The sequence below is a fragment of the Heloderma suspectum genome, chromosome 4 (assembly GCF_057233095.1).
Source record: "Heloderma suspectum isolate Gila_16-S chromosome 4, 16-S_ref, whole genome shotgun sequence".
NCBI classification, from domain to species: domain Eukaryota; kingdom Metazoa; phylum Chordata; class Lepidosauria; order Squamata; family Helodermatidae; genus Heloderma; species Heloderma suspectum.
In genome coordinates, this window is record NC_139461.1 from 260634314 (window position 1) to 261177627 (window position 543314).

The 543314-nt window shown below is 42.9% G+C and overlaps 3 protein-coding genes across 15 annotated transcripts; 1 reads left to right on the forward strand and 2 right to left on the reverse strand.

Moving 5' to 3' along the window:
- The first annotated feature begins 129868 nt into the window (after window positions 1–129868).
- On the forward strand, window positions 129869–434278 carry MAGI3 (membrane associated guanylate kinase, WW and PDZ domain containing 3). Of its 3 annotated transcripts, none has more exons than XM_084853476.1 (22): window positions 129869–130271; window positions 261857–261973; window positions 273152–273271; window positions 280065–280274; window positions 287144–287318; window positions 288679–288758; window positions 297578–297635; window positions 313892–313986; window positions 319631–319819; window positions 334278–334886; window positions 336113–336159; window positions 344509–344665; window positions 366428–366519; window positions 367848–368040; window positions 382776–382964; window positions 390961–391146; window positions 400470–400572; window positions 402718–402820; window positions 403906–404049; window positions 416812–416950; window positions 428809–431654; window positions 431917–434278. In XM_084853476.1, exons 1-21 carry the CDS (start codon window positions 129944–129946, stop codon window positions 429909–429911), a joined length of 4437 nt encoding a protein of 1478 aa, XP_084709602.1. In that variant the 5' UTR covers window positions 129869–129943; the 3' UTR covers window positions 429912–431654; window positions 431917–434278. The 3 variants fall into 3 exon arrangements, with proteins under 3 accessions (XP_084709602.1, XP_084709603.1, XP_084709604.1); XM_084853477.1 differs by having other exon boundaries at window positions 428809–429888; window positions 433510–434278; XM_084853478.1 differs by lacking the exon at window positions 431917–434278 and adding an exon at window positions 423205–423293 and having other exon boundaries at window positions 428809–431353.
- Window positions 411169–486965, reverse strand: PHTF1 (putative homeodomain transcription factor 1). Of its 11 annotated transcripts, none has more exons than XM_084853488.1 (20): window positions 486816–486965; window positions 485918–486010; window positions 484945–485020; window positions 484237–484293; window positions 480906–480975; window positions 478996–479154; window positions 475115–475280; window positions 473911–474059; window positions 470771–470912; window positions 469698–469883; window positions 458349–458426; window positions 456365–456583; window positions 450990–451118; window positions 449572–449844; window positions 448932–449063; window positions 448659–448745; window positions 440253–440408; window positions 438931–439026; window positions 438664–438789; window positions 411169–411530 (listed from the first exon to the last, which is right to left on the reverse strand). In XM_084853488.1, the coding sequence occupies exons 9-20, from the start codon at window positions 470909–470911 to the stop codon at window positions 411237–411239; spliced, it is 1917 nt and encodes a 638-aa protein (XP_084709614.1). In that variant the 5' UTR covers window position 470912; window positions 473911–474059; window positions 475115–475280; window positions 478996–479154; window positions 480906–480975; window positions 484237–484293; window positions 484945–485020; window positions 485918–486010; window positions 486816–486965; the 3' UTR covers window positions 411169–411236. The 11 variants fall into 11 exon arrangements, 10 of the variants coding, with proteins under 10 accessions (XP_084709614.1, XP_084709609.1, XP_084709606.1 ...); XM_084853480.1 differs by having other exon boundaries at window positions 411170–411530; window positions 473916–474059; XM_084853486.1 differs by lacking the exon at window positions 411169–411530 and adding an exon at window positions 436313–437885 and having other exon boundaries at window positions 473916–474059.
- A 2044-nt stretch (window positions 486966–489009) lies between these two features.
- RSBN1 (round spermatid basic protein 1) lies at window positions 489010–529076 on the reverse strand. Its single transcript, XM_084853502.1, has 7 exons — window positions 528588–529076; window positions 510659–511329; window positions 499088–499225; window positions 498641–498783; window positions 496616–496783; window positions 495757–495865; window positions 489010–494415 (listed from the first exon to the last, which is right to left on the reverse strand). Exons 1-7 carry the CDS (start codon window positions 529033–529035, stop codon window positions 494053–494055), a joined length of 2040 nt encoding a protein of 679 aa, XP_084709628.1. The 5' UTR covers window positions 529036–529076; the 3' UTR covers window positions 489010–494052.
- Between the last annotated feature and the right edge of the window lie 14238 nt (window positions 529077–543314).

Genomic DNA, 543314 nt, shown 5'->3' on the forward strand with positions numbered 1-543314 from the left:
CCTGTTTGAGTGGAGGCATGCCCGCTGGCACTCCTAGGCACAGCCCATGCCATACTGCACCCTTGTTATTGTTGTTGTTCAGTTGTTCAGTCATGTCCGACTCTTCTTGACCCCATGGACCATAGCACACCAGGCCCTCCTGTCCTGCCCTCTCTCCCGGAGTGTGCTCAAGTTCATATTCATTGCATCGGTGATGCTATCTAGCCATCTCATCCTCTGCTGTCCCCTTCTCCTTTTGCCTTCAGTCTTTCCCAGCATCAGGGTCTTTTCCAGAGAGTTTTCTCTTCGCATTAGGTGGCCAAAATATTTCAGCTTCAGCTTCAGTATCTGTCCTTCCAATGAGCACTCAGGGTTGATTTCCTTTAGGATTGACTGATTGGACCTCCTTGCAGTCCAGGGGACTCGAAAGAGTCTTCTCCAGCACCACAGTTCGAAAGCATCAATTCTTCGGCGCTCAGCCTTCCTTATAGTCCAGCTCTCACAACTATACATTACTACTGGGAAAACCATAGCTTTGATTAGACGGACCTTTGTCGGCAAGGTGATGTCTCTGCTTCTTACTATGCTGTCTAGGTTTGCCATAGCTTTCTTCCCAATGAGCAAGCGTCTTTTAATTTCATGGCTACAGTCACTGTCTGCGGTGATCTTGGAGCCCAAGAAAGTAAAATCTGTCACTGCTTCCATTTCTTCCCCTTCTATATGCCAGGAAGTGATGGGGCCAGATGCCATGATCTTCGTTTTTTTAATGTTGTGTTTCAAACCAGCTTTTGCACTCTCCTCTTTCACCCTCAACAAGAGGCTCTTGAGATCCTCTTCGCTTTCTGCCATTAGGGTGGTATTGTCTGCATATCGGAGGTTGTTGATAATTCTCCCGGCAATCTTAATTCCGACCTGTGATTCATCCAACCCGGCGTTCTCATGATGTACTCTGCATATAAGTTAAATAAGCAGGGTGACAATATGCAGCCTTGTCGTACTCCTTTCCCAATTTTGAACCAATCGGTTGTTCCATGTCTGGTTCTTACTGTTGCTTCTTGACCCTCGTACAGGTTTCTCAGGAGACAGGTAAGGTGGTCTGGTACTCCCATCTCTTTCAGAATTTGCCACAGTTTGTTGTGATCCACACAATCAAAGGCTTTAGCATAGTCAATGAAGCAGAAATAGACATTTTTCTGGAATTCTCTTGCTTTCTCCATGATCCAGCGAATGTTGGCGATTTGATCTCTAGTTCCTCTGCCTCTTCGAAACCCAGCTTGTACTTCCGGTAGTTCTCGGTTCGCATACTGCTGAAGCCTAGCTTGTAGGATTTTGAGCATCACCTTGCTGGCATGTGAAATGAGCGCAATTGTGTGGTAGTTTGAACACTCTTTGGCGTTGCCCTTCTTTGCAATTGGAATGTAAACTGACCTTTTCCAGTCTTGCGGCCATTGTTGAGTGTTCCAAATTGGTTGGCATATTGAGTGCAGCACTTTAACAGCATCATCTTTTAGGATTTTAAATAGCTCAGCTGGAATACTGTCATCTCCGCTAGCTTTGTTGTTACTAATGCTTCCTAAGGCACACTTGACTTCACTCTTGAGGATGTCCGGCTCAAGTTCAGTGACCGCACTATCATGGCTATCAGGGACATTAAGATCTTTCCTTTATAGTTCTTCTGTGTATTCTTTCCACCTCTTCTTAATCTCCTCTGCTTCTGTTAGGTCCCTGCCTTCTTTGTCCTTTATCATGCCCGTCTTTGCACAGAACGTTCCCTTGAGATCTCCAATTTTCTTGAAGAGATCTCTAGTCTTTCCCATTCTATTGTTTTCCTCGATTTCTTTGCATTGTTCATTTAAGAAGGCCTTCTTGTCTCTCCTTGCTGTTCTCTGGAGCTCTGCATTCAGTTGGATATATCTTCCCCTTTCTCCCTTGCTTTTCGCTTCCCTTCTTTCTTCAGCTACTTGTCAAGCCTCATCATCAGACAGCCACTTTGCTTTCTTGCATTTCTTTTTCTTTGGGATGGATTTCCGAAAGGATGGATTTCCGAAAGGACACTCAGCTGTGGATGTGTCTGGTGGTGAAAAGAAAATCCGATGATTTAAAGAACAATATTGTTTCGGAGCCTGGAATGTAAGATCAATGAATCAAGGTAAGCTGGAGGTGGTCAAACATGAGATGGCAAGATTGAACATCGACATCTTGGGAATCAGCAAACTAAAATGGACAGGCATGGGCAAATTTAATTCAGGTGACCATCATATCTACTACTGTGGGCAAGAATCCCTTAGAAGAAATGGAGTAGCACTCATAGTCAACAAAAGGGTGGGAAAAGCAGTACTGGGGTACAATCTTAAAAATGATAGAATGATCTCAGTACAAATCCAAGGCAAACCATTCAACATCACAGTAATTCAAGTCTATGCCCCAACCACTGAGGCCGAAAAAGCTGAGGTTGATCAGTTCTATGAAGACCTACAACACCTTCTAGAACTAACACCAAAAAAAGATGTCCTCTTCATCATAGGGGATTGGAATGCTAAAGTAGGAAGTCAAGAAATCACCGGGATAACAGGCTAGCATGGCCTTGGTGTACAAAATGAAGCAGGACAAAAGCTAATAGAGTTTTGCCAAGAGAACACGCTGATCATAGCAAACACTCTTTTCCAACAGCACAAGAGACGACTCTACACATGGACATCACCAGATGGTCAATATCGAAATCAGATTGATTATGTCCTTTGCAGGCAAAGATGGAGAAGCTCTATACAGTCAGTAAAAACAAGACCTGGAGCTGACTGTGGCTCAGATCATGAGCTGCTTCTTGCAAAATTTCAGCTTAAATTGAAGAATGTAGGGAAACCCACTAAACCATTCAGGTATGACCTAAATCATATCCCATATACAGTGGAGGTGAGGAATAGATTTCAGGGATTAGACCTGATAGACAGAGTGCCTGAGGAACTATGGACGGAGGTCCGTAACATTGTTCAGGAGGCAGCAATGAAATCCATCCCAAAGAAAAAGAACTGCACCCTTACACCCCCCTAAGAAAATGCCCACTCCATTCTCCTGAGGGGGGCTGCCCCACAGCTGGGGACAAATGTGTAATGGTGACCCTCAACCGGCTAATCTCCTGAAGCTTCAAACTGGATGGACTGCAAAGTTATGTGCTGATTAGGGAAGTCTTCTCCTACCTGCTGAAGATGTCACTGCAGGCTTCCACCACATGGACACCTTTAAATTAATACAAATTAATTAATGCATTTAAAAAACAAACTAACATTGAGGTGCACAGCCTAACGTTCCATTTAGTATATATGCCAAAATTCAGGCATCTAGGTTTCACTGGCTTAGCACAATGGTGCTGAGGGATGGAGACACACACACACTTTTATTATTATAGATAGCAATCGTCGTTGTAGTAATATATCCTCTCAAGATACATAGGGGAGGAATGGGATTTAGAAATCTTTTATCTAAAATAATCAACACATGCAGCAGCAGCAGGAGAGGAATGGGATTTAGAAATCTTTTATCCAATACAGCCAGCACAGCCAGCAATCCTTAAACAGCATGAATTTTGTTTTTCAGCTGCCCACAGATGATGGTCTGACTTTATGTATTTTAGTATGTATGTATGTATGTATGTATGTATTTATTCATTTATTTAACCACATGTGTTGTTGTTGTTTTAATTACCATGACACCATAAGACAAGCTACGGAATACTTATCAAACTGCTTTATTTGTTTACAACGCTCTTTTTTGGAATCTATTCTTAGATGCCAGTTAGTTAAGAATTCAAAGCAAGACAGTTTATTTTCTCCCCCCACTCCACAACAAGAGTTCCAAACATCACTCAAACTGATGTGCTGAAATAAAGGGCTGTGGGGAGGGGAACACTTTCCCATCTATGCATGGCAATATCTGCTCAGCTCCTAGCATTATTTATTAATTTACCCTGTGGAGTTTATTCAAAAATTAGAAACCCTTAGGGTTAGTTTTAAGGGCAATGAGGTATCATGACAGAGCCTGATTAAGAAGACGGGTTCTGCCTGCCTGAATGCTCACTTACAGATTGTCATTGTTCTGTCTGCTGGGGGAGAAAAAGTGATTGTTTTGCTACCCAAATGAACCAGACTGCTAGGGCTGCTAATAAATTTCTAGACTCTTGTGCTAATGAGTTGCTGGCTTTAAAAATATATATATACTCCTCGTGATGATCACTTGCCATCATAGCTTATTTCGTTTTCACCCCAACATTATATTTTAAAATAATAAGTATATAATCTTAAACACTTGTCAGGTTTCTGAAGACAGAGTTTGGCAGTGTCAAACAATTTTTTAAAAAATAAATTATACACACACACACACACACACACACACACCAAAAAGTGTGTGTCCAGGTTGTACTGGACACAGGTGTACTTTACCAAGTGTCCAATTAACTGATGACAGCAGCTGGAGCTTTCATAGCATCTTGTACACCAAAAGAAGAAGGGCAAGATGTGCAAACACAAGGCAACTAGTGACCTAGGATGCTTCCAGATGGAGGGTTCCTAGTGTTACCAGCAAGATGGCATTATGTAGCTATTCCATCTTTTCTTTCTTAACAGTTTATCTGCAGTAAGAAAAAAGATGGAAGAAATGGTGGGAAAACATGGGACAGTTAAAATAGAATTCGACAATGTCTGGACCCCCTGTAAAATTCAACGAAAGAGGCTGGGAGACTGCATGATAGAAATCTCCTATGGAAGCACCCTTAATACTGGACACTCCAGCAACCTAAGGGCCTCAGCTTTCAACTACAGGCAGGACAAAGCATTTCAGGATGCAAAGGTGAGGCTTTAAAAGGTGTTGGCAAAACCTGGAGCAAACAGAAGGGGGTGGGACATGTTGTGCCCATCATAGATCTCTGTTCCTCTCATTGCAAAAAATAACAATTTAAGCAAAATAAACAAATATATGCAGATTTGCTTAACTGCAGAATTTATATAGGCCATGGAATCTGGGTTACTAACCTGGAACATGACTTTGATGTTTGCCTCTAAGATATCTGTGATGCAGGGCTCAAGCATGAGAGGGACGATGAGTGCCCTTGACTGGGATCCAAGGAGGGCCAGCCTTAGCTGCATGAGGCTAAACTGTAAATCGTGCTTGAAGATCTTTGTGCAAACATAGTTCCCTGTCTCAGTGTATCCATTTGGGGTGTCCAGATCTTGCTGGGAGCCAGGCAGTAGCAGTGTTAGAACAGGGCAGGCAACATAACACTGAACTCTGAAGTCCAAAAACTTGTACAAATTTAGACTTACACACACTGGCTAGATTGGAATTTTCATGTTATGATTTGTTAGGGGCAAAAGTGCAAGGCATCTGCCCCCAAGTCAATGGAGCACCAGACTTCTGCATGCAACTGAGTGCTGGATTTGGGCTAGGAGGAGGCAATTGAATGAGATTGACGTTTGCTGTAACCTGGGGTGTGTTTTGTATGGGGGATTGAGGCTGGAAGTCCAAACCAGCCTCTTATAGAAATAGACCAGATGTGGAACAAGGGTTGGACATTTTTAAAAAACTTCTGCTACAACGTTTGAAAACATGATTTAACACTTCCGATGTTTAAAGCCCATGTATGAGTCAATTTAGGGAACAGAGTTGGGGGGACAGTAAAGCCGATTGCTGCAATTCAAACAAATTACATTTTCTTACATGAAAAAAGACATAAAATATAAACAGCAGGAAATCCTCTTCATTGCTATTTGTTATTGGAAGCTATGGGATCTCATATGCTGCTGCCCTATCAAAAGCTATACTAAAAATTTGGATTTCTCCATTGTTTTCTATGAGTAGCTGTCACTTCTGCCATGGGAGAGACCAAAAATAATGGTGTCAAAAGGAACCAGGAAGTTCCATTTCCATACAACAGAATTGTTACTCTAATCCTCCAGAGTTTTTAGGACTGACTAGGTTCTTCTCTAGAACAGAGAGAGCGAGAGAGCATGAACATGTAGGAAACGTAAGGATTTGTAGTTTGAAGGAGGAGGGAGGGAAGGATGTGAACTTATTGTCTCCAAAATAGGCAAGAAGACATTTTGCTGTGACTCAGTAAGAGCAACTCATGCAAAATTTTCTGTCACTATAATGGATAGGGAAACTTGAAAATCACAGACGATGTGCAACCAAACATCTGGAGCATTGCACTTGATTATGGGATCAAGGACCACCATATGCCCATTTTTCAGCATGACTTTGAATCTAGTTAGGCAGAGACCGAAAGCAGTGTTCTTTTCCAAATGTGAATATTAATAATCATTATTGTGATTAAATGACCAGGCATTGCAAAAAAATTATGCATGTTTGTTTTTTTTAATTCAGGGCAAAACCTCAGACATATCTGCACTTGAGGTCCTACAACAAGGATGGCAGGAATACCCTCCTCTCCCCTGCCCCCGGTCCCAGAACTGGTGGTGCTGTCCAACTACCCCCTTGTATTATTTCATTAGATCACCACTGTGCACAGCTGTTTGTGACAAGTGTCTCTAGATCTCTTGCTCTGAGGCATTTCCCCCCTAAACTGCAAGGCATTTTGTTATATACGTTGTTTGGCAAAAGATACTTCTGTGCTAAGCCTCTCTTGCTTTTCTAACGGCTTCAAGAGGTCAAGCTACACCCAGTCATGTCTGAGTCAACTAAATATTCTGCGGCTGAATTTGCTCAAATCCACTTCCACTACACAATGGAAACAGGATATTTAATAGCTCCAGGCAGCTCTGGGCCAAGGTCTTGTTGCTACACACACGTGATTCTGCTGCAGGCATCAGCCACTGAGCAGCTGGAGGGATGTTCTTTTCCTCAGCATGACGTTGATAAATGACCTGCAGGAATGCTTAACAAGAGTTAGAATATTTGTCTTGTGCTCTGGCCCCCATGCACAGCAATTCGTCTTCTAGAAAAGGCCTAAAAAAAAACCCCACCAGAGACTTTAAAGTATTGATCCAGCATGGTTTTCTCGATTACTAGAACAGAAATATTAAAATCTGTGACACAGAACTTGCAAAGTCAAATGATTTGCTTTGTTAAATGTGGCATTATTATTATTTGCCACCGGTCTTTAAAGCCATATCAGTTCTCCCCCTCCCTGAAGTAAACAGCATGCCCTTGGAGCACCTCCCTGGGCTCTATCTGGTTGGTCAGCTACAAAAACATAACTTCTGTTGCCTTCACTGGCTACATTCCAAGTGCCAATCTCCAGGTCCCGCAAAAGCAGATGGAAGGGTGTTCAATAGCTAGTAGCCATTTGCATCAAACCTTATTAACCAAGCTGTCACGCTGGTCTGTTTAGAGACCCTGCCTTTCACTTTAAAAATATTTCCCTGGAGCTATGGCTCCATTTCCTCCAGACCAGTCCAGCATGTACATCCTGTGCATCCCCTGAATCCACAAGATGTGGCTCAAATGCTGAAACTTCTCTGCCTCCAGCAGAAGGGAATTTTACCTCGCCTCTCTGCCTGCCCACAATAAGCACCCTGATTGCCAATGCCTGCCCAATGGCACCACTGTACCCCCAGACTCTTTTCTTGGTGCCCACCAAGGTGCCCTACCCTTCCCACTTTAAAACACACACACACACACACACACACACACACACACACCATTTTCTTACTGCAGCTGGGATTGCTGTAAAATAGCTCTCTGTTGATGCTGAAAATGGTGGGTTCAAAGCTCAGATCCTACTTCTGCCTTGTCCTCAGTCTTTTGGACAGGTTACTTGTCCTTTGACATGACTCCTATGGCAGCCATTTTGTGGTGGTGCCCAAGACAGTTTCTCAAATTGCCAAATGTGGTCACAGCCCAAAAGTTTGCCTACCCCTGCCCTATCCATTCAGGCATACATGACACTCAGAACTGCAGCCCCATCTCCCCTTCCCATTGGTTGGGTTCCCTTGAGCTGTCACTCATCCATCCTCCCATCACCACCCAAAAAATGGGGTGCTTCACACTAGTTTTGTGCTCTTCTGAACATCACAAGGATCTATGCAGTACAGCATGTAAGTGGGAATTTAGCTTGCACAATATTTTGTGTTTGTTTTACCCTATATTCTACTTATTTCTCTCTTACCTCCCTCTCTTCCTCATTTTTTAAAATAAAAAACTTCTACTTTGCACCCTGGAGGTTGGCTGATTATTTTTAGAACACCCTAAGGCAAGGCTGGGGATCATCAAGCTGGAGGGGAGGGGGAATCCAGTCCTCCTAGAATCCCAGTTCAGCCCTTCGAGGTTCCCAGATGGCCAAGGTCCTTTCTCCTGGTCACCAGTCATTTGGTGGCTTACTAGCTTTTGTGCAGTCCCCCCCCCAACCCAATTCCATTCTAAAAGGTTGTAATGCCTCTCCGAATGGGCTTTCATGTTCCTTTCTCAATCAACACACTCCAGGAACAAGGCTTCGGGCTACACTACTTTATTAGTTAAGGACTAGCTTCTTTACAAATGCAGGTTCTAGGAAACTCTCAGACTGCAATGAACCAGCTAATCCGCACATCTGCGAATATCAGTACAGGAGACAAAGTGGAAGTTAGGGGAGTTGCCAGTTGCTGGGCATGAACTTCTCAGCCAGACTTGCTTGGCAGGGATGCCCCCTCCCTTAGGGTGGCTGCCTCTTATGTTGGCTTCCACGAGTGCCCAACCTGGCAGAGCGTCTGAGCTCTGCCCCTAACTTTTCCCACTTTGCTCTGCGACGGACCCTAGCATCCCTCAACTTATGCCCCTCGCCCTCCTCCTCCTCCGAAACTTGGGTTCTCATGGGGGAGCCATTCAGACTGGGCCATCTGTGTGTCAAGGTCTTGGGAAGAAGGCCTCGCTGTATCTGAGCTCACTGAGGGTGCCTTCCTCTGTTCTGGCTGTTCCCATTCAGATTCTAAAATGGCCAGACATCTCCACACACTCAGATTCATTCCTGACGCCGTTAGTTACTGGCAGGAACAGCTTTAAACTACAGTATGCTGGCATTTTTTGCATTCTGGCCCTGCCCCTTTGCCTTTGGTCCTGCCCCCTTTGCCTTTGGTTCCACCCACCACTGGAATGCAGCCCCGGAGAGCTTCTCCAAAATTGAATGCGGCGCTCTGGCTGAGAGAAGTTCCCCACCCATGCCCTAAGGAAAACATACCAGGAGCCAAGCTGCTCAGGTTGTACCCTCAAGGTTTTGGCAAACAGGGAACCAGGGGAGGATGGGCTTAATTGTTCTCCCTGCCATGGTTGGAGCATCAGCTGGCTTCCTGAACTTTTACAGCCAAGGGGCTTCTACGCAGGGTGCTGGCCAAAATCTCTAATGGTCAGAGCCGGATTTGGCAGTTCTTCACCCACCTCACAGGGTTAGTATGCACAGTGGGCTCCATTACACAAGCAGCAGCCAGCCATCAATGCCTACTGAGGAAAAAAACCCTAGGTATTAATAAAAGTCTAGAGAAAAGCACTCTCACTTGTCAGTCAGAACTAATATACTCAGCGCATTTAGCACAAGTTCAGCTTAGCAGCACTAGTAGCACACAGGGCTGAGATCAAGGACAGGCATGTTCAGGCACCTACCAGAGCCCCGCACCCCAGCAGGGGCTTACTGACAGCAGTTTCCTGGACTTGCTCTGGCACTGGCACTGCCGATGTACTCGCTGGCTCTCTGCCTGTCAAGCAAGCAATGATGAGAGAGAGGATGAGGAGCAATAGCAGTGGGGGACAATGGTGGTGAGAAGACAGACTCACTGAGAGGGGGCTGATTTAGAGGGTCTTGCCTCAAAAACATGGAACAGACACTGGTAGCATGGCCTCAGTCTCTGCTGCCAACTTTAAAGGGTTTCGGAAAGGATATACAGGGCCCGCTGCTGAACTGTATTACTCAAGCCAATCAAAAATGCCCACATTTTGGACAACCATTTCCCACCCCTGCCAGTCTGGTCAAATTTGAGTCTGGTCTAAGAGTCCTCCCATACCTGTGCAGAATACAGGTGTGTGTTGGGGCAAGAGGAAGAGAGAAAGAGTGGGGGGAGAGAAAGAGTGTTTGGGATGTATATTGTCCCTTATATGAGTAGGGAAATTTGTTTATCCATACTGCAGGTGTTTTCCGTTCCCATATATCAGGGATGGGGAATCTCTTTCAGCCTGAGGGCCGAATTCAATTTTTGAGGCATTCTCGGGGGCTGCATTCCAGTGGTGGCCATGGCCAGAATACCAAAAATATCGGCATATTTTAGCTTGAAGTCCTTAGTGCCAGGAACTACGCCTTAGGAGAGGCATTTCAGCCTTTTAGAATGCAATGGGAGGAAAAACATGCAAAAGCTGGAAAACCACCAAATGACCAGCGGTCAGAGGGAAGGGGTGGGTGGCCGTCTGAGGAACTTCGGAGGGCTGGAGTGGGACCCCAGGAGGTCCGGTTTTGGCCTATGGGCCTTAGGTTCCCCACCCCTGCCATATATGGCACTGTCACCTTCACAGGGGTGGGCAGAAGGTAGAGCAGGATCCACTGGTAGATCCGGTGGAGGCCAGTGGCTCTGATGTCAGTAGGATAGTGAATCTGCTCCAGGTTTGTCAGAACCAGTCAGAACTCTAAAGGAGCTATCCAAGGTGCTATCAGAACTCCAAAGGAGCTTCTGTACCTTGGATAGCTCTGTAGAGTTCTGCCGTGTTCTGACTGGAACCCAGAGTGGATTCACTGCCCCACTGACATCAGAGCCACCAGCCTCTACTGGGGAGATCTCTGGTTGATTTGCACGGGTCAGCAAGTTTTTTTACTCCCAATTGTTTGACAATAGAAACAACAAAATGACTCCCTCCACCCCCTGCTCTAAATCATACTACTAAAATTCAGAAAGTGTGTTGGGGGTGGAGTAACCACGAGTAGATTTTGTGTGGAAGGAGTGTGAGCTTTGCTCTGTTGTCATACTCAGAACAAATTCTTGGGCTTGGAATTCTTCTGCACCAAGTTCTGGTTGGTGGATCTCAGGGTTCTAATGAAAAACAAAATGGCTCCCTCAAGCCCGAGGTCTGCCCACCCCTTGCATGCATTTACATTATTAGTTTACTTGTGTTTCGAGAGAAATAGTAATGTGAGAAGCAGGCCTTTCAAAGGAGGCAGTCAGTTGCTAAGGGAAACATAAGCTACTCCACACTGATTTGTCAAGGAGATGGAAGCTGTACGATTCCCTCCAGCTGTTGCAGTGCTGATTTATGCTGCTGAGAGCCAGTGCAACACCTCCATGCCTTCCTTCCTTCCTGGACTTTGGTCACTGTGCAGTTCATGTAGACTTCTCCCTCTTCTAAGGTTTCTATCTACCTTCCTAGAATGAGCCTGGCCAGCTGAGGTGCAAGCTCTTAATTTGTGTTTTCCATTGATCTTACAGTACACTCACCCTTCCCACTACCCTTGATTTAGGATTTCTTTCTAAAGAGATTCACTTGGACAGAATTTGGTGGAGGTCAATTATAGACTGATGATTTAGAAGGCATGAAATTAGAATGACTGTCTGTGTCAACAGATGCTATTGATGCCCTGGGACACAGATTCTTAAATGCAAGTTCATATGACTGTTTTAAAAGATATCTACAAAAGGATTGCATCACAAATTCTTTTGACATTAGAGCTGCTTGAATGCAGATGAATGTTTCTTCCCAGCATATCCCACATAATGGATAGCATGTGTGCAAAGCTTTTCATACCTTCCTTTCTCCAGGGTAAAAAAACAACCGCAAAGAGAGACATAACATAAAAGAATTACCCTTTTATTTATGTTCTGCAGAGTCTGCATCAGCACTGTTGCTATCGGCTCCTCTGAATGGACAAATGTATTATTTTCCTGAAAAGGGGATTGCTTGAAACCTTTCTTTTACCGGAGTGTTTATCTTTTGTGCAAACTGGAAATAGCTAGCATTAGCAAAGACAGCATTAGCTAAAATGGGCAAATTGTGACGGTTCCCTTTCCTGAAGTCTTCTGTAGGATACTTCAACACAGGCATTGGCAAGACAGTGGGGAGGGGGAAAGGGGGAGATACAGTGCTGCTGTTCAGCTGAAGGAGCATGTGTGGGTGATCTGCAGAGAACATAAGAACACAAGAAGAGCCCAGCTGATTCAGACCCATTTAGTCCAGCATCCTGACTTCCACAGTGGCCAACCATATTTATTTTATTGATTTGTTACATTTATATCCTGCCTTTTCCTCCAAGGAGCCCAAGGTGGTATACACGATCCTCCTCCTCTCCATTTCATCCTCACAACAACCCTGTGAGGTAGGTTAGGCTGAGAGTCAGTGACTGGCCGAAAGTCATCTGGTGAACTTCAGGGCCCACTGGGGACTTGAACCTGGGTCTCCTGTAACCACTACACTCTGTACACTTTTTGGCAACACTAAACACTACACTTCCAGGAAGCCCACACGCAGGACATGAGGGCAATAGCCCTGTCCTACTGTTGTTCCTCAGAACCGGGTATCCAAAGGCACGCTGCCTCCAAAACCTAGAGGTTGCTGCATGTTGCCATCATGGCTAGCACCCACTGAGGCATAGACTTATCCACCATGAATTTGTCTAATCCCCTTTTAAAGCCATCTATTGTGGTGGCAATCAGTACTAGCTGGGACAGCCTAAAGTAGGCTATGAGGACAATGTGTAGCTGTACACAAGACTGGCTCAGCTGCACAAACAATCCGAGTGATAATTTTAGTTACAGTATGGGGGCAGGGTGTCTGCCAGTGTAGCAGCAGGCCATCCAAAGGGAAGTTGCATCCAAGCATCCTCTGAAACACTGCAAGACACTGGGGTACAGAGATGAAAACATACCATCTTTTGCAGAGTGTATGTTTGTTAGATTGGCAACTTTGGCAAAAAGCTGCATTTGAGCCTAAACTGCAGATGAAGCATCTGATATGAAAACCATCTCAGCCCAAAATGTTCTTCAATAGGTCAGTTTCTGCTGGGTGGCCCTACTCCTGGATTCATGCCCCATGCTGGAAAGACTATCCATTGGATCAAGGTTGGATTTCATGAATGATCTCACTTACAATGATCACCTTTGGCCAAATGGCATATATGATGCATTGTGAAAGCTTTATCCGATAATAGGCAAATGACCAAGTGCTTTTAACTAGGGCTGTGCACTGCTTCAGCCTGAGGCCTGAACCCCAAGTCAAAGCGGGTTGGGGGCTCTCTGAAGCACTTCAGAATGCTTCAGAGTGCTTCGGCGCCCTGGCCCAGCTGCGCTGGTGCCTCCAGCTCCTGACCTGAGCCATCACAGGAGGAGTCACAGTCGTCATTGCTGCCACTGCCATCGCCGCCATCACCTCTGCTGCCACCGCTGCTGCTATCACAGCCAAATCAGCCCGAAGGAAATTAGGCCCGCCTTGGATGCCCTGAAGTGGCTTCCAAGTCGGTTCAGGAGGTCCCTGCACAGCCCTACTTTTAACAGAAGCTCATGTTTAATGACAGCACACTGTAAATTATGCAGTCAGAATTAAGGAAGCTGGTATGTTTTAATTTTATATCATGAAGTACGGCCATCCCCAACCTGGTGGCTGCGGATGATGGGAGTTATATTCTAACACATCTGGGGGGAACCCAGTTGCGAAAGGCTGGCATAGTATGGTTCAGAATTGAGATAGTCAAACACAGCTTTTTGACAAGGACTATATGCGTGAAAAGAAAAGGGGGCATAAGATGGGGACGTCATCACCAGCGGTCAGACTCTTTGGAAGATGAGGCCATGGACTTGAAGGAAGAATTGGACAGTGAAAGGGCGTTGCCCTCAGAGTTGGCCACAATGTCCCACTGCTCCAGAAGCTCTGGCATGAGAGAAGGCTGTTCTGTCATCACACTTCTGGTCTGGGGAGGTTTCATTGCTGTCTTCTGACTCATAGGGCCCCAGCCCAGAAGCTCTAATGGAACCACCATCTCCCATACGCTGGAGGGGTCGACGGCTGCTGAAACAGGGAAAGCTAAATTTTGATACATAATACATAAGATAAAATAATATGCACAAGCTGCTTTATTTAGGTTGTGGAATTTGTCTCCTTGCCGCAGAACACAGACATCACATTGTTGTGAAAAAGTGTGGATTTTAGGTGGCATGTCCAAGTCCTGCTTACATTCAGGAACTTCTCTTTCTACCTGTCATATTCATCAGAAGTCTGTATGATAGCTTTTTCAAACTTTGTTCTTTGAACATTTTGCTGCGATCTTTTTGGCAACTTAAATTTTTCTTCTTGTGATGTGGTTGCTAAAAGATATATAAGGAAGTATGTCAGTGTGAATACAATTGGTAAAAAAAGAAAAGAAAAAGAACTTCATTGTCAGGAAGTGCCAGTCATAATATTTTGGATACCATTCAGAAATTCTCCCTTTCACAAAGTAGAAAGTCTCTGCCAGCATGGCCATTTGAAAACCCTCTTCTAGTTTAAGAAACACATTGAAATATTAAGAGCTTGTAGTCTCATTGTGAATTACTCTTTCAGTCTAAAACTACATTGTTCTGCTTATAATGGAAGAACAAAGGAAAGGGTTTTTTTTAAAAAAATCTACCTTGATGCTTGTAGAATGTAATCAAAGTTTAAATATCTACATTGTTACTTTGACAGAAGTATAAGATTTGGCCAGAAAGGTTTGGGGAGATCCCATTACCAGCCAGAAAATACGTCTGTGAATGATGGCCACAAAGCAGAAGCGATGAAATCACAATAGTGTTACTTGGAGCAGAATGCAGAACTCAGTGTGTGGGGATCAGAATTCAAGCACACTAAAATTTGTGGGGTGCAGGGAGTGCACAAACATGCAAACATCTTGCCAAAGAAGCCCCATCAAAATCCTTCAACAATGCTGCTTTAAGTGAAGATTTGTAGTGGTTGGTTGGGGGTCTCTTTTTCCCAGACCTTGCATCCATCCACATCATATCCTTTCCTCCAATGCTTTCACAACCTAAGCCCACCTTCCTAAACCCTGTGCCCTCCAGATGTGTTAGGACTACAACCACCAATGATGGGGTGATGATGGCGAAGTTGTAGTCCAACACATCTGGAGGGCACCAGGTTGAAGAAGGCTGGCTTAAAATATATATGGGAGGAGATTATTCTTCAGATAGCCTGGCCCAAAGCTATTTGGGACTTTAAAGGATAAGCCTTTTGAATAGGTCCCAGAAACATACCAGAAGCCACTACAGATCATGAAGCAATGGCATAATTAGGGATGTGCGAAAATCACTTACCTGTTCGCGGATTATGCTGATGGTGGGGGGGAGGTGCTCCATCCCTCCCCCCGGAATCCTGGTCGGGGGGGAGGCGCTCCATCCCTCCCCCCAGAATCCTGGATGGGGGGGGAGGCGCTCCGTTACTCCCCCCCCCCCGGAATCCTCCTTGGCCGGCTGTGCTCTGCGGCGGCTCCGCAGAGCAGCCGGCCAGGCCCAGCCAGGCCAGAGCCGTCCACAGCCGGATTTCTGGCCGCGGAGGGCTCTGGGGGAAAAAAAACCGCGTACGCAAATGGCGGCTATGGCTGCCACCATTTGCGTTCCTTATTTTTTTCGTCTTAATCTACATAAATATTTACGTAGACTAAGACGGCAAAAATAAGAGGAACGCAAATAGCGTAGTGGACGCTATTTGCGTTCCCCTTATTTTCACTGTCTTAGTCTACATAATTATTTACGTAGACTAAGACGGTCCAAAATGAGGAACACAAATGGCAGTGGCCGTAGCCGCCGCCATTTGTGTACACCTTTTTTTTTTTTTTTACCCAGTCGTTTTAGGCTACATAAGTTTTTACGTAGCCTAAAACGTCTGGGTTAAAAAAAACAAAAACAAACCTGCAAATGGCGGCAGTGGCAGCCGGTCGGAAGACCAGCTGCCACAGCCGCCGCCACCACCCGGAAGATCCGCCCCAGGTAAGTCTCGTCCTGGGGGGATCCGCGGGGGGGGGGCAGGCTGTTCCGCCACAGATTTCGGGGGGCCGAATGCACTGGCATTCGGCCTCCCCGAGATCCGTGGCGGAATTCTCTGCCATCCCTAGGCATAATAAGATCATATAATACCTGTTAACAATCTTGCTTCCCTGTTTTGAATCAGGTGAAGTATCTGGACTGTTTTCAAAAGCACCCCCATATATAATGCATTGCAATAATCCAAATGAAAAGTTACTGTGGATAACTCTGCATAGATAGGGTCATAGCTGGTATATCACCCTAAGCTGATAAAAGGTACTCTATGCCACCAAGACTGCTTTTGCCTCCAGTGACAATTTTGGATCCAAGAGCACCTCCAAATTATGAATTTGATCCTTCAGAGGGAGTGCTACCCCTTCCAGAACAGGTTGAACATTACTCAGCTAGACAGAGAAATGACCCACTAACAGTACCTCCATCTTGTCCAGATTGAGACTCTTTATTGGCCTCATCCAGAACACCCACTGCCTCAAAAGGCTTAGATAAAAGGAGAGATAGAGATGGGTGTCAAATGCATATTCATGACACATCCGTTCACATCTCCACATAACCTCTCCCAGCTATTTCATGTAGATATTGAACAGCATGGGGAATAAAATAGAGCCCTGTGGAACCCCATAGGATAACTTCCAAGGGACAGAGCAATAATCTCCCAGCACCACCTTCTGGAATCGGCCATTCAAGTAGGAGCAGAACCACTGCAACGCAATGCCTCCAACACTCAACCCAGATAGCCTATCCAGAAGGATACCATGTCCCATAGCATTCAAAAGCCACTGAGAGGTCCAAGAGAATCAATAGGGTCAAACTCTCCTGTCCCTCTCTCAGCAAAGGTCATCCCACAGGGCGACCAAGGTAGTTTCTGTTTCAAAAACCAGGCCTGAAGCCCTGTTCCATTTCATTTTATGGCTTTTAAACTCCACAGTATCTAAAAGACACAAGCATGCTGATGTTCGGCTGTGCAAGAGTCATTTCTCAAATGTAGGCTTGGTATTACATGTCTGTCATATAAAAAGCTGTAAGTTACATATTTTTATGCCCTCATACCCCAATTATCTGAGCAGTGAGAACTCGAGGGGTGTGATCCTTATCTAAGGGTTTGTTCCTTTGACTGAGGTACTGGAGACTTAAGTCATTTTTGTGATATATGGTTTATTTGCACATATATACAGATTGTGCATAGGTGGACAGTCACAGCATTAACACTCCAATAGATACTCATGTCCCGTTTCTGGGAGAACCACCAATGCCATAAGATTCTTGCAAAGAGCAACTCAGCTCTCTCTTTCTGTCTCTTCCAGGCTCACTTCAAAAACTGCACGCTTGTCCTTTGGTTCCCTATTTACACTAGGGATGTACAAGAATTTTGTTTCTGTTCATTTAAGTTCAGAACTTGCCCTGTTTGCATCCCCGACCGCAAATGCAGCTGTATTTTGTGGGGAAAGCTCACACATTCCTGAGCTTGCAATGCTCGTTCACAAAATGCATACTTAAGAAATGGCACACTTTAAGAATGTGCATTTTGGGGAGGGGATCACATATTTACACTTTAGTCAATGGGGGGAAAGTATGCATTTGGGTTCGTGCTTTTTTAAAAAAATGCACACCCAAATGCCATTTGAATAGGGGGAAGGAAGCTCGAATAGGGGGAAGGGAGCTGGCAATGAGGTGGACCAAGCTTTGAGATGGAATTCAGAGAACCTCATCAAACTCCAGCCTCCATGATTCTCCCATCCCTACTTTACAGTTAAACCTGTGTTGCTCCTTCCCCTTGTCTAGTAGGACAAATAATGATGAGTCACCTCTGCCCATCACCAATGCCTTCTTGGGCCATCTTAGCTCTCATTGACCAAATCATCTCGATATTATGGGCTGTCTGTTGGATATCACAGGCCACAAACCAAGGAGCAATGGGGGGCAAGCTCCCTCCCCAACCTGGAAATGAGGATGTAAAGCTCTCATTCTGGGAATTGGAGCGCTTTTACCAAAGATGGCATGCAGTCATAAAGGTCTATAAGAGAGCTCTGTGCAGCATCAGAGTCTCCTCCTTTTTCCAGTTACAGAAATAGAAGGGTGATCACACTTCCTCAGAATACGCTATTATTTTCTTTAAAATATACACCTGAGTGGCCCTTATAAAACTTGCTACCAAGGCTTTATGCAAGCATCTGGACCTGTCATTTGATCCCCAAAATATTCTTTCAATCTTCCCTTTGTGTGTCCAGAAAACTGGCCTAAAGGCAAACCAAACTGTGTCTCTTAAGTAACTGCTTTGACTAGTTAAATTTGTGCCTGCCTGAAGACTTGAGGGACTGTACTGTGCCTATAATAATTTTGTTTTATTGGGTTTTTCAAATGAGAATAAGTAATTGATGTAGGTAAATATTAGAACCTCAGCATTTCTGTAACTGTATGCTATGTCATTCCCATATTTTAGGAACCACATACTTTTATGTACATTTATTTGTAGCCTGATAATAGCCATGCTACCTTTGTCATTCATGTTGTTGTTCAGTCGTTAAGTCGTGTCCGACTCTTCGTGACCCCATGGATCATAGCACGCCAGGCCTTCCTGTCCTCCACTCTCTCCTGGAGTGTGCTCAAGTTCATTTGTCATTCATACCCTTGATTAAGTAAGTATTTATCAAACTCTAAACACATTTTTTTAGCTTACTGGCTATAAGAAGCAAAGCTGTGTAGATCCCTCTATGTAAATAGCATCAGGGCATACATCTGGCTTTCCCAAATCTGGTTAGCTGATTTAAGTTTATAAAATTAACCAGCGATCCAGACAAATGTAGTTCTTATATAATTGGCACCTTGACATATTTCACCTGCAACTCATTCCTTTCATGATTTCAAAGGAGGACAAAACTTTTCAAGGGGCCTAACCTTGCTTGTTCTATGAATGACTGACTTATTTTGTTAGTTGTGGCTGCTATACCATTGTTAGCTATGCAAACAACACGATAGTGACACCCTGAGACAAATTATAAGCATTACAACAGACCACATTTTAAAACACCAGCCAAAGGAGATCAAAGCATCCACATGTTCCAGTACAAAGAGGATGCACATTTAAACAAATGTCTGTACTCTTAACTCAGACAACTACCAAAACACTCTCTCTCTCTCTCTCTCTCTCTCTCGATCGTATCAACTCAATTTGAATTCCTGTATATAGAAGAAGTGCTTGCATCTATTATTTTGAGTTTCCATTGTCTGTACAACATTCTTTATGCAGGCTCTTGCAGAGTGAGACATCACGTAGCTTATTTCAAATTTCATACAAATACATATTTGCTCTGCAGTTTTTGCCAAATACTTGATAAAACTTTTGTTCTGCTTTTTCTCCAATAGTAAAACTTATTTTTATAGGTTAAGATGTTATCTAAGTCCCAAGACATTACAAATGTTAAACACATACACACTAAGAAAGGCAACTCCTCCCTGCCTTTCCTGGGGTTATAATCCATCTAATAAAATCCAGTGAAGAGACACAGTGGACTGGCTTTATGAAATGAAGAGCATATTGGAACAATTAATAATGACAATTTGGGACCCAACATGCAAAAAACTTTGACTGGTGTGGAGACATGGCAAAACACAATTTTAACTCATTTTTTGTGGCTCCCTCTCCACATATCTGAATAATCACAAAACTAGTCATCTCTACCCCCAAACATATGAAACCACAATAAAACAAGTGGTTGTGTGAATCAGCTTTTATTTGGGTACTAGCTGCAGTAAAGCTGAGAGCACACAAATAGAGTTTGTTAAAGAGAAATAAGACATGTATTCAGTACACTCCAGTTACTTCATTGCCTCAGCTTTCCATACACTGTGTGGTGCAAATTTATCTCTGATTGACTAGGTGACCTTGGCACCGAAGAGCAAGGACCTTTCTTCGATGCAACTTGCCGTGTGGAAGGATAATGTCTTTAGATCCGGGACAAAGAAAATACAAACACATTTGTTGATAGAAGCTATCACAGCAAACTGATATGTTCTCTGTATTTGCTAGCACTTCTGTTGTTCTGTTAGTAGGTCAAGCCTCACCTTTATGAAAAAGCATTTCCTAGCACAAGAACATGCTGGAAGCATAATAAATGTGGAAAACTGAGGCAATTTAACCAAACGTAAGGGAGCAAAAGACCACACCAGTTGTGCAGCTTGCATTCAGTTCTGTGGAATACAATATATTCTACTTGTAAGAGGTCCCAGACTCAACAGCATGCTGCTATCTCAAAGGCCAAAGCAGTGCTGGCTGTAGACATTTTGCTGCCTGAAGCAGAGCACCAAACTGTGCTCCCCCTGGCGAGGGCCGACGCTTTAAAACTTCTTGCTGCACCATTCAGACATCAGTTCCTACCTTCACCTATCTACCCAGTGAATACCTAGTGAATACCCCCACCAAACAGGCCCCATCAAAACTTTCTCTGGGGCTCCTATATAGAGGGTAGTCTGAGATGCCATGAGTTAAATTCTCCCTTTGTAGCATGCATATCCACAGCATTTGGTCTATCTCAGGGGTGGGCAACCATTTTGGCCCTGATGGCCACATACATACATATATACATTGGATGGGGTCGCTGGGGTAGGCTAAAGCCTCTCCCCCCACCCTGCTAGCAATCCTGGCTGCATTGGGAGCAGTTGTGCCAGGGAAGAGAGTTTCGGCTATTGGGCAGTATAGTAATGTAACAAACAAACAAACAGGGCATGCAGGGATGACACTGTTTGGTGGGCTGTCAGAAGTGCAGCTGAACTGAGGAAGAGGGTGCATAGGCAGAGTAATCCCCAAACACACCCTCTTTCCCAGCACTATTGCAATGCCTCAGTGCAGGAGGGGGAATTGGGGGAGGCACCTATCTCAACCCCTTCATGGATCACTGCCTAGTTGTGGTGAAGGGGCTTGCGTAACTCAGTGAAGCCATAAGCTATACCGTGCAGGGCCACCCAAGACGGACAGGTCATGGTGGAGAGTTCTGACAAAATGTGGTCCACTGGAGAAGGAAATGGCAACCCACTCCAGTATTCTTGCCAAGAAAACCCCATGGAATGTATCACAAGGCTAAAAGAGATGACGCTGGAAGATGAGCCCCTCAGGTCGGAAGGTGTCCAATATATTACTGGGGAAGAGAGAGGGAATTTCCAAGTAGTGCCAGAAAGAGTGAAGCGGCTGGGCCAAAGCCGAAAGGACACTCAGCTGTGGACGTGTCTGGTGGTGAAAAGAAAGTCCAATGCTGTAAAGAACAATATTGTTTAGGAACCTGGAATGTCAGATCAATGAATGAAGGTAAGCTGGAGGTGGTCAGACATGAGATGACAAGATTGAACATCAACATCTTGGGAATCAGCAAACTAAAATGGACAGGCATGGACGAATTTAATTCAGGTGACCATTATATCTACTACTGTGGGCAAGAATCCCTTAGAAGAAATGGAGTAGCACTCATAGTCAACAAAAAGGTGGGAAAAGCAGTACTGGGGTACAATCTCAAAAACGATAGAATGATCCCAGTACGAATCCAAGGCAAACCATTCAACATCACAGTAATTCAAGTCTATGCCCCAACCACTGAGGCTGAAGAAGCTGAGGTTGATCAGTTCTATGAAGACCTACACCTTCTAGAACTAACACCAAAAAAAGATGTCCTCTTCATCATAGGCGATTGGAATGCTGAAGTAGGAAGTCAAGAAATCACCGGGATAACAGGCAACCATGGCCTTGGTGTACAAAATGAAGCAGGACAAAGGCTAATAGAGTTTTGCTAAGAGAACACGCTGATCATAGCAAACACTCTTTTCCAACAGCACAAGAGGCGACTCTACACATGGACATCACCAGATGATCTATATCGAAATCAGATTGATTATGTCCTTTGCAGCCAAAGATGGAGAAGCTCTATACAGTCAGTAAAAACAAGACCTGGAGCTGACTGTGGCTCAGATCATGAGCGTCTTATCGCAAAATTTCGGCTTAAATTGAAGAATGTAGGGAAAACCACTAAACCATTCAGCTATGACCTAAATCATATCCCTTATGAATATACAGTGGAGGTGAGGAATAGATTTCAGGGATTAGACCTGATAGACAGAGTGCCTGAGGAACTATGGACGGAGGTCCGTAACATTGTTCAGGAGGCAGCAACTCAATCCATCCCAAAGAAAAAGCAATGCAAGAAAGCAAAGTGGCTGTCTGATGATGAGGCTTTACAAGTAGCTGAGGAAAGAAGGGAAACGAAAAGCAAGGGAGAAAGGGGAAGATATATCCAACTGAATGCAGAGTTCCAGAGAATAGCAAGGAGAGAGAAGAAGGCCTTCTTAAATGAACAATGCAAAGAAATCGAGGAAAACAATAGAATGGGAAAGACTAGAGATCTTTTCAAGAAAACCGGAGATCTCAAGGGAATGTTTTGTGCAAAGACGGGCATGATAAAGGACAAAGAAGGCAGGGACCTAACAGAAGCAAATGAGATTAAGAAGAGGTGGAAAGAATACACAGAAGAACTATACAGGAAAGATCTGAATGTCCCTGATAGCCATGACAGTGTGCTCACTGAACTTGAGCCGGACATCCTAGAGAGTGAAGTCAAGTGGGCCTTAGGAAGCATTACTAACAACAAAGCTAGCGGAGATGACAGTATTCCAGCTGAGCTATTTAAGATCCTAAAAGATGATGCTGTTAAAGTGCTGCGCTCAATATGCCAACCAATTTGGAACACTCAACAGTGGCCACAAGACTGGAAAAGGTCAGTTTACATTCCAATTGCAAAGAAGGGCAATGCCAAAGAGTGTTCAAACTACCGCACAATTGCGCTCATTTCACATGCCAGCAAGGTGATGCTCAAAATCCTACAAGCTAGGCTTCAGCAGCATGTGAACCGAGAACTATCAGAAGTACAAGCTGGGTTTCGAAGAGGCAGAGGAACTAGAGGTCAAATCGCCAACATTCGCTGGATCATGGAGAAAGCAAGAGAATTCCAGAAAAACATCTATTTCTGCTTCAATGACTATGCTAAAGCCTTTGATTGTGTGGATCACAACAAACTGTGGCAAATTCTTAAAGAGATGGGAGTACCAGACCACCTTACCTGTCTCCTGAGAAACCTGTACGAGGGTCAAGAAGCAACAGTAAGAACCGGACATGGAACAATCGATTGGTTCAAAATTGGGAAAGGAGTACGACATGGCTGTATATTGTCACCCTGCTTATTTAATTTATATGCAGAGTACATCATGAGAAACGCCAGGTTGGATGAATCACAGGTCGGAATTAAGCTTGCTGGGAGAATTATCAACAACCTCAGATACGCAGACAATACCACCCTAATGGCAGAAAGCGAAGAGGATCTAAAGAGCCTCTTGTTGAGGGTGAAAGAGGAGAGTGCAAAAGCTGGTTTGAAACCCAACATTAAAAAAATTAAGATCATGGCATCAGGCCCCATCGCTTCCTGGCATATAGAAGGGGAAGAAATGGAAGCAGTGACAGATTTTACTTTCTTGGGCTCCAAGATCACCGCAGACAGTGACTGTAGCCATGAAATTAAAAGACACTTGCTCCTTGGGAGGAAAGCTATGGCACACCTAGACAGCATAGTAAGAAGTAGAGACATCACCTTGCCGACAAAGGTTCATATAATCAAAGCTATGGTTTTCCCAGTAGTAATGTATGGCTGTGAGAGCTGGACTATAAGGAAGGCTGAGCGCCAAAGAATTGATGCTTTCGAACTGTGGTGCTGGAGAAGACTCTTACGAGTCCCCTGGACTGCAAGGAGGTCAAATCAGTCAATCCTAAAGGAAATTAACCCTGACCGCTTATTGGAAGGACAGATACTGAAGCTGAAGCTCAAATATTTTGGCCACCTAATGCGAAGAGAAAACTCCCTGGAAAAGACCCTGATGCTGGGAAAGATTGAAGGGAAAAGGAGAAGGGGATGGCAGAGGATGAGATTGCTAGACAGCATCACCGATGCAATGAATATGAACTTGAGCACACTCCGGGAGAGAGCGGAGGACAGGAAGGCCTGGCGTGCTGTGGTCCATGGGGTCACGAAGAGTTGGACACTGCTTAGTGACTGAACAACAACAACAACAACCTATGTCAGGCAGTGGAGGTGGCCTCTGAAGGCCACATGTGGCCTGCAGGCCACAAATTGCTCACCTTTGGCCTATCAGAATTTTATTCTATTTGCCATTCATATCTTTTCTGGCATTTTCTGAATGAACAAGTAAGTGAAAAATGTAGCCAAAATAGCACCATTCATGTACAAATGGGCATATCAGCAAGCTTCAGGGAACCTCAAGATTTGCAGAAATACAAAATATATTTAGGAGGGTGGTGACGCCAAAATTAGCCCAATGAGGACTGAGCATGCCCAGTGAACATGGAATGCTGACTGCTGGGGAGGAGGCCAAGCCAAGTGGGATACAGAATGGAGTATTCTAGAAAAAGACATGGCTGGCTGTAGTCCTGGGCAGAAGCACTTCACACTTGTTGCAGGTCCCACTTAAAGCCTTCTAATGTTTCACAAATTTACCTTACTCTGACAGTGCATTCCTATGCAAGTCTACTGAGATGTAAGCCCCATAGAATTCATTGGTACATTTTTTGTTGTTTATTCGGTCAGTCGCTTCCGACTCCTCGTGACTTCATGGACCAGCCCATGCCAGAGCTTCCTGTCGGCCGTCGCCACCCCCAGCTCCCCCAAGCTCGAGTCCGTCACCTCCAGAATATCATCCATCCATCTTGCCCTTGGTCGGCCCGTCTTCCTTTTGCCTTCCACTTTCCCTAGCATCAGCATCTTCTCCAGGGTCTCCTGTCTTCTCATTATGTGGCCAAAGTACTTCAGGCCTTTAATACAATTCCCTCAAGTGAGCAGTCTGGCTTTATTTCCTGGCGTACGGACTGGTTTGATCTTCTGGCAGTCCAAGGCACTCTCAGAATTTTCCTCCAGCACCACAGTTCGAAAGCATCTATCTTCCTTCGCTCAGCCTTCCTTATGGTCCAGCTCTCGCAGCCATAGGTTACTACGGGGAATACCATTGCTTTCACTATGCGGACCTGTGTTGTCAGTGTGATGTCTCTGCTCTTAACTATTTTATTAAGATTTATCATTGCTCTCCTCCCAAGAAGTAAACGTCTTCTTATTTCCTGGCTGCAGTCAGCGTCTGCAGTAATCTTTGCGCCTAGAAATACAAAGTCTGTCACTGCCTTCACGTTTTCTCCCTCTATTTGCCAGTTATCAATCAAGCTGGTTGTCATAATCTTGGTTTTTTTGAGGTTTAACTGCAACCCAGCTTTTGCACTTTCTTCTTTCACCTTCATCATGAGGTTCCTCAGCTCCTCCTCGCTTTCAGCCATCAAAGTGGTATCATCTGCATATCTGAGATTGTTAATGTTTCTTCCAGCGATTTTAACTCCAGCCTCGGCTTCATCAAGCCCAGCACGTCGCATGATGTGTTCTGCGTACAGGTTGAATAGGTAGGGTGAGAGTATACAACCCTGCTGTACTCTTTTCCCAATCTTAAACCAGTCCGTTGTTCCGTGGTCTGTTCTTACCGTTGCTACTTGGTCGTTATACAGATTGTCTGCCTCAGGAGGCAGACAAGATGACTTGGTATCCCCATCCCACCGAGAACTTGCCACAATTTGTTATGATCCACACAGTCAAAGGCTTTAGAATAGTCAATAAAACAGAAATAGATGTTTTTCTGAAACTCCCTGGCTTTCTCCATTATCCAGCAGATATTGGCAGTTTGGTCTCTAGTTCCTCTGCCTTTTCGAAACCCAGCTTGTACATTGGGCAATTCTCGTTCCATGAATTGCTGGAGTCTACCTTGCACGATCTTGAGCATTACCTTACTGCCATGTGAAATAAGTGCCACTGTTCGATAGTTTAAATGTTCTTTGGTGCTTCCCTTTTTTGGTATGGGGATATAAGTTGATTTTTTCCAATCTGGTGGCCATTCTTGTGTTTTCCAAATTTTCTGGCATATGGCATGCATCACCTTGACAGCATCATCTTGCAAGATTTTAAACAGTTCAGCTGGGATACCATCATCTTCTGCTGCCTTGTTATTAGCAATGCTTCTTAAGGCCCATTCAACCTCACTCTTCAGGATGTCTGGCTCTAGCTCACTGACCACACCGTCAAATCTATCCCCGATATTATTATCCTTCCTATACAGATCTTCCGTATATTCTTGCCACCTTTTCTTGATCTCTTCTGCTACTGTTAGGTCCTTGCCATCTTTGTTTTTGATCATACCCATTTTTGCCTGGAATTTACCTCCGATGTTTCTAATTTTCTGGAAGAGGTCTCTTGTCCTTCCTATTCTATTATCTTCTTCCACTTCCGCGCATTGCTTGTTTCAAAATAATTCCTGATCTCTTCTGGCTAACCTCTGGAATTTTGCATTTAATTGGGCATATCTCCCCCGATCACTGTTGCCTTTTGCTTTCCTTCTTTCTTGGGCTGCTTCCAGTGTCTCAGCAGACAGCTATCTTGCCTTCTTGGTTTTCTTTTTCTTTGGGATGTTTTTTGTTGCCGCCTCCTGAACAATGTTGCGAACTTCTGTCCATAGTTCTTCCGGAACCCTATCTACTAAATCTAGTCCCTTAAATCTATTCTTCACCTCCACTGCATATTCATGAGGAATATTAGTGAGCTCATATCTAACTGATCTATGGGTCTTCCCTATTCTCTTTAGTCTGATTCTAAATTGTGCAATAAGAAGTTCATGATCTGAACTACAATGAGCTCCAGGTCTTGATTTTACTAACTGCATAGATGTCCGCCACCTTTGACTACAAAGGATGTAGTCGATCTGATTTCGGTGTCGACCATCTGGTGAAGTCTATGTATAAAGTCGTCTCTTAGGTTGTTGGAAGAGAGTGTTTGTTATGCACACTGAGTTGTCTTGGCAAAATTCTATCAGCCTATGTCCCGCTTCATTTTGTTCTCCCAGACCATGCTTGCCTGTAATTCCAGGTGTCATTTGACTACCCACCTTAGCATTCCATTCTCCTGTAATGAAAATAACATCTTTTTTTGGCGTACTATCCATTAGGTGCTGCAGATCCTCATAGAACTGATCTACTTCTGCTTCTTCAGCATCTGTGGTTGGGGCGTATATTTGGATCACTGTTGCGAATGGCTTACCCTGAATTTGAATTGAGATCATTCTGTCATTGTTTGGATTGTATCCAAGCACTGCTTTAGCCACTTTATTATTAATTATGAAGGCTACTCCATTTCTTCTGTGGTCCTCTTGTCCACAGTAGTAGATCTGGTGGTCATTTGATGTGAAGTGGACCATTCCAGTCCATTTCAGTTCACTGACACCCAACACGTCTATATTTAATCTTGACATCTCCCCAATAACCACATCCAATTTGCCCTGGCTCATAGATCTTACATTCCAGGTTCCTATGGTGTGTTGATCTTTAGAACATCGGATTCGTCGTTCACCACCAGCAGCATCGGCTGCTAGCCGTCCTTTCAGCTTTGAGCTAGCTGCGTCATCACATCTGGGGCTACTTGAACTTATCCTCTGTTCCTCCCCAGTAGCATTTTGACCATCTTCTGACCTGGGAGTCCCATCTTCCAGTGGTATACCGACATATCTCTGGTTGTACTGATCCATTTAGTTTTCATTGCAAGAATACTGGGGTGGGTTGCCGTTTTCTTCCTCAGGGATCGTATTTAGTCTGACCTCTCTGCCATGACCTTCCCGTCTTGGGTGTCCCTTCACGGTTTAGCTCATGGCGTCATTGAGGTGCTCAATCTCCAGCACCACAACAAGGTAACGATCTCCTTTGCTGGAGTCAATGGTACATACTCACAGGTAAGTATGTATAGGATTGCAGCCTTAGTCTTCTAGATCTCCCATGATGATGTTTCTTGTCTATAAACCACTCCCACATCTTTTTTATTCCCTGTCTGCCACTCTTTCTTGACAGAGCCTGCTAGTTTTTTGGACTCCAGGCCAGAAAATCCCTTACCCGCCAAAATAAACTAAGCCTTGAATTGTCAAACAGCTAGAGAGCTCCAGCTCCCAGAGTGATGTCGATTGCCATGAGAATTGCAGTCCCCTTTGAGATGCTCTGACAGAGCTGTGTGAGGGAAATGTGTAAAGAGCTGTTGAAGCCAGTGCCCTTGGCTCCACACATGATTTCTATGAGCAGGATGATGTGTGCGTGTTTTAACTATCATCCAGTAGCTATTTGAAAAGAAAACCTAGTTCTGTCTGTCTGAAGGCACCCAGCGCCGTACAGTAATAGGCCAAAGTGGGTGATTACTTTTTGTACATCCTTTTCCAAAGATAAGGGGGAAGTTTGCAATAAGCTCTGTATTTTGGTTTGGCAGAATTCTGAAGCTGTCTGTAGATTGTGGCTAAGTGACTGTGAAGGAAGATAAGGAGCTAAACCAGAGAATGAACTGCAAGAAGCACAGACAAAGTCCAGCATATGTGAAGCACGAAAGGTGGAGGGGCCAGATTGCAAGAGATTTCTTACAAGAAGGTGATGTTCCTTACTGAGTGGAACTGGATTTGTCATGCTTTATAGTACGGCATGTGTACACTGTGGGTAAAAGACACTGATAAGCACTAATACAAAGATCCTGCCAGAAGCTCTTCCTGAACATAGGCCCTAACACTAGACAGAGTGAGGCTACTACCTCAGGCGACAGATGTTGGGGGGCAGCTTCATGGCTGTTCTTCATGAACTCACCAGCTGCTCCCCTCTGTTGGAAGACAGAGCTGTTTATGCCACACAACCTTTCCTGAGCCCCCTAAACTAGTCTCCCTCCTCAGGTATGGTGGAGGACGCTATATCACCATCAGTGTTGAAGTAAGATTCATCTGCCAATACAGGCAGCTTCTGTACATGACCTGCAGAGGAGACACCATCTTGTCCTTTGCCTAAGGCAGCAAATGTCTTGGGCCAGCCCTGCTGGGGTGACTGTAGATTAGGTGGTCTTCTGCTGGCACACCAGGTTGGCAACTCTGTCCAAAACGTAACCAGCACTCCTCAGTCAACTGGAAATAGAGCACTTCTCTCTTATGAATTATCAGCACATCACTGAACTCCATAATGATTCAAAAAGGAGTGAGCAATGGAGTAATTTCATGGATACTGCATAATATTCCACTCCTTTCTTTGCCAATTCCCAGAATGATAGCTGGCATCACAGGGGGCAAAGGTGGACAAATGCTCACCCAGAGATGAAGTGGAGGGAAGTGTTAGCTTCTGCCAAAGTGGTAATATGCCAAACTGAGATTCCTGGAACTGTCTCTCCTGTTGCAGCTGCAGACCTCCCTCACATCTTGTACTTACATCTTTTCTCCTGCAGCTATTCTTGCTTCCTTTTATATCTTACTGCCTTAGTTGGTAAGTTAAGACTTGCAGGTCTTCAAGAAGTTTGGGTGGGTTTGTTTCAGGGCTTTTCTAATGTGCAACCAGACATGAAATGTGCAATTGTTTAAAAAAAAAACGTGGTTGTAAAAGACCATTTCTGCAGTTCAGAAGTTCAAGTCATGGAAATGTATTGTGCTAGCTTATATAAAAAGTGACTGATAATAATATGAAAAATCAAGGGAATAGTCTAGGCAGCTTTAAAACCCAAGATCTTAAGCATACCCATTTTTGCACACCATACCCAACACTTCATAGAGTGTTTCAAAGATGAAGGAAATCATTCTAGAACATGGAGACTCTTTTTCCTGGTAAGTCATATAAAGTTGTTAATATTATGATAAGGGCAGTATGATGCCAAAAAATATCAAATACAAGATTCTTAACAGAGACCTGACCTTTGCGTTTAACCTCAAAGAAGCTCTTGGGAGGTATGAGTTCTAGCCATCATGGCCAATGGTTAGGGATGATGGGAGTTGGAGTCCATCTCCTTATACATATATAACGAGTCAAAAGTCAGCCCTGCCCTAGACCACAGATATGCACACACCTCTTTTATTCCCAACTTACACAGATCTCCAATCAACAGAGAAGATCACACCAAAAGCTCCCAGAGAGGTCCCATTATCATAAAAGGTAAAGTTGCCCCCAACCAGTCATGTCCGACTCTAGGGTGTGGTGCTCATCTCCATTTCTAAGCTGAAGAGCCAGCGCTGTCCAAAGACGCTTCCGTGGTCATGTGGCTGGCATGACTGTATACCAAGGTACACGGAACGCTGTTGCCTTTCCCGCCGAAGCGGTACCTATTTATCTACTTGCAATTTCTTGCTTTCGAACTGCTAGGTTTGCAGGAGCTGAGAGTGAAGACGGGAGCTCACTCCGTCACGCGGCACTCGGGTCTCGAACTGCTGTCCTGCTGACCCTCTGGTCTGCAGTTCAGCATCTTAACCACTAAGCCAACGTGGCCCCCCCATTATCATAGAAAGCCATTATATCCTTCTCAAGACAAGAGAAGGACAGTCTGCCTTCAGGAAGAAAAGCGTTTAGCTATGGGCTCCCGCCAGCTGACTTCTCCAGTCCAGTTGCTTCCAGAAGCAGAAAGAGACAAGTTAAAATCATTAATAACCCTCCACATGCTTAAGGCACTACTACGTTCTTCTGTTTGTGGTATATGGAATATGTGGTAGAAGGATTACTATTTGTTTAAAAGTTGTTGTTCTGGGAACTGATACAATTTGTATTAAGAGTGTGAGCTGAGGTCTGCAGCCCTCCTATACCGTGTTTGCGCATCTGGGTTTTTCCCTCGTGTTCTTAGGTGTTTTTTATATTCCCTCACTCTAAATCAAGTGTTGTGGGAGTTCATGATGCTTGTTGTGTGAAGCCTGAATATAACACCCTTCTGCATTAGTGCTGTCAGATTCCCAGTTCTGAGGTTTTTCTCCCACTTTATGTCGGCTTCTAAATGTCACGGAATGTGATTCTAAACAACAAAGCATGTGTCCCCACAGAAGGAAAATACACAGGTGTCTTGTAGCAGCAGATGCGCTGCTCATGAATTACAATCACATACCAACGTGCTGTTCCCGATTTTCCTTTTTAAAAGCCCTGATTTGTTTGCTTGTTTAGATATTTTTATGTCACCAACCAACACACACTATTTAATTAGAAAAGGTGCGAACCAACACTCTTCAGGAGTCACAGGAGCTGGCCCAAAATGGCTCCTGCACTTTCACGAGCTGTGTAACTGGTAGAAATTCAGTAGGCGAAGCTTTCCATTGCTTTTTCTCTATGCAGAGAAAAGCCCTTGTTGAATTTCTGTCAAGCAGCGATTAAAGGCAAACTTTTCCTCTTGCACAAGACCGATTTTTCCAAAACAGATCAGAAAGGCTTCCCATTATTGCTCTCCATCTAAAAAGAAAAAAAAAAAGTCTGCCACTCTAACAGCACCCAAAGACAACTAATATAAAAAGATAGAATTGTAAATTGGAATTTTAATGCTTGGATGTAAATCTTGTTGAAATCCATTTAATGTCTGAAAAATGTGTTTTGGATCAGAGCATTAATGTGAAAAATAGAAATGTTTCTACCTGGGAAGGTTTAATGTGTGGGACAGAGATCCTTCTCCCTAACCCCAGATATTTTTCCCCCTGGTGCTGCTACTGCCATAACAAGGATTAGCCTTCATCTGCTCCATGTAGCCTAAGGGCATGTTTTGCCATACTGTATTATGCTGTTGTTATCCTTTAGAATATCCTGTATTTAAAAGTGAGGTAGAGGTTTCTTCATTTCAAAGTTGCACCCCACACACTCTGTCTCCCAAACAAACCTAAGTTTTATTTAAACAAACCCTTTCCATTGGGCTCTCTCAGGCAGTGGCCTCTCTCTCCTCAGGCCAGAAGCAGTGGGTATTGCCCTCAGTCACTTCCTGGTTCCTTCCAGGCCACACAAACCACCAGGCCGAATCCAGTACTTCTTTCAAATTGTTACAAGTAGATTCTGATTTAGTGCTCCCTGGAATCACCCCATATTGAATTTTTAGCACACAAAAATCTTCCATTCCTCAGTTTTGGCTATACTGGCTGAAATATGAGTAACATGCTTTTAAAAATCAAGTCTTCATGCTCCTTTTGATGGATGCTCATCCTGTTCTTGTTTCCTTTATATCAGCGGTGGCGAATCTCCGAACCGGGAGCCTGTTCTGACCGACGAGGCCTCACCATCTGGCCTGCCTAGACACCAGACACAGCCCTGCTCCTTTTCAGAAGCTCCAGCTCCTACGTTCCACCGCCTCAGAGTGCCTGGAGCATCCTGAAGTGGGATTTCCCTAAGGCTTCCCTCACCTTTCCCTCATCAGAGCCAAGGGGAACCAGATCCATCAGGAACCACCAGCACAAGGTTCCTGGAGCGCCATGAAGTGGTGGCTTCCAAAGGCTCTCCTCGCCTTTATATCTGATTTCCTTGGCAAGTTGTTAAGATCTGCAGGTCGTCTAGAATTCTGAGTTTGTTTGTTAGCTTACAATTTGTATGTCACCTTTTCCATTTAAATTCAAAACAACAACAAAAAACAACAACCAGTGAAGCAAAAATAATAAGAAAACAAAAAGCGAAAAATAAAAAGCTCCCAAACACCAGAACAGCCATTTCAAAAGCAGCACAGCATTCCGGAATACTTTGTCGATGCCCACCACCTGCTCAAGGAAAGGCTTTATGAAATAAAAAATGTCTTTCCTGCTAGTGGAGGATATCCAGAATTGGAGCAAGATGAGCCTTGCTACGGACGAAAAGTGCCACAATAAGGACACCTCTACTGAAAAGGAACACAGTGGAAGACAGCAGCAGTAGAAGAATGTTGGGCTTGGACCCAAGAAACCCGGCTTGAAATCCCCACTCAGCTCTGAAGCTTCCCAGGAAATCTTGCATAAGGCACTATTTCTTGGCTCATCTACCCCGCAGGGGGCTTACGCACCGTCTGCCGCATGCCTTCGCAACTTTAGTTCATCGTGGGCTCCCACTGGTCTACCATGCAGGTGGCAATGATAGCAGAACTGGTGCAAGTTATTTATTTATTTATTTATTTATTTATTTATCTATCGTCCATCTGGCTGGTCACCCAGCCACTCTGGGCGATGTACAGCATATAATGAAACAGTTTAAAACAATAAAATTCTACAATAAAAACGTTTTCTAAAATACCCTAACCCACCCCAAATGCCTGCCTGAACAACCATGTTTTTAATGCACGGCGGAAGCTCATTAAAGAGGGGGCATGGTGGAGTTCCACAGAGTGGGGGCCACCACAGAAAAGGCCCTCTCCCTCGTCCCCACCAGTCTAGCTGTCCTGGCTGATGGGACAGAGAGAAGGACATCCGAGGCTGATCTTGTTAAGCGGCCTGTCTGGTGCTGCTGGAGGCGCTCCTTAAGATAGGCTGGGCCAGAACCATATAGGGTTTTAAAGGTCAAAACCAACACCTTGAATTTGGCCCGGAAAACAACTGGTAACCAGTGCAACTCCTTCAGCACTGGAGTGATGTGATCTCGCCGGTGGCCGCCTTTAATCAGGTGAGCCGCCGTGTTCTGTACCAGCTGCAGCTTCCAAACTGTCTTCAAGGGTAACCCTATGTAGAGTGCATTACAGTAGTCTAAATGAGAGGAGACCAGGAAATGTGCTACCTATGGGAGCAGATGGTCGGGAAGGAAGGGGCGCAGCCGCCATATCAGATGGAGTTGATACAGCGCTGTCCGGCTCACAGCTGACACCTGAGCCTCCATGGACAGCTGGGAGTCCAAAATGACCCCCAGGCTGCGGACCTGGTCTTTCAAGGGTAGCTGTACCCCATTCAACACCAGGTCAACTTCCCCCAAACTCCTCTTGTCTCCCATCAAAAGTACCTCGGTCTTGTCAGGGCTCAGCTTCAGCTTATTCCTCCCCATCCAGCCACTCACCGTCTCCAGACATTTGGACAGGGATTCTACGGCCAACCTTGGTGAAGATTTGAATGAGAGGTAGAGCTGCGTGTCATCCGCATATTGATGACACTGCACCCCAAACCTCCTGATGATAGCCCCCAGCGGCTTCACATAGATGTTAAATAGCATCGGGGAGAGGACGGAACCCTGTGGCGCCCCACAAGTGAGTGACCACGGGTCCAAAACCTCCTCTCCCAGTGCTACCCTCTGGTACCTGCCAGAGAGAAAGGACAGGAACCACTGCAATACGGTGTCTCCAATGCCCAACCCCTCCAGATGGTCCAGGAGGATACCATGGTCAACGGTATCAAAAGCTGCTGAGAGGTCGAGGAGAACAAGGAAGGAGCATTCACCCCTATCCAGAGCCCTCCTCATATCATCCACCAAGGTGACCAAGGCCGTTTCTGTTCCATGCCCAAGCCTGAAGCCTGACTAAAATGGGTCTAGATAATCAGTTTCTTCCAAGTGTGCCTTCAACTGCATCGCCACCACCCGCTCAATCACCTTGCCCAAAAATGGTAGATTCGAGGCTGGGCGAAAGTTGTTCAGAACTTGAGGATCCAAGGAGAGCTTCTTTAAGAGCGGACTTATCACTGCCTCCTTGAGGGCTGATGGCATCACTCCCTCCTCAAGGAAGGCATTCACCACCGCCCTGATCCCCTCACCCAGTCTCTCTCTGCAGCCCATAATGAGCCAAGATGGGCAAGGATCAAGTAAGCAGGTGGTCGGCCTTACAGATGAAAGCACCTTGTCCACTTCATCAGGAGGAAGAAGCTGGAACCGATCCCACAAAACCGGTTTGCCACAGGCCGCCTCTTGCTCACTAACTGTATCCACAGCGTGCGGAGTAACACTCCTAATCTGATCAATTTTATCTGCAAAGTGCCTTGCCAAAGCCTCACAGGAGGCCTTAGAATGCTCCAGTGGTTCAGGAGCCACAGGACCGACCAAGCTCCGGACCACTTGGAACAGCCTCCTGGGACAGCACTCTACAGACGGGATAGAGGCAGCATAATATTCCTTTTTTGCTGCCCTCACTGCCACGAGATAGGCTGAAGATATAGCTCTAGCCTGTGTCTGATCGTCTTTGGAGCGAGACTTCTGCCACCGGCGCTCTAGCCATCTCACCTCCTGTTTCAGAGCTCGTAACCGCAGATTAAACCATGGTGCAGTCCGAGCCCTGTTCAGGGGGAGAGGACATTTCGGAGCCACCTGATCTAATGCCCCAGTGATTGCAGCATTCCAGCCACCCACCAGGGTCTCCACCGAGTGGCCGCTGGCGTGCTCCAGAGAATCCCCAAGCGCGTTCAGGAATCCATTCGGATCCATAAGACGCCTGGGACGTCATTTTAATGGGTCCTCCACCCCTGCGGAGGGATTGTGGAACCGAGAAGTTTAACGTGACCAGATAGTGATCTGACCATGACAAGGGGGTGGTGGATATACCCCCGACTTCCAGATCACTCCCCGCTTCTCCAGAAACAAACACAAGGTCTAGTGCATGACCGGCTACATGGGTGGGCCCAGTTAAAATATGGTGCAGCTCCCAGGAAGCCATGGTCTCCATGAAGTCCCAAGGTGCTCCTGTGAGGATGGCCTCGGAATGTACGTTGAAGTCCCCCAACACCAATAAGTTAGGGGACTGTACACGCACATCAGAGACCACCTCAAGCACCTCGGCCAGGGGGTCAGTTGTGCAGCGGGGTGGACAGTACACGAGCAGAATCCCCAGACTGCCCTTCAGGCCCAACCTCCAATACATGCATTCAGCAAACTTGGCCTCCCGGAGAGGGGGTCTGGTGAAGACCAAGGACTCTCTGTAGATAACAGCCACTCCCCCTCCCCGATACCCAGCCCTTGGCTGCTGTGCATACAAAAATCCAGCTGCAAGGGTTGGAGCAGCAGCCTCGGCCAGCCAGGTCTCCATAATACATGCCAGGTCTGCACCCTCATCCAGGATCATGTCATGGATGAGGGAGGTTTTCTGGGTAACAGACCTGGCATTGCAGAGCAGCAAACGAAGGCCAGAAGATGGGGTCACGCCTCCCCCAGCCATCCTTTGGCTCTGGACAGGCCCGGAGCAGGGGACAGATACTACACTTCTCTCCCTTGTTCCCCTTACCAGGCATGGCCTGCCCCTAGCGCTCCGCCAGCGCCTGCCGCCCAGCCTCGGTATGTTCTGGCCCCCAAGAGTCCCCCCACTGCCTCCATCAGGTGGACACATGCCCCCTCGCTCCCACCTATCAGGCAGGCTACCCACCCCTAAAAACACAACAAAATCCCACGGAAATTAAAAACAACAACAACAAAAGAATTAAAAATCCCCTTAAAAATAATGCCAGGCAGGAGACCACAGTAGTGATAGTGGTGGTGGCAGTGGCGCAGCAGCAGCAGGCACACCTCTTCCCCGATGGTGGCAGCTCCTCCTGCAGGCCCTGGCTCTCCCAGGCCACCTCAGCCAGCCAGCTTATGTAGCCCCTCCAGGAAGGGGCAGGTGGAAGCAGCACAGCTGGCTCGGTACCTGGGGGCCTGGTCCTGCAGGGGCTGGCGGTCTGCCAAGCAGAGGTCCGTAGGGAAGGCCTGGTGTTGGTGGCGGCGGCGGCGGCGGCAGCAGGCCCAGCAACAGCAGGCATGCCTCTTCCCCAATGGTGGCAGCTTCTCCTGCAGGCCCTGGCTCAGTTATGCGGAAGGCTGCCCACGACAGAAAGGTGCTTTTTTTGTTTTTTCAAGGCACCTCCTACTCTGATGACTTCTGGGTATGAGCTCAAAAAATAGAATAAGGGTGTGCGGAAATTGTTGCTTTAGCGAGCCCAATGTGACGAAAGTGGCGCAAATTTAGAGGCCATTAAGAAATTCTCTTTCCTTGTTCTCTCACACCCCCTATCAGGGCTGAGGCACTGAGCCAGGAACATAAGCTGAGCCATGGCAGCAGACAGCAGACAGGACCAAACAGCAAGTCAGAATCACAGGGCAGGCGAGGTGTCAGTACCAAAGAGCAAGTCAGGACTGAAGGACAAAGTAGGGGTCTGGAGCAAGTAGCAAGCCAGAGAACAGGACTGAAGAATAATTAGGTCTACAGGGAACACACCAGAGCTCACAAAGTCCTTGTTGTTTAAGCAAAGGTCAGTTTATATCCTTTTATGCTCCTTCCTGTCCAGGAGGATCCACTGGCCAGCCTAGGTGGGCGGAATCAGTCCAGGGCCTGAAGGCGCTTCAAGGAGAAGCTGCCACTTGCAGTTCAAAGGTTTACCACATGGGGGAGCTGCACACACCTGTTTCCTGAGAGATCAGTGGTGGGCTGGAATCATGCAGAAGAAGGAGGTGGTAGAGGCTTAAAATGAGAGTGGACTGTATCATTCCAGAGAGGTAGGGATGGGGGAGAATTTCTCCCCGAAACTTTGGGGGGCCGAGTGCCAACGCAATAGCGTTGCCCTTATTTTCGCCGTAGTCTACGTAAATCTTTACGTAGACTACAGGGACCAAATAAGGAACGCGAATGGCGGCTCCCTATGGGGGCTGCCATTTGCGTATGCGCTTTTTTTTTTTTTCAAAGTCACCCGTGATAGGCTACGTGACGATTAACGTAGCCTATCACGGCTGACTTTGCAGATCTAGCCGTGATAGGCTACGTAAATCGTTACGTAGCCTATCATGGGGCTTTTTTTTTTTTTTTTTACTTTTCTTTTGAAGTTCGCGGCCAGGGAGACGGGGCGCTTCTCCCCGGCCTGAATTTCGGCCAGGCGAGGCGGGAAGCCTCCCCCCCGGCCTGAATTTCGGCTGGGCGAGGCAGGAAGACACCCCCCCCTCGCATGAACTTCGGGGGGAGAAGCGAAGCGCCTCCCCCGCACCGCGAAAAAAGCTGCGGGACAAGGTAAGTCCCCTTCGTACATCCCTAGGTAGAGGATAGTTTTTGAAAGCTTCCCCAAAGAAAACAAACTCAGAGCATTCTCCATGCAAACAGAAAACTAGCACCTCAGGGAGCAACTTTCTAGCCCAGTCTTCCCTGTTATGTTCTGTGCAAAAAACAGGTTACATGCAAATATATATCCCAACAGCTGCTCTTTGTAAATAAAAGCAGCTTTCGGAGGGGTGGAGAAGTGGTCAGTGCAAGGAGGGTTGATTAAAGCTTTCCTTAATGGATGTTCCTCCACTCCAAATTGCCCTCAGATCCTACTCCAACAACCTTCTAAATGCAAGTTTTTCATTTGCAAAAATAACTCTGGTACCCCGGGGGGAAAAGCACCTGGGGGTTTGTGGGATTAGAAAAATAGCCAGGGGAGAAAGATTTAAGCTTTCTCTCTCCTGCCATTTCTCCACTCATTCAATATACAACTTGTATATTGTTCTGTTCATGTTTTTTCTTTTTTATGGAATTGGCTTTTAAAATCTGTATACTGTGTTTTTAAATGTAAACTGCCCAGAGAGCTTTGGCTACTGGGCGGTATAGAAATGTAATAAATAAATAAACCCCCTCCTAATGCTACTTAAAAAAAAACAAAATGTGACCACAGAGCTTTGAGTAGTCAGGCCCTTAGTTTTCTACTGGTGGGGTCTGTGTTTTTTAAAGGAGGAAGCACTAAAAATGTGTTCCCCCACCTGCAGTCCAAAGTAGTACAGTCTACTGTCCATGTCAGGGCTCTGTCACTTAAACTCTGCTGCATGTGTAGTGCCAGTGTGGCTAAAGAATTTGAAGGACAAAGACAGAGCAAAATAGGTTTCGAAGAAGCAACCTCTGTCTCATATATACAGATTAGGGATGGGCAATTCAGTAAAATTCTGGAGCAGATGATAAAGCAATCCACCTGGAAGCACCTTGAAAACAATGCAGTGATTACTTGAAGACAACATGGATTTGTCAAGAACAAATCCTGCCAGATGAATCTGATCTCATTTTTGGATCAGGTCACCTCCCTTGTGGACTGTGGGAATGCTGTGGACATAATATACCTCAACTTCAGCAAAGCTTTCGACAAAGTGCCCCATGATATCCTGATGAGCAAACTAGCTCAAAGTGGGCTAGATGAAACAGGTGGATCCACAGTTGGCTACAGAATCGGACTCAAAGAGTGCTTATCGATGGGATCTTCTCAAACTCGGGAGAGGTAACGAGCGGGGTACCACAAGGCTCAGTTCTGGGCCCAGTGCTCTTCAACATTTGTATTAATGACTTGGAGGAGGAGATGCAGGGAATGCTGATCACATTTGCAGATGACACAAAATTGGGTGGGATAGCTAATTCTTTGGAAGACAAAAACAAAATTCAAAGTGATCTTGATAGACTGCAGCGCTGGGCAGAAAACAACAGAATGATATTTAATAGGGATAAATGCCAAGTTCTGCACCTAGGAAAAAGAAACCAAATGCACAGTTACAAGATGGGGGATACGTGGCTCAACCACACTACAAGCAAGAAGGATCTTGCAATTGTTGTAGATCACAAGCTGAATATGAGCCAGCAATGTGATGTGGCTGCAAAAAAGGCAAATGCTCTTTTGGGCTGCATTAATAGGAGCATAGCTTCCAAAACCCATGAAGTACTAGATCCCCTCTACTCAGCACTGGTTAGGCCTCATCTAGAGTACTGTGTCCAGTTCTGGGCACTGCACTTTAAGAAGGATGCAGACAAACTGGAGAGGGTTCAGAGGAGGGCAACAAAGATGATCCGGGGACTGGAAACAAAGCCCTGTGAAGACAGACTGAAAGAACTGGGCATGTTTAGCCTTGAAAAGAGAAGACTGAGGGGAGATAGGATAGCACTCTTCAAGTACTTGAAAGGTTGTCACAGAGAGGAAGGCCAGCATCTCTTCTCGATCATCCCAGAATGCAGGACACGGAATAATGGGCTCAAGTTACAGGAAGCCAGATTCCGGCTGAACATCAGGAAAAACTTCCTGACTATTAGAGCAGTATGACAATGGAGCCAATTACCTAGGGAGGCTCTCCCACACTGGAGGCGTTCAAGATGAGGCTGGACAGCCATCTGTCAGGCATGCTCTGAGTTGGATTCCTGCATTGAGCAGGGGGTTGGACTCGATGGTCTTGTAGGCCCCTTCCAACCCTACTATTCTATGATTCTATGAGTCTATGAAAACTCGAACTTGTTGAGGTGGTCTGATTTCCACCTCAAAGCTCATTCCACCTTGTGTCTGTATCTGACTGCAAGCTTCTTTTTTTTTGCACAAAAATTCATGAATATTTTTGTGCTCATTTTCCCAAATGTATGCATAAGTTGTGTGCATTTCTCTCCCACCGACTGAAGCATGTTTTTCTAATGTACTCATTTTTAATTTACATTTTTCAAATGTACACATTTATCGTATGCATTTTTGTTGCACAACTCACATAGCAACTTCAGACCACAGATTGCATTCGAATCCACTTTCAGTTCCAGAAGATGCGAATTGACTAAATTCTGGTCAAAAATGAAGTAAAATAAATATCTCACTGATCCCTAACATTGACTCTTTTTCAAGGGTGGTCACTTCAAGGGAGGAAGAGTGATCACTGACCACTCTTCCTCCCTCTCTCCCCATTCCAACCCTGCAATACCATCAATATGAGACTCGGAAGTAGATTTTCAGCAAATATCGACAAGCAAATATGTTAAAATAGCACACTCCACGCTGGAAAGTACTGCTGAGGAATGAATTAATGTAACTGCAGCTCACTATATACTTCCTATTCTTTGTCCTCCAAGGGGGCTCTGCCAGTAACTGGTAGTGCCCTCTATGGGTTTGGCCACCTTTGGTGTGAACAAGGTGGAAGCAGTATTACACACTATGTAATGTTCAAAAATGAGAATATATGCAGGATGCCTTATGTACTGCGCAATCAATTACAGGGTCCCAGGCAAGGAAACAAGCTACAGCTGCATTTCTTGAACTTGAAGAATGTTGTTTGGGTAACACCTGATGGGTTTTAACAGTAGTGTCTAATCTGTTGTTTAGCCGTCAGGCTTTTCAGGGAGCAGGGAGAAAAAGAGAAAACTGCCAGAAGAACAGCTGATGAACCACTGAAAATGCTAAGATCTCTAAATATGATTTACACATGTAAATAGGCAGTATATCCATCCCCTTTTGCTCTTCCAAGACAACTGGCAGGTCTACTGCAGCCTTTTCCAACCTGGTGCCCTCCAGATGTGTTGGACTACAACTCCCAACATCCTCCAGCCAGCATGGTAGCTTGAATTCTAAAAGTGCTCCGTTCTGTTTTAACCAGTGTGCTAAGTTTTTGTAGACCAGTGATGGGCAGAAAATAGATCTCCAGTTGTTTTGGACTTAAACTCCCAGCATTCCTGACCATTGGCCATGCTGACACAGCCTTCTGGGTATCTACCTACTGCCCACCTCTGTTGTAGATAAACACATTTCTTGGGCACGTTTCATGTGTTGGTGGCCTGCTTGCTACTCTTACTAAACAAAGGTAACAAGCTAGGAAATATTCAGGCAGCAACAAAGCTATGTTAATCAGATATGAGTATTCAGACATCACAAGGAGATGCACCAGAATCATGGGATTCAATTTAAAATCCTGTCTAGCATTTTGTAATTTGGATTTTTCATGTCAAATTTTCCAACTTATCTTCACAACTGTCAAGTCTAAAAAAAATGTAACCTGGAAAATTGGAGGCAAAGTTGGCAATATATAATAGCCTTCCCCAACCTGGCACCCTCCAGATGTGTTGGACTGCAACTCCCATCAACCCATGGAATGTGTAGTCCAACACATCCGGAGGCCACCCTGTTGAGGAAGGCTGATATAATATGACTTGAGCTGCCCATAGTTGGCTGGTTTAAAAAAAAAAACTGTGAAAGGTGAATGGATATCTTTATTTTATTGTAACCTTCGCATTTATACTGAAATGCCACCACATTATCTAGACTGCATGCTAAAGCCAAACACATCTCATCCATACCACAGCTCATTTGAATCTTCCTACATCCATATACAGTACATCCAGTTCCTCAGATTTTCTCATTAATGTTCCCATTAAGTATGCACAAGTACTACCAGGTGCGGTTATCATTATAAGTTTCCATTTACATATGTTTTTATTTCAGCAGTGACTTGCCATTAAAAAGCCTATAATTAAGATAATTAGTACAAAAAGATTTGTCTTGTAATCAGCCTACATTTCAATTAGGGCTTTTTTAAATTTACAGATGGAAATTTTTAACTTGCGCTACAATTGGTATGTGCAATGACACTATGTTACTCGTGCCAACCAAGTGTTTAGCTATCCAATTAATTTAAGGGATTTGCAAGAGGGTCTCCCCCCACCCCCCACCCATATTAATCCACTCAATTGGTGATCCTTCCTGCTGAAGCCTTCTAAAGCAGCAGTATAAATTCCCCAGCTGTGGAAGCTCACAGCTGTTCGGCCCTCCGGAGAGTATGTTGGACTCTGCGCAAGCCAGGACCCTTCAGGTTACTGAGCAAACAGAAAGGATGAGCCATGTTGCTGTAGCAACAACAGGATTGCCAAGTGCTAAATCTCACTTGTCTGGACCTTCCTGATAAAACCAGCGAGAAGATTCATTGCAAGGCTGTAACTCAGTCATACTATCTATCTTGTTGAGATCATTCAAACTGTTCCAAGGATTTGTAGAAGACACTTACAGTTTCAGGAATCTATTTCGTACTGCATCCAATAGGGTCAGCACACATGGACTCTTTGTTAAAGTTGTAAATGTGGGCTTGTGGGTTTTTAGTAGACATTGTTTTGCATGCACAATTATTAGTATTATTTCTTTTTCTTCCCTGAGTCTCAACAGGCATTATTTATTTATTTATTTATTAAATTTATTAATCGCCCATCTGACTGGTCACCCAGCCACTCTGGGCGATGTATAACCCACCATAACCAATTTAAAACAATAAAATTTTACCATAAATTTTTTTTAAAAAATACCCTAACCCACCCCAAATGCCTGCCTGAACAACCACGTTTTTAATGCACGACGGAAGCTCATTAAAGAGGGGGCATGACGGAGTTCCCTAGGGAGGGAGTTCCACAGAGTGGGGGCCACCACAGAGAAGGCCCTCTCCCTCGTCCCCACCAGTCTAGCTGTCCTGGCTGATGGGACAGAGAGAAGGCCATCCGAGGCTGATCTTGTTAAGCGGCCTGTCTGGTGTTGTTGGAGGCGCTCCTTAAGATAGGCTGGGCCGGAACCATATAGGGTTTTAAAGGTCAAAACCAACACCTTGAATTTGGCCCGGAAAACAACTGGTAACCAGTGCAACTCCTTCAGCACTGGAGTGATGTGATCTCGCCGGCGGCTGCCTTTAATCAGGCGAGCCGCCGCGTTCTGTACCAGCTGCAGTTTCCGAACCGTCTTCAAGGGTAACCCCACGTAGAGCGCATTACAGTAGTCTAAACGAGAGGAGACCAGGGCATGTACTACCGATGGGAGCAGATGGTCGGGAAGGTAGGGGCGCAGCCGCCGTATCAGATGGAGTTGATACAGCGCTGTCCGGCTCACAGCTGACACCTGAGCCTCCATGGACAGCTGGGAGTCCAAAATGACCCCCAGGCTGCGGACCTGGTCTTTCAAGGGTAGCTGTACCCCATTCAACACCAGGTCAACATCCCCCAGCCTCCTCTTGTCTCCCACCAAAAGTACCTCGGTCTTGTCAGGGCTGAGCTTCAGCTTATTCCTCCCCATCCAGCCACTCACCGTCTGCAGACATTTGGACAGGGATTCTACGGCCAACCTTGGTGAAGATTTGAATGAGAGGTAGAGCTGCGTGTCATCCGCATATTGATGACACTGCACCCCAAACCTCCTGATGATAGCCCCCAGTGGCTTCACATAGATGTTAAATAGCATCGGGGAGAGGATGGAACCCTGTGGCACCCCACAAGTAAGTGGCCACGGGTCCGAAACCTCCTCTCCCAGTGCTACCCTCTGGTACCTGCCAGAGAGGAAGGACCGGAACCACCGCAATACAGTGTTTCCAATGCCCAACCCCTCCAGGCGGTCCAGGAGGATACCGTGGTCAACGGTATCAAAAGCCGCTGAGAGGTCGAGGAGAACAAGGAAGGAGCATTCACCCCTATCCAGAGCCCTCCTCATATCATCCACCAAGGTGACCAAGGCCGTTTCTGTCCCATGCCCAGACCTGAAGCCCGACTGAAATGGGTCTAGATAATCAGTTTCTTCCAAGTGTGCCTTCAACTGCACCGCCACCACCCGCTCAATCACCTTGCCCAAAAATGGCAGATTTGAGACTGGGCGAAAGTTGTTCAGAACTTGAGGATCCAAGGAGGGCTTCTTTAAGAGCGGTCTTATCACTGCCTCCTTGAGGGCTGATGGCATCGCTCCCTCCTCAAGGGAGGCGTTCACCACCGCCTTGATCCCCTCACCCAGTCTCTCTCTGCAGCCCATAACGAGCCAACATGGGCAAGGATCAAGTAAGCAGGTGGTTGGCCTTACAGATGAAAGCACCTTGTCCACTTCATCAAGAGGAAGAAGCTGGAACCGATCCCACAAAACCGGTTTGCCATAGGCCGCCTCTTGCTCACTAACTGTATCCACAGTGTGCAGAGTAACACACCTAATCTGATCAATTTTATCTGCAAAGTGCCTTGCCAAAGCCTCACAGGAGGCCTTAGAATGCTCCAGTGGTTCCGGAGCCACAGGACTGACCAGGCTCCGGACCACTTGGAACAGCCTCCTGGGGCAGCACTCTGCAGACGTGATGGAGGCAGCATAATATTCCTTTTTTGCTGCCTTCACCGCCACGTGATAGGCTGAAGATATAGCTCTAGCCCGTGTCTGATCGTCTTTGGAGCGAGACTTCCGCCACCGGCGCTCTAGCCGTCTCACCTCCTGTTTCAGAGCTCGTAACCGCGGATTGAACCATGGTGCAGTCCGAGCCCTGTTCAGGGGGAGAGGGCGTTTCGGAGCCACCCGATCTAATGCCCCAGTGATTGCGGCATTCCAGCCACCCACCAGGGTCTCCACCGAGTGGCCGTTGGCATGCCCCAGAGAATCCCCAAGCGCGTTCAGGAATCCATTTGGATCCATAAGACGCCTGGGGCGGACCATTTTAATGGGTCCTCCACCCCTGCGGAGGGGTTGTGGAACCGAGAAGTCCAACATCACCAGATAGTGATCTGACCATGACAAGGGGGTGGTGGATATACCCCCGACTTCCAGATCACTCCCCGCTTCTCCAGAAACAAACACAAGGTCTAGTGCATGACCGGCTACATGGGTGGGCCCAGTTAGAATATGGTGCAGCTCCCAGGAGGCCATGGTCTCCATGAAGTCCCGAGGCGCTCCTGTGAGGATGACCTCCGAATGTACGTTGAAGTCCCCCAACACCAGTAAGTTAGGGGACTGTACACGCACATCAGAGACCACCTCAAGCACCTCGGCCAGGGAGTCAGTCATGCAGCGGGGTGGACGGTACACGAGCAGAATCCCCAGACTGCCCTTCGGGCCCAACCTCCAGTACATGCACTCAACAACCTTGGTCTCCCGGAGAGGGGGTCTGGTGAAAACCAAGGACTCTCAGTGGATAACAGCCACTCCCCCTCCCCGATCCCCAGCCCTCGGCTGCTGTGCATACGAAAATCCAGCTGGACACATGGCTGCAAGGGTTGGAGCAGCAGCCTCGGCCAGCCAGGTCTCCGTAATACATGCCAGGTCTGCACCCTCATCCAGGATCATGTCATGGATGAGGGAGGTTTTCTGGGTAACAGACCTGGCATTGCAGAGCAGCAAACAAAGGCCAGAAGATGGGGTCACGCCTCCCCCAGCCATCCTTTGGCTCTGGACAGGCCCGGAGCAGGGGACAGATACTACACATCTCTCCCTTGTTCCCCTTACCTGGCATGGCCTGCCCCTAGCGCTCCGCCAGCGCCTGCCGCCCAGCCTCGGTATGTTCTGGCCCCCAACACTCCCCCCACTGCCTCCATCAGGTGGACACATGCCCCCTCGCTCCCGCCTATCAGGCAGGCTACCCACCCCTAAAAACACAACAAAATCCCCCCCAACAAAATAAAACAAACAAACAAAACAATTAAAATCCCCTTAAAAATGCCAGGCAGGAGTCCACAGGGAAGGCCTGGTGGCAGTGGTAGCGGCGACGGCGACGGCGGCAGCAGGCCCAGCTGCAGCAAGCACGCCTCTTCTCCGGTGGTGGTGGTGGTGGCTTCTCCTGCAGGCCCTGGCTCTCTCAATTATTTGTTGTGAGCCTGCTATGAGTGAGGCCTGGGAGTCGGATCACGAATTTGGGAGGATGCTGAGTTTGGATCATCAGCATGGCATTCAGCTGGGTTAGACACTACTTTATACCAGCCTTCCCTAACCTGGCACCCTCCAGAGGCATTGAACTACAACTCCCATCATCCCCACTTGGCTATGCCCATGCATCTGGAGGGCACCAGGTTGGGGAAGGGTGCTTTATACCTAAGGGAGAAAGGACAGAGAAGTGTGCAAGGTGGAGGGAAAATGTATACAATGCTCCCTCTCTCATATGGGTTCACAGAGCAATATCTGACTTGGCCTACAGTATCAGTCCCTGGAGCTGGGAGGACAAAGCGTAACTACATTTATTTATTTAGTACATTTCTAATTCGCCCAATAACTAATGCTCTCTGGGTGGATTACAACCAATTAAAAAACTAAAATGCCATTATAGAACACTGTTAAAAATATAAAATACAATATAAATATTTAAAAGAATAAAATACAATGTAATAAGACAAGAATCGATAAAACAGTCATAATAACCCAGAACCAGGTCTCTAAAATGCCTGGGAGAAAGAAAGGTCTTTGCCTGGCGCCAAAAAGATAACGTAGGTGCCAGGAGAACCTCTTTGGGGAGTTTATTCCATAAGTGGGGTGCCACCACTGAAAAGGCTCTCTTGTAGCCACCCACCTAGCTTCCTTTAGTGGGGCACCTGGAGGAGGGCCCCTGAAGATGACCTAAGGTTCTGACCAGGTACATGTGGGAGGAGACGTGCCTTCAGATTCTCTGGTCCCAAGCCACTTTAAAGGTCAACACCAACACTTTGAATTGGGCTCAGAAATGGACCAGAAGCCAGTACAGCTGACCAAGCACTGGCATCACATGGTCAAATTGGCCAGTCATATAAATGCCCTATATTTGAAGGGGCTGACTTCTATAAAACTGTGATACCCTGAATCCCCATGGTACAAACCTCCTGATCTAAAGACCAGCAGAATGCCCCTTCTTCATCATGCTCTGAATGATCTTAACCAAGAGGCAGCACCCCTAAAACACAAAGATGTTTGCTGTTATCCACACGTTTCATCATCACCATGACATTTATATATCTAGAAAGATGAGAGGTTATCCTGAATTGTGGTGCTCGCAGTTTGTTAGTTCTAGAGACACAGGTTTATAAGAAAATGAGTTCTTAAGATCTTGGCACAAGGAAAAATTTCATGGTTTTCTTTTCAGCATTCTTCATTTGTACATCTAGATTCCAAGTGTGGCAAATCCATTTTCCGGGCTCCACACACTTTGATGGGCTGCAGGCAATTTGCAAGAAGCTGTCTTCTATTTAATGCTTTGGAAGCCCATTTAGTTAATTTTACAACACATTGGGGAAGGCTGCTAGCTCAGCTGTGGGGATGCAACACATTTCACAGGGCTATTGGACCAGAAAGAAGGAAGCAAGCCAAGGTGCTTCCTGGAATGATCTTTCATTCCATCCCTAAACCTCCAGTGTTGTTTCTTCAAATCTCTTGTTTGTCCTAGCCAGAAACTTTCAAGAAAAAGTTAGTGCAGAAGTTTCCTATCAAGGTGGGTCAAACTCAGACAAACATTTTTAAATCATAATTGGTGACCTGTGACAGAAGCAATTTGCTCCAAAGAGTAAATCAGAACCAGTCCCTGAAGACAATCCAGGTAAAGTGCTAGAATGCTGTGACAGGCCTTGATTTGACTACTTCCTGCAGGTTGCAAAAGCTTTATGTCTATTCATATTTCTCCACCTTTGAGGGTAGCAGCCCTCCAGAGCTCTTGGGGATGAGTTGCCCTTTAAGTCCCAGATTTTAAAATATCCATAGGATGCTTAAAGAGTCTTGCATTCCCGAAGACCAAAGTAGAAATTTAAATTATGACTACAGCCAACCATTTCCAGAAGCATCTTGTGTAACTCTGGCCTAAAACCAGGGGTCTACAATTTATGACTTGGCTTGGAAGCCAAGCATTAGTTTCTTCTGAAGCGAAGTCCAGTCCCACCATGGTAGTGCAATCATATTAGATACATTTATCAACCCTGTATTGCCTGATGAATTTATGTAACTCAGGCTTTAAGTATGTTGATGAACGTATGTGTTTTGTTTTGTTTTTACTTCTAACCTGTAATTAATTCAACAGCTTATTAAAGATTTTTTTTAATTCAAATTTTTAAGACTGTTATTCCCCCACATACAGAAATATATGTAAGTCAAAGCATCCCTGACAGATGGCTGTCCAGATTCATCTTGAATGTCTCCAGTGTGGGAGAGCCCACTATGCTACCTCCCTAGGTAATTGGTTCCATTGTCGTATTGCTCTAACAGTCAGGAAGTTTTTCCTGATGTTCAGCTGGAATCTGGCTTCCTGTAACTTGAGCCCATTATTCCGTGTCCTGCATTCTGGGATGATCGAGAAGAGATGCTGGCCTTCCTCTCTGTGACAACCTTTCAAGTACTTCTCCCCTCAGTCTTCTCTTCTCAAGGCTAAACATGCCCAGTTCTTTCAGGCTCTCCTCATAGGGCTTTGTTTCCAGTGCCCTGATCATCTTCATTGCTGTCCTCTGAACCCTCTCCAGTTTGTCTGCATCCTTCTTAAAGTGCAGGGCCCAGAACTGGACACAGTACTCCAGATGAGGCCTAACCAGTGCTGAGTAGAGGGGAACTAGTACTTCCAGGATTTGGAAGCTGTGCTTCTATTAATGCAGCCCTATAAGCTAAAATGTTAAACACTTACATGGTTGTCTTTTTGGTGCAAATCCTCAAATGTGGGACAAGTGTGAATTTTGTAACAATATGAAAGAAGTAGGGGGTTCAGCCTGAGTGGGTTTTGCTTCCTGGTAGGAACCGGGAAGTGGTTGAGGACAACATTCACTGCTTCTGGCCTGAGGAGAGAGAGGCCGCTGCCTGAGAAAGCTCAGTGGAAAGCTTTGTTTAAATAAACCTACGTTTGTTTAAACTTAGCCCTTTTTCTGTTTTTAAATAGATTGCAGATAATGAGCCATCAAATTACCCTGTTGTGTTCCACTTTGGTTCCCTCCGTGAAAAGAAGAAAAGCAGCAAGAAGAGGAGCAAAATCAATGAAAGATAATGGAAGACTCAGGTACGGGGAGAAGGAGGGGGAAGAGGGGAGGGAAAAGGAAGCAGGTGAAAAAGGGAGTCGTGATCCTGCATTTAAAATGGAAGCAGAATTTAATTTTAAATGCAGGATTTTAGGCTGGTGTAGATATGCCCCTGAAGTACCTGGAGAAAGATTAACCACTCACCTCTCTGACTCCCCACTTCTCTCCTCCCTTCTCTCTCTCTCTCCTGAAGGAAACTCACCCAAACCCCATGCAGTTAAGCTTAGGAAAAGAAGCTTTCATTGGCATCAATGGAGGGTGTGCGTTTTTCTAAACCTGATGGCTATGCGGAGGGGGATTTTGAACAGCCACAGTGTGCAGGGAGGGGAGGGTTAACCCTTCCCTCCTCAGGTGCAACTCCCCTAGAAAATTGCCTCCTGTGTGGCTGTTAAGCTGAGAGGGGAAAAAATCCATTGGCATCAATGGACACTTTGGAGTCCTAGAAATAGATTTGAGGCTGGGGTCCAGGCCTAACACTGCCCCTGCCAGTAGAGAGGGGAGTAGAGAACTGAAAATGAAGGCAGTAGCAGCCGTTTTGAGTTCAGTTACAGAAAGAATTACACAGTGTTATATAAGCATTGTAACTTCCACACTTCAGTTCCCTGTGGCATGCTTTGGCAGCAGCAAACATTGCATGCTGACAGAAGAGGAAGGAGCAAAATAAAATAATGAAGCAAAATAAAACCATTTACAGTCCTCCATGAAAGCTGGTGTTTGAAGGAAATGGACAGAACTGGGAATGGAGGAAACAAGGATTTGAGTTTCAACTGGTGCAGATAAGAAAAAAATGAGGGACTTGAGTCAGGACTGTTTCTCCATATGGCAGATGAAGACGCAAGGTTGTGGTTGGCCATTCATCCTATCTTACAGAGGTCAGTCCTCTATTTGAAGGGCTGTCCAGTTCAAGTCTGGTTTAAAGATAAAGAACTATAAGAATGGAGAGGAAGGGCCTTAGAGTTACCCATCTACAGCGAGCACCTGGGGGGAGTCTCCATAAGCGATTTGCTCCGAGCTGGCTGCGTGTTGAGGTCATTAGGGATACATGATGTCATGGCCATCCAGCAGCCACCCTGAAGCTTATCTCAGAAAAACCGGATTTCCTGAGACTGCTTAAAGTCCGATTCTTTTCCTTAAGTTGGGTTCTCCCCGATACAGTTTCTGGGTGCCCCAATCCCCACATTGACCTCGGGTATGCTAGCCCTGCCCAGGGGTGTGCCTTTCACCCTGACCCTGGTCAAGGAGTGTTTCCTGTGTGTTTCCTGTCCCTGCACAAACCAGTTAGTGTCTACTCAGAAGTAACTCCCATTGTGCTCAATGAGGTTTGTTCCCTGAATGCCCACATCAGAATTTACAGAGATCCCCCTCAATTGAAATGGCACCATTGAAAGCACGAATGCCCCAAATGCTCTAAAGTGCGATCTCGAGGCTCTGATTCTCCATTGTCTGGTTTATTGCCTTAGGAAGTAACTACTTCACAGCTTCATTACAGAGATCCTGTTTAGCATCGGGTTAGAAAAGGGGCTAGTTTCCCATCCCTGTGTTCTCTCCCCCGTCTTTCCCAGCACAAGCATATGTGTGTCTACTCGGAAGTAACCCCATTGTGCGAAATGGGACTTGCTCCTGAAATGCAGGTGCATCTGGAGCTTCAAGGGAATCATAGAATAGTAGGGTTGGAAGGGGCCTATAAGACCATTGAGTCCAAACCCCTGCTCAATGCAGGGAAAGGAGAAAGGGGGGGAGGGGGGTAAGCCTCTCTTATTGGTTGAACATCCCCTGCCAGTCAGATGATGTTCACTCCCACCCCCACCCACAAGTATGTTCTGTGAAGTGATTTTTACTGGTGCAGAGCGCTCGCTCGTAGAGCCCTGCATGGACCAAAGCGCAACAAAGCTGATTATTTTTTTAAAATCCGGTACTCCTCCATTCGCTTCTCCTTCCATTGTCATGGAAACACCCCCTTGGACAGTAGACTGGGTAGATACACAGGTCACCTGGTCACAGTCTTCCACACTGTATTTCTATTTGCTGTATTTCTATTGAAATTATTATAATCATTTCAAAATATGTATCTGCATATACAAGTGTTATGCAACTCTGCACCCTCTTTTATCCTCTTTTTGCAATGCATATGTAGTGTCCCTAAGCAGGGAGCTAGTTAATGTTTTTCAGTTTGGTGGCACAGCAGATAAGGAAGATCCACAATAGGAGCAGTGCTGCATAACTAGGAATTTCTGCACCTTGGTGAGCTCCCAGTTCCTCTAGAAACAGCAGCAGGAGAGGTGCTTGGGTTAAGAATGTCTGGGGACAAGGCTTAATTTCTAGAAAAATAAATGCCTGGGCTCAAGTTTGTCTAGAAACAACCCACTCAGCCTGTCCCCCCTTATCCTTGATATGTTGGGACTCTCTGTAGTTACTCAGTTGTTTGAGAAAAGCACGCTGCATGTATTCGCATGTTGCAGTGTTCAGACATGGCACTGAAAATATGGGTCTGACTCCTGGCAGAGATTAAGTGATCGTCGTAGACCTGTAAGGGTGTGCCTGCTGAGACTCCCACAGGTCAGACAAACTGCTGCCACTCAGGAAGCCCTGTTCAGAAGCTGTCGTCTTTAATGAAACAAACCTGCCGGGTACTGCTGACTAATGTCATGAGGTCGATTTCTCTCTGGTATTTACAGTGGCTGAAGGGGCTTTACTGTGTTAGGCTGTAGACCAATGAGAAGCTGCAGTGCTGCCAGTCTGCCTGGGCCTGCTGGCCATACTAAGCCCCTGAGCAACCTGATATCTGGTTTTTTGTCTGCCTCCTTGAAAGCCTACTGAATTATTACATACCGGACAGAAAACATTACATGATTGCTAATGTATGACATGACCTTTGACAAAAAAATTTTGCCCCAGTCTCAGCTGCTCCAGGGCAAAAGCCTCTGCTGTCCCACCATAGTTGCACTGTTGAACCTCAGGCTGTTAATCTAACCCTAATTTGTACAGTTAATTCAATAATCTTAAACCTCATGCCAAGCATAGTCTTGCAAATCCATCCCAAACTGGAGAAGCCCTCGCAGGTCTCTCCAGAAGGCTTGGGATGGTATTTATTTGAGGGTAGTTTTGTACAAGTAGTTTTTTACCACTCCAGTAAAAACTTGTTTTTAAGCCCATTTTCCCCAGCTTGAGGCATTAATATTTTCTGACTAAAAACTGTTTCATTAGTTCATGACATATTGCAGTATTTACATATTCAAACTGTGATTACATAAGGCAATAGGTTCTGATGTTTAGTTTATGATTACACAAACAAAAAAGCAATCTTAATAGATTATTAACTGAATTTCTGATCACCCAATTTGCTTTGCCATTAACAAGTTGGGAGATGTGCCTCCAGAAACCACAGCGACATTGCAAAGCTTGGTGGGGCTCTGTGCCCTGTGGTGGTTTGTTCTGTTCCAGACAGATTGGAAGGGGGCAGGAGGCCAATGAAGTGTAGGGAAGGTGCAAGGGTAGAACAAAGTAATCTGGAAGACAGGCCAGAAGTACTGTAAGATTTCTGTCATGGAGCATTACTCTCAGTTAATGAGGAGGAATTAGAGCCCTGTCCATTGGATAACTCCAGCTTTAGGTCATTCATTCATGCTATCAGATAGGCAATTAATATACCTATTTCACAGACTGAGATCAAGACTGGGTGATGTGCCCAACAGGAAAGCCACCAAGTCCGTGCCTGAAAAGGTTAAGAACATAAGAAGGGCCATGCTGGATCAGACCAAGGGTCCATGCAGTCCAGCATTCTGTTCACACAGTAGCCAACCAGCTGTCCAGAGGAAACCCGCAAACAGGACATGAGTGTAACTGCACCCTCCCGCCCATCTTCCCCAGCAACTGGTGTACACAGGCATCCTGCCTCTGATGCTGGAGGTAGCATGGTTCTGGACATATGAAGTTAAAGGGAAAGAATTTACATCAAAAATTGGTTACTCAAGTTATGAGAACCCCCCGTCTTTTCTTCAACCTGTTCCCAGGCATCTATATGTACCAAAAATGTATTATGACACATTTGAGGGTGATTCTCTCCCTTCACCACCACCACCAACTCATCCCTTACAAGGTACATGCAGGAATCACCTGCATGATCAGAGCATCTCAAGTTATTGATTGGTTGGTGTGAATTTCTAACCTCTCTATGGGAGCTCCCACCCTCCATAAATATACCTTTGAGTGTGCAATGTTCCTTTGTCTTTGAGTGGCTGGCAAAGAGTCAAGACTAAATCATGCTGTGCAGTCCCGAGCCTTCTCCTTGCCCACCACTCCAAGCTGCTTTGGTGAGTTATTCTTAGATATAGGTTCCTGATAAGCAAAGTCTTAACTAGTTAATTCTATGCTCTGTTTTGTTTTAAAAGCACCTGACCATTTCTGAACATCTCTGCTTGGTTTTTTGAAAAAAAAAAAAAACTCAACTGGAAACAGGAGCTGGTTTAGTACTTTTGCCTAGCCAGAAGTTGGTCTTTATGTGCTAAAGTAGACCATTCAAGGAAAGGGTCTGTCCTTGTCAAGAGGTACAAGCCATAAGCCTGGATTCTCACATGTGCAAACTAAGAGTTATTATTAATCACATGACTGGTGGTGGCTCTGCCTCTGAAATATACAACAAAAGGTGTCTTGCAGCCTGTTCTACCTCACAGGGTTGAAAGTACAGACTCCAAGTTTGTCATAAGTACACATAAGCGCACTCCAGCTGCCTGCAATGTGAGATGCATAACGTAAGTTGTGTGGTAAGTGGCAGAGTCTTCAAGTGACCCTTGGTTGTGCATAACTGTTATGCTTTTCTACATGTTTAGCTTGAATTCACCAAGCCTTGGAACTGGTTTTTTTTATGCCAGCCAGAGTTTAGCCTGGGAGTATGTGAAGTAATAATTGAGATGAGTATCTCTAAACATGTACAGAGCACATTTTCCTTCACTATGTAATGATAACATGTTTCCACACATTTGGGATTGGGAAGAAACTATTCCAAACTGGACTAATTTCTAGCATCTTTCATTTGGAAAAGAAACACTTCTGGAGAAGCTCTGCTTCCATCCATAGTAGCAAATGAACAATTTAATTTCTTGATCTATAAAAATACAGACATCCAAAGCTTTGCTTCCCCAAGAAAAATGTAGGGATGCTGTTCCAGAATGGGAAAGTACAGTTTCCCACACTTCACTTCCCCAACACCATTCTCTATCAACTTTCCTCGGATTCTCTAATTAGCACATCTGCTTTGAGAGAGTAACCTAGGCTATTAGCTACTATGTGCCAAGAGCATCCAGTTAAATGAGAGTGAGAGAGAAAAAGAGACTTTTTAATCTGCTTCGAGAAGGGAGGCTTGGACTTGGCGCTTTCACAGTAGAGCTTGCCAGCCAAATCCAAGGTTTTTCTGACTGCCTCTGCCTTTAATAAACACTCACACATTAGTGATTGCAATGCTTTTATCCACTGCTAAAAGAGCATGAATTATGCAGCAGCAAGATACATTAGTGAGCAGTGTGTCGATTCTCCAGGAACACTGGTATTGCTTAGGCTCAAGGGGTATCATTCTGAAAACTGAAATCTTGCTTTCAATGCTCCTCAGTTCCAGTGCTCCGAACAAGGCTGGCTGGTAACAGATGGGCACCAAACAGCTTGTGTAACTCTCCTTGTGAGGAGGTACATAGGGCTGTGATCCCGATGTCGCTGAGGGTCAGTTTTCTTGGGTAGTTCATTGTTCCGCCTTTTCCCCACTGTGGTGCTTCAAATTACAGAGGGTAAAAGGCTCCCTACAGTGTCCTGAATGTCCAAAGGTGCAAGTGGAATTTTCTTTACAGTGGAATAGGATGAGAAATTTCTACAGCCCATTTCTAACAATCTTTTATAAGGTTGTTTGTATCCTCTTTTTTGCATTTGCTTTTGTTCTGCAAAACAGTTGATAACTTTTTTTTTTAAGACTAGCTGATTTTTACATTGTCTTTTTTCTACAAATAGGATTGGGGGAATCAAAGTTCCTCTGTGTGTGTGTGTGTGTGTGTGTGAGAGAGAGAGAGAGAGAGAGAGAGAAAGAGAGAGAGAGATGGGGTGGGGTGAGGTGGGGTGGGGAAGAGACCATAGACTTCACTTTTGTTCTTACAGTGGTTGTCTAATGTTGTTTTTCTTAATCCCTAATTATAGTTCATAAAACTGCTCCCTCTGCCAACATTTCACAAAACTAGACTGGTGGAACAGTTTCAACCTCACAATGACGTTTTATATCTCTTATTTTAAGGGATGTTCTGCATTCCAAATCACTCTAGCCTCATAGAAGACATTATTTTATTTATTTGTTTGTATATTTGTCTCAGAATCTCTTCCCATGGGTTTATTCTTTCTGGCTTACAAATGGTGGGATTTGTCTACCCAGTGTTGCCAGATCTGCCATAAATAGGAGGTACTCGCTGTTGCTGAACCATGCCATGTTTTCTGTGATGGCATCTACCCTTCTAGCTTCACATTTTTATGGTCCATGCATTTCATTTCATACGCAGGAGAATACAATACAAATGCATAGCGTCATCTCTGCTATAGGTTGTTTGCTCTGTGGCAAATTTTACCTGGAAGGTGGCATCCCAACCTCTAGTGCCCAGAAGTTGTTGGACTACAACTCCCATCATCCATGCCCAGCATGACCAATGTCAGGGGTGATGGGTGATGTAGCATCTGGGGGGCCAGGATTGGACCGTGTGATGTTCCTCCTCAAATCTGATTTGCTACTTCCTTTGCATGGAGCTTACACTGAAAATTCTAGGATGGTGCTCTTTCTCTCTCTCTCTCTTCCTTTAAATCAGGGGTGCAGAACCTCAGGCCTGGGGTCCCAACTGAGCCCTCCTGGGATCCCAATCCAGCCCTCTAGGGTTTCCCATATAGTCATACCCCCTTTCTCCCGACCACCAGTTTGGTGGCTTCCTGGCTTTTGTGCAGTCCCCCCTCCCCATTTTAAGAGGCTGAAAGGCCTGTTCTAAAGCTGAATTACTGGCTGTAATAGCTTTAAGCTACAATATGCTTTTATTTTGGCCCTGCCTCTTTTGCTTTAAGCCCTACCCACTACTAGAATGTGGATGAAAAGTGGCTCCACCCGCTACTGGAGTGTGCCCCCCAAAACCTTATCTGAAATGAAATTTGGCCCTTGGGCTGAAAGAAGTTCAACACCCCTGCTTTAAACGTCTCCTCAAAATTTGCTCCAAAACCCACCTTTTTCATAAAGCCCAATTATCGTTTCCTGGTTTATGGATGTATGTATTTTTTTATACTTATGTGTACTATTTATAAATGACACTACATATGTATGTTTTATACGCAAGAATTGCAGGCTCACAACTAGTTCACAATGATGCAGGAATTTTGTCTAGGTGTCCTGATTGCTTTCCCAGTGCACTGGCATTTTGGGTATCCTTTGTGTATATTTCCTGTGGAATGGTTTCCCTTAAATTATTGTTGAAATACATAAGAATAGTTCACTGAAAATTGCTTCCCAGATGATTACCATTCTGTAGGATTTTTGAATACTCTTAATAATAGATATCCTAGTAGCTCCAACAGGAGGTGATAACTGATGTGTGGAAGCTAAGTTTCCTATTAAGAGCATCTTACTTGGAAGATCATTTAACATGTTAAGGAAAGGAAAGGAAACAAGAAGGTTCCATCACCGTTGCTCCCTTCTGGTTTCTATAAGCTGTAGAAGCAGGTTATAAATGAGCAGCTGGGAAAGAATTTTACATAGTTTTATTTTCTTTTAGTACTATCCTGATCTATGAGCCGTCACAAGCAAAGCCCTTCCCAAGGAGCTATAATAAATCATAAATATTTATGGCATTTAATCACAAAGCAGCAATGGTGCATGAGAAATAATATTCAATCCTGTTATGATGCAGTCGGCATACAGCCCACAAACAGCTAGATTGGTGCCATTTAAAAAAAAAATCTCAGCTTTCAATAGGCATTCCATAGTCCCTGCTTTCAAGACATCTAATCCTTCTTTGCAAGTAAGGAATATGAAGTGGGAGATGTCAAAACAGGGAGAATGAATATGCACTCCAGTGTGAAAAGGGAGGGTCCTTGAAGTTGTTACGAGTGGTAGACAAAACTAGAAACATGAGCAGCTAATTAATTCAGAAATCAATCTCTCCATTTTAAAAAAGGAAGACATAATTAACATTACAGCATCCAGCAAGTATTCCAACAAGTATTTTTCTCCTTGTTTCTCAGAGTAAGTAAAAATGATACCCTTCTTTATAGATGAAAAGCTCCCAGGTTTTAGGTACAGTTAGTGACCTCCTAAGTCAGGTGGTTTTTGATCCCATCAAAAGCATTTCAGTTGCATCTCAAATTGGGCAAAGCCTGAGTCAAAGTGACAAAGGAAGGAGGTCAGTAAGGGATTATTGAAACTTACAGGGAGTATCTGGAGGGAACTTCTGTGTTATGAGGGAGATGAAGGCATGTGGAGCATATACTATACATGTGGGAGGTGTGGAAATATTCAAGCCTGGCAAGTAGAAATCTTAATGTTTGGCTCTAGTGGACCTGATACTATCCATGGTCAAAAGAAATACCGATATATACTGATCAGCATATAACACATCATTGGCACCAGCCCCAATTTGGGAGATGCAAGCACAAGTGACAACGGTGGGCCAGCTGAGCTCTCTATAGGACAGCACCTGTCCCCTCTTTGGGATGCCAAGAGAAACAGAGCAAACCAGCTGTTAGGAAGCAGAAGAGAAAGTAAATGCCCAGATGGAGTCTACTAGTTTCCACCCTTCTTACCCAGCCTGATAACTGATAAGTGCTTTAAGAGGCCGATAGCGCAAATTATTTGTTAGTTGGTGTATGTGCAGTACAAGAGTACAAAGTCCATTCATTTGTCTAGTATGTCATTATGATAAGACACTTGGATTTAGGGATGTATGGGTTTTGTTAAATCCATTCTGTCTGTGTTTCGTGGATTGGCAGGTGTCTTTCATTCCGTCGTCTGCTCATTGACAAATCGGGTTTGCTTTAGGGATGTACAAGAATTTCCTGAACTTGTGTTTGCATTTGAAAGTGTGCACTTGCACAAATGTGCACTTCCAAAAATGTGCATTTGTGCAAATCTTCCCCGAAGAAACAACAACAACAACAAAACCTGGTCTGCAAATCCATGGAATTCGTGTGATGCGGAAAAAGCTGGTCCACAGCAGAATCTTCAGGTCAGATTCATAGAAATCCAAACTCATTTGAATCCATTGTGGATTTCTCTGACATCCCTACTTGAATTCTTGACTGCAAAGTCCTACTGTGATAAAATCTGAGCACCTCCATATCTCAATTTCCCACCTAATACTATGGGAGTAATAGCTCCACTTTTGTATTATGGGAGCGACTTGGGAGGTGGGCAGATGAATGCATTTCAGTCTGAGAAGTGCTAGAATGCTGTGCTAATAGGAGCAACAGGAGATGCCTTGGAGCCACCCAGAATGCGGGAAAGGGACAAGTTTTAAATGCTTGTTAGACAATAAAAAGTCAGGCTGCACCAGGGAACCTGTCAGCCATGAAACAGGTGTCTGAAAAATCAGCTGTTGCAATATCACAGCTAGATTCAATTTGATGTTTGTGCATTTTCAGGAAGCACAATGTGAAACTTGAGGCACTTCATTCATCTCATGTAAACAGCAATTCATCAGATTAAAATACCTGTGGGAAAAGGTTTTTGAAAGCTAAAGTAGATTTTTGCTACAATGCAAGAACAGAATTCTTAATCCCATTTTTCTCTCTTGACGATGCATCCCTGGTAGTGATTCAGCACAGGATACAAGATCACAGTCAACATGTCCATTAAGGCTTTCATCTTTCCATCTTTGGGAGCAGGGTCATGCTTTAAGAATACCCACCCATTATGAAGATATCATCAAGGATTCTTATAAACATATGTGTAATGGGCAGGATGACCCTGTAGTCCAAGTACACCAGCTACCCAAGGGTTAATTCTGGTATAATGTAGTCATAATTCTATGCTCAAAGAGTGTTGTTGTTTTTCTGTATAGCTAATGTAGAAACACCACCAAACACTTCTACAGCATCCTTGACCACTCTGCTACCTCTCCCACCAATCACAGTCTTGCACAGTCTTGCATTTTCCACTGAATGGAAGACACTAATCAATTCACAGTGATGGTCAGAAAACCCCATGACATCATCCAACCCAGTAACAAGATAACCTCCACACACAACATGCAGCCAGGCAGAAAGAGACCAGAGTCCTTTCCTCTGCACAAGTTGCCATGCACAGTGGGTAGCCATGTTGCCATGCACATGCTCCACAAAGCCACATACAGCCACAAAAGCAGACAGGAGGCCCATGATGGAGCTCCCAAAACTATGACATGCTCTCCCTCTGCCCCACATTCCACACATGGGGAGAGCTGTCAGGTCACAGAGCCCCATACCCAAAGGGCTTCATAGGGATCTGTAGCTTGGTTGTGATAGCCAATCAGAGTGACTAGAATATGGAATGATAGGCTACTTGTGTGACTGCATGACCTGTTCATGGCCCAGGATGCCTTTTGTTTAGCTCAGCCTCTTTCATCCCAAGTGCATGGATAGAGTGTCACTACTAGGCAAGCAAGAGGGAACAAGGAGGGAGGTGCAGAACTTCCACAAGTGGGGACAAAGTAATAGTGAGCACTGTGGCAGCATGTCCACAGAGGGGGACCAGCAAGGGCAGCCTGCCCAGCCCCTCCCCAGTCAAAAAGTCTGGAGGTGGGCCTGCATCCAAGAATGGATCCTGGGCCAATCAGAACCCCCCCCCCCTTGCATGGAGGCACTGTACACATGCAGGGCCACTTGACACACTGGCCAAATATGTGGTGTGAGACAGGGATCCTGGGCGTGTCATCGTCGTCCCCATCAATATGTGAGCGGCTTTCATATAAACATCCCTATTGTTGGGTGTAGGACCAACCCTTGAGTGAGCAAACATTTTGACTAAGGCCTGCTCTTCCCCTGAGTGCACAATTCCCCCTTGTGCTAGCAGAATGTTTGCTGGCATAAGATTTGCACCAGCAGTAGCATTTCACAAGCATCATGTACCCAATTCCACCATCACTACCTTGCCGTATCCCCACCCCACCCCAGTTTTCCCCTTGTACCAGCAAGACAGCATTTAGGAGCTATCCTATCTTGCCAGTGGGCATAACTGTCTTGAGGATAGGACCATTCTCTTGGTGGCCAAACAGTTGAAAATGTTGTATGTCACAGTCACCCGTGATGTTGTGACTTTAAAAGGGGATTAGATGCTTTTAAAGGCATCTTCCCTAGATAAATCCAGGGAAGATGGGTCCATCAATGGCTATTAGTCATGATGATTATATAGCACCTCTAGATTCACAGGCAGTATTTCACAATACCAGAGGACAGTCCTCCATTTTGGAGAGTTGGCAGAGGGCAGCCCACTGTTTGAAGAGGTGCCCAGTCCATATCTGGTTTAAAATCAAAGAACAATAAGGAGGGAGAGCAGGAACCTTGAAGCTGCCCATCAACAGTTAGCCCCTGGACAGCAAACTGAGCAAACTCACAGGTCCACTGTGGTGAAATGTATTGTATTTTTATTTAAATTATAGTTATTGTTTCTAAATTTGAACCTATACATAGGTTTTCATATGCAAATTGGTGTCCCCCCCCTTTTTTTTTTTTGGTGATGCAGTTCCTCTTTGGGGGCAATGTGAAAGTGGCGACCCTACTGGAGGCAGGGAAGAGGAGGAAGGCAATAGGGGGAAGAGGGCTATTGCCTATATGTCCTGCTCACGGGCTTCCCTCAGGCATCTGGTTGGCCACTGCAGGGAACAGAATGCTGGACTTGATAGATCTTTTGCCTGGTACAGCAGGGCTCTGCTTCTGCTTTTTATCAGGTGAGAGATCAGAGTGACTGCATCATATTGAAATAGATTTCTGCTCCATTCCAGCCCTGGGGAACTCCCCACCAAGTACCCTTCCTATTAGAGCTCTTCTCCCTCTAGCTTTGAAATATTTTGCTAAAGTCAAGTGTAAACTAGAGACTCTAGCAAGTGAGCATGAGCCACTAGCAGAGGATGGTGATCTGAGGCTAAAAGTAGAGCAGCTTCTCTCAGATGTCTGTTGCCCAAAGACATTTCTAAGCGGCATGATTGCTGCCAATTTGGGGACGCCAGCCTCACTCTAGAAAGCAATTTGCTTTTAAATTTATGATGCATTGCATGATGATGCCAAGTAATGGAATGTGAAATAAGTTTCTTAAAAACCTTTTGTTTTGCATGCACATGTGTGCGAGAATGCAGGAAGGGAAAATACAATGCTTTGGAGTAATTATCAGAGTCAGAATGTTCTCGTCGTTGGCAGGTCTGAGGGAAGCAGGGCTCGTGGCTCCTTTCCAAAATATTTGGCTCCGTTATGTGTTTGGAGGAGGTGGAAGGGAACGAGAAAAGACACTTTCCAGGCACGGCAAAACCAGCCAAATCCCCTTGCCACCCCGAGCCAAGTGACTACAGTCTGCCTAGTCTGAGCCTCCAGGACAGGAGCATGGCAACCAAAATAATCTATTATCAAACATAAGTGTGTGTGTGCGTGCACACACCTGTAAACTGCACAAACCCAAAATGCATGAAATAGTAGTAAGTTAACATGCAGCGCAGATGTGCCTTAGGACAACCAGAAGGGCTTCTTCTGTATTTTTCCAAATAGGGCTCTTGAGGATTCTCATTCTAGGAAGCCACTGCTGATTATTTTGCTGTCAAATCTCAGCTCATTCAAAGCAGCCCTGGCAGAGTTTGGCAGGAGTGCTGCTGACTGTAGCAGGACTCACTTAGTAGTGTTCCCTGGGGCACAGTGATCACTCAGTTTGATCCATTTCTGGTAGCTGAGATTAATGAGCTTCCTTTTGCCAGCTTTATTTAATGGTTGGAATTAAACAGCCTGGCTAATGTGGCATCTTCTGAAATGAGGTTTAGGGCACCAAATCCATGAGGAGTCTTGGGAGCATTCTAGTATGAAGTGGTATGGAGAGGGGAGAAATGCATGGAGAGATCCTGGTGTTGTTTTTAAAAAGCCTCTCTCCCCAGCTGAACATGATTATTCAGTGCTGCCGGAACCAAGTTTCCTAAAAAGGCTGGGTTGCACAGCTGAATCACAAAATCTTATTTTCTTCTCTGCAGCTGAAACTGGAATCCACCAATTCAAATCTAAGGTGCTTTATTGACATGAGTCTTTTACAAGTGCTACCAAAAACCAATAGCAACCAAGTTGACACAGTAACCCAGGAAGTTCCTTTGGTCTTCTTTTTTAAAGGTATCTCCACATATATCCATTTTGACCAGTGGTTTTCAAATGGTGTCCCAAGGAAACCTGGGATTCTTTAGAAGCTTATCTGGGGCCCCTCAACGGGCAGATCAGTGATGGTGGACAACCATCTCCAAAAGACATCTTGCTCACCACAGCTGGACTTGTCCTGCAGTGTGCAACCATAGTGGATTGTTGGGTGGATTTTAGGGTGTACATCCAGCATGACTGCAAGGCCCAAGAGGTCTGGGCCACTATCCAGTTCGAACTGAGTGCACATTTCAGTTCAATGCCCCAGAATCCTCTACAATGGGCAGGTGTCCCTTGGCTTACTACTTGAAAAGGAAAATGTTCCCTGAAGGTAGACAGTTCGAGAACCACTGATCTTGGCTGTGGCTTACAGAAGGTGGGTCAGGAGTGACATTTTAGCCTAGAGGTGGGTCTCAAGTAAGCCGAGTTTAGGAACCATGGCATGTTAAGTACCAGTAACGGGAAGACGGAAAAGGACTTGTGGACCTCTAATGAACCATTTGGGGGGGTCCACACTCTTGTAAAATTATGTTTGTATCCTTGTGTATTGGGAAACTTGGAAATCCCAAGTTTGATGCTTTAAATGGCCAATGAGGATGAGAGAGCTTACTGTTTCTTGTCACATGCCAAACCTGTCCCTTGTTGTTTGTCCCAGACTGCCCTGACCCTATATTTCTAGATTAGTATAAAATCTGAGAAGGATTGGCATTTAGGACACTCTGGAATACTTCTAGGATCAGGAAATGGCTCCATCTTTAACACTGTAGACCTTCCTCCAAAAACAGACACGCTCTTTTGCTTCCATATGTGTACAAAGTTGGGAGCAGACATCTATACAATCATAAATACCCTGTGCTCTCATTACTTCTGCCTTCCTCCTCTTTCAAAGTCCCTGAAATCACCCACAGTACAGTGTTCCATTTCTCAGGCTGGCCAGACTTCCAAATGGCATTCTAAATTCCCCTGGTAGAAACACTGACTTATTCCTGTCATACAATAATGGAGCAGTGGCCATGTTCTAAACTCCAGGGGATTTCCTATTGCAGCGAGCAAGATGGATGTACTCTTCAAATGTAAGAATATCCCACACACAACATAGTAGGAAGCCAGACTTGGCTGGAGGCCTGATCTAGGTTTTACTTTAGGAATTATAAAATGAGTGTTTTTGTATGCATTGCATGCACATGTTTTATTTTAGGGCATTTCTAGATGATGATAAAACCAGGGGCACAATCCACAATTAAGTGCTTTCATTTAAATGATTTTAAGTGGGGGGGATCAGAATATGTGCTTTAATTACTCCCTTTAAAATTAAAATGGGACTTAAAGTTGAGGGGGGGGGTGTAAAGTGGCACAAAAGCAAAGCAACAAGGAGGCTCTGGATGTACTGTGGATGCAGTCAGTCTTAAGGTAAAACGTATAAGAAAGATAGAAAGACTACCAACAAAGTATTAAAAATATATATTTTAAGCTAAACATTTCAGCTTCCGCCCTCATCAGTAGCTGTGCTGTTAAAAGCACAGCTACTGATCAGGGTGGAAACTGAAAGGTTTAGCTTTAAATATACTTTTTGAATACTCTGTTGGTAGTCTTTTTATCATATATATATATATATATATATATATATATATATATATCACTGCCTTGTTGTGGCGAAGGGGCTTGCGTAACTCAGTGAAGCCATAAGCTATGCCGTGCAAGGCCACCCAAGACAGACAGGTTATGGCGGAGAGTTCTGACAAATTATGGTCCACTGGAGAAGGAAATGGCAACCCACTCCAGTATTCTTGCCAAGAAAACCCCATGGAACGTATCACAATGCTAAAAGAGATGACGCCGGAAGATGAGCCCCTCAGGTCGGAAGGTGTCCAATATACTACTGGGGATGAGCAGAGGGCATTTCCAAGTAGCGCCAGAAAGAGTGAAGCGGCTGGGCCAAAGCCGAAAGGACACTCAGCTGTGGATGTGTCTGGTGGTGAAAAGAAAAGAAAGTCCGATGCTGTAAAGAACAATATTGTTTAGGAACCTGGAATGTCAGATCAATGAATCAAGGGAAGCTGGATGACAAGATTGAACATCGACATCTTGGGAATCAGCAAACTAAAATGGACAGGCATGGGCGAATTTAATTCAGGTGACCATTGTATCTACTACTGTAGGCAAGAATCCCTTAGAAGAAATGGAGTAGCATTCATAGTCAACAAAAGGGTGGGAAAAGCAGTACTGGGGTACAATCTCAAAAACAATAGAATGATCTCAGTATGAATCCAAGGCAAACGATTCAACATCACAGTAATTCAAGTCTATGCCCTAACCACTGAGGCCGAAAAAGCTGAGGTTGATCAGTTCTATGAAGACCTACAACACCTTCTAGAACTAACACCAAAAAAAGATGTCCTCTTCATCATAGGTGATTGGAATGCTGAAGTAGGAAGTCAAGAAATCACTGGGATAACAGGCAAGCATGGCCTTGGTGTACAAAATGAAGCAGGACAAAAGCTAATAGAGTTTTGCCAAGAGAACACGCTGATCATAGGCTAGCAAACACTCTTTTCAAACTGCACAAGAGGTGACTCTACACATGGACAACACCAGATGGTCAATATCAAAATCAGATTGATTATGTCCTTTGCAGCCAAAGATGGAGAAGCTCTATACAGTCAGTAAAAACAAGACCTGGAGCTGACTGTGGCTCAGATCATGAGCTTCTTGTTGCAAAGTTTCGGCTTAAATTGAAGAATGTAGGGAAAACCACTAAACTATTCAGGTATGACCTAAATCATATCTCCTATGAATATACAGTGGAGGTGAGGAATAGTTTTCAGGGATTAGACCTGATAGACAGAGTGCCTGAGGAAGTATGGACGGAGGTCCGTAACATTGTTCAGGAGGCAGCAACTCAATCCATCCCAAAGAAAAAGAAATGCAAGAAAGCAAAGTGGCTGTCTGATGAGGTTTGACAAGTAGCTGAGGAAAGAAGGGAAGCGAAAAGCAAGGGAGAAAGGGGAAGATATATCCAACTGAATGCAGAGTTCCAGAGAATAGCAAGGAGAGAGAAGAAGGCCTTCTTAAATGAACAATGCAAAGAAATCGAGGAAAACAACAGAATGGGAAAGACTAGAGATCTTTTCAAGAAAATCGGAGATCTCAAGGCAACGTTTTGTGCAAAGATGGGCATGATAAAGGACAAAGAAGGCAGGGACCTAACAGAAGCAGATGAGATTAAGAAGAGGTGGCAAGAATACACAGAAGAACTATACAGGAAAGATCTGAATGTCCCTGATAGCCATGATAGTGCGGCCACTGAACTTGAACCGGACATCCTAGAGAGTGAAGTCAAGTGGGCCTTAGGAAGCATTACTAACAACAAAGCTAGCAGAGATGACAGTATTCCAGCTGAGCTATTTATGATCCTAAAAGATGATGCTGTTAAAGTGCTGCACTCAATATGCCAACCAATTTGGAACACTCAGCAGTGGCCACAAGACTGAAAAAGGTCAGTTTACATTCCAATTGCAAAGAAGGGCAATGCCAAAGAGTGTTCAAACTACCGCACAATTGCGCTCATTTCACATGCCAGCAAGGTGATGCTCAAAATCCTACAAGCTAGGCTTCAGCAGTATGCGAACCGAGAACTACCGGAAGTACAAGCTGGATTTCGAAGAGGCAGAGGAACTAGAGATCAAATCGCCAACATTTGCTGGGTCATGGAGAAAGCAAGAGAATTCCAGAAAAACGTTTATTTCTGCTTCATTGACTATGCTAAAGCCTTTGATTGTGGGGAACACAACAAACTGTGGCAAATTCTTAAAAAGATGGGAGTACCAGACCACCTTACTGTCTCCTGAGAAACCTGTATGAGGATCAAGAAGCAACAGTAAGAACCAGACATGGAACAACCGATTGGTTCAAAATTGGGAAAGAAGTATGACAAGGCTGTATATTGTCACCCTGCTTATTTAATTTATATGCAGAGTACATCATGAGAAACGCGGGTTGGATGAATCAAAGGTCGGAATTAAGATTGCTGGGAGAATTATCAACAACCTCAGATACGCAGACGATACCACCCTAATGGCAGAAAGCGAAGAGGATCTAAAGAGCCTCTTGTTGAGGGTGAAAGTGGAGAGTGCAAAAGCTGGTTTGAAACTCAACATTAAAAAAATTAAGATCATGGCATCTGGCCCCATCCCTTCCTGGCATATAGAATGGGAAGAAATGGAAGCAGTGAGAGATTTTACTTCCTTGGGCTCCAAGATCACAACAGACATTGACTGTAGCTATGAAATTAAAAGATGCTTGCTCCTTGGGAGGAAAGCTATGGCAAACCTAGACAGCATAGTAAGAAGCAGAGACATCACCTTGCTGAAAAAGGTTCGTATAATCAAAGCTATGGTTTTCCCACTAGTAACGTGTGGCTGTGAGAGCTGGACTATAAGGAAGGCTGAGCACCAAAGAATCAATGCTTTCGAACTGTGTTGCTGGAGAAGACTCTTACGAGTCCCCTGGACTGCAAGCAGGTCAAATCAGTCCATCTTAAAGGAAATCAACCCTGAGTGCTCATTGGAAGGACAGATACTGAAGCTGAAGCTCAAATATTTTGGCCACCTAATGCGAAGAGAAAACTCCCTGGAAAAGACCCTGATGCTGGGAAAGATTGAAGGCAAAAGGAGAAGGGAACGGCAGAGGATGAGATGGCTAGATAGCATCACCGATGCAATGAATATGAACTTGAGTGCACTCCGGGAGAGAGCGGAGGCCTGGCATGCTATGGTCCATGGGGTCACGAAGAGTTGGACATGACTTAACGACTGAACAACATGTATGTGTGTGTGTGTGTGTATGTATGTGTGTGTGTGTGTGTATGTATATATATATGAATGAATGACATAGACATAGACATATGGGCAAACTACACTGGGTTCAAACCAGGATCTGCCTTCCATGAGAGGAAGGGATCTTCCACAAGAGGTCCCTCCACCCAATTTTAGGGGATCCCCCCTGCCCCACACACCACAGGGCACCCTATCAGCAGGGTCTCCGTACACTCTGTGTAGTATTTTCAGGGAGCTGGAGAGGCAGCCATGGGAAGGAGGGGATGGGGAAGTCCACTTCCATCAGTGCAATTGATCCAGTGTAAATCTGGATCCAGCCCAAAATAGATAAAATACATATCGTTTCCCTAAATATGAAAGGTTTAAATTCTAGAAATAAGTGGAGAACATTTTCTAGATTATTTTTAAAAAGGAAAAGGCTTTTGTTACACTAAGTATAATAATTTTGTAACAGGAGATGCATAATAAAAGGGATGCGAGAGTGCTTAGCTTTGCCCCAGCTTTTTGTCCTTAGGGCTAAAATATATTGCTCCCGTTCAGTGGATGGGGGTTTAACCTGTCTGCATGGGTGATAAGACAGAGATGCACATGGAGATCATTAAAAAAAAATTAAAAGGGTAAATGTATACTCCAGGTTTAAATTGAAAAGAAAAATCACTCACAAAATATCCTGGGGTTGTTATGGGTACAGAGTAGCCTAACTAATAATAATCCCACAAAAATGTTTTCAGATTATAAAAGACTACTTGAGTGCTTCTGCTGAAAAGAATATATCAGGGAAACATTCTGCATTTAAAACAATCAGAAAAATACATTTAAAATGCCTTTCTGAAAATTAGTTCTTCAAATGATACGGGCATTGGTGAGGAGTGTGTTGTTTTGTTTCTCATGACATCACAGATACTAGCCAATAGGTGTCACATCTATATTGTCCCTTCTATATTGGAGTGGGTGTTATAGATGGGCTGAGGAAAAATTTGTTTCCTAATGACAAAATGTAGCAGTTTATTGGTGGGAGAATGCAATTTTCCTACAGTAGAAGTGCTAGCTAAAGAGAAAGGTATCTGGAACATCTGATTAACAACTGTGCATTTATTGTGCAATAAAACTATTGCCTGGAAAGGCCTTTATACTTAATTAGATAAGACATTTCTGTCTAATAAGTTCTCACAAAATGCATGAATATCTACCACGAATCCATGTAGTGAGCTGGAGCTGAAATGGTTTTGAAATACTAATCACACAGCAGTAGGTTGTAGAGGACCAAGTCTGTTGTGGCTGAGAGCCCTTCTCACTGTGCACCATTCAATAAGCTCTTTGTACATTTTTTGTTACCATCTTCTTGTTTAATTAGAAAACATTTTCTTTGCTTTTAAGATTTTACAGTAATTACAGCCATTTATTCCAGCTGCGCATCCCTGCAGATTGCTAAGCATCAGCCCACCCTGCATTCAATACACAGACACCCTATGTGATTACTGTGCCTGAGCCAAGAGGGGATCCTTAATTAGGGTTTTCCAGAAAGTACATAGTTTTTCCTTTCTTTCCCATGCAGCTTTGCCAATGAACCTTATTCCACAGTGGCAAAATACCCTCTTATTTCTCCATTATACCCGCTTTTAAGGTTTCACAGTAGCTTCAGCGAATTATTTCATTCCTGCAAACTGTTAAGGGTTGGTTTATACTACATTCACCATATATAGAGGGACCTTTAATTAGGCCTTACAGAATTATTCTAATCAGTGCTTCCTTTTAGAGGTATTTCCACTCACATTGTGGGGCATCTGGTTGGCTGCTGAGAGCTGCTTCAAATGTGACACAATTCCTACATGGCTGACTCCTCTGAACTCCATGAAAGAATTAGCATCCAGCCTGCACGTCAGTTTTCACATGCCTCGCTGTATCTTTACAATGCTGGGAAGCTTTAGAAATTGCTTATGTTAATTTAGAAATTGCCAATGGCTTCTCATATGTACAACATGTATGCATTCCTCAAAATACATCTGTGTGCATGCGTGTGCATGCACCACACATGCAGTCAATGCATGTTCAGGCAGGTTGCATGTTATTTCTTACCTGGAAGTACCTTGTGCTGAATTCAATAGATCTTTTGTTCAGAGTGGTAGGCAGCAGTATTGCAACCGAAACTCTCCCCACGACCTTAGTTCGATCCCAGCAGAAGCGGGGTCTTGGGTAGCCGGCTCAGGTCGACTCAGCCTTCCATCCTTCCAAGGTCAGTAAAATGAGCACCCAGCTTGCTGGGGGAAAGGTAGTCACGACTGGGGAAGGCAATGGCAAACCACCCCGCTATAGTCTGCCATGAAAATGCCAGCGAAAGCAGCGTCCCTCTAGGGGTCAGTAATGACCCGGTGCTTGCACAGGAGGAACCTTTCCTTTCCTTTGTTCTGATCAAGAAGGTTACCATGATGGTGAGCAAGCATGTTGTAAAACACAGAGACCACCTTCTCATTTTCTCTCTTGAATCTTCACCATTCTGGTGGAGCATTTTCTATAATCCAGCCCTGCAATGCTGTCTTCAGTAAAGGCTCAGAATGTCTCTTCAGCTCTTACCATTAGCTTCCATTAAAGACACATCCCCGTGGCCACTCCTGGACCATTACATGCAATTTCCCTAACAAAAGATACACCTGGCTTGGGCTAGCTCTTGTAATAAAATGATGATATATATTGTATGTATATATTGTATGTACAGAATACATAAGAAAGGTGATGAACTGTGTTGGGCATACTATCTTCCACCCCCTGCAGCTTTTCTGTACAACTGTGTCCTGCATCTGCTGCTACTTAATTACCATTTATGGCCTATTTTATGTTAAGGGATATGACCATCGGAGCACCATTAATGTTAATTTATCTTCGTTCATCCTTCTCTCTACCTGGAAGCCTAAATGGTAGACTCACCAGACTCCATGTCCACCTTTATGACTCCAGACCTTTCCTCTCTTCTGAAAGAATATTTAAAATCCTATTTTTAAGGTAATTGGATTCAGTAAAGGAAAAATGTATTTTGGGTTGGTCTTGATGGTCTTGTAGGCCCCCTCCAACCCTATGATTCTATGTAAATCCAACATTATTTCCCTTTATGTGCATTTCTGTTCTGCAATTCCTAATAGGAGCTCATCACCTCTTGCCCCTTCAAATGTGGGGTAGTAGTTAGTGCCCTAAATTCTCAGCCCTGAAGCTCACTGGGCTATCTTGGGCCAGTCATTACTCTCAAGGTGCCTATTTAGAATTTATTTTGCACTGTTCTTGTTGTCATGCGCAAGTAAGCTCTCAGGCTTGGTGCCATTGCAGCTGGATCAAACGTAGCACTGAAGGCTAAAATGCCTATGTGCTGAAGTGCAGTAACCACAGCAGTAACTGCTCCACAAAGGAAAAGGAAAAGGGGGGAGGAGTTAATATCTCCCCTTTCTGGACTAGCTGGGGACCCAGGGAAGTGCTGAATGAGAGGAAGACACTGAAAAGCATCAGTTCAACACTTAAATGCGAGATAATATCACCAAGGGGAAGATATTAACCCCCACACACACACTTTTGGTGCACTTACTCTGCCTGTCTTTCAACCCCATTTTTGGTTCTTCTGAATTGTGCTACTGAGTGCCTCCTTTCTGTTACTATTATTTCTTCTCCTGGTCCTTCACACCTGTGCACAAATTAGCCTACATGCAGCCTTATCTTGTCAATTTCCTTGTATGTTACCTACTCCACTTCACCACTCTTTTGACAGGTGAAACATACAAGGAAATTGACCAGGCCAGACTCCACATATTAGACAGCCCTAAGACTGACTAGTAATACTAACAAGAACAACAACAACCCTGTGTGCACCATTTTGAGGCACTTTTTTTTTTTTTAAGGTGCTGCAGTGATAGTTCTTCCAAAGTGCCATTTCATTATCAGTGAAAAGGCAGTTACTGGTGGCATGGGGCTTTTTGCCATTCTTGCCAAGCAGCTCTGTAGCTGATCCTGGCAGCCCATGGTGAAATCACTTTCCCGGGTTTGGATGACACGACAACCCACCATGGGCATGAACAACCCTACAACAAGTCATGGGTTCTCAGCTTGGCTTGTTCGCAAAAAATAAGCCACCCCAGAGAAAGCATGCTGGGTTCGGATGACACAACAACCCACCATGGCTGGCTGCCCATGGTAGGTTGTTGTGTCATGCAAACCCAGTCAATGAGTAGGAAATTATCTGTGATGGCTCCCACGAATCCTAATAAGTAAAAGCTTATATTAATTGTTCATACATATTCTTCATTGCTGAAATTATCCCCTGTAGGATTGTGCCTGCCAAGATGAAATGGGTAGACCTTGTGGACATACTGAAGTGTATGAAATTACTTCCTATGTTGTAGAATGCATAAGTTATGAGCACATTCTTCCTTGATAATGTTAATGGTTAAGTGTATTTTATGAAGGTCATTGGGTGACTTTGAGCCAGTCACTGACTCTCAGACTAACCTACCTCACAGGGTTAGGCTGAGGATAAAATGGAGAGGAGGAGGATCATGTATGCCACTGTGGTATTCCTGCCTGAGTTCCACCTTTTCCCGAGCCTCCACCTCTGAAATGTACTCCCTCTGGGTTCCAGAGAAGCTCAGTATGCTCAATTGGTTCTCTCAACCCACTACAAGCATCTCTACACCAGCCTAAAATCCTGCATTTCAAATGGGGCTTTCTGCTTCCGTTTTAAATGCAAGATCACGATGGACTCCCTTTACACACGCTTCCTTCCCCCCACCTTTCCCTACTCCTTTCCCCCCTTATCTGAGTCTTCCATATGCTTCATTATACAGCTGCTAGATGGCGCTGTGGTCTAGCTCCTCTTTTTGCGGCTTTTCCTTTTTCATGAAGTAATTCAAGCAGAACTCAAGTGCAGTAATTTGCAGTAAGTGCAGCTCATTATCTCTGATCTTTTAAAAATGGAATAAAGGTCACTTAATGTGGGAGACACCCTGGAGGTTGATGACTAAGGGTCCCACAAACTTCCATGAGTAATCAGTCTCAATAGCAGGATAAAAACCCTACAGGAGAAGTAACAAGGAAATAGGGTTCATAATGATAGCATAACAGTTCATTCAACACATGGGAGTCTGTATTTAAAAACAAACAAACAAAAATGTATTTAACACAAGAAGAGTTATATGTTATTATTATTCATTAATGCTTGGTCATAACTTCCCTATCTACTCTACCCCTTCTAAAATTCTATACAAAACCCCCACTAACTAGATGTTGCCTCCATGATCCCTAAGGCACTATCTGACTCCTGTCAGTTCATTCCTTTTATAACCTAGGGATGTACGAATCCCCCTTACCTTTCTTTCACCAGGGGCTGGCCAGGGGGGTAGGCGATCCGTTCCTCCCCCCAGAATCCTCTACAAAGGGGGAGGCGATCCGTTCCTCCCCCCCCCCCCGTATCCTGCCCGGCTGGCTCCACTCTGTGGCGAGTCCGCAGAGCCACCAGCCGATCCGATCCGCAGCGGGGCCTCCATCCACTGCCGGGCTGCTGCAGACGCAAATGGCGTCCTGCGTAGGAGACGCCATTTGCGTCGCTGCTTTAGCCGTGATAGGCTACGTAAATATTTACGTAACCTATCACGGCTAAAGCGGGGATGCAAGTGGCATCCCCTACGCCATTTGCGTCGCTGCTTTAGCCGTGATAGGCTACGTAAATATTTACGTAGCCTATCACAGCTAAAGCAGTGATGCAAATGGCGTCCCCTATGCCATTTGCATCCCCGCTTTATTCACGTAGCCTATGGACTTCATTCGCAGCCGCACAGCAGAGCAGCAGGCTGCAGTGGCCAGATCCGGACCCACTGGAGGCAGGTAGGATCCAGTCCATGGGGACTTCATGGGGTGGCGGGGGGGGAGTAGTCCGATCAGCCACGGACTCCGGGCGGCCGGATTCTAAAGAATCCAGCCTCACTGGAGTCCGTGGCGGAATTCTCCGCCATCCCTATTATAACCTCAGAATCCTCTCTCTCTCTCTCTCTCTCTCTCTCTCTCTCTCTCACACACTCACACACACACACACACACACACACACATGGCCCTCCCACCTTTCACTCACTATCAAACAGTTAACCCCCACTTACCTGTGTTCCATAAAACAATATAAGCCCATACATTAATATAATAGGCATACATTACAGCAACCTTGGTCTCCTTGGAGAAAAAGGCAGGATAAAAATGAAACAAATAAATATAACACACACTTTGGTCTAAGCACAATCCATATACCTGAAGGACTGCGAATTCCAAAAAGATCCTGCCCATACACTGGTAATCTTTGGAGGCCCTTCTCCAAGTGCCCCCACTATCTGAGGTGAGGCAGTTGGGATCTGAGGGAAGGGCCTTCTTGACTGTGCCTCCCCCCCCCCCAATGAATGGAATGCTTTCCCCAGGCAGGCTTGCCTGGCACTGACTCTGATGTCTTTTATGCACCAGGGAAAGATCTATCTATTTTTCTAGGCTTTTAATTCTTAATCTGTGGTGGAACTGTTTTATCCTGCGGCTTATTTATTGTTGTATATTTGTTTCTGTTCTATTAATTTTTTTAGCTTGGCTTATTTTTTTTGTGAGCCCCCCACTAAATGTTTTTACTTGAATGTGCAGGGTATAAATCCATTAAATCACAAGTGGCCAACTTGTGGGCCTCCAGATGTTCTTGGACTGCAATTCCCATCAGCCCCAGCCAGCATAGCCAGTGGTGAGGGATAATGGGAGTTAAAACTGTTTGTGGTTTTAACTTTTGTGAACCACCCAGAGAGCTTGGGAGATTGGGTGGTATAGATATACATACATATATAAATACATACATACATCTGGAAAGCCACAAGTTGTCCATCCCTGCATTAAAAAAAAACCTAGAATGGTAAAGTATATAGACCCCAAGATTTCAACATATGTCTGATGTATCTAAGGGTCCCCTACAACTACAAGGCCTTGGCCCCTAGAGATCACTGGGTCCAAGCTTTTCCTAGGACTCCCAAAACACCAGACTCCCAAATATGCCACCACCTATTGATTTACAGAGAGCAGTAGGACTTCCCTCTTTAGAGCCTTTGCACTCAAGGTGAGATATACCAAAATTCAAATCCACCCAGACTAGGTATTTAAAGTATAAACATATATTTATTTAACAGGTCAACATTCAGAACAAACTATAACTGATAAATAGTAATAATAATGGTTCTCAAAACCCAACACCACATCTGTGCTTTCAGTATCATCTCTCCATCCCTTCTCATTCACACCCTTTCTTTAATTTTATTCACTAACTCAAGCAACTAACTCTAATTCCTGTTACTATCTCCCTCCATCCCAATTCAACTCACTCTTTCTCTGACCTCTCCTTGACCATCCCTGTTTGCCTTCTAAGTGACTTTCTAAAACTGCCACTAACTCCACCCACCATTCCATTCTGACCTCTGCTGTCAATCATTGCTACACTCATCCTTCTGATACAATATGGAAATGTGTTTTGCAAATAAAACATTTAATTTAGTTCCAATCCTTTAGTTCATGATCGATATAATTCCTAGGTGGCCTTTGGTACTGAACAAGTTGTTTATTCCTCCTTTGGAACTTTCTAGGCCATAGTTACATCTCTCTTTCTTTTCTAAAACCAATGTTTCATTCTCTGATCTGCCATTAATTTCCTTTGATGTCTCCTTCTCCAATGGGTGTCTACACACTGATTAAATATCACTTTCTCCCACTGATCTTGGAAACCTGATTCATGGCACCGTGCAGGGTTTGACATGAACCTGCAGTTAATTATCTGCACTTGCTAAAAAATAATTGGGCAGCCTAAAGTTCTCATCACCATAATTGCATCCTAATGAATTTATGTGTCAGGCTGTTATGTGTGACTTCAGCTTCAACAGTAAATATCAAATACAATTTCTCATTCAGTGTCGATGTTCATTGCTTCATGACTGCCTTTTAAGGCATGTTTAACAAGGACTCCTTAAAAAGTCTTTGGACCATCTTTTGCTGACACAAATTCTTTTTGGGCTGTCATTTAACACAAGTAAAGAACAAAAATGGGAGTCAGCTCTTAGGAATGTGTTACATAATCAAGTACTACTGTGCTTAAGTAAAGTTCTATACAGTGTTACACACTGAGGCCCATTTAGTTCATTAGGCATTCAGTAATGCCTGCCTGTTTTTAATCCGGCACCCCAGTCCCTCAGCATGTGTATTTGGAAGTAATTCACTTCAACTTCAAGGAAATTTACTTCCCGCTAAGTGTGTTTATAGTGACAGTCATAAGTCGAAGTAGAAGCTAGAAGACTGATGGATTTTGACACTACTTTGTTCTTTTCCTCTAGCCAGATACATGGATACTGAAGTTGTGGTACCAAGTTCCTGGGACTTAATGTATCAGGCATACCAGGGGTGAGATCCAACTGTGCCCCAGCACTAGCATAATGATGTTGCGCTAGTGTACACCGATGCTTGTGCAACATAACTAGTACTTGCTAGGGCAATGGGGAAAAGCAGCAATTTGAGGCAGAAATTCAGCGGCAGTGCTGAAATCTGGCAGCAAATTGTTGCTTTTTCTCATTACCTTAGCAAGCACTAGTTATGTTGCACAAGCATCGATGTACACTAGTACAACATCATTAGCGCTAGTGCTGGGGCACAGTTGGATTCTGCCCAAGGCTTACAAACAACATCAATAATTTATTCAATATAAGTCATAGCACCATTAAAATAAAGTCTAAAGTGCACCATGTCATGATATCTAGCCTTGTTTCAGGATTTTAATCTAATTGTAGTTGTTCCATTAGTTAAATGTGTTGTTGTTTTTTAAACTATTTCCAAGTCCATTAGTATGAACGGCTGTGTTTGTTTTCTCCTGTACTTCCTTTCTTGTCCTGTGTGATCAATTTATCCTTGCAATTTTTTTCTCAACCTCTGCCTATCTTACTTCTCTTGACGCTGTTTGACTAATCTGCTCTGAAGTCATGTCCCATTAAGATACCACTGGATTAACTGCTCTGACATCACAGAGGGCCGGGATACTAGGAAGCTGTGTGCTGAGGAAGGACTTAGTAGATATTAGAACTGGAATTCCTATGACTCTGAGGAAGTTTGATTACATGAACACAACCTGATTTTGAAGAACTGGTTCAGATCAGTTGGGATTTTGAGAATCTTTCAGTGGAAATTTTCAGACTGTTGGACACTTGCTGCTTATGTTATATGTACCATTTTTCAATCTACAGCCATCCAAAATATTTGTATTTCATCTAATTTAGGATGGATTCACATGAATGTTTTTCTCCCACCAGAAACTACCTTTTAAAGTAATCTTGTGGTGAAATTCATGTGGAACCAAGGGAACCACCCTGTAGCTGCGTGGTGACTGGAAACCTTAATTGGTAAATGATACAATTTACAAAGAAAGTGGGTTGTTTGGTGAAGGCATAGATACAACCATGACAATCAGCCAGAGCAGTTACAAAGTATTGTTAGTGAAATGGACAAACTGAAATATTACATCGACCATACAGAAACGATACAAGGATTTACAGCAGTAAATGTGACCTTCTGGTGAGGCTTGGGACAGTTTGTCTCATGACAGTACATTTTGTTGTATTTTGTCTCCAGACAATTGTATTATGTATAGATGTTTGGGGGTCATCAGATTTTCTATGATGCTATCAGACCCTTCATCAGCTTGGCAAAGTGCCTGAGCTCCTGCAGCACAGACTCTTTTCTAGGGTCTCAGCCACCTAATGATTCAATGGTTTGTGTGTGCACAGTGATCTTATAGCCTTCCTTAAGCAGATGGTAAGCAAGATCTTAACGCTGACCAAGCCCTTCTCCCTGCAGCCAACCTGGCCATAATTTTTGCTCCGGCAAGTTAGCACTAACTGTTTTCTAGGCCTATCACAGATAGCTATTCATTTATTTATTGCCATATGTCATGACTGTATCTAATGAGCTTGTCTAAGTACACACACAGGAGCTTTAAATAAATAAATAACCAGCTTGTTAACAGTGTCAAACTAAATGGGCTCCAGAATTAAAAATGCTCTGTCTCATTGTGATTATCTCTTTTCTTCCCTCTAGAATGAATTGATAGACAGGCCTCGAAAAAGAAAAGTGAACTAAGTAGCCCAGGCAAGAGATGGTTGGTTGGGGGGCGGGGTGTGTGAATGTGCCTATGTTATTGGTCTGGAGTTTACAGCCTTTTAAAACAAAAAGTCCCATCAATTTTGGAAAGGCTATTTCCTGTAGCCCTTGTCTGGTTGTTTTGAGTTATTTAGATTATTCTTGTATGTGCAGGGAAGGTATTCTCTCAAAAGGTGGATATAGATGGGAATGCCTTTTATAAATGTGGGATTATAAGTGCCATTGAAAATGACAACTCTGTATAGGGTTCCCCCTCCTTTTCCCCATAAACTGAGGTTCTACAAAGTCATGACATGGTCATGAAGTTGCATGTTTTCTTGGCCCACCCAATGGCATCCAATAATGGCCCAGGAAAGGGGGCCAGTGTCAGGAGTTGATATCACTAGGCACCTACCAAGGTTCACACCCCAAGAGGGGGCCCACTGCCAACCCATGGAATTCCCTAGCCCTGCTCTTTTCCCTCCTTGCTGCCTCTGCTTGTTCACCTGTCCCCTCTAAAGAAGTGAGGAGTGATGCAAGCAAGGAGGAAGAGCAGCAGCTTCTGTTCACCCTGCCCTCTCCCTCAGGGCAAGGTCAACCCAATGAGCCAAGGTCAGGGGCAACAGCAGTGAGGAGGTAGTAGGCCCACACAGGGACAATTCCCACTGAGGACATCTTGCCCAATGTCCATTCCCACCCCACCTCCTGCAAATCCTGGAGCCAACACTGAAGAAAGAAAGAGAAAGGGGAATGAAATATACAGTTGCCTTTTCCTGTGATAACCCCTTATTTGTCAGCATATCTTGTTCCACCTTTAGGCCACATTCTGCTGGGAAGAGTATGCAAGCTTTAAGAAAGCAGGAGAGCAATGGATAACACATTAGATGTTCCATTTATTTTCATTCTCAGTGGACTTGAAAACAATACATGATTGATTTGGTATGATAATCTCCTCTCCACATGACAGCAAATAATTTTAACAAAATTTTGTTTAAAATTCTCAAAGCCAACCAGTTTCCCTTTTAAAAAGTTGTTCTAAAACGCAAGTTGTTTTAAAATACATCACCTCCTAGGATGGTGTGTCCTCTTCACCCCTATTTATTTTTATGGACTTTTTAGTATTTGCTCTAAAGAAAAGCTATATGAACCTGAAAGCATTTAGAACACATTTTTTAAAATTCCACTGAGTCACCAGTCCAACAGAATAGTTTGGGATGGAATCTTTCATGTGAGCCTATCGTCTCAAGGACATCCCAAAGTACAATGATAATAAACTGAAGTAGTTATATCCATGGGGAGAACAAGAGCATACATTCAGCTAGATATTCACTTTCTGTTTCTCTGCAGGATTTCAAAGATACAATTTTTAAACTGAACAAGTAGAATTTTAAAAAAATGCTGCTCTGAATGAACCTCAGAAAATGAATGCTCAGAAAATGAATGCTCAGAAAAAAGTCACTTTCCACTTATCAAATCAGCTAACAAAACCACTTCGAGTAGTTCGTTTAGTCCAGTTTTGGCATAAAAGCCACATTCATACTCATTGTTGGATGACTGCAGCATAACATATATCAAGCATCAGAAACAGGCTTTATATTGCCACAAATATATTTTTTCAATGATGGCCATTCACACATTCAGTGGTTTGTCATCAAATGCTGAATGATCAAGTGATACACATACATGTGTGAACCAGCTTTGAAAGGCAATCACTCCAGGAAACAAGAGGAACAACTTTCCAGGGTATATCATGCCAATCAACCTGGAAGGAAAATGCAAATGTTTCCATGTGGCATGACACTGACTCAGTTGTATTATGGCTAAAGGGATAGTCAACCTGGGCTAAATCTCTGATGTCTGAGTGTGGCCTTAGGCACTGTAATGGACTATAAATTGTCCCATATCTCTGTATCAACAGACCTTTTCACCCTAAGAAACTTCAGGTGTTTTAGGAGACTGGGCTAGATAAATTGTGGAAGTAATTAAATGTGGCATTTAATATGTATATTGTATTGTGCTGGTGGCAGAAAAGAGTTGTCACAAACAGCACATGGATGATGGTGACTACCAGGGACAGAAAGCCCAGAGAGCCAATGGGGTACAGCTTGTTAGATCAGCTGGTGGCACCCTGGGGATAAGGGGGCAGAGCCCAATGGTAAAGTGGTTTGTTTCATGTACTCGAAGTGAGCCCAATAGTAATACCATCCATATATGATACCAGGCCACCACAGATCAACCTAACACAGTTCAGACTAGAACTGTGAGAGAAGTGCAAAGCAAGTACTCAAAGTGCATTCAGAGCAAATAATTCAAGCAGGAGAGCCCAAACACAATCTACGAGTCACATCACATATAAAACAGGTATTTGCAGCATATTATTGAGGAATTTAATATTTAGAAGACATTGTAGAAAACATTTACCCATTTTACAGATGGCTAACACTGAGAGCAGACCAAAGGACTATCAGTGAATCCACAGTGCAGAATTCAAAACACATGCAGATCAGCACTATGAGCCACCCTAGCAAGAGGCTGCAGATCAACGCACACTGTACATTATGAGGTCCAGGAATTAAGCATCTAAAAAACACTTATCCATTCCACCTTACATCATTCTATACACATTACACACTCACATATTCTCATGCACCTAAGAAACACATAGTGACAGTCACTCAGACAGAGGACGCTCCGCGCACATCCCAAATCTTGCCTGCTACTCACTTCTCTGCGGCTGAATGGCCGAGCTACGTCAGCAGCTATAGCACTCTCCTCTTCACTGCTGAGCTGTTGAGCTGGTGACAGCAGCAGGCTCAAGCCTATGAAGAGAGCCTCTGCCTCCTTGCCACCTGCTTGTCCTCATCCTCACCCACCATCACAGGAGGTAACACCTCGGTGCAGACCTGCAGTTGATGGCCATTAGAATTTTGCACCATGCCATGTTCCATGTTCATGCAGAACACACATCCACTAAGCTTACCCCTGGTGCAGTAAACATGTGCACAGAGTGCACGCATGCATGCCCAACATTACATTAAATGTGAAAAGATTTTTCAAAATTACAAGGGAAAGCAGGGTGTAAGAAGAGCATGGATGAAGGAGAGAAAGGATTGAAAGGCAGGCAGGCTCAGGTGACATATTGGTGGCCTACTTTCAGCAGGGTTCTTTCATATACAGCCTAGGGACATACAGGGAAATGGAGTGGGGGGGGACAGTGGACCTGGGGGCTCAGAGGTGTGGACTGCAGCTGGTGTGTGCTAAATTTCAAGTACTGATTGGAATGTACTAGCCCAATCTTTGGACGTAGGCCTCTTGTGCTGTTTTTGATTTGCCAGAATATGACCTCTTTGTAAGGCTGAATGGGTTTGAAGATGAACTCACTGAATGTCAGTGTACGTTCTTGTTGCACACAGACTTATAATTGTGTTAATGGACTTGAGGATAAAGCCACTGCAAATATTCTTTTGAAGGAAAGGCTACAATCTGAACATTAGTAATCACTCAGTCAGAATGACTGATACTACCCAGCTATTCTTTTTGCCTGACTAGATTGGCTGGCCTCCATTAAACACAGCTTATTGTTGCTTGTTTTCATGTTTTCAACCAAAAGGCCACCTACAGCTCCAATTCAAAATTATGCACGTTCATTAACCTCATTAAATCCAAAAAGATCAGCCAGCTCAGCTAGGCCTCAACCACAGAGCTTTTAGGCAAAATCCAAAGACTGTAGTTATGTGGTCTGGAAAGTGATTTTTTTAATGCCTAAACTTCGAAGGAATTTTTTGAAATCTACAATGCGAGGGAGACAGCCCAATGCTAATCCACTGGAGTGCTGCATAATGGTCTGTTTAATTTTGGTTTGATAGGTCTTTAATAAGCTGCTCAGCATGAAGGCTGCCTTCATCTAAGCATTGCGTTGGTTCAGAATTACCTCCCTGGCATCTCATCCTCATATACTCAATCTCCCTCCACACATGGAAGTCATCTTTGGCTTCATACTGCTATGAAAGGGAGAGGAAGAACTGAAATGTCTAAATATTTTGCAGAGGGTCATCATCCATTGCACCTCGTGGAATCATATCACTTAATAAAGAAGCAGCTGGATCCACATTGCAGTATTAAGTATCTTATGTAATTTTTAATTTTAATCTCAGCCCACCTTAAACTATCCACCTTAAGAAAGCAATTCCAGTCTGACACATGGGCTGGTCATGTAAAGCTGCTAGCAGGCTTTTAGCCAGCTTGTACATTTTACTCTAAGCAATGCTGACTGCAGCAAAGTTGGGAAGCATAAATAGAAAGGGGAAAGAAGCGCATAATGTTTCTTTTTGTTTTAGATCTGCTTTGGCAAAATCCACTGAGCTGTATTTAGTATAGTTATCCTAATTGGTTTAGTTCATGTTGGGAAAGGAAGGGTTAATGCCAGCCACATAAAGGCTAGCAAGGATGCCTGAGGGCCCATTAGCTAGGCTGGCATTGGCCTAGTTAAGTATGTCACTATTCCTCTGTTGACCAACTCACTTGGTCAGGAGCACTTGGTTAAGCAGTGACCTGAGATCATATGCTACATTTCCTAAATTATTATGAGAGGGCTATTAATGGTACACCAGTAGATCTGTAACTGCACACCCACAATATAAATGCATGGCTGACTTCCCTGCAATTGTTGGTTGGATCAATAAGTATGCAAACACATTTGAAGTGCATTGACCCTATTTGACTCTTCTGCTCACTGGTGCTTAAGACTGATGAAAGCCTAAACTAGTGTATGGAATACTTGTGTTCAGTAAAGGAGAGTGTTCCTAAGCTTAGGAACAGAGGACATCTAATGGGGAAGGCTTGTAGACTATCTGGCATGATCATGAAATGAGATCTTGGCATTTAAAGAATCTACCTTCACAGAATAATTAAACTACAATAACACAATTGCACATAAGGATGCCTGAAATGTGATAGCTTTAAATGCTCCACAGTGGTGAAACAATAGTCACTGGTGGTTACTTCATGGCAACTTTCCTTCTTACCATCAGTACCTGTGCCTTGGTTGGATTAAGTTAGCCCATATCCAGTCCTTCACAGATCACATACACTCAGTTAGGATTTCCACAGCTCCCCCAGAATCAGAGGAAAAGGAAAGAGACAGCTGATATCATCAGTGTACTGATGACCTCATCCCAAAACTCTGACCTCTCCCAGCTATTTCATGTGGATTTTAAATAACATGGGGAAAAATATGGACCATTGTAAGACTCCTTGAGCCGATGGCTATAAGGATGAGCAGAAGTACCCCAATCTTCTGCATCCTGTCCTGTGTAAGTGATTGCAATCACTGTGAAACAGTGCTTTGAATCCTCATTACCTCTGAACAGCTCAGAAGGATTCCATGGTTGATGGCATCAAAAGTTGCTAAGAAGTCTAGCAGTACCAAGAGGGATGTACTCCCCTTTTTAACTCCTAGTACAGGCTGTCAACCAGAACAACCATGCTATGTCTGTCCCCAAACCAGTCTGGAACTAGATTGAAAGGGCTCTAGATCACCATTGTCCTCCAGAAATTGCTAAAGGCAGCTCATGCTCTGGCACTTTCCTCAAGAATGGTATGTAATAAAAAATATGATAATGGTGATGGGTTGGATCCACTGATGTCATTCTACTGATAGAACTGCTTCTGTCAGTGTAACCAGGAGGGGCAGTAATTCCCCTTTCTCTCTCCCACCCCCATGCAGCTGCCCATGCACTCCCAAAAGCTGCTCCAGAGGGCTGGGAAACCCTCTGTAGAAGGTTTTTGGGTAGCACAGAGGACTGCGGGGGGGGGGGAGAGAGTCTGGTTGCACTAGTGACTTCCACTGGTGTTACCTTGGAATTAATCCATAGTATTTGCACCTGGAGTTTGCAGATAATCTATTCACAAATCAACTATATTCTGAAGTATCTAGGAAGCAAATGTATTAAGTGACAAGTATTTGTGTGCTGGCACAAAATGTCTCTGGAAGAGTCCAAGGCTGGATCTACACTTACTGCCTTTTTTCACTTCCAATGAGGTTTCACCGCCCACCTTTCACACTACGCGGTACCCGCCTCGAATTGGAACCGGAATTTCCCACTTCCATGCTCCTGCTTTCAATACCCTAATATCCTGGGATTTCCCCTTAATGTGCTCTGATTTTCCGCCTTCGCTACCGTATCCGGTCATAGTCCCTTCCCCCGCCTGTCCATATATGGCGGTGTTTGTATTTCCCTCCTGTCCAACCACAGCTCTCGACGGCCCCATGTCTTCTTCTGGCTACTGATCACATAGGTTCCTCAGCAGCCCCTGTTTCCTCAGCAACAAGCAAAGGGCTGGATGTGCGCGCGCTTGTCTGATCTCGGAAGCTAAGCGGGGTTGGCCCTGGTCAGTAGTTGGATGGGTGACCGCCTGGGAATCAGGCTTCCTGCACTGAGCAGGGGGTTATTCTATCCCTTCAAATGAGATTAAGTTTTACCCCCTCCTATCCCCCGCTCCGGATGTTTTTTTTAAAGTTGAGGCGTTATCCTCACAGAATCAGGGCTTCTCCACGATGTTTTTTTTTTTCTAATTCAGGCATGATCTTCGAAGATTCGAAGTTGTGAAGCTTGTGATGCGGGGAAAATGGGTGAGTGTGAATAATCACATTTTAATGCGAGAGCAGTCAACCCAACGGGACACCGAATTCATTGCAATGGCGAGCGCAATGTAGATCGTCCCTTTACCCTGGTTTGCTTCCACTTTCAATTGCCCTCATTTACCCTCAGTGAATTAGGACACAATCCTATGCATGTTTAGAATAAAATCCTACAGCATGGCTGGCTGGGGAATGCTGGGAGTTATAGGGCTTTTTTCTGTCTAAACATGCATAAGATTGCTCCCTTAGCCAATCTGATTGGTTGTGGTCTGGGCTTTCTTCACACAAAGCTTTTATCCCGTGATTGAGATTGCTCCTCCACAGAAGCTTGTGGGCTCTTTACATGACACCGTGAACCTCCAAGGCATCTCCTGCACTAAATACTCTTTGTTCCATTTTTAAATATATTGCAGATAATGAGCTATCAAATTACCCTGTTGTGTTCCACTTTGGTTCCCGCAGTGAAAAGAAGAAAAGCAGCAAGAAGAGGAGCGAGATCAATGAAAGATAATGGAAGACTCGGATACGGGGAGAAGGAGGGGGGAAGGAGAGGGGGGAAAAGAAGTGGGTGAAAAAGGGAGTCGTTGTGATCCTGCATTTAAAACAGAAGCAGAAATCCTGTTTTAAGTGTAGGATTTTAGGCTGGTGTAGAGATGCCCATGGTTTACAGATGACCAGTAATGACATCACATCCGACATTCAATCATGTTCACGTTCACTATGTGGTCCCTGATTCAGTAGCATCATCGATGTTACAGAAAAAATTAAGAAAAAACTAAGAAGCCAGGAGGAAAATATGGCACTGAGTAAGTAGAGCAAATATGTGTGTGTGTGCATCAGGGAGGGGGTGAGCTCCACACAAAAACTCAATACAAGTACAGCTCCTAAAATGACATATGTATATGTCTGAACCAACTGCTAATTTCCTCTTTACGCACACCTGCTTCTGGTGGACTTCTATTCTACTTTTAAAATGAAACTTTCAAGTACTTCTATCAAGTTTACCCACTTATGCCTTATTTACCCTTTTTAAAAAAACCAGCCAGTGTCCTTTCTTAAGTTTAAAAAGTGCTCATAAGAGAGAGGAAGTGGAAGCATGATGTCAGAAGCTACCAGCCAATCAGCCTTCTCTGCTGGAAATGAGGAGATGGGGAGGGGGTCTTGAGATTTATGCTTCCAACAAGCTCTCATGTCTGACCAACACACTGTGGTTCCGCCATGAGACAATCATTCTAATGATGTACATCTCTGTATCCAGCCTTACTCGCTTCCAGATAAATGTGCAGTATTAATTACTGCAACAAAGCAGATTTTGCACACCCACTGAAATAAATTCTCCTAGCTGGGGCTCATGTCACTGTTTGATATCACATCGTTTGCCCTATTTGTTTCTTCTCCAAAAGACAGGTAGACACCATGCCAGCACAAACCACACAGCAGAGTGGTCTTTTGGTACATTCAGCAAAAGCACTTTGGCACAAATAGGAACTCAAGGAGCACAGATTATTCCTCAATTTTCACTGCAAAGCTTCTGAAAATGGCTCAAGGTAGAATCAGAATCTTAACGTACCCAGAGAGAATCTTATATTCTGGCTCAGAAAGGCCAGAAGATGAGTGCTGATTAGTGCCAGCTAGTGAGTTTATGAATGAAATTCCATGTGCAGGGTTCAGTAAAGCAGGAATCTAAGGGCAGTCAACTATGATATATATACAATGGCCTTAGCATGCTGCAGCAGCTTGGTATTTCAGCTGCACTGGAAAGGGAGAAAGAGCATTCTGAGAATAGGGAATGGTGTGATGTGACAGCACCACCACCACATGCAATGTAATAGCCATGGGGCTGCTTTTCAGACAATGAACTGGGCTGAGACTGAGTGTCAAAAATGCTTGGCTCCAGAGTGTCAAGTCATGCTTATAAAGAATATGACCATAGGAGGAAAATGTGGTACTGTCTGCAGACTCCAGCTTCTAAAAAGTCTGACTCTCCTCTTGTCTTTAAAACCCTGGAAATTTTATTTCAAAAATACTGAGAATACAATCTGATAGTCTGGCATTTCTCTCCTTTTCTTCTCATTCTTTGCAAAGCCAAGCCATGTACATTCTGCCCTCTGGGGAAGGAGAGGATTGACCCCCGTTCCAAAAAATTACTGAGAGCAACTCAGTGGAAAAAGCTCTTGGAGAACAATGCATAAGCTCCCATCATTTATATGGCTGGAACCAGTTCAACCAGGCTTTCCATACCTATTTTACTCCCAGGCAGTAAAATGTTCCAAATAGTTCCCCTGAAGCAGAAGCAAAACTTGAATCCTGGTAACAGCTGCTACATGCTAAAAATGGGGCGGGGGGTGAGGAACATACAGGGAGAAAGAGAAAAATGCTTCTTCCTTTCTAAGTCAGAACTGGTCATAGCTTGAGGCATGCACTAAGAGGCCAGCGTTCTGCATTCATGAATCAGTAGAGCCCCTTCATGTGTGAGGCACCGTCATGATGGTATTTTTCAAAATGCAGTCGTTGCTGTAAGGACCCATGCTAAGGAATACAGTGCAGTATCCGTCGGGTTTATAATGAGATCAAGTGCCACTCACAAATGCAACAGCAGGAGAAGTAAGAGTTTGAAAGGCCTCGTGTGTTTGTAATGTAAACACACTTGTGTTTGTATTTGTCATTTGTTTTTGTCATTTTGTCAATTTGTGTTTGTCATTTGTGTTTGTAATGTAAGTGCGTGACACCAACAAGCCTTAGTATACTGCTGCAATTGTGGGGCAATTGCCATTTTCAGTTGTTTGTTTGTTTGTTATAGGCTTTCATCACATGGAGCTTTTCTCCTGCGATTGAGATTGCTCCTTCATGAAGGTTTGCGGGCTCTTTACGATGCCGTGGCCCTCCGGGCGTCTCCTGCACTAAATGCCCCTTGTTCCGTTTTTAAATAGATTGCAGATAAGTTATCAAGTTACCCTGTTGTGTTCCGCTTGCGTTCCCTCCGTGAAAAGAGGAGAAGTGGCAATAAGAGAAGTGAGATCAATGGAAGATAATGGAAGATTCAGATACGGGGAGAAGGAGGAGGGAAAGGAAGTGGGTGAAAAAATGAGTTGTTGTGATCCTGCATTTAAAACGGAAGCAGAAAGCTCCATTTTAAATGCAGGATTTTAGAGTGGTGTAGAGATACCCTTAGTCTGCTGGCTGCATGCACACCTTTGACAGTACACAGCAATGGGGGGAAGGTTAAAAATAAATTGCATGCTAATTCAGAGCTCTGTTTCTCCATACATGTGCAGTCATGTATGTCATGGGCAGTCATGTGGACAGAGGTAGCCTAGCTACAGTTATCAGTTCTCTGGTAACCACTTGTCTGGATTACTGCAATGTGTTACACATGGGACTGCCTTTGAAAACTGCCCAGAAGCTTCAACTGGTCCAAACTAGGGCAGCGAGATTGTTAACAGGGACTGGTTGATAGGAATGTATTATGTCAGTGCCATTTGATCTGTGCTGGCTTCCAGTCAGTTTCTGGGCTCAATTCAAAGGGGAGATACTATCTTTCAAAGCCCTAAATAGCTTGAGGCCAGGTTACCTGAAGGATAGCTTCCTCCCATATATACCTGCCTGAACCCTAAAATCATCTTCAGAGACCCTCCTTCAGGTGCCTCTGTTAAATGAAGTGAGGTGAGTGGCTATTAAGGCACCCTGGTTGTTGTGGAATGCCCTCACCAGAGAGGCTTCGCTGGCACCCACCTTGTGCTCTTTTTTGGTGCCAGGTGAAGACCGTTTTATTCTCCCAGGCATTTTAGTCCTTCAGTTTTTGTTGTTTTTAAAGCTGTTATTGGGAGGGTTTACCCTAAAAGGTGGCTTATAAATCTTTAAAATAAATAAATACTTCAATATTTCTGTTATATTATTCACTGATATATTACAGAGAGAGAAAGAAATACTGTATCTTGGAACATGAAGGGAAATCATTCAAATGCATTGCATGCCAAAGTGAATAGTTTTCTCTATATTTCTAAAGAGAACAGGACATTTATTTTGGGGAATGGGTGAGTTGTGAGAAAATCAATGTGAGAGAATCACCTTATCCAGTTAAAACACATAAACATCTTTTCATCAGTGTTGTCTGACCATTCTTTAAGTTGACCTGAGCCAGTAACAAGTGGTTGCATGAAGACACCATCTCAATTCAACTCTCTTAACGGCTGATTAGCAGTTGCATTGTTCCGTGACCTGGGTTAGAGCTAGCTCTGCATGTAACAGTCAACATACAACTTCCTTTTAATAGGCCCTAATGCAGATATAGAGGAAAGCTATGGTATTCTGTTCAGAAATGTGTAACTGTAATAGAAAAATTAAGTAGCAGAAGTTAGTAAGTTCAGCTAAATAATTTATTACCTGTTATAGTATCAGCTGAAAAAATCTGTTAGTAATAAAAACACATATGGAGATGCAAGAGCACATGAATATTTGATTGGCCACAAGCATCCTTTAGAATGTACTCTGCCTCCACTGCCTGTGTTTGTTAAGAAGCAAGCCATCACAACAGAGCGGGGATATATACGGGGATTCATTTTCTTGTCTTGTCTTTTAAACTGAGGAAATGAAAATAAGCTGTTCCTGCTCAGGACTCCTGTAAATGGCAAAGCTGCCATGCTGCGAATGGGTTGTTTTGAGCATGCTACAGTAATGACCTTTAAACAACTAGTGAGGTCAAATGTGTCCTTGTTAATCGGTCACAGGGGAAGTTATGCATCTACAGCAGCATTTCGGGGTGGTGGTGGTGGTGGTGGTGGTGGTGGTGGTGGTGGTGGTGGTGGAGGAAATGAACACTTCTTCAAAACTACAGACCAGACCAGTTTTGCATCTTCAAGCCATTCATTTATTTATGAAATTTATTACCCATTTTTCATTATAAAATATCCCCAAACTGAGGTACAAAACCAATAAAACACACACTGCCCACTTTGAGAGCACTTTAAAATGTTTACACAATACAAGTTCAATAAAACCTACCACAACTATCACATAAGCTCTGGTCCAGGAGATTTACAGGTTATGTCTGCAGGTCCTGCTAATAGGTTCTGTAGGCAGACACAGCACTGAAGTAACTGCTTGTCAGGGAGGATACAGGGCAACAGAGCACATATTTTTTATGCATACACAATGGTATATCGTAATATACTCAAGGCAGATGTAATTATGGTGAGCACTTATGAATCGCCAAAAAAGAGGAAATGCATCACCAAAAAAGAAAACAAAGAGGGTAATAGTTTGCATATAGATACAAATGTAGAAATAATTATTATAAGTTAAATAGAATACAGCACATCTCACCATAGTGGGAAAGACTATGACAGGTTACATATGTGCCTTGCTCAGTCTATTGTCCGGGTGCTGTTGATGGGCAACTTCAAGGCCCAGCTCTTCCTTCTGATGGTTCTTTCTCTTTAAACTGGAGTTGGACTGGATAGCCTTTCAAATAGAGAACTTTCCTCTATAAAAGAGGATACATGGCCACTCTAAGGGGCAAGAAGGAGTCCAGGACATGATCAAACGTTGGTTTGTTGAGAGGAGACAACTTCTGCATTTGGACTTACTTCCCTGTTTTCTCATAACCGAACGGCAGGTATTTAGATGGTAATAAAACTGGGAGGAGGGGGAGGGAAGAAAAACAAAATTTCCATGCAGTCTCCCCTCCATCCCCACATACACTCATATTTTGAAGTTTTGTATAGTTTAGGGGTTCTCAAATTGCCTTCTCTATTGGAAGTGTGTTATTCAACTACAAGGGAGAGAGAGCGCTCTTTCAGTGGTGGCACCCTGGCTTTAGAATGCCCTCTCTAAAGTGGCTAATCTGCCACCCATGTTGCAGTCCCTTTGGCACCAGAATAAAACATTTGATTCCCACAAGGCATTTTAAATTGTCTCAGCCTTAGCCTGCACCATGTTTTTAACTGCAATCTGTTATTTTTATTATTGCCATTATATTGTTGTATAAATAATTATATATTTAGGGTTGGATCCAGGATCTGCCTTCCATAAGAGAAATGCCTCCACTTGTGGAAGGTCCCTCTGGATTTGGGGGTCTCCTGACTCTCTGTGTAGCATTTTCAGGGGCCGAGGTGGCTACCATGAGAAGGAGGGGTGAAGATGTCCACTTCCATCAGAGCAGTCAATCCACCATAAATCTGAATCCAACCCTTTGTAATCAGGTTTTTGGAAACTAAATCTTATAATTATTATTTTTTTAAATCCCTGAAATTGTATTTTCAGAAGCCACAATATACTGCTGCTCTGCAAAAGCTCAGGTTGGGCAGCAAAAATGGAACAAAAATGCAATACTGAAAGGTTGGAAATTAGGATTATTTTTAGAAATGTTCCACTACTTATAGAACTTCTGTGGAAGAGGCTGTTAATCAGCTGTATCTACTTTTGGTTTTGTTGCAGAATTGAAATCTGAGCACTACAGGAGGAGCATTTCCTTTCCTGCTTTTCCATTACATAAGCTCTAGGTGGCACTGTGGTATAGCAGAATAGAGCAACTAGATAAGAGGAGATTAGACTTTCTTTTGCTTAAAACAATTAAATGCTGTATTTTCCCTGGTCTGAAAAAACTTGTGAAACTGCTGATTAGACACGGAAGTGAAACTGGAGGGTCACGACATTGTGAGTAAGAAATTATGAGTGCACAATAAATGCCTCGTGTAGAAAATCCCTTGAGGATACTAGACAGAAGTTTTCATCCTCTATGAGAAATATTTTAATTGGTTGCTACTAGAAATTTGTTTCTCCTGCAATAGAACATTTGAAAGTTCAGACCATCTACTTTAATTAAATAAAGTGCTCCGAAAGCATGGATTTTGTGGCTGCAGTCCAGAGACTATTTGAGATGGAATACTTGGATTAAAGCCAGTTTAGTCCTACTCAAAGAAAAATGGCCTTTGGATCAAGCTGCCCGTAAAATTAGAAATAAGGCATTTGCATTGTGGCTCTATCCTCTTCCTTATTTAACCCTGCTATCCTATCTCTGACAGTGCCAGAACTTCATGCTTACAAAAAAATGAAAAAAAAAATTGAGTAGAATGAAGTTGCCCTAGGTCTTCTAATAACTTTTAAAAGCTTCATGAATGGATGAAATTTAATAACTGTGGCTTTTCCTTACAAGGAAATGCAGTGATGGGGGGAAACCTACCTGTTGAATTTCTGCTTGTTAGCCATTAAATACATAGTAGTCTCTCCTCACTCTGGCCACAACACAACTAGAATTTGAGGTCCCGTCCAAGAGTTGGAAAGGACCTCAAATTTCATCTAGTCCCATCCCCTTCCAGTACAGGAAATCAACTGCAACAACATCTCCTGATGATTGACCATCAAGTCTCTGCTTTAAAACCTTATATTGTACTTCAATAATATGATCTCCCTTCCTGATTCCATACCCTTTGTGCATTGTTAGAGTAATAGCTCTCCTATGCCCTGTTGAATGTTATAAATAATTACTAGGTGTTGTTGTAGAATGACCAGCCCAGGTCTAGTATCAGACCAAGAACTCCTAAGATGTGTTCACATGGGAACTTCTTGTATCTGCCATTACCTATGTAGCTGCCTGGCATAGCAAGCAACTTCCTGTGTTTGATATATGATGTGTAAGATGGGGGTTTTTCAGCATGAACACATATGGCTTACACTATAGCCCTTGGATGTCCTTAATTAAAGGCGCAGTCCTATGCATGTTTAGACAGAAAAAGGCCTACAACTCCCAGCTGGCTGGGGCATGCTGGGAGTTGTAGGCCTTTTTTCTGTCTAAATATGCATAGAATTGTGCCCTAAAGCACCCAAGTTGGACATTGAACTCATGTGACTATGTGACCTTGGCCAGACAGCACATGAATCTCTGCGAAGAACACTGATGACAGTGGAAAGAGTCCTTAACAGTCTTTGTATGACATTCTTTGTCGATTTGCCCATCTCCATGACTTTGGTAATACTAGTATACCTCATGCAGCCAGAAAGAAAATGATATCACTTTGGACTTGTGATCAGTCAATTTACCTAGATTCCTCTGGAGCGCGCAACATTAAGCATTAAAGAAAACGCAGCATGGTAAAAATTCTTCTGAAACCTTATTCTTGTAGCACTAAAGCAATTCTGAAAGGAAGCTGTTCTGCTTTCCAGTAGCACTACAGCAAGAACTGCTTCAGAGCTTAACGTTTGAAGCAAAGTGAATAGTGAATTTTTAAAAAACAGGATAGGTTGGAGATAAGAAGGGGGGTGCATGTGTTATACACACACATTCACACAGACCTAGTTTTGCATGGCTGGGACTAACCCTGACATTCATATGTCGAAGGATGCAAACTCATGCAGGTGTCAGAGTTGGGCACATTGTTCCCGCCTTGTCTGAGTGAAGCCATCATGCCCATTGGCACTCCTAGGCATGGCCCCTCTCATGGTATCCCCCTGAGGGAGAGGCTGTCCCAGCCCATTCCCAAGGGGAGGCTCCTCCACAACAGGGGGAAGGTGCAGGTATATAACACTATCCCTCAGCCTACTAAATAACACTTCATCTGATATGGTGAAGCCTTCAAGCAAACCTATGGAGCTGTCAGATTTAGTCAAATTGTGCTCATCCCTTTGAGTGAAGCCACATCTACTGGCACCGGTAGGCACAGCCCCTACCAGGTGCACCCTTGTAGCCCCTTAAGATAGGGGGCTGTCCATTCCATTCCCCCAAAGGGGGGGGCTGCCCCACAGCAAGGGGCAGGCACATAACTGTGTCCCTTGGCCTACTAATCTCCCCTGGCTTCAAACCATGTTGACTGCAAAACTATGCACTGGGAAGTTCACCCCTAGTGCGTGAAAATGTTTGAAGGGTCTGTCCAGTCAATTTCCATGAGGGGGGATTGCCCCAAAGCATGGGGAGGGGGCAGGCACATAACTTGGCCTGCTAATCTCCCCAGGCTTCAAACTGTATGGATTGCAGAGCTATGTGCTGGCTAGGGAAGACTGCCCCAGTTGCTGAAGATGTTATGGCAGGCTTCAACCACATGGACACATTCAATCAATTACATTAATTAATGCATTTAAAAATAAAATCACCCCAAGGTGCACACCACTAGGATTCCCTTCATATGCATGCTGAATTTCAGGTGTCTAAGTTTCACAGTCTTGCAGCTATGGCACTGACTGACAGACAGACAGTCAGACAGAAACACATCCAGAGAGAGAGAGAGAGCGTGTGCGCAACTCGTGAACAACACATATAACAGGAACATTAAAAGACTGTTGATTTTTAATTGCTCAGGAAAAGAAGCTAATTTGCACAAAAAACTTCAACTCAACCACGTGATTGCAATTACTAACTGAGTGAAGCCTAACCACATGATCATACTGTCTGTGTGGAACTTTTACTTGCATAAGCTTCACCCCCAAATCTGCCCTGTGTATCACACGATTTGTGCCCAGCTGTGCATCCCCATGCTGCTCAGTTACCAGCTATAATATAATGAGAACCCCTGGCCATATGGCACTAATGAGTTGTACACCAGACATATGGCTGCAATGGGGAAAGATATGAATCATCCCTAAGTGTGATTTGACTGTTAAAAGGGGAGGGGGGAGTATACATCCTTGACTATTCCACAAACATAATTCGTTTGAATTAATTTTGCTACAAGCTTTTTAGCATTTATAATTCACTGGAGGGAATCAAACTCTTTGGGCTGGATAGTATGGAGGTTGATAGAACCAGTGCAGAACTATCTGGATAAAAGGTTGACAAAATCAAGGACTAATCATAGTCCTTGATTATGTGGACTGCAACAGCTTTTGGTTTAAACAGACTATGAAGTGCAATGTTTTGTCAAAACAATCATGCTAAATGTGAGAGATGTAACAGTGACACAGCTATGCATTTCAGAAAAGCAAACATCATTATCCCTAAGGGACAAATAGAGGTCTGAAAGCAAAGCAACCTAAGAATTTGACATTAAGAAGAGATCAAGCCTCATCACCACCCAGGTGACCTACCCAATAAGCCAGCCTTCCCCAACCTGGTGCCCTCCAAACAGGCAAGCATGGCCTTGGTGTACAAAATGAAGCAGGACAAAAGCTAATAGAGTTTTGCCAAGAGAACACGCTGATCATAGCAAACACTCTTTTCCAACAGCACAAGAGGCGACTCTACACATGGACATCACCAGATGGTCAATATCGAAATCAGATTGATTATGTCCTTTGCAGCCAAAGATGGAGAGCCTCTATACAGTCAGTAAAAACAAGACCTGGAGCTGACTGTGGCTCAGATCATGAGCTGCTTCTTGCAAAATTTTGGCTTAAATTGAATAACGTTGGGAAAACCACTAAACCATTCAGGTATGACCTAAATCATATCCCTTATGAATATACAGTGGAGATGAGGAATAGATTTCAGGGATTAGACCTGATAGACAGAGCGCCTGAGGAACTATGGATGGAGGTCCATAACATTGTTCAGGAGGCAGCAACTCAATCCATCCCAAAGAAAAAGAAATGCAAGAAAGCCAAGTGGCTGTCTGATGAGGCTTTACAAGTAGCTGAGGAACGAAGGAAAGCGAAAAGCAAGGGAGAAAGGGGAAGATATACCCAACTGAATGCAGATTTCCAGAGAATAGCAAAGAGAGACAAGAAGGCCTCCTTAAATGAACAATGCAAAGAAATCGAGGAAAACAACAGAATGGGAAAGACTAGAGATCTCTTCAAGAAAATCGGAGATCTCAAGGAAACGTTTTGTGCAAAGACGGGCAAGATAAAGGACAAAGAAGGCAGGGACCTAACAGAAGCAGATGAGATTAAGAAGAGGTGGAAAGAATACACAGAAAAACTATACAGGAAAGATCTGAATGTCCCTGATAGCCATGATAGTGCGGTCACTGAACTTGAACCGGACATCCTAGAGAGTGAAGTCAAGTGGGCCTTAGGAAGCATTACTAACAACAAAGCTAGCAGAGATGACAGTATTCCAGCTGAGCTATTTAAAATCCTAAAAGATGATGCTGTTAAAGTGCTGCATTCAATATGCCAACCAATTTGGAACACTCAACAGTGGCCACAAGACTGGAAAAGGTCAGTTTACATTCCAATTGCAAAGAAGGGCAATGCCAAAGAGTGTTCAAACTACCGTACAGTTGCACTCATTTCACATGCCAGCAAGGTGATGCTCAAAATCCTACAAGCTAGGCTTCAGCAGCATGTGAACCGAGAACTACCGGAAGTACAAGCTGGGTTTCGAAGAGGCAGAGGAACTAGAGATCAAATCACCAACATTCGCTGGATCATGGAGAAAGCAAGAGAATTCCAGAAAAACGTCTATTTCTGCTTCATTGACTATGCTAAAGCCTTTGATTGTGTGGATCACAACAAACTGTGGCAAATTGTTAAAGAGATAGGAGTACCAGACCACCTTACAGTCTCCTGAGAAACCTGTACGAGGGTCAAAAGCAAAAGTAAGAACCAGACATGGAACAACCGAGTGGTTCAAAATTGGGAAAGGAGTACAACAAGGCTGTATATTGTCACCCTGCTTATTTAATTTATATGCGGAGTACATCATGAGAAACACCGGGTTGGATGAATCATGGGTCGGAATTAACATTGCCGAGAGAATTATCAACAACCTCAGATACGCAGACGATACCACCCTAATGGCAGAAAGCGAAGAGGATCTAAAGAGCCTCTTGTTGAGGGTGAAAGTGGAAAGTGCAAAAGCTGGTTTGAAATTCAACATTAAAAAAATGAAGATCATGGCATCTGGCCCCATCACTTCCTGGCATATAGAAGAGGAAGAAATGGAAGCAGTGACAGTTTTTAATTTCTTGGGCTCCAAGATCACCGCAGACGGTGACTGTAGCCATGAAATTAAAAGACGCTTGCTCCTTTCCTTGGGAGGAAAGCTATGGCAAACCTAGACAGCATAGTAAGAAGCAGAGACATCACCTTGCCGACAAAGGTTCGTATAATCAAAGCTATGGTTTTCCCAGTAGCAATGTATGGCTGTGAGAGCTGGACTATAAGGAAGGCTGAGCGCCGAAGAATCGATGCTTTCGAACCGTGCTGCTGGAGAAGACTCTTACAAGTCCCCTGGATTGCAAGGAGGTCAAATCAGTCAATCCTAAAGGAAATCAACCCTGAGTGCTCATTGGAAGGACAGATACCGAAGCTGAAGCTCACATATTTTGACCACCTAATGCGAAGAGAAAACTCCCTGGAAAAGACTGAAGATGCTGGGAAAGATTGAAGGCAAAAGGAGAAGGGGACGGCAGAGGATGCGATGGTTAGGTAGTATCACCGATGCAATGAATATGGACTTGAGCACACTCCAGGAGAGAGCGCAGGACAGGAAGGCCTGGCGTGCTATGGTCCATGGGGTCACGAAGAGTCGGACACGACTGAACGACTGAACAACAGCAACAACTCCCAGCATTCCTAGCTACTGGCCATTCTGGCTGGGACTGATGAGAGTTGAAATCCAAAACGTCTGGAGGGCACCAGGCTTGGGAAGGTTGTAATAAGCTGTCTCTCATACCCCACATTAAATAAATAATAAAATAAGTAAAGTATTTATGTACCATTCTATTGCCATATTCTCAGGGCAGCTTACAACAAGAATAAAAACACATTTAAAATGCATAAAGTAAAACAAGTCAACAGTAAAACATGTCAAAACCATAGCAAAGATAAAACAGATTAGAGCTAGAACAGATTAAAAGGCCTGAGAAAATAAACAGGTATTTGCCTAGTGCCAAAATGACATCAAATCAGGCATCAAGTGAGCACCTCTGGTGAGAGCACTCCACAATTCAAGTGGCACCACTGAAAAGTCCTTTATCACAGTCGCTACCCACCACACCTCACCCTGTGAGGGCACCCAGAGAAGGACCTCAGAAGAAGTCTTAAGGGTCTGGTCAGGGACATGTGGAGACACGAGTTCCTTCAGGTAACCTGGTCCCAAGCTGCAAATTGCTTTCAAGTTAACACCTGGAAATGGGCTGGGAGCCAGTGAAGCTGGCTATCAGCTGATATAATATGCTCATGCCACCGAAACGATATGCTTCGCTTTCTGTTTGAATCAGTGTATCCAACACAAATTAACTTTGGGATGGTTCACATGGCCACTGGGTTCATGCTGCCCACTTTAAATGTCTCCATATGCCAATTCCCACTCCTGGCCAGCCAGAAATATACAGCTGCCATGCTGTGCAGGATTAAGGTTTTTGCATACCACCACAAGCCTACATTGTGACTCTTGTTCTTTCTTTCTTTTTGTAAACTTTGTTTGAATTGTCATTTTCTGGTTGAAGGGGTGGTAGATGTGGGGGGTAAATGCTTCATTTTTAGTGACAGATTTATATGGGGTGGTGGATGCATACAACCAAAGTGTGGCAATTCAGATAGCCACTTGATGGTCATGTAATTTGATCTCTTTGTAAATTACTTCCAGAATAATATAGACAAAACTGATAGAAGGTGGACCAATCAACTTCTTTATACTTGGCATTATGAGATAAGTTGTAGTAATGGGTGACTTCAGTTACCCTCACATAAGCTGAATACATGCATGTTCTATTCATAACAAAGAGATAAAATGTCTAGAGACTCTAAACGCTACCTGGGGAATGCTGGGAGTTGTAGGACTTCTTTTTCTGTCTAAACATGCATAGGGTTGTGCCCTAAATGACTGTGCCCTGGAACTGGTCACAGAACACAGCAGAGTAAAGGCAACCCTATACTTAATCCTAAGCAGTGTCCAAGACTGTGTGTGAGATTTGAGTGCTGTTGAACCAATTGGAAACAGTGACCACAGTACTATCAAATTTAATTCATACATAAGTGGAAGATTGCCAAGAAAGTCCAGTACAGTCAGATTTTACTTCAAAAGAGAAAACTTCTAAAAAATGGGGACACTTGTAAAAAAAAAGAAAAGAAAAAAGGACGTTGAAAGGGAAAGTTAAGAGGGTAAAATCTCTCCAGAATGCTTGGGGGTTATACAAAACCACAATAATAGAAATTCAGCTAGAACGTATACCACAGGTCAGGAAAAGTATCACAAAGTCCAAGAGGTCACCAGCATGGTTAACAAGTAATGTCAAGGAAGCTGTTAGAGAACAGAAGACGTGTTTCAGAAAATGAAATTATTGCCCAAACAAGAACAAAAAGGAACACAAACTTGGCACAAAAGAAATGCAAGCAGACAAAAAACAGCATATCTTATTTTGAGAAGCATATTGCTAGCAACATTACAACCAACAATAAAAAAATATTTAAATACATCAGAAGCAGAAACCAGCTAGGGAAATGGTTGGAGGGAGGAGAAATTCTCCAGTAGTCTCTCCTGGGTAGGGCTCACCATTGACAGGGGCTGTAGCACAGATTCTTTATTTTTTCTTAACGGTTTGGGGAGCCTTTTGCACTGCTACTACAAGTGGCAACAGCATCAACTGTGTTGGCAGCCTGGCCCCAATTTTGCATCCTCCACAATGCCCCATACCTGGCATCATTCCAAGGCATTGTGGGGAAGAGAGGGAAGGCAGCCGACACACACACACACCCAAAGTGAAGAAAATTTGGAGACAATTCTGTAAAAAGCCGTTTATGTCTGGGGTGGGGGTGGAGGGTAAGAAAAGGAAAATCTCATTACTTTTCTGAGAAATTTTGTCTCAGATCTATGTATCATTCTTCAGGGTTCAGCACCTTCCCCAGGGTCTTCCAAGGAGGTGATTGTGGATACATCTTATCTCTAACACACAGGCCTGCAATACCACGACTTCCCTGAAAGCCCTGTAGCAGATGTGTGGGGGGGGGTATTATGTCCAGATCCAGGGAAGAGGTAGAGCCAGTGCTTTTCCAAAATCTGTCCTCCCATTTCCTGGAAGTTTTCTTCCCTCATGAAAGAGGCTTCCATTTTTCTGCCTCATTTTCAGGACATTTTATAGTTTATTTTTGTGGTAATTTTGAGCTTACCTAATCACTGTGAGGTGGCTGAAGGTGCTGTGTCTGTGTTTTCTTTCTGTTATGTCTCTTTGTTGTTCTGCAGCCTCCCAGGCTTCCTGCCTTTCCTGATCTGGTACGAGCCACTTCTGCGCAACGCTACCAGGGGAGGGAGCATAAGCCGATGCTGTGCACCGCTGCTGAGGGGTGGGGGAGCACAAGCTGCCAGGGCGGGGGGAGCATGAGCCTCTGCCATATGGATCCCCCTGCCAGCTGCCACTACCCACCTTCCACTCAATACCTCGCTCCAAGAGGTCCTTCCTGTGCCATGGCAGCAAAAGTGATTTCCAGTGTCACCTCCCCACCAATGCTTCACTTTGAGGAAGGACCCCTCAGAGGAAGGCATTTGGGCTGGGCAGGCTCTGTGGAGAGCTGCAGTGGTGCTTTCTTTCTGCAGCCTTTGCTGCAGGCGGGGAGCAACCAGCATGGCTCTCCAGAGTGGCTGCCCATATATACCTCACTTTGAGAGGCATAGGGTGGGAAGCGATGGTGGCATCAGGGCTCCTGGCAATGGGCATGTGGGATCTGTTGCCCTTCTAGATCTACTGCCTGGGGGATGGGGATTCACCCCATGGTGATGGCCACCAATTTGAATGGCTTTTAAAGGAGGTGAGAGGAATTAATGGAGGATAAAGTTATCAATGGCTACTAACCATAATGGCTATATTCCCTCCAGTATCAGGGGCAGTTGCTGTGGAACCTGAGGAGAAGGGTTCTATTGCACTCATGACCTGCTTGTGGTTTTTCCATAGACATCTGGTTGACCACCATGGAAACAGAATATTGGACTGGACAGACCTTTGGTCTGATCCAGTACAGCTCTTATGTTTTCATGTTAAGTGATATTAACTTGTCCCATAATGCCCACTGCCACATTTACAAATTGTAAATTGTAAAATTAGATCACCACTCAAAGGATGTCTAATGTTCAAGGCAATTGATCTGATGGATGGGCTCATCTGGAACACCTAAGAGTCAGCGCTAATAAAAATGATAAAAGATGTATTGTGAAACTGATCACCCTTTAAGAAGCCAGGTATAAGCAACCAGGAAAGATAAGCACTTACTGTACATGTTCACAGACTAGATGCTCTGATGATTCTTTAATATTCTATATAATAGCATGGTTCTGAAAGAAATATCGAACATGAAATTGTTTAAAGAGGACTAAACCCTAGAGACAGTACAGCATAAGTCTGCCACAAATATATGCATCAACTTCTGCAGCAAGGAGCTTCTTGGTAGCCCTGATTATCTGTTTGCAAAAGTATATTTTCTTTTTAAACAAACCAGACTTGCTTTCTTCCTTAGGTCTTATACTTACAAAAATACACATCTACATCTATCAAAGGAGGAAAGAGAGCTTTGTTTCCACTCCACTGCTCTGTTCTTCACGGTGTGGAGAATCCTCGCAGCTAATACAGGAGAGGCAGACTGATATCTGTAAATGAGTTTGGAATCAGTCTTGATACCCCCACGTGCCTTTTTTTTTTTTAAAGCCTCAGCTTTCCAAGACAAATTAATTCTGACATCTTAATTATAAGCTCAGCAGAAAGGTTGGTGCTAGATTCATGAGTATTGAAGATTATCATTATATTGTCATTATTTGCTAATGACTGCAAGTGACTCCAGCTCAGAATGGTAATTTACAATAAAAAAACCTAAGGAAATTTATGTTATATTCCATTTATTTCAAAGGAGTCCTTTTGCTGTTGTACCAATAACAAATAACAGAAGCAACAATATTGCTTTGACATTGTGCATTGGTTTACAGGAAAATATCTGTCACGTGCTTGGTTATTTTTAAACCAAATTGCAAATAGGGCATATTTTTGAGAACCAAAGTTAGGTGGCAGGTATCACTGCAGAGCTAGTTCTCTTTTGACACAAACAAGTATTGGAATGTGCATGAAAGCAGTGTATGAGGCCATGATCATAAGCACTCAGGCCATTCTCTTTCAAAATGAGTGGATGGTATTGCCAGCCATAGGCATGGTGTGAAGGATAAAGGTGGAAGGGAGTCTTGACTGCTCTTTTGAACTTAGTACGTGATTGGAGCAAATAACCCAGTGTTGGGCTGCTCACTGGAAAACTCCAAGTTAGGCATAATTAGAAAAGGAATTGGGAATAAAACTGCCAGTACCAAAACTGCCTCTATACAAACCTATGGTGCGACTACACTTAGAATACTGTGTACAGTTCTGGTCACCATGCCTAAAAAGGATATTGTACAACTGGAAAAAGTGTAGAAAAGGAAAACTAAAATGATCAAGGGGCTGGAGCATCTCTGCTATGAGGGAAGGTTACAACAGCTGGGATTGTTTAGCTTGGAAAAAAGGAGGGTAAAGGGAGACATGATAGAGGTGTACAAAATTATGCATTGTGTGGAGAATGTGGACAGGGAGACTTTTTTCCTCCTTCTCTTATAATACTAGAACCCGGGGTCATCCTATGAAGCTGATTGGTGGGAGATTCAGGACAGATAAAAGGAAGTACTTCTTCACACAGCGCACAGTTAAACTATGGAATTTGCTACCACACTATGTAGTGATGCCAACCAATTTGGATAGCTTTAAAAGGGGGTTGGACAAGTTTCTGGAGAAGTCTGTCAATGGCTACTAGTCTTGATGGCTATGTGCTACTTCCAGTACCAGAAGCAGTGAGCCTATGTACGCCAGTTGCTGGGAAACATGGGCAGGAGGGTGCTGTTGCACTCGTGTCCTGCTTGTGGTTTCCTGGTTGACAACTGGTTGGCCACGGTGTGAACAGAATGGTGGACTAGATGGACCCTTGGTCTGATCCAGCATGGCTCTTCTTATGTTCTTATTTTATTAAGCACACCAGTGGCAGCAATTTCCACAATAAACAGCATAACAGACCATATTGCCCCACAGATGGCTTGCAAAATGCAGCTCCCAGCATGTACATGAGAAAGAAATGAGGGACATAGGCAGTGATGGGACAAGAATAAAAACACTCTAGTTTGGGTCCAGACTTAGTCATACTTAGCATAGATCCATTGAAATGAATCAGCCTTAATTTAAGTCCCACTGATTTCAATGGATCCACTCTTAAGTCATATTAAGTCATATTAAGTATGACTAAATATGATTCCAAACCTATGTCCAAAAGGCAGTGTTGGCCAAATGCTTAAGTTAGCAGTGCTATTTCATACAAATTCACAGCCAAAAGACATGCAGCAGATTAACCAGAGATGAAGATAGAAACAGTGCAACACAGAAACATAGAAAGCTATTTAAAGTCTGTGTCACTGTTCTGTTCCCTCCCTGTTCCCTCCCAACAGGTGCACCCACAAATAAAGAATGCGCTGGAAGATAAGCCCTTTGGTGAGCAGACCAGGTGAGCATTATACATACTAAATGGAAGAAGAGAAGTACATGGCAAGAGGCTATGGTGATAAAGGTAAATAGGTGGAGATAGCTGCACTTACAAAAAGATGCACATGACAGTCCTTCCTTGCATCTAGCCTCCTTATTTATTGAACTGTCAACACAACATTGCATAGAAGAGAGAATTTCAGTAGTTGCCGCTTGTAATATGGTGGGGAGGGATGCTGCATCTACTGAAATTCCTTCTTTTACACAACTATTAAAAGGTACAAGAACACAAGTCATCCATCACACCTGGCCATTATAACAGTAGAGAGTTATGTGTGATAAAACTTCTGGAGACTTGAAGCTTGCCATTGCAGGGGGCTATAGACCATCCTCCTCCTCATGGATCACTGCCTTGTTGTGGCGAAGGGGCTTGCGTAACTCAGTGAAGCAATAAGCTATGCCGTGCAGGGCCACTCAAGACGGACAAGTCATGGCAGAGAGTTCTGACAAAATGTGGTCCACTGGAGAAGGAAATGGCAACCCACTCCAGTATTCTTGCCAAGAAAACCCCATGGAACGTATCACAAGGCTAAAATATATGATGCTGGAAGATGAGCCCCTCAGGTCGGAAGGTGTCCAATATACTTCTGGGGAAGAGCAGAGGGAATTTCCAAGTAGCGCCAGAAAGAGTGAAGCGGCTGGGCCAAAGCCGAAAGGACACTCAGCTGTGGATGTGTCTGGTGGTGAAAAGAAAGTCCGATGCTGTAAAGAACAACATTGTTTAGGAACCTGGAATGTCAGATCAATGAATCAAGGTAAGCTGGAGGTGGTCAAACATGAGATGACAAGATTGAACATCGACATCTTGGGAATCAGCAAACTAAAATGGACAGGCATGGGCGAATTTAATTCAGGTGACCATTATATCTACTACTGTAGGCAAGAAATGGAGTAGCACTCATAGTCAACAAAAGGGTGGGAAAAGCAGTACTGGGGTACAATCTCAAAAACGATAGAATGATCACAGTACGAATCCAAGGCAAACCATTCAACATCACAGTAATTCAAGTCTATGCCCCAACTACTGAGGCCGAAGAAGCTGAGGTTGATCGGTTCTATGAACACCTACAACACCTTCTAAAACTAACACCAAAAAAAGATGTCCTCTTCATCATAGGGGATTGGAATGCTAAAGTAGGAATTCAAGAACTCACCGGAATAACAGGCAGGCATGGCCTTGGTGTACAAAATGAAGCAGGACAAAGGCTAATAGAGTTTTGCCAAGAGAACACGCTGATCATAGCAAACACTCTTTTCCAACAGCACAAGAGGCGACTCTACACATGGACATCACTCGATGATCAATATCAAAATCAGATTGATTATGTCCTTTGCAGCCAAAGATGGAGAAGCTCTATACAGTCAGTAAAAACAAGACCTGGAGCTGACTGTGGCTCAGATCATGAGCTTCTTGTTGCAAAATTTCGGCTTAAATTGAAGAATGTAGGGAAAACCACTAAACTATTCAGGTATGACCTAAATCATATCCCTTATGAATATACAGTGGAGGTGAGCAATAGATTTCAGGGATTAGACCTGATAGACAGAGTGCCTGAGGAAGTACGGACAGAGGTCCGTAACATTGTTGAGGAGGCAGCAACTCAATCCATCCCAAAGAAAAAGAAAAGAAAGCCAAGTGGCTGTCTGATGAGGCTTTACAAGTAGCTGAGGAAAGAAGGGAAGCGAAAAGCAAGGGAGAAAGGGGACAATATATCCAACTGAATGCAGAGTTCCAGAGGATATCAAGGAGAGACAAGAAGGCCTTCTTAAATGAACAATGCAAAGAAATCGAGGAAAACAACAGAATGGGAAAGACTAGAGATCTCTTGACTACGCTAAAGCCTTTGATTGTGTGGATCACAACAAACTGTGGCAAATTCTGAAAGAGATGGGAGTACCAGACCACCTTACCTGTCTCCTGAGAAACCTGTACGAGGGTCAAGAAGCAACAGTAATAACTAGACATGGAACAACCGATTGGTTCAAAATTGGGAAAGGAGTACGATAAGGCTGCATGTTGTTGCCCTGCTTATTCAACTTATATGCAGAGTATATCATGAGAAACGCCGGGCTGGATGAATCACAGGTCGGAATTAAGCTTGCTGGGAGAATTATCAACAACCTCCAATACGCAGACGATACCGCCCTAACGGCAGAAAGCGAAGAGGATCTAAAGAGCCTCTTGTTGAGGGTGAAAGAGGAGAGTGCAAAAGCTGGTTTGAAACTCAACATTAAAAAATGTAAGATCATGGCATCTGGCCCCATCACTTCCTGGCATATAGAAGGGGAAGAAATGGAAGCAGTGACAGATCTTATTTTCTTGGGCTCCAAGATCACTGCAGACGGTGACTGTAGCCATGAAATTAAAAGACGCTTGCTCCTTGGGAGGAAAGCTATGGCAAACCTAGACAGCATAGTAAGAAGCAGAGACATCACCTTGCCGACAAAGGTCGGTCTAATCAAAGCTATGGTTTTCCCAGTAGTAATGTATGGATGTGAGAGCTGGACTATAAGGAAGGCTGAGCGCCGAAGAATTGATGCTTTCGAACTGTGGTGCTGGAGAGGACGCTTACGAGTCCCCTGGACTGCAAGGAGGTCAAATCAGTCAATCCTAAAGGAAATCAACCCTGACTGCTCATTGGAAGGACAGATACTGAAACTGCAGCTCAAATATTTGGCCATCTAATGCGAAGAGAAAACTCTCTGGAAAAGACCCTGATGCTGGGAAAGACTGAAGGCAAAAGGAGAAGGGGACGGCAGAGGATGAGATGGCTAGATAGCATCACTGATGCAATGAATATGGACTTGAGCACGCTCTGGGAGAGAGCGCAGGACAGGAAGGCCTGGTGTGCTATGGTCCATGGGGTCACGAAGAGTCGGACACGACTGAACGACTGAACAACAACAACAGTAGACAATCCTACTGATCTCCAAGACAGCAACCAAATCCCACCAAGCTTCCCCTTCCCTTTCTGCTGGGGCCTGGATATAAGGCAGCAATGCCTGATGACTTTGGCTTAAAGGGGTTAATTCCTTCCAAGCACATTTTGGCTTAAAGGGGTTAATTACTGCAAAGTGCTTGTATTAATTACCCATTCCAATTCAGCCCTGGAAGATGCTTGACTGAAAAGCTCGCAGAGTAACCCAAAGCAGACTCTCATTTTTCTGTACTAATGGGCTTTGCTACACAGTAAAAATTGTGACAGTATCTTGAAAATAAGCAAAGCTTTTATTTCCTAATTATTCAATGGGCTACATAAAGTAAACATTAATAATTTAATCAACATACTTCTAGCTATGTTCCTGTGCTGAATTGCATTAGAACAGCCAGGAAGAACTCCCAAGGGTTGTCCTCAAGCTCTATGTTTAAGAACATGTTCACTCTGGGCTTCCAACATGTTTCTTGTAGCAAAGGGCACATCCCAAGAGACTACCTCATGGACATTTGACCTCACTCTCGTGATGATGCAATATCTCTATGGCAACTACAGTTCATTGGATTGTTAGCTTATTCTGGTTCCACAAAGACAACGGAAAGAAACAAGGTGGTTTCAGTATTTAGTCATCAGCAAGTTCTGGGGTGACTACCACCAGAAGATGCTATCCTCTTAAAAAAGAATAAAAATCTTGTTACCAACGAATATTCTGAACTGGTAGTTGAATCAGATAATAGTCCATGTTTTGCCCTCTAAATGACTTATCAGGAGGACAATGAGACTAAAAAGATAGTAGCAACCTAAGTTTGTCTTAACAGCACTATTCTAAAGACTAGATTAAATAAAAAGTGAAATTTTTGATAGCTAAACAGCAAAGGGAGTGAGGTGGACCTCCTATGGGAGACTGTTCTAAACTTTGGGCATCACAACTGGAATGCTCTACTTCAGGCAGCAACCCACCATATTTCTGGTGGCAGGGCCCTCTGAAACAGAACCTCAGAACTGAAACAAAGTTCTCAGGCAGGCTGATATGGAGGGAGGTAATTCTTGAGATATTTTGGACTCCGATCATTTAGGGTTTTAAATAGCATGACCAGCTACAATGGTACAGCCTGGACATCGGCTTATTATCTCAGTGAGAACTAGGCCTCAGTAGCCCTTACAACAGTTCTGTACAGCACGTCTCTAGTATCTCCACATGGTGAGGGACTAAGAGATCAGTGATTGCCCAGCCTCCACCTCTAAGGCAGAACTCCCCACCTCCTGTGGGGATGGACTGCAGTCATCTCCCCTGAGGGCCCATGTTCTCCCAGGTCTCCTGACATCAGGGGCGCCTTGGTGTTGTCTGTCTCTGGAAGCAGTAGCTCCTCCTCAGAGGAGGATTCCTCCAGCAGGGGCATAACATTGGCATACCCTTCCAGCGAAAGAGCCTAGTTCATTTCCTATTCCTGGAAGGATTTTCCCCACCTCCAAATTACAGTCCTCCATCAGTGTAGATATCCTAGACATAGAAACAAGCAGTTAAAATAAGCCATTTGATTTCAATAGAATCATCAAAAAATTTAGGGGATGAATTTGTTCAAACTTTAGAGTGGGTGTTAAGGCTTTACCAGTGGTTCCTCAAAGAGAAGATAAAAATTGTGGGCAAGCTTTCCTGAAAGATAACTTGCCTACCACTGCCAGTATTTCCCAGCAAAATGAACCATCAGTGAAATGTTAAGCATCTTCTAGGGTGTACTTTTTGATTCACACATAGTGATAACAGGGCCTGATCAGTGTCCTGCTTGAACTCCCCAGAATCCATTGCAACATGCAGATTCCATGGCAGATGCATTTTGGTTCTTTGGCAGAGAAGTCAATGGAGAATAGCTTCCCTGAAGGTACAATGCTTTGAAAAACACTGCCTTAGGACAAGCCTGTTCTGCTGCAAGAAGCAGCTATTGCATTCAAACACTGGCTGTAGCTTTGAAAATACTTTCAAACAAAATAACTCAGGATAAATTAAAAATAAACAGCACAATAAAGAAACTTGACATTCTAAATGCAGATAGCTCTTAAAAACAAGAGTAACCATATACCACTACTCATTGTAGGGGATAGAACTTAACATTCATCCTGTTATAGCACCATGAAATAAATAACTTCAGCAATATGGGTGGGTGTTGGTTGCAAATTAAGAATTGATTACATATAAAATTCTTTCTCCTAATAAAATGGGTATAGTTAATTGATATCGTTTCATCCACTTGTTATCTCACTTCCATTTGCATGCCTTTATTTTGGTTTGATCTTTTCGCAATTATTTTGTAGCAATAAAAAAAAATCAATTGGCAAATTAGAACCATACTTTTCCTTCATTCCATCAGTGTTGTTATTCTGCCAATTGGGATTGCTCATTTGGAAGGGCTGAACAGCTATTTAAATTCTCACCACTTTGTCACTGGCTCAAAGATATGCATTTGGTAACTATGTGAAAGTGGTGGCTTCTTGAGGAGACAACCAAGAGACTAAGGGTGCAATTCTATGCATGTTTAAACAGAAAAAAGTCCTACAACTCCCAGTATTTCCTAGCCTGCATTGCTGGGACTTTTTTCTGCCTAAATATGCTAGGATTGTACCCTAAGGGCTTATTTGAGGGTTTTTTTTCTTCTACACATGAGAAATGCCAACCATTTCTGGAAATTAATATGAACAATTTAATATGTTCACACATTTTCCACACATGTGTGCCCAAGGACAACCAATACTATTTATGTACAGAGCCAAACTTCACTGTGGAACTTCCTGCCACAGGAAATTCACTTGGCAATTCACTCCGTGTGTTTTTTAAATGGGTTTTAAAGACCTGGATGTCTACATCTACTTTTACTGATTAATTTCAAACTAGCTCAGGTTTTTGAAATGATAATTTTTGAATTGCTGTTGCTTGTTTTAGATGGTATGTTTTTGTAATAATTATTTTGTATTTTATAATTATATGTTTTTATTATAATTAAGTTGTGTTAACTGCTATGAGAGGGCTGTATGCCCCTTAAGGGTGGTATATAAAAAGAAATTATGTAAATGAACTTTTAGATCTTTGATTTTTGGGACAGTAACAGGCTAATTATAGCCAAGTCTTTTAATATAACAAATAGTTATGATTCTCAGTTAAGATCAGGAGGGTATCCTGAAATGAATTTGGGAAGTCTACTTTCCCTGGGACAGAAGAGTTGGCCAGATTTTCTCCTGCTTCATGTTCAAAGGCTCCTCAGAAGCACCAATGGATTCTAGAACCCATATCCCAGCTCCTACAGATTTGAGCTATAGAACCAACAGCATATCAAGAGAGGTCATCTTGCACATCCTCTATCCCCAAAGAGAAATGAAGAGACCTGAACTATAGCAGATCTAAATTATATCACCCATTTCATAAAGAAACACTTTCATTTGTAGATGCTATGGTCTGGAGCAGCAGTTAGAAAAGGAGGGACTATACTGCCTCCATCCATTTGACAGTGTGATATTTTTAGTGTTTCTCTTTAGTATAGATACCCAAGAACAATCAAATATTGCTAGACCCCACACCATGCAGTGAGGTCTAGCTTATAGAACACTGGGCCAGAGGGAAAATGTCTGGCCAACCCCAAATTATTCAAAGCTGTTCTGTCTATTCTTCTTCTGAATATTAATTTCTGGGATTGCCCAGTTTCTTTCACTGTCTTGGCTGGAGTCCCAGTATTGGGCATGTGATATGCTTTCACATCTCTCTCTTGCAATGCACATCAGACTGACCTGCACTGCAACTTTTGCTAAAGCACTATGATAGCCTTACCCATAGATATCCTGATTGCGTTACTACATTCAATCCAATGGCAGGCTGCCCACTTAAATCAGAGGATGTCTAATGTGAGATTCTGTAAATTATTGCCCACATCTTTTTGTGCTAGTTGCTTAACAGATCTATTTTACAATAGAGTTCTAGAATAGGCAGGGGCCTTATGGGACTGGAACACACTACATTCCACAGGGTCTGTGTAGTCTCGGGAAGAAATGAGTGTTTTCCAAAAGGTTCAGATAATCCATCCCTTACTTCTGTGAAAGTGACAATGAAACCTGACGCATCTGCTGAAGATTCCTTGAGTTCCATTAATGATGTAAAACCAGTGACATAGCTGAACTACTTAAAATGCAAACCAGCTTCAGGTAGATGCTGCTGGGAAATAGGCCAACATTAGAGAAGGAGCTAGGAGAGAGGATTTTAGTAAATGGTGATCAGAGACTGGAAAATATAGGCAAAGAGTTCCCACTTAAGCTTATTATCCATGCAAGCAAGAAACTGGCAGGCCTCAGTCTTTGAGTTTCTTGAGGTTTGTTGTCAGAGGCAGGGAAATAGCTATCTTGGTTTAATAGGAATATAATCACCCTACCAAATGGGACGTCAAACTAAACATGCAAAAGATTGAGATGCACTTTTTAATTTTTTTAAAAAAATTGCTATTGTGAATAAGAACATCCATGCCAGTAACAATTACAGTAGTCTTCTTGCTGTGATTTAAGGTTGCAAGTGCAATAAAATCTCTCCAAACATTTTTTGCCCAGAGACTATGAGGCATATTGCTTTGAAAAAAGTTGGTGAATGCAGAGATACCCCACCCCACCAAGCATGGTAAACAGGACAGGAAACAAACAACACTATGAAGTCTTGCACTTGAGAAAACAGAAACTTCCTAGCCTGTGCTGTGAACTTATGCAAATTATTACTGATGCAACTTATTGGCAAAAAAGATGGATCTAATACCTGAAAATGCTTTCTTTCAAAGACTTGACACTCAAGGCTAGACTAAAAAACCCCTGCATACTTACTGCTGAGTAGAAAAAGAAGAGGCGCTGCACTGACACAATGAAAGCTTACAGCTGTATAGTAGAAAATATCTATGTTACTAAGGGGAAACACCTGCACAAGGAAGGGAAGTGTTGACAGGTTGAAGCATGAATAATGAGATGAAACTGATGAAAAGCATATATTCGCACAGGAGATCAGAAAAGCTTTAAGAGTTAAAATGTGGGAATGTTTCCGCAAGGTAGCTGTGGAATTGTCTATACCCTAGGCAGTAAATATTCATAAGCAGACAAGATAAGGCATTCATGCATATTTAATCGTTATGATCCTCTGCATACCGTGTGTCTGGGCCTGTGAGAAAACAGATTACTTGCTGGGACTTTTCCACCTGTAATACTTAGTTACGTAAGACACACACTCATGATTTGCCTTGGGCAAGGTAAGGCGGAATATCAGACTAGCTGAGTATTCACAACAAGAATAACTTGTAAGGTGCCAGCTACAGAAAATTCTCACAGAATATGCAAAGACTGACCACAAACTAAAGGTGAACGTTAGGAACAAGAAATTCGATTGTGAAATGAGATGGGTAGATGCATAAGGATAAATGATGACCCAAAAGGAGGGAAGAAAGGAGAGAGGGAGGGAGACAGAGCAAGATGCAAAATGGATGAGATGATATTTTTTAGCAGCGTTGCTTTGGTCTGTGTAGGAGTGTGCAAGTATTCAAGTTACACAAAATGCACCATCAATTTTGGTAGGATTAAGAGTTTGTGTAATGTGAAAACTATGGCTTTCTGTGTCTGGTTCTGGGTGCTGAATTTCAAGGAGGATATAGACAAAAAGGAACGGGTTCAGGAGAGGACAATGAAGGCAGTCAAGGGTATGGAAAACAAATCCTATATTGAAGAAGGCGAAGACTTCTCTGCTACTCCAGAGGGCAGAGGAATTCTAACGGGCTTAAGTTTCAGGAGGGTAGATATTGTTTGAACATTAGGAGAAACTTCTTAATGGTAAGAGCAGTTCAGAAATTGAACCAGGGCCGATCTACACTTATGGGTTTTTTCGCTTCCAATGAGGTTTCACCGCCCATCATTCACACTACGCAGTAGCCACCTTGAATTGGAACCAGAATTTCCCGCTTCTGCGCTCCCGCTTTCAATACCCTGATATCCCAGTTGTTGTTCAGTCGTTAAGTCATGTCTGATTCTTCGTGACCCCATGGACCATAGCACACCAGGCCTTCCTGTCCTCCGCTCTCTCCCGGAGCGTGCTCAAGTTCATGATATCCCAGTATTTCCCCTTAATGTGCTCTGATTTTCCGCCTTTGCTACCATATCTGGTCATAGTCCCCTCCCCTGCCTGTCCATATATGGCAGTGTTTGTATTTCCCTCCTGTCCAATCACAGCTCTTGCTGGCCCCATGTCATCTTCCGACTACTGATTGCATAGCTTCCTCAGCACTCAATGTTCCCTCAGCAACAAGCAAAGGGCTGGATGTGCGTGCACTTGTCTGATCTCGGAAGCTAAGCAGGGTCGCCCCCGGTCAGTAGTTGGATGGGCAACCACCTGGGAATCAGGCTTCCTGCACGGAGCAGGGGGTTGTCCTATTCCTTCAAATGAGACTAATTTTTATCCCCTTCTATCCCCCACCACGGATTTTTTTTAAAATTGAGGCATTATCTTCGAAGAATCATGGCTTCTCTGCGATATTTTTTTTTTCCTAATTCAGGCATGATCTTCAAAGATTCGAAAATTCGAAGATCATGCCTGAATTAGAAAAAAAACAATTGCGGAGAAGCCACAATTCTTCGAAGATAATGCCTCAATTTAAAAAAAAATCCGTGGTGGGGGATAGAAGGGGATAAAAATTAGTCTCATTTGAAGGAATAGGACAACCCCCTGCTCCGTGCAGGAAGCCTGATTCCCAGGTGGTTGCCCATCCAACTACTGACCGGGGGCGACCCTGCTTAGCTTCCGAGATCAGACAAGTGCACGCACATCCAGCCCTTTGCTTGTTGCTGAGGGAACATTGAGTGCTGAGGAAGCTATGCAATCAGTAGTCGGAAGATGACATGGGGCCAACAAGAGCTGTGATTGGACAGGAGGGAAATACAAACACTGCCATATATGGACAGGCAGGGGAGGGGACTATGACCAGATATGGTAGCAAAGGCGGAAAATCAGAGCACATTAAGGGGAAATACTGGGATATCATGAACTTGAGCACGCTCCGGGAGAGAGCGGAGGACAGGAAGGCCTGGTGTGCTATGGTCCATGGGGTCACGAAGAATCAGACATGACTTAACGACTGAACAACAACTGGGATATCAGGGTATTGAAAGCGGGAGCGCAGAAGCGGGAAATTCTGGTTCCAATTCAAGGTGGCTACTGCGTAGTGTGAATGATGGGCGGTGAAACCTCATTGGAAGCGAAAAAACCCATAAGTGTAGATCGGCCCTGGTTCAATTTCTGAACTGCTCTTACCATTAAGAAGTTTCTCCTAATGTTCAAACAATATCTACCCTCCTGAAACTTAAGCCCGTTAGAATTCCTCTGCCCTCTGGAGTAGCAGAGAAGTCTTCGCCTTCTTCAATATAGGATTTGTTTTCCATACCCTTGACTGCCTTCATTGTCCTCTCCTGAACCCGTTCCTTTTTGTCTATATCCTCCTTGAAATTCAGCACCCAGAACCAGACACAGAAAGCAACCCCCTGCTCCGTGCAGGAAGCCTGATTCCCAGGCGGTCACCCATCCAATTACTGACCGGGGCCAACCCTGCTTAGCTTCCGAGATCAGACAAGCACATGCACATCCAGCCTTTTGCTTGTTGCTGAGGAAACATTGAGTGCTGAGGAAGCTATGCTATCAGTAGCCGGAAGACGACATGGGGCCGTCAAGAGCTGTGAGTGTGGTGGGCATGGAATCAGCAGAAACAGGAAGAGTTTCTGATCCTCCAATGAGAGCCTCCATCTTTAAGAGCAGGAAAACAGCACAGCACTCGAGTGTGAACTGAGCTTGCGCATTCGATGAAGGACTGCAACAAGGAAAAATGGGTGAGTGTGGATAATCATGTTTTAATGCGAGAGCGTTCAACCCAACATTCATTAACACCGAATTCATTGCGATGGCGGGCACAATGTAGATTGGCCCCCAGTTACTTAAGAGGGGTGGGAGGGTTCTTCATTGCTGGAAGTCTTCAAGCAGAGGCTGGGCAGCCATCTGTTGGGGATGTTCTAACCCATTCTCTTTTCTGATTATGGCCCTTCTTTAAGAAAGGATCTTGTGGGTTATATCTAGTATATTGAAACTGCAGATGGTGAGTGTCCATTTTTATTCTTAGGATTTTATTCTTCCTTAAGGTTTGTTGTTGTTGCCTGTTAGAAGCAGAAAAAATATTTTCTAGCATTCAAACACCCTTACGTTTTGTGATAACCCCCTTCATGGCTGATTTTGGAAGGACACAGGAGGGCTATAATTTGGCTAAAATAGAATTGGGGCTTGTGGATTTCATAACTCATAATTCTTATAATTCAAGCAACATTTGGGATGAGAATCATCAGAAATTTGCTGACATTTATTTGTATATTTTGCAAGATAAATTGGTAACCTTGTCTGGCACCTATCATTTAATGAAATATTTGAATTCATCATTTTTCAAAAACTTGCGCATCTCGGATTGAGGTGAGATAGGAGAATTGTCCTCTTCTTGCAGTGAGTAGTACTTAATGCACTTAATTTCTTGTAAAGTATGTCGTACACAAACCTGTTTTTCAGGGGTGTTTTTTAGTCCTGCGGGAGTAACTGCTAAATCCAAAAAACAAAGTCCCTAGACTGAAGCACAACCAGAACTACCAAACTGTGACTCAAATGGTGCCCAGGACAACACTTCTAACAATCTTTTAGGTGGAAAAGCAGTATAGAAATTTAAAATATAAATATAAATAAAGAACCTTCAGTGGTAAAGTGGGCAGGAATGGATAGGGAGAGTACCAGCAAATCACTGCAGAGGTCTAGGAAAACATGTCATCAGCAGAAGTTAACAGCTTCATGTTCTAAAATAGCGTTGCGCGAGTTCTGGCAAAAACATGTAAACCACTTTGAACAGTGGTTGCATTATATGTAAAGGCAGTGGGTTGTATTCCCTCCGCTCATGGAAGTCTCTTTGCTCCATTGGAGGCTTCCATGAATGGAAGAGGGAGGGGGGTGATTTCTGCAAATTCCCCCTTTCTCCTGCAGCTCCCCACTCCCATGCCACCAGCTGTTCCAAAGAGCCCCCAAACCCTCTAGAGCAGACCTTTTCTACCAGAGGCACAATGTATGCAGTTACGAAACCCTTTTTTGTTAAAATCTCCAGCATACCCATCATCTTAACATTGGATTAGATCCAGACTAAGGCTAAAATCCTCTACCCACTTATCTGGGACCAGGGGCGTCATTATAAAGGGCCCACCTGGGTACGGGCCCTGCATCTTTTTTTAGCTGTGCCCCGGATCTTTTGAGCTGTCCTAATTGCCTTTTTTTTTTTTTTTTAACATTTTCCCATTGACTTGCATTAGAAAACAAAAATGGCCATAAAATTTTTAGTTTGTATGATAAATACATGAAGTTTGGATGCCAAATTTCATGCAGTTAGGTCCAGTACCTTTTGTGCTTGTCACAGGTAACATTTGCTATTTTCAAGAAAATCTGTCAAAGCAAAGAGCTATTTTTGTGTGTGTGCTTCCACATACATACATGGAAATTGGGGACCTGCCAGCTCCCATAGAGGTGACTGAGCCTGCCCAATTTCAGACAGTTAGGCCTAGTGGCTTTTGTGCTAGCCACAGGTAAACATTTGCTTTTCCCAAGAAAATCTGTCAAAGCAATTTGTGTGTGTGTATGCTTCCACATATGTGCATGGAGTCTGGGGACCTAGCAGGCCCTATGGAGCTGACTGAACCTTCCAAATTTCAGACAGTTAGGTCCAGTGGCTTTTGCGCTAGCCATGCGTAAATTTTCCTTTTCTCAAAGTCTAAAACAAAAAGTAGAAACTGTCAAGTCACCCAGGGGGTTAGAGATCCTAATCAGAAAGTGTTGAAGGTGACCATTAAGAGGTCACTATCCCTAATCTCTGGTGTAGGGTTGTTGTTGTTGTAGTATGAGGTGCAAAAAAACCTCTCTCCCCCTACTTTTCTTTTCTGCTCTTACATGCCCACTGTTGTGAGCTTGCCTGCAATGAAATTTTGAAGAGGGAGAAGGAAGGAAAGAAAGAGCTCCATGTGAAATACTGGTATTTCACACAGCATCTGATTTTACTGCCCCAAACTGGAAACTTTGGATTCTGCAGAAGTTTAGTAGCTTCGGTACAGCAAAGGATCCAATCAGCCTCCACAAACTTCTTTCTCCCTCTCCAGTTTAATTTCTCCTAAATAGCTGTAGAACTCAAATAATCCCCAAGGGAGGGTTAGGACTATGTGGCATCATGATCGAGAAACTGCTGGGGCTTTTAAATAGATTCTACAGTTTTAAAAAAGCTAGAAAAAGCCCTCTGCCACCTCACCTCATAAAGTTCATTTAAGTACGTGCAATCCTTACAAACCCTCCACAGCCTCCTAAATTCCTCTGAAGTACTACCTGTCTGAAAGGCTTAGGGAATTCTCTCTACCCACCCACCCCCGTGCACATTTCCAATCACCATTCTTCTTTTCTTCTTCCCTCCCCTATCCTTTTCTTTCTTTCTCTTCTTTATTCCACCCAGAGCATATCTTGGGGAATTCTTAAAGAGAATTCTCTTCAGTGGGCAAGAGAAGTTCTGAACTGTATTTGACTTTATACAAACAGACAAGAGGGTTGGTTTTTCTCCTTCTCACGCAAGCCTTTGAGAAAAGTGGGTTCACATAGTTGCAGAGAAAAAATCTGGGGCTGTTTTGTCAGTTGCCATCATCCAGCAATAGGAAGGCCTGCAGCTCAGTGGCAGAGCACATGCTTGGCATGCAGAAGGTCCCGGGTTCAACCCCCAGCATCTCCAGGTAGGGCTATGAAAGAATCCTGCCTGAAACCCTGGAGAGCCGCTGCTGCCAGTCAGGGTCAACAATACTGCGCTAGATGGACCCAGGGTCTGACTCAGTACAAGGCAGTTTCCTATGTTCCTCTGAACAGAAAGCTTTAATAAAAACAGGAGTTTTGGGTTTGTTTTTTAAGTGGAGGGGAGATAAATCTTGCTAATTTATGCAATCCTATGTATGCCTACTGAGAACTCCCATTATGTTTAATGAGGCTTACCCTCAGGAAAGTGTGCATAGGAATCCAGCACAAGTCACTTTTGCGGGGAGGTTTGCACCTTGATGTTCTTCATGTTTACTCAGAAATAAGTCCTGAGTTGTGAGCATGGTACTGCAGGCTTAATACAATGCCTACCCAATTCCATCTAATGAATTGACTACCCTTTCAGCTCAGTCCAATGCATGTTTTGTCATTTGTGGGTTTGGGTTTGTTGGGGTTTTTTGCATGAACTCTAGCTTCAGTGGTGAGGGAAAGGCACTTCGTGCATGCTCAGAGTATCCCCATAACTTAGCCCTAGTTTTGAAAACAGACTCATTGGCTGAATCCTGGTGAAGTCTTGGCACAAATGAAGTTATGGGGAGGAAGATACAGTGAGAGCTTGTGCATAACAAGGAGGAGGTAGAGAGGAGTTGCACAACACAAGACATCTGTTTTGATGGAGAGTTGCTGGAGGATGGTAGGATGAGGAGGGATGGTTGCATGAAGGGGAATAGAATTGGTAGGGGGAGAATGTAAGTGCTCAGTGGTGAAAGAAAAACATTCTGCACATGCTCAGAGGCACTCTCTATTTAAGAATATAAGAAGAGCCATGCTGCATCAGAACAAGGTCCATCTAGTCTGGCATTCTGTTCACACAGTGGCCAACCAGATGCCCATAGGAAACCCACAAGCAAGACATGAGTGCAATAGCACCTTCCTACCCATGTTCCCCTGCTGCTAACATTGGTGAAATGTAAATAAATTCTATTCATTCTAAATTAGAATACATGTATATCCTTCAGAAACTTTGCAGGTTTCTTGCCCAGGAGACACCTCTAATGACCTGTGCATTTTCTTACAAATTTACCCAAAAACTATTGGGGAAGGGGTGAATGGAAGGGAAAGCAAATCACTCCCTACCCCAAACTGGAGAACTCCCACATGAACTGCTGCACCTATCCTTCTGAAACTTTGCTGGTTTCTTACTTAGGGACAACTGTAGGCTGTCCGTAATTTTCAGAACAATGGTCCACAAGGAACATAGGGAGGTAAGTATGTCTTCTTTTGGAGACCTCAAAATGTCAAGGCCACCCTTGCACAAAAACCCTTGTGGCTATAATTCTGAATTTGGCAGACATGATCTCCTCTGATGGGGCAATGAATCCTGAAATTTTTATCCAGTTCTTCCAAGGAATAAAAAACGTTATTGGCAGATCCCTTTAAAAGAAAATATAAACCCTGCACCTATTTTTCTGACATTGGGCAGGTATAATCCCCTTCTAGGGGGCTACTATACCCAAAATTATCCAGTTCTGACCAAGAGAAAAAAGTTGTTGTTTTTTCTAATTTCCCATGGTAGTCAACAGGAAGCATAAAGACTCATTTTTCCAAACTTTAACTCAGGTTTGGTGCTGGGCTGAAGTGGTCTGACTACAAGTTGGCCAGCGCAGAAGTGGGATGTTTTCCAAAATGCTGAATTGAGGTCTGAGTTGAAGTGGGGTGGGGGGTCAGTGCACACTTCTTATGTATGTATGTATGTATGTATGTAATCTATACACACATGCAAGCACACTGCATGCACGCACCACACACACATATATATTAGATGTACGCTTAGACGTGTGTGTGTGTGTATGTGCAAATTGGTGTTATGGGCCTGTGCCCCGGATTTTTTAAGACCCTAGCAACGCCCCTGTCCGGGAGTAAGCCCCATGGAACTCAATGGGACTTAGGTCAGAGTAGACAGATATAGGATGGATTTCACTGAATGTTAGTCACACTTAGTTTCTATTGATTTCAACAGGACCTAGGTGCAATTAACTTAATCCAGACCTAACCCATTATTTTTTACTTTCAGTTAATTTTAAAGTTCAAACATTCATTTCAGTGAGATAGGGAAGGACCATAGTGCAGTGGTAGAGCACATGCTTTACATGCAAAAGGCCTCAAACTGAAACCCTGCATCTCCAGGTAACATTGGGAAATACACCTGTCTGAAACTCTACTGCCAGTCAGTGTAGATCAGGGGTTGGCAACCTGGTGTCCTCCAGATGTTTTGGGCTACAACTCCAATAAACCCCAGCCAATGATCAGGGATTCTGAGCACTGTAGTCCAAACATCTGGAGGGCAGCAGGTTGCCTACACTGGTGTACACAATATGGAACTAGATGTATTGAACTATATATGAATTATAAGGTAGTTTCCTATGTTCCTATGATAAAGCATGCATGCCTCCCATCATGGGGAAAAAAATAACGTGCAAACATATTGTTTGTGTGCACAAATATGCATTATTTACCAGATTTCTTCAATCTATATAGATAACAGAAAGTGGAATGCAAACATCCAGATGGCAAGTGCTGCCACTTGGGTGTTGGCTATGTGTGTTCCCAAGGTACAAACACATATGTCACTATATGCAGATGCTTCCCAGTAGTCTAAACTGGCACATAACATGTTCTGGACTGCTGACTTTTGCTAGCCCTTGAAAAAAACCCCCACCCATCTTGACAATGTTAAGACAATCCAAGAAATGGAACTTTCAAATTATCTCCCAAACATTATATAATGTTGTTCTTGCATTTAGAATAGGGTGAGACCAGATGTCTCTCTCTCTCTCTTTTCCTCCTTCAAAGTGGTCTGCATGTTTATCTGGTGCCATTATTTTTAGCTAGGCTCCTGTTTGACATCTGTATGACAAGCAAACATTCAGGAATAGAAGCTTTCCCCATCTTCACATCTATGTGCCAGGAAAAGCTTCACCTGCTGAATTTGTTAGCTATGTGACAGTTGAACATAAAAGCCCTAAGAAAAAATGTTGGCAACTTTGCATGATTTTGAATCATAATCATGTGGTGCTTCATCTTACTGTTCCTTGTATTGCTTTTTATTGTTATTGTAGCTGAAATTGTTTAAAATATGTATTTTAAATAGTTTTATGTAAACTGCTTACAGATATTATATTAAGTGTATATACAGCAAGTATTATTAATACATAAAATAATAAATAAATAAATGAAAACATTGAACTTTTAAAAGTATTTCAGTTATTCTCAGAGGGAAAACAAAGCCAATGATTAGGGCCTCAGTTTGAGAAGCTGCAGTAATGTAAGAATGAAAACCAGGTATTTATCTAATGGACCTTCCTTCCTTCTAGCCTGGGTGTCACCACTAACATCAAAGCAATTCATCAATTCATTCTTCATTTAGGAATTGCAATCTTTCCCATTGGATCTTTGGCAGAGGGGTAAATCCACCAAGTCCATATATTAATAATAAATATTTATATAGTCTTTGGTTGATGTGGACAAACGGCAAGGAGATACTTCAATAGATTTGAGATGGGAGAAAGCAAAGGGATGCCACTTACTCCGCCCATCTGTTCCAGATCAAATGTTAGCAAGCTTTAGGAGTCATATATCATGGTTCTACACATAGTGGCTGTCATCCCCACCCCCCACAGAAACATAAAATAGAAAGCTGAAATTGTGACTTATACCTTTTCGAAACTATTCTGTTTGGAAAAAAATGTAATAAGCTTTCTGTGGCATTTAGATAGCTCCCCTCTCCAGCCCCCACCCCTTGCCTTGCAAGTAGCCTGTTATTGCATTGTTATTAGATGCTTTGTCTTATGATGTATTTTCTGTCTCTAGTATTTTTCTTTGCCCCAGCTGTATGTAATACACAAACTGTGTTTACCTGCCAACTGAAGAAATCCATTGACTTGAACCTGCGTCTTTCTCTAGTTATAATACCAATAAAGACTACATTTTACCTTTTGCAGAGTAAATTTATACCTGTCTTGAATATGGATAGCCACTGTGAATGCTGCAGTTTTTTCTTTGTACTGCACTTTCCACTAAATACATTTGTTTTCAGATGTGATGGAGCTCTAACTCTGAGATTTTAGGCATTAGCACTCTGGAAATACATAGTTCCTCACGCTGCGGTACGTTAGGTCGGTACCTGAGATGCACACATCCCCTCTGGTTATCTCCAGATGAGCTCAGATACTTTACATGCTTGTGAGTTGATATGAGTAAATCAGCAAAGGAGAAGGAAGGGAAAGTATGCATATCTTCTGCCAACAATGGCAGAGATTGTTATTAATGCTGGCAGCTTGTTTTCAAACAGGCTTCTGTTTTTGTTACAGCCACAAAGTTGGAGTTAGGGGAGCCAAAAGCATTGTAGCATGGATAAGGTGCAGGACTGTGTTGGAGAGGAGTCCACAGATAGTGTTTGAACTAATGTGGTGACAGCTGTCCATATGGATACCTATGAGCAATATAAATCTTTTAGTTTATTCAACACTTAAAAAGTCAGTGAATTATTTCTGAGGACCCCGAAGCATGAATACAGTCTCAAGGACTTATTCATGGCATTGTCAAGTTTCCTCGCAGATTTTGTCAGAAGTGAATTAGATGAGCTCTAATATTTCAAGAATTAATCAGCTGATTTAGCCTTACAGAACAATACAAAGCTGTTTTATTATGTTCAGCTACAACCAAGAGTTGTATCCAAGGTACCTCTACTAGGAACAGCACAAGAGGTGGCATAGCTTCACAAGTGGTTGCGTGATCTGCTAGAGGTCGTACAAGTGCGAATGCAACACCCAGAGCAAGCAACACATACAATAATGTAATGAGTTGTGAAAGCACTTGTGCAAGCAGAACAAAGTACTGGATTTGACACTTGTGCAAGAATGAACATGGGGTATCAAAAAGAAGTAGAAGAGGCTAGTGTAATGACACCACAATTCAGAGAAGGTAGGTTTTGGTAAATCTTAGAGATTATCTTTTACCTTGTGCATCTCAGTTAATATAAATAAGAGTGAATTCTTTGCTAACAGTCCTGAAATATCAGTATCAAGAGACAAAGATTACTTGCCTTGCTCCATCAGTCTCTGCACTTGCTCACCTTCAGAAAATGGAGAAAAATTTGTAATTTTAGGCAGCATTACAATATGATGAGGCTTAGATCTCTGTGCTTTTAATCTATTTATTTTTGGTTGTGCTGATTATCTATTGCATGTATTTTAATTATCTATCTATCTATCTATCTATCTATCCATCCATCCATCCATCCAAAGGCCTGTGGGCACTATACACATTTGAGAAAATTTGAAGAATAAAAAGAAAGGTGAAGTCAAACGGCAGTATCCAATCCTGCTGGTGCACCAATGGGACCCACCACTAGTGCAATGGGGAGCTAGAAGTTTGTTTCTGGAACTGGGCAGGTCAGCGGAGCTTGCAGAAGGACGCTCCACTGACCTGTCTCGATCTGGAAACAAGCATTTCCCGAGTTGCTTTTTGAACTGCTAGCTTTGTGTTGCTTGAGTAGTGGATCTCGCTTGCACAACAGATTGAGCAGGAGTGCAGTGGCGGTACTGGACACCGCCCCAAAGAAACAAACCCATCTTCCACCATCTACGTTCTGAGAGAGTTGGAGCAAAGGAAAGATTGACTAGTAGTTCTGCCTCAGTTACTGTTAAGCCCTCTGCCATTTCCAATCTTCTCTGGTTTTCAGCCAGTGGGCGTGGGGAGAGAGGAAATAAGGTGATCCAGCTTAATTGTCCTTGTGTTCTCTGGCCTATTTTTCTTTTCTTTCTTTTAAAGCTGTATTTTAGTTTTATTGGCTTACATTATAGTCTGGGAATGGCCTAGCTAGGTAATATGGCTCTTAACTGAGATTAGGGAACTGTAGGTTTTATGCTGCTAAGGGTGCAATCCTATGCACGTTTGGAAAGAAAAAAGTCCTACAACTCCCAGAATTCCCCAGCCAGCATGGGGAAAAGTAGTGTATGGGATAAGAGCTAACATTTCAAGGTATAAGATAGCCATTAACTTAACACTGGAGTTAGAAATATCTCATATTGTCCATTATATCTTTTCTTTAAACCTCCATGTGAAGTACCTGGGACTGATCTCTGTAAGAAACATTGCAAAGCCTTTGGCTAAAAGCAATAAATATGACTGACTATAAGAAACATTACTGTGAATATGGTGCACTATTGATCTACTTTTATATGAACATTTCCATGTAAATATATATTTTGTCTAAAATTACTTGACAGTACATCTTTAGTGTCCAGGATGCTTAATACAACAACATGTTCAGCCTTCTCACTTCTACTATGCAAGTGTGAAGAAAATGTAATATCTGTGTGACAGTTATTTTCATATCTGTTGGCAGACAGCCAGATCCACTTGAAATGGCCCAGAATGCAATGAGCAAAACCTGCCTTTGGTGTAACACAGATTCAGGGAGGAATTATACCACAACTGTATTTGACTCAATATGACTATCTGATCTGACACTCATTTAATTTTTGCCTAGCTGCTCGTGCAAGTTTTAAACGCAGTTATTTCTCCCTTTCAAGCAGCCCTTATAAAATTATTTTACTACAAGATTAAAATATCATTACAATCTTAGGCTCCTTGTTATGGCAATAGTATATGAGGTGAAGAAATAGAGGCACTGCAAAGGTACAAAGCTTTGCATATCTTGGAAAATAGAAAGACATTATGTACTGGTTGGTCATGGATAGGGTTTTATAGCCATTTCCAAACTACAAAGAAATTAGACTTCTAAATCTGCTTGGATTTATTAACCATGGAAAATTGCTCAGGGTTCAAAGCTGTTATGAGAGATTCTATTGTTGTGCAAGATAACAAGAATATTGGGACATGAAGTTCAAGGGATGGTCAGTGAAACAGACCATTATGGTTTTATAGCAGAGAAGACTCAGCTCCTTTGGAATGAATAGCAGCTACCTGCTCTTCTTGTTTGTAGGGCTAGAAAGGAATGCAAATGTTCAAGCAATTGTGTCACACCCTTTTATGTTTGCAAACAATAATGTGATTGCACCCTCCTGATATGTCAGGCTGAACTACTATGTATATTCTTAACACAGATATTTTTGTAGAGCTCTAGTTAAACTATTTTAAGCTTGAAAGACAAATTTGGGTAGGCAGCCAAAAGCCAAAGTTCCCACATCCAAGAAATGATATATAATAGTAAGCATTTAAAAGAAAGGTTACTGAGACAGATTTTATTAAGTTGAAAAATAGGTGGTGGTGGTGGTTTTAATGAAGAGAAACCCCAAATAATTGAACAGCAGGATGGGTCATACAAGTTTTTAAAAGATCAGAAATGGAAGCTTTCTGAAACAGATTTTTTCATGTTTACATGTATCAAATTGATATCAGAGTTGACGGGACAAAAAACTATCATTAAGTTTCCTTCTAGACAACAGAACCATCTACCTATCGCACACCCTTCAATCAACTTACCCAATCCAGACTAGAGTAAGCCCACACAGACATGTTACTATATTATATAGAAAAGTGGCTATCGAGCAAATAGCTCTAGATGACTCAAACAAATGAATAAGGCCACATGGCATTGCGCATATATATATATATATATATACACACACACACACACACACACACACACACACACACACACACCAGCCCCTGGTCCTGCGCCTTTAACAGCAGCAGCATCTGCAGACTTTAGCAGGGGGGAGTCTACAAGGGAACGGAATGACAAGTGCTTCTGGTATTTGAAATCACTTTTGGTCTGTTCCAGGCACACAAAGCAAAAAATGTGGAGTAAACACTACCTTAACACCTGCTTTTCACAGGTCAACCTGCACTTTAATCCACCTTACTTTGTGATTGGGTGGGTGGAGTCCTCTAGTAGAAGTGAATGTTATCAACCCCATAGATGCTGCTCAGCCAGTGAGACAGGCTTGCTCCCCACCCCTCTCGATGCTCCATTGCTCAGGGAGGGTTAATGGAAGAGATGAGTAATGTTGGATAGTTTACCCTACACCTCTCCCCCGCGCATCCACTGGCTGTGAACCAGCAATATTGAAGTCCACGGACAGACCAACGGGTGGGCAGACAGGAGGCACCTAGGTCCTGCACAGAGGGAAAGGGCTGGAATTGCCTTCCTCTGCTAGCGCTCTGAAGTCATGAGACTGCTGACTTGAACTAAACCTCCTCCTCCTCCCTACAAACACACAGGAAAATCAAACATGCAGGGGATTGATTATTCTGAAGGGGAGGCATGAATGAATCAGTGGCTGCTGTCTGTGAATGGAAAAAGCAAATTGCTGTGTTACGCTGAAGAGGCAAGCCAGTGCAATTCTGTGATTGGGGAGGTTTGTTCCCAGCCCTGTCCATGCTCCCTTGCTGTACTGGCTGCCCTTTCCCCTTCCCTTCTGGGTATTCCTTAGGTGCACGTGTGTTGCGCGACTGCAAAATACTGAGGCTGACTGCCCTCTCTCCTTCCCTTCTGGGTATCCCTTAGTTGTAGGTGTCTTCGCCACTGCAAAGTTGTAGGTGCATTGCAGTAACATGACTGCAAAATACCACAGCTGCAGGTTCCTGCTACTGGCTGCCCTTTCTCCTTCAGCTGTGTGTATTCTTTATCGTCTACTACATATAAATGAGCTACTACACTATTGTGAATGGAACAGTGCTACTTCTATAATGGATGGAAAAAGGAGGCTACTTATTGTGAAAGTAGCCCTACTGCAAATGGGGAAAAAGAGGGAATGGGGAGCGGGGAAGGGGCAACCCCACCCCTTGACCACGTCACTTGCACATCACAGCTAGGTCACAGAGACATGACCTGGAAAAGACCCTGATGCTGGGAAAGACTGAAGGCAAAAGGAGAAGGGGACGGCAGAGGATGAGATGGCTAGATAGCATCACGGATGCAATGAATATGAACTTGAGCATGCTCCGGGAGAGAGCGCAGGACAGGAAGGCCTGGCGTGCTATGGTCCATGGGGTCACGAAGAGTCGGACACGACTGAACGACTGAACAACAACAACATAGACACCCTGCCACGGAACCACTCTGGAGTTGCATTTAAGAAAAACAACTGAGTAAAATGACTTCCTGAAAATGTGCATTTTTCAGGTGGATGCTGCGGGACGGTGGCGGATTGGTGACAATGTCATCTGTTGCAAACTACCCCAATGCACTCTACCACCGCATTAAATGGGCTGTGTAGATTGGCCCATGTGACAGTGCCCATCTCCATGCTGTAAAAATCTTCACATTGTAATGTCTGGAGCCAGGCTGACTTTCCTGGTCAGTTAGTAACCCTAGCCACACCATATAAGAAAGTCAACCCACCTCTCCTCTTCCCCAGGGAAATACCTTCCCAGTGCCAAAGATTGTGATGACAGACAGAGCCTAAGGGAAAGGAGAACCCATCATGGAGTCTTTCCAAGGAAACTACAACTGTACGGCATCAAACACAGTATCAGCAATTGTAACTATTAAGGAAGGGACAGGATCACAAATGGGGGAAAATCCCTTTCTGGTGTACAATGGGAAACAATTAAAGTGCCAATATGGAACATGAATGATTGCCTTTATCATTGTATCCAAGGCTGTCTTAAAGACATTGAGGCCCTTTTCTGTTAAAGAAACACTGTGTCAGATTTTATACTTCTAAAAGAGTTTTTAAGACATCTTGATTTCCATCCTAAATGCGTTAAGAGCTGATTTGTAGACATTAATAGGCCACCACCCACATGTCCCCTATTGTTTCCTATCAAAACCTGGAACTAGCAATAGATGTTAGAATGGTTCCTAGGCAACTACTTCCATGTTCCCCTAATACTCCCGCCGTTCCACGATTAAGCCTCCTGAGATAAGCTAGCACTGCCTTCCCTAATCTGGTACCCTCCAGATGTTTTTGTACTACAACTCCCATCAGCCTCAGCCAGCATGGCCAATGGTTAGGAATGACAGGAGTTGTAGATCAACACATCTGGAGGGCACCAAGTTGGGAAAGGCTGAGCTAGCACGAAGCTAGATGTAGTGCTGAACTGGTGGTAATGGAAGCAAGAGCAATGGTGCCTACCCAGTGCTCTTATTATATATTCAGGGAATTGTTGGGTCAAAAGGGGCCTCCAAGGGCTACTGTTTTATTGTCTGGGAATCTCCAACTTGAGGGCTGTTCAGCACTTGGGACCGTCTGTTGGGAGAGCAAATGGCCCATTACAATCATGCCCAAATCTAGGCTGCCTCTGTTGGTAATCTCCGATATCATTTGGAAATCTATGTAGGCAGTGGTGACATGGTTTGCTAGTAGGCGTCATCCACTAGCAAACTAGTGGGGACAGCTACAGGGTAATCAAGGAAAGAAGGGCAATTCTCAACATTACCAGTAACCCTCAGGAGGTAGCAGTGGATGCTGGGGGCACCTAAGTCAACACCAGGCAAGCATGTGGTTGCTGTCAGTGTTTGGCTAGCTGCCTGGCTGACAGTAAGAGCCTAAGCTAGAGGCAGTTAGCCAGTCAGCAAATGTACACGTGTGTGGTGCTAACTGAGGTGCTCACAGCCTCCACTGGCACCTTCTGAAGGTTACTAGTAAGGCTGGGAATTCTATCCCTTTGACTGCACCACAGTGGTGGCTCAGAGTTCCTCCTGGTGAACTGGTTAATTGGCTATCACTCTGTGTAGGCATGGTATAACCGTACTGAAATCTGTATGAGTTCCCTGCTTCACTGATGCTTATGGCAAAGCCGATTATTCTGAGTATTTTATTTGTCCAGTCCTAGCATGCTCCACATTCCCAATTAAAAAATGAGATTCAGCATGTTTTTCTCCCTTAACTGCATTTCATATAATTGTGTACATTAAGCCCCAAAGGCTCTGCAATAAGAAATAAGATAGAAAATCCAGAACGGAGCAATTGCACCATGCTCACTTTGTTTTGCTTTTTTTAAAGGAGGAGGAAGAGAACTGATGGGGATAGGACCCAGCCTGTGCTCTCTATGGACAGTTTCTTTGTCCTGGTGTAGCTCAATCCATATGGACATAGGATGCACTTTTGTCATGGAAGCATCAGAAGAAGCAGAAAACCAGTGAGGCTTGTCTGGTGCTTACCTTCTTATTATTTTAGTGCTAAGTGAAGACTATTCGTATTTTCAATGTTAATTTTAAATTAAAGTTTTACCTTTGCAGTTCTGATTTTGCTACCTCCTTATTGATGTTCCTATACTTGTAAGTTTGTTTTATTGTACCATCATTGTATTATTGTTTCTATTATGCTATGTACATTTTTTTGAAGGGCAGGATACAAATGTGACAAACAAACATTACTGCAAAGGCATTAATACAGGTGGAATAGTATAATTGGCCATGAATGGTTTTGGTGTCTTGTGTTACAAGTCTAGCTGATCTCACTCCCTCCATTTTATGCATGCTCTATTTCTGATGGTCTTTCTTGTTGAAAAGGAATCTGTAGGTATCAATGAGGGAGCATGTCACCGTGCCACTCCTGGGCTTGGCAATGGGCTTGGCATGCTGTAGCATTCAAACAAGGAGTGGCTATTTCATAAAATAAATACTGAAGGTAGTGGCTGCAGGGTACATGTAGACTGAATATCCTACCTCCTACATTCCTTTCCCTATGCAGTTCTTATATACTATTCAATGATGTTTGATGAAAAAGAATCAAAATCTATACTTATATCAGACAACCACTAAAACTAGAACACAGCAGTGGTTGTATGTAACTTCATTATTTAATGGAAGAAAAGCAGATTATAAACATACAGAGGGTGCAGTTGGTGAAAGGCAGGTGTTTGCAAAGTTTAAGTTTCAGAAAACTGAGACTTCTGTCCTTAGTATTCTTGCTAGGGAGTAAGTCCCACTGAACTAAATGAGACGTTTTAATGAATAAACAGATTTAGGGTTTTGCTGCAAAAGTGGGAAGTGTCACAGAGGTAATGTGAAAAGACAGATGTCATGGCTATTGTGCAGGAACTGTTTAAGCCACTGTCCTTTTTTCTTAATGGTAAGAGGGTGCTAAAAAGTACGTTTGAGCATCTCCTGTACTGTTTGTGCCATGTGTGTATGTGTCCGCATGTTATGTGAATAGTCAGAGGCTGCATTACTATGCACGCTTACTTTGGATTAAACCTCACTTAACTCAGAAGGATTTTTGAGTAAATATGCATCCACTTCAGCTTAAAATCTGAGAGGCTGAGAACACAGATCTGGAAGTAAATTCCATTAGCACCTAGGGGAATTCCAAGTAAAAGTATTTAGGATATGTTTATGAAGTAGTTTAGGGTCAAATATAGGGGCATACAATGGTACCAACCATTGTACAATGGTTGTACAATGGTACACACCCAATTTCCCATGGTATAAAGGCTGGGTGTCAGAGGTTGGCACCCAAAAGGCAGTTCCTGTGGTCCAAATGCTTCAGGGGGACCCACTGGCCACCTCTTTTATAACTGGCACAGAGGGGCTGGGGCCACCACCTTTGGCAGAGGAGCCTCTCGGAGGTTTCAGCCCCCTTGGGTGGGGGTATGCCCCTCCTCTATATAGCAACTCCTCCCCACCTCTTCCCCCTTCCCGGCCCTAAGTAGGCAACCCAGCGGCAGGTCAAAGGAGCAGCCACCTCCGCTCACTCGCCTGGCCTGCCTCCCCCCGCTGGTTAGTGATGGGGACCGGGCCCAGACCGGGCAGGCGAGCAGAAGTGGCTGTTCCTCAGGCGGGCAAGCAGGCAAATGACAGTGGCAAGGGGCAGCCGCTCTCTTCGCGGGGGATTGGGCGCTGCTGCTTGCAGCCACCTTGAGCGCTTAGGTGCCTGCTCGGCAGAGCCACCGTTGAAAGCAGCTGCAAGGACCCGCTGCTGCCTCTCTACGCCGGGCTTGTCCCTGTGGGCGGCACGGCGGGCCCGTTCCCAGAGAGCGAGAGAGGCCGCTCGGTGCTGAAGACAGCTGCAAATAGTAGCCACGGCCGCCGCCGGCGTCCGCTGCCGTGCCCTCTTTCCCTGGGCGGAGACCATGGAGTCCACGGGGCGGGGAGAGAGGAGAACGGAGCAGCGCCAAGGGCAAGGGGCCGGCCCTGCCTGGCACAATGGTAAACATGCCAGCCAGGCAGGAAGCACTTACTTAGAGTAAAACTGTTTAGGATTGGGGCATGACTCGGCTGCAGCGCAGGCCGCGCCTGTCAACTGCGTGATGCGTCGCTGCTGCTCGTGAAGTTCTACGCAAGTCTTGCCGCAACCCCTTCCCTGTCCCCGAAAGTTCTTTTTCTCTGGCGTCACTCCACCTGGCCCCGCCCCCTGGAATGTCGGGCGGGGCCTAGGACAACGGCGGGGGGAAAGAGGTGTGTCCGACTGGAGGAGGGGGCGTGTCCCTGCCGTCGCGTTGAGGGCGCCAGTTGGGAAGCTGTCGCGGCCGGTGGTGGCTGAAGAGGGGAAGGAGGAGGAGGAGGCGGAGGTGCGCGCGCGCGCGCGGGGGGGGAGGCGGTTGGTTTGTCGGCCGTGAGGGAAGCGCGGCGGCGGCGGGACAGGGCAGCGCGCGCGCGAAGGGGCGCCCATGGTGTGGCCTCATGTCTAAGACGCTGCGGAGGAAGCGCCACTGGCTGAGCAAGGTGCAGGAGTGCGCCGTGTCCTGGGGGGGCGGCTCCGGCCCGGACCCCGACCTCCTGCGGGGCGGCGCCGAGCGAGGAGAGTTCCCCTACCTTGGGGCCCGCCTTCCGACGCTGGCCGAGTCCGGCGGTGGGGCTGGCTCAGTCTTGCTCTCGGGGAAGCCCCCCGTTCCCGGGGACGTGCTGCTGGAGGTGAACGGCACCCCGGTGAGCGGCCTCACTCACCGCGACACCCTGGCCGTCATCCGCCACTTCAGGGAGCCGGTGCGCCTCAAGACTGTGCGGCCAGGTCAGTCTGTCCGAGCAAATGTCCGTCGGGCGCTGGGGGAGAGACGCTTCCTTTTCTTTCCTGCCCCCTTGCCTTCTCTGCGAGAGGGGGAGGGAGAGCCTGCCCCCGAAGTCACCGTCCTCGACTCCACCCAGGCTCACCTGCCCCTCGTCAAGCACCCCCACCCCGTCTTGGGTCCTTTCCAGGTCTCCATTATAAGGTTCACCTTTGCTAACTAACCCTTTCATCTTCCAGCCAACCTATTCTCTTTCTTTCGCTCCCTCCCTCAACACTGTTCTTGTCACCCATAAACACCTACTCTCGGCAGTGCGTTTCCCCCACCGACCTTTTCTGGCCAGATGTTTTTTCTGTCTTCACTCATCTTTCTTCTGCTTATTTTTCCTTCGGGTCTAGCTTTACGAATCCCACTAGTCTCTCCATCTTAAGATGAAGCTATCTTTTTGTCATATCTCCTATCCTTTAGGGCACACATCACCCTACCTGTGCCACCCTACTTCATTCAGCACTTCCTGAAGCACTTCTCTCTACCCAATTTTCCTAGGTGCTTTTGGCCTTCCTGTATCATATTCATTCTTTGGCCTCCATACAGCTGCCTCCCATCTCTGGTTTTCTACGAAGGCAAACCTGACCCTGCTGTGTCTCTCGCATCGTGCCCCCCCCCCCAATCTGCTAAATCCTTTCCCTTTCCTGAACAGATCTGGCCCTTCCTGTTAACTCCACTATCCATCTTCCACTCCAGTGCTACTATCATTACTTAAACCCCTTCACGTATAAGATCTTTTTAAGCTGGAGAAGGTCTAGCAGGCTTTGTGGTAGCAAAGGACCTTAGCTGGGTTTGTATGCCATTTGTTCCAGTAAGGTCTGTTGCTTTGCATAATTTTAGACATGGTAGTCATCCTGGTAGTTTCAAAGTGGCTGGCTTTCTCTACGGTGGGTTAATCGTCTTTTGGAATTAGCTATATTGCTAAAACCCAGTGTAAATATTTGACATTGGTGATAGTTTCTCGTAATCTTGGTGTGGAATTTTCATTTGCTACCCTGTCAGTTTATATGGGGAAAGAAATCACTACAGCTATTTTGAGTATCACATATTCTTAGGTTTGCTATAATGTATGATTCTTACATTTTTGTGTTTGTTTGCCATTAATTCTAGGACAGAAGCTTTTAGTTGCCTGTATTTTGGGGGGAGGGGAGCTATTGTAATTGTACTTCATGCTTGAGCAAACAGGTTCTCGCATGTTGTATCAGTGGTGTAGACCCTGCAGCTCTTTTCAGTAGAACAGATTCATGTTATACTGCTCCTAGCCTTACATTTGAGTTCTAGCATTTTTGAACTGATTTTCATCTGTGAGGGTAATAACTTACTTGTGATTAACCTTCTGTTTCAGTGTTCCCTGTGGCTTTCATAATCCAGTGATTTCTCTGCAAAGCTAGTTGTTTGTATATGCTGTGAGAGTGAAGTTTATAGAGCACTGAGGTTTACTGAAAGCTAATGTTACTCTTGGGTAGGATTAGTGAATGAGCATTATTAAAAGCTATCATTTAGGCCAGTTGCCTGCTTGTTATTGAGGGTTCCCTATTTCTTTGTTTAAAATTAGCATTTCTACATGGCAGGAGCATGAACAGCAGAGGGAGGCCGGAATGGTGATCTTCCTTTTCTAACGGTGATCTTCCTTTTCTTTGGGCAGTTGACTGAAAGGAGTGATTGACTTCAGTAATAAGACACAAACTGGCATACCTGTTAAAACACTTCAGTATTGGCAAGCGAAGCTTTGCTCTAGGTGCCAGAATTTAGCAGACTGGTTTTACAACAGCTTTTTAGCATGGATTTTCTGTATTTTCAGCAGTGTGACTTTGTCTTAAAATTCTTCCTGCCATTTGGAGAGTATGGGGTCACGAAGAGTCGGACACGACTTAACGACTGAACAACAACCTGGTTGTATTCAAATTATGTGATACAAGCAATTTCAGTTCATATAAACATTTGCTACTGCATAAAAAATGATATATTGGCCCAAAGAACAAAACACACTAAACATAGTTTTTGATCTGAGCAACCAAGATGATTTTCCTGTACTTCTGGTATTGTAAAATATGCTCTGTATTGTAGTATTCTAAAATAGACCTTGATCTCTTTATGTTTTGTAATTGTTCACACTTTTTATAACTGTAGCAAACCTTGTTATGCCTAACATACTTTATTGTGGAATTAGAAGAACCTTAGACTATCTAAAATAAGAACTTGTATTGTCTACGTGAAGTATTGCATGAATATAAGTGTCTCTAGGGCAACAAGATAATTCTCTATTTTGTTTAATTTTGAATGTTTTATACTGAATTTAATGTGCAACTTCTGTATTTCTTTCATTTGAGACTTATACAGGAAATGGGATTTTTCACTTAACAAATTTGACAATGGCTTATGAAATTAAGTATTCTGCTTTTTTGTCTGTGTTTGTAAGTCTTCAGATTGACCTGGCAAAATATGTACAATAGTGTAAGGTTAACCTTGAAGTAAGGTGGCTTGTAGTCCTGAAAAGAATCACCACAACAGTATATGTATAATACATAATCAAAGATACATAATCAGTAGGTAAACTGATCATGAAATTGAGAGTGTAGTGTTCAGTAGAAGAGAACAGAAAGAAAAACTTTCCAGTGGTCTACCTAAGCCTTTTTTCTAATGTGTACGTATTGTGAAAAATTTAGCTTTTAAAGTAAAAGTTAATTGTCATATAGTAGAAATGACTCAAACAGACATTTTGGCTTTAAATACCAGAACAGTCTTACATAAGAACCTGTTGGGTCAGACCAAAGCTCATCTAGTCCAACATCCTGTTCCCCACAATAGCAAACCGGAGCCCATGGGAAGCCCACAAGCAGGGCACAAGTGCAGTGGCCCTCTCTTGCTGCTGTTCCTCAGCACGGTATTCAGAGGTATAGTGCTTCTGATCCCAGAGGTAGTATATAGCTATCATGCGTAGTAGGTATTGTTAGCCTTATCCTCCATGAATTTGGCTAATCTCCTTTTAAAGCTGGCTTAGGGAGCAATCCTAAGGCCACTAGTCAGCAGCTAAACAGCCAAACGATATCTGGTTTTCCGGGAACCGACCTCAGTGTGGAACAGCCCCATGCTCCGCGCTCCGAACTAGGTGTTCCAGGGCCAGGAAGGCGGAAATGCTGGTATGACACATCCTACGTGTCATCCGGCAGCCTCCACCCCCGTTCTGCCTTCCCGCGGCTAGACAGCCGAAATTGACTGTCTATCCGCAAATGCAGGGCAGGAGAAGCGCAGAGGGAACAATCCCCTCCATGCCTCTCCTGCCCTGCATTGGATAGGCGGTCGCCTCCGAGTTCAGAGGTGGCCGCCTATCCCCATAGGATTGTGCCATGAAATTGGTAGCCATCACTACATTTTGTGGAAATGAATTCCATAGTTTAACTATGCAGTGTGTAACTCAGTCCTTCCTTTGTCATGAATTTTCCACCATTCAGCTTCATTGGATGACCCCCCTCCACCCCAGTTCTAGTATTACAAAAGAGGCAGAAGAACCCTCTGACCACTTTCTATACACCATGCAGAGTTTTATGCATCTTTATTTACCCTCTTTCTTGGTCTTTTTCTAAATGAAAAGCCCCTAAATGAAATATATTTCCTTATAGGGAAGTTGCTCCAGGCCCCTGATCATTTTGGATACCGTTCACCTTTCGTAGGTCTAAAATTTATTTTTGAGGTGCAGCAGCCAGAACTGTGCACATGATTCTAAGTGTGGTTGCACCATAGTATTTTTTTTTATAAAGGCATTACAATATTGACAATTTTGTTTTTGATCCCTTTCCTAACAATCCCCAACATGGAATTTGCCTTTTCCCCCCCAGCTCCTTCACACTGGATCAATATTTTCATTGAGTTATCCATTACAACCTCAAGAATCCTTTCCTGGTTAGTTTCTGCCAGTTGAGTCCCCATCAGTGTATATGTGAAGTTAGGATGTTTTGCCCCAATGTTTATAACTTTACACTTGCTTACATTGAACTGCATTTGCCATTTCACTGCTTGTTCTCCCATTCTGGAGAGAACCTTCTGGAGCTTTTCACAATCCCTTTTTGTTTTCACCACACTGAATAATTTGGTGTCGGCTACAAACTTGGTCATGTCACTTCTCACCCCTAACTCCAAATTATTTATAACATTAAAAGCACAGGTCCCTTATGGAATGCTGTCTGGATATAAATTTTTAAAAACAGAGGTCCCCCAATACAGATCCTTGGGAGACCTGACTTCTTGCAACACTCCAGTGTGAGAACTGTCCAGTTATTCCTACTCTCCTCCTTGTGTTCTTTAACCAGTTACTGATCCATAAGAGACTGTTTTCTTGTCCCATGGGTGCCTATGTTTGCTTGAGGGCCTTTGGTGAGGAACTTTGTCAAAAGCTTTTAAAAGTCCAAGTACACCCCTGCTTGTTGACACTTGAAATAACTCTAACATGTTAGTGAAGCAGGTTTTATCTTTGCTGAAACCATGTTAATTCTTCTTCAGCAGCATGTGTTCTTCTCTATACTTGGTAATTTTAACTTTAATGATTTTTATGCATTTTTCAGGAACAGACATTAAGGGTATAATCCCATGTTTAGACCGAAGAAAGTCCTACAACTCCTTGTCAGTATGGTTGGCTGGGGCATGCTGAGAGTTGTGGGACTTTTTTCTGTCTAAATAGGCATAGGATTGTGCTCTAAGCTGTTGCCTGTAATTTCCTGGATCCCCCCAGATGCCATTTTAAAAATTAGTCTTACATTGGACACTTTCCATCCTCGGATTTGTATGCTGATCTTTGGGAGAAGTTACATATTTTTGTTAGAAGACCAGCAATTTCACATTTCAGTTCTTTAAGAACTTGGATGGGTACCATCTGGACCTGATAATTGTTTTCAGTTTGTTGATAAGGCCTTATTCCCTTCAGTTCTTTAGACCCTTTCTAGAAATGTCAGTTCAGGCATAAGTATCTGCACCCTATTGTTTGCAGTGAAGACAGATGTAAAGAATTTGTTCAGCTTCTGTGAAATCTCCTTAACATCCTTTTAGTACACTGTCCAACAGTCCAGTCACTTCCCTAGTGGCTTTCTTACTTCTAATGTGTTTACACTGTTATTGCTGGTCTTAATGTTATTAGCAATATGCTCGTTAAATTCTGCCCCCACTCCCAATTCCTTATTGTCTGCTTGCATTTCTTTTGCTTAATGTCAATAATACCCATTGCTACCATGAAGTGGAGTAAACATTAGTTATGAAATTATCTTTGTACGTAGCTTGGAACTAGTGCGAATGACTGCAGTGACTCATAAGAACATCTTGAATTTCTGTCAACTTCATTTTTCTAATGGAAGTCTCATCTTGCTGCAGTGGTGTTAATTTGTATATATAGAAGATATCGAATAATTGCATTAATTATTTAGCCTCCTCACCAGTATGAATTTCAAATGTCAAGTTATTGCTAAGCACTGCTACTTGCAATCATACAGGCTAATGATTTACAATTGTAAATTTGAAGCTAATTATAGCTTCTCTGGTACAGCACAATATGAATATTAAGCAGAGAATTTTGACAATCTTAAATTATTATGATACATCTCAATTTTGGTAAAATGTGCCTCTCATATGCTTTTAATTTATATATGATGTCCAGTTCTATTATATACTAACATGTATTCATTTACCTTGGAAATAAGAGGAAACTAGCTTCAGCGTTTAATTCTTCACCTTCAAAAGAAGATGTTCTTACTGGAGTGTAGGAATTTGAATCTGCTTTTATTATCTATATGTAATTTCCTGTTTAAACTGGATGGCTGCATATTGGAGTGTTAATTAGGCTGCAGATATTAGTCTTAACTGCCTTTTGTGTTCTAAGAAAGAATGGTTCTAAAAAATTTCTAGTACTTAATTGACAATTACAGTTGCTTTCCATCACATTAGAAAAGAACGCGGTCCATCTGAACTGAGAAATAAAACAGTTTTATAGTTTGACTATAAAGGGTGAAGCTCTTCTACTTGCCAAATTATTTTTTGGCCTCTTTGCTTGCTTTTGTGGAAATGCGTGAAATTTCAGCAAATGAGGTGTAGTAGATACAGTGTTACTGTACCCCTACTCTTCCAGTGGCTGCTTGGGACATAGAAATACATTTTGATAAATAACCAGTTTCACAGGATTGCAAGGGTAAAAAGTGGCAATGGGCTGGATGCTAAGTCTCACTTTATTCTCATTGAAATCAGTGGGATTTAATTTAGACATGACTTACGTGTCCATTGGTTTCAGTGGGACTAAAGCAGAAGTGAGGGACATGTGGTACTTCAGTTGTTGTTGATTCCCAACCCTCATCAGCTCCAGCTAGTACAGCAAATGGTGAGGGATTATGGGAGCTGTAGTACAACTTCTGGAGGGTCACTGGTTCCCCACCCCTGGACTACAGCATGACTGACATGGGGTGCAATCCTATTGGGATTCCTGTCAGCCCCTGAACTCTATGTAGAGCAGGAGCAGTGCAGAAACAATCTTTGCCTCCATGCTCTGCGTTTTAGCTAGACAGGCATTTTCACCCATCTGGCTGGGGTGTCAGGGAGAGGGAGGGATGGAGGCTGGAGATAGTTCGTATCCCCACTTCCCCAGTCCCCTCTCCCTGCATTCACCAACACCCCCCTTCTCTCCTCTCTAAGCTCGCATTTGCAAGCTCATAGAGCCACTGCAGTTCTCCCTGCACCAGCTGTGGGGTGGGGGAGCTCAGGCTCCTGGGTCTGACATCGGAGCACTGCCTCTGGAATCTAAGATGTCATATGTCCCCCCAGTCACTGTCTAGGGACCATAGGATTGTTCTCTTAGTCCAAGCCATTGGCTTGGCTTGGGTTACAATATAAATCTGAAGTAGTGAGGGGCAGAAATCTAAATGAATGAACTTATTTGACATAAAGGATGCACTGTAAATGCATCCACTTGTATGGACGTTTATAGATGGCTGACTAGATGTGCTGGTGGCAGACTAGATGTGCTGGTGGCAGATCAATATATTTAAACCACCTGTCTTACAAGAAAATGAGGTGGGGAATCTGTTTTCAACAGAAAAATGGGAGTCTGCTGAACCTTCCCACTGGGTAGGTTTACCCCCCCCCCCTAGTTTCTGTAGATGTATTGGGATACAAAGAGATGTAAGCTGTTGGTGGGGGAGGGGTCCATACTCTTCACCCACACTCTCATTTTGCTGTTTAAAAGTAGATGTCCACCCTCTTTCCACATGATTGGGGCAGTTCTATGTTTCAAATATGAGACAAAATATGAGACAATCACACTACAGTGTTGAAGACACTCATATTCAGACCTTATAGTTTCACCATGCTCATTCTGCTACTATAGAATTAATGCCAAAATGAGTACTATTTTGAAACACTGATAAGCATATTGAATGAAATCTGCACTATCCATAAATTAAAAATATCTTCATTTTTTGTCATGTGGAATTCCGTGTCCCAAATATTTCACTGAAGCTTGCTTTAAATGTTAATTGATCCTAAAGTTGAACTTCACATAACAATGATTTTGAAAAGTTTACTGCTTTTAATTTATTCCTAGGTGAAAGTAATTTTCTGCTTCTCTAGCTCATCTGTACTACCTTAATATAATATCCCATCACAACATTTTTATGTTTCCTTAATCTTGCACTACTTGCTTTTCCTTCCAGTGGTCTGCCTAACATACAATGTAGCACTTTCCTGTTAAACTCAATCTATTCCTCTGGAAACCTATGCTGGCTTGCCTCAGTATGTTTTGTATTAAAGACCTTTTACACTGTTTCTGATATTTTTAGATTTTTATCATTTGCAATTGGCTGCGTTATTTATTTATTTATAACATTTGTATCCCGCCCTATATCATTAAGATCTCAGAGCAGCATACAGATAAAATCAATTTTAAGACTATAAAACAATACATTATTTAAACAGCTAAAAACATATTAAACCATTAAACAAGCTAAGACCAATTAAAATCTAAAACAATAAAACAGTTAAGACAATGTGCAACTTTAAGCCAACTCAGAGGCTTTGGTAAAAAGCCATGTTTTAACTTGGCGCTGAAATGAAACCAATGTACATGCCAATTGGGCCTCCAAGGGGAGGGCATTCCACAACCGGGGTGCCACAGCAGAGATAGTAAATGCACAATGCCATGCTATTTGTTTGGTACCCGCTATCTATGTCACACTATTGCACAGTTGAGAGGAATTGTACTTGCATTTTGACTGTGGAGTTGACTGGGGCTTTGTATTCCTATGTGCTGCAAGAGTTGTGATTCCCATACAAAGAAATAATAGTAGTTCTTGCCGCACAATAAGTTTTTCAAGACTTGCTGTTCTGAGATACTGTAGAGCAGTGGAATTCATTCCTTCTACCCTCAGTTAACTCCTTTCATGTTGAGTCATCTCCCATGGAACCCTTGCACACTGATGAGATGGGGAGGGGAGGAGACTTATTTCTAGAATGCACATTTATCTTACTCAGTGTTCTAGTTAGGTTATTGTACCATTACCCTGCATAAAGAGTGTGTACTAAATGCATCCCCTTTACTTGGGAAGATGGCAGTGGTGGACAAGTTGTGTTCCTGGTTTGCTAGGATTTGGGGGGACATAAGTAAACAGTTTCCCTAGATTGTGCAAGTTGTTAAACCCGGTATAGTACCTGTCTTGTACTGACATATGTGTCTCAGATGTTTGTGTAAAATATATATTTGTGGCTTTTTACTGGCACCATTGTTACCATGACCAACTTGTATGTTTGTACAGTTTTGAACTGGGTTTAGTTTTCACATGGAATGCCATGTTTATGTGAGTATGACCTCATGAAGTTGGCAACTTGGTATTAAAGACTGTGCATTTAACTGAATACAATAATAAATGCACATACAGTGATTATATCTAATGTTAATGCTAGTAGAAAAATTGCAAGAGTTGGTGTTGCGCTAGTAGTTGCGGAACAACCACTCCTATATACCGGTGTAGGAAACCTGACACCCTTCAGATGTTATGGACTACAACTCCCATCAGCCCCAGCCAACATGGTCAGGTATTATGAGAATCTAAAACTTCTAGATGGCACCAGGTCACCTACCCTACTATACATACTTACCTGGACTTATTCCTGAGTAGAGACATATAGGATTGCAGTGGTATACTTTATTCCCCCCCCAGTCTTTTTAGGCACTAATTCTCCCCCCCCCCCCAGGGTGCTGCTGCTTTTTCTGAACTGGTCACATTGGTTATTCCACTCTGTCAAGGATCATGTAGTAAACAGGATATTGCAGTGCTATGTAGACAATCTGATATAGATGCCTGACATCATAGACATAGTGAGGGCATTTTAATTATTAAGAAAAAGTTTTCACAAGTAGTGTCAAAATAATTTAAACGGAGGGTATGGACTGAATCACAATGTTTGTAAAATATTCTGTGTAGTTTGAGATCATCCCCATTCTGTGTTCATTTGTTCTTTCTTCAAAAATGTTTACCCTGCTATTCTTTTTAAAACGTTTAACTCAAAGTGGCGTACAAAAAAGTTCATAAAATATATAAAACACATTTATTTGGATCCTGACTGAGTCGTTCTTAGAGTAGATCCATTGAAATGAATGAGACTTAATATCCCGCAAAGGTATTGTCTGGCTGGCCTTTTTAAAAGACTGTTTTAATTATTGGGAATAAGTCACTGATAAAAGAATTCTCCTGTATTTGCAATAGTGTGTGTGATGTGTTATGGCCGAACTACTGCTGTGCCACAAAATTCAATGTACCTACTACCTAGCCTCTTAGTAATGAAGATGCATCAGCTTTGCAAATACATGGTAGTATTATGTGAACTGGGGAGGGGAAGCAGCATCATTTGGGCTCTTGCTGAGGTGAGAAGTGGCAACAAGGGTTGAGACATTCTCTGAAATGATGGCTGAGGTGAGGCATATTGAATGTGAGGGAGAACTTGAAGCAGCAAAAGCTGTAAGCCATGTGAAGGTCTTAAGGCAGTTTAAGCTTAAAAATGTTCTCCCTACGATATGCTCTCTGATGCAATACATCTGTGAAAGATTGTGATATTTCCTTGTCTTCTCGCACCCTCTGTTATTAGGAGGGATCATTGCTCTCTCCTAAGCACCAATATGAGTTTGTAGATTCATCCAGTGTTGCATATTGCAGCCAGTGTACAGGGAAGTGTGATTTGTAGTAGGAAGAGGTTAAGCACTGCTCTCTGTTACCCTTCCTACATTGCTTCTGTTATGCATCTGTATGTAATATGTAGTGTGGGCCTTAGAACATCTGTATTGTCCTTTAAGGATTGTCCAAATAAGGCCTGTGCATGCGGTAGGATGAGGCGGTACAATTCTGAGGTGGTACAAGGCGTGTATAACCACTTCAGGCTGCATGTGCAGGGTGCATTTCTCAATATTCTTTTGCATAAAAATGAACACCTCTTGGGAAGCCTGTTCATTTTTGTGCTAGGGTTTTATTTGCACTAAGCGTTTTATGTAGGGGAGGACACAAAGTACTTATCCACCTGAAGTGGATCCATTCTACCACTTCAGGACTCTGCCACCAAACTTGTGTGTAGACCAGGCATGGCACACAACCCTTTGTGGGGGTTTTTTGTGGTATTTCTAGTCTTTTTATTCTAGGTATCTATGTAGTTACAAGTTGAAGGTGATATGCAGTGTGTTGTGTGCCCACAGTTAAGGTAGAGAACTGGATATATTGGACACCATCCAAAGCCCCGCAATCTTGAATTTTCAAGTGAGCAATCTTATCTGTTGGTGTTCAAATAACTTTTCTTTAGACTATTTTGACTGTTTAATTTTAAAGTACCTTTTCAAATGCTACATAAAGATCCATTGAGTGTTCTCCTTACCGCGTATGGTCTGCAGTTGTACAACAGGAACACCCAGGGAGGCATTCTCAGTGCCTAGGGTGAAGGATGACCTGGATTCCATCTCACCCTTTCTGGTCATACTACTGTGCTATTCAAGTTTCTTTTAATAATCAAAAACGGGGTCTGCAACAAAAAAACGCAGGGTGAAGTGCTGCTGTTCAAGGTTCCAGCCATGCCATTTTCCAGCATATTGTTTTCCTATGCCATCAGTCAGTTAGCATTCTATGGCCATTTAGCATGCTCAGTCCTCATTGGGCTGTTTTTCGTGCCCCTCCCCACATTAGTTTTTTTCCCTGAAGATTTTTTTTTTTTTACTTCTGCAAACCTTGGGTTCTCCCAAACTTGTTGATACCTCCCTGGACTTTGGCTACATAAGGCTCCACACGCAGAATGTGTTTGCTATTGGTAAACTCATTATCTAAGTATGGATCCTTATATAGCCAAAATGGCACCATCGACACACCATCGACACACAAGAGGGAAGTATCAGCAGGCTCAAGAGAACCCAAGGTTTGCAGAGGATTACTATGATGTATTTGGTCTGTTTATACTCTTGAATTTAGCACTTACAGTATGGTCTAGTTGACAAGCTATAAAATGTACAGTGTAACTAGTCAGTTGCTGACCCAACAATTATGGTTCTAGTTGGAGGCCTGTCTAGAATCATAGAATAGTAGGGTTGGAAGGGGCCTACAAGGCCATCGAGTCCAACCCCCTGCTCAGTGCAGGAATCCAAGTCAGAGCATCCCTGACAGATGGCTGTCCAGCCTCGTCTTGAATGCCTCTAGTGTGGGAGAGCCCACCACCTCCCTAGGTAATTGGTTCCATTGTCGTATTGCTCTAACAGTCAGGAAGTTTTTCCTGATGTTCAGCCAGAATCTGGCTTCCTGTAACTTGAGCCCATTATTCCGTGTCCTGCACTCTGGGATGATCGAGAAGAGATCCTGGCCTTCCTCTCTGTGACAACCTTTCAAGTACTTGAAGAGCGCTGTCATATCTCCCCTCAGTCTTCTCTTCTCAAGGCTAAACATGCCCAGTTCTTTCAGGCTCTCTTCATAGGGCTTTGTTTCCAGTCCCCTGATCATCTCTGTTGCCCTCCTCTGAACCCTCTCCAGTTTGTCTGTATCCTTCTTAAAGTGTGGTGCCCAGAACTGGACACAGTACTCCAGATGAGGCCTCACCAGTGCTGAGTAGAGGGGAACTACTGCTTCCGAGGATTTGAAAGCTACGCTTCTATTAATGCAGCCCAAAAGAGCATTTGCCTTTTTTGCAGCCACATCACATTGTTGGCTCATTTTCAGCTTGTGATCGACAACAATTTCAAGATCCTTCTCGCTTGTAGTGTTGTTGAGCCATGTATCCCCCATCTTGTAACTAGTTTGCGTTTGGTTTCTTTTTCCTAGGTGCAGAACTTGGCATTTATCCCTATTAAATGTCATTCTGTTGTTTTCTGCCCAGCGCTCCAGTCTATCCAGATCAATTTGAATTTTGTTTCTGTCTTCCAAAGTATTAGCTATCCCGCCCAATTTTGTGTCATCTGCAAATGTGATCAGCATTCCCTGCACCTCCTCCTCCAAGTCATTAATACAAATGTTGAAGAGCACTGGGCCCAGGACTGAGCCCTGCAGTACCCCACTCGTTACCTCTCCCCAGTTTGAGACGGTCCCATTGATAAGCACTCTTTGAGTCCCATTCTGTAGCCAACTGTGGATCCACCGGATCGTTGTTTCATCTAGCCCACTTTGAGCTAGTTTGCTCATCAGGATATCATGGGGCACTTTGTCGAAAGCTTTGCTGAAGTTGAGGTATATGATGTCTACAAGGGAGGTGACTTGATCAAAAAATGAGATCAGATTTGTCTGGCAGGACTTGTTTTTGACAAATCCGTGTTGGCTTCGAGTAATCACGGCATTATTTTCAAGGTGCTTCCAGATGGATTCCTTTATCATCTGCTCCAGAATTTTCCCAGGGATTGATGTCAGACTGACTGGTCTGTAGTTCCCAGGTTCCTCCTTTTTGCCCTTTTTGAAGATAGGGACAACATTTGCCCTCCTCCAGTCATCTGGCACTTCGCCCGTCCTCCATGATTTCTCAGAGAATAGACAGCGATTCTGAGATTTCTTCTGCCAGTTCCTTTATTACTCTAGGATGCAGTTCATCTGGCCCTGGAGATTTGAACTCATTCAAAATAATTAGGTGTTCCTTGACCATATGCCTATTGATCTCAAGCTGTAATCCTGCCCCTTCAGCCTGTACTTTGCCTTTGCCAGGGGGGTCATAGACCCTCTTTTGGGAGGAGACTGAGCCAAAGTAGGAATTGAGCACCTCTGCCTTTTCTTTGTCATCTGTTATCGTTTTGCCATCCTTATTTAATAGCTGAACCACCATTTCTTTCCTCTGCTTTTTACTATGCACGTAGCTGAAGAAAGCCTTTTTGTTGTTTTTAGCATCCCTCGCTAACCTCAGCTCGTTCTCAGCTTTAGCCTTCCTGACGCCATCCCTGCAATTCTGTGCTACCTGCCTGTACTCTTCCTTTGTTACTTGGCCTTCTTTCCACTTCTTATATGTGTCCTTTTTTGTTTTCAGGTCATCCCTAAGCTTTTTGTAAAGCCACATTGGCTTCTTCTGTTGTCTTCCACCTTTTCTTCTTGTTGGAATTGTTTGTGATTGTGCCTTAAGAATTTCCTTTTTTAAAAGCTCTCACCCATCTTGGACTCCTTTTCTCGTTAGAGTTGCTTGCCATGGGACCTTACTGATCATTGTTCTGAGTTTATTAAAATCAGCTTTCCTAAAATCCAGGGTACACGTTTAACTACACTCGGCCTTTGCTTCCCTTAGAACCAAGAACTCAAGTGCAACATGGTCGCTTTCCCCCAGAGTTCCCGTAACTGCTACTTTATCCACTAAGTCATCTCTGTTGGTTAGGATCAAGTCAAGGATAGCCGATCCTCTAGTTCCTTCCTCTACTTTCTGTAGGAGGAAGTTATCCGCCACACAAGTCAGGAATTTCCTGGAGGGGCCATGTTTTGCAGAATTTGTCTCCCAACAAATATCGGGGAAATTGAAGTCCCCCATTACTACTACATCATGCTTCCTTAAAACATTGGCTATTTGCTTTTCAAAAGTTTCATCCTCGTCTTCTCCTTGGTTGGGTGGCCGGTAGTAGACTCCGACCACCAGGTTCCTTTTATTCTTTGCTCCATTTATTTTGATCCAGATGCTCTCGATGGGGCTACCAAGCTCCTCCTCCTGTATTTCTGTGCAGAGATATGTATTTTTCACATACAGTGCAACCCCACCTCCCTTTCTGTTCTTCCTGTTCTTTTTGAAGAAGTTATATCCTTCAATTGCTGTATTCCAGTCATGAGAGTCATCCCACCAAGTCTCAGTTATACCTATCAAGTCATAATTTTCCTCCTGTATTAAGAGTTCAAGTTCGTTCTGTTTGTTTCCCATACTCCGGGCATTAGTATATAGACATCGAAGACCATGTGCTTCATAGTCTGGCTTTCTTCCTACATGTGTCTGAAGACTATTATTGGGCGCTATCAGAGCTGTTCTCTCCGTTGCAGTGCATGCGCCTACGTCCACTGTTACCCCCAATGTTACATCTCCCTTCCCCGTAGGATTCAGTTTAAAGCCCTCCTGATGAAGTTCTTCATGCTGTGGCCAAACACATTCTTCCCATCCTTTGTGAGGTGCAACCCGTCCCTTGCCAACAGCCCTTCTTCCAAGAAGTATAGCCCATGGTCCCAGAATCCAAATCTCTCTCGTTGGCACCACCTTCGTAGCCAGTCATTCACCCGGAGTATTTTTCGTTCCCTTTCTATCCCTCTTCTAAGTACTGGAAGGATGGATGAGAAAACTCTCTGGGCCCCAAAGTTCTTGAGTTTCCTTCCCAGAGCTTCAAAGTCTGACGTGATTTCTTCGTAGCTCCGCTTGGCGGTATCATTTGTTCCCACATGGATGAGAAGAAAGGGATACCTGTCAGTGGGCTTTATGAGTGCAGGCAACCTTTCAGTCACGTCTCTAATTCGTCCTCCCGGGAGACAACATGCCTGGCAAGTCCACGGGTCTTCGCGACATACTTGGGTCTCGATCCCACACAGCAAGGAGTCTCCCACTACTACCACTCTTCTCTTCTTGTTGTTGTAGGCCTGGGTTTCATTGCCTCTGTTTGACTGACCTTCAGCCTCTTGCTCACTCTCATGTAGGTTCCCCTGTGATTCTTCCTCTGCAGGCTGTCCTCCAGTCTCATCCTCAAGTACCTGGAATCGGTTCCACAGTTCCACTGCTTCCACTGGTGCAGAGTGGTGTCTAGTTCTTCTACTTCTAACTGTCACCCTTTTCCAAGGAGTATTCTCTACTCCATTTTTCTTCACCTCAGCATTTCCCACTGCCTCATCTTGCTGTTGCTCTTCAAGCTTCTGGTCTTCCCTTTGATGCTGTAGTTCCCCCATTCTGTCCAAGAACTCTTCGTGTTCTCTTATTCCCCAGAGGGTTGACAGTCGCCGCTCCAGTCCACTTACTTTTTCTTCCAGCAGCGTGATCAACTTGCACATGTTGCAGGTGTAGGTCATGTTGTTCTCAGGCAAGAAAACAAACATTGCACACATCTTGCAGGTCACCACCACTGGAGAGTCTTGTCCTTCCATAGCCTCTTTTCCCTTTTTGTGTCTAGCTTTGTGATTCTTCTAGACTAGCCTGTGCCTGTTCCTCTACTCAGTAGAGGTTAAAAGCAGAGTCCCACTTGTGTGAAAGTGTGTGTTACAAGACCAATAAATGGAAAAAAGTTAGTTAAAAATAAAATAAAAAATGAAAAAAAAATGTTAGGGGCCTCCCCCTTGACCTCCCCTGCCGAACTCCCCTGACCAACTCCTCTTTGCTCCCCCTGTTCGCTCGCTCTGGTCGCTCGCTCTCTGGGAGCTAGCTTGCTTCTGTAGTCCCTGGACCAGCTGGAGCAGCTTGCTCTGCTCTGCTCTGCTCTGCTCAGCTGGGAGGTGGGAAACAGACTGAAGCTTCCTGCCCACTCAGCTGCTGGGAGTACTCAGGCCACCCCCCCCCCAATTCAGTTGGAGCTCTCAGAAGCACCTGGTGAGCTCACAGCCAATCAGAAGGATAAAGGGCAGTACCCCTGGGCTTCCTGCAGCCCACTTACCTCTTAGCCTCTGTCTCCTTTGTCTCCCTTGTCTCTTCAACCACTGCAACTCCCCTGGCCAACTCCTGTTTGCTCCCCCTGTTTGCTCGCTCTGGTCGCTCACTCTCTGGGAGCTTGCCTGCTTCTGTAGTCCCTGGACCAGCTGGAGCAGCTTGCTCTGCTCTGCTCTGCTCTGCTCAGCTGGGAGGCGGGAAACAGACTCAGCTGGGAGGCGGGAAACAGTCTGTATCTTCTAGAAGCATTGTTTTAAAAATAAAATGTGCAGGTTAACGTGGAATTTACTCCAAGGGTAAATTAAATGCTTTGTATTGGGGGAGGATATTTTGGTTTTGAAAATAGTTGTTCAAAATTTGTATTTTTATTTGTATATTATATTTTGGTATATCGTTCTAAATGAACATTGCTTCTTTCTGCAGAGAGGATAATGGAAGCACTTATATGGGTAAAATAGTGCCTGATTTAAGGTTATCCAAAACTAAAGAACACAGCAAATCCATATTTTGATCATATCAGTTTCAAAGTTGTCTTAATGCTGTACTTTAAAAGCTTGCCAAACTTTTAATTCTGTAATTGTTTGTGAACTCTTTAAAATTTTTCTAACAACAAGTTGCTTTTTAAAAACAAGCTGTTACAATAATAGATGGGCTGTTGATATGGTGAGACCTTGTTTTATCAATTAATACTGTCAGGTGAAATGACAGAGTGATTACAATGGCTCAGTATAAGACAAGAACTGTTTATGTGGCAGTTGCACTGTTTCTGGTTAAAGGAAAAGTGGCTTTTCAGATCTTTCCTCAAAGTGAAGTTCTGCAAAACAATTTTTTTGAAATATCTTTGGAAATTCTGACTATCTGAGCAGGATAAGCCTATGGCCATGATAAGATGGTCACCACTATGCCAGAACGTACAGTGGCATAATTAGGTGGATTCTATGCTACCTTAGTTTTCAATGTCAGAAGCAGAAAGTCAGTGTAGCATCAACAGCTGTTCACACAGTATCTTTAGCAGTTGCATTGCCACCCACCAATCACAACATCAGTTCTGTTGATGACCCCACATTAGCTATACATGGAGGGCATTAATCAAGACATGGTAATGGCAGAAATGTCAACATGAAATCATGGAAACTATTCTACACCCTCTCCCAGTCAAGATTTGCAAGCATCTTCCTGGAAGAGCATTAAGCAATTCCCCTGCACAGGCTTCCTGTGGCCCAAAGGAGCAGCAGCTGAGTTGACACCTGCAGCCACAGGCTGCTGTGCATCTTATACGTGGTTCGGATCCCTGGCACCTAAATACAGCCAGCAAGTCACCCTTTAGTTCCAGTGTTTCCTCTGGCAACGCTGGGGGAAACCACAACAATTGCCCAACACCATATCCCAGTGGTAGAGAGGCCTGCATTTAGAACCCATAGGTGGTAGTGATGAGTTGAAGTCTCACTGCAGTACCAATGATTCCACATGGACACCACCTTTCTTCATGTTCATTTGGATCTAGACACTCAGATGCACGATAATCAACTTTTAGGTGAGTTATTTCCACTGTTACTCCCCAGAGTGGATTCACTGAACTAATTTTAAGCATGGTGGTGCTTTAAGCATTATTTACTTAATTTCAGACGATTGTGATGTTAATTATATTTGAAAAGGAAATGTTTTAAAATTGGGTGCCAATGCCTTTTTTTTTAAGTGGAGTCTGCTAGTGCCCACAAGCTGGAAATAATTTTATAGCACTTGGCACTTGTAGGATAAGCAAACCAGCTGTTCTGAAATGGTTAGTGAAGGCAGGATTTGTTCCAAAATCCTTGTATATGCCAACACCCAATATGGATACATTCTTAGTATAATGTTGTTTTTCAGGTGATGGTACAGTTAAACTAGCAAATTGAAAGTGATGACTTGTTATCTGTCAAATATTATAGCACTGATTCATTTAGGAGTGATGAAGTCAATATCTAGGATTTTGACTATAAATGAGAAGTATCTTCCAACTTTTCTTGACTGTAAATATATTTTAGGTGGTAAAGCTACACTTTTGATATTTGCTACTCTTAGATCAGTGAGCTGCAAACCTTTTGAATTTGTCCTCCCTCTAAATTTATTCTACCTTCTTCCCCTGCCAAGTCCTTCTCCCCTACAACTACCTGTTTCACAGTAGGACATGTAGAGATCTGTTGGGTGGTTGCCCAGCTAGAAAGGTGAATAGACATCTCTGGCTCCTTCCTAAAACTACTTGCAGGGAAGCACAAGTAGAACAAAACAACAGCTTTTCTCCAATTGGGTAGGGACAAGTATTGGGAAACAGTCACCCCACCCTCCCATTCCGCTTTCAGTTTGAATCTATGAAGATAATCTATTGGAGGGCATTTAACTCCCTAATGTCTTGGTTAGTAGGGGAGGTGGATCAACCTGTCTTAGTTTCCTGTCCCTCCCTGGAACTTTGTCCCCGCCTTCACAGTGTTCTGCAGTCCCAAATGGCCTGCTCCATAATTTTGCGAACTGCTGTCTTATGTGGCTAGAATGTTAGAATCTAAGCACTTCAGGCAGTGTATGGGTAATATCATCCAGGATTCCCAGGGGGAAAAAACTCATTTTAGTAAATATTTTCTCTTGCAGGGAAAATTTAAAGATATGTTCTGCTTGTGGGCTTTCCACATCTGATTGGCTTTTGTGGAAACAGAATGCTGGACTAGATGGACCCTTGGTCTGATCCAGCATGGCTCTTATGTTCTTAGATCTCTTTAGAATGAATATAATATGTAATATAAACATATTTATATTCTGCCTTTTCTCAAAAGGAGATCTGGGTGGTATATATGCTTCCTCACCCTGCATTTTATCCTTGCAGCCCTGTGAAGTAGATCAGGCTAAGAGCTAGCGACTGAAAGTGACCCAAGGTCATCCAGTGGGTTTCATAGCTGAGTTTAAACATGGGTCTCCCTAGTTCTTGTCTGACACTCTAACCGCTTCACCAGCTGCCTCTCACTAGCAATGTTGTTGCAATGCATCAGTATTCAGCAAGTAATAAACTTGTCTTGGGATGTTGGGTATTCAGTATAAAGTGCCATAAATACTAGAGATATATAAATACCACTACTTTTTGAAAACAAAGGCTTTGTCCTTGTATACAATCCAGTTGATATTCTGTAACAGAATGTTGTGTGGCCCTTGGACGAGGTTGAACCACTTCAATCAAGGTAAGTCAGATTGTTGAGATACAACTGATACTTAAATAATTGATTAGATCAATTCTGGCTTAATATCTTGATTTGTTAACTTGCTATGGTTTGTACAAAGCCGTTTTCTTTATGAAATGCAAAAATGGAAATCTTTAAATTTCCTCCCCTCCTCATGGTTGGAGGAGAGGATGGGGAGTGCCTGATCTATGGCTCATGCACATAAGGACAAAACATAGTTGGTTTGATGTATCTGAATCTGTCCTGTCCCTTAACCATATATTATTTCCAGAGAATAATATTGGGGGTTGGGAAGAGACGTTCTTGCAGTATTGTGAAATACTCAGTAAAAATTACCATAAACTGTAGTATCATGCATTGCTTGATCTTGTGTATTCTTTGGGAATTCCCAGCTATCATGGTTAGGAAACAAACTCCATTGATCTCTGTTGATAGTAGATTCATTAAAGCCAATTCTATTTGTTTGAAGATTTCCTCAGTATACCCAGTAGTTAGACTCTTTCCATGTTAAGTTTAGTGCCGTCCTATAATTTTTCCATCTGAAATTAGCCCTTTCAGTCTCTTCAGCTAGATGAAGAGATGAACCTCTGTGTGTGAACCTCTGAGCTGTTATACCACACCTTATATTGAGCTACTTGCAGCCAAAAATTGACTTGCTTCATTTTGCCTTCTTTTGAAAATGGGTGGATTGTGTTTTCTCTGAGCCAAAAGGAAGACATGAGAAGTCACAGTGCCACATAGACATCCACATTGTACTTAAAGTGCTAATTAACATTGCTCTTAAATGTCAACATACTTTTCAGACAAAGGTTTTTACATCTCTAATATCTCCTATTCTGCCAAGGTAACTAACTGTACCAAGAAGTCCTGAAACTTTGAGAGATATCTTTAGATAGGATAGGGGGCGGGGTGGGGCGAGAGCAGAACAGATAGCATTATAAGTCTGTTCTTATTTCCATCATTTGTATTGCTCCAGTCTGCTGGGATGCTGTAAGCCAAAGGTTCACAATCTTTTTGGGCCTGTGAGCACATTTGAAATTCTGAGAACATGCTGTGGGTGCCACCACAAAATGGCTCCCATGGAAGTATGGCCAGTCACAAAATGGCAAGAAGGTATAAGCTGGATCTAGTAAATCAAAGTTGGATCACCATGCACAGGATCACCCCAAACCACCATCAAATTAAAGCTTACATTGCTATCTATAGTCTGCACTCTAAAAATCACAGGTGTGGTACTTGCCAGTGCTACCATGGCAGAAAAACATGGATATGAAGCACAGATCCTTTTGGATCATCATAATATTTACCTAGGATACCAACAAAGCCACCATCAAATCATAGAATACATCTTTGGATACAGAGGTGACCTATGATTTCTGATGGTTTTGTTGGGAACCCTTACAAAAACAATGAAGATACACAATTTTGTGCCATGGTGACACAAACAAACACCAGATGGTGGTTTGAGGGGTGGGGTTCTATATAAAACACATGGAAATTCAAATTTAAGATGATCTATTTTAATTCTAATGGATCTGACTTTTTATCCAAACGACATGGAAAGGTAAGTGTGTCTGTGTATTCTGCGCCTGTGTGTGTGGGTTTTTTTTGTTTTTTGTTTTTAATGAGGGATACCTTCTGTGTGTGTGTGTGAGATCTCTCTGTGTGTAGGCTGTGTATGAGTTGGGCCTTCACCACCCCACTCCACTCCCTATATATGCCACCTGACAGGTTGCTCAACTTTTCTTCCTTAGCCAGCAAGCTGTAGTGCATCTGTATGTGAGTCGCTCGGCTCCCACTGTCATCAGGTGGCAGCTGTTTCAGAATTTCCCAATGCATTTTCTGGACATTGATTTGGGGAATGCATTTTGGTGGCTCTAAATTGGCTTCTGCCTGACAAGGTTGGGACCCAAGTGGCCTCTCATACAGAAGTGCTGCTGCCTGCTCGGATGAGCATATCTTGCTGGGAGAGGGCAGCTAGAGCCTTGTGTGCCTCATTGGGGATACCAGCTCTAAGCAGTATATACATAAATGGGTCTCTAGAGATTTTAAATATACTAAGTAAGCCCAGGTAGTTTGCATAGTTTAAAAAAAATCTCCAGGAAAGGGATGAATGGTGTTCATGTTTCTTTTGTCAAAGCCACAAGTGAAAGTGCCCTGTTTTGGGTTGCCACCAGTCTTCTCATAGCGCAGAGACTGTAAACAAGGTTGTCTGCAGATCTGAATAGGGATGGACGAAAGTCACTTACCTGTCCTCGAAGCTTTTCACGGTGGGGGGGAGGCGCTTCGCTGCTCCCCCCACGAAGTTCAGGCCGGGGGGGGAGGCGTCCCGCCTCGCCCGGCCGAAATTCAGGCCGGGGGGGAGGCTTCCCGCCTCGCCCGGCCGAAATTCAGGCCAGGGAGGAGGCGCCTCGCCTCGCCTGGCCGCGAAATAAAAAGTTAAAAAAAAAAAACGCCCCCGTGATAGGCTACGTGACGATTAACGTAGCCTATCACGGCTAGATCTGCAAAGTCAGCTGTGATAGGCTACGTAAATCATCACGTAGCCTATCACGGGTGACTTAAAAAAAAAAAAAAGCACGTCCACAAATGGCGGCCCCCATAGGGAGCTGCCATTCGCGTTCCTTATTTGGTCGCTGTAGTCTACGTAAATCTTTACATAGACTACGGCGAAAATAAGGGCAACGCTATTTGCGTTGCCCTTATTTTCGCCGTAGTCTACGTAAAGATTTACGTAGACTACAGCGACCAAATAAGGAACGCGAATGGCGGCTCCCTATGGGGGCCGCCATTATCCGTACGGACTTTTTTTTTTTAAAGTCACCCGTGATAGGCTACGTGACGATTTACGTAGCCTATCACGGCTGACTTTGCAAATCTAGCCGTGATAGGCTACGTTAATCGTCACGTAGCCTATCATGGGGGCATTTTTTTTTTTCTTTTATTGGAATGGCGGCGGCGGCAGCCGGTCGAAAGACCGGCTGCCGCTCCCGCCCCCGACGAAGACCCGCCGAACTGCCAGCCGGACCCGCCGCCGGGAGGGACATTCGCCAAAGGTAAGTCCTGTCCCGGGGGGGGTGCGGGGTGCAGGGGGGTGCAGAGAATTTCTCCCCGAAACTTGTTCGGGGGGCCGAACACGTTGGTGCTCGGCGCCCCGAAGTTTCGGGGAGAAATTCTCCGCCAACCCTAGATCTGAATGGATGGCTTGGTAGACTCCCTTGGCAGAGTAGGTTATTTTGGCACAGAATTATTTTTATTTAGCACAGAATATACATACCCCTGGACATGGTTGCCTTCCACCTGTGGGCAGAGGATGGATCATGAACTATTTTGACTGTTAGGATGGTTGCTAGAACAAATGCTCACTGGAAAGTACAGCAATTCTGTTTTTGTTGAAAGACTCCAAAAGCCAAGTTAATGATAGGGGCCATCAAGCTATTTACTTGATGTATAGTTTTTCATGCAAATGTATTTCTTAATTCATAAATGTAGTAGCAGAATGCTACCGTGCTGGCTTTTTCTAAGGTAATTAGTTTTATATACATAGAATCTCTACCACTGTATATGCAGTAATGAATAAAGTGAAAAAAGATTTTGTCACCACTGTTATCTAACTGTTAGAAGTTACAGGAACAGAGAAATTGCTTTCAGAATGACGGAGGCTTACAGGTTCTGCTACTAAGCTGCTTAATATTTGTGTATTTGTTTTTATTGCCAGGCTTCCTTCATTTTCCCTATAGGATTCATTGCATTTATATTACAAAGGCCCTGTGGAATAACTTTGAGAGTAAGCAGTGTTTTCTTAAGTCTAGTTGTGTAATATGAGCAATAAGTTTATTTGCAAGATCTCACATTTCCCAACTTTTTTAGATATGTCTTAGGACTATTTCAGAGATTACATTTTTTTAAAAGAGGTACTCACTACAGACATGCATAGAAGGTGGGGAGAGGTGTGGATGTGAGTGAGCATGTGATTGCCTATTTGAAAGTAGTTTTCTTCACACTGGAACAATTTTATTATTTATTTATTTATTTATTTATTTCATTTCTATACTGCCCAATAGCCGAAGCTCTCTGGGCGGTTCATTTTGTGGGAATGTTACAATTTAAAGCATATTAACATGCAAAAGATGTTATGTTTTTTGAACAAAGGTCCTCATGAACATTGATAGGTTGTAGCAAATAATTAAAAATTCAGTATAGATGTACTCTTAGTTGGCTCAACTTAAAAAAAATAATACAATAAAGATTGTATTGGACTGCTAGGAACTATATATTTGTCTGCATTTTTTTTCCAGTGACAGTTATATCAGTGCATCTGATCCTCAGTAGATTATACTTTTTCTGTATTTTATTTCACCGTTAGAGGACTCACAAGTTATTCCTAGGTTTGATTATGTATTCCCTTTCTGAATATATTACCATACCATCATTTTAAATGAGACAAACATGAAAAACGCTAGTTATGTACTGCAAAGTGCAACTTGTGCAGCTTAATCTTGATTGAACTATCATTGTTATATAGGAAGTGAATACAGGAGAAGTCCTTTTTGCCAAATTTACTTGTGTGTGGTGTTGACACCTGAAAATCAACTTAACGTCATAACCGCAGGAGGTATAATCTGAGTGCCACATGACGATGACCTATTTTTTCTGTATGGATGTAGCTGAAAGCACCAGGGTGAAAAACATGTAACCCACAGGCTAGCAGTGGTTTTGAAACCTTTGTATGTTAAGTCCATATTACAGATACTTAGCCCCATATACTCATCATATGTCATGCCTGCTTAGAGACTCTAACTTTAATATTATTCAAATGCATTTTAATCTGTGATATCAATGAGCAATGCAAAATGGAAAACAGGAACATAGAAAGCTGCCTTATACTGAGGCTGTTGGTCCATCTAGCCCAGTATTGTTGAAACTGACTGGCTCTCCAGGGTTTCAGGCAGGAGTTTTACCTTCCCTGACTGGAGATGCTGGGGATCTAACCTGCATGCAAAGCATGTGCTGTGTCTCTGGGTTACAGCCCCTCTGTATGCAACAATGTATATCGTTGGCAAATTGTTCGGTAGCACAGCAGGCATTGCCAGCTCCTGTGGTATTTGGCATCTTTGGTATGTCAGTTTAAGAAGCTCAGCCAAAGCGAAGTCAGGCAGGGTGGGAAAAGCTGGCAGGACAGTAAGCCAAGCGATTTTGCCCAAAGCAGAGCATTTCTAAAGGTCATGTATGCAAGACTGAATTGGGCAAAACCACCTGAATCGGAACTGCGCGTATTTAAAAGTCCCCTCAGGTTGGGTGGGCACTAATTGGTTTACAAAGTATGCAAGGATATGCTAGCCCTGAAGTGATCTCCCCCAGGTATGATCTAATTACAGGTCCTATTGCACAATTGGGAATTCCCCACTTTTGGGGAAGATCATGGTTTTGATTAACTTTTGGCATAGTACTGATTTTGATTAGCCTTGCTTATCCTAGCTTGCCCTTTTGACATTTGTGATGGCTTACCCTAGCTTGCACCTTTGTGAATAGCTTGAGGTGACTATTGAGAGTCTCCGTCTCGATGTCTGTGGTATTGCTATGTTGGACTTGACACTTATTGGCTCTTTTAAGCCCTTGTTTTTAACCAATAAGGGGTTCAAGACCTCAGCGTTCTTTGCAACCCAAAGGCCCTCCCGGCTGCATAAAAGCACTTGGTTGCTTGCCATTTAGAGGCAAGCTTCCATACTGCTGAAATCATTTGGTTCTGGTGTTTCCAACCTGTTCTACTGTGCTGCATTACCCAGTACCTGCAGGGTAAGTACACCAGTCCAACCCCACATCTCTTTTCCTTTCTTCACTTTGTTTGTGGTCAAGCCTATCCCCCAGAAGAAATTGTCTTGACATACAATGTAATACTGAATCAGCAGCTCCATTAACAATAACAATTTGGAATAGGAAATAAGGGACTGTGAGTGCACAAGGTACTAGAAATTGGAGTGAGTGTAACTCCATCTTGACCTCCATTTTTGTCACAGGGACTGGACATCCAATCTAGTCTTGATGTACGGCCCACTGTCGTAGCTAATTCCTGCAAGAATGTTCTTTTTACCCTGCCCTTGCAAGCTCGCCCTAAACTTTGCCCCTTCTCTCTTTCTCCCAGTAGCGTTAGAGCCCTGATTTGCTTAAACCTGGCCTCCACAACTCCCCTCAGAACCACAGCCCAACCCAGTTCTAGCTGGACAATCCATGCATGTTCACAGCCAGGTCTGTGCACCACAACCCTCTGTATAGCTGCTGAGAGGATTCTAAATTTCCCCACCATTTGAACCCAGTGCATGGATCTTCACATTATCCACCTTTCAGGGTTGTTCAGTGGTTTACTCTGCATGTTTGTGATTGTAGTCTATGAATTAAATCTCATATATTTTATATTTCCATAACAAGCCTGTTACTAGCTTATTTCCCCCAAATAGTTATTGTATATTTAAAATTCTTGAGTGTTTAATAAAATTATCCCTGTTTTTGAAGAAACCTCTGTGTATGTGTGCGCATGTGTGCATAATTGGGTCATCCTGCTGATATTGCCAAGGTTAAAAAGTCTCTTAAGGCATGTCACAGAATGTGTGCAAGTTTGTACATATAGCTAGAGTGCACATTCGGTAACAATATGTATAAACATTCAAAATGAAAGTGGCAAACTACTTCAGGTCTGCCTTCTTTAATATGAATCTGCCTGTATGTTAGGATTATCAGCTGAGGTTGCTTCATGGGTATCCCCACCTGCAGAGATTAGGTGGGTGGCTCCCAGGGGCAGGGTTTTTTTCTCTGTAGCACCCTAGTTAGTGAATGCCCTCCCCCACACATTCTCCTGGTGCCTTTTTAAATTAGGCATCAAATGAAAATTTTATTTACCAAATCCTTTGAGTTTTAATTTATGGGTAGTTCTGCTTTCAGCTGTGCAGCTGTATTTGATTGATACTGGGTTGCTGATGTTAGTTGACTCTTATTTTTGTACTAGTTTTACTGATGGGTTAGCAACTGTAAACATTAAATTAATGAACACCAATGCTAGTGCGCTGGTATTCTAAGAGCTGTCTAACACTGACTGGGTTTTCTGGAACAACCCATGATAGGTTAGCGTATCATCTGTAAGCTGTTTTTCCCACCCACGGTGTCTTGTTTCCCCCAAACAACCCACCTTGAGACGCCACGGTCTGCAGTAGGGGTTGTTTTACCTACGGTGGGTTAGTGTGTTATTCTATTGCACCAGCGTGGTTTACGGAGGTTGCCTACAAAGCTGCTTGGCAAGAGTGGCCAAAATTCTGCCGCTACTCTGCTCCTCTTGAGCAATCTCTGTTCCCGAGATCTGCCTAGCAACAGATTGCACTGCTGCCGGCGCTCCATCCCCTTTGCTGTCTGACTCCTTCCTCCCCCTTCCTTTGGTGATGTGCTCTGCAAAGTTGCTTTCACTTGCACAAGGGTGTAATTAGCAGAGTTGTTTTCCTACCACATTCAGCAGTGTCTCTGACTCCAAAGCATCCCCCCCCCCGTGCGGTTCCCAAAGAGTTTCACGTGTGGTTAAAACCTTATTTTTCCATGGAAAAGCAAAGTCACGCAATTATCTTTGCATCTTCTGCCTCCCTCTAATGCATCTTCTGCCTCCCTCTAATGGGAACCTGTATATTAAATTTAGTCCCATTCCTGCAAATTTTCAAGGAGTTGGAGGCCCCGCACCCCTTTTTGGTGTAATGTTCCCACCATGTAAGCATCCCTTTACAGTCAGGACATCCCTTAAACTCAGCAGAAGCTTCTTCCTCTCCCAACAACCCATGAGACTGAATCTCCCCCACAACTTTTCACCACAACTGTCAGCCCCAAACTACCCATCCACACTCCTCTCCCCCCCCCCCGAACTGATGCCAGATAGTGCCTTAGTAGATTCAAAGCATTATTAAGTAGGGATGGCATGGACTTCTATTTGGGGCTCGAAGCTCAGCTATTTCTTGCTGGCTCTTCCCCTCCAGATGCCAGTCCATGGACCCCCTTACTGGCAAGCACGTGGTTGCTCGGTCCCTCGCTGAGGCACCATTTTGTGCAAAAATGGTGGCTCGGTGTTTTTCGTAGATAACCATTTACACAAACGATGGCTGTAGAGCAGCTGTTTACGCAACATTACAGGCATAAATGGGCCGTTTACTCCTGTAATGTTGCATAAATGGCCACCCTACGGCTGCCATTTGAATAAACAGTTATTTACGAAAAAGGCCGAGCTTCCATTTTTATGCAAAATGGCAGCTCAGCAAGGCAGCCACATACCACTTGCTGGGCACCTGCAGATCAGCCGGGGGCTCACTGCACGACCTGTGGGGGTTTGCCGAGGGGTGAGCTTTGGTAAGTTCGCCCATCTGTAGTATTAAGCAAGCCAAATATGCTGTTTCCTATGGCAGTAAAAAAAATCTTTTTATTCTGTGTTGTTGGTTTGCTGTTGATGAAGGAGGAGCTGTCAAAGGCTTGAAAATTGGAGCGGTGAGTAAGAATGAGGAGTGGGGAAGAGAGGGTAGGAGCGGGAAGGAAAGAGAAGCAAATGGTTTGTTTCGGCTGTGGTTAAATTCTCACTTTTCCACGAAAAAAGCAACATTGTACAATTATCCAGTAGTGCATGTGGTGGCTCCCCATAAGGGAACTAACTCATATATTAAATTTCATCCAATTTCTGCAAAATTTCAAGGAGTTGGAGGCCCTCCCCTCTTTTTGGGTAGAATGTTCCTACAGGTAGATTCAAGGCAGTATTAAGCAAGCCCAGTATTAAGTAAGCCAAATAATCAAGCCAAATAAGCCCCTTTATATACCAATTCAAAAAGTTCCTTTTTATTTTTTTTTATTCTGTGTTGTTGGTTTGTTGCTGGTGAGGTGGGAGCCGTCAAAGGCTTGGAAATAGGGTTAGCAGGTAAGGAATAAGAACTGGGGAAGAAAGGCGGGTGGGAGTGGGAAGGGAAGGGAAGGGAAGGAAACAGGGCAGCACATAAGGATCGACATGAGGATGAGAATGAAGGCAGAGGAGGGGAGAGAACTGGCAGAGGCAGAAGAAGACAGCCTTAGCACAAAGTGGACCGATCGGAGAGAGGCTGCTGATGTAGCAGCGGCATGAGGGATGGCAGGATATGGTTTCCACTGCAAAGGAAGCTGGGATACCTGGCCGGGTGGCTGGGAGGACTACAGAAGGAGAAGCGGCGGGTGAGGGAATAAACCACCCTGCATAGTTTGTTTATCTGATGGTCTGACAGGAGCACAGTAGGTTTGCAAAACAACCTACTCTGTATAGCTTATCACCCACCATGGGTTAGTGTGACATGTGAACAGGCCCAGTAAAGCACCTTGTATGAGGCATTATTTTGATCCCTAGGATGTTCTAGGTAGGAAGAGGCTTGTTTTGGGTTATGCTGGGTGGATTTTCTTGTATTGCATGTTTTTGTCTTCTAAGTTTAGAACCATTGCATTTTGAAGTTTAATTCACATATGATAGCTAGAACTCTTAAGGCTGAAATCCTATACACAATTACCTGGGAGCAAGTCTCATTGAAGACATGTATAGGGGTGAGCGGCAAGAGTTGAAGATGAGTTTCTTGGGGTTCTAAGAAGAAGTAATTTCACATTCATTTCATGGTGTACCCTTTGAGATGAGTGTGAAAATAAAAGTCATTTAGATGATGGCACTAATTTCAAATATGTTTTTGGTTTGTGTTAGTGTAATCCTTGCTTAACTTTACAAATTTATTAAATTTATTTGGAATCTAGATTTTCGTCACTGTTACTCTGATATTGCAGTGAAAAAGGTGAAAAGAGCACGTTTCCCTCCCAAGAAATACATACAATTAAGCTGAAAACAGATGAACTCCTTAGTAGTTCTGCGCATAATGTCCTGGGTTTTATAGTAACCACTATCTGCTATTTGGATTTAAAGTTATTTAATGAAATCTTATGTGGCTGATTAATTCATGATCATATGTCTATCATATATCCAAAGGCTTGAATCCCTTTAAATAGTTTTTCTGTACTTGACAGTATTTTCAGTTGATGGTGTTAACATGAAATCCAAATTGTGCTGTAGCAGACTTGTAAATGCAAGCCTTTCATGTCTGTCCCAACTGACCTAACTACTCCAACTGGTTTTTAATAGTTCTCTGGTAAAGCATTGGTTGGGGATATTTCAGTTGCCACAAGTTAGCATACATCTGAATTTTCATTTTGTTTTTATTTTTGTTTGGTTTAAACTTCAGTGTTCAAAGGCTTCCCAAATTAAGTACAAATATATCCCCAAGTTGTATCACCTTAGTGAGGATACACTTACAGCTGAATCCCTTTATGTCAGCATAACACGAAGTTCCAATGGCGTAGCAATGTAATTGCATTAGGACCAAGGGATCCCCAAACTGTGACTGCCCTTGGAATCCAACCATTATTTTCTACTGTTATTTATTCATTCATTCATTTTCATTCATTCATTCAGAATCTTTTTACACTGCCCTTCATCTGCAGGTACCAAGGTGGTATACAAAACTATAATAAATCAATGCCATTTATTAAAAATTAAACATTGAACATTAAAATGCAACAATCAACTGCAGCAAATACATAAAATAGACAACTCACATCAGTCAGCTGTAATCTAATCCCCCATGATGCTGCAAAAAGATACATTTCAAAACAGATAATAATTTCAGCAATCTCAAGTTAATGCCTGACATGAAGTTAGGTATGAATAACTCTGGCTTTATCTAGGTTGATGAACATATGAAATTATTTTTTAACTTTGCAATCTCTGATTCATTTCATGGCTTTTGACTTTTTCCCCCTTTCTGAATTTTAAGGCTGATATTCACTCCCTGCTGCAAATATATATTATAACTTTTATCAAAAGCAAAATGCTACACATTCAAAATGTTGAGGATAGATTTTGGCCAGTAAGGATGCTTACTCCCCCCTTCCCAAAAGTGATATGAAAGTGAGGAAAGAATGACAAGAAGCAGGAGTCTTGTGGCACCTTAAATACCAAAATTTTCTTTGTGACAAAAGTTTTCAGCCGCTATTTCTTTTATTTTGTTAGTTGTTTTGTTTCATGGTCTGGAGAATGTGGATACGGATACATTTTTCTCCCTCTCTCATAATACTAGAACCTGGGGTCATTCCATGAAGCTGATTGGTGGGAGATGGAGGACTGATAAAAGGAAGTACTTCTTCACACAGCGCATAGTTAAACTGTGGAATTCAGTACCACAGGATGTAATGATGGCTACCAATTAAAAGGGGGTTAGACAAATTCCTGAAGGAGAAGGCTATCACTGGGTACTAATCCTGATGCCTCTATGCTACCTCCAGTATCAGAGGCAGTATACCTATGGACACCAGTTGCTGGGGAACATGGGCGGGAGGGTGTTGTTGCACTCATGTTCTGCTTGTGGGTCTCCTGTCAACAGCTGGTTGGCTACTTTGTGAACAGAATGCTGGACTAGATGGACCCTTGGTCTGATCCAGCATGGCTCTTCTTATGTTTTATATCATGGTGGCTTACATGGGTTTCCTAGGTGGTCTCCCATCCAGCCACTGACTAGATCCAGATGTGCTTAGGATTAGCAAGGTGTTGCATCATGTGCTGTCAAACTACATCTGAGAAAAGCTGCATCTGGAAAAGCTGTAGTTTGGGTTTTCAGATTCTTTGTTGAAGATGCTTCCATGATGAGAGCAGATTTTTGGCTTGTGAGAGCCTTAATTTAGGGCTCTCAGAATTGTCCAAATTGTTTTATTTTAAAAATTGGGTAGATGTATATTTCCGTTATAACACTTCCTAGCTTCCAGCTGTTGCTAACTAAAAACTTGGACTCCTCACTGTGTTCTTCTAAGACTGCAATCCTGTGCACACTTATGTGAGAGTAAGCTCCATGGAATTCAGTGAAATGTATTTCTAAGTAAGCTGTCTTCTTGTATTTCTCTGACTTTAGAATTTGTGTTAATGATCCAAACGATAAACTGTAATGCCTGCCTGGGCTTCATCCAAGTTGGTTTGCTTGTCAGGGTCAGGAGAGTGCATTTCTTCCTGGTGGAACACATGTTCTCAGACCCTTTAAAGGTAATAAAAACATGCACCAGGAACCTCAGCTCTACTGTTGAAAGTGTAAATGTAAGGACAAGGCATTCTACGTGGTGAAGTTGAATTATCAAAACACTGGGAAGAAATACTCAATTGTATAAAGGCAGTTCAAAGTCTACAGATAAACAAATCAACCCATATTACATAGGGTTATATACAATTAGTCTGTCTTCCAGTGGAGCTGACACCACTGACTAAATGGATTCCCCCTCCCCTGCACACACCTCAGATCTGCTCCAGAGAGTGGGGGGAATCTTGCAGAGTAGTTTGGGGCTGTGGGGGGGAGGGAAGGAAGGGGAACTCTCATTGAATAGGTGGACGTCCGTTTCCACAGCATAGGATGTATTATTACTCAATATAAAATGCCAGTTTACAAACATGCATCTGAAACTCAGAATGAATTTTAATGTCCAGCATTCTTATTCTCAAGGGAATATTTACATTGAGTTAATTTGTTTTCGTAAAATACGGAATGTAGAAATGTTTCCCATCTTGGATATTGCATGTACCCAGTCTTAAATGAGTGCTATCAACTACTGCACTATTGAAGTTCCCTTGAAAGATCTTCTATGTTAGGAATCTGGTGTAGATGTTAGTATAGTAGGAACATACTTTTTCAATTAGGTAGGGCAGAATTTCATGGTTTTATGTCATCCTCTGCAGTCCCCTTTTAAAAAAAGGAATATAGAGTAATTTTTGCTATATTTAGTGAAGGTCTGGAAAAAATAAGGGAAACAGAATTAATGAGTTCGGGAATGAGCTTGTGCACAAATTATTTGATATGGAGAGAGTAGCAGTAGACTCGATACTACTTAGTCAACCATTAGAAATATGTGAACATATTTAAGGCAGGAATTGGAAGGAACTGAGCTGGCTTATACGTCTATATATAACCTCACACTGAAAGATGTCAGCAGCTGGAAGGGATAGTGGTGCCTGTGCTTCCCAGAAATGCTATCATTCCATGGGTTTGAATACTTAAAATTCCACTTTAAAGGAACTACAGTCAACAGTGATGCTCCAGCAATAATGCAGTCTTTTGTATTAAATAGATATATTAATGTCTGAACCAGTTTCCAAGATCAAAGCATTGTGAAATACTATACCTTTATTAAGTTCTTTATTGGTGCAGTTTCATTACAGATTTCTAGTTGTAAATGTGATCAGTAATTGTAAAGTCTGGCTGGCTTATGGATGTTGGATAATAGGAACAACTCTGTCTACTTCCAGACACTAGGGGGGAATAGAGAATGTCTGGTAGCTTCATTAGTTCCTTTTTCCTGCTCCCTCCCCTTCCTCTTCTTCCTCCTCCTCTCTCTGCCTCTGCAACAACAAATGCTATGTGGTCTCTCCAGAAATGAAGCAAATAACCACATCTCATGCCTTCGCTCACTTACAGTCATGCACCTAGCATTGGGGATGCTTGTGGTTAAACAGTGTTAGCCTTCTCTGACGATGTGTATAAAAGCACTAATAAAGTAAGTTCATTTGAACTTCTTTTAAACTGGCTCTAGCCTGCATTTATTGCCTCCAATACTAAATGCTGTGTTACCATGCTTTCTCTGTATAAAGCTACTCTGCTGTAAGTCACACCAGACTTTCCAACAATGGAGATTTCCCGCTAAGTGAAATGATTTATTTATTTATTTATTTCATTTCTATACCGCTCAATAGCTGAAGCTCTCTGAGCGGTTCACAAAAATTAAAACCAAACAGCACACAGTAAAACAATTTAAAATATATAAAACATTAAAACCACAATATAACAATACAACCACAATAAAACCTAGCAGCAGTGCAGGAGTTTAAAATACAAATTTAAAACAGCACAGCTAAAAATTTAGAAAGCTAAAATGCTAAAATGCCTGGGAAAATAAAAAGGTCTTCACCTGGCGCCGAAAGGAATACAATGTAGGTGCCAGGCGAACCTCACCAGGGAGCTCATTCCAGAGCCGGGGTGCCACAGCAGAAAAAGCCCTCCTCCTAGTAGCCATCCGCCTCACTTCCTTTGGCAGGGGCTCACGGAGAAGGGCCGCTGACGATGATCTTAAGGTCCGGGCAGGCACATATGGGAGGAGGCAATCCTTCAGATAACCTGGCCCCAAGCCGTTAAGGGCTTTAAATGTTAATACCAGCACTTTGAATCGGGCCCGGAAATGGACTGGCAGCCAGTGCAGTTGAAAAAGTACTGGCGTAATATGAGCTCACAGGCCAGTCCCTTTTAACAATCTTGCTGCCCTGTTTTAGTTGTTGTTGTTCAGTCATTCAGTCGTGTCCGACTCTTCGTGACCCCATGGACCATAGCACGCCAGGCCTTCCTGTCCTGCGCTCTCTCCCGGAGCGTGCTCAAGTTCATATTCATTGCATCCGTGATGCTATCTAGCCATCTCATCCTCTGCCGTCCCCTTCTCCTTTTGCCTTCAGTCTTTCCCAGCATCAGGGTCTTTTCCAGGGAGTTTTCTCTTCGCATTAGGTGGCCAAAATATTGGAGCTTCAGCTTCATTATCTGTCCTTCCAATGAGCACTCAGGGTTGATTTCCTTTAGGATGGACTGATTTGACCTCCTTGCAGTCCAGGGCACTCGTAAGAGTCTTCTCCAGCACCACAGTTCGAAAGCATCAATTCTTCGGCGCTCAGCCTTCCTTATAGTCCAGCTCTCACAGCCATACATTACTACTGGGAAAACCATAGCTTTGATTAGACGGACCTTTGTCGGCAAGGTGATGTCTCTGCTTCTTACTATGCTGTCTAGGTTGGCCATAGCTTTCCTCCCAAGGAGCAAGCGTCTTTTAATTTCATGGCTACAGTCACCGTCTGCGGTGATCTTGGAACCCAAGAAAGTAAAATCTGTCACTGCTTCCATTTCTTCCCCTTCTATATGCCAGGAAGTGATGGGGCCACATGCCATGATCTTAGTTTTTTTAATGTTGAGTTTCAAACCAGCTTTTGCACTCTCCTCTTTCACCCTCAACAAGAGGCTCTTTAGATCCTCTTCGCTTTCTGCCATTAGGGTGGTATCGTCTGCATATCGGAGGTTGTTGATAATTCTCCCAGCAATCTGAATTCCGACCTCTGATTCATCCAACCCGGCATTTCTCATGATGTACTCTGCATATAAGTTAAATAAGCAGGGTGACAATATGCAGCCTTGTCGTACTCCTTTCCCAATTTTGAACCAATCGGTTGTTCCATGTCTGGTTCTTACTGTTGCTTCTTGACCCTTGTACAGGTTTCTCAGGAGACAGGTAAGGTGGTCTGGTACTCCCATCACTTTCAGAATTTGCCACAGTTTGTTGTGATCCACACAATCAAAGGCTTTAGCGTAGTCAATGAAGCAGAAATAGACGTTTTTCTGGAATTCTCTTGCTTTCTCCATGATGCAGCGAATGTTGGCGATTTGATCTCTAGTTCCTCTGCCTCTTCTAAACCCAGCTTGTACTTCCGGTAGTTCTCGGTTCGCATACTGCTGAAGCCTAGCTTGTAGGATTTTGAGCATCACCTTGCTGGCATGTGAAATGAGCGCAATTGTGCGGTAGTTTGAACACTCTTTGGCGTTGCCCTTCTTTGGAATTGGAATGTAAACTGACCTTTTCCAGTCTTGTGGCCACTGCTGAGTGTTCCAGATTTGTTGGCATATTGAATGCAGCACTTTAACAGCATCATCTTTTAGGATTTTAAATAGCTCGGCTGGAATACTGTCATCTCCGCTAGCTTTGTTGTTACTAATGCTTCCTAAGGCCCACTTGACTTCACTCTCTAGGATGTCCGGCTCAAGTTCAGTGACCGCACTATCATGGCTATCAGGGACATTCAGATCTTTCCTGTATAGTTCTTCTGTGTATTCTTGCCACCTCTTCTTAATCTCATCTGCTTCTGTTAGGTCCCTGCCTTCTTTGTCCTTTATCATGCCTGTCTTTGCACAAAACATTCCCTTGAGATCTCCAATTTTCTTGAAGAGATCTCTAGTCTTTCCCATTCTGTTGTTTTCCTCAATTTCTTTGCATTGTTCATTTAAGAAGGCCTTCTTGTCTCTCCTTGCTATTCTCTGGAACTCTGCATTCAGTTGGGTATATCTTCCCCTTTCTCCCTTGCTTTTCGCTTCCCTTCTTTCGTGAGCTACTTGTAAAGCCTCATCAGACAGCCACTTTGCTTTCTTGCATTTCTTTTTCTTTGGGATGGATTTCGTTGCTGCCTCCTGAACAATGTTACGGACCTCCGTCCATAGTTCCTCAGGCACTCTGTCTATCAGGTCTAATCCCTGAAATCTATTCCTCACCTCCACTGTATATTCATCAGGGATATGATTTAGGTCATACCTTGTTTTAGCCCTGTTTTAGACCAGCTGAAATACCGTGATTCCAGACTGTCATTCTGCAACTGTGTTTCTGTATGTATGATGATAAAAAATACTTACGATTAATGGCTTCTTGTGACCTGTATGCAACTAAAGTTGATCAACTGACTTTTATCAACGGTCTTTGGAAGTGGGTGCAGAAATGTCAAATAACACTTTTTTCATTAAGTGCCATAAAGAATGTCTGTTGAACATGGTTCATTCAATTAAGAATATTTTCAAAGGAAATGCTATTAGTCTGACAACTGGAAAATTATAAATTAGGTTAGTAAGCATGGAAATGTTATGTAGACTTGTACCAACAACTGAAAAGGCAATGCAAATAGGAGTAATCTTGGATAGAGCAGTGGCTTTCTATATGTGAGGTGGGTCTCCATAGGAAGGTACAGACATTTTGCCAGGGAAAATGCCAGTGTCAAGTTCTGGAGATCTGATCCTTCACAGAATGTGTTTTGGTCAGCCTGGGAGGCACTGTTAGAACACACACACCTCAAACAGAGTAAGTAGAATATTTGAAGGTCTATATCTCAGTCTCTTATGCTGACTGTTGTTTGAGAAGTCGTGTGGAAAATAATATGCTTATTTGCATTAAATGTATTTTGTTGTAGTGTATTGTGTTTTCTTGTTTTCTGTGTGAGCCACCCTGAGCAATTTGAGTAAGAGCAGATATTATATATATAAAAAACAAATACCTAGAAGGACTATGGCTGAGTGGTAGAGCACATGCTGTGCATGCTAAATGTCCCAGGTTCAGTCCCCAGTATCTCCAGGTAGGACTATACAGAAATACTTCTGTCTGAAACTCTGAAGAGGCTTTTCTGGTCAGCATAGGCAATACTGAGCTACATGAACCAGTATAAGATGTTTTCCCTTGTTCCAAAACTTGGGAGGTGGTTTAGCAAACAACTTCTATCAGTTGGTAATCTTCATATGTCAGAAGTCCAACACAAAAGCCAATAAATTGTTAGGCAAGGCAGTATCCAAAGCTGGCAGTCTGCTAGTACTCATTAGGCTACACTAGCAGGAATGACCACTAGTGCAATGGGAAGCTAGCGCTTCCTAGAGCAACCCCAGTAACTAGCCAAAGCTAGCATTTCCAGAACAGGACAGGTCAGCAGAGATCCTTTTTGCAAGCTCTACAACTTGTTCCATTCTGGAAATGCTACTTTCAGGTAGTTTCCAGGTGCTTTAGGAAGTGCTAGCTTCCCATTGTGCTAGTAATTGCTAGCACAGGGGCAGATTTAGGTGCTGCTCCAAGTGTCCCATATATGGGAGTTCATAGCAGCCACCCACAAAAAACCATTGTTTGAACAATAACTTTTGTATGAAAGTTGTCTTCCGTCCACATGTTCCCCTAACCCCACCTTACTCCGCTTCCTTTTAAAGGCAGAACATTTGTGCACCATCTTAAAGTATATGAATGTGAGAATCAGAGTGTGTTAGGGCGTTTTTTTATGGACATGGATGAGCTAGGATTTGAATTCTGTTCTCTTAGGTCCAAGTTATTGGCTCTGTCCAGTCACCAACTAAACTTCTTCTAATTATCTTCATTGTGCATACATAAATGTGTGCCATCATCACTGAGCAATAGAAAAGAATTAATCACTTGTTCTGTACTGTCCCACTGTCTGTGGCAAATGGTAACTGGGTTTTGATCTGGGAAAACAGGCTTTTTTGACTTGGCAAATGCCTGATAAAAATAGGTCATCGCCTCCCTAATTGCCCAGCTATATAGTTGAGCTCTTTGTAAAAGCCCCTAAATAGTGTTCTGATACTGCTGTAGTATTTGGGTACTAGAGTCTAGATTTTAGATTGTATAGTTTAGATTTTGAGAATTTTAAGTACCTGTAGAATTTTGGAATTTTGTATTGTATTTTAATTTCCTGTGCTCGTTGTTGTTTATGGGTGTGTTTTATTATTTTAATATCATGTAATGATACTAAAAGAGAACTCCTGTTATTGGGCGGCTAAGAATATTAATACATAGATATTCAAAAACTGATGGAAATCTTCTGCTCCTCTTTTGGCTCAGAATCATCTTGGAATGGAAATATTCCATTCCAGTCAAATAAAGGCAAGATGTTTGCTTTGGAAAGTACTGCACAGTACACAGGACATGTAACTGGATCTCAGCCTTGGGGGTTCCTCCCCCACACCGCTGCCCCGCAACTGAACTGCGTATTGGAGCCATGGTGCTGTAGGGGTTCACTGCCCCACCGGCCGCTGATTCTCTGATGCAAATTCTCTCCCTCCAGATGCTATTAGCCACGTAAGGGAAAACTTGCAGATACTGTATAATACTTGGTTTCCCGCTCTGTGGCTAATAGTAGCTTTGGGGAAGGAGGTGATTTACATCAGGACGTTTTGCTTGTCTTGAATGTCCCCTCCCCAAGAGCTGTGACCATGATCCAAATTGATGGGTGGGCTCAGCTGTTGAAATAGAGATATTAAGATATCCAGTAATGGGTTTCCCACATAATGTGCAGTGTGACCCTTGTTCTTCGCTTATTTAAGAAGTAGCTGCTTCTACTGTGCACTGTCGAAACCACACATTGTAGGCAAATATGTGAAGGTCGCTAAAGGTCAGGAGCGAGCATGAAATTATTCTATAAATAAAAATGGGTACTATAAAATATCATGCATATTTTTCAGATTATTATTTAAAAAGAGAATCTTTGCAATGCGAGTTTATAAAATATATACACGTGCCTCTGGCAGTAACAATGAATATTCATTGTTTTAATTTTCTTTTTTGTATGAATACTTTTTATTTATTTTGTCTTATAAATGAAATGAACAATACCAACAACCTGATCAATAACTACAATTTCCCAGCAATACAATATTCTTATGAGGACACAACAATGATGAAAAGAAAAAGAAAGGAAAAGAAAAGAAAAGAAAAAGAAAGAAAGAAAGGAAATTTCTTTTTCCCCTCCTTCTCTTCCCCCCCTTTTTTAAAGGGTTGAATTTAAACTCCAATACGCATGGGCCTCAGATGCCATTCTATTTTAAAAACTATACCTATAACATTAGCAGTATTACAGTTTGATAATCAACCTTACATTTCAATATCCATTGTTTTAATTTTCAATTACAATGGTGCTAATTGACACTGTGTGAGAGAATGGTTTTCATTATTAATATATACAGGTACATAAAAACTGCTGCTAAAACTCTTTAATACACTTCCATCTTGCCCTTCTTCTATGCTGGCAAACAGGGCTTTCTAAGAATGTAAGAAGAGCCCTGGTAGATCAGACCAGAGGCCTATCAGCATCCTGTCTCCCATAGTGCTGTGGTCTCCAAACATTTTTGACCACACACCCCTATCAGTGAAAAAACTTGGCGCACGCACCCCCAATATTTATTTATTTATTTATAAATTATTATATACAGGTACTACTGTATTAATATATTATGTGCATGATAAAACATGCACAAAAAATAAAAAGTAAACAGGATGAGATAAAGGTGAAATAAAGAACATTTTAAAAATATTTTTTTTATTTTATTTATTGCTGGTACAAAAACCCTTTTTGCTCTCACTTAAAAATTATTATTAATATAATCTGTAAATCCACTTAACTGTGCACACGTTGTTGCTATATGCTGACGATCAAGCAAGGGCACCACTATCAAATTGCAAAGAGGGGAAGGGCTCCTTGCAAGGAGGAGAAAGTCGTGCTTGGCCAGGCTCCTGCCTGCACCAGAGCCAGGAGTCCTGGTCGCCAGCCCCACACCCTGCGCAGAGTCCCCACTCCTTGGCAGACTGGTGGCTTGGCGAGAACTGTTAACCCTCCCCACTCTCCTTTGGCAGGATGGAAACTGAGCAGAAAGTGCCCACTTCCTCCTTGGCTTCATTCTGTGAATGTCCACCACTGCTGCCATCCTCCTTGCACACTACAGCAGCTTGTAGGAGTTGTGGAAGGCAGCTCGCACACCCCAGTGGATTGTCTTGCGCACCCCCTGCGGTGCACTTTGGAGACCACTGCCATAGTGGTCAGCCAGATGTTTATTGGAAATCCACAAGGAGGACAAAGGGTAATAGCCCTCTCCTGCTATTCCCCAGCAACTCGTATTTAGAGGTATGTTGCCTCTGATCCTGGGTGTTGCATATTACTATCATGACTAGTAGCCATTGATTGTCTTATCCTCAATTATTTTGTCTAATGCCCTTTCAAAGCAATCAAAGTTGATGGCCATCATCACAACTTGTGGTAGTGAATTCCATGGCTTAACTATGTGCTCTAAGTGAAAGTGCTTCCTCTTTTCTATCCCGAATCTTCCATAATTCAGTTTCATTGGATTGGCTTAAGGCCTAGTATTGAGAGAGGAAGAAAGAATTATTTCCATTCTCTCCACACCCCTTTATCCTTAACTCTCCTTAGGAGTAGGTTAGGGTGAGCAATGGTGACTGGCTACCCAGTGAAGTTAAAAGCCACACCTTTCTAGTCAAATATTGTGTCATGCTTCTTCATGGTCTCTATCCATCACACACATGGGCTGTGTACTTGCATGGAGTCTCGATTCGGGAAGCTTCTGTAGGTGAGGAATTTGGGCAGGAACCCCTCCCTCCCTGTCCTAGTGCACATGTTCCTAGTGGGTTCCCACTTACTCCCTCAGTTCTCTTTCAGCCGCCATTTGTGCACCTCATAGAGAACATCTCCTGTTGATCGCTGGTTTAAAATTGTTTTTCTGATGAAAAGCTGTAATTTTTCCCTTTCTTCTATTAAGTATTTCTGTCTGTCTCCTTGTTATTTTAATTTCTTTGTTTTGCAGGCTTTGCCTTCATAGGTGTAGATGTGAAGGCATCCCCAGGGGCCCCAATTGAAAGTGCACCTGCTGTGGGACAAAACTGCTGCCCTCAGACAGGCACTCCCTTTGCCTGTTCTGCCATGGTGAAGGGCATGTCGTTGAGGATTGACCTCATTGTAAAGCCTTCTCAAAGCAAGTGAGAAGAAGCAGGTCAGGTCGGCTAAAAGCTGCACTTTGCATTAGAGATGAACTGAAAACAAAAAAGGACAGATACAGGAAAGTGGAAAGAAGGCCAAGTAACAGAGGAAGAGTACAGGCAGGTAGCACAGAATTGTAGGGATGGCGTCAGGAAGGCTAAAGCTGAGAACGAGCTGAGGTTAGCGCGGGATGCTAAAAACAACAAAAAGGCTTTCTTCAGCTACATGCATAGTAAAAGGCAGTGGAAAGAAATGGTTGTTCAGCTGTTAAATAAGGATGGCAAAACGATAACAGATGACAAAGAAAAGGCAGAGGTGCTCAATTCCTACTTTGGCTCAGTCTCCTCCCAAAAGAGGGTCTATGACCCCCCTGGCAAAGGCAAAGTACAGGCTGAAGGGGCAGGATTGCAGCTTGAGATCGATAAGCATATGATCAAGGAACACCTAATTACTTTGAATGAGTTCAAATCTCCAGGGCCAGATGAATTGCATCCTAGAGTAATAAAGGAACTGGCAGAAGAACTCTCACAACTGCTATCTATTCTCTTTGAGAAATCATGGAGGACGGGTGAAGTGTCAGATGACTGGAGGAGGGCTAATGTCCCTACCTTCAAAAAGGGTAAAAAGGAGGAACCTGGGAACTACAGACCAGTCAGTCTGGCATTATTCCCTGGGAAAATTCTGGAGCAGATGATAAAGCAATCCATCTGTAAGCACCTTGAAAACAATGCAGTGATTACTCGAAGCCAACATGGATTTGTCAAGAACAAATCCTGCCAGACTTATCTGATCTCATTTTTTGATCAAGTAACCTCCCTTGTGGACCGTGGGAATGCTGTAGACATGATATACCTCAACTTCAGCAAAGCTTTTGACAAAATGCCCCATGATACCCTGATGAGCAAACTTGCTGAAAGTGGGCTAGATGAAACAACGATCTGGTGGATCCACAGTTGGCTACAGAATCGGACTCAAAGAGTGCTTATCAATGGGACCGTCTCAAACTGGGGAGAGGTAACAAGCAGGGTACTGCAGGGCTCAGTCGTGGGCCCAGTGCTCTTCAACATTTGTATTAATGACTTGGAGGAGGAGGTGCAGGGAATGCTGATCACATTTGCAGATGACACAAAATTGGGCGGGATAGCTAATACTTTGGAAGACAGAAACAAAATTCAAATTGATCTGGATAGACTGGAGCGCTGGGCAGAAAACAACAGAATGACATTTAATAGGGATAAATGCCAAGTTCTGCACCTAGGAAAAAGAAACCAAATGCAAACTAGTTACAAGATGGGGGTACATGGCTCAACCACACTACAAGCGAGAAGGATCTTGGAATTGTTGTCGATCACAAGCTGAAAATGAGCCAACAATGTGATGTGGCTGCAAAAAAGGCAAATGCTCTTTTGGGCTGCATTAATAGAAGCGTAGCTTTCAAATCCTCGGAAGCAGTAGTTCCCCTCTACTCAGCACTGGTGAGGCCTCATCTGGAGTACTGTGTCCAGTTCTGGGCACCACACTTTAAGAAGGATACAGACAAACTGGAGAGGGTTCAGAGGAGGGCAACGAAGATGATCAGGGGACTGGAAACAAAGCCCTATGAAGAGAGCCTGAAAGAACTGGGCATGTTTAGCCTTGAGAAGAGAAGACTGAGGGGAGATATGATAGCGCTCTTCAAGTACTTGAAAGGTTGTCACAGAGAGGAAGGCCAGGATCTCTTCTCGATCATCCCAGAGTGCAGGACATGGAATAATGGGCTCAAGTTACAGGAAGCCAGATTCCGGCTGAACATCAGGAAAAACATCCTGACTGTTAGAGCAATACGACAATGGAACCAATTACCTAGGGAGGTGGTGGGCTCTCCCACACTGGAGGTGTTCAAGATGAGGCTGGACAGCCATCTGTCAGGGATGCTCTGACTTGGATTCCTGCATTGAGCAGGGGGTTGGACTTGATGGCCTTGTAGGCCCCTTCCAACCCTACAATTCTATGATTCTATGAAAAGGGCACTGGAATTGGCAGAGGAGCCAAAAGATATGGCAAACCCACCACTTTTGCCCTACACAACCTGCCTGCTGTGCAGGAGCCTGCTCCAGTGTTGGGGCCATCATCCCCTCAGCATCATATTCTGCTGAGTACAAAAGATCCCGCCCACACACTATGGGCTGATATTTGGTGCTTCCCCTGGCAAAAAGACTAACAAAAATGGCAAAAGTCCCTTAAGCAAGCTAGTCTGGCTTCTTCACGCTCAAAAGAAGAAGACAGACTAGCTAGAAGAAGACAGGCAGACAAGAACAGACAGACAAGACAGACTAGAAGAAGACAGACAGACAAGAAGAAAAGTCTTATGATTTTGCTTGGGATTGAGCATCGGGACCCTCGGGTCTTTCTGACTCTTCGTGAGTGCCTTGTGGCCGGGATTGGTCCATATAAGCTATGTTGGCCAGCAGTCTGACTTGGGATGAAGAGCCAACCATTCTGCTCATTGCATTACACACCTCTCGGGATCGACAGTGACCACTGCTTTAGGCTGTGTCTCCCACTGCTCCACCAACGCTTACTAATCGGATGCCTGAACTGACAGCCTTTCCTCCTGCTCCGCCTATGCTCCATTCCGACGGTGAATCCTAGGCGGGAGGGGGAAGCCATCCCAATAACATCTATGTCGGAGGGTGAGATCCAGGACCTGTCTCTGATGGGACTGATTGCTCAACCCTTTTGACATTATGGCTTGGAAAGCCCTGGTACAGCCCTTAATTGCCTTCCACGTTCATTGGAGTTGGTATGGTCATGTGCCTCCACTACAAGAGGTTGTGCCCTAATTTTACAAGCGAAGCTGATATTGGGAATGGACTAGATCACCACTCTTAAGGTGGGACAGCCATTCAGCATGGGACGTGCAGTACAGGAGACCCCTGGATTGGGTTGACTAATGAAATGAGCCATACCGCCCTCACCATCTGACCCTCCCTGTTGGGGAGAAAGTACCTTCATCATCGATTGGCTACGGAGTCGAGACCTCCAGACCAACCGGCCGTTCCTTGCCCTTTGGCACCATTCAGGCTGCCAGTTCAGCAGCCGCTGCCAGTTCAGCAGCCGCCACCCGTTCAACAGCAAGACATTCAGCCTGCCTTACCATCTGTTCAGCCACAGATGCCTCAACATCAGACTGTTTTGCCAGCTTTATTATGGCTACAGGCTGTTTAGTTGCGGGCTGTTTTGCCTTTTAACCAGCCACCATCTGCACTACCTTTTGGTGCACAGACCAATATGGGCGGTGCTCACTTATTCCGTATGGAAATAAGGGAGAAGCGCCTACTATGTCAGGCTCCTTCACAGGAGTCTCTAATGTCTGGAATGGAAGATTACCAGTCAGATACTATGTCTCAATCGTCCTGCCTCTCTCCATCTCCTCTCCAGACATGATTGTTGGCTCCAATGAAGCCATATCGCCATGGGAGGATCTGGGACAATTTCCAACTAGATTCTTAGAATGGCGCAGGCTTTGGGCTTGTTGTTGTTGTTCAGTCGTTCAGTCGTGTCCGACTCTTCGTGACCCCATGGACCATAGCACGCCAGGCCTTCCTGTCCTGCGCTCTCTCCCGGAGCGTGCTCAAGTTCATATTCATTGCATCCGTGATGCTATCTAGCCATCTCATCCTCTGCCGTCCCCTTCTCCTTTTGCCTTCAGTCTTTCCCAGCATCAGGGTCTTTTCCAGGGAGTTTTCTCTTCGCATTAGGTGGCCAAAATATTTGAGCTTCAGCTTCATTATCTGTCCTTCCAATGAGCACTCAGGGTTGATTTCCTTTAGGATGGACTGATTTGACCTCCTTGCAGTCCAGGGGACTCGTAAGAGTCTTCTCCAGCACCACAGTTCGAAAGCATCAATTCTTCGGCGCTCAGCCTTCCTTATAGTCCAGCTCTCACAGCCATACATTACTACTGGGAAAACCATCGCTTTGATTAGACGGACCTTTGTCGGCAAGGTGATGTCTCTGCTTCTTACTATGCTGTCTAGGTTGGCCATAGCTTTCCTCCCAAGGAAAGGAGCAAGCGTCTTTTAATTTCATGGCTACAGTCACTGTCTGCGGTGATCTTGGAGCCCAAGAAATTAAAAACTGTCACTGCTTCCATTTCTTCCTCTTCTATATGCCAGGAAGTGATGGGGCCAGATGCCATGATCTTCATTTTTTTAATGTTGAATTTCAAACCAGCTTTTGCACTTTCCACTTTCACCCTCAACAAGAGGCTCTTTAGATCCTCTTCGCTTTCTGCCATTAGGGTGGTATCGTCTGCGTATCTGAGGTTGTTGATAATTCTCTCGGCAATGTTAATTCCGACCCGTGATTCATCCAACCCGGTGTTTCTCATGATGTACTCCGCATATAAATTAAATAAGCAGGGTGACAATATGGAGCCTTGTTGTACTCCTTTCCCAATTTTGAACCAATCGGTTGTTCCATGTCTGGTTCTTACTGTTGCTTCTTGACCCTCGTACAGGTTTCTCAGGAGACAGGTAAGGTGGTCTGGTACTCCCATCACTTTAAGAATTTGCCACAGTTTGTTGTGATCCACACAATCAAAGGCTTTAGCATAGTCAATGAAGCAGAAATAGACGTTTTTCTGGAATTCTCTTGCTTTCTCCATGATGCAGCGAATGTTGGCGATTTGATCTCTAGTTCCTCTGCCTCTTCTAAACCCAGCTTGTACTTCCGGTAGTTCTCGGTTCGCATACTGCTGAAGCCTAGCTTATAGGATTTTGAGCATCACCTTGCTGGCATGTGAGATGAGCGCAATTGTGCGGTAGTTTGAACACTCTTTGGCGTTGCCCTTCTTTGCAATTGGAATGTAAACTGACCTTTTCCAGTCTTGTGGCCACTGTTGAGTGTTCCAGATTTGTTGGCATATTGAATGCAGCACTTTAACAGCATCATCTTTTAGGATTTTAAATAGCTCGGCTGGAATACTGTCATCTCCGCTAGCTTTGTTGTTACTAATGCTTCCTAAGGCCCACTTGACTTCACTCTCTAGGATGTCCGGCTCAAGTTCAGTGAGCGCACTATCATGGCTATCAGGGACATTCAGATCTTTCCTGTATAGTTCTTCTGTGTATTCTTGCCACCTCTTCTTAATCTCATCTGCTTCTGTTAGGTCCCTGCCTTCTTTGTGCTTTATCATGCCCGTCTTTGCACAAAACGTTCCCTTGAGATCTCCGATTTTCTTGAAGAGATCTCTAGTCTTTCCCATTCTGTTGTTTTCCTCGATTTCTTTGCATTGTTCATTTAAGAAGGCCTTCTTGTCTCTCCTTGCTATTCTCTGGAACTCTGCATTCAGTTGGGTATATCTTCCCCTTTCTCCCTTGCTTTTCGCTTCCCTTCTTTCGCGAGCTACTTGTAAAGCCTCATCAGACAGCCACTTGGCTTTCTTGCATTTCCTTTTCTTTGGGATGGATTTCGTTGCTGCCTCCTGAACAATGTTATGGACCTCCGTCCATAGTTCCTCAGGCACTCTGTCTATCAGGTCTAATCCCTGAAATCTATTCCTCACCTCCACTGTATATTCATCAGGGATATGATTTAGGTCATACCTGAACGGTTTAGTGGTTTTCCCGACGTTCTTCATTTTAAGCCGAAATTTTGCAAGAAGCAGCTCATGATCTGAGCCACGGTCAGCTCCAGGTCTTGTTTTTACTGACTGTATGGAGCTTCTCCATCTTTGGCTGCAAAGGACATAATCAATCTGATTTCGATATTGACCATCTGGTGATGTCCATGTGTAGAGTCGCCTCTTGTGCTGTTGGAAAAGAGTGTTTGCTATGATCAGCATGTTCTCTTGGCAAAACTCTATTAGCTTTTGTCCTGCTTCATTTTGTACACCAAGGCCATGCCTGCCTGTTATCCTGGTGATTTCTTGACTTCCTACTTTAGCATTCCAATCCCCTATGATGAAGAGGACATCTTTTTTTGGTGTTAGTTCTAGAAGGTGTTGTAGGTCTTCATAGAACCGATCAACCTCAGCTTCTTCGGCCTCAGTGGTTGGGGCATAGACTTGAATTACTGTGATGTTGAATGGTTTGCCTTGGATTCGTACTGAGATCATTCTATCATTTTTAAGATTGTACCCCAGTACTGCTTTTCCCACCCTTTTGTTGACTATGAGTGCTACTCCATTTCTTCTAAGGGATTCTTGCCCACAATAGTAGATATGATAGTCACCTGAATTAAATTCGCCCATGCCTGTCCATTTGAGTTCGCTGATTCCCAAGATGTCGATGTTCAATCTTGCCATCTCATGTTTGACCACCTCCAGCTTACCTTGATTCATTGATCTGACATTCCAGGTTCCTAAACAATATTGTTCTTTACAGCATCGGATTTTCTTTTCACCACCAGACACATCCACAGCTGAGTGTCCTTTCGGGTTTGGCCCAGCCGCTTCACTCTTTCTGGCGCTACTTGGAAATGCCCTCTGCTCTTCCCCAGTAGCATATTGGACACCTTCCGACCTGAGGGGCTCATCTTCTGGCGTCATATCTTTTAGCCTTGTGATACATTCCATGGGGTTTTCTTGGCAAGAATACTGGAGTGGGTTGCCATTTCCTTCTCCAGTGGACCACATTTTGTCAGAACTCTCTGCCATGACCTGTCCGTCTTGGGTGGCCCTGCACGGCATAGCTTATGGCTTCATTGAGTTACGCAAGCCCCTTCGCCACAACAAGGCAGTGATCCATGAAGGGGACTTTGGGCTTAGAGACTCAGAAGATAACTTCCACAGCGCAAGACCCCGTTTTTGATTTGATAAATGTGGAGTCTTTCAGACCGATGGCCATTTCTCTACTCCCAGTGTTAGAGGCCATCAATTTGAAACCATCAAACAGTTATGGAAAGTGCCCTCTGCTATGCCACCAATATCAAAGCACTTGGATATGTACATACTGAGTACCTTTTCAAACACCCAGCCCCAAATGTGATGGTTGTTGAAGCTGCATTGGTCAAGGCCCGAAAGGCTCACTCCTCTCCAACTGACAAGGAGGGCAGATGCCTGGATTTACTTGGGAGGAGACTATATTCTTCTGCAGCAGTGGGCCTTAAAATATTGAATTATCAGGTGGCAATGTCGGGGTACCAGGTACTGCTATGGGACAAACTGGGCCATCTTCTTGAGCATCTTCTGGATGACAGTAAGGAGTTGGGTCGCCTCTTCCAATCGGAGACTCTGAAGCTGTCCAGACAGCAAATAAGTACATCGCGCCACCAAGTTGATTGTGACTCAGAGCTGCTAGTTGGATCCATAGCCCTACGTTGCCATGCCTGGTTGAGGTCATCTGGTCTTCCACAGGAAACCAGGAACCATATCGAGGACTTACTCTTCGATGGGCAAGGCTCGTTTAATACAAAAAACTATTATGTGCTGGATTTGGTACAGAAGGCCTGAACCATCATATGGGTTTTGTGTCGCAGCAACTTCCCTGGCAATGGTGCTGGTTTCAGTCATCTACCACCCAGTACCAGCCTCACCAGCCATCTACAGCACAATAACATCAACACGGGCAGGGAAGTTAGGGAAATCATTCCCAACTTCAAAATTCCGCAGTTATCTCAGGAAACACAACAGCAGAAGTAAGCAGCGCTTTTGACTCGCTTCCTGACATCCTTCCTCACCTTGTGGCCAAAACGCCCATTTTTGGAGCATGTTTGTTTGCTTACCGTCCAGCTTGGAGCAACATCACATTGGACTCCTGGGTCCTTGCAGTAGTCCAGAAGGGCTACCGGATCGAGTTTGATACCCTTCCCCCATTCGGTACCATGCTGGTGACTGCTCTGTCCCCAGTCCTCTATACCAAAGTTCAGACCCTCCTTGAGAAAGGGGCGATTGAGCCTGTCCCTCAAACTCAAGGTACTTCATGGTACTGAAGAAGGTTGGGTGGCTTCAGCTTCGACACCTGAACTTGTTCATCTCACCCAGGAAGTTCCGCATGGTTTCTCTGGCGCCTGTCCTGCCACTCCTCTCTCGAGGAGATTGGTTTGCCTCTATCAACCTCAAGGATGCCTATTTTCACATCACCATAAGTGAATTGCACCAAACGCTACCTCCGTTTTGTCATTGGTATTGACTCCTACCAATTCTGGGTGCTATCCTTCAGTCTCACCACTGCCCTGAGGGTATTCACCATGTACATGGTAGCGGTGCGCTCTCACCTGTGACTACAAGGCATAGAGGTCTATATGTACATAGATGATTGGCTGTTGGTGGCGTCAACAAAAGATCAGCTTCTTCAGTTGATAGAGGTGACCTGCAGTCTCCTTTAGGAGATTGGACTCTATATCAATGCGGAGAAATCGCATCTTGGGCCAACACCGCGGATCCAATTTATAGGGGCATTACTGAACTCCCAACTGGGCCATGCCTTCTTACCTGACACCAGGATAAAGGCACTTATTTCCCTGGCATTAGAACTTCAAATGGGCAGATCTACAACAGTGCTCAAAGTCCAATGTCTCTTGTGTTTCATGGCTGCGATGATGCCTGTCATTTGCTATGTTCGGTTGCATATGAGACAACTCCAAAACTGGCTTATACGCATCTTTGATACTGTTTGGGATGCCCATTCTAACCCAGAGCATGCTGTTCCTTCAGCTCTCTCCATCCAGAGTTGTGACTACAGATGCATCACTTTCCAGATGGGGAGCTCATTGTCTGGGCCTCACGGTCTATGGACAATGGCCGTCCAACCAAGCTGCACAGCACATCAACCTTCTGGAATTAAGAGTAGTGGACAAAGTGCTCCATGTGTTCAAACTGGACCTGGTGGGCATACTGGTCTAGGTCACTTCAGACAACACGACTGTTGTCACGTATTTGAACAAACAGCAAGGTACCAGATCTCTCCCATTGCTTGCCCTTACACTCCAGATCTTCTGTTGGTGCATAGCCCATTGAATCAGAATTGTGGAGATAAACATGGCTGGTGTTGACAATGTCCAGGCCGATCAGTTCAGCAGGATTTTGCTAACCTCCCACAAGTGGGAGTTGGACAGAACAGTTCTGAAAAACCTCTTCCAGCTTTAGGGGATGCCAGAAATGGACCTTTTTGCCACAAGGGAGAATGCAGGTTACACTGCATTCTGCAGCACAGCAGGCCAAAGCCTGTGACTGATATGCAAAACCTTCATATTTCAGTGGACAGGGATGCTGTTCCACCTGCTCCCCCCATTTTCTGTGATGATCAGGGTCTTGGTGACACTCATGACAGACAGCACAGAGTGCATCATTGTGACACTGTGGTGGCCATGCCAGCCTTGGTTCGCCCCACTACTCAAGATGGCAAAGGGTTGGTACTGACACCTCCTGTCACACCTGTCTCTCATGAGAAAGAATGCCTGAATCTCACACTCAGATCTGGCAACTCTCCACATAACAGCATGGAAGATTGGGTGATGGATGCCAGTTTGGCTCTGACAGCAATCTAGAGGATCCTGGATGCTGCCTATAAGCCAACTATGCAGCATTCTTGCTTAAGAAAATAGGCTACTGTTTTTTCTTTTGCTCATGAGCAGGGTTTTCACCCACACCGGTGCTTTTTTCACCCACATGGGTGCTCTTTGTTTCTCCCCGTCTCTTTTTAAGAAAAGAGTCAAATTGTCGTCTCTCAGAGTTTACCTCTCCGCTGTTTTTGTGTTTCACCCTTGTGTTGAGGCATTTTCTGTGTTCTCACATCCCACAGCAAAAAGATTTCTGAAAGGGATCAAAAATCTAGTGCAACCAGTCCATTCTGCAGTACCGAGCTGGAGCCTTTCTGTGGTGCTTAAGAAAGAAAGAAAGGTTCCTCCTGTGCAAGCACCGAGTCATTGCTGACTCCTAGAGGGATGCCGCTTTCGCTGGTGTTTTCATAGCAGACTATAGCGGGGTGGTTTGCCATTGCCTTCCCCAGTCATGACAACCTTTCCCCCAGCAAGCTGGGTACTCATTTTGCCGACCTCGGAAGGATGGAAGGCTGAGTCAACCTGAGCTGGCTACCTGGGACCCAGCTTCTGCTGGGATCGAACTCAGGTCGTGGGGAAAGTTTCAGTTGCAATACTCAAAGCCCTTTGAACCACTGGCAACTACAGACCTATGCCTCCTATCGTGGAAAGTCGTGTTTCTGGTGGCCATTACATCTGTATGCTGTGCCAGTGAGCTCTATGCACTCAGTGTAGACCAGCCTTATCTCACCCTTCACCAAGATAAAGTGGTGCTCATACCTGACCCTGCCTTTTTACCTAAAGTTGTGTCTGAGTTTCATTTAAATCAGGACATTGTTTTGCCTGCTTTCTTTGCTTCTACCCCCTTGGAGGCGATCCTTCATACACTCAACATTTGTCATGCCCTGGCCTTTAATAAGTCAAGGACTGAACAGTTTCGACTGACACCCTGCCTGTTTGTCTGCTACAGTGGAAAGCTCAAGGGCCAGTCTCTCCCAACTCAGTGCTTGGGTTGTTAAGACTGTTGAGCTGTAAGGATTTTCTTGGGCCTTGCAATTTATATTCGGGTACAATATGGGGTATGGAAAGTTTAGCGTTTAAGGGGTTAGAGATGGTGCTTATAAGTGGGGTTAACACTAATGTGTAACGGGGCAAGTAGGGGAGCAAAATCTATTGCATTAGAAGCTTGCTAGATGCCATTTATAAACTGATAAGAGATGTCTCGATAACCTTCCAACCTTGATGAAGGAAACTGGGTAATAGGTAAGGAGTCATAGAAAAGAACACGTGGTTTGGGATTCCCCTGTCTGGAGACAAAGAAGAAAAAAGGAGCTGTTGACCACATAAAAGGAGAACTAAGGCTTAGAAAAGAGTAAATACCTTACGTCAAGGAGGGAGATGATTTTTGGGACAAAAGGTTGGACCTTCTGGGAATAAGATGACCTATAATGTGACGTGAACCAATAGATGTAAAGATTTCAGCATATGTATTGTGAAGGAGGTTACAAATTTGGGAGGGTATTTAAGTTGATACACGGAAGAGATCTGGATCTGTCTGTCTTCTTTCACCCTGAACCTGAGACATTACTCTTAGCTTATCACTTAGGTCATGCTTGGAGAAGGAGAGAGTCCCTTTACCCTTGCTGGTAAAGTACAGGTGTTAGTGGTAGGCATACAGCTGCAGGATGTGCGCGTATGCCTTATCTTTACTTCATTACTGAGTGGAAGGTTTGTGTGTTTGTTAAATTTTATCTTTCTTTAATAAATGCATTTGACTGATGTCATTGTTTTAGTCCTTATTTGTAGAATTTAAGTAAATCTGAGTGAATGTGAACACTATCTTAGTTCCCAAAGGAACCTCACCTACAACACCAGGGCTAAGCTGAGGCTGTTTAAAGTAAGCATGCCTAGGTATCCAATACCAGGGACCCTGAAATTTTAGCCTCCAGCTTTTCCCTTACAGAGCTGTTGTATGACCTGGCTCGGCTTGAATTGACTGCCCAAGTCCGAGCTCACTCTACCATGCGGTAGTGGCACTGGTCACATTCAACAGGGGTATTGCCATCCCTGAACTGTGCTGTGCTGCAGCCTGGTCGATGCCATCCACCTCTGTAAAACATTACAGAGTTGACTGTACTTTTGGTCGTGCTGTCCTCTAGGACTCCAACCCACTTCCACTGTATGTTAGCTTGCTACTCACCCATATGTGTGATGCATAGAGACCATGAAGAAGGAGGACAGGTTTCTACCTGTAACTGTAGTTCTTTGAGTGGTCATCTATGCATTCACACAACCCACCCGCCGTCCCCTCTTCGGTGTCGTACTCAAGTTTGATGGTGAGTATTGAAGGTATTTTTTGTGTAGATTTCTCTTGGTTACAAGGCTGCAATGTCGGTCTCAAGGAACTGAGGGAATCAGTGGGAACCTGCTAGGAGCATGCACACTAGGATTGTGGGGGAGGGGTTCCTGCCAACATTCATTAGTTATAGAAGCTTCCTGGATAGAGGTTCCATGCAGGCACAGACCCCATATGTGTGGATGCATAGATTTTTTTTTACACATTTTTATTGAATTTCTGTAATATTAACAATGCAAAATAAAACCAAACCTAAATCATGACTAAAATAAAACTAATTCCATCAGGATTACATCTTCTTACCATACACTTGTATTTTAATGGGTAAACAAAGGTCGCAGGTAGTTCTTGTCAGTGCTACTAGATATTTTATTGGATGGACTCAGAATTATTCTTCATCTATTTTCTTCCTTATAAGAGCCTCAGGGGTCTATAGTGCGTGGGAATCGAATGTTAATGTTCTGTTCTATTTGTACATGCGATACAATCAAACCATATTGCATAAAATGAACCCCTGGCTACCTTCAACTTATGCAATATTTTTTCCATTATGGCAATTCGCCAGACCATGGCATTCCAATAATCTAATCCCTGGAAGGCGAATCCCTTCCAAAACTTAGCTATCGTGGATCTGGCAGCTACAAATAAATGAGTAATCAGCTCCTTACTGTTTAAATCACTGGCCTCCCCTATATACAAATTTAATACTGCTAGACTTGGCATATGTGGGATATTTTGGTTTGTGATGACCACTTGAAGAACTACAGTTACAGGTAGCAACCTGTTATTTTGGTAAAAGCATAAACAAAACAGAGTAGTGTTGTTTAGGTAATGTGAGGACTCTCTTATATGCATCTGTTTCTATCAGTTTCAATGTAAATATTAGGAATTCTGTCTGCTATAGCGTGAAGGAAAACATTTCTGTAGCTAAGAAGTGGAGTAGTTCTGGAAGTCTCTTGAAAGGAAATTGGGTGTTTTTCAGCTGTCAGAGATTCCCAGATTGAATCTAGTTTGCAGTACATATGGAATTGCTAAACTGGTTAGATACAAGATGGGAAGGCCCAATCAAACATAACAAAACAAAACAAAAACAAAGGGATCTCCCAGTGTCCCAGTAGCAGAGGTTTTTGCTCTTTGTTTTTCATAAAGGTGTATACAACAATGGCTAGAAATAGCTATGCTTTGATATACACTGAACTCTTGGTTGTGGTTTTATGTCCAACAGTTAGTAACAGGAATAATATTTTGCACACCCACATGTTGAAATTGGAATGAAATACCCTTAAATCTATGTATTGAAAATATTACTTGAGGATGTGCTTTTCTGTTAATTATCTGCACCCAATTTTTTTGGCATTTCATATTCCAATATAAACAGTATTTGGTTTTTGTAGACTTAGTGACCTTTCTCTTAGAACAAGAATTGCTAATAACTGAAGCAGACTTCAGTGGTACAAGTTATTAAAGCCAAGAGGATTAACATCCAGTTAATTTCCTCTAAAACCAGAGCACTGTTGGGAAATAGCCTAAACCTAAAGTTTTAGGTTTGCACAAAGTAATTTCCTCCTAATGCATGTACTTCAGAGGAATGTCAAAATCTTGTTATATAAGAAAGGAGCTGAATTCCATTTTAATCCAGTAGAATCATACTTAATAGCTTGTTTCATTTTTTTAAATTGATCTAAATAATTCTGAAGAAACTAGTTCACTAGGAATGCCAGTGAGTAAATAACTTGCCTTGATAAAATCCTACTTTATTAAATAGCCATCTGTCATTGAGATTAGGTTATAAACCCACTGGTGAAGGGACTACTGTCACCTTGATGTAGACAGTTCTACTACAAACATATCTTGCCACATTCCTTTTCATTACACAGACTTGCAATACATTTTTTTACTATCAACTTTTGGTAACTTTCAAGTTACCAAATTGAAGTAGCTATTATTTCTAAGCCTAAGATTCTGTGGGTTCAGAAAAGCTCCCTAATTCTTTTTCCACTAGGCAGTCAATATAAATTATTTTCGGAACATAGGATGCTGCCTTGTACTGAATATTGCCTGCACTGATTGGCAGTGACTCCCCTTCACTTACCTTAGGAGTTGTGTTTGACTGCATACGTGTCTCTAAATTGTGTCTGTGTTCTATTTTTTTCTCAAGCATGGCCTTCGTGTACAAAATGAAGCAGGACAAAGGTTAATAGAGTTTTGCCAAGAGAACACGCTGATCATAGCAAACACTCTTTTCCAACAGCACAAGAGGCGACTCTACACATGGACATCACCAGATGGTCAATATCGAAATCAGATTGATTATGTCCTTTGCAGCCAAAGATGGAGAAGCTCTATACAGTCAGTAGAAACAAGACCTGGAGCTGACTGTGGCTCAGATTATGAGCTTCTTGTTGCAAAATTTCAGCTTAAATTGAAGAATGTAGGGAAAACCACTAAACCATACAGGTATGACCTTAATCATATCCCTGATGAATATACAGTGGAGGTGAGGAATAGATTTCAGGGATTTGACCTGATAGACAGAGTGCCTGAGGAACTCTGGACGGAGGTCCGTAGCATTGTTGAGGAGGCAGCAACGAAATCCATCCCAAAGAAAAAGAAATGCAAGAAAGCCAAGTGGCTGTCTGATGAGGCTTGACAAGTAGCTGAGGAAAGAAGGTAAGCGAAAAGCAAGGGAGAAAGGGGAAGATATATCCAACTGAATGCAGACTTCCAGAGAATAGCAAGGAGAGACAAGAAGGCCTTCTTAAATGAACAATGCAAAGAAATCGAGGAAAACAACAGAATGGGAAAGACTAGAGATCTCTTCAACAAAATTGGAGATCTCAAGGGAACGTTTTGTGCAAAGACGGGCATGATAAAGGACATAGAAAGCAGGGACCTAACAGAAGCAGATGAGATTAAGAAGAGGTGGCAAGAATACACAGAAGAACTATACAGGAAAGATCTGAATGTCCCTGATAGCCATGAGAGTGCGGTCACTGAACTTGAGCCGGACATCCTCGAGAGTGAAGTCAAGTGGGCCTTAGGAAGCATTACTAACAACAAAGCTAGTGGAGATGGCAGTCTTCCAGCTGAGCTATTTAAAATCCTAAAAGATGATGCTGTTAAAGTGCTGCACTCAATATGCCAACCAATTTGGAACACTCAACAGTGGCCACAAGACTGGAAAAGGTCAGTTTACATTCCAATTGCAAAGAAGGGCAATGCCAAAGAGTGTTCAAACTACCGTACAGTTGCGCTCATTTCACATACCAGCAAGGTGATGCTCAAAATCCTACAAGCTAGGCTTCAGCAACATGTGAGCCGAGAACTACCAGAAGTACAAGCTGGATTTCGAAGAGGCAAAGGAACTAGAGATCAAATCGCCAACATTCGCTGGATCATGGAGAAGGCAAGAGAATTCCAGAAAATGTCTATTTCTGCTTCATTGACTACGCTAAAGCCTTTGATTGTGTGGATCACAAAGAGATGGGAGTACCAGACCACCTTACCTGTCTCCTGAGAAACCTGTAGGAGGGCCAAGAAGCAACAGTAAGAACCAGACATGGAACAACCGATTGGTTCAAAATTGGGAAAGGAGTACGACAAGGCTGTATATTGTCGCCCTGCTTATTTAATTTATATGCAGAGTACATCATGAGAAACGCCAGGTTGGATGAATCACAGGTCGGAATTAAGATTGCCGGGAGAATTATCAACAGCCTCAGGTACGCAGACGATACCATCCTAATGGCAGAAAGCGAAGAGGATCTAAAGAGCCTCTTGTTGAGGGTGAAAGTGGAGAGTGCAAAAGCTGGTTTGAAACTCAACATTAAAAAAACTAAGCTCATGGCATCTGGCCCCATCACTTCCTGGCATATAGAAGGGGAAGAAATGGAAGCAGTGACAGATTTTAATTTCTTGGGCTCCAAGATCACCGCAGACGGTGACTGTAGCCATGAAATTAAAAGATGCTTGCTCCTTGGGAGGAAAGCTATGGCAAACCTAGCCAGCGTAGTAAGAAGCAGAGACATCACCTTGCCGACAAAGGTATGTATAATCAAAGCTATGGTTTTCCCAGTAGTAACGTATGGCTGTGAGAGCTGGACTATAAGGAAGGCTGAGCGCCGAAGAATTGATGCTTTCGAACTGTGTTGCTGGAGAAGACTCTTACGAGTGCCCTGGACTGCAAGGAGGTCAAATCAGTCCATCCTAAAGGAAATCAACCCTGACTGCTCATTGGAAGGACAGATACTAAAGCTGAAGCTCAAATATTTTGGCCACCTAATGCGAAGAGAAAACTCCCTGGAAAAGACCCTGATGCTGGGAAAGATTGAAGGCAAAAGGAGACGGGGACGGCAGAGGATGAGATGGCTAGATAGCATTACCGATGCAATGAATATGAACTTGAGCACACTCCGGGAGAGAGCGGAGGACAGGAAGGCCTGGCGTGCTATGGTCCATGGAGTCACAAAGAGTCGGACATGACTTAACGACTGAACAACAACTATCTAAATCCAATCCTGCTGTGATTCTATATGCATTTTTTGAAAATTTTCATCATACTGAATGTCATATCACATCTTACCTAGGTTAATAAACACAATCTTTGTAACTTTTACAATGCATACTTAGTGTAAATATGGAGAAGGTCTGTAGTGCAATGGTAGAGCCATATGCATTTGTTAAAATCATAAGAGCCATGCTGGATCAGAGCAGAGGCCTATCTAGTCCAGTATTCTATTCACAGAGGCCAACCAGATGCCTATAGAAAGCTTATAACAGGGGGCATGAATGCAATAGCTCCCCCTGCTTCATGTTCTTCAGCAACTGGCATACAGAGGCATAACTGTCCATGACACTGGAGGTTCTATATAGTCATCATTACTAGAAGCCGTTAATAGCCTTCTGTGAGTTTATCTAATCCCTCTTTAAAGCTGTTTCAAGTTGTTAGCCATCATTACATCTTTTGGAAAATGAATTCCAAAGCTTAACTATGTGCTGTGTGAAGGAGTGCTTCCAATTTTATCTGTCCTGAATCTTTCATCGTTCAACTTCATTGGATGACCCTGAGTTCTAGTATTATAAGGGAGGGAGAAAAACGTGTCTACTTCCTCCACAACATGCATGATTTTATATATCTCTATCATGTCCCTGGACCTTACCTGCTTTTTCCTAAGCTAAAAAGCCACAAACATTGTAGCCTTTCCTCATAGAAGAGCTGTTCTAGCCTCTTGATCATTTTGGTTGACCTTTTCTGCACCTCTTTCAGCTCTACAATATTCTTTCCAAGCTGTGACCAGAACTATATACAGTAGTCCAAATGTAGTTGGATCATAGATTTCTATAAGAGCATTATTATAATGGCAAGCTATCCACTACAACCCCAAGATCTTTTCCTTGGTCAGTCACCACCAGTTCAGACCCCATAAGTGTATACGCAAAGTGGGATTTTTTTGCCTCAACATGTATCACTTTACACTTGCTTACATTGAACCTCATTTGCCAGTTTAATGCCCATTCTCCCAGCTTAGGGAGATCCTTTTGGAGCTCTTCACAATCCCTTTTTGTTTCAACCACCCTAAAGAATTTTGTGTTTTAGAGCTTTGTGGGGGAGGACTTAAAAAAATAAAAATAAAAAAGAGCTTTCCTAAAGCTCTGAAAGCCCCGTTTTTGAACCGGGGGCTCTTAGAGTAGAGGCTTTTAGCCCAGCAGCAGTTCCTGAATGCTCAGGAGACTGTGTGATATCATGTGGTCTCTTGGGCATTTCAGGAAGTTTTGCAAGGCTAAAAGCCTCTGTGTGAAAAGCCCCATGCTCTGACAGCATGCAGGGCATTTTGAGAATAAAAAACAGAAAAAAGACCTCTTGGCCACCTCCATTTACAAGGTAAAGGGAACCCTGCCTCCCCACTCCCCATTAGAAATTGCATCAAAGTTCTCCCCCTCCCTGTGAAAGAGGCAGAATGAAAATGCCTCTTTTGCATGGAGGGAAGAATTTTGTGAAAGTAGGGGGCAGAGTTCAGCACAGCACTGTTAAAAATATTCAGCATGCACCTAAACTGAAGAATAGGAAGAAAAGGCTGAAGCAGAAACCCAATTCACTCAGAGGCACATTGAGGCCTATAGGCAAGTCTCTTGACTGAGATCATGATTGCAAAGGAGTGTTTGGGTCTGATCTCGACAACACAGTCATGCAGTGCATTGAGCCCACAGCTCTCTGCTCCGCAGCAGGAACCCATTTCAAGAAAGAAAAAACTGAGGGCATTTAACTTTAAAGTCATGGCTGAAAAGCTAGGTTGGTTGGAGTAAATCCACACAGTAATACACAGAACCAGTATCTTTAATCCACAGCAATAAGGAAGCCATACCACAGAAAGGGGAAACTGGGGCACATAAACTTTAAGATCATGCCTGCAAAGCAGGGGAAGAAACAGTCCTAACTTGCCAGCAACCCAAAGAGAGAAAGTAGAAAGGAAAACAGAAAGGGAAGCTTGAAGCTGGGGAACATGGCCTAAGTTCTACATCATGCTGGCAAAGCATGGGAACGGGATGGGAGAATGATACTGGTGATTATGATTATGACGATAATAGTTATAATAATGACGGTGATGATTATCATCATCACTATAATCGTAATCTTCATCGCTATAAGAGCAATAATGATACTGGTGATGATGATGATATTTATTTTATTTTTCTTCATTTTTATACCACCCAATAACTGAACCTCTCTGCGCGGTTCACAAAAATATTATTCAAAGAGCAAGACAGAAACCATTCTTGTCCATAGCACCCAACAAGGCACACCACAAGAATGGAAAATTGGAGCACATTAACAGTTAGATCATGCCTACCAAGCGAATCAGAGCAACCACAAAAGAAAAGAAAAAAAGAAAAGAAATATTGATCAGAATGTGCTTCAGACACCCAGAAACAGATTTTTAACAAAGGGGAAACTGCATTGCTAACACTAGCAGCCCAAGCACCCACAACTAGGGATGTATGAAAGTCACTTACCTTTCTGCGGATTATATTGATGGTGGGGGGGAGGCGTTCCATCCCTCCCCCCGGAATCCTCGACGGGGGGGGAGGCGATCCGTTTCCCCCCCCTGGAATCCTCGATGGCTGGCTGTGCTCCGCGGCAGCTCCGCGGAGCAGCTGGCCAGGCCCAGCCCAGCCCAGCCCAGAGCCATCCGCAGCCGGATTTCCGGCCACGGAGGGCTCGGGGGGGGGGGGGAACTGCGTACGCAAATTTGCGTTCCTTAATTTTGGCCATCTTAATCTATGTAAATATTTACGTAGACTATGACGGCGAAAATAAAGGGGGACGCAAATAGCGTAGCGGAAGCTATTTGCGTCCCTTTTTGATTTACCATTTTAGCCTACATAAATCTTTATGTAGAATATTAAATAAAGGGGATACATAAATCCCCTTTATTTTCGCTGTCATAGTCTACGTAAATATTTACATAAAGACGGCCAAAAATAAGGAATGCAAATGGCGGCGGCTACAGCCGCCGCCATTTGGGTACGCGGTTTTTTTTTTAACCCAGCCCTGATAGGCTACGTAAATCTTTACATAGCCTATCACGTCGTTTGTTTGTTTTTTACAAGAGAAATGGCAGCGGTGGCGGCCGGTCAGAAGACCAGCTGCTGCCACCGAAGCTGCCGCCAGAGCCGCCGCCACCCGGAAGATCCGCCCCAGGTAAGTCTCGTCCCGGGAGGGGATCCGCGGGGGGAGCAGGGGGTTGGCAGGCCGTTCCGCCACAGATTTTGGGGGGCCGAATTCACTGGCATTTGGCCTCACCGAGATCCGTGGCGGAATTCTCTGACATCCCTACCCACAACCACTTTTCCTTAAATAAAAAGAAGCTATTGCCACACCAAGCACCCACAAGCATTTTCTTTTAAAGGAAAAAAGAGAGAAAAGCACCCACAAGCAGTTTTTTTAAATTATTCAAAAAGGGTAAAAAGACACGTACACAGCCAAAAATTACCCAAGCAATCTCAGCAGCTTTTTTTAAAACAGCAACCAAAAATGAAGGAAAGGGTAGGAGGAAGGAAATGAAAATAGCATTAAAAATAACCAGAAAAAAATCAGGAAAAGAAAGAAGACAAGAAAGCATACTTACCTTTTTGGTCTAGATTGCTGGGCCCCATGCTGGCACAAACTCAGGGCCAAACTACTCATTATGCTAATCATAGAATCATAGAATAGTGGGGTTGGAAGGGGTCTACAAGACCATTGAGTCCAACTACCAATCCAAGTAAGAGCATCCCTGACAGGTGGCTGTCCAGCCTCATCTTGAATGCCTCCAGTGTGGGAGAGCCCACTACCTCCCTAGGTAATTGGTTCCATTGTCATATTGCTTTAACAGTCAGGAAGTTTGTCCTGATGTTCAGCTGGAATCTGGCTTCCTTTAACTTGAGCCCATTATTCTGTGTCCTTCACTCTGGGATGATCGAGAAGAGATGCTGGCCTTCCTCTCTGTGACAACCTTTCAAGTACTTGAAGAGCACTATCCTATCTCCCCTCAGTCTTCTCTTTTCAAGGCTAAACATGCCCAGTTCTTTCAGGCTCTCTTCATAGGGCTTTGTTTCCAGTCCCCGGATCATCTTCGTTGCCCTCCTCTGAACCCTCTTCACCTTGTCTGCATCCTTCTTAAAGTGCAGTGCCCAGAACTGGACACAGTACTCCAAATGAGGCCTAACCAGTGCGGAGTAGAAGGGAACTAGTACTTCATGGGTTTTGGAAGCTGTGCTCCTATTAATGCAGCCCAAAAGAGCATTTGCCTTTTTTGCAGCCACATCACATTGTTGGCTCATTTTCAGCTTGTGATCGACAACAATTGCAAGATCCTTCTTGCTTGTAGTGTGGTTGAGCCACGTATGCCCCATCTTGTAACTGTGCATTTGGTTTCTTTTTCCTAGGTGCAGAACTTGGCATTTATCCCTATTAAATGTCATTCTGTTGTTTTCCGCCCAGCGCTCCAGTCTATCAAGATCACTTTGAATTTTGTTTCTGTCTTCCAAAGTATTAGCTATCCCCCCCAATTTTGTGTCATCTGCAAATGTGATCAGCATTCCCTGCACCTCCTCCTCCAAGTCATTAATACAAATGTTGAAGAGCACTGGGCCCACGACTGAGCCCTGCAGTTCCCTGCTTGTTACCTCTCCCCAGTTTGAGACGGTCCCATTGATAAGCACTCTTTGAGTCCGATTCTATAGCCAACTGTGGATCCACCGGATCGTTGTTTCATCTAGCCCACTTTCAGCAAGTTTGCTCATCAGGATATCATGGGGCACTTTGTCAAAAGCTTTGCTGAAGTCGAGGTATATTATGTCCTCAGCATTCCCACAGTCCACAAGGGAGGTGACCTGATCCAAAAATGAAATCAGATTTATCTGGCAGGATTTGTTCTTGACAAATCCATGTTGGCTTCGAGTAATCACTGCATTGTTTTCAAGGTGCTTCCAGATGGATTGCTTTATCATCTGCTCCAGAATTTTCCCAGGGATTGATGTCAGACTGACTGGTCTGTAGTTCCCAGGTTCCTCCTTTTTACCCTTTTTGAAGATAGGGACAACGTTAGCCCTCCTCCAGTCATCTGGCAGTTCACCCGTCCTCCATGATTTCTCAAAGAGAATAGACAGTGGTTCTGAGAGTTCTTCTGCCAGTTCCTTTATTTCTCTAGGGTGCAGCTGAACTGGCCCTGGAGATTTGAACTCATTCAAAGTAATTAGGTGTTCCTTGAATCATGTAGCATGTAGCTGAAAGTTGTTTGTTTTTTACTCTTGTGCGCATGCACGTAGCCCTGATGTGAGTCAGGACCATGGCGCTCTGGGAGGAGAGTGTTAAATTCCCCCCCCATCCATTTCCCCCTCCAAAATTGCCCCCCTCGAGGGGCAGGGAGTTAAAAGAAGAAGAAAAAACTGACATTAATTCCAATGAAAGTTTTTTTTTTAATCGTCCCCCCTCCAGTGGTGGTGGTGGGGAGTTTTGGGGGAAAATGGGTGGGTGGGGGAAGGTTTAACCCTCTCCTCCTGGAGCGCCATGGTCCCAATCCAAATTGGGGCTGTGCATGCTTACAAGAGTAAAAAAACAAGACAACCCTTAGCTACACGCTAAGCATTGTAATGTGTAGTTTAGTGTGTGAGAACCAATCACATACATGGATTTTTAAAACATGCTCACAGTGTGTTTCCTCCCCTGTGCTGGACTTGGCACAAAAAGTAAAAATGTATTTTGGTCAGATGTGTATGCTGCTGCTTCTCTTGTCACTGTGTACTCTTGAGGAGGTAGTGGAAGTGGCTACCCATTTCTTTACTGCAACACTGGGCATGCCCAGAAAGAAATATATTTTTAAAAACTATAATTGGCTGTGACCTCTATGTTTAAAATGACTGATTGGCTTGGGGGCACCTACTTTTCCTGCCCATTTCTTGTATTTTGCTTGGTCTTATCAGGTTGTCTTGGGGGCAGGGCCAATTTAACACATACTGTCTGGCATCCGGGCAGGTGCATACTGCACATACTGCATACTGGCAGATGGCCTGCTTGCCTGGTGCCAGCTGCTGCTTTGGCCTCTGCTGCACTTGTGCTAGCACTATCCTGTGAGCATGGAGGAGAATGGAGATTTAGCAAAGCAAAGCTCTCCTTACGTAAGCTCTCCTCTGCACATGCATTTGTTGCAGAGAGACTGGAAAAGACTGACAAGGAGCTCTAGCTGGTGCAGCGTGAAACACAGCAGAAGAGTTTTTTTAAAAAAAAATTAAGTGGGGCATTGGATTCTGGAAGGTGTACAACTGGGGCTCTGACACCCCCTGCCCCTCCCTCAATGACGCATCACGACTGTCCATCACTACTGCTTGGCCCTCATTGCTTCCTTAGGCTTGCCAGGTCATAATTCTGCAGTGACAGGGGAAGCTATAAGTGTCAGAATTCTCATCAGAATCTAAAATACACCTAGCAAACCTATGTCCCTTTTCTGACCACTTCCTTCCAATGCTGCTTTCCTGTTATATACAATTTTAATACTTATAAGCTGTTTCTCTACCCAAAAAGCCTCCAGATTCTCTGTAGATATGCTTCACGAATAGTTTCTTTATGTCTTACTCCTGCCCCTCCTCATTTTAAGCCTGGTGAGTTTTCTTCAGAGCCCCCCCCCCTTGATTTGCCCCTTCTTGCCTGTTCCTTGTCTCCTTTGCCATTTCTTTTAGCCTCGTTCTACACAGACCCTTTCTTCAATTCCTTGTTTCTCAATCCACTGCACCCTTCCTTCAGGGCTCCCTATCTATAATTTCCCTACAACTGCGGGAGCTTTCCAAATCTTCACCCTTCCTTTGTGTGATGTTTTAATCTGTGCTAAACTGACGATATTCTCTTTCCTCATAGAAGCTCAAGAGCAAGTGTTAGTTTGAGCAAGTGAATGTTTCATGCCACTTCACTAGTTCAGTCAGTTGACTTTGAAGGCTTCACTGCAACAAGTACAACTCAATGACTTGGTTCCTATGTCACGGTGACAATTCCTGGGTTGTGTAACCCAGGAATTGCCAGGGATGAGCAAAGTGATGAGCACACTGCCTCCCGTGCACTCATCATTTCCACTTTGAACTAACAACCCTGGGTTGTTTTGTGACATGCGAACCCAGAATTGCCCGTAGTTTGTTGTTGGGTTAACTTTGAGTTGTTTAACCCCTAAACAACCCAGAGGTTCTGGGTTTGCGTGTCATGAAACAACTCAGGAACAGAGTGTTCCTTGACTTTTAGTTTTGTAAAGGCACTGAGAAGATTCTCAACTCTCAAGATGCCTCGAAGAATTGCAGTTCTCAGGATTTTTTAATGGAAATGCATGCATGCCTCTTGCCATTTAAACTGGTTTATGTTTACAGTGGATACATGGCAGAAGAAAAAAAGCTATGCTTCTCCTCCCGTGCATTCTTACCCACGTGCAACCAGTCAGTGCTAAATTTCATTCTCACAAACAGTAGATGAGGTGGTAAACATGGATCTGGGCTGCACAACTTTAGACTACAGGAAGGGATTCACATAACTGAATTCTTGATACAAAAATAATAAATTGCACATAGAAAAATCAGTGTCATGAAAAAGATTTCTATTTATTTATTTAAAACATTTTTATCCTTCCTTGTGTCATTAAGATCTCAGGGCAGCGTACAGATAAAATCAGTTTAAACAGTATAACTTGGATTTCTCCATGCTACGGTAATTTTCATTATGCACTGATTTTTGCTTTTTGGTATGGGGGAGCTTTTCCATGTGAGGATAGGGCTAAAAGTTATGCTTCCTACTCTTACTCTAGTGTTTTCTGGGTATGGAGCATTGAAGAAATGGCACTGGGCGGCAGCAGGAAGAGTAAATGCCACCGCCATGACAACACAAACAGCGGTGGCTGCAACAAATGTGAATGGGGGAGTATGTGGTTTTGTGAAACCTTTCAGAGCCTCCAAAGACCTGGTTTCAAGCTTAAAAAGTTGTCAAGAGAACTTCTGGGTCAGGTCAACATTTTTCCCTAGTCACTTTCAGGAAATGCACACTTCTTGTTGTTCAGTCATTAAGTTGTGTCCGACTCTTCGTGACCCCATGGACTATAGCACGCCAGGCCTTCCTGTCCTCCGCTCTCTCCCAGAGTGTGCTGAAGTTCATATTCATTGCATTGGTGATGCTATCTAGCCATCTCATCCTCTGCCGTCCCCTTCTCCTTTTGCCTTCAATCTTTCCCAGCATCAGGGAGAGTGACCAGTGACTTTGCTCTTCGCATTAGGTGGCCAAAACTGGATGAGCTTTCTTGAGCATGATAGTTTTGTATTGCTTGTTCAGTAAAAACACATGTCAGTTTCAAAACACAAAGTCTTCCAACTATACTTGTGTTATATTTATTTATTTATTTATTGCATTTATACCCCACCTTTTTTCCTCTTGCAAGGAACCCAAGGCGGCTTTCATTATCCTCCTCCTCTCCATTTTATCCTCACAACAACAACCCTGTGAGGTGGGTTGGGCTGAGAGTCTGTGACTGGCCCAAAGTCACCCAGTGAGCTTCCATGGCTGAGTGGGGACTAGAACCCGGCTCTCCCAGCTCCTAGTCCAACACTCTTTCCACTACACCAATACAAAGGGTGATACTTATTTTATTTCTATATTCCAGGCGGGTAGCCATTTTAGTCTGTTTTATTGCACTTCAAACAAATATTTTGGGACAAACTCTCATGGGCCTGAGCTCACTTCCCATGAAAGCTAATGCCCCCAAATATTTTAGTCTTTAAGGTGTCACAGAATTCCCACTGCTAGACAGCCAAAAAGGCTTCTAGAACAATTTACATATAATCAACAAAGATGTGATTATGAACAAATACACATAATCTTTAATTAATCTTCAATTAATTTTTGAATCATTAGTGATGCAGGTGGTATATGCCTTGGTCTTTTCCTTACTCTAAAAATTCCAGTGTGCCTGAACTTAACCTTGTTCAGAATTTGAATCTCCAACTGCATGTTAAGTTCTATGAATTAGAAAAGCCATCCTGCTAAAGCTAATATTAGTGGGCGAGCCACTTAACGAGCTTAGAGTGCACTTAAAGGGCTACATGCTGCATGTGTATATGTAGGATTGATTTATGCAGAAAAACATATAGAATACTGCTGTCCATTTGATCTCTAAATTGTGTACTTTAAGCTAGGCATTTTAAAACAGTGAGAGAGGCTTTAATTACATTTCCACAGTTGAACACGAGCAAACCTTCAGGATACCAAAATGATTTCATAATCAGACATGGATAATTCTGTGACTGCTAATAAGGAAGGTGGGCAGACACCACCACCCCCCGCCCTTACAGACACTTTAAAAATGTGTCTAGCAGTTTTGTCTTTTTTCATTTTTACTCAGGGGCCTTGATCTGGATTGGGACCCTAGTATGGGGGGGGGGTAGGGAGGCTTTTAAGATCTGGATTGGGGGCCCTGGGCCTACTCCAGAGTAAAAATGAAAAGAAGAGATGTCTTCTAGAAACATAATATAATATCTATTCTGGTCCTCAGGGTGACATACATAATAAAATCAATGCAATACCAGTAAAAAACAAAAACAATAAAAAATTAAAGGCAGCAACAGATACACAGTGCACAATAGCGGAAAAGAAAACAACTGAGGCAGCAGATACTAAAAAATCTAAATTATCTGCATAGTTAAAAATCTAAAATATGACTACTGGGCAGTTAAAGAACATAGCAAATTAAAAGGCCTGAGAATGATGGTAATGACCTTTGTCTGATGCTTAAAAGATCAGCAGTGAAGGCATCAGGTGGACCTCTCTAAGGAGGGCATTCCACAGTTTCACTGCCATACCAGGCCTAAAATCTGATTATAAAAAAGATCCAGTAAATCTCAGTTTCATACAAGAGAGCCTGGATCTGGCTGGCTACCACCTGCTCAAGCATCTTGTCGAGGAAGGGGACATTGGTGGGACATCTTGTGTTGCCCCTGAAAAGAGCATTGTGCAGTACTGATTGGACCAGCCAAATGTTGTCACAGCGAGCATTCCAGTTGTGGTCAAATTGCATTTTAACAGCAGTCGTATCCCATGTTGCTGGAAAACTGACTCTTGCCCCAACTAGTGTAGCAGTTACAGACAGGCATACTGGCTTAAGGAAGGTGATTATGCTAGGGTCACACAGATGTATAGGGCCACACAAATGTACAGGATTGCACAAATCCTACACCTGCCTACTCTTAACCATTTTGTATCCTTGACCCTTCAAAATATTTGCACAAGTTTTTTTTTCTTCAGAGGCTGTATGTCATGAGAAGAGCTTTGCCATATCAAGACCAAAGGTCTATCATGTTCAGCATTCTATTTCCCACAATCCAGTTAGAGTTTCTGGGACGCCCAGAAGCAAGGCACAAGTGTGATGGCTCTTTCCACTGAGTGTCATACTGGCTTTGAGCATGGGGTTTCTACTTAGCTATTGTTATGGCTGATTTTATAGACCCGTCATCAAGGAATTTGTCTAATCGCTTTTTAAAGTCCTATAAGCTAGTGATAGGTACCACACCTTATGGTGATGAATTCCATAAATATGATTGAGATGGAGTATTTTATTTTGTCTGTCCTGATTCTTTTGTTCAGTCGTTAAGTTGTGTCCGACTCTTCATGACCCCATGGACCATAGCACGCCAGGCCTTCCTGTCCTCCACTCTCTCCTGGAGTGTACTCAAGTTCATATTCATTGCATCGGTGATGCTATCTAGCCATCTCATCCTCTGCCGTCCCCTTCTCCTTTTGCCTTCAATCTTTCCCAGCATCAGGGTCTTTTCCAGAGAGTTTTCTCTTCGCATTAGGTGGCCAAAGTATTTGAGCTTCAGCTTCAGTATCTGTCCTTCCAATGAGCAGTCAGGGTTGATTTCCTTTGGGATGGACTGATTTGACCTCCTTGCAGTCCAGGGCACTCGTAAGAGTCTTCTTCAGCACCACAGTTCAAAAGCATCAATTCTTCGGTGCTCAGCCTTCCTTTTAGTCCAGGTCTCACAGCCATTCTATTGCCACTCAATTTCATAAGATGACCCTGAGTTGTAATATTAGAGAAGAGGGAGAATATTTCTTTCCACTTTCTCCACACTATGCCTAACTGTATAAACCTCTATCATGCATCTTCCCTTTAGTTGTCTTTTGTGAACGGAAAAGGGCCCAAACACTTTAGCCCTTCCTTGTACAGAAGGTGGTCCAGTACCATGATCGTTTGGGTGCCCTTTTCTTCACAATTTCTAGCATTTTCTCCTTTTGAGAATGGTCAGCCATTCTGCACTGGGACACTTCTTGAAGGCCTCTCCCATGACAGGAAGGTTAGCTGTGCACCTTCCCACTTTGTTGCAGCGGGAATATATTTATCATTTGCTGGCACTAGGAAAGCACTAACCAATGAATGTTCTCCCAGTAAAGAACCTTCTATCTAGAAAGTTGCTGATATTCCTAGACAATGCAAGCACTGGATACCTTTTCAACTTCATGTGGTTTCCCTCTGTTCCTCAGATCTAGCAAGGTACTTTCAGAAAAATGATGAATTTAAGAAAAGGAGAATCAGATGTATGACTATAGTACCCAGCTGTGTACTAACAATGAATTCTGTACTGCTTAGTTAACAGTTTCTTGGCAGTCAGGTATACATGTAACACAATAAGCATAGAATGGGGAAATAAAGAATTTTTGAGCTTCAGAACATTGGCAGCATTGAGTCAGACATCTGTGTGGGCAAAGTGCTGAGAGTTAGTCATATCAAGGTTAGAGGACCGGCCATATAAATTCTTAACCATGTAAGATAAACATAGTATTTTATCAGGTTCCCTTTTATGCTCTTTGGTGATTTGAGGTAATAGTATAATCGATACTGCTGCTAAATGGGGATATTTAGCTCAATCTCAAGTGTAGCTATGAGGAAATGAAAGGGCAAGAGCCATTTAATATTTAACTTACTATTGTAGCAATGCAGTCAGAACTACTACGTCTACATGTTTATGTGGCTGACAGTAATTTATGATACTTTCACCAGTTACATTCAATAAAATGTTGCCATGTTTACTAGTGCTGACACTATTTATCTGTATTTCACTCAAGGCCCTCATCTCTCTTAGCTAAGTTGAACTTCCCATTAGAGTAAAAAATGAGCAGCTGCTGGCATCTGGTTTTTTTTTAAAGCTGAAATGAGATTTTACTTCTCTGTTAAAATTTATGTGTGTGTGTGTATATATATATATACACACACACACATACACACACACACACTTCCACAGGCAGTAGAAGCAAGCATTAGACTTTGTACCACAACCTTTTCAGTGTCCGTACAGAATTTTCCTTCCCTAATTGTTCCACAGAAACAGAATTACAGAATTTTCCACCTAATGCTTTTAAGATATCGATAAAACTAAGGGTTGAATAGAATTTCTTAGTAAGAACATCCCATCATATTTCAAGAAACCTGAGGAAAAGTATATTTTCCTACAATTTACAATGTTGACATTTATTCTTTTTATGCCTCAAAATCTGTTTCTCTTGAAAATTTACTTTCTATGGCTCTTGCAGCAAATACAAGAAGATCCATAGTGGACAATTTTGTCTTCTCTTTTACTTTCCAGTGTTGCTCCATTCTGCTTCACTTTATCTTGCCCCAGCCTTGCCCTCACAAAACATAAAGTTGCAAACAAGAAAGAAATGCCCATGACTGATGGGTCAAAGCAAGTTTTGATAATTACTGGGCTGAAAAAATCCAATTAATTTTTTTAATTGATTTTGTTTAAGTATTGGTTTTCTATCCACACTGCCAGGTTGTCTTCCTGTCATAACTAACTCCTCTGCCTTGCATGGCCCAGCTCCGCCTCATAACCATAGAACTAGCCTGAATCTTTGTGTCTTTGCTGATATTACTTTAGTCAGTGAAACTGAAACCCCAGAACTTTCAAGAAACGTGCTGTTAGGCTGGACAGAGCCATTTTCACGAAAAAGTGAAATTAATGCCCATGTTTGATTGGTAGGTAACTTCATTTCTATGAGACTGTGAGTGTAGGGTTAGCATGTTTTTGATGAAATTTAATTGTAAATATGTTTTTTTAAAGTTACAGAGAACTGTAGTATTTCATTTATATATTTTTAAAAAGAAAAGAAAATGGATTTAAATTTTAAAAAATGATTTTGTTGATTTTTTTTAAAGTCACAGATTTTTATCCACCTTGAAATAGGCTATTCATCACTAAGATTGGCTGGGCGGAAGGAGGAAGACACGATGGGCTGGTGGGTGAGCAGTGGGGAAGGAGTAAGGGAGATGTGGCAGCAATGGTGGCAATGGCAGGTGGCAGCAGTGCATGTGTGAGCTCCCACCTCAGGCAGCAGGAGAGCTTGTGCCAGCACTGTTGCCTATTCATAAAATCCTGCCACTCTTCCTCCACTCTGCCTTTCCTCTGAGGTTAAGAGGAGAAGAAAAGAGGGGTGGCTTCTCTCTGTTCGCTATGGGCTTCTGCAAAAGCCCAACACAAAGCTTCTGCAAAAGCCCAACACAAAGGCATATACTTTTCCTTTTCTAGAATTATGTGCAGATGCCATATGATGCTGGGAAGGAATAGATAGTTAGCAATCACAAGTAATGGCTTGTCTAGTGAGCCAAGACAAAATTTGTAGATCCCTAGGTAGAAACCAGCTGAATGAAAATTGTTTCCATTTGTTCTGCAAATATTCATGACCGCCCCCCCTGCCCCGAGCCATTCAAGGTTATCCATGAAGCCTACAATCATAGTAAATGAGTTTTATCTGTTCTTTCCTTTCACTTATCTAACTGTAGCATATGCAGTACAGAGCAAGTGCTAACTGATAGTGTCATTCAGCACTGATTAGTAATAACTGACATAAAAGAGCCAGTTCAGGTGTAGGAAACTTTTTTTGGCCTTGGGCACATTTGGCAATTTGAGATACTGTTGGGGGCACATTCACAAAATGGCTGCTATGGGAGGCATGGCAAAGGATGAGTAACCTGCACAAAAGACTGTGTACAAGGCAGAAGTGGGGTTCCGAGCTCTATCACTAAACAATGCCTTTGAACCCACAGTTTTACACACCAACAGAAACTTATTATTGGAAGCAATCCCAGCTTCCAATAAGAAAATGTTAAGGGGTAGGGCACCTTGGTAGGTGCCAAGAAAGGTGTCCGCGGGTGCCATGTTGCCTATCCATGGTGTAGCTTCTCTCTCTAGTTCTGAGGATGTTGCTGAGGAGAGTGATTCTGCTTAATGCAAAACAAAACACCTGCTTGCTTTGATTTTGTTCTTGCGAGGAAGTTGGAGTTTCTTTCAAGCACAGAGCTGAAACAAATCTCAGGCTTCAGCCAAATTTGGGGGATGGGGAGGGAGAAGGATTTATTACCTTTTCTCTATAGCTATAGGGTTTGGAGGAAGCCTCGGGCTCATCTCGTTCACCTGAGCCTGGCAAGGGTGGTGAGTGATATTGTCAAGTCTTCTTTTAAATGAGCACATTTGCTACAGACAGGTAGTGTGATGTGAAATGTATTTATTTCCATTTTTGCACTAGGGTTGTTTATCTTGGGTTTCTTCTGGTGCTTATAAAGGCAATTTGAAAGCCTCAGCTTTATCAATATGTGTGACATTATGAGAAGTGCTACCCGATATTTCTAAAACTGTACTCTAGATCAGTCGTCTCCAAACTTTTTTGATCGCGCACCCCTATCAGTGAAAATTTTGAGCACGCACCCCCAATATATGTATATTTAATTTATAAAATACATACATGTACTACTGTAGTAATATATTATGTACATTATAAAACATACACAAAAAAATTAAACAGGATGAGATAAAGATGAAATAAAATAAAAAAAACAATTTAAAAAAGATTATAAACGGGACAAACCCCCTTTTTGCTCTCACTTTAAAAATATTATTAATAATATTTTTAGTGAGAGCAATGTGATCGAATATGCTTCATTATTTTTGAAAAGCTTGGTTTAACATTTTCTGATACAGTGATTCGAAGGTGATTCGAAGTTCAGTTCTTCTTAAGCTCCTGTCCATTTTGTGAGGGTTAGTTTAGTTAAAACTAGATAATCTGTAAATCCACGAGGGCACCACTGTCAACTTGCAAGGAGGGCAAAAGTCCCCTTGCAAGGAGGGGAAAGGCATGCTTGGCCAGGTTCCTGCCTGCTCCGGAGCTGGGAGTTCTGGTCACCAGCCTGCACAGAGTCCCCACTCCTTGGCTGACTAGTGGCTTGGCCTGGACTGTTAACCCTTCCCACTCTTCTTTGGCAGAATGGAAGCTGAGAGGAAAGTGCCCGTGTCCTTCTTGGCTTCATTCTGTGAAAGGAGAGTGGGAAGGGTTAATCTCCTTCCCACTTTCCTTCAGCAGGAAGGCATCATGGCCTGAGTAGTTGCTGTCAATAGGACAGGAGCCAAGAGCTTCCCTCTTGGCTTCCGTCCCATCCTGCTGCCGCTGCCACCCACCTCGTAGGAGCAGCAGGAGGCTGTTCAATGATCAGGCAGCTCGCACACCCCCATGGATCGTATCGCACACCCCCTGAGGTGTGCGCACCCCACTTTGGAGACTACTACTCTAGATAGTTAAGGCTATGAAACCAAGCAGATGAGGTGATTAACCTCTGTTATGATTGTACAGAGTGCAGGTGGGGACTCTATGTATTAGCCATTCTTAATTGTTATGGGCAGACTATTCTTGGAAGAACAGTTTGGAAATCATGAATTTGGCTTGCACATTTGCCTGGGGAAAGGGTGGGGAAGTATGTTACAATGTCATCCTTTCTCTGAATATATTCAATTTCTTTCACATAGCTGCAGCAAATGCTAACTACTCCACTACTGACTAAACTTTCCTTCCCATCCGTTCTGCTGTTACAACTGCCATGTCTTTAGACAGAAGTTGTGGTGTTCCTGATTTTATAAAGACATTGTTGTATTTGAAAAAGTCAAATGTCCTAGCAAGCTTTCATATAGAATGTTGTAGACTTACTTTCATCCTTGTTAACTTTTCTTCTTGATCTCTTTCAAAACTACGTTCTCGCAGCTGTGTATCTTTTCAATGTAAGCAAGTATAAAGTGAAGCACATTGAGGGGAAAAAGTCCCAACTTCAGGTATAAGCTGCTGGGATCTGAGCTTGTTGTAACTGACCAAGAAAGAGATCTTGGGGTTGTGGTGGACAGCTTGATGAAAATGTCAACCCAGTGTGTGGTGGCTGTGAAAAAGGCAAATTCCCTGTTAGATATAATCAGGAAAGGAATTGAAAATAAAACTGCCAAGATCATACTCCCCTTATACAAATCTGTGGTGCAACCACACTTAGAATAGTGTGTACAGTTCTGGTCACCACACCTATTGCAGGCCACATTCAGACAATCAGCGGGGAAAACAATGCAGTTATGAGTTGTTTCCCCTGCCCCCATGCTTGCCAATGGTGCGACCAGCATTTTCCTAATTACCCACGCTGCGTCATGGGTAATTGGCCCCTGCCTTGTGCTTGCTGTGGCTGTGTTGTCTGAAGCCCTGAGTTGTAGGGTACGTAAGAAACCGCCGCACTGTGTGCTGGGTTTGGACAACTCAGCAAACCGTGACACTGGTAATTAGGGAAATGATGCTCGCACAACTGGCATGCATGGGGGCGGGGGTACAGCCCATACTGTGTTATTTCCCCTGCTGATCATCTGACCCTGTTCACAGAGTTTGAGTACAGAAAAGTACAGAAAATGGCAACTAAAATTATCAAAGAGCTGGAACAACTCCCCTGATACGAAAGGTTACAGCATCCGGGATTGTTTAGCTTAGAAAAAAGGAAAGTAAGGGGGGACATGACAGTGGTGTACAGAATTATGCATGGTATGGAGAAAGTGGATAGGGAGACATTTTTCTTCACCTCTCATAATACTAGAACCCAGGGTTATCCCATGAAACTGATTGGTGGGATATTCAGGACAGATAAAAGGAGATACTTCTTCACATAGTGCATAGTGAAACTATGGAATTCACTTCCACAAGATTTGATGATGGCTACCAATTTGGATGGGTTTAAAAGGGGATTGGACGAATTCATGGAGGATAAGGCTATCAGTGGCTACTAGTTCTGATACTTCTATGCTACCTCCAGTCTCAGAGGCAGTGCGCCTATGTACACCAGTAGCTGATGAACATGGGTGGGAGGGTGCTGTTGTGCCTGTGTCCTGCTTGTGAGTTTCCCATGGGCAGCTGGTTAGCCACTATTTGAACAGAATGCTGGACTAGATGGACCGCTGGTCTGATCCAGCATAGTTCATCTTCTGTTCTTAGAAGCTCTAAAAGATTCATTGAAATCTTTTAGAGCTCTTTACCTAAGAAGGAGATACTGTTGCCTCTTTCATCTAATGGAGGCTGACTTTCTGCACCTGCTCAGATGGGGAGGTTGCATACCTTCCCAGCTGGATCTCTTATGACTGCCACTGTAGCAGCATATTAATTTTTAGTGTTCTGACCAAGGTGCTCTTGTAATTTAGCAAGTTTTTTTAAGGTCTCTGTGCATTCACACACATTGGATCTGCACCTGTGCAGAGCAGTGCTTCAGAAAACATCCAGAGCTTAGAGGACCCTGCAGCCCTTGACCATTAGTGATGAAACCCAAATCCCTGCATGGCTCAGTGCTATGCCAAAGGCACTCTCCTCAATTTCTTTTTTGACCCGTTAATGTAGGAGAGTTTCTTCCCTTCTCCCACATATGATGAACCAGATAATTTTAATGACGTGTTGTGTTTGTAGAGGAAAATGGTCCCTACGTTGGAGGACTATAACTTGGTGAAAAGTACAATGTGGAATTCTGTGCTGAGTGACAAAAGTTCACTAAACGATTCAGACAAAACCACCAATCCAGGCTCTGGATTCTCCTTTAGGAGAAGGCCTTAGAGGTGTCTACCTACATCTGCTGAACTCAAAAGTCAGTCGTCTCTGGATTCATGCAAGCCAATGTTGAGCCATCTCCCTTGTTCTCAGGGTATTGACAAGTTCAGTCATTACTAACGGATTCCTCAAGCTGAGGAGTTCATGAAGAAAACGGTGTGATGAGACAAGATATTTGGTGTCAACTCCTGCACCCATAATCCAATGAAACACAGGTCCCCAACAGGGCTCCTGGGGGCGCAGGTGCTCCTGTGAGGCCTTTAATGGTCCAGTCCCTATGAGGTGTATGCAAACTTCCTGGTTACTCTGTTTTTTTAAGTCTGTGCAAACCAGCAGTATGGGGATTGGACCAAGTGGGGTGGGGAGCACAGGCAAAGATAGGACATTCCTGCCTGCTTGTTCCCCCTACTATCTGCATTTTGGGGGGTGAGGGGGATGGTGCCTAGTCTCCAACTCTTTATTTTTGTGCATTGGGAGGTGTGGTGCTTTTCCTCTGTGCCCTTCTCTTTGTTTGTTGGGAGTGGGTGGGTGGGTAAAGCAATGGAATTTCCAGCCTGTTCACTCATCTGTCCGCATTGCTTTACCTCTAGGCTTTTGTGTTTGGGATGGTGGTGATACGGGGGCATTTCTCATTCTCCCCCATGGCCGTCTGCCTTGTGCTTTCTGTGGCATTCTGGATGTTGTTTGATGCATGTGGGGAGCTGATGGGGCTGATGACAGACCTGAGCTGCCGCTGTGCCTTTTGGAACTTCTTCTTGGCATCTACCCATGACAGGATTGATGGGTAGATGCCTTCTTGGCAATATGATTCCTATGGTTGCGATATGTGTTCTCCACACTCTTCTTCCAATGTCTCTTTTGGGGGAACAAATCTAGCCTTGAAATTTCCAGACCCTTACTGTTGCCATTTCAGTACCATTTTGCATTGGAGAAAAATAATAAGTCCTGGGTATATAATAAAATTAAAAGTAACTGGAAATGTCAAATGCCAATTATGATTTGCATATTTTCAAATTTAGATACTATTTGTTTGGTTTCTTGAGAACCATACTACAGTGTGGGATATAATTGAATTTGAAAAGATACTGGGAAGTACTGATAAACATCTTTCTAAAATATATAAGCCATTGAAGTATGAATGCAAAATGGGGTAAGTTAAGGAACATATGTTGTGGGGCACAGGATATGTCTCAAATGGGACATCTGCAATAAATTGAGGATATCTATAGATAAAAGTAAATAACTTTTCACTGACTATTAGGAAAAAGTTTCAAAACTGACAGTTAGCTGGTATATAACTCTAGGGCTGGCAAAATAAAATTAATGCACGTTGTATCCTTAGATGCTAGAAGTGTAGAAAGTGAGGGCAATTCTATCATACATTATGCTTTATCATAAGTGGTTCACTTGCAAACAAATTCTGGAGAAAGATAAAGATACTTTGGGGCAGGGGGGATTAGGTTATTAGATTAGATCTGTTACTTTTCGTTTTGACTTAAGCACTTGACATAATACCAAGATTTAATTAGTCACTTATGTGATTATAGCTACTGGAACTCTGTATGACAAATATTGGTAATTTCTGAAAATACCAAATAAAAGAATGGGTAGATAAAATGAGGGAATATGCTTCCACAGCTAAATCGACAAATTATGTCATGGTCAAAGAAAACAGGCAAATATGGGAACTAGTCACCTTTAATTTTTTGGAAACTATAAACCATTTGTTTCCAAATCCACAATAATGCTTTGGTATATTATTATTTCATTATATTTCCATGTTAGTTAAAAATATTTAAATTGTCTTCATGAATGTGTTTTGCTCTGCCTTGTTTTGTGTGTTTAAATTCTTGTGGCAAATATTCTGAATAAAAAATCCCTTAAATAGTCTTCAATGTGTTGAAGACTTTTGGCATGTGTTGGGAAAATAGTGTATTAATTGATTTTTGTAGCCCACCAACATTCCAAAAGCTTAGGGCAGGTAATGTGTGAGTCAGTATTGTTTAATGCAAGGGTGTAAAAGGTGTGGCCCAGGAGGCTATTCCTGGCTGTCCTCCAGATCCCACTGCATTTGCTGTGGTGGAGATATTTCCTATCCCTTGTGTATCTCTGATCTCTCAGAGATGGGAGAAAGGCAAGGGAGTCCCTTGCTTGGACTTGCAAGGGAATCCTTTCCCTTATCTCTGATTAATCATATAACAGTGATTGTGTCAGGATCGTTGGGGAAGGGAGAAGGCTGCAGCCTTCTTCTTTCCCAGCATCTCAAGGCAGCCTGGATTGCTGGTTTACCACTGCTAATGTGTGTCTCACCCCAGTGTGTGTATGTGTATGTCACCCACACCAGTGTGCATGTGAAGCCATCTGATCCCCTCTCCCCCGCCCAAGCAAAGCCAGATATGCCCCTTGGGGCCAAAGAGGTTGTGCATCCCTGGTTTAATGGTTAGTGTGTTAAACTTGGATTGGGGAGACCTAGATTCAAATCCTCTCTCAGCTATGAAGCTTACTGGGTTATCTTGAGCCAGTTGCTACCTCCCAACCTAACCTACTGTACAGAGTGATTATGCAGATAAGATGAGGTTTCCCCCATGTATGCTGCCCTCAGATTCATGGAGGAAGTGGGATGTAAAAGAGCAAAATATTTCCCCCCTCAAATTCACTGAAATTTCCCCACCCTTTGTCAACTTAATTTGTAGCCTGCAAAGCCTGCCCAGACAGGTAGGTCTTAACACTTGTGGGATGGGGTCTATATCTGAGGGGAGCTGCCACAAATGTTTTTATTTATTTATTTGCCTTTGCTGTTTGAACCTGATGTACAGTCAGGGCCAGAAATATTGGAACAAGGATAACTGTTTTGGCAGTTGGCCTCTGTACACCACCACAATGAAGTTGAAAGGAAACGCACCCAGATGGGAACGAAGTCAGGACTTTCAGCTGTAATTCAAGGGGTTTGACAAAAGTGGGGCACTATTCAGGAAGTACAGCCAGTGGCATGCACCCCCCCCCCTCGTTGGTGGCTCATAAGTAATGGAACGAATGGCTGATAAGCAGCTGCATGGTGAGGTGTGGCCTGTTTCCCAGGTACCCCCTGACCAATTCAGCAGAGAAAAGGCCTGGAGGTGGTTCTGAGTGTTACATTTGCATTTGGTAGCTGTTCACTGGAACTCCCAACATGAGGTCCAAAGAGGTGTCCATGTGAGTGAAGGAGGCCATCATTAGGCTGAGGAAACAACATAAACCCATCAGAGAGATAGCAAAAACAGTGGGAGTGGCCAACACAACAGTTTGGAACATCCTGAAAAAGAAGGAATTAACTGGCAAGCTCAGCAACAGCAAAAGGCCTGGAAGACCACGGAAGACAACTAAAGTGGATGACCGCAGAATTCTGCTCATGGTGAAGAGGAACCCTTTCACAACATCTAGCCAGGTCAAGAATGCTGTTGCGGAGGTAGGCATGTCATTGTCAACACCTACAGTCAAGAGACGGCTTTATGAATGTAAATATAGAGGCTTCACAACAAGGTGCAAACCACTGGTAATGCTCAAGAACAGAAAGGCCAGATTAGCCTTTGCCAGCAAACACCTAAAAAAGCCTGCCCAGTTCTGGAATAAGATTCTTTGGACTGATGAAACCAAGATGAACTTGTACCAGAATGATGGGAAAAGAAAAGTATGGAGAAGGAAAGGAACAGCTCATGATCCAAGCATACCACATCATCTGTCAAACATAGTGGAGGCAGTGTTATGGCTTGAGCATGTATGGCTGCCGGTGGAACCGGGTCAGTGGTGTTTATTGATGACCTGACTGCTGATAAAAGTAGCAAGATGAATTCTGAAGTATATAGGGCTATACTTTTTGCTCAGATTCAACCGAATGCTGCCAAACTGATAGGATGCCGCTTCATATTGCAGATAGATAATGACCCATAGCATACAGCAAAAGCTACCCAAGAGTTTCTCCAGGCAAAGAAGTGTGATGTTTTTCAATGGCCAAGTCAGTCACCTGACCTCAACCCAATAGAGCATGCTTTTCTCTTACTGAAGACAAGACTGAAGGCAGAAAGACCCACAAACAAGCAGCAGCTGAAGGCAGCTGCAGTAAAGGCCTGGCAAAGCATCTTGAGGGAGGAAACTCTGGCCATGTCCATGGGTTCCAGACTTCATGCAGTCATTGACTGCCTGGGATTTTCATCCAGGTATTAAAGTTTGGAAACCCTTAAGTTTGAAATGATGTTGGTTTGTTCCATTACTTATGAGCCACCAACAATGGGGGGGGGGGTGTGTATGCCACTGGCTATACTTCCTGAATGGTCAGTGCCCCACTTTTGTCAAACCCCTTGAATTACAGCTGAAAGTCCTGACTTCGCTCCCATCTGGGTGTGTTTCCTTTCAACTCCAATGTGGTGGTGTACAGAGGCCAACTGCCAAAACAGTTATCCTTGTTCCAATATTTCTGGCCCTGACTGTATGACTGGTAGTGTTAAGAAGGTATCTTAGGTTCTCAGATCATAATGGGACACTTTTTTGTGCAGTATATTTTTGAACCACGTGCTCCCAACATTCTGATCAAGCAGCTGTTTATTAGCACAGGGGCATTGATGCTTTCACAAGAATTCCCCTAGCTTCAGAAGCTGTCTGCATTTCATTGGAGGGACCTTATCCTGTGTGCAAAGGAAAGAACATGCAGATTGGGTCGCTTTATCAGAAGAAATGTGGGGGGGGGGACTGCATGTGCAAGGAATGTGCACAGCTTTGTAGTTGGGTTGCAAATCTATAGATTCTTGCTAAAATTTTATTCCCAATAAAATTTCAGCTGCAGGAGTTTTTTGGTTTTGATTTAGATTCTTAGCATTGTGCCTATACGGACTCCATTGCTCCAATGATTCTTGGTGGGGGTGGGGTTGGTCCCCACTAGCTGTTTTTCGGCAGGGCAGACTTTTTCTTCCCTATTCGAGTGAATGGATGAATTGCTCCATTCACTTGAATAGGGAGGGGAAAGCTCCTGTGTTGAAAATTGGCTGTTGCCCCCAAGGGTCCTTAGGGTGGGGCAGGCGTTTCCCACCCTCCAGCCATTTTTCAGCAAGGAGAAATCCCCCCACCCCCGCTTACAAATGAATTGTTCCATTAACTTATAGAGGTGGAAAATAGCTTGGAGGGCACCTCAGTCTGGCTTTGCGGGCACAGTCTATAAGAAGCTTCTAGTCAAATATCTTTGAAATCCCTCCTTTGCTGTTGGCTAGATAAAAGTTTTGCAAGCATGTTAAAATACCTCTTTTTACTTGAATGGAAAATTAGAATTAAGCAATTTGAGACTGCTTAACACATAGGATGTTTTAATTAGAAATACGTTCTCCTTTAAAAAATTCTTAATTACAATATGTAAAAACCTTTGGTAGAATTAGTCAAGCTTCTGTATTATAGGATGTTGCTAAGTATTGCTAATGTTACAAATTATGCTAGAATGCTTTTGAGATGTAGAGCTGGGAATCCCAAAGAATGTTATTCCAATGTAGAAAACAGTAGCACATCGGCTTGTCAGTGGTTAAGATTTGTGGGGTTCCATAAAGCTTAAGGGTTTCAGGTTTATATAGAACTCTAATCAAAGGATTCATTCTACCAGACCTGGTGTAATAGAATTGTAAATAAAAAGAATTTGTGACAAACTGCCTAACATAGAAATATTCTATCTGCAGGAAAGTAAACCCATTCTACTCCTTTAGCTTTCCAGCTCACTGTTATGGGGGCTTTAAAAAGTCAGCTGTTGCTGTGCGTAGTGTTCATAATACACTTTCTTTTTTTACGCATAATTTGACAGTAGCAAATACCTTTTTGAAATGTCTGAAACTACCTGAATTAGGAATTATTGAAGTTTACATTGTGCTTGCGTATTTTAGGTTGGACTTAATTCTGAGGATTCTTAGTAGTATTATTATTTTACATCTGTGCTGCTCATGTTTTCAAAGTGTTCTTTTTCAGCCATAGTGGCTATATTTGTTAAGTGCATGAATAAGGTAGTATCTACATGATTCCTTATCAAATCCTGTTCTTTATAATGTGGTTATTTGATTGCTGTCATAAAAATTATCTCCATCTGTGAAGTTGATTGAACGGCAGTTTCCCCTCACAATTTTTTTTTTGCTCAGCTTTAATGTGCCCTCTTAGGAGGCCTCAGAGGCCATCTGTATAGATTAGATGTATTATCTGTTTTGAAACCTGTGAAAGTTTTGTGGAAACAGATGATGTTTTGAGTTGGATTCTGCCATTCTTGTATCAAGAAAAAGTGTCTTCTTGATGCTGGAGTGGGGGTGGGGGTAGCACATCTAAACTGATAAATGCAATTGATAAGGAAGTTACTTACATTCAACCTCCAAAGCATCTTTGTACATGCAGTAGGCATTTAAATTCGAGGAAACTTTAGCTTTAATTCTAAGAAGAGCGGTCTTGACTTTTAACACTGTTAGAGGGTCCTGGCTATCCTAGTTAAGCTGAAGATTCAGTGATCTTGCTGTATTTTATGCATGCTGGGATTGTCTTCTGAAAAAGCCTCAGCTTTGAATATAGTTGCTTATATGAAGAAATTATTATTTTTAAATTTTATTTGAAGCATTTTTACCCCGCTATTCAGCAAAAATGTCTTGCTTACAATTTGAGAATGAGAAACGCTGCGTTGGATGAATCACAGGTCGGAATTAAGATTGCCGGGATAATTATCAACAACCTCCGATACGCAGACAATACCACCCTAATGGCAGAAAGCGAAGAGGATCTAAAGGGCCTCTTGTTGAGCGTGGAAGTGGAGAGTGCAAAAGCTGGTTTCAAACTCAACATTAAAAAACAAAGATCATGGCATCTGGCCCCATCACTTCCTGGCATATAGAAGGGGAAGAAATGGAAGCAGTGACAGATTTTACTTCCTTGGGCTCCAAGATCACCGCAGACGGTGACTGTAGCCATGGAATTAAAAGACGCTTGCTCCTTGGGAGAAAAGCTATGGCAAACCTAGACAGCATAGTAAGAAGTACAGACATCACTTTGCCAACAAACGTTCGTATAATCAGTAAGTCCCTGCCTGTAAACCTATAGTCTAAAAGACATGACCCAAAAGGAAAGGGATTGAGTGGAAGGAGAGGAAAGAACACACTAAGGCACTCAATTCTTAATTACAAGGTTCAGCACATCATGGTGCTGAATCTAAAGAAAGCTCCAGATCTAATTCAGAGAAGTTCTTTGTTAAAAACAGACATGCTTATATTAACTGACAACTATACAAATGCTTCTCCTATGTGTATTTCATCAATCAAGGCATTGCCAACAAATGCTGAAAAAAATTCTGCTAAAGGTCTAGTTGTGGGCATAGAAAAATGTGCAAAATTTGTACAGTATCTCAAGTATCTCAAGCTCTAGTGGTACTGAAAACATTGACCCAGTTTGCACATAATTACAACCCATGGGTTGTTGGGACTGCACACGAGCGACCACATTGCCTCCCGCTTGCTGCTTCTGCCTTGCATCCAGTTTAGCAAACAACCCCTGATTATCTGGGTTGTTTGCCTGATGGCTGAACCAGAACTCCAGGTTGTTGAGGGAGAAAAAAAACCAAGAGCTTTAACCCATAGTTGGTTGTTTGGTTAAAACTCTGGGTAATTTCTCCCTCAACAACCCAGTGTGCTGGATTTGGATGTCATCCTGAACCTTGGTTGTTTGCTAAACCCTCCCCTGTGCAGTTCTGGAGGCAGAAAATGTGGCATGTTTCAAATGCCTCCTTAAAACGCACTTGTTCACCCAGGCTTTCCCTGACTTGTAATTGATTGTAATTAATCATTCTGCCCCATCTTACTGCTCCTTTTATTGCTCTGAACTATTATTGTAATTGGAATTGTTTTAATAATGTATTTTAAATTTTAATGGTTTTAATATTTATATATGAATCACTTGGGGATTTTATTATATTAAGCAGTATAGAATTCTCTCAAACAAATAAACAAAGCGGAAGTGGTGGTTGGTCATTATGTTAGAACCAGGCCATTGGCTGCATTTGCACAAAATGCTAAGCCAGAATTGCTGAGAATTCTGGCATATTGGTAACAAGCACTGCAATCATGTACGCTAATTGATCACTCCCACTTGGCGCCTCCTGGAAGAGGAAACAGCTAAAGCAACCAGAATGGGGTTGGATTCAACGGTCGTATAGGCCCCTTCCAACCCTACTATTCTATGATTCTATGAATCTTACCAGGTGGAAAAGCTTAGCATTACATCCAAACCAGGACCCCAGCTTGTCGCTTCTCTAGCAAGCCTGAATCTCTAAGTCAACTTCAGACCTTGACTTCAGACTCTGGTTTGTTAGACAAGAGACAAACCAGGAGTCTGAGTTTGGTCATAATGCTAATCTTTTCCTGGTTAATTTCTGGTTACTTTAGCCATTTCTGCTTCAAGCAGAAGCCAAGCAGGAGTGATCAGGCAGTGAGCACCAGCACGCTGCTCATTGCAGTTAAGTCAGAATGCTCAGCAATTTGGTTTGGGGTTTTTTGCGACATTGGCCTTTATCAGCAAACACCCAATTCTATCTATAGGAATGTGTACATTTAATTTGTTGTTGTTGTTGTTCAGTCGTTAAGTCATGTCCGACTCTTTGTGACTCCATGGACCATAGCACGCCAGGCCTTCCTGTCCTCCGCTCTCTCCCGGAGTGTGCTCAAGTTCATATTCATTGCATCGGTGATGCTGTCTAGCCATCTCATCCTCTGCCATCCCCTTCTCCTTTTGCCTTCAATCTTTCCCAGCATCAGGGTCTTTTCCAGGGAGTTTTCGCATTAGGTGGCCAAAATATTGGAGCTTCAGCTTCAGTATCTGTCCTTCCAATGAGCACTCAGGGTTGATTTCCTTTAGGATGGACTGATTTGACCTCCTTGCAGTCCAGGGGACTTGTAAGAGTCTTCTCCAGCAACACAGTTCGAAAGCATCAATTCGTCGGCGATCAGCCTTCCTTATAGTCCAGCTCTCACAGCCATGCTTTACTACTGGGAAAACCATAGCTTTGATTATACGAACCTTTGTCGGCAAAGTGATGTCTCTGCTTCTTACTATGCTGTCTAGGTTTGCCATAGCTTTCCTCCCAAGGAGCAAGCGTCTTTTAATGTCATGGCTACAGTCACCGTCTGCGGTGATCTTGGAGCCCAAGAAAGTAAAATCTGTCACTGCTTCCATTTCTTCCCCTTCTATATGCCAGGAAGTGATGGGGCCGGATGCCATGATCTTCGTTTTTTAATGATGAGTTTCAAACCAGCTTTTGCACTCTCCACTTTCACGCTCAACAAGATGCTCTTGAGATCCTCTTTGCTTTCTGCCATTGGGGTGGTATCGTCTGCGTATCGGAGGTTGTTGATAATTCTCCCGGCAATCTTAATTCCGACCTGTAATTCATCCAACCCGGCATTTCTCATGATGTACTCTGCATATAAGTTAAATAAGCAGGGCGACAATATACAGCCTTGTTGTACTCCTTTCCCAATTTTGAACCAATCGGTTGTTCCATGTCCGGTTCTTACTGTTACTTCTTGTCCCTGGTACAGGTTTCTCAGGAGACAGGTAAGGTGGTCTGGTACTCCCATCACTTTAAGAATTTGCCACAGTTTGTTGTGATCCACACAATCAAAGGCTTTAGCGTAGTCAATGAAGCAGAAATAGACGTTTTTCTGGAATTCTCTTGCTTTCTCCATGATCCAGTGAATGTTGGCGATTGGATCTCTAGTTCCTCTGCCTCTTTGAAATCCCACTTGTACTTCCAGTAGTTCTCAGTTCACATGCTGCTGAAGCCTAGCTTGTAGGATTTTGAGCATAACCTTGTTGTGCAGTAGTTTGAACACTCTTTGGCGTTGCCCTTCTTTGGAATTGGAATGTAAACTGACCTTTTCCAGTCTTGTGGCCACTGTTGAGTGTTCCAAATATGTTGGCATATTGAGTGCAGCACTTTAACAGCATCATCTGTACATTTAATAATTATCTCCAAAAACTGTAGCTCTGCAAATTTCCCAACTAAAAACTAGTATTTTATCGTCAAAATGGATTTTTAGTTTAAAGCAGTTTTGCTTTTTAAAAAAATATTCCAGGGGAATATTCCAAGGTTCCAGGGCATAGTTTGAAGGAGCATGAAGCATCCACCTTGCTGAAGCTAAGCAGGTTTGGGTCTGGTCCGTGCTTGGAGGGGAGACCACCTGGGAACAACATGTCGCCACCTTGAGTTCCACAATGGAAGAAAGGTGGGATATAAATGTAACAAACAAATAAAGAAATACATTCCTGCTAGAAATTGCATGTTGGAATACAAGTGCAGTATACATACCTATTGCAACTATTGTTCATATCAGTGCATTTTTGTAACATGTGTACAATGTTCTAATATGTAAATTACAGTTGTAATTTGTTGGTGTACCCTGCCTGCTCAAGGTATAATTTTATATGAAGATGAAAATATAATTACGTACAAATGCTGGTGTGTGATTGATAAAATCATTAGCTTAGCCTTGAGCAGAAAGAGCAGTTTTTGTCTGAAACTTGCTGTGTATACATATAGTCATTCATAGTACTGTAATAGATTTAGGCTGCAATCCTGTGGTCCCTGGGAGGATGTCAAGGACTATAAAGTGATGTAGATCTCTCTCTCCATCTGCAGGGAGGGAACTCAGTAGGTGGGGAAGGAGATCCACCCTCACAAGCCTCCTCCTTATGGCTACAGAAATCTTGCCTTTCCTTGCAAAAAATAGGTGTTCCAGGGCTTTTCTACATGAGGCTTTTAACCCGTCACTTTACTGAGGCTTCTGCTTCCAGATTCTTTGTGGGATTAAGATCGGCTCCTTTACACATGTTTTTCCAGGGTTTTTCTTTCTCTGCCTTTCTATATGTTCCATTATGCAACCACTAGGTCGTGCTGTGGTATCACGGAATTGCACAAATACACCAGGCTTTCATGCTGCCATTCACGGAAATACCAGGCTTTCCTTGTTAGAGAAAACCCTGCTATAATGGTTGTAAACAACACGAGAAGCCTTGGAAGATGACAGCATCGTGTAAAGCACCTGCAAACTACTGTGAGTGAGGAACCATGAGTGCAGAATAAATACCTCATCTCAAAAAGCTTCCAGTGGCAGATCCAGGGAGATCTGTTTGCCTGACACCTCTGGAACAGTGATAATATGCCAGCCTTGGAGCTGACATATTTATTTACCCTCCAGCCACCCTCCCAGTTTTTGCCTTGCTGGTGTGAGTCTGACAAGGCTTGGGATTTGGTAGTTCATCTGCCAAGGATTCTCCCTCACCCTCATTGGATTGCTCTGCCCATGGCTTTTTATCAGCTGTTCAGTGCATAATCAAGCTGGAGAGGGATACATGCAGTTTGGGCCAGTTCGCATGTCACAATAAGTGTCTGGAGCTCCTTAGCGGCCTCTTTCAGTCTACTCCAATAGCCAACTCAAGACACAGACAAAAGGATTCTTTTCAAGGCTTTAATCCTTTTACAACTTAATGACTCTTTCAGATGCTAATCACCAGCGACTAAGCAATGAACAGCAGAGTAGCCTATGCTCCAGGTTAGGCAGTTGGTCCCCGTTTGAAGGAGAATCACTTGCAGACCCTGAACTTATGGGCTAAGGAGAGTTCCTCCCTCTTTCCCTTGGGTACACGGGATGCGACCGTTGCTTACGCGCCAAATGGGTGCTACGCTTCCTTTCTGCACTCTCCATCGCTTGTCGCTCCCTGCGTCTACGTCGAGCATCTAGCAAGCCCCCCCCTCCTGCACTCTCTCACTGCCAGGGTCACTATCTATCTCGGGAATGCTGGCAGGAGGAATCTCTGCCAGCTGCTGTGCCTGTGAGGGATGAGCGGGCTCCTCTCCCACGGATTGCTGTTCCTCCTCAGAATCAGAACTGCTCTGGGGTTCTATGGGCTCAGTTTGCACCCTGACATCAAGCCACCTTGAAAATTTGCTGTGGTGGGTTGTTTGTTTGCTTACTAACCCACGTTACTCCTAACAGACTATCAGGTACTCTGTGGTTTTCCACAGCTTGTTTCCCCCTTAGTCCTCCCACCCAGGAATATTTGTGCATGCTTTTAAAAAAACTTTTGGGAGTAGCAGAGTAGCTACTGCATTTTAGTGGATTTGTTCAAATCTCCCCAAAAGCTAAAAAGAATAAATAAATAATGTTAAATAATCCAAGCTGTTTTGGATGAAACTGATTACTTAGATACATTCCAATCAAGTTTCAGCCCTGGTTATGGGATAGAAACAGCCTTCGTCACCCTGATTGATGACTTACGCTGGGGAATGGATGGGTGGAGTGCAACCCTGTTGGTTCTTCTGGACCTCTCAGCAGCTTTCAGTACCATCGACCATGTCATTTATCTGGATTGGGCTTGGGAGACACAGTTTTAAAGAGGTTCTGGCCCTTTCTGGGGGACTTCTGTTCCACGCCATGGCTATTAGCCTGTATCCCCCATTAGCCTGTATCCCCATCTAACATATCCCTCATGCTTTTTAGCATCTACATGAAACTGCTGGGGGAAGTCATCAGGAGGTTTGGGCTGAAATGGCATCAGTATGCAGATGATACTCAGCTCTACCTCTAGTTTCCATCTGAATATCCCAGGTAGGCTGTGGAACTTTGAATCAGTGTATGGAGGCTGTTTTGGAATGGATGAAGGTGAACAAGCTGAAATTTAATCCAGACAAGGTAGAGGTACTATGGGTTGGGAAACCAACTACTTCAGATGGAGGTTTACAACTGGTCTTAGATGGGGTTGCATTTCCCCTAAAAGACCAAGTGCGCAGTTAGCTCCTGGACTCTGAGCGAACTGGGGAAGCTCAGGTGGATGTAGTGCCCAGGAGTGCTTTTTACCAGCTTAGGCTGGTACGGCAGTTGCGGCCCTATCTGGAGATGACGGACCTTGCCTCAGTTATCCACATGCTAGTGACATCCAGGCTGGACTTCTGTAATCCACTGTACTTGGGGCTGCCTTTGAAGATGGTTGAGAAACTCCAGCTCATGCAGAATGTGGCTGCCTGAGTATTGGTGCAGGCAAGGCGATTTGATCACATAATGCCTGTACTGCGCCAGCTGCACTGGTTACCCGTGTGTTTCCAAGCCCAATTCAAAGTGTTGGTTTTCACCTTTAAAACCTTAAATGGTTTGGGACCAAGTTTGAAGGACCGCCTTCACCCATATCAGCCTGCCTGTACTTTAAGATCAGCAAGGGAGGCCCTTCTCATTTACCCACTGAGAGCAGTCAGGTGGGTGATCACACTTGAGAGGTCCTTCTCTGCAGTGGCCCCACACCTTTGGAACAAGTTGCCATTGGAGGTCCACCATGCTCTGTCATTGTAGGCTCTTAAGAAGGCCTTGAAAACATATTACTTTACCGTGGCCTTTCCCTTGATATGACTGCTATTGTTGCTGTTACTGTTGTTGTTGTTGCTGGTTTTATTGTTGGCTTTTATTGTTTTTATATTTCTATCGCTTTTAATATTTTAACTGTTTTATGTATTTTTTTGCTGTAAGCCACCTTGGGAGGGCTTCTGCCCTGAAAGGTGGCCAAGAAATGTTTTAGATAAATAAAATATGCACAAATCTCCCAGAAAGTGGAAAAAAACAATGTTAGATTTGCTCAGTTCTCCCCAAAGATGGAAAAATAACGTTAAATTTGTGCAAATCTCCCTAAAGGTGGGTTAAAAATGGTGTCACTGCCTAGGGAGGTGACGAAGTAGAAGAGTAAATTGACTAGTGTCATTTCAAGATGTAACGGAGAAGGGATATTGTTAGTGAGTTTGCGAGGAGTGGCTGGCAGGGTTTTTACTGCTCTTGCCAGGAGGTTCTCTCATAATTTTAAATAACCTATGTGTCAGGTTTCCTGATCCCCCCAGCACACACACTCAGGCAATCTGACACTGGACACCCAAATCAGTGAGATTTCTTTATTGCAGGGAATCCCACGGCGAAAGCTTAATGGTTACACTCTTCAGAAATCATATAGCTGATGGTCGGTAGCTATAGGCTCTATGTAATTCCAGAACAGTCCAAAGCTAAACACTACTACCATGACTGAGATCCTCAACATGGTTTCCCTATTGCCATCTCCACGGTTCTGAACAAAAGGAAAGGGACTCTGGATTCCTGGGTACCTAACCCAGACAATCCTTTCACGGGGCTCCAACCCCGGACATGGAAAGGGAATGATTCCTGGAATGAACCCATAAGGCAATCAAGGGATAACTTCTTGAAAGGCCTAAACAACCCACACCCATAAAGAGTCCAACTTTGAATCTTTGTTGATAACTCTAGGCTACATGGTCAGGGCCCATCAAGATCAAGGGTAGGGCATAGTCACACATGCAAGGCGTTCCAGGCCACTGCTTTCACATTGGCAACCCCACACTGCATGAGTTCTGGCAGAGGGATGTCCAAAAGGCATAGATCAAACCCAGCCTCCCGTACACTGAGCTTACTACAAACACAGACACACAATCCACAGCAACGAGAGTTCAAGTCTATGAAAAGCCTCACAGTACTTTTCATGGCAAGTCCTTAACAATCCAGAGTTCCAGTCCATGTGCAGAGTGCCTCCAAAAGCCCAGATGATGATGAATCCAAACAGAGAAGGCTTTGGGAAATGAAGACGAGATGTTCCTAGCAAAGGCTCTTGGCCTGTGCATCAGCTTAAAAGGGAAGGCATGACTGTAGGAACCCCCTCCAGATCCCTTGACGGACAAGAGCCTTTAGCCTTTCAGCAAGGCCCCTGTCTAAACAGGGTGGCCCTGCTCAGCCCACCAGCAGTGACGTTTCAACCTGGGCGACCCTTCTGCAAACCCCACCCCACCTCTGTCAGGCTGTCACGGACAGCTTCCAGCCTCCCTGCCTGCCAAGGCCAGACCAGCAGGTGGACAGGGAGTTGGGTGACTCTCCCTGACTCCACTCTGAGAACACTGACAGAGATAAGCTCACATAGGCTCTGACATTCCAGAAACGGAATAGGCCCAAGCCCTTCCAGGCTACTTCTAATCAAATCCCGGCTATAGCCTACAAGGCTCACTGCAGTACTGAAGCTGGGCCCTGACATTGTGCTGAAGTGACTCTGCTAGGTTCAGATGTCACAACAAGTCACCCTGAGAACAAGCCACCCTAAACAATCCTGCTACAAGCCATGGGTTCTCAGAGTGGCTTGTTTGTGAAAAACAGCCCACCATGCAAAAGCCATGCTGGGTTCGGACGTCATGCTAAGCCACCCTGCAACTATCCCTGGTGACAACCCACTGTGGTTTAGCGTGACATGCGAACCAGGTCTCTGTCTTGGCTTACTAGCCAAACCATTATTTGTGGTCACCTGCCCTGTGGCTTATCCAGTGAACTCGGGGAAGGGAGTGGTGTTAGTTTTTGTGGGCTTTTGCCTAAGGTGAGCAATGCCTCTCTGCTGCTTTGGGCAAAAGGAAAAGGACCACCCTTCTTCCAGGTTTTCTGTAGTTTAAGGGAGAGATAGCTGTTTTCCTGAAAGTTGGATTTTATTTTTAAGAAAAGGAGAGGGCTCTCCTCCACTGCAATGACCTGGTTTGCACAATCACTATAGCCGATTGTGCCTTATTAGCCATGGTGGGTTACAGTGCCCACAGCACCAGGTTGCCAATCCAAGCCCTCACCACTGTGGCTTTTTGTTATGTGCAAACCCAGCAAGGGTGGGTTGTTGGGGTGGTTTAAAGCTGTTTTAGGGTTGTGGGTGGCTTATCAAATACCCCAACAACCCACCTTCACTGGGTTTACACATAATGAAAAGCTGCAGCATGCCCCTGATGCTCCCCAAATATTCACAATGGCAGCTGTTGCCATGTTGTCTTGTGTCCCACAGGAAAATTCATACTTGATGGCTTCTCTTTATGTGCAAACTGGGCCTTTGTGTTTCTTCATGGTGGAAAAGAGGTGGTTTTTCATTTGGAGTTGTTCTGAAGAATAGGGTGGCTCACTGTTTGCAAGCAGATGAGTATGGATTTACTGAGTAATTGTATGTAAAACATTTGGAACACTCACTGTGCTTGGCTTAGGACTTGGTGGTATTGATGGAGAGTTTAATGCTTTTCCCCAGCACCATTATCAGCCTTTGTACCAGAGGACTGGAAGATGACCAATGTAACACCAATTTTTAAAAGGGGGATCCAGGAAATTACAGGCCAGTTAGCTTAAGGTCTGTTCTGGGTAAATTGACTGAAATCTTTATTAAATATGAGATTAGTAAGCATATAGAAGGACAAGCCCTGCTGAGAAAGAATCAGTGTGGCTTCCACAAAGGTAAGTCCTGTCTCACTAACCTTTTAGAGTTCTTTGAGAGTGTCAATGAACATGTAGACAAGGGTGATCCAATCAGCATTGTTTATTTGGACTTCCAAAAGGCTTTTGGCAAAGTCCCTCATCAAAGATTCCTGAGCAAACTTAGCAGTCATGGAATAAGAGGAGAGGTCCTTTTATGGATCAGTAATTGGTTAAAGAACAGAAAGCAGAGAGTAGGAATAAATGGTAAATTCTCCCAATGGAAGGATGTGAGTAGTGGGGTCCCACAGGGATCTGTATTGGGACCAGTGATTTTTAGCTTGTTCATAAATGATCTGGAATTAGGAATGAGCAGGGAAGTGGCCAGGTTTGCCAATGACACCAAATTATTTAGGGTGGTTAAAACAAAAAGGGATTCTGAAGAGCTCCAAAAGGATCTCTTTAAGCTTGGAGACTTGGCAGCTAAATAGCAAATGCGGTTCAGTGTAAGCAAGTGTAAAGTGATGCATGCTGGGGCAAAAAATCCCAACTTCAAGTATAACCTGATGGGATCTGAGCTAACGGTGACTGACCAAGAAAGAGATCTTGGGGTTGTGGTGGATAGCTCAACAAAAATGTCAACTTAGTGTGCAGCCACTGTAAAAAGGCAAACTCCGTGTTAGGCATAATTAGGAAAGGAATTGAGAATAAAACTGCCAATATCATACTGCCCTTATACACATTTATGGTGCGACTACACTTAGAATACTGTGTACAGTTTTGGTCACCGTGCCTAAAAAAGGATATTGTAGAGCTGGAAAAATGGCAGAAAATGGCAACTAAAATGATCAAGGAGTTGGAGCCTTTATGAGGAAAGGTTACAACAGCTGGATTGCTTAGCTTGGAAAAAAGGCAAGTAAGGGGAAGCATGATAGAGGTGTACAAAATTATGCATGGTGTTGAGAATGTGGATAGGGAGACATTTTTCTCCACCTGTCATAATACTAGTACCCGGGGTCATCCCATGAAGCTGATTGGTGGGAGATTCAGGACAGACAAAAGGAAGTACTTCTTCACAGAGCTCATAGTCGAACTATGGAATTCGCTACCACAAGACATAATGATGGCCACCAATTTGGATGGCTTTAAAAGGCATTAGACAAATTCCTGAAGTAGAAGTCTGTCAGTGGCTACTAGTCCTGATGCCTGTCTACACCAGTTGCTGGAGAACATGGGCGGAAGGGTGCTGTTGCACTCATGTCCTGTTTGTGGATTTCCCATTGATAGATGGTTGGCCATTATGTGAACAGAGTGCTGGACTAAATGGACCCTTGGTCTGATCCAGCATGACTCTTCTTGTGTTCTTAAAATGACTCCAGTTATTTTTGCCCCACTACGTGCAACCCCCAAGCTATTTCCTAAAATTTTAAAATGATCCTATCACTGATATCCATGCCTAGATTAGCCCTAAGTTAAGGTGGTATATTGGAAAACTATCTGGCTCAGTATACTAATTTAATGTAATTAGCGTCTTGGAGAAGTTTTAATGTAATTAACACCTCAGAGAGGTTTTAAAATTGGTGGAAATTTGGTCTTGATGGTAATTTAATTGAAAAGTCAGTTTCTGAGATCAAGCTATGTAGACTTGATGTTTGTGTATTTTTTTTCATACTGAGAATGTTGATCCAGATGAATTTTGAATACCGCCATCAACAGTTTTTTAAGTTTAGTCTAAAGGTCAGTACCTTTATAGCCTTGGGAATATGCAGATTGTATAGGAAGAAAGCTTTGCCTATTAAAGCCTGGATGGTTTCTGTATGTATGTGTAATATTTCTACTAAAATGCAGCTGTTTGGAAATAACTTCAAACAGTTCCAGGAGTAATCTCTGGAAAATATAACATTAAGGCTCTTATGCTATACACACTTACCTGAGAATAAATTCTACTGGACTCAGTGGGATTGACTTCTGAATAAACATGCATAGGATTGTACTGTAAGTTTCAGATTGGATTCAGGCAAACTCATTTTAGGGTAATAAAATAAACTCAATCGAAATAGTCAAGTAATACTTATGTTTTGCACCTTTTTCATGCCTTGTTGTCTTCACTCCACTTTTTGGCTAGTGATGATTTTTTTTTTACAGAATTTGAACATTATATGTAACAGGTTTTCAACAGGAGGTTTTACAGTATGAAAGCCTTTAGAGAAATGTTGTTATTTTTTTGTTATTTATTTTATGACATTTTTATGCCACCCATCAACCAAGGCCTTGGGGGGGTGGGGTTGTTTACAAAACCTATTAATTAATAAAACACAAAATAAAATAAGATAATGTCAAAATAACATATGTTATTTAATCAAACATATTATTGTAGAAGACTAATAACTGTTAAATATTAGCAGCTTTTGGGGGGAACCAGCCTTCTTGAACTTATGCAACCCTGAAATATAAACAGCTTTTAAAGGGTTGGAGGGGGGATCTTTGTTTCCCCTAGGGTGTCTTAGGCAAATAACTAATTTTAACACATTGAAATTTTTGTAAAGTTTTGCTACCACTATGTTGAAAACCATTTAGGAAAGTTAAAAAAAAAAACCCAGTGTAGCCCTTATGTGATTAAGCCCACCTACCTCTCTGTAGAAATGAGAGCCAGACAGGTTACAAAATATGCTAAGCAGGATTTGATTTGACAACATTTCCAAGGTACTAACCTTTAGAACAGGGGTGGGCAACCTACTTGGGATACAGGGCTACATTAACCACTGCAGCATCTTTTGAGAGGGCAGAGGTGGACAGGGCTGATGGTGGGTGAGGTCAAGATGCACACAGGCTTATTCTTTGGGCACCTCCCCCCCCTTTAGTATCATTGTGGAAGTGAGGAAAGGTGACAGCACCCCTTCCCCCGCAATCCAGATTTCCCTATTTTATTTCCCTATTTTATTTCTCTATCTTGATCAGGATTGCTGGGAGAAGGAAAGCTTTAACCCCCCACCCACCCTGATCTTGATCAAGATGCCTGTCTGTTTTCCACGGCCCAGCTGAGAGCTGATCAACTGGACCACAGAGAACAGTGGGGCTTCTGAAAGCTCTGCAAGTCGCATAAAGAGTGATTGAGGGATGCAGGTTCTTACATTTGCTTTAGGAGGTTGCGTATAGCCAGCAACAAGCCCTGTCTTTCCCTTAGCCCCAAGTACAGTTCACTTTAGCATCTGACGAAACATTTTGTCAGCTCTGGGGAATAACACTTTATGGTTGCTTGGCAACCACAAAAGTCCTTATTTCTAAGGCAACCTAGAAGAAGTGATCAGTGAACTTGCCCCAATAGAAATCATAACTTGCTCATCAAGTTATGAATTCCTTTGTCCAGTCTTGGACAATGGTTCTCCATTCTGAGATCTTGTTGTGTATGCACCAGTAGTTGCGCATGTGCGGCAATAAACTGCATCTTGGGAATTGTAATACAGTGTCATACTATGCGTCATGAATCACTATATTATGTTCTCCCCTCTGATTGGCGTTTTTCATGTGTCCTGCTGTTTAGCCTATAGTCTGCATGGAACAGGTGCAAGCACCTGTGGCATGAGTGGGAGCTGCAGAAGAGGCACTTGCATATGCCGAAGCTCAGATCTCCTGCTTGCTTGTCAGCTGTCCCAGTCTCCACCACTCCCCTCTTGACTTCCTCTTCCTTGGATTCCCTTTCCAGTAGTCCTTACAGTGCCACCCACCAGCACCCAGGTCTAAAGTAAGCATTTACTTATCAAACAAACAAACAAAAAGTCTATCCACTACTAGAGACAAATGCCCTTGGTTGACAAGCTGGATACAGAAAGGAAATGAAGTCATGAGTGGAAAAGAAACATTGAACAAGGGGTAGATACTAACCTACGTGGCTGTTTCTTCAGTTGTGAAATCCAAACTTTTACACTGGTTGGTTTGGAAAACAGTACCCAAAGGGTTAAGTGACATCATTCCATTGGTTTGGGTATTGCATGTGGGATGTTTACATTTCCCTCATAATGTAAAGGGTTAAACCAGTCAACATTAGGACATGCGCAGAAATGGTGGAATTTAGATGTTTTAGTTATTCAGACTACACGGGTGCTTGTAATCAATCTTCTTTTGAATAATGAAAATACTACAGTTCGTTACATACCCTTCAAGCTTGGTACTCATACGGCCATTACAAATATAAGAGATTTTTACCAGTGAACTGCCTAATTGCCAGTTTTGGTGGCATCCCTTTCCTGAGCTTTCTATGGAATGCATTTTCTAGATCTAGGAAGGCAGTTAGCCAAATACTGATGTAGAGCCAGGGGCAAGGAGGAGTAGAAGCGAATGCAAGGGGAGTTTGGGTGTGAGTAGAGAGTTTAACAGGAAAATGAAGGCATAATGTGGATGATAGGCTGGAGTCATTTTCAGGGCACTTCACTAAAAATTCCTTTTCTTGTGGTACAGAAGTAAAATAAGTAGCATACACCCTGTTCAGTGCTCAGTTTTATCTCATCATAATGATCAAATGGAACCTTCTTGGTTGTATGCTTTGCTTGATAACAGCTATGGAACTGAAGAGTCATAGCATAGGCATTTTTAATTCAAAATTAATTATTTTACTTAATATTTGTTTGTTAACTGTAGCCAGTTCTATGGTTTTGGGAGCAGACGTTTGTGAGCTCTATTTCTAAGCATACATGTCCAAGGCCAGCCAGCCAGGGAGTCCATGATTTTGTAGATAATCACTGCCACCCTTCACCTGGATACACAATTCAGTTCTTATTCTACTAATGTGTAAAGTCATTGTTGCCACCAGATGCCGCTATAGCGCACGTAGTGACAAAATGCGAGCATTAACAATCTATAGAAGAAATAACTTCCAAAACAGCTGCTTTTGCTGTTGTTATCTATGAAAAACAATTCCAGTTCTGCCTTGAGAACACAAATAAGAAATTCCTGGGGAAAAGGAGTGTGGGAGAGAAGTGAAACATGGAAAAAGCAGTCATGTTTGAGAACCTTCTAAGAAAAAAGAACTTCTAACTGCAGTTCTATTAAAAAAAGAAAGAAAAAAAAGTCACACCCATGTGGAATACAATTATGAAAACAAACCAAAGTTTATCTCTTTATAAATTCACCCTTAGTTAAGTGTTCCTTGGTTTTAAGGCATATGTTTTGGAGATGGCAAACAGCTGCAGAGGGAACATACTCTGCAGAGAATTCACTTATGCTATCACTTAACAGAAGATGGGAGTGATTTGATATCAGTGATCCTTATAAAATTAAGCAGTTATCTGCTTCTATGGTATACTACTTTGAAGTATCCTTACAAGAAATGTTTTTGAAAAGGATTGTACTGTGTGCCCTAATTGCCTTTTTAAAGTACTATATTGCCATAAGCTATGCCGTGCAGGGCCACTCAAGACGGACAGGTCATGGCAGAGAGTTCTGACAAAATGTGGTCCACTGGAGAAGGAAATGGCAACCCACTCCAGTATTCTTGCCAAGAAAACCCCATGGAACGTATCACAAGGCTAAAAGAGATGACGCCGGAAGATGAGCCCCTCAGGTCGGAAGGTGTCCAATATACTACTGGGGAAGAGCAGAGGGTATTTCCAAGTAGCGCCAGAAAGAGTGAAGCGGCTGGGCCAAAGCCGAAAGGACACTCAGCTGTGGATGTGTCTGGCGGTGAAAAGAAAATCTGATGCTGTAAAGAACAATATTGTTTAGGAACCTGGAATGTCAGATCAATGAATCAAGGTAAGCTAGAGGTGGTCAAACATGAGATGGCAAGATTGAACATCGACATCTTGGGAATCAGCGAACTAAAATGGACAGGCATGGGCGAATTTAATTCAGGTGACCATCATATCTACTACTGTGGGCAAGAATCCCTTAGAAGAAATGGAGTAGCACTCATAGTCAACAAAAGGGTGGGAAAAGCAGTACTGGGGTACAATCTTAAAAACGATAGAATGATCTCAGTACGAATCCAAGGCAAACAATTCAACATCACAGTAATTCAAGTGTATGCCCCAACCACTGAGGCCGAAGAAGCTGAGGTTGATCGGTTCTATGAAGACCTACAACACCTTCTAGAACTAACACCAAAAAAAGATGTCCTCTTCATCATAGGGGATTGGAATGCTAAAGTAGGAAGTCAAGAAATCACCGGGATAACAGGCAGGCATGGCCTTGGTGTACAAAATGAAGCAGGACAAAAGCTAATAGAGTTTTGCCAAGAGAACACGCTGATCATAGCAAACACTCTTTTCCAACAGCACAAGAGGCGACTCTACACATGGACGTCACCAGATGGTCAATATCGAAAGCAGATTGATTATGTCCTTTGCAGCCAAAGATGGAGAAGCTCCATACAGTCAGTAAAAACAAGACCTGGAGCTGACTGTGGCTCAGATCATGAGCTGCTTCTTGCAACATTTCGGCTTAAATTGAAGAACGTCGGGAAAACCACTAAACCATTCAGGTATGACCTAAATCATATCCCTGATGAATATACAGTGGAGGTGAGGAATAGATTTCAGGGATTAGACCTGATAGACAGAGTGCCTGAGGAACTATGGACGGAGGTCCGTAACATTGTTCAGGAGGCAGCAACGAAATCCATCCCAAAGAAAAAGAAATGCAAGAAAGCCAAGTGGCTGTCTGATGAGGCTTTACAAGTAGCTCACGAAAGAAGGGAAGCGAAAAGCAAGGGAGAAAGGGGAAGATATACCCAACTGAATGCAGAGTTCCAGAGAATAGCAAGGAGAGACAAGGAGGCCTTCTTAAATGAACAATGCAAAGAAATCGAGGAAAACAACAGAATGGGAAAGACTAGAGATCTTTTCAAGGAAATCGGAAATCTCAAGGGAACGTTTTGTGCAAAGACGGGCATGATAAAGGACAAAGAAGGCAGGGACCTAACAGAAGCAGATGAGATTAAGAAGAGGTGGCAAGAATACACAGAAGAACTATACAGGAAAGATCTGAATGTCCCTGATAGCCATGATAGTGCGGTCACTGAACTTGAGCCGGACATCCTAGAGAGTGAAGTCAAGTGGGCCTTAGGAAGCATTAGTAACAACAAAGCTAGCGGAGATGACAGTATTCCAGCCGAGCTATTTAAAATCCTAAAAGATGATGCTGTTAAAGTGCTGCATTCAATATGCCAACAAATCTGGAACACTCAACAGTGGCCACAAGACTGGAAAAGGTCAGTTTACATTCCAATTCCAAAGAAGGGCAATGCCAAAGAGTGTTCAAACTACCGCACAATTGCGCTCATTTCACATGCCAGCAAGGTGATGCTCAAAATCCTACAAGCTAGGCTTCAGCAGTATGCGAACCGAGAACTACCAGAAGTACAAGCTGGGTTTAGAAGAGGCAGAGGAACTAGAGATCAAATTGCCAACATTCGCCGCATCATGGAGAAAGCAAGAGAATTCCAGAAAAACATCTATTTCTGCTTCATTGACTACGCTAAAGCCTTTGATTGTGTGGATCACAACAAACTGTGGCAAATTCTGAAAGTGATGGGAGTACCAGACCACCTTACCTGTCTCCTGAGAAACCTGTACGAGGGTCAAGAAGCAACAGTAAGAACCAGACATGGAACAACCGATTGGTTCAAAATTGGGAAAGGAGTACGACAAGGCTGCATATTGTCACCCTGCTTATTTAACTTATATGCAGAGTACATCATGAGAAATGCCGGGTTGGATGAATCACAGGTCGGAATTCAGATTGCTGGGAGAATTATCAACAACCTCCGATATGCAGACGATACCACCCTAATGGCAGAAAGCGAAGAGGATCTAAAGAGCCTCTTGTTGAGGGTGAAAGAGGAGAGTGCAAAAGCTGGTTTGAAACTCAACATTAAAAAAACGAAGATCATGGCATCTGGCCCCATCACTTCCTGGCATATAGAAGGGGAAGAAATGGAAGCAGTGACAGATTTTACTTTCTTGGGCTCCAAGATCACCGCAGACGGTGACTGTAGCCCTGAAATTAAAAGACGCTTGCTCCTTGGGAGGAAAGCTATGGCAAACCTAGACAGCATAGTAAGAAGCAGAGACATCACCTTGCCGACAAAGGTCCGTCTAATCAAAGCTCTGGTTTTCCCAGTGGTAATGTATGGCTGTGAGAGCTGGACTATAAGGAAGGCTGAGCGCCGAAGAATTGATGCTTTCGAACTGTGGTGCTGGAGAAGACTCTTACGAGTCCCCCGGACTGCAAGGAGGTCAAATCAGTCCATCCTAAAGGAAATCAACCCTCAGTGCTCATTGGAAGGACAGATAATGAAGCTGAAGCTCCAATATTTTGGCCACCTAATGCGAAGAGAAAACTCCCTGGAAAAGACCCTGATGCTGGGAAAGACTGAAGGCAAAAGGAGAAGGGGACGGCAGAGGATGAGATGGATAGATAGCATCACGGATGCAATGAATATGAACTTGAGCACGCTCCGGGAGAGAGCGCAGGACAGGAAGGCCTGGCGTGCTATGGTCCATGGGGTCACGAAGAGTCGGACACGACTGAACGACTGAACAACAACAACACATCATGAGAAACGCTGGGTTGGATGAATCACAGGTCGGAATTAACATTGCCGGGAGAATTATCAACAACCTCCGATATGCAGATGATACCACCCTAATGGCAGAAAGCAAAGAGGATCTCAAGAGCCTCTTGTTGAGGGTGAAAGAGGAGAGTGCAAAAGCTGGTTTGAAACTCAACATTAAAAAAACTAAGCTCATGGCATCTGGCCCCATCACTTCCTGGCATATAGAAGGGGAAGAAATGGAAGCAGTGACAGATTTTACTTTCTTGGGCTCCAAGATCACCGCAGACGGTGACTGTAGCCATGACATTAAAAGACGCTTGCTCCTTGGGAGGAAAGCTATGGCAAACCTAGACAGCATAGTAAGAAGCAGAGACATCACCTTGCCAACAAAGGTCCGTCTAATCAAAGCTATGGTTTTCCCAGTAGTAATGTATGGCTGTGAGAGCTGGACTATAAGGAAGGCTGAGCGCCGAAGAATTGATGCTTTCGAACTGTGTTGCTGGAGAAGACTCTTACGAGTCCCCTAGACTGCAAGGAGGTCAAATCAGTCCATCCTAAAGGAAATCAACCCTGAGTGCTCATTGGAAGGACAGATACTGAAGCTGAAGCTCCAATATTTTGGCCACCTAATGCGAAGAGAAAACTCTCTGGAAAAGACCCTGATGCTGGGAAAGACTGAAGGCAAAAGGAGAAGGGGACAGTAGAGGATGAGATGGCTAGATAGCATCACCGATGCAATGAATATGAACTTGAGCACACTCCGGGAGAGAGCGCAGGACAGGAAGGCCTGGCGTGCTATGGTCCATAGGGTCACGAAGAGTCGGACACGACTGAACGACTGAACAACAACAACAAATTGCCATAGTGGAATGCACACTTGCTCCTTGTTCTGAGGTAGGATGTAATGTAGGAGGAAAATTTGAATGCTACCTTTTGTCCCCTGGATTTAAGAAAGCAGCCAGGGACCTGGTACTTCAGTACAAGCCTGCTTGGTAGATGAGTCAGCCATCAGAGACCCTCCTGTGCATCCCTTCAGCTACAGAGATCTACTTCTGCAGGTGGATGATGACTGGAGGGAGTGTCTATTCCCCAACTATAGAACTCCCTCTCAAGGGAGATCCACCTGGTGCCTTCAGTGTTAGCTTCTGAGCACCAGCCAGGCTCTTTCCTGTTCACTCATGCTTTTGGTGGATCATTTAATTATGGGGGGTGGGGGCATTCAGCCTCTAATGTTTTTAGTGTGGTTTTTTTTACTATTGTCTTAAAACACCTTTTGCTGCTTCTGTTGTACAATTGTTTATAATTGAAGCTTGTTTTATTTCTAATGATATTTTAAAATTATTGATACCTTCTTAACCACTTGAACTGAACTTAAAAGAACAAAGGTTGGGAGGAATAAGGATCTAAAAGCATCAGGGAAAGTGAGTTGGTATGAATAGGAGTATGACAGACAAGGCACGAACAATACATTCAATGGACCTTTGCAGAAGTGTGGTAGTATCTCAGGACTGTAGGCTAGTAAATGTGCAAACATTTTCCCCATCCCACATATCAGACAGAGTGGTATGTCTTCACTGACATAGGCAATAAGCCACCATTCACTTTGACACTTTGATGTTACAGTAGTTCTATAGGATAACACAAAAGCAGCCCTAATACATCAGTCCAAGGAGTCATCTAATCCAGCATTAAGTGCCAGCAGTAGCAAAAGCCAGTGTCTCTAGAAAGTTCTACAGCAAAGTAGGACTATACAAACTTGCAGTAACTTCCATTTTTTTAAAGGTGGGCCAGCTGATGTATGCCTAGGTTTTCGCTCTATGGGAAGTAACTTTGCAAAATTTAGACTAAAATAAGGACCAGTTCAGGTGCGTGTTAGAAGGAGTAGGCCTGCTCACACATCACAGCAGCCCACCATGGCTTAATTTACCTGCGGGGGCTGTCACATTGTGTTGGGTGCCCATGGGCACCATTTTTGCATGGTGCATGTGGGTGCCCAGCTTGCCATGGCTTGTCGTGTTGTGTGAACCCAGGTGGCAGGGGTTGTTTGAAGGTTAGACAACCCTCAAATAACTCATGGCGTGTTTTAGGGTTATTTGCGGGTTACCTAACCCTCAAACTACCCCTGCTGCCTGGGTTTGCATGACACAGCAAGCCAGGTGCCTGTGGATGCCGTACAAAAATGTATCCATACAGGCTCAATGCAACAGCCCCCGTGGGTAAATTAAGCCACAGTGGGCTGACGTGTCATGTGAACCAGGTCACTGTATTGAACTGATTCATTGCCACTTCTGTGGCTTCTCTTGGCTGCTGGAAGGTAGAATCAGATGAAGGTAAATCACTCGCTCAGCATCATCTATAGAGCCTAAAACACCTGCAAGGGACAATTTCAACTGCAGTTTGTCCAGGCTGCCAGAACAAAGCAATCTGCTATTGCTTTCTAGTAGATGATGCAAACAGTGGTGGCTGGGAATTGGTCCTTCCTTGCTCCCACTACTTGCTTTCCTTTCACTTGCTCCTCCTATCCACAGAACAGCTTGTTGCAGCCTTCAGGTAGTCAAGATGAGCAGAGCAACATTGGTTCATTATCCTTAAGAAAGCTGAATTTAATAATAATAATAATAATAATAATAATAATTATTATTATTTTAGTAATTGCAGATTTTTTTAAGAGAGACCTTTGGTTTAACTTAACTATTTTGCATTCTCTTATTTGTAAATTTGTTTGGAACACAAGTGGCTTAGAAGCATGGGGATGAAATTTTGTACAAATGTTCAGAACACAATTCTTTGTTTCAAATTCAAAATTCTACCTCAGTACACTTTGGGGGGGGGGGGCAGGTGGCAGGGAGGAAATATGTATAAATTACTAATGAAATCTCCCTTGAATGCTATAATACCAGTAATAGTTGGTATGCATCTTTTGAAAACAACCTTTTGTAGTTCAAACATCAGCTTGGTCCCCACACTGGTGGTGGGAAGAGAGGTACATAACACATGTAATTGCAGTATCTAGAGTTATCTCTAGAAGACTGTACTTCACTATTAAAAATAATATCGATCAGCTGTTGGGCAGAATCCAGCAGAGTGCTTATGCCTCTGCTGATTCTCTTCTGACCCACCAAGTCTATTGTAAAAGTAGCCCTTATAAGGGAGCTCTACCAACCTGCCTCATTCCAGAAACGAGCAGGACCCATAGCTTGTGGAAGCAGGATGGAAAAAGAATTGGTTGGGTAAAAAGAATTTCTGCCTAATGGTATGATTGGTATGAAATGTTTCAGTTCTTATTCCAGAAACATGAGACAACATTAATAGTGTTGGACTTATATCATAATTAGGCTGGTTTTGTTGAACTTCTGAAAGACTATGAAAAGTACATTGTAGCAGTGCCAGTGGAACTTCCTGCTAGTGCAACGGGGAGTTAGCAGTTTCTAAGAGCAACCTGAAATGAGCAGAAATGCTCATTTCCAGAACAGGGCAGTTCAGTGGAGCTTGCAGAAGTTAGCTCCGCTAACCTGTCCTGATTCCAAAACTAGCATTCCTGGCTTACAACTCCCTATTGGGCAAGCAGTTGGTCCACTGTGCATCATATTTAGTAGAAACAAAGTGGCTGTGTGGGAAATCACCTCTTACATTTTAAGGCTTAAAATGTTGGTACAGCTCCTCACCACCCCTTCTGCGAGTTCTCCTCTTTTTCAACATAATTGCCTTTATGAAATAGCATTGGCTGGCATATGTGGGCACCTTGTAGGCCTTATCCTTCAGGCTCGATACTCCTGGGTATGCTGAAGATGATCCATTGCTATCAGGGTGCATGAGAATTGTTAGCTTCCAATGTCTCCCAGTTGAATTAATTGAACCAGAAGACTTTGAAAACTACAATCCCCAGGCATCTCAGGAGGAATGGATATGTCCAGACCTTAAGAAGGAGTCTACAATCCCACCATCATGGCCATCCAGTTTTCTCCACCACTATTTTCTCTCTCCTGCATTGTTAAGCTTGCTTGAGAAGGGGAGAGGACTGGCAGGGAGGGTTGGCAGTCAGGAAGCCATTTGGTGGATTTGGGGGTGCTGAGGGTTGGCTTGAATTTATGAGCCTGTCCATTCTGGTTGTTTGTTATATCACTAATGCTTAGGTATCCCATAGTAAGGAGGGATATCTGTTTTTATGTACATCTTAAGTCATTGGATATTGGTAGCACCACATCTGGTTTATACAATTCTTATTTCAACTATTTCCAGTGAAGTGTAACTACCGGTCTAACCTGTTGTGTATGCAACCTACAATTTAATATACATTTATTAAGCAGCCTTTTTAGAATGAGTTCGATCCATGACATATTCCCTGGGCTCCATGGGGTAAGGCATGTGGCTTTGTTGCTTATAGCATGTTAGTAAATTTAATATTTTGATTTCTGGCTTGTCGAGTATCCTTGGGGAGGTTGAAATGAAATTACTTATTGAAAAATATTAAATGTATTTATGCAACAGGAACTTTGAACTAGTTTGATCATCTCACTCTTTTCTTGAGGATAACAAACAGGGTGAAAAGGAGGCATTTCTGGGGCCAGGGAAGGGAGGAGACCACTGAAGATGAAATTGGGCATCTAAGGCAAACTGCAGGGCAGCCAGAGCATGGAAGGAATCCTCTCCTCCATGCTTTAGCCACCTTGCATTGGATAGGCAGTCGCCTCCGACTTCAGAGGAAGTCAGAGCCAACCTTATATCTCAATAGAATTTCGCCCTTAGATTAGTTCCAATCTGGCTTCTGACCTGTATATGGGAGCAAAACTGCCTTAGTCACCCTGGTGGATAACCTGTGCTGGGTTATGGTGTGACAGAGGGAGTGTAACCCTGATGATTCCCCTGGCCTTCTTAGTAGCTTTTGGTTCTGTCAAGCATGGTATCCTTCTGAGCTGACTTGCTGAGATTCAGTTCAGCACCTAAAAGATTTTTCCTTTTTCAAACTTCTACTCTTTTCTGTGGCCTTTAGCAATATCGGGTCTGTGAGGTTCTAATTTGTCCCCATGTGCTATAACACAAATTTCAACAAATGCACTTGTTAACATACCATGCGTGAGGAAGTCTTTTATCTTGGTGAGCAAGAATGCTCCGGGAGGGTGGTTGCATTATAGCACCTAAACTAGACTTCTAGAAAAACCTGGATTAGATTTTTGGGAGACAGTCTGTTCTCTGAATGGCAATAGCAAGGTTTTCTTCCTTTTCCCCTCCCTTTTTTGGGAATTCTGCAGTTCTGATTGGTGGGTGGGGTACCATTTTCAATATCTGGCGCTGCTCAGTATTGTGTTTTAATTTCTCTCCCTCTCCATGTACAAAGCTGCTTCCTACATATAGTCCTTCTTGCTTTCCTCAAAGAATCACTGCAGCCCCAGCCTCCATCCCTCGCCCTGGCATGTATTCTTTCCAAATATTTCCCAGTCAACAAACTTCCACCAGTTCATTCTAACTGCAGGTAGATTAAAAAGAAATAACAATGTTTGCTTTGTAAATTGACTGGATAGGAGAAGGCAGAGGGCAGTTTCAAATCTCCCCTTTACTTCCCCAGCATCTCTACTTCTGCAGCCTTTCTCCATTCCCTAGCCTACTTGCAACTGTATTCTCTCTCTCTCTCTCTCTCTCCCTCTCCCTTTTTACACCAGACAGAAAAAGGCTGTCTAAGATAAACAAAAACAAAGACTGTGCTGTGAAGGGAAGGAAGATTTCTTTGGAAGAGAGGAAAAGACTGTTTTGAAAACATGCTTACTGTGATGTGCGTAGTGCCTGGTTGGCGCGCAAACAACGCCTGCGCCCAGAGGATCCAAGGGAAAAGGGGATGGACTCTCCCTAGTCCTTAAGTTCAGGGGTCTGCCAGTAATTCCCTTTCAAACGGGGACCAACTGTTCCAACTTAGGGCATAGGTATTCTGCTGCTCATATCCAGTTGCTAACGGTAGAGTTGTTAAGTTGTAAAAGAGGAATAAAGCTTTGAAAAGAATCCCTTTGTCTGTGTCTGGACTTGGCTACTGGATTAGACTGAGAGAGGCCTCCAAGGAGCCCTTGACACTGCCACTTCCTGGGTGGAAAAGGAAAAGCACAGGCACCCTGCATGTGTTGAGAGGCCCCTTTACTATATTCTTGTTGGCTAGTATAAATAATAATTGGCTGCTACGCCTGGATGTAATTTGTGGATATCTGCTGAAAAACATACATTAATGATACAATCCTATGGAAGTTTAGAGAGAAAAAAGTCCTACAATTCCCAGCATACCAAAGCCAGCATGGCTGACTAGAGGGATGCTGGGACTTGTATCACTTTTTTCTGTCTAAACATGCATAGGATTACGCCCTAAACCACCAGTGGATCATCCAGACATTTGAGATGGAGTGTCATCAGTATGTGGATGACACCCAACTCTACCCCTTGTTACCATCATCTTATCCTGGGGAAGCAGTGGAGGTTTTAAGCTAGTGCTTGGAGACTGTCTTGGAAAGAATGAGGGTGAACCAACTGAAACAATCCAGGTAAAATAGAAGTATGTTTGGGGATTATGATGATCCTGGAGAAGATATTCAGCCTGTTCAGTGTGGGATGCACTCCCCCAAAACAGATTTTCAGATTAGAGGTAGTCTTGGAACTGTCTCTGCTTATTTTATTTATTTCATTTATTTCATTTAATTTCTATACCACCCAATAGCCAAAGCTCTCTGGGCGGTTCACAAAAATTAAAACCAAACAGCACACAATAAAACAATTTAAAATATATAGAACATTAAAACCACAATATAACAATACAACCACAATAAAACCTAGCAGCAGTGCAGGAGTTTAAAATACAGATTTAAAACAGCAAAGCTAAAAGTCTAGAAAGCTAAAATGCTAAAATGCCTGGGAAAACAAAAAGGTCTTCACCTGGTGCCGAAAGAAATACAATGTAGGTGCCAGGCAAACCTCACTAGGGAGCTTGTTCCAGAGCCTTATCAGTATGTGAGCAGTAGCAGTGGTTGAGACTGCATTCTACCAATTCCATCTGGTACAACCACTGCAGCGTTTCTGGAAAAGGCAGACTGGGTTACATTCATGCTCTGGTCACCTCCAGGTAGGATTACTGTAATGCAGTCTATGTGGGTCTGTTTTTGAAGACTGGAAACCTCAGTTGGTCCAGAATGCAACAGCCAGACAGTTGTCCAGAGCCAGCAAAACGGATCATAGTTTTCCAGCTGTGTGTCAGCTTCAGTGATTACCTATTTGTTTCCAGACTCAAGTCTTTAAAGCTCTAAACAGTCTAGGACCAGGGGTCTTCAGGAGTTGCCTGCTTCCATATGAACCTATTTGAAGCTCGTAATTTACAGATAGTAGATTGATGGGAAAAAGAGAGAGGACCTTTTTGATTGCGCCCAGACTATGGGACAATCGCCATAGAGACTGTGTCTGTGTCTGTGTTCCCTTCTGTGCCCCCTTTTAAGTGGTGGTGTTATTTCATCAGGCATTTTTAGTTAAGGTGTTTAAGGTTTTGTTTCTTATTGATTCTCTGATTCTCTGCTATTTTAGTGTATTTTACACTCATACTTTTATGCTTTCTTCGTGACAGCTGTCTTGCAGGTAAAGTTGGGATATGCATTTTATTAATAAAATAAATGTTAATCTTTTTGGAGTGAAACTGGAAATAGAGCAAGATGAGTGAAGAATGAAAATGTATAACAATGGTAGTCTTCTTATATTCTGCTACAGAACATCAAACAGCTAAAAGAGTAAAAGGATCAATACATAATTTATGTGTAGCACAAAAGTAAGACATTATATACAGTCATGTGAAAAAGAAAGTACACCCTCTTTGAGTTCTATGGTTTTATGTATCAGGACATAATAAAAATAATCTGGTCCTTAGCAGGTCTTAAAATTAGGTAAAGACAACCTCAGATGAACAACAACACATGACATATTACACATGTCATTATTTGTTTTACAGAAATAAAGCCAAAATGGAGAAGCCATGTGTGAAAAACTAAGTACACCCTTGCTACTTCCATAGGTATGAAGAGGCTAAGGAGCAGCCAGGTGCTGCTTATCAAATGACCTTGATTAATTGATCATCAGCAAGTGTGACCACCTCTATGAAAGCTGAAGTCTCAGGAGTTTGCTGGTCTCGAGCATTGAGGTGTGTGTTAACACAATGCCAAAGAGTAAAGACATCAGTAGTGATCTTAGAGAAGCAATTGTTACTGCCCATCAATCTGGGAAGGGTTATAAGGCCATTTCCAAACAATTTAAAGTCCACCATTCTACAGTGAGGAAGGTCATTCACAAGTGGAAAACATTCAAGACAGTTGCCAATCTTCCCAGGAATGGATGTCCCAGCAAATTCACTGCAAGGGCAGACTGTGCAATGCTCAGAGAAATTGCAAAACATCCAAGAGTTACATCTCAGAGTCTACAGGCCTCAGTTAGCATGTTAAATGTTAAAGTTCATGACAGTACAATTAGAAAAAGACTGAACAAGTATGGTTTGTTTGGAAGGGTTGCCAGGAGAAAGCCTCTTCTCTCTAAAAAGAACATGGCAGCATGGCTTAGGTTTACAAAGTTGCTTCTGAACAAATCACAAGACTTCTGGAACAATGTCCTTTGGACAGACGAGACCAAAGTGGAGATGTTTGGCCATAATGCACAGCGCCACGTTTGGCGAAAACCAAACACAGCATATCAGCACAAACATCTCATACCAACTGTCAAACACGGTGGTGGAGGGGTGATGATTTGGGCTTGTTTTGCAGCCACAGGACCTGGGCATCTTACAGACATTGCGTCGACCATGACCTCCTCTGTATACCAAAGTATTCTAGAGTCAAATGTGAGGCCATCTGTCCGACAGCTAAAGCTTGACCGAAACTGGGTCATGTAACAGGACAATGATCCCAAGCACACCAGCAAATCTACAACAGAATGGCTGAAAAAGAAAAGAATCAAGGTGTTGCAATGGCCCAGTCAAAGTCCAGACCTCAACACGATTGAAATGCTGTGGCGGGACCTTAAACAAATGCCCACAAACCTCAATGAACTGAAGCAATGTTGTAAAGAAGAGTGGGCCAAAATTCCTCCACAACGATGTGAGAGACTGATAAAGTCATACAGAAAACAATTACTTCACGTTATTGCTGCTAAAGGTGGTTCTACAAGCTATTGAATCCTAAGGTATACTTAGTTTTTCACACATGGCTTCTCCATTTTGGCTTTATTTCTGTAAAATAAATAATGACACGGTGTAATATGTCATGTGTTGCTGATCATCTGAGGTTGTCTTTACCTAATTTTAAGACCTGCTAAGGACCAGATAATTTTTATTATGTCCTGATATGTAAAACCATAGAACTCAAAGACGATGTACTTTCTTTTTCACATGGCTGTAATAGTCTGCTGCTGGGCTTCTTACAGCTTCCTCAAAAGCATTTCCAACTGGTCGTCCTGAAATACAATGCATTGATAAATGACATTGATCTGAGAGTATTGTATTCCTTATGTTCTTAGAGAGAAATAACAGTGGTATCAGGTTTTAACTAGGTGAGGGGTATGCAACCTTTTCAGGCCTGTGAGGACATTTGACATTTTGGAAAAGTGTACCAGGCACCACCACAAATTACTGAAGAGGGTAAAATCATGGGAACACCCCCTTCCCTAGATCCTCATTTTTCTTGCCCCCTCTTCTCTGGATTCTAACTTTTCCTGTCCCCCTTCTCTGGATTCTCACTTTCTTTGCCCCCACTTCCAGTCTTTGGCAATGGACGTTTGTCCCCACTTCTCTTAAAATTTGGTCCCCTATCACAAAAACAGCTGGAGGGAGGGGGAAGCTCACCCACCTCTAAGAACTGTGTTGCCCCCAAGAGTCCTTGGTAGGAGATGGGCTTTCCCCTCTCAAGCCATTTTTTCTGCAGGGAACCTTTTACCCCATCTCTGTTACAGTCAGGGGAGCAGTATCACTTCATAGGGAAAAGTGGCCTGGCTGGCATACTGTGGGGGTCTTGGCATGCACCAGTGCACCCATGGGTGCTGCGTTGCTGATCCCTGCCTTAGGTCGCTCCCCCAACTCTGACTTCCATAGCAAGACACCATGTGCCAGTTCGCACAGTCAAACAGCCCACCATGGCTTATCTTGCATGTGTTTGTACTTTTCTAAATACACTTTGGTGTGATATTGACCTGGTTCACACAGTCAAAACAGCCCACCATGGGTTGTTTAAGCCACGGTGGGTTGTGGTACATGCCAGCCAGCCATTCTGAATATTCAGTACCTGGCCATGGCTTGTCGTGTTGTGTGGACCCAGGGACCATGGGTTAGACCAGAGTTAAACACGCCTCACATAAACCATGAACTCAGTCCTGGGTATTGCACAACATGACAAGCTGCAGCCAGGCACTGAATATGAACATCCCACGTTGCACACCCCACAGCCCACCACGGCTGTTTTGATAATGCAAACCAGGTCAGTATCACATCAAAATGTATTTAGAAAAGTACAAACATACACAACAAGATACGCAAATGTATTCTACAAAATGCACATGTACATACAAACTATACAAAATCCTGTATACAAATGAATATATATACCATTCTAGTTAAATCATTATTAATGTTGGGATATTTATTTATTTATTTAAAACATTTCTACCCCGCCCTATATCATTAAGATCTCAGAGCGGCATACAGATAAAATAGAGTAGAGGGAAGCTATAAAAGTACTGTATGGTTCCTCCGGGAGATAGGGATTGGATCCTAATGCTTGTAGTGATGTGCTAGTCCTGTACCCTTGTATAATGCCTATACTATAATACATTGTGTTCTTTTCCATATTTATAATACCTCATCTCAAAAGGCATATTTTCTCCATAATTTTCCTTCACATTGTAAATCCATCGTTAATATGTTTAATATTTGATCATGTTGTACTGTTGTTGTTGTTCAGTCGTTAAGTCGTGTCCGACTCTTCGTGACCCCATGGACCACAGCACACAAGGCCTTCCTGTCCTCCGCTCTCTCCCGGAGTGTGCTCAAATTCATATTCATTGCATTGGTGATGCTATCTAGCCATCTCATCCTCTGCCGTCCCCTTCTCCTTTTGCCTTCGATCTTTCCCAGCATCAGGGTCTTTTCCAGTGAGTTTTCTCTTTGCATTAGGTGGCCAAAATATTGGAGCTTCAGCTTCAGTATCTGTCCTTCCAATGAGCAGTCAGGGTTGATTTCCTTTAGGATGGACTGATTTGACCTCCTTGCAGTCCAGGGGACTCGTAAGAGTCTTCTCCAGCAACACAATTCGAAAGCATCAATTCTTCGGCACTCAGCCTTCCTTATAGTCCAGCTCCCACAGCCGTACGTTGCTACTAGGAAAAGCATAGCTTTGATTATACAGACCTTTGTCGGCAAGGTGATGTCTGTGCTTCTTACTATGCTGTCTAGGTGTGGCATAGCTTTCCTCCCAAGGAGCAAGCGTCTTTTAATGTCATGGCTACAGTCACCGTCTGCGGTGATCTTGGAGCCCAAGAAAGTAAAATCTGTCACTGCTTCCATTTCTTCCCCTTCCATATGCCAGGAAGTGATGGGGCCAGATGCCATGATCTTCGTTTTTTTAATGTTGAGTTTCAAACCAGCTTTTGCACTCTCCACTTTCACCCTCAACAAGAGGCTCTTTAGATCCTCTTCGCTTTCTGCCATTAGGGTGGTATCGTCTGTGTATCAGAGGTTGTTGATAATTCTCCTGGCAATCTTAATTGTGATTCATCCAACCCGGCGTTTCTTATGATGTACTCTGCATATAAGTTAAATAAGCAGGGCGATAATATACAGCCTTGTCGTACTCCTTTCCCAATTTTGAACCAATTCCATGTCCATGGAATTGTTGTTCCATGTCCGGTTCTTACTGTTGTTCTTGACCCTCGTACAGGTTTCTCAGGAGACAGGTAAGGTGGTCTGGTACTCCCATCTCTTTCAGAATTTGCTAGAGTTTGTTGTGATCCACACAATCAAGGGCTTTAGCGTGGTCAATGAAGCAGAAATAAAGTTTTTCTGGAATTCTCTTGCTTTCTGCATGATCCAGCGAATGTTGGCGATTTGATCTCTAGTTCCTCTGCCTCTTCGAAACCCCGCTTGTACTTCTGGTAGTTCTTGGTTCACGTACTGCTGAAGCCTAGCTTTTAGGATTTTGAGCATCACCTTGCTGGCATGTGAAATGAGCGCAATTGTATGGTAGTTTGAACACTCTTTGGCATTGCCCTTCTTTGCAATTGGAATGTAAACTGACCTTTTCCAGTCTTGTGGCCACTGTTGAGTGTTCCAAATGTGTTGGCATATTGAGTGCAGCACTTTAACAGCATCATCTTTTAGGATTTTAAATAGCTCAGCTGGAAGACTGCCATCTCTATTAGCTTTGTTGTTCGTAATGCTTCCTAAGGCCCACTTGACTTCACTCTCGAGGATGTCCGGCTCAAGTTCAGTGACCGCACTATCTTGGCTATCAGGGACATTAAGATCTTTCCTGTATAGTTCTTCTGTGTATTCTTTCCACCTCTTCTTAATCTCATCTGCTTCTGTTAGGTCCCTGCCTTCTTTGTCCTTTATCATGCCCGTCTTTGCACAGAACTTTCCCTTGATGTCTCCAATTTTCTTGAAGAGATCTCTAGTCTTTCCCATTTTGTTGTTTTCCTCGATTTCTTTGCATTGTTCATTTAAGAAGGCCTTCTTGTCTCTCCTTGCTATTCTCTGGAAGTCTGCATTCAGTTGGATATATCTTCCCCTTTCTCCCTTGCTTTTCGCTTCCCTTCTTTCTTCAGCTACTTGTCAAGCCTCATCATCAGACAGCCACTTTCTTTTCTTGCATTTCTTTTTCTTTGGGTTGGATTGAGTTGTTGCCTCCTGAACAATGTTACGGACCTCTGTCCATAGTTCCTCAGGCACTCTGTCTATCAGGTCTAATCCCTGAAATCTATTTGTCACCTCCACTGTATATTCATAAGGGATATGATTTAGGTCATACCTGAATGGTTTAGTGGTTTTCCCTATGTTCTTCATTTTAAGCCGAAATTTTGCAACAAGAAGCTCATGATCTGAGCCACAGTCAGCTCCGGGACTTGTTTTTACTAACTGTATAGAGCTTCTCAATCTTTGGCTGCGAAGGACATAATCAATCTGCTTTCGATATTGACCATCTGGTGATGTCCATGTGTAGAGTCGCCTCTTGTGCTGTTGGAAAAGAGTGTTTGCTATGATCAGCGTGTTCTCTTGGCAAAGCTCTATTAGCCTTTGTCCTGCTTCATTTTGTACACCAAGGCCATGCTTGCCTGTTATCCCGTTGATTTCTTGACTTCCTACTTCAGCATTCCAATCCCCTATGATGAAGAGGACATCTTTTTTTGGTGTTAGTTCTAGAAGGTGTTGTAGGTCTTCATAGAACCGATCAATCTCAGCTTCTTCGTCCTCAGTGGTTGGGGCACAGACTTGAATTACTGTGATGTTGAAAGGTTTACCTTGGATTCGTACGGAGATCATTCTATCGTTTTTGAGATTGTACCCCAGTACTGCTTTTCCCACCCTTTTATTGACTATGAGTGCTACTCCATTTCTTCTAAGGGATTCTTGCCCACAGTAGTAGATAGAATAGTCACCTGAATTAAATTCGCCCATGCTTGTCCATTTTAGTTTGCTGATTCCCAAGATGTCAATGTTCAATCTTGCCATCTCATGTTTGACCACCTCCAGCTTGCCTTGATTCATTGGCAAGAATACTGGAGTGGGTTACCATTTCCTTCTCCAGTGGACCACATTTTGTCAGAACTCTCCACCATGACCTGTCTGTCTTGGGTGGCCCTGTATGGCATAGGTTATGGCTTCACTGAGTTACGCAAGCTCCTTCGCCACAACAAGGCAGTGATCCATGAAGGGGATCATGTTGGATACAAGTTATGTTTAACAGATATAACTTTTAAGCTGGGGTTTTGCTTTCTTGTGTTTTGTATTGCATTCTGATTTTCATTTTAAGCCAGGCTTTTAAAAAGAGACACTTTTTATAATTGAATGTTTTAATTGAAAATAGATTTAATATACATGCTCCCCAGGGTAGCTTTTGAGTTCTAAATATTATTAGTAATACTATTTAGAAGACATGTGTAAACTTTTCATAAACCCCCAGTACTTTAATTATGGTGACTATATTTTAAGATTTTACCTTTGTGTATGATTTTAGGGTTTTTCTGTTTGTGTTGATTTATATTCTGGTTTGAGAATTAGTATTATTTATTATATTTCTATATAATGTAACATATATAGCCGAAGCTGTCTGGATGGCTTAACAAAGGTTGTTATAAAAGTGTTATAAAAGTAAGTAAATAAGAATATTAGAGGGAAGGAGGCAAAGAAGCCCTCAGAGCCTGTTCTACATGGACTGTCCCTTCCCCACACCACACCTGGCCACCTACCTCCAAATGTCCTCTGGGAAGGAGCAGGAGAGTGAGGGAGACAGACAAGGAAGATCTCCAAGCCTGCTCCAGCTAGACTTTTTCCCCTCCCTCGAGTGAACTCACACTAATTACCCTGAGGGAAGAATTTTGATGAATTATGTTTTTCATATTTTATTACGATGTTATAAATGTATTTTGATTTTATTTGTAAGTTGTCTTGGAAGGATTGTTATCTTTAAATGTGGGATATAAAATAGTTAGAATAAATATGTGTCCCCAGTGTCATATCAGGTCTTGAATAACTATTTCCATTGTTTTTCAGGATTGGGATCATAGAACCATTCCAGTACTTAAATAGTCATATGAGGGCAGAGCTAGCTTTAAATTGAGTATATAAATTATACTTGGAGTGTGTGTCTGTGTGTGGTGAGGGAATTGCTCAGTGATTATTTCCTCCTCGATTAAATGTCTGTTTTGGGATTTAGTTTTAGTTCTGAAATGCTTGCTTGGTTCAGATACAAAATGAAACCATAGGAAGCTGCCTTATAACTGAGTCAGGCTACTGGTCCATCAAACTCCGTATTATCTACACAGATTGACAACAACTCTCTAGGGTTTGATGGGCTTTTCTCCAAGCCCTATATGGAAATGCTAGGGATTTGTAGTTTGTCAACGTCTGTGAATTCAGACATAACAGTAAATCATAGCAAAAACCACAGTTTACACATCAGCTTGAAACTGTGGTTTTAGATCTTGATTTGTCATTCCAAAATAAACTATGCTTTGTGGGCAGGTATGGGTTCAGAGATTAAAACAAACCATAGTGGTTTGTCACCCTTGTTTGTTTCAGAATATTTGGATGATCCCAGGGGCGAAAGAAGCCATTCTGGCTTGTTTCCCTGTGCCTGTGCCTGCGACTGCAATTTGCATTATAACCTGCAGTGCAGCACAGATTGCCATGTTGTCCGAACCCTGCATTGTGCAGTGCAGGGGTGGGTTTTTTTACCCACATCACAACCCATGGCTTGTAGTAGTGTAGCAGCCATATCGGGGGTCAGACTAAGTAGCCTCATGCAGTCTCATGCTTCATGTTCTTGCTGAGCTCTTTCTCCCTTGAATATATTGTTGTAAGCTGACGAGACACAGGAATTCCTTATCTTGTCAAAGGTCATACAATTGTATATCTTGTTCTCTGCTGTTCTCTTCTGTTCTCTCCTTATCATGGCTACCCTATAACCCAGTTCTTGTATTATAAACAATGGTGCTAGGAGGAAAAATGTTGAGGATTGCAACCCCATGCAGGAGGGAGAGGAGGAGCCATTTCATATATGTCACAATGTCTATAAAACCAATGTGCTAATGTAAATCGGGGCTTCTGGCTCTTTGGAAACGATTCCAGCCTTAAGCCCGCGCGTTAAATAAAGAATCTCTTTTTCCTTCACTCCGTGGTCTCTCTGACTCTGGGTTCTGCAACATAAATGGTGCCGTGACTCGGATGTGGCAGGCTCTGAGCCAGACAGGTGGCAGTTGCCTGCTCTTGATCGCCGCACCGGGAGGACGAGCTCGGCGCATGCCTCCCTTTCTTGGCGCCACCGACCTTTTTGTCGAGTGAATGGGAGAAAGCCTGCACCGGGATCGCCCAAACGGCAGCGAGCAGCAAGAGAACCTTGGGAAGCGGAGGAAGGAACTTGAGCCCTGCCTGTATCGCAGCTGCAATTGAGTTGAAACCCACATTGGAAGCCTTCAGGAGAAAGGCAAGTATATGGGAAAAAGAGGGCCCCGCCTTTAGGGAGAAAGGCCACTGGGCAGAAAAAAAGAGGGCCCCGCCTTATGAAGAAGGTCAGTGTTGGTGGTATACGTATACAAAAGAACCTACTCCTTGCGGGTAGAAGGGGGGCCTGATCACACCCCCGAGTGGGCGCCAGTACCTAGCACGCCAGTACTCAGTAGGAAGCTGAGGAAGCTGGGGAAGCCGTTTTCCGCTCTGGTAAAAAGTGGGAAAAGTGGGTGGCAGGGACATATGGATGTAGTGGAGAGATTAATGATTGTGTGAGTGGCTACTGCGGTTTCTGAAGCATACCGTTGACCGTCCGGGTGCCCAGGCCAGTAGCAAAGTGCGTGATGTGAAAAATCCTCTTGTGTCGGCCAGTGAGACCCCTTACTCACTGACCAATTCCCATTCCCTAATTGTGTCTGTCTTCAATTTAGAAGGGAGGCTATGGGTGGTGGGGGAAGCAAACCTTGCACCCCCTTGAGATGTATGTCAAACAAAGAAGGAAAAAGGTTTTTTTTTAAAAAAGATTCAGAATAGAGAGAGAAAACAGCAAAAAGCTCAAGGTCGAGCTGAGAGAAAAAAAAAACAAGATCTGAGGCTGTTAATTAGAAAAATGTTGCAGGACAGTCTGGCTTTTAACAAAGCGTGGGAGCATGAGAGTGTAAGGCCGAAGAAGTAGCTGTTAGCCTAGCGCGCCGAGAGGGGGGGGGCAGGAAAATTGCCCACAACGTTCTGAGTTGTGCAACATCATCACCTCGCCTAATTGAGATAAAATCCCTAAGAAATGGAAACTGAAAATGAAGACCCAGAAGATGAAGGCAAAATAGAAAATAAAGGTGAAGAATCAGCCCCCAGAGCACAGGCTAGACCCCTCTTCGAGTAAAAAGTGTGCCATAAGACTGTCCCAAAGCAGAATGAAGCGGAAAGACCACGTTGAAGATCTCTGTCAAGGTAACCATGTTTAGCTTTGAACTGTGTTAAAATTGCATAGAGCCTGTAGCTACTGACCATCAGCTATATGATTTCTGAAGAGCGTAACCATTAAGCTTTTGCCGTGGGATTCCCTGCAATAAAGAAATCTCACTGATTTGAGTGTCCAGTGTTACATTGCCTAAGTATGTGTGCTAAAGAGACCGAGAAATCAGACAGCATGTTCCTGGCCAAGCCAAAATCACGCTACTACCATGCTCCTGAAAGCTGCAATAAACTGTGTAAGCTGGGAGACCCAACCTGATTAAGAAGAAAAGAAGATATTGGAGCAACTGTCTTAAAAAACAATGAGATCTGTGTAGCTGGCTGGCTGACGCTGTCAGTGATGTTACAACTTTAAATTAAGACTGTTTTCCTGTTTGAGACCCCAGAGAAGAAAGCTAACCCGAGTTATTTGTTGCCCGTGCCAAAGCAAGAATTTGGTGGCCCTGTACCTCATCGTGTCCTGTTTTGAGCTTGGGATTTACAAATACAAACAAACTGAGAAGCTTGCCTTTGAAGTCCTGCAAATCACCCCACCGCCTCCCCGAAGATTAATGGCTGCCTGAAAAATGCAAGTATAAAGCGATGCCCATCACCCCCCAGCGTCCTGAGTTTCGGCACTCAGTGTTTCAGTGCTTTCGTGTACCAGGTTAGAAGAGAAAAAAAAAAGAGTAAGTTTTTAAAATGTCTGTGAGAGAACCTGACAGAAGTAAAATAAAATTTACAGAGGAGTTGCCCAAGTTAAAGCATCATGGCTAGAGAGCTGAGCTGTGCCACTCTGTTTAGACAGAGGCCTTGCGAAAAAGTTAAAGGCCCTTGTCTGTCAAAAGGGGTGTAGGGCCACACTTCCCCTTTTTAAACTGATGCAAAAGTGGAGAGCCTTTGCTGGAAACATCGCATCTTCATTGCCCAGAGCCTTCACTGTTTGCCTCCATCATCATCTGGGCTTTTTAGAGACACTCTGCACATGGACTAAAATTTTAAATTGTCAAAGACTTGCCATGGACAGTGCTGTGAAGCTTTGGATAAACTTGAACTCTCATCGCTGTGGACCGTGTGTCTATGTTTGTAGTCAGCTCAGTGTACAGCAGGCTGAGTTTGATCTATAACTTTTAGATTTCCTTCTGCCAGAACTCATGCAGCATAGAGTTGCCGATGCAAAAATGGTGACCTAGAACTCTGCGTGTGTGGGTATGCCCGTCCCTTGATTTTAATGAGCCCTGAGCTTTCAGCCAGAAGACCAGTATGATTGCTGGATCTGCTCCATCATGCCTTACCATGCAAGAAGTGTTTTCCATTCATTGTGTTAAATTGCAGAAAAAGTTTGTTGTGTATATTTTATGATTTCTTAGATATCATAAAATATATGTGATATTTGCAGATTAGTGTTAGTTGCAACTCCAAATGATACTGTGTGGTTCCCAATGGATAACGAAGAGAAAAGACAAAAGCAAGTAGAAAAGAAAGAATAGAGAAAGTAGAAGACAGATAGAGAAGAGAAAAAAAGAAAAGGCAAAAGGCAAAGAAAAAACATTTATAAAAAAGAAGCGTGGCCATAGTTGCCCCCAGGGTAAATTAAAAGCAGCTGATTGTGCCTGGAGCTTATTACCTGGGGTAAAGTAGCCACAATAATGTAATAGTTCTTTAAAATGAAAAAGATGTAGCTAGAGGGAGAGGAGGGGCCTATCCCAAATGTGTGTCAGTGGGACTAGTGTAAGGCAGAAAAGTTTAAGTAAGTTTAACTTGAAAAAGACAAATGAAGAGACAAGGCTGGTGCATGGAGCGGAAAGTTTTATATAAAAAGTTTGAAACATGATCTGCAATACAGGCAGATCAGCAAAGAAAAAGAAAGCAAAAGAAAGAGAAAAAATTTGTCTTCCCATACTAATAAATAAAAAGTGTTATCAAGCACTTTAAGAAGCGAAGTTGTTTACAAGAAGCTGTGCCTGAGAACCAAACACTTCTAGCCTATGCTGAAAATGCTTGCTAGTGTTATGGGTAACATGTATAGTATAAAAACCCATTTAGCGCAATAGCTCGTGGTTCAGAGAAGCTGTCTGATCCAAAAATTAAGTACGCCTGTGTGCTGTAAGTTACCCAATAAAGTCTCCTTGTAAATAAATCCCCCCTCGCTGGAATCCCAAAACACAAGTGGGGCTAGAGCGCCTCACCCAGTATCAAACCCTGCTGTTAAAAGCCATGAAAGGCAGGTATAAAGAAGTCAATTAATATGACCAAAGTGTCTAAAGTGCTGCAAGGTGCCACCGAGGCCCCAGAGCGTACTTGGAGCGTCTTTCAAATGCCTATCGCCAGTATACACCCCCCTCAGCCCAGAGGCCCAAAAAGACGTGGACGAAAGAAAAAAAAAAGAAGACCCGGCAGAGGCAGAAGATTCTTAAAAAAGAACCAGTGTGCCCAGTGTGGACAAGATGGACATTAGTGGCATGAATGCCCAAATAAAATAAATCAAATACACAAAGGAGAAAACCAAAGGGACCAGAATGGGCGAAGAGGGAGACAGCTTGAGAGGGGCCGTGACATTGACTGTGAGGGGCCGTGACATTGACTTCATAATTGACACTGGAGCAGCATCAAAAGCAAGCAACAAGAAGTCCAAACACTAAACAAAGTTCTTCAAGCCCAGCGTCGCTTTGTCTTAAAAAAATAAGCCATTCCCATCACAGAAGCTCATCCTTTCCAACCAAGAGTTAAAGTATGAGTTAAAGAGGGAAAAATAACCCTTTGACTCCCAGATGGAAAGAACTCAGAACTGTCATACTTTCCACCCCCGCAGCTATGAAAGCAGCTAAAATTAAACCCTGGATACATTGGACACGAGTCAAGAGAGCGAGAGGGGGAAAGTAGACCATAAACAGAAATCCTGAAAATCCTTTAAAAATCATTCTGAAAAAGCAGTAAGAAGACTCAGGCTAGACCTTACTGTGGACACACCGGGAAACTGTCCCCCTGCGTACGGTCAGACCTGCAACTGGAGAATTGAAGAAGGGGACTAGACCCTACTGCAGCTTGCCAGGTGAATAGCTGCCCTGCGTACGGTCAGATCCCAAAGAAGATCAAACATGCGTGTTGTAGTGTTAGTAGTGTTGCATTGTGTTTCCTTAATAAGGTGCAAAAAGGGGGGTCTGCCCCTGGAAAAAGAAGTTTGTCCCAGTGATTTGCTGATAATTACTGGCTTCACCTGGCTAACATCACGAGAGTAAAACATTTTTGTTTGCCAAGAGGTATACCTGCAAACAGGCTTATTAGCTCTTGCCTAATACCTGTCTGTAGACATCCTGGGAAAATTCAAAAAGATACCATGTTAAGAGTTTATGGTGTAAGTTTAACTTATTCCCAAAATGCTAATTGGGGCGTGGTTGCAAAGATCCTACCCCCTACAGAGTTCACTCTACGCACCCCCATCATTGCTGAAACAAATGCTACGTGTGCACAAATGCTTAATTGTCAAATTTTTTTCCAGAAAATACAAAGCTATCCCTGGCCCCCTTCCACTGTAATAAAATTCAAAACATATCTTTTAATGATGCCCACATACTTTTGCCTCATGGATGGTTTTAGACATGTAATTCCCGCACTTGGTCATTCATTCCTGCCAACTTGTCTGATAACCACCCATGTTGCCTCAGCCGCCAATTGAACTGGTGCCAATTCTTCCCCTGTAGCCTGAAAAAATCCGTCAACGGCAGCCTCGAGCACTCCAACTAACTAAAAATTGTAATAGTCATGTGCAGTTATATTCTGACTCAGAAAAATTGGCCTTAGCAATGTCACTGGTTAAGGTTCCAGGTTTAGCCTTGGCTAATAGTCTAAAGAACAACTGGTTAGCTTGCAGCTTAGCCAAAAGCATAAATGCCACCTCACAAGCATTGTCATTGTTAAATAAAGAGTTGCGTGATCTAAGAGGTGCAGTTCTAAAAAACAGAGCTGGTATAGATTACCTCTTCCTTCTTCATCATTTAAGTTGTGAGACACACCAAAAGCTCTGTTGTTTTAACTTAACTGATAATGGCAATGCTGTAGATGAACAGATCAACAAGCTGCACAATATAGTAGCTAACAAAACAATAAGACAAAACAATTAGCTCAATTAGTTAACCCCTTGGCTTCCAGATCTTAGCTAGCTTAAAAGCATTGTTCATCCTAATTCTACCAGTATTGTTCATAAAAGTTCTGTTATGTCTCTGCGTTCCTTGTCTTATGCGCTGTTTAACCAATCTGTTTTATGTCTCAGCTAGTAAAACTGCTGCCCTCTACGCTCTAATAGCCCAACAAAAGGCTAAGTAATATGTATGTCACAAAAAGCTTTGTATAGTTATCAGAAATGCTATAATTGTAATGAAATTATGCATTTAAGGGGGGAATGTAGCAGCCATATCGGGGGTCAGACTAAGTAGCCTCATGCAGTCTCATGCTTCATGTTCTTGCTGAGCTCTTTCTCCCTTGAATATATTGTTGTAAGCTGACGAGACACAGGAATTCCTTATCTTGTCAAAGGTCATACAATTGTATATCTTGTTCTCTGCTGTTCTCTTCTGTTCTCTCCTTATCATGGCTACCCTATAACCCAGTTCTTGTATTATAAACAATGGTGCTAGGAGGAAAAATGTTGAGGATTGCAACCCCATGCAGGAGGGAGAGGAGGAGCCATTTCATATATGTCACAATGTCTATAAAACCAATGTGCTAATGTAAATCGGGGCTTCTGGCTCTTTGGAAACGATTCCAGCCTTAAGCCCGCGCGTTAAATAAAGAATCTCTTTTTCCTTCACTCCGTGGTCTCTCTGACTCTGGGTTCTGCAACAGTAGGGGTTGTAGCATTGGTAAGAAACCGCTCCTGCTGCGCACCACGACAGGTTTGGACAACACAGCAACCCGTGCTGCATCACAGGTAATTATCCAAATTGCAGTTGTGTGCATGGTGAGGGTGGGGGAAGAAGCCACGATGGCTTCTTTCACTCCTGCAACCATCCAAACATAGCCAATGGCTTGTCATGTCCATCCGAACCTGGCGTGGTTTCCTCAGTGTGGTTTGTTAAACACATGCAAGCCACCCGTCGCTTGTTGTTGGGTTGTTCAGAATAGCTTGCTTTCAGAGTGGGTTGTTGTGACTTCTGGACTGGCAGAGTGATTTATGCATGGCTTGCCAGAAAGGGTTACAGAACCACCTGGCAAGAGCAGTGAAAAACCCAGTTGCTCCTTATGATTTCACTAGTGCTGCCTCTATCCTCCTACCTCCCTTGCCATCTGCCCCTCCTCTGATAAATTGATAAGAAATGACACTTGTCAATTTTCTTCTCCTGTTCATTGCTTCCCTAGCCAGAAAAAATTCTTTTCCACTTTCAAGGGGATTTTTTTCCACCTTTGAGGGGGAGAAATACAGCCGCAAATGGAGTAGTGGACACCACTTGCGGCCGTAAAGCCCTGAGTTTACCCTAATTGCAGCCGTTTACGGCTCTATTTAGGTAAAAACTAGCGCTTTACAGGTGCAAGTGGCGTCCACTACATCATTTGCGGCTATATTTCTCCAAGAAATACGGTAATGGCAGCTGCCATTATGGTATCACCAGCTCTGCGCAGTTGGAGTGCGGCTCTCCGAAATCCTCCAGATGCGGAGCTGCTCCAGAGAATTCCAGGGTGTGTGTGTGTGGAATGGATCACCTCCCCCCACTGCAAACACCGTCACAGAACGGACGGTGAGTAATCCGCCCATCCCTAGTTGGGAGTAACATGGGTTAGCGATTGAATAATGAACCCACTGTGGCTTATTTTCGGCACAGCTTGTCGTGACGTGTGAACAAGACCCAGTATATCTTAACCCAGCTTTTGTGCTATGTGTATTGTGCTACTTGCTCCCTTTAAAACAGGGGTAGGGAACATCCAGGACTTGGGGGTCCACATTGTCCCCCTGGAACCCTAGAGGGACCACATCCCTCCCACACTGCTGGCATTGCCTGCTGCTGCTGAAATTCCAGGGAGTGTGCTGGGAAACAAAGTGTGCAGGGAGCATGTGCCTTGTTTCTTAGCAGAATCAACTTCCTGCCAGCCTAACAAACAGGCAGGCTGTTGGGAGCCCCATTCTTCAGAGAAAGAGGGAGAGAGAGAGAGAGAGAGAGAGAGAGAGAGGAGAGTCATCCCATCATACTCTGTTTCTCTGCCGTTTCTCAGCAGAACTGCCCTTCTGACAGCACACCAAATAGCTCTCTGTTGGGAACCCTGTTCTGCTGAAAAACAAGGCATGAATGCTAGTTCCAAATTTCTCTTGTTTATGTAAGAAATATAAGACCGCCTCCTTCAAATTATTTACTCATAAGTGTTTAATCAGTCTAGCTGCCTTACACATTCCACCTCTGGATTCAAATCAGTATTTATCCTAAAATTTGACATATTTACCAGAGGGAGTTTGCATAAATAGAGGTTTCAAAACATTTACCATATTTCTTAACAGCTTATAGGATTGATCTGAATATCCATCTCTTAAGACTTAATGACTGGGTTCACACAACACGCTAACCCACACTCAGTGGTTGAATATGGGTTGTTGTTGAACTGTTCGTTAGGGTGTTGTCTGAACCCAGGACATTTTCGGCAGGGTGGCTTGTTATCCGGAAATATCTCAAATTCCTAAATGTCAGAATCCCAAATTTAAAAGTCAGCATTGTCAAGCAATTTTTAAAATAGCTTGGAAGTTTGTTTTCACCTGTGAAGATGGGATTTTGCATTTTCTTATGAATCTGTTTATATAAGATCAGTTTTATTAGATTGTAAGCTCTCTGACAGGGCTATTTTTAAAATAATTTTATGTTGCTGCTATGTTACAAATCCGTTAAAAATAATTAGTATTAAAAGACACACTGGTGTGCGGTAAATAGCTTTCACCTAAATTATCCTCTCTATACTGAATTAAAGACAGTAACTGTCAATACAAACTAATGCCTAGAATCTGTCCAACTGTAAATTTAGGATGAAGGTGCCTAGTGGAGGAATACAATTCCAGAATATTTATCTGAGCAAAGTTTTCATAAAATTGCATGCAATTAGAAAGGATATCATATGAATTCTAGCCTCAGGCTAAAATAATTGGGGAATAACTTTTTTCTTCAGCAAAGGAGATCATTACCTTGTCGTGGCGCTGGAACTTGAGCACCTCAATGACGTCATGAGCTAAACCGTGAAGGGACACCCAAGACGGGAAGGTCATGGCAGAGAGGTCAGACTAAATACGATCCCTGGGGAAGGAAACGGCAAGTTTTCTTGCCATGAAAACTAAATGGATCAGTACATCCAGAGATATGTCGGTATACCATTGGAAGACGGGACTCCCAGGTCGGAAGATGGTCAAAATGCTACTGGGGAGGAACAGAGGATAAGTTCAAGTAGCCCCAGATGTGATGACGCAGCTAGCTCAAAGCCGAAAGGACGGCTAGCAGCCGATGCTGCTGGTGGTGAACAACGAATCCAATGTTCTAAAGATCAACACACCATAGGAACCTGGAATGTAAGATCTATGAGCCAGGGCAAATTAGATGTGGTTATTGGGGAGATGTCAAGATTAAATATAGACGTGTTGGGTGTCAGTGAACTGAAATGGACTGGAATGGGCCACTTCACATCAAATGACCACCAGATCTACTACTGTGGACTAGAGGACCACAGAAGAAATGGAGTAGCCTTCATAATTAATAATAAAGTGGCTAAAGCAGTGCTTGGATACAATCCAAAAAATGACAGAATGATCTCAATTCGAATTCAGGGTAAGCCATTTAACATCACAGTGATCCAAATATACGCCCCAACCACAGATGCTGAAGAAGCAGAAGTAGATCACTTCTATGAGGATCTGCAGCACCTACTGGATAGTACGCCAAAAAGAGATGTTATTTTCATTACAGGAGACTGGAATGCTAAGGTGGGTAGTCAAACGACACCTGGAATTACAGGCAAGCATGGTCTGGGAGAACAAAATGAAGCAGGACATAGGCTGATAGAATTTTGCCAAGACAACTCACTATGCATAACAAACACTCTCTTCCAACAACCTAAGAGACGACTTTATACGTGGACTTTACCAGACGGTCGACACTGAAATCAGATTGACTACATCCTTTGTAGTCAAAGGTGGCGGACATCTATGCAGTCGGTAAAAACGAGACCTGGAGCTGATTGTAGTTCAGATCACGAACTTATTGCACAATTTAGAATCAGACTAAAGAGAATAGGGAAGACCCACAGATCAGTCAGATATGAGCTCACTAATATTCCTCATGAATATGCAGTGGAGGTGAAGAATAGATTTAAGGGACTAGATTTAGTAGATAGGGTCCCGGAAGAACTATGGACAGAAGTTCGCAACATTGTTCAGGAGGCAGCAACAAAAAAAGTCCCAAAGAAAAAGAAAACCAAGAAGGCAAGATGGCTGTCTGCTGAGACACTGGAAGTAGCCCAAGAAAGAAGGGAAGCAAAAGGCAACAGTGATAGGGGGAGATATGCCCAATTAAATGCAAAATTCCAGAGGTTAGCCAGAAGAGATAAAGAATTATTTTTAAACAAGCAGTGCGCGGAAGCGGAAGAAGATAATAGAATAGGAAGGACAAGAGACCTCTTCCAGAAAATTAGAAACATTGGAGGTAAATTCTAGGCAAAAATGGGTATGATCAAAAACAAAGATGGCAAGGACCTAACAGAAGCAGTAGAGATCAAGAAAAGGTGGCAAGAATATAGGGAAGATCTGTATAGGAAGGATAATAATATCGGGGATAGATTTGACGGTGTGGTCAGTGAGCTAGAGCCAGATATCCTGAAGAGTGAGGTTGAATGGGCCTTAAGAAGTGTTGCTAATAACAAGGCAGCAGGAGATGACGGTATCCCAGCTGAACTGTTTAAAATCTTGCAAGATGATGCTGTCAAGGTGATGCATGCCATATGCCAGCAAATTTGGAAAACACAAGAATGGCCACCAGATTGGAAAAAATCAACCTATATCCCCATACCAAAAAAGGGAAGCACCAAAGAATATTCATACTATCGAACAGTGGCACTTCTTTCACATGCCAGTAAGGTAATGCTCAAGGTCTTGCAAGGTAGACTCCAGCAATTTATGGAACGAGAATTGCCAGATGTACAAGCTGGGTTTCGAAAAGGCAGAAGAACTAGAGACCAATTATTATAATCCGCTGGATAATGGAGAAAGCCAGGGAGTTTCAGAAAAACATCTATTTCTGTTTTATTGACTATTCTAAAGCCTTTGACTGTGTGGATCATAACAAACTGTGGCAAGTTCTTGGTGGTATGGGGATACCAAGTCATCTTGTCTTCCTCCTGAGGAATCTGTATAATGACCAAGTAGCAACGGTAAGAACAGACCATAGAACAACGGACTGGTTTAAGATTGGGAAAGGAGTACAGCAGGGTTGTATACTCTCACCCTACCTATTCAACCTGTACACAGAACACATCATGCGATGTGCTGGGCTTGATGAAGCCAAGGCTGGAGTTAAAATCGCTGGAAGAAACATTAACAATCTCCGATATGCAGATGATACCACTTTGATGGCTGAAAGCGAGGAGGAGCTGAGGAACCTCATAACGAAGGTGAAAGAAGAAAGTGCAAACGCTGGGTTGCAGTTAAACCTAAAAAAACCCAAGATTATGGCAACCAGCTTGATTGATAACTGGCAAATAGAGGGAGAAAACGTGGAGGCAGTGACAGACTTTGTCTTTCTAGGCGCAAAGATTACTGTAGATGCTGACTTCAGCCAGGAAATCAGAAGACGTTTACTTCTTGGGAGGAGAGCAATGACAAATCTTGATAAAATAGTTACGAGCAGAGACATCACACTGACAACAAAGGTCTGCATAGTTAAAGCAATGGTATTCCCCGTAGTAACCTATGGCTGCGAGAGCTGGACCATAAGGAAGGCTGAGCGAAGGAAGATAGATGCTTTTGAACTGTGGTGCTGGAGGAAAATTCTGAGAGTGCCTTGGACTGCAAGAAGATCAAACCAGTCCATCCTCCAGGAAATAAAGCCAGACTGCTCACTTGAGGGAATGATATTAAAGGCAAAACTGAAGTACTTTGGCCACATAATGAGAAGACAGGATACCCTGGAGAAGATGCTGATGCTAGGGAAAGTGGAAGGCTAAAGGAAGAGGGGCCGACCAAGGGCAAGGTGGATGGATGATATTCTGGAGATGACAGACTTGACCTTGGGGGAGCTGGGGGTGGCGACAGCCGACAGGAAGCTCTGGCATGGGCTGGTCCATGAAGTCACGAAGAGTCGGAAGCGACTGACCGAATAAACAACAACAACAACTTTTTTCTTCACAGGATAATGTTTGTCACATTCTAGAGATTCTGAAATTGTTATAATTTGATACAGGATGTTGGAGGGTGCTAATGTTGATTTATCTGCTGAAGGAAATTCTCTTCCAAAGTTCCATAGATAAGGTTCTCCTCAAATTCATAGTATGGCTAGAGTATCTGGAATTAGGAATGAATTTTCCTCCAATTATATGGCAAGTCTTTTTGTTCTGCCTTTGTCTATGGCTTCACAGCTTCACTTGCCATGGTAACCGTCTCACTGCCCTCTGCTGAGCACTAGTCTGCACTCATAGACATTTCCAGACACTTTGTTCCTAAGGCAGGCCCACGTTGAGTGTATTGGGAGGATGTCTGGGGTTTAGTTTGGCACTGTGCTTCTGAGGCACTCAAAGTGCTTTGGGAGGCAGCTCCGAAATGATACATTCCATTCTATATCTCTGTCTCTAGCTGGGGAAGGTGGTAGAGGCTTGTTGATTTAACTGTGCCCTTATGGATATGCTCCCCTTCCAAGGTACTCTTGAGTGCCTCAGAAGCACAGAGTTTGATCAAGCCATAGCTGCCTTTTCTAGAGCTGGTGAGGAAAGCTGGAGCTTGTTGTTTTAACTTTGCCATGTGAAGTGCTTGGGTTTGTTTTTGCACTGCACTTCCATTTAGTGTGATTCCAAAAATAACCCCCACCCCCACTTGCCAGCTCAGCCTTGGAGCAGGGGAGAGAATGAGCATATTGTCTCTGACATGGTGGTCTGGTGTGAAGGACAAGACTCCACTTCTTGGCAGTTCAGGCAGGGTCCTGGTAGCTGCAGACTTTTAGTTGGCCTTACCTTAGATGTTAGGCTTGGCTCACTTTTTGACCCACATTAGTTGCTTTGCTTTACTGAACTGATCATTACCTTTGCTTTACTGATCATTATCAAGAAATGGGTGCTTTGGTGGGTCCTGTAATCCAGTTGTTAGTCTTTAAGGTGCCACAAGGCTCTGTTGAATTTCTATGAGACTAACACGGCTACCCCTCTGGAGATGCATCTGATCTTGGAAGCTAAGCAGGGTTAGCCCTGGTTAGTACTTGGATGGGAGACCGCTTGGGAATCAGGTTTTCTGCTTGAGCAGGGGGTTGGACTCGATGGTCTTGTAGGCCCTTTCCAACCCTATGATTCTATGATTCTAAGTTCATCCCAGACATAATCTGTAGATGCATTAGTGTGTTGTATGGATGAAGTTTAATGCATGGAGGATTCTTTAATGCATGGGGGCAGATGAGCATTTTGCTTCCTCCAGCGATATAATTCCTGGTGGTAAAGTGGATCCAGAACAGAAAAGGGGCTGAAAAAGTACACATTTAATCAATATTTGCATGATCTAATATAATCAGTACTAAGGCTTTTCTTAGAAATAATGGATCTACAGGCTGCCACTAATTTGTATATTTTTGTTATATATAATCAGCTTATTCTTATTGTTTCCCTGCATGTGTGGAAAAGTTACATCTTAAAATTAGACTTCTAAATCATTAAAGGTGGAAAAGCAACCTGGGCATTCTTCCTTTCTTCCCAATTGCCTGATCCTTGAACATGTTTTTGACATACCTTTTCAAATCACAAGCACACAGTGATGGGGGGCAGAAAATTTTCCACCGATTTCCCCCCCAAATTCTAGTGCTTTATTTTTCTGCAGAAAAATTTCCATTTCATAGGTTTATTAGTAGAAATAAATGTGTGCCAATTTGCAAATACAATATTAGGCAACCTTGGCAGTTTAAAAGTTGTAATTAATATTTTTTCAGGTTATTATTATTAGCAAGTATATGAGAGAGTACATATATGTCTCAGAGTGAAATGGAACTAATAAAATAGTGACAGCAAAACTGAAGGTACTCCAACCACCTTAGTAGAAGAAAGCTGAACTCTGTTAAAATAGATGTTGTCAGCATATGATACATATTTCTTTGGGTTGCTAAAATTAGTGTCGCAACAGTTTTCAGTATCTTTTTGTGTTTTTTTTCTAAAATTTCAATAATGTAAGGGACGTACATGCTATTTTCTTTAAATTATTGTAAGTATTTGAATAAAAATGTTATACAAATATAACATTTAAAACACAATAAGTGTGCTTTAATTTTTTTCCTGAAATATTTCAGGTCAAATACTTGTGGTACATTGGAACCAAAAATTAACATGGGGTGCTTTTTTAAAGCTTTGTTTATTAATAAAAGTAAAATAAACATGCTAAATTAGATCTTGCTAGGGCATTGGAACATTTTCTAATGCAAACTAAAATTTTCCTATACAAATGACCCTGTGCAAATTTCCCAATTCTAACTTTTCTGGGAAATTCACATCACTGTAAGCACAAGAAGCTTATTTTAAGAGAGAAAATAAAAACATCAAATTTCTTGTGATTCTAAATAGAGCCTGAAAGTCCATACAGGATACTACACTAGGTTGGGCACGTTCAGATTTTGCAGATACCTTTTGGCATGGTATATGTTTACTCTTGTGCTGCATTTGAAGCAAACAAATCATTCTGTTTTCCATTTTCAGGTTGAGAGTGCCATTGATTATGTAGGCAAATTGGCACCACCCATACATAGGAAGGAGGTACTAGCAGGCTTGGGGTAACTCCAAGTTTTGCAAAAGTACAAAAATCTTGAGGAAAAAACCCTGCGGGAACCCCCAAAACAGCCCAGCGAGGACTGAACGTGCTTAGTAGCCGCAGAATACTCACGGACTGGGAGGGGAAATAGAAAATGGTGGGAGAGGGAATGGAATGGAGTATTGTAGAGAAGGGCATGGCTGACTGACTAGAATGGTGAATAGGAGCACACCACACTGCAACATTTTCTTGCAGGTCCCACTTGTAAATTCATTGACGGACAGTAGCATACCTGCACCAATCAGTTTTCCCTTCAGCAGTTCCCTGGAGAAGACAAGATTGCAGAAGATAGTTCTGAAAGATAGCTGTCATGCAGAAGAAGGAGCAGACTTGTTCTTTGTTGCCCCAGAAGTTAGTACTAGAACTTATGGGTAAAAATTGTAGGTTTTTGTTAAATACTAGGAGAAACATCCTAATGGTAAAAGGTATTCAGCAATGGAAGAGACTGTCTTAGGAGGTGGTAAGCTTTCCTTTGCTAGAGTTATTTCAGTAGATACTGGACAGCCATCTGTCAGGCATTCTGTAGTTACGTCCTGTATTGCAAATCCTGTATTGAGCAGGAGCCTGTAGGACTAGATGACTTCCAAGCTCTCTTCCAACTCTGATTCTCTGAATCCTTAAACAACTTTTAAATTTCCTGAGCTTGAAACAAATAAGCATTTTGCATAAGCAATTTTGAAAGTAAACTGATAGCATATGCTTACTGGAGCTTTTCTAGCATTAGCACATGTATATATCACATTGTTAGATTGCAGTGTTATAAATAATGCTTACAAGCTGAGGTTGTGCACTATTCTGCCAGTGTTGTCCTATGAAAATCAAACTGTGTTCAGAATCAATTATATTAAGCTAAAAGTAGATTGGTGCCAGTTGCCTGCAATATATCCCAGTTGACACGTTCTTAACTAAGTCATTTTAGCGTTTCCAGAGATGTTGTTGAAAACATATAAATCTGTATTTTAAATGCCTAGTGTGTGTATGTGTATATAACATTGACTGTGTTTTTTTTTAACATATGTGAGATTATAAAACTTATGTATTTATATAGAGTTTAAACATTATTTTTAGGATAGTTTAGCATGTGTTGAAGATTTCAGTTAGTCAATACGTATTATTCAAGAATTCTTTGGGAAACATGTAAAAATGTATTTTAACTGTTTTGGTGTACATTATATATCACTTATCATGTATTTTATATTTATATTCTTCAGTTCCCTTGATAAAGACCAAGTGTCAAAACATGTTGGGAATTTAATTGGTGCAGCTGTTTCTTTTTTGACTTTGGTTTCCAGCCTTACAGCTGTTTTTTCTCGTCCCTATTGGCACTGTTGGAAGAGAAGAATCATAAATTGGTGGTTGGCATATGGTGAACAACAAGGCCAAAGAGAAGTGAACTAACTAGGCAGATAAGTTTCAGGTGCAAAATCTGCATAAATCTCATCTACGTTTGTATTTTTGCAGTCATTTTACACTTCAGATATATCTAGAAAACCAAAAATGGTAGAGAATAAGGGTGCTGAAGAATATGGTGGATTATAACTTCTCTATCATATGACAGATTACAGTATTCCATGATTCTCTGTTCTTGTCTTACAGGCAAAGTCATCAACAAAGATTTGCGTCACTACTTAAGCTTGCAGTTCCAGAAGGGTTCAATTGACCATAAACTACAACAAGTGATCAGAGATAATCTGTACTTGAGAACTATCCCATGTAAGTTCAACTTGCAAACATAACACTTTTGATTAAATAACAGAAATTTGAAATTAACACCATAAATAATATATATTATATGCTAGTAAATCCTGCTTGCATTCTGAAAGCATACCATCCTGTCTGTCATTGGAAATCTCTTCTTCTCCTCACCCCCCATTTGAGGCTAGCTGAAGAGTGTAAAGGTGAATTCCATACCCCTGCATTGTGCCGGATGTATAGCTTGGCTTTTCTGCTGGCTGCTACTGTGTTTTGCACACTTTGTTTCAGGTATGTCCTGGCTTCAGACTATATAGGAAGATGCCTAATCAGCAAAGTCAGACCATTGGTCCATCTGGCTCAGTATTGTCTTCACTGACTAGCAGCAGCTCTCCAGAGTTTCAGACAAGTTTTTTCCCCCAGACCTACCTCGACATGCTAAGGGATTGAACCTGGAATTTTGTGCATGCAAAGCATGTACTTTGCCATGGCCTTCTAGTATCAGGATGTATGTGGAGTGCTCATATACCACATTTTAGCTCTCTCTAGCAGAAACATTCAAGTTGTTTTCATAGGCAGCAGTCAATTTGATCAAAGATATGAAACAAAGTGAATAGGTGGTGGGTACATTTAAGATACTTGCATGCTGCTTTTCCAAAGCTTAAGGCAGTTTCTATTTTTAAAAATATTTACAACTACATAAAATATAGAAACCTAATATTAGGTCCATGTCTCTTAAAGGGATCATAATAGCAATAGGGTACATAAATGGACCAAGAAGGAGAGGAAACAGCAAAAAAATTAAGGTAATCGTGGAAAAACAAATTTTAAAATTAAAGTTTTTAGGGGAAAGTTGGGGGGGTGGGTGGGAAGGATGCTTGTTACTGTGTTCTACAACTGGAGCAGGCAACCTGGTGCCCTGTAGAAATTTTACTCTCATCAGCCCAGCCAGTATGACCAGTGGTAAAAGATTTTGGGAGAGCCCCAGTTTGCTTAGCCCTGTTTTACAATATAAGACTAGTAATTCTCAGAATTTAATTCAGGTGTCTCCACCCTGTTTGGGCCGGTGGGCACATTTGGGATTTTGAGGAAGGGTCATGGTCACCACCACAAAATGGCTGTCATGGGTATGTGGTGCCCATTCACAAAATACCCCTGCCTCAATATAATGTTTTGGATATTTTGACAAAGAAATCAAGAACCTTGATTTGTTATTGTTGTTGTTGGGGTGGTTGCAAGGAAACCGGAACATATAGATCTCTTCACATTTGTCTCCACAAATATTGTTATGAGCAAGGTTATAACAGAGGACTATTTTAAAAGCTTGTTTCTCTATCTCCAGAAAGCACTCCTGCAATGTCTGTGACTAGCTTTCTGGGCATTTCTGAGAATCTCTTTTATATAAGTTTCCACCTCAGAAGAGCACAGTTAGTCTTTGTTCAGGAATTCTAATGTTCAATAAAGAAACACGTGGATCAGATTGTTTATGTGAAATTCTGAGGATATTTGGGAGTGAGAACAGTTAGTTGGTGGAAGAGAACAAGAGAAGCTTCAGGGACTGGATGGGTTTCCACATCACTTTAAGCCATGGTGGTTTATAAGCTACTCACAGTAGTTTATAAGCTACTGTGCCCCCCCATACGATCGGACAAATAAGCTACTGTGTGCAGCTTATTTTCACTGCTCTCAGCCCTGCTCCCTATACAGTCCTCCCACTTGGTTGGGATGGTATCCCAGCTTCCTTTGCATTGGAAACCAAATCCTGGCATCCCTTGTACCACTGCTAAATCACTTGCATCGCTCCGATTGGCCTGTTCTCATGCTAGGGGCATATTCTTCTGTGTCCTGTCTCTGCTGGACCCCTGCCATTATCAGTGCATCGCTGATTGTTAGCTGCTTTTCCTACTCCCTCTCCCTCCTCCCACCGGCCTCTTCCTAGCTGGTTTTCCAAACCCTGCCTGCCTTCCCTAATCGCACTGTCACACTACAGTGAAGTTACACAAGCACATCCTTCCCTAATTACGCTACCCTGCTTTGCGAAATAGTGCAAAGGAAAAATAAAAAGTGAAGAAGAGGCAACTACAGAATAGTGAATAGGGGAAAATAGGGGTTTGGCTTGTGCCTTGGGTGCATCACTTCAAGGGGAACCTGTGTATGAAGTTGGTGGAAAGCAGGCTTCACGGCACCTTGGCATGGCTTGATTTTAAGAGCTCGTACAAGCCAAACCCTGCGCGACGTCAAGCATGTGTGAGCAAAGCCCACTTTACACCAAAAAGTGGGTGACGGCTGTAACTCCTTGACACTTTGCTAGAATAGGGCAAAATTTTATCCACAATGTCTCCTCATGGGGAGCCATCAAGTGCTGCACTGCATAACTGTGTGACTTTGCTTTTTCAGGAAAAGTGAGCTGTTTTCCCCCCTATTCCCCTATTTTCTCCTGTTCAGTATTCTGCAGTTGCTTGTTTCCCTCCTCACTTTTTATTTTTCTTTTGCACTATTGCTCAGTTGTACTATTTTATGATAGTGGGATAGTGTGATTAGGGAAAGCTGTGGTTGTGTTAACTTTGCAGTAGTGGATAAAGGAAGGCTGTGGTTGTGTAACTTGTGTAACTTTCATGGAAAAGTTACCAGAAACCAACCACTTGCTACCATTTCATTCCCTCTGCTGCTAGGCAGATGTCGGAAACAGAGATTTGCCGGCTGGAGAAGAGCAACGGCAGCAGTTTTGACTGCTCCTGCCAAGCAACTTTGTAGGTGATTTTTAAATCACTCTTTAAGCCACTGTGGAGCACCAGATGACACGATAAGCCATGATGGTTTAAATAAACCTCACTTCAGACCATGGCTTATCAGAGTGGCTTATTTTGGCTTAATAAGCCACCGTGGTGGGGGAAAATCACTTGCAGACAACATGATAAACCATGGTGGTTTATACACAACTGTGAGTAGCTTATAAACCACCATGGCTTATCGTGATGTGTGAACTCAGTTACTGGCTTACCATTGCCTCAGTCCACACTTGTGACAAGGTTGAGGGGACACACTGCTACTCTCCCATCAGCTTGTCCTCCTCATCAGGTGTGACTTGTGTGTGAGTTCAGTACTGGGGATAGAGTAAGGGGCCTGCTACAGACAGTTATCCTCAGGAGCCGTCATGACCTTGATTCAGCCGTGGCTGTGATTATCTTTTTAAAGCAGTGGTTGTTCTTAAGTAGTAGTTGATCTTCTTGACTAGGCAAAGATGGTTGCTGCAGGAATGAATAAAAAATTCAGCATGTGAACTTAACCTTAAATACAGTCTCATTGCACATGGCAGCAAGAATGTAGAAAGGGAGTCTGTCTCTCAAATTCGTTCACTCTCCTCTTCAGACTGTAGGTTGATTGAGATAAATTAGAAGCATGCAGTTTTCAGTTAAAAGTATAAACTGACTCTGAAAATTCAGTTACTATTGCCAGGGAGTAACAAATACAGGGCTGGGAGTATTGCCAGGGAGTAACAAATAGAGCCAAAGGGTGGGTTTGCATGTCACTTTAAGCCATGGTGGTTTATAAGCTACTCACAGTAGCTTATCTGGAAAATAAGCTACTTCAATAACTCACACGATCGGACAAATAAACTACGCAGAGTAGTTTCTTTTTCACTCCTCACTTCTCTTCTCTGTAGTCCTCCCACCCAGTCGAGATGGTATCCCAGCTTCCTTTGCACTGGATACCATTCCCCACTGACCCTCGCACTGCAGCTACATCACGTTCCTCTCTCAGATTGGCCAGATGCTCGCTAGGGACCGTCTTCTTCTGTCTCTGCCTTGTCGCCACTGATCAGACCCCAGAATCGATCCTTACCTGCTTCCTAGCAGCCTCACTGCCATCACCCCACCCAAGCTGCACCACCCCACTCCTCCCCGCCTCACTCCCCAGCCAGATTTCCATGTTTTTCCCTTCCCTCCTGCCCGCCTGCACTCCCACAACCATTGCCCCACCCAACTGCAGTGCTCCCCACCTCTCCTTTCATCACCCTTTCCCCCTGCCTTCCCACATCAAAAAGGCAGTGGCTGCTCTAATACTTGGAATTCTGTAGGAACAGGACAAAATTTCATACACAGGTTCCCCTTGTAGGGAGGCACCCGATGCACAACCAAAGCCTTGCATGATTGCAAACACATGCAAGTGAAAACATCTTTGCACCAAAAAGGCGGTGGTGAAAGTTTGTAGGAATGGGACAAAATTTCATACACGGGTTCCCATCGTGGTGAGGCACCCAAGGCAAAACTAGAACCCTACGCCGCTATGCCTCTCCATGGGAAAGATGGGGGTTTGACGCTTTGGAAGTTTGCAGAGTGCACTGCCAAGGGAGGGGTGAGGGCAGAGATGGGGGGAGAGCACAATCTGTTGCTAGGCAGATCTCAGAAGCAGAGATCGCCCGAGAGAAACAGAGCAGTGGCAGTGGTTTTGACCACTCTTGCCAGGCGACACTGTAGATGATCTGTATAAGCCACTCTGGAGCGCCAGACAACATGATAAGCCATGATAGTTGAAATAAATCTCACTGTAGACTACGGCTTATCAGGGTGGCTTATTTTGGCTAAATAAACCATCATGGTTGGGGAAAACCACTCGCAGATGACATGATAAACCATCATGGCTAATTCAGAATAATAAACCATCATGGCTTATCATGTCGTGCAAACCCAGCCAAAATGTACTTACTGGTGGCTAGTTGCATCCAGCTGTGACTTTGCTTCTACTGGTTACTTCTGTTTAGTTTTGTTTTGCTTTGGCTGTCTAAGGACCAACCACTTGAGGGACAGGGAGTGTGGCTGTAGAGGATATGCTGTTTAAAAAATGAAGCAATCCCATATACTTTTAAAAAAGAGATGGTTCTCTTGATTTCTGGAAATATGCTGTTGCTGTACATGACAGGTACAATTTCAGATAGGTCCCTTTATTTTGATGTAGTTGGCCAGTGATTTTCCAAAATCACACCAAATGGAAAACAATGTTAAAAATAAGACATCTTAACTTCCATGCAAATGCAGCAGGATCTGACTAGTGTGATAACAAGGTGGGAAGATTCCAGTAATGTATGGAGCCTCCTCAGGAGCTTCTGAGGCTGTTGTTAAGGAAAGAGTTTGGAGCTGTAGGGAGGAACTGCATTTTGAGAAGCTAGTTGCTTAGTGTTGCTAATCCTGTACCTGTGGGGGCAGAACACAGAAGCTGTGATAAATATTTCTGTTAACGTTTTTGTCAGGAATAAAAGGATGGTGGTGGGGGTGTCAAACACTTCAAAGTATATGTGTGGTGGAGAGGTGCTTCATATTTGAATGCATATTTACGCCATAAAATTACCACATCAGATGGATGGGTTCTAGCTAGGTTCTCAAATTGGTTTTTGAAAATTTGCACATGTGTCCCCTACTTAGGGATGTGCGAACTCATCCCCGTCCAGGTTCTCTGCCCAGCCCCTGTCCCTGCTTGCCGGTCCCTGGACTGCACTTGAGCCCCTCCCACCCACACTCACCCCAGCGGCCTTGTCGAGCTCTGTGGTCGCCATTTCTAAAAAAAATAAAACCGCGATCGCAAAAATGCGCATGTTTTTGTATGCACAAAAATGCGCATTTTGTGAATGCACATCTTCTCCTGTATGAAATGTGCATTTTTGCGAAGGCACACTGTGTGTGTATGAAAATGTGCAATTTTCATAAAATACGCATTTTCATGCACATGCAAATATGCGCATTTGCAAGATGTGTTTTTTTGCATACGTGAATATGTGCATTCACAAAAATGCGCATTTTGTGTGTGCGCAAATGTGCACATTTTTGCGATCGCTGTTTTACTTCTCAGAAAATGGCAACCATGAAGCTTGACACATCTGCCTGGGTGAATGCAGGCTGTTCGCTGAGCACGGGCAGGGGGTGAGCAGGGGCTCGGCGAGCAGGGCTCAGGGGTGCGGGCAGGAGCAGGTTTGCTGGATTCCTGGACTGAATCAGGCACCTGTGGCATCCCTACCCCTGCTCCCCATGGATTGAGGGGAATGGGACTGCTATTTTAGATTGAGTGGCGGGTTGCAATAGGGAGAAATACATTGTTATTCTCCTACTTAAGCACCAGATATGGCAAGGAGAGGAAAATTCAACAACGGCCTTTCCAGATAATTCATGGAATTCCAGAAAATTCCAGCAGTTGTACAAAAATGTAACAGTAATAATCTCGAAAATACTTCTATACATGAATCAATGATGTAGGGCAGAAAATTTGGGAAATTTTCCAGAAAATTTTCCAGTCCTTTATTTTTATGCAGAAAATCCTGTGCAATTTCTTAAAGGGCTATATTTTATAAATAATTTGTTTACGGTACATCTGTCCTGAAACTACTGCAACATTTGGCTTTTTTGCTTACCAAATGTTTCAGACAGTTCCATATACGTTTGCATTACCCCATCTTTCAACATGCTTTTTATGTCTGAAATACTGTATTCTTCCCAAACATCTATGTTGCTTAGTATATTCATGTCTGCTACCTCTTTTTTATATTATATAGCTGTTAAAGAGGATAGTCCTGGGCTTTTATAGACTTAAGACGTGTGGTATATAAAAATCCCATTATGTTGTTACTTGATTAAATCTCAGTTTCTTTTAAACCTGTTCTCTTTTATTTTAAAGTTTTTAAATTTAAAGATTGAAAGAAAACATGAATAATTATCCCTAATTTGAATTCAGAATGCATCAACCTATAGAATAAGAAAACAATTGATAATTCTCAGACAATATACAAATTGTTAAAATTAATATTTTAGTGTATTTGTTTATATATTGAGTGTACATAAACTAAACATATATAATATATCAATCGCAAAGTAACAGTCTTTCGAATGTGCTGTTTTTGGAAGCCTGACATTGAATTTGAATGTTCTGAATGAGTTCATTGAGTTGGAAAAACCTCCAGGCTCTGTTTAAGTTTGTTCTTGAAATACTTCTCCCTCGATGCTGAAATCTCAGGAGGTCAAAAAACTTTTCATAATAGATGCAGGTGAAAAGCATGACAAAACATGGAAGGATAGTCGGTTTCACGAAAACAACAAGATTAGGGGGTAAACAATTGTGCTGGGATTACTGAAGGTGTAACAGAATAGCCTCTTTGCCAGAGGCCTGAGTCTCAATGATACTGAGGTTATCTGGATCAGACTGGGCAGCAGTAATGAAAGAGGCTTCATCATGTCTGTAAAAAGACTTGCCTAGGTAAGCATGTTTTTGTCTTCTAGGGATAACAGTTTCTGATGGGAAGCATGTGTGTGAGGTGTTCACTCCTTGATAACTAAAAGCTAGTTAAGGCGTATCTGACACTGTTTGGAAGAGATATGGAATTGGTGAAATTCTGGAATTGGGAAAGGTTTTGAACTGAGTTTTTCACCCTAAGTAAGACATCATTTTGGAGGACCAAAATCAAAGAAGTAAAATAGCTGTACTATAACAAGAATGGATAAAAACTGGGTTTTTTCTACATACATAAGTAAAATAAGATTTCAATGAGTTGCTTTACTTTTTAATTTTAATTATACAAATAATTTCAGTTTTAAAATAGCCTGGTAACATATTAACATGTATACTAAGTGTTCACTCTGTTTCCATCATTCAGGCATGAGTTGCTTCTATAGCTAAAACGACACCATCTGTACACAAAGGGGAGAGGTATCAGTAAAATTGGGGAAAGCCCAAGGTTTGCAGAAGTGCATAAAATATTTAGAAAAAGTATGTTAGAACAATCACTAGAAAAGAAACCTAAAGTGGAGTGCAGAATCAGGCTAACGAGGACTGAACTGGCTCAGTGGTCATGCTGTGCTAAGTAACTGTTGGATGTGAGGAATAGAAAACTGATGGGGGAGGGAATGGAATAGAATGTTATGGAGGACATCTTTGCTGATGGACTGGTACAGTGAATAGGAGCACTCCACACAGCAGCGTTATGGTCCTGGTCTTACTTGTAAGCCATTAAATTTGAATTTTAGAGCAACCAGTTCCCCCAAGGATCCATATTGGGAATGGTGCGATTCAATATTCAAAAATAATCTGGAGTTGGGACTGAGTATATAAAGTTGCAAATGGCATTAACATATTTGAGATGCTGAAAACCCAAGCAAACTGTGAAATATATGTAGGTTTAAGAGTAATACATTTCTTTCACCCAAACCAGGAGCTGGTATTGAGAGGAGGAAGAGATGCATTGCCACCCTCCCTGTCAACTCGTAGACTGAAGAATGGCTAAGTCAGGGAAACTAGGTGTCCGCTTCCTTCCTCCCATCTGCTGTAGCTAAGTGCCAGGTTGAAGCAGTATATAGGTCCAGTGTACTGCCTCACTCCCCTTCCCCCAAACTCCCTGGCATGCTATGTTGAATTCTCAGAATTAGCTTGAGAGGTATGTGTGTCTGCATCCATCATCATATTGTATTCCAGTTCAGTTGTCAAGAGTTCTGTTGCCTGTGTAGTTTTAAATGTTCAAAAGGTACAAAATAAAGTAAGATGCAAGTTAGAGCAGGGACTGCTGTCTTTGATGCTAAATTTTGTTTTTTCATCCCCTTCAATCACAGACACAGATAACACATGCAAAGGATTACAGTGCAACATGTTGTTGCAAGGCCCTACTTGTTTAACATAGAATGCAGAATCCAGAAATACAGAATATAGAATGGAGAGGCTAAGCAGAAACATTGCTGTTTTTGTGCTTGGGTTCTACATCTCTAGTGATGCTAGAAGCACAACCCTTGAATATGAACTATTCTTTTTCTCCTATTTCAGATTACCTTTTTGAAAATACTTTTTTTTTATAATTTTCTTTGAGGCTTTGATCATTCAAATTCTAAAGCATATATGGGCAGCCTGCAGGCCACATGTGGCCCTCAGGGTTCTCTCCTGTGGCTCGCTTGGAGTTCCCTCCACAGCCACAGCTTGAAGCTGGGAAAAAAGCCCTTATAATGGGAGTAGTTGGCTCATTGTTAGAGCTGCTGCTGGTTGAATTTTCCCTGGAGTAAATAAGGAGCTGGTGTGCTGTGCTGAATGTCCTTTCCCAAGTTCATGCTGCCACCGCTGCCAGTTTTGCTGGGCCCTCTAAGGAGCTGTCATGCTCTGCAGTTGGCCCTCTGAGTGCAGATGCTGGACTGTCTTCTAGCAGACACTTTGGCAGCCATGCTTAGAGTGCCACCCACAGAAAACAGTAGGTAGAGCATTCACTTGGCACTCTATGGGGCATACTCTGTGGTCAGGCATACCTGCTGCTGCTCCATAGTTGGCTTCTGAAAGGAGCTATTTGTTTTTAAAAAGCAATGTAGTTTGCCTGGCTGTATGTTGACTGCAGAGGAGGAACGGGGTTCAAGGACAAGTAAAGAAAAGAAATACTGCTTTTAAATGCGTGTTCGTTTTATCTCAGGAAAAATAGTGGTCTTTAATCTATGCCTGCTTTGCTGTCATCTGAAATAACCCAATGGAACTCAATGGAACTTACTTCTGAGAGGAAACAATGCTGTTAAATCTGAACCTTGTTTTTATGTGAGACAGTCTGTGTGTATGTCGAGGGGGGGGACCACAGTGTGTACGTGTGTGTGTGTGTGTGTGTGTGTACGTGTGAGAGAGAGAGAGAGAGAGAGAATTAATGGAGGATTGATGGATAGATGGATGGATGAACTGGGAAGAGAGAATGAAAAAGATAGAAAAGGGTTGGCCTAGCTCACCTTTGGCTTTTGCCACACCCACTGCTGCTGGCACGCGGCCCCCAACCACATACTCACGAAGAAATGCAACTCTTGATGTGAAAAAGGTTTTCTACCCCTGCTCTAAAGCACAGATTGCTGACTACCAGGCCACAATATCCAGTCTGCAGAATTCTGTCTGGTCTCCACAACCCTGCCTGTAGTTTGGGCTGCCATCCTTCAGATCCCTGAGAGTGTCTCCACAACGGGCACACAGAGATGTTATATAGTCATCATGCATTACGGTAATAGGAAGAGTTCTGGAGAAGCAAAACAGACAGGTTCTCTGATTGGTCCTCTTTTGCAGAGTGCTTAAAAGGCTGTAGTAGGAAGAGACATCCAGCTGGGGGAAGACAACATAGCTGAAAGAAAAAGATGAGGTAGTGTGCCCTTGCTAAAGAATCCTAGTGATAGCTCCTGGCTTAGGAAATATGGAATCTATTCATAGGAAAAGGTTTGATGGGATGTATCTGGTTCCATTAGAAATGCATTCTGTGATTTATCACCATACTGAGCATCTTTCTTTCCATTTGTAATTTTTCAGTTTTATAAAAATATTCTTTAAAATTGTTATTCAGTAGCTTTTGCACATAATTAGATGATACTAATCTGTTTCAAATTCTAAACATGATATTATACCTTCCAGTCCACCAGCAGCTGGATACAAATACATATGGACCCCATTAGGCATAAGAAGTTGGCTGTCCCTGTTTTCAAGGGAAAGTTTTATTTGCCATGGAAGCCCTATGCAGGCATTTGCCTGCTTGTGTGAAGGCAAAAATGTGTTGGGGGCTGTGAGCATGCACATAAGCCCCCCCCCCCATCCCTGTGTGCCCAGCTTCCGGTTAGACATTTGTGTGTTGTGCACAAAAGTCTTTATAGGACTCTGTAAGTGCATTCAGCTGAACGTGCTTATGGAGTTTTCGTGATCGCAAACCCTGTCTTATCAGGGTTTCGAATCACAGAACCTCTGTAAGCTCATTCAGCTGCATGTGCTTACAGAGCCCTGTACAGTCCTTTGTGCTCAACACAGGAAGGTCTAACTGACAGCCAGGGCTGTGGGGACATTGGGGGCTTATGTACGCACCCATGGCCTACACAGTTTTGCTCTACACACAAGCAGGTGAATGCCTGTAAAGAGCTGGAGAGAGCAAGAAAGCAGTGTGTTAATGCTTTCTTGTGAACCAAAATTCAGTGGGGGGGGGGGTTGCATGTGTTTCATAACCATAAATTTCATAAATTTATGAGGGCTCTTTTGTTAAGAGTATCTTATTGCTACATAATTTATTGCTGTAGTTTCACATACTGGAGTGCTTGTGATTGAGAATGTTCTGGTTATGATCTTGCTGAAGTGGTGGTCCTGCTTGCAGCATTAGATCATTTCCCTGTCAAGATCTGCAACAACCTGAGTATTTTGTAAACCAGCAGCCCCCCCCCCTCTTTTTTTTAAAATTCTCAGGCACTACAAGAGCTCCGAGAGATGGAGAAGTCCCTGGGGTGGACTATAATTTTATTCCTGTTGAACAATTTAAGGCACTAGAAGAAAGTGGAGCCTTGCTAGAAAGTGGAACATATGATGGTATGTTCAAAACTTAACTTAATCCACCAGCTAATTTGCTAGATGAGTATCTTCTCATGTTCTGTCAGGTATAATAATATATTGTGTTTATAGATTAATTCTTCTCTGCCCAGTCCTACTTTTTATATGCTGCTTGTTAATATTCACAGTTATTTCATACTGCGCAGGTATATTATGTGGCCACTTAAAAATACATTAGATTCTCTAGCTTACAAGGAGAAAAGATGGCCTGAGAGTCCAGACTTCAAGAGGTTATAGGGCAATTAGTGCTTTGGTACCAATCCTTCTCACATGTGCTTATGGGCTTCTCTGTAAATGGCATGTATAATGAAATTAATGTAACTTGCCTTTGTTCCTAGCCATAGGCACTACTGTTGACCTACAACTGACAACTATCATTCAGTAAGGCTTTCCCTGATCCCCTGCTGAGAATAGGGCAGAGCTGTTAAAATGTGGCATGCAGAAAATGAGAATGCTAGGTCAGGGATTCACAAATGATACATTTGTGACATAGTATATTGTTTTAGAGATAAGAAAATATTCTCAACTTAAGTGTCAGGAAGAGCAAAATTCAGATAATGCTTCAATGACAGCTGTGCCATCTTTGCTCTGCCTTATTATATGTGGCTTGGAAAATTATATGAAAACAGGTTTTAAAAGCTGTGCTATAGTCAGACGAGGTTATTTTTTTAAAGGAAAAATGGGTACGACTGTATAGATTTCCTGTACAGCTAAAAGTTGTCATACCTTATACCACAGGACAGATTAAGAGCTGATTCACACTACTTTTGAAAAAAGGTTTTATAAATACATTTTTCCAAGGACCCAGATACAATGACTTCAATGGATTTGCATGACATGACAACCCACTATGGACAGCCAGCTATGGTGGATTATCGTATCGTCTGTGTTCTCCGCAGGGTGGCTTAATTTTCACAAACAAGCCACCCTGACATCCAAATCCGGGAGAGGGATTTTATCGTGGGTTGATGGGATTGGCTATAGAGCTGCTCTGCAAGGAGGCAGCACTGGTGATCTTGTCAGTGCTGCCTCCAGGCTCCCTCGCCAGTGATTGCTCCTCCACCGATGCCAAAATGGCACTTTGGAAGGACTGTCACTCATTTGCCACCTTATTTAAAAAAAGTTTTTCAATGCGTCAAAATTGCACAGATGGGGCCGGAATTTTTCTATTTTATTTTGTTGTTGTTGGGCTTTTGCAAGTGTGCAAGAGCGTACTTATGGCTGTCCGATATTTGTAGTCTTGCCCTGTCAATTTCCTTGTACCTGTCAAAGCGAGCAGTGAAGTAGAGTGGGTAAAGTACAAGGAAATTGACCGGATGAGGCTGCATATAGGCTAATTTGCACACAGTTGCCAAAGTCCAAGGGACAAATAACAGTAAGAGAGAGGAGAGACCCAATAGCACAATTCAGAAGCACTGAAAATGGGGGCGGGGGGAGGTGCACATAGTAAGTGCACCAAAATGGGCAGGGGAGAGATGACAATATCTCGCCCTTGGCAATGTGATCCTCTTGCTTTTCATTGACACTTCTCAGTGTCCTCCCATTCAACACTTCCCTTAGTCTCCAGCTAGGCCAGAAAGGGGGAGATATATTAACTTGCCTCCTTTTTACTACTCCTTTTCGGAACAGTTACTGCTGCGGTTACTGCACTTCATCAGATGTGCACAAATCTCCCTGACAGTTAAAAAAAAAACCCCTGCGAAGGTGGCTGCATGGGACAGAGTGAATGGGGCCCCATGGTGTGTGTGTGTGTGTGTGTGTGTGTGTGTGTCTATAAGTACTGCTGGTGTGGCTGCCCCATTCCCATTCATCCACCTCCTAAGGCAGGGGTCCCCAGCACATAGAATGGGTCCCCAACATGGTGCCTGCGAGCACCCGAATTTTTTTAAAATATATATTTTTCCCCATTTTAAAAATATACATACATGGGTTTGTATGAAATGCATACAGGTTTCTAGCAATTATACATGGTTTTCAACAAAACTGGACCAAATATCCAAATATGTATCAATTTGAAAGTGGCATCTATAAGCTACCTGTTCAAATATTGGAAGTGTTGTAAGGTCCTCAGTCCATTGCATTATAGATTGACATTATAGTAAGCGTCAATCCTTCCAGGGTTGTAATATCAGTCTTTTACCTGTCAGAAGGGTGACAAGAACCCATTCATGCTGACCATTTGTTAATTTGCATGAAGCAGGTAAATTTAAAATTTAAATTATTAAATAATTTAAAAGAGTGTGTGCATCAGTGAATATTAAAGACTGTTCCAGTAAAAAATTCATCTGTATAATAACTTCCTCCCCAAAGGAAGTAACTACTGGACATTGCCAAAACATATGTTTAAAAGAATTATTGCACCACCAGCAGTTAGCCAAATTAGACATTCCCTTATTAAAGAGATGTTGTGGTCTCCAATAGACATGAAACAAAAGTTTTTGCTGAATAGACACAGCCTAAGATCCATAGATGCAACAGGTAGACACCAAAGTGGAGGTCCACTGATTAGATGTTTTGTGGTGATGCCTACAGCATGGTCTCAAATTCCCCAGTGTGCCCAATGGTCCAAAAAGGATTTTAAACTGTCGGGAATACTTGTGCAAAGGCTAGGAAGTAAATGGAGGGGGAATTTACTGAGATTTAAGGGCTGAGAAATACATTGGGGGATGGGGGGTGGAATTGCGCATTTGCAGTAACTGCAAAAGGAGCAGGAAAAGGTCGGGGTAGCCGATCTCTCCCCTTTCTGGACTTGCTGGAGATTCGGGGAAGTGTTATATGGGAGGAAGACACCCACTCTTTTGGTGCACCTACTCCACTCACCTCCCTCTGCTCACTTTTCACTACTTCTGAATTGCGCCACTGGGTCCCTCCTTTCTTAATGTTATTTCTCCCCTGGTTGTTCGCCACTGTGTGCAAAATTAGCCTATATGGAGCCATTGCCTACTCCAGTCCTAGAGAAGATGCAAGAGATTTTTCTTCTTCTCTCACCTGAAGTCCAAGTCATTCAGTCCACTTTGGAAGGGAAATTCATTAAAAATCTCCACCTCCTCACTCGTTGAAGGTCTGTCTCTAGGAGCTACACACACTCTCTGTCACCCAAGCATCGCCACCTGTCTTGTGGATGCTCTCCATCTCTGCACGCACAACACTCATGGACTCTACTGTGCTGGTAATTCAGCATAATAATTCAGGTTGCCACAGGCCACACAGTAGCAACCTTTATATCAATCAGCAGGGAGGCATGTGATCCAGTACTACAGCGAGACTCCTTCTAACACTATGGAACTGGTGCATCTCAAGAGAGATGTTTGTAGTAGCAACTCACTTTGTGGGAGTGGACAACAAGATAGCAAATCAGCTGAGGTACATGAGGTCGGTGTCACACATGAGACAGCTGAGCTCAAGGGTTACTCACCTTCTGTTCCGATGTTGTGGTCATCCAATAACTGATACCTTCACTTCATCAAGCAACTTCTGCTGTTTCCACTTCTTAGCAGAGTGGGAGTCAGGGCAGGGTCGTTAGGTGATGCTTTTCTGTTCCCATGGTTGGCCTGTTCCCTCCAATATATATTTCCTACCATATTGATAATTACCAGGGTACTTTCCAAGGCTTAAAGCTCATCCTGGTGACTTTCTGGTGGCCGTGACAAACATGGTTTACCATGACCCTCCTGATTTCTTACCAGGAATATTGGTGTCTGCCAAACTATCCTGACCTTATCACACTTCATGGGAACACTCTGTCACCCAAACCTCCATACACTGAACCATATGGGATAGAGCCTTCAACCAGTCTTAATTTCTTGAATGATACCCTTTGTGTCCTTGAATCATATGCAGATCTTCTATGTAGCATTTCTCCAGGGCTAAGTGGTCTTGATTTATGGATTTTTCTGACCAACGCAAAATTTATTTTAGTTTATTCATTTAATTTCTACACCACCCAATAGTCAAAACTCTCTGGGCAGTTCACAAAAATTACAACCAAAAAATACAAGATAACAAGGGTGTAATATATGAAATTTTTTAGTTATAATTTTAACACATTTAAACAGCTAAAAAACAGTTACAAGAAAATACCGAGACCTGATAAAACAACTGACATTAAATCCCCATCATATGCCATCAAATGCCTAGGAATAGATTAAAATCTTAACCCGGCACCAAAAAATGACAATGTTGGCACCAGGTGGGCCTCAGTGGGGAGAGCGTTCCACAATTGGGGGGCTACCATCAAGAAGCTCCTCTCCCTTGTTGCCATCATCCAAGCTCCCTGTTTTTCCCAGTTTAACAGGAAAGTATGGTTAATTGAAGACTTCCAGGGTTAAATGTGGCCTGCTGAGGAGGAGCTGCATCCAGGAGCTGCATGTGGGAGCACAAAGCTTTGTCATATCTTGGCTTATTAACCCAAGATATGACCACTTAATGCAGCCACTGCATGTATACTTAGTTTTTTATTGCTCTTTATGGGTGTGTTATGTATATTATATGCACAGATGTAGCCATTTTATATAGGCCACTGTGTTAAACGTTCTCTTATTTAAGGTATTCTTTAATTTTAAGGGCCAACTCTTGTATAAATATTTCCAGTCACAATTTTTAAGGTTCATAAATTGCCCTTCTTTTCAGCACGTCCTTAATAGCACATTTTAATCAAGTGACAGCATTTCACTTATTCTGCCTTGCCAATGGCAAGGCATTTGAAATGGCATTTGGTATGGAGTTCTAAAATATTTTACAGTGGCAGAATAAAGTTTCATTTCAAAATATTAGCATAGTAGGATTCCAGGCAATCTCCTCTGTGCTGTGCAAAATGCCCTTACTACAGTCATATGATTAATTAAGGAATGAAAGCCAATTGTTAATTTTTTGTTCCAGAGCTCTTATTGTATTGAAAAATACTGCTGAGATCCTTCAAGTATTTTCAACATAGTATTTTTAGCTTTCTAAGGTGTAATTTGATATTGAGTTAATAGCTTTCTTTGGAGAACAAGCTGCCATCTGAAAGCATGGGACTAAACCTCCAACTGTGTATTTTAATATTGTCTTTGTGTAAATTGCTGTTTCATGTTACTGCACAAAATAAATTTGATTTTGGCTTCAGCCTGCCAAAAATTGCAGATTACTCCAGATTAGTTAATTATCATGTGCAGTATATGTTAAAATAGAATTCATTTTTATTTTCATTGTTTTCTTTTACTTCTACAAATCTCTTCTGCATGTGTCATTCTGGAGCATTAGTGAATACAAAATAAAATTACAATCCCATGTAGGGCAGCCACTTTGAGATTAAGTGCTTTACTCTGCTCCAACAGCATTATCAGAAATACATTGGTGTACTTGAAAATTACAGTATTTCAATATGTAGGGCGATTCTTTGCAAAGCAGAATATGTCTGTTAATCATCAATGGGCAGTATCCAAATGATGTTGCACTAGCAGAAACTAGGTCCCTAACTATGAGCGAAAAGAGAATCCAATAAAGTTATGTTTGCGCAAGTAGTTGTGCATTACACTTGTGCCATTGTGCAGCAGCTTGGACATTCCACTAGTGCAACCCATCATGCAGCTGGTTGCACTAGCATAATGGGCAACAGCTTGTGCAACGGAAAGATTCTGCAGAGCTCTGCTAGCACTATTGGAGTTTGCAGAATGACACCCTTGGATATTGCTCTATGTACTGTAGAAAAATGTGCATTATTTAGACAATCAAACACATAAGACAATGGAAACTTATAGTCTGTCTTTGGCTTTTAAGACACTCTTGTGCACACTTACTTGGGAGTAAACCCCATTGACTTGGTAGACATGTATAGGATTGTACTGCAAGTGTGTTTCAGTGGGCGGATGCATAGGCCTCTGTTAGAATTTTGAGACTATCCTTGAAATTTTTTGTCTTTAAAGTAATGCCATTAACACACTTTATGTATCGAGGTCAAGATTGCTGCAGATTGAATTCAATGGGGTTTACTCCCACAAATGTGTATCGGATTGTCCTAAAAGCCAAAGATGGACTATAACCCCAGCATTTCCCACGGCAAACATGTAAAGTGTGTGTGATACATACATAGATTTTTTAAGCACATTTTTAAAAATCAGGGAGCTCCAGCCTGATCAGAGTACCTAAGCATATGTATACGGGTATTTAAAATTGTGGGCATGCTGTCCAAACACTGTAGGAGAAAATGTTGTAGCAGCAGCAGTCATGTCTGTGGAGCAGCCATGTGTCTAACTTACAACATGTCAAAGGCCAGTTTGAAAATAAGATGGTAAGATGTCTGAAAGACTTGGTATCCAATTTGTGTTCAGACTGTTATTTGTGAATCATGTCATGATTTGAAAGAGATGAAGCATCATTTTGAATGTTTTATGTAAGTCCAGGAGTCTTGGTTCCCCCTAACTCAGCCTTCCCCAACTTGGTGCCCTCCAGATGTGTTGGATAACTACTCACTGGCTGGGGCATTCTGGGAGTTGTGGTCCCACACACATCTGGAGGGCACCATGTTGGGGAAGGCTGCCCTAACTGGTTAAAATCCTCAGCTGAGACAAGGTTTCTTGACCACATGCAAGCAAATTATATTAAGTATAAATTAGCCGAGACTTAGACTAATACTAAAGTTCAGATATGATAATTGGTGTTAAATGAGGTGCCCGCCTCTCAGAAAAGTAGAATGATACAAATACTCTGCAGAAATATTTAATGCTCTTTCTCATTATTGTGCTAATATTTGCGCTCTCTCTCTCTCTCTCTCTCTCATATACATGCACACAAGGTAATTTCTATGGTACCCCTAAACCTCCAGCAGAGCCCAGCCCATTTCAGCCAGATCCAGTGGACCAAGTACTTTTTGATAATGATTTTGACCCAGAATCTCAAAGAAAAAGAACGACATCGGTCAGCAAGATGCAGAAAATGGACAGTTCCCTTCCCGAAGAAGAAGAAGAAGAAGAAAAAGAAGCAGTTAATGGTAGTGGAGGAACAGGTCAGTACACTTGCTTACCCATTCAGAAATACCAGATGAGATTGAGAGCCATAACACTTGTATAAACAAGAAAGAGTCTTGTGGCACCTTAAAGACTAACACATTTATTCTAGCATAAGCTTTCATGGACACTGTCCATTCATCAGATGCATGAAGGGTTAACCTCACATTGGAAGATATATATACATATGCTGGGGGTTGGGTCCTCAGGGAGATGTAAACTGTGTTGTCAGAGGGAACTGAAAAGCAGAAAGTACAGACAGTGATAGTTACCTTTAGCAGTTGCCATTCACAGAATGTTGGGTGATAATTCAGACATAATTGCAGTGGTGAGCTAATCAATGTATATAGTATGATACAAACTGTTATACTTATTCAAACCATAGAAAATAGTGTTGAATCTCTTGATGAACTTCAGGAAGTTCATATTGATATATGCCTTTGACATTCCTTTATTCAAGAATGGCCACCTTAAGGTCATTGACAGAGTGTCCTGGGAGATTGAAATGTTCCCCTGCTGGTTTCTGAACATTGTCATTCCTGATGTCAGATTTGTGTCCATTTATTCTTTTGCATAGAGCCTCATGTGGTGCAAGAGGGGTAGGCGGCAGTATTGCAACCGAAACTCTCCCCACGACCTGAGTTCGATCCCAGCAGAAGCGGGGTCTCGGGTAACCGGCTCAGGTCGACTCAGCCTTCCAGCCTTCTGAGGTTGGTAAAATGAGTACCCAGCTTGCTGGGGGAAAGGTAGTCACGACTGGGGAAGGCAATGGCAAACCACCCCGCTATAGTCTGCCATGAAAACGCCAGCGCAAGCAGTGTCCCTCTAGGGGTCAGTAATGACCCGGTGCTTGCACAGGAGAAACCTTTCCTCTCATTCTTTTGCATAGAGACCGGCCTGTTTGTCCTGTGTTGTATGCAGTAGGGTATTACTGGCAAATGATGGCATATATCACATTGGAGGATGAGCAGGTGTATGAACCCCTGATGTTGTGGATGGCATTATTAGGCCCTGTAATACTGTTGCCAGAGTAGATTGGAGACAGAGCTGGCATCTGTGTCTGCCATGGGGTGTGGTTCCTGTGTCCGTATCTCTGTTGCGAGATCTGTTGTTGCTAGCGAGTATCCTTTTTAGATTGGGGAACTGTTGGTAAGCAAGTAAAAGCTTACCACCCAAGGCATATGAGCAGTAGAATTTTATTGTTTTAAACTGTTTTATTATATGCTTTGTATATCGCCCAGAGTGGCTGGGTGACCAGCCAGATGGGTGATTAATAAAATAGATAGATGATAGATAGATAGATAGATAGATAGATAGATAGATAGATAGATAGATAGTTGGTCCAGGATGGGTTGTAGTTTGCTGATGATACATTTGAGTGGTGCATTGAGCTGTGAACTCAACACTGACTGTGATAACAAGTGGTGTTCTGTAGCTTTCACTTTTGGGTCTGTCTTGTAATAGATTATTCTTGGGTACCAGTCTGGCCTTGTTGATCTGTTTGTTTCACTTCACTGGGTGGGTATTTTAGTCTGAGAAATGTGTGATTTAGATTCTTATCTGACTAGTCTGAGCAGATGCAGCTCTATCAAGATTATAATTTTCTTTGGTATGCTCTTCTATTCCTTAAGAAAATTATAACATAATCCCTCTCCAGAAGGCTCAGAGTCTGTAAGTATATGAAAGAAAATGTGTGGGTAGGGAGTTAGTAGAAAAAGAACAAAATGATATTGTTTATGTATTGTTCACTATGTATACGTTGTTTGAAATTATTTAAAAAGAAACAGAATAAAATAAAGCTCAGAAAACACATGTTCCCAATTTGAAATTCCCTGGACATCTTCCCTAAACAGTATATACCCTAGTTTATCCCTTCACAATTCAGTTCTTAATCATTCTTTTATCCCATTCTTAGCTTAGTTTTTCTCTTGCAAAGAAAAGATGGAGATTTTGGTGGTCCTCCTGTGACTTTGCTTAGTATCCCCTACTTCCATTTAACATTACTCCAAGAGCTGTGAACTATATAATCCCATATATTGCATCAACCATTGGGGTGGGCGGGCAACATCTCTAATTCAGAAATATATGAAGAGAGAAGTTGAGACAAAGCAATAATAAATCTTTTTGTAGCACAAAATATGCAGTATCCTGTGGCCGTTGTCTTTAGCCTGCTGCCAACAGTTAACCACAGATACTTTAAGGCTCAATTCAGCCATCATGGTTAAACCCTGGTTTGTTGAAAACTCACTACAGGTTTATCTTCCTCCCTCCCCCTGCGTACGGTGATTCCCCCTTCCATTTCCTAGTTTGAATTACCATAGTTTGCCATAATATACAAACCCACAGCATGTTCCTGACAGCTAAACATAGTCTGGCCATGATTTTTAATTTATTTTTATTATATCTAAATGTAGTAACTTTACTTCAACAATTATGTTCCTTCTTGATTGCAGCTAGGACCTTGAGCACAAGCAGGTTTGAATGAATTCACATGTAATTTACTGGAAGTTAGTTGAGAGTAATGGTCTCTTTGATTGCAGACTTGTTTTGTTTGGGGGGCGGGGATGGAGAGGGAGTGACAATTCAGTGCTGACATTCCCCAGAGATTTCAGAATATAAACTGCTTCACTGTATGTGAGGGAGCATTATATGTGTCTCCCATGTTCTTAAAGTAGTAATTTAAAAAGAAAAAAAGTGACTTCCTCAGAGATTTCATAATAATTTCTTGACGTTAAAAAGGTTTGAATTGGCAAAGAGAGAGGAAACGGCCTCTTTAATTTCTCCTCGTAGGACTCTAGGAACTTTCACTACCAGGAAGGTATATCTAAAGGCTGCAGGGTTCATTCCTCATACTGCTGTGTTTGCCAGGCTAACCTACCACACTATGTTGTGATGGTACAATGTGAGATTGGAGTTATGGCCATGTACACTGTCTTGAATTCCTTGGAGGAAAAGGAGGCTATAAATGTAATAAATCAATAAAATAACATCTTGGGGAATAGCATTGTAATGTGAGTAGCATTGTGATTGTGGCACCTTTCGATACCAGCAACCATAGTATCCCTCTGGGGCATCTGTCTGAGAGGGGACTGAGAGGCACTGTTATATAGTGGCTCTGGTCCTTTGGGGAGGGGCGATCTCAGAAGGAGGTTCTGGGGGATTCCTATTCGATGCAATGGCTGTTGGCCTGTGGTGTCTCTCAGGGCTCCATCTTATCCCCCATGCTTATTAACATATGTATGAAACGACTGGGAGAGATTGTCTGGAGTTTTGGAGTTCAGTGTCACCAGTATACTGATGACATCCAACTCTGTCTCAACTTTCCATCCAAGTCCAAGGAAGCTATTCTAAATCAGTGTCTGATATCGGTAATGGACTAGATGAAGGCAAACAAATTGAAGCTTAATCTGGACAAGACAGAGGTGCTCCTGGTTAGTCAAAAGGCAGATCAGGGAATAAGGACTCCCTTACAGACTCAGACTCACACTTGGCATGTATTCCTGGACTCAGCCTTGAACCTGGATGCCCAGGTTTCGGTGGTGGCCAGGAATGCACTTGTGCAGCTGAGGCTAGTGCACCAACTGTATCCATTCCTAGGGATGTCTGATCTGGCCACGGTCACAAATGCTTTAGGCACATCCTCTTTGGACTACTCTAATGTGCTCTATGTGGGGCTGCCTTCGAAAACTATTTAGAAACTTCAGTTGGTCCAGAATGCTGTGGCCAGACTATTGACCAGGGCCAGGTACAGGGAGTATGTGACTCCCTTGTTACAATAGCTTCACTGGCTACCAGTCTGTTTTCAGGCAGAAATCAAAGTGCTTGTTATGACCTATAAAACGTAGGACCAGGCTACCTGAAAGATCTGCTTCTCCCATATGAGCCTGCCGGAATTTTAAGATCTTCAGGAGAGGCCCTTCTTTTGAGACAGCCACCTTCAGAGGCACATTTGGCAGTGACCTGAAAGAGGGCCTTCTCGGTGGTTGCTCCCAGGCTGTAGAACTCCCTGCCAGCGGGTCACTAAGTTCACTCCTCCTCTGCCATCCTTCCACCAGCAGGCAAAGAGCTTTTTATTCAAGCAAGCCTTTGGCCTGTAAGCAAGTCTGTTGGGTTGGATGCAAGTGAGAAGGCCCTCAGTTGATGACATAAGAGTGCAAGGCAGGCTGGTAAGTCAGCATAGATATGAGCAACTTTATTTGCAAAATGTCCAGCAAATCAGTCACAGTAGGCTTTTGAGGGCTCAAAATGTTGCTTTCCAGGGTCTGCTCCAAGAAGGTCTACTCCAAGATGGTCCTTCACCACCCAAAGAGGTCCACTGGATGACATTAAGCAGATGTAATGGTGGCAGTGAAGTAACATCACTTTGCCTCCATCTCCACCAGAGAATAAGATTGAAGATAGATTCTTACCTGTGTTCAGTTGTACTCGTAACAAGTCTTTTGCTGTTTGTGCTCTAGTCATCAAACCTGTTGTTTCATTGCCCTCAGCAACCCAGAATTCTAGGGTGCTGATGCAGCTCTGTGACCAGGTTGAGGATGTTTGGGAGCAATTATATTGAGAGCCTGGATCATCCCCTCATTCTGAGCAGAGACCAGGGCCTTGGCACTATCACTAGCTTAAACCTGTAGGAAAATCTCCAACAGACCTCAGAAAACCATATGGATTTTTCAGCTGCTAGCCTCAGATTTGGTTCACCACCCTGGCTGAGGTTACAGACAGCTTGCAGGTCAAAAATGACCAGGTAATGCCATGTCAATGGAGTTATTACTGATTCCCTCTCCCACAGATCATTATATCCTAGTCTGGTACAGAAAACCAAATCTAAGGTATGTCCTGCCACGTTGGTCTGCTGACATGGACCTGTTTGCAAACCACTGACAGACTACCTTAGGAGAAGGAGTAACAACTTGCAAAGGAGAAATAGTTGGCAAACATAGTATTACTAAAGCTTTGCATGAAGCTTTGGTCTCAGAGCTGAAGCTGCTTGTGAGTTGATAGTATGGCATGCTTTTGAAATGTCATGGGTTCCCCTTATTGCTGCCTGGATCGTAATTAGCCTGGTCTAAAACTGCATTTCTGTTAGGGGCATGCAAACCTAGGGCTCATAAGAAAATAATTTTAAAACATGCAGTACTAGAAACCTAAATCCAGTTCCCCGCTTACTGGGGAGCCACCATTGTGAGTGTGCACAGGTCCTGTGGCGGGAAAGGAAGGGAGCTGGCAAGAGCCTGGGCAACAGCGGTGGCGACGCCTCCCCTCGGTTTTGAGCACTGAGCCAATCAAAAGTCTGGTTGTCTCCACTGGCGGGAAGAGCGTCAGGCAGTTCCCTCTCTCAGCCATCTGAGGCTCATAAAAGAGTGAGGACTCATGCGTTTGCTGGTGCCTTTGCTGTTGCTGGCTTCCCCACCCACCCACACCTGGTAATAGTAAATCTTGCAATGGACAGAAGTCAGTCACCAGTAGCGGGGCTGGGAAGGAATTTTACCTGCCTTCTAATTGGCAAGACGGGGTGTGTGTGTGTGTGTGTGTCACCTTTCTCATTGCAAGAGTAGTCCGTGTTTAAATAAGTTGAACTATTTCAGTGCTCTCTTGGTAGAATTGTATTGTTTATGTCACAACTTTGTGAGGCATGCTAGGCATTTGGCTGGATCAATTTGGAAGGGAGAGTGGGATTGGGTTCCCCGCTTCCCTGCAGTGGGATCCCCTTAAGGGATCTGGGTGGGTGTGGCGCCAAGACCAGGCCAGCGTGGTGGCTGCAGGCATGCCACATCCAGGGTGGAGGGAAAGGGTTTACATTAGCGGTCTGAGCCATGGTGGGCCTCTAACCCTTCCACCCATCACCAACGCTCCTGGCAGGTGGGCCAGTGGGGAATATCGGGCAGCAGGCGGGCTGCCCGACGGGGGATCCATGCCCTATGCCTCCGCCAATCTTGTTCAAATCAATAAAGTTGTAGCCAATTTAATAACCCATTTAAGTTGGTGTCTGTGGTTTGTTCCTTTCGTTCGCCACATAGACACAATTAGACGCTGTGCTGCACAAATATAAACACTTGTACAGGTCACAATCCTACATACATTGGTGTCCAGCCCTGCACTCTGTCAGGAGTCATCTTTATTTTAAACAGAACTTGCTAAATTTGCAAAAACTGCATTCAGGTTTTATTCTGTTTTAAGTGCTGAATTTACTATGTTCTATGCTATTCAGTTTCAGAAAGAGTCCATAAATCATACTTTAACACATCGGACTGAAGCAATGCAAAAAGCATCCAAAATGTTATCCACAAGCCTCATTACACCTAGTACCAAATGAATTATAGAAGTTAAGTTATTGACAGTGTTGTCCAAACTTCCACATTATGGGTTGGATTCAACGCTAATAGAAACAGAACTGGGTACTCCCTGCAGCTTCTTGTATGCTCTGAAAAACTGCTCTGGTGGGGTGGGAAACCGTCTGGAGCAGATTTTAGGCTGGTGCAGAGAGCTGTAGGGGGTTGGAGAAAGGGAGGAAGTCCTGTCCTTTATTTCCCTTTTGATGATACTGTACCAGATTTGGTAACTTGAGGGAGGGAAACGTGCACCTTCTCTAATGGAAAGTAAAAGTGCTGTTTAGTGGAAGGAAATGCAATTAAATAGGCTGTATAGATCTGTCCAGTTTCTTTGAAGTCTGGGCTTAGGTCTGCTGTATGCCAGATGATGTACATAATTCAGATTTCATTTATTTAAAGTTCATAGAAAAATAACATGGCATAAAAGTACAGATGAAATTCTGTATTTGACATTTGTTTTACAACTAAAGCAGGAAGGTGCCTCTGTGGGCAAAGCAGCATGAAGATATGACAAACTAACAATTTCCCTTAAACAATTGCAGAAAACAAAGAGAGACTTTCAGATTCTTCTGACTGGATGAAGCCTGTTCCTAGTTACAATCAGACAAGTAGTTCCATGGATTTCAGAAACTATTTATCAAGGGAAGAAAACCTAGAGCCCCTGCCCAAGAATTGGGAGATGGCCTACACAGACACAGGCATGATCTACTTCATTGAGTGAGTAGATGCTGGTACAATTGTGTGCAGTTTAGTATGATGAACTGATTGAAGGTTTTTAGTTGATTAACAGGGGACTGTTTTAGCAGTTAGTTTACCTATTAACTAGCTAACACAGTCAGTATCCATCTGAACAGTTGAAGGGAAATTCCATCAAGTTACAGTGCATTTCCCCAAATCAAATATATAGATTGCTCAGAACAGTGCAACAAACAGAGCAATAAACAGAGCATCCTTTTATAGAGACAGGTCTGTAAAATCCATATTTAAATATGTTTCCAGTTAGTGAAACTGATTAAAGGTGCAATCCTATGCTTGTTTAGACAGAAAAAAGTCCTACAATTCCCAGTATGCTGGCTGTGGAATGCCGGGAGTTGTAGAACTCTTTTTTTTCCCGTCCTAAACATGCATAGATTGTTTTCTAAAATACTCTCAAGTTTTCGTTCTTAAAGTTTATCTTCCTGGATTCAGAGCTTTAACATAAATGTATCAGTTATATGAATATTATCTTTGAGAACTCAACACTTCATTAAAAAATTAATCTGATAGTTTCTGACCATTGCACTATAAAACTGGATGATTCAATATCCTCAAGAAAATGGGAGGTTCTGTATCTTTATATTGGTAAATCTTCTGTAGACTTACTTTTATAAATGTTCGTAAAATCAAGCTGAATAGAATATGTTTTTAAATCTGTTATACAGAGCCAGAAGGGACATGTGTGTTTTTGTTTCATTAGTCTGTTTGTTCTCTGCTAAACTTACACATACACCCACACAGATCCACTGAATTCGTCATGCACGGAATGTTGAGGAGTTATCAGTATTTTCTGACAACTGTAACCTAAGCCTCACTCCAAACAAAGCTGCTGTTTTGTAGTAAAACCGCATAAACTGTGACCATGAACACGTATCTCTTAAACATTTTTTTCTGATTAACTGATTTCATAGCTGTAAAAAAATAACATGACTCAAACATATCATAAATAGAACACTTCTGAAATGCATCTCCCCCTTTAAATATCTTAATCACAAGTGACATTGATATTTTTCAAAATTGCAAAATATAGTTGCATTTTGTTGCTAGCTTCCTATTTTGGTATATGTTGTACAAGTAGAGCAAATTGCTTAGGAATCTTCCTTCCTGTTTGCCTGCCTTTGCACATAGCTGCAGCTCCATGAACGAAGCAAACATGTATGTAAAGCTGTGGATTGTTTGTGTCTATGTTGTATCATTTCACATGTAGCCTGCAACTACAAGGGATTATATAATAGCGAAAAAGGTCCTTTATCTCTGTGACTACAGGCAAAGTGTTTTTTGTGTGTGGATATTTTCTAACTGGATCCTCTGTGTCCCCCAGTCACAACACCAAAACCACGACCTGGTTAGATCCTCGTCTTTGTAAAAAAGCGAAAGCTCCTGAAGACTGTGAAGATGGAGGTGAGAAACTCGGGATCTTTTTTTCTTACATAGAGTTCCAATTCAACTCTTGAATGGTGTACTGGTTTAATGGGCTGGATTGTACCAGTATATTGCATATCACTTTTCTCACACACAAGTTAAAATTGATATGCATATTACTTAGTTAGAGTTGAGATGCATAGAGAGGATTCTGTAAAGTTGTTTTTCCATGTTAGCATATCTGCTAACATATCATGCAGGCATATCTGCATGAAGAAACATAGAGCACTGATGCAGTTCTGCAGAGTCTTAGGCATTAGGAAAAATTGCAGAGATAAAATCTCCACAATAAAAGGAAAAGTAACAGGCTTCGACATCTCCCAGTTCAAGCTTAGCCTTCAATGCAGAAGCAGAATTGGTTAGTCAATTATTATACCTTTGGCAATAACAGAGGGAAGTGATGTTATAAAGAGGTAAGGCAGCAGCTGTGTTTGCCATCTCCATTGACAAATATAACATTTTCTAACATAAAAGGATGACGTACAAGATAATATGTAGGCAGTAGGTGGCTGGGGGTGATCTGATGTCGTAATAAATGATTGGATTTGTTTCCTTTCACCTCTTTCATCAAGAGTTGGACGATGGGGATTGTGTTCTCTAGACATTTTTTCTACACATCCTAGAACAGGGATGGGGAACCTACAGATATTATTGGACTTCAATTCCCATCAGCCCTAGTCAGCATGGACAATAGTCAAGGATGATAGGAATTGCATTCCAACAGCATCTGTAGGGCCACTAGTTCCCCATCTCTGTCCTAGAGGCAAATTCTGCAGAGTCAGAATAGTAACATAATTTATCTAGAGAGTAAACTAAAAATACACTGTTGCTAGAAGCTACATTAAGGCTTAGCTCTTGCTCTTTTAAAGTGTACAGTCAGAACAGCCATCTATTTATAACAGGGATGGGGAACCTCTTTTAGCCCGAGGGACAGATTGAATTTCAGGAAAAATCTTCGGGGGCCGACTAGAATAAACCAATATGTAGGTGATGCAATGCACATGACTTTTAGACTAGGGAAAAACTGCGCAAAAGCTGGGAAGCCATGATCAACCCTGGAGGAAAGCAAGTGAGACCAGGGGAAGGGGACAAGGCTGTTTCTGGAAGGGCATTTCCACTCGTTTTGGGACTTGCCCCTGGAAGTGTTATATCATCGCTGCAAGCAGTAGGGCCACTTGCAGACCAGGACTGGTGGGGCTGGCCATGCACAGACTGGGACAAGTGGTGCTGGCTGTGCACAGAGGAGCTATATTGGATGCTGCCCCATGTGACTTCATCATCAAGTCTTCCCCCCCACCTGCTTTTTAACATCTTGCCTGATAAAGCGATCATAGAATCATATAATAGTAGGGTTGGAAGGGGCCTATAAGACCATCAAGTCCAACCCCCTGCTCAATGCAGGAATCGTAAGTCAAAGCATCCCTGACAAGTGGCTGTCCAGCTTCATCTTGAATACCTCCAGTGTGGATGTCCACAATTTATCAGATCCCAATCTGTGCCTCTTACATAGTTTGGTTCCTAGACATGTCCTGAATGATTTGCCCCATTAGTCTTTCTCCAACTTATTTTTAAAGTTATGTTTCTCCCTTTGCTTCAGAGTCTAGAGATAGAAGCCACCATATTTTGGTTAGTTCAGGTTTGTTTTTATCTAGATGGAAGTTAAATCCTGAAATTGAGCAGGAACTTAGTCTTGTATTATTACAACAATATGGGTTATTGAATTTTGTAAAAGATGAAATACCCCCGCTCCAGCACCAGAAACTGATTTTAAAATATACAGTCATGTGAAAAAGAAAGTACACCCTTTTTGAGTTCTATGATTTTATGTATCAGGACATAATAAAAATCATCTGGTCCTTTGTTGTTGTTCAGTCGTTAAGTTGTGACCAACTCTTTGTGACCCCACGGACCATAGCACGCCAGGCCTTCCTGTCCTCCGCTCTCTCCCGGAGTGTGCTCAAGTTCATATTCATTGCATCGGTGATGCTATCTAGCCATCTCATCCTCTGCCGTCCCCTTCTCCTTTTGCCCTCAATCTTTCCCAGCATCAGGGTCTTTTCCAGGGAGTTTTCTCTTCGCATTAGGTGGCCAAAATGTTTGAGCTTCAGCTTCAGTATCTGTCCTTCCAATGGGCAGTCAGGGTTGATTTCCTTTAGGATGGACTGATTTGACCTCCTTTGCAGTCCAGGGGACTCGTAAGAGTCTTCTCCAGCACCACAGTTCTAAGACATCAATTCTTCAGCGCTCAGCCTTCCTTATAGTCCAGCTCTCACAGCCATACGTTGCTCCTGGGAAAACCATAGCTTTGATTATACAGATCTTTGTCAACAAGGTAATGTCTCTGCTTCTTACTATGCTGTCTAGATTTGCCATAGCTTTCCTCCCAAGGAAAGGAGCAAGCGTCTTTTAATTTCATGGCTACAGTCACCGTCTGCAGTGATCTTGGAGCCCAAGAAAATAAAATCTGTCACTGCTTCCATTTCTTCCCCTTCTATATGCAAGGAAGTGATGGGGCCAGATGCCATGATCTTAATTTTTTTAATGTTGAGTTTCAAACCAGCTTTTGCACTATCCTCTTTCACCCTCAACAAGAGGCTCTTTAGATCCTCTTCGCTTTCTGCCATTAGGGTGGTATCGTCTGCATATCGGAGGTTGTTGATAATTCTCCCGGCAACCTTAATTCCGACCTGTGATTTATCCAACCCGGCGTTTCTCATGATGTACTCTGCATATAAATTAAATAAGCGGGGCGACAATATACAGCCTTGTCGTACTCCTTTCCTAATTTTGAACCAATCAGTTGTTCCATGTCCAGTTCTTACTGTTGCTTCTTGTCCCTCGTACAGGTTTCTCAGGAGACAGGTAAGGTGGTCTGGTACTCCCATCTCTTTCAGAATTTGCCAGAGTTTGTTGTGAGCCACACAATCAAAGACTTTAGCGTCGTCAATGAAGCAGAAATAGATGTTTTTCTGGAATTCTCTTGCTTTCTCCATGATCCAGCAAATGTTGGCGATTTGATCTCTAGTTCCTCTGCCTCTTTGAAACCCAGCTTGTACTTCCGGTAGTTCTCGGTTCGCATGCTGCTGAAGCCTAGCTTGTAGGATTTTGAGCATAACTTTGCTGCCATGTGAAATGAGCGCGATTGTACGGTAGTTTGAACACTCTTTGGCATTGCCTTTCTTTGGAATTGGAATGTAAACTGACCTTTTCCAGTCTTGTGGCCACTGTTGAGTGTTCCAAATGTGTTGGCATATTGAGTGCAACACTTTAACAGCATCGTCTTTTAGGATTTTAAATAGCTCAGCTGGAATACTGTCATCTCCGCTAGCTTTGTTGTTAGTAATGCTTCCTAAGGCCCACTTGACTTCACTCTCGAGGATGTCCGGCTCAAGTTCAGTGACCGCACTATCATGGCTATCAGGGACATTCAGATCTTTCCTGTATAGTTCTTCTGTGTATTCTTTCCACCTCTTCTTAATCTCATCTGCTTCTGTTAGGTCCCTGCTTTCTTTGTCCTTTATCATGCCCATCTTTGCACAAAACATTCCCTTGATATCTCCGATTTTCTTGAAGAGATCTCTAGTCTTTCCCATTCTGTTGTTTTCCTCGATTTCTTTGCATTGTTCATTTAAGAAGGCCTTCTTGTCTCTCCTTGCTATTCTCTGGAACTCTGCATTCAGTTGGATATATGTTCCCCTTTCTCCCTTGCTTTTCGCTTCCCTTCTTTCCTCAGCTACTTGTCAAGCCTCATCAGACAGCCACTTTGCTTTCTTGCATTTCTTTTCCTTTGGGATGGATTGAGTTGCTGCCTCCTGAACAATGTTACGGACCCCTGTCCATAGTTCCTCAGGCACTCTGTCTATCAGGTCTAATCCCTGAAATCTATTCCTCACCTCCACTGTATATTCATAAGGGATATGATTTAGGTCATACCTCAATGGTTTAGTGGTTTTCCCTACGTTCTTCAATTTAAGCTGACATTTTGCAAGAAGCAGCTCATGATCTGAGCCACAGTCGGCTCCAGGTCTTGTGTTTACTGACTGTATGGAGCTTCTCCATCTTTGGCTGCAAAGTACATAATCTGCTTTCGATATTGACCATCTGGTGATGTCCATGTGTAGAGTCGCCTCTTGTGCTGTTGGAAAAGAGTGTTTGCTATGATCAGCGTGTTCTCTTGGCAAAGGTCTATTAGCCTTTGTCCTGCTTCATTTTGTACACCAAGGCCATGCCTGCCTGTTATCCCAGTGATTTCTTGACTTCCTACTTTAGCATTCCAATCCCCTATGATGAAGAGGACATCTTTTTTTGGTGTTAGTTCTAGAAGGTGTTGTAGGTCTTCATAGAACCGATCAACCTCAGCTTCTTCGTCCTCAGTGGTTGGGGCACAGACTTGAATTACTGTGATGTTGAAAGGTTTGCCTTGGATTCGTACTGAGATCATTCTATTGTTTTTGAGATTGTACCCCAGTACTGCCTTTCCCACCCTTTTATGAGTGCTACTCCATTTCTTCTAAGGGATTCTTGCCCACAGTAGTAGATAGAATGGTCACCTGAATTAAATTTGCCCATGCTTGTCCATTTGAGTTCGCTGATTCCCAAGATGTCGATGTTCAATCTTGCCATCTCATGTTCGACCACCTCCAGCTTACCCTGATTCATTGATCTGACATTCCAGGTTCCTAAACAATATTGTTCTTTACAGCATCGGACTTTCTTTTCACCACCAGACACATACACAGCTGAGTGTCCTTTTGGCTTTGGCCCAGCCACTTCACTCTTTCTGGCGCTACTTGGAAATACCCTCTGCTCTTCCCCAGTAGTATATTGGACACCTTCCGACCTGAGGGGCTCATCTTCTGGCATCATATCTTTTAGCCTTGTGATACGTTCCATGGGGTTTTCTTGGCAAGAATACTGGAGTGGGTTGGCACTTCCTTCTCCAGTGGACCACATTTTGTCAGAACTCTCTGCCATGACCTATCCATCTTGGGTGGCCCTGCATGGCATAGCTTATGGCTTCACTAAGTTATGCAAGCCCCTTGGCCACAACAAGGCAGTGATCCATGAAGGGGATCTGGTCCGTAGCAGGTCTTAAACTTAGGTAAAGACAACCTCAGATGAACAGCAACACATGACATATTACACCATGTCATTATTCGTTTTACAGAAATAAACCCAAAATGGAGAAGCCATGTGTGAAAAACTACACCCTTACTGCTTCCATAGGTATGAAGAGGCTAAGGAGCAGCCAGGTGCTGCTGATCAAATGTCCTTGATTAATTGATCATCAGCAAGTGTGACCACCACTATAAAAGCAGCACTGAGGATGATTATTCACAAGTGGAAAACATTCAAGACAGCTGCCAATCTTCCCCGGAGTGGATGTCCCAGCATATTCACCCCAAGGGCATACTGTGCAATGCTCAGAGAAATTGCAAAATATCCAAGAGTTACATCTCAGAGTCTACAGGCCTCAGTTAGCATGTTAAATGTTAAAGTTCATGACAGTACAATTAGAAAAAGACTGAACAAGTATGGTTTGTTTGGAAGGGTTTTCCAGAAGAAAGCCTCTTCTCTCTAAAAAGAACATGGCAGCATAGCTTAGGTTTGCAAAATTGCATCTGAACAAATCACAAGACTTCTGGAACAATGTCCTTTGGACAGACGAGACCAAAGTGGAGATGTTTGGCCATAATGCACAGCGCCACGTTCGGCGAAAACCAAACACAACATATCAGCACAAACATCTCATACCAACTGTCAAACACGGTGGTGGAGGGGTGATGATTTGGGCTTGTTTTGCAGCCAGAGGACCTGGGCACCTTGCAGTCTTTGCGTCGACCATGACCTCCTCTGTATACCAAAGTATTCTAGAGTCAAATGTGAGGCTATCTGTCCGACAGCTAAAGCTTGGCCGAAATTGGGTCATGCAACAGGACAATGATCCCAAGCACACCAGCAAATCTACAACAGAATGGCTGAAAAAGAAAAGAATCAAGGTGTTGCAATGGCCCAGTCAAAGTCCAGACCTCAACACGATTGAAATGCTGTGGCGGGACCTTAAGAGAGCTGTGCCCGCAAACCTCAATGAACTGAAGCAATGTTGTAAAGAAGAGTGGGCCAAAATTCCTCCACAACGATGTGAGAGACTGATAAAGGCATACAGAAAACAATTACTTCAAGTTATTGCTGCTAAAGGTGGTTCTACAAGCTATTGAATCATAAAGTGTACTTAGTTTTTCACACATGGCTTCCCCATTTTGGCTTTATTTCTGTAAAAGAAATAATGACACAGTGTAATATGTCATGTGTTGTTGTTCATCTGAGGTTGTCTTTACCTAATTTTAAGACCTGCTAAGGAACAGATGATTTTTATTATGTCCTGATACGTAAAACCATAGAACTCAAAGAGGGTGTACTTTTTCACATGACTGTATATAGGAACCTGCAGCACCAGAAATTATATAAAAATATACAAGGACTCCCATCTCATAAACTGATTTTTAAAATATACAAGGATCCACAGCACCAGAAAATGATTTTTTTAAATGTACAAAGACCCACCCCATAAATTGATTTTTTAAAGATATACGAAGTCCCACCGTACCTGAAATTGTTTTTTTAAAAATATACGAAGACTCCTCCACCCCATACATTGATTTTTAAAATATACAAGGACCGACAGCACCAGAAATGGATTTTTAAAATATACAATAACCCACAGCATCAGAAAGAGGTTTTTAAAAATATATTTTTAAAAACTATGCAAGGATCCCACCTTACCCCATGAACTGAAATCCCACAACACAAGCACCAGAATTAGGCTTTCAGGAATTATCTTTAAAGCAGCAACATTAACAGAAGACTTCCCCCACACCCCTGGAAATAAAATTAAGAAAAAAATCACATTTACGTACGTTTCACTGGCCTCTTGATCCTCCTCTTTGCAAACGAAGGTAGTACAAACAATATTACAGATGAAAAATGAGTTGTTTAAATAAAATGTTAAAACTCCCCTGTTAAAACAGCTTCACTGGCTTCCAGTCTGTTTCCAGGCACAGTTCAAAGTGCTGGTCATGTCCTATAAAGCCTGATACGGCTTGGGTCCAGGTTATCTGAAAGACTGTATTCTCCCCTATGAGCCACCATCACAGGTATGCCTTATGGGAACGCAGGAGAGGGCCTTCTTGGTGGCTTCCCCACGGCTCTGGAACTGCCTTCCCAGGGAGGCGAGGGTGGCACCCTCCTTGATATGCTTTTGTAGGCATGTAAAAACTTTTTTGTTCCAGCAGGCCTTTGGGGATAACTAGTATGGAACTGTGAAAATATGACGGATGGATACTATTTTTCTTGTTGTCTTTTAATGTTTTGATATTTTTACAATTTTAATATTGATGATTTAATTATATTTTTAACTTTTGTACACTTGGATTTATATTTCTATTTGTAGGTTTTAATTGTATAAGTTTTAATGTTGTAAAGCTGCCTTCAGTCCCAGTATTGGGAATAATAATAATAATAATAATAATACATCATTTCTAAGTCCTACTTCCTTATATTATTATTATTGAGTTTCTGAAGCCTTCCTTTCATCACAGTAGCAGCCTCTTTGATATTTCATGTTGATAGTTTGGAAAATCTGATAAATGTCATTATAATAGCTTAAAGAGAGAGGAACAATGTTATACAAATGCCTCCCAATATGTACCAGTTCTTATTGTACTACCTTATTGTTATACTATTGTTATACTCTTATTGTTATACTGGTTATAAGTATAACAACTTATAACCAGTTTTTTCACCAGTTGAGACTGGGCCCTCACCCCAAAGCCTATTTTAGAAACCACTACCTTGGGAGTAGGAGAAGAAGTAAGCAAGGCAAATTTTCACCTTCTCTATCTACACTTTGTATGGCAACTCTATCAGTCAGAACTGGGCAGGCTATTTAAGGACTAAACACCCTTTTATTTTAAAGGAGTATAGAAGGGGAGCAATATAGGACCTTTTAAATTTTATTTTCATTTTAGTTATGTATGTGTATTGATAGTCTGAAAAATATGGAGAGGCAAATTTGCCCTGATTTGTTTACTGTGTCATCCAGATTTAATACCTGGATTATGAGCCCTTTAGGGACAGAGATAGGTATTTCTAAAATGGGTATCGTCAGGGGTGTTTCTGAGCGCAAGAAGTGGGATAGCAGTTCAGATTCTGAAAGACAACCATCAGAAATGGGGGAAGTGTTTTCCCAGGCTACTTCAGATATGAGTAGGTCTGCTTCTCAAGTTACAAATGTACAGATGGCTGACCTTAAGAGTCCCTCCTCACCACCACCACCACCCCTAGTGAGAGGGGGCGAACAGGAGGTTGACCTAATAGATGCCAGGTGCAGACTCAAAGCAAAGAGAAAGAAGGCAGGGTTGGAACTTAGACAGTCTACCCAATTGGCCTTGCATGAGAAGCAGCGCTTAGAGAGGGACCTCCCCCCCTTATGTTAGGCTAGCGAGACCGCCTCCCTCTTCAAACTGGGCAAACTCTCCTAAATTCCATTTGGTTCCCCTGAAGGCCTTCCTTGTAGATGGAGAGTTTCTCTGAGAATTTGCATCTGTATGACCCTGTGAAGTAATGGATTAAAAGCTATAGACTGAAGCCTTTCGTCTGTGTACATTTGGGCATTGAAGTGAAGTGGGGGCTAAGGGGATCATGACAGCTATAAGCTGCTCTGAACCCAAAGGATACGGTGAGATATAAACATAATCAATAAGTAATAAACTAAATCCATTATTTTCTTCCACTTACAGAGCTTCCATATGGTTGGGAGAAAATAGAAGACCCTCAGTATGGGACATACTACGTTGAGTGAGTTGTGTGGGTTTTTTTTAACACAGCTGTTGATAGCTTAGTTTTATGACGTGAATCATAGGAAAGCAAAGCATGATATATAATCAATGCAAAGTTCTGTTTTTGTTATAAAACATGATTAGGAGGGCAATGTTCTCTTGTCTTTCAAAAAGCCTGGTTAATATATCTACATATCTTCCAGAAGAATCAGTTAACATCCACACAAATATATGGCAGGCATTCATGTATGATAGATAGAAAGATGGATGGATAGATTCATTAGAGATGTGCATGGACATGCTTCAACTTGGACCCCGATTGAGCGCTTTGCAAAATAGCTGGCTTCTGCTGAGATTGATTTAGAGTTGGTTTGCTTCAACTCAGTAGTGAACCAAAGCCCACGTTAAAATTAGAAGCTGGACCTGTCAGTCACTCTGCTGTACTCCCTGTGTCTGTTTAAAAACAGAATACTATACCTTATTAACCTGAAACAGTTGTAAAACAATGGTCTTCAATAAAGCATAGTTTGCTTTAGCAGAGATTATAAGACACTTTCACTGTGTCCTTGATCCAAAGTCTGAGCTTCACAGCAAGTAAGAGAAACAAAGCTGTATAAAGTATTAGGCCTACCCAGGTCATTCTTCTTCAGTACGTAATGCCTAGATCTAAAATAGTAGCCTGTGTTCCTCTGGAAAATTGATTGTGAGCTTTCTGCAGAAACACTGGCATTTAAATCTTGTCAAGGTTAATATTTCTTCTTTCAGCTCTAGTTTGACTTTCCCCTTGTGTATGACATGCAGGCTGTTTTTATATCATGGAAAATTTGAAGCTACATTCTTTCATACAAGAAAAAAAAAAGTTCTCCATAATGTGCCTGTGTATTCCTACATTTAGGAGCGCACATGTGGAAAGGTTCTACAGTTTGGGCAGAAAACAAGGTGCTGGGGTGTCTGGGTGTGCGCATGCTCTAGAGCTTACCTGGCAGATGTCTAATTGTAAGAGGGCAGGGTGAGCACCTCTTCAATTCTTTTTTCCCCCTGGGAGCAGCTGGCATCTCTTGGTCACAACACACAATAGCTACAGAGCTGCTAGACAAAGACCTTTTTATTTTTATTTAATACTAGCAAAAGACCCCATCATTGACATATGAATTTGTGTGTGAAAAGGCTCCCCTTTCCAGATGCCTGTCAGTGAGGACCTTACTGCAACAGTGTCTTACTTTTCCCCCCAGAAGGGCAAAAGGGTGGATGTAGGGGTGGGGACAAAATCTGCTCCTGGTGTGACCTCTTGAAACAGAGCCACCTGTTTTTTTAATGCTCAGTCACACATGGAGAAGCATGATACACTTGGTGAGCATGGTGCAAGTTGACTTGAAGAAAAATGCCAAATCTGCCTGTGGTGCCGTATTTGCTAAGCCACCATATTCAAACTAGCATGACAGTGGAATCCTACTGCTTCAAAAGTTTGGTTTTGGCACTTTCAGTTCAATCATCCTCACTGTTGAATGCCCATTTCCTTGGTACAGGTCAGTACTCCCTTAGATATTAAGAGAGAACCCTTTGTCCTTGGTCAGATGAAGTGGGGATCTCCAATATTTGCTATATTCCTCATCCCTGAGGTAGTGAAGTTTAGGAGACTATCTTCAGTAATGATGAAGCTGTTACTACTCCAACCTGTGGTCAAGGTCTGCCATAAGCCAAGTGGTATTCATGAAGATCCAAGTCACAATAGCACTGCTTTAGCTTTCCCAACCTGCATCTCAGCCTCTGATAAGAGGTGTCATGGTCCCATGGTCTGCCACCACCAGAGTTGTCCTCAGAGGAGGAGCCAGAACCAGCAGAGCCATTTGGCCCTTCAGGAGACCCTGGCACTAGCCAGGACAATCCAGGACCCTTAGGGGCCCTCAGTGCATTTGAATCTGCCCCTTGCCACCTAGCCCTCGAGAACACTGGTGCCTTAAGATCCACGATAGAATGGTTACCAGGCGAGGGAGTGCTTGCTTACTGAAGAGGATTACTGATGAGTTGGGCCCTCCTCATGACAAGGACATCTGACAAGCCTCTAACATGAAGCAGCTGAGCTCTGGGTGGGGTTCTGGTCACTTTGGCTCTCACTGCTAACTTGATAGCTGCTGGAAACAATGCCTCTGCTACTTCCAGTGTCTGCTGCCTCCTGTCTTGTGCCTTGCCTTGTGATGGATGCTCCATGCTACTGACCCTGGACTGTTTCTTGACCCTGCTTCTGAACTCAGTAATGTACCTGACTGATTTAATGTGTTTGACCTCTTGTCTGTTACCTTGACCACTCCTGCTGTTGCCTGATCCTGGTGCTCTGCCTGCCTGCTTGTGTTTTGACTTCTGCCTGGATTTTGACTATTGCGTTGCTCCCTATGTTTGCTTGCAAACAGCCAAGGATCAGTCTAGAGCAGGACAATAGAGAACTGGATCTGCTACTGCTCTAACTCTTGGTGTCATACTTATTATACATGCAAGTGAGGCTCCCAGGCTGTGCTGCATATCTATTTTTTTATTTATTTATTAGATTTATTAGCCACCCATCTGGCCGGCTACCTGGCCACTCTAGGCGGCATACATTCCAAATAACAACACAGAATACAACATAATTAACTAAACAAAACAACATCGCTCTAAAAAAAACCCTAACCCACCCCAAATGCCCGCCTGAACAGCCAGGTTTTCAAAGCCTGGTGGAAGCTTATCAAAGAGGGGGCATGGCAGAGGTAACTAGGGAGAGAATTTCACGAAGTGGGGGCCACCACAGAAAAGGCCCTCTCTCTAGTCCTCACCAGCCTAGCTGTCCTGGCTGATGAAGCCAGACAGAAGGCCTTCCGAGGCTGATCTCATTGAGCGACATCCCTGGTATTCCTGGAGGCGCTCCTTAAGATAGACTGGGCTTTTCGCATCCCTTCTTTCCTCAGCTACTTCTAAAGCCTCATCAGACAGCCACTTTGCTTTCGTGCATTTCTTTTTCTTTGGGATGGTTGCTGCCTCCTGAACAATGTTATGGACCTCCATCCATAGTTCCTCAGGCACTCTGTCTATCAGGTCTAATCCCTGAAATCTTTTCCTCACCCCCACTGTATATTCATAAGGGATATGATTTAGGTCATACCTGAATGGTTTAGTGGTTTTCCCTACGTTCTTCAATTTAAGCCGAAATTTTGCAATAAGAAGCTCATGATCTGAGTCACAGTCACCTCCAGGTCTTTTTTTTACTGTCTGTATGGAGCTTCTCCATCTTTGGCTGCAAAATACGTAATCAATCTGATTTCGATATTGACCATCTGGTGATGTCCATGTGTAGAGTCGCCTCTTGTGCTGTTGGAAAAGAGTGTTCGCTATGATCAGCGTGTTCTCTTGGCAAAACTCTATTAGCCTTTGTCCTGCTTCATTTTGTACACCAAGGCCATGCTTGCCTGTTATCCCAGTGATTTCTTGACTTCCTGCTTTAGCATTCCAATCCCCTATGATGAAAAGGACATCTTTTTTTGGTGTTAGTTCTAGAAGGTGTTGTAGGTCTTCATAGAACCGATCAACCTCAGCTTCTTCAGCATCAGTGGTTGGGGCATAGACTTGAATTACTGTGATGTTGAATGGTTTTCCTTGGATTCGTACTGAGATCATTCTATCGTTTTTTAGATTGTACCCCAGTACTGCTTTTCCCACCCTTTTGTTGACTATGAGTGCTACTCCATTTCTTCTAAGGGATTCTTGCCCACAGTAGTAGATATGATGGTTACCTGAATTAAATTTGCCCATGCTTGTCCATTTTAGTTCGCTGATTCCCAAGATGTCAATGTTCAATCTTGCCATCTCATGTTTGACCACCTCCAGCTTACCTTGATTTGTTGACCTTACATTCCAGGTTCTTAAACAATATTGTTCTTTACAGCATCGGATTTTCTTTTCACCACTAGACACATACACAGCTGAGTGTCCTTTTGGCTTTGGCCCAGCGACTTCACTCTTTCTGGTGCTAGTTGGAAATTCCCTCTGCTCTTCCCCAGTAGTATATTGGACACCTTCCGACCTGAGGGGCTCATCTTCCGGCGTCATATCTTTTAGCCTTGTGCTATGTTCCATGGGGTTTTCTTGGCAAGAATACTGGAATGGGTTGCCATTTCCTTCTCCAGTGGACCACATTTTGTCAGAACTCTCCACCATGACCTGTCCGTCTTGGGTGGCCCTGCACGGCATAGCTTATGGCGTCACTGAGTTACGCAAGGCCCTTCGCCACAACAAGGCAGTGATCCATGAGGGGGGTAACCCTATTAGATACACCATTTTAGGAGTAGTGTAATTGCAAACAGGCTTTGAATATAGAACATTAAGAGGTACTTACTGCCTGTTAAAACAGAACACAGAGCCGATGTCTAGCTATGTTCAGGGGGTGTTGCAATCTGTAGTTGTGCATGGCTGTAGTTGTACTGAACAGTCATCTATCTACCTCGTGATTCATCATTCTGAAAATCTCAGCTTTCAGTTATACTTTTGCAGGGTTGGCATAGATGTAAGATAAGGCTAGGCAGTCTGGTGCCCTCCAGATTTTTCAAATACAGTGATAAGGGATTATAGGAGTTGTGGTTCCAAACATGTGGAGGGCACCGGGTTGCCTACACCTAATATAAGCAATGTAACATGTGATGCCAGAACACTGATCTTGCGCACATAGGGCAGAAACACTTCTGTGCTCTTGACCTCCTTGAGTATAAGTTGTAGGATATGCTCCATAGGATTTCTGGTTTGTGCACAGTAAGCAACAAATAAGATATGAATGTATTTTAATAGAATCTCCTGGGATATTTTGAAAGCTTGCCCTGTTAAACTGTGATCCGGTGTCCTTTTCTTAAAAAGGGCCTTTTAAGTGCAGCAAGTTCTAAGTTATGAGAGATTGTTTTTAGACCAGTTTCTTTGGTGTTTCAGTGTCTGATGTTCTCTGTTCTGAACATCATCTGCCAATGAAAGGTCCTCACTGATATGTACTGTGTGTGTGTGTGTGTGTGTGTGTGCGCGCGCGCGCACACACACACACACACTGTTTACAGTTGGAGGATTAATTACAGAAAAGATATGTTGTAGTGTAGTGGATAGGGTATTGGCCTGGGGTTCAATTCCCTACATAGCCATGAAGCTCACTCAGTGACCTTCAGCAATTCATACTCTTTTCACTCAACCTACCTCACAGGGTTGTAAGGATAAAATGGGACAGCTCCATGTATGCCACCATGAGCTCTTTGGTGAAAGAATAAGATACAAATGTGAGCAATAAATGGAAGCTATAAAGTACTGTCTGCCAACCCATTCATTTGGCTCTCACACAAGCTACTGAAGAGGCAGTGATTAAATTTCTATAACATTCTCTGTATTTTACTAATGAAAGGATGAGGTTTGCACTCCCAAATATATGACTGGAATGTTTTTATCCTCAATCGATAGTACTCTAAAACAAATACCAGACTCTCTAAGCCTCAATTCCCATAGGGTAAAGAAACCACAAGAGTTCTATTACCTTTAACTGCAGAGCAGTGCTCTGATGTAACACCTTCCAATGGTATGCATGTGTCTCAGGATAATTAGGTTTTTTTTAATGAAGCACATGGTGTGCTAAGGATACAAAATACCATTAAAATGCCTTCACTAGGAAATACGTGGCTCGATTCCCAGACTACTAGAGATTGATAGTAATCTGATTAAGTTGAATAAAGGCTATAAAGATCTGGTGCTTAAATTATTACTATCCAGAATTGTTTCATGTCCAGCCAAAGATTTAATTATTGTTGCTGTCAATGAGAATTGTCATTATCTGCAGTTATACTAAACTTTCAAGGAGTGTTAAAAAAGAAATCTGGATGATAGAAAAATTAGGGGAATAGCTTGTTAGTGGATTGTTCATTCTTAGGGAATAAGCTAGTCTAGAAAAGCCACAGTTGCAATTTGGGATAAAAAGCGAATGCATGAAGAGGTCAACATGTGGTTTTCGGCAGTTACATGAATAATGAGATTGTGGCCACCACAGGCTCACAGGATCGTGTCAACAGGCCCTTAAAAAGTTCATTGTGACTCTACGACTTACCTCAGGAAGGTATTTGATAGATGAAACTGATGTTCCTGCCCTGTGTCTTCTAAATCACTGAAGAATTAAATGGTGTGTTTTAATAACCTTTATTGGGCATTTAGTGTTTTGGTTGTTCAGCTGGTGTAGCATAATAGTTAAGAACTTGACCAAGAGTCAGAAAGTCCCTCAAATCTTAACTGCTGTAAACTCACTATGTGGTATAAGACATGTCTCTCAGTCTCAGAACCCATATTTATAAATGGGATTACCAAAGATTTGATGTGAGGGTTACTGAGACAAGGGTTACTGAGATGCTTTGTTGAGGACCAAATATTTTAATTTCTGATTATTTGTATTGTATTAATGGGATAAAAGTTGATAATCCTGAATTAAAACACAGGTATGATGCATATTTACTGTCTGCTGAATCCCAGCTGTAGGGCATTATATCAGTATATCAATTAATATAAGGGCACTTGGTAATTAATCTTACTTTTAAGACAGTCTACTTATGGCAACCCCTTCATGGATCACTGCCTTGTTGTGGCGAAGGGGCTTGCATAACTCAGTGAAGCCATAAGCTATGCCGTGCAGGGCCACCCAAGACGGACAGGTCATGGCAGAGAGTTCTGACAAAATGTGGTCCACTGGAGAAGGAAATGGCAACCCACTCCAGTATTCTTGTCAAGAAAACCCCATGGAACATATCACAAGACTAAAAGATATGACGCCAGAAGATGAGCCCCTCAGGTCGGAAGGTGTCCAATATACTACTGGGGAAGAGCAGAGGGTATTTCCAAGTAGCGCCAGAAAGAGTGAAGCGGCTGGGCCAAAGCCGAAAGGACACTCAGCTGTGGATGTGTCTGGTGGTGAAAAGAAAATCCGATGCTGTAAACAATATTGTTTAGGAACCTGGAATGTCAGATCAATGAATCAGGGTAAGCTGGAGGTGGTCAAACATGAGATGGCAAGATTGAACATCGACATCTTGGGAATCAGTGAACTCAAATGGACAAGCATGGGCGAATTTAATTCAGGTGACCATCATATCTACTATTGTGGGCAAGAATCCCTTAGAAGAAATGGAGTAGCACTCATAGTCAACAAAAGGGTGGGAAAAGCAGTACTGGGGTACAATCTTAAAAATGATAGAATGATCTCAGTACGAATCCAAGGCAAACCATTCAACATCACAGTAATTCAAGTCTATGCCCCAACCACTGATGCTGAAGAAGCTGAGGTTGATCGGTTCTATGAAGACCTACAACACCTTCTAGAACTAACACCAAAAAAAGATGTCCTCTTCATCATAGGGGATTGGAATGCTAAAGTAGGAAGTCAAGAAATCACTGGCATAACAGGCAGGCATGGCCTTGGTGTACAAAATGAAGTAGGACAAAAGCTAATAGAGTTTTGCCAAGAGAACACGCTGATCATAGCAAACACTCTTTTCCAACAGCACAAGAGATGACTCTACACATGGACATCACCAGATGGCCAATATCGAAATCAGATTGATTATGTCCTTTGCAGCCAAAGATGGAGAAGCTCTATACAGTCAGTCAAAACAAGACCTGGAACTGACTGTGGCTCAGATCATGAGCTTCTTGTTGCAAAATTTCGGCTTAAATTGAAGAACGTAGGGAAAACCACTAAACCATTGAGGTATGACCTAAATCATATCCCTTATGAATATACAGTGGAGGTGAGGAATAGATTTCAGGGATTAGACCTGATAGACAGAGTGCCTGAGGAACTATGGATGGAGGTCCGTAACATTGTTCAGGAGGCAGCAACTCAATCCATCCCAAAGGAAAAGAAATGCAAGAAAGCCAAGTGGCTGTCTGATGAGGCTTCTTAGCTGAGGAAAGAAGGGAAGCGAAAAGCAAGGGAGAAAGGGGAAGATATAGCCAACTGAATGCAGAGTTCCAGAGAATAGCAAGGAGAGACAAGAAGGCCTTCTTAAATGAACAATGCAAAGAAATCGAGGAAAACAACAGAATGGGAAAGACTAGAGATCTCTTCAAGAAAATCGGAGATCTCAAGGGAACGTTTTGTGCAAAGACGGGCATGATAAAGGACAAAGAAGGCAGGGACCTAACAGAGGCAGATGAGATTAAGAAGAGGGGGAAAGAATACACAGAAGAACTATACAGGAAAGATCTGAATGTCCCTGATAGCCATGATAGTGCGGTCACTGAACTTGAGCCGGACATCCTCGAGAGTGAAGTCAAGTGGGCCTTAGGAAGCATGACTAACAACAAAACTAGCGGAGATGACAGTATTCCAGCTGAGCTATTTAAAATCCTAAAAGATGATGCTGTTAAAGTGCTGCATTCAATATGCCAACAAATTTGGAACACTCAACAATGGCCGCAAGACTGGAAAAGGTCAGTTTACATTCCAATTCCAAAGAAGGGCAATGCCAAAGAGTGTTCAAACTACCGCACAATTGCGCTCATTTCACATGCCAGCAAGGTGATGCTCAAAATCCTACAAGCTAGGCTTCAGCAGTATGCGAACCGAGAACTACCGGAAGTACAAGCTGGGTTTCGAAGAGGAAGAGGAACTAGAGATCAAATCGCCAACATTCGCTGCATCATGGAGAAAGCAAGAGAATTCCAGAAAAATGTGTATTTCTGCTTCATTGACTACGCTAAAGCCTTTGATTGTGTGGATCACAACGAACTGTGGCAAATTCTTAAAGTGATGGGAGTACCAGACCACCTTACCTGTCTCCTGAGAAAACTGTACGAGGGTCAAGAAGCAACAGTAAGAACCGGACATGGAACAACCGACTGGTTCAAAATTGGGAAAGGAGTACGACAAGGCTGTATATTGCCACCCTGCTTATTTAACTTATATGCAGAGTACATCATGAGAAATGCCGGGTTGGATGAATCACAGGTCGGAATTCAGATTGCTGGGAGAATTATCAACAACCTCCGATATGCAGACAATACCACCCTAATGGCAGAAAGCGAAGAGGATCTCAAGAGCCTCTTGTTGAGGGTGAAAGTAGAGAGTGCAAAAGCTGGTTTGAAAGTCAACATTAAAAAAACTAACATCATGGTATCTGGCCCTATCTCTTCCTGGCATATAGAAGGGGAAGAAATGGAAGCAGTGACAGATTTTACTTTCTTGGGCTCCAAGATCACCGAAGACGGTGATTGTAGCCATGAAATTAAAAGACGCTTGTTCCTTGGGAGGAAAGCTATGGCAAACCTAGACAGCATAGTAAGAAGCAGAGACATCACCTTGCCGACAAAGGTCCGTCTAATCAAAGCTATGGTTTTCCCAGTAGTAATGTATGGCTGTGAGAGCTGGACTATAAGGAAGGCTGAGCGCCGAAGAATTGATGCTTTCGAACTGTGGTGCTGGAGAAGACTCTTACAAGTCCCCTGGACTGCAAGGAGGTCAAATCAGTCCATCCTAAAGGAAATCAACCCTGACTGCTCATTGGAAGGACAGATACTGAAGCTGAAGCTCCAGTATTTTGGCCACCTAATGCGAAGAGAAAACTCTCTGGAAAAGACCCTGATGCTGGGAAAGACTGAAGGCAAAAGGAGAAGGGGACGGCAGAGGTTGAGATGGCTAGATAGCATCACCGATGCAATGAATATGAACTTGAGCATGCTCCGGGAGAGAGCACAGGACAGGAAGGCCTGGCGTGCTATGGTCCATGGGGTCACGAAGAGTCGGACACGACTGAACGACTGAACAACAACAACGTATGGCAAACAGATTTTTTAAAAACAACTGAAATACTAGAAAAGCATAATTGGGACAATTACACACACACCAGGATATTGACTGGGTTCACACAACACGACAACCCATACTCGTGGTTGCGTATGGGTTGTCATTGAACCATGGGTTGTTGCTGAACTGTGGGGTTGCTGTGTTGTGTGAACCAAGCTGCCTTAACAAACCATGGATTGTTAACCACGAACAACCCACTAATATACCCCATGGTTTGTTGTTGGGTTGTGAACTGTGGGTAGTTCATGGTTAACAAACCATGGTTTGTTAAAACAGTTGGGTTCACACACAACAACAACCCACTGTTCAGTGGCAACCCATACACAACCTTGAGTTGTGTTGTGTGAACCCACTTTATTGTGTCTCCTGTTCTTGTCACCATCTAAAAAATTATAGAACTGGAAGAAAGACAGAAAAGGACAAATAAATCAAGCTACTGGGGACCTTCCTTCCAAGGAAAGGCTAAAGCGTTTGTGGCGATCAGAATGGTCACTGTGAATATTTTGCATACATCTAAGGTTTAGTTGAATTGCCATGGACTCTAGTTTTTTGCATTTCATTGGCATTTGACTCACAGTTTACATTTTTCCCCTCTGTACCCACGCGTTGTATATATCTGCCTTTTGAGGATAACACTTCATATGGCTGATAAATGGGCTCTAGTTCATGAAAGCTTATGCTATCATAAATTAATTAGTCTTTAAGGTATCACAGGACTCTTTGTTGCTTCTGTAGATGTATGAGTATCTTAAGCCATAATACCTGCTGTTCAGAGTAAAAAATGCATAAATAGTAAAATGCATTATTTGTGCAGGCTGTAAAATTAAGTGACTTTGATAGTTTAATTTTTTTCTCCTGCCGCTTTCTTCTAATGTTATTTTTGTGTATTATATGGAAATTTCCTGGATTGTTTGTATTAAAGAACTTTTGGCACAAATCAATAACATAGACTATTTATTAGATGGAGCAAGCTACAGATTACAGTGGCATGTCCTAAATTCTTTTAAAGCAGGAGATGGATCACAGTTTAAAGTGAAGTATGGGTGTGAGGGTGGAGCCAAACTCTTTCCCTCCTGATCTTCCCCTCAAAATTTTTTGCCCTTGTTGTTTTCTCCTAAATAGTTTTGAGGCTGAACAGAAGAAGCGCAGACGGGGAAAGGCTTGCTACCCATGAACACGCTTTATATTCAGTTTTTACTCTATTGAGGCATGCTGATTAGCTGCTGTAACATCTAGCTTTCATATTGAGCTGTAAGGCTTGATTTTGTTACAATTCTAAAAGTTCTGACTAAAAAAAAAAACTTCTTTATTGGGGTGCTGCCATCAGACTCCTAGGAGCTATTTTTCCTCCAGAATTGAAGTCACTTTTTGAAGAAACACATTCTGCATGTAGGATCTTCCAACTTTGCTTAGCATCCAGTTCTCTTTCAGAGTAGTAATGTTACCCAACTGGGTAGGCATGTGGGGAGGGGGCAACACCAAATACATGAAAGCAAAAAAGAAACAAGTCTCAATGACCGCATTCGCATGACACGACAACCCACTCTGTGAATAAGCTACACAGTGTGGGTTATTTTTGGAACAACCCACAGTGTGCCCAACAGACAATCAAGCTCACTGTGGGTTCTCCCCCTCCTTCCCCCTTATTCCTTCACCTGGTATCCCAGTCTCTTGCGCAGCAAAGCCCATCTTGTCTGCCTATCCCATCCTCCCCTCTGCTCTGATCGTGACTCCTTTTCATTCCCTGGCTTTTTTTTTTTTTGGTGCCCCAGGCATTTGTGCAAATGGGGCCATAATAAACTTTTAAATTATTTTTTCAGCCCCAGCAATGTGCGCATATTTTGGTCTTTTTTGCAGTTGTGCAAGTGTGCACTTGCAGCTGTCGTATGTTTTGGCTGTCAAAAGGAATGAAGTACAGTATGCTATTTTGGGCTGCATTAATAGAACTCAACATTAAAAAAACTAAGATCATGGCATCTGGCCCCATCACTTCCTGGCATATAGAAGGGGAAGAAATGGAAGCAGTGACAGATTTTACTTTCTTGGGCTCCAAGATCACCACAGATGGTGACTGTAGCCATGAAATTAAAAGACGCTTGCTCCTTGGGAGGAAAGCTATGGCAAACCTAGACAGCATAGTAAGAAGCAGAGACATCACCTTGCCGACAAAGGTCTGTCTAATCAAAGCTATGGTTTTCCCAGTAGTAATGTATGGCTGTGAGAGCTGGACTATAAGGAAGGCTGAGCGCCAAACAATTGATGCTTTCGAACTGTGGTGCTGGAGAAGACTCTTACGAGTGCCCTGGACTGCAAGGAGGTCAAATCAGTCCATCCTAAAGGAAATCAACCCTGACTGCTCATCGGAAGGACAGATACTGAAGCTGAAGCTCCAGTATTTTGACCACCAAATGCAAAGAGAAAACTCTCTGGAAAAGCCCCTGATGCTGGGAAAGACTGAAGGCAAAAGGAGAAGGGGACGGCAGAGGATGAGATGGCTAGATAGCATCACTGATGCAATGAATATGAACTTGAGCACGCTCCAGGAGAGAGCGCAGGACAGGAAGGCCTGGCGTGCTATGGTCCATGGGGTCACGAAGAGTCAGACACGACTGAACAACAACAATAGAAGCATAGCTTCCAAATCCCAGGAAGTACTAGTCCCCCTCTACTCAGCAGTGGTTAGGCCTCATCTGGAGTACTGTGTCCAGTTCTGGGCACCACACTTTAAGAAGGATGCAGACAAGCTGGAGAGGATTCAGAGGAGGGCAACAAATATGATCAGGGGACTGGAAACAAAGCCTTATGAAGAGAGACTGAAAGAACTGGGCATGTTTAGCCTTGAGAAGAGAAGACTGAGGGGAGATAGGATAGTGCTCTTCAAGTACTTCAAAGGTTGTCACAGAGAGGAAGGCCAGGATCTCTTCTCGATCATCCGAGAATGCAGGACACGGAATAATGGGCTCAAGTTACAGGAAGACAGATTCCGGCTGAACATCAGGAAAAAGATCCTGACTGTTCGAGCAATATGACAATGGAACCAATTCCCTTGGGAGGTAGTGGGCTCTCCCACACTGGAGGCATTCAGGATGAGGCTGGACAGCCATCTGTCGGGGATGCTGTGACTTGGATTCCTGCATTGAGCAGAGGGTTGGACTAGTTGGTCTTGTAGGCCCCTTCCAACCCTACTGTTCTGTGATTCTATGAAACATACAAGGAAATTGACAAGACAAGACTGCATTTAGTCTAATTAGTACACCGTTTGACAGTGACAGGTCAGGAAAAGGGGACAAGATCACCCACTTAGCAAGCTGATCCTCAGGGTTTTCAGTGTTGAATTAACATTTGTGGGTGCCCTGCTTCCATACCACACTTCCCAAGTCTCCTGCATGTCCTTTTAAGAAAGATCTAGGCTCCCCCCAGTTTTTGCAGTTCCCATTCACAGTAACTGCAGCAGTAACTGCTCCGAATGGGAGCTGCAAAAAGTGTGTATGTGTGTGGCCTAAATCAGTATGCAGGGCACCAGGTTGAGGAAGTGGCCAAGTTTGCCAATGGCATCAAATTATTTAGAGTGGTTAAAACAAAAAGGGATTGTGAAGAGCTCCAAAAGGATCTCTCCAAACTGGGAGAATGGGCATCTAAATGGCAAATGCGGTTCAGTGTAAGCAAGTGTAAAGTGATGCACGTTGGGGCAAAAAATCCCAACTTCAAGTATAGCCTGATGGGATCTGAGCTAGCGATGGCTGACGAGGAAAGAGATCTTGGGGTTGTGGGGGACAGCTCAATGAAGATGTCAACCCAGTGTGTGGCCACTGTAAAAAAGGCAAACTCCATGTTAGGCATAATTAGAAAAGAATTGAGAATAAAACTGCCAATATCATACTGCCCTTAAACAAATCTGTGGTATGACCACACTTGGAATTCTGTGTACAGTACTGGTCACCATGCCTAAAAGAAATATTGTAGAACTGGAAAAAGTGCAGAAAAGGGCAACTAAAATGATCAAGGGGCTTGGAGCATCTCCCCTATGAGAGAAGGTTACAACAGCTGGGATTGTTTAGCTTTGAAAAAGGAGGGTAAGGGGAGACATGATAGAGGTGCACAGAATTATGCATGGTGTGGAGAATGTGGATAGGGAGACATTTTTTCCCCTCTCTCAAAATATTAGAACCCAGGCTCATCCTATGAAGCTGATTGGTGGGAGATTCAGGACAGATAAAAGGAAATACTTCTTCACACAGCGCATAGTTAAACTATGTAATTCGCTACAACAGGACATAATGATGGCCTCCAATTTGGCTGGCTTTAAAAGGGGTTGGACAAATTCCTGGAGGAAAAGGCTATCAATGGCTACTAGTCTTGATGGCTATATGCTACCTCCCGTACCAGAGGCAGTGTACACCAGTTTCTGGGAGCATGGTTGGGAGGGTGCTGTTGCACTTGTGTCCTGCTTGTGGGTTTCTGATCGACAGTTGGTTGGCCACTTTGCGAACAGAATGCTGGACTAGATGGACCTTTGCTCTGATCCACTATGGCTCTTCTTATGTTCTTATGTAAGACTGTCCTAAAGCAACAAAGTGACTTTAAGATCTGTAAAGAGTGCTAAAAAGAAGTATTGTTTATTCCACTAGGGTGGGGAAGGCTGAAACAACAAAATGGGTAGTGTCCAATGGAGCACTTACACCCCAACTGATTCCCTTCTGCAAGTTGTGGGTCCCTCCGATTCTGTTGCACAAGCAGAACCCACCACTTACGCAACAGAGATTTAGTGCTTCCTATAGGAATCCCCAAAATGAGTGAGAACGCTTGTTTCTGGATTGGGACAGGTCAGTGGAGCTCCCTTATATGATCTCTGCTGACCTGCCCATTCCAGAAACAAGCATTTTCGCTCATTTTGGGTTGCACCCAGAACTGCGAAATTGCTGTTGCGCAAGTGGTGGGGGCCACTTGTGCAGTGGAATTGGTGGGGGCATAAGTGCCCCACTGGATAATGCCCAGTGATTTCTGATCTGTAAAGAGCACTAAAAAAATAAGTAGTGCTTATGTTTTTCCCAAAATTTCCATTTTTCTATGGCTTCAAAATTTCCAGAAATTTTACATCTCAAGGCAGGATATATCGCTTTTACAACTCAAGGGAGCTGTATATGTCCCACTATGTGTGATCTGAGCAGCCCATTGCCCACTAGAAATGCAGGAAATCAGACGCAGTTGTTTTCATAGTTTTTCTTCTTAGCTGTTGTGTTTGATCACCAGTGGTATTGTATTGTGTTGATTCCTTGACATCATATACTGAAGAATCCAGAATGTCTGCTGGATATTAGACATTATTTTCTCAAATTCCTTTTGCATTGCCTTAACCAATCACATCCCCAGAGTACGATTTTTATTTAGCGCTTCTGCCCAAGACAGTCGCTCTACTGTGAAGTTGTCAAAAACAAAAGCGAGCATAGCATGATTGGAAGGGAAATGACAACAATTAATAGGGTAACAAAGTGGTTGATCTTATTAATATTTCGTCAGTTTAGGAATCCCCTCAAATTAATACTCCATGGTTACAGAAAGGTATAATAAAAAATCTGATATAATAAGTACTCGTCATAATGTTCTGTTTTGTGTGTTAAACTGGGTTTGATCCAAAAATGGTCTTTCTCAGACATAAGCGAACCTTTGGATCCAACCATTATATTCAGTTAATGGAAATTTTCATCATACTAACGCTCTTTTATTTTCTAAATTGGTTTCCTCTCTAAGTAAAATACAGTGGTTGGGATCCAGCAAGACTTATCTCTGTGTCAGCAAAGTGCTTCTGCATATTCATGGGGAATTTGCTAGCATTTCCTTCTGGTGGCAGCCCCTTGTGCCTAACAGAATGCTGCTGTGGAAGGTCCCCTGACATTTGGGAGCTGCTTTTGGGGAGGTACAGGAGGCTGACAAAAGAATGGGGAAACTAAAAAAAAGAAACAGAAATTTGTGTGCCATGTGTGGCATTTTAGAAAGTGTGTTTGGTCTTCATGTTCAAATTCCCTCCTTCCTTATTGAGGTGTGAATTTGGGTTCAACCCTGAATTCACCAATGTTTGAACTGCTAGATCAGCCACTTTATTGTGGTTGATTAATTCGAGCTCTTTAGTAATACCTTTACCCTTTGCATTCTAATAGAACTAAGTAGCTGAACCTTTGGGGAAAAAAATGTAAAACGTTTTATTGAGTTACATATTTATTAAGTCTTCCAAAGTATCAGAATGAGATTTTGCCAGCTTCCTAGTAAAAACATATGTTCCTTCAAACACTAGAAGAGGGAGAGGCTAAACTTCATAGTGGTTTCTCAGTATTGAACCAAGAAACTAAAAAGCATTGTTCTGTTGTGAGGCCACCTGTGGCAGCATATTCTGTGAAAGTATTTCATAATTACATTTCACTAATACCTTGTATGCTTTGCAGTCATATTAACCAGAAAACCCAGTTTGAAAATCCAGTTTTGGAAGCCAAACGGAAAAAACAGCTAGGACAGACTGATGGAGGCTCTTCAAATCCAGGTAGTACTTTCAGTGGCAGCTTTCAGTTGCTTCTGCTAAAATCTGCAATATATTAATCAAGAACTACATATTGAACGCATGTCTTTAGATGCTATGTAATCTGCAAATATTTGTGTTGTGTACTCTAAGATAAGTTAATTTCTACAGACAATATTTTAATGTTTCCAAATCATTGAGTACCAATTATATAATCTTACCAGTGAATGACTTGTCTTTTATTTTTATATGCCTATAACAACTTATCCCCTTCATGGATCACTGCCTTGTTGTGGCGAAGGGGCTTGCATAACTCAGTGAAGCCATAAGCTATGCCGTGCAGGGCCACCCAAGACGGACAGGTCATGGCAGAGAGTTCTGACAATTTGTGGTTCACTGGAGAAGGAAATGGCAACCCACTCCAGTATTCTTGCCAAGAAAACCCCATGGAACGTATCACAAGGCTAAAAGAGATGATGCCGGAAGATGAGCCCCTCAGGTCGGAAGGTGTCCAATATACTACTGGGGAAGAGCAGAGGGTATTTCCAAGTAGGGCCAGAAAGAGTGAAGTCGCTGGGCCAAAGCCGAAAGGACACTCAGCTATGGATGTGTCTGGTGGTGAAAAGAAAATCCGATGCTGTAAAGAACAATATTGTTTAGGAACCTGGAATGTCAGATCAATGAATCAAGGTAAGCTGGAGGTGGTCAAACATGAGATGGCAAGATTGAACATCGACATCTTGGGAATCAGTGAACTAAAATGGACAGGCATGGGCAAATTTAATTCAGGTGACCATCATATCTACTACTGTGGGCAAGAATCCCTTAGAAGAAATGGAGTAGCACTCATAGTCAACAAAAGGGTGGGAAAAGCAGTACTGGGGTACAATCTCAAAAACGATCGAATTATCTCAGTATGAATCCAAGACAAACCATTCAACATCACAGTAATTCAAGTCTATGCCCCAACCACTGATGCCAAAGAAGCTGAGGTTGATCGGTTCTATGAAGACCTACAACACCTTCTAGAACTAACACCAAAAAAAGATGTCCTCTTCATCATAGGGGATTGGAATGCTAAAGTAGGAAGTCAACAAACCACTGGGATAACAGGCAAGCATGGCCTTGGTGTACAAAATGAAGCAGGACAAAAGCTAATAGAGTTTTGCCAAGAGAACACGCTGATCATAGCGAACACTCTTTTCCAACAGCACAAGAGGCGACTCTACACATGGACATCACCAGATGGTCAATATCGAAATCAGATTGATTATGTCCTTTGCAGCGAAAGATGGAGAAGCTCTATACAGTCAGTCAAAACAAGACCTGGAGCTGACTGTGGCTCAAATCATGAGCTTCTTATTGCAAACGTTCAGCTTAAATTGAAGAACGTAGGGAAAACCACTAAACCATACAGGTATGACCTAAATCATATCCCTTATGAATATACAGTGGAGGTGAGGAAAAAATTTCAGGGATTAGACCTGATAGAGTGCCTGAGGAACTATGGACGGAGGTCTGTAACGTTGTTCAGGAGGCAGCAACTCAATCCATCCCAAAGAAAAAGAAATGCAAGAAAGCAAAGTGGCTGTCTGATGAGGCTTGACAAGTAGCTGAGGAAAGAAGGGAAGCGAAAAGCAAGGGAGAAAGGGGAAGATAGATCCAACTGAATGCAGACTTCCAGAGAATAGCAAGGAGAGACAAGAAGGCCTTCTTAAATGAACAATGCAAAGAAATTGAGGAAAACAAGAGAATGGGAAAGACTAGAGATCTCTTCAAGAAAATCGGAGCTCTCAAGGGAACGTTTTGTGCAAAGACGGGCATGATAAAGGACAAAGAAGGCAGGGACCTAGCTGAAGCAGATGAGATTAAGAAGAGGTGGAAAGAATACACAGAAGAACTATACAGGAAAGATCTGAATGTCCCTGATAGCCATGATAGTGCGGTCACTGAACTTGAGCCAGACATCCTCGAGAGTGAAGTCAAGTGGGCCTTAGGAAGCATTACTAACAACAAAGCTAGCGGAGATGACAATATTCCTGCTGAGCTATTTAAAATCCTAAAAGATGATGCTGTTAAAGTGCTGCATTCAATATGCCAACAAATTTGGAACACTCAACAATGGCCACAAGACTGGAAAAGGTCAGTTTACATTCCAATTGCAAAGAAGGGCAACGCCAAAGAGTGTTCAAACTACCGCACAATTGCGCTCATTTCACATGCCAGCAAGGTGATGCTCAAAATCCTACAAGCTAGGCTTCAGCAGTATGTGAATCGAGAACTACCGGAAGTACAAGCTGGGTTTCGAAGAGGCAGAGGAACTAGAGATCAAATCGCCAACATTCACTGGATCATGGAGAAAGCAAGAGAATTCCAGAAAAACGTCTATTTCTGCTTCATTGACTACGCTAAAGCCTTTGATTGTGTGGATCACAACGAACTGTGGCAAATTCTTAAAGTGATGGGAGTACCAGACCACCTTACCTGTCTCCTGAGAAACCTGTACGAGGGTCAAGAAGCAACAGTAAGAACCAGACATGGAACAACCGATTGGTTCAAAATTGGGAAAGGAGTACGACAAGGCTGCATATTGTCACCCTGCTTTTTTAACTTATATGCAGAGTACATCATGAGAAATGCCGGGTTGGATGAATCACAGGTCGGAATTCAGATTGCTGGGAGAATTATCAACAACCTCCGATATGCAGACGATACCACCCTAATGGCAGAAAGCGAAGAGGATCTAAAGAGCCTCTTGTTGAGGGTGAAAGAGGAGAGTGCAAAAGCTGGTTTGAAACTCAACATTAAAAAAATCTAAGCTCATGGCATCTGTCCCCATCACTTCCTGGCATATAGAAGGGGAAGAAATGGAAGCAGTGACAGATTTTACTTTCTTGGGCTCCAAGATCACCGCAGACGGTGACTGTAGCCATGAAATTAAAAGACGCTTGCTCCTTGGGGGGAAAGCTATGGCAAACCTAGACAGCATAGTAAGAAGCAGAGACATCACCTTGCCAACAAAGGTCCGTCTAATCAAAGCTATGGTTTTCCCAGTGGTAATGTATGGCTGTGAGAGCTGGACTATAAGGAAGGCTGAGCGCCGAAGAATTGATGCTTTCGAACTGTGGTGCTGGAGAAGACTCTTACGAGTACCCTGGACTGCAAGGAGGTCAAATCAGTCAATCTTAAAGGAAATCAACCCTGACTGCTCATTGAAAGGAGAGATACTGAAGCTGAAGCTCCAATATTTTGGCCACCTAATGCGAAGAGAAAACTCTCTGGAAAAGCCCCTGATGCTGGGAAAGATTGAAGGCAAAAGGAGACGGGAACGGCAGAGGATGAGATGGCTAGATAGCATCACCGATGCAATGAATATGAACTTGAGCACACTCCAGGAGAGAGCGGAGGACAGGAAGGCCTGGCGTGCTATGGTCCATGGGGTCACGAAGAGTCGGACATGACTGAAAGACTGAACAGCAACAACAACAATAACAACTTATTAGCATAAATCATTCATCTTAATCGCTATATTATACATTCGTAAAATAGATTTAAGGGCCATTGATAGGCCCCCAAGTTTTTGTTGCTCACTGGGTGTGCAGTCTAATAATATAACTTGTTAGAGAAGGGGCTGAAGCTGGGTTTGGATTTCCTGTCAAAAGTCCCCCATACAGAAGACACCACAGAGCAAAGGTCAATCTAATTCAGTAATTCCCTCCAACCCTTCCCCAGCCTAAAACCACACTTAATTATATGCAGAAGCCTTGAACTACATTTTACAACTCCAAAAAACTATGTGCTCCACAGAAAATCATAATTAAACTTGCAGAACTAGCAAATTATGCTAACATGCAAATTATGCTCACTAGGTTAGGGGACAGGAATATGGCAACCCTGTGTTTTGTACACATCATCATAGGTGAGCATTAATATTCCATTAGACAATATTGCTATGTTGTGTATTATTTGAAACCAGTTCTGCAGCTGAAACTAATTGGTAGTCTTAAAGTTGCATAATCAGCTTAAAATATTCTAAAACCAGCTTGGACCTCCACAGTGTGGATGGATAGGCAGTGTTTTGGAAGACTAGACTCGGGATGAAGATGAAGCAGCAGCTGTTGAGGGTTCAGGACCTCTGGCTCCTAACAAGTTATTTACACAGCTTTTTTATTAATATTGTGCTGAACCTTTCACTCACCTTATTTTGGGCAGTTTGAGGGGGTTATGGGTGAAATAGGGAGGATGAGAACTTTGGAGAAATCTTATTGGGTGGGGTAGGGGATTAAATGAGTAGTTGTATTGTGGTCACAAATCAGTAGAAGTTAAAACAACAAAAACAATCAAAACGTATAGAAGAAGCTAATATATAATAAGAACACATATACAATTATAGCGAAGCCAAAAGGGAGTTCTTCATTTGTGTTGAGAAGAAAAACAATTTAGGGTACAAATCTATGGAGATAGTCAGCAGCCTCTGAAGTTGGAGGCTGCTGCATATCTAATGCAGGGTGGCCAGAGCATGGAGGCAATCCTGACCTCTGTGCTCGGGCCGCCCTGCAGTTTTGCTAGACAGGCCATTTCAAGTGGGAGGGAAGGTGGCTGGAGCAAACATAGGAAGAGCTGTGTAACACAGCTTCCCTGTTATCTTCCTCTCCCCACCCCCGGGTCTGCCCCCTTTTCCCCATCTCAGCACTCCATTTCTGAGCACAGAGATGTAGCCCGAACAGCCCTGGCTACGGTGGGGGCATGGTTTCTGGGCTCCGAGGTTGGATTTTTGTGAACTGCCCAGAGAGCTTTGGCTATTGGGTGGTATAGAAATGAAATGAAAAATAAATAAATAAATAAATAAAATTCCAGAAACCGAACAATCCTATGTCCCCCCAGATGCTGTCTAGGAGGCATAGGATTGCTATCTTAGCTACTGTCTTGGTAAAATGGACAGAGTTATCTGTTAAACAGAAGGTAATAGAGTTTTAGTGGGGCTTCTGGGCAGAGTTCTTACTAAAGCGAGAATCAATTTCTCTCTCTATTCAAATTGCAGTATAAGATGATATGGCTAACAGACTTAATTTCTCTGATTCCACAAAGACACAGTTGTTCACTGCATGGAATCTTGTTGAAATTGAAAATAACTGCTCTCCTGTTTTTGAAAACAGTATGTGCAAGTATGGGGCTCTAGCAATTACATAATTGGAAAGATGACTTAAGGATAATGGAGAACAAGACTTATTAGCTGCAGTTCTCAAATACTGTAAGTCTGATTGTATGCCCACTTCCAAATATACAGCTGCTTCCCACCCACAGGGTGGTAAACTCCAAATCTTTCTAAGGAAGCTAGACTGAACCCATCCCATTTGAGAGGTAAAACCAGAAATCCATACAGGAATGCTAAAGGTAAGTTGAGCCAAAGGCTTGGCTTTATAAGGTTGAATTGTGGAAGGATACAAAATGGCTGCCTCGTGTAAAAACAACAAACCAAAAACACCTTGAGATGGCCTGTTGACTTCAGTTATCAGAATCACTTGTCTGCTTTTTGTTGTGGTTGTTCAGACCAGAAAATTGTACTTTGCATTTGAATACCTAAATATTTTAAATGAGTAACTTGTTCTAGTGTAGTACCATTCCTAATTATTGAATGGATGTACTGAAAAGCTTTTTGTTTGTGCAGAGCCAGTGAAATCTCTCTTCACTCGAGACCCATCTCAGTTGATAGGAGCACTCATATGGACATCGTTGAAGAAAAGCACTATGGGATTTGGCTTCACAATAATTGGTGGAGACAGACCAGATGAGTTTCTGCAAGTGAAGAATGTGTTGAAAGATGGACCTGCTGCACAGGATGGCAAAATTGCACCAGGTGCAGTAATTCCCCTCCCTCCACACTTTTAATTTGCTGTTGGGACCATAAATAAATAAAGTGTCTTGGTGATACAGACATTCTGACATTGATATGCATATATATATATATATGAGCACGCACGCACGCGCACATATCATATTGTGAAAAATGTTCTGCACAAAATAGGTAGTTGAGATGTAGAAATGGAAAAGAAACAAAATGATTTTGAACATTCATTGATCATACAGTTGGGATATCCTGTTCTATATTCCAAAAGATGCATTAGCTATGAAAATGAAGGACGATTTCATCATGCATTTGTACAACATGGTATTTAAATTATGCTCCCTTCTGGGCACTGATTAAAAGTATGGATGTGTACAGAAACATTGCCGGAGATGGTAGCGGATAAACAAAAAGACTACATTAGTAATTATGCAGAGTAACATCCGTAAGGTTATTACACCTTAAAAATGGGTGATCATAACTCAGAATTTTTAACTGTTTACCCCAACCTTTTTTATGCACTTAGTTAATTTACCTGTTCAACATCCCAACCTTGTCCTCACCCATATGTTCACTTACTACTTTATTTCATTAGAATCTGTTCCTCAGATAGCATGCACAGACAAGGACTCATTTGTAAAGGGAATGCCATTGATTCGTAGAGTTTGAAATCTGCATATTTCGCCTTAAAGTTTGTTGGATCAAAGGCAACATTTTGGCAGTAGGCATCTTCAGATCATAAATGATGACAGCAAATCAATAACATACTTTGGAGCCTTGTCAGAGCCTAATGCTAGCACAAAATGGAAGAAAAATATTGCATTAACTGTTTCTGTGCCAGGTTTTTCCAGGAAAAGTGCCAGCCTTAAAGGGAAGCAAGTTTCCTACTTTGCATATTCCTTGTCCATATTAAGAACACATAAGATGATGGACACCACAATGCAGAAGGCCCTTCTCCGCACCACAGCCAATTGAACTTCAGTAGGTTGTGGTATGGTAAGCAAGGCCTCCCCCTCAAAACGGAAAGACCAAGGTGGCCTATACAGGAGAAGGCAGTCTTAGATAACCTTGTCCTGAGTTGTTTAGAGCCTTATAAATTAGCAATGACACCTTGAAGTTGGTTTGGTAGCTTATTGGCAGCCAATGAAGAGTTTTCAGCACAGGAGTCATATACACATGGGAACAAGCTCTAGTAAACATTATGTACTAGCTACAACTTCTGAACCAATCTCAAGGGCAGCCCCACATAAAGTACATTACAGTAGTCCAAACTTGAGTCCAATGCAGGGATCACTGTTGCCAGGTTATCCCTGTTCAGAAATGGTTGTTAGCTATCATACTATCCAAAGCTGGTCATAGCAGCTTTTTGCCACAGAACTGACTTGGGCCTCCGGTGACAGAGCACCACCAGACTACGTACCTGCCCCTGTAGAGGGAGTGTAACTCCATCCAGGACAGATGAAATACCCAACTCCTGGATCCAGGAACTGCCCATCCACAGAGCCTCCATCTTACCAGGCATCAGTTTCAGTTGGTTATCCCTCATTCAGCCCACCACTGCATCCAGGCAGTGGTCCAGGTTGTACATGGCCACACCGTAGTCAGATTTAACATAAAAATAGAGCTGGCTGTCATCAGCTTACTGAAGACACCTTGCCCCAAATCCCCTAATGACCACACCCAATGGCTTCATATAGATGTTAAAAAGCATTGGTAACAGGTTTGTGCCCCGTGGCACCCCACTGCACAGTTGCCACGGGGTCAAGACATAACTCCCCAATGCCAATGCCTAGAACTTGACCCCACAGGTAAGCGGCAAACCACTGTAATACAGTTCCCCCTTCCAACCTCATAGTGCCGGTCTGGAAGTATACTGTGGTCAATGGTATCAAAAGCCACTGAGAGATCAAGGAAAAGCAACAGGGTTGCACTCCCCCTGTCCCTCTCGTGATAAGGGTCATCCAGGGCAACCAGTACTGATTCTGTTCCAAAAACAGGCCTGTACTCAGACAGAAATATATCTAGATACTCTGTATCCTTCCAGTGTATCGGCATTGGCTTTTAAGTCATGGTTGAGTTCCGTTCCTTTGAGCTTCAGTGTCCGCATCCCCATGAACTCCTTATCTGAACCATATGTTTTTTCCTGAGTTTAGGTGGATATAAGATTGACCTTGTTTGTCCCTTAGATTAAAATAAAAGGCTAGGAGGTCAGAAGTGAAAAATACAGTGAAGGGTTACAGCATGAGTCAATCAGAATAAATATATCTGCTTGAATCAGAATTATTCCAACTCATATTCTGTCCCGTGACAATTTATTACTGTGCATTGGTGTTCCTCATTTATAAAATGGAACCAATATCCCCTAAATCAGCCTTCCCACCCTGGCACCCTCCAGATGTTTTGGACTATGGGCAGAATCCAGTGATGACTACCATGCTCAGCCAGCCCCACCGAATCTGTCCCACAAGTGGCACCACCACTTGCAGAGTGGATATTTAGCACTTCCGGGGACAACCTGAAATGAGTGGAAATGCTTGTTTCTGGGAAAGGGCAGGCTGGTGGAACTTGCATAAGTGAGCTCCACTGCCCTGTTCTAGAAACAAGTGTTTCAGCTTGTTCCTGGGCTTGCCCCTGGAAGTGCTCAATCTCCATTGCACAAGCAATGGGTGCTGCTTGTGCAGCAGAATTGGTGCAGCAGAACAAAAGAATTGATGCAGCAGAACAAAAGCAGCAGTGGGCCTTACACGCCAACGCACAACATTACATACTGCCCCATAACTCCCAGTATTCCTGATCATTAGTCATGCTGGCTGGGGCTGATGGGAGTTTGAGTACAAAACATCTGGAGTGTCCCAGGTTGGAGAAGGTTACCCTAAACAATATAAATGTAGTGTGATTCATATACATGTAATACGTGTAATAATTCCATCATCACCCTTTGTGTGTGTTTGGGCAGTGCAATTGTTCAGTGATGAGATAAAATCATTGCATATGCTCAGGGGCATATGCAGACAGCTGCCTGCACTTTTGAACTCTCCTTGGGGGCAAGTCTATTGACTCCTCCTTGGCGGCAAAGCTGTGGGGGCTATTATGATGAGTTCTTGCAATTCATAGTGTACCACTGCATCACTGAATACACCCAACTTAGTGGTATAAGACTTTATGAACTAGGTAATTTCAGTTCTGCACAGATGGCTAAATTGTGCTTAATAGTTTACTCTTTTTCTTTAGTGTTGGTCTGTCCCCCCTCTCCCCCCCGCCCCCGTTGATAAAAGTTTGTTCCATTATTAAACTGTCGGTTTACTGGGGATCAAATCTTCTTGTGTACATTCTCTCATGATTTGATTACTCAACACTTTTACTTTCAGATGAATATGTGAACTGTCCCTGAGATGTATTATGTTTGAGTTAGCATCAGGTGACAGGTTCTGTCTGTGTGGTGATTAGTGTTGACTTGTATGTACATGCAAATCAACACTTGCTGCTACAGTCCATGAGTGACACTGATGACTGTGCTAGCTAGCTCTTAGTTTGGACACAGTAACGTAGCAGTGGCAAAGGTTTGATCTATTTACATATTTGGTCTCGTAGAAAAACAACTTTAAAATTGAACCTTGGGATAGAGAAGCTCAGTTTTTTGTTTCTCTCCTGTTTGTGTTGGGGAGATTTCATTTCATTATTTTAATTGCTCAGAGCCTAATCTGGCACATTAAATCATTTGATCATTTGTCAATGTTACTTTTTTTTCTAGTAATCCAGCATGGTTTCACCCTAGGATAACAAATATGTGTGTATACTTACAGAGTATTCATAATCCTTGCACCTTTTTCATATGTAACTACCAGTTAATTCCCACTTAAATATAAGTGCATGCTATATTAACATTGCCAAAAAGGCTGTCTTTGGGTTTCCTTAGTATAACTTTTTTCCTTCAGCCAGTAGGTATTTTCCTTATCTGTTACCATTACAACATCCAGGGGGACATAGGATTATTCACTTTCTGGGAGTGGAGGTTCCCAGAAGAGGGCTCTGACCTCAGAGTCCAGAAACCGCCCTCCCCCTTGGAGCCAGCACAGTGATGGGGAAATGGTGATGGGTCCTGGGGGCAGGGGGGTAAAGGGGGTGGTCCTGGGGCAGGGAGGGAAGGAGACCAGGGAAGCTGCATTACACGGCTTCCTGTGCTCACCCCACCTCCTTCCCTCCTGCTCGGAAGTGCTGCGGCTAGACAGGCAAAATCTCCTGTCTAGCAAAAATTCCAGGCGGCCTGAGCATGGAGGCAAGGATTGCCTCTGTGGTCTGGCCATCCAGAATTGGATACTCAACAGCCTACGACTTCAGAGGCTGCCGACTATTTCCATAGGATTGTGCTCTTAATTAAAAAAACACACACAATTCCATGGAGAATACACACAGGCCTTGTTTAGAGATAATACTCATGGTCTGATAAACCATGGGTTATTGATCCAAGAATGAGCTATTTTTCTCAGATCAATCTTCCATGTTTAGATTCTTCACAACAACAGCTCCTTTTAGCTCCTCTGCATTTAGAGGAAATTATGAATGCAATAATGAAAATCACCCGGTCCAGATGGATTCCCAATTGAGTGGTATAAAACATTTTCCAGTTTTTTAGCCCCAAAGTTGTATTGCTTCTATAACCAAATTTTTGAGGTAGGCTCCCTTTCTTCATCATTAAATGATGCTTATATTACCGTGATTCCTAAGCCTGGCAATGATCATATGTTTTGTGCTGGCTGTCGACCTATATCATTAATTAATATAGATATCAAAATATTAACAGCAGTCTTGGCTGATAGATTGCAACAAGTTATGGCCGCATTGGTTAGACCGGACCAGGTTGGATTTATTAAAAACAGACAGGGGGCTGATAATCTTAGATTGATCTAGTTGCTTTAAACTCTGAAAGAACTGACCAGGCGGCCATCATTTCCTTGGATGCATAAAAGGCCTTTGACAAAATTCATTGGAAATTTATTTTTACCACACTGACTAATTTTTGTTTTCCTATTGAACTTTTGAAAAGGGTTAAAATCTTATACTCGGCTCCAAGAGCAAGAGTAATGACTAACGGTTTATTTTTGCCTTTTTTTTAATTGGGCAGGGCACCAGACAAGGTTGTCCACTTTCCCCATTGATATTCAAGTTACGATTGGAATCCCTGGCGTGTGTTCTTAGACAAAATAGTAATATTCATGGATTTGTCCATTTTGGTTCAGAATTTAAAATGAACCTTGATGCTGAAGGTCTCTTGTTGTTTATCTCGAAACTCCAGTTGTTGATTCCAGCTTTGATGAAATTGATTAATACTTTTGGTAAATTGTCCAGCTATTCAGTTAATTGGGCAAAGTCAGAAATAATGCCGATTGGAGATAGGATATACACTAGAGTATTGGCCAACTGGCAATTTCGACAGTTCCCAGAGTCTATTACTTACTTGGGAATATTTATGCCTAGAGATATATCTCAAATGATTAGTTTAAATTTAAATAAGTTTATAATGATATTTCGCGAGATATAGATAGATGGGCATCTTTAAAGTTGAGTTCATAGGGTAAGGTTAATACACTTAAGATGAATACTAAACTTCCAATTATTTATGTTATATGTGGGATCCTATACTTATACCTGGCAAATATTTTCAAAAACGTAATGCTTCATTTCGTAAATTCATTTGTGGTTCCTTTCCACCAAGAATATCTTTGAAAAGGATGCAACTTCCAATTAATGAAGGCTGGTTTGGTTTTCCAGATCTACGACAAGCATGGGCAAATTTAATTCAGTTGACCATCATATCTACTACTGTGGGCAAGAATCCCTTAGAAGAAATGGAGTAGCACTCATATTCAATAAAAGGGTGGGAAAAGCAGTACTGGGGTACAATCTAAAAAACAACAGAATGATCTCAGTACGAATCCAAGGCAAACCATTCAACATCACATTAATTCAAGTCTATACCCCAACCACTGAGGCCGAAGAAGCTGAGGTTGATCGGTTCAGTGAAGACCTAAACACCTTCTAGAACTAACAGGAAAAAAAGATGTCCTTTTCATCATAGGGGATTGGAATGCTAAAGTAGGAAGTCAAGAAATCACCGGGATAACAGGCAAGCATGGCCTTGGTGTATAAAATGAAGCAGGACAAAGGCTAATAGAGCTTTGCCAAGAGAACATGCTGATCATAGCAAACACTCTTTTCTAACAGCACAAGAGGCGACTCTACACATGGACATCACCAGATGGTCAATATCGAAATCAGATTATGTCCTTTGCAGCCAAAGATGGAGAAGCTCTATACAGTCAGTAAAAACAAGTCCCGGAGCTGACTGTGGCTCAGATCATGAGCTTCCTGTTGCAAAATTTTGGCTTAAAATGAAGAACGTAGGGAAAACCACTAAACCATTCAGGTATGACCTAAATCATATCCCTTATGAATATACAGTGGAGGTGAGCAATAGATTTCAGAGATTAGACCTGATAGACAGAGTGCCTGAGGAACTATGGACCGAGGTCCGTAACATTGTTCAGGAGGCAGCAACTCAATCCATCCCAAAGAAAAAGCAATGCAAGAAAGCAAAGTGGCTATCTGATGAGGCTTTACAAGTAGCTGAGGAAAGAAGGGAAGCGAAAAGCAAGGGAGAAAGGGGAAGATAGATCCAACTGAATGCAGACTTCCAGAGAATAGCAAGGAGAGACAAGAAGGCCTTCTTAAATGAACAGTGCAAGGAAATGGAGGAAAACAATAGAATGGGAAAGACTAGAGATCTTTTCAAGAAAATGGGCGATCTCAAGGGAACGTTTTGGGCAAAGACGGGCATGATAAAGGACAAAGAAGGCAGGGACCTAACAGAGGCAGATGAGATTAAGAAGAGGTGGAAAGAATACACAGAAGAACTATACAGGAAAGATCTGAATGTCCCTGATAGCCATGATAGTGCGGTCACTGAACTTGAGCCAGACATCCTTGAGAGTGAAGTCAAGTGGGCCTTAGGAAGCATGACTAACAACAAAGCTAGCGGAGATGACATATTCCAGCTGAGCTATTTAAGATCCTAAAAGATGATGCTGTTACAGTGCTGCACTCAATATGCCAACAAATTTGGAACACTCAACAGTGGCCACAAGACTGGAAAAGGTCAGTTTACATTCCAATTCCAAAGAAGGGCAATGCCAAAGAGTGTTCAAACTACCGTACAATTGCACTCATTTCACATGCCAGCAAGGTTATGCTCAAAATCCTACAAGCTAGGCTTCAGCAGTATGTGAACCGAGAACTACCAGAAGTACAAGCTGGGTTTCGAAGAGGTAGAGGAACTAGAGATCAAATCGCCAACATTCGCTGCATCATGGAGAAAGCAAGAGAATTCCAGAAAAACGTCTATTTCTGCTTCATTGACTACGCTAAATCCTTTGATTGCGTGGCTCACAACAAACTGTGGCAAATTCTTAAAGAGATGGGAGTACCAGACCACCTTACCTGTCTCCTGAGAAACCTGTACAAGGGTCAAGAAGCAACAGTAAGAACCGGACATGGAACAACCGATTGGTTCAAAATTGGGGAAGGAGTACAACAAGGCTGTATATTGTCGCCCTGCTTATTTAACTTATATGCAGAGTACATCATGAGAAACGCCGGGTTGGATGAATCACAGGTTGGAATTAAGATTGCCGGGAGAATTATCAACAATCTCAGATACGCAGACGATACTACCCCAATGGCAGAAAGCAAAGAGGATCTAAAGAGCCTCTTGTTGAGGGTGAAAGTGGAGAGTGCAAAAGCTGGTTTGAAACTCAACATTAAAAAAACTAACATCATGGCATCTGTCCCCATCACTTCCTGGCTTATAGAAGGGGAAGAAATGGAAGCAGTGACAGATTTTATTTTCTTGGGCTCCAAGATCATCGCAGACAGTGACTGTAGCCATGAAATTAAAAGACGCTTGCTCCTTGGGAGGAAAGCTATGGCAAACCTAGACAGCATAGTAAGAAGCAGAGACATCACCTTGCCGACAAAGGTCCGTATAATCAAAGCTATGGTTTTCCCAGTAGTAACATGTGGCTGTGAGAGCTGGAGTATAAGGAAGGCTGAGCACCGAAGAATTGATGCTTTCGAACTGTGGTGCTGGAGAAGACTCTTACCAGTCCCCTGGGCTGCAAGGAGGTCAAATCAGTCCATCCTAAAGGAAATCAACCCTGAGTGCTCATTGGAAGGACAGATACTGAAGCTGAAGCTCAAATATTTTGGCCACCTAATGCGAAGAGAAAACTCTCTGGAAAAGCCCCTGATGCTGGGAAAGATTGAAGGCAAAAGGAGACGGGAACGGCAGAGGATGAGATGGCTAGATAGCATCACCGATGCAATGAATATGAACTTGAGCACACTCCGGGAGAGAGCGGAGGACAGGAAGGCCTGGAGTGCTATGGTCCATGGGGTCATGAAGAGTTGGACACGACTTACTGACTGAACAACAACAACCACCAAATTTTAGTCTTTTTCATTCAGATTTGATTTTCCACCTTTGTCAGTGTTGGAATCTTCTTGTTTGGAGCCTCTCTTTAAATGGATGTCATTAGGTTCTCAGTACATTAAGGCATCCAGAGCTCCTCCCACAGTTATGGCAGTCCGAGATGTGTGGTGTATCTGTAATCATGCCAATTACAGTTTGATCCATTTTCCCATGCCAAATTGATTTTATGGGGAAATCCAGATTTAAGAATTGGAAAGAAAATGTTTTAATGGTGGGCCTGGACAGATAAAAGGATCTTTACCCTGGATCAATTAGTAAGTGTTGATTATGAGTTTTTGCTATTTAAAACTTTGCAAGATAAATTTTGTTTGCCTGCTACAGCAGAATGGCAGTATTTGCAACTGAAACCTTTGTTAATATCTAGATTCGGTCCTGCTGCTTTTACTGCTTCAGAGTCTTATCAGCCTACGATTCATGTTTATAAATGCTTATTATCAATGAACAAATAAAATACATGTGGTTTACAGCAGGAATGGAATAGGGAATTCGAATGTCCTATATTGTTTAATCAATGGACCGCCATTTTCTTGTCTGTATCAGATATCTCTGTGGATCTTCAGTTTTGTCTTATGCAGCAAAAACTTTTGCTTTAGTTCTATTGGACACCACAACATCTCTCTAATAAAGGCTTGTCAAATTGTTGGAGGTGTAATGTAGTCAATGCTTCTTTTATTCATATGTTTTGGAAATGCCCAATAGTTGCCTCCTTTTGGGAGGAAGTTAATATACAGATAAATTTTATATTTTATTTTAAATACAAAAGCTCTTTTGTATTTACTGATGTAAACGTTCTCTTAAATTACTTCCCTGTTTTTTGGAATGTGACACATCGTCAGCGTAAATGGATCTTTTGTGCCCTTGTGGTTGCTAAAAGACTGATATAATGACACTGGAAAGATAAAAGCTCACTGCCTATAATGCAATGGATTGAAGACTTAACAATGCTAGCAACATTTGTAAGCGTGGCGTATAGATGTCACATGCAAATGGACTTATGTTTGGGTATCTGGTCTGCTTTTACTGAAGTTTATACGTAACCTATTTTTTTCTTCCTTTTTTCTTCTTAGGATATTATAATATTTGAAACTGAGGATTTTAGAATATGTTATATTTTAAAAAATGGTTTTAAAATGTTTTTTGTTTGTTTCATAGAATCATAGGTTTGGAAGGGGCCTACAAGACTAACACCCTGCTCAATGCAGGAAGCCTGATTCCCAGGCGGTCTCCCATCCAATTACTAACCAGGGCTGACCCTGCTTAGCTTCCGAGGTCATGGTGTCTTCACTAAAAAGGAGCTATCTTTTTGTTGTTTAGTTTGGTTAAAATTCACAATAGAAAATTGATTTTAAAAAACGAGAGCTATATGCCGACATGCTCCCTCCTCCCTTTGTGCACCCAGCTTCCCCGAAACTCCCTTTGTTTCTTAAACCATTGTTTCTCATGGTCTCTGAAACAGGAAACTGTGGTTTAATATGGTTCATATTCTATTTTGGAGGGAGTTGTTAAATCACAGTTTCCCAGTTTGGATGTCAAAGAAACTGTGCTTTAAGAAATGAAGGTCGGTGTGCATGGAAGGAGGGAGCATATGGGCACACAGCTTGTTCCTGTGCCTATAAACTGTGGCTTATCATACCATGATAGTAATGCCTGTGTCAGGCTGTGGAGCAACCATACAGATGGAAAATCTTATTTGCTTGTACTCAATCACCTTGTGTAGCAGGCAGAATAAATGGGGAACAATTAAGGGTACAAGGACAGACACACTCAAATAGTATGCAACCACCATTATCACAGAGTACACAGTTAACTAGGATGTCACGTCCTATGTATTTTTGTTCCTTACTAGGAACATTTACCTCTTTTCATTTGTGTATAAATGGCCCCATAAGTTCCCAGATGTTAAGTATATACGTACAGTAGGTCAGCTGCTGGATTAATCTGCTTCAGCTAAGCATTGTTCTGGCACAAACTCATAATATGAGTTAAGAACTCCCTTCTCCACCATCTAGTTATGTTTATTGCCTTTGCTCACTGCTTTTTAAAAGACTGGATTAGACTTAAAATGAATAACATTTGCTCTTTTCAGTCTTGTATTCTTTGGGCTCTTTGGACTCCAATTTAAGACCAGGGTAGGTCACAGCTGCTGTAGATTCCTCCGGGATTTTCTAAATTTAGTGTCTCGTTTCTTAGCCATGCATGACATAACACCAGGCTTATGTGGCATAGCGTGCAGCTGTTGTATTGAAATACTTGCATAGGACTTCCTTAATCACTTTCCTGTGTCTCCAGTCATTTTATGGAGTTTGTTGTTTATAAACACAAACTGGAAAATCACAGAAGAACTAGTTGATCATTGGTGCATTCTTTTTACAAGTAGATGTTCAAAAATCTTAATTTTGTTCCACTGTTATTAAAAAATAAATGGCTTTTTAAATAATATCATCTCTGCTATTTATGGGTTGGATCCAAACTTGGTCATGCTTATTTCCCTCAGCTGGGAAGCTTTAGTCATGACTAAATTAAGTCTCATTGTTTTTAATGGGTCCACACTAAGAATGACTAAGTCCGTATCCAACCCTATGTCTAAATACCTTTCTATATATTGGCTGCTGAACATAGAACCTTTATAACTGCATCATCCAGTGAATGGCCTTAGTTCCCTATGTACATACACACACAAAATGGAGCGGATATGTGTGGATGGGATCAGAATTGGAGCAAAGAATAAACTTAATAAAGATCTTTATTTGTTTGCTGCCAAAAGCAAAGAATCAAATGTTTAAAGAAGACAGAGTATTCTCTGGAAATGAGAAGGAAAAGAAAAAAGGCACACAAAGCAAATTTCCATTGGTAAGGGTACAAATACTCGTCATTATTTAGATAACATAGAATTCTTATGATGGACTTAATATTTCTGAGGAGCTCAATCTACACTCTTTTGCTCTAATAGAGGTGTCCTCAGCTAGTCCTGCCCCTTCTATGCAAACCATTCTCTTAATCTGTAGCACCTTTTAGATTTTTTTGCTTTCCAACAAAAAATAACTTGTTCCTTTTTTGTGGTCTTTCAGTCCCAAATAAGGGTCCTACACCTGTGCAGAACAATCTGTGGAACTTTCAGTAGCTCTCCTGCCTCTCTTCTTGTCTAGAGAGTTTGGTTCTCTCTGCACATGCCTTGGAGCAGGGTAAACACCTTCCTGTAGTTTTCTTCTGGCTGCCACAAAAGCAGCAGCTCAGGGAATGTTCTGTGTGAGTTACTCTCCACAGTGAGCTTTATCAACTTTTAACATTTTTTTTCCTGACAGGGATTTTCTTTTCATTCCTTTGCTTTCATAATTAGTTTAGAAGGTTGCTGACCTTATTTATTGCTTCTGCAGTAACCAAGATCCTCTACGTGGAGAACAATTAAGAACAAATTAAAATTACAAATTAAATAAAATAGCAGTGTAACAAATCTAAAAACAGCCATATCAAATAATCAGAGCGGCATACAGTTTCAGCCACAGTCTAATAATACAATGCAGAGAGACATAGAACGTCCATGTGAAGTTAAAATGCATTCTAGCACTATAACGAGACACAGAGCTTAAGATGCTGATATCAATTATTTCAAATGGCTTCATAATTTTAAAGAATTTTTAACATAATTTTAAAAGGCCTGGGAAAATTAAAACCTCTTTACCTGTCAACAAAAAGTCATGTAAGTGTCAGGGCCCAGCTTCAGCACTGCAGTGGGCTTTGTAGGTTATAGCCAGGGTTTGATTAGAAGTAGCCGGAAGGGCTTGGGCCTATTCAGCCTCTGAATGTCAGAATCTGTGTGAGCTTAACACTGCCAGTGTTCTCAGAGCAGAGCCAGGGGAAGTCACCCAGCTCCCTGTTCACCTGCTGGTTTGGTCTTGGCAGGCAGGGAGGCTGGAAGCTGTCCGTGAGAACCTGAGAGAGGTGGGGTGGGGTTTGGTTTGGAGAAGGGTTGCCCAGGTTGAAGCGTCAATGCTCTTATGTCTTATGGTTATGGTGTTTTGCTTTTGAGATTGTTTGAAGTTGTTTTAGATATATGTTTCTTTTGTGTATATTGTCTGTTCATGTGTTTTTATGTAAATGGTTTATATTGTATTTCTAATGTTTTTAATTTTTGTAAACTGCCCAGAGAGCTCCGGCTAGTGGGCAGTATAGAAATGTAATGTAATGTAATCTAATCTAATGTAATATATAATGCTGGAGGGCTGAGCAGTGATGCCCTGTTTAGACAGGGGCCTTGCTGAAAGGCTAGAGGCGCTTGTCTGTCAAGGGATCCAGAGCGGGTGTCTTATAGTCACACCTTCCATTTTTAGCTGATGCAAAGGTGAAGAACCTTTGCTAGGAACATCTCGTCTTCATTGCCCAAAGCCTTCTCTGTTTGGATCCATCATCATCTGGGTTTTTGGGGGCACTCTACACATGGACTCTCCCTTAATTGGAACTTTGGATTTGCTGTGGATTGTATGTCTTTGTCATCAGCTCAGCATACTGGCAGGCCGGGTTTGATCTAGACTTCTGGACTTTCCTCTGCCTGGACGCATGCAATGTGGAGTTACCAATGTGAAAGTGGTGGCACGGAACTTCTTGCATGTCTGGGTTTACCCTTCCCTTGATCTTGATAGGCTTTGACCATGTAGCCTGGAGTTATCAACACAAGATTCAAAGTTGGACTCTCTATTGGTGTGGTTTTGTTAGGCCTTTCAAGAATTTATCCCTTGATTGCCTGATGGGGTCATTCCAGGAATCATTCCCATTCCTTGTCTGGAGTTGGAACCCCATGTATGGATTGCCTGGGTTAGATATTCCAGGAATCCCGAGTCCCTTCCCTTGTGTTGAGAACTGTGGAGATGGCAACAGTGAAACCACGTTGATAAGGATCTCAGTCACGGTAGTAGTGTTTAGCTTTGGACTGTTCTGGAATTACACAGAGCCTGTAGCTACTGACCATCAGCTATGTGATTTCAGAAGAGTGTAACCATTAAGCTTTTGCTGTGGGATTTCCTGCAATGAAGAAATCTCACTGATTTGGGTGTCCAGTGTCAGATTGCCTGAGTGTGTGCACTGGGGAATCAGGAAACCTGACAGCAAGTAGGTGCTAGGTGAGCCTCTGAGGAGGGAGTTCCACATTTGAGAGGTTACTGTTGAAAAGACCCTCTCCCATAACTCTGATTGTGAGGGTGCTTGAAGGGCTTTAGTTGATGATCTCATGGGCCAGGTTCATATAGGAAGTAGTGATCCTTCAGATCCCAAGGTGCCAAGCTGTGAAGGACTTTATAGGTCAAACCAGGATTTTGAATTGAATTTGGAAATGAACCAGCAGCCAGTGAAGGCGATGAAGCACTGGTATTATATGTTTGTAATACAGTCCCAGTTAGAACTCTTGCTGCCATATTCTGCACTATGCTGCCTTTTCTTGTGTGATTTTGGAAATGTATGTGCTTCATATTTGCTTTGGTTTTCTTAAAAGGCAAAATTATATGTGAAGTGTATTAATATAAAATACGTAAGATGAGAGGCTCTGACAGTCTAGCAATACACGGGAACTAGAAGAGTAGTCTGATTTATTTTGGACTGGGTTATACTGGTGCGTGAACTAATAAATGACATCTGCTTACCGTAATATGAGTACTGTTTCCATTTTGAAACCATATGCACTCATTCCCCGAGTCCGCTGTGGATTACACTTTATATATTTAGAACTGTGTGGTCTTAACAAAGCCAAAACAAAGATTAAATGCAAGAGAAATCCTGCAGCATATGGACAAAAGGAAATGGTACAGTCTCTGTTCATTACTATTTTGAGTAGCTCCCAGTGCTTTTCCTTGATGAACTTACTAAGATTATTCTGATTATTTTAAGGTATTGAACTAAACGTATTTGTATTATTAATACCGCTTTCATTTTTAACAGGTGATGTCATTGTAGACATAAATGGTACATGTGTCCTTGGCCATACCCATGCTGATGTTGTCCAGATGTTTCAATTAGTTCCTGTTAACCAGTATGTGAATATGACTTTGTGTCATGGATACCCTCTTCCTGATGAAAATGAGGATCCTGTTGTAGATATTGTTACAGCCACGCCCATCTTAAATGGCCAGCCAGTAGCAAAAGGAGATACTTGTATGATCAATCAGGAGTTAATACCTGGAACAATGGTTTTGGACCAGAATGGAAAACCAGGACATATCTTGGTCAATGGACGCTTGAATGGTCCTTCCACTGACCTCAGTGAACAGAGGGCCTCAGTGTCCTCTTCAGGATGCTCTCAAGCAGAACTGGTCACAATTCCTCTGATCAAGGGACCTAAAGGGTTTGGATTTGCAATAGCTGACAGCCCTGCAGGGCAGAAGGTGAAGATTATTTTAGACAGCCAATGGTGCCATGGCCTTCAGAAAGGGGATATAATTAAAGAGATTTATCATCAGAACGTACAGAACTTGACACACCTTCAGGTGGTAGAAGTGCTGAAGCAGTTTCCAGTTGGAGCAGAGGTGCCACTGCTTATCCTAAGAGGAGGTAGGTAATGACATTTTTATATAACTTAAAATATCTGTGTTGCTTTTAAACACTATGTAGTGGTGTAAATTTTAATTCAGCAATCCTTATCCTATATTTCTATATTTACTGGTGATAACAGAAGTAGCATGAAGTAGAACTCTCCCCATCCCTTTTCTAAGAGTGTTTCAGATACTGTGTAGAGCAGGTGTTGGCAACTTGTGGCCCTCCAGATGCTTTGGCCTACAATTCACATCAGCTCTAGCCATCATTGCCAATGGTGAGGGATCATGGGAGTTGTAGGGCAAAACAGCTGGAGGGCCACAAGTTGCCCACGCCTGGTGTAGAGAAACATTCTATGTGCCGTTTGTCCTTTTGGAATAACTATTGTGATAATTCATTTTTCTTACATGCATTTGGGTCTTAATACATATCATCTATACTTTTCCCCATGCACGGATATCTTTAGCGTGCATACGTGAAAGGTGATTACTTAAATGCTGCCATATAAAAACCTCACTTGTTGTGTCCTAGTTTTGCCTTCATTAGTCAGATTCAATTGTCTTTTCTTTTCTGGATTTTTCAAAAAAATATTATTTTGGCATCTTAACTCCACCTCTCTGAGGGTAACTTAATCAAGTGTCAAGCATATTGTATAAACCCGCTTTCATTGATGGGTTCTGCATTTGCATCATAAAGTCCTAGTTGTAATAGCTCCTCTATAATAGCAGTTTGTACCATCAGGCTGTTCAATGGCAGAATTACATATACATATTGTATTACCCCGTCTGGAACAAGTGGTTTGCTTGGAACAAATTGAAAAATTCCCATTGACTAAATACAGCTTATTGGTCATGTCATGCCTTATAGGTCCACTGATTCTTATATGCCTACCACCAAAGTTTTCAGTATTTTTGTATGGTTGCTGATGACCTGAAGTGCTATTAAGCTTTATTATCACTGACCTGTGTTCTTAAATCTGCATTGCCATGTGAACTATATCTTCTTAGGACTTCTCAAATTGAAATGTCATTTGATTTAGCTGGAGAATTGATAGGCATTGTGATTTCAGTAATAGCATAGTTTTTTTCCATTAGGAGGACAATAAACATCATAGAAATTTGTGGATGCCAATACAAGATTCTTAGAATAAAGAGCTCCAACCCATTAGCTTAGTGTACATGATATATAAAGCTGTAGAATATAGCAATGTAATGGGTTATATTAATGTTTATTCTTGATCTTAGGCCCTTCTTCACCTGCAAAAACTTCAAATGTTGTGAGCATTGATAATGTGAGTATCAATAAGAGTTTCTGTAACTGACTGTATTTTTTTCCTCATGGAGGGAGTTGATCATAAGCAGTCCAATTCACATTGGATGAATTGCTCTATTAGGACTCTGCACAAGTTCCTTTTGAGATGTAGAGATAGATTTTGCTCCAGCCGCCATTTATGCATGGAACATAATGAAAAACATCTCTGAATTCTCCATGGTTTGTGAAGACTTATAAATTTTAGGCTGTACAGTACTTGTAAACCTCTCTTGGCTTTGCATACATTGGGATGAAAATCTCTCTCTCTCTCTCTCTCTCTCTCTCTCTCACAAAGGCCCACTTAGTATTAAATTTCTGAATATGATTTAAAAAAAAACTTTGCCTTCCATTTGTTCACCTTCTGGGATCAGTTTGAGAGGGGAATGAGTTTGTGTGTTGTCTCAACTGCATTAAGTTACTCCCAAACTGTTTTTATTATTAGAGACAATCATAGAATCACAATAGTGAAGGAAATACTGAGTTGACTGAACAGAATAAATTACCTGTCTTTCTGTGTCTTATGTAAGAAAGAGACTGACATTTTGGTTTCTTTTTCCCTTTGGAGATAGGAATATAAAAAAACACAGCATAGGAAAAAGTTGGGAAGTGTTTGCCAGGGAGTTTGCATCTAGCAAGCTGTGTCGCTTAAAGCAGTTGTCTTATTGCCAAAACAATTTTTCTTGGGATTAGTGATGAGTCAAGTAACAAAGGTATAATGGACTTTATTCCTCTGTTGATAAACACTACACTGTAACTCTTACGATCTTTTTTGGGTACACATGTAAAATATGAGTCTGCACCCTAGTAGAACAGTGCAGTTTAAAAACCTTTGCAACCACAGAATCGATTTTTCCAGCTTGAATTCCCCCCACGATTAAACCATGAAGGAGTTAGGCAAAAAAAATTATCCTTCAATGCATCATGCTTGTTAATCTTCATTGTGTAGATATCTGTTTCTAAATCGGATTTGTGTGCAAACTGACAGACATACTGTTAAAACACACACACACACCACTTAACTGTGTTCTGCCATAATCTTCAATTTGTGGTTTTCAGTAGAAGTGTGTGCACTTGCCTACTTTTTTCCCTTTTATGGAAAGCTTCAGTGCTGAATCAGAGCTCAAAAACTGTTCTCCTATAATAGAGTTTGAGTGGGTAATCTGGGCTCTTCCATAATTTTCATGTCCCCTTGCTTTTTTGTAGTTACCACTCCTGGTGAAATACTTACTCAGTGAAGAGTCAGACTGAATTTAACAAAATTAAGTATCCTTTAGCTTGACTAAATGTGCTTTATTGTTTTGTCTAGTCGGAAATTAGAGGAGAAAAGCTTCCGAAGATTAAAACAGCGTATGATAGAGCCTATTCTCTCCCTCTGAAACTCTGATGCCCCATGTGTGTGCGTGCTTGCTCTCTCTCACTCACACATACAGACACATACTTCAGTAGAATAATTTTAGGCAGGGGTGCAGAATCATCATCATCATCATTTATTGTACAGTCCCAGACCCATTTAAACAAACAAAAATAAATCATAATCATTAAAACATAGAAATATAAACATGGAATCATTACACAACAGGCAGAAGAATAAAAGGATAGTCATTAAAACATACACATTTTTAAATATATAAACGTATTTAAAACAGAGTATGATGTAAAAGCTAAAACATGAAATATAAAATAGGAATTGCAGCTAAAATGAAGAAATTGTCTTACGGGACCTTTGGACTGAAAAGAGGAACTTAGCCACTAGCTCTGTCGTTGACTTGTTTATCCCAGGCCCCCCCCCCCATTCCAAGTACCATTCTTATGGCCTTCCAGGGCATTTCCTCTTAATAGGGCAGAGTAGTCTGTTAATGTTCCTCCCTACAGAGGCTACATTTTAAAAAATGCCCTAAAGTTTTGACTACTTCGTCTCCACGGGGTCAGAATTAATCTTTATATGAGGTACCTTTATAGCACCCTTCCAATATGGCAGAAGGAAGACAATTAAATCTTGCCCTAGTGAAGGCATGGTGATATTTGTTGTTCAGTCGTTAAGTCGTGTCCGACTCTTCATGACCCCATGGATATTTGGGGATGGTCAAATTATCCAAATATCTAGCATATCTTGGGAATTCAAAGGCTAAACTCAGATGTATTGGGAAGCAAAATCTACAGGCATTTGATATAGAGTATTGAAAGTCAATGTCCTTGATCCATTGTTTTAAAATAGTTTTTACAGCAGAATAATATCTTGTGCAGAGAAAGTCCATAGAAAGGCTTAATAGATGAAGTTTAATAATAAAGCCTTTAAACCATAAACTGGTAAAGACATCTTTTTATAATAGAGGTAAGCTAAAGATGGCTCAGCATAAACAACCTTTAGCGAATAACAGAACCAAGGGACCAAGCCCTACATTCTATAGATGCAAGGCCAGACTCCAGCCATAAACCAGCAGTTGACACACATCCTGGCATTCCAAAAAGTGAGTACAAGAAGTTTGAAAGAACACTCTCCACAGTTGAGTTAAATCCCTGGATTCATAATGGTACACACCATACAGCAGTTGGGACAGAATTTTGGCCTTAAATACTCGTGAGGCAACAGGACTACATTGTGCCCCTTTGCTATAAATCTGAGAATCTCAGGCCCAGGGGCCAAATCTGGCCCTCTAGCTGTTCAGTCATACCCTTGAGGTCCTCAGTAGGCCATGCTAACTTTCCCCAAGCACTGATCATGTAGTGATTCCCTGGCTTTTATTTCCCCATTTTAAAAGGTTGACATGCCTCTCTTAAGGCTTAAATACTGGCAGTAAAAGCTTTAAGCTAAAATATGCTGGTATTGTGGGGTGGGTGTGGGTTGGGAGTTGGTCCCACCCCTTTTGCCATTGGCACTGCACAGCACTGGAATGCAGCCCCTGAATTTCTCCAAAATGGAGTTTGGACCTTGGACATCTGCACCCTTGGGGAGAAGTAATATCAGAGTTAATTAGCCAATAAATCTATTGTTATAGACACCTTATGTGAATACATTTGGTTCATTTTCTATTAGCACAAAAATAGAAATGTATTCAGCCACTGAAAATAAAGAAAGATATATCCTGCAAAAGATTTCAGAACTGAATGCTTAATTTGCTTGAATAAAACTCTTACAGAGTAGAAAGACTCTAGTCACATCACCTGTTATACTGAGATCACTTTCTCAAATCTCTGAAATCTTTGGGAAATGCATTACGTTGCAGGGATGGTATTAACTGCACTAAACATAAATTGAATGCTTGGTGACACCTACTTTGTGCGCTAATTTAGTTTTAAAAGTGCAAATTCTTATGTTTATAAATATGTGGGAAGTAACCGACTGTAAACTCCTTAAGGGATTTTCTCTTGGCAAACCTGCATCTATTCAAATACTTATTCAAATAAATATGTGCTGCTTGGCAGATATGTTTTAGGCTTTGCCTGAATCTGGAGCAAATATTTTAAAGTCACCAAGCGATATGAAACTTTGGAAACGTAGATTTCAATGAGAGCAGGCGTTTTTGCTGTCTTTTCTACCTAGTATGAAGTGGATTGTTATTCTGTTCCCTTGTGAATGTTTTCTCTCTCATTATGTACAGAGATTTAGACCTATAGTTCCAGCAACTATTTATACAAGTGTGTAGAGAGGCAAACTGCTATAGGTTATGTGTAGATTAGTTAAATACAGATTTAAACATCACACCCCATAAGCAGTGCAGTTTTTAAAAAGGAATTAGTTTTATTTTAATCATTTTCACATGTTTCTATAGTGCTTAATAGTATTTATTTATTATTGAAAGAACTTAACATGCATTGGGCAGAATCCAGCAGGGTGTCTACACCCCCACCGATTCCTTTCCACCCCGCCGATTCCCTTCCGCAAGTGGTGGGTCCTGCAAATTCCGTTGCGCAAGCGAGACCCGCCGCTTATGCAAGGGAGATTTAGGGTTTCCTACGGAAAGCCCTGGGCAGAATCCAACAGAGCACTTACGCACCTTCCATTTTTTTTCTGTCCTGTCAATTCCCTTCCACAAGTAGTAGGTCCCACTGATTGCACTGAGCAATCAGCAGGACCCACCATTTACAGAAGCTGGATCCACTGCTTACACAAGGGAGATTTAGTGCCTCCTAGGGGAAGCCCCAAAATGAGCATTTCCCTAGAAGTGCTAAATCACTCTTGTGCAAGCAGTGGGGGCCACTTGCACAACAGAATTGGCAGGGCAAAAGAAAATCAGCAGGGGCATAAGCACCCCATTGGATTCTGCCCATTATTCCTGTAATCCTTACTACAACCCTATAAGATAGGTCAGTACTATTATTATCTCTATATTGCACATAGAGGAATAAGGCAGAGAAAATACTTGCTTGCCTAAGGCTATGTAGTGAGCTCAGGACCAAGGTGAGATTTGGGGACCAACTCATAGTCTCCACTTGTTGTTGTTGTTCAGTCGTTAAGTCGTGTCCGACTCTTCATGACCCCATGGACCATAGCACGCCAGGCCTTCCTGTCCTCCGCTCTCTCCCGGAGTGTGCTCAAGTTCATATTCATTGCATCGGTGATGCTATCAAGCCATCTCATCCTCTGCCGTCCCCTTCTCCTTTTGCCTTCAATCTTTCCCAGCATCAAGGTCTTTTCCAGGGAGTTTTCTCTTTGCGTTAGGTGGCCAAAACATTTGAGCTTCAGCTTCAGTATCTGTCCTTCCAATGAGCAGTCAGGGTTGATTTCCTTTAGGATTGACTGATTGGACCTCCTTGCAGTCCAGGGGACTCGTAAGAGTCTTCTCCAGCACCACAGTTCGAAAGCATCATTTCTTCGGCACTCAGGTTTCCTTATAGTCCAGCACTCACAGCCATACATTACTACTGGGAAAACCATAGCTTTGATTATACGGACCTTTGTCGGCAAGGTGATGTCTCTGCTTCTTACTATGTTGTCTAGGTGTGGCATAGCTTTCCTCCCAAGGAGCAAGCGTCTTTTAATTTCATGGCTGCAGTCACCATCTGCGGTGATCTTGGAGCCCAAGAAAGTAAAATCTGTCACTGCTTCCATTTCTTCCCCTTCTATATGCCAGGAAGTGATGGGGACAGATGCCATGATTGTAGTTTTTTTTAATGTTGAGTTTCAAACCAGCTTTTGCACTCTCCACTTTCACGCTCAACAAGAGGCTCTTTAGATCCTCTTTGCTTTCTGCCATTGGGGTGGTATCGCCTGCGTATCTGAGGTTGTTGATAATTCTCCCGGCAATCTTAATTCCAACCTGTGATTTATCCAACCTGGCGTTTCTCATGATGTACTCTGCATATAAGTTAAATAAGCAGGGTGGCAATATACAGCCTTGTCGTACTCCTTTCCCAATTTTGAAGCAATCGGTTGTTCCATATCCGGTTCTTACTGTTGCTTCTTGACCCTCGTACAGTTTTCTCAGGAGACAGGTAAGGTGGTCTGGTACTCCCATCTCTTTCAGAATTTGCCACAGTTTGTTGTGATCCACACAATCAAAGGCTTTAGCATAGTCAATGAAGCAGAAATAGACGTTTTTCTGGAATTCTCTTGCTTTCTCCATGATCCAGCGAAAGTTGGCAATTTGATCTCTAGTTCCTCTGCCTCTTCGAAACCCAGCTTGTACTTCCGGTAGTTCTCGGCTCACATGCTGCTGAAGCCTAGCTTGTAGGATTTTGAGCATAACCTTGCTGGCATGTGAAATGAGTGCAATTGTGTGGTAGTTTGAACACTCTTTGGCATTGCCCTTCTTTGGAATTGGAATATAAACTGACTTTTTCCTGTCTTGTGGCCACTGTTGAGTGTTCCAAATGTGTTGGCATATTGAGTGCAGCACTTTAACAGCATCATCTTTTAGGATTTTAAATAGCTCAGCTGGAATACTGTCATCTCCGCTAGCTTTGTTGTTAGTAATGCTTCCTAAGGCCCATTTGACTTCACTCCCTAGGATGTCTGGCTCAAGTTCAGTGACCACACTATCATGGCTATCAGGGACATTCAGATCTTTCCTGTATAGTTCTTCTGTGTATTCTTTCCACCTCTTCTTAATCTCATCTGCTTCTGTTAGGTCCCTGCCTTCTTTGTCTTTTATCATGCCCGTCTTTGCCCAAAACGTTCCCTTGACATCGCCCATTTTCTTGAAAAGATCTCTAGTCTTTCCCATTCTATTGTTTTCCTCGATTTCTTTGCATTGTTTATTTAAGAAGGCCTTCTTGTCTCTCCTTGCTATTCTCTGGAAGTCTGCATTCAGTTGGATATATCTTCCCCTTTCTCCCTTGCTTTTCGCTTCCCTTCTTTCCTCAGCTACTTGTCAAGCCTCATCAGACAGGCACTTTGCTTTCTTGCATTGCTTTTTCTTTGGGTTGGATGGAGTTACTGCCTCCTGAACAATGTTATGGACCTCCGTCCATAGTTCCTCAGGCACTCTGTCTATCAGGTCTAATCCCTGAAATCTATTTGTCACCTCCACTGTATATTCATAAGGGATATGATTTAGGTCATACCTGAATGGTTTAGTGGTTTTCCCCACGTTCTTCATTTTAAGCCAAAATTTTGCAACAAGAAGCTCATGATCTGAGCCACAGTCAGCTCTGGGTCTTTTTTTTTATTGACTGTATAGAGCTTCTCCATCTTTGGCTGCAAAGTACATAATCAGTCTGATTTCGATATTGACCATCTGGTGATATCCATGTGTAGAGTCGCCTCTTGTGCTGTTGGAAAAGAGTGTTTGCTATGATCAGCATGTTCTCTTGGCAAAGTTCTATTAGCTTTTGTCCTGCTTCATTTTGTACACCAAGGCCATGCTTGCCTGTTATCCCAGTGATTTCTGACTTCCTACTTTAGCATTCCAATCCCCTATGATGAAAAGGACATCTTTTTTTGGTGTTAGTTCTAGAAGGTATTGTAGGTCTTCATAGATCTGATCAACCTCAGCTTCTTCGGTCTCAGTGGTTGGGGCATAGACTTGAATTACTGTGATGTTGAATGGTTTGCCTTGGATTCGTACTGAGATCATTCTATCGTTTTTGAGATTGTACCCCAGTACTGCTTTCCCCACCCTTTTGTTGACTGTGGTGCTACTCCATTTCCTCTATGGGATTCTTGCCCACAGTAGTAGATATCATGGTCACCTGAATTAAATTCGCCCATGCTTGTCCATTTTAGTTCGCTGATTCCCAAGATGTCAATGTTCAGTCTTGCCATCTCATGTTTGATCACCTCCAGCTTACCTTGATTCATTGATCTGACATTCCAGGTTCCTAAACAATTGTTCTTTACAGCATCGGATTTTCTTTTCACCACCAGACACATCCACAGTTGAGTGTCCTTTCGGCTTTGGCCCAGCCGCTTCACTCTTTCTGGCGCTACTTGGAAATACCCTCTGCTCTTCCCCAGTAGTATATTGGACACCTTCCGACCTGAGGGGCTCATCTTCCGGCGTCATATCTTTTAGCCTTGTGATACGTTCCATGGGGTTTTCTTGGCAAGAATACTGGAGTGGGTTGCCATTTCCTTCTCCAGTGGACCACAGTTTGTCAGAACTCTCCACCAAGACCTGTCCATCTTGGGTGGCCCTGCACGGCATAGCTTATGGCTTCACTGAGTTATGCAAGCCCCTTCGCCACAACAAGGCAGTGATCCATGAAGGGGCACAGTCTCCACTAGACTGCACCAAATGCTTTAAAGGGGGCAAAATGGCATGAAATAACATTACAAGAGAATAGCATAGTCATATTTGACCGGCTATCCATAATCCTTCCCAAACTTCATAGTGAGGGAAATGTGTCAGGTTGTCACCTCTTACCCTATGTATCACTAGTAACCATTGGCATACACTTTATGTGGCTACAGCAGAGGTTTATGGAAAGGGAGTGAGGCAGAACTAGTTTGTATGTGATGACTTTTTTAGGCAATTTAGTAGATGGAATCTGAAGGGGTTTATGCCATGTGATGCTCTCAGAGGTTTGGGAAATACCAGGCCCGGACTCTTTGCCTGTGCTAAGAGATATTAAAACCTTTTCATCATTCTCTATTCCAGCAATGTTACTACTTCAGTCTCACATGCATCAGTTAACTACTCTTATTTCAAGTTCCAAATCAAGAGCATAAGAAAATCATACTCGCAATTCTAGATCAAAATCATAATGGGAAACACATTCAAGGTTTTCACATCCCATATGAAGCAAGAATAATAGTCTTACAAAATGTATATTGAAGAATGCTTGCCAAGTATTGTATGGATATGTTTCTTACTGTTTTTCCCATTTTGTTTAAGCCTGTTGGTGTGTACTTTTTTCAACTTCACGTGTATTCTTCTCTTTGTTTCAGAAAGTAGATAAGCAGGAAAATTCAGGAAGCCAAGAGGCAATCAGTGAGCCAGTCCCACAGCCTATGCCTTTTCCACCTACTGCTGTGAGGTCAGCTTCCCCAAAGCTAGACCCTTCAGAAGTCTATCTGAAGTCTAAAACATTGTTTGAAGATAAACGTGAGTATTATATTTTGCAGCAAAAGTTACTGGAAATGCTTTCCTCTGTGAATTGTCAAGGTCAGTCCTAAAAAAAGTGGTATGGTGCTAAGCATGTGTATCACCTATTTTATCATTTTAAGTATTATTTCCATCAAGAGGAACTAAGGGCGCAATCCTTTGCATGCTGGCTGGGGAATACTGACAGTTGTAGGACTTTTTTCTGTCTAAACATGCATAGGATTGCACCCTTAGATGCCCATCCCCGGTGATGTGGATTTTCTGGAAAATTTTGAACTGGAAAATTTTCCAATGCAAATTACATTAATTTGCAAAAGAATGATTAGAGGGCATTGCATTAATGAATTAACCCAAGTAAGGAAAACAAATGCAAATTAAAAAAAAGCAATTGCTGCAGGAAATAAAATTTCTAGAAGCCCAATACAAAAAATGTGGATCATTGCTCACTTTACAAACACTAATGAGGAAGAGAAATAAGTAAAAATTATTAGACCTAGCTAAAATAAAATCCCATATCTGCAATACACAAACCAGAAATTCAAAATTGCAAGTGAACTACATACAAAAGAAAAAGCACAAAACAGAATTGTGACATTAAAAATAAAAATGGTGATAAAAGAATAGAAGGCTTTTTCAAAAACTGGAATGGCCTTTTCTTCTCTACACTTCTAACCATCATATGAACAAATGATTATGATTCACCCCCTACAGAAATACAGAGAGGAATAAAGCAGGGATCTCTTTTTTCTCTGGTATTGTTTACCTTCTCTATAGAACCTCTGGCAAACTCACTCAGAAAAGACCCATCAATAATAGAAATCCTGATTCATGGGGCACTGCAAGTCATGAACCCCTACACCAATGATATTGAACTGACTTTAGCAAACCCCAAAGTTCCATTGCTGAGAGCTATACAAATTATAAACAGTAGGGAAGACTTGTTGGTCTAAAAATTAATTATCAAAAAACAAACATTTTAAGTCTGAACATGTAATGGAATGAAAAGTTCAAGTCAAACAGGATTTGTATCATGGCCACTTCCGCAGCATATCAACTCGGCAACCGGTGCAATTTCTGGATGTCTAGTCAGAAAGCTCCTCAACGCAATTAGAGTGGGGAAGCAATTTCAAAGAAGAAATAGAAGGCCTAATTTACCAGAAAATAAGATTAAAATGTATTAATGAATTAGATAACCTCTTTTTGAAATGTATAATGTTAATATGGAGAGCTAAGCTCATGTCAGATCTGTCCCCAATCATCTACATTTTATCGCACCTACTGTTTTATAACAAAGATAAATTTAAGCAGTTTGAACTTTGGAAAGAAAAAGGCCTATATAGATTAACGGAGCTGTACGAAGGGATCACCTCCTTACAAACTAATTTACAAGATGTTAAAATCAATTGATTTCAGTTAAACCAGGTTACTCATCTTTCAAATATCCTGAGTGTAAGAGCATAAACAGTATGCCCCAAAACACAATTTGAATCTAAAAAACTAACCTCATTATTATACAGACACTTGGTGGATGTGCAATTTAGCAGACTGGAAGGGGTTAAACAAGTCTGGGGAAAGGATTTAGGCAGGGAAATTGATGGGATCCACAGGGATAAAATAAGGCAAAAAGTTCTAATAAATCTATTTCTTCTAGAATTAAGAAAAATATGTTAAAGATCATTCATAGATGGTATCTTACCCCAAGGAAGTTAAATTATGTTTACAAGACAATTTCACCACTATGTTGGAGAAACCGTACAGAGTTGGGCACCTTTTTGCATATATGGTGGTCATGTGGGACAATTAAAGAATTGTGGTTGATAACCCTTATAGAAAAGCTATCTAAAATAAGAATGTCTTCTAGGAATGATTGTTATGTAAATGATGTTTATATTATATGGAAACTGTATAGATTTTATGATTCCAGATAGAGAAGTAGGGCAATCCCCACAAACTCATGTAGTACTCATGATTTATTAGGATAATTGAATACAATATCTAATGATGAGGCACTTATCAAAGTAATTCATTTTGTAAATAACTTCATATCATGTATGTGTAAAAATAAATATGAACTGAAGGCTATTCCACCATGTTATTTTCGATTGTATTTTTATGTTATTTGGCATAGGAAAATTTTGAGTTTGCATCAGAAAATTTTCTGATGTCCTAGATTCTAAGGCCTAGAGAAATCTCATGTAACACGTTTATTTTTCTTTTATTTTGTAAGCAACAACACATTTTAAAAAGTGCCACATATTAATTTTTGCCTGAACACACCACAAGTATTTGATGTGAAATGTTTGAGAGGAAAAAATAAAAGCACAATTAAGCCACCCTGAGAACAAGCCACCATAGGTTGGTTATTCAGTCACTAACCTATGATGGCCCCTTCATGGATCACTGCCTTGTTGTGGCAAAGGGGCTTGCATAACTCAGTGAAGCCATAAGCTATGCCGTGCAGGGCCACCCAAGATGGACAGGTCATGGCGGAGAGTTCTGACAAATTGTGGTCCACTGGAGAAGGAAATGGCAACCCACTCCAGTATTCTTGCCAAGAAAACCCCATGGAACGTATCACAAGGCTAAAAGATATGACGCCGGAAGATGAGCCCCTCAGGTTGGAAGGTGTCCAATATACTACTGGGGAAGAGCAGAGGGTATTTCCAAGTAGCGCCAGAAAGAGTGAAGCGGCTGGGCCAAAGCCAAAAGGACACTCAGCTGTGGATGTGTCTGGTGGTGAAAAGAAAAGAAAGTCCGATGCTGTAAAGAACAATATTGTTTAGGAACCTGGAATGTCAGATCAATGAATCAAGGTAAGCTGGAGGTGGTCAAACATGAGATGGCAAGATTGAACATCGACATCTTGGGAATCAGCGAACTCAAATGGACGAGCATGGGCGAATTTAATTCAGGTGACCATCATATCTACTACTGTGGGCAAGAATCCCTTAGAAGAAATGGAGTAGCACTCATAGTCAACAAAAGGGTGGGGAAAGCAGTACTGGGGTACAATCTTAAAAACGATAGAATGATCTCAGTACGAATCCAAGGCAAACCATTCAACATCACAGTAATTCAAGTCTATGCCCCAACCGCTGAGGCCGAAGAAGCTGAGGTGGATCGGTTCTATGAAGACCTACAACACCTTCTAGAACTAACAGCAAAAAAAATATGTCCTTTTCATCATAGGGGATTGGAATGCTAAAGTAGGAAGTCAAGAAATCACCGGGATAACAGGCAAGCATGGCCTTGGTGTACAAAATGAAGCAGGACAAAGGCTAATAGAGCTTTGCCAAGAGAACACGCTGATCAGAGCAAACGCTCTTTCCCAACAGCACAAGAGGCGACTCTACACATAGACATCATTAGATGGTCAATATCGAAATCAGATTGACTATGTCCTTTGCAGCCAAAGATGGAGAAGCTCTATACAGTCAGTAAAAACAAGTCCCGGAGCTGACTGTGGCTCAGATCATGAGCTTCTTGTTGCAAAATTTTGGCTTAAATTGAACGTAGGGAAAACCACTAAACCATTCAGGTATAACCTAAATCATATCCCTTATGAATATACAGTGGAGATGATGAATAGATTTCAGGGATTAGACCTGATAGACAGAGTGCCTGAGGAACTATGGATGGAGGTCCGTAACATTGTTCAGGAGGCAGCAACGAAATCCATCCCAAAGAAAAAGCAATGCAAGAAAGCAAAGTGGCTGTCTGATGAGGCTTGACAAGTAGCTGAAGAAAGAAGGGAAGCGAAAAGCAAGGGAGAAAGGGGAAGATAGATCCAACTGAATGCAGACTTCCAGAGAATAGCAAGGAGAGACAAGAAGGCCTTCTTAAATTAACAATGCAAAGAAATGGAGGAAAACAATAGAATGGGAAAGACTAGAGATCTCTTCAAGAAAATTGGAGATCTCAAGGGAACGTTTTGGGCAAAGACGGGCATGATAAAAGACAAAGAAGGCAGGGACCTAACAGAAGCAGATGAGATTAAGAAGAGGTGGAAAGAATACACAGAAGAACTATACAGGAAAGATCTGAATGTCCCTGATAGCCATGATAGTGCGGTCACGGAACTTGAGCTGGACATCCTAGGGAGTGAAGTCAAGTGGGCCTTAGGAAGCATTACTAACAACAAAGCTAGCAGAGATGACAGTATTCCAGCTAAGCTATTTAAAATCCTAAAAGATGATGCTATTAAAGTGCTGCACTCAATATGCCAACACATTTGGAACACTCAACAGTGGCCACAAGACTGGAAAAGGTCAGTTTATATTCCAATTCCAAAGAAGGGCAATGCCAAAGAGTGTTCAAACTACCGCACAATTGCGCTCATTTCACATGCCAGCAAGGTTATGCTCAAAATCCTACAAGCTAGGCTTCAGCAGTATGTGAGCCAAGAACTACCAGAAGTACAAGCTGGATTTCGAAGAGGCAGAGGAACTAGAGATCAAATCACTAACATTCGCTGGATCATGGAGAAAGCAAGAGAATTCCAGAAAAATGTCTATTGCTGCTTCATTGACTATGCTAAAGCCTTTGATTGTGTGGCTCACAACAAACTGTGGCAGATTCTGAAAGAGATGGGAGTACCAGACCACCTTACCTGTCTCCTGGGAAACCTGTACGAGGGTCAAGAAGCAACAGTAAGAACCGGATATGGAACAACCGATTGGTTCAAAATTGGGAAAGGAGTACGACAAGGCTGTATATTGCCACCCTGCTTATTTAACTTATATGCAGAGTACATCATGAGAAACGCCAGGTTGGATGAATCACAGGTTGGAATTAAGATTGCCGGGAGAATTATCAACAACCTCAGATACGCTGACGATACCACCCCAATGGCAGAAAGCGAAAAGTATCTAAAGAGCCTCTTGTTGAGGGTGAAAGTGGAGAGTGCAAAAGCTGGTTTGAAACTCAACATTAAAAAAATGAAGATCATGGCATCTGTCCCCATCACTTCCTGGCATATAGAAGGGGAAGAAATGGAAGCAGTGACAGATTTTATTTTCTTGGGCTCCAAGATCACTGCAGAAGGTGACTGTAGCCATGAAATTAAAAGACGCTTGCTTCTTGGGAGGAAAGCTATGGCAAACCTAGACAGCGTAGTAAGAAGCAGAAACATCACCTTGCCGACAAAGGTCCGTATAATCAAAGCTATGGTTTTCCCAGTAGTAACGTATGGCTGTGAGAGCTGGACTATAAGGAAGGCTGAGTGCCGAATAATTGATGCTTTCGAACTGTGGTGCTGGAGAAGACTCTTATGAGTCCCCTGGACTGCAAGGAGGTCAAATCAGTCCATCCTAAAGGAAATCAACCCTTACTGCTGATTGGAAGGACAGATACTGAAGCTGAAGCTTTAATATTTTGGCCACCTAACATGAAGAGAAAACTCCCTGGAAAAGTCCCTGATGGTGGGAAAGATTGAAGGCAAAAGGAGAAGGGGACGGCAGAGGATGAGATGGCTAGATAGCATCACCGATGCAATGAATATGAACTTGAGCACACTCCGGGAGAGAGCGCAGGACAGGAAGGCCTGGCGTGTTATGGTCCATGGGGTCACGAAGAGTTGGTCACAACTTAACGACTGAACAACAGCAACCCATGATGGTGCCAACAGACGATCAGCCTCTCTGAGGCTTGTTGTGTCTTGTTTCCAGTTTACTCATCCCACCCACTCCCTGCACGTATCCTAGGGGGACAACTCCTCTCTACTCCTGCTGTAATCAGATTCTATCCCCCCCCCTTCTTGCCTTGTGAAACTCCTACTTTGACATACATATGCCATATCTTCAGAGTGAAGGAGGGGGTGGTTACCTTACTTGTAGGATGAGATGGCTGAGGGTTTTATTTATTTTCTTTAACACTTACAAAAAAGCCTCCTTGGATACTCCTCAAAGCCCATTTCTCTTCCTAGCATAGCTATGCATGTATGTGTGATTAACCTACCTCTGGGTAAGCACCCCCCAAATTTGGGACCATGGCAATTTAGGAGGGAGGATTGAAGCTTTCCCCCTCCTGGTTTCATGCTGAAATCCTCCCCCTGCCCCATGGCTCACACGGCTCACAAGGGTATAAAGCCAATCACTGTCAAATGAAGCACCAAGCTGGAGGAGGAGGGTGCTGGAGCACACTGCGAGGAGCAGTCAGCTTTTTTGCTGCTCTTGCTGAGCACCTCTGTAGCCCTTTAAAACAAGCTATGCAGAACCCATTCTGCCGGGTTCTGCCCATGACAAGCCACCCTGACAACCCATAAGAAGCCACCCTGAACACAAGCCACCCTGAGCAACCGAACAACAAGCTATAGGTTCTCAGGGTGGCTTGTTTGTTAAAAATATGACACCCTGCGGAAACTGTGCTAGGTTCAGACATCATGACAAGCCTTCATGGGTGGTAGCCCATGGTGGGTTGTCATGTCATGTGAACCAGGTCAGTGTGATTTAAATGTTATATTATATTGACTGGGTTCACATAACACACTAACCCATACTTAGTGGTTGAGTGTGGGTTGTTGTTGAACCGTGAGGTTGTTTGTTGAACCATGAGTTAGCTTGTTGCCTAAATCCAGAACATTTTCCACAGGGTGGCTTGTTAATTATACATTGTGGCTTATTTTTCTCAAACAAGCCATCTTGAGAACCCATGATTTATTGTTGGGTTGTTCAGGGTGGTTAAAAAGCCACACTGCAGAACATGTCCTGGGTACAGACAACATGCTAACCCATGGTTCAACAACAACTCACGCTTAACCACTGGCCGGATTCGCACTAACAACAGGGGTAAAGAAGCCATCGTAGCTTCTTCCTCCGTCCCCATGTATGGCGCTTGCATGCCTGCCATTTCTCTAATTATCCACACCATGTTGCAGGTTGCCGTGTTGTCTAAACCCGGTGTGCAGCGTGGTGAGAGTAGCTTCTTACCCACCCCACAAACGCTACTACAAGACATGGGTTGTAGGGTGGGTAAGAAGTCAGCCCTGGCTGCACCACACTCCGGGTTTGAATGACATGGCAACTCATGGCACAGATAATTATGGAAATGGTGGTTGCATGAGCACAGCACATGGGGGTGGGGAAGAAACTACGATGGCTTCTTTCCCTCTGCTGATTATGCAAGCCCAGTCACTGAGTGTGAAAAGCCCCATAGGCATTTATATTGGAATACTTGTAAAAAGTTTAAAGACAGTAATATGTACTTCACTGATACTGTTTAAATTTAAGAAAAAAACAAAGATACTGAAAACTATTGAATAATTAATTTTAGCAGCCCAAAGAACTCTGCATGGTATGCTGAAAAGTACTCATCTATTTCAACAGAGTTCAACTCTCTTCCACTGAGGTTGTTGAAACACCTTCACTTTTGCTGTCACTATTTATTCCATTTCACTCTGAGACCTATATGTATTCCAATGACATATACAGTCATGTGAAAAAGAAAGTACACCCTCTTTGAGTTCTGTGGTTTTACTAATCAGGACATAATAAAAATCATCTGGACCTTAGCCGGTCTTAAAATTAGGTAAAGATGACCTCAGATGAACAGCAACACATGACATATTACACCATGTCATTATTTGTTTTACAGAAATAAACCCAAAATGGAGAAGCCATGTGTGAAAAACTAAGTACACCCTTACTGCTTCCATAGGTATGAAGAGGCTAAGTAGCAACCAGGTGCTGCTGATCAAATGCCCTTGATTAATTGATCATCAGCAAGTGTGACCACCTCTATAAAAGCCGAAGTCTCAGGAGTTTGCTGGTCTCGAGCATTGAGGTGTGTGTTAACACAATGCCAAAGAGTAAAGACATCAGCAATGATCTTAGAGAAGCAATTGTTGCTGCCATCAATCTGGGAAGGGTTATAAGGCCATTTCCAAACAATGTGAAGTCCATCATTCTACAGTGAGAAAGATCATTCACAAGTGGAAAACATTCAAGACAATCTTCCCAGGAGTGGATGTCCCAGCAAATTCACCGCAAGGGCAGATGGTGCAAAGCTCAGAGAAATTGCAAAACATCCAAGAGTTACATCTCAGAGTCTACAGGCCTCAGTTAGCATGTTAAATGTTAAAGTTCATGACAGTACAATTAGAGAAAGACTGAACAAGTATGGTTTGTTTGGAAGGGTTGCCAGGAGAAAGCCTCTTCTCTCTAAAAAGAACATGGCAGCATAGCTTAGGTTTGCAAAATTGCATCTGAACAAATCACAAGACTTCTGGAACAATGTCCTTTGGACAGACGAGACCAAAGTGGAGATGTTTGGCCATAATGCACCGCGCCAAGTTTGGCGAAAACCAAACACAACATATCAGCACAAGCATCTCATACCAACTGTCAAACACGGTGGTGGAGGGGTGATGATTTGGGCTTGTTTTGCAGCCACAGGACCTGGGCATCTTGCAGTCATTGCGTCGACCATGACCTTCTCTGTATACCAAAGTATTCTAGAGTCAAATGTGAGGCCATCTGTCCAACAGCTAAAGCTTGGCTGAAATTGGGTCATGTAACAGGACAATGATCCCAAGCACACTAGCAAACCTACAACAGAATGGCTGAAAAAGAAAAGAATCAAGGTGTTGCAATGGCCCAGTCAAAGTCCAGACCTCAACACGATTGAAATGCTGTGGCGGGACCTTAAGAGAGCTGTGCATAAACAAATGCCCGCAAACCTCAATGAACTGAAGCAATGTTGTAAAGAAGAATGGGCCAAAATTCCTCCACAACTATGTGAGAGACTGATAAAGTCATACAGAAAACAATTACTTCACGTTATTGCTGCTAAAGGTGGTTCTACAAGCTATTGAATCCTAAGGTGTACTTAGTTTTTCACACATAGCTTCTCCATTTTGGCTTTATTTCTGTAAAATAAATGACACGGTGTAATATGTCATGTGTTGCTGTTCATCTGAGGTTGTCTTTACCTAATTTTAAGACCTGCTAAGGACCAGATGATGTTTATTATGTCCTGATACGTAAAACCATAGAACTCAAAAAGGGTGTACTTTCTTTTTCACATGACTGTATGTATTCTCTCACATACTTGCTGGGAAAAATCACCCCAAAAACATTAATTACAACTTTGAAACTGCCAAACGTGCCTGATGTATTTGCAATGGGCATGCATTTCTTTTTACTAATTCACGTGTGAAATGGAAAAATTTCCATTGAAAAAATTAAGCACTAGAAAATTCCGTTTTGGGTAATTTTCCACCCCACATCACTGTCCATCCCACAGTCTTTGTTCCCGCACACATCCAGCAACTCCTAAAAGGGGTAACTTTGATTTAACTGACCCACGGTACACATGTTTCCTAGCTGGACCATAACATCTTTCCATCAACATGGTTGGTGATCTCTTTCAAACCTCTGGGGCGTATTCAATTGACAGTGCTCACTTCAAAGACTGTGTTCCTAGTGGCTGTACCACTTTGCCTTAAGTGCCATTTTTCTTGGTAGAAAGATGGGGTACAAATCAAATAATTGAACATCTGTTTGTATGGTTTTGAAAGTTGTTGCATTTTCGTCAAACGTGTGGTTTCCACTGAAACAAGGAGGTTTTCCATCCTGACCGTGTTAAAGTGAACACTGTGTTGGGCTCAGGGGGCATTTCTCCCACATTTCTGTTTAAACCTTTCAACTGCAGTGAAAGGAAATGGCATACATGACTCTTCTTTTTTTTTCTTAGAATGCAACACTTCAAGAAAGGAGAGCACCTGTTCATTTCTTTTGAATATTTCTCTAATTATATTAGCCATTAGTATCATGTTATTTAGGTGCCTAAAAGAGTGCATCCTACTAAGACACTTCAAACTATTGCAAAAATGTCAAACTAAAGCAATAAAATTGGACATCACCAATGACTAGATGAAATAGTCTTTATCAATTTTTAGAAAGCCTGTTAAAGTAACAACTTGGTGAACCTTCTTGGGTAACGTATTCTATAGTTGGGGTGTCACAAGAGAGAAGGCACACTACGTTGGACACCAGCCAACCATACCTTTCTACAAGATTGTATATGAGCAGGAGCCCCCTGGATTTTCTCTGTTAATCTACGAGGTGAGGGGGTTGTATGCCTTTACACAATCCCATCTTTGAATGTATTTCTATATGCTGTTTCCACTGTGTTCCTGTTCTCAGTAGATCTGACTCTAATGCAAATAATGTAATGCTGTCCCTCAGAAACTCATTAGCCAGCAATGAATTTCATATGTGAAGTTTGGGAGTGGGGTGGGGGAATCAGCAGTCAGCTTTCGACAATGACCTAGTTAATACTGTGTAACTGTCATCAAGATTTTGTTGGACTTTTCATTTCTATTCTCTCTTCAGCAGTTTTCCTCCAATTTTTTTAACAGACATTTGGTGATAGAACTAGTTCTGTCCTTAAGTGTTTCATTAAGGTTTCAGATTGCTTGATTAGGCAGCATTGTAAAATTTTATAAAACTTATTTTCACAATTAAAATCTGTTTAACAGTAAAATGCCAGTCAAAATGATAGCCCTGATGCTCCAAGACAACAACACAGCGCAACTTATAAATATTGGGGAACATTGTATTTATTTATAATTATTTTATCCTGCCTTTAAGGATACAGATACTTCTAATGTTTACAAGTAAATAAAAATACAATAATAAAATAAGATAATATTAAATCACAACTCATCACGATCCTTCTCATAGGGTAGTTGATGCCAGTTGGCCCAGTAGGGGTGGCAGAATAGTCCAACTGGAGCAGGCATCTGTCTGCCTCCCTCACTCTCCTGTTCCTTCTCACAAAGCAGTTTGTTATAGATAGCTCTTGTGTGCGTGTATGGGGGGGGGGGACAGTTGTGTTGGAGCAGGATCTATTCTATTCACCCTATTTTTCACCATCCAGTGGTGCATGTTCAAATCATAGTTGTTTTCCATTTAAGTAGATCTATATAGATGATTTTTTTAACAATTTATTTACTGTACTTTTAAACTGTAGTTTTGTACCATGCCACTTCCCACTTCCTGTATAGAGATAATCTCTATAGGAGAAACAAGTACCATGTCATGCATGAAGCTAGCTCAGAATTAATTTGGGATTGAGAAGCTTCATATGATTTGTGGCGATCCTATGAAAACAGCTAAAGAAAGTGCAGTAATAGGCATCTTAGATTACATTATTTAGAAGAACAATAAATGCTGAAAAGCCTGTGAATAATCTAAGTGTGACCTGAAGCCCACCTTGCAAATGAGTCCACAAACACAAACATTTACTAGCATGCCTGTAAAGCTTTCCTGCCTGGTCAACTGGAAGCAACCCTTGTCATTTCTTCTGAGGGTGTTCACATGTCACAGTAACCCATGGTGGATTATAAACTACGCACAGCAGGTTAGTTTGCAAATAGCCTACTGTGCCCCATCACATGATCTGAGAAGTAAGCTACACAGTGTAGTTTATTTTCCTCCCCCTGTAGTCCTCTCACCTTGCAGACCAGGTAGCCAACCTTCCTTTGTTGTAGAAACCGTATCCCACTGTCCTTCACGCTGTCGCTACATCACCAGCCTATCTCTGATTGTCCTGCTTCATGCTAGGGGCATTGTCTTCTGTGTTCTGTCTCTGCCGGCTCCCCACTGTTCTCAACCCAGTGTCAATCCTTACCAGCTTCCCCACTGCCCTATCCAACCTGTGTCGCTCTAATTCTCAAGGCCATCCTTCCTTTCTGCTCCTGTCCTCTCCTCCCACCGACACCCTGCTTCCATTCCGGTTTTCCAAGCTTTCACCATTGTCCCCTATCTCTGCCTGTGTGCAACAAAAGGGTGGGGGCCTCCAACTCCTTGAAGCTTTGCAGAAATGGGGCAAAATTTAATATGAAAGGTATCTTCACCACCACATGCACTACTGGATAATTGTGCAACTTTCCTTTTTCACGGAAAAGTGACTTGAAATTAACTGTTTGCTTCCTTTCCCTTTGGTTCCCTTCCCACTCCTATCCCCTTTTCAGCTTCACTTCCCTCCTCTTCCCCATTCCTTTCCCCGCCACTCCAGTGTCCAGACCTTACCTGGCTCCCCCTCACCAGCAGCAAGCCAACAATTTAAAATAAAAATAAAACATTCATTGGCCTACAAAGCGGTTTATTTGGCTTGCTTAAAACTGCATTTTTTAATTTATTTTTATTTATTTATTATTAAATTTATTAATCGCCCATCTGGCTGGTCACCCAGCCACTCTGGGCGATGTACAACATACCATAAAACAATTTAAAACAATAAAATTCTACCATAAAATTTTTTTAAAATACCCTAACCCACCCCAAATGCCTGCCTGAACAACCACGTTTTTAATGCACGACGGAAGCTCATTAAAGAGGGGGCATGATGGAGTTCCCTAGGGAGGGAGTTCCACAGATTGGGGGCCACCACAGAAAAGCCCCTCTCCCTCATCTGTCTGGTGTTGCTGGAGGCGCTCCTTAAGATAGGCTGGGCTGGAACCATATAGGGTTTTAAAGGTCAAAACCAACACCTTGAATTTGGCCCGGAAAACAACTGGTAACCAGTGCAACTCCTTCAGCACTGGAGTGATGTGATCTCGCCGGCGGCTGCCTTTAATTTGCTTAATACTGCTTTGAATCTACTAAGGCACTTTTGTTGTTGTTGTTCAGTCGTTCAGTCGTGTCCGACTCTTCGTGACCCCATGGACCATAGCACGCCAGGCCTTCCTGTCCTGCGCTCTCTCCCGGAGCGTGCTCAAGTTCATATTCATTGCATCCGTGATGCTATCTAGCCATCTCATCCTCCGCCGTCCCCTTCTCCTTTTGCCTTCAGTCTTTCCCAGCATCAGGGTCTTTTCCAGGGAGTTTTCTCTTCGCAGTAGGTGGCCAAAATATTGGAGCTTCAGCTTCAGTATCTGTCCTTCCAATGAGCACTCAGGGTTGATTTCCTTTAGGATGGACTGATTTGACCTCCTTGCAGTCCAGGGGACTTGTAAGAGTCTTCTCCAGCACCACAGTTCGAAAGCATCAATTCTTCGGTGCTCAGCCTTCCTTATAGTCCAGCTCTCACAGCCATACATTACTACTGGGAAAACCATAGCTTTGATTAGACGGACCTTTGTCGGCAAGGTGATGTCTCTGCTTCTTACTATGCTGTCTAGGTTGGCCATAGCTTTCCTCCCAAGGAGCAAGCGTCTTTTAATTTCATGGCTACAGTCACCGTCTGCGGTGATCTTGGAGCCCAAGAAAGTAAAATCTGTCACTGCTTCCATTTCTTCCCCTTCTATATGCCAGGAAGTGATGGGGCCAGATGCCATGATCTTCGTTTTTTTAATGTTGAGTTTCAAACCAGCTTTTAAACTCTCCTCTTTCACCCTCAACAAAAGGCTCTTGAGATCCTCTTCGCTTTCTGCCATTAGGGTGGTATCGTCTGCATATCGGAGGTTATTGATAATTCTCCCAGCAATCTGAATTCCGACCTCTGATTTATCCAACCCGGCATTTCTCATGATGTACTCTGCATAGAAGTTAAATAAGCAGGGTGACAATATGCAGCCTTGTCGTACTCCTTTCCCAATTTTGAACCAATCGGTTGTTCCATGTCTGGTTCTTACTGTTGCTTCTTGACCCTCGTACAGGTTTCTCAGGAGACAGGTAAGGTGGTCTGGTACTCCCATCACTTTCAGAATTTGCCACAGTTTGTTGTGATCCACACAATCAAAGGCTTTAGCGTAGTCAATGAAGCAGAAATAGACGTTTTTCTGGAATTCTCTTGCTTTCTCCATGATCCAGCGAATGTTGGCGATTTGATCTCTAGTTCCTCTGCCTCTTCGAAACCCAGCTTGTACTTCCGGTAGTTCTCGGTTCGCATACTGCTGAAGCCTAGCTTGTAGGATTTTGAGCATCACCTTGCTGGCATGTGAAATGAGCGCAATTGTGCGGTAGTTTGAACACTCTTTGGCGTTGCCCTTCTTTGGAATTGGAATGTAAACTGACCTTTTCCAGTCTTGTGGCCACTGTTGAGTGTTCCAGATTTGTTGGCATATTGAATGCAGCACTTTAACAGCATCATCTTTTAGGATTTTAAATAGCTCGGCTGGAATACTGTCATCTCCGCTAGCTTTGTTGTTACTAATGCTTCCTAAGGCCCACTTGACTTCACTCTCTAGGATGTCCGGCTCAAGTTCAGTGACCGCACTATCATGGCTATCAGGGACATTCAGATCTTTCCTGTATAGTTCTTCTGTGTATTCTTGCCACCTCTTCTTAATCTCATCTGCTTCTGTTAGGTCCCTGCCTTCTTTGTCCTTTATCATGCCCATCTTTGCACAAAACGTTCCCTTGAGATCTCCAATTTTCTTGAAGAGATCTCTAGTCTTTCCCATTCTGTTGTTTTCCTCTATTTCTTTGCATTGTTCATTTAAGAAGGTCTTCTTGTCTCTCCTTGCTATTCTCTGGAACTTTGCATTCAATTGGGTATATCTTCCCCTTTCTCCCTTGCTTTACGCTTCCCTTCTTTCGTGAGCTACTTGTAAAGCCTCATCAGACAGCCACTTGGCTTTCTTGCATTTCTTTTTCTTTGGGATGGATTTCGTTGCTGCCTCCTGAACAATGTTACGGACCTCCGTCCATAGTTCCTCAGGCACTCTGTCTATCAGGTCTAATCCCTGAAATCTATTCCTCACCTCCACTGTATATTCATCAGGGATATGATTTAGGTCATACCTGAACGGTTTAGTGGTTTTCCCGACGTTCTTCAATTTAAGCCGAAATTTTGCAAGAAGCAGCTCATGATCTGAGCCACAGTCAGCTCCAGGTCTTGTTTTTACTGACTGTATGGAGCTTCTCCATCTTTGGCTGCAAAGGACATAATCAATCTGATTTCGATATTGACCATCTGGTGACGTCCATGTGTAGAGTCGCCTCTTGTGCTGTTGGAAAAGAGTGTTTGCTATGATCAGCATGTTGTCTTGGCAAAACTCTATTAGCTTTTGTCCTGCTTCATTTTGTACACCAAGGCCATGCCTGCCTGTTATCCCGGTGATTTCTTGACTTCCTACTTTAGCATTCCAATCCCCTATGATGAAGAGGACATCTTTTTTTGGTGTTAGTTCTAGAAGGTGTTGTAGGTCTTCATAGAACCGATCAACCTCAGCTTCTTCGGCCTCAGTGGTTGGGGCATAGACTTGAATTACTGTGATGTTGAATGGTTTGCCTTGGATTCGTACTGAGATCATTCTATCATTTTTAAGATTGTACCCCAGTACTGCTTTTCCCACCCTTTTGTTGACTATGAGTGCTACTCCATTTCTTCTAAGGGATTCTTGCCCACAATAGTAGATATGATGGTCACCTGAATTAAATTCGCCCATGCCTGTCCATTTTAGTTCGCTGATTCCCAAGATGTCGATGTTCAATCTTGCCATCTCATGTTTGACCACCTCCAGCTTACCTTGATTCATTGATCTGACATTCCAGGTTCCTAAACAATATTGTTCTTTACAGCATCGGATTTTCTTTTTACCACCAGACACATCCACAGCTGAGTGTCCTTTCGGGTTTGGCCCAGCCGCTTCACTCTTTCTGGCGCTACTTGGAAATACCCTCTGCTCTTCCCCAGTAGCATATTGGACACCTTCCGACCTGAGGGGCTCATCTTCCGGCGTCATATCTTTTAGCCTTGTGATACGTTCCATGGGGTTTTCTTGGCAAGAATACTGGAGTGGGTTGCCATTTCCTTCTCCAGTGGACCACATTTTGTCAGAACTCTCTGCCATGACCTGTCCGTCTTGGGTGGCCCTGCACGGCATAGCTTATGGCTTCACTGAGTTACGCAAGCCCCTTCGCCACAACAAGGCAGTGATCCATGAAGGGGACTAAGGCACTACTTGTATCATTTCTGGGTTGTGGGGACGTTGGGTAGATAGCTCAGGGGCTGATGCTGCCAGTGAAAATGAGGGGGGGATCAGTCTCATGGGGAACGTAAGCAAGGCTGAGGTTCAGGTTCGGGGTTGAGGTACAGCTGACAAGATCCAGCGTGTGAAAACCACATTGTTCTCCAGCAGCTTTGTCCCTGCCTGCTTCCTGCTTTTAATGGCAATGTCCTGCCGGCAATCAGTCCTCTGGTCTCTGAGAGCTTCTCTGTCTTAAATGGACAGAGGCTCGCTTTTGTTGCTCTTTGACATGAAGCCTCCTTTGCTTTGCTGGGGTCAGTGACATTTCGCCCTCTGAATCCTCCAGGGAAGATGCAGCTGGACATGGCTCCTCCACAGGGGGCTTGGGCTACTTCTGTGCTAGTTCCTTCCCCCAGGTCTAGAGCCTGATGTCCCCCTTCATCCTTAGAGCAGTCTGAGGGAGGCATGACATTGACTGATTTCAATGAGGCTACTACGAGTTGAGATGTTCCGCAGGACGTGTGGAAACTTCTTCTGAATCGTCCCAATCCCCCACATCCAGCATCTCTGTCCAGACTGCTTCTGTGCGCGGAAGGGTCGAGCAGTGCACAATGCATCTCTCTTCGCATAAGTCTTCCATGGTGACAGTCACTGTCACCATGGCAGTGCAGTGTTCTCCTGCAGAAGCCACCATCATCATCCACTGCATCCCACAAGTTCTTCCATTAGCAGTCTGGGCTTGGCTTCTTAACTGTACCTGTATTGCAGCCTCCACTGCACCTGCGACGTGCAGCTGCCACCAACCATGTTGTAAATCTGCTTTACTTGTGAGATGCTGTCGCACAAGTAGCTCCTCTTCCTCTCCATGTTCACTCATAAAGGCTTGAATCACGACCTCCAGCACAGCTGAAAGAAGTGCTTCTGCAACCATTTTCCTCCAAATGATGGGTGCGGGAGGGGAAGAGGAACCTTGCAATGTAGACAGGAGGAGAGGGGACGGGAAAAGGTGGAAGCATGTGGGCAGCGGCAGAGGGGGAGGCAGAGGCATGGGAAATGCTAGCCGCTCCTGGCGTTAGTGTCTCTGGTGCTAAGCTCAGTAGGGGAGGCTAGCCGGGCAGGGGAGCAGGGGGAGCTGAAGTAGGCATGAGGAAGTGGGAGCACTACTGTCTCGGGTGATGAGCTAATGCTACAGCATGGCAGCCATGATTGTTAGCTTGCCAACTTAGTGGGGGGTATCTTGGGGGGAGGGGAGGAAGAGCCTGCTCCTGAAAACCGTGCGGTCTAAGCAGCAAGAAGATTGTTCATAGGCCATGACCTTCTCTCATTTTGCTGGAGGTACTACCATAGAAGTTTGTATCTCCTCTCAAGAGTTGGACTAGTTTGGCATTAAGCAACAGCACCGGGGGAGGAGAGGGCAAGGGAGGAGTGTGGGGGACGTAGAGCAGACAAGCAGAGAGAAATAAGTTGCAGCAGAATTTGCCGGCCATGCAGCACACCAGCCACGAACCCCCTCCACTGTCCCTCTCCCCAGAGAACTTCCCCAAACATACCATGACGGTGTAGCTGCCTGATTCGGCATTGCTGCGCACTGAGCTGCAGTCCTGCAATTGCCCTTCTCATGTTCCAAGGTGCATCCATGCCTTGAGACCAGCAAGTGAAGTATAAGACAGATACATGCCCTCCGTTCCCATCTTTGGTCCCCACAAAACAACAAGTGCGCAGCCTTGCTGCCAAAGGCAACATTGTTTGTGTCTTTACAAATTAAGCAGGAGATAGGGAACAAGCGAAGCAGTTAGCAGGGGGAGTGGAAGCAGCATTCTTTGCTTGACAGAAGGGGAGTTAGGGCACCCTGCTGCCACCTCCCACCCCACTCCCCTCTTCTATGGCCCCTTTCAACGTGGAACATTGTGGGCAGCTGCTTTCTTGAGGAATACCCTGACCAGATGCTGCTTATTCTTCTTCTGCTTCTTGCATCCCCTCTGCAGATACACGGGGATGCGGCCCCCCCAAGGGATTGCCTATTGGGAGGTGATGGTAGAGTTGAAGGGGATTGCCTGCCTGGGGAGTCATGGGAAGGTAGTGCTGCAGGGGGGTGTAAACACACACCATGTATGGAGGTTGGCCGTGGTGAACATGCATTGCCCCTGACAAGCTGCTGTCAGGGATCACAGCATCACAGCACCTCTGTTTGGCAGTCCAGGGCAGCCATGCATTTATGCATTGCGCATTCCAAGAAAGGTCAGAGGCAGCTATTCCCACATCCACAGACTTCCCAGACTCGTGGATCGTCTGTGCACACGCCTCAATGCTGTCAACCATCGCACATGTAGACCAAACAGTCAGCAGGCGCTTGCTGGCCTCTCTTCTCTCCTCTCCTCTGTCTCATCCATCTCCTTGAACAGGGTATATGTGCATTGCCTGACATTTCTGTGGCAGGCACCAAATCTCATGCAAGTTGCAGCCTGTCGGTTTTGCACATTGCACAGATGGGCTGCGCGTTGGTCAGAGGTGACTCCTCAGCCGCTACATCTTCCCCTGGGCACTCTTCGCCAGTTTGTCTGGGTGGAACATCCCCCTCCTCGGTTTGTAACTGTGCAGATGCAGCAGCACCTTCTTTTTCACACACACACCCTTCTGCTGCTTGTGAAGCCAAGGAAGGTGTGGTCATTGGGCTCGTGAAGATGCTCTGTAGGTTGGTGGGGGGTGGAGACAAGTTGCCAGGCCTCATCTGAGACAACTCAGGAAAGAGTGTGTACTCTAGCTTCCCCCTGCCCCCAAGGTCCTGCATGGGTTTCCCATTCTGTGCCAGAGACTGCATCATGTGCTGGTCTAAGTTGAGAGTGCTGTGTTGTCCCTGTAGCTGCTGCTCTGCCTCACTCAGCTAACTCCGTGCTACTAGGTGCAGAGGGAACATTTCTGACCCACTGTCCTCCAGCTCCACATGCATCTCTGTTAGGAAAGCGCTCCATACGGCCTCATGAATGGTTGTTCCCAGCCCCATAGTTTGACTCGGGGCTGGTCTTGCCTCTGCTCATAAGGATCCCTCTCATGGCTCGTTTTGGAGAGCAGAAGTAAAATATGTTGGGCTGCTGGTGCTGGATGACTGCGTTGCTGGCAAGCTCATGCCAGAAATGAGATAGGCCACCCCTGCTGCTGCTGGACGTTTGGGCAGCAGGGACAGGCTGGAAGGATGAGCTGCAGTCACAGAATGCGATATTTGGGGCTTTGGTGTGCTAGACACTCACTGGTTGAATGGCTTCAGTCATCGGGAGGGGCCTGGACTAGGGCAGGATGGCTTGCAGGTAGGAGAGGAACAGCTCTTAAGGGGCTGGTGCTGGACCAGTGCCAGTTGGCTCAGCGGGATTCCACTCCCACAGTATATTCTAGCGACAAGTCTCAGTGGTCTAGAAGTAGCCCAGTTAGCTGGTCATAGAAAGGTATTATCTGTAGTTCCACCTCGCTACATTTATTGTATGTGATGATTCTTAAAAAGAATTTCAGGCTGTGCAGCTTCTCTTTGCACTGCTGCAATGTGTGGGTGTACCTGCACAGGTGCATGTCACTGGGGAACCACAGAAACAGATTGTCATGCCTGATGGTGTTAAGAATCGCCCAGGCCTCCAGGCTGCTCCATCGTTCTGTGAATACACTGACTTATTTTTTGCTCCAGTGGTGCACCCTAACTCTCATGCATCCCTTCTCCTCCTTCTCCCCCTCCTCTGGGGAACCTCTTCCAGATACAGCGGGAACAGTGGTTGAGTGAAAAGCTCCTCTGAGAGTTGGCAAGTTTTTGTTGCAACGCTTCTTCTGGGTATCTATGCTTAGGGAACTGAGGTCTGTCTGCACTCCCAGAGTCCCCTGGAATATTATTAGGTTGAAGTCCCAGAGAATTGGGTGTTCCCTCCACTTTGGCAAACCCACAATGGGGGAATATAGATTAGGGAACATTGCACCGAAAGGGGGGCGGGGTCCGACTCCTTGAAAGTTAGCAAGAATGGGATGAAATTTAATACACAGGTTCCCCTTATAGGGAGGCAGCTGATGCACTACTAGATAAATGTACAACTTTGCTTTCCCATAGAAAAGTGAGGATTGAACTTCAGGTGAAACTATTTGGGAACTGTGCAGACAAAAGTAACTTTGGAACTTTGCAGAGTGCATTGCTAAAGAAGGGAGGAGTCAGGAGGCAAAGAGTTTGGGAGTGCCAGCGGCGGCTCAGTCTGTTGCTAGGCAGATCTCAGGAACAGAGATCGCTCAAGAGGAGCAGAATGGTGGCAGCAGAGTGGCAACAGATGACACGCTAACCCACCATAGGTTAAAAAAAAACCCTTAACTGCAGACCATGGGTTCTCAGGGTGGCTTATTTGGGGGAAATAACCTGCCATGGGTGAGGAAAACAGCTCACAGATGACACACTAACCCATCATGGGTTGCTGCAGAAAACAAACCATTGTGGGTTAGCATGGTGCCCAAACCCACTATCAGTGGAGGAAATTTGCTTCTGTGAGCTGATCAGAGAGTATATGCTAATGGGCCACCATATAAATTCAGAAATAAATGCAATAAAAAATTTACTTGTGGAACACTTGTTAGAAGCTAAATCCTAATGACATGGAATGTGCTTCAAATGTGCTTGGCTAAACGTTGTTTGTGAACTACTTAATTTGGATTAAGTGGAAACATTTGGAAAGGATTGCTAAAGCATGACCTGAGTTTTCTTTCTAGACAGTTCCTCCAAGAATCTACCCAGAGGTTGTTAAATTGCTGCGAAAGGTTGGCCAAAGGCTGTTTAAATTAGTTGAACAGTTAAAAAAAAAAAAGAAGAAGTTTCTGACCTTTCACAGCGCCTAAACACCATAACTTGAGATCTGCATTTGCTAATTTTGTGAAATTGATAAAATATTTCTAATGTTTCATTGCAGATCTCTAAAAGTGGTTACTTGTATTTCTTGACTGCCACTGTGCCTCCCTAGTTTGGCTTCACTGTACTGTATCCTATACTGCCCCTGCGCTAGTGGAACAGACCGCTGGTGCAACAGGAACTGGTAAGTTCCTAAAGTAAGCACAGAAATGTGAAAATATTCATTTCCTGAACTGGGAAGGTCAGTGGAACCCTGCTGACCTGCTCTTTTCCAGAAATGAGCAATGCTGCTGGTTTCCCTTTTTTCCAGGAATTTCTAGTTCCTGTTGTGGTTGTAATCCATTCTGCTAGTGCAGGGGCCAATATACTACCTCTTGGTTTAGGTTATCATCTTCACTACAGCCTATAATCATATTCTCTGTGGGACTGTTCTCTGCTCTGGTTTGTGCCAAGCAAAGGATTGGGAGCAGGACTCAAGTGTGTACTGTCTTTCCCCTATACATTTCACTGTAGGAGAAGTGCATGACTGAACTGGGAGGAGCTTTGCTATTCACTTATCTCCATGACGAAAGGACCAGGGGGAAGAAGCAAATGAGCACATGGCCTACTCCCAGCCTCTCCTCATGTACAACCTGTGGGGTGAAATAACATCTAAATAGGACCTAAGAATAAAGTTATCTGAATTGTAGCTCACATTAAGCTGGACTTTGTTTTGATTTCTGGGAAGCTTTAGCAAAGTGTTAGTAGTCTGAAACCGCTAGAGCTGAGCTGTCATTTTGACCCAAGGTAGCTTTTTCACTAAAAGGAGCAGTTGGGGCTGTACGAGTATATATTTTTACATGAGCATTCTGCAGCTGGGATGTTAATCCAAGTCATGATTTAATATTGCAGACTTCTTAGCAATGTCATTTTGAATGTAGTTGGGTTCTAACTGATTTCCTTTTTCTGTAGAGCAATTTATTTTAATTTTTGTTTATGCTCTTTTGAAGTGGCCAACCAGGGCATTCTATGGAAACACAGTTCTCCCCTATTTTGTCTTCACTAGCTCCAAACACAAAGGATTTGGATGTCTTCCTTCGAAAGCAAGAGTCTGGCTTTGGCTTCCGGGTTCTTGGAGGAGATGGTCCAGATCAGACAGTAAGTAAAGTAAGACATTTGCTGCTACATGTTTTTGCTGTTAAAAATCTTATGTGGCCTTAATATTGTCTTCATTACTTTATACATTTGAATTAGCTAATTTATATTACTATCAGCATCTCAAGTAATGTGTTCGTACTATCAAGAAAAGATTTTGTTCTTCTTTCATGTAAGTGCAGCTAGCACTCTACAGGAGCAGTACTTTTTACAGAATAATTGACAAGCAGTGGCTGAAAGTAAAGAACAACTTACTATTTTACTTGTAAATTGATTTACTGATAGAGAACTCTGTAAATATTTAAAGAAAAATGGGGGGGGGACCTATTTGGCTCTTCCACATGAAAGCTGTAAAATCCCCAAGCCTTCAGGTTTTATGCACATGTTTATAGAACTGATGAATAGACAAAGTGTTTGAAAAAGACTTATGGAAAGAGTTTTTTCATTCACCTATTATAAGGCAGGAACAATGATTATTTTCATAAATTCATAAGGGAAAGCTGAGGGTACAATACAATACACAATGAAGTAATACTTACCAACCTTAGCAATAGATGAAAGAGAATACAAATACTTGAACAGATGTACTAGGTCAAATCTGAATAAGGGTAAAGTAATTATCCAGGCAACTGCACATAATATATTTGTTCAATGATTAACATATTTAGTTCTTTGTAAAAGCCAGTATTCTTTAGGAATATATAAAAAAATGTATCATTGACTTGCTGTTTAATTTCAAAAGCTGTGTCTTGATGAAATAGCAGAACTAGTGCTACTCACAGGTACATAGAAAAAGTGATCAGTTTACATTTTAGATTAAGTGAAGGGCCAAATTACATGTTCTCTTAAATGTGTGGGTGTTGGCAGCCCACGTCTCCTGGGAAAAGTTAGGTCATGCGCATGCTTGTAGTGATGTTAACATGTTCAACATTTCCCCAGTCCTCTCAATAGTAGCCAGTGAAGTGGGAGAGGGACATGTTGAGTGCAATGATGTCACATGACAAGAATGCTTTAACTAAACTTTACCAGGTGACTTGGGTGGGCGGAGAGGTAACTTGTAGTTTAGCCCTTGTTCTGAAGCATTCCTTGTTTCCTCTAGTTGGACATCCTTGCTCTTGTTCTGAATTGGAAATGCCGCAAAGTGCTTATTGTTGGGCTGTTTTCAGTACCAAATAATATTACAAATGTTTTTTTATTCCTAGAGCTCCAGTTTTAGTTATGCTGATCACACAACAATAACGGGATTTGGAGTGAGCATTCTTTCATACTTAACCCAGAACATTAAGTATTCTGATGTACGTATGTCCTTACTCTATAACTATCCCACTTAGATCTACATTGGAGCCATCATCCCACTGGGGTCAGCAGAGAAAGATGGTAGACTCCGTGCTGCTGATGAGCTTGTATGCATTGATGGTATCCCAGTCAAAGGCAAATCACACAAGCAAGTTCTAGATTTAATGACCAGTGCTGCACGAAATGGCCAAGTGCTGCTGACTGTTCGCAGAAAGATATTCTTTGGTGGTAAGTGCCATATATGTCAGTTAAGCCTATTCTGTTGCACTTGATATTACCTGATGTCATGACATCACTGATTCGTCCAACAGTGTGCCTCCATATCCCCTGTAAGTTCTGTCCACTGTTCTTACCATCTATCTTAGGAGAGGAATTGTATGAAAAATAGAGAAGTAGTAGGTGAGGGAAAAGTGGCAGTACTGGAAGATATTGATGCAAGATACTTACCAATAGATTATTAGGCTTCAGAACTAGTCCTGCATTTGAGGTATTGAGGAAGCCTCTATGTCTGTGAAGAATATAGTCTGTAAGCTGTATATTGATTCACTTCTGAGAATACTTCACAACATTTAAGAGATGCACTTTTTAATAAATCAATCTCCAGTGATGCTGAGATGGGATAATCTTTAGCTCATTGACATCACTGTGTCTTGCTTACCTGGCAGAGCCTTCTTGCAAATGACACCAAATGGAGATACTTCCCTTGAGCTCCCAGACAAGCCCTGCCTGATTTGCAGGCAGCCAAAAATGAAGCTTTGCAACACCAATTTAAATACCTCCTTTCATCTGTCTTCCTCCTCCTACCCACTTTAGTTAGGGTGTGTGCGTGTGTGCATGCATGTTGGGGGAAGGTTGAATCCTGAAGCCCTAGGGAGAAGAATAATCTGGCAGAGGCATTGTACAGCCTCTTCTCTCAACCACCACCTAGCATGGTGGTGAAAGTGACCAGTGCTTGGCTGAAGGAAGGCAATGAGTATGTAGGATGCCGGAGAATTCCGCTGCAGACTCAAATGAGGCCAGGTCTGGAGGAATTCCTGTGGAGCAGCACTCAGGCTCCCTATATGATGTGATACGCTAATGGCAGCTGCCATTAGCCTATCGCGGGGAAAAAATACAGCCATTATTGTACACCATTTGCGGCCGTAAAGCACTGGCTTTGGCTGAAATACAACTGTAAACAGCTGCAGTTTAGGTCAAAGTCGGTGCTTTACAGCTGCAAATGGTGTACAATAACGGCTGTATTTTCCCTCCACAATAGGCTAATGGCAGCTGCCATTAGCGTATTGTATCATATAGGCAGCCAGAGAGCCGCTCCGCCATCTCCAGCGGACACAGCTGGGCTCTGGAGGATTCCTTGGGCCCCCGAGCGGTCTGAATTGTCCCTCCATGGACCTCCTCCCCACCGGACCAGACAGTGGTGGGGTTGTATATCCCTATAAGTATGTCACCCGTTACAACCACTTGGATTTATTTTCCCCTCTCACCAAACCCAGACTGGGAAGGATGTTGATAGCTGCTTTGTCACAGACACACAGTTTCTGTGTCACCTAACCAGTTGCCATAGTGTATCTCAGCTCATGACTGCCATTTTGGAAGAGATGAAGGCAGTCATTGCGCTGGCTTGCCCTTGCTACAGTTCAAGAGATGCAACTCCACACCACATTTGTCTTGGATAGCAGTAAGTTTATTTGGTAACCCCAGTGGCACAACCTCACCCTTGTAGCCTGCTTTATCAGGAAGCAGGGCTCACTCAGACTTTTTGTCCTGGGTTAAGTGGCATAGGAGAGAGGTCCAGGACTCTAGACATCAGAATTGGCTAAACTAATTAAGGGAACACCTTTAGAACATTGTGAGAGGCCTAATTTTACAACTCTTGTCTAGAGATGTAAAATTTCCAGAAATTTTGACGTTGTGAGGGTGGGGGAATTGTTTTTCTGGGAGGAAAAAAATCTTTTAGGAAATTGAAAAATATGCATACTTTTTAACACTCTTTACAGCTCTAAAGTCACTTTGTTTAGGAACATAAAATGTATTATGTATTACTTGGTTTGCTCATAAGATTATCAAGTTCAGAGGCGGCTGCCTATGTGGATAGGACTGTGCCCTAAATTATGTAAAAAGGCAAGAAAATATTAAATTGTGTATTCATTTGCTTACGGTATCTAGAATGCTACTATCTACGAAGTGGAAGGGAAGTAGAATTCCATCTACAAGGGAATAGCACCAGAAAGTTTGATTTATTATGGTGATGAGCAAAATTTCAGCTATGATTTACTGGGTAATTTAAACGGACTTTATATGTTACGAATGGGGCCAATAATGTATTGGAAAGTTAGTTTCACCTGTGATGACATTGTTAATTAATAAGTAGTAAGTAGTTCTTTTATTTCTAGCCCAGGCACCATAAATAACAGACAACTGAGGCACCAAAAAAACCAAGCCAACATTAAAACATATACATTCAGTTAATACAAGATCAAACTCAGAACGACTCAACCTCACCTAGTATATGTAACCTTGTTCTAATAGTCACAGCAAGGAACTTGGCTGTGTTTTCAGTTATAATTTCTATACTTACCTGTCATAAATATAGAAATATAAAACTCATCAGAACTTCTCGGATATAAACAAAGGAAAATAAAATGAGCTCTGATACTCCTAAGACATTTATTTACTTACTTACTTACTTACTTACTTACTTACAATATTCATATACCACTCCATATCTAGAACAGATTTTGGAGTGGTGAACACAAGAGATAAAACAGTATAAGGATAAAAAGATTAAAACACCAGATTAAAATTATGCTATTTAAAAAAAAAAAAAACAGAATACCAATACAAACCATGACTGGTCAATTAAGGACTGCCTCCTGTAACAGTGCTGTTTTCAGGAGGCCCTGGAAACAGCACAGTGTTGGTGCCTGCCTGACCTCCAGGGGCAGGGAATTCCAAAGAAAGGGGGCCATCACACTGAAGACTCTTCTCCTGGTGAATTCCAGTCGGGCCATAGGTCCATGTGGAACCACCAGGAGCATGCCCTCCGATGATATTTAATTGACATTAAATGGACATGTAGTAGTTTTCTATTGCACTGCTACTAAATGGTCAGAATGGAGATGTTTGGACAATTGCAGGAGGAAAAGAAGCCGTTGTGGCTTCTCCCCCTGCCCCCATGTGTGCCACGTGCACGCCAGTTGTTTATAAAATTACCCACGCTGCAGTGAACTTGGTGTTCGATGTGGTGGGGATGGCTTCATACTCACCCTACAAACCCTACTGCATGTCGTGGGTTGTAGTGTGAAGCCGCCACCACCCCCCATGCCACATGCTGGGTTCGCATACGAACCCACACTACAGCGCAGGTAATTATGTAAACAACTAGTCCGTGTGCAGCACGCATGGGGGCAGGAGGAGAAGCCACGATGGCTTCTTTTCCCCTCATGATCATCCAAATTCAGTCACTCTCAAGTGCCAGGGTAAATCTCTAAATCATCCTTCCATGAGAGAAGATGGCAAATAATTCAGCCTAGCCATGTTGTATGTTTGGAAATATTTAATGTTGCCAAGCACCTTGCAGGCAGCAAATCAGCCTTAGATTGTAAACCAAGATACATTGATGAACAAATACTTTTGCCAAAGCAACACAGTTTATGTTTAAACTTTCTTAATGTTTAATAAATATTTTAAATAAATAAATATTTCCAGTAGCCTTTGCTTGATACAAATATTTGCTTTCTCCAATCTAATTGGAAGCCACATGGACCCATGGCCTGGCTGGAGTCCACCAGGAAAAGAGCCTTCAGTGTTGTGGCCCCCTTCCTGTAGAACTCCCTGCCTTCAGAGGTCAGGCAGACGCCAACGTTGTGTTGTTTTCTGCGCCTCCTGAAGGCATTGTTGTTTTGAAAGGCCTTCCTTGAGTGACCAACCATGGTTTATTAAATTTAGAATTTGTTTCTTTTAAAATGTTTTAATTGTTTTAACATGGTGTTTTATTCTTGTAGTTGTTCACTGCTCTAAAATATTTTTGATGTGGGGTGGTATATAAATGTTGGAAATAAATAAATAAATAAATAAAGCAATTGATGTAATGAGTAGCCAATTGAGTTGACTTTATTATTCCTAGCTTTCAACCATAAAGAGGCATAATTATCCATAAGATCAAGGTTAAATAGCCAAGATCAGCAGAAGATAAACAACGATGTAGCCAATATATAATTGCAAAGTACCATGCAACAATTCCAAAAAGCAGATGTCTGTGCAATGTTTGTTGTCTTGCCTGAGATCAACATGGCCTACACATGCAACAAGTGTAAGTTGATCACGCTGCTGGAAGAAAAAGTAAGAGGACTGGAGCGGCGAGTGTTGACCCTCCTGGGAATAAGAAAACACAAAGAGTTCTTGGACAGAACGGTGGAACTACAGTAGCAAAGTGAAGACCAGAAGCTAGAAGAGCAACAGCAAGCTGAGTCAGAAGAGGAAAATGCTGAAGTGAGGAAAAATGAAGTAGAGGATACTCCTTGGAAAAGGGTGACAGTTAGGAGCAGAAGAACTACAAGCCACTCTGCACCAGTGGAAGTACTGGAACTTTGGAACCATTTCCAGATACTTGAGGATGAGACTGGAGGACAGCTTGCAAAGGAGGAATTACAGGAGAACCTGCATGAAAGCGAGGAAGAAGCTGAAGGTCAGTCAAGCAGAGGCAATGAAACCAAGGCCTACAACAACAACAAGAGTAGTAGTAGTGGGAGACTCCTTGCTGCGTGGGATCGAAACCCAAGTATGTCGCAAAGACCCATGGACTCGCCAGGTATGCTGTCTCCCAGGAGGACGGATTAGAGATGTGACTGACAGGTTGCCTACACTGATACAGCCCACTGACACGTATCCCTTTTTTCTCATCCATGTGGGAACAAATGATACCACCTAGCGGAGCTACGAAGAAATCACGTCAGACTTTGAAGCTTTGGGAAGGGAATTCAAGAACTTTGGGGCCCATATAGTTTTCTCATCCATCCTTCCAGTACTTAGAAGAGGGACAGAAAGGGAAAGAAAAATACTCCGGGTGAATGACTGGCTACGAAAGTGGTCCCAGCACGAGAGATTTGGATTCTGGAACCACGGGCTATACCTCCTGGAAGATGGACTGTTGGCAAGGAATGGGTTGCACCTCACAAAGGCTGGGAAGAATGTGTTTGGCCACAGCATGAAGAACTTCATCAGGAGGGCTTTAAACTGAATCCTACGGGGGAGGGAGACGTAAAGTTGGGGGGAACAATGGATGAAGGCTCATGCACCACAACAGAGAGAACAGCTCTAATAGCGCTCAATAATAGTCTTCAGAAACATGTAAGAAGAAAGCCAGACTTTAAAACACATGGTCTTCAATGTCTATACACTATTGCCCAGAGTATGGGAAACAAACAGAATGAACTTGAACTCTTAATACAGGAGGGAAATTATGACTTGATAGGTGTAACTGAAACTTGGTGGGATGACTACCATGACTGGAATACAGCAATTGAAGGATATAACTTGTTCAAAAAGAACAGGAGGAACAGAAAGGGAGGTGGAGTTGCACTATATGTTAAAAATACATATCTCTGCACAGAAATACAGGAGGATGAGCTTGGTAGCCCCATTGAGAGCATCTGGTTTAAAATAAATGGAGCTAAGAATAAAAGGAACCTGGTGGTCAGAGTCTACTACCGGCCACCCAATCAAGGTGAAGACGAGGATGAAACTTTTGAAAAGCAAATAGCCAATGTTTCAAGGAAGCATGAGGTTGTAGTAATGGGGGGCTTTAATTTCCCTGATATTTGTTGGGAGACAAATTCTGCAAAAACTGCCCCCTCCAAGAAATTCCTAACTTGTGTTGCTGATAACTTCCTCCTACAGAAAGTGGAGGAAGGAACTAGAAGATCAGCTATCCTTGACTTGATCCTAACCAAGAGCAATGACTTAGTGGATAAAGTAGCAGTTATGGAAACTCTGGGGGAAAGTGACCATGTTATACTTGAGTTCTTGGTTCTAAAGGAAGCAAAAGCCGAGTGTAGCCAAATGCGTACCCTGGAGTTTAGGAATGCCAATTTTAATAAACTCAGAACAATGAGAAGTGAGTGTCAGGGTGGAAACTGAGCCCAGATAGCCTCAGACCAGTTCGGATTCTGAGGAGGAACAGCTATCCGTGGGAGAGGGGCCAGCTCATCCCTCACAGGCTCAGCACCTGGCAGAGATTCCTCCTGCCAGCATTCCAGAGATAGAGAGCGACCCGGGTAGTGAGGGAATGCGGGAGGGGGGCTTCTTAGACGCTCGATGCAGACGCAAAGAGCGACAAGCAATGGAGGGCGCAGAAAGGAGGCGTAGTGCCCAATTGGCGCGCAAGCAACGGCCGCCTCCCCAAGGGAAAGAGGGAGGACCTCTCCCTAGCCCATAAGTTCTGGGGCTTCAAGTGACTGTCTTTCAAACGGGGATCAACTGACTACTTGAAACTTAGGCTACCCTGCTGTTCCTTGCTTAGTCGCTGGTGATTAGCATCTGAAAGAGTAATTAAGTTGTAAAAGGATTAAAGCTTTGAAAAGAAATCCTTTTGTCCGTGTCTTGAGTTGACTATTGGAATCTACTGGGAGAAGCCGCCAGAGCACTCCTGACAGCGAGGTCCCATGGCAAGTGACTCTAATGAGACAAGGAGTCCAAGATGGGTGGGAGTTTTTAAAAAACGAAATTCTAAAGGCACAATTACAATCAATTCCAACAAGAACAAAAGGCGGAAGACAACAGAAAAAGCCAATGTGGCTTCACAAAAAGCTTAGAGATTACCTGGAAACAAAGAAGGACACACATAGGAAATGGAAGGAAGGCCAAGCTACAAAGGAAGAATACAGGCAGGTAGCACCGAATTGCAGGGATGGTGTCAGGAAGGCTAAAGCTGAGAACAAGCTGAGGTCAGCGAGGGATGCTAAAAGCAACAAAAAGGCTTCTTCAGATACATGCATAGTAAAAGACAGAGGAAAGAAATAGTGATTCAGCTATTAAATAAGGATGGCAAAACGATAACAGATGACTAAGAAAAGGCAGAGGTGCTCAATTCCTACTTTGGCTCAGTCTTCTCCCGTAAGATGGTCTATGACTTCCCTGGCAAAGGCGAAGTACAGGCTGAGGGGGCAGGATTGCAGCTTGAGATCGATAGGCCAAGGAACACCTAATTAGGTCAAAGAACACCTAATTACTTTGAATGAGTTCAAATCTCCAGGGCCAGATGAATTGCATCCTAGAGTAATAAAGGAACTGGCAGAAGAACTCTCGTAACTACTGTCTGTTCTCTTTGAGAACTCATGGAGGACGGGTGAGGTGCCAGATGATTGGAGGAGGGCAAATGTTGTCCCTATCTTCAAAAAGGGCAAAAAGGAAGAACCTGGGAACTACAGACCAGTCAGTCTGACATCAATCCCTGGGGAAATTCTGGAGCAGATGATAAAGCAATCCATCTGGAAGCACCTTGAAAACAATGCCGTGATTACTCGAAGCCAACATGGATTTGTCAAGAACAAATCCGGACAGACTAACCTGATCTCATTTTTTGATCAGGTCACCTCCCTTGTGGACTGTGGGAATGCTGTGGACATGATATACCTCGACTTCAGCAAAGTTTTCGACAAATTGCCCCATGATATCCTGATGAGCAAGCTAGCTCAAAGTGGGCTAGATGAAACAACTATCAGGTGGATCCACAGTTGGCTACAGAATCGGACTGAAAGAGTGCTTATCAGTGGGATCTTCTCAGACTGGAGAGAGGTAACAAGCAGAGTACCACAAGGCTCAGTCCTGGGCCTAATGCTCTTCAACATTTGTATGAATGACTTGGAGGAGGAGGTGCAGGGAATGCTGATCACATTTGCATATGACACAAAATTGGGCAGGATAGCTAATATCCTGGAAGACAGAAACAGAATTCAAGTGATCTTGATAGGCTGGAGCGCTGGGCTGAAAACAACAGAATGAAATTTAATAGAGATAAATGCCAAGTTCTGCACCTAGGAAAAAGAAATCAAATGCACAGTTACAAGATGGGGGTACTTGGCTCAACAACACTACAAGCGAGAAGGATCTTGGTATTGTTGTAGATCACAAGTGGAATATGAGCCAACAATGTGATGTGGCTGCAAAAAAGGCAAATGCTGTTTTGGGCTGCATTAATAGAAGCATCGCTTCCAAATCCTGGGAAATACTAGTTCCCCTCTACTCAGCACTGGTTAGGCCTCATCTGGAGTACTGTGTCTGGGCTCCACACTTTAAGAAGGATGCAGACAAACTGGAGAGGATTCAGAGGAGGGCAACAAAGATGATCAGGGGACTGGAAACAAAGCCCTATGAGGAGGGACTGAAAGAACTGGGCGTGTTTAGCCTTGAGAAGAGAAGACTGAGGGGGATAGGATAGCGCTCTTCAAGTACTTGAAAGGTTGTCACAGAGAGGAAGGCTAGGATCTTTTCTTGATCATCCCAGAGTGCAGGACACGGAATAATGGGCTCAAGTGACAGGAAGCCAGATTCTGGCTGAACATCAGGAAAAACATCTTGACTGTTCGAGCAATCTGACAATGGAACCAATTACCTAGGGAGGTAGTGGGCTCTCCCACACTAGAGGCATTCAAGATGAAGCTGTACAGCCACTTGTCAGGGATGCTTTGACTTGGATTCCTGCATTGAGCAGGGGGTCGGACTCCATGGTCTTATAGGCCCCTTCCAACCCTAATATTCTATGATTCTAAATCTCAGCTTCAAGTCACGTTACTGCATTAGACACACATATTGGGGCACCAAAAATCTTTCTCAGAAAAGTAGATTGAGTTTTCTGTATAGATTTATTGATTCCCAGTATCCAAAGATGAGCTCCTTATATCATCTTGTGTTTTAATAGTCTGTGATCCCAGTAAAATTATTAGCCAGGGAATATTGCTGATTGATTGCTTTCTCAGTTGTGGCCTCATCACTGCTAGCTTTAAAAAAACACATTTGAAGATACATTTATACTAGTCTTCATTTGGTGTTTTAAAATCATTAGCTGTTGCTACTGCTGAGTGTGTGTGTGTGTGTTTGTATGTTCATGTTTGTATCATATTGTAAGCCGCCTTGTGAGGGCAGTGCGCCCTGAAAGGTGGGTTAAAAATATTTTAAATAAATAAGCCATGATTGTTGTTGCTGTTGTTCAGTCGTTCAGTCGTGTCCGACTCTTCGTGACCCCATGGACCATAGCATGCCAGGCCTTCCTGTCCTCCGCTCTCTCCCGGAGTGTGCTCAAGTTCATATTCATTGCATCGGTGATGCTATCTAGCCATCTCATCCTCTGCCGTCCCCTTCTCCTTTTGCCTTCAGTCTTTCCCAGCATCAGGGACTTTTCCAGAGAGTTTTCTCTTCGCATTAGGTGGCCAAAATATTTGAGCTTCAGCTTCAGTATCTGTCCTTCCAATGAGCACTCAGGGTTGATTTCCTTTAGGATGGACTGATTTGACCTCCTTGCAGTCCAGGGTACTCGTAAGAGTCTTCTCCAGCACCACAGTTCAAAAGCATCAATTCTTCGGCGCTCAGCCTTCCTTATAATCCAGCTCTCACAGCCATACATTACTACTGGGAAAACCATAGCTTTGATTAGACGGACCTTTGTTGGCAAGGTGATGTCTCTGCTTCTTACTATGCTGTCTAGGTTGGCCATAGCTTTCCTCCCAAGGAGCAAGCGTCTTTTAATTTCATGGCTACAGTCACCGTCTGCGGTGATCTTGAAGCCCAAGAAATTAAAATCTGTCACTGCTTCCATTTCTTCCCCTTCTATATGCCAGGAAGTGATGGGGACAGATGCCATGATCTTTGTTTTTTTAATGTTGAGTTTCAAACCAGCTTTTGCACTCTCCTCTTTCACCCTCAACAAGAGGCTCTTTAGATCCTCTTCGCTTTCTGCCATTAGGGTGGTATCATCTGCATATCGGAGGTTGTTGATAATTCTCCCAGCAATCTTAATTCCGACCTCTGATTCATCCAACCCGGCATTTCTCATGATGTACTCTGCATAGAAGTTAAATAAGCAGGGTGACAATATGCAGCCTTGTCGTACTCCTTTCCCAATTTTGAATCAATCGGTTGTTCCATGTCTGGTTCTTACTGTTGCTTCTTGACCCTCGTACAGGTTTCTCAGGAGACAGGTAAGGTGGTCTGGTACTCCCATCACTTTAAGAATTTGCCACAGTTCGTTGTGATCCACACAATCAAAGGCTTTAGCGTAGTCAATGAAGCAGAAATAGACGTTTTTCTGGAATTCTCTTGCTTTCTCCTTGATCCAGCGAATGTTGGCGATTTGATCTCTAGTTCCTCTGCCTCTTCGAAACCCAGCTTGTACTTCTGGTAGTTCTCGGTTCGCATACTGCTGAAGCCTACCTTGTAGAATTTTGAGTATCACCTTGCTGGCATGTGAAATGAGCGCAATTGTGCGGTAGTTTGAACACTCTTTGGCGTTGCCCTTCTTTGGAATTGGAATGTAAACTGACCTTTTCCAGTCTTGCGGCCATTGTTGAGTGTTCCAAATTTGTTGGCATATTGAATGCAGCACTTTAACAGCATCATCTTTTAGGATTTTAAATAGCTCAGCTGGAATACTGTCATCTCCGCTAGCTTTGTTGTTAGTAATGCTTCCTAAGGCCCACTTGACTTCACTTTCTAGGATGTCCGGCTCAAGTTCAGTGACCACACTATCATGGCTATCAGGGACATTCAGATCTTTCCTGTATAGTTCTTCTGTTCAAATGTGAGCTCAAGGTGACAAACAAGTTGACAAGTGAAATAATGGTCAGAGATATGAAAATGAAAGAGAACCTGATTCCATGACAATACTTTGTATTATGCCGGAATGTTGATACCATGCTTGCATTCACAAGTCCACAAAAAAAGCAATGTTGAAATGCAGTGTTTTCTCAAATGTTTTAACGAATCATAAAAGTCAGTCTTATCATCACTTCATTCAAGGTCAGATTCAAAACAATCCTTGTCAGCTTGGTTAGCAAAATGTTGTACATTGCATATTGCCATGCATGTCAAACCATTCTTTGTACAGGTATATGTAAGTCTTCCTTCAAGTCCTTTAGGCAATCTTTCCTGGTGGTGTGAGTTTACAGTTCAACAACTACCAGCTGGATAAGGGATGGCTTATCCTCATGGGGTTGGACTCTGCCCAATGGCATTATTGCTCACTGTGTGTATGGACACGATTGTATTGGTATGTTCTCCTCTACTGATGCTGCATTTATCAGACAAGTTTTCCAGAAGGTAGTTCAGCAGAGTTCCGCATAATGTTCCTGCTAAAGTTACTAACAACAAAGCTAGCGGAGATGACACTGCTTTTTTACATTACTGAAATAAAGATGGCATCATCTTAGCACCCCTGAAAATAAAGGAAAACTGGATTTTACTGTCAATTCTTGTTCTCGGCGAGAGCACTCACAGGATTAGTTAGTTTGAGTCTGGTGGGGTTATCTTTTTTTGTATTCTTGTTTTCTCTTTATTGTACACAGTTGAAAGTTCAGTAGCACTGTTAATGTTAATTTTCTCCAAGTGTAAGTTATAGCAGTTTTTGTTATGTAGAGGATTTTTCAGGCTCCAAGCAAGGTCTGGAAGGTGAGGGGAAACGTCTCCCTTTGGGAGGACCCTGTCTGATAACCAAGAGGAGATGCTGTTGCTGAACTAAACATTGCCCCTCTCCGAAACCACAGGGAACAGCTATTCGTGGAAGTCCAGATTTCTTTCTCTAGTCAACAAAAATATGGGGAAAGTTCTATTGGTAATTCTATAGCAAAAATGTTTACATTTCTCCATAATGTGGGCTCCCTGCTGAACTACAATTAGGAACTAGTACGGTTAATAGATTGAACATAGATTTGGAAGAACTGAGTGTTCAAATTCTTGATTCCAGTCAAATCAACTAGTTCTTTAGTAGTGTGATAAAACCTATACAACCTGTTTTCATCTGGAATCTTTGTGGAATTGATCAACTTCATATTGGAACTGGATGTGAGTCAGCAGGCTCAAGATGTTCCATAGAAGCAAAAGTTTTGTACTTGGATGGGTGATGGAGTTGTGCCCATCATGGCAGAGAGGGGAGCTGAGTTGAGGCCAACAGCAGCTTATTCAGCAGGGTTTGCTGTTGGTCACATCATTTCCTGTGCTTCCCCATACCACCTGCACTTGTTGCAGGGCTGACAGAGCTGGGGATAGGGCTTGCTGGAGTGGGAATTGTCGTGCTCCAGTCAGTTTCCAGCATATTTAAAGGAAAAGCCTCCACAATTGGGACAAGTTGTCAGTCAATCAGCATGGATGGGGCTATGGTCTGTGGGATCTACCCATGTTGTCCATAGTCATGAACTACTTCTTCTTCCATTGTTACCCAGTAGTGCCACTAAGCATCTGTCTGGTACCTGCTCTCTCTACTCCAAAAACTTGGAATCTGTTGACATAATAACATTATGTCGTGTTTTGGTACCACTGTAGGCAGAAGTCAACAACTAGTAAAGAAAAGAGGGTGGAAAGATTCTCCTTCTTTTAATAAATCTCTTTACTGGAAGGCAAATGTATTAAGTGGCAAATAGAACATTATCAGAGACTTGTACATACTATATTTGTATTTTACCTGGTGGCTGCTATAGAACTAGGAGATCTGATTGAGCATGGGAAAGCTACCTGAAGGGTAGGAAGAGATCAATCAAAGAAAAGCACTTCCTATCTTTGAAGCTCAGCCTGTATTACCAGCTTATATTATTTTGTGCTTATATCTACTTTAGAGCACCACTGCTCATTGTTGTAGTGACACTCCTTAAGTAGAGGGAAATCTGTGAAAGTTACGCATGTACAAAGGACCCATGCAAAAAAAGATTGCTTATTGCTTCGAAGGCTCAGGAATATATGAGACTATAGTCTTAAATCCCTGATAAAAGGAATAATATTTTGAGGGAAAATAAAAAGACTGGACCATTGGGAGAAGGTTAATTATATTTGCAACAACATTATTTCTGCTCCTTAAAAAGCGAATTCCTCAGTTTTCTGAAGATGAGGACACTTTATGGAAGGGTTGGGGAACCATTTTCGGACCAAAGGCCTGGATGTTGGGGGCTGTGTGCCAGCATAAGAACACAAGAAGAGCTGGATCAGACCAAGGGTCCATCTAGTCCAGCATTCAGAGACCATCCACCTGTGACTCCTGAAGGACCTGGATGCTGTTTCTCTGCCTGGCTCTTTCCACCTAGCCTGGGAGGGCAGGGCCCCAACCTGGTTCTAGCTATAAAGGCTGTCCTGCTGCTGGAAGGGCAGAGACCATCCAGCTGTGAGTGCTGCAGAACCTGGACCCTGTTCCTCTGCCTGGCTTTCTGGTGGCCTGAGTATGTGCCTGGGAGGGAGGATATTGGGCCAATTGGGGGGAACTGAGTGGGGGGGCAATCAGTGTAGTGACGGGTGGAGGGAGATATGGCATTGGGAGGAGGACTTGCTAGGTAGGAGGAATGCAGCCCAGACAGTTAATGGCCGTGCCGTGTTCCAGTCTTCCCCGTACCCACAGGTTTGGTGGTTGCCCTATCAGCCTGCCTTTGGATCTCTGGATGCTGCTTTTAAATGCCAGATCGGTTCAGAATAAGACCCACCACCTTATTCATGACTTAATAGTGGATGAGGCAGCCGATCTGGCATGTACAACTGAGACCTGGGTGGGTGAGCAGGGAGGAGTCAGTCTTTCCCAGCTATGCCCCCTGGGGTACTTCATCCAGCATCAGGGAAGGCTAGAGAGCCGGGGAGGGGGTGTTGCTGTGGTCTGTAGGAATTCCATCTCCCTCTGCAGGCTCCCTGTCCATGTGACTACTGGTCTGGAGTGTTTGCACCTTGTGTTGGGTCAGCAGGACAGATTAGGGATTCTGCTGGTGTACCGCCCGCCCTGCTGCTCAACAGACACCCTAAGTGAGCTGATGGAGGTGATCTCGGGTGTGCTGCTGAGATCCCCAAGACTGTTGGTTCTGAGGGATGTCAACATTCACAATGAGGGCACCTTGTCTGGAGCAGCTCAGGATTTCATGGTCTCCATGACAGCCATGGGACTGTCCCAACATGTCATTGGCCCAACAAATGTAGCGGGGCATACTCTAGACCGGTTTTTCTCAACTGGACATGGAGATGGTGTTCTGAAGGTGGGGGACTTTGCATCAGTCCCTTTGTCATGGTCAGACACTGCCTGCTGACGTTGAGACTTACAGCAACTTTTCCCCTCTGCAAGGGTGGGGGCCCTATTAAGATGGTCCACCCCAGAGGCTAATGAACCAGATGGTTTCTGGAGGGCTCAGGGATGGGGGGCTCTGGCTGATATGGCTGGTGCTCCTGTCGAAGTCCTGGTCGACCTGTGGAATGCAGAAATGACCCAGGTGGTTGTCACGATAGCTCCTGAGCGCCCTCTCCAGAGTAGAGCTTGCATGGCTCCATGGTATACTCTGGAGCTGAAAGTGATGAAACAAACAGCTTGAGTGCAGGGCTTGAGTGCAGGTGGGGAAAAACTCCTAATGGATGCAATTGAACCCTGGTGTGTGCCTATGGCCAGGTATATTCAAAGGCAGTGAGAGCAGCAAGGAAAAAATATTTCACTGCCTCTATTCAATCGTCCATATACCACCCAGTGGAGCTTTTTAGGGTTGTCTGGGGCCTTTTACATTCTGGCCCTAAGGACACTATGGAACCATCTGAGGCCCACTGTAATGCACTGGCTAGTCACTTCCAGAATAAAATCTCTTGAATCCACTGGGACTTAGACTCCAGTATTACTGCAGGTGAATCTGGTGAGGTATCCATCCTTGGTTCTGCCAGGTTGTGCTTAACGTTGGTAATCTCTCTTCATGTTAAGAATTGCTTTTACTGATTCATTCATCTGCCTATTTTTGTGGTATTCATGGTAGATAAACAATCAGAAGAAGAGTTGTCATCTCAAGTTGCCATCTCCTCCCAGAATGGTTCTCCCAGGCCAAACCGAGTAGAGCTACTCAACAAGCAGTTCCCAGAGGCCTACGATGTTGTGCTGCAGCGAAAAGAGAATGAAGGATTTGGTTTTGTAATCCTTACCTCAAAACACAAGCCACCACCTGGTGGTAAGTACTATGGGTTGTCAGCCTTACTTCTCAAGGTAGTTGAACTAGAGTTGTTTGTTTCCATGATCTGAAATGTTTGGCAGTTACTGCCCAAATAATTTAAGGCTGTTTTCTGTGGTAGCCATACAGTTACCCCTTATCTGAAAATGTATACATGCTTTTTCTCCTGTCATATTCTTTTATAGCATACACAGCTTCAGTGTCTAAAATACTACTACTTCCTTTGGAAATAATACATTTGTTTTATTTGTACATCCAGCACTGTCAACTAGTAATGTTGGGAGACAGTAGGAGGTAAATGGTTTCCTACAGCTGCTGTCATCTATGCTTTAGTAACATCCAGAACCGGCCATCGCAACTTGTTGTATGTAGGGCAGCCTTTGATAATGGCTGTGTTCAGATGTAATGATAAGCCAGAATTCTGGCTTATCATTCATAAGCAGCATGCTTGTGCATGCTGCCTGATCACCCCATATCACTTGGCTCCTCCCGCTACCTAGAGTGGCTTAACTAACCAGAAACTAACAAGAAAGATAAAGACCTCATTTGCATGATATGGCTGGGTCATTGTGGGTTATTTCACCCACGCTGAGCCTCAGCACATGCCAGGTATTTATGGCCACCATTTTTAATATGCAATCCCTGATCAGAGTGATTGGGGGTTGCACTGTGTCATGCAAACCTAGTCATTGTGGGTTATTTGAAGGTTAAACAACCCTTGCATAACACTTGATAAGTAGTAGGTTTATGTGAGGGTTGTTTAACACTCATATAACCCATGGTGGCTGGGTTTGCACAACTCACCCCAATCACCCCGATCAGAGATTGTATATTAAAAATGGTGGCCACACACACCTGGTATGCGCTGTGACTTAGCGTGGGTGAAATAACCCAGGATCACATGGCTGTGTCATGCGAACCAGCCCACAGGTTTCACATTACATCCAGACCAAGACTTGGTGCTCTCCTACCAAACCAGGAACAGAAAACCAACTTCAAACCCTGGCTTCGGACTCTGGTTTTTTAGAGAAACAACTAACCAGGAGTCCAAGTTTGTCTGTCCCAAAAAGCTATTGCTTGTTAGTTTTGGGTTAGTTTAGTTGCTCCAGCTTGTGGGACGAGCCAAGCAGGGGCTATTGGGCAGCATTCATGAGCATGCTGCTCATGAATGATAAGTCAAAGTTCTTAGCAATTCTGGCTTATTAAATTAGAATGCACCCGACATATTGGAAATTTCATTTGTCTCAAAACATAGCAGCTAGATTGCAGCTAGATTAAATCTTACCAGTTTTTTTTTAAAAAGCGGCACTGGCTTCCTAAGTCTTTCTGTGCTCCATTGAAAGTGCTGGGGTTAGTCTATAAAGCCCTTTATGGCTTGGAACCAGGTTATCTCAAGGATTACCTGCTGCTATTTAACATTTAACATTGCTGTTTAACTGCTGCTATTTAACATTGACATTTACGTTAATGGGTTTGGCAGTTCTTCGGTTATCCTTGCTTACTGAGGTGGGGCAGGTGGTGATCAAGGAACAGGCCTTTTCTGCTGTGACAGCTTCACTCTAGAATGCTCTCCCTGTGGTAAACCACCTACCACCAATCCTTGTGAGTTTTCTGTGCCTGATGAAAACATTTTTATTTGCCTAGACCTTTTAACTTTGAAATGTATTGTGGTTTTATGTATTTTCCTTTCTTACAATTGTTTTAATCTGCCTTCAGGTTTTTATTCATTGTTACAGCTGCTTTAGCTGTTGCTTTTCTTTTGTTTAAAAGTTATTGTTTTGTGGTATATAGTTATCCATCTTGAAACCTTGTGTAGTAGGACAAATGAATAAATTGGGTTGGATGCAGAGATGTTCAAGCAGAACTCTTCTTGCATATTGGGGGTTACCTGGGGGTGTTTCCACAACAACAGAAGGAGAAGCGAATGGAGGAGTACCAGATTTTTTAAATGGAATGAGCTTTGCTGCACTTTGGTCCATGCAGGGCTCCACGAGCGAGGGCTCCACACCAGTAAAAATCGCTTCACAGAACATACATCTGGGTGGGGGTGGGGGTTAGAGTGAATGTCATCTGACTGGCAGGGTCTGCTCAGGCTCCCCCCTCCCCCCATTTGTCCTTTCTCCTGAAGCTCCAGATGCACCTGCATTTCAGGAGCAAGCCTCACTGAGCACAATGGGAGTTACTTCCAAGGAGACACACATATGCTTGTGCTGGGAAAGACAGGGTCGGGGGAGGGGGGAACACAGGGATGGGAGACCAGCCCCCTTTCTAACCTGATGCTGCACAGGATCTCTATAACGAAGATGTGAAGTAGTTACTTCCTAAGGCAATAAACCAAACAGCAGGGAATTAGAACCACAAGGTTGCACTTTATAGCATTTAGGGCATTTGTGCTTTAAACAGTACCATTTCAATTGAGGGGGATCTCTGTAAATTCTGATGTGGGCATTCAGGGGACAAGCCTCATTGAGCACAATGGGAGTTACTTCTGAGGAGACACTAATTGGTTTATGCAGGGATGGGAAACTCACAGGAAACAATCCTTGACCAGGGTCAGGGTGAAAGGCACACCCCTGGGCAGGGCTGGCATACCTGAGGTCAATGTGGGGCTTGGGGCACACAGAAACTATATCGGGGAGAACCCAACTTAAGGAAGAGAATTGGACTTTAAGCAGTCTCAGGAAATCGGGTTTTCCCTACTAAGCTCCGGGATTTTGTTTGACTGAGATTATGCTTTTTAAAATGATTTGTTCTTATACTTCATTTAAAGCATCTTGTCACAGTGCACTTAGTGAAGTAGCAAGTGACTGAAAAATGAAGTATTGCTTTGGTACTAGGTCAGGAGACAGAGATTCTTCCTCCTTTTTTTTATAAAAGCAGTTGCTATGGAAACCATTAGAATTGGAGCTGTCACCCTTTGATGCTGTAGATTATGTGTCCTGTGCAAGAAATACAAAATATGATTTTCATGCTGCCTAGTCAGAGCCTAGACAACATCAGAGAGGAAATTATTGTTGATAAATATGCCAAATTCTCCTGTATAATCCTGATGCTGCATTATACAAAACATAGTGTCAAAAACAGAAGGAATTATATTTGGCACTGCTATTGAAAATAGCAAACTTCTGTAGAAAGTAATGGGAAATAATTGAATACATATTTCAACTTCTTAAGGACTAAAATAGCTGCTCTGGGCTTTGTGGAATACTTCAAAGGTATTGTTTACTGTAGTACTGTGTGCCCTTGAATTCCCTTTTTACAATTTAAAATTAAGCCACTGTGATTCATGTTGATTGGTTCACACATAACAACCCGTGTGTTGTTTAAACCATAGTTGGGAGCAAGCGATTGGCCACCCCCTGCCCACTCGCTGCTTCTGCTTCATTTCCACTTTTGTAAACAGCCCAGGATCGTTCATCATAACATGCGAACCTGGAACTCTGGGTTATTGAGAGGGAAACAATTTAGAGTTTTAACACAACAAACTGGATGAAAAGCAGTGGTGAGCAGGTGGGGAGGCAGCACGCTTATTTACTCACTCATGCACAGCACTAACTATGGGTTGTTTAACCCCTAGTTGGTTGTGATGTGTAAACCAGGTCATCGAGTTAAAGGTGGTCTTATTAGCAGTTATGATTTTGCAGTCTGTAGTGCTTTCATATTCACCAATCACAAAATGAAGTTAGTTAAAATAAAACTGAGAATAAATATGAGAAAATATGCTTATCTTCAAATGGAGTTGGAAGTCATATCTGCCACCTTATTTGTTGCAGCCATTCTATTAATTACAAGCCTGAATTGTAAGTTAATCTCTAATTGCTGGTGATTTACAGAAACTGCATGAGATTTACTGTCATGGTTTGAAATGCCACTTGGTAGTTTTTCTAAGTAGAGTTCAGCACACCTCTGCCCCATCTGTTTTCCTGTGAAGCATGCTTTAGAATAAAATAGCAATAGCTATTCAAAGTAGTTCAGGCCTTCCGCTAGCATCTAAGCTTTGAGGTGATTCAGGCCAATTTTGGGAGTATGAAGCATGTGACCTGGAATGCTAACAATATTTGTGAAAAAAGCAGCTGGCACAAAGAATTGGTTGATAATTAGTATCTTGGGAATGGGATCACAGAAAAACCTGCCTATATGTGTGGTGTTCTGTATCAGCTAGTCATAGAACGAGTAGGAGCAGCTGCAAGGATCCAGGCAGAATCAAGGCTCTTTCTGCTGATGAACTTCAGGGTTTGGGAAAAACAGAATGATGGGAACATAAACAGTGGACTTAGATTTAATAATTTTCACCCAAGAATCTGAGATGTGTGTGTTCAGAGATGTTCTACTCTGAACCAGTAGACACTATATTTCGAAATTATTGGAGAACTCACATGATCCCAAAGGACTGGAGGATGGCATAGTTTAGCCTTTATTTAAGTAAGACACAAATAAATATGCATCAGACAGCTTGATATGAATAACAAGTAAGATTTTGGAACTAATCTTGAAATAATTGACATACATATAATCACTCAATTTCTCTCCAGTAGTAGGTAACATAGATATGTTAATTAAATTATGCCAGACTCTATGTATGGCGTGCCAACACATAGCATATCAGATCACATATGGGACAAAATGTTGGGCTGTATGTAATATTTACCTCTGTTATACACTACCTCCCTTCCCCTAATTTGTTCAGGTGGGCTTTTTCCCTTGCATATTCTGCATCTTTAGGCAGGTAAGCATAAAAAGTGTTGGCACTTCCGTTTTTACACTTTAAAAATTGGACAAAGAAGGGTGATAGTGGTGGCAGCTTCATTACTTATAGGGCCATCAACTCATCACTTTGTAGAGTCCTGCTCTGAGGAGGTAGACTCTGTATGAATAACTAGGTGTAGAGAAGGTTTGGTGTCATCATAATACATCAAAATGAAATTTGAAAGTATGGGTTGTACCTAAATTCTAGTGACAGACTACTTAGCAGCTCTTCAGGTAGTATCCAGCAGACCTAACAAGTCTATTTTAACTTTGGTTATGGTGGTTAAATTCAGGGGTTTTAAGGGCAGAAACAGCACCTGAATTTAGCCTGGAAATGGACTGAAAACCAATTAAACCTTTCCAAAAAAGGAAAAAAACATTCCAGTCCCTAGCTCAGATAAGGGTTGTTGTTTGTGTACTGAAGTTTCCAGACTCTCTTCAAAAGTATACACACACAGAGGACACTGCAGTAAGCCACACAGGGAGTTCCCCAGGGCATGCATTATAGAAGCCAGATCCCTGTTCTCTAGGTATCGCTGGCATGCATTTCTGAAGAAATTGTTGCCACTGACATATCTCCCAAAGCCAATAGAATTCATTCCTGGCTAGCACCACCACTGTCTGACCTTTTAGGAGCAACGCTTTTCACTTATTACTTGTTCAGCATGAAATAATTCATCCCAAGGTTGCTCCTTGGGATGAAATAACTCATCCCAAGGTTTCCCTTTGGTTGAATACCTCCAAGAGGACACTAGTCCTCTAGTTGATATTCAGAAGCTCTTCTTTCATTAATTCACTTTTTATTAAAATTGCCTTTATCCTACTGTTTCTCATAGAGAAACATTGAAAGATTTTCAATTTTTGTTATATAGCAACACTCACCTGAAAATACTCGTGATGAAAGAATAGATTTGATATAAGGAATGCAAGAGCATTGTTGCAGATTGTGTTAATGTGTCTTTAAGATTTTTTTTGTTTTTAAGAAGTAAAATGGACTGGCTGCCAGTCCATTTCCGGGCCCAATTCAAAGTGCTGGTGTTAACATTCAAAGCCCTTAACGGCTTGGGGCCAGGTTACCTGAAGGATCGCCTCCTCCCATATGTGCCTGCCCGGACCTTAAGATCATCATCAGCGGCCCTTCTCCATGAGCCCCTGCCAAAGGAAGTGAGGCGGGTGGCTACTAGGAGGAGGGCTTTTTCTGTTGTGGCACCCCGGCTCTGGAATGAGCTCCCTAGTGAGGTTCGCCTGGCGCCTACATTGTACTCCTTTCGGCGCCAGGTGAAGACCTTTTTATTTTCCCAGGCATTTTAGCTTTCTAAATTTTTATCTTTGCTGTTTTAAATCTGTATTTTAAACTCCTGTACTGCTGCTAGGTTTTATTGTGGTTGTATTGTTATATTGTGGTTTTAATGTTCTATATATTTTAAATTGTTTTATTGTGTGTTGTTTGGTTTTAGTTTTTGTGAACCGCCCAGAGAGCTTCGGCTATTGGGCGGTATAGAAATGAAATAAATAAAATAAAATAAATAAATAGAGAAAGCACAGCTTACAATTATAATTTGAAGACAGATTTTCAATTTTTGTTATATAGCAACACTCACCTGAAAATACTCGTGATGAAAGAATAGATTTGATATAAGGAATGCAAGAGCATTGTTGCAGATTGTGTTAATTGTGTTGTGTTGTGTTAAAAAAAAGATTTTTTTTGTTTTTAAGAAGTAATCCACAGTGGAGAAAATTAGTCTTGGTAAGGTTTCTGGTGTTAATTCATACTGTTCACACAACACGCTAACCCACATTCAGTGGTTGAATGTGGGTTGTTTGTCGAACCATGGGTTGTGTTATTTGAATTCAGCCAAAGTGGCTTGTTAAACATGCAGTATGGGTAATTTTCTCAAACAAGCCACCTTGAGAACCCATGGTTTGTTGTTGTGTTGTTCAGGGTGGTTAACAAGCTATCCTGGCTACGTTCAGACAACACGATAACCCACCCTGTGGAAATCATGCTGCATTCAGACAACACATTAATCCATGGTTAAATAAACAACCCATGGTTCAAAACAACCCACACTCACCACTGAGTGTGGGTTATCGTGTTGTGTGAGCAGCGCATTGTGTTTACTCTCTAAAAGCATGTGCTTCATATTTTAATACTTAGGCTCCTAACTTGATCATCTTGAAAAAGGGGGTAGTAATACTGATCTACCTCATTGTAAAGATTTCTAAGGTGATGTATATTTTTGAAACTGAATACCCTGAAAGTACTATGTCAATCCTTAATAGTATTCGTCGAATTTTAAAATAGTAAGTAAAATTAGTTTGTCATCAAAATGAGTCATGCCATAAGATGCATATTTTTGGTATGCAGTATGAAATTTATTAGTTCCATGTACTGTTGACCTTCAGCAAATGTCATGATTGCAGATCAGGACAAGAATGCCAGTAACTGTTTTGGCATATTTGCACCACAGATTAACTTAAATTAACTAAATTAATTAAATTAACTTAGGGAGCAATGGCTGTTGGTCAGCGGCTAGACAGCCATAGGATATCTGGTATTCCAGGAACCAACCTTCAGTTCCCGGAGAACTGACCTTTCCCCCCTTTCCACGCTGCCTCGCAGGCAGCATGAAGAAGCCCCGAGCTCTGTGCTTGCAAGAGGAGTGCGAAGCAGCCAAAATGGGGTGTTCTGGGGGGCAGGGAGGGCGGAAATGCTGGTACGACACATCCAATGTGTCGACCGGCAGCCTCCTCCCCCAGTCCACAGTCCTGCGGCTAGATAGCCAAAAGCGGCTGTCTAGCCAAAAATGCAGGGCAAGAGAAGCGCGGAGGGAACGATCCCCTCCGTGCATCTCCTGCCCTGCATTGGATAGGCGGTCACCGCTGAGTTCGAGGGTGGCTGCCTATCTGCATAGGATTGCATCCTTAATAGCCTTTCCCTTGCCCCAAGAAATCTTAGGAATTGTAATTCTGTGAGGTTGGGGCTAAGAATCTCTTACAGGAGTCTCTTAGCATATTTACCAAACTACAGTTCCCAGAAGTCTTTGGGAGGAGCTATGTTAATTTAACTGCTCTAAAGCCAACATGGTTTTGTAGTATAGGCAGATCCTCAGAGTGTAGATTTCAATATCAAGACCTGGATTTGCCAACAATACTGTGTTCTCATGCAATGATTTGTGTAAATGATAATAACAGTGCCTGCCTCCTAATGTGTAGCAGAGACACTGACATGGCTTTATTCATTCCCCAGTGATTCCTCATAAGATCGGCCGTGTCATTGAAGGGAGTCCAGCTGATCATTGTGGAAAACTGAAAGTGGGAGACAGAATCTCAGCAGTGAATGGTCAGTCAATCATAGACCTCTCCCATGAAAATATTGTGCAGCTGATCAAAGATGCAGGAAACACTGTCACTCTCACTGTTGTTGCGGAGGAAGGTAAGGAGGTATCCACTATGCTTGTACTACTGTAGTACTGTTAAGTTGCATTAGGCTGTATTTGCCATGTGGTGACAACTTGGGCCTCTTGGCAGCTTTTGATACCATTGACCATGGTATTTTTTTGGATAGGCTTGGGGTTGCAGGTTACTGTATTCCAATAGTTCAGTTCCTATCTGGACAGTCTATTCCAGAAGGTGGTACTGAGATTTCTGCTCCACCCCATTGCACTTATATTGTGGAGTCCTGCAGGGTTTCATGTTGTCCACCCATGCTCTTTTAACATGTACATGAAAGCTCTGAATGAGATCATTTGGGGATTTGGAGTGAAGTGGCATAAGTATGCTAGTGACATCCAGCTCCGTTTGTCCTTTTCATCAGTTGGATGGCACAGTGGAGATCTTGAATCAAAGTCTGGAGTCAGTAATTGTCCCTGGATGAGGGCCAACAAACTGCCATTCAATCTAGATAAGATAATGGTGCTGTTGGTAGGTGTTTAATTTAACCAGGGAAGTGGTGCTCAACCTGTTCTAGATGGGGTCGCACTCCCCCTAAAAGACGAGGTTTGTGTTCTGAGGTGCTGATAGACCCAACACTATTATTTGGAAGCCCAGGAAGTGTCTATAGCATGCAGCACTTTCCTCCAGCTGTGGCTTGTGCACCAGCTGTGACTCCTCCTAGGCTGTGAGAGAGTCTGTCCTAGATTGGACTACTGCAGTGCTTTGTAGTTGGGAATGCCTTAGACGACTTCTCAAAAACTTCAGTGTACAAAACACAGCTGCAGATTACTAATAGGAACAGCTATAGAGATAACATATCTCGCCAGTTCTTAAATAGCTGTACTGGTTGCCAGTCCATTTCTGGGAACAATTCAAGGTGCTAGTCATTGCCTATAGGCTGCCCCAGTCTTTATATAGTGATGGGTAGGGTTGACTATACGACCTACTGAAGCTCATTTGGCTATGGTGTGGAGGAGGGCCTTCTCAATTGTGATACCCAGCATGTGGCACAATCTCCCCACTGAGGTCAGGAGGGCTTCTAGTGTGGAGTGTTCCCACCGACAATTGAAGACACACTTGTTTGCCCAGGCACTTCCCTGACCACTAGTATTTGAAGTGGGAAATGCTGAGGAGAAGAAAAATGGAGTAGAGGATACTCCTTGGAAAACGGTGACAGTTAGGAGAAGAAGAACTAGACGCCACTCTGCACCAGTGGAAGCGGTGGAGCTGTGGAACCGATTCCAGGTACTTGCAGATGAGACTGGAGGACAGCCTGCAGAGGAAGAATCACAGGGGAACCTGCATGAGAGTGAGCAAGAGGCTAAAGGTCAGTCAAACAGAGGCGATGAAACCCAGGCCTACAAGAAGAAGAAGAGAAGAGTGGTAGTAGTGGGAGACTCCTTGCTGCGTGGGATCGAGACCCAAGTATGTCGCGAAGACCCGTGGACTCGCCAGGTATGTTGTCTCCCGGGAGGACAGATTAGAGACGTGACTGAAAGGTTGCCTGCACTCATAAAGCCCACTGACAGGTATCCCTTTCTTCTCATCCATGTGGGAACAAATGATACCGCCAAGCGGAGCTACGAAGAGATCACGTCAGACTTTGAAGCTTTGGGAAGGAAACTCAAGAACTTTGGGGCCCAGATAGTTTTCTCATCCATCCTTCCAGTAGTTAGAAGAGGGATAGAAAGGGAACGAAAAATACTCCGGGTGAATGACTGGCTACGAAGGTGGTGCCGACGAGAGAGATTTGGATTCTGGGACCACGGGCTATACTTCCTGGAAGATGGGCTGTTGGCTAGGGATGGGTTGCACCTCACAAAGGCTGGGAAGAATGTGTTTGGCCACAGCATGAAGAACTTCATCAGGAGGGCTTTAAACTGAATCCTACGGGGAAGGGAGATGTAATGTTGGGGGTAACAATGGACGTAGGCGCATGCACTGCAATGGAGAGAACAGCGCTGATAGCGCCCAATAATAGTCTTCAGACACATGTAGGAAGAAAGCCAGACTATGAAGCACATGGTCTTCGATGTCTATATACTAATGCCCAGAGTATGGGAAACAAACAGAACGAACTTGAACTCTTAATACAGGAGGGAAATTATGACTTGATAGGTATAACTGAGACTTGGTGGGATGACTCTCATGACTGGAATACAGCAGTTGAAGGATATAACTTGTTCAAAAAGAACAGGAGGAACAGAAAGGGAGGCGGGGTTGCACTGTATGTGAAAAATACATATCTCTGCACAGAAATACAGGAGGAGGAGCTTGGTAGCCCCATCGAGAGCATCTGGGTTGAAATAAATGGAGCAAAGAATAAAAGGAACCTGGTAGTCGGAGTCTACTACCGGCCACCCAATCAAGGAGAAGCCAAGGATGAAACTTTTGAAAAGCAAATAGCCAATGTTTTAAGGAAGCATGATGTAGTAGTAATGGGGGACTTCAATTTCCCCGATATTTGTTGGGAGACAAATTCTGCAAAACATGGCCCCTCCAGGAAATTCCTGACTTGTGTGGCGGATAACTTCCTCCTACAGAAAGTAGAGGAAGGAACTAGAGGATCGGCTATCCTTGACTTGATCCTAACCAACAGAGATGACTTAGTGGATAAAGTAGCAGTTACAGGAACTCTGGGGGAAAGCGACCATGTTGTACTTGAGTTCTTGGTTCTAAGGGAAGCAAAAGCCGAGTGTACTCAAACGCGTACCCTGGATTTTAGGAAAGCTGATTTTAATAAACTCAGAACAATGATCAGTAAGGTCCCATGGCAAACAATGCTAGCGAGAAAAGGAGTCCAAGATGGGTGGGAACTTTTAAAAAAGGAAATTCTCAAGGCACAATCACAAACAATTCCAACAAGAAGAAAAGGTGGAAGACAACAGAAGAAGCCAATGTGGCTTCACAAAAAGCTTAGGGATGACCTGAAAACAAAAAAGGACACATATAAGAAGTGGAAAGAAGGCCAAGTAACAAAGGAAGAGTACAGGCAGGTAGCACAGAATTGCAGGGATGGCGTCAGGAAGGCTAAAGCGGAGAACGAGGTGAGGTTAGCGAGGGATGCTAAAAACAACAAAAAGGCTTTCTTCAGCTACATGCATAGTAAAAGGCAGAGGAAAGAAATGGTTGTTCAGCTATTAAATAAGGATGGCAAAATGATAACAGATGACAAAGAAAAGGCAGAGGTGCTCAATTCCTACTTTGGCTCAGTCTTCTCCCAAAAGAGGGTCTATGACCCCCCTGGCAAAGGCGAAGTACAGGCTGAAGGGGCAGGATTGCAGCTTGAGATCGACAGGCATATGGTCAAGGAACACCTCATTACTTTGAATGAGTTCAAATCTCCAGGGCCAGATGAACTGCATCCTAGAGTAATAAAGGAACTGGCAGAAGAACTCTCCGAACCGCTGTCTATTCTCTTTGAGAAATCATGGAGGACCGGGGAAGTGCCAGATGACTGGAGGAGGGCTAACGTTGTCCCTATCTTCAAAAAGGGTAAAAAGGAGGAACCTGGGAAATACAGACCAGTCAGTCTGACATCAATCCCTGGGAAAATTCTGGAGCAGATCATAAAGCAATCCATCTGGAAGCACCTTGACAACAATGCCGTGATTACTCGAAGCCAACATGGATTTGTCAAAAACAAGTCCTGCCAGACAAATCTGATCTCATTTTTTGATCAAGTCACCTCCCTTGTAGACCGTGGGAATGCTGTAGACATCATATACCTCGACTTCAGCAAAGCTTTCGACAAAGTGCCCCATGATATCCTGATGAGCAAACTTGCTCGAAGTGGGCTAGATGAAACAACGATCATGTGGATCCACAGTTGGCTACAGAATCGGACTCAAAGAGTGCTTATCAATGGGACCTTCTCAAGCTGGGGAGAGGTAACGAGTGGGGTACCGCAGGGCTCAGTCCTGGGCCCAGTGCTCTTCAACATTTTTATTAATGACTTGGAGGAGGAGGTGCAGGGAATGCTGATCAAATTTGGAGATGACACAAAATTGGGAGGGATAGCTAATACTTTGGAAGACAGAAACAAAATTCAAAGTGATCTGGATAGACTGGAGTGCTGGGCAGAAAACAACAGAATGGCATTTAATAGGGACAAATGCCAAGTTCTGCACCTAGGAAAAAGAAACCAAATGCACAGTTACAAGATGGGGGATACGTGGCTCAACCACACTACGAGCGAGAAGGATCTTGGAATTGTCGTCGATCACAAGCTGAATATGAGCCAACAATGTGATGTGGCTGCAAAAAAGGCAAATGCTATTTTGGGCTGCATTAATAGAAGCATCGCTTCCAAATCCCGGGAAGTACTAGTTCCCCTCTACTCAGCACTGGTTAGGCCTCATCTGGAGTACTGTGTCCAGTTCTGGGCACCACACTTTAAGAAGGATGCAGACAAGCTGGAGAGGGTTCAAAGGAGGGCAACAAAGATGATCAGGGGACTGGAAACAAAGCCCTATGAAGAGAGACTGAAAGAACTGGGCATGTTTAGCCTTGAGAAGAGAAGACTGAGGGGAGATATGATAGCACTCTTCAAGTACTTGAAAGGTTGTCACAGAGAAGAAGGCCAGGATCTCTTCTTGATCATCCCAGAGTGCAGGACACGGAATAATGGGCTCAAGTTACAGGAAGCCAGATTCCGGCTGAACATCAGGAAAAACTTCCTGAGTGTCAGAGCAATACGGCAATGGAACCAATTACCTGGGGAGGTGGTGGGCTCTCCCACACTGGAGGCCTTTAAGACGAGGCTGGACAGCCATTTGTCAGGGATGCTCTGACTTGGATTCCTGCATTGAGCAGGGGGTTGGACTCGATGGCCTTGTAGGCCCCTTCCAACCCTACTATTCTATGATTCTGTGATTCTATGATTCTATCTTTAGCCACCCCTAGTTATTTTAATGAAGATTATATTGTTTTATCATTGTTTTAATGATTGGTTTGATTGTATTTAATCATGATTTTATACTGTAAACCACTTTGTAATGTTTTTTTTAAATGAAAAGCATTATAGAATTTTTTTGAAATAAATAAATTTAAAGCCCTCAACAGTTCATCAGAGGCCTCCAGGTCTCACAGACAACTTGAATTTAGGTGGGTGGTGATGAGAGAGAGAGAGAAAGAGAGAGAGAGAGAGAGAGAGAGAGGGGGGGGGTCTTGGCTGTGGCATCTCACATTTGCAATGCCATCAGCAGAGATGCTTAACTTTGCATCAGGCAAACATCCTTATATTTAGAATGCAGCATGGGTAAGGTGGAAGAAGCAAGCTGAACATCCCCTCCCCCAACATATAACTCTTAAAGCCATTCTGTCCCCATCCCCCCCCCCCCCCAGCAGAGGTTATATCTAGTCATAGAGCATTACTAAAAGAAAAATAGTTTTTAAGAGAGCAGGTTTCAGAGGGCCACACTGTGCTTGTAGTTTCGTCCCATCTCACTTCATAGGGATTCGGTGACAAATGCTGCCAGATGGGTCTGCCACTTTCACGTCTTGTTGCCTAACTTGTTCCTTCAGTCTTCTAGGCTGATAGGAAATTCTTGCAACCCAGCAGTCTAACTAATACAATGAAGATTACTTTTATTAATTTAAAAGTCCCATTTGCTGCTGTAGCATTGTCCTCTATATAATTTTAACCCTTACGCAAACAGCTCTGTATAAATCTGTAAAATCTAATCATTTGAAGAGAAGCTGTAATACTGGTGTGTTTTTCCAGACTGCTGCTTGTACATGTAATTAAACTTGCTATTATTATTTTGCCAGAAAGGTAGCTTTCTACAATTTTGAATAATAATTACCTAAAGGTACCATGCCAAAAAAATAATCCAATTTCATATTTACCACAAATACTTAACGTGTTATGGCCTGTGATACAGAATATCAAAGGCTTAATTTACCTACTTGTTGAAGCTTGGAATAAAGAGGCTTTTTTATACTTATATAATCTATTAGTTTTCAATGAAGGATTTCACATTTTCTCCCAAGTCTAATTTATTTTAAACCAAAGGAAAATGAATGGTGAACTCAATGAAGATGACATTGAAGATATGCTGGTGTATTTTGCCCCTGAGTTTGAATAGTTGTCGTCTCAAATAAGCTGCATGTCCTATTAATACCTGAGGATAAGCACCCATTTACAGAAACTTAGAGATGTTTTATGTTTCCCAGTGTGTTAGAGATAAAATTCAAAAGCGTAATGTGGTCCTAAGAATATACGATAAAATACGTAACTGATTATAAGATAAAGACTAAACAATAATATGCTATGTGGTTGAGAGGATGCTTCCCATCAGTTACATAATTTAAGGATCTACATTTAAGGAAATGTATTGTTAAAAACCCCCTCATGGATGTGATGAAGGGGCTTGCGTAACTCAGTGAAGCCATAAGCTATGCTGTGCAGGGCCACCCAAGACGGACAGGTCATGATGGAGAGTTCTGACAAAATGTGGTCCGCTGGAGAAGGAAATGGCAACCCACTGCAGTATTCTTGCCAAGAAAACCCCATGGAACGTATCACAAGACTAAAAGATATGACGCTGGAAGATGAGCCCCTCAGGTCGGAAGGTGTCTAAAATGGACAAGCATGGGCGAATTTAATTCAGGTGACCATTATATCTACTACTGTGGGCAAGAATCCCTTAGAAGAAATGGAGTAGCACTCATAGTCAACAAAAGGGTGGGAAAAGCAGTACTGGGGTACAATCTCAAATACGATAGAATGATCTCAGTATGAATCCAAGGCAAACCATTCAACATCATAGTAATTCAAGTCTATGCCTCAACCACTGAGGCTGAAGAAGCTGAGGTTGATCAGTTCTATGAAGACCTACAACACCTTGTGACTGTGGCTCAGATCATGAGCTGCTTCTTGCAAAATTTTGGCTTAAATTGAAGAACGTAGGGAAAACCACTAAACTATTCTGGTATGACCTAAATCATATCCCTTATGAATATACAGTGGAGGTGAGGAATAGATTTCAGGGATTAGACCTGATAGACAAGAGTGCCTGAGGAACTCTGGACGGAGGTCCGTAACATTGTTCAGGAGGCAGCAACTCAATCCATCCCAAAGAAAAAGCAATGCAAGAAAGCAAAGTGGCTGTCTGATGAGGCTTGACAAGTAGCTGAGGAAAGAAGGGAAGCGAAAAGCAAGGGAGAAAGGGGAAGATAGATCCAACTGAATGCAGACTTCCAGAGAATAGCAAGGAGAGACAAGAAGGCCTTCTTAAATGAACAATGCAAAGAAATCGAGGAAAACAACAGAATGGGAAAGACTAGAGATCTTTTCAAGAAAATCGGAGACCTCAAGGGAACGTTTTGTGCAAAGACGGGCATGATAAAGGACAAAGAAGGCAGGGACCTAACAGAAGCAGATGAGATTAAGAAGAGGTGGAAAGAATACACAGAAGAACTATACAGGAAAGATCTGAATGTCCCTGATAGCCATGATAGTGCGGTCACTGAACTTGAGCCGGACATCCTAGAAAGTGAAGTCAAGTGGGCCTTAGGAAGCATTAGTAACAACAAAGCTAGCGGAGATGACAGTATTCCAGCTGAGCTATTTAAAATCCTAAAAGATGATGCTGTTAAAATGCTGCACTCAATATGCCAACAAATTTGGAACACTCAACAGTGGCCACAAGACTGGAAAAGGTCAGTTTACATTCCAATTCCAAAGAAGGGCAATGCCAAGGAGTGTTCAAACTACCGTACAATTGTGCTCATTTCACATGCCAGCAAGGTTATGCTCAAAATTCTACAAGCTAGGCTTCTGCAGCATGTGAACTGAGAACTACCAGAAGTACAAGCTGGGTTTCAATGAGGCAGAGGAACTAGAGATCAAATTGCCAACATTCGCTGGATCATGGAGAAAACAAGAGAATTCCAGAAAAGCATCTATTTCTGCTTCATTGACTACGCTAAAGCATTTGTTTGTGTGGCTCACAGCAAACTGTGGCAAATTCTGAAAGAGATGGGAGTACCAGACCACCTTACCTGTCTCCTGAGAAACCTGTACGAGGGTCAAGAAGCAACAGTAAGAACCGGACATGGAACAACTGATTGGTTCAAAATTGGGAAAGGAGTACGACAAGGCTGTATATTGTTGCCCTGCTTATTTAATTTATATGCAGAGTACATCATGAGAAACGCCAGGTTGGATGAATCACAGGTTGGAATTAAGATTGCCGGGAGAATTATCAACAACCTCAGATTCGTAGACGATACCACCCTAACGGCAGAAAGCGAAGAGGATCTAAAGAGCCTCTTGTTGAGGGTGAAAGTGGGGAGTGCAAAAGCTGGTTTGAAACTCAACATTAAAAAAACGAAGATCATGGCATCTGTCCCCATCACTTCCTGGCATATAGAAGGAGAAGAAATGGAAGCAGTGACAGATTTTATTTTCTTGGGCTCCAAGATCACTGCAGATGGTGACTGCAGCCATGAAATTAAAAGACGCTTGCTCCTTGGGAGGAAAGCTATGGCACACCTAGACAGCACAGTAAGAAGCAGAGACATCACCTTGCCGACAAAGATTCGTGTAATCAAAGCTATGGTTTTCCCAATAGCAACGTATGGCTGTGAGAGCTGGACTATAAGGAAGGCTGAGCACTGAAGAATTGATGCTTTCAAACTGTGGTGCTGGAGAAGACTCTTACGAGTCCCCTGGACTGCAAGGGGGTCAGATCAGTCCATCCTAAAGGAAATCAACCCTGACTGCTCATTGGAAGGACAGATACTTAAGCTGAAGCTCAAATATTTTGACTACACCTAGAATCAAATGTTTACAAGCTTTTTCACATCTTTCAAGACTTACCATTCAGCTCTGAAGTTCTCATTAGACTAAAACCTACTCTTTGAGGTTTTTAACTGAGAGGGCAGGGGGATTGTTAGATCATGCTTTGTTGCTCTCTGAGTGGCAGAAGCCGCTTATGTTTCAGAAAATGTTTGCTTCCTGAGTTTAGTCAGGTTTACTGTGAGCATTTATTCAATGTGTGTGTTGTATTGGGAGGCAGAAGCACTAGTGAAGGCTTTTTTAGAGAAAGTTTTATAATTGGCAAACTGTTACACAGTTGTGATGCTCTTAATAATCTTTGCAACAACCCTGCTTAATAGGCCAGTTCTTTAACATGCATTTTACAAGTATTTAGTGATATTTTCCAGATAAAACTGGTATATTTTTGGATTAGCAGCAACATTTGATATCCAGGTAAAGCAGTGGAAAACACAACAGTATATTTAGCACCATTGTCTTCTTCGTCATATGCTTTATGTCCAGGGATACCTCTAATCTTCCACTTCTGTCTTCATTAGAACACCGTGGTCCCCCATCAGGAACAAACTCTGCCAAACAGAGTCCAGCTCTACAGCACCGACCTATGGCACCAGTACCAGCCAGCTCTATGCCCACCAACAGGTACAAAGGCTTTTTTTATTTTTAGGCCACCAAGAAATGAGAAGTAAGGCAAGAAGACAACTCTAGCTTGTCTTTTCTGTGTGCAGAACTAGACAATTCTCTGGCAGCTTTTCTGAACTAGGAGCAGTGTTCTAGTCACAGTGCAGAGGACATATTTTCCACTGGTGTTATCCAGAGGGATATGTTTACACCGTTCTGGGTTCTCTGTATAACATGTATTTAACTTTTTAATGGAGTTGTCTTACGGCACGCCAATACTAATTTTCTTGTCACAAAGAGTCACTTAAAAGTTGCTGTAGTAGCTAGTGATACAAGGACATCAATCTGCAGAGCTTGTTTAAATGTTTTCCTATGCAGAAAATTGAATTCTCTTTGAGAGGAAAATACAGCATGTGAGGAAGAATACTAAACTAAAACCTAGGCTTTAAAAAAGGAAGAAAATAAGAATATTGAGCCTGCCAAGCACTTTCCAGTTTGTTTATATATAGCAGACTGATCTTTGCAACCCATTACTCTTTTTCACTGTAGCTGATGCCTTTGGAATTGCATTGATTGCCCTAGTCAGTTCAGCATTGTGTTTTACTTGTACATACCTGAAGTTGTGTGTGGGGGGGTGTCCTGATTGCCATACATGTTTTCTCCCAAATGTGTATTATTTATTTTATATTATTTATTTTATTTATTATATTTGTATACTGCCGAACTGGCAAATTATAAATCCAAATAACAATAACAAAATTAACCAAAAAAACCCCACAACAACATAAAGTATTGTTGTACTGTAAGTAATTTAAATGACACAAACAGGCTTCAGTCAAGGAAGCCTTATTGAAAACTAGCATAAACTAGCAGTGGAAAGGGGTGTTTATGAAATATATATAAAAATGTAGATGTGCGTGTTGCTTCATGCTTGCTGTTAACCCTTGTAGAGGTAGAGAATTGTTTTTCCATATTTACAACTTTGTATCATTGTCACGAAGAGTCGGACACAACTGAACGACTGAACAACAACAAAAATCATTGTTGAACTGTTCTTAAATTTAAATTCTTCTTAATGTTTAACTTGCAGTCTTAAACTATTGCTTATATACTGTTCTGTGGGTTACCATGATCATGCAGCCAAGTTTAAAACAGAGCAGATAAAACTGTACTGCTGCTGGTGTTCATATTTTTTGATCAATTGAGATCATGGCAGGCCCTGTTCTTGTTCAAGTGGCCTCACGTGTTCCCTCTTGTAGAATTTTTCATTGTCTGCAGCTCAAATCAAACAGTATCTCTAAGCAATTTTGCTAATGTGGTGCTCCCATTATGTTGTTCCATAAGGATGGCAAAAATAATCATTGGTACTACCTCCTGTGACCAGAATATTTTGGCTGACAGAGTCATAACGATGGAGGATTTCTAAAACAAAAACAGAGGCAGGCTTTATCTAGTTTTCTTCTGGGTTCCAAGGAGCACAGTATCCTATGAAGTATGGCAGGAAAAGGAGTGTGATTATTTAAAAACAAAAGCAGAACAGAAGTTTCTTACAGACGGGTAAACCTTGTTTTCTCAATATACCTACCTTTGTATCGGAAGTCACTGACAGTAAACAGAAATTAAACCAATAAATGATTAAAGAGCATCTGTGAGGCGTCAATCGATTTAATTGTAATTATTCCTAGTGTACAAGTGTATGTTATAACTGAACATGTTCCTTCAGGTCCCATGTAGCACTAATCATCTAGAAGAAAGTTACTATAGTAATTATTCCATGCAAAATGTCCTGACCAACTAATAGGATATGGACAAAAGCTCTTAAGAAATCCATCAGAATTTCCTCAGTTTGAACTGGGCCATGCATTTCTGTAGAAGATGCAGTATGTGTGGCTATATGGTCCTCTCCATATAGCTGTTGCTTCTGTTTTTACATTATGTGTGTTCTCTTGTCAGTTCCCTCAGTTCATGGGTTTTAGTCTATACTACTTGCATATGAAGTGCTGTTTTAACTTGCACAAGAATACGTATCTAGGACCTGTCCATTTTTTATCAATGAAAGGATGTCACCATGAAGAGTCAGGAGCCTCTGGAAATCCATCCTAACTCCCTTTGGGGTTAATTGGACAGCAACCCTATTAGATATTCCTATGCTTCCTTCTGTTTCAGGGGTGCTACAGAAGCTGATGCTGGAAAAGAACAATGCAGCAGTTACAAGCACTTCTCACCATCAGAAGGTGTTGTATCTGTTGTAGGGAGCAAACATTCTCAGGTATATACTTTTCTGTAAGGAACAGCTTTGTTTTACTGATTTCTGTTGCACAGAGCTGAACTCTTCCATAGCAAATATGAGCAAGGTAGCCATATTACCAGCAAAATCCCTTGAAACACCTTGCATTGAACTCCAAGGATACCATGTTAGCATTACCTCTTGACTTGCTGTATATCAAATGCTTCATGTATTTGAGTATAGCAGTTAAAGGAGGCCACAGCAAAATATGTATTGTGTGGTTGATTTTCTTTCTTTAAAGTGCAGGAGCTCCAGTGAGGATTTTGAGGAGAAAGATAGGCTTGTTTGGAAGCAGAGCCAAGGGCATGCATTTGGTCTTTTGAGGGGGGGGAGGGCTTTTTCAGTTACAGCTAATTTCTTCTTCAAAATTATGGTTTAGTGGGGTAGGTGGGGGAGAGACTGAGCATCAGTTGGTTCTTCAGGTGAGTAGGATCAATGTGGATTGGGAAATGGGAGTGTTCACTGAGGAATAGACGTATACAAATGTATAATTCTGATGAATAGTGTGCTGTTTCATAGAGCTTTTGCAAAAGAAACCTTGGCCACTTTTGATGAATAACTGGAACTATCACCACATGTTCATTCTAGATACTTCACTTTAGTTTATCTCTAACTGGTTAAATTGAAATGATCTAATACTTCCAAGAACTCATTCTCTCACTAAACTTTCATTACTCCAAACGTCCATAAGTAACAAAAAGCAAAAAAAACCCCCAGTTTTTATAATTCTACAGAGCTTCCAACCAGCTTTTTTGAGCAGTGTTTGTGCCTGGACTTCGGTCCTAAAGAAATTGAAAAGGGCAAATTTGTATCTTTTTTGGAAGAGCATCAGTTGCCCTTTTAAAAACTGCAAGTGGATTGCAATGGTAACAGAATCTACATTTGGAATTAGTGCAGAAATTGCTAAAACTTCAAATAAAATGAGATGTGATAATTAAAGTGAGGTGAAATTGCAGTTATGTTCTTAGATATTTCTTTGAATTTAGGAAATTGAACATTTCTCTAACAAAGAGACGAAAGCCTTTCCCTAAGGTGATCTTAGTCTGCACTCTCTGTTTTCTGCACAGAGCCCTGGATGTTATCCAGTAGAACTTGAGAGAGGTCCCCGGGGCTTTGGATTTAGCCTTCGTGGAGGGAAGGAGTATAACATGGGGTTGTTTATTCTTCGGCTTGCTGAGGATGGGCCTGCCATTAAAGATGGGAGAATTCATGTGAGTATTTAATAGCATTAATTTCTGAGGGCTAGTCACCTAGAGTTCTAATAGGCTGAAATCTGTTGACCTTTAAATCTATGACTATTATTGATTAAAATTCTTGATATTGTCACTCTCTTGTTTGCTTCAGCTCCCAAAGAGTGATCTATTTGTTGTGTTCCTACAGCTGTTAAGGGTTTATCTGCACCAACTGTTTTTCTAGGAATATGTCCTGTACTTCACCTCAATCGTGTCCCTTAAAGGATCCTACCTTTAACTTGTAGGTTCATAATTTTCATTTTTCTTAAATTCTGAATTTGCACAATTACACCCAAATACCAGTGTACCCCATCATTACTCTGATCTAGTTGTACCAGAAAAAGGAGAGAAATCTTGAGACAGGGTTGAAAAGTGAAGCATACTCCAGGATCATGAAATAACATATACAGCTTATACTGTAGCAGATGAATTAGCAGATGAGAAGTAGGTGTCTAAGGTTTCTGAGCAAATGCATGGCTCAGTGGCACACATTCACCATTTTAAAAATAAAAACATAATCTGATGCAGGAGGAGTGGTGAGACATTGACCAGGGACAAGGGTTGCATGAGAATTCTGTCCAGACCAGCTGTGCCCAATCCATGCAATCAAGGCTTTGAAAACGTATTGCACTTCATATATTTTAGTACACATATTTTCATATATGTGCATAGTCTCTGGTCAAGGGGAGAAACAGGAGATGAAACATCCATCAAACTACCCAGCTGCTTGGTATTTCTGCTCTTATGTTGAGTTTTCCCTATGGCAATATCTTGATGTGTTTCAAAGAACATTTCCTGTGCAACTAGGTCTTTCTAGTTAAGCTCAGAAACCCTCTTATTTTCCTGTAGAACAGCCTCTCAATGGCATGCTGTAGTAGTAACTGAACCAGGTGCAGTGCAGACTATTGGCTACTTATCTTCCTTGTGTACATGCCTCACAGAGCTGTGATTTACTCTCAGTCCGTATGGTGTTGTCATTATCTGCGGTTCATGTGGTATTCAGGCCTGAAACCTGCAAAATACCATAAGATGTGAAGCAGTCCTGAGTCTTGCAGCACTGCTGCTATTTTCTTTTTACTCCCTTAATCTGTATTAGGACCTTAGCTCTTCAGTTTGCAACATAACAGAAGCTTTCCCAGCTAAGGACGTAGGACTTTCTAAAGGAGTAATAAATAGAATCAAACATGTATGGTTCTCAAGACTCTGTTTCAAATTTTAAGGTCATCAGTTGGAAGCATTTAGGCTCTGTGCTTTTCTATTTTTCCTTTGCATCTCTGCTGTGCCACAGAACTGAGGAGTAGCAATTTGGTTCTTCTTTGTGGTCTCCGTGCATCACACATATGAGTTCTGCATCTGTGCTGAGCCTCTTTCAGGAAACTTCTAAAGCTGAGGAATGTTTTGGTGGGAACCCTCCCCTCCCGTTCACTGTGCATGTCCCAGCAAGTTCCCACCCATTCCCTCAGTTCTCTTTCGACCGCCTAGCAGTAGCCTCTTCGGGAGCTTCCTCTATTTGTCGATAACTTTTGGTCAGTGTTTTTGCACTGAGGTCTTTCTCTTTTTCTTCTTTTTGTCTTCTTTTTGGTTGTTACCTAAAAAAAAAAAATCTGTTTTTTCATCATTTGTCTTCTACCGCAGCTGTGATCTTCATATGGCCATAAAGGCCCTGTTTTGCAAATGCATCAACTGTGGGAGTAAATTGCCCCCCACTGACCCTCATTCTCTTTGCCTTTTTTGCTTGGGTGAAGGCCATTTACCTGACACTTGTTCCTCATGCCGTCATTCACTAAACAAATGCAGAAGAATAGATCTGACAGACTCAAAGCAGTGGAGGAGGGCCTTGCTGGCCACAGATCCAAAATAGTCATCCAACTCTCATGTAATGGAGAAGACGGTGGCTGCTATGTTTTGTCAAAACCGTCGTCTCCGTGCCCTTTTGGTTCTGCTGAACGGGTAGACCCTCCGACTCCGGGCATTATTTAGCACTCTCAGTAGGGAGGAAGATTTCTTAAAAGGCTAAGGTTCCAAAGTCGGGATCAGATAGCCTAAAGAAACAACAACAAAAATAGGGTTGGTGATAAGCCTTCAAAACCTAAGGTTCCAACACCTCCGCCTTTGCGGGATTCGCCTATCCGGGTGGTCTCATCGGTACAGACCACTCCTGTAATGGAGCCAATTTCTATGGCGTCGGAAGGTGAAATTTTGGAGTTGTTCCCTCCACAGCCAGTTTCTCAGGACCAAGAAACTTCTCCATTGAGAGATCACAAATTGTCACCCTTGGCAAGGGATGAAGCTTCTCAACATCGATCGCTGTCCCCTTCCTGGGACCGAGAACATCGCTTCCCTCCCTCTGAGTCACTCAGTTCTCCTTATTGTGGCCATCGCTATGAATACCAGTATAGGGAAAGGTACAGGTCTCCTCATGGTGATTGAGGTAGAGGTTCTGAATGGTCTTATCCACCACCGAGACATTACTCTTTTGAGGACTGGCATTGTTCTCGGGATCAACAATATTATTGTGATCAAACCAGATACCTTGGAGCAACCTTGCCTCAGTACCACCTAGGGATGTACGCACTATGTAAAATCCACTCCATCTGTGTTTTGCGGATTGTCAAGCACGCATTTTGTTCCGTCATCTGTTCACAGATGGATTCGAATATTTTTTTCATCATGCAGAAAAATATGCAAATGATTATGTAAGAGGTTTCGTAAGAATTTACACAATTTACCTTAGTATGTAACATTTAGCGTATTATCCCCCATTCCATTTAATTCTTCCTCAGCAGAAATTTCCATATTTTCCTACGAATGAATATGCATACATTTCAGGAAAGTAAAAAAAAAAATCTGAAAGTCCATGGACTCCATGCAACCTGAGAGGGTCACTCTGCAGCAGATTCCGCAGGTCAGGTTCTTAGAAATCTAGCTCATTTTAGTTCATCTCAAATTTCTCCAGCTTCCGTAGTACCACCCTTGGTTGTCAGCAACTTTGTCTCATCCTCCTGCAGGAGATGACTTTGTTCCCCCTCCGCCTGTGTTTTCTTGTTCGTCATCTTTGGTATGAAGCCAGATGGCATCAGTCAAGCCGACACATTTACCACCTTCACCAGTAGTACAGATGAAACCTCCACCTGTCCTGGTTCCTGGGCCGTCTTCACCTCATAATTTGGCAGATGATCACCAGCTTTATTCCTCTTCGTATTCCTCTGTTCCACCTTCTGTTCCCTCTCCAGATGATGTAGCAGGAATGCAAGAGGGAGCTTCTCCTTCAGAGGACATGTTTCATTTTGCTGAACAGGTTAGCAGAATAGCCCATTCGCTGGGTATTGATGCGCAGCAACCAGAGCAGCATGTCCAGGACCTGGTCTTTGACACATATTGAATTGTCGAAACCGGTAGCAGTTCCCTTCCTCCTCACCCTCCTCCAGATGGTGCAGCAATTATGGAAAGCCCCATCTTCAATGGCACCTGTGTCTAAGTCCCTGTACCATGTACAGGAGAAGGACATGGTGTTCTTATATTCCCTTCCATGCCCGAATTCCATCATTGTGGAGTTGGCGCAAGGGCGATCACAGAGGATTCATGCTTCGCCTGTCAACAAGGAGGGTAGAAGGCTGGACCTGTTGGGGAGGCGGATGTATTCTTCGGCTGCTCTTGATCTCCATGTGGCAAGCTATCAGGTCATGATGGCCAGATACCAACTGTTCCTGTGAGAGAAAATGGACTCTCTTCATGCTTATCTCCCAGAGGACCAAAGGGATCTCACCAGAGTTTTTCATGCGGAAGCTGTCAAATTGTCCAGGCAGAAGATTAACAGTTCCCATCATGAAGCCAACTGTAGCACTAAGTCAGTGGTGGGTGCGATCGCACTTCAGAGGCATGCTTCGTTGAGCTCTGTGGGATTAACTCCTGAGGCTCAATTGCGAATCAAGGATTTGCTTTTTGATGGTGAAGCACTCTTTAATGCCAAAACTGATGAACAAATGGGCTCTGTTCAGAAGGCAAAGACAGCCGCCTGAAAGATGGATTTGGGTCCCCAACCTCAACAGCAACAAGTCACGCAAGTGGTTCCACCACCAACTGTTCATGGCCAAGCAGCAGTTGATCAGTATCCTCACTACCAGCCTCCCCAACAGCAGAAGAAGCAGATTGCTTCTCCTTTGGGGTTTCATCAGGGCTGTGGGAAGACTGACTTCCCCTAAGCAGCGGCTTTGACTTTCTGGTGTTTGCCATCCCTAGTCTCCCCAGCCAACCCTTCTTGGGTCTGTCCTGGCTCAATTTCTGCCCACCTGGAAAACGATAACAGTGGACAGCTGGGTTTTAAATATAATCAGTCAGGGCTACCTGATAGAGTTTCATACCCTCCCCCAGTTGTGTCTCGTTCAAGTCACCCCTCCATCGTAGGCCCTCCTCCTGGAAATGTCCACCCTGCTCCAAAAAGGAATAATCCAAAGAGTTTTTCCATACCAGCCAGAGGATGGTTTCTTCTCCCGGTACTTTACCATACCAAAATGGGATGGAGGCATCTGTCTGATCATGGATTTGAGGAACTTGAACAAGCTTATTACTCTCAGGAAGTTCAGAATGATCATCGATCCTTCCTCTCCTTCAGAAGGGTGTTTGGTTTGTGGCCATAGATCTGAAGGACACATATTTCCATCTAGCAGTCACAGAGGCTCACCAGAGGTACTTGCATTTCATCATTGGTACTGACATGTTCCAATTCCGAGTCCTGCCCTTCAGTCTAGCAACCACCCTGAGAGTTTTTACAAAGTGCATGGCAGTTGTCTGTGCATACCTTCGACTTCAGGACATTGAAGCTTACCCTTACCTGATGACTGGCTCCTTGTCTCGGACTCCGAGGATTCCCTTTGTCATGCCGTAGAGATTGTTTGGAACCTTCTGGGAGCATTGGGCCCATATGTGAACAGGGAAAAGTAAACTTTGAAGCCAACCCAATGGCTCCAGTTCATAGGGGCATTGCTGGATTCTACCTTTGCATGTCCTTACCTTCCTTGAAAGTGGCAGGGGCAGCTGATTGCCCCCTTGGAGAACCTTTACTTTTGTCAGCTAATCACAGTTCATACTGTTCAAACACTGCTGGGGCATATGGCAGCAACAGTCGCAGTTGTTCATTGGGCAAGGCTTCGGATGCGACCACTACAGAACTGGCTGCTCTGAAACTTTAATTTCACCTCTGACACTTGGCACTGTCACCTGAGGATTCCAAACAAAACAGCAGATTCCCTCCTGTGGTGGATGCAACCACACAACCTATGCTAAGGCACTCCCTTCAAATTTATGTTTCACATAAATTACGTAGAATTTCTTGCCGTTTGGAAGGCGATGCATACATTTGAGACTTACCTTCAAGGACAGCATGTACAAATGCTGACAGACAGTACGGCAGTGTTGTGGCACATCAAGAAGCAAAGGGGCATGCATTCGTCCAAGCTTGTGCATCTCACAATGGACATATTCCAGTCAGCAATCCAACAGGACATTCTTTTGAGCGCTCTTCACATTGCCAGAGAAGCCAGTGTTTGGTGGACACTCTGAGCCAGTCATACAAATCATCCCGTGAATGGCAGAAGTCCACCTCCATCCTGCATTGTCTCTTCCTAAAATGCAGTTGGCCTACAATGGATTTGTTTGCGACCCCACTGAATGCAATATGCAAGAGATGCTGCATGAGAGCGGGGATCGGTCGATTGTCATCGGGCAACACCTTTCAACTTCAGTGATGCAGAGAACTGTTCTACCTGTTCCTTCCATTTCCCCTCCTCTCAAGGATGCTCCAGAAGCTAGCCGACAATGGGACGGACTGTACTTTGATCTCTCCTTAGTGGCCGAGGCAGCCATGGTTTGCAGCCCTGCTGCATCTGTCCAAAAGGTAGTTCCTACATCTTCTACAATCCCTGGGTCTGATCTCTCGGGATCAAGGCAGAATCCGACATCCAGATCTCGATACCCTGAAACTCTCAGCCTGGAGGATTTGGCAATGAGTACCAGCAGTCGACTCCCATTGGAAGTCCAGGCAATTTTGGACGCAGCTAGGAAACCGGCTACTCATTGATCCTATGCAGCTAAGTGGTCGTTGTTTTTTAAGTTTGCAAGTCTACACGGTTTCAATCCCCTTAAAGGGATCGATTGAAGATGTTCTTTTGTTTCTGCATCACTTGTTCCAGAAAGGTTTCATCCATAAGGGTTTATTTGTCAGCTCTTTCTTTTTATAGAGGGCAAGTTCAAAGTTTTTCCCTTTTCACTCACCATACTATTCACTGGTTCCTGCAGGCCTTAAAGAATTTGGCACCTCCAGTGAGGATTCTAGTACCTCAGTGGAATCTCTCTGTTTTACACGCTGTCCTTTCGAAGCCCTTTGAACCTCTGGCCACAACAGATCTTCAGTTGTTGTCGTGGCAAGTAGCTTTTTTGGTTGCTATCACATCCTCCAGATGTGTTAGTGAAATTTGTGCTTTATGGGCCAGTCATCCCTATCTGATCTTTCATAAGGACAAGGTTGACCTGAGACCAGACACTGATTTTTTTGCCAAAGGTGGTCTCTGATTTCCATGTCAACCAATCCATCTCATTGCCGATTTTTTCCCAGAACCAACTTCTGACCAGAAAAGGAAGTTGCATGCTCTGGTTGTAAAGAGGGCATTAGCCTTTTAGAAGTCAAGGACAGCATCTTCCTGTAAGATGCCACGATTTTTTGTTTGCTACGGTGTTCCTGTCTCATCTCAAAGGCTGGCCTCATGGATTGGGCAGACTATTAGTTTAGCCTATGACTTATCAGGCTTAGAGCATCCATCTCATGTTCAGGCACATTTGATGCAAGGGGTTGCCATGTCTACAGCCTTCAGAAAAGGTGTGCCATTGTCAGACTTATGTAAAGCGGCAACTTGGTCAAAACCGTCGACATTTATAAAGCATTACAAACTGGATGTTAAAGCACATTCCGACTGTGCTTTTGGGCAAGCCGTGCTGTCATCGATCTTGTCGTGAGACACCTACCCACCACTGGTATGTGAACTTGTTAATCGCCCATACAGTCAGGGCCAGAAATATTGGAACAAGGATAGCTGTTTTGGCAGTTGGCCTCTGTACACCACCACATCGAAGTTGAAAGGAAACACACCCAGATGGGAGCAAAGTCAGGATTTTCAACTGTAATTCAAGGGGTGTGACAAAAGTGGGGCACTAACCATCCAGGAAGTACAGCCAGTGGTATACAAATACCCCCATCGTTGGTGGCTCATAAGTAATGGAACGAATGGCTGACAAGCAGCTGCGTGGCCAGATGTGGCCTGTTTCCTGGGTACCCCATGACCAATCAAGCAGAGAAAAGGTCTGGAGGTGGTTCTGAGTGTTACATTTGCATTTGGTAGCTGTTCACTGGAACTCCCAACATGAGGTCCAAAGAGGTGTCCATGCGAGTGAAGGAGGCCATCATTAGGCTGAGGAAACAAAATAAACCCATCAGAGAGATAGCAAAAACAGTGGGAGTGGCCAACACAACAGTTTGGAACATCCTGAAAAAGAAGGAATTAACTGGCAAGCTCAGCAACAGCAAAAGGCCTGGAAGACCACGGAAGACAACTAAAGTGGATGACCGCAGAATTCTGTTCATGGTGAAGAGGAACCCTTTCACAACATCTAGCCAGGTCAAGAATGCTCTTGAGGAGGTAGGCATGTCATTGTCAACATCTACAGTCAAGAGACTGCTTTATGAATGTAAATACAGAGGCTTCACAACAAGGTGCAAACCACTGGTAATGCTCAAGAACAGACAGGCCAGATTAGCCTTTGCCAGCAAACACCTAAAAAAGCCTGCCCAGTTCTGGAATACGATTCTTTGGACTGATGAAACCAAGATGAACTTGTACCAGAATTATGGGAAGAGAAAAGTATGGAGAAGGAAAGGAACAGCTCATGATCCAAAGCATACCACATCCTCTGTCAAACATGGTGGAGGCAGTGTTATGGCATGGGCATGTATGGCTGCCAATGGAACTGGGTCACTGGTGTTTATTGATGACCTGACTGCTGATAGAAGCAGCAGGATGAATTCTGAAGTGTATAGGGCTATACTTTCTGCTCAGATTCAACCGAATGCTGCCAAACTGATAGGACACCGCTTCATATTGCAGATGGATAATGACCCAAAACATACAGCAAAAGCTACCCAAGAGTTTCTCCAGGCAAAGAAGTGTGATGTTCTTCAATGGCCAAGTCAGTCACCCGATCTCAACCCAATAGAGCATGCTTTTCGCTTACTGAAGACAAGACTGAAGGCAGAAAGACTCACAAACAAGCAGCAGCTGAAGGCAACTGCAGTAAAGGCCTGGCAAAGCATCTCGAGGGAGGAAACTCAGCATTTGGTCATGTTCATGGTTTCCAGACTTCAGGCAGTCATTGACTGCAAAAGATTTTCACCCAGGTATTAAAGGCGATCCTTAAGTTTGAAATGATGTTGGTTTGTTCCATTACTTATGAGCCACCAATGATGTGCATGTGTGTGCATGCCACTGGCTGTTCTTCCTGAATGGTTAGTGCCCCACTTTTGTCAAACCCCTTGAATTACAGCTGAAAGTCCTGACTTCGCTCCCATCTGGGTGTGTTTCCTTTCAACTTCAATGTGGTGGTCTACAGAGGCCAACTGCCAAAACACTTATCCTTGTTCCAATATTTCTGGCCCTGACTGTATGTGGGATGCACAGAGACCATGAAGAAGAAATGCAGGTTACTTACCTGTAGCTGTAGTTCTTCGAGTGGTCATCTGTGCATTCACACAACCCACCCACTGTCCCCAGTTTAGTGTCAGTGTCACATTCAGTGTTGGTACTGAAGTGTTATTTTTCACCTGGATTCAAGGCCACACTAGGCGGTCTCAACAAACTGAGGGAACAGGCGGGAACCCACTGGGACATGTGCAGTGGATGGTGGGGAGGGTTCCCACCAAAATGTTCCTCAGCTTTAGAAGTTTCCTGAAAGAGGCTCAGTGTGAATACACAGAGACCACTCGAAGAACTATCGTTAATGGTAAGCAACATGCATTTCCAGAGTATTTTTTAAACTGTTCTTTGGGAAACGTCCAGACATTTTTATGGGGTTAGGTGCTCTTTAAGGATCTGCCCATCCATGTCCTATGATTTTTTCTTGAAAATAACTTCCATGCAGTTATTTCAAGTGATGCTAAATCTAAGCATATCACAGAAATTGACTTCCTGACCTGCTTGGTTGGAAAATTAGCCACTCAGATATCAGGGAGAGAGCTGTCATTCTGTAGCAGCAAAAAGAGCAAAAGAGGGTTATGACACCTGAAAGACTTAACAGACGTATTGAGGCTCAAGCTTTCATGGACTAGAGTCCACATCATCGGAATGAGCCCCTGGTGGTATGACTGAGGTTTTTAGGCTGCTATTATTATGTTGCCTTTGGCAATGCTACTGAGGACCGTTTTCCAGATTTTCAGAAGGCAGAAGTGTATACCTTTTTTGAGGGTCTCATTCTTGGCCCCAGCCATCATGTTTTCTTAATATTAGAGTGTACAGTTGCAATCAAAATTATTCAACCCCCATTGCAAATCAGGTCTGTTGTCAAAATTTACAGACTTTCAGCTGTTGGAGTGAACAAATCAAACAAAAGCAATTGAAATAGCTCAACGCAACAAATGCTTCAAGTGGTTTCCCCAAATTCAACTGAAAATGCAACTTATAATGACTTCTCCAGTCTCAAAATTATTCAACCCCCTAATAGAATCCCTCACAACAGCACAAATATGCAAAACAGGTGTTGTCTCAAGCACACCTGATGCAACTAATCAAGGGCTTCATTAGTTGCACCTGGTGTGCTTGAGCTGGAACACATGAAATACCTGAACTGGCTAGGGGTTCGTTGAGTGTCACGTTTGACTGCATGTTAGAAATATGGCTATGTCAAAAGAATGGTCCAAAAAGTTAAGAGAAGAGATCATCGCCCTTCACAAACAAGGAACAGGATACAAAAAGACAGTGAAGGCACTGAATGTTCCTAGAGACACTGCTGGAAGCATAGTTCGCAAGTTCAGAGTTAAAGGAACAGTGGTCACGCTACCTGGACGGAGCAGAAAAAGGAAGCTATCGACGGCTGCAACCAGATTTCTGAGAAGGCAGACTGAGAAAAACCCTCGGGTAAATGGAACCAATTACCTGGGGAGGTGGTGGGCTCTCCCACACTGGAGGCATTCAAGACGAGGCTGGACAGCCATTTGTCAGGGATGCTCTGACTTGGATTCCTGCATTGAGCAGGGGGTTGGACTCAGTGGCCTTGTAGGCCCCTTCCAACCCTACTATTCTATGATTCTATGACTGCAAAAGACCTGCAGCAAGACTTGGTGGCAACAGGCACTGAGGTTTCAGTGAGCACAGTAAGGCGCGCACTAAACGCAGAAGGTTTCCATGCCAGAACTCCAAGACGTACACCACCACTGACCCAAAAGCACAAGAAATGTCCGCTCCAATATGCTCAAAATCATATAAATAAGCCACAGAAGTTTTGGGATTCTGTTCTGTGGAGCGATGAAACAACACTGGAACTTTTCGACCCGATGGATCAGCGGTATGTCTGGAGGAAGAAGAATGAAGCATACGCTGAAAAGAACACTCTGCCTACAGTTAAGCATGGTGGTAGCTTGGTGATGCTCTGGGGCTGCTTTGCGTCCTCTGGCACTGGACACCTGCAGCATGTGGAAGGCAAGATGGATTAATTGAAGTATCGGGAAATCCTAGGAGAAAACGTCATGCCGTCTGTGAGGAAGCTGAAGCTTGGTTGTCATTGGACCTTCCAAGCATACCTCAAATTCCACCAAGGCTTGGTGGCAGAAGTCCTGGAAGATTCTACAGTGGCCATCACAGTCACCTGACTTGAACCCCATAGAAAATCTCTGGTGGGATTTGAAGAAGGCAGTTGCGGCACGGAAACCCAAGAATATTACTGAACTGGAGGCCATTGCTCATGAGGAATGGGCTAAGATTCCTCTGGAATGCTGCCAGAGGCTGGTGTCTGGCTATGCATCTCGTTTGCAGCAGGTCATAACAGCAAAAGGGTGCTCTACTAAGTACTAAAGATGCTTGCCATGAAGGGGTTGAATAATTTTTAGACTGGAGAAGTCATAAGTTGCATTTTCAGTTGAATTTGGGGAAACCACTTGAAGCATTCATTGTGTTGAGCTATTTCAATTGCTTTTGTTTGATTTGTTCAGATTTGCAATGGGGGTTGAATAATTTTGATTGCAACTGTATATCCCATATGACATCTTCACGCATGTTTAACAATGGGTGTTCATCACTTCTAAAAAGTAACCACAAGAAGCAGCGCCCATTTCATTAATTTGTAATGTACAAAACAGTTTAATTTGTAATTCATGCAAGCCTCCTGCAAAGTAGATAAATACTGTCACTGTTTTATAGATGGCTGAGAATAAATATCATGATTGAACTGGTTTAGATCTCAGCTTAAACACTAACACGCTATCCATTAGACCACAGTCACTCCTGTACATTTGAGATGTGTCTCACCCCACAAAAAAAATCCTTCCCATTTTCTGTAACTTCCACCAGTTCACAGCAGTCTCATTAGTCACCTGATTCCAATAAGAAAAATGAAGGCTTTGTGCACAGTTCTACATGCAGTGCCTTCACCCTGACTTGCTGGAGTTTTGACCAGGCTTTGTCTCAAGAGCATTTTAGACAGTGTGATCTGAGATACATAGTATAAATGTATTTAACTGTGTAAATTTTATTACTCCAATATACCAGTTTTCATTCTGTAATCAGTTTGTGAAGCATAAAATTATACCTGCAAGGATGTTTATATTGGCAGCATCACATTTTGTTTATGAGAACCTGTGTGCAGCTGTGGTATACGACTGTTAGGGCACTGCTTCTACAGTTTTTATTGCAGAAGTCTAAGAGAGTGATGAATTTGTCTGTAATTGGACAAAAGGCACGTAAGCTAATACATCTTGAAGTCAGATACAAATCTGAACCACAAGAGCTGTCCCATACTATTTCCTCCCAACGTACAATCTTCCTGTCTAAATGAATGTGTTCACTGAAATGAACTTTTGTTTCTACTTCAAAATGGCTTTTCAGCCTCACAGTAAATAAAGAGTTTTGTACAGCTCTGTGAGCTGTTCCCAAGCAAGGAACTTCTCCAGATAACTGGATTGAAATACCATTGTCACACTTTAAGTGAAATCTCCCCCGCCACCTCCCCGCATTATTCTCTGTGGTATTGGGCTCCAACACTGGACTGTGTGAAAGGTACTTCAGGAAGAACCTGTATAACCCTGAAACATGTGCACAGACTCCCCTCCCCGCCCCATCTACACTGTATACAACAGCAACACCTGCTGGTCAATTAACTAAACTGCAGTATACACCATGATCCTTCCACTCCCCAAAACCGGTTCCATAGCTGGCCTTTAGCATCACCCTTCATGTTGGTGACAGCCCACAGAGTGTAAATCTTTCTTGAAAGTGTGAACTCCAGGAGCCCCAGTTGGTAATCAAGGTCCAACTAAGAGGTGGGTGGTGCTGTGGTCCCGCAAATGTTTATTTTAATATGAATGTTGTTAGCTGGCTTGAACTGAATATGACAAAGCAAGATATACATTTTAAAATAAATAGGTTCCACATAAAAGGTTGGCATTCAAAATGTTCTCTGTAGCTTAATGTGGATGCTTTTCTCCCTCAGGTTGGTGACCAGATCGTTGAAATAAATGGGGAACCAACCCAAGGAATCACCCATACACGAGCCATTGAATTGATTCAGTCTGGAGGAAATAAAGTTCTCCTCCTTTTACGACCAGGAACTGGCTTAATACCAGATCATGGTAAGAAATGGGGACTGCTGGCTAGTTTACAGGTTTGGTGGATGAGAGGGGATATTAACCTGTACTGTATGCTGAGGAGGATGCTGTTCTTCAGTGTTAAGAAAGCAATAAGAAGAGGGTTATTTCCATCTTCTTCTCAGGAGATAGGTCCAGCAAACATTGACTCTCTGCCTAGTTTCAACTCTGCCTTCAGATAGGAGAGTTTCAGTATAGCTTTGGTACATTTTGCTAAAGCTGCCTAGCCCCATTCTCTCCTTCTGTTCTGATCCTCCACTCTTCTTTTTCCATGCCTGCCTGTGTTATTTAGAGGGAATGAAGTACATCTATAAGGCCCAAATGAGCAGAGGTATTCACAGCAATTCTACCCTCCTCCAGCCCACAAGAGAAACAGTGATGCAGCTTACCCTTGTAAATCTTCTGCCTGCATCAGCTGTGGAAGGATTTTCAGGTGATCTCGTGGGTGCAGATTTCAAAGAGAGACATAGATAATCAATCACCATGGCTCGTGTAGAGCTAGTTCATGTCCAAGTACACAAGCTGCCAGGTTAGGCAGTATATTAGGAGGGAATGGTAAAAGATCAGTCTCACAAGTTCCTCTGTAGATGACGCTTGTATCCCTCCATCCCCAGGCCCTCAGTGGAACCATTTGCCCCATTCCTTTCAAGAAACTCATGCCAAATGTTCTCTTTTTAGTAGTGACTTCAGCAAAAAGGGTCTGGAGTTGCATTTGATCCAAAAGTAACTTTCCACAAGGATGGAGTGGTTCTCAACAGATTTCAGCCCTTCACTGATTCACCATAAGAAAAACAAGTAGGAGAACCTGGATGTATGTCCTTTGTACAAAAGTTATAAGTCAAGAAAGTAGCCAAGTGCAGGCAGTTGAAAGTACATATTATTTTCCAGGGAAATCTCACTCCATGTTGATCAGGAGGGGGACGGGGGCACTTTTGCATCTTTCACCACTAACTCTTAGAATACACATGCAGAGCAGCCACAGAAGTCTGAGGGTCCATTTGTATAAGACTACAATACCTATACCTTATCCTTGGCTGAAGCTTCCTTAGGTAGAGAATACTCAAGCAGTTTATGTAAAAAAAAAAAAAGAGAGAGTAGGATGGGGATAGCAATTGACTTCCACCTCAATGATCTCTGTGCTCTTGCAAATCCTTCCGACTCCCTTTCTAATACTGAAAGAGAAAAGAAAGTTGGAACTGCAATGTTGGTCCTTCCCCTGTCATTAAGAAGAGATGTCACATCCATCTGCTGGTCTTAAAGCCAATGGATGTCCACAATTTATCAGATCCCAATCTCTGCCTCTTAGGTAGTTTAGTTCCTAGACATGTCCTGAATGATTTGCCTCACTAGTCTTTCTCCAACTTATTTTTTAAATTATGTTTCTCCCTTTGCTTAAGAGTCTAGAAGTAGAAGCCACCATACTTTGTTAATTCAGGTTTGTTTTTATTTAGATGGAAGTTAAATCCTGAAATTGAGCAGGAACTTAGTCTTGGAAGGGGCATCAAGTAGGCTGACCTTGGCTTCTAAAAGAGAATAGCATTTAACATTTTCTCCTATCTTATCATGTTTCATGGTAAGTCCAACTTCCTGTTCAATTCCAGAAGCTGTTATGAAAACCTTAGAATCTTAGAGTATTTTGCTTTCCATGATCTCCATTGGATGGAAAATCTGTGGCCCTCTAGATCATAAAATCATAGAATAGTAGGGTTGGAAGGGGCCTATAAGACCATCGAGTCCAACCCCTTGCTCAATGCAGGAATCCAAGTCAAAGCATCCCTGACAAGTGGCTGTACAGCTTCATCTTGAATACCTCCAGTGTGGGAGGACCCCCCCCCCCCGGTAATTGGTTCCATTGTCATATTGGTCGAACAGTCAGGAAGTTTTTCCTGATGTTCAGCCAGAATCTGGCTTCCTGTCACTTGAGCCCATTATTCTGTGTCCTGCACTCTGGGATGATCAAGAAGAGATCCTGGCCTTCCTCTCTGTGACAGCCTTTCAAGTACTTGAAGAGTGCTATCATATCTCCCCTCAGTCTTCTCTTCTCAAGGCTAAACATGTCCAGTTCTTTCAGTCTGTCTTCATAGGGCTTTGTTTCCAGTCCCCTGATCATCTTCATTGCCCTCCTCTGAAGCCTTTCCAGTTTGTCTGCATCCTTCTTAAAGTGTACTGCCCAGAACTGGACACAGTTCTCAAGATGAGGCCTAACCAGTGCTGAGTAGAGGGGAACTAGTACTTCCCAGGATTTGGAAGCTATACTCCTATTAATAGGATTTGCCATTTTTGCAGCCACATCACACTGTTGGCTCATATTCAGCTTGTGATTGACAACAATTCCAAGATCCTTCTTGCTTGTAGTATTGTTGAGCCAAGTATCCCCCATCTTGTAACTGTGCATTTGCTTTCTTTTCCCTAGGTGCAGAACTTGGCATTTATCTCTATTAAATTTCATTCTGCTGTTTTCTGCCCAGCGCTCCAGCCTATCAAGATCACTTTGAATTTTGTTTCTGTCTTCCAGGATATTAGCTCTCCCGCCCAATTTTGTGTCATCTGCAAATTTGATCAGCATTCCCTGCACGTCCTCCTCCAAGTCATTAATAAAAATGTTGAAGAGCACTGGGCCCAGGACTGAGCCTTGTGGTACTCTGCTTGTTACCTCTCTCCAGTCTGAGAAGATCCCACTGATAAGCACTCTTTCAGTCCGATTCTGTAGCCAACTGTGGATCCACCTGATAGTTGTTTCATCTAGCCCACTTTGAGCTAGCTTGCTCATCAGGATATCATGGGGCAATTTGTCGAAAACTTTGCTGAAGTCGAGGTATATCATGTCCACAGCATTCCCACAGTCCACAAGGGAGGTGACCTGATCAAAAAATGAGATCAGGTTAATCTGGCAGGATTTGTTCTTGACAAATCCATGTTGGCTTTGAGTGATCGCTGCATTGTTTTCAAGGTGCTTACAGATGGATTGCTTTATCATCCGCTCCAGAATTTTCCCAGGGATTGATGTCAGACTGACTGGTCTGTAGTTCCCAGGTTCCTCCTTTTTTGCCCTTTTTGAAGATAGGGACAACATTAGCCCTCCTCCAGTCATCTGGCACTTCACCCATCCTCCATGATTTCTCAAAGAGAATAGACAGTGGTTGTGAGAGTTCTTCTGCCACTTCCTTTATTACTCTAGGATGCAGTTCATCTGGCCCTGGAGATTTGAACTTATTCAAAGTAGTTAGGTGTTCCTTGACCATATGCCTATCGATCTCAAGCTGCAATCCTGCCCCTTCAGCCTGTACTTCGCCGTTGCCAGGGGGGTCATAGACCCTCTTTTGGGAGGAGACTGAGCCAAAGTAGGAATTGAGCACTTCTGCCTTTTCTTTGTCATCTGTTATCACTTTGCCATCCTTATCCAGATCACATCAGTCCCAGGGCTGTAGTTGGGGGTGATGGGAGCTGTAGTTCAATAACATGTGGAAGGCTGCAGTTTCCCCTTATCTCCATCTTCCCATCATACTGCTGGTGTACATCTGTACTTTGAGTGCATTCATCTGCCTTGTCAGTAAGGCAAATAATATGTAACAAAAACAAAAAAGAAGCAAGTATGAAATGCACTATAGTGTGCTTTTAAACCATGTTCTGAGTTGTTGACACAAAATTCTTCATATGTTTTAAATTATTTTGGCTTCTCTATGTAGTGTTTCCCATTCACATTGTGACTTTCAGAAGCAATCCCATGAGCATGTAAATATAAAAATGATTGTTCCAGAATAGTTTGAAGATTAGGATCCTGTATTCCTATTGAATCCTGGTCATCCAGGATTGTCCTGGAAAAATTACATAGATGATCCATTCCAGTGTAACTTTTCTATATGTATACGTTCATACAATCTCTTCATAAAGTTATAACATTTCTTTCTCACATGATACTGGACTCAGCTTTTCTATACCAGTTACAGATAAAGATAGCAAATCCCTGTATGTTTTAATCATTGGTTCCCTGCTTTTGTTTCAGACAATTGTTCCAAATGTTTCTTGGCTTTTTACTTTGCTAAATAAATATTACCAATATATATATATATACTTTTCAAAGGAGTGAAGATTTGATGATGCAGTTAAGGGTTATTCTAATAGTGACTCAGTGGTTTTTTGCAAACAGTTCAGCAAAATGCAAGTCAGTGAACTAATTGGCAGGCAGAAGTGCCTATCACAATCCTGATTTGGCTTGAACAAGAGAGAATGGCTTGAGTTTAAGTTCAAGGAAGATCCAAAATAAAATTTCACCAATGGCTCATTTTTGTTTTTGCAGTAGTGTGTGCTCTGAGGGCAGAATAATTCTTTCTTCCAAATGTGCTGTGTGTGCGTGCATGTGTGTGTTTCTGGTGATGCTGTCAGTACAATGCAGGCTCATATATTGATGTCTGGGAGACAGCCAAAACATTTGGTTAACTAGGAAGTTCAGACTCCAGAACATTCTATATATTCCCTGTTCAAATATATATTTCCCTTTCTACATGCAGAGCGGGGCATGGAGAGAGGCAAAATGGGTGGGGTGGATGATATCAGGGGATGGCATTTTGTCTTGTGGCCCTGCCCCCTGATGCTATCTGGCCTGCCTCATTTGTCCGCAGGGCAATTCAGCCTCCGGATCAAAATAGTTCCTCACCCCTGATTTACTTACTCCACAATTTACATGTCACCACATAACAATAGTTGTCTGGGCAGCTTACTGTGAAAAATTAAACAATTTATTATGAAAATAAAGCTATCGAAATTATTGCAGCATAAATCTAGCACAGAGGATAACATCAATATAACAGCACTCACAACAGCACCAAAATTTCACAGATCTTAAAATCCCAGAAATACCCCCAAAGTTTATAGATTTTAAAATGTAAACACCCGGGAAACCAAATAGATCTTTACTTGGCGCCAAAAAGGCCATGTTATACTTGCCAGGCATAATATAGTTGCCTGGCAGAGGAGAAGGACCTCAGTAGCTGATTTTAAGGTACAGGTGGAAGGAGGTGATCTTTCCAGTAACCTAAACCCAAGGCGTTTAATGGCGCAATACTATCGATTCCACCCTCGATGCTCATAAGCCTCCAAACTTCGAGGCTTGCAAGTATCCAGTGTAGAGCAATGGGCGCTGGAGAGGCAACTGTTGCCTCCTCTGTGCCTCCCGCTCTGCATTTTAGCTTGACGGGATTTATCATCCAACTAGCTGGGGTGCTGAGAAGGGGGCGGGAAGGAGCCTGGAGAGGCCAGGGGATACAGTGTAACCTGGCCCTTCCCCTCCCTGCCCGCCCACAGAAACATCCCCTGTACCCTGTCTCCAAAGCCACTTTGGCAGTCTTGGAGAAGCAGCCGGCGCTCTGCACTGTTTGCGAGGGAGAGGAGGAGGAGCGCAGATTCCTGGGTCCAAGATTGGAGCACTGTCTCTGACCTTGGATCTGGGAATCCAAACTATCCTATGTCCCAGATGCTGTCTAGAGGCCATATGATTACTCTCCTTGGCTTTAAAGGTAGTTAGATTAGTAACTTGGAAGATGTAAATTCAGCAAAACAAGGGGACTGCATAAAAAGGGATGCCTAGTATGGCTTTTGTCTTAAGGGAGGGAAATGTTTTTGTGCCAGAGCACTTCTGTGGTAAAAATGGAATGGCAAGATGAACTGCTTTTAGCTCCCTGACACAGGATTCTGGTAGGTAAACAAAAAGGACATTGCAAGCTTCCAAACTTAAAAGCATCTGTGCACCTCTGTATCTAGCACCAGCTCCCCTTTTCCCATTTTGAAGAGCTTATACAATGAGAAAGGAAGTTCCACTGTTTTTTCTGACAGCCTAGTGCATTAGATAAAAGGGCAGCAGAATCTCTTTCCCTCTGTCGCGCTCTCTCTCTCTCTCCTCTGTTTAGTATCTGTTTTATTAGACAAAGCAATCAATCCCTCCTTTTAAATATGTTTATGGAAAATAGCAAGAACCACCCTATAGTCGACCTAAGGTATCCCTAAAGCCTCCAGTAGGATGCTGCACTTGGAAACAGTAGTTGTCAACTGAGAGACTCGTCTCCCTGTCTCTCCTGATACTAAGACCTTTGCTAAGGCATTACAGAGAAGAGTGGGCTTCTCTTTACTCTCACCTTGTCAACTCTCTTGCACTCTCCTTGTGAATCATACATTTCTGATGAAATCTTTTGCTGTGTGCTGTAATTTTGGTATATAGTCCTGGGCTTTTTCTCTTCCTCCCTCAGGTTTGGCTCCTTCCAGTTTGTGCTCCTACGTGAAACCTGAGCAGCATTAAAGCTTTCAGTGCTTTTCTTGGTCTTTCCTTAAAGACTTGGTAAATCTGCATGTCTTGTGATTGACCTCTTTTTATTTGCTTTAAGTAATAGTTTTTCACTCTCCCCTGTCTTCAGTTTTCTCTTGACTTGAATTGCAATAAGTGTAGCCTGTGACCAATGTAGAAGAATCAGTTTTAGGAGCCCTGAATTCCCCAAGCCAAGGACTACAAATCCCACAAGCCCTTCCCTGTGCCAGCAAACATCATGTCATTCTAGTACATCCTCTAAATCAGTGATTTAGATCACTGGTCCCAAAGTGCACATCAGAAGGAAATCTTGTAATTGTGGTTACCCTTCTCTCCATGAAAACATGAGAGGGCTTCACCAAAACACAGGAAAAGGTGTTAATGCCTGAAAATGGTGCTGAGGCGTGTACAGAATTTTGATAAAAGATACAAAATGCCCAATATATTATTTGCCATCTTCAGAGGCAAAGAATATAAATTAGAGCAAACAGGAATTGCCAGGGGAGTTGCAGTGGAAGAGGAGACAAAGGCAAAGTGGTGAGTGGGCTGGAGTAAGCCCAGGGGACTGTCCTTTCCATTCTGAGTCGCCATGTGCTCCTGAGAGCTCCAATTGAATTGAAGGGGTGTGGCCTGAGTACCCCCAGCAGCTGTGTGGGCAGGAAGTTCCAGTCTGTTTCCTTCCTCCTAGCTGAGCAAAGCAGAGAAAGCTGCTCCAGCTGTTCTAGAGGCTATACAAGCATGCAAGCAAGCTCCCAGAGAGAGAGCGAACAGGGATAGCAAACAAGAGTTTGCCAAGGGAGGTCAAGAGGGAGGCCCCTAACATTTTTTTTCAGTTTTCTTTTTTTAAACTCTTTTTCTTGTAACACACACTTCCATACCAGTGGGACTGTGTTGTTAACCTCCAGTGAATAGAGGACAAAGAACAAGCTACTCCAGTACAATCACAAAGCTAGAAATATAAAGGGAATAGAGACTATGGAAGGAAAAGACTCTCCAGTGGTGGTGATCTGCAAAGTCTGTGCAATGTTTGTTTTCTTGCCTGAGATCAACATGGCCTACATGTGCAACAAGTGCAAGTTGATCACGCTGCTGGAAGAAAAAGTAAGAGGACTAGAGCGGCAAGTGTTGACCCTCCAGGGAATAAGAGAACACAAAGACTTCTTGGACAGAACGGCGGAACTGCAGCAGCAAAGTGAAGAACAGAAGCTAGAAGAGCAACAGCGAGCTGAGGCAGAAGAGGAAAATGCTGAGGTGAGGAAAAATGAAGTAGAGGATACTCCTTGGAAAAGGGTGACAGGAGCAGAAGAAATAGAAGCCACTCTGCACCAGTGGAAGCAGTGGAACCGCTTCCTGGTACTTGAAGATGAGACTGGAGGACAGCCTGCAGAGGAAGAATTACAGGGGAACTTGCATGACAGCGAGCAAGAGGCTGAAGGACAGTCAAGCAGAGGCAATGAAACCAAGGCCTACAACAAGAAGAGAAGAGGAGTAGTAGTAGTAGTGGAAGACTCCTTGCTACGTGGGATCGAAACCCAAGTATGTCACGAAGACTCTTGGACTCGCCAGGTATGTTGTCTCCCAGGAGGACGTATTAGAGACATGACTGAAGGGTTGCCTACACTCATAAAGCCCATTGACAGGTATCCCTTTCTTCTCATCCATGTGGGAACAAATGATACCGCCAAGCAGAGCTACAAACTTTGGGGCCCAGATAGTTTTCTCATCCATCCTTCCAGTAGTTAGAAGAGGGATATAAAGAGAAAGAAAAATACTCTGGGTGAATGACTGGCTACGAAAGTGGTGCCGACGAGAGAGATTTGGATTCTGGGGCCATGGGTTATAGAAGATGGACTGTTGGCAAGGGATTGGTTGCAAGTCACAAAGGCTGGGAAGAATGTGTTTGGCCACAGCATGAAGAACTTCATCAGGAGGGCTTTAAACTGAATCCTACAGGGGAGGGAGACGTAAAGTTGGAGGGAACAATGGATGAAGGCTCATGCACCACAATGGAGAGAACATCTCTAATAGCGCCCAATAATAGTCTTCAGAAACATGTAGGAAGAAAGCCAGACTATAAACCACATGGTCTTCGATGTCTATACACTAATGCCCAGGGTATGGGAAACAAACAGAACAAACTTGAACTCTTAATACAGGAGGGAAATTATGACTTTATAGGTGTAACTGAAACTTGGTGGGATGACTCCCATGACTGGAATGCAGCAATTGAAGGATATAACTTGTTCAAAAAGAACAGGAGGAACAGAAAGGGAGGTGGGGTTGCACTGTATGTTAAAAATACGTATCTCTGCACAGAAATACAGGAGGATGAGCTTGGTAGCCCCATCGAGAGCATCTGGTTTAAAATAAACGGAGCAAAGAATAAAAGGAACCTGATGGTCGGACTCTAATATCGGCCACCCAGTCAAGGAGAAGACGAGGATGAAACTTTTGAAAAGCAAATAGCCAGTGTTTCAAGGAAGCATGAGGTAGTAGTAATGGGGGACTTCAATTTCCCTGATATTTGTTGGGAGACAAATTCTGCAAAACATGGCCCCTCCAAGAAATTCCTGACTTGTGTTGCTGATAACTTCCTCCTACAGAAAGTAGAGGAAGGAACTAGAGGATCGGCTATCCTTGACTTGATCCTAATCAAGAGCGATGACTTAGTGGATAAAGTAGCAGTTATGGAAACTCTGGGGGAAAGTAACCATGTTATACTTGAGTTCTTGGTTCTAAAGGAAGCAAAAGCCAAGTGTAGCCAAACGCGTATCCTGGATTTTAGGAAAGCCAATTTTAATAAACTCAGAACAATGAGAAGTGAGGTCCCATGGCAAGCGACTCTAATGAGACAAAGGGTCCAAGATGGGTGGGAGTTTTTAAAAAATGAAATTCTAAAGGCACAATTACAAACAATTCCAACAAGAAGAAAAGGCAGAAGACAACAGAAGAAGCCAGTGTGACTTCACAAAAAGCTTAGAGATGTCCTGAAAACAAAAAAAGACACATATAGAAGTGGAAGGAAGGACAAGCAACAAAGGAAGAGTACAAGTAGGTCGCACAGACTTGCAGGGATGGCGTCAGGAATGCTAAAGCTGAGAACAAGCTGAAGTCAGCGAGGGATGCTAAAAGCAACAAAAAGGCTTTCTTCAGATACATGCGTAGTAAAAGACAGAGGAAAGAAATGGTGGTTCAACTATTAAATAAGGATGGCAAAATGATAACAGATGACAAAGAAAAGGCAGAGGTGCTCAATTCCTACTTTGGCTCAGTCTTTTCCCGAAAGAGGGTCTATGACCCCCCTGGCAAAGGTGAAGTACAGGCTGAAGGGGCAGGATTACAGCTTGAGATCGATAGGCCAAGGAGCACCTAATTAGGTCAAAGAACACCTAATTACTTTGAATGAGTTCAAATCTCCAGGGCCAGATGAATTGCATCCCTGAGTAATAAAGGAACTGGCAGAAGAACTCTCACAACCACTGTCTATTCCCTTTGAGAAATCATGGAGGACGGGTGAAGTGCCGGAGGACTGGAGGAGGGCTAATGTTGTCCCTATCTTCAAAAAGGGCAAAAAGGAGGAACCTGGGAACTACAGACCAGTAAGTCTGATATCAATCCCTGGGGAAATTCTGGAGCAGATCATAAAGCAATCCATCTGTAAGCACCTTGAAAACAATGCAGCGATCACTCGAAGCCAACATGGATTTGTCAGGAACAAATCCTGCCAGACTAACCTGATCTCATTTTTTGATCAGGTCACCTCCCTTTTGGACTGTGGGAATGCTGTGGACATAATATATCTCAACTTCAGCAAAGCTTTCAACAAAGTGCCCCATGATATCCTGATTAGCAAACTAGGTAAAAGTAGGCTAGATAAAACTTTGAAATTGTTTAATAGGAATAAATGTCAAGTTCTGCACCTAGGAAAAAGAAACCAAATGCCTTGTTACAAGATGGGGGATACTTGGCTCAACAATACTACAAGCGAGAAGGATCTTGCAATTGTTGTCGATCACAAGCTGAATATGAGTCAACAATGTGATGTGGCTGCAAAAAAAAGGCAAATGCTATTTTGGGCTGCATTAATAGAAGTATAGCTTCCAAATCACATGAAGTAGTAGTTCCCCTTTACTCAGCACTGGTTAGGCCTCATCTGGAGTACTGTGTCCAGTTCTGGGCACCACACTTTAACAAACTGGAGAGGGTTCAGAGGAGGGCAACGAAAATGATCAGGGGACTGGAAACAAAGCCGTATGAGGAGAGACTGAAAGAACTGGGCATGTTTAGCCTTAAGAAGACTGAGGGGAGATATAATAGTGCTCTTCAAATACTTGAAAGGTTGCCACAGAGAGGAAGGCCAGGAACTTTTCTCGATCATCCCAGAATGCAGGACACGGAATAATGGGCTCAAGTGACAGGAAGCCAGATTCTGGCTGAACATCAGGAAAAACGTCCTGACTGTAGAGCAATACGACAATGGAACCAATTACCCAGGGAGATGCTGGGCTCTCCCACACTGGAGGCATTCAAGATGAGGCTGGACAGCCATCTGTCAGGGATGCTCTGACTTGGATTCCTGCATTGAGCAGGGGGTTGGACTCGATGGTCTTGTAGGCCCCTTCCAACCCTACTATTCTGTGATTCTTTGATTCTAGTTATATTCTTTGCCTCTAATCTAAATTAGAGATGTGATGCCTTTTTGAAATATTGTAGTTGGTTATGTTATTTGTTTCTTAGGAAGAAATGCATTAGGCACTTTGTGTCTTTGATTAAAGTTCCTTACATATCCCCTGCACTGTTTTGAGACTTTGTCTCCTTTTTGTTTACTGAGCCCATTTTGCAAACTTCATACACAAATTTTCCTACAGGCATTGGATGAAACTTAAAAATGTAAATGATAGGATGTCTGCCATGCCCCATTTCTTACCTCCCTCAACAACAATATAAGAGAGGATAGTGGATAAAACTGCTGAACATTTGGCAGCTGCCCTTTGCTTAGCCCAGCTGCCCACTTCAATTAGGAATTTGTGGCCTGGTGCAAACCTTTTGGACTTGATTGGCTGTGTGTGGCTGGGGTTTTGAGAGCTAGAAACAGGACTGATGGGTATGTAAGGCAACATAGGTCCAAGAGCTGTGATGAGAATAAGATTACCAGCTGCAAGAGGAAGAAAGCTTCTATCCTTTTAATTATCATGTAGAAAGGATGGGGTTGGAATTGACTGGAAAATGAGTTAGGTTAATGTAATTTCAAAGAATTCATGGTGATGGGGAGTTGAGCACATGCAGAGAACAGGTTTGCCAAAGAGAGGGAGTGGTATGCACACGGGGTTATGCAGTATTAATTAGATACAGTAATTAGTAAAATAATGCATGGCTTAAAGTCTGTAAACATCCTTTTTTGTCATGCTATATAAAAACTTAAGTTGGTTTCCTATAGTATGAATTTTGTTATGTTTCTACATAGCTTAGCCTTAAATTGGGAAGAACGTTAAGTGTTGTTAATGCATCTTTGTTGCTCAGCTGTATATCTCTCCTTGTTTTGACGTAGGTGATCTGGATAGTTTTAATCCAACATCCTCAAGTGTAACACATGGTGAACAGACACCACTTCCCTCATCCTCACATTCTGCTTCCACATCTGAAGCATCTCATTTGCCAGGATCAGAAGAAGCTTTAATGAAAGTTCAGATGTCTGAGAAACTGGAAGAACTGAAGAACACTGTGCCTGAAAAGAAAAGCACTTTAATGGAAAACCACCTGGAAATAAAGAATACAACTTCCACACAAAGGAATGTGAACAAAGGGGACCATCCCTCCAGTCCAAGTAATAAAGTGGTGCAGAGTACTGCAGAGTTAGCAACGGGCAATGCAACCAGCAGAGGCAGATCAGCTAGTCCACAAAAGTTGAGCAATAGTACTTTCAGAGGCCATAATCAAGCACCATGCAACAGCCCTAGAAAGGGTGAACCTAAAAACACATACAAGGGTTGCTTAGTCCAACCACAGAGTTCCAGAAGGCATGAAAGCAAGCACCTGGGAACCTCTGAAAATGCAGATACTGGAAAGGTCCCTGCCATGGAAAAGAGAGGTAGATCTGCCAGTCCGCAGAAATATCCAAAGAGAGAGAGAAGCAAAGATAAACTGAACACAGAACAGTTAACAGAATTTCATATTAGAACACCTGCTGCTGATAAAAACAGTACTGTGTTGCTAAAAGGTGAAAAAGTGAAATTAGGAGCCATGAAGGAAGTCACAAAGCAAAACACATCTGGGAAGGATGAGAAACGCCCTTCAGAGACAACACATGCCAAGTCAGGGGAGCAATCTGTTCCGCTTCCCAAGACTAATGAACGTAGGAAGAAAGCATTGGAAGATGAGAAAATGAAAAGCTCTAATCAGTTCAAAATGGCAGGTCTTCCTGAAAATTCACGGCTTTCTGGAGATAAAAACACTAGACTCAAGGCAGAAGAGCCTGTTCTGAACAAATTCAGAGACAATGACTTGGAGCCAACCGATAAAACCAAAGAGGATGGAATTTTCAGATCTGAGAGCCGATCTCCAGAGAAGAAAACAGTAACTCCTGGACCTTGGAAGGTACCAAGTACAAGTAGAGTCACAAAAGCAACAGGTTCGACTGATAAACGGGTTTGACTGACAAACGTTTTTTAGAACATATTTAATCAGGTTTCTAATGTGGTTATTTAAACAGTTTTTCTTTTCACAAAACTGTCATTTTTTTTCCAGACACTGTGATTGACAGAATGGAAAGTACATTTGATTTGATCATAATTAGGTTGCATGAAGGACCTTTTGGATTGCATACGAGAAATTCTCTTCAAAAGCTGCTGTCCTTTTGTTCCCTTTGAAGGTGGTGTCCTGCTGCTCCTGATGTTGCACTGCTAAGGCTTTCTGATAGTATTGTGGGTTAATGAACAAAATTATTCAATGCCTATTATTAGTGTAATCATGACTTTTACTTGTTCTCGTGCCAAGTTATCTACTGTATCCTGTTGAATCTTCTCCTGCATTTTCCACTGCCACAGAAAAGGATTTTGTTTAAAAATGAGTGTTTATTCAGGCATGCTGCATGCTTACATAGGGAATACTTCTGAGTTCTCACTGCTCAAGCAAGAAGATGGGTGGGCTTGGTTCTCTTGGATCAGTGGAGTGAGGGAGCAAACACATCCCAAAAGCCTTCACAAAGCTCTTCTTCCCCTCCCCAAACAGGTCAATACCAGAAAAATAACTTCAAACAGGACCAGTACACTTTATTTATAATGTATGGTAGATTGTCATTTTGCTCTTTGATAATTTGGTTTGCATTGTTGATGCCAACTTTAACACATGATACAAACTTAAATCTGAAAGTTGAGGACTTCTGAAATCACTTGCAACAGAGCATTCTATCAATTTCAGTGAAACTGCATGAAAATAAGTGATTTCAGGGTTGCTATAAAATTATTTCCTGATCCTTTTTTTTTTTTTAATGAACACTTTAACATTAGAAATTAAACATGCAGGGAGTGCATATGTTTCCAAGCTTTCTGTCATGCTGTTTGTCAGAATCTCCCATCTGTTGTTTGGTTGTTTTTTTGCTTAATGCTGGCTAAACACTTGAAAATTTCCTGCCTTGCCTGAAAATTGAAGATCTTAAATCTTAGCAAGCAGAGTAAACCAGAACCAAACCACCAAAGGCAACATCTTAAAAACTGGCCTTGCTTGTGCTTATATAGAAGCCTGTTATATTTTGCTTTTCATGTTTGTACATACAATGTCCAATTTTAAAAAGCATCCATGAAATTTCTCTCTCTCTCTCGCTTCTGCATGTGTGTAAATAGTAATAGTGAGGAATGTTAACAGTGGAGCACATTTGCACCTCAGACATGTAGGTAATTGGGGTTGGGATGGGGAGATGCCAAGCTGTAAGAAAACAAATCCTTTGGATTTTAAATAACTCTAGCAGTGGATTTGATTTCCTTTGAATGAACTTGGATGACCAGTGTTCCTTGGTTATTGCAAAATAGCAAAACAAAAGTAGAATAAATATTTTTGTCGACCTTTGTATTAACCTGAATAAAAGCTTTTCAAATCTTGTCAGTGAACTTTCCCTATAGGTAACTAAATTACAGTAAATTAGTGTGTAGGTTATGATTTTAACTTCCTCTTTATTTTCTTTGTCTTCTTTCTTCCAGGTTTCTAGTCTTGCTCCCAGGCATCATTTTTATTTGTCAGACTTCCCCTTTTTGTTATTTTCTATGGATTGGATCCAAATTTACACTGGATCAGTTGTGCTTGTGGAAGTGGACTTCCCCACTCCCTACTTCCCACAGCAGCCACTCCATCCCCCTGAAAATGCTACACAGAGAGGCTATTCATGCAACACAAAAGCCTACCGTGGCTTAATTTACCCATGGGGGCTGTTGCTTCATGCCAGGCCGCTGTGGTTGCCCAGCTTGCTGTGGCTTTGTGTCATGAAAACCCAGCTGGCAGGGGTTAAGAGTTAGACAATCCTCAGCCCATGGACTATTTGAGTGTTGTCTATCCCTCAAACAATCTCTGCCACCTGGGTTCACATGACACGACAAGCCACAGCAAGCCGGACGCCTGTGAACCCATGCAAAAATGGTGCCTTTGGTTGCCTGGCACAACACAACAGCCCCCGTGGGTAAATTAAGCCATAGTGGCCTGTCATGTTGTGTGAACCAGGTCTGAGAGTAAGGAGAACCTTACTCTCTTAAGGGGTGCACTATAGTGTGAGAGGAGGGGGGTATCCTCAAAAATCCAGCAGAGGCAACTTCCATGAACAGAGCCCTTCCAGTTGTTGAAGGTCCTTCTTCTTGTGGAAGGGAGATCCTGGATCCAACCTGGTCAGTTTACCCATCTTTTATTCCTTCCTCCTCTCAAGGTTATTTTCTTTCCTTCGCCCTTTGGTTTTTCTTCCAGCCCTTTTTTGCCCATTCAGTCATTTGCTGTGTACAGACAACAATTTCTCAAATGCAGTTGTTATAATAGAACTTTGCCTGTGATGTATACATTCATTTTTTGTTTGTCTTACTAAAATGTTTGGATATTCGTTTTTGCAAGTTTTGATTTCTTCCAAGTTTTGGGAAAAGACAATACTAATTCCCAGTAGGATAACCAGCAGCGTGACAATAGAAGTGCATGTATTGAGGGTTCATTGTTGATACTGCCTCTAAGAACTATGCTACTGGCAACACTTTTCTCCCTTCCCCTCTATAATAGCAAAGGTTATGTTCCTACCCATCATTGTAAAACTTCTTTCAGCCCAAGGGCTGAATTCAGTTTCAGAGAAGCTAAAGCAGTGATGGATGGGATCAAAGGAAAAAGGGGCAGGGGCAATGACTAAGCCTTAGGAGAGGCATTTCAACCTTTTAGAATGGGGATGGGGGATGTGTAAAAGTTGGGAAACAACAAAATGATTGATGGGGAAGCCAGAGATCAAGGTTAGAACCCTAGGTGAGCCAGAAGCTCGACACCCCTGAATTATTTAATACCTAGCCCCTTAAAGAAAAAAATGTGTGAGGCGACTCCTTGCACAGCAATGTCCTGGCATTTTTTTAAAAAAAATTCTTCTAATGATGAGGCTGCCCGCTCTCTGACATATTAAAGACACTTTCTTCCATTAATCAATTTCACTCCAGACAAAAGCAGCTTCTAATCTGGTACTCCGTTTTACTGCTCTTTTGACTTGTATGGGACTAGCTTTGCATGTGTTGTTATGCAATTATTGTTACTGTGCCATCTGCCTGGGACAGTAACAATAAGGGGAAGTCATTCCCATTGCTTTTCTGAAATGATTGTCTGTACTTAGAATTATATTTTCTCTGTTCATTTTTGTTTTGCATGAAACTTCCCAGACCTGTTATGGAGAGCTGCTAAAGTTGGCACTGGTTGGTAACAACTGCAGGCAAGACATTAGAGATGTCACTTCCAAAAGATTATTGTTACATTAAAGTCCAGATTGGTGATGCAAGAAAGCTAGCCATAAAAGGTTTGGTGAACAGATTGATGCAGATGTCCAGGACACTGGCAGTCCTGTGAATTCTTGAAGTAGGCAGTGATTGCAGGGGGAATGAAACTCATATAATCCTGCCTGCCTGCCTGCCTGGGGCATGAATTCAGGATTGAACTCAGGAACTCTCTCTGAAGATGTGTACCTATTGTTATTATGGTAGCTTGATGCTATTAGTGCTGATTTTGTCTGACAGTTGCTGTTCCTCCTGTGCAGATCCTGCTAGCCTAATTTGATCACAAGCAACTGACTCGCGTCTCGTCTGGCTTGCCAGCGTGCCAGTCACCTGTTAAATAAACAGTAGGTTCCCTAGAGGGCTGTTGCTGATTGGCCCTTTCCTTCCCACCTTCTCCCAGATTGACCATCACAAGGACAGTGATAGCAGAGAGCACACTGAGCAGCAACAGCAGAATGGCTTAGAGTACCTGCACACAAAGCTTCAGAAGTGTGCCTGCTGGCCGGCAGATATTATGGGAAAGTGGGAAGCTGAAGAACGCAAGGTTGCCTATTAGTTCTGTAAAGCGCTATTCCTTATGTGGCAGCCAGGATTATATACTGGTGTGATGTTCACTTAAACCATGTTGGAACATTTGTTTACCTTTTAAAAAACTTGTGCAAAATGTATGCATATTGACTCTGAACCTGAAGTCCTTCACAGATTTGCATGGGCTTGTGCATATGCAGCAGAGCTTTTTACTCTTTTTAAATGACATTCTTCCACCCTTGCAACATAAGCTGTTGCTTGTTAATTCCCCTGAGTTTTGAAAACACTTTGTAATGTGGCTCAAAGGAATTGCTGTTCAGAACAGGAAGTTAAAAATCTCCATATTCCTTGGACTTTGTTTTCCTGAGTATGACTTTAGAGTGAAGCTACTGAGGTAAAACAGATCAGTTCTCAGCATGTGGTATCAAGTGGTTTAAAAATAATAATAATACCATGTCTAGTTAAACTTTTATTATCTGAAAATCGTTTTTTGAAGTGTATCATTTGCGCTCCCTCTCTCTCCTCATATAAGAACTCAAGTTGCTGTAGGAAGTATGTGCAAATATTGTAGAACATTACTGTGAAAATATTTAATATTTGAATTAGCCTATGTAAATTAATACCTTGACAAACGTCATGAAACATCCTTTCAGTAAGATTCTCTGCACTGTGTCACAGAATAGTGTTGAATGATAACTGCAGAAATAGCAAGATGACTTAGTAAAACTGAAATGGTTTATTTTCCCACTTTTCAGCCGGTCACCATTGTCCAAATGCTTTTCAACCATTTAACGGTGTGACCTAATTTGTTGTCCTTTGTTTGATGTGAGCCCTCCTGTCCAGAGACTTCGTACCTGTACTTAACTGCATAAAATGACTTGGCAATGTGGCCTTGGAATGTTGAGAAACCTGTGGTTGTACTGGATGTAAATGTTTATATATTGTACAGCACACCTTTATATATATATATATACCTCTGAGGTTCTGACTAGAAAGACCTGTAAATCGCTCATTATTTTTTATATAGATACATTAAAAAGATACTTTAGTTCATGGCCTCTGGGTTACTGTACTTCAAATACATTTATAAAGACAGCACTTGTTGGTGTTCTATACAATAAAACTTTGGGTTGTATTTAAAGAATCATGAACAGAAGGAAGATAGTTGCTGGTGCGGTTCTACAAATGTGCAAGAATTCACAAAGTACTAAATAGGTAGCTTCTACAGCAGTTCTCATGCTGCTGCTCACACAGGAATATTTTAGGATTTAAGCCCTCTTCAGTCATAGGATGTATTGATCCATATAAATACACTGAGAAGACCACTGAGGTCACGTTCATCCCCTCAACATCTGACCTCCTTGTGCTGAGCAGCGAGATCTGAAGGGGAACATTCACTTACATTTGCTTGAACATGGGTACACACTCACACAGCAGTATTACGATCATAGGGAGGGTTCTACTTGGGCTCAAGCGAATGCAAGTAGAAGCCCCCTTCAGACCTGTCGGCACAGTGTGGGGACATAAGAACATAGGAGTCATGCTGAATCACACCAAAAGCCAGCATTCTGTTCCCACAGTGGCCAACCAGCTGCCTGTGGCAAGACATGAGGGCAACAGCACACACCCCACCCAGCTTGTATTTCCCAGCAACTTGCACAGAGGCATACTGTCTCAGTTACTGGAGGTACATATCACCATTGTAACTAGTAACCAGTGATAGCCTCATCCTCCGTGAATTTGTCAAATCCCCGTTTAAAGCTGTCCAAATTGGTGGCCATCACCTACATCTTCTGGAACTGAATTCTGTAGTTTACCTATGAGCTGTGTGAAGAAGTACTTCCTTTTATCTGTCCTGAATCTCCCACCAGTCAGCTTCTTACACTGACCCCACGTCCAGGTTCTGGTATTGTGAAAGGGAGGAAAACATCCCCCTACCCACACTCTCTGCACCATCCATAATTTTGTACACCTCTATCATGTCTTGCCATAATCACCTTTTTTCTAAACAGTCCCAGCAGTTATATTTCCTCATAGAGGAGTTGTGTCAGCCCCCTGATCATGTTGGCTGCCCTTTTCTGCATCTTTTCCAACTCTACAAGATCCTGTGTGAGGTGTGGTTACCAGAATTATGCTCAATGTGGAATTTGCCATTTTTCACAGCAGCCACACACTGGCTCAGCACTTTCACTGAGCTACCCACTACAGCCCCAAGATCTTTTTTCTTGGTCAGTCACCATCAGCTCGGATCCCATCAGCATATACATGAAGCTGGGATGTTTGTCCCAATGTGTATCGTTTTACACTTACCTTGGAACAAGGTGGGGCATTTGGGGGCAAAAAATCCTCCCAACCTCACATATGCGCTGATAGGATCCGAACTGGTGGTGACTGACAAAGAAAAAGATCTTGGGGCTGTAGTGGATATCTCAAGAAGTGGATAGATGACTACTGCAAGTATACAAGCCAACCCTCAAAACAGCTCCATTTACCTGTAAATATAGGTCATTTGAAAAGAACACAGTAAAGACATCACAATGTCTACCTTGATTTTATTTGTCCATGTTACTAACATGTAGTTCAAGAAACTTGTATGACAGTACTTAAACTCCAACAGTTTACAAGTACACAAATAGCTTTGTAAAAAAGTGTTATATGTTCCTTAGGATGTTCTAGAGGTATTGCCTCTGTTTAAAGATTAAAAACAAGTACAGTCTGAAGGAGAAACTAACTATGGCATACAATGCTGATGATAGCCAAATGTTCAGCGCCTTTCAGCGAGCACTTTTAGAACTATTTCACTTTTTCCCTATGTGGACTTTGGGGAACAAAATTACATCACAGGTAGGAAACCATGCAAGTATGGGCCTGTTGTATGTACATACATTTGGAAGCTGCTGTGGGTTTGACATGCATATATGATAATGTGATTTTCACACATGGTATACAGAGTACATCTATACGAAATGTCCATGTGTGAAGCAGCCCACAGTCCTAATAAATATCCTACTTGGGAAGGCTTGTGTGCAAAGTACTTTATCGACAGGCCCCCTACAGCAGGGAAGTCTTCAGAGCCAACCTCAGTCTCCACAGGGCTAAATGCCAGCAATGGGCGGTGTAAAGTATCCCAGCAGAAAGTTGACTTTCTAATTGCCTTTCAAGTGATGTAAAACATCTGTTCTCGCTCTCTGGCAGCATATAAACACTGCTATATTCTCTCATGGAGAGCTTGCATTGCCTGTACAGATTGGGCTGAGTTCACATAATAAGTTATTTGGAGAATGCTAATTATAAAAAAAAAAAAAAATCCTCTCCCCTATTGTGTGGCAGGCCTACTGTAAGCCACCTTCTGGTACTGTTTGTGTGTTACTAAGCAACTGAAGCCTGAACTGCCAAATGCCTGAAGAGGATATACTCCTATTGTGGAGATACATTTCATTTTCTCTCTCTCTTTTCTAAATCAGCATCACTAGGCAAGGCCCACAGCAGCTTCTATTGCTAAGCCTGGCACCATTCAAGAAAAGGCTTCTCAGCAGAGACACTAGTGAAAAATTGAAAGTAGGTCAACAGCAACATGGAGAAGGTGACTCTGCTAAAACAAGCACCTGTCTAAACTCAGAACTTAAGCACCAACTAGCCCAGCCACCTAATTGAAAGAACGTGCATGTAACATGTTTGTAGCACACATTAATTTTCCCTTACAGCTACAAATGACTATTTGTAATTAGCAAGACTTTTCAGACCAGAACAATACTGGCTTTTTTCAGCCCACACAACCAAACTTCGTTGCAACCCATACCTGATTTCCCACTGCTGCACTCCATGGGAGTTGCAGGATTGTCCCATTAAGGTCACTTTATTCTAAGAAGCTCATTTACTAAGGTTTATTTAACCATTTCTTCAAGCCATGGGCTCATTGAGAATAAATTTATTCTGAAGTCTTGCGAGAATATACGAAGAACAGATGAAGTCTGAGTTGATGTGAGGACTGGCACAGTCTGGAAGGCACCTTCAACTACCCTACAAAGCCTGTGTAGAACTGCTGCTAATTCTTGTGCCCTAGATAGGGGCCTTAACTTCTCCTTCATCATGGTTTGATTTTCCACAACTGAAAAATTAATTATATTGAGAAAGTAGACTTTACTAGCAGAAGAAAAAGCAAAAGTGAAACCTATACAACAACCCATTGCCAGTCTTAGGATGTCCAGAGCAGTCCCTTGGGGGTGAGGGGGTGTCTTCTTTTCCTGATCTACTATATGCAGGCCACACGCACAAAGACCAGGTTCAGACAATCACAGGGGCAAAAGATGCCATTGTGGCTTCTTCCCCCACCCCTGCATATGCCGCACATGTGACCACAATTTGCATAATTCCCCACAATGGAGTGCAGATTGCCATGTCTTCCGAAGCTGGCACAGTGGGGGTGGCTTCTTACCTATGCCACATCCCATGGCTTGTGGCAGGGGTTGTGGTGATAGAAGCCACCCCTGCCGCACACTGTACCAAGTTTGGACAATAAGGCAATCCACGCTGCATAGTGGGTAATTGGGCAAATCATGGTCACGCACACAGCCCGTGCAGGGGAAGAAGCCACGATGGCTTCTTTCACCCCCGCAATTGTCCGCAGCCACTGAGTAGAAAAAGAAATACATCTATGTTCTTCAGCATTTATGGAAAGTGGAAAATTGGTTCTTTAATGAACAGAACAAGCAAGCAACACGTTTCTAGTCTACTCCAACGGGATATTATATATGAGATGCTCCTGTATACAACAGGTGATTTTCACTCATTCTACAGCAGTCTGTTTGAATTGACAAAATATGCACACCACTTGTCTGTTTTCAGAAAAATATCCACAGCCCCCGAAGACATGCATCGGTACTTACTCTGATATTGAATCCCAGAAGATCACTTATAACACCAGAGACTGCAGACAGGATCACCACACGTGTAATGTTGTAGATTAAGGGGTTCATTGTCAGGCCATACAGTCTAAATGGTGTATCTAACTCCTGCAATAAGAAAATGGAACTTAATGTGGCAATCTTGCTTCTTCCTCATAGTAATGAAATTGCCAACATCTTTTTAGCAACACACCAGTTATTAATAAGCAAACTGCTGCAAAGAGTTACACATTTTTCTTACCCGCTCACCTTCAAGAGTTTTGTAGATAGTTTTAGGACATTGTTAACCAGAGTGAGCTGTTCTTTCTTGTTTGGCTTCTTCTCCATCTTTAAATATAAGTTTATCTGTAATGCAGATGTTTAAAAACATTTACTAAGATCACACAGTACTCCAAGTCTGCCCTATAGGGACAATAGGCATGTTCAGCCGTGGCAAAATCAACTTTATCTTCCTGTAAAGCTAGCATAGACTTAAGCTGCAGAAAACATTAACCAGAGAAACTCAATGCTTGTCTTTTTCCTTGACCCTTGAACAAAACATGGTCCCCGCAAGGAGCTTAAATAAAACAACAAATGGCTAAAAATACATATCAAAAAACAAATTATCTACTTGCCTGTGTTCCAAAAGATGAGTCAGCAAATATGTATCTTATCACAAAAAAGGGAGGAAATGTAAATGTTTGGCTCGTCCATTACTAGCAACATAGCTCAATGTATATGACAGAGAATGGTGACAAACCCTGGAACGCAGGTTTCCAAATAAATCCTGGACAGATGAATGGACAAGTGCTTCAGCCTAGCCTAGCCAGCACAGGAAGGACTTGCAGGAGCCCACATTTCTAAAGAATGGTTTGGCAAAGATGGTCATGAGAACTTGCCACAGCTGTGCGCATTCCCTGTTCTACAAGGAGTAGGGTAGTAGCTGGGGGGTGGAGGGGGAAGAATACAAGGAGTTATGTAGGAGATTGAAGGCCCCCACTTAAAGAGTAATTGCTCAGCACAGCTTCTCCTCTCTGCCTTCAGTTTTCATCAAACAGCACCTGCACATACTCTAGTTTGTCTGCAAAGTTTAAAACATGCTTTATTTTTTTAAAAATAAATGTGTTACAAAATCTCATACTTGCACATTAAAATTGTAGAGGTGCATAAAACAACCCTGACATTTGTCTGAGCACCTGGTTTGAAAACAAGCCTGTTCTTCAAGACTAACATTTATAAATTCAACATCTATATACACACTGTTCAATATATCATCCTGTGAATGGTGGAGGGATGTTTACCATCAAAAGACAGATTATGGATACTTGCAGGCATAAATGGCAAACTAACAATGGCAAATAGTTTCTACTGAACAGGCCAGTTAAATGAATAATCTAAAATTGATAGAGAACAGAATGCCCCAGTTTGCACGATCACTGCAGCTTAAACAAGCCACGTGGCTTGTTTAAACTGTGGTGCATGCCTGGTGCCATTTAGCCAACTACCTGCCCAGGCAGCATGGTTTGTTTGAGGGGGAAACAACCCTCAAAACCCCCATGTGTCACAAGAGTAGTACATATAATGCAAAATACCTGTTCAGTGAGCAGGATTGAAATATTACTATATTTCTTGTTGGTTTCAGAGCCCAGGGATGCCAAACGCAACAAGAAGAGGAGCAGGGCTGTTTCCCAGATTAGGAATTCCCAGTTGTAAGCTGCATTCAAGAATGTCTTGTGACCTTTTAAAACCTATGAAAAAGAACACATCAAAAATCAGCAAATAGAGTGGAATGTTCCCTCTTACTATCTGTAATTTGTTCTGCTACAACACAGAAGACGCATGAATGATTTCTTCACAATGCCATTATGTACCCTGCATAGCAAGAAAACCTCTGTCCTGTGCACACAAAAGTCATAGGAGCGGAACTATAGTTTACTTTGGCAAACCCATGTTAGCTGAGGTAACAGAAATGGAGGAGAGAGGAGCTGTAGGAAGAACTGGCAGGTGGGAAGAGGGGCTCTTTACCCTTCTCTCACTTGCCAAAGTCCCCCCCTCCCCCAGCAGCTCTTTGTAGTTCATTTTTCTGTGGCCTGGGGCACACGATTGCAGAGGAGAATCAGTGGGTGGGGAAGGGATTAAGTATCCCTTCCCCAACCTTCCATTTCTCTCATACAAATCTCTGCTCCCACATTTATCTTATAATGCATAGTTCCACTCAGAGAAGTTTAACACAAGACTACAATATGCCCCTTAACTACTCTGGCTTGGATCCAGACTTTGTCATGCTTAGATACCTTGAAATCAATAGGGCTTAAGTTAGTTATGTCTAATCTAACAGAAGTCCCTTTGACTTCAATGGATGAAGGGAGCAATCCTATGGCCCCTACACAGTGTCTGCAGGGGGCATAAGATATTTTTGATTCCTGAATCCAAGCTCAGAAACAGCACTCCGACCTCAGGCCCAAGAATCCAAGCGCCTGGCCCCCTCCCCATTGCAGCCAGCACGGAAAGGACTGTGCTGGCTGCCTCTCCGAGGCAGCAAAAGTGACCTCAGAGAGGAGGTAAAGGGGGCATTCCCATAGGAGGGGAGGGGAGACACCGGCTTGTGCAGTATCCCCAGGTCGGTCCAGTCTCCTTCCCTCCCACTCTGCGACGCCTCAGCTAGACGGGAGAAAAAGCCTGTCTAGCTGAAATGTACAGCAAGAGGCCCAGCAGAGGAAACGATCGCTTCCGCCGCACCTCCCGCTCTGCACTGGATGCTAGTCAGCCTCTGAGTTTGGAGGCTTATGAGTATCAAGGGCAGATGATACAGGATTGCACCTGAGGTCTGGATCCAACTTTCTCAGTTTGGCCAACAAAAACAAGGACTCGTGTGGACTGCTAAAGCATGTCTCCCAACAGCACTAAGCGTGCATTACAGCAGACAGCTCAGCAGAGGCAGAACAGCCATGTAACTAGGATTCTTTTCTAGGACCCTGGGGGCTGCAGGTTTGTACCTGTATACCATGCATGTATCTTACACTAGGAAATTCTTTCCAGTCTACCAAACTGTGACTAAGAACCTAAACTATTGGAAAAGAAAAAAACTAATACAATTGGAAGTGTCCTAGCTAGATGGCTCATACACTAATTTGTTTAGTTTATGATTGTTTCACAAAACCAAAAGCAGTCCTTGAAGTGATTTACAAAAAAGGATAAAATGCCAACAATACAAAATATGATAACAGCAAAACAAAAACCTTGTTAACTACAGAAACTGGTGTGTCTTAACAACGTTTGGTTTCTTCTGTGTGGTCTCTGAGCATCACACATATAGGCTCTGCACCCGTGCGGAGCCTCAATTTGAGGAATTTCTATAGCTGGAGTTTTGGTGAGAAACCTTCACCCACCGTCCCAGCGCACATGTCCCCAGCGGGGTCCTGCTTATTCTCTCAGTTCTATTTCAGCTGCCATTGTGGTAGCCTCGTCTGGGAACTTCTCTTGCTTTCAGTTTGTCTGAAGGCAAAAAGTTGTTAAAAAGTTGAGGTTTTATTCTCCCTTTCTCTCCCTCTTTATATATTGCTGTCTTTATCATCTGTGTTATTTATTTTGTGTTTCATGATCCTGCGATGGCCCTTGTGTTTAGAAAGTGCTCCTATTGTGGGAGCAAGCTACCGCCATCAGGCAGCCACTCGCTTTGTCTTTTCTGTCTCGGCAAAGGACACATTGTTGAGACTTGTCCTTATTGCCAGGCATTCTCAAAACAGGCTCGGCAAAATTGTGCTGATCGGCTAAAAGCCACGCTTTAGAAGAAAGCACTTGAGTCAGTTACAGACCCACCAATGGCTCAGGTCTCTAACCCCCAGCCGGCAATATACCTGCCTTGCCTATGCCTGTACAAGTGTTTATTTTATTTATTTATTTATTTATTTATTTAAAACATTTGTATCCCGCTCTGTATCATTAAGATCTCAGGGCAGCGTACAGATAAAATAAATTTAAACGGTATAAAATGATAATTTAAACAGCTAAAAGCATATTAAGCCATTAAACAAGCTAATACCAATTAGAAAATCTAAAACAATAAAACAGTTAAAACAGTGTGCAACTTTAGGGAATTTAATTAGCCCTCAGAGGTTTTGGTGAAAAGCCATGTTTTAACTTGGCGGCGAAATGAAACCAATGTCTGCATCAATCAGGCCTCCAAAGGGAGGGCATTCCACAACCGGGGTGCCACAGCAGAGAAGGCACCCTTCCACATCCCATCATAGTGTATGTCTCACACTGGTGGGACACAGAGGAGAGCCCCTCCAACAGATCTTAATCCTCGGACAGGCATATATAGGGAGAGGCGCTCCCTCAAATATCAAGGTCCGAAGCTGATTAGAGCTTTGAATGGCACCACCAGCACCTTGAATTCCAACTGGAAACGTATTGGCAGCCAGTCCTTTAAAACTGGTGCTATATGATCTTTCTGTGATTTTCCAGTCAACAGTCTAGCTGCTGCATTTTGCACTAGCCACAACTTCTGAGTCATCTTCAAGGGCAACCCCACATAAAGTGCAATGCAGTAGTCTAATCGGGAAGTCACCAGCATGTGCACTACTGTGGTTAGGTTATCCCTGTCTAGGAAAGGCTGTAACTGGTGGATCAGCCGAAGCTGGCCCCAAGTACTCCAGGCCACGGAGTACACCTAGGGCTCCAGTGACACAAACAAATCTAGAAGTACTCCCAAGTGATGCACCTGCTCCTTGGGGGGGGGGGGTGCAACCCCATCCGGGACAGGTCACTTAACCAATTCCCAGATTCAGGAACCACAAATCCACAGGGCTTCTGTCTTGTCAGGATTTAGCTTCAGTGTATTGGCCCTCATCCAGCCCATTACAGCCTCCAGGCAATGGTCCTTCACCACTCCTCCAACGACAAGGAGAAGTAGAGCTGAGCACCATCAGCGTACTCGTGACACCTCTCCCCGAAACTCCTAATGACCTCACACAATGGCTTCATATAGATGTTGAACAGCATGGGGGATAGAATAGATTCCTCTGGCACCCTACAGCCTAATAGCCATGGAATCCCCAATCCTACTCTGGAATCAGCCCTGCAGAGAGGAGCGGAACCGCTGTAACACAATGCCCCCAACTCCCACCTCACAGAGCCGATCCAGTGAGATATCATGATCAGTGGTATCAAAAGCTTCTGAAAGATCCAGGAGGAGCAACAAGAAAACACAACCAAGAGTCTTTGCCAATCTTCGATCGTACTCACTCTGAGACCTGCACCACCTGCACTCTAGCCATCGTCCAGCTGTTTCATTACCTGTAGATCTTCTGTAAACCAAGGTGAATTATAGGCTCCACAGCACTGGAGTGAGCGCTTGGGAGCGGTTGTATCGATGGCCATTCCCATCTCACTATTCCATAGTGAGACCAAGGTCTTGACCAAATCACCAGCTCTATCAGCAGGAAAATCTCCCAGAGCATTCAGGAATCCATCTGGTTCCATCAGTCCATCTTAATCGGTCCCCCACACCTGCAGGGAGGATCTGCTACCACCAAACCAAACCTGGCAAGGAACTGATCTGACCATGACAGCAGGGTTGTTGAAAAACCCCTCAAAACCAGATGTTGGGGGTTATCTCCCCTCACCAATGTCCCACACAAGTTTCCCCGAGTGAGACTAAGCCCCCTGCTGCAGGGCGGGTGCTTTCGTTTCCCAAGAAGTTGACAAAAAAGGCCAAAATGCCAAAGCAAACAGGTCAATCTTCTTTCGAAATAAAAAAGAAAAAGCTGTTAAAGAGATGATCAGGCTCCCTTCGGGATGGAGTCAGGCCACACTCCCCACCTCGGGATCAGCTTAAGTCTCCAACACTGACAGTCGTTGCTGACACTCCAGTGAGGCCTCTGGATTGACTGGTGACCTGAGGGTGGTACCCACTGCTCCACCAAGGCTTCTTTCACCTATCCTGATGGCGATACCAACACTGAGATCAGACCCAATTCCGATTACGTCTACTTCAGAGGGTGAGATCTGGGACTTTTCCCTGCCTGAACCTCCTGCTCGACCACCTCATTTTCCCCATTCCCCATCTGGGGACACAGATCCCAAAATACATGCACAGGTTCTCCTGACTCCCTCTTCTTGGTTGCATCCGTCAGGCAGAGTCAGCCCCCTAGATTCGACAAGTGACTGCAAGAGCGCTCCGGGTTTCGAGTTTCAGAGCGGGGCCGATACTACCATTGAGACTTCCCATACAGGAGACCACGAGACTGGGATGAGCAGAGGGCCACAGATCCTTATGGCCACCACCTATACTTGCCACAGGAGAGACTTCCAGATTGGGCACCTCCTCAGTTCCGAACCCAGCTATCAGCTACAGTTTCAAGACCTCCTGAACCACAGGAGACATTTCTCATTCCTGAGGTTCAGGAGGGAGCTACTTCCATCATTATGATATAGTGACGGCTTGGGTTTTGTTCTATAGAGTCCTGTGTTTCTGGACTTGTTCTGGTTAGATGCTGCAGCAGTCAATTAATGTAGTTCTAATCTAATGTAGTTCTAATCTAAACCCCCCATGTGAAAAAAGCACTAGGTTATCCAGCTCCTGTCATCAGATGCAAAAGAACAGCATGTAGGTTATCCCACTTATGTTTCTTTCTTTTAAATTAATTTTGAGGCAGGTCTATAGAACTCACTGCCACAGTTTTTACTAAAGCTTTCAATTAGACCTCACTACTAAAGAGTGCTGCCTCAGCTATCAAACTTTTTAACTGCTGCCACTAGAACAAACCCTCTCTACCTAAAAGAAACTCAGTAGCCTGGTTCCTATGGCATAGGCATGGGACTGACAGTACCACTAGAGACAACTTTTCAAAATGAACAAAAATAAGTATTTTCAATTTTTCCCAAAATTTCAGTTTTTTTCTGACTCCCCCTCCCCTAAAACACATTTTTTTCCATGGCCTAAAAATTTCTGGAAATATTACATCTCTAGATGCCAACTCCAGGTGAACTCCATTGTACTTTGACGACATGTGGTTCAGGTCAGCGTGACTGTCTCAGAAGGCTCTGAACATCAGCCTTCGCATTCCAAGAAGCCCTACTCGGCATCGAAGTACCATTCCTTCCACCAGAAGGGTACCAGAGGAAATAGGCGGCGCCTTTGACTGTCTCCCCCTTTCTCTTCATCCAGAGGCTCAGCCCCCCACCTCCCATTTCCGGCACTGCTCTGTCCATTTTCTCTACCTGGACCAACATCACCACAGACTCCTGGGTGCTTTCCATTGTACAGAGGGGCTACAGGATCAAGTTTGATACCCTCCCTCTGCTCAGTACTGTGACAGTCCCGGCTCTGTCACCTGTTCTCCACCAAGAGGTTGACACACTTCTCTGGAAGGGAGCCATCAGACCTGTTCCGCATAACAACTCCATGACAGGTTCTACTTGAGGTACTTCATGGTACCAAAGAAGGATGGAGAACTTCGGCTGATCCTGGACCTCTAAGAGTTAAACCTGTATATTTCACCCAGAAAGTTCCGTATGGTTTCTCTGGCGTCTCTTCTTCCTCTCCTCTCCCGAGGAGATTGGTTTGCCTCTATCAGCCTCAAGGACGCTTACTTTCACATCACCATATAGGAGTCGCACCAATGCTACTTCCGCTTTGCCATCAATACCGATACCTACCAGTTCTGGGTGCTACCCTTTGGCCTCGCCACTGCTTTGAGAGTATTCACTAAGTGCATGGAGGTCTGTGGATGCTGGGGGTTGAGGTATACCCATACATGGATGACTGCTTGTTGGTGACATTGACATGAAACTGTCTTCTCTGGTCGATAGAGGTGACCTGCAATCTCCTTCGGTGCCTAGGACTTTGCCTCAATCTGGAGGAGTCTCATCTACAGCCTACCCAAAGTCTTCAGATTATTGGACTCCAGAGTTGCTGAACTCCAGAGCAGGCAGAGCCTTTCTGTCAGGAGTGCCTTGGCGGCCTCTCTCAGTAGATTCCAATAGCCAACTCAAGACACAGACGAAAGGATTTCTTTTCAAAGCTTTAATCCTTTTACAACTTAATTACTCTTTCAGATGCTATTCACCAGCGACTAAAGCAAGGAACAGCAGAGTGGCCTAAGCTTCAAGTAGGCAGTTGATCCCCATTTGAAAGAGAGTCACTTGAAGACCCAGAACTTATGGGCTAGGGAGAGATCCTCCCTCTTTCCCTTGGGTCCATGGGAAGCGGCCATTGCTTGCGCGCCAAACGGGCGCTACGCCTCCTTTCTGCGCCCTCCATCGCTCATTGCTCTTTGTGTCTGCGTCGAGCATCTAAGAAGCCCCCCTCCCACACTCCCTCACTGCCAGGGTCACTATCTATCTTAGGAATGCTGGCAGGAGGAATCTCTGCCAGGTGCTGAGCCTTTGAGGGATGAGCTGCTCCCCTCCCACGGATTGCTGTTCCTCCTCAAAATCCAAAGTGCTCTGAGGCTCTCTGGGCTGTTTCCACCCTGACACTTTCTTCCTCCAGATCAAATGGAGGTAATGACTTTGCTGGCCGTGGAGTTCATTCATCACAAGTCCACCTTGGCATTCAGGACGCAGCACCTACTGGGTCTGATGGCTGCGACGACATCCGTCGTTCATTACACTTGTTTGCATATGAGTCCTCTCCAGAACTGGTTCATATGCAACTTCAGTACCAAGTGGGAAGCCCATTAGACCCAGCTGCATCAGGGACTCCTTCTGATGGTGGACAGTGCCAGCTTATTTATCAGATGTCATGCCCTTCCTTCCAAGTAGTGACTACAGATGCATTGCTCTCGACATGGGGAGCTCATTGCTCAGGCCTCACAGTCCATGGACAATGGTTGGCTATGGACGTGAAACTGCATATCAACGTCCTATTGCTCAGGGCAGTGAAAAAGGCCCTTCGGCGTTCAAGCTGCACCTGGTAGGCAGACTGGTCCAGGTCACCTCGGACAACATGACCTTTCAACACCTTGTAAGTTAGTTTGCTACTTGCCCATATGTGCGATGCACAAAGACCACGAAGGAGAAAGACAGGTTGCTACCCGTAACTGTAATTCTTTGAATGGTCATCTGTGCATTCACACAACCCACCCACCGCCCCCTCTTTGGTGTCATACTTGAGTTCGATGTTGGGTACTGAAAGTATTTCTTAGTTCCAAGCTACAACGTTGGTCTCAAGGAACAAAGGGAATACGTGAAAACCTGCTAGGGCATATGCACTGGGACGGTGGGGGAAGGGTTCCTGCCAAAACTCCTCAGCTATGGAAGTTTCCCAAATTGAGGCGCCGCGCAGGTGCAGAACCCATATGTGTGAATGCATAGATGATCACTTGAAGAACTACTGTTACAGGTAGCCACCTGTCTTTGCCAATCGACTGATTTGTCCAGGGAAAACACAGTTGTGAAATAAAGAGTATTAAGGAAGCAGCATGCTGATCTTATCACAACTAATTATAGACTCTGCCTTTTCAATAGTGTTATTTAGATCAGGTTGCATTATATAAAAGCACCTACATTTTAAGAACAACTGGCTGGGTGAGTGCTTCTCCATCAGTGCATATAGAGCAGCCACTATAAAGTGCATTCCACCGTGTGAGAGAAAAACCTGCCACAAGGAAAACTGCTACTTGGCAGGATACAGATAAGTGCCGCTCAGTGAGTAACAGAATGTTGTTGTTTAACTGAGTGGAAATGCAAGCATATCAGTTTTCATGTACAGTGTTATTTGAAAAAGCATTCCTCTGTAAAAAAAAAAAAATGCATCCCATGTGGATAATGTACCAAATCCCAGAGAAAATTAGACTAGAAGCCTTTTAATATGGTTGTTGTTGTTTTCACCCAGAGACTCTCAAACAACTCTCCCATGTGAAAACGTAGCTGGAACATTCCTCAGATGAGAACTGCATCACCCCAGTCTTGAATGTTTGAATCCTACTCTAATAAGTGAAACAATGTTTGATGGTAAGCGTTATCTCTGCAAATAATACTTGCGCTCTCACCTGTGCACAGCATATGAAAGCAATGGAAAGAGCCAGTAAGAAGATGGAAGATACAACTACATCAACAGATCGCTGTGGGCCTCGCCTCTGCCAAGACAAACATGTTGAATTAGAGCACAGAAAATGCAGGTGTACACAAGAAATGACCACAGAGAGCAAGTGATACATGCTGCAACATCTTATGTCCTAAATCATACAGTAGCCTGAGACCCTGTCTACAATCTGAATCTTCTGCTTTAGGTTGAGGTGTCAGTGCTTTTAGCTTATGCTCACCTTTAGGTAGGAGCGAAGCGATAACCAGATCTTAATGTTTTCCACCTTCTTGAGTCTGAAATGAGGGATTTCATACTTCCTGGCTTTCCGAGCAGAGGTAATATGGCTAAAAAGTTTAGCAAACAAAAATCGCTGCAGAAGAAAAATCAGTGTCAATCATAGCAAAGTGCACATTGCTGTCACCAGGGCCAGCCCAAGACATGTTGCTGCCTAATTCAGAGCATCAGATGGTGCCCCACCACCACCTCCAAGTCACTACCGCTCAGCCTAACCTACCTCATAGGGTTGTTGTGAGGATAAAAATAGGGGGAGGATCATGTAGAACACCTTTAGCTCTTGGAGGAAAGGTGGGATATAAATGTAAAAAAATGTTTTTAAAAAGTCAGCAGAGCTCCATGGCCCAGGGACAATGCAACAGTGGTTTAACTGCTTTACTTTTAGTTCAACACAGATCTCGTAGGCGCACTCATTTTGTGGTTATATACATTACCTAGGAGAGAGGAAGTGGAGACATGGGATAGTGCTTTTAGTGACCACCTTGAGTGGCATTTTTCTTGGTAGAAAGGCAGGGTACAAATCAAATAAATACATAATTATGTGACTGCCCCATAACATTTTAATCCTGATTTTTCAGACCAACCTGTTTATATGTTCTCTCTGCAACACACATCATGAAGAAAAACATCCAGGTGAGGCACAAACGCTCAAGAAAGATAATGATTGCAAGGATAACAACAGGGGGGATTGTGGGAGCCCCACAAAAGTTATATAAAAGTTCTTTTATAGAAAGGGACCACAGCTGCTCCAGGGTCTTTGAGTGGAAGAGTCGAAAGAGGAAGGGAAGGAAGGCTAAACCAATGGTAACAATATTTCCCAGCCACTGGTAACCAGCTCCTTGTTGATAGGCATTGACCTATTGGTTAGGAAAGCAAAAGCAAAATTACACAGATTGCAGGTAACATTTAATGATGTGTTCATCAAGTAACACAGAAAACCCCCACCCCTTTCAGTTCAGCAAACTCCACTATAAAGCATATTATATATCAACAGAAATTCTTAAAATAATGTAGTGAAAGGGAAAATCACATTTTCAGAGATTATATATTCACCTTGAGTCACTAAATGTTTCATATAGGGTTAAATCTAAAATTGCACTAGTGAAACAGGACTTGAGGGTGCGTGGGGAGGGGCTACAGCAGAGAGAGGAAATTGCCCCCTACCTGGTTCTACCGATGGAGCAGAAAGACACCATTGGATACAACGCATAGATAGTAAGAAGCTGCTGAAGGAGTTGCACTGGTTACCAGTTGTTTTCCAGGCCAAATTCAAGGTGTTGGTTTTGACCTTTAAAACCCTATACGGTTCCGGCCCAGCCTATCTTAAGGAGCGCCTCCAGCAACACCAGACAGGCCGCTTAACAAGATCAGCCTCGGATGGCCTTCTCTCTGTCCCATCAGCCAGGACAGCTAGACTGGTGGGACGAGGGAGGGGGCCTTTTCTGTGGTGGCCCCCACTCTGTGAAACTCCCTCCTTAGGGAACTCCGCCATGCCCCCTCTTTAATGAGCTTCCGCCATGCATTAAAAACGTGGTTATTCAGGCAGGCATTTGGCGTGGGTTAGGGTATTTTAGAAAATGTTTTTATTGTAGAATTTTATTGTTTTAAACTGTTGTATTATATGCTTTGTACATCGCCCAGAGTGGCTGACTGACCAGCCAGATGGGTGATTAATAAATTTAATAAATTAAAAAAATAAATAAGAATCTATGCATGCCAAATACATTGACACAAAGGAAAACATTTTCCACTAGTTTTGGAAAACACTCCACATTTCACCAATATCAGCATCTGTGCAGTCTACTAAAGCCTCAGGAAAACTATACTAGTCCCTGTCCCATGCTCTTATTTGCCGTGTTTCAGCAAGAGGATGCTGAGATGTGGGATGGCTAGTAGCAACGTTTGCTTATGCATAGAACAATAGTATCTTCTGACTGCTCTAAGATGCAGAGAAACGTCATTGTTTTGCCTTTAAAGTACACTTAATGCACATAACCCTTACCTTACTCATGATGATTCCACTGATCTCCAGCACAGACATGTCTACCTTCTTACACTCATTCCCCTCCCAGATGAGAGCACTGACTTTGGTAGAGGCAGGGCTCGTGTTCTGCAGCCAGAACAAGTGATTCTGAGGAAGAAAATGCATTTTGAGGCACATTCTGGAAAATCTGCCTCTCACATGGGGAGAACGAGCTTCAAAACAGCAGCTTTACCAGTATGTTAGCAAACACTTTGCCATTAAGACTCCATACTGTTCAGGAGATGGACCCTATTTGAAAAAGCATGAATACTATGTTAGGCCCAAGCCTCTTACCCTGCTGAGCCAGTACTGTCTATAATAAAATATAGCCCACTTTAACATCTTGCAGATTGAAGTGCTAGATAATTCTAAGAATAACAAGTTATCAATACATTATTTTTTTTCCTGAAGCCATGATCTGAAGTGCTTACAAGACCTCATTATTGGTGTATCCAAGGGCCTTTCCACATAACCTTTTTGCGCAATAAATGCACATTTGTTTAACCATCTGCTGTTCACAATCAGCAGCACACCTTCCACCAAGCTAGCATTTTTGTCATAAGAGTATCACATTTTCTGAGCACTTGAAGCACACACAATATTGTATACTTGTGATACTTTCCTAGATTGTACATTTATTCCAAATGTACCAACTGTGCTAGTGTCTCAGGTACATATATTAGATATTGTCTCTACTGTAATTGGTGAGAAGCACTACAACTTCCGCTCTAATAAAATCTCTTAATAGGAAGTTTGATGTAGATGGGGAAGGAGCCTGGGGAAGGACGACCAGCCAGCAGCTGCACCGGGTGGATCCTGAGCCTGAGCCTGCCCCTGCCCCTGCCCACAGGTACTTAAGGCAGGGCTGCCAGAGGCTGCTCGGGAAGGAGCCTGGGGAAGGAGGACCAGCCAGCAGCTGCACCGGGTGGATCCTGAGCCTGAGCCTGCTTCTGCCCCCGCCACAGGTACTTAAGGCGGGGCTGCCAGAGGCTGCTCGGGAAGGAGCCTGGGGAAGGAGGACCAGCCAGCAGCTGCACCGGGTGGATCCTGAGCCTGCTTCTGCCCCCGCCCACAGGTACTTAAGGCGGGGCTGCCAGAGGCTGCTTGGAAAGGAGCCTGGGGAAGGAGGACCAGCCAGCAGCTGCACCGGGTGGATCCTGAGCCTGCTTCTGCCCCCGCCCACAGGTACTTAAGGCGGGGCTGCCAGAGGCTGCTCGGGAAGGAGCCTGGGGAAGGAGGACCAACCAGCAGCTGCACCGGGTGGATCCTGAGCCTGCCCCTGCCCCTGCCCCCGCCCACAGGTACTTAAGACGGGGCTGCCAGAGGCTGCTCGGGAAGGAGCCTGGGGAAGGAGGATCAGCCAGCAGCTGCACCGGGTGGATCCTGAGCCTGAGCCTGCTTCTGCCCCCGCCCACAGGTACTTAAGGCGGGGCTGCCAGAGGCTGCTCGGGAAGGAGCACTTAGCGTCGCACTTGGAGTCGCGTAGGACCTGAAGATCTACCCACCTGCCTCTCCAGAGACACCAGCAGCCACAACACCAGCAGCAAATAGCAGCAGCAGCAGAGGGCAGCAGCTTTAAAGACCAGGGGAAGGGGCAAACGTGGACTATCTGCTCCTTCTTAGCTGCTGTTCTCTTTTATCTCTTTTATATTCTTTTAAACTGTTGTATATTTTATATCTTAATATTTTAATATGTGCCTGGGAGGACTATTGGGCAACTCAGGGGGTGGGGGAGGTGCCACCATAACTGTGGTCACGGGCAGGGGGAGGTGTGGCGCTGGGGGATTAACAGGCCAGCTGAGGAGAAGAGGGGCTAGACACCTTACAGCTGTCCCCTCTTCTGGTTCTTCCCCCAACCTGATGGTTCCTGGCAGCCTTACCAGTCTGCCCTCGGGTCTGGTGGTGCTGCTGCTGAATGCCAGGTCGGCCCAAAATAAGACCTCCCTCATCCATGATTTGATTGTGGATGAGGGGGCTGACCTGGCATGTATTACTGAGACCTGGGTGGGGGAACTGGGAGGGGTCACTCTCTCCCAGCTGTGCCCTCCTGGGTACTCGGTGCAGCACCAACACCGACTTGAGGGTCGGGGAGGGGGGGTTGCCGTGGTCTATAGGAATTCAATCTCCCTCTCCAGGCTTCCTGCTCACTCGAGTGCAGATCTTGAGTGTCTGTACCTTGTGTTGGGTACCCGGGACAGATTAGGGATTCTGTTGGTGTACCGCCCACCCCGCTGCCCATCGGACTCCCTGCCTGAGCTGACGGAGGTGGTCTCGGACTTGGTGTTGAGGACCCCCAGGATGATGGTCCTGGGGGATCTCAACTTCCATGCCGAGGCCGCTGTATCCGGGGCGGCTCAGGACTTCATGGCCGCCATGACAACCATGGGGCTGTCCCAACATGGCATCGGCCCAACGCATATAAAAGGACACACGCTTGATCTGGTTTTCTCGACTGGGCAGGAGGATGGTGATCTGAAAGTGGAGGAATTAACATCTGTCCCTTTGTCATGGTCAGATCACTTCCTGCTGAGGTTTAGACTTCTGGCGGCCTTTCCCCTCTGCAAGGGTGGGGGACCTATTAAAATGGTCCGCCCCCGGAGATTAATGGATTCCGATGGATTCCAGAGGGCTCTGGGGGATTTTCCTGCTGGTATGGCTGGTGCTCCTGTCGAAGCCCAGGTCGCTCTGTGGAATGCAGAGATGACTCGGGCGGTTGACACGATCGCACCCAAGCGCCCTCTCCCTCTGAGCAGAGCCCAGCCAGCTCCTTGGTATACACCTGAGCTGAGGGCAATGAAGCAAGAGGGGAGACAGCTAGAACGCAGGTGGAGGAAAACTTGGGCTGAGTCTGACCGAACACAGGTAAGAGCCCACTATCGAGCCTACTCTGTGGCGGTGAGGGTGGCAAAGAGGCAGTTCTTTTCCACCAGCATTGCATCTTCTCAGTGTCGTCCAGTGGAGCTTTTCCGAGTGGTTCACGGCCTGTTACATTCTGGGCCAGGGAGAGAGATGGTGGAACCCTCGGTAGCACGCTGTGACGAGTTTGCGCGGCACTTTGAGGATAAAGTCGCTCAGATTCATCATGAATTGGACACCACGATTAATGCAGTTCCATTGGTAGAGGCATTCAGAGCACCGTCTGGTCCAGTTTTATTGGATGAGTTTCAGTTACTGAGGCCTGAGGATGCGGACAAGGTGCTTGGCCAAGTCCGATCAACCACTTGTGTGCTTGACCCTTGCCCTTCATGGCTTATTAAATCAAACAAGGAGGGGTTGTCCGGCTGGGTCCAGGAGGTTGTAAATTCCTCCTTGAGAGAGGGAGTGGTGCCTGCTGCTTTAAAAGAGGCAGTAATTAGACCACTCCTGAAAAAGCCTAACCTGGACCCAGAGGATGTTAACAATTATAGGCCAGTGGCCAACATCCCCTTCCTGGGCAAGGTGCTTGAGCGGGTGGTTGTAGGACAGCTCCAGGCACTCTTGAATGAAACGGATTATCTAGATCCATTTCAATCGGGCTTCAGGCCTGGTTTTGGAACGGAAACTGCCTTGGTCGCCCTGTGGGATGACCTCTGCCGGGAGAGGGACAGGGGGAGTGCGACCCTGTTGATTCTCCTGGACCTCTCAGCGGCTTTCGATACCATCGACCATGGTATCCTTCTGGATAGGTTGTCTGGGTTGGGAGTTGGAGGCACTGCACTACAGTGGTTCCGCTCCTACTTGGATGGCCGATTCCAGAAGGTGGTGCTGGGGGATTATTGCTCTGTGCCATGGCAATTTCCACAGGGCTCTATTTTATCCCCCATGCTGTTTAACATCTACATGAAACCGCTGGGGGAGGTTATCCGGAGGTGTGGGCTGAGGTGCCATCAATATGCGGATGACACCCAGCTCTACCTCTCTTTCTCATCAAAACCAGGTGAGGCAGTGGCTGTTCTGGACCAGTGCCTGGGCACCGTAATGGACTGGATGAGGGCTAATAAACTGAAACTCAATCCAGACAAGACGGAGGTACTGTTAGTGGGTGGTTCGTCTGCCCGGCTAGGTGATATTCAACCTGTTCTGGAGGGGGTTGCACTCCCCCTAAAGGATCAGGTTCGTAGTTTGGGGGTGCTCTTGGATCCAGAACTGTCACTTGAGGCACAGGTGAACTCAGTGGCACGGAGCACTTTTTATCAGCTTAGGCTGGTATACCAACTACGCCCTTATCTGGACAGAGATAGCCTAGCTACAGTTATCCATGCTCTGATAACTTCTCGTCTGGATTACTGCAATGCGTTATACGTGGGGCTGCCTTTGAAAACCGTCCGGAAACTTCAGCTGGTCCAAAATAGGGCAGCAAGATTGTTAACAGGGACTGGCCTGCGAGCTCATATTACGCCAGTACTTTTCCAGCTGCACTGGCTGCCAGTCCATTTCCGGGCCCGATTCAAAGTGCTGGTGTTAACATTCAAAGCCCTTAACGGTTTGGGGCCAGGTTACCTGAAGGATTGCCTCCTCCCATATGTGCCTGCCCGGACCTTAACATCATCATCAGCAGCCCTTCTCCGTGAGCCCCTGCCAAAGGAAGTGAGGCAAGTGGCTACTAGGAGGAGGGCTTTTTCTGCTGTGGCACCCCGCCTCTGGAATGAGCTCCCTAGTGAGGTTCGCCTGGCGCCTACATTGTACTCCTTTCGGCGCCAGGTGAAGACCTTTTTATTTTCCCAGGCATTTTAGCTTTCTAAATTTTTATCTTTGCGGTTTTAAATCTGTATTTTAAACTCCTGTACTGCTGCTAGGTTTTATTGTGGTTGTATTGTTATATTGTGGTTTTAATGTTCTATATATTTTAAATTGTTTTATTGTGTGTTGTTTGGTTTTAGTTTTTGTGAACCGCCCAGAGAGCTTTGGCTATTGGGCGGTATAGAAATGAAATAAATAAATAAATAAATAAATAAATAAATACTACAAAGAGCTCTCTTTCCAATGCCCCTGAGCCATTGTTCCTATTGTGACAGTTGAAAGACACTTGCATTAATCCAAGAACACTGACTGTGTTAAGAATACTTTTGCTTAACACAAACCCAGTATTCCTGAGACCACCTAGCAGACTGTGTCTAAGCTAACTCTGTGCTTCCTGCTGGGTGGGAATGCTTCTGAGCTGAATAACAATCCCAACGTATACACTCAGACAAATGGCACAGTGAAGTGACATAATTGTACCGAAATCCCTGACAAACTGGTTTCATGCTTTCTTGCTGGAGAAACGGCCACAGGGGATTTTGGCACTTTGTCTTCTGCTTTTCATTTGATTAATTCACCGCCAAAGGTAACACAAGTGTGTGTGTGTGGGAGGGTGAGCTTTGCATGATACAGACCTGCTGGAAGACATCCTCCTTCAAATCTCGTTTGCTTCCTTTTGCATCTTTTCCTTTGGCTTCCTCACTGTCACTGGTGTAAGAGGAGCGGCACTCAGGCCCATGAAGCAAGTCATCCCACAGCATATCCTCTGTCTCTGAGTCATGACGGGTGCTTTCTGAGTCTCTGTGAGATACACTGCCACTTCGAGATCCACTACTATAATGGGATTTAGTCTCCTGTAAGGAAAGGTTGAGCAAACTATTATTGCAATCCTGACTCAACTGAGACCAGTAACTAAATTCCTGTTGATTCAATTAAATTCTCTGACTGTACAATTCTTTAATACATTTAAGCTGCAACAGTGCAAGCAACTGAAGCCCAATCATATTCTTAGAAACAGAAATGTACTGGTCAACTCCCACTTACTTTCTTGCAAGGGGCAAATAATGGGCGGTTCACACATCACACTAAACCACCCTGTGAATAAACCAGTGTGCTGGTTTTTTGCAGAATAACCCACGGTGCACCCAACAGATGAGTGGGCTTGCCATGGCTTGTTCTCCGCCTCCTTCCCCCTCAGTCCTTCAGCTGGCTCCAGCATGTATCCCAGGGGCTTTTAAGGCAAAATCTGTCTTGTCTCCTCACCACAAACTCCTCCCTGCTCCAATTGCTACCCCTTGTCATTGGCCATCTTTTTCTTCAGTGCTTTGGGAGTACACAAGTGTGTTCATAATTTAAAAAAAAGAATTGTCAGTCTTTCGCAAGTGCGCAAGAGCGTACTTTTGCCTGTATGTGTAGCCTTGCCTGGTTAATGTCCTTGTATACTGCAGCCATAAATGAGAGTTTGGAAGTGCAGTAGGTAACATACAAGGAAATTGACAAGACAAGGTTGATTTGCACAGTTGTGAAGGACTGGGGGAGAAATAATAGTAAAAGAAAGGAGGGCCCCAGAAGCATGGAAAATAAGGGGGAAAGGCGAACAGAGTAATTGCACAAAAAGTGGTGGGAGGATACAATATGTCCCCCTTGGCAATGTGATCCTCTTGCTTTTAAGTGTTGAACTGACACGTCTCAGTGCCCTCCATCTTATCAATACTTCCCTGGGCCTCCAGCTACTCCATAAAGGAGAGATATTAATTCCCCCACTTTTCGCTGCTCCTTTTGCAGTTACTGCAGGTGCACACATTTCCCCCCATGTATTTCCCAGCCCTTAAATTTGAGCAAATTTCCCCTCCATTTACTTCCAGCCTTTAAATTTGCACAAATATTCCAGACAGTTAAAAAACACACACGCACACCTTAGAATGTGGCTGAATGGGACAGAGAAAATGGGGTGCCTTCACCAGCAGTACTTACACTCCTCCTCCCATGGAGCCCCATTCACTCTGTCCCATGCAGCCGCCGTCTTGGGGCTTTTTTTTAAACTGTCAGGACATTTGCTGCATCTACTGAAGCGGAGCAGTCGCTAGCAAGGGAAGCATGAGGAGGCACTGGCGAGGTTGCGAAGAGCAGCATAGATATTTTGCCGCTTTCGCCAAGCTGCTCAGTAGGCGATCCCAGCAACCCCTGATCTAATCGCCCTCCTGGGTTTAGACAACACAACAACCACCCATGGATATTAACAATGCTACAACAAGCCATAGGCTCTTAGGGTGGGTGGTTCACAAAAATTAAGCCACCCTGTGGAGAATGTGCTAGGTTAGGATGACACAACCCACCACGGCTGGCTGCCCATGGTGGGTTGTCGTGTCATGCGAAACCAGCTAATGAGAAAAAATAAAGTTTCAACTGGAAACAGATTCCATAAATTTCCTCTTCCATTGCCATCTGTCCAATTAAGGTTACAAGTTGGAAGGGTCATGTTATTTAAGACAAATGTCAGTGAAGTAGCTACTTTCTCACATAATACCGATGAGAGTCCCAAGTTTCAAATGGGCCACAGGATGACCAGCTGCATTCATGCTCATGTGACATATGGTAATAATCTGCAATTCTGAATACCTCATGAAGAACTGTAGTGTCGAGTTCGGATTCCACTACGCTGTCAGAATCTTGCATAGATTTCACCACTTCCTTGACCTGCTCAGGATACAAAAATAGTAAGTGGAGAACTCTGAAGTATGGGATATTCTCTTTTTATTTTCCTATTTAACTTGTGCAAAGATTTACACACACACACACACACACACACACACACACTGAAATCATCACCGTCTTTCTACTACACCTTTTTTCTACCTTTGTTTTCACAATGGAATGAAGAGACAAGGTCTCAAGATATTGAAAAATATAGTTTTTCCTTTGAAGTAGCACAACAAATTTCAGCCCTTTATGATATATATGAGCCTTCTTCAGGGCCTAAACCAAAAGCAGAAAAGGACCAGAATGCATAAGTGTACAGTTTAGAAAAAAAAACACATTCAAGTTAAAAATCATTCTAATAATCACATTCCAATAATGCCTGTATCTACTTATTAAATATTTCTAAGAACGCCTTCAGAGATCTCTGAAAAGGTTTGTCTCCAAGAATCCTGCAACTGGTGTCATGTGCAGTAGTTTTTATAATATATACTTAAACATTTCAGCTGTATCCATGTTATCCCTGATCCACCTCAAGGTCTCATTAGTCCAGTTTTGGAAATGCACCATATTCTTAGGGAGTGTCTCGAAGTCCTAAACTTTACAAAAGGGGCAGAAACTAGTTCTTTATTAAGACCCCAAGGGGTCAGGGTTTTCAACCTTAAAATCCATTCAAGTTCTTTTTCTAATAGAATCCTATTGTCATTTTTAGAAAGTCTTTGCAAAGCCCCAAACTTAGTATCTTTTGCAGAATTATTTTGTCCTACAAAATATCCTAGCAAGGGGATGCCCTATTTCTTATTTCTAATATTACACAGATGCTCTCCTATCTGTAATTTAAGAGCCTGGACATTTTCCCACATAGAGTTTTTTACAGGAGCATTGGATAGCATAAATCAGACAGCTTGTGGTGCAAGTTGTGTATTGTCTCCGGGTGTATCTTTTTTAGGTTTGCCCAGATCTTCAAATTCCATCATCTTGCATTTACAATACACACAATGACCACAGGGATGATGTCCTGTGGAAGTCATTGCACCTGGTAGGACATTGTAGCATGTCTGCTTACACTCCCTAAACCCACTTCGCATGCCCTTGATGTTCCTTGCTCTTTGGAAGGAAATCATTTATTTCTTGGCAGCCACTGATGTTCTTTATAATGTGTCTTCCTAATGCTTCCCTGCAAACTGTTTGTCACTGATTAAATGTTAAACTATAATTTAACTGGCTAGAAGATGCACTGATCTGAAAAAACAAAGAAGCACCTTGTTTGCCTTGCTTTATTAAAACTGTTGACTACCACTGTCCTTGGATATTCTCCATTATTAATTATTTGCTCAGTACGCAAGACTCTTGTACAAAGTCCTCTGCCTTGGTATAGTTACATCTTAATCTGAAAATCTGACCACATGGGAGATTTTATCAGAGCATCCAAGTACAAGCTGTCATATTTTAGTATTTTTGTCAGACAGTTTTCTATAGGTGGATGTATGTAGATAGTTTCCAGATTTTGTTTTAATAGTTGGATCCAAAAGATGGATCTGAATTGAAATGTGTGTCAAATTTTATGTTACCATCTATAGAGTTCACCCATCTGAAGAAAGAAGTTCTGCAAGTCACCTTCACTCCGTCTCCATACCAAAAAAAATATATTGTCAATAAACCAACAAACCAGATTTTCTACAAAAGAATTTTCAGAAGAAACAATATCCCTCTTAAAGATTTCCATATACAAATTGGCTGCCTCTGGTGCCGTGGGATATCACATGGCCACACCTTTTGTTTGCCAATAGAAGCAGTTATCAAATATAAAGTAGTTTTTGCTTAAAGCTATCTCTGCCAATGAAACCAAATAAAAAGTAGGAAGATGTTTTTCTGTTCTTTTACAAAGCATTTGGTGCATCACTTCTAAAACGTGGTCCTGAGGTATACTGGTATATAGAGATCTTATATCCATAGTGACCAAAAAAAACCTTCCAGTGATTATAATAGGCTTTAGCTTTTCTATAAAGTCCATAGAGTCAAACGTGTGTATGATGGAATCCTAGGAATGAAGGGTTTGAGAAAATAATAAGCAAATAAAGATAGTGGCTCCAGGACAGAATTATAGGGCAACCTGGTGGTGGAAATACCCACTGTGAATTTTGGATAGAATATAAAATACTGGTATTCTGGGATTAGTGTTCATAAAAACCTGTATTCATTAGTTGTTACATAACCCAGTCTTACTATACCTTCTTCCAGAACAAATTGTATCTCCCTAGTGATATCATTACTTGGGTTATTAGGGCATGGCATATACACAGATCTATCTGTTAGTTGGTGAAGGACCTCATTTTTATATTCATGGCTGTTCTGAATAGCTATGGCTTCCCCATTATCTGTTTCTTTGATAACAGTTGATGAGTCCACAGATAATTCTCTAAGAATCTGTTGTTCTTTCCTACTCATATTGTGTGATGGGCATGGAGCTGATGCTTCTATATTTTCTAGTTCCTGTAACACCAGCCTTTCAAATAAGGTCCTTTGCCAACTAACAGATAGATCTGCATATATGCCAAGTCCTAAAAACTTGACTAATGATATCACTAGGGAGATTTTTTTTTCTGGAGGAAGGTATAATAAGCCAGGATAATACAAGAACTAATGAATACAGGTCCTTCAAAAGAACAAGGAACATTAAGGACGTACTAATAAGTAAGTTTAGGGAGGGTAAGCAGACATGCTACAATGTCCTACCAGGTGTGATGACTCCCACAGGACATCATCCCTGTAGCCATTGCCTGTACTGTAAATGCACTCGCAAGATGATGGAATTTAAGATCTGGCAAAACCAAAAAAGATATGCCCTGAGACAATTCACAACTTGCATCACAAGCTGTCTGATTTATGCCATCCAATGCTCCTGTAACAAACTCTATGTGAGAAAAATGTCCAGGCTCTTAAATTACAGATAGGAGAGCATCTGTGCAATATTAGAAATAAGAAATGGGGCACCCCCTTGGTAGGACATTCTGTAGGACAAAATCATTCCGCAGAAGATATTGTTGCAGAACCCAGAGTCAGAGAGACCACGGAGTGAAGGAAAAAGAGATTCTTTATTTAATGCGCGGGCTTAAGGCTGGAATCATTTCCAAAGAGCCAGAAGCCCCGAAATACATTAGCACATTGGTTTTATAGACATTGTGACACATATGAAACGGCTCCTCCTCCCCCTCCCGCGTGGGGTTGCAGTCCTCAACATTTCTTCTCCTAGCACTATTGTTTATAATACAAGAACTGGGTTATAGGGTAGCCATGATAAGGAGAGAACAGAAGAGAACAGCAGAGAACAAGATATACAATTGTATGCAAGATAAGGAATTCCTGTGTCTCGTCAGCTTACAACAATATATTCAAGGGAGAAAGAGCTCAGCAAGAACATGAAGCATGAGACTGCATGAGGCTACTTAGTCTGACCCCCGATATGGCTGCTACATTCCCCCCTTAAATGCATAATTTCATTACAATTATAGCATTTCTGATAACTATACAAAGCTTTTTGTGACATACATATTACTTAGCCTCTTGTTGGGCTATTAGAGCGTAGAGGGCAGCAGTTTTACTAGCTGAGATATAAAACAGATTGGTTAAACAGCGCATAAGACAAGGAACGCAGAGACATAACAGAACTTTTATGAACAACACTGGTAGAATTAGGATGAACAATGCTTTTAAGCTAGCTAAGATCTGGAAGCCAAGGGGTTAACTAATTTAGCTAATTGTTTTGTCTTATTGTTTTGTAAGCTACTATTGTGCAGCTTGTTGATTTGTTTATCTACAGCATTGCCATTATCAGTTAAGTTAAAACAACAGAGCTTTTGGTGTGTCTCACAACTTAAATGATGAAGAAGGAAGAGGTAATCTATACCAGCTCTGTTTTCTAGAACTGCACCTCTTAGATCACGCAACTCTTTATTTAACAATGACAATGCTTGTGAGGTGGCATTTATGCTTTTGGCTAAGCTGCAAGCTAACCGGTTGATTTCCAGACCATCAGCCAAGGCTAAACTTGGAACCTTAACCAGTGACATTGCTAAGGCCAATTTTTCTGAGTCAAAATATAACTGCACATGACTATTACAATTTTTAGTTAGTTGGAGTGCTCGAGGCTGCCGTCGACGGATTTTCTCGGGCTACAGGGGAAGAATTGGCACCAGTTCAATTGGCGGCTGAGGCCACATGGGTGGTTATTAGACAAGTTGGCAGGAATGAATGACCAAGTGCGGGAACTACATGTCTAAAACCATCTATGAGGCAAAAGTATGTGGGCATCATTAAAAGATATGTTTTGAATTTTATTACAGTGGAAGGGGGCCAGGGATAGCTTTGTATTTTCTGGAAATTTTTTGACAATTAAGCATTCGTGCACACGTAGCATTTGTTTCAGCAACGATGGGGGTGCGTAGAGTGAACTCTGTAGGGGGTAGGATCTTTGCAACCACGCCCCAATTAGCATTTTGGGAATAAGTTAAACTTACACCATAAACTCTTAACATGGTATCTTTTTGAATTTTCCCAGGATGTCTACAGACAGGTATTAGGCAAGAGCTAATAAGCCTGTTTGCAGGTATATCTCTTGGCAAACAAAAATGTTTTATTCTCGTGATGTTAGCCAGGTGAAGCCAGTAATTATCAGCAAATCGCTGGGACAAACTTCTCTTTCTAGGGGCAGACCCCCCCTTTTGCACCTTATTAAGGAAACACAATACAACACTACTAACACTACAATACTACAATACGCATGTTTGATCTTCTTTGGGATCTGACCGTACGCTGGGCAGCTATTCACCTGGCAAGCTGCAGTAGGGTCTAGTCCCCTTCTTCAATTCTCCAGTTGCAGGTCTGACCGTACGCAGGGGGACAGTTTCCCGGTTGTCCACAATAAGGTCTAGCCTGAGTCTTCTTACTGCTTTTTCAGAATGATTTTTAAAGGATTTTCAGGATTTCTGTTTATAGTCTACTTTCCCCCTCTCGCTCTCTTGACTCGTGTCCAATGTATCCAGGGTTTAATTCTAGCTGCTTTCATAGCTGCGGGGGTGGAAAGTATGACAGTTTTCAGTCCTCTCCATCTGGGAGTCAAAGGGTTATTTTTCCCTCTTTAACTTATACTTTAACTCTTGGTTGGAAAGGATGAGCTTCTGTGATGGGAATGGCTTATTTTTTAAGACAAAGCAACGCTGGGCTTGAAGAACTTTGCTCAGTGTTTGAACTTCTTGTTTAAGGCTAACGTTTGCTTGCTTTTGATGCTGCTCCAGTGTCAATTATGAAGTCAATGTCACGGCCCCTCACAGTCAATGTCACGGCCCTTCTCAAGCTGTCTCCCTCTTCGCCCATTCTGGCCCCTTTGTTTTTTTCCTTTGTGTATTTGATTTATTTTATTTGGGCATTCATGCCACTAATGTCCATCTTGTCCACACTGGGCACACTGGTTCTTTTTTAAGAATCTTCTGCCTCTGCCGGGTCTTCTTCTTTTCTTCTTTCATCCATGTCTTCTTGGGCCTCTGGGTTGAGGGAGGTATACTGGCGATAGGCATTTGAAAGACGCTCCAAGTACGCTCTGGGGCCTCGGTGGCACCTTGCAGCACTTTAAACACTTTGGTCATATTAATTGACTTTTTCATACCTGCTTTCATGGCTTCTAACAGCAGGGTTTGATACTGGGTGAGGCGCTCTAGCACACAGGCGTACTTAATGGTTGGATCAGACAGCTTCTTTGAACTACGAGCTATTGGGCTAAATGGGTTTTTATACCATACATGTTACCCATGAGGCAGCACAACACTAGCAAGCATTTTCAGCATAGGCTAGAAGTGTTTGGTTCTCAGGCACAGTTTCCTGTAAACAACTTCGCTTCTCAAAGTGCTTGATAACACTTTTATTCATTAGTATGGGAAGACAAATTTTTTCTCTTTCTTTTGCTTTCTTTTTTTTTTTTGCTGATCTGCCTGTATTGCAGATCATGTTTCAAACTTTTTATATAAAACTTTCTGATCCATGCACCAGCCTTGTCTCTTTATTTATCTTTTTCAAGTTAAACTCACTTACTTAAACCTTTCTGCCTTACACTAGTCCCAATGACACACATTTGGGATAGGTTCGTCTTCTCCTTCTAGTTACATTTTCTTTATCTTAAAGAACTATTACATTATTGTGGCTACTTTACCCCAGGTAATAAGCTCCAGGCACAATCAGCTGCTTTTAATTTACCCTGGGGGCAACTATGGCCACGCTTCTTTTCTACAAATGTTTTTTTTTCTTTGCCTCTTGCCTTTTCTTTCTTCTTGTCATCCATTGGGAACCACACTTAGTATTATTTGGAGTTGCAACTAACACTAATTTGCAAATATCACATATATTTTATGATATTTAAGAAATCATAAAATATACACAACAAACTTTTTCTGCAATTTAACACAATGAATGGAAAGCACTTTTTGCATGGTAAGGCATGATGGAGCAGATCCAGCAATTATACTGCTCTTCTGGCTGAAAGCTCAGGGCTCATTAAAATCAAGGGACGGGCATACCCACACACGCAGAGTTCTAGGTCACCATTTTTGCATCGGCAACTCTATGCTGCATGAGTTCTGGCAGAAGGAAATCTAAAAGTCATAGATCAAACTCAGCCTCCTGTACACTGAGCTGACTACAAACATAGACACACAGTCCACAGCGATGAGAGTTCAAGTTTATCAAAAGCTTCACAGCACTGTCCATGGCAAGTCTTTGACAATTTAAAATTTTAGTCCATGTGCAGAGTGTCTCTAAAAAGCCCAGATGATGATGGAGGCAAACAGAGAAGGCTCTGGGCAATGAAGATGAGATGTTTCCAGCAAAGGCTCTCCACTTTTGCATCAGTTTAAAAAGGGGAAGTGTGGCCCTACACCCCTTCTGACAGACAAGGGCCTTTAACTTTTTAGCAAGGCCTCTGTCTAAACAGAGCGGCACAGCTCAGCTCTCTAGCCGTGACGCTTTAACCTGGGCAACTCTTCTGTAAATTTTATTTTACTTCTGTCAGGTTCTCACAGACATTTCAAAAACTTACTCTTTTTTTTCTTTTAACCTGGTACACGAAAGCACTGAAACACTGAGTGCCGAAACTCAGGACGCTGGGGGGTGATGGGCATCGCCTTATACTTGCATTTTTCAAGCAGCCATTAATCTTCGGGGAGGCGGTGGGGTGATTTGCAGGACTTTAAAGGCAAGCTTCTCAGTTTGTTTGTATTTGTAAATCCCAAGCTTAAAACAGGACACGATGAGGTACAGGGCAGCCAAATTCTTGCTTTGGCACGGGCAACAAATAACTCGGTTCAGCTTTCTTCGCTGGGGTCTCAAACAGGAAAACAGTCTTAATTTAAAGTTGTAACATCACTGACAGCGTCAGCCAGCCAGCTACACAGATTTCATTGTTTTTTAAGACAGTTGCTCCAATATCTTCTTTTCTTCTCAATCAGGTTGGGTCTCCCAGCTTACACAGTTTATTGCAGCTTTCAGGAGCATGGTAGTAGCGTGATTTTGGCTTGGCCAGGAACATGCTGTCTGGTTTCTCGGTCTTTTCAGCACACACACTTAGGCAGTGTAACACTGGACACTTAAATCAGTGAGATTTCTTCATTGCAGGGAATCCCACGGCAAAAGCTTAATGGTTACGCTCTTCAGAAATCATATAGCCGATGGTCAGTAGCTACAGGCTCTATGCAATTTTAACACAGTTCAAAGCTAAACACGGTTGCCTTGACAGAGATCTTCAATGTGGTCTTTCCGCTTCATTCTGCTTTGGGACAGTCTTATGGCACACTTTTCACTCGAAGAGGGGTCTAGCCTGTGCTCTGGGGGCTGATTCTTCACCTTTATTTTTTATTTTGCCTTCATCTTCTGGGTCTTCATTTTCAGTTTCCATTTCTTAGGGATTTCATCTCAATTAGGCGAGGTGATGATGTTGCACAACTCAGAACGTTGTGGGCAATTTTCCTGCCCCCCCTCTCTCGGCGCGCTAGGCTAACAGCTACTTCTTCGGCCTTACACTCTCACGCTCCCACGCTTTGTTAAAAGCCAGACTGTCCTGCAACATTTTTCTAATAAACAGCCTCAGATCTTTTCCTCTCAGCTCGACCTTGAGCTTTTTGCTGTTTTCTCTCTCTATTCTGAATCTTTTTTTTAAAAAAAACCTTTTTCCTTCTTTGTTTGACATACATCTCAAGGGGGTGCAAGGTTTGCTTCCCCCACCACCCATAGCCTCCCTCCTAAATTGAAGACAGACACAATTAGGGAATGGGAATTGGTCAGTGAGTAAGGGGTCTCACTGGCCGACACAAGAGGATTTTTCACACCACGCACTTTGCTACTGGCCTGGGCACCTGGACGGTCAACGGTATGCTTCAGAAACCGCAGTAGCCACTCATACAATCATTCTCTCCACTGCATCCATATGTCCCTGCCACCCACTTTTCCCACTTTTTACCAGAGCGGAAAACGGCTTCCCCAGCTTCCTCAGCTTCCTACTGAGTACTGGCGTGCTGGGTACTGGCGCCCACTCAGGGGTGTGATCAGGCCCCCCTTCTACCCGCAAGGAGTAGGTTCTTTTGTATACGTATACCACCAACACTGACCTTCTTCATAAGGCGGGGCCCTCTTTTTTTCTGCCCAGTGGCCTTTCTCCCTAAAGGCGGGGCCCTCTTTTTCCCATATACTTGCCTTTCTCCTGAAGGCTTCCAATGTGGGTTTCAACTCAATTGCAGCTGCGATACAGGCAGGGCTCAAGTTCCTTCCTCCGCTTCCCAAGGTTCTCTTGCCGCTCGCTGCCGTTTGGGCGATCCCAGTGCAGGCTTTCTCCCATTCACTCGACAAAAAGGTCGGTGGCGCCAAGAAAGGGAGGCATGCACCGAGCTCGTCCTCCTGGTGCGGCGATCAAGAGCAGGCAACGGCCACCTGTCTGGCTCAGAGCCTGCCACATCCGAGTCACGGCACCATTTATGTTGCAGAACCCAGAGTCAGAGAGACCACGGAGTGAAGGAAAAAGAGATTCTTTATTTAATGCGCGGGCTTAAGGCTGGAATCATTTCCAAAGAGCCAGAAGCCCCGAAATACATTAGCACATTGGTTTTATAGACATTGTGACACATATGAAACGGCTCCTCCTCCCCCTCCCGCGTGGGGTTGCAGTCCTCAACATTTCTTCTCCTAGCACTATTGTTTATAATACAAGAACTGGGTTATAAGGTAGCCATGATAAGGAGAGAACAGAAGAGAACAGCAGAGAACAAGATATACAATTGTATGACCTTTGACAAGATAAGGAATTCCTGTGTCTCGTCAGCTTACAACAATATATTCAAGGGAGAAAGAGCTCAGCAAGAACATGAAGCATGAGACTGCATGAGGCTACTTAGTCTGACCCCCGATATGGCTGCTACAATATTAAGTTTGGAGCTTTGCAAAGAATTTCTACCATGACAACAGGATTCTATTACGAAAAGAACTTGAATGGATTTTAAGGTTGAAAATTCTGACCCCCTCAGGGTCTTAAAAAAGAACTAGGGTTTCTGCCTCTTTTGTAAAGTTTAGGACTTCTGAGACACTCCCTAAGAACACGGTGCATGTCCAAAACTAGAAGCCCTTGAGACAAATCAGAGATAACAGGGATACAGCTGAAATGTTTAAGCATATTTGTATAAAAACTACTGTATAACATGTCACCAGTCACAGGATTCTTCTTGGAGACAAACCTTTTCGGAGATCTCTGCAGGCATTTTTAGAAATATTGAATAAGTATACACAGGCAATATTGGAGTGTGATTAATAGAATGCTTTTTAACTTGATTTTTTTTTCTAAACTGTATACTTGTCCTTTTCTTGCTTCTGGTTTAGGCCCTGAAGGAGGACGATATATATCATACAAAGCTGAAACGTGTTGGGCTACTTCAAGGAGTAAAACTATGTATTTGTTTTCAATATCCTGAGACTTTGTCTCTTCACTCCACTGTGTTAGCTTGGATATTCTCCAGTTTTGTTTGACCCTGACTCCCTATCTTTATTTTCAATCTTACATTAAGGGTCCTTAAAGTCTCAAAGCCTATTCCTAATCTTATATTAACGATCTTCCACAAAATGGGCCCACAACATCTCTGTTATGTCTATCTTCTTACCCCAATTAGTGGCCCATTTGCCTTGCCTATCATTAAGGTTCTATCAAACAAACTGGGACAAAGAAAGTATTGACATCTGTACTGTTCTTGCCTTTTTATTGTACCCTTCTGAATTGCTAACTGAATTGAGACCCCAAATGGGGCTTTATGCCTGTGCATCGGACTCAAATAGATGTTTGTTTGTTTTTTAAAAAATAACACCGTATATGAAGTCATCCAAACTACTGGGTGTTCTCATTTAAACCTATGAAGGGAGTTAGCTCTGGCCCTCTTAGGATACCCCCCCCCCCATCACTTGCTTTTCTGCTTCCTATGGAACTGACTGGAAGCCATATGGTAAGAAGGATCCTTTTTTGCAAATGTCTTGTCAGAACAGTTGTTTGGCCACTAGCATCAAATTTTGCTTTAAAAATAGACTTTAGATAGCTACAAATGTTGTCCCTCATCATGGATAACTGGCTCCTAACTTTAGCATCAGATAAGACAGTGTTATCTAGAAGTACATTTGTATTTTTTTTATCTTCTTTTATGTCTGAAATACTTATATTTTATGTTCTTTAAATAAATCTGTTTTATATTGTTTTGGCTTTATTTTGAAATAAACACATCTGCTCTACATTTGCCTGACTTTATTATAAGCTAGTGAATATTAATTATAGTCTAAAGGTGTAGGGATAGTGAGTTAGGAAAGGCTCTGTGCACTAAAACAGGAAGTTGTTGTCCTTGGTATCTTGGTGTCAGTTCTCTGATCTCTGTTTTATATCTGTGCTGTATTTACCTTGAAAAGAAAAGTTATTAATACATTAAATAATTCAAGAAAAAGTTGCTTAAAATGTATGCCAGTTCCAAATTACCACTATTCACTTTTTTTTCTAAGTATCCCTAAGTACTTTGGGGTTAAAATACATTAAGGAAGTACCAGCATTTAATCCAGAAGTTTAGGGTCAATGATAAAACTCAATAGCCTATTCTCTTTCTGATCCTGATTAAAAATGACACCAAAGATGTGCCTGAGTGAGTGAAGTAACTGCTTTTTTAGTAGAGTAACTGCTCTACTAACTGCTCTAACAATAACCCATACACTTACCTGTGATACTGACTGGTTTGGAGAAACAGATGTAGAACCAACAGAAGACTTCCTGATCTGATTGTCACTGTTATTGACGGCAGGGGCACCTTCCACACTTCTACGCAGCAAAATCCTCTGACTCATAGTATCATTGTCCTCCTCACTTGACAGCTCATCAGAAACGCCAGAGCGTCTGGTACTAACCTGAAAGAACAGCAATCAGAATTAAAGCTCGTCAACATCAACCAGATACAACTGTCTGTATTCATGCAGTCTGCTCGTGCTATAGTAACCAATCAGTAAACAAAAAAATGGCTTGATATCAGTACAAGCAAATTACTATGACAAAACAGACTCTCTCACACCTGCAACGAGAATACAAATACTACACATCTTCACAACTTTTCAGCAACAATAACATAATCTGCAGCATGATTAGAAACCTCTCCAAAGCAATGCACTTTGCTTGGGGCTATGAGACAGATGTCCGGGTTACTCTCATGGGGACCTGCACACAGCCAGTGTGGTGTAGTAATTAAAGAATTAGACTAGGATCTGGGAGACCTAGGTTCAAATCCCTGCTCACTCATGATGCTCACAGAGTGACCATGGACCAGCCACTATCTTTCAGCCTAACTTAACTTGCACACTGTTGTGAGGATAAAATGGGAAGGGGGATCCACATGTACCAACCTGAGCTCCTTTGAGGAAAAAAATATATAACAATACTAAAATAAATAATTCTGAGGTCAACCCTTCCTGCATCCAAAGTAACTTCCTAAATGTTGGAGCTGCAAGCTCTCCCCTTGAGAGAACTGGTGAATTTTAGACTTCACACAGAAGAAAAACAGCCAGGCAAGTGGAAACTGCTTTCCAGAGTATTTGATTTCTATGATTAAATAAACCATTGATAATTTTAAATGATCTATGCCTGCAATGCCAAAATTCATTTTAGAAGGCTATATTCCACACTTCCCAGAATTCTTTTTTTGGGGGAGAGTGAGTGAGCGAGAGAGATAAGTATCATTGCTCATACATATCAGATTTGACATTTACATCCGGTAAAGAAAAGCATCCAGCCTATATCTTACCGGGCTTTTTTCTACATTTAATGGCATTCCAGGCTCCTTGGACCTCTGCAAACTATGCTCAGATCTGGAAATTCTGCGCTTTGTCCCACTGCTGTGTTCGGTTTCAGTCCCTTTATCAGCTACCCGTTTCCCACTTTTCATCCTAAGAAAGGAAAAACCAACAGATAGCATGCCTTCTTCCTACACACTTTTAAAGTCAACGAACGGCTGAATTCCATATGGCTTCTTCATATCAAACTTGGGAGGGAGCAATCCTATGCGGATTGACTGTCACCTCCGAGCCTGGGGGCCACTGCCTATCCAGTGCAGGACAGGAGGAGTGGTGAGAGGATCTCCTCCTTGCTCCCACAGCTAGACAGCTGATTTCGGAGCGCAGGAAGGGGCAGCCAGGTAACACATAGGATGTGTTGTACCAGCACTTCTGACCTCCCTGCCCCAGCCCACCCCGGGAACACCCCTGCTCTGCGCTGCCCTTCTGAGCATGGGGCCGATCCACGCTGCCTACAAGGTGGCACGCGAGGGGGTGGAGGTCAGTTCTCCGGGAACCAACCTATCCTATAGCTGTCTAGCCACTGACCAGCGGCCATAGGATTGCACCCTGAAAGAATGAATATACACCTAGTTGCTTTTTCTTTTTTTAAGGGAACAAGTTTCAAATCCTGAGAGAGGGCAGGGAAAGAAGGCCAGACATATTTATATACAAGAGAAAAAAATATGTTACTATTTTTAAACCTTCTAAAATGCAAATTCTCAAAAGATGAACAATCAGAACAGAACAAATTCTCTGCCTGACTAAAAACTGTTTTAATTGTTTGAACATGATGTTTTATTCTTTTATCTTTGCTGTTCACCACTCCGAAATCTTTTCATGTGGAGTGGCATATAAATATTGTAAATAAATAAATAAAAAATAAAAACCCTGTTGTGGGAAAACTAAGGAATAACATCATCTCCCATTCCTCCCTGTAATCCATTGCAATCCTATATGTGTCTACTCAAAAGTAAGTCTCACTGAACTCAAGGAGACTTACCCTGGCAAGTGTGTATAGCACTGGAGCTGTAATTGTTTATCCCTAACAGTACGTAGAAAAACAGGGCAAAGACTACTCTGGCCACTTCATAGACAAATCTGTGTGAGTTTAGTAACTAAACTTGGGATATGAATGGGGAGATGCAGGTTTAAATCCCCACTCTGTCATAAAGCCTTGGGCCACAGACTAACTTACCTCACAGGGCTGTTGTAAGAACAGGAGGGAGCTGTTTGAGCTACTGCCCTGAGCTACTTGGAGGAACGACATAATAAAAGTGGACATGAGATGAGATTGAAAAGTTATGAGAGTCCAGCAACTCTAGAACAGAGACTTAAAGGACAATCTACTGACAAGCCCTCTCCACAACTGCAAATAACCCAAGCAGAATGAATGCTCTGATTTAGCCTTGTGCAATATGATATCTTGTCGTTAACCCTCTTTTAATGGGAGTTTTAACAAAACAAAACAAAAACATAACATAACATAACAAAACAAAACAAAAAGAACAAAATGTAAAAAATACAACAACATATTCTAAAATCTTCAGTTTCAAATACTACAATAGTTGGGAAGAAAAAAAAGGGGGGGAAATAGGTTACACATACACTTCAGCAAAAGCAGACCAAATATCCAGACATAAGTCCATCTGCAAGTTACACCTATATACCACTCTTTCAAATGTTGCTAGTGTTGTTAAGTATTCAGTCCATTGCGTTATAGGCGGTGGGCTTTTATCCTTCCAGTATCACAATATCAATCTTTTAACAACCAAAAGGGTGCAAAAAATCCATTTACGCTAACCATGTGTTACAGTCCAAGAAGCAGGTAAGTAATTTAAAAGAACATTTACATCCGTAAATATTAAAGAGCTTTCCAACACAAAATTTATCTGTATAATAACTTCCTCCCAAAAGCAGGCAGCCCTTGGGCATTTCCAAAACATAATGACTGCATTACACCTCCAACAATTAGCTGAATTTGACAAGCCTTTATTAAAAAGATGTTGTGGCATCCATTAGACCCGAAACAAAAGTTTTTGCTGAACAAGGCGTAACCGAAGATCCACTGAAATGTCTGAAACGGACACCAAGACGGCAGTCCATTGATTAAACAAAATAGGACGTTCCAAATCCGTTCCATTCCTGCTGTAAACCACTTGTATCATATTTATTCATTGATAATAAATGTTCGTAAACATGACTCTAAGTCGATGTATCTGATCAGTATTTCCAATAATGAAAGAGACTCTGAAGCAGTAAAAGCAGCAGGACCGAATCTAGACACTAACAAATGTTTCAGTTGCAAACACTGCCATTCCGCTGTAGCACGCAAACCAAATTTATCTCGCAAAGTTGAAAATGGCAAAAACTCATCATCAACCCCCACTAATTGATCCAAGGTAAAGATCCTTTTATCTGTCCAAGTCCGCCATAAAAACATTTTCTTACCAATTCTTAAATCTGGATTTCCCCATAAAGACAGTTTAGCATGGGAAAATGGATCAAACCGTAACTGACATGACATTATATGTCAAACTTCTCTAACTGCCAAAATTGTGGGAGGAGCTCTGTCTACCTTGATATGCCAAGAACCTAATGCCATCAATTTAAAGAGAGGCTCCAGACAAGAAGATTCCAACACTGACCAAGGTGGAAAATCTAATCTGAGTGGAAAAGACCAAAATTTAGTAGAGGTCAGCAAATAGGCCCGATGGTACATAGCTAGATCTGGAAAACTGAACCCGCCTTCATTAATTGGAAGTTGCATCCTTTTTAAAGCTATTCTTGGTGGAGAGGAACTCCAGAAGAATTTACAAAACAAAGCATTACGTTTTTGGAAATATTTGCCAGGTATAAGTATAGGTATCCCACGTATAACATAAATAATTCCCATGAATACTATTATTTTCCCTAATGGCACACACCAGGGATTCCAAACATAAATTGAATATCAATGGGGAAAGTGGGCAACCTTGTCTGGTACCCTGCCCAAGTAAAAAAAAAGAAAAGCTGAGAATAAACCACTAGTCATTACTCTCGCTCTAGGAGCTGAGTATAACCCATAATTATCATTTCAATTTTAATTCCTGAATGAGCCAACAATACCAACCGTACCCCTCCCTGCTCCTTCTGCGCAGTACTGAGCCAAAGAAGCTACTGATCCTGGATGAAAACTCTGGCAGCTCCTCTGCTCTGCTGATTTTGTCAAAGGAAGAGTAGGTAGAGCTTCCATCACCTCCTGCAAACTTGCGTATTTTTCTACATTAGAAAAAAACAAATTTTAGCCACGAATCAGAATTTAATAAATATATCCCCCACCTCTCCTTTTAGGATCCTTGACACACACTTCACAGGAGGATGGTGCACATCACCAAATGCTCAGTATGAACAAGAGATGTATGTTGCAGTACCTTTAGATCATCATAGAATGAAGATGAAAAAGTACCATACCTAGGGAATCTGGTGTGCATGTGTATGCCCACCCATGTACACACATACACATATGTGGAGAAGGAGAGAAGATAAAAGAAGTGAAGAGAATGAGTAAGATTATCTATTGTGACTATAATGACTGGTATTTCTATATATAATTATTAAAAGTAGCCTTATACCAGCAGATCCATATGGGTAATACCACGTGACCCCACACTAGCTCTGTACTGCTGAAACTTTTATTTCTGTTGGACCATAAGAAAACCATATCTCATTTTCCCCACTTGTGTTCTAGAAAAATTCTAGCAAAGGAGTAATGACCTCTGTTAAAAATGTCACTGTAACTGAATGAAGAATGTTTTTTTGGTCTATATATGTCTATATATGTTAAGAGTGAGATAGATCTCACTCTTAACCCCTTTCCCTCCACCACTCCTGGTCCTACCAAATTGGGGATTGATGGTGGGGCGAGGGAGCGTGTTAAAAGGGAATTCTCACAGCAGTGCTTCTGATACTAAAAGGGAGAGAAATACAAGTATATTGTTTCACTGGAGAAAAAACAGATGTATCCCTCCTAGAGTTGATGCTACCATGTTCTGCCAAAACCCAGAATTGCAATCAAATGACGACAAATATAAACAAGAAGTCCAAACCTATGACCTCTGGCAGAAGTCTCAGACCAAGAGATATTACCAATGAAAGAGAAAACACAGACACAATTCCAAATAAATATATTATGAGAAAGTTAAAAGGCATTTAAAAAAAAAAAAAGCTATACACAACAATACACTTAAACAAGCACCTAAAAGCACCAATTTCAACAAGTACCTAAAAATAGGGAAGCTTGCTCCTGCCAGAAGTTACTTGCATTTTTTTCTCACCTCCTTCTCCGGCCAATATTGCTTCCATCAATTCCTGAGGTCTTAGTTAACTGAGTAGACACTATTTGACAGTGTACAGTCCCCATCAGTAGCATAAGGCACAATGGTCCGAGAATTTCACTTGCGCTCACAACTGGTAACATGGAGTACAATACAATTGCTACAACTGAAAACAAAAGAGTATATCAGTTGTCTAGCAGGAGTTTTGTTTTAGTAATATGAATATAATTGCTGGGGGAAATAATCATGCAAATACAAAGATGAGAAGAGGTGATTAGTGTAATTAGCAGCTGATGTCACAAGGCACTAAGGTCGGCCTATGCAGCCTTGGCTCTGTTTTTCCCCTGTGTAATACTTATGGGGGAAGATGGAGTTAGATGGATTTCTCATAGGTTGAAGGTTAATGCCAGACCAAATGCAGGCCATCAACCTCCTTTCCCTCAAAAATGTCTAGGCTAGCATCAGATAACAGCATAGTCAAGCAGTTGTTGAGACCCATGTCTCAACAGGAGACCTGTTGATGGCCACCAGAACCCCCAGATCCAGCTGTTCCTCTTCCTCATTTCTGCCCACTAACTTGCCCTTTCTGGGAGTGTGTGGCAACACTAAGTGAGAAGAAATAACCACTGCCTGCTTATTTGGCAGTCTTCTCTGCTTATTTAGGTGGGAGTGGGGACTGGCCTCAGAGCAAGAGTATGAGTGGGTAATAGTGCAAGGAACAGGGGAGACCTGTGAGGGGATCTTGCTGAAGTCCCTCAAAATCTGCAGCCAGTACTATTCTCATTTGTATTTTTCCCATCTGGGCTGTCAACATATTTAAGGAAGAGAAGACAGACATGCAGTCACTTGAATGTGGCCTAAAAAAGGTCCGCTCCAACTAGCCAGATGAATTTCCATCTCAATCCAGTTTTCTTATGAAGAGAAGCTAGGTATAATTCTCCATTAAAGCAGCTGTTTAGGATTCACTAAAGGGTTTGTTTTAACCAAAGCTCAGTGCAGAAGGTAGTTTTTACACACACACACACACAAATGCACAGACACAAACAGTAGAGGCCAAAATCTAGTGATCTACAGAATCTTTTCTCCCAACTTCACTCTGTAGCCAACTAAATATGAATGCATCTACAAGGCAGATCAGTGATTACTTTCCAAGAGGAAAGGGGTAGAGTGAATACAGTTCAATTGTAATTCCATCTCCCTCCTACCATCTAGGTGTAGCAGATTTGATACCTCATCACAGTTTAGGGTTTAGCTGTCATTTTGTCCTTCCTGCTGTACTGAATCTTCTGAATGGTAGTAGGACTGAGAATATTCAGAACCAGAGTCCAGGAGGCCCTCAAGGTCCTCAGAAGGGCAAAGATAAAGTAGGGCTTTGAAAGTACTGACTAGTTTCTGTATTTAGAAGCAAAATTTTCCATAGATTTTGAGTAGAGAAACCATTCAAATTCCAAATGGGGACTATTAATCAGTGCTTCACACTGTGTCACCTAATTACAAAATATCCAGGTAAACTGAAATAGCACATCTCTATTGGACATTTGTTGATCTAACCACAGCCTTTGACAATGGACAAAGACCACTTGTGGGCCAAACTATTTTATACTAATATAGACTTCTGCTTTTGTGTTAAAAAAATTCTACACCCAATGTAAATTTGGGAGTCATGTTTAGGATCAGTGGTTATTTGTTAAATGAAATTCCTTCTGTCACAGTGTACATCAAGGATGCCTTCTAGCACCTTTTCTTGCTGGTTCAAGTAAAGGCAAGCTCTCAAAGCAGTTTACAGTAATATTAAAACAAAACATCAATTTAAAGAAATCATACAAAAAAATAAAGTTTAATAAGTGACCAAACAGACATAAATAGTCCATGGATGGCCACAACATGTGAAGAGTTTGAAATAGTGGAGAGTCCTATTTAATAAATATTTTTCTTAGAAAGAGCAAAAAAAGATACACTTATATTAGTAACTTTTTAAAACGTCCATGCAGTTCACAGCCTTTCCTCTGGCAGAAGATGGTCATATGAAGGACCTGACAATTAAAACATTTACAAGAACGGTCGCTGTCCACATTTTATATGGAGCCAAACTGGGGGGATCTGATCCGAACTCCTTGGAAGTGATACAAAACTAGTTCTTTGTGTCTCCCAAAGTTTAGATTCCATCAATTAAGTCTCAAATATATAATACAAAAGTAATGTGTTATTTAAGGCTAAACCATAATGCCTGATAACAAGCTCTCCTAAGAAGCGTTTGCTTAAGTTAACCTCGTGTAGTTGGAATAAGCAGTTTGAAGCTTTGTTTACAGTTTGTCAATGGAAATCCTGAAAGCAGTTGAGCCAGGCACAAAGAAAAGCTAATCAAAGGCAATATTCAGAAAAGGATTCCCAACTGAATGCAGGGATTCTTTCCAAGTCCTAGTTCTTACCCTGATTGGTACTGCATTGATAATTTCCAACAAAATTACTAGCATGTCCCTCATTTAAAAAAGCTTTTACAAAACCTGAATAGAAGATGAAGGTCAGGTAACAATGAGTTAAAATCCATCCAGAAGCACAGCTGTCCACTCCACATAATAGAGCTGATGTGGTTTATGTACAATGATTTCTATGGTCATAAGGTACATAAATCAATGACGTGACTACCACCATATCCAATTGTTGCCTCCATCACCATCACCACTCATTGGATCAGATCCCTTTTAAAGTTGGATAATGATGGAAAACATACATACCAGCAGGATTTTATGGGCCCAGTATACTGATTGGGTCTTCCATCCCACCCACAAAAGGGGATACAATCTTGCCTAAAAACTGCATATGTTAATTATGTTAAACTGTTATATTAAAATGGGCATGTGTCAAATTATTATAATTTAAATAGATATACAATACATCTCATCACAGTGGAGAAGATTGTGACCAGATCAGGTGACTTCATATCCCCATTTGGACCTCTCTGCTTTAAGTATAAGGCATAGTGGGAACCTCTTTTTTTTTACAGAGGGCCATTGACCCACAGAACAAATCAATCAGGGGCCACACACATATACTAAGATGTCTGACAGAGTGCCAACAGGTAAAGCTTTGCCCATAACTGTATTTCCATATTAGAATAGGCTTAACCTGTTAATTCCTGCCTGCTGCGTAGCTGTTAAAGGTACAAAAATTAGCTTAAGAATGATCCAGGAATTCCCTTCTCCAGATGGGTGCCTGTACGACTCTAGCTTTTTCTCTACAGCATGATTTCTCCAAATGTCAAACATAGCTGAGTGAGTTACTGCCTAAAAACACTGAAAGGTGGGAGCAGGCTCATTTCCCACAAAATGATGGGTTGGAATGGCGCCTGCACATTTTGCTTCATGTCACTCATTCTACAAGTGTTAGGGACTTGCTTTAAAAAAAAAGAAAGCTCACACCCTGGCATGGCACATTCACCAGCATGCCTCCTCTTGACAAAGAGGAAAGTGAAAGGAAATTGAGCACGTGAAAAGAAACTAAACCGGAGGAGAGACATGAAGGGAATAGGGAGAGAGTGCTGGAAAGCAAGCTTAAGGGGAGCAGAGAGGAACCGTGGACTGCTAGTTTCCACCAGGTCCTAGTCACTGAAAATGAGCTACAGGAGCAGGTTGTCTCTCAAAATAACTTCTTTTAAAAGATGTCATGAAAGAGACACACCACCAAGCAGCAAAAGCTAAGAGTGATTTATGTGGGACTCATCCTGACTTCTGGGTCATGGCACAAGACAGTCAGACTCTGCATCTGGAGCTGGTTCATCAAATCTGATGGATGTCATTCATCAGATTAGTTAGACAACCCTAAAATAAGTCACCTTGGTTTTCTCTTCAAGTGATTCCAGCATAATCTGTGCCCCTACTCACCTTGTAGGAGGTAGAGAACTAACAGCCATGTAAAAATACGCCAGGAGGTCACTTGTATCCACCAACGGCTGAACAATGGGAAGAGCACAACCCGCACAAGCCCCTTCCTTGTAAGAGATGTCCAAGGGATTTCAGGTTTAGCTTTGGCAAATGTGGAACCTAGGAAATATGCATGATGAGCATAGGCAGTTCAGCTGGGAATTAGGAGAAATCCATTTGTCATGACTTCTTCACTACTCAAGCCCAAACTACCTTTAAAAATATGATCATGGAAAAATGTCAACAAACTTTGCTATCAGGCCTAGTCTGTGTGATAGCAAAGGGGGAGCTGACATGATTGAATGTACCTTCATACAAAAAAAGGGAAAAGGCTAAACGTCTGTCTGAAATATAGGCTGCAATCCTGTCCACACTTACCTAGGAGCAAGTCCCACTGAACTCAATGGGATGTACTTCTGAGTAGAATGCATAGGATTGCACTGTTATGTTTCGATATGCAGGGGGAGGGGGATGTACAGAACAGCATTCAATCATTTGAGCCCCCATCTGCAGTCTGAAGTGGTATAGCCCAGACAGGGGAGTTACACCAGGCCTAAGAAATATACATCACATAAAATTGAATGAAGTATCTCACTCATCACACTGCTTCACAACCATGCAAGGAGAGCTCTTCATCTCCATGTAACTTGGCCTTTTTAACAAATTTAGTCCTACCTTTGGCTGTCTTAGGTCCATTTTGGCTCTTAGCCTTTGAAATAATTCATAACATAGACAATGACATCTAAAAAGCTTTCAGGCTGCAGGGAGCTGTTTTAGGAGGTACTATTGTGGCTCTGATCCTATCTAGAGTAGTGGTTCCAGAAGATGGTGCTGGAGGACTGTGGTTTGACCCCTTGGCCTATGGTGTATTGCAGGATTCCATCTTGTTCACCATGCTATTCAACATCTACATGAATCCACTGAGAGAGATTGTCCAGGGATTTCGGGTTGGACGCCATCAATATGCTGATTTCACCCAGCACTCTCGCACACGCGCGCTCTCGCTCTCTCACACACACAGGCTGAGACGTAATCCATGCAAGACAGAGGTATTGTTGGTCAGTAGGAAAATAAAGTTGGAATTAGGTGTTCAGTCTCTTCTGGATGGGACTATACTCAACTTGAAGGAGCAGATTTGCAGTTTGGGTGTATTTCTGGACCCAGCTTTGCTGCTAGGTTGTCTGGTAGCCGCTGCGGCTAGGAGCACTTTTGACTAGTGCACCAGCTGTGTCATTTCTTGGACAAAGCATATCTGGCCACCATTACTCATGCTTTGGTCACATTAGATTACCTTAATGCATTGTACATGGGGCTGCCCTTGGACTTCAGCTGGTGCAAAATGCAGCAGCCAGAACATAATCTGATGTTTGATTGTTGGAGTATATCACTCCAGTTTTGTGAAATCTGCACTGGCTGCCAATTCATTTCTGGGCCCAATGTAAAATGCTGGTTATTAACTATAAATCCCTAAATGGTTTTGAACCAGGTTACTTGAAGGACTCCCTTTCCCACTCCCGCCCCCCAAAAGCACAACTGGTCCCAGCCCTATTGATTTTCCAATGAACAGCAAAAACATTTTTACTTTACCAAACTTTTGGAATGTATGGAGATTTTATTATTGCCCCACCCCACCCCGGATATTCCTTACTAGCTCTTTTGTTTTATTGTTGGATAATTAGCATAAACTGCCCTGAGGGTCCAAAAGGTGTGTGGTTGAAATTTCTGGATAAATAAAATAAAAACTGTACTAAATATCATACTTACACAACAGATATAATTACCTGCCCTCACAGACCCATATAAAACAGGGCTGTTTTACACAGATAACATGACTCACCAGATACAAATGCAGTTGTTCAAACAGTACCTACCTCTGATTAAATCAACATCTATCAGGTCAGGCTGTATGTGGCCTTTCTTTTTGGGTTTGTTTTTGAAGCCCTACAAATTTAATCATAAAGAATGAGTAGAGTAGATTTTGTGGTGAATATAATAGGCTGTCTCCTTGGATGTTCCCTGTTCTAATCACAGGAACAGACTGGTTTACTGTTATTCACTCATATCCTAGCACAGGGATGGGGAACCTCTGGCCCATAAGGCCCACAAAGGTTCCCCATCCAGTCCAGCACCTTCTTTCCCTGGCCCTTCCCATTCTGCTACAGAGGGGAAAGCTCTTATCTCCCATCAGAAGCTGATCAGAGATTAGTGCTTTTCCCTGCTTAGCACTGAGAAAGGCTCCTTATCTCCAATCAGCTCCCTGGGGGGTAGAGAGGGGAAAACTGCTGAGTGATTCAGTCCTGCTTCCTTCTCAACCTTGTCCTGAACACGCTTGTTCTGCTTACTTCTGAGGAGACATGATCCTCATGCTTACTCTTGAGTAGACATGCACAGGCTTGATATTTGGGATACTATTTGAAAGTGCAGCTAAGTGATTCGGTCCTGCTAACTTCTGAGTAGACAGGCCAAGGCTTGCCCTGCTTATTTGTGATTAGACATGCTGCTCATGCTTATTTCTGAGTAGACATGCTTCCTACTATAAATCAGTAACAATGGAATGGGGGGGGGGGCACAATCTGGATTTTTACACACACACACACACACTTTTACTTTTGGCCCTGCCCATCACTGGAACGCACCTAAGAGCTTCTCCAAACTAGAATCTGCTCTCAGGGCAAAAGCGGTTCTCCACCTCTGCACTATGGTTATATGTATTCCAAGCATCCATTCAGAGAAGCTTTCATTTTCTTTTCAAATACACCAGCTTTTTAAAGCTCTCTTTCTTTTATATATAGAAATGTGAAAATGTGAGCGAAGTGTGTACTTAAAGGTATTCTTACATGAGAAAGTCTGGGTGAGATTCTCAAATCAGACATGGGGCTTTTGTAATTTGCACTGTTTCCTGTTTCCTCTACCCCTACAATCATTCAATCCTAGCTTGCTTTACAAACTACTGTTCCTTCTGTCTAATATGCCCACCATCCAGAACCTACCTACAAAATTCCAACACTGCATTAAACCTGGGTTTGCATCCAGTGCTGGCCACTCCTCTGAGTGAAGACATCCACCAGTGAAATGGGAAAGGGGCATTTTTTATGATTCCACCCTCCATCCTGCAGCCTAACATGCACCCATCAAATCTGCTCCGGAGGTTCCCCCAACTCTCCAGAGGAGGTCTGGGGGGGGGGGGGCATAACTGAAAATTGCCACCACTGTTCCGCTAGTGGACATCTTCCATCAGTGGAGTGGCTAGCATTGTCTACAGCCCCTAGAGTTGACATTATAATATTAAAAAGTCATTCATGTTATGTAAATACAGTTGATTTGCAAAATAACTGCAGGCAGATAATATGAATATTCATGGAAAATAATTTGGATTTTCGGGTCCAAAGAGCAACTCCCTGTTAATAGAGTTGAAATTTTCTGTAGATGATCTCTCAGAGAAATAAGTAGTCCTTGGATCAGATCAGGGCAACTCTAAGTAGAAATATCACATCCAACTTAATCCTTATGCTGCAGAGAGAGGCTGGATGAGGGGATCAAGGCGGTGAACGCCTCCCTTGAGGAGGGAGTGATGCCATCAGCCCTCAAGGAGGCAGTGATAAGACTGCTCTTAAAAAAGCCCTCCTTGGATCCCCAAGTTCTGAACAACTTTCACCCAGTCTCGAATCTGCCTTTTTTGGGCAAGGTGATTGAGCGGGTGGTGGCGATGCAGATGAAGGCACACTTGGAAGAAGCTGATTATCTAGATTCATTTCAGTCGGGCTTCAGGCCTGGGCATGGGACAGAAACAGCCTTGGTGGATGATATGAGGAGGGCTCTGGATAGGGGTGAATGCTCCTTCCTTGTTCTCCTCGACCTCTCAGCAGCTTTTGATACCGTTGACCACGGTATCCTCCTGGACCGCCTGGAGGAGTTGGGCATTGGAGACACCATATTACGGTGGTTCCAGTCCTTCCTCTCCGGCAGGTACCAGAGGGTAGCACCGGGAGAGGAGGTTTTGGACCCATGGCCACTCACTTGTGGGGTGCCACAGAGTTCCATCCTCTCCCCGATGCTATTTAACATCTATGTGAAGCCGCTGGGGGCTATCATCAGGAGGTTTGGGGTGCGGTGTCATCAGTATGCAGATGACACGCAGCTCTACCTCTCGTTCAAATCTTCACCAAGGTTGGCCATAGAATTCCTTTCCAAATGTCTGGAGACGGTGAGTGGCTGGATGGGGAGGAACAAGCTGAAGCTGAACCCTGACAAGACCGAGGTACTTTTGGTGGGAGACAAGAGGAGGTTGGGGGATGTTGACCTAGTGTTGAATGGGGTACAGTTACCCTTGAAAGACCAGGTCTGCAGCTTGGGGGTCATCTTAGACTCCCAGCTGTCCATGGAGGCTCAGGTGTCGGCTGTGAGCCAGACAGCGCTGTACCAACTCCATCTGATACGGTGGCTGCACCCCTACCTTCCCGACCATCTGCTCCCATCGGTAGTACATGCCCTGGTCTCCTCTCGTTTAGACTACTGTAATGTGCTCTACGTGGGGTTACCCATGAAGACAGTTCAGAAGCTGCAGCTGGTACAGAACGCAGCGGCTCGCCTGATTAAAGGCAGCCGCCGGCGAGATCACATCACTCCAGTGCTGAAGGAGTTGCACTGGCTACCAGTTGTTTTCCAGGCCAAATTCAAGGTGTTAGTTTTGTCCTTTAAAACCCTCCAGCAACACCAGATAGGCCGCTCAACAAGATCAGCCTCGGATGGCCTTCTCTCTGTCCCATCAGCCAGGACAGCTAGGCTGGTGAGGACGAGGGAGAGGGCCTTCTCTGTGATGGCCCCCACTCTGTGGAACTCCCTCCCTAGGGAACTCCGCCATGCCCTCTCTTTAATGAGCTTCCGCCATGCATTAAAAACGTGGTTGTTCAGGCAGGCATTTGGGGTGGACTAGGGTAATTTTAGAAATGTGAATTACGTTCAATTTAATGTTGAATTTTATTGTATAAACTGTTTTTATTGCTGTACATCGCCCAGAGTGGATGGGAGACCAGCCAGATGGGCGATTAATAAATTAAATAAATAAATAAATAAAAATTACGAGCATACTTATTTCACATGCAATTCTACTTGTCAAAGTACAACACATTTTCAATTCTTTCCAGACCCATAAAACAAAGAATCAGTGAGTTTACCAAAATAATTTGCAAAAGCAATATTTACCTTCATCTCAGTCTGTTCTATAGACTTTTCCCATATCTGCTGATCATAGGCTCCAATCTGAAAAAGAGCTTTTATATTTAAAACAGTCTTTGGGAAACTAACCTACTTCCCATATACTACTCCTGTCTCCAAATCCAAAATATTGACAATACAGTCAAAACTAACATTGAGGTGTTCACCAAATTATTTCCCAGGACACTTCTATTTAAGAGTACACACATAAAAAGGATCAATTGAGCCCCCCCCACACACACAGATTACAGACATTTCAATATATTACTAATGTAGGAAGTGAGATGTCTCCAAAATGTTTAAGTATTTTATAGTCATAGGAAATGCTGCAAGACTCAAGGGAAACTAGATTGTACCATTTATCATTAAGCAAAAAATATACATAACTATACTTTGTACTTGCAGCATAACAATTCTCACACACCCAACTTGGAGTGCATGTGCTATACACCCATATTACAGAAAGCGAGACTGAAGCACAGAAACCACCTATTGTAACTTGTAGAAGTAGCAACAAAAACAAGAAATGCTACTTTGCAGTACCATGTAATAAACAATATAAAATTTCTATATAACCTGTTTCAAGAAAAACTATGGTATAGTTTTAATTACAGCCAACAGAGCCCAGAGACCACATGCATCCAATTAAGTCTTAAAGGATGACATTTACTGGGCTCAACAAGCTCCAAGACCAACCTTCTTTTGGTACCAAGCAATAGCATCTTCATCATTTGAGGCCATCTGGTATCTCAGACATCAATAACAAAACTATCTGTATAAAAATAAAGAGAACAGCATCAATCCTGAAATCTTAGGTACATATCAAGAGAGAGCAATCTTAGTTTCATTTTGGATGGCTGTCCTTGGAGATGTAAAATTTCTGGAAATTTTGAAGCCGGGGGGGAAAAAACACAGTTTTTCTGAAATTTTACATTTCTAAGAACAATCAGCCAAAATGAAACGGAGATTATTTTTTCCCAGGTTTTTTTCTGAAACCCCCCCCGCCCGCCCGCCCGCCCAGAAATTTGGGGGGAAATGAAAAAATAAGCAATATTTACCTTTTTTTTATCCCTCTTGACAGATTTAAGGTCACTTTGTTGCTTTAGGACAGCTTTCTCCAACCTGGTGCCCTCCAGATATTTTGGATTTCAGCTCCTATCAGCCTTGGGCAAGATGGGCAATGGTCAGAAATGCTGGCCATTGCAGCCCAAAACATCTGTAGGGCACCAGGTTGAGGAAGGCTGCTTTAGGCATTTAAAGCAGCCTTTATGTTCCTAAAGTTATATTATGTATAACTTAGTCTGCTCATAAAATAATCATTATATTTGAAAATATTAAAAAGTGAACTCAGTTGGTTATTGTTTGAATAAACTATACTATAAATGGAATATACCAAACATGATAATTTTATGAGCAAACCAAGTTATACACAACATATTTCATAACATAGTTCCTAGTTTATGTCTGACCAACAGGAAGGCCTGGCATGCTATGGTCCATGGGGTCACGAAGAGTCGGACACGACTTAATGACTGAACAACAACAAAAGGGAACTTCAAAGCAGTCCCTGAAACATGTGAATCATTCTAGAAGCCAGAAGAAGCAGGAAGAACTGGAGGCAGAAGAAGACAAGTCCAGAAACACAGGACTCTTTAGAACAAAACCCAACCTGTCAAGAATGTATGTTGTCTTCCATATTATGATATGGTGACTCTATTCACATGTTGGGAAACGCAGCATGACTTGGAGCATCCCAAAATGTCTGTCAGTAAAAGATACCTTGGATCAATAATTTTAATAAGAAATGGGGGAAATAACTATGCTGAGAATCTTACAGAGACCATTAAAAAACATTTTCCCCATGGCTTCATTATTCCCAGACATTTTACATCTCTAGTCTGTCTATAAAAGTATTATTACATAGTTTTTAGAAATCGGGGAGGGGGAGTAAACGCTTGGTAACAGTATATAAAGACCTTGTCTTAAATTCTAAAGGAAAATGTTTCATAATCCAAAGCTGTGCCATTTTTCAGAAGAAAAAAAAAACAAAAATAGCCCGGGGGGGGGGGAACTGGGGGGTTTTCCCCTGATTTTTCCGGCCCTTCACATCTCTAGCTGTTATTTTTTCTGTTGGATAGGCGATGTATGGCTTGCTTTTATTATCATAGTTGTGTACCATTCCGTGTATTTTTAAAAAGTGAAAGAAAACTTTTATGAAGAATCAAGTAGTGGCGCAAGGATGCTCCCATGCCACGCCTGCCCTCAGACTTTTCTTTGGGGCATTCCTGACTCAATGCTTTGAGGCGTTCAGGTTGGCCCTTAACTTTCGCCAATCCTCTTGCCCACTCACGGTCCCCCACCCGCGCCCCAATCCTCACCCTACTCGGCCACGCGCGCCCCATCTCACACCTCCCTTCTCACATACTGCCACGATCAGCAGTCTTCCTCCTCAACCTTCATCCCTCCTACTGCCCACCCTATCCCCCCCGCCCCTCACCCTTTACCCCATCGCCTCCCCACCAGCCCTCCCGCAACCGCCCGTCTCCCTACCTATCCCACAAACTCACCGAGACCCAGCCCCTGACCTCCACCGCTCAAAGCTTCTTACTGTTACCATGGAAACGCGGGGAAGTTGGAGGGGAGACCAAGCTCCCGGATCGGGGAGCGGGCTCTCGACTGCATCTGCCTGAACCATCCCTGTTGCGGCAGACAGCACCAGCCAAGCGCTGCATCCAGTGATCTTTCAACGCAACTCTTAAGGTAAGTGGGAAGTAGGCAGCAGCAGTCGAGCGCCGAGCCTTAAGACGCAAGCGGGCGTAGAAGAGGGCCCCGCGCCGAGGCTACTGACGTTATTAACGCAAAGGGGGAGATGAGGCTCTTCCGGTGAAGCAGCGCTTTGGCCTAGTGGGGCTGGCACCAGCAAGCAAGGGTAGGAAGAAGGGAGCTGCCGTGGGAACGATCGTTCAAGCTTCTCTCGCTCATAAAATGCACAAGGCGCAAGAAGAGCCTCGTAAGCGACCCGTCTGCGATAGGGAGTTGCTTATTGGCGCCTGCCTGGAAGTTTCGTTAGATTTGCAACACGTAAGGTTTCCCCTACCAGACAACAGGGGTGCCCTCCAAGCGAGGATACGGGTTTTGCCTGTTTAAAGTCAGTCCGGGAATCCATCGTTGTCTGACCAATGAACCGAAGTAAAAAAAAGAGCAAACCCTTCCGTACTTTTCGGAAAGCTACTCTTGCGAGTATTGACCCGAATCAAGTGCACGCTATTGAAAGAACCAAAATAAATATTTTTACCGGGGGTGGGGGGAGGAGGAGAAAGACAGGTCAAGCATGTTTGCCTGGCTTTTAATTCCGTGTAGTACCCATACACAATGTGCACTTAGTATAATCCAATGCAGTAAAGTGCTGCTGATCCATGCAGCAGCCTCATCGAGTGCAATGGGACTTATGCCTGCCTAAATGCATAGGACATCGGTGCTGGAGAATGTTCTACGGAACATAGTGTAATACCCAGCCATGTGTAGCATTGAATCAATCCTAGTAACTAATTTGATAGTATCGCCATCAAGTGCCATTTGAGGCTTATTAGTACTTTGCCAGTGAACATAAGGGCCATACTGGATCAGGCCAAAGGTCCATGTAGTCCAGCATTATGTTCACACAGTGGCCAACTATGGAAACCCACAAGCAGGACATGAGTGCAACAGCACCCTCCCACCCAAGTTCCCCAGCAACTAGTGCCACTTGCAGCATTAGGGTTACTGGGATGTAATTTTGGACCTTCTTTCTTCACCTTTTTAAAAGGTGCTGAGGGAAAGGATGCAGCTACAGATGCATTCCTCCGCCAGCCATTTGTCAGCGTATACTCCACCAGGTGTAGGTAGCATAAATACAGCTTTAGATGAGGGCAAACACGAAGAGGAGTGAAGGGGGTATGGGAGAACAGTAGCAGCTACAACTTCTGCATCTCTTGCTATGCGTATACTTCAAAGATATACAGCAGAGTGTCTGTGGTAGCAATCCACAGCTGATGTTAATTGTATTTCATTCAATTCACTTTTGAAAGGCAAAGCATTGTGCTGTTCATAATTAGTTTTATAGAAGATACATTATCAAAGGTACCAAATATACAACAGTAACTCTGTACATAAAAGATCCAGTTGTATTTGCCCCAACATAGATTGGCAGTCATACTGGAAACTAAAACAATGGTGCTTGTACTCCATATGCCTTGGAGGGGTTTTCTCTTGTATGATCTCTAAGACCAACTGAGAACATCATCTTGACATATTTTACATGTCCAAAGTCCACATGACACAGATATAAAGCTACTAAATAACTACACAACTCTTCTCTCAGAGGAAGAAGTCCAAGCCATATGACACTTTTAATTACTCAACACAGTTCACAGGATCTTCATTCAGCTCCGTTTTAAAGGCCATTTTTGGCAATCTTTATATAAAAAAACAGAGTTAATGGCTAACTCCACTGTATCACAATGAGTTGATATATCATGTATATATTCACTATGGAGCTTTGCTACCACTGCAAAGTATCTGGAAAGGCTAACAGTTATTCCATATCCTCTAGTTCACAAGGACTAATTAGCATACAGTTTTAAGGTTTTAACTTCTGCCCTTCCTGATTTATTCCACCCTGCCCAATATTCTCAAGCACAGGGCCTTCTGCCAAACAGCAGTTTTCATTCAGGACAAATCAGACTTCTGTTTATTAAAAAAATACTTTACAAGGGGGGGAAATCTATGCATTCCATTGTACTTTTTCTTTTCTTTTTTTTTTACAAAGAAATAGCTTTAACAGTGATACGCTTGTACAGTCAGCTACTAAAAGAAATGCACTGCGTTAGAGGATTATTCACAGAGAGGCTTAAAATTTTCCCATCAGTTTACACTATTATAAAAACCTCTTTAAAACACTTGCTAAATGTCAATAAATATACTAAGGCCACACAAAGCAAAAAACAGTCTTCCAGGCAATTGTACATATCCTCTATATGCAAAGACCTTAGATATAGTAAAACCACAGAAAAAAATATCTTAGCTGCCAATCAAAACTGAATTTAATCACAAAACACTCCACAAATCTATTTTATACAACATGTAAAGATAAGTATAAGTATTTGCTTAGACAGAATTGAAAGTGCTATATTAAGAGAAGCCCCTTCTCAACTACATGTGCTGTTGGGTCCTAAAACTATTATGTATATCAATGGAAGGCCATAACATTATTGGAAAGTTGTTTATTGGACCAACAAAGTTTATCTACAGTACAAAGCTTTCAGGAGCTGAAAGATGAGCATCCCCACTCATAGCAACTTTCAGACACAACCAATATGGCTATAAATACTCAGCATTTATAAGGAAATAAGAGTGCAATCCTGCCAACATTAAACACATTTAAAGTTTTATTGATTTCAGTGGAGAGTTAAGCACCTGCTTGTCTCCCATCTAAAATCAATGGGACTTAAAGGTGCTTAACTTGGGTTGGATTGTGCCCCAAGTGAAAAGAGCTTACCACTCAGAATAAATTCAAGCATGTGAATGGCAGCATGAAAAAAAAAAAAACAAATGTCCATCCTGGGGCTCTGACAATAAATGAACTTTCCTGTCTCTTGACAATCAGCTAAGTCCTCACATATAGGAAAACTACTAACAAAACAAGAGCCCTTTTACTGTATGGGAAAACTTGTATGATAAATGTAAATGTCTCTTAAATCTTGCATGACTGTTCTGCACATTCAACCTTCATGGAAGAAAATATGTCACTTATAAAACTGTTCAGAAATATTTGAGAGGGGATATGAAATGCCTAGTTCACTTATTTCTTAATTTTACTTTTGCTGATTTGCTAAATGGATCAGTAGCCCAATAAAACTTACTGAACAGATTCACACTTCGTTGGTTCTTAATGAAGGAACAATAGTATGTTTAGTGAAATAGAGAAGTGTCCCCAATTTTCAACTTAGAAATGCTCAGAATCTTTAGACAAGAGCCATGCTTGCAGAACTGCAAATATTTAACATATTGTTTAGCAAATATTAGCAAATATTTAGCAAATTGTTCAAATATGAGGCAGGATATACTGAATGTATAAGAGATATTCAACTATTATAGAAGTTAGCAAGGGAGAAACGTCTTCCAAGTTACTTAAAATAAAGTAAATCAAAATATCATTCCGCCTTTGAACTTCACTCCATTTTTGTAACTATCACATCCATATACTCTAACTTATAAAATAAGATTTCCTGTTGGCTTTAAATTAATTATATTTGCAGAACATCTAGGCATTAAAGTATCAATTAATTTGGCAAGATAAATTTCTGAAATCGTCACAGCAATACAAGTTATTTCCCAACATCTTCCTGAGATATTATCTTTAAAAATCTCTTTTCTAAGAGCTAAAGATTATGTGTTCCCCAAATAAACGGTCATATTGACCATGTGAACCCGATCAGTAATTTATTTTTTCAGGTCCATACTACTCTTCATTATTATTCACTCAGATATTTGTATTAGTCTTCCTTACCAGCTCATATTAATTTATCTATCACCACATAAATCCTGCAGGCTGTTTTCTCTCTTCTACATTGAGAGACCTAAGCAAAAATCCAGAGAGCCATGCATGCATGGAGGCTTTTCAGCTTCCTCTTCCACTGCAGTCCCTCATTCCACCAGAAAGGCCACTCCTGAATTTTAAAGGGCTTTCTGGAGTACAATTCAATATTGTACAAAGGGCTGCAGACAGGGAAATCAGCATGGTTCTGGTGGGTACGCAGAAGTCCATGCATGGAGCTCTTTGGTACTTGGTCCTAGAATTTAGTCATGACAAATTTGTACTTTTAACCCATTTTAAAGACACTGCAGAAGTATTTCTATAAAAGATTATATGTAAAGTGAAATTAAGACAAGTGAACAGGAGAGAAAGATGTTTGAAATCTCTTTGAAATGTTTGGAATACGTCTTGTCAAAATGCTGCATGAATGCAGTGTAGTTTTGCATTGAAATCTTGGGCTGGAAAAGCACTGAACATTGGTTCAAGATTTTCCATCTACTTAAACTTCTTGATAGTTTGGGCAAAAAAGTCATAAATGATTGCTCCATACTCCTTTAGTAAGCTGTATCTACATTTTAAAAACAAACATGCTCTATACCTACTCCCGTAAGTTACTGTATACAGGAAAACGTACAACAGGTTGGATCCAGACTTGTGCTTCCACTCATGCTGGAGGAAGGGGGAAGGATGGTGATTTTTGCCAATTACTCCTTCTCCTACAGCCCCCTAAAAAGTTGCTCCGAAGGCCTGAGACACCCTCCAGAACAGCATGGGATATGGCACTGGGCTGTGGGGGTTAGAAGGGATCATTGAGAATTGCCACCTCCTTACTTCCTCCAGTGGGAAGCCTCCACTGGATCCCAGTTTCCTCTGCAAATGGAACAAGCCCTTCTGCAAATGGAACAAGCAAATGGAACAAGCCACGGAGAAGCACATTTGGATCCAATACACTGTTTCCATCTTACCTCTTTCATATTCTAAACCACCATTAAAGAATATGGTCACACCATTAGATTTTAAAATTTGTTGGCTTACACATTTTAGAAGTTGTATTTCAAGACAGGGAGAGACAAGTGATGAACAGTTTTCCCTTCAACTGTAAGGTCTTTCAATTTTTTCCAATTCCTGAGTGATTATACACAGTGCTGTCTTGCAGGTGACAATTACCCATGCTAGCTGAAATGCCCAAGAGAGAAATCTTTGCTTACATGGCCATTTACAACACATAGGTGAAGGGAAATCAATGCTTGGAAGACTAGTAAAATGAATGGAAGAGAAATGCAAAAATAAAGATGGAATTGGTTAAATATAAATGATGCACTGAAACTCATATTGCCTGTGAAGAATTTTACTTTGCACAGCCCATTAAAGCTTATGAAAATTCTTCTGGACAAGAGTAAAAAAGTGGAAAAAGCCAGAGTACAGAGAGGTTATTTTCTGAACCAGTATTGGTCAATCTAGAATTTTTTGTTAAGATTAAAAGCTACACTCCTGCATAAAAACACATTACCTTTTGTAAAAGGATTTTCTTCCTAACACCTTATTTACACAGATTACTTAACAAGTCACCACCACTCCAATCTGAAAATTCATTTTATGTTGAAATATTTTCTATTTGTCTTCAGGTATGCACCAAAGACAATACATATACGTGTATATATCAGGAGTAATACAGGTTCTATCTAAATCACTGCAATATTTTCTGATTATTTTGCTATTGGTTTAAAACTGTGTCCTCTATAGAGAGGTGCTAATATGCATATAATCTACACAAAACAATATTGCACAAAGTAATTGCTATTATAAACATTAATATTTGCAATTTTTCCAAAAGATTGGTATCAAAGATGCACTGAAATAAACACAGCTGCTTTCTTTGCTTGCATTGGTGTAGTGCTCCAGATCTCTCCACTACTCCACAAGAATAGAGTTGCTTTTTAACACCTTTGATTACACCTTAATGAAGTCTATATCCTACATGTGAGGGGCCTGCTTCTAGTACCAGAAATAATTGTAATTCAGTATACAGACAATGAGTGAAACTTGACTATAGTTAACATTGGGAAATATAACGTGAGTGCTAAACAATGTTAGCTAATGATACTGAACATACTAGCATGTGCCATTTAATCTTCCAACATAGCACTAAGGAACCCAAGTGTTACAGGTGGAAACAGCAGTCCATGTGTGATAATTTATCATGAAACAGCAATATAGAATTCTGAGAATAAAGGCAACCAATATATATCATCAAGCCTACTCTACTGGATTAAGTGCATCAATGCAAAGGAGCTGATGGTTTCTATCTCAGATGCTTGCTGTGAATTAAACAAGCCACCAAGTTGGTTAGAATATTGTAAAGCCTTAAAGTGCTCAAAGACAGCAGTTTCCTTAGAGAGACTGCCAACAGTTTAATTAGACACTAGTGTTACTTTATGCAGTTAGGGAAGATATTAAAAAGCAATATTCCCACACACATTAAAAGCAGAGGTATGGGAAGTGTTGTGTCAGTTATTACATTTCAATAAAATCATACACTCTGCTACTAATCTCATACATCAACATCTTTGAGAATGTGTTGATAAACAAAATGATTAATCTACACTGCTGGTAACTTGAGCTTCCTTCAGGCTTTCAAAGTCTCTCTCTCACACACACACACACACACACACACACACATGTCATTGATCATTAAAAGTGCTGTGCTTTCTCTTTCATTCAAGCAATTAATCAAATGGGAGAGTCACTTTGTGAATCCTCCACAGAAACCAACCTTTTTATGCTGAAAGCTAAAATAGATGGAGGGGTATCTGATTTACCAAGTGTTAAATACTTGGATATTCCTGCAGGAAAAAATATTGAGGAGACATTGAATTATTACCTCATTCCTTTAAAAAAAAAGCACACAAAAAATTTAGTCCACTACTACATGCTGTACTAAGGGAGTAAAATACAACTTTGCATAATCTGTGTAAAAAAGATATGCTTGACATTTTGGAATGTCACCTTTCTTTATAGAATTATAGGCAAGATTTCTCCAATAAAACGTAACCCAGTTATAAAACTATAACTTCACATCAAAATTTTAAAAAGCTGTTTAAAAATGTATATGATTATGTACATATCACACAAGAGAGCACATATGATCATCCTGTGGATTGTGTTGCTGATCTGATTTTAGTTTTAAAAAACGGAAGGGACTGAGCCAGCTTATCTTGTTGCAGGACAAGTCACGACAGAGAGGAAAACAATGATGGTGTTGCCATTGTTGCAGTCTGTACTTCTCCTCCTACTTCTTCGGACTCCTTTTTCATAAGCACACATTGATCTTCACCTTCTGATTTCATCTTGTCACAGATGCTACTGTCCATATTTGAAATGCTTTCTGTATTTTGAGGATCCTCCCCTGCAGGATAGTATTGTTTGAGTCTTATATGCCAAGCTAAGCTGCACACAGCCGACACTGTCTTGAACTGATGAATGACATTTCTAGGGATGAAGTAGATGTCATTGTCACATAGCTGGATTCTAGCGTAGCGAATCCCTTCTCGTCTCATTTGGTTTAGCTTAGCTTCATCAACCCACTGAACACACTGAGGGAGAAAAAAAGTTAGAGGTAAATCATATGTTGTGTTCAAAATGTGCCTTTAGATTGTGGTGCAAATATTCTGCCCTATAACCCCCCCCTTTTTTTTTTTTTGCTTTATTAGGCATTAGACACAAAAAGGTTAACTATTTTACTTGGTAAAGAGAGAAGTCTTAACAGAGGAATGAGGAACCTGTGGCCCTCCCATTAGACCCAGGAAACATGGTCAGTGATGATGCGAATTGTAGTCCAACAATATCTGGAGGGCTACAGGTTCCTCACACGTCTCTTAACATAAAGTCTTAAAATGTCATAAATACCAACAGTCTTGAATTGGAGCTAACATGTGTTACACAATGCAGGGTACTGAAACCTGAAAGCCTTCAACAACCAAGCAAAAAAAGACACCTGTCCACTATTAACTGGGCAAAGCCATCAAAGTTAAAGCTATACTTTGGAAATAACTACATCCAGTGATGTTATTTCAGCAAAATTCAGGCAGTGGTCAGGGATGGATTGAAGCTATGGAATAGAGATCCTGGGAACTGGTGTTCATTTGTGCATTTTGTTTGTGGGAACAATTATTTTCCTGAAGTAACTGAGACACCAGTGTAACATGCATATAGTAAGGTCAAATGCAAATTATTAAGGGAGCAGTCCTTTGTCCCCAAGACAACATCTGTGCAACACAGAATTTTCCGTTTCCTGGCCCTGTGTTCAAAGACAGGGCTCCAAGTTCAGAGCCAAGAAACCACACTCCCTACCCCACCCCTTCCTCCTTGTAGTTGGCACGGAGAGGCCTGCACCGGCTGCCTCTCTGCGCTTGGTAAATGAAGCATGGAGATGAGGGAAAGGAGACATTCCTGGGGGCGGGAAGGGGAGGAGGCTGGGGCAGCTGGCTTACATCTTTTCCTATGGCTGCCCCAGCCTCCTTCCATCCCCCTCCCTGCCTCCCTCTCTGCATAGCATACTATGTTTGGGGGCTTACGAGTACCCAGGGGGCTTCCCACAGGATTGGCCTTAAGTATACTAGGCCAGGCATTTCTAACGAAGTATTGGTTCAAGGCACTGCTTGTGGTGTCTGGAAAAAGCGTCTGGAATATTTCTCAACATGCTCTGGTATATCTGGAACTTGTGAATGGATGGTCCTGCTTTGTGGTAGGGAAACGGACTATTCTGACAAACATTAACTAGCAAACAGAGCATCTCTGTGTTTTAAGTTTGTGAGTCACATTCTGGAGACATTTCATAGTCAACGAAAAACAATAAAAGGGCAGTAGGAGAAAGCTTTCAACGTTATGCTTTGGAACAACTTGCAAGCTTAAGTTTCAACAAGAATGTTGACTACCTGTGACACTGGAGGTTCGTGCAGATCCAACTGAAGTCTTTGAACTACGTCAGTGAAATCCTCAGCATGAAAACAAACTACATCTTTGGTTATACGAGGCTGGTCACTCCTACAGAAATGAAGATTTTAAAAATATGTTTTGAAAACGTGCAATCAGACCTCTTGTATAATTCTCAAGTTCAGATGTAGTCGATTAGTGTTCTAAATGCATGCTTTCATTGGACCAGGATGCCACTCTCAAATCCTCCAAATGGTGCAGCAAAAGAAACTATACCCCCTACCCTTCACATTGATTGTCAGGACCCCAGGTAGACTGAGAGTTCTCCATTTTTCACAGAGGTCTTTTACCCCAAAACATATTGTTACCCTGCTTATGCCCCTTGACCATGCACAAGCATGTACATAGAAAACAAAACTATTTTCTTTCTGTGTCTATGGTGGTTCAGAGTTTAATTTCACTCCAGGAAGTTTACTGTGACAGTATTTGAGAGTCCCTAATCTACAACAATTGATTAAGGTTTATACAAATGAAAGAATTCCTGATGACATCTAACATTTTCAGGCATTTAAAAGATCAGATGTAATGTTGGTTTTTACATATGTTCTTTTATCCTGAATATTGAAGTACCTTCCCCAAAAAGTCTGCAGTGAAAGTAATTAAATTCTTAACAAGAAAACCGCAAAAGAACACACCATCAGTTTTCAGAAATTTGGATTTTCCAAATTCAAGATTGTACTATCACCAATAATTTGGATTTTAAGAATTTCTACAGAAAGTGCCTTCTACTAAAAATTAATTTTATGGGAGTAAGAGCTGCTCAAAATCAGTCCATCTATTCCACCTTGCTACAACACTTACCATTCACCAAACTGTACAGCTTTCAGTACTCCAACAGCAGCTGTACTCTGCCAGTCAAACCCTTGCCCAACATGATCAGCATGTGCTCTTGTTCTGTCTTCAAACAGAACTTCACGGGGTTCACTGGTCCGAGGTAGATACTGGAGGTTTTTTATTTCATTCATTGATCTATGAAGTAGAGTGATAAGAGGAAGAAGGCTGTTAGAATTATGCGGTGTGTGTACCCATGAGAGAGGGAAGCTGTTAATATTGCTATATAAAACACTGGAAAATGCTTCTCTGACTTTTGTTGCATTCCTATGTAGGCATTAATTTGATATTCAGGGATTTAACTGTAGCTTCATCGAATTTAATCTAGACTAAAAAGGAAAGATAGCAAAGGTTCCAAGCCATACATCTATGATAATTCAGTGAAATCAGGAAACTACTCTAAAAAATGTTTATGCGGAGTATATACACTGGATGTTATCTTATGCTGTGCCACTAGTTGTTGTTTTTTTAAATAAGAGCTGTGTGTGACTTCTCTATAACTTCAAATTTTAAATAGCTTAGATATAATACATGAACAAGCCTCACAAAAGGCAACAATCTTTAAAGATTACCCACCTATGTCACGTAAAGCCATAAATACCATGCCATTTGAAAGTTAACCACCATTTCATATTGTCAAAAGAATATTTGGCTGTAGGCATAAATTTCAGGGACACCATTATGTTCCTTTGTCCTCCCCCTTCGCAATCAACACACTCCAGGATACCAGGTTTCATGCTAGCTACTTTATTAGTTAATGACTAGCTTCCTTACAAATGCAAATTCTAGGAAACTTTCAGACTACAATGAAAACAGCTACTCTACACAATTACGAATATCAACAGAGGAGCTGAAGTGGAAGTTAGAGAAGGTGCCAGCAGTCTGAACAAGAACTTCTCAGCCAGACTAGCTTAAGAGAGATGCTCCTCCCTTACGGTGGCTCCCTCCTACATAGGCTTCACGCATAACCAACCTGGTGGAGCATTTGAGCTCTGCCTCTAACTTTTCCTGCTTCACTTTGCGACATACCCTAGCATCTCTCAAATCACGCCCCTCGCTCTCCTCCTCCCTCAAAACCTGGGTTCTTATGAAGGAGGAAAGGGGGTGGGCAGTTCAGACTGAGCCATCTGTGAGCCAAAGTCTTGGGAAGAAGGCCTTGCTATATCTGAGCTCAGTGGGGAGGGAGGCTCCCCCTGTTCTGGCTGTTCCCATTATGAATCCAAGCTACTAAACATCTCCACACACTCAGATTCATTTCTGACAGATGCTACTCCAGTGTTAATGTCATAATCTGTACTGGTGCAGCAATATATTCCATATTAAATGCCTATATCCTAGTGCAATGTATTTTAGGAGGAAACCAGAATATAGATGATCGCTAATCTCTGCAACATAAATGGCTTGAACCTCAGAACAATGGTTTTGTCCACTGCTGTGCAGAGCTACCTCCCAATGCACTCAGATCAGCAGAACATTGCATCAGGATACCTGTGCACAATTAAGGTACTATTTATTTTATCAGTTTACGTTTCCTGTGCTAATATCATGGTTTAAATGGTGGGGCAAGGTGGAGTCAACACCAATCAAGATCCTGTTTTCCAAAGAAGAAAGAAATTAATAAACCAGAGACCATAAAGACAGAAAATTATGATGCTCTGATTATGATGCTCAGGAAGGGACACTGGGCCTGTAGACTTAGCAATGTCCATTTCTTAAATGTATTTAACACCAATATACATAGCACCTTACAGAACAAACCATGTCCCTTCTCTGAGGAGTTTATAATCTAATAAATTTGTAGAGACAGAGGGGAAGGAAGGAGGTGGCAAGGTTAGAAAGGAGAAGAATATGAATTCAGCTTACTTTCTGTATGAGATGAGAAGAAATTCAACTAATTTGATAATACAATCAGCTCAGTTAGAGACCAGAGATATAAATACAAATTCAACAAACTCAACTTTCCTCCCAGCTATACATTCTTTCTTTAAGTATTACCTCCGCCGTTTGAATGGTGACTTTGGCATATCAGCTGTCGGGATCATCTGTTCTCCTGGTCTTACCCACATTATAGGACCATCATCACTTTGTGACCTGCACTGAAGTCTGAGGCTAGAAAGAGTACCCCAAGGCAAAGTCATCTGTATATCACAAAAGAAAACTAAGTCAGGTAGTCAGCAAAACAAGATGCTGCTGACCCCTTGTAAACATAGGCACAGCTTCCTTATCAAAAACAAATTTATAAACACAAATGTTTTTACAGAACTAGTGTTCTACTATCTAGGTATGATCAATTTATTAGGTCATATAATGAAAGCAGACACCCTCGTGGTTTTGCTTTCCTACTGAACTATTCTGCCACTTTGTAATGTGTTAAAGATGTTCATCCACAATGCTAATGTTAGTTTCAAAGTTAAATAAAGATTTGCAAAAGTAAGTTCTTACTCTAAGAAATGGAGATTCTTCCAACATATCAAGAAATTCTGGGAAATAGTCTCCAACTTCTTCATCCACTGCTCCAACAAGACTGATCTGCCTCATCGGACCTGCTCTGTAGGTTCCACAGCAGTATGTTCGACTGACCTGTATGTATAAAGAGTGAAAATGCATTTTTATTCTATGATACAATATTTAAGCTTCTTAATGCAGTGTGTTTACGTTACTGTAAAGTATAGAAGAATACTGGGGCAAATGCATGCTTGGACTCTCTTTTCATAGGCAGATTGCCTAAACAATAGGTTAAGCCCTTCTGGATAACTAAACAAGCACAATAAATATTTCAATTTTATAAACTGCCACTTCATCTAAAATGGATTTCAGGGCAGTGCACATAAATAAATCCAGTAATCAATATAATATTAAAACAGCAACAATATAAATAAACATAATGACAATACAGTTGATGCATATAAACCTTGGTTATCTACAGGGAAAGCCTTACTCCAGCACAAGAAAACATACCAAAACATCCAAGAAAAACTGAATGACTATAGACTAAGGGTAGGCAACATGGTGCCTGCAGGCCGGTGCAATCCCAGACACCTTTCTTGGCACCTGCTGAGATACCCTACCTCTCCCATTTCTTATTTTCTTTTTCTTACTGGCAGCTGGGATTGCTTCAAGCAAAGTGAGGGCCTCCAGCCACTTCCATCTTCATTTCCCATGAATGCCTCTGCACCACACATGGGACTCAGAGACATTCTTAGGAAATGAATATGGCAGGTGGCTCCAGAACAATACTTTCCCCTGCAGTACGTCCAGCCGCCAAGAAAAATAAGGGAAGGCAGGGACTATTGTCACTTCTTTCTGGTAAACTGGGGGGAGAAGCTAAAGAGAGCAGTAGGTATGCTAGCTGCTGGGAACAGGGAAGCCAGCAGGAAGTCAGGAGGGATTGGAGGAGCCAGATGGAGCAGCCAACTCGGGTCGGGTGGATGGGGAAAGTTGTGCAGGTGTAGGTCTGAATGGATGGGGCTGTGTGTGAGAGAGATTAGGGGGGATTTTGGAAGGGCCCTGAAAAAGAATGAGCATGATTTTTCATGTGTGTGGATAGATAGGGCGATGTGTGTGTGTGTGTGTGAGAGAGAGAGAGAGAGAGAGAAAGAGTGTTGATCTATTTCTATGAGTGGTGCTCCTTGGGTGAGAGATTCTATAAATGATGATCCAGAGTGAGAAAGTGAGTGTGGGAAATTAGTTGACGGCCGGGGGGAGGGGGGAAGAGGAAAAAAGAGTGCTTTCTGTGAAATAGGTTTCTGCTGGTGCTGAAAACTATGGGCTCAAAGGAGTTTATCGTGTTGGGGCTCAAACACCGTATCTGCCTTGTACTCAGTCTTTTGAGCAGGTTCATTTGTCCTTTGGGACTAGCCACACCTCCCATGGCAGTTATTTTGTGGCAGTGCCCAGGACACTTTCTCAAACAACCAAATGTGCCCAATAGCTCCAAAAGGTTGCCTACCCATGCTGTAGACGACCTTACAGAACACAAACACATTGAACCAAAGATGACAGACGAGAAGATTCAGAGAAAAACCTTCCCCCGTTAACTTAACAAAGCTAGCAGACTAGTAAAGGTAAAGGTGCCCCCAACCAGTCGTGTCCAACCCTAGGGTGTAGTACTCATCTCCATTTCTAAGCCAAAGAGCCAGCGCTATCCGAAGACGCTTCCGTGGTCATGCGGCCGGCATGACCGAACACCAAGGTGCGCGGAATGCTGTTACCTTTCCCACCAAAGCGGTACCTATTTATCGACTTGCAATGTCTTGCTTTCAAACTGCTAGGTTGGCAGAAGCTGGGACTGAAGACGGGAGCTCACTCCGTCACACAGCACTCGGGTCTCGAACTGCTGTCCTGCTGACCTTCTGGTCTGCAATTCAGCGTCTTAACCACTAAACCACCGCGGCCCCTAAAACATATCACCTACCACCCTGGAAAAAGACTAGAGTGATACACCAAACTGGAAACAACCCTGGAAATCCCTATTCCACCAATTTCCTGGGGAGATATGGTCCAATAACTTGTAAGAAAACTAGAGCTTTCTAAGTTGGGCAGGAAAATGATGTTTTCAACCAAGTCCAAAACCAAAAACTAATCAAAGTCCTTCTAAGCAATGACTTCCTGCAATCTTGTCAAATAAACAAATCTACAGGGATTGATTTCGGGGGGGGGGGGGTCCCAGAACACTAAACAATCCAAGTGGCTTCCCTGACTGTATCTTCTCATGGTTAAGGATGATGGTAATGTGACAGCTTTCTTAAAGGTAGTCACTCTTTTGGTCTACTCTAATCCTATCCAACTTGGTTTAAATAAATTAGCAGCTCAATTTAAGCACCCAAAGTATGTCATTTCAACTGTGAACAGTATCGGGGGGAAGAGAAAAGAGAAACTTGCCAAAGCCCAATGTCCTCAAACTTTCAAAGCAGCATCTAAGCAGCTCTGAACTGGATTTCATTCAAACCTACTTCCTATGGGTGCTTCATGTGACATTTTGTACCTGGGTTCATACGATCATGAACAATACACCAACATCTGGTTGTAAGAGCATATGCACATTTAAATTGTGGTTTATCCAGCACAAAGGCAATTATAAGGAATGGACCACACAAACACCAGACACAGCCCTGTGTTTGCCTCAAGAAGTGAACAGAAGGAAGTGTATTTCGTACTCAGTAATTTGAACCACAGAGCAAAAAGTATCTTAAAGAGCAGGCCTTTGGTTCCTTATCTTCATATTACATGACTGCTGGCCAGGCCAAACACCATTTGCTGTTTAAATGACACAACTTAGCACACATCATGGATAATCAGACAAAATTCCTGTAAGAAGTGGTTTCTTCCAAAAGTCAAGCACCTTTATCCAGCTAACTGATCCGCATGCAGAAGCTCATAAGAGTTCCTACGCATTTGTTTAAGTAGATTTACCATTCATTTCAACAGAGGGACTTGTATTCTGGTACACTGTGGACCTTTCACAAACTTTGTACGAGAGCAATATTTCTTTATGGTGTTTATGTAAGAATCTCAATAATCCTACTTTTACATTTGAGAACAAGCATGTATGCATTAGAGCAGGGGTGGGGAACCTGTGGCCCTCCAGATATTGTTGACTCAAACTCCCATCTGTCCCAGCCAGTATGACCAATGGTCAGAGAAGACGGGAGTTGTAGTCCAGCAACATCTGGGGGGTCACTGATGTAGGTTTCCTACCACTGCATAAGAAGAGCATAAATAGTTAACACAAATTTAAAATACAGGCATTAGGCCAGGTTTAAGCCCAAGGCAGGCAGATTGACTGGAAGTAAGAGTAGAAACCGATCTCAGAAAACACAAAGGCATGTTACAAGTGAATAACGTTACTCAAACCACTGTTCAGGGTAGAGCACATTAGAAAACTGAAGTTAGTTCCAGTCCATGCTGAATAAGACACACAGCTAGAATCAGGCAGGGATAATGGGCATCATTCCTGTGCAGGCATCCACAAGTGCAAACATACTGTAGCTGATTTAAGTCAGCCCCTTCTCTTCTCCACAATATGGTCAAGCCCAGTAGTTCCAGCTTATGCAAGGTCACTAGAAGCAGCTCTGAAAGTTGCATCTGAAGTTCACAGGCAGGGTAACAGCCAAGCAAAGTAACACTCAGAACAAGGAACGTGTCCAGACATACCTAGTGACCAGAGACCAAATCTCAGAAATACAACAAGAACTGAAGTGCACATTTTGAAGAAATAGCTTATCATTTCCTAAGCCCTCATATACATGAATCAGTATGATCAATGAAGTGGAAAATATGTAAGCCTAATAAAACTCAGTACATTACAAAAACACACACACTACCAAAGTCTCCACTTAACCTTGATGCTCAATGACCTTGCCCAGTCACACAAATCAGTCTAGCCTACCTCATAGGTTGTTGCAAGAATAAAATGTGGGGAGGAAACCATGTATACTGCCTTGAGCTCCTTGGAGGAAAAATAGTACATAAATGCAAATAAATAAAATATTACTTCACAGCTCTCCAGAAGAAACTGCATAACAAAATATTATATATGCACACACATTTAAATACAGTCCCAAGCTGCTATAAGGGCAAAGCAGTATAGTTAGTTCCATTGCTATGTGGCTCTCCCTTTCATTTCAGAGCAAAGCTGGCCATGAAGAAGTGGGGGAGACGGCAGAGGCAGCAGCAGAGGTAGGTGCTACACAGGCAGGCACTGCTGGGTTCATTCTCCTTCTTTGCTCTTTTGCAACAAAGATTTTTCTCCTCTGCTTCTTTCTCATTTTCTAGTCCTCCTGCTCTGCCCTGTTATATGTTTAGAAATCAAGCAACATAAATCCACATACTCCTAAAGAACTGTTAGCATGTTGAGTAACAATTCATAATGTATGTTTTTCAAATCAGATTTTTTAAAGGTTGCAATTTTGTACATTAAAAACAAATACAATTTTTTCTTAGATATTATAATTTATTAATAATAATCTATTTTCTTAAATAGACATACGTTAGCCCTATAGTTATAACGTAAACTTCATCAATGCCTCTCCAGATACATTAAAGGAGGCTTTCCATGTCAATGAAGAACACATCTGATCATTTCTGTAATATGAATATTTAAAACCTACTAAACCCAAACATGTCAGTTTCACCTGATGAAAATACACTGCTCTAGACCAGCCTTCCTCCTCCAGATGCATTGGACCAACTCCTATAATTCTCAGCCACCATATCCATTATGGGAGTTGCAGTCCAATACTTGAGGGTGCCAGGTTGGTATGCCCCATAACTATCAGACCATATGATCAGATCTTACCTCCACCTATCAGTCATAGGCATTCAATTTCTGTTTGCTACTTTCTCTCTGTGAGGGTGGGGCTGAGCCAAGGAAGAGAAAAGCAAGAAGGAACAAAATAGTAGAGAACACAAAATTGTCCAGTGCACAGATTCCTATATTCTTACTTCACTGTACAATCCTATACATATCTACTCTGAACTCTCATTGTTTTTAGTGGAGCTTAATCCAACATAAGTGTATATAGGACTATAGCCTAAACCTCACAAAATATCATGAATGCTAGTTGTAAGAAAGAGACCCTATATGGAAATATTTTAAAGACATTCCCTGTATAGAATGTATACAGAATGTATACAGAATGTATACAGAGGGACAAAATATGGACCACCTGGCTGTTAGAAAGGAACAGAAGTGTAAATACTCTATTTAGCTGTAGATTAAGGCTGCAATCCTATTTCCATAGGAGTAAACTCCATTGAACTCAATGGGGCTGAGTAGGCATGTATAGGATTACACTAACTTGGTTTAGTGGTCAGATTGCACCTTAACTTGGTTTAGTAGCTAGATTTATATCATTGATATTACATATATTCCCTAAACAATGTGAAACATGATTTAAATAACATTTAAATCTGCCTTTTTTCTTGCTGATTTAATCATGATTTAAATCGCCTTGCTTTAAATAACCAACTCCAGCTGTTAGCTTTCCCCTCCTCTTTTGTCCTCATTTTGTCCTAGCAGTTGGGATGCTAGGTAGTTTCCTGTGGTAGTTTCATCTTTCCTGTAGTGGTTTCATCTGAGATCAGACACTGTCAGAACTTATTTTCTGCATAAACTGCATAGTAAGTGATGATTCAGAGTGGAGGCTGGTAGATACCAAAGAATCCCCATATAAGTGAATATTGGATTGCAGCCTCAGGATGATAACCGGTGGGGGAGGGGGCACTATCACTGCAAAATAAACAGCCAGAACTTAAGTACATGTAACCCAATATATTTAGTTATTTTATAAAAGGGGGACGGGAATAAAATGGGAGGGAAGCTTGTGTTAAATATAATAAAATAATTCTATAACTTTTTTAACCTCCTGTCACTTATTCCATGGCAGGCCAGCACCAGTGGGGTAGTATGCCTGTCCCAAAGCAACCTGCACAGTTATGGAAAACTCTATAGCCATAGATCTACTGCCAGCAGTGCTACCGGTGGTGGAGGGGCCAAAACAGGGTGTTCCAGGGGTGAGTCGAGGGCAGCCTTGGAGCCACCAGATCCAGAACTCTCTTGTTCTGACATGTCCCGCAGCAGGCCCCATACATTGAAAGAAATGGGAGGGAAAATACAAGAAAGGAAGAACCGCCAGGGCAAACAGTAAAAGACACACACACACACACACACAATTAATTAATTTCCACCTCCCACCCTAGCTGTAGCAAGCCAGCAGGGCTTTGGAAGTGGTTGATTATCTGCCACTTAACTCCCTACCCTTGCCCTCACATAGGATTGATCTGCCTGGCTTCAATCCTCTGCACACTAACCTGGGAATAAGCGCCATCATATATAAGTGGGACTGTTACTTTTAGGTAAAAACACATTGGATGGCACTGTTAATTTCTGGACATTTCTACAGTAATCAGAATTCACATTGAGGTTTTTGGCCTCCTGGGAACATAGAACCTCTTACCCATGCTGTTCCTTTGGTCAGCAACAGATATGCAGAGCCCTAATGTCATGTGCTATCTGACAGAGTAGCCGTCTGCTGCTGCAAGATGTCCCAACCATTCCTAGCTATGGTTGACATGTACCAAATGTTTTAACACTGAACTGGAGTTTTAATAGCAGTAGCAGCAGTCATTCTGCGTTTCAAACATTTATTTGCATCAGTATATCCCTACACTAGGTGAAGTAGTCTTGTAGTTAAGGGTACCAATTTCAGATCTCTGGGATGGAAATTCAGCATGGTCTGGAGTGCCCCCTCCCTCAAATAAAGCATCCTCTTTTTTTATTCTAAAACAAGCCACTAAAATCGACACTAAATCTCAAATAGCGCGTCTATCTTGAAGGCCAACATGGCCCTGGTAATTTCAGGCAAGCTATGGGTTGATATTAGAAACCAACTGGAACAAAATATTGTCAAGTTTCTCCAAACGTAACTAAGAAATAAAAAATAAGTTTATTCCACTCAGTTAACAATGACTGAAGAGCTTCTCTTCACTAATTAAAAATAGCCTATATTCCATGGCTCTATAGAGGTACACCTGAAAGGACATCAACATTTGGTAACTTATGCTCCCCTTGATCACCTCTACAGAACAGCTGTTGTCTCAACTGCAATTGGTTCAGGAAGGATTCTCCAAACTGTATCCATTTGTATTGACTACATGTATAAAGACTTCCTGCCAACCATCTCCCCGCCCCCCGCCCGCCCCCAGTAAATTAGAACTAAATTTTAGTATCAAGAAGAGGTACATTGTTGTAAGGCTTCCCTCTACCTTCCAAGTAGATGCTGGACAGAGAACACTGCCTTCCAGCCAAAGTTTATTGATCCTGCTTAGGGTGGGGATCTGCATTTGCCAAGACCTACATTTTCAGCAATAGATCAGGCAAATCCTACAGTGGGGATACTGTAGACCTGGGGATGGCAACGTGATGGCAACGTGATGGCAACGTGATGGCAATGGGTGCCAAGCACCCCCAGGCACGTACTGAGCCCCCCACCCTAACTTTTAAAAAATTTATACAAGCTATTTTTTGAAAATGTTGATTTTTTTTTAACTTTGGCTGGCTAGAAAGCAGTTCACTGAGCATTTTCCAGAAAGGAATAGTTGTGCAGCGTGGAGGCTGGAGCTTGGCTTTCCAGCATGCTCTACCAATCACACACACCAGGGGTGGGGGTGGGGCAGGAAAAGGCACCCTACTGCCACCTAGCAAGTGGGGGGGGCTGGCTTGTAGTGGAAGCAGCAACTAGGGGTGTTTTACCTGGAGAGGCGCACACACGTACACACTTTGCCTATATGTTTTGGGTGGAGGTAGTTTTGGTTTTGTACATTTGTCTTTGGGGGAAGTGAGGATTCTCTGAGTTTGCCTTCTCAGAGTGGGTATTTTGTTGTGTTTTGTGTGGGCAAATTATGTGGCTTGGCATCTAGGGCTAAAACCCAACCTTTACCTTGTACTCAGTTTCTTAAGTTACTTATCCTTTGTGATTAGGTAGGCCCACATGGCATGGGTACCACCCCACTGTGCTGGTACCCATGACAGTTTCTTACATCTTAAATGTGCCCACAGGCCCAATGGGTTGGAGAACTGTGGTACACCCTCTTAAAAGCAGGGACACAAATTTTCTAGTTGTTAGAGGCCTATGAATTAATTTGACATGGCAGGGATATTTTATCCGTACTTTTGCATTTAACTGGAGTCACAGAAAAAACCACCATACATACTTCCTGTGAGAACTCCTATAGATCTGTCATGTATAATACATATTGTAAAACATAGCAGGTTGCATTTGGCATTATATACACGACAACCTTACATTTCATCAGCAATGGAAAACTTTGAAACAAAACTAAAGCTATAGATATTCACCGAAGATATATGTACATCTACCAGAAACGTAACTCAGGAAAGATTATATAAAATATAAATAGGGGCTGTACACACTTATTATAACTAGAGGTATGTACTCAGGCTGGGCATGGAAGCCAGAAAGAGCACAGAAAACCTACAGACATGTCAGCTAACCAGCTTTCAATGCCACATAGGAAATTAGAAAGAAGGCAAAAATGGTTCCACCCCCACCCCAAAATGCTAAGTACTAGCTAGAGATGTACAGCAGCATCCAATAGGGGCGGTGCATGCATGGTGAGCCCCAGTCCATGCACACCTGGCCCTGCCAGCCCAGGTCCACACGCGGTGGCAATATAGCACTTCCAGGGACAAGCTCTGACGTGCACATAAACACTGGTATTTGGAAGGGGCATGACCTGTCCCTTCCAGAAACTAGTGTTTTTGCATGTGTTGGGGCTTGCCCCCGGAAGCACTATACTGTGGCCACATGCAGACTGGGGCTGGGCACACCTGGACTGGGACCTAGTAGGGTTGGCTGCACTCGCACTGACCCTATGGAATACTACCTGTAAAGGCCAAGGGGGAAAACAAAAAAATGAACATGGGGGGGGGCTGTTTTTGTTGTTTTCTAAAACTTTGGAAAAATGAAACATTTTGGATATATATTGCTACCCACCTTTTACTTCCCAAAATTATTTCTATGTAATCAGAAAACTGTAAGTCTATGTATAGTGGCAGATCATTATGATTCCTGTACACCAAGAATAAGCAGTACTGTACAACTCTGAAATGCAAAACCAAAATGCATTCTTCTCCCTAGGAGGCAATAGCAACTTTGCACTCCCTCTGAAGAAGCAGGTACATAGTATGGGGTGCTCCTGGATCCACCTCTGTCACTGGAGGCCTAGGTAACTTCAGTAGCCCTGAGCACCCATTACCAACTTTGGTTGGTGCACTAACTACACCAGCTCTATGTAGAAATGTGAAGGCCCAGAAAAAAACCCAGAAATATTTTGTAAAAAATGTTCCCCCCGCCCCCGGGACATTTTGGGTTTTTTTAAAAAATAAAAAATAAAAATAGAACACCTTTATGAAATATTTTCTTTTAGAATTCAGGACAAAGTATTTACATATTGTTACCCAGTCTTAACTCCCCGCCAAAAAAATGATTTCTAAAAACTATGTAATAAGAACACTTTTACAAAAAGACTAGAGATGTAAAATGTCTGCAAATAATGAAGCCATGGGGAAATATTTTTTAATCCTCTCTGTAAGATTCCCAGCATAGTTTTCATTCCTTATTAAGATTATTGATCTAAAGTATATTTTACTGATAGACATTTATGCTCAGTTTCCCAACATGTGAATACAATCACTATTGTGCATTTTTGACAGTAAATGTGCATTCTTGACAGCTTGGGTTTTGTTCTACAGAGTCCTGCATTTCTGATGCTGTAGCAATCATTTAATGTACTTCTAATCTATTCAGACAATAATTACAAATTTACTGAGTTTGCTTTTAAAAGTTTTAAAATACAAGACAATTTCATGAACAATCTAAGTTATATATAAAATAATTTTAGGACCAGAAAGGTTGCTTTATGTTCCTAAAGCAGCCCTCCCCAACCTGGTGCCCCGCATATGTTTTGGACTACAGTGCCCAGCAGTTCTGACCATTGGCCATGCTGCCTGAGGACGATGGGAGCTGAAATCCAAAATATCTGGAGAACACCAGGTTGGGGAAGGCTATCTTAAAGGAACAAAGTGACTTTAGATCTGTAAAGAGTGCTAAAAAATAAGTACTGTTTATTTTTCAATTTACTATTTGTCCAAAAAACCCTGAAAAAAACATTTTTCCATGACCTTAAAATCTCCAGAAATTTTACATCTCTAGCTCTATGTGGGCTGCCTTTGTCCATGGCTCGAAGCTGCCATGGTAGTACAGAATGCAGCAGCTAGGGTGCTCACTAGGGCCCCCAGCTATGTTCATGTAACACCTGTGTTAAAAGAAGTGCACTGGCTGACTACTAGCCGAGCCATGTTCAAGGTTATGTTATTATCATACAAAGCCCTAAACAATTTGGGACTAGGATATCTAGCAGATCACCGTCCCTTATATATACCCGGCCAACGTTTAAGATCTTCAGAGGAAGCCTTTCGGTTGTTCCTCAACCAACAAAATGTTGCCACATAATGTCTCGACAGCAGGCCTTCTCGGTAGCAGTGCCCACCCTATGAAAAACCCTTCCCCAAACAGTTCAGGAGGCAGATAATGTGGTATATTTCAAATGCCTCCTGAAAACGCATTTGTTAAGGCTTTCTCTGGGTTGTAATTATTGCAATTAATCATATGCTGCTTCAGCTTACTGCTCCTTGTATTTATTTTTTTACTGTTATTGGAATTGTTTTTAATAGTGAATTTTAAACTTAATATTTATATGTAAATCACTTAGGGAAATATTAAGCAGTATATAAGTATTACTAATGAATAAATAAACTTTAATAACAGCTTTGTTTTACTATAACATTGATGGTTTCTTCCGTTTTCCTTTTTGCCTGCTTCTCATAATCTACAGAAACTGCTAGATTCCTTGGTGTACAGCAGACTGTAGCTCAATTTGCAATAAAAATTAAAAACATTTAAAAGTACATTCAATTAGTAAGTTTATTATCTGAATAAACTTTACTTTTAAATGCAATATATCAAACATGATAATTTTATGCACAAACAACTTCAACACCTTTTATGTTCCACCCCCGAAAACACAGGAAAACCATTTCCCCACCCACCCAAGCTTCAAGAGTTCCAGAATTGTACATGTCTCGTACTAGCTGGGGTGGGAAGGCATTCTGGAGAAGACTTGATATCCCAAAAGCAGCTGCATATGGCTTGAAATCACAGGGAATGTCATCCCATATGTAGATAAAGTGTGTGGGTAGTGGTACTGGAACATGGGTTTTGCAAAGGAAACATAGTTGGGATAGATGTTTGAGGCTCAATCTAGAAGAGTAGTGGAGGCAGCAGAAGCTACTAATCAATAAGTAGTTTAATTTTGGCTCAGCTTTCTGCCATACTACTCCTCACAAGCTTTCCCCCCATCAGTGTAAGATTCTCAGGTTAGTTAAATGCTCAGTTTCAGGTTCTTTTACATTTTTAAGAAAACTTATCTTACCTGAGTGTGAAAGTTTGAAATGGTGGTTGTTTCAATATCCTTCTTGCCAAGGATTTCCATTTTCACTGGAGTGTTAGGAAAATTAAAAGCAAAGTAATCCAAGAAGTCTGGCAAGTAGGCAGCTGCCCCATGAACTATAGCTAGAGCATAGTAGGCTGCATTTTTCTCATTTTCACTGAATGTCAAAGCAAGAAACTCTTCTGCAAATCTCTCCATCTCCACTGGAGACAAAAATGAGAGTTCGTCCATGTAGGCATGAAGAACCAGAGCTCCTCCATTTGACTGATGCTCTTCATGAATGAAATTACTAAATTTAGTGCCTGTTTTTAAGAAGCTGTTGCGAACAGAATGCTCCTGGTGGGTAGTAAATGGGGACTGCACCCCTTGGGGTATCCTATATTCCTGCATGCCGAAATTCAACTGACACAGCTGTTCATCTTTTAGATACCTAAAAGATTCCTTGTTCTCTTCCAAGTTATCACTCTCCCCTGGAGTCAAAATCTCTTTGTTGATACGGGTAAGACCAGCACATACTGTCTGTACTTCTTTGTTGTACATTTTCAGATGCCTCCCCCTCATGTCTTCTCTATGTTTCTTTTTCTTCTTTTTCTTTATTTTCTTTACAATAAGACTGTCAGCTCTCTGGGTCTTGCCATTCTCATCTCGGCTTTCTAGAAATAATAAAAAATAGCATTCTATTGTTGCACTATAACTACCCACAAACAAAGACATTAAGTAGTAAAGCCCCTACCTGCCCTCCCCCAGACAGTTTGGAAAACTACTGGCACTCATCAGTGTTTCGACATATCAGACTAGGAACTTTAAGTTTCAGAAAGAGAAAAAGAAAGAGTATTTAAGGTGCCACAAGACTTACACTTTTATATTCTCTAAGTTTAAGGTGCCAAAGGACTCTCTTCTTTTTGCTGCAACAGTTTAATTTCTCAAGTATGTTTGTTTCAGTATGGTATTGAAAAAAGGAAGAGACACAATTACTATGTAGCTCTACCTTTTAAAATTAAGACAGCAGAGTTAAAATAAAAAAATAAAGCTACTTCCTACATTATTAACACAAGTGCTCTTGTGATTCATGTGACAAATAGTTCAAGAAGGATCCCTATACATGTTTACCTGCAAGGAACTAGATGTGTGCTAAGCTTATCTGTGAATTATCAGCAGGACCATGTGTATGCTTTAATTCCATATAGGTGCGAGATGCAGAATTCAGCCAAAAATCTCAACTTTCATAAAAGAGGATGTCCTAAAGGTAAAGATATGTTTGAGAAGTGGGAGGGGAATGACTGCTGAAGTTTTAGAAAGCAGAAGGGTGGCTGGAAGATTTCTAGTGGCTGGGATGAGGTTTCAGTGCCTTATATAGCATCTTGCCCATCCCCATGACTAGCAAAACCAGAACTATGCAAAACAGTAAACATTGTTTAATTCTTCAAACAGACAAATCATGCAAATCTGTATAATTTATACAGGATGCAGAATTTTTCTTGGCACAAGGTGTGGTAATGGGCTGGATGAGGGCCAATGCACTGAAGATCTATCCAAACAAGACAGATGTCCTGTTGGTGGATGGTTGAAGGAACAAATTCAGTCTATGGATGCTCATTAATTCCTATTTGTCACTGGAAGTGTAGGTTTCTTCCACGCACAGTGGACTGCCTGCTACCTGGGGCACTAGCCTGTGACCCTACATGGACAGAGATAGCCTGGCCTCAGTGGCCCATGTCTTGGTAGTGTCCAGATCAGACTACTGTAATGTATGTGGGGCTATCTTTGAAGACTGTTTGGAAACTTCAATTAGTCCAAAATAAAGCGGCAAGATTCTTGACCTTGGAATCATTTTGGAATGAGGCAAGGACCTTTTTGTTTGTCTAAACTTTTAAAACCTCATACTTTTACATGGTATTGTTTTTTAATCCCACTGACTACTTTTATACTGCACTTTTATCTTGTGGTGCTTTAAAGTTCTTGTTTTAAATTCTTTTTATTGTAATTTTAACTTCTTGTAAGCTGCTCTGGGAACCTGTTGAAGAGTAGGATATAAATTCCTTATATAAGATAAGATAAAAATTTGGATTGCATTGGATACAGAAATTTAATGTTTTAAGTACGAGTACAAGCAACCCTGATTATCAGTTGTTTACTCCTGCATATAGAACACAGCAAGGCAGCTTGAGCATGTGGGAAATTTCCTTTTGCCAGACTAGCAGAGCAATAGAATACAGTAGAACAGAAAGGACAGTGTCAATACTTCTCATGGCTGGTACCTCCTGAGTTTTCAGACTGCAGTGCTTACAGCCACTGCAAGAAGATTTTGTCCCATCCAAGCTCTAAGAGAAAGGACTCAAGGGACAAAGGCAGTAGTCATTAAGGCATTATGCAATACCAAAATACAGCCACCAGGCAAAGGGGCTACAAGGAATGGTGCAGACATTCTCTGCTATATACACCTGTTGGATTTACTAAGAGGGAAATTCCATTTGGAATCTGACAACCTGATTTTCAAAGGGAAATATCCAACACTGCCGCTCCGCTTACACAATTGACACAGCGCTAGAATAAGTGATTTCTAGTGCTATGCCAACAGCATAAGCTGGCACAATGGGTTTCCCTAGAAAGCATGTTGTGCCAGCTTACACTACTGGCGTAGTGGTAGCTGCCACTCCACTTACATCAATTGTGTAAGTGGAGTGGCAGTATTGGATACTCCCCAAAGTCTTTGGTATGGCCCACCTTGGAACGCTTTGTTTGGCTTGAAAAATTGAAGAAAGGGTATCCAACACCGAATTCTTTAACAACAGAAAAACAAGAGGGATTTCCCCCCATTAAGTTAGATCGCTGTAAAAGAAGAAAGGTCAGAGGACATCTAGGAGCAGATTTCTGTGAAGCCATCTATGAGCTCAGTTCTGGTATTAAAAACAAAACCCTGAGCTCAGCATGTGCTCAGAGGCACCCTGTTCCTTAATTCTACGTCTGTGCTCCGAAGCCACTTTTTTGCTCTAGTTGGTAGACCTCAGGGTTCTAATAAAAAAACAAAGGTGATTCCACAAACATGAAGTTTGTCCATCGCTCCTTTATATGACAGACATGAGCCTTCAATTTTTAGAAAAACTACAAAATAATCGGAGTAGCTGAAGCAACAAAAATGAAAGCTTTTTCAGCTCAGCATCAATCTGAAGAACATTCACAAGTTCTGAAGAATATTCAGGGCTCATAAGGTAGTAGCCAATGTTAGTCCTACTTAGAGTACATCCATTGAAATGAATGGCATTTAAGTTAGTCATGACTAACTTAATATCCATTTCTTTCAATGAGTCTACTCCAAGTAGAACTAACACTGGATACTACCCATAAACTGTTTAAGTCAATAAGGGCCTTCTAACCTATTCCAAACTGCTAGTCTTCTCAGCAGGATTTGAATTCAGGCTTTATACACATCCTGCTTAAAGTAACAAACATTGGTGCTGAAGTAACATGAATCAAGGAGAGTCTTATGCTGCAATCCTAACTGTATTTACTTAGAATTACATCTAATTTATTACAGAGGGGCATACCTTGAGTAAATATGGTTACTCAACAGATTAGGAACACATTGTATATTATGAAGCTACTCTAAGGCCTAGGTTATACTGAGCTTACAACCAAACTAGATGTACAGTCTCTCTTGTCATGTCTAGTTTGGACCTCAGAGGCAGCTGCCCTTATTTTGTCTTTACAGAAGGTATTTTCCATCTTTCCATTATTTACAAAAACATTATTTATTTTAAAATCAATACAATCCAGAGAATACAAGCTGCATCTAGGCAGCAGTCCAAAGTCCATTTAGTAAGGAGCTACCCCCTATTAAACAAAGGTTGCAATCCTATGCACACTAGAATAAGCCCTACTGAACTCAGTGGCACTTCTGCATAAACATCCATAGGACTGTGTTGCATATCCCATCAAATCTGCAGGATTTAGTTACATACTTATGCTTAAAATGGATCTCAATGGGATGGAATAATCCTGGGAAAGTTAGCTTACATACCCTCCAATATTTTACCAATGAAAATGGGGACACTCCTGTGCATTAGTCGATGGAGCAAAGTCCGGCAACCCAGCGCTGTGGCCTGCCAGTTAATAGCAGGTCCAACACAATACAGACTCAAATGTGCCCACACAGAAACTAAAAATCTATGCAAGCAATGGTGCCAGAAGGAAAAAGCAATATGGCAAGTCACACACTACATATGAAGTCAATTCACATATGTATTATATCGTATTTATACCATTTAGAGTACATTGGCCTTAATTTATAGCTGGGGATCACTGAGGCACAGAAATAAGTGACTCCCCAAAGTAGAGTCAATGGGCGGGTTCACACGATCACAGAGGGAAAATAAGACATACAAGTAGAGAGCCACCTAATTAGCATAATTGCCCTCACTGGGCGCATGTTGTCATGACAAAACCATCCTATTCACCCATTCTCATAGGATTCAGATACCATGACAACCCGGGGCCAGCAAGGGTAATTATGCTAATTAGGCGGCTCATGACCAGCACATGCAGGGAGGGAAAGTAAGCCACCATGGCCTATTTTCCCCTCCATGATCTCACAAACCCAGTCAGTGAATCTATAACAGAGAATTCTTAAGCAGAAATAACAGGTACGTAATGAAGAGTGCCTCTGAACATATCAGAGTGTAATACCGCAGCCACTGAGCAACTACAGCTTTCTCCCTCCCCACAGTTAGAATTAAGAAACCAAGTTTACAGAGTGATAGCAAAGCTCCTGCACAAGTTAAAGCCACAGCACTCTCCTTAGAAATTAAACACTGGCTCCACCTCTGCTGCCCACAAACTACAAGTAGAGAACATGTATGTTCCATTCCACTCCACATAAAAATCCACTCACTTTTTCCCTTCTCGCTTTCATTCTTTACAAAAAAATGTTTTCCCCCCTCACAACCTCACTTCCTACCTATAGGCAATAGCTCCTGTTCCCCTTCATTTCTGCCAGAATTCACTAGGCTTAGCCCATACCATAAGAACATAAGAAGAGCCATGCTGGATCAGACCAACAGTCCATCTAGTCCAGCATTCTGTTCACACAGTGGACAACCACCTGACAACCAGGAACCCACAAGCAGGGCACGAGCGCAACAGCACCCTCCCACCCATGTTCCCCAGCAACTGGTGTACATAGCCTCACTGTTTCTGATACTGGAGGTAGCACATAGCCATCACTACATCTTGTGGTAGAGAATTCCATAGTTTATGCACTGTGTGAAGTACTTCCTTTTATCTGTCCTGAATCTCCCACCAATCAGCTTCATAGGATGAGCCTGGGTTCTAGTATTTAGAGGGAGAAAGATGTCTCACTATCCATATTCTCCACACCATGCATAATTTTGTAGACCTATATCATGTCTCTCCTTACCCTCCTTTTTTCCAAGCTAAACAATCCCGACTGTTGTAACCTTCCCTCATAGGGGAGATACTCCAAGCCCATTGACCATTTTAGTTGCCTTTTTCTGCACTTTCCAACTCTACAATATCTTTTTTTAGGTGTGACCAGAACTGTAAACAGTATTCCAAGTGTGGTCACACCATAGATTTGTATAGGGGCAGTACAATATTGACAGTTTTATTCTCAATTCCTTTTCTAATTATGCCTAACATGGAGTTTGCCTTTTTTACAGCAGCCACACACTGGGTTGACATCTTCATTGAGCTGTCCACCAAAACCCTAAGATCTCTTTCCTGGTCAGTCAGATCCCATCAGGCAATACCTGAAGTTGGGATTTTTTGCCTCAAAGGGGAATCACTTTACACTTGCTGACACTGAACTGCATTTGCCATTTCGATGTACGTTCTCCCACTTTGGAGAGATCCTTTTGAAGCTCCTCACATTCCCTTTTTGTTTTAACCACCCTAAATAATTTGGTGCCATCCGCAAACTTGGCCAGTTCACTGCTCACTCCTAATTCCAGATCATTAATGAACAGGTTGGAAAGCATTGGTTCTCATACAGATCCTTGTGGGACCCCACTAGTTACTTCCCTCCATTGGGAAAATTTACCATTCATTACTACTCTCTGCTTTCTGTTTAACCAGTTACTGATCCATAAGAGGACCTCTCCTCTTATTCCATGACTGCTGAGTTTGCTCAGGAGTCTTTGGTGAGGGTCTTTGTCAAAAGCCTTTTGGAAGTCCAAGTAAACGGTGTCTACCAGATCACCCCATCTACATGTTTACTGACACTCTCGAAGAACTCTAAAAGGTTAGTGAGACAGGACTGACCCTTGCCGAAGCTGTGCTGATTCTTTTTTAGCAGGGCTTCATTTTATCTTTAATAATGCCTTCAACCAATTTACCCAAAACAGACGCTAAGTTAACTGGCCTGTCATTTCCCGGGTCCCCCAGATCCCTTTTTGAAAATTTGTTATATTGGCCATCTTTCAGTCCTCTGGCATAGATGCTGATTTTAGGGACATGTTGCATATTTTGGTTAGAAGATCTGCAATTTCATATTTGAGTTCTTTGAGAACTCTAGGATAGATACCATCCAGGCCCGGTGATTTATTTGCTTTCAATTTATCAATAAGGTTGAGAACTTCATCTTTTGCTACCACTATTTGCCTCAGTTCCTCAGACTCCCTTCCTGAAAACATCAGTTCAGGAACAGGTATCTGTCCTATATCTTCTGCAGTGAAGACGGATAAAAGAATTCATTCAGCTTCTCTGCAGTCTCCTTAATTCCATTGTCATCCAATGGTCCAACTGCCTCCCTAGCTGGTTTTTTGCTTCTGATATATTTAAATAATTCTTTATTGTTGACCTTGATGTTGGTAGCAATATGCTCTTCAAAATGCTTTTTTCATCTCTTATTGTCTGCTTGCATCACCTTCGTGAAAGCTTGTGCTGCCTTTTGTTTTCCTCACTTGGGCAAGACTTCCATTTTCTGAAAGAAGCTCTCTTTTCTCTAATAGCTCCCTTAACGCTGCTCGTTAACCATGCTGGCTACCTCCTGGACTTGGAGCTACTTTTCCTAACCTGTGGTATACATTTTAGCTCAGCTTCTATTATTGTGGGTTTGAATAATCTCCAAGCATTTTGAAGGGATTTAATCTTCTTGACTCCCCCTTTTAACGTCCTTTCCACCAGTTCCCTCATTTAGAGAAGTTTTCTCTTTTGAAGTCAAATGTGACTGTGTCGAACTCCCTGGGCAATTTTCCACTTAAATATATATTAAACCTCATAGCACTGTGTTCACTGTTTCCAATTGGTTCAACAACATTTACATCTCGTACTAGATCCTGGGCAACATGACTTGGGTTAAATCCAAGGTCGCCTCCCGCTGGTTGGTTCTATGACCAACTGTTCTAGGGCACAGTCATTTAGGGGATCGAGAAATTTAACCACTTTCTTTGATCCAATCAATGTGGGGGCAATTGAAGTCACCCATTACTATAACACTTCCTTGCTTGGAGGCCTCCTTGATTTCATTTTCCATCTCAAGGTCACTCTGAGCATTCTGGTCTGGGGGACGATAGTATGTTCCTAGCACTAAATTAGTTTTGGAGCCTAGTATCGTCATTCACAGAGCTTCTTTGGAAGAGCCTACCCCTTTGAGGTATTCTAGTCGGCTCGACACTATGCCCTTTTTGACATACAGGGCAACATCTCGAGTATGCCCTTCCCTGTCCTTCCTATAGAGTTTATATCCAGAGATAATCATATCCTACTGGTTCTCTCTGCTCTACCAGGCTTCTGTGATACCCACTATATCCAGGGTTTCCTTTAAAATCAAGCACTCCAACTCTCCCATTTTGGCTCAGAGGCTTCTAGTATTTGCATAAAACACGCAGTGTCCCCTTCCCAGATGTCTCTGGCATGTTCATCTTTTGCTATGGGACGTTGGCCCCTTTGAGTGGCTATTATGTTCTACCATGTACTCCTGGCCTATTTCCTCCCCTTCTACATTTGGGCAATCAAAAACATTTTCATCTTCATCCCTTTGGGATGATTTAACCCAAACTGGATGCTTCCCAGTTCTTGTTGGCTTTCCTCCAGGGTTTAGTTTAAAAGCTGCTCTGCCACCCTTTTTATGTTTAGCACCAGTGGTCTGGTTCCATTTTGGTTCAAGTGGAGCCCGTCCCTCTTGTACAGGCCCAGTTTGTCCCAAAACGTTCCCCAGTGCCTAACAAATCTGAACCCCTCCTCCCTGCACCACTGTCTCATCCACGGTCCTGTCCTGGAATATGAGAAGAAAAGCACAACTAGGAAAACCTAAATTGATGTAAACAAACAAAGTAGACCAATTTGCTTCATTTGTATAATTTACATAGGCCACAGAGCCTTTCTTGACACAGAACTTTACAGATTTATACCCACCCTTTAATAAAAATGGGGGGAAAGCAACAAAATCTTAGAAAATAACAAATATAAACATGATGATAGAACAGATATTTAAAGCATAAATCCAGTTCAGAGGTTAGAAGGTCTGGAGAAACAAAAAGTATTCACTTGGCACCAGAAAACTATAGGAGTTGGCATCAGGTGAGTCTTCCTGGAAAGAGCATTCCAAAGCATTCCAGTCATGAACCATCTACTTTCAGATTACAGTGGCACTTGAAGGATAGCCTCTGAAGATGTCCTTAATGTAGGGGCATGTTCATGTGGGAATAGGCAGTCCATAGGTTCCAAGCCATGTGCAGCTTTAAAACATAAGCACCATCATTTCAAATTGTGCTTGGCAACAGTCCAGTAAAGTTATTTAAGCACTGGCAAGGTATGTTCCGATCCACCAGTCCCAGTTAAAAGCCCCAACAAATTACAACAGTCTGAAGAGCCTGCGCATGGCCAGATGGAAGAGGGCTGCTTGGATAGGACATCTTTGCCCAGGTGGCTGCTCTCTGGACTCTCCCACATTGAGAACTCCAGCAACTGTCAGAGGCCCCAAGGGCCGTTGAACTCCTGATACTGCCCAAGATGCCTATTCAGACATGCTGGCACCCACCCATCCTCTCTCCTAAAATCTTTTCATTGTCTCCCCCTACTTCCTGCTTCCCTTCTCCTGTTCCCTCTGAAATCACTACTCCCTCATCCAGATACCTGGCACCGTCCATATTTTCCCTCCTTAGTCCTTCAAGCTACTTGCTGTCACTGAAAACTAATACGCATTACCCTATACTTTATTGTAGCTAAGCTAAAGTACATGTAATAATCATTCTTCCCCTGCCTGCTGATGCCCCTATTCCCCACTTCCCTGTTTACCTTTATCACAAGGGGCTTAAAATCTAAAATAGACAAAAGTATTATGTATACAGATACCATATTAATCATCGTCATATCTGGAGGTTACCAGACCATGGAAAACTAACTTTGGATCGCCTTGATACATGATTGTTAGTAGCCAACGCACACCCACACACTGTTTATATCTTACTTGTCCCACATTCGGAGCACTAGAGTTAGCCTATGTCTGGTGTTTGGTCATGAATGGTCTAATGTTATGCAGGTTACATAAAAGCACTTTTATCACCATTAATGCACAGACATCTTTCAACCTGTAGGTACCAGCTCACTACCATGACAAGTAGCCCCATAGAACTTGAACATATTTAATGAATTTCACATCATAAACACACACGTTACTTCAGTATTCGATCATTACTATAAAAGGTTCATCACATGATAACTCCAAATATTAGACACACTTGGAAATATGCTGACAGAGATAAAAAAATAAAGATTCTGCAATTGATTTTTGGTGTATTTACTATATTTATATCCTGTTTTTTCTCCACAGAGCTCAAGGCAGCATGCATAGGGTTCCCAAGCAGTCTTTCATCTAGACACAGACTATAGCAGACCTGCTTAGCTTCAGTAAGGTAGCTGTAGCATGTTGGACACACTGGCATTTCAATGATACCTTAGCATGAGTGATTAATTTAAGCCCAATTTTGTACATGCAATATGGTGTTCTTTCTGTTCTCCATAGCTACTAGGTTCGACTAAGCTCTGGAAAAGAGCTGTAAGACAGCCAAATGCAATATGCAAGACTTAGAATCTCCGCATACTCATACTTTGAAGTGTGCATTCTCATCAGATGATGAAAAGGAGCAATCCACTTACAACTCAGTCCTAGGCATATTTACTCAGAAGTAAACCCCAACCAATTCAATGCATTATGCTTACAGAACAAGTAGATGAGGACACTTGGCTGGCTCTAAGCCATGTTTTCATCATACATTTCCCCAGGGAGTCACAGGTTGGTGACAGCCATATATTCCCCATTTAGTTACAGATCTATTAGGACTAGAACATTATTGCAAGCTTTAAGATGTAATCTATTGCTCAATTTCAATGATCAGAAGCATTGGCATACTAATTCAGGAGTTACTTACCTGCAATTGCTTTAACAACTCCTTTGAACCCACAATTTTTTCCACAAACAGAAGCTTATTTCACAGATGCAAACTTTTTCTCTCTCCACTGCTCTGTCAGCTAATTCATTACCTGTATCTTTTTCTCTCCCACTCTGGATCACCCCCCATACACTCTCTCTCTCACTCTCACCACAGCTCAACATCTACAGAGGTGTGCTCTCACACACACCATGTATCCATCACACATATACATACACACATGTCCATGCCTTCTCCTCTCAGCAAGCATGTGAAAACGAATACTCGTTCAGACTCTCTCCAAAATTCCCTCACCAAAACCATTTCTCTCTCACCCACACACGCAGCCCCTATGCATTCAGATATACAAGTACCCAACACCCCCACCACACCACCCCCCCAACCAGATTGCTCCCAGCTGACTCCCCTAGTCCCTGCTGGCTTCCTGTTCTCCCCTGCACCAGCCTTCTGCTGGTTTCCCAGACCCAGTTGTAACACCCCACTGCTCTCTTTAGCCTCCCCACCCCCAGCTTACCAGACAGAATTCACAGGAGTCCCTTTTTCTCCCCCCCCCTTCTTGGTGGCTAGGCATGCTGCAGAGGAAAGCACTGACCTCCACCCCCCCCTGCCATCTTAATTTCCTAAAAAATGTCTGAGCCCTACATGTGGCCCAGAGGCATTCATGGGAAATGAAGATGGCAGCTGCTGGAGGCCCTAGCTTTGCTTTGAAGCAGTCTCAGCTGCCAGTAAGATTTTTTTTTTTTAGTGGGAGGGGTAGAACACTTTGTTGGGCTCTAAGGAAAGCATCTGGGGGATGCACTGGTGCCCTTGGGCACCACACTGCCTACCCCTGCCCTAATCTAATGACTGCATGACCCTACTGGTAACCATGCTTAAAAAAAAAAAAATGAAGACTCCTCATCAAGGCATTTAAGAAAACCACTCTAAAGAGAGAGAGACTGATCAAAGGGTACTTGGGATACCAACTCTTTTAATCAAAAATTCTGGTACCTGTGTGAGGTCTGAGACAGAGTGTTCTGGGTCATGGGAAAAGAGGAAACGCCAGTGCAAAAGCCATTTATTCAGCTATGGTTTACACCAAAAATGAAATGGCAGCCAAGGGAGTGTGTAGGAATCAGCCTTGCCCCTTGCTTTTTGTAAAATAATAGAAGACAAGACTAGCTACGTCTGGGGGGCTTTCTGATCAGCTGACTACTTAAAAGGAACCTACAACTAGCCCACTATTATGCATATTTACTCAAAGCAAATCCCACCAAATTAATTATCCCCAAGTGAGTGGGCATAGGATCATTTGGAGAAGCTGTTAAACAGGGCATAAGAGAAAGCCAGGGAATGTACAAAGAGCCAGTACAGCCAAAAAAATGCACCATACACAGCTACAATGGTTATTTTAAGCACCACTGATCATTTGTTGCACTGCCTGAAGTCAGAATGAGTTATCATCAGTCCCAATGAATACAGCAAGTACCACGCGAATAGCCTCCTGACTTCAAACTACTGCTGTGATCAAATCTCAATAAAATGATGACAAATTCTTCAGAAGTGCTAAGTAAAAACGAAGCCATAATTATATATTCACAACACAGCTTAATGCGGGAGCCCTAGCAACTAACAGAAAGTGTTATTTTGTAGCACACCTATAGATTGCTTATTCTAGATCGTTATCAAACAGAGTCATGCTTCATAGCTGTGTTAAGTGGGCATTTCCACTTAATTCGTTCAAGAGGTTATTCTGCTCTGATTAGATAGAAGGTATTGAGCTTTAAGAGGATTCCCATGAGAAAATAGGCAGTAATTTGTCGGTGTTAGCAGAATTGTTTGCAAGGTAAGATGTTATAATATAATGTAGACACGTAGGGACAGTACCAGAAAGGTGACACAAATACAGTAAAATCAGTAGATATTAGGAAAAAGTAATAGATTCTGAGCAAAATGAAGTAAGCAAACTACACTGACAGTGGCAGATCACAATGAAGGGATCAAATGTATAGGATTCAGATAACTGAATAGTTAAAGAACTGAGCAGGATAGATTTCCCCACCCCCAATATCCATACCAAAAGACAGAAAGATATGGGGTATTACTATTAAAGAATTTGAGATCGACTTAAAATTCTGGAGTAAGATTTATTTTGATCACTCTTCCTGGAGATTTTAAAGTGCTTGACTGAAATGAAATGTAGCATGTTACCATGAAAATTACTAGCAAAAAATAGCTGGCAGAGTTTGGATCTATATATTCACATGACTTATAGTTTGGTAGGTTTCAAGTTGCCTTCTTAGAATTATGGCCTTTGGGTACATTTTACACACACACACGCGCGCGCGCGCGCAGTATCACAGGCTAAAATGCAAAGAATGCCACCACAGTTCAAAGATAAATTCTGCAATGAACTTACAGTGGGAAAAGGATTTCAATTTAATACTTGCACTGTTTTAGGCCAGGGATCCACAACATAAGGCTCATCATTTGTATAGTCATTTCCTTGGTTGCTATTTGTGGTTGCATTTGCTTCACAGTGTGCAACTACTGAAGGAGAGCACTTTTATAACTCAACAGGGTGTAAACTAGGGGAAGACCATACTTTGCACTGCAAACTGCCAGATTAGCATAGGTACCGTGAATTCCCAAGCTAATTTTGTTTCAGCAGCACTGGGAATTCAACACCAGTTTTAAGTTATACACAGCCAGGTATAATCCATTGTTACATGCAGCTGTCCAAAATAAGAATTCATGATTGGTACTATTAACTGCTTGCCAGTCTAACAAGAGACTATTTCAGGAGGCTTGGAAACAAATGTCCCTTGCTTGATCTGCTAATTAGGCTGTTAGTTCACACACAAGAGGCTTTCTTCTATGCATTTTCTAACTACAGAAAACACTGCAATTGTGGCTAACGATTTAAAGTTTCAGCAGACTAAAACGAACCAAGATGTCTAAGAAAATATACATGCAGTCACCCAGCAGTTATTTCCATGGAGTGTAGAAGACTTGGTGCCACAGTCCTAAGCATTACTTTCTCCCTATAAAAAAAAAGATTTCAGCATAAACTAGGTCACAATAAAAGTCGCTAGGAGGTACAATACATACACCTGTCACCTGTGTACAGAAGTCAATTCCAAACCTTCACCTTTGAAGAACAAAGCCAGTATTTATCCAGAGAAGACAGGAAAGGGAGAAAGTACACCAGCATTACTCTTTCTTAGGAAGTTTTGGTGGTCAGGAAAATGTTTCAGGTGCCCTAATTCCTGTACAGATGTATTATTTCACAGCTAGAACTCTACCTGAGTCTCTGGCAGGATCTGCCAGGCTTTGACATATTTTACCTGTACAGTGCACTTACTACAGATTTGTTTATAACTAACCATATACAGCAAATCAGAATCATCCCTAGAACAGTTTTTTTTTATAAAATGGAAAATTACTTTTCTACTTTGACTGCTGATATACCACAAGTGATACCCTACAAGTGACTACCATTAGGTATATAAGAACTCATCAGCTTAACTCACTGTAAGCATCTTAATTTAAAGCAAGTCCATTTAAATCAACTGGACTACTTTCAGACAAATGTTTTGGACCAAGCTGCTAGTGTGCAATGATCTAATAACACTGCTTTAGAGAAAAACAGAATAACTTTGTGAAACATTGTTACGGCAAAGATCGCCACTCTTGTTTTCAAGACGTGTTGCTGCTCAACTGCTCCAATGCTAGTGCTGGAAAAAGGTATTCAATATTTCTAGGATCTAATATGTTTTAGGAACCGAGATTTAGGATCACTTCTGTAGATTGTACTGCCTATTCCATATTCTTCTTCGCCTTTTGAAATCTTCAGCGTTGTGCATTGATCAACAATGCCAGATACCTGCCATAAAGTTTGTAGATGAATCATTCAGGCAGACTCAAGTCCTGGAGCCATGTCTACAATATTTTGGCATGCTGCTTTCACTTATGGATATATTGTTATGCTCCGCATCGCAAAGAAAAGCCAAGAATCACAGTGCCTGGCTCATTACTGTTATACTTCCAGTAAGGGACAGCAAACAATTATAACTTTGGTATAGACCTCCATGGAAACAATTCCACATTACCAAATCTTTTTGAAATTCCAGTTCTAGGAAACTGTTTGAATTACTTTCACTAACACTGAACTAATTACTTTCCTAACCATGTGGGAAAGCATTACCACTTGGTAAAGACACCAACTTTTATAACACATAAAAACACATGGCAGAATATTTTATACCACTAAGCTACAATTAAAAGGTGTCCCCAACCAGTCGTGGCCGACTCTAGGGTACGGTGCTCATCCCCGTTTCTAAGCCTAAGAGCCAGCGCCGTCCGAAGACGCTTCCGTGGTCATGTGGCCGGCATGACTGAACACCGAGGTGCACGGAACGCTGTTGCCTTTCCCGCCAAAGTGGTACCTATTTATCTACTTGCAATTTCTTGCTTTCGAACTGCTAGGTTGGCAGAAGCTAGGACTGAAGACGGGAGCTCACTCTGTTACGCATCACTCAAGTCTCGAACTGCTGACCTGCCGACTTTCCAGTCTGTGGTTCAGCGTCTTAACCACTAAGCCACTGCAGCCCATTCAAGCTACAATTACACTTATACTAAGTTGTTAGCAATACCGAAAGCCAAGCAGCCATGCAGAAACCCCTGTTCAAATGGTAACCTGATCATCTATATTGGTACCTCATACTCTGTATAAAAATAACCTGTGACAAACATAAGAGGTAATAGTTGTTGAGGAAGCTCCGATGCAATCCCATTATTGGCTCGTTCTCCCTCCTGCTCTCAACAATGTGTACATCTTTAAGAGTCACTCCATCCTTTAAATGCCACTCCATCCTAAAATGCTACCTCTACACTCTTTGAACTTAATACTATCAGCCTGATTCTCCATTCTGAAACTGCTCTCAAAGTTCCCAGTTAGATTCTTTCCACAAGTCAGAGTGGATTAGGCCACTATTAGTTTTGATAATATCCTGCATCAAGAGATATTCTGGTCTTTGGGGACACAGAGAGCTGCAGTAGTGCAGCTGAGAGCACTTCTTCCAACACCCTTAAGTCTTCCATACCAGGATAGATCATATGTGCACCCAACTCCGTAACCTGCCACTCACCCAGAAACAATTGCTATTCATCCTTTCCATTTGAGTAGCTAATTGCACCTCTGGTATAATCCAATTCATATTCTTCTCACAATTAGCCATTTGTGAGTGGCTACACCTAAAAAAAGTAGTGTGTGAAGGAGGCAAACACTCAAAAATTAGTATCAGCTGCAGCTCCCTATTGAGTTTACACAGTGGCAAACTTGGATTTGCTCCCATTATAGAATGGTCCCTAACCATCACTAAATGCAGAACTAGAACATGTTAACCCTGCTACAGCTCAGTTATCTTTAAGTGGAAAGCAGAGCTTGTGCTTTTAAAAGTATAGAAGATAGACTGTGTATAGTGTTCAAAAGCAAGAAAAATTAAGTCTCATTATGCAATTCCAGATCAAGTAAGCAGCAACTTTATTATTCAACCCTAGATTTGAGAGAGAATACATACATGCACACCCCTCATTGAACTCAGGGCTCAAGTGTTCATTTAGTGATCTCCAATTCTTATATGCTTAAATAGGGAGTTGTTCTTGTTCTGTGTTAGTGGAATATTTACATATGTTTTTACTTCCACATCTACAACAACCCTCACACCATGGCTCAGTATCACCTAGTTTAAAAAAAAACACCACCACAATGTTACTAGAAGACTGCAGTATTGCAAAGATGCATCTTCGTCTTATTTATTGAGATGATATTTGGGTCAGTGGTGGTGTTCCAAGGATCACACATTAGATCATTCATGGAGAGCCAGCAAACACTGTTAATAGCTACCACATTGGGTTTCAAGCTAGACATCCACAGTTTGGATTGGATCCTTAGGCTGCAATCCTATGCACACTTGCCAGAAGTAAGGCCCACTGAATGCAGTGCAGCATGCTTCTACATAAACATACATTGGATTTTAGTGTTAAACAATGTTTTTTTCCCTGAAATGACATTGCTCCCTTGCTATATTTAGTCATTATAAGTGGACTATTGGCATTTGGCCCTACTACCCTATTAGAGGCTACATAAGGATTTTTGAGATACACTTCCAGTAATGACATGTCACAACTCGGTAAAATGTTTTGGAAACATAAGAAGCTTGTACTAAGTAATTCCAAAACTAGATGCACAACTTTTAATACCATTGACTCACTTAGCTAACTGTCATGTTTCTCGATGGCCTTCTTCAAGCCAGTCTCAAAACCCACTTCTCTTCTCCTCTTTAAAAAAAATAAATAACTTGTTTTAAGAGGTAGAGGCATTACATATTTACTTTAAGCACTTAAAAGACTCTGGATTGCCTTAAGTAAAAGATCTAGGAGTCTGTACAGTGTACAGGAACACTTGATATTTATAGTTCCAAAATGTTTCTAAAACTCCTACATATCAAGTAATCATTTAAAGTCACATCAGTAGCCAAGTTATTTAAGAGTAGTTACAAAACCAGAGAAATTGTTTAGCCATTCAAAAAGTTAACTTCAGATCATGATTTTTAGGAAGTTTAAAAAACAAGTGTTGCTAGATTATTCATGTTCAGGAAATCTATCATACATTAACACTACCCCTCAAAAGACTGGCATTTTGAGTATTTTCTCACTTTTGTACTAGCATACGTACTCAGTGTATATGTTGACAAGTTCAGTCCCCCTAAGAACTGCAGTAAGCAGAGACAGGGGTATCTCTTCTTTCCACAAAACTGAGCTTTCAAGAAGCTGACTGCCTGGATAGAGTAGCCCCACTACTATTAGTTGAAATCAAGATCAAGAAGCAGATTAGTCTTAATCAGAGACAGTTACGATGCTACCAAAGTGAGCTTTAGTTCACCCTTTCTCCTTTGACAAGCGGGGGTGGGAGGGGTGAAGAGAGAGCAATTAAACATGTTCTTTCCTAGATGTGCAAAATCACAAGAGCTTAAATACATGGTAAGGAAATGCAGCTAAGAAAGTAACGACAGATACACGCATAAGAGGGCCTTGCATTGGTCAACAAGTTTCACAAGCCCGTTATCTTGGAAAGTGGCAAATGAAAGCGAAGCCCTCCAACAGGTGCAACGCACCCCACCCCATCACCTGGCAACGCGAACTTGCACAGGAAAGCTCCGCCTCTGTGCCCCATCGCCAGCAAAGGCAACTAACATGGTCTTCCCCTGGGCCCACCATCCCGCCGCGCATTCGTTAACGCCAAGCCACGTACAGGAGGCCTCCCCTTGGCCTTTTCCAACGCAGGTTGGCAGAGATGGTGCCGGAGGCAGGCGGATGTCATTCGCCGACATGGGGTCGCGGCAGGCTGCTGGGCGTGGAGCGCGGCTAAGTCCTCGCTAACGCCGAAAAGCCTCCCCACCCCCGCCGAGGCCGCCCAGCGCGCCGAGCCACAACGGTCCCCGTCACCCCCCGGTTCCACTCACCTCGCTTGCTGGGCAGCCCGACAGCCCCGTCGCCAGAGCTTCCCCGCCTCCCCTTGTGCGGTTTCTCCCCAGAAGAGCGCCCGGGCTCGGAGTCGCCACTGTCCGGGCGGTGCCGGTGCCGGTGGTGATGCCGCCGCTCGCAGCGTGGGGCCTGCGCGGGAAGGCTGAGGGAGGAGAAAGTGAAGAGCCCAGCTGTGGCGGAAGGGACGGCGGGAGCCGCTGAGAGGCCAGGGACGGCGGCCGGCGGCAGCGGCTCCGCCTGAGCGGGCCCTACCACAAGCGGTGGCTGGCTTAACTTAGCCCTCTTGCACCCTCCGACCTCCCCAGCCGGACCCTTCCGCTTCCTCCCCCCTCCCCTCGGTCGGCCAGGCCGGTCACCGAGTGGAAGCGAAGGCGTCTCTTCCGCGCCCCGGGACACGGCGCGCACTGCAGCGACCTGCGCAGCCATTTCGCCGTCTCCCTCACACACATTTAAATGGCCCGAGCGCCAGCAACCACCGCGCAGGCGCCGCCTGATACCTCCTGGGAACTGTGGTCCAAGCCGGCAAGCCGGGAGCTGTAGTTTTCGGCAACGAAGCGCATGCTCAGTTTCGCATAGCTTGCTGGGAAAAGAAGTTTTCGTTTCGGGCCTGAGTAGTTCTCGAGGGAGAGGAGCGTGCAGAGAGTCACGCAGCACGGCCTGATCACGTGGACCGCTCGCTCGCTTGTGAGAGAGGCGCCGGCGTATGGCCATACGTTGGTGGGCGGAGGATAGGGGCTGTTTACCCCTTAAGTGGAGCGAAGGGCTCCTTAAGGCTCAGCCTAGAACCTATTTTCAATGCTAAGGTTAAATCCTAAAAAATATAAAAGACTATGAGGGAAAAAGGGATCTCTGAACACATGCAGAGTGCATTTCATCACCGTTAAGTAAACAGTCTGTCCCCACCCCTCTGGGCTTCTATTTCAGTGCTTTCTATTAGCAGTCGTGCCTAGAGCATGGAAACTCACATCGAACACGTCAATTTTTACAATTTTCAGAACGACATAATGCTTGAAAACAACTGAGTTGTTGCGAATGGGGGAAAAAATGGTACATTCAACCATTTTAATGTTTGGATCTTAAAGCCATTTTCTGCGGTGGTGGAAAGATGACACATAAAACTCAGGCTCCAGTCCTATGCCTACCTAGGAGTAAGCCCCACTGAATTCAGTGAGATTTGCATCTGGGTAAACACAACAACATAAGAGCCAAGGTAGATCAGTCCAAAGGCCTCTCTTGTGTAGCATTCTGTTCTCACAGTGGCTAACCAGGGGGACAATGACTGTTCCCGTCCGTGACGTTCCTTAAGTCACACGTGTCTCCTGGGTGGCGCTAAAGAACAGTCACTTCGAAGCAAACATCTGAAGCTTCGAAGTTATGGCAGCCAGTCAATCCTAGTGATCTGGCTATATTACATCGCATCAAATTATGCCTCAAGGCATGAACATGAGGACCAAATCAGACAGAGAGGCAGGATCCCTGGCTATGACTTGCTGGGAACAACATGCCACCATGCTTATGGAGTGGCAACATATGTGAGGTCATCAACTGAAAATGCCCAGCTGTGCTCAGCCTCTAATCTCAACAATATACATGAGGTAACTGTAAGAATAAGGGAATTAACAATAACTAACATATGTAAACCCCCCTACAATTGGCCCCTACAAGTTATACCTCTGTCCCCACATCCAGCTATTTACCTTGGAGATTTTAATAGTCATCATACTCAGTGGAAGTACAGTGAAACTGACGAAAATGGTGAGGCACTTGTAAACTGGGCAGAAGATAACAGCTTGTATTTGATATTCGATGCAAAGGACAGAGGAACATATAAGTCAGCAGCTTGGAGAAAGGAATACAACCTGATTTGTGTTTTGTGACCACCACCGAGGAAAAACTGCCAGTGAAAACCTCTCGACTGATACTAGCAGACTTCCCCCATAGCCAGCACTGCCCAATTCTGATTGAAATTGGCACAAGTATACCTCTGATGTCATCCTTTCCCCGCCCAAGGTGGAATTTCAAGAAGGCGAAATGGGATGTCTTTACTGAAAATCTAGACAAATGGATCTCCCCTAAATCCAACAATTATGAGAGACTTACAGGCGCATTTATATGTGCAGCAAGAAAGGCTATTCCTAGAATAGCAAGCAATATATTCCAAGGTGGAATGATACCTGTGAGAACCTGTATCGAGAATTTTTTAAAAATGGAGACCATGATATCGCAGATGACTTGTTACATAGCCTCGATATAGCACGGCGAGAGAAATGGATGGAGACCGTAGAATTGCTCAATTTTAAAATGTCTAGTAGAGAAGCATGGTCTTTGCTACTGAAATTAGAGGGAAGTAAGAAGAAAAGAAATGATAAGACACACATTTCAGCAAATGAGATCGCGGCACACATATTGTCTACATCTAGAGCTACAAGGGACAAAGTCCATGCAAGACAAATTAGACAAAAACTTAGTGCTCTTAAAACTACTTGTCCTGAACAATCTGAATATTCACGCCCTTTTTCCCCCTTTGAAATTACAAACACACTCAAGGATATAAAAGTTGGCAAGACACCTGGACATGATGGTATACATCCTGAATTCCTACTGCATTGTGGAAAATATGCAAAAAGATGGTTGGCAGAATTCTTTTCGGATATTATGGAAACAGGTATAATACCACACAAGATGAAGCAAGCAAAAGTCATCGCAATACTCAAACCGGGAAAAACAAATGACCAACCAAAGAACTATCGACCAATCGCACTGCTAAGCACTATCTATAAGCTTCTCGAAAGGCTTCTGCATAATAGAATCAGCCAGAAGATAATTCCAGTGGAACAAGCTGGATTTCACCCTGCACGAAACTGCGCTGACCAAGTGCTTTCACTAACAACCTATATAGAAGCAGGATATCAGGCGAAGCAAAAAACATCAGTTGCTTTTATAGATTTAAGTGCAGCATATGATACAGTGTGGAGACATGGACTACTTTATAAATTAATACAAGTAACCTTGTGCCGAAAAACTACCCAACTTATTGATAATATGCTTGCTGGAAGAACTTTCTCTGTGACTATAGGAGAGGATACTAGCGTCCCTAAAATTTTAAACAACAGACTACCACAAGGCTCAGTTCTTGCACCTCTCCTTTTCAATCTATACATAGCTGACATACCACACACAAAGTCTAGGAAGTTTGAATACGCGGATGATTGGGCTATAGCCACACAACATAAATCCTTTGAGACAACTGAAGATGTCCTCACTTCCGATCTAGACACACTGGATAAATATTTCTGTAAGGGGAGGTTACAGCCCAATCCAACAAAGATGGAAGTAACATGCTTCCACCTTTGTAATAGATCAGCAGGCAGAGAGCTCAACGTTCAATTTCAGGGAAACCGGCTCAATCACAACATGCATCCCAAATATCTTGGGGTCACACTGGATAGGACACTTTCCTATAAAGAACACTTGATGAAGACTGCTGCGAAACTGAGAAGTAGAAATAACATTCTACATAAACTATGTGGCACTAGCTGGGGCTCGACAGCGGATACGCTAAGAACGACCGCACTCAGTCTGGTTTACTCAGCAGCAGAGTACTGTGCCCCAGTGTGGCTTAATAGTCCACACACGAGAAAGATCGATACACAACTGCATGAGTCAATGCATATTGTTAGTGGGGCGATACGATCTACTCTCACATACTGGGTGCCTGTTTTGAGCCATATACCACCTCCGGATGCAAGACGAAAGAGCGCCCTTCTTCAAGAATACTGGAAGATTATTGACAATCTCCAGCTACCGATATTAAATGACGTAACCTACTTGGAGTGAAATAGGTTAAGATCGAGACATCCAGCCATTTCTACTGCTAAAGCTCTTCTAGAAGATGATTTCAATATCCACAACACATGGAAACAACATTGGCTAGGAAATTGCCCTCCACAATGCCGAAGCTTGCCCTGCATCTTGGAAAAACCACCTGGATTTGACCAGCCCCGTGCGATATGGACAACCTTGAATCGAATTTGCACAGGTCATGGTAGATGTGCAGATGCCCTTTATAAATGGGGAAAAACAACATCACCAAATTGTGATTGTGTAGCTGAAAAACAAACTATCCAGCATATAGTGACAGAGTGTCAAAACCGAGCCTACAATGGAGACTTTGCTGATTTCCTGGCTGTGACAACAGAAGTAAAAAAACTGTATCTGTAACCTAGACATACGTTTGTAATATTCCTGTCTATATTTTATATTTTACATTTCATATTTATTATGCTCTATGTTTTTATTGTAATGCAATGTAAATGTGCCATACGATAAAGAAATGGTGGCTATCCAGCCACTGTGGGAAGTCTGTAAGTAGGGCATGAGCACAGCAGCACTTTCCCATGGGTGCTCCCCAGCAATCTGTACTCAGAGGTATACTGCCTCAGACACTGATGGTAACACATTTATTTATTATCTGTTTATACCACCCAATAACTATTGTTATCTTCCATGAATTTGTCTAAGTCCCTTTTAAAGTCATCCAAGTTGGTGGCCATTATTACATCTTGTGGTAGCTAATTCCATTCTTTACGTGCTATGGAAAGAAGTACTTTTATCTGTCCTGAATCTCCCACTATTCAGCCACAAGGGATGACTCCAGATTCTAGTATTGAGAGAGGGAGCCAGGGCTGCATTGCTTGTGTTGTCTGTTATTATTGACAGGCTTCCTGGTCATGTAGAATATAAACGAGTCCAGTGGGTTTCAAAAGTTATCTTTGCTGCAAGTATAAATGTTTTTTCCTCCAATTACTACTGTATACAGATGTCTGGTAACAGATGTTTTGGAGGCTGTATTTCATCCAGTAGTGCATTTGGTGCATATTTTATGTTCTGGCCTAGATACAAATGCTGCAGTTTACTCCCTTCTTCCTAAAGCTACCAGTACAGTATTCAACGCAGGTCTACTACTTTCCTTAAGCAGCAGTCCCTTCTTTTCATGGTAGATACTTGCTTCATCACCTTAAAGCATTGGAAAACTGCTGTTTCTCAGCTGGATCCAGAAAGCCTTTGAACTTGAACAGATTGCACTTATTTAATTAAGATACAACAGCAGCATTCAGGGTGATAAACTAGGTCATTCAAATATTTCTACTAATCACTGGTAGAGGGAGCTCTGTAGTTTTGCATTTTACAGGAGAGTGAAGTTGTTAACTGGGGTGCAGAGGGAGAGAACAAGAGACTGACAGGCAGAATTCCAGACGACCACAGAGCAGCTTGTAAGAAATAGGCTTCTTCAGATGCCTTTCTCTGTTGGCATTATACAGGATAAGGAATGTACATTGCATTGTTGTTCAGTCGTTCAGTCGTGTCCGACTCTTCGTGACCCCATGGACCATAGCACGCCAGGCCTTCCTGTCCTGCGCTCTCTCCCGGAGCGTGCTCAAGTTCATATTCATTGCATCCATGATGCTATCTAGCCATCTCATCCTCTGCCGTCCCCTTCTCCTTTTGCCTTCAGTCTTTCCCAGCATCAGGGTCTTTTCCAGGGAGTTTTCTCTTCGCATTAGGTGGCCAAAATATTGGAGCTTCAGCTTCAGTATCTGTCCTTCCAATGAGCACTCAGGGTTGATTTCCTTTAGGATGGACTGATTTGACCTCCTTGCAGTCCAGGGGACTCGTAATAGTCTTTTCCAGCACCACAGTTCGAAAGCATCAATTCTTCGGCGCTCAGCCTTCCTTATAGTCCAGCTCTCACAGCCATACATTACTACTGGGAAAACCATAGCTTTGATTAGACGGACCTTTGTCGGCAAGGTGATGTCTCTGCTTCTTACTATGCTGTCTAGGTTTGCCATAGCTTTCCTCCCAAGGAGCAAGCGTCTTTTAATTTCATGGCTACAGTCACCGTCTGCGGTGATCTTGGAGCCCAAGAAAGTAAAATCTGTCACTGCTTCCATTTCTTCCCCTTCTATATGCCAGGAAGTGATAGGGCCAGATGACATGATCTTCGTTTTTTTAATGTTGAGTTTCAAACCAGCTTTTGCACTCTCCTCTTTCACCCTCAACAAGAGGCTCTTTAGATCCTCTTCGCTTTCTGCCATTAGGGTGGTATCGTCTGCATATCGGAGGTTGTTGATAATTCTCCCAGCAATCTGAATTCTGACCTCTGATTCATCCAACCCGGCATTTCTCATGATGTACTCTGCATATAAGTTAAATAAGCAGGGTGACAATATGCAGCCTTGTCGTACTCCTTTCCCAATTTTGAACCAATCGGTTGTTCCATCTCTGGTTCTTACTGTTGCTTCTTGACCCTCGTACAGGTTTCTCAGGAGACAGGTAAGGTGGTCTGGTACTCCCATCACTTTAAGAATTTGCCACAGTTTGTTGTGATCCACACAATCAAAGGCTTTAGCGTAGTCAATGAAGCAGAAATAGACGTTTTTCTGGAATTCTCTTGCTTTCTCCGTGATGCAGCGAATGTTGGCGATTTGATCTCTAGTTCCTCTGCCTCTTCTAAACCCAGCTTGTACTTCCGGTAGTTCTCGGTTCGCATACTGCTGAAGCCTAGCTTGTAGGATTTTGAGCATCACCTTGCTGGCATGTGAAATGAGCGCAATTGTGCGGTAGTTTGAACACTCTTTGGCGTTGCCCTTCTTTGGAATTAGGTTGATCTAAAAATTTAGCTTTTAAGAAACAATGTATGTTCATTTCTTAGTGCTATTTCCAGCTGGTTTCGCTTATGTAGTTTTTCTAACTTATTGTCTCTCCTCATTCCTTTTGGGGAGTATGTTCTAGGATGCAAACTCAATTCACATCAGGCACTGTTGTGTTTCACCATTGCTCACTGTGAACTGAAAATATGTCTCAGAATAAACACAGCATGTTTAGTGAGGCTTATGATGTACATTGCATAAGCCTCACTAAACATGCTGTGTTTATTCTGAGACATATTTTCAGTTCACAGTGAGCAATGGTGAAACACAACAGTGCCTGATGTGAATTGAGTTTGCATCCTAGAACATACTCCCCAAAAGGAATGAGGAGAGACAATAAGTTAGAAAAACTACATAAGCGAAACCAGCTGGAAATAGCACTAAGAAATGAACATACATTGTTTTTTAAAAGCTAAATTTTTAGATCAACCTAGATCTAAGTAAGGGCCCCCTTTCAGTCTAATGGCTGACTTCTGACTTCCAATCTGGGAAAGATCTTGAGGCATAGGAGGGACAAAAGCAAAGTAGGCAGGGCCAAAATGTGATTTTTACTGCTTCTGAGCCTACTCAGAAGTAAGCAGGACAAGCCTCTGGATGTCTTCTCAGAAGTAAGGAGGACTGAATCACTCCAGAGCACTTTAAAATAGCATCTGAAATACCAAGGCTTTGCATGTCTACTCACCAGAACTAAGCAGGACAAACCTCAGAAGTAAGGAAGACAGAATCACTCATTGACCTGGTTTGCATGACACAACAGCCCACTGTTGCTTAATTTACCTGCACATGCTGTTGCGTCATGGCAGGTGCCCATTTTTGCATGGTGCCCAGCTTGCTGTGTCATATGAATCCAGGCAGCGTTGTTTGAGTGTTAGACAACCCTCAACCCATGGCTTGTTTTAGGGTGTTTAGGGTTGCTTAACCTTCAAACAACTCCTGCCGCCCCAGTTCAGATGACATGACAAACCATGGCAACTCCTGCTGGGGTTTGATATTAAAAATGTCTGCCCACACATGCCACAACCCACTGTGGCTTAAATAAGCTACAGTGGGCTACCGTGATTGTGTGAACCAGTCTAGTAGCTTCCTCTCCAGGGCCTTCCCCTTCTGCCCAGCAGGGAAAAGCTTTCCTCTGTGATAAGAGCTTTTCCCTGCTGAGGGCTGAAAAATGAAGTGCTCAGCAGGGAAAGGCTCTTCTGTCCAATCAGCTGCTGATAAGACAAAAGAGCTTTTCCCTGCTGGGAGAGGGGGCAGGACTTGGAGAAGAAGTTGGCATGTCAGATGGGAAACCCACATGGGCAGTACCCAGACCGAAGGTTCCCCTTCCCCATGACCAATCCAAGGGATATTTCTAAACTCATAGGGGAAAATGGACTCAAAGTTCTTTGAGTTGGGAACTCAGGTTACCTGATTTGGGAAGTGTTTCCTGCAGGCAGAAAGTGTGACAGCTACTTAGATTCCTGCATTGAGCAGGGGGTTGGACTCGATGTTCTTGTAGGCCCCTTCCAACCCTACTGTTTTATGATTCTATGATTTACCATTACCTATTTGTTATCAATACTGCCAAATTATTTGTTTAAAATATTTCTACCCTACCATCCTACCTAAATATCAAAGGCACCTAACACCATGGATTAAAACTAAAAAATCAATTGATTTAACAAATGCTATATTAACTATAAAATGATGTTAAATATCAAACACTGAAGTTAAATATCATGAATGTTAACCATATCGCCCTTATCTGGACAGAGGCAGCCTAGCTACAATTATCCATGTTCTAATAACCTCTTGTCTGGATTACTGCAAAGCGTTATACATGGGGCTGCCTTCAAAAACAGTCTGGAAAATTCAGCTGGTCCAAAACAGGGCCGCAACACTGTTAATGGGGACTGGCCAACATGATCATATTATGCCAGTACTTTTCCATCTGCGCTGGCTGTCAGTCCCTTTCCGGGCCCAATTCAAAGTGCTGGTATTAACATTCAAAGCCCTAAACAGCTTGAGGCCAGGTTATCTGCAAGATCGGCTCATCCCATATGTGCCTGCCTGAACCCTAAGATCACCTGTGGTGGTCCTTCTCCAGAAGTCCCTGCCAAAGGAAATGAGGTGGGTGGCTACCAGAAAGAGGACCTTTTCTCTGTGGCACCCTGACTGTGGAATGAGGTTCCCAGAAAGGTTCGCCTGGTGCCTACATTTTACTCTTTTCAGAGCCACGTGAAGATCTTGTTATTTTCCCAGGCACTTTAGTCTTTTAGCTCTGTTGCTTTAAGGGAGCAATGCTATCTGGATCAACCATCGCCTCCACACCCAGGGGCATCTACCTATCCAGTGCAGGGTGGGAGGAGTGGATCTCCTCGATCCCCCCACCCTGCTTTCACAGCTAAACGGCCAATTTTGGCTGTCTAGACACAGGACCTCAGAGCACAGGAAGTGGTGGCTGGATGACACATAGGATGTATTGTACTGGCATTTCTGACCTCCCTGCCCCGCCCCGCCCCGCCCCTGGGAATGCCCCATTTTTGCTGCTCCGTGCTGCTCTTCCAAGCGCGGAACATGGGTCCAATCCGTGCTGCCTACAAGGTTCTCTGGGAACCAACCTATCCTATTTCCATCTAGCTGCTGACTAGCGGCCAAAGGATTGCACTCTAAATCTGTTATTGTATCTTGAATCTCTGCATTGCTGCTAAGTTTTCTTATGGTTAGTATTCTTATATTATAGTTTTAAACTTTTAAATTTTATATTGTATTTTATGAAGCATTTCATAGTTTTAATTGTTGTGAACCACCCAGAGAGCTTCGGCTATTGGGCAGTATAGAAATGTAATAAATACATAAATAAAAATCAGTACCCTGTCCAAATAGAAGGTAGCGATGTGGGTCTTTTCCTCTCTTAAACTTTCTGTAGCTCATTATAAGTGAGCAGAATGGAAATATCTGTATAGTATACAGCCTTCCTATTTATGTGATTGTTACGTTCTGTACTGAGACTAACCCCATGGAATCTGTTAATCGGAGATTTAGGCTACAGTCCAGTCCACAGTTCCCTGGGAGTAAGCTCCACTGAACAAAGTGGGACTGACTTCTGAGTAAACATCCTTAGGAGAATTTGCATGGAGAACAGTTGCTAGACATTCTACATTTTGAGTGTGGATTGTTTTTAAGAGGCATTTTGTTTGGAGTGTTCCATGTACTATAAGTATGGATCCAAAATACTCTAGTATGAAGAGGAGATAGTACTTCAAAGCAAACACGTCATTTAAGTGCTCTTTGATATAATTCTGCAAACTGTAGCTGCCCCAGGCTGACAAGCAGCTATTGCTGAAATCTGCCCCACCTACCAAGCTCAATACAGCAGTAGTCTGAATTAGAATTTGAGAGATAAAATTTATATAAAGTTGCTACTTGACTAAGGTTCTTCTCCCCGGAGCCCCAACCACCATCAAGCAAGTTTAGATTTGCATAATTTAAATTAGCTTTGTAATTTGCCACTTCCCTGATCATCTGGAGCATAGCACTTACCCCACAAGAGATCTGCGACTGGCAAACTGAACCAGTGTGCTATTCTGGAAGAGAGAAAGCAATCCACTCATCTCAGCCCTGCTCAATAGAAGGCAGTCCTCAGCCAAATGCTTGCACAGCTGGACTGTTCCTCCCCCTCCAAGCCCTAAAGAGATGGTGGCCTTTCGCAGCTTGAAGAAGGAGCGAAGCACCAAGCCTCCCATCCACTCAGCTGAGTCCTTCCACCACCACAAGACAAGGGTTTTAACATTTGGTGTGAATGGAAGAACTTGGATCTGTATAAAAGTTCTTCTGTTCGGTTAGTACATATATAGACTATGCTTCAATTTAATGAGAAATATCCTGGCAGACAGAGAATATTGCTAGACAGTTACAGGAAATTGCACCTTCTTTTGTTAATCTGTTTAGCTGAAAACATACTTAAAATAATATAAACTGGTACATTCTCACACAGCCATACACAAAAAAATGAAAATCTGTTTGATTACTCTCAAATCAGCACCTAACTCTGAGTTACTTTCTTTTTTAAAACTCATCTCAGCTAAGCATGTTTATTTTTAATTAAATCCTTCATGGAAAAAATTAGAAATGCAATACATCTGTGAACTAAGTAATTAGGAAAATCGAGATTTGTACACAGTGCTAAAACAATTGGCAAGCGCTGTGTTGTTGGAATGTTTGAATACAATGTTTCCTATTACCATTCACCTAATTAAAAACTTCTTCATAAATGGATGAAGCATAACTTACATCTTGATTGCTGCGGGACTGTGGGTGGCCCAGTTGGGCCACCCATAGTTAGGACTGGGAACACCATTTTGCGTGTTTCTCCCATGGGGCAAAAAGTCAGTTTTGGGGACATAGCTAAGCTCCCCCTTGTCTGATCTGCCCAAAAATTTTGCAGGTAGATAGCTACGTAATATTCTAACATATTAACTAGGGTTGGTATATAACAACGCTTATTATGGGATGTTATAGGGAAGAAGGATTCACCCCTTATGTAGGGCTTCATGGATGGAAGTTAGCATTGCCCTTTGAGATATAGGTCTGTGGGGAGTTCTTCTAGGGCACAGGCTATGGTAGAGAAAAATGTTGAGTGTGAACATTCAAGAAAAAAGAGTGAAAAGGCATGACCAACTGTCATGCAAAATATGGATGGAAAGCTGCCAGATTTGCTAGGCTGGGAGAGAATGGGCTAACAAGCAGCGAGGTCGAAATCCAGCAAGATCAGACAAGGATTGGGGGAGATATGAACTCCCCCCCTCCAAACCGCATTTGTTTATATTGAGAGAAGTAGATTGGAGGCTTTGGAATGGTCGCACTGAGCTGTGGCATATTGCCTGGGGAGGGGGGATTTAAAGGTGCCCTCTGGAGCCCCATTGCAGAGCAGCTTGGTCCAGGTCAATCAATCAAGGCAGGGAGAGGGAATTGAAGGGGCTGTGCCCTGGCCCTGTAGAAGGGTGGCTGATTCACATTTTTGGTTTCCATGGGGTTGTGACTGAATAAATAAGGGTGAAATGGGTTTCCTGGCCTCCCATCTCCCTTTAATTTAAATCTTGGAGAAGTGGGCTTGTCCACAAATACCTTTCTCTGTGTCCTGACATACTCTGGATAAATTGGGGTGGTTTTTTAAAAGCCACTTTAAAAAAAACTGTTCTCTGTTGGTTCTGTGAGCTTGGTATACTGTGATTACGCAACCCAAACTCACTGTCCTGCAGTAATTGACTTTAATTGCCTGCTGCCTTAGTTTCCCTATGTGTGAAATGGGTTTCTTCCTCTCCCCCTCCCCCAGTTGCTTTCAATAAGTGGGCTCTGCCACAAACTGCTTTCTCTGTGTGGTTATTCTGGAGAAATGTGGGGGGGGGGAGGGGTTGAACTGTGTAGTAAAAGGCTTGTGTGCCCTTTTAGGTGGCCTTGGGTCCAGCTCCAGTGGCCCCCCTTTCCACTCCACCAATTAGATTGGCCACGAGCCTCTACTGCAGAGACCTAGGTACAACCACTCAAACCTCCCCTCCAACTGCGCCCCCCAGCCTGAAGCCCCCAACCAAGCTCTGCCCGACCCCTCTGATGTCCCCCCCCCCGCACCACAAGTAACAGCACCGACAAAATTTGGAAAGTCTTACTTTAAGAGTAAAGGAAGACACAGTGGGCATCTCTGCACCAGTCTAAAATCCTGCATTTAAAACGGGGCTTTCTGCTTCCGTTTCAAATGCAGGATCACAACTGATTCCCTTCACACGTGCTTCCTTTCCCCCCTCCTTCTCCCTGTATCTAAGTCTTCCATTATCTTTAATTGATCTCACTCCTCTTCTTGCCACTTTTCCTCTTTTCATGGAGGGAACTCAAATGGAACACAACTGAGTAATTTGATAGCTCATTATCTGCGGATCTACTTAAAAACGAGCAAAGGGCATTTAGTGCAGGTGATGCCCTGGAGGGTCATGGCGTGTAAAGAGCCTGCAAACTTCCATGAAGGAGCAATCTCAATCACAGGATAAAAGCTCAGTGTAAAGGAGCCCTAGACACTACACATTTAAAACAGAGACTAGTTTAACCCTGAGGTGGTAAACCTGTGTCTGTTGCACCACTTCATTCTGCATGTCTGGGACTCATAAGACTGAATACTCCCTTGCGTAAAAATATTCCTTGGTATTGAAAGTAGCATGTGATAGAGCAGACTAAGCTAGATCCAGTCTCCATAAGACCTAGTTAGATCTATGGAAGGAATTTTGTTTGCAGTCATGCTACATGCTTTAGACTTCAACTACTGTCTGCAGTTATACATTCCAGGAACATCCAGCATCCATCTACTGGCCTCCTTCACATGGAGCTTTTATCCTGTGATTGAGATTGCTCCTTCACGGAAGTTTGTTGGCTCTTTACATGACACAATGACCCTGCTGTGACCCTCCAGGGTGTCTCCTGCACTAAATGCCCTTTGTTCCGTTTTTAAATAGATCTCAGATAATGAGCTATCAAATTACCCTATTGTGTTACACTTCAGTTTCCTCCATGAAAAGAGTTAAAGCGGCAAGAAGTGGAGTGAGATCAATGAATGCTGATGGAAGACTCAGATACAGGAAGAAGGAGGGGGGAAAGGAAGCGCGTGTAAAGGGAGTCAGTTGTGATCCTGCATTTGAAACGGAAGCAGAAAGCCCCGTTTTAAATGCAGGATTTTAGGCTGGTGTAGAGATGCCCTCAGTGATCCTAACTTTTTTTTTTTTTAACTCTTACACTAGATCTAGATCAGGACATTCACACACAAGTAGCGGGGGGAGTTCTTTTTCCTTTATTTGGCCCCCATGTGTGTGTGCGCGCGCGTGGGATTTAGGGACATATTGGCTGGGTGGGAAGGTATAAACCTCCCTTACTCTCTCACAGTGGTCCCAATCTGGATTAGGCCCCACACACTTACACTAGAGTTAGAAAAAGGTTAGGATCACCTAAACCAGGGGTGGGCAGAAGGTAAATTTCCAGATGTTTTAGGCTTCAACTTCCAGAAGCCCTCAACGGTATGGCCAATGGTCAGGAATGCTGGGAGTTGAAGTCCAAATCATCTGGGGATCTCCTTTCTGCCCACTTGTGACCTGGACATGATGCATTTAACATAGCATCTAATTTAGCCCTGTTAAATAGCGCAGTCCTTAAAGCATTTCATAAGCTCAAGTCACACTAGATGTGATGGTTTATTTGCAAGGAGTGCATTTTCATAGAAATATTGGCTCTTTTCACACACCTGGAGGTGTGGGAACGATTTCCTGTGGTGGGATCCCATGCAACTGGGGATTATGTATTTTGTAGGTCTTTTCTACCTGATTGGCCCCTGCTGATTGGATGGAAGAAATCCACATGGTTGGCCCTGTCCAGGTAGCTGGAGTATTCAAGCACACTATGTAATTGTTTGGGATCAAACCACAGGGAACAGCTCCCATGTCACTCTGTGTATGTGTGTGCGTGTACACACATGTGTGCATACAAGTGGAGGAGGCATTTGTCCATTATGTTGCACAATTATAACTTTATACAAGAATGTGCACACACTACATCCTGCAGCAAAGTAGTTATCATCAGTACAAATAAGATATAGATGCTCTTATATACTGTTGGGAGTTGATTCACTTGTCTGCCAGACCCTAGGATGGGGGTGGGCAGAAAGGAGAGCTCCAGATGTTTTTGACTTCAACTACCAGCATTCCTGACCATTGGCCATGCTTGGCAGGGGCTTCTGAGAGTTGAAGTCCAAAACATCTGGAGATCTACCTTCTGCTTACCCCTGCCCTAGGAGATGAAAAGCATCCCTTCTATGGCAGCTCAAAAATGCTTTCCATGGAGATGTGACTGGAATAGTTGCAAACCTTACACTGATAGCAGCACTCCTCATTTTATAAATGCATGTTAAATCCCATGGTGAAAGAACCATGCAAATATACCCACAATTAAATAACCTGCCTAAAGATTTTTACATATACAACT

What these genes read in the sequence shown, in the direction of transcription:
- MAGI3 (XM_084853476.1), top strand. Translation starts at nt 129,944, where the DNA reads ATGTCTAAGACGCTGCGGAGGAAGCGCCACTGGCTGAGCAAGGTGCAG. An exon ending in GTACTTGAGAACTATCCCAT is followed by an intron (nt 261,974 to 273,151) that starts GTAAGTTCAACT and finishes TAAAATTCTCAG; the next exon opens with GCACTACAAGAGCTCCGAGA. An exon ending in AACATTGTTTGAAGATAAAC is followed by an intron (nt 344,666 to 366,427) that starts GTGAGTATTATA and finishes TGTCTTCACTAG; the next exon opens with CTCCAAACACAAAGGATTTG.
- PHTF1 (XM_084853482.1), bottom strand. Translation starts at nt 484,989, where the DNA reads ATGGCCTCAAATGATGAAGATGCTATTGCTTGGTACCAAAAGAAG. An exon ending in AATATTGGCCGGAGAAGGAG is followed by an intron (nt 474,060 to 475,114) that starts GTGAGAAAAAAA and finishes TTTCTAATGTAG; the next exon opens with AAAAATACGCAAGTTTGCAG. An exon ending in TTCTGGGATTCAATATCAGA is followed by an intron (nt 411,531 to 438,663) that starts GTAAGTACCGAT and finishes TTGTTTCCTCAG; the next exon opens with CCTAATGATGGCCTCCTTCA.
- RSBN1 (XM_084853502.1), bottom strand. Translation starts at nt 529,035, where the DNA reads ATGGCTGCGCAGGTCGCTGCAGTGCGCGCCGTGTCCCGGGGCGCGGAA. An exon ending in AAGAATCTCCATTTCTTAGA is followed by an intron (nt 498,784 to 499,087) that starts GTAAGAACTTAC and finishes TGTGATATACAG; the next exon opens with ATGACTTTGCCTTGGGGTAC. An exon ending in TCACCATTCAAACGGCGGAG is followed by an intron (nt 496,784 to 498,640) that starts GTAATACTTAAA and finishes TCTACTTCATAG; the next exon opens with ATCAATGAATGAAATAAAAA.